Below are 576,716 nucleotides of genomic sequence, written 5' to 3'. Positions count from 1 at the left end.
GTTCAAAGAAGAATAATTCTATCAGTTAAATCTGCTTGGGACAGCTGACAGAATTTAATGTGTTTTGTTTCTTTAATCATCTCTTAAGGCCCAGGAAACTGTCAGAATTCAGGCAGCAATCAGAGGATATTAAATCAATCTTCACAGAGCTCCTGGACAAGACACATTTAGTGTTCCATCACAGAGAGAGGAGTAGAAAAATTAGATGGCTGGGCTTCATAGACCATTTCCAGGGAAACAGATGAAGACATAAGGCAGGAAGTGAAAATGGTGAAGAAATGATCATTTTCAAGTGCAAGACTGGACGACAGAAATTGTGTTCTCTATCTCCATATCTGGCCCTTTGATCAGATTCTGGATAAAAAACATAAGGGAAAAAACATCTACTCTACTCCTAGATTCTATTTAAAATCTAACTTCTGTCCTTTGAGTGATGCAGTGCCACAGCAAGTCAACAAGGAAGGTAAGATGATGCAGGTTTGCATGGGATTTGTAGGGGTTTACTGTGGTGACACTGCACAGGTGACAATGCACAGGAATTAGGCTTTTGGGAGCAGGAAGAGAAGCTGCCTTGGGTGGGTGTTAAGGAACAACCATGTCTGCCCTTTCAAGGCAGGAGTGGGCCTTAAAAGACCACCCTCTACCTGCAGTGCCAAAAGCTAGTCTGGTGCTTTCCGTACCTGAAGGGCATTAGCACTCAACTCTCATGATACGGGTGAAAGCGTCTGGTCTGCAAAAGGTACGTTGGACTCCTTGGTTAAGCAGTTGACAATTAAATGGTTCATATAAGCAGTTTGTATTACAGCCCCTGATTTTACAAGAAGTTCGTGCTTTAAATGGGCATGATACACAAAGCTGTCCTTAGGCTGTCAGTCTCAAATTTCAGTCTCAAATTACTCCTTAGGGCAAAATTGTAATAGACATTAAATCATCGTTCAGAAGTCTTAGATACCTTTTCTGGGATGTAACTTAAAATTATTGCTTCTACCCACTTTGATGAATGAACAGTATGAGGAATATAGTTCTAGAGCTCATAAAGTGGTATCCCTATGCTGTGTCACTTCTTCTCGGTGGACGAGAGTGAGCCAGCACAGGTTTATTCCAGTAAAGGGCTTACCTAGTACTGTCACTTTTTAGTCCAGGTTTTTCGTCAGTTGAGAATTTTCTTTCTCGTTCTTCTCTACAGGACAGGGTAATTTTTTTTTGTTTGTTTGTTTTATTTTCTATCAACGGTTTTTGTTTAATATCCCCACACAGTTGAAAAGCTGCGACTAAAATTAGAGGCTTGGGTTTTGGCACTGAAACAGATATGGCTAAAGACAACTGTTTCCCTATCTGCAGACAAAGAAAATGGGACAAAAAAAAGTATGAAAAGTTTTGTATCCTGTCTGGGTATGTTCTTTGCTTTCAGAAAGACCATAATCAGTCTCTCGGTATTTCTCTGTCCTGGATTTATCAGTAGCTGGAAGGAATTTTTTAGTGAAACCTGGAATACAATATATTATAATAGTTCTTTGCTAACATAAACTTCTATTAGAGTCAGTCATCATCCTGTACACCCATGTGAGACACATGATGAGAGAAATTTCTAGAGATACCAAAAATGATGAAGGTTATTACAGAGTAGTTTGGAATGTATTTGCTGAAATGAAGGCAGCACAAATCAGATTACTGATCTGCTCCTGTACAAATATTGGAATGGTGACTGTGGATCCTTATTACTCAGGTGCCATTTTGCGAAGTGTTTCTTTATCACATCTAAAAAGGTGCCTGCCCTCTTCGGTTCAGACATCTGAACCTCCATGTTTTATATAATACTCTACAGATGGCCTGTTCCCCATAACCGCACGGAACTGTAGCCACATCTCTGTAGTAATAATTTATAGTAATGGTGCTATGCAATGGCTTTAAATAAGCAAATTCAAATCTACGTTATGCCATGCTTGTGAGTCCTCATTTTAAATACACGTGCCTGACTTGATCTCTCGTAAGATTTCAGACCCAGTATGCATACCTGTTAAACAATGAAAAATTAACTTAAGTTGTATTTCAAGACATGGTTTTATAATTTATAGTGAAACATTTTGAAATGCTTCTCAAATGTATCAATAGTCACTTAAAGTTTCTTTCATAATGCAATAATACAGTAACATAATAAAAGCAAGAACTGTGATTTTTATATAATGTAAGTTATATTTTTGTGAAAAAGCCAATGTCTTAAGGAACGGGGTCGCATGATGACATTTTATAATATAGAAACAGTTTTAATTTAATGCATGTTTTTTATGTATGTTTGATTGTATTCAATATTCAGAGTTGGAACTTGTTGATATTAATTTTTTATTTACATAACCTGATTGTTATACTTTATTTTGTCATATCATTGTGAAGCACCTGAAAATAAAGGGTGATAAGATACTTTTTAAAAAATAAGTTTAACTTTTGTATGTTGTCTCTTCTGTAGGGCAAATTGTCAATTCCTTTTCTCGAAAGGACATTTAAATGTTAATTGGTAGACGTGACTAAGTCCCTCCTGTTTCACTCATGGGGACAAAACTTCACCCCTGAAGTACTGAAACATATATTCCTGGAAGAAATCATCAAAGTAACATACAGGACATATTAATGCTCAGCGTTCAGTTGTTTGTGTGTCTTAAATTTTGCGAAGTGCTTCCATTTTCTTTTCTTGGTAATTTCTCCTGAAGAATGCTGTAGCTCAGAACTTGGAAAAAAGACAACTTTTGTCCATACTGGAGGAATGACACATTGTTAAAAGAACGAGGCAGATAGCAAATATATTTACCTCAGTATGGCTTCATGATAATCTTCCAGGTGAAGTAATTTGTCAATCCAGGGGTCATAAATAATGCAATCCATGGTGTAACCTACAGTGTGACTACTTAAAAGAAGAAAAATTGTGTGAATAAGCAACATAGCTATTTTAATAGCAGATTATCATTATGATTCTTGGATAACTTTGGAAGTATTGTAAAGATTTTTTTAATGCATCAGTACAGTTATCTGGTGGAAGCATGGACTATTTCTGAATCACATGCAAAATGTATTTTAAATCTAAAAAGAAAGTAGGGTCCTACAAAGCCTATGCTTTTTAAAAAGGAGCATTAGTATGCACTAGATTGTGTGTAGTTTTTATTTTAAATTACAGAGATTCTAAGAAGCAAAGTTCAGGCATGTGCTGATGGTATGCTACAGTCAAGAAAGACTGTAATTGAAACCATTCTAGAAGTGATCATATTATTTATATTACCACAGTATTCAGGTGCTCTTCTTATAGACCAGAGTAAGTTTACAAACCAAACTGAAATGCCAAGGAGAAGGAAATCTAAACGTAGAAAATCTTGTTGTTACACTAATTTTTTTTTTTTTATTTGAAGAAACTTCTTTACATTTTTCAAATCTAATGGCCAGTTCTATTTTGTATTGCAAAAAATGAGCATATCAGTACATACTAACAAGTTGTAGGAGGAGAGGACGAAGGAGAGGGAAATGGAAGTTTCATCACTGACTGCAAAGTGGTAACAGGGACATGCATCTGGGAGTTCTGAGTTTACTGTGGGGCAGAGTCAGAACACTGTTATTCAAGGTGCAGTTAGTTCTTTGCCCTTTCACTTGCGGGCTGTAGGATATTGCTTTTACTGAAACAACACAAAGAAATTCCGTGTGTTTCCCTTCCTGTGATGAAGTAATAGCTCTAAACTGAGGCTATCATGGTTTTAAGTGTTGGTATCTTTTTTTGTGCTTCATTTGTACCAGTCCTAATATCAAGATTAGAGAAATATGTAACTTGCTTTCTGTTTGCATCTCCCTTGGAACCTCTGGAACGAGTGTTCTCCAAAGCTGTCTTGAAGCAGAGCTGAAATGAATTAAGAGTAAAGCAAATGAGCAGTTGACCAACTTCCACCGTTATTTTTTGTCAGTAACTTTGCTTTAGTAATAGCTCTCTTATTTGAGGAAATAAAATTAGTCTAGATGTAGTCTATCTAGATTGTAGTTGTAGAATGCATAACTTTCCACTTGATTTTGCTGTGTTCCAGAAATCAAGACAATAAGAGAAAGAAATGGGTGTCCTGTGAAATGGAAAGCTAACAGCTGCTTAGGCCTATCGGCATTGGTTTTATTTGTTGTCACCTAAGCAGGCACTAAAAAGAGAAACCTACTGATGGCCTCTGCAGCCCTTCCGTGAGGGGTCCAAACCTGTTGCATTCAATAAAATGCCAATGGTGTAACAGAAAGTCAATGGTTTGGGTTTTATAATCTGCTTCATGGGAACATCTTACCTGAGTGAAAACTGCAAATTACATTTCTGATTTGTCTCAATCAAATTTAAAAGCCCTAGGTAAAGGTGTTCTGGGCATCTCGCAACCTGAAGTAGCAGCACTCGGCAGCTGTGAGCTGGAACCAGAGGGGAAATTCCCTGTCAACTAGAAGAACAAAGCCTGTGTACGAACTGCTGCTTCACACTTCTGCGTTACATCTGAAGGAGGATCAGGCAACTTTTTTTACTGAGGTATATGTTAATTTCTCTGTTCTCGTGGGTGTGATTCTGGGATCTCTGGCAAAGCAGTCTTCTGGCAGGGCTAAGAGTTAGGCTTATCCTCTGCTGTAAAATTAAGTGCTATTGGGCTTTCAGCCAAAGCAGTATTCTTTCAAGAATTTGCTGTGCATTGATTTTTACAGATCATCATTTATCCTCTGAAAAGTAAAGGTTAAAGTTTACATTTTGCTGTTAACGTAACTGCGTTTGGCGTGTTTTCATAAGCAGCTAGTTCCTGTTAAATGAAGAAATCCATATTGGGATTTTATGAGTTATGGAGAAATTTCAAGAGCACCATCCTAAAAAACAGTGCTTGCGTTAACTTCAACGCAGTTAATCTTTCATAAACCTTGGGTGTATCCCCATTTTATTCCTGTATAGCCCTTCAGGATGATGAGTCATTCCTATAGAGGCCATTGCAGATTCAGGATCTTGCTGTGCAGTGAATGTTGGGAATTTTTAAAAGACTTTTTAAGTAATAAAAAGGCAAGATAGCAGTCTGGGGGTGTGCTAAGGTGTCAGTTTTTGTTGCCATTCGTCGTTGCGAGAGGAGTGTTTTCTGTTCTTTTCTCAGAAACGAAATACGATTGCAAAAGAGAAAAGTTAACCAACAAAACTTAATGGTAGATGCATACGATTACAGAGTTCCTTCTTAGCGCCTGTCTCATCCCTGTTAGTTAGCTTCAGGACCAGCGTGCCCTGCACACTTTTCCAAGGCTGCATTCGGTCTCAAACAAAGGGATGGAGAAACACTTCTTTCACTTGTGACTTGGATTGTAACTCCTGTTAAACGTAGAGGAACAATGGGTATTAGGCGTAGTTGTAGAAAACCATAAGTAATTCAGATTTTTGGAAAAAAAAAAAATTCTGAACACTTGATCTGGCTTACTAGTGTTTCATTAGAAATGATGCTCCAGTATGGTGCTATTCCTGTGCTGTTTGCTAGTACAGCTAACCTGAATGGTCAGGTACAAGCATTAAATAGGTGCGTATCCATATCCATTACTGCTCGTGTGCCTTGTCAGTTCTGGAGGTGAACGTGCTCTCCAAGTGGAATGGGTACAGCTGGGTGATGGGTGCTTAGGGCAACGAAGCTGGTGAGGGGTCTGGAGCACAAGTCTTAAGAGGAGCGGCTGAGGGAACTGGGGGTGTTCAGTCTGGAGAAGAGGAGGCTGAGGGGAGACCTTATCGCTCTCTACAGCTACCTGAAAGGGGGGTTGTGGTGAGGTGGGGGTTGATCTCTTCTCCCAAGTAACCAGCAATAGAACGAGAGGAAATGGCCTCAAGTTGCGCCAGGGGAGGTTTAGATTGGATATTAGGAAAAATGTCTTTACTGACAGAGTGGTCAAACATTGGCACAGGCTGTCCAGGGAGGTGGTTGAGTCACCATCACTGGAGACGTTCAAAAAACGTGTAGACGTGCCACTTTGGTGGGCATGGTGGTGTTGGGTTGACAGTTGGACTTGATGATCTTAAAGGTCTTTTCCAAACTTAATGATTTTGTGATTCTGTGATTGGCTCGGGCTGATGTTTAGGGTACCTGTAGCAGTTGAAGGCTAATTCCCCCCACACAGATGGAGTCTTCTGAGGTGGGGCTCTGTGGTGGGCCACCTGTGGGACTTCTCCTGTGGCCCACCACATTCCTCCTTGGTTTAAATGCTTCCTGCTTGTCACAATGTATTTAGTGTTAAAACACTTTAAAAACTTAAGCGTTCGTTTTACAGTATTTCTTATGAAACTCTTGATGTCTAGCTTGTTCATAGCTTCATAGAAATTAAATAATAGAGATTTGGTGTTCAGCACCTTTTTCAGATCTCCATTTCTCCCTCCTACTCTCTTCTCCCTTAGTCCTGCAGTTTCTGAAGTCATTGGCATGGAGGAATAGGTTTGTCTCAACACTTATAAAAATAGTGGTTGTGTAAGGAGTAGAAAAGTAGCAGGAGTTTCCTTTGTGGGAGTTAGGTCAATGGAGAAACGCTGTGATGCCACTCATCCACAGGTAAAACTTGCATAGATGCTTTTATATTGGAAAAACAATTCAGCAATGTGAGTCTATGAAATTGAGTACTGTGTGGGAGGTCTTGAGGGACAATCAGCTCTGAAATTGAATAAGCAAACATTTTAAGGATAAAGAGCTCTATAAAAATACATCCCTTCCAGCCTAGAAGAGATGAAGAACAGCAAAGAAACGGTGCTGTTGTGGCCCTTACTCTTTTGTGTTTCCTGTCTTAGTACGCACATTCCCTTTGTGTGGATTTTCCTCATATTTGGTGCTACTTTAGAGTTACTGCAAATGAATACAGGATATAGAGTAACGGGAGAAATAATTTCCTCTGTAGTTGTATTTGTTAAACTCTTCCTTCCCTGGCTGAGTTTTACACTCTGGGTAGATGTATTTGATTTGTAAAATGAAGTAGTTACTGTACATGTTTACTATTACTTATTTTGCATTCATCAGTAATACTTACAATGAAATGAGGGTGTTTTCTCAATTTTTCTGCTCACTGTCGTCTTTTTCTTCAATGACCAAAACAATATTAAGTAATACTTCAAAGGACTTGACTTTGATTAATTGAGGCAATCAGTGGGCTGTTGATACAATCCTCTGACACCATGGTGTGCATTTGGAGTCTTTTCTGTTCAATAAGGTTTCTGGTATGAACTTTTATAAATAACTTAATTAGCTATCACTGCTGTGTATTGTAATTGATAACGCTTGCTAAAAATGTGTTTGAGTAAAGCAGGTTTTAAGTCAATCATTCTTGACTGAACCAAGACCAAAATAACAAGCTCAGCATAACTTGTTGAGTTTAAATTACAAGACCCTTTACTGTGGACTCAGACATCTGCATGTAGTACATCGGTGGAAAAAACTTCCAAGGAGAGGCATAAGAGAATCTTTCTCAAGTCCCAGGGAAACAGAAGAGCTAGTAAGTGTTGATGCAGAAAATAGCTGTTACTACAAAGTGGGACAGTTTCTCTACTGTTACACCAAATTATTCACAAATACTCTAGCCACAGTCTACCTATGACTACATAGTCGGTGATTTAGAACTTGCATATAGGCATCACGTGTAAATAGTAGCGTTGTCAAATAGACAACAAAATAGTGTAGAAGTGTGCTTAACTACTTGTAAGTATACAGTTCTAACACAAAATATCTGTGTCACTGGGTTGTGTTTCTGTATCTTGACCTACGGCTTATAATGTTTAAGCTGTATGTGGAGCCATAGAAACCAAAGTTTAAAAATGTGGTGTAGGTCAGCAAAACCCAGTCTTTATCCTGCCAGCTGAGTACAGTTTCCTGTGTTACATATTCTGGTGTTTTTCTCTAGTTTTTCCATTCAAAAGCCTCAAATTAATAGAGCTTTCATTACCTTTTTAGAAGATTGTTACAAGTTATAGGTCAGAAAATCATGGGTTTCAGAGGTAAAAAGAGTTTAATTACTGTGAACATCAGGAGATATCCTTTTATAAATTTAGCAATCTTAATTCATTCTAGTATTTACATATTACAAACAGCATTTTATGGGTTGAGATAAAAGTGTTTGTATTTAAGACATTGCCGAGACGTGGCTTTCCAACGTAGATCGAGAAAGGCTGCATTGAAGAGTAGTCTGAGAGAGTTTAGGATGACATTTAAATCATACATTTACATTTTGATAGCCCTCTACATTTTATTTGCTTATTTCTCCCTGATACAGTTACTTGCACTTGGATTCTTGGCACATCTGGAACAAAAAAAAGAACTTGAGAAGATTAGAAGTATTGCAGACCGCAGAAAGGACAGTCGAGGAAGGTGGGAAGCAACAGCGTGAGGGACTCATGGCAGAAACATGCCAACTTTTACTGGGGTAGATGAAAAGGGGAAATAAACTGGCAGTACAAAAAGAAGCCTTGGATTGCTCTGTGGGAGCTGTGAGCACATCTTACACTCCTAACGAACACTGTGGATTGAACAGTATCAATGGCAACAAAATACTTCAGCAGTAGCTGGGATAGATGCTTACTTTGGTAATGGTGAACAGAGAAGCCTCCAGTAAGCCTTGAAAAAATGATCTAGGGAAGACAGTATCATGGGAAGAGATGTCACATTCCTGTCTAAGATGTCGTCTTTCTCTGTCTTTCTTTGATGAGACACAGAATTTCAAGACAGACCAGAGGTGTTGCTCGGTAAATGTGAAAACAGCTCATGGTGCAAGCGTTAAAGCCAGGCTTGGAAGAAAATGCTGCCAGCAGAAAATCAGAAACTTCCAGGTAGAAAGATGAACTTCTGGAATGTTACTTGGGATACTGACTTTCTCACTCCCTTTATGTTCTCATCTCATGATGTAGGGAAGAAAACAACCAGCAAGCGCAGTTTAGTCTTTTTTCTGAACTGTAATCTAATAAAGCAATCCTTCCTTCTTAATCTTCGAAATATGTTTGTGCATGTTTTCCTATCTGGTTATTTTTACCCAAAATTCATCTCCCCATTTTATGCAGTCAGATTTTTACCTTCTATCCCTTCTCTTCCAGATGGATATATATGTGGAAGGTATACTCGTAAAATTAAACGTGGGAGATTTTTTTTTCGCTATCAAAGCTTCTTCATCTGACTCTGATCATTCCTTCCCTCCCTGCCTTGGGGAATTTTTTATTTTAAAACAGTACGTCTGACAGAGAACTACAACTTTCATTTGTGCTACGTTTAGATATCACAAATGAAACAGAGCTCTGTTGGGTCACTAGCAAAATCCTAATATGAATTATCATTAAGTTGCAAGTAGTAGTCTTGGTGTAGCCAACACTATGATTTGAAATATTTATTTCTCCTAGTTATGAACAAATATTCTGGCTTGGTGCTAGAATGTACTGGACTCCTTGCCCTCCTTGATACAAGCCTCCACTTAGCTTTAACTTGTGAATTACCTTTTCCAAACTATTAATAAGGTATATTCATTAAAGTGAGTATTGCGAACTTTAAATTCTTTTTTAATGTAGGAGAAAAAAGCATGCTATGAAGTAAGTTTTTGTTTCAGTTACAGCTGTAGTCAATTCAGTTGTTCTGATTGCGACCAGAATCTGGTGCAGTTATTTGTGGGGAACAGGCATCTTTTTACCTGTATTTATGCAGATAAAAATATCTAAATAAAGCTGCAGTTTGGACTGAAATAAATCACAGTGTAATTCCACATTTGCAAAAAGAAAACAGATACAGGGAAATTGGGACAGTGGAGGAATTTGTGTCTAGTCAGTACAGAAATTTTAGTATCATTTCCTTTAGAATCTCATTTGAAAATGCATTAATACATATGGCAATAACGAGGAAGAATATGTATGATATTTCATGCCAAACTATGGGAGAAGTTTCGGTAAAATCATGAGATTGGAAATGAGGAAATCACGAAAAATTCAAATATTGCAGCCATGTTTTGTAATCAAACAGATCGGGGGTTGAAGGAAGAGGTGTCAATAACATACTGTGTGCTGCAGATGTGCCTAGCAATCAGAGCAGCAGTAATTACTGCAGCAAGTCTTCATTTGTTCTAGGAGCAGAAACGTCTAAGACAAGCCTGATAATAACCTTTTAATCATCATTTTTATATTCTTGATCCATGTCTTTGACATGTCTTTAAAAACAATGTGTATTCAAGGAACATTGTCTTAAATACATCCCAAGTTTGTTATCTTTAAAAGGTAGCATAGCCCTAAAAGGTTAACAGAATAATGCTTGTGACAGATACCATAGTGTGTTGAAACTTATGTCATTAAAGGAATATTTTTCATACGTATTCAGAAATTCAGAAATAGCAAGATTAATGAGTCATCTTTATGGAACAACCCAGTTGTCATAGAATAAAATATGCTGGAGAAGTTATCAGTAAGTTGCATCTGTTATGAGTTAATTAGTAATTCTTTATAGAGAAGGATGCTGTAAAACAAGCTCAAAATCCATGATCCTTGACTTGCTACAGTAAGTAACAGCAGCAGAAAGGAGAGTGCATTCTGCTGCTAGCAAAATCTGGAAGAAATGGTCTTTCACCACAATCAGCTTCAGGATGTCCAGTCTTAAAGCCTTGCTTTTCATTCTGTTCGTGGCCAGCAATTCACTGGGTGAACAAGAAGCTTTGGAACGTAAGACGTGGTTGCATTTTTGCTTTATAGCTTGTCAGAATGCGGGTGTTTCTGTCAAATGCCTGGTTTACCTACGGCAGTGCTGCTGTGGTATTGCAATCCCAAGGGTATTGCTTCTGAGGAAAGTCTCCTTATGGTTTGGGTAGACTGTGTGTTTAAATAATGGGAAAACAGTGAACATGTTAAGAGCTTTGTGTGACAAATGCTTACCTGTGTTTGCTGTTACGAAGTGTTTCAGAGGTCTTGAGTTCTGTACTGCCATGTACACACGTACTGAGCATGGTGATATTTCACAGAGACATAGGTATGCAAGACAAAAATGCTTTTGCTTTCACCTGTTACTTGGTACCTGTAGACATTAAAAAGATTGCAAACATTCACATTACAACTGAAATACTAGGTATTTTGGTGGTTTTGAACCGTTTTGAGTCAATCTGTCAATATCAAAAGGACACATTTTAAATGAGTAAGATGGTTCAGTCTTTTTTCAGTAGGAAGAAATACTCAGTATATGGATTTTAAAAATTATACATTCTTTTTATAGAGAGTGTATTTAGAACTTTTTTTTTTTTGTAGATTAACAGGGAGAAAAAGATCAGTAATGAAGAGCATGACAGCCAGATGCATTGATAAAAAGGTTGTTTTAAATGAGAAGTTAAGTTATACGGAATTGTCTCTGATTCTGTTAAGAGTATACAGTATTGGTCAGGAATTTTTTTATGGGAAGATTTTCTACAGATTAATTTATTTATTTTATTATTATCATCACTGTTTTTTACCTGGTAGCTACCAGGTAAAAATTAGGTATCACTAACCTGGTGGTGATGTAAACCAGCTTCAGTTAGTACTTTTCTAATAGAGTTTTGGTTTCTGATTTGAGGAAATTTTTTTATCCTACTTTAGCCTTTAAATTGAAAAAGAAGTCACCGCTCTAAGGATAAACAGATTTGTATGAATGGAAGCCTTGATTGCTGTGTAATCATTTAGATTCATCTCCGATTAACAGTAAATGTTGGATTAGATTGTCTTGGACAGCGGGGAGGAAGGAGGCTTCCATCTGTTTTTGAAATAAATACTGCTCATAACATAGCTTCTCTAGCTAATGATGCGTTAGTCGTGAGTTTGGTAGTCCACCTGTTCACGGGGTGAGATCCCTCCACAATAGCAATGCAGAGCAATATGCTCTGATGCGACTTTCTTCCAGTCAGGTAGGCTCAGAAGGATCCGCTCAGAGATCAGTTCCATTTCTGACTTTCTGGCTTAATTCTAAATGCCTATCTTCTCACTACGAAAAGTTATGCAAAATTATACTTGGCTTTACTGTCTGGTTTAGAGGTTTTGGAGTGTTATAATGGTGCTTGGCCTTGCAACGTACAGTCCTGGTTTCAGTTTTCTCTCTCAGCGTCTCCAGCGGTGTCTTGCCATTGCTTGTTTGGTTATACATCGTAGGCCAAGATTTCAGGTCCGTCTCCGCCAAGCGTAGACTTCAGTGGCTTTGCACCAAAACCTCTGGGTCAGCTTGTAGCTTGCTGGTATGAATGACGGACCGCATTGGGTCCGAGTCCTACACAGGAAAGGAGCAGGTAGCAAAGAGTGTAGGGTTTGAGTGCCAAACGTGGGGCCCTTTGATGTCTGGTTAAGCTTGCTGATCAGGAGGTTACTTTTAGACAGCCGTATGCCTTGGAAGTACTGTAACCCTCAACTTCTGGAACGTAATTTACAGCCCACGACGTTTACACAGTAAAAGAGATGGAGAACTGACATTAATGCGAATCCTTTTGTAGACCAAAATAAGGAATAAACCCAATGCAAAGCACAAAATGGTTTTCATTTCAATTGTAATTAGAGGGTTTGAGTTTTAAATGGGTGTTTCATGATTTTTAGCCTTTGCCAACGATCCAGAGATGATACGTGGTGGAATTCAGATAGAACCACACTTAAATGATGTGCTAAAGAACATAATAATACAACCCATACAATTTACTGGCTAACTAGAAGATGAGTGCAAATTCTGAGTAAAGTAATTTAAGCAGGTAAACCTTCATTTCTCAGATGATTTCAAAATTTTAAAGGGCAAGTCACTAGAAGGGAAGATTTAGTATCATCTACAAAGTACGTCATATGAAGCTTAAATTTCTGATGTAATGAGAAGTACAGCCCACTAGCAGTATATTACTGTATAATTGCATTAAATAAATATTTGTTTTGTTTTAATTTACAGCCTGCTGCACTGGAGTTGGGGACTTTAAGGCCTGCCTGGGTAATACAGACAACTTCTGTCCTACCAATATTTCGTGTCAATGTAAAAATGAAAAACCTTTTTGCAGGTAGGGTATGGGGTTTGTCTGTTTAAATCCATGCTATGTAAATGCAGCTTGTCAAATATATTATTGATTATGATGAACTAAATCTAGACCCTGCAATGTGACCCCTGAAAGTAGATGCTGATCTTCATTCACAATCTGCATAAGCTCATAACTCTGCTACAAAGCATCAAATCTGGGATCCGAGTCCAGTGTTTTCTTTTTTAGAATATGTGTAGGCCGTGTAATTCATAACGTAGGTAATCACTATAATCCTTAGTTTTCACAGGCTCGCTATTGTCTCAGATATTTTACTTTAGAACTGAATTGTGCTGTGTAATGGCAAGTTAATTTTTTCCCACGTTGATGAAAATTTTTTAGAGTTAAAAAAAGAAAATCCACTATCTCAGTATCCTGTTCTCAATTATATAGTTGATTTTTTTCCTTTAAAAAAAAAAAAAAACCCTAGTCTTCTGAGTAGAAAATCTTGTTCCTGTATCTGGCATATTTGGTTTTTTACATATAGCTTGACCCTTAGACTTGACAGGAAATCAGCAAGAAGATACCAGGGCAGTATTATGAAGCTCGTCTGATTACCTGGTGGATTCAAGGAAGTCATTTCTCTGTGACCCAGTCTGTTGTTTATGAACATGCAGCTAGCCTCCACTTGCAGTCAATATACCAGATTAGATAACTTAGTATGCTGTCTAAATGTTAGTGCAATTCCAAACAAATAGAATGCTATATTCTAGAAACTATAAATATGTATTCTAAATCATATCTAGGTCAATACAAATATTGCATATAAAGTGCAGTAAGAAAATAATTTTCAGTAGTGGAGATCAAGGTCAAACTTTCAGAGAAAGTTACCCAAATCCAGAGTGTTTGCATCAACAAATGATGCAAAATCCCTATCAAAAGAACCTTTCCATCATGAGAATGGCTGGCGACATTCAGTTCTAGTGATATCCTTAAAGTAAAAGAGGGTAGATTGAGGCTAGGTATAAGGAAGAAATTTTTCACAATGAGGGTGGTGAAACCCTGGCCCAGGTTGCCCCGAGAGGTGGTGGATGCCCCATCCCTGGAAACATTCCAGGTCAGGTTGGACGGGGCTCTGAGCAACCTGCTCTATTTGAAGATGTCCCTGCTCGCTGCAGGGGGGTTGCACTAGATGGCCTTTGAAGCTCCCTTCCAACCCAAACCATTCTATGATTCTTTGTATTAGCAGAGGAAGTAATGCGTTGGGAAGGGAAAAAAAGATGTCCTGAATTAATTAAAATAACAGCTTTTTAAAAAAAAGCAACATTCTTAGCCCATTAGAAGTCTTACTCTTAAAAGCAGAGGGGATATATTCTGTCCATCGACTATGGGTTGTGTTGCTGCTTTTTCATAGACGGTGCATCAGTATCATAATGACAGATCGCGGTGTGACATTTCAATTTTACCTGTGTAGTCTATTTTAGAAACTCAGAAGCTTTGCCATGCTTTCAACTGGCGAAAAGATCTTTGACCTGAATCATGCCATGACTCGGGTAATATACCCTGTTCTCAGCAAAGTTTATTACCTTGGACTTGCTGGAATGCTAACTTGGAGTTGGTTGACTCAGAGCCTGGCAGAGTGCACTTGCGTCAAATCTAGCATAAGATGTGTATTACTAAGATAAGTAACATCTTTAGACAAACAGGAAAAATACTGAATCTCTTGACCCCTGCTGTATGCAGTAATAAATTATTACATAGTAAAATATTTTCCTTTTTTAGTATTACTTATTTTTAAATTAAAATAATGTTGCTAAAAATTAATATCTTTATCTGCAGGTGTGATTACTTCAGAGTGGACTGGAAGGAGTATTGGTACATGGGTCCCAAATGTAACCACCTTTGGAACACTCTAGATTTGATTTTTAGTAACTGTTCTTCCTGCAGTAGCACTGGTTATCATAGTTGTTGTAATATTTTACTGTGTCTACTACTATAAACGTGAAAAACCTGGGTAAGTTACTCTGGATGCAGTTAAAAGGGTTTTCATAATCAAAATGGAAGTAAAGCAAAAGAAGTCTGACATTCTGATTTTTAACCTCTGGATATTTAAATCAACAAGCTTCCCATATAGTATCCTCTGTAGTTTACACAGTTTAAAACTAAATCAAAGTGTCTTACCAGAGCACGTAACAGTTACTCAGCATTTTACCACTGTGTGCAGAACTCCACTCTAAGTCGTTGCTCCTCTTTAGGACTAACCAGGCAAGCTTTAAAGATTAATAAGTGCGTTTACTACTTTAACACAAGACTACCAAATCTGTCTTCCTGATTTATTTGCTATTAAGGGTTGGCTTTCTTTCCACAGGTTTTAAAAAAAAAAAAAAAAAGACTAAGACCAATAAACATTTGCAAGAGGCTTGGTGATTAAACATGATTTCTCCTGTTCTTTGGTCCTAGGCATTGGCAATTTGAGGTTTTTTTGGCTTTCAATGCTTTATTTTTTTTTTTCCCATTGATACCTGTCCCACGTACATAGACAATACGGGTTTTTTTCTTCTTTCATTGAGTCCCATTGGTGTGTATCCCTGCTACTTCCTCTGTGATGGAAAAAGTGTAGTAATACATAGCTCTCATGTAGTCACTGCCACAGTACACCTAAGCATATGATGCGGCTGTTGAACCAATCTGCAGTACAAAAAGATTTGTCAAGACCCTCAGAACTATTGCTAATGCTCTGAATTCACATTGTTCCCCCTACCAGGAACCAGACAAATCCTCCATACCGTGAAGCACAACATAACCCTGCATTTACTGCCGAAATGGCTGATAACTTGGGACATGTTTATCAGCAGTCACCAAGGGTAAGAGATGTTGACGTGTGGGGCATATCACATGTTCCTAATTCTAGTGGAAGTCCGATGTGATTTTGTGATTCAACAGAATGTTGCATGAATAGCAAAAAAAGGTCATCTGGTAAATTAAAGGTAATCTGGGTTTAAAAATCTTCCTTTTATTTGCCCAGTACTTAATTTCCAGGATCATCTAAATGCACAAGAGGAGGTGAAGCTTCATCAAGGATGAAGTGACTCTAATTTGCATAGGAGAAAACAAAGAACTAGGGATTATTTTAAAAGGATGTTCAAATAAAGATTTCCTTTTTGGCCAATTAGAAGACAGTATTTAAAGAGAGATAATTTGAATATGAATTCAAGCCACATGCTACATAGCCAGAGGGGAATAGTTGGGTATACTGTCCAGACTTCAACCAATTTAAGCTGCTGAAGAGCCATGCCTACAGTTTAGTTTGACTGTATCCTAGTTAGACTTCACCAGAGGAAGGATTGACTATTTGTTTTCAAGGTTTTTTGCTTGTTTGAGTTCCGTGAGGATCTGAGTAGTGTTCATGTAAGAACAGGTCAAAGACAGTGCTAGTAAGGTGACACGTTTTGCTGATGATACTATAGTACTCGGAGTAGTCAAAAATAAGCCTTACTATGAAGAAGTACAGGAGGAGTCACCATATAATAATGATTGACTGGATGAGAAAATGACAAATCTGTTGTTTATAAATTGAAAGTAATGCACACAGAAAAGCGGTTTTAACTTTGTGTAGGTGGTAATCATCTCTCAATAAGAAATTAGAACTCAGGGTGTCTAGAGTAATGCTTTCTGAAAAGTTTGTTTTGTTAGGGGTTTTAGGAAGACACTGAAAACAATATGAGGAACATTGTCATACCACTGTGCAAATCATAATTACACCTACATTTTGACTACGGAATGTAATTTTGAGCCCCTATTTCAGCCAGCAGTGTTGTGAATCTAGAATTTCAGGGTCATCAATATTGAATTCTGTATGAGGAGAGGTTGTGTGAGAAATTACTCTTCCCTGCTTTTAATGTAAGAACTAGGCAATGTCAAATGAAATCAGACAGAAATTATAAACCAAAAAAAGTGCTTTTTGATAAAATGCATAATCCAGCAGTACGTACTCGTAGTGTAAATCGTTTTTTTAAAAATGAGACATCTATTCAGGGAGGCGGAGGTGTTCACATAGGATGTGTGCTTCCAGGTAGGTGACTTCCTGGTTGTGCCACTTACTGTGCTGCTGTTCAGGTCTCGGCGCAACCTGGGCGTGCACAAACTGATTCCCCTTCAGATTAAACTACGCAGAATATATGCTTCAGTCTCTGATGAACATTCAGTGCCCAGACCAAACTAGACATAGGCCGAAAAGCAAACCCTGTGGAAGTGCAGAAGTGTGGGTGTGGGGTCCCGCTCGTATCAGCTCACTTCATTTGCTGCTGCGAATGCAGCCACAGACTCCACTCCAGCTCAGTCAAGTAATGGCGTTGATGTATTGATAGTACTTCAAGTTATTTACACTGTTGGCATATTTCTTCCTTAGGCTTCCATTACTGGCTGTTCTCGGTGTGTTAGGTGGCCTGACTCGGTCAGTCTCTTCCTATATTCTATATGTGCAAAAGTAACTTTTGCAAGTACGAGATGTGTCAGAGTACAGGTAGAGAGGCTTGGTAAAGATTTGATCTATGTTGTTTACTTTAGAGACGAGAAATCGGGCTTAGTTTTGTAGTGAGGATCTATGTGGTCACCAGCTGGTGCAGAGCAGCATAATTGCATAAATCAGTTAAGACAAACCACGTGGTACTAGCTGTGAATCTGACCCTCTGTGAATAAGCACCACACGTTCTGCAAGGCCAGAGCGTGAGATGAAAACTTCGTGAAAATTAGGAATGTTTGTTTCAAGTACATTTTATTGAATTGGAAGTGGAATGAAAATTCATGGAACGGGTTAGATTGCAGTAATGTGACCCTTCTTTCCTATTCATGTTGGGAGCGATGCTTTCCAATGACCTTTTTGGAGGCTAGGGAGGGATCGGCGTAGATGATCAGAAGGATACGGCTGTACCAAATGTGGTGTTTATCTTTGTCATGTCTCAGCTGCATAATCTATGAATGATAGCACATAACTGCTTGTAGTACATAACATAAACATTGGTTGGCAGTGTTCTGGCCATATTTGTTTAAAATTCACTGGCTACAGCTCAGTTACGCTTGGGGCTAGAATATTTAACCATTTCCTGGTTTATTTTTTTTTTTTCTAGAAAGGGAAAACTCCCTAAATCAAATCTGAAATTATCTGCATCACTTTTGTAACAGAATATTTCACCTGGACCTTTGCAACGTTCCTGTGAGATAGGGTAGGCAGAGTCATTTACAGGATTACAAAGGTAACCTGTGACGGAGCTGGGATTTGGACTTTGATCCCCAAAGGGTCAGACGCTGCCTTTTCGACTAGCCTAACGCTCTGCCATGCCAACTATCGCCATTAGGCAAGATGTTCTTTATAGTAGAGATCATTGCTTGAAGTAGTGGGTGTCACAAGAAAAGATGAATACATGCATTTCAAAAACAGAACAGGAAATATGAAATACAAGGAAACATGAAACAGAATATATGGGGGGTCATTTCCTCATTTGGTACTTTTAAGTGATTATTTTACATATCGAGGGAGTGTATAGTGTCTGAGAAGAAGACATTGTAGGGTGTCTGAGAAAAGAAAGAAAATAATCCAGTCTGATACATTACTTCCTGTTAAATATATTTGTGAAGTATTGATATCTTGGAAATGGGGGGGGGGGAGGGGAATGAGGCATGAGCCTACCTTCTTACCTTCTCCAGGAGATGGTGCTATTTAATTTTTAACTAATTTTGAATGTCGTTCAACTGACGCTGACATTTTCAAGGTGTGAATTAGACCAAATCCTGCACACTTTGTTAAGGAAGAAGACCTACTGTAAAAGGAACTGCTTTGGGTAAGGGCTGCAGAAAGGGCTACTTTCTCATGCTCCTGACAGCAAGTTGCAGCCCAGAGGCAGTCGGTGGGACGTTCTGCCTGCCTCCTCTCCTTGCTAGATGTGGTGGTCATGAAAACATGAGCTTGTAAGAAGCGTGTAGTTCATTGCCTCAGCTTTTGCTTTCATGCCAGCAAGGCAGGCTAGTGCACAGACCACTCCGTAGTCTGCAGAGCCCTCACCAACGCTGTCTGAGAGGCAAGAGAGGAAACCGAAATCTGCATCTGATAGCATCAGATTTTGCAGATAAACTACCCTGAACGGTGCTTCTCTCCGGAGGGTCCCTTGAATTTTGAAGTAATTTTGAAAATTACTTCAGGTCACTGTATTTTTAAACAAAGCTATCTTTAGCAAATGAACATAATTTATTAGTTTTATGAACAACATAGAATGTTTATTTTGTGTCTTTATGATGTTTTCCCTCTTTCTCTACCAATATGTTTGGCAAGACAGCAGCCACTTTAAATGGCAGTATTCAATTCATCTTAATTATCTGTAAGCTGTACTTAGTTTAGTTTTGCACACATCAGAGCTAAACCCACTGTTATTTATGGAGTGGCATCTTTCTGAAATGTTTAATCGTGAAAGACTCAAACTTCCAGGCCTTGATAAGACCCTTAGTACCTGGTTTACTTAATTGTGCAGAGACTTACCTGGGTGGATGTTTCTCTGTTATGTCTTAGAGGTACGTTTTCTGCATTATCCAAATGTAAAGACTTCTCTTCTACTGAGTATTTTAGATAAATGGAATTTATACGTTTGAAAATTTATACATTCAGTAGTGCCCAGTGACAGGACGAGGGGCAATGGGCACAAACTGCAGCACAGGAAGTTTCCACCTCGACATGAGGAAAAATTTCTTTACTGTGCGGGTGACAGAGCACTGGAACAGGCTGCCCAGGGAGGCTGTGGAGTCTCCTTCTCTGGAGACCTTCCAAACCCGACTGGACGCGTTCCTGTGCAGCCTGCCCTGGGTGATCCTGCCTGGGCAGGGGGGTTGGACCAGCTGATCTTCAGAGGTCCCTTCCAACCCCCACCAATTCTCTGATTCTGTGAAAACGTGTCTATAAAAAATAATACATTTTGTAACTGATAGAACAGTTTATACTCTTTTTTACACCAAAGACAACTGCTAACATGCTGTACCTGTTGAGCTGTTTTTGTAATTTGTTGTTGTTTTGCTCTGTGTAACTGCCTCATCCTCTACATGTAGGATGTCTGGGTTGGACAAATTCCAAAAGCTATACTGAAAAGAAAAGATTTTGATGATGTCCCAACCCCACGTCAATTAGAGAATGACAGGTATGCTGCTGCTTTTCTGTTGTCTTGCTCATTTTCACTTTATACTCTGGTCTGGAACTAAGAATGACTTTGTAGTTTTGCCAGTGGCATGGCAGCCGACAAAGATCGGCTAAGCTCTTGGCTGGATTATTCACATATGTTTTGTGGCTTGAGTCTTTGATGGAAAGAGGTTATTTTTCTGAATTTTTTCTTTATTCTCCTCTACCTTGCAGAATTCTAACAGCGTTGCTGCAAGAATTCTGGGGCTACTTTGTACGTTATTACTAAATGTGAACTAGCACACAGGACTTAACTTACCAGCTTAGAAGACTTAGTCTGGTTTCCTAATATATCCCCCAAAAGAAAAAGTCAGTGTGTATTTTTCTTGTTTCTGAAGCTAAATCCTAAAATACTGATTTATCCAACGGCCTCTATGGTTTTCCTCTAAGAATTACAAATGTATTAATTGTCATTACTTTTTAGAAACGTGGTTTTCTTAGTTGTACTTCCTCACTTTAATCTTCCTTACGAACAGCAGCCAACTGTTGCAGCTCCTACCTGCAACTTTTGCAAAGAACTTGTTTACCATGAGGCAAGTAAATGATAGCAGAACATTTTCCTCATAAGTAGCAGGTTTTCAGCTGCAGAAACAGACTGGAGCTTTCTGATATTTTGGTCCATCAAGAAGGTCTGATTTTTTTAATATAAACATTGAAAATGTTGAAGGTATACCTTTCATGAATTTAAAACATTTTCAAAATAATCATAGGAATATAGAAAGTACGGTGGTATGGCACTTTCAGTGTAACAGCGTAAAAAAAAAAAAAAAGCTCAAAGAATATGTTGCTTCTTTAAATTCACTTTTATCTGCATTTGCAGGATGAGGGTTTGACAGTAAAATTAACTTAAAAGACAGAATATTTAGATGTCTTAATGTTATTGCCTCAATGTTATGCATGCAGTAGTGAGCTTTATTTTTATATTTCAGCTTCAACTAACACTTTATGTAATTTGCAGTGTATTATTACACTTATTTTTTATAACCTCTTTTTTTTCGTTTGCACAGTCCCATGTATCCTCAGGCATTAAGGAGACTAGATTCAGCAACAGACCATTTTTCTAATCAGCAACGCCAGTATGAAAGATTTGACTATCCAAGCAATAATTTGCCTTATGCAGGTTACGTAGAGGGGAGACGGTGTCGGGTATGTATTAATAGCATACTTATGCATATATATTATATAATCTTCTGTCTTTGTACTGAGAACAAGTTATCGTAATTCAGATTGGTAGTATTTATGTCACCAAGTAAAGATATGAGCTAATAAGAAGCCTAAACCACCTTTTACTATCCAGGTGTTTTCTTCAGGAATCTTACATACCTGCTAATTCCATTCTAGACTGGATAAATTTTGCAGTGTTTTAATAATTTTCTGAGTCATTTGCACTTAGATCCTACAACTCACATAAACAGGGTTTTCACCAAACTGAGGGATAACTGCCCAAGACAGGCCCTTAAGAACAGACACTGCAGTCAGTGTAGAGATACCCCTGCAGCCCTGGCAGAGGAACTGCAGGAATTCTATGTTCTCACTCGCTGTACAGCAACGGGAATTTATATGGCTGACATGAAAAAATAAATGCCTAAAAGCTTTGTGCCCATTTCACCACTACTGCTTTTTCATGCCAGCATGTCTTGTGATTTCATTGGAATACTGTGAAAGATCAAGCTATTAGTTTCCAGCCATGCTGAAAACTTCAGTAACGGTAATAGAGTGCTAGCTCTCAGGTAACTACTGTCTTATTACATTTACTAACAGTGTAAACTTTTTAAAACTATAATAATTTTCCAAACTCTACCCTGAATAATGATGCAACCATATTTCCACTGATGCATGAAAAATATGACTGTTAATAGTTTGATTAGTACTCTCCTCTTACAAACCATCTTTCCTTTGAGACCGTGTACAAATAGTATGATGAACAGAGAAATTAAATTATTTATGCCAGAACTTATGAAATCATTTATATAATGAAGTCTTCTAGCAAGCTTTTCTCTCCCCTGGCTAACAATTGAACAATTTGTAGACAGATGTGTTTACCATAAGACCTAAAAATGTGCCCCAAAAAAATCAGTCTCATCAAAATTGCTAAATGTGTCAGCTACCAATGTCTTTCTAGCCCAGATCTTGATAGATCAGTATTTTGTGATTACAGTTGGTTTCTGTAAAGGAGCCTTTTGGGTTATTTCTGTACAGGAGGTACCAATAATTGGTAGAAATTACCAGTAAAAAACAGGCATTTCTTTTCATCATGGAGTTTAAAAAGAAGACAATATGGGCAAAGTTTATTGTAAAAAGAAAGATGTTAACATCTTACAAAAATAAAACTCACAGTTCAGAAAGGCTTGTTTCAACTGCAGAAAAATATTGAAAAGGTGGGGCCTTTAGTGTAAGTGGAAAAATAATTAAATAAAAGGGACTTGTGATGTGCTTTGCCTGTTCTTAATCAGGGTGAGAATATTACCTGTGTATTTTATTGTATGAGTAAATCTGTTGCCAGTCATGCATTGTATGAGAGCCTGCAACCTAAGGTACCCATCTGAGGTGGGTTGGTTTTCTCCCCATGTCACGCAATATCTACAAAAATAATTTTATGGGTAGAAAAATTTTGTAAGTATTCCAAGAAGTATGTGTGTGCATGTGTATTTGAGAGTCCTGCATTCCTAATTTTTACCATTGACTCAATAGAAAATAATGAGGGAAAGGAAATACGGGGTTTTCCTTTCAGAGTGGAAGGAAATGGGTTTTGGTCTATGGGTTACTGCAAAGGATCCCTACAGGGTCAAGAGAAATGTGTTTTGTCTTCCACAGTAGAGCTGTGATTTCTTTGGCCCTCCTTTTTAGGCCACAGAAACTTAATTTAAAAAACCAAAAACCTCAAGAGCAACAAACTTTCACGCTGTTACTGCCTTGTAGCTGGCCCTGCTGAAATGTTTTTAAATATTTCAAAACCTGTTTGTTTGTGTGCACAAAGTCTTAATATCTTCAGTTATTTACATGAAGAAATATATAAAAGTTGTCTGATTAGATATGGATTATTTTAATAGCAAGCATTCTGGGGAGCGTATGTATGCTACTGATATAATTCTAATCTCTTTACAGAAATACTAAGTACTGGTGCTTCCTGTATCTGCGATGTCTTGGAATGCTGTATGATCAATGGACAATCCAAATTCTGAGATCAGTAAGACCTTGTGGGCTGAGACATAGGGGAAATAGATATAACTATTAGAACTAGAAGTTATTGCAAAGAAAAAGTATAGAAGATAATTGTAACACAAAGCAGGGGATTAGCATCCAATTTGATTACTGTGTAATTGATGACAACTTAACTTTTTGTGAATACCTGATTTTACAATTTACATAGCTGCTTCTAAGTATTGCTTAAATTGTTGCACATCTGTCGGGACCCAGGGTTCTTTTCTAATTAACCATGTGTCCTGTGCCTAAATGACGAGAAGTACCTGTCACAAAAAGCTGCCCTTCCTCAGAAGAAAGTCACAAGAAGGGAAAAAGTCTTCCCAAATTTCAGTATGAGAAATGCCAAATACACATGGTAACCACTGTTCTTCCTTGTTTGCTTCCCAGGATGGCGTAAATCCGTATCAACGTGAAAGGGTGGTAAGGGGTAGAAGGGAAGGCTCAGTTCTCAGGCATAGCCACGTCATCTCTCTGACACTGGCGGCTTTGTACAAACGTAACCAAGGCAGTTGGCTTCCCACCATCCCAAGATGCATCAAATACTGAAATACTGACTAATGTAGTAACCTCAGCTTAGGAGCCCGCTCTGTTGTCCCTTGTTTTTTTTTCACTTTGTCTTCCTTTGTGGTCTTGTTGATCCTAACAGCTGAAATGGTTTGCCTTTAAAAATGCAGTGGCTTTCTTTGTAACTTGTTTTGTAAATAATGAAAATAAATGAAGCTATGGAAAATCGACTCCCTTGCCACTAACTAACAAAGATACTGAAGTCCTGGATGTATTTCCCATTTTCCAAAAAGTCTCAAGCATATTATTTTAATATTTATATTAAAATATTATTTTCCCTAGTATTAGGTAATAAGTGAAACTGTAAGACAAAACCAGAATCTTCAGGTTTTTAGAAAGGTGAAAATATTGACATTTCTTTTCTAAAAATCAGAATACTCTCCTTGCAACAGCTCCATGCCTTAACTGCATCCTGGCACTTTCCAGGCTCTGCACACCTTTCAGTTACTGCCCAGACTGTCTTGGCTTTTTTATGCAAGTACATTAATAGAGGAGCCAGAAACCCATTCAGACCCCTTCATTTTACTTCCTGTTCCTTGCAAGAATTTAGTGAATAGGTACAGCTTCCTGCTGGGGAGAAAAGGAAGGGTAGCTCCAAAGCTGGCAGTAGTTCTTAGCTCTGTAACTTAGCTGCCATCCTATCCATCTCTAAATGTTCAGCCACAGTTGGCTTGTCTTTTTTTTTTCCCCCTCCTCCTCCAATGTAACAGCTATCCAAAGTGGGTAAGTTTCACTGTTTTTACTGCTACTGCTGCAAGGTGCCTGTGGGCATTTAAGTCTGGACCTAGCACGTATTGAAGACAGATCTGCCAACTGTTAAATCATCTATCTAATGCTGGCAGAGGAATTTTTTATGGATAGTTGAAATCACATGCAACAAAATTCATTAAAAAGAATCCAAAGATTTTCTGAATTTGGACTGCTTGCAAACCTTCATTACAATGTCTTCGGAGCCTGCAGACAGCCCAGAACAATGCCTGTACCTATCAGTGTTAAGAATTTTGTTGTTGATGAAAGCACAAAGAGGCTAAATGTTCTTAGTAGCATCTGCACAGCCAGCTTGAAGAAGCACCTTGTTCTGGCATCACCAGAGGATGAAGCATGGAAGAATGCCATTGCTTCTACTTGTCTCACCCACTGTTCTTTCTACGGGCATGTTCAGTAAAAGCATCCTACTATCATCCAGTTATTCTTCAGTTTCAATCAGAAATAAGAAGTTAAAAAGGTTCTCTCTCCGTTATCTTCAGAAACATACAGAAATGGTGTTAGCACATCTGCTAGATCCTAGACCATCAATTTAAACTATTTTGGCCCCAGAAAGTCAGATCCTAATGTGTCAGTGAATTTTGTCAGTGAATTCCTTTTTTCCTGTCATTTCTTAGCTTACAGCAGTGCCATCATTTAAAAAACTCTGGTTATTGTTGACCTTTAGCTCTGTTTACCAACCTGAAAGTGATCACAGAATTTGAGAGTTTCAGTTTGATATTCCACCGCTCCTTTGAAAAGGAATAGGAGAAAGAGATAAGGCAATTCTGTCAAATACACATGGTGCCGGCAAATGAATAGCTATCTGGAAGGTATGCACTCAATGCTGTTTAAATTGAGATGAATGAAGTTTCACAGAGAATGAAGCTTTCCTCCATCAGATGAAGAGTTGCAGGACATCGGCTACATGGATAAGCACTGCTCCGCATGTATTTAACTGTTCATGGTCAGGTCATCGGTATTAACATCAGGCAGTTGTATGTGAAAGAAAACTGTGAAGAAAGGGCTTGAAATACTCTGGTGTCACTTCGAACAACAAGGAATACCTTTTCAAATATGCCATCTGCCAAGCGTTACGCTTTGGTTGTTTGCCTCTTACCTGGAGAGCAGAGAAGCTCTGTAATTCTTTGAAATCTTTCTGAACTGAAGGGTAAGGAACAGTCTGGTCATCTGCTAGGTATTATAGTTATGATGTGCTACTTCCCTGTCAAGTATAAACAGTTTAAATTGATATATAGAGTAGTGTTTTGGCTTATGTGCGTTCTTTGTCATTCACTGCTGCACTTTTTGATACTTGGACTCCTGTGTCTTGGTGGGGTTTTTTTGTTCTCTGCTTCTGACCAGTGCTTTGAGTTGACTTTCGTTGTAATTGCTGCCTCCCTCTGCATGTTGGGTCTGATGTTGAATGTTGTGTCACTCTGTTGGCAGTAGCCTTGTTGTTGCTTGTTGCTATTTTATGCTTTTTTTTGAGAGAGATTTCCCTTGATATTACTCCAGAAGACAGAATCCAGCACAGATGGGATTTTGTTGAAGAAAGGGATAATTAATGTCACTGTAGTTCTGCTTTTCTGATTGTATCACCTTGTGAGAGTGTCTCCCACCATTTCCCTAGGTGTGCAGTTTTGTGATTACCTTTTTCAGGCATCTTTCCTCTCATTCCTTAATTATGTTGATTAGTTTTAAATTATTTTCTCATTAGAATGTCTTATCTTTTGCTAGAGCTGGAAGAACTGTCTAGAATTTTCTTAATACTGTATTTACTTTGGTGTGTGGTGTGTTACGTGGACAGCTTTACCCCGCTATTCTATTGCTTGCCCCTTCAAAGAAAAAAAAAAGCGGAGGGAGGGTCAAATGTAGGAGAGGTCTCCAAGGTCTATGCTAAGGAGGTGAAAGTCCAAGAATAAGAATCTTCTAAGAATACAGAAGAAAAAAACCCTGTAACTCTGTATTTAACTGCAGTTTATAACAGAGTAGTGCAAAATGAGATTTACTTGCAAGATTTTGCTACCTAAACGTAGCTGCCCGGTGCTATTTTTACGCTCTGTGGCATTCCATCTGATGTCCTGCTGCTGTGCTAGAAGGGGGCAAGTCTTCCGTAGGTCCTTAGATCCACCGTATCCATTTTGGACATCCTAGTAGACATCCAGGGAACTGAATCCCACTGCCCATGACCAAAATTAATTTCAAACGTACTACGCAGTAGTACATTTAATTTAATTTCACAGTACTACAATCAGTTCGTGCACCCAGTAAGGAAGCCTGTTTCTAGACCAGAAGTGTGCGTAAGGTAAAATACTCTTAGCTTCAAGCAGGTTTAGGAAAATCAACAGTTACAACCCATTTAGTTAAATCAGAGAACAGAATTTAGGGGCTTCTCTAGCCCAAGGTTTCGCATATTTACACTCAGAAGCGTGTGCCCTTTTTAGGTCTTGAACAATGATGTGGTTACCATGGTGTATTCAGAGAATTCTTTAGAAGACTTTAATTTGTATTTTTTCCTTTTTCCTAGACCTACCAATGTTCTATTACGACAACTGGTTGGGTAGAGACACTGGTATTCACACAGCCATACCCAAAACGATTTAAAGAAAAAAAGGGTGAAGAAAATACTGTGGTTTATGCCAGCAGTTTCTCCCCGTTTACTCCCCGGGCGGGGTGTTCCGTTGTTAATTGCATGCTGGCGACCAGGGCAAGAATGTACTTTAAATAGCGCACCCCGTGCCTTTAACGTCACGGTACAGTAACGAAGCGAGGCCGGTAACAGGTGCCTTCATCGTTCTTCGCAGGCTAAGGGTGGCGGCGAGGCCGGTGACGCCATACCGGTCCATTGGGGCTTTCCAGTAACCTTTTCCCTGCCCGCGTGCTGTCGCGTGCTCTGCGGCATGCCCATGTCTTTGTGGACAGACGGGGCCTTCGGCACGGCGCACAGAAAAACGGCCATTTCGGCAGAAGCGCCGGTAACGGCGCCGGGGAGGGGGGGAAGGGGGCGGTTGCCCCCCTCACGGCTTCCCCCCCCCCCCAGCCCCGCGCACAGGCGCGCGCGGCGGCGCGGGGAGAGAGTGAGGGCAGCGGCCTCGGTGCGGCGGGTGCGCCTGCTCGGCGCGCGGGGCGCGCAGTGACGTGCGGCGGCCGCCGCGAGGCCGGCGGCGAGCGAGCGAGCGGGCGGAGGGGGGAGGGGAGCAGGCCGCGCGCGCTCGCGCCCCGCCGCCCGGCCCAGCCTGTGATTGGCGCAGGCCCGGATCCGGCGGACCCGAATGCCAGGCCGCGGCGGCGGCGGAGTCCTGCGGCCCCAGCCCCCCCCGGGCCCCGGCCCGCGGCGCGGCCGCCCGGCGCGGGGAGCCGCACAGGTGAGCCGAGGCGTCGGAGCCAGGCCGGCGGGGGACGGGGACAATGGAGGCCGCTAGGCCTCACCGCAGGCCGCGCCCGAGGCCTGGCGGCGCCGCCGCGGCTGCCGGTGGGCCCGGCCGCAGCCGCCCCTCGGCGGGTCGGCGAGCCTCGGCCACCGCCGGCTGGTGCTGCACCGGGCGGGCGCGGGCGGGCGGCACCGGCGGGCCTTGCGGCTGAGGGGCCTTTTCGGGCGGCCAGAAAATGGCGGAAAACAAGATGTCGGCTGGCGGGGCGGAGGAAGGCTGCGGCTCCGCGGGCCGTCGTGCCGCTGGGACGGGGGTTATCCCCGCCCCGCGGCCGGCTATCCGGCTCCCGGACCAGGAACCGGTCGGCGGCCCGGGGCACACAGACGGGGCCGCTGCGCCGAGGGGAGGCCGCGGCGGCGGCGCGGGGGGGACACGAACCCGGGCTGCGCCGCCTCCCTCCGCGGGCTCCTTTGTCTCCGCGCTCCCGCTCCTCCCCCGGCGCGGCTCCGCCCGGGGCGCTGCCGGCCGCTTTGCGGTTGAGTCAAGGGCTCCGCGGCTGCGGGCTGGAGACGCCCCGCGCCGGGCTGCCCGGCCGGCACTGCGGGCCCGCACCGCCACCGCCGCGCTCCCGCTGCCGGCGGCGCGCCTGCTCCGCGAGCACGCGCGGGAGGGCCGCGCTGCGCTGCCGCGCGCCTCCGCACCCGCGCAAGCCCCGCTAGGTAGCTGTCGCCCTTCGCTGCCTGCGGTTTCTGTTGTGGGACGATATGTGGCTGCCGAGTGTGTAACACGTAGATGTAAATTCGTCTTTTTTATGAATTTATTTAAGTGCCTGAAGCGCATTTCAGGCAGTAGAGACAAAATCGCATTCGCTGGTTTTGCCTTTGTCATTTTAAGTGAATTTAGAGTGTAAGTTTCTGTGGATGTTTTATAGGTGGACACAATAAAGGACTTCAAAATGGATATGCTAGTTTTTCATACCCGGTCTTTTTTCTGCAAAGGGCTTGTGTTAATCTGCACATTATTTTATGAAGTGGGTTGTTCTGCTTAAGATTTCTGCGTAAGCAGGATGTTTGTTGTTGTATTTCTATTGGTTGCTGCATTAAAAATTAGGGGGGGGAAAAAAACAAAACCTCAGGTGTTTTCAGGGATGGATAATTCTCTTGTATTCTTCTTGAACTTGAACGTTAAAAGATAAGATAGAAAACTTCTGGTTTGGATTTCTTAATTCCATAGAAGCTTATTCATTGTGTTACGTTGCTTTGTATCTGAGCTTGGTCCGGTTGGTTTAATCAAAATGTCAAATGCAGGTTACGAATCTCTGGAACACCTGACAAATTATGATGCGATGTTTTACTTTATTATGTCTACACAAGACTTAAATATTATTCAGAAGAAATTCAGTGCCTTAAAGGAGCCCTTAGGGGCTAACCATGCAAATATGCTTTATGTGAAAATGTGTCACCTGGACATACTGGGTATAATTTTATGTGTAAACTGGAGGGATGCTTAGCATTTGCGGGACCACACTGTTTAGTATGTAATAACATGTATTAAATACATACTCTTTATTTATCTAGATTTATTAAGTTGTAATTGGCATTTTGTAGACCTATTCTTATGCTATAAAAATTTGAAATACGGCAACAATACCTGGAAGCCAGCATACCGATTGGGAGCTTCGTTGTACATCTGGGTACAAGAATGACACCCTTTTTTTTCTGGAAAGGGTAGAAGTGCTGAGGCATTAATTTTTTTTCCCTCCTCCTTAAAATACTTTGCTGAAGATCTCTCAATTTAGGGTGTTTCCTGAAAGCTTTCTCAAAGAAAATTAAAATACTAATGGTTATTTTGTGATGTTTTTATGGGAAGAGTGAGCTAAGAATAAATCAACGTGTGTACTAAGAGCAATGTTTATAAGGGCCTGGGCCTTTACCAGTTTCACAATTGAGTGTTGCTATTAGAAGTACCTGTTCTTAGGTAGTCACAAACTGCCAACCATTATCTTTGATTTTTAAAAAAATACTGTTTACAGTAGTAATTTACAGCAGTGTTGCTGCCTGTGGATAGTGAGGTCACATAGCCCTTTTTTTGCTCTAAAATTTATTGCTGGGACTCAGCTGAACCCTGTCTAAGAGCTTTGTCATAAATAACTGAAATCAGTTAAAATAAACCTTCTCCTGAAGCTAGTTAGAAAGAGGACTGTATTTTTTGAAAAAAGCAAAGCAATATCAGGTACTTACATATTTTTAAAATTTAGCCTTGAGATGCTGCTTTGGGAGTCTCAGTTTAGCTTTCATTAAATTCTTAATTTTGGGATCTGATGGTCATGTACTCCTTCCTGCTGCAAGATAGCATGCTATAATTTAAAAAAATTACAAAAATATTAATGGAATGTTGTAGAGTGATTATTTTACTGACTGATGCTAATAAAGCATTTTCACAGCATTTGCTTCTAAATACACAGAGGAGAAGGGGAATTGGGAAGGAAAACTTGAGATCTTAATAGAGTCAAGGGAGGTATGGGTAAGTTCAGGATTATGACAGCATACAGAATTGTGGCTTTGTGCCTTAGTTCTCTGTCGTTTTTAAAATGTGATTGAACCATTTCTTCTATGATTGTGTGGGTATATAACATGGTGTACTACAGAAAGAAGCTGTGAAGAACCACAGTTAATCACTGTGCTGCATTTTTTGCTGTTTCCAGTAAGATTTGCATACACATGGAGTGTGTGAAATGAAATCATCTGCACTACTGAAATCTATGAGCAAAAATACCCAGTTGTAAGCAGAATTGTAGGCCTTACCTGTTGTTAATTGTTCCAGTATTAGCAGTAAGGGGTTTTCCTGCTGTCACTGCATTCCTTTAAGACCCAAAAGTAGACAAAAAGAAAAAAATCTGTGATTGCATAATTGATGCAACTCTGTCCTTTGTCTGCGTTGAGGGTTTAGAAGAGTATATTGAAGTAATGGTTGGATACCAGCTGCATCAACCGAGGAGCAGCTTCAGCATGTTTGTTGCTAGTGTGCCGTCATCCTTCTCTGGTTTTAGTGGAAATCTAAGGTATTCATAGTACTACGTGGACAGAAGGTGCCATCCTGTAACTTTGGTAATTTTTATAGTCGTGTTAGCTACTGGGAAGATTCTCCTTGTAGTGATAATTTGCTTTCCTTGCAGAAATTTTAAATTAAAATTGTAGTCTTTGTATTGAATTTTCTGTGTAGCACAGTATGTAATGTATTTGGGTGTCTTAATTACATAATTTCAAAATACATTAAATTGCTTATTAAGAAGGAAGAAAAGTCTAGCATATTCTTCCTGTAATCTCAGGTTTATATAATTTAAGATAATTGTTTTGCATCCATTACATTAGAAAAAAAGGATTATCTGAGTGTAAAGGCAGTGATCAGGAAATTGTAGAGTATTGCATTAATTCTGAAATTGCTGTACTAAGTTAGCCATTTAGTGGTTTAGAGCTGTGTCTTATTTTGTAATAGTAAGTATTCATTAGCTACGTTAAGAGTTTCAGAAGGCTGTGCCAACAATTTAGGAATGATAGAGCATTGCATTAAGGTTCTGAGGTTGCTTTGTAATTCTTAACAGTGGTGAAGTAACTTGATTTTTAGAGCTAAAACTTAAAACTACATTGAAATTTGATTGTCTGGTTGGAATTGGTTAGTTAAGTCTTTGACTACTTTCCTTGTTGATAATGTTTGATTTGTGTTTTTATAATACTTGCTGGTCTGTGGAACTAACTTACTCTGTTACGGCATCATCAAGAAATTACATTGGGGAATTCTTGTAGCTCTGCAAGAAGAACATTATGTCGTTGTCGTCCCCAAGAATTAGCATTGTAGATTTTAAAGACAATTTGAGAGAAGTAGGTTTTAAAGACAATTTGAGAGAGGTAGGTTTGAGCAGATAATACAGAGAGAATGCGTTGAAAGGATAATAGTGCCACTAGATGATACCAGTTCTTTGGTTCTTTTGTATTCTCAGTTAAGTTGAAACCTCCTTGGGGTGGATCGGTGACTCTTTTCTTGACATTGCCGTCATTGCGGACTGCTTGCTGCTTCCTTCGCTTGAGGATTTCAAGAGTTATAAAAGAAGGAATAATCCCTGTGCAGTCCTTCCCTGACAATGAAGATGGAGTAAGCATGGATTGTGTTTTCCACGTACTTCTGCTTTCTCTTGTTACTCTGTTTTGTATTTTTTCATACAAAAAAACGCAGACACAAAATTGTACCCACCTGGCATGTGTGTCTTGGCCTGCACAGAGCAGGCATTCTGCATCACCCGCTGAAGCGAAGGCATTTAACGCAATCATAAAGAAGGAGGCAAAGCAATGTAGCACCAAAATTGACTTTTCACATCATCTCACCTTGATGGCTTTCTGCCTGGCTTGAATGACATCTGGAATGACGTCAGTTTCCATGCGCAGACCGAGCCTGGTGCCTGATGCGATAGAGACCACCTGATTCTGTGGGTCAGCCCAGTGCGGCATGGCCCTTGGCACTGACGAGGGCCAGCACCTCTCCTCTCGATGGCGGTTTGGTTTGGCACCAAGGATCCAGCGCTGTCAGTTCTGGTGAGCCACAAGTGTTGCAGTAAACATAGTAACTGGCATTAAGATGCTTACATCTGCTCGGTTTTTAGGGTCTTTTACCGGGGACTCTGGTGCCTGTTATTGATAGGGCTTAATGTTTTAAGAGAAATTAATGTCACATCTACTGCAAAGTTTAGTTTACTTCTGGATTAGTGCAGTAGTGCAAGTGGTATTAGGTCCTGGCTCTTTCTGGGTCCCTTGATTCTGGCTTAGAGGTATCTCCGAGATTTCAGGCACTTAAGCCATTTATTCTTACAGCTTATTTTATTCTTCTCCTTGCTTGACTATATTAGCTCTTACCACTGTTGCCATGTATTTCATTGCAGTAGGGCTGTCAAAGATGATGTGCTGCAAAATACATGAAGATTTTATCGTATTTTGGATTTAGATGCGCAGACTTAAACAAATAATTGTGGTAGGATAGGGGTCAACTTTTTATGAGATCCAGAAGAGCAAAATCAAGGTTGGTACTACAACGGTAAAAGTACTGTATTTTTGAGACTTGCTCTTAAAAGCATTTGTGCTTCCCTATTCATCTCTGCGCCACCCAGTTCCAGGTAGTTCTGACTTGAGCACTTACTCTGCGTTTACTTCCCACAACTCCTAAAACTCTTCATTTTCTGTCTGATACTGTCAGTTATTTCCAGTTCTTGGATATGAGAGGGCAGGAAAGTACAAGATTTTAGTCTTGTGCAATGGAGATTATTTTTAAGCTAAAGGTTTTTCACCTATGAAAACCTTGCCCTCTGTATACTCCTGTAGCTGCTTCCACAGAGTTGCTTCATCTGTGCTGAGAACTTGCGTAAAAGTCTGTTGGGTTGCAGCAAATTGCAGAATAATTCAGAATCCCCACACTTTAATGCTCAGTAGCAATTCAGGTAACATGGAGGAATGCTAATTTATCCTTCTGTCTTGTATTTTATGGAAACGCACTGTCAAAGAAATGTTACATGCTTTCTCTGAGAGCAAGTTTGTGTCACTATACCTTATGAAAGAGAGATTCAGCATCCTTAAGACAGATACAATACCAGAAATTGAGATCTTCGTAAAATTGAGTTTAGTGAGAAGCTCAACATTTACTGTCCATGGGTGAAAATTCTTGGATGTAATTGGAATTGCATTTTAATGAATGCGAGAATCTCAGAAGTAAAACTGGCATGGCTGTGTGGCAAAGTTTGAGGAACGGGTGTAATTTTAAAAGATTGAGGAAAATAGGCAAGTCTGAAAAACAGAAATCAGGAAACAGAAGCCGTTAACCATTAAGGGAAATCAGAAGAGCCAAAGCAATTGTCAAAAACGAAAGAAAATCAAGCTAAGGATGTAACTGGGGGGAGTTTAGAAAGAGTTGGCGGGTCTGTTCTATCAGAAGGTTTAAAGGATTGTTTTTCTGTTAGAGGGATATTGCAGATAGCTGCGCAGGGCCAGCTTTTCCCTGGCAGCAGAAATGAGGCAGCACAGAAAGGACAATGTTGGAAGATAAGATTTCTAGAGTAACCTGACAGTTTTGAAATAAAATGTCAACCAATATGGGTAGTACACTCCTAACACTGGAATGGTAAATAGAGGTGTCAGCACAGAAGTCTGTTGAGCACTGTCGTTTCTTCAGTAAGTATCATGGCAGTGGGGACGTTGAAATCAGTTGGCGTTATGCTTAGCTGTTGCCTGTTACAATGGTAGGTCTGCGCTGTGCATGCGAATCTAACTGAGGGCCGATTAAATTTTCTACCAGGCCTTTTGTCAGACTTCTGATGATACAGAGGGGTTCATACACAGCCACTGGAAGAGAAAATCAGCTTCAGTGCCTTTGTTCTCCTAAAGTTAGTGTACTACACATCTTTTTCAAAACTTACTGTAATTAAACATAACGTTCAATTAATTTTACACATTAAAAATTGTTTTGAAATATCTGATAGATACAAAATTGTGAAAGAATCTGAAAAATTGGTACTCCCAATGAAATTCTCAACTTTCTTCGATGTGGCTCCACAGATCCATAATCGCCAGGCTTGATAATTAGTTAAAGAGTATATACAGACAGGGATAGAGCAAAGGTGACTTCTTCGTGCCTGGTTGCCGATATCTGTTTTTCTGGTAAGGCATGAAGTTAGTAATAGCACGTGTTTCTTGCTTCTACAGACAATGAGCTACAGATTCTTTAAGGCAAAGTTAACTTGCTTGTTGACAAAGTTTCTGCTTCTATATAAGAAGTTACCTGTAAGTAGGTTCAGCTGCTTAGTAACGTGTAATACTGGTTTGTTGCTATGGCCTGATGCTACTGCTGGTATTGCAGGTGAGACCTTTGCTGTCAGTCAGTGAGCTGTTACCCTATGGAGACAGTCTCATAACACTGTAAGAATATTTTAATGTTCAGTTTGTAGTGGGAAAACGGAAGCTTTTGGCATTTCCTGTGCTTACTGCTCCTAGAAATAAAACAATGTTGAAGTCTGTACTGCTGCATGCTGAGGGTAACTAGAAAGCACTTTCCAGCTAAATTCTACAGGTTATAAACAGAACTGTGCTAGGCCCGGCAGTAAGCAAAGACTTAACATAAAAACCCCTTTTAAGTCCTGACCAAGAATTATGGACTTGTTTGGTTTCACTTGCATGTGTAATTCTTTTGATTATTATAGGACTACTTATGGGTGGAAACATTTTCAGGATTTTTAGGTCAAAAAATATAAAATCCAAAGGAATAAAGCAAAGTGAATTGTATGAAGTACTTGTGGGCTTTTTTTCTTGAAGTTTTGGATAAATAATTTTCTGTGTTTGTCAGTGTGACACATTAATGCAGTAAAGCTAATCAACACAATAACGCTGTTCATCATAAATCCTGGTTTTGCTTTTCTTGCAGTTATTTGTGAATGAACTTATCTGAATATGGATCCGGGTGGTGGAAGTCTTGGATTGCAAACACAAGAATCCAAAATGCCTCACACTATGATTATGCAGGATTTTGGTAAACATTTTAACTACTAAAAACAATTAATGAAATCAAGACTGTTTTTCAGCTTTTTGCTGTGTGTTTATGAATGATACCAAGATGTAGAGTTGACTAATATAATAATGCTATTTGCATGGCTTTTTTGAGAAAATTCAAAATTTAAGGTGGTGTATAATATGTCTCTGTATACTTTGGTTGAAATAGTCACTTACTCCAAAATATTGAAGTAATTCTGAATAAAAAAAGAAGTTAAGTCGGTGGCCCAAAGTGCTCTAGATGAGACAGAAAATGTTATCTGGAGTTCAGGTTTTTTGTGGTGCCTTCGATTCTGCTTGAAATCACATTGACTAGTTGTTAATCTCCCGCATACAGGAGCTGTAAATAGCATCCAGTACAAGATGTAAACAACATCTGAGCTTTTGTGTGCTTACCTTGATTACTGTCTCCAGTTCTCCTTTAGGGTATTTCAGTAAATGTGTTGGGAAGTAATGTGTCTGTGTGACAACAGATAACTTATCACGTAGACAACCATTTACAGATTTAGCTAAATCTGCATGTTCACATGTGCTTAGAAGTCTTCTGTCAAGAACATCAGTCCTGAGACTGTACTGATGTAAGAAAACTTGTTTCTAAATTGATTTTTTTTTTTTTTTTTTAATTAATACTATTTCTTTTGGTGGCAGTGCTAAGTAACCTCCATTTTGAAGGTTGAGAGAAGGGACAGCAAGAAATCTCCACTCTTTTCTTTGTGGGTCTCCATTTCTGCATTATGACAAGAGATGACCTTCCCAACTATTGAGAAGGACTATGTCTTTGTTATATCATGAATTAATATCCCTCGAGTGTAACAAAATAATGGCATTTGCAGTACAATACTGAATAATTTTTTTTCCATTCTGATAAGAACTATTTTATTGTTTTATTCTTTAAGACTAAAACTGCTATTTATGTGTGTGTTAAAATAATACACTGTGCATTCTTTTTTATGTATAGAAAAGTAGTCTGCAAATACGACTGGCCAGTCAAGTCTGTTAATGAAAAACAGGTTTCTGCTTCTAGCAATTCCTTGCAACGTGGCAAGTTGTTGGAAATTGTGTTGTAAATGTTGCATGCAGTTGCATGTAGCTGAGTGTTTCTTTTTATCAAGGCCCACGCAGTCTAAAGGATGAGAGTCCATTTATTGTAACAGCAGTTAATGTATTGTTACCACACTTCCAGTGTCATGCAAGAATTCTGTGAGAGTTCAAATTGCTGCTGTAATCAAATGTTTTCTAACTGGAATTTAAGAAAAGATGAGATTGAAAACTGGCCTGTCGTTTTTAATGTACCAGCATTGTAAAACCTAAATTTGGGGCAAACTCCACGTTACCTCTTAAAGAAGCGGCATGTTTTGTTTTTCTTAATTTAAAGAATACAGGCTGCTTTGGATAGTCTTTATCAGGTGAAGTGCAAAGTGTGGATTGTTGAAAGGTAACAGATCTGTACATCCATGTTTAACTTAACTATACAATTACTCCATTCTTTAGATGAAACTAATTGCTGATGCACTAATTTTAACATTTTTCTCCTCATTCATAATTGTTTCATAGTGGCTGGAATGGCTGGCACTGCTCATATTGATGGAGACCATATTGTTGTATCAGTCCCCGAAGCTGTCCTAGTTTCTGATGTTGTTACCGATGATGGAATAACACTTGATCATGGCTTAGCAGCTGAAGTTGTCCAAGGACCTGACATCATCACTGAAACCGATGTTGTAACAGAAGGTGTAATTGTTCCCGATTCTGTTTTGGAAGCTGATGTTGCTATTGAAGAAGCTTTAGATACCAGTGATCATGTTTTGACTTCCGATCTAATAACAGAAACTGTTAGAGTTCCCGATCAGGTTTTTGTGGCTGACCTTGTTACAGGTCCTGACGGACATTTGGAGCACGTGGTGCAAGACTCTGTTTCAGGAGCCAACTCACCTACAGTGGTTTCAGAAGAAGTTCTTGTAACGAACTCAGATTCTGAAGCAGTCATTCAAGCAGCTGGTACTGTTCCTGGCTCCACAGTGACTATAAAAACAGAAGATGATGATGATGGCAAGAGTACATCTGAAGACTACTTAATGATATCTTGTAAGTTAAACAAAGGTAGATATGAACAGGAGATTATCTGAAGTAGAATTGCTCTGGTGGGGAGAAGTTACTATAACTGGACTCTTGCTGCATTCTGTACTGGAACTCTCAAATAATAGTCTGTTGGCCAGTTAATTCTTGGTGTCTGGATTTGGGTTTTCTTGATGAAAAATCCATTAGCGCTGATACAGCAAGAAAGAGAATGACATTCATGCTGCTGAGTGAATGAGTGTGTATATTTGTGTGTCTGAAACCAGATACTCCTGGAAATTAAGAAAAACACATTGAAAAGTTAAACATTCCACATATTTTGAGCATAATACTTTTTTTTTAAAATACACAGGTATATTACTGTGTTATGTAGATTCGTGTAAAAATAACATGTTGGGCTTAATCAGTAGAATCCAACAAAGAGATAGGTTTTTCAGATATCTGACTCATAAAGTTTTTTCTTGCGTGTCCACAAAATACTGTTTGTTTAGCTGTATTAAAAACTAAAATAGGCATTTTATTGTCTGTTGTGCTGTTCTGGACACTAAGGGCTTGTGTGCATTAATTGATTGGCTCTCTAATACTGGAAAGTGGCTGCCCATTTCAGTTTCCACAAAGCATTCAACTCTGAGGAAACTACGTGGTCCTATACTACTTGGTGAGTGAAAGCTACTGAAAGGACCCTAGGTATATTATGTTTCTTCAGTGGTTAAATTCTACTCAAGATACCATTACACAATTTTGATAAAATGGATGATAGTTCATTTTGTATTTTTTACTTCTCCAAATTAGTTACTGAAATGTGAGTAGGTCAAAACAGATTTTATTTAGTCAGAATCAATATGTTAAAAAAAATGGCAATGCCAAGTGTGTCAAAGTGTCAATCTGTTCACAGCAAGCTGCATTTATTAAAGATTTCAAGACAGAGGACATGACTGATCAGTGATTATAATGATTCTAATATTTCGTAGCACTTGTGTCCCTTATGCAAAATATATTTTTGGTATTTATTTTTTGTTCTATATAGGATGGACAGCAATGATTTTTTTTTTTTTATCATTCTGTCGTTACTGTAATGCCGTATGTCACTAATAGAAGTCAAAAAGGTTTTTTTGAAAAAAGAACCAAAAAAACCTCAGTCTAAAAGCAAATTAGACCTACAGCAGAAAAATTCCTGTGTGTTTGTAAATAAAGCAACACCATTTTTACAGTCAGTTGTTTCATTGAAAAAATTCCTCCTTTCTGACAGAGTACTTACGATGAGTTGTATTCTGTAACTGCGGTATTTCCAACTGCACCTTTGTAATTGTAAGTAAAGTCATCTTTGGAATTCCTTCTAAAGATAGATAAGTGTGATTGATAATGATGATTGCTGCACTTAGACCAGAGCGTCTTAAACTTTTGGTAATAGTTACCTGATGACCCCAGCTGTGTCTGATACATTTATAGTTTTGTCAAGTGTTCTCAAGCCTACCGATGGCTTTTGCTATGTTCCAAAGCCAGTTTGAGACCTAGTTTTAAGCAAATTAGATTTATATGTATGTATAATCATGATATGCCTGAATAATCACAGTTGGAAGCTACATTGTTAATCTAGAATTCTGTTGTAAGTAATCATTTTCGATAAATTAAGGGAGTGTCTTCCCTCTGCTAAGTTTTGAGGCTGTATTATGCTGGGTATGCCAACTTGGCCCAACAAATTATCTGCTATTGATTTTTTTCTCAGCAAAAATGAATCAATCTTACATAGTTTTTCATTTTTTGATATTTTAAAATGTTTTTTAAATTAGCCTTGAATTTGTTATGTTTATGAGGATAATCTGTTGTGTAGGATAGATAAATGCCTCAGCTTATCAAGCAATTTAAAGTTCTTTATATATGCTTATATTTTTTGACTTCTCAAATGAAATGTTTAGTAAATGTTGTAGAAAGTTAGTTTTATGCTATCTTTTGGGGTGTGTACATAGGACTGTTGAACTTTTTAATAATGTAAATCACATCAAAATGTTAGTTTTAAAGAATTTCAAAATACTTCATAGCTGTCTTTTAATGATATTTAGTATCTAAAAAGGAGGGATATGCCCTCAGGGAATACCAAAATGGAACACATTTTGGAAACTAAAAACCCCTACATTTTAGGGTGTGAAACTGAGCTGAGTGGAATTTTAACGTATTCTTCTGATGGGAGTTGCAGTTTAAATATACTGAAAGGTGATGCTTTACCATTTTAAGACAGCATTCCTATGTAGATACTGTATACGCTATTGGTAATTATATTTTTGTGTAAATATTATTCTGTGAACTAGCTGCATATGATGTTGTAACTGGAAGTTTTCACTAGAAGATAATCACCGCTCTGCTATCTCAGTGCAGATGAATTCAGCTTTTTTAAATCGGCCTTCTAAGCATAAGACTGAAAAATCTTTTTTTGATACGTTCACAACGTATGGCACGGGATATGCATGATCCCTTGTTTTAATCTCCAGAATACCTGTTTAAAAGGGACTTGTTAAAAAGGAAATTAATACAAAATGAATGTATATAGTGTGGTCATGCTCCCATCCGTCTCACACTGAGGTGGGAAAACTATGTACATCCCATTTTGCCAGGGAGGAGTTTGCACACGTGTAGCTTAAAGCGTGCCCTTTTTTGTTTTTCAGGTTTGCGATATTCAGACCCACAGCGGATTGCCAGCTCCCGATCCGTGTGTTGGCCCTGCATGCACTATGTTGGTGACCTCATACCCACCAAAGAACAACACTGGAGCTGGCCTTTAGGGGTAAGGTACTGTTCCACCACCACCTCCTTTTTAGTGTATTACAATACAGTGTTACATAGTTTGCTAAACATTTTAATATTGATACTCCTATATTGTAACCTATGGGATATAAAATAAGTACATCAGACATCAGAAAAACAGGAAAAATTGTAAAACCACGGGACTTATCTTGCCCTCATGTTGTCCCTGTGGGCTCCTATGGTGGGTGTGATATCACCAGCATAGTGCATGCTGAGGCATCACATGAATTGGGAGCTGGCAATCCACGGTGAATCTGGACATCACACACCTGAAAACAGCAAAGTAAGGTAAGTTTAAAATTGGAAGTGTGCTGAGTTTTCCTTTAAACCTTGTTTATTCAGGAGGATTCAGCATATATTTATAAAGGTTCTCTGTTGTGTTTTTTCAGTTAATTTTAAGTGACGAGATAATAATATGTAGTGCTTCTGGTGGATGAGTCAGATCTGGAAGACACTTTCATATTCTTCCATTGACATAAAGTAAGCATTCCTGTTCCTGAGAACTATCACTGGGAAAAGTCATCAGATAATTTAGGAGTGATGGGTTAGCAGTCTCTGGTTGAAGTCATATTACTTAGACAATAGAGTATTTTCACAATCTGTTTTTTTTTTTAAAGTCCTAATATTTTGGAACTAAAGAAAGATGATGTGTCCTGCCGTGTTGATTGTTTTCGTGTTACCTAAATGTCTTTAAAAAACAGATTGACACCATGACAGTTACTTCATATTAGTCAGCAGTTTAAGCAGTAGCAGTTGCCGATGCAATGTCTTTTATTGTTGAGGCATTTGAAACAAAAGGCAACGTCTTAGAAATGGCAGTCTACATCAGTATCGTTTTCGCAGTCCAGTTTGTATTTTTCAAATTTTGTTATATTTTGTTTTTGCTTTTTGTAGAAAAGTGATTCCGGAGGCCCTGGATACATGGGCTTCCTGATATGTTTCCACTACGTTAACTTTAGTTGTAGAGACTGAAGATCTTTGAAAAAACAGAGGATGGATGATGGTGTGGGAGTAACCACTACATTTTTAAAATATGTTGTAAGTTTGCCCCTCTAAGACAGGGCTCCCTGTTTTTTTAGAGGATATTAAAGATTTGGGGGCTTTACTTGAAATGGTAGAATACATCATGTCAGCGTACATGCTATATTCATGTGTTATACTTTATATTTTTGGCTGAAAATACGTATTTTTATAAAAATAGTAAAATTGAAAAATGCCTCTTTTTTTTTTTTCTTTATGTAATCTTTGTTGTATTGCAGTTGATGTCCTGGTGAGGCAACTAATCTGAAATAGTGTGTTTATTCTATTTCACCAGATACATAGTGGTGTACAGTTACTGTCAGCCAATATTAGTTAAATAATTGGAAATTTTTGCCATAAAGGAAACTTCTTATCACACATACGTGATTACTCCACTGCTCAGAGGAAGTTGCTATTGTTAAATAACCTTCCAGTACTGAAATACTTATTTCCTATGTTAAACTGATAATCTGTTATGTTTATAAAATTTGTGAGTTCAGAAAAAGTTGATGTTGCTTGAGTTGCAGATTAGAAAATAACTTCACTACCACCTGCCAATTCTAAAATTACAGTAACAGCTTACAATCAGTGATTTCTCCCACCCAACCTTTAAATACTCTTTCTGTGTTTTGGCAGCGTGTCTAGTCATACAGCTATATATATAATCACTCCTGCCTTGTACTGTTAGTTACTGCCAGTCCTTTAAAGACTCATACATGCAGTGGGATGTTCATTGTACTAAAATTAAAGTTATGTGTATCACTTTGAAGAATTTGGATAAGAAACTTTTGAAAAGAAAATGGTCTTTTAAAAAGTCAAACATACTAAATGTATGGAAATACTTTTTCCAAGATAAGTATTTTTTAGCATCTTCCCTTTTCCAGTTAGTAGAGGATGCATAATCCTCTCTTCTGATAACACCATTTTGGCAGTGTCAAAAATTTCAATTAGCAGATGCAGTAACGCTCCCGTACTGGATCTAAAGATGTACTAATAACCTGATGCTGGTAAACTTAAGTGTCAAAGGAATATGCCAAGTTCTCTGTCGTGGCTTTCTCGTCTGTGGTGTTCCTACTCTTACTGTTTTCATTGTCCTGCAAGGTAACGTGAACGCCATGCATCAGATTTTAACACATTAAGGTGTTGATGTTGCTGGCATCGATTTTAATAGAGATTTAGAATGTTTTTAATTAAAAACTCTTCTCTTGAGAAACTTATTTCTTTACTGATCAGAGTTTGGTGGTTTTTTGGCAGTGCAATTAATCTCATATTTACAAAAAGAAACAGCTAAAACGTAGCTTTTTTTAATGTTTTCTGTTTAATTTTCATCAAGATATCTAATTTTCAGAGGTTCTAAAATTAAATCAAATACTTATTTGTACTTACCTACATTATAGCTAGTTCTGTCCTGAATAACTTCTGTACTCTTCCGATGCAGTCCAAGATTTGTGAGGTAGAAATAAGGCTTCTCAATGTGGGGATGACAGGCAGTGTTATAGTTGGGTAGGTGTTTCTGTGGAATCCTGTCCGTGGGCGGGGAAGGGCTTACTTTGGGATTGCTGTGGTGGATTCCCACCCTGCTGCAGGAAAGGCATCTGCTCCTTTTCTAGCACGTTCTGAACCACCTTGCATGGCTGCCTGGAGTACTAAGAAGAGCTTAAAGGAACTCCAGTTTACCTCAGTGCACCAGGCTGTAGCCTGACGTAGTTAAAAGCCGCTCCTCAAGAGCAGTCATCACTGCACTGAGGGCAGGAAGCTTAGAGGGGGATTGGGAACCACTGCAGCCATCCCGAGGTAAGCCAGCCTTTCCTCAGAGCCCTCGTGTCCGCATCCAGGAGACTATTCTTAGTCACGAAACACTACTGTCACTTCAATATTAATTTTAATGTTGTTTTTTTTAACCTAGTATGCACATATTATAATGTTATGTTTGCAGTATATCGCAACTTCCCTGGAATGTATTCAATTCAGGTTCTGTTTACATTTTGTGTAATTGTTCTCTATTTAGAGGACTTCAGTGGGTGTTAAGCGTTGCACAGGTTTGTGTTGGCCATCTGCAGAGGAGCTGATTTTATCCGCTGAGAGGAGTGTGTTGGCAATATGTATGTCAGAAAGATGCTTAGTTCAGTGGCCACAGTATTGGCAATTCGGAATATATATATTGATACCTATGTGAATACCCCTTTTACCAAAATAGTGTTAATTCTACACATCAATACTTTGAATGTCATTTTTGTGGTATAAATAAAATGAGCATTTTTAATATAGAGACCAGATAATCAGAGTGACTAGGTTGCATACATAAAGAATGAGAAGTCAATTTCACATAGTAGTATTTGGGCTTATTTTCACTGTATCTTTTAATCAGCTGTATATTATACAATAATCTTCATTAATTTACAAGTTTTCAAGTGGATAAAATCATAATTTCTTTTTAGGGTGAAAATGTCAAATTTTTGATGCACACTTCTTTCACTGGGAAGATATTCAGGGTCATCACTCTTACCAAGAGTTTCAGCTGCTAAATTTTAGTCGCCAGTATCTGAGAGCAGTGAAACTTTTTGGGACTCGTAGACTGTAATAGGCAATTCTGGGTTAATTTTTAACATTTTTTTGATAGATGTTTAATTTTACTTATTGGTATATTTTTGCTTTCTTAGTATAATAGTGTGAGGCATAACCAGTTACCACATTCTCTTTGATGACAAGCTTCCTCTCGTGTTCTTCATTCTATAATTCTTGCTGTGTTTCCTGAGTTGCAGTAGAATGAGTACTGAACTTGTGGAATCTCTTTTAAGTATCTTGAGATGAACTGTTTTGTAAAAGCCATTTATGAATACAAACCTTTACTATGCATGGGGATAATAGTGGAAAAAATGATGCTACTGATTACTTTGACTTTTAAAAAAAATGTGTTTGAACCTCATTATTGTTCTCTTATGTTTACAGTGGATGATGTTGGAGAAAAATTGGACCATATAGGAAGCACTCCCTTGAAAATCAGTACAGAGGTGACAAATGATGATATTGCTAAAGATGACGGTTTTGGTTCAGAAGTTATCAAAGTGTACATATTTAAAGCTGAAGCTGAAGATGATGTCGAAATAGGTACCTTTTAAATTCCATGTATTCTTCCAGAGTAATGTGAAGTATTTCAGGGTCTTTTTGTTTGTTGTTCTTAATTTCATGTAATCTACTGACGGGAATGTTTTGTAGAATGTGATGTTTGTGGAGGTTGCCCATATGCGGTAAATACTAGGTGTGTATTAGTCTCAAGTTCTTTTTTGATTAGCAGTATTTTATTTTCAGGCAACCAAAGCGCAAATATAGAAGTGGTTGAGTGCAGCTCTTTTTCAGCTGCTGCTTTTCTCTGACGTGGCAGGACTGTGTGTCAGCACAGAAAATCCTCGAGAGTGGATTTCTGTCATTGAACGGTCTTTGGTGGCCTTGACACAGAGAGAGGGGGAAGATTTCTGGGGCTTTAGGCATGCAGTCATTTCCAAATCTAACCAAGAAACTAGGAATTGCTCTGCAGTTCTCTTTTGGAAAGGATGGATGCAGCACTTCCAGATGCTTTGCAAGTGGATGTACAGGTTCCATTCTTTGCAAATTCTAAAAGCAAGGGTCCTCCTTACAGCTGTTCTCAGAGCTGAAACCTCTGGCTCTTTCCACATTACCCTTTACGTTTAGGTACTGAAAGGCTGCCTCAGTGGAACATATCTGGCCAGGAGCCCCAGAGCCATTCACAGGGCAAATCAGCCTGACTATTCTTCTTGGAGTGGAGAAAGGCAATCGTTTCCCATAGACTGGCAGCACTGGCCTGGCTATGCTGTGAAAATCTCAAACTTTAGGCAGAACTGTGGATTAGATCATCAAAGTCCTCCAATTAGTAGCAATCCTGGTGCTATTTTTCAAGTAGCATGAACTGCTGCTTCAGGAAATTTTCAGCTGTATGATGCCTTTTATTTTTCTTCTCTGAGAAACAGGTAATCTTTTCATCTCAAATTAATGGCAGAAAAGGATTGTTGTGGAGATGATCAGACTGCTAGCTAATAGGGCAGTTGTCTTTCGTTTTCACTGTCTCTCAGGGTGGGTTCAGAATTAGTTAAGGCTGTCTTATGAGTTGTGCATCCTTTTGAAGCATGATACAGTGTAGATTTTGGAGCCTGTTAATCAAGTCCTTCACAAGGTTGCCAAAGTAACTTAACATATTTTACTATCCGATTTGGAATAGACAGTACCAAATTTGGCTGAAGGTTAGTGAATATTTCTGTAAGGCCCTGGGATTTTCAGTATTTGATCCTTAATTCCTTTCAAGTATGCGAAAGGTTGCAAAGACCACGTGCTTTCTGAGGCCATGGGGAAAGGATCTAGAGAAATGGCATCTTAACATCCCTTATCTACTGTGACATCTGTTTCATCTGTCAGTCTCTACATTAATTGCCAGGCCCTGTTCTTGAAATACAGTTTCTTCCTCAGGATAGGTTGTCGGTCTTGAGGGACAGACTGCTAATGCAGCAGCAGGAATAATCGGAATCTCTTACGGCTGAAAACTAATTTACAGCAGGGATGTTCTCATGAGCTACTCTCAGTACTTCTGATAATAGCCAGGAGGTAGTCCTGGCAAATTACCCCATTCATTACTGGCGAGTACTTCCCCTTGGAAAGAGCTGATTGTGTTGATAATGTGCATTTGCTGCTTTGCATTAAGGAGTACAGAAACTGAGATGTCAGTCTTCACAAATAGCCAAGGTTCAAGTTTACTCATTAGCACTAGTCTCTTGATCTTTTTGTATGTGGGATGGAGGTGTACGTGGTTCTTCTGTGTCATCCATTTGCATTGCAGTCTAGTTACTTACCTAAATGTGCCACCAAAGCCCCTTTCAGCAAAAATGATAAAAACGGGCTTGGGCAGCGTTGATGTTTGGTAAGTCTCCCAGTTACAAAACACAGGGAATGATGGATCAATGTTCTTGGTTTGGACTTGACCACCTAGCTGAGCATTTTCCATCAGGACCGTTCATAGTAGCGAACAAGGACTCTTGATACATAGCAGGTGTTGGCTTGTTGTGCCATAATCTGCAGCTTCTCTCTCACTCTTCAGTCCCTGATACACATGGAAGGCTAAGCATCAGCATCAATATTTATCAGCCGCCTCTCTCTGGCTCAAGTATCAGTATCAAGTTCCAGGTTGGAACCTGGTCTTCTGCCACTGTTCAAGTAAGTCAGTGGGCCAACACTTGTTAGTCACCTGGAGAGGGACTGTGTGGGCAGTTTTTCTCATTTCCTTCTTTCCAGCTGTTACTCTTCAGGTTGTGTTGTCCCCAGGGATTTGGTGCAGCACCTTACATCCCTGCTAGCCTGGCTCTCTAGGTAATGTTGCTTTTGAAATAACTGGCAATAACAGTTGTTCAGTCATGGTTTGAGAAGTGTGGCCACCGTGTAAGTTACTACTCAATCCCATGTAATGAGCCTGGGACATACACGTTAGAATCCTTGTAGGAAAAAGTACCTAAGAATCTGTTTTTGCAAAGTGAGGAAATAGGATTTTTGGGAGAGGAAGAGGGATAAGCATTAGCTGTTCACATCTCAAGAGCGAATTGAAAGGCTGTGTTCTGGGCAAGGTTAGAATGACAGTAATTTTTTAGGTGGGCATGGGCAGGTGTACATTTCCAGTCACACTTGAGTTCACTGCTAGCATGCATAAAAGGGTCTTGATCCTTCTTGGAAAGTAGTTGTTCAGACTTGAATTTATCAGGAGACACTGAGAGAACTTCTTCCTTATCTGGCCCAAAGTATCAAACTTGCATGATTTTATGACAGACATGGATGTCAAAACATTTAATTGAAGTTTTATGAAATAGCTTTGTTGTAAATAAGAAAAAAATACTTAAATCTGAAATTAATCTTAACAGTGGCTTTGTTCATATTTACTTAATGTGTTTAACTTCTTTTTGTTAAAGGTGGGACAGAAATTGTCACAGAGAGTGACTTTCACAATGGACATTCTGTAGCTGGAGTAATTGAACAAGGAGGTGTTGGTAGAATGCAGCGAGAAAAAATGGTTTACATGGCTGTTAAGGACTCTTCTCAGGAAGATGAAGATATTAGTAAGCATAATCAGAAACATTTTTGTTTCTCATGCTGTTTTGTACAACAATATAAACATCATTCTCAAGGACTTTTTTAATTTTTCTGAAGGATTCTTCAGCCTGAAGTAGTAGAAAACTAAGCTCATCTTCCCTAAAAAAAAAAAAAAGCAGGCTATAATTATTTTAAAGTGATGTGGATAAATGCAGTTTGTGCATACTGTATGCAATCATTTCATTATTTATATTAAATTTAACATGTCCATGGATGAAGTTAATGAGGTTAGTCACATTTCTCATTTTTCTGTTTTCCTACTGTGAATTGCCTTGTTTAATCAGCTTTCTGGCAAAGTGGCAAATAAATGTCATCAGTTACAAGCTTATAAGTTTGTGTATTTGAATTTATGTTGGTATTTGTTTTGGATTTATATTTATTGATACATGTGTTCTCTTTTTAAGGGATGTCTGAATAAACAATGATCCCCTAAGGGAAGGGGTGGTTCTAAATGCCAAAGGAAGAAAAGTAATTTATATAATGAGTATCAGTTGGAGTGAGAGCAAATTAAATTAAGGAGAATTTAGGATGAGCAGAATAAAATTAAAGATGTATTCTTCTTGTTTAATCCAGGCTGTGCTGAAATAGCAGATGAAGTTTATATGGAAGTTATTGTAGGTGAAGAAGAGGCTACATCACTTCCAGACACACAGCTTGAAGATTCTGGCGTGAATAAAACTTTTGTCCCTGTTGCTTGGGCTGCTGCTTATGGTAGGAATTCGTATGCTTCATGTTTTCTGAAAATCCCTTCCATTATTTTCTCCCTAATCTAGCCTCCAGAATCTCTGTGGAAATGTGATAATCTCTCACCTTTCCCTAGGGACTTGGAAACAGCTCCTCCTGATCTTTTAGCAGTGTCAGTTAGTGGAGTTGATGAAATGATGTGAAAAGTGAGTTGGACATCATTCGTGACCTTTTACACATGAGGTCCCTAGTTTTTTTGCAGTTCAATACGAAGAAAATGATTCCATTTTTACATTGGTGTTTTTTTTTTCAATGCTGGCCTGTCAAACAGTTACAGATTACTTTAGTAGTTGGTTGTCTTCCGTATAATTAATGGCTTGCTATTATGGTGAGTTTTACAAAGTAGAAAGGAAATCAGCAGAATTTTTATACTGTTCTTGATTCCAGCTCAGAGGTACAGAATGTGTGAGGTTTAATGGTTAAGTTGGCTGTTGATGATTTTACAATGATAAGAATAGCCTTAAGTATTTTACATCAGCTAGGAGGAAGGGGAAATAACTTTAAAAAGGGAATAGTAGGAATAAATGTGTAAACATGCTCCTAATAATTTCAGTTTATATACCTGTTTTAAGCCTGTTAGTCCTTCAGATTAGAAGACCAAAAAAAAAGGTAATTTGTTGTCTGCAGCCATGCTTCAAATAGTAGAAGTGTCTTACTAGGATATATTGCAAATTATGAATATTCTTTTATTTCATATTTATTCTTTTCTGATATTTTGGCATGTTAAATGTGTATTACGAGGATATCAGGTTATCCATGGTTTATGTTACAATTAGTTAAAATTCATTGGTATAATATTTCTGGGCACGGTGGTTGGGCTGATTAAAATGTTTTAGAACCACAAAGCCTTGGCACGTAGCAGTAAACACTTTCAGTCCAAAATGAGGCATATACTTTGAGGTGTTACTTCAGGGAGACATATTACTTAATGTCTCCCAGAATTTTGTAGTGCCTCATATAGATGAGTGCTGAGCGGCTGATAAGGTGTCTTGTTATCTGCCTAGTTCTACTCCAGAAAGATAAAGTACTTTGATCTCAAGAAAAAACTGTGGATTTCAGATACCCTCATTTCTGGATTGGTATGTGAGGTTATTTATGAGGTTAAAAGTTTGCAGAAACAAACATGTTAATTATGAGAAGCAGGAAAGACTATCAGCATGGTAAGCATGCAAACACAGCTTTAGTGGATATTAACTGTTCACAAAGATGTGATTTTATTTCCTGGGGCTCATGATTACAAGATACCGAGCTGATTGTGAACTACACATCTCAGTTTGGATAGAGTTAAGCTGTTACTCACTAGCTGAGTTAGTTTTCTCTCATTACCAACTTTCAAAGCCATCATCTTTAAAAAGAATTTTAATTTATAATGACTAAAATACCGTTTTCTGCAGGAGATGAAAGAAGACTACCCAGGAGATACGAAGATGGTCAAGCGGCAGGTAAGAACATATAACTGTGCTTGGTACAGCGCTAAAACTAACTTGCTGTCTTTGAAAATATATCCAGTTATGTGTCAGTTCTCCTAATCAGTGAATGCAAAAATACCCATAAAGTATATATTGAAGGACTCCACAGTCTTTCTCTACAATTTTGAAATGAATACAATCCTACATGTGTTGTAGGCCTTCAGAGCGGTGGGGGTGAGGAAGGGTGGGGAAGTTGGGAGGATCTGCCAGGTTTTTTAACACGGTTTTGTAGTCAGAAAAGAGATAATGCCGTTGTTAAGAAGTAAAACCAAGTTAAATAAAAGTAAACAACCAGTGTAACTCATAAGAAGTTAAAGTCTTGAGAAGTATGAGAAATCAAGGAATATATTTGAAAATTATTCAATGTTTAAACAATTATATTCGTGACTTTTGCCAGCAAAGATAGATAGTGCGTTATATTGGCACTCTTCTTTCTTACATATGTTCATTGTAGAGGAATGGGCAATTTTTTTTTAAAAGTAGATATGCTGCTGTGCAATTCCAGTCATCAGTCCCAAAGAAAAAAGTTGTTTAAGGTTTTTTATGGTGTCTAATTTTTGTTTCTAGGAAATAACTTGGATACACGATTAGAAAACAAAAACGGTAATGCAACACAATACCTGCAGATTTGTGATAGCATTAGCACTAATAGAGTGCTAAAACAAAAAACCAAGAAAAGGAGGAGAGGAGAGGCCAGGCAATGGCAAACAGGTAAACACTGTACGGTTATGCGTATTGTCATGGAGTGGCACTTACTCCTGTACTATTCCTCTTTTTTTCTTTTTTAAGCTGGTGCCGAATTAAAAGACAGAAATGACGTTTTGCTTATTTCCTGTGTCCTTCCCCCCTCCAATTCTCTGCATAGAAAATGTAATAACGTTTGCGATTCAAAGTCAGTACACTTCGGGCTGATGCAATTCATTTGAATTTTGTAAGCTATTAAAAAGTAATCGTGGATATATTCACTGCACATCTGATACTACTGATCTGTTTAAGCAGTTTCTAAAACAAAACTATATAAACTATAGGTGCTGTGGAATGTTGTTTTTAAACTACTGAACCATTCTCTGCTGCAAGTGTAAGTGCATGAATCTGAACAACAGTTGGCTGATTTAAAACTTCTTAATCAGTAAGTTTGTTTCCTTCATAACTTGTTTTTGTTTGTTTAAAAACAGCTGTTATAATAGGTCCTGATGGACAGCCCTTAACAGTTTACCCTTGTCATATTTGTGGGAAAAAATTTAAATCCAGAGGATTCTTGAAAAGGCATATGAAGAATCATCCAGATCACATGATTAAGAAGAAATACCAGTGTACAGACTGTGACTTTACAACTAACAAAAAAGTAAGTTTCCACAATCATCTGGAAAGCCATAAACTTATAAATAAAGTTGATAAAACCCATGAGTTTACAGAATATACAAGAAGATACAGAGAAGCAAGCCCGTTGAGTTCTAATAAGCTAATTCTGAGGGACAAGGAGCCTAAGCTACACAAGTGCAAATACTGTGACTATGAAACTGCAGAGCAGGGACTCCTCAATAGACATCTACTTGCAGTTCACAGTAAAAACTTCCCTCATGTATGTGTGGAGTGTGGGAAAGGATTCCGTCATCCATCAGAGCTGAAAAAGCACATGAGGACCCACACTGGGGAAAAGCCATACCAGTGTCAGCACTGTGTCTTCAGGTGTGCTGATCAGTCCAATCTGAAAACTCACATCAAAACCAAACACGGGACTGATTTGCCATTTAAATGTGAGCACTGTCCCCAGGCGTTTACAGATGAAAAAGAACTGCAGCAGCACACAGAATTATTTCAAGGGCATAAGACCCACCAGTGTCCACATTGTGACCATAAGAGCACCAATTCAAGTGACCTGAAGCGACACATTATTTCAGTTCACACAAAGGATTTTCCCCACAAATGTGAGGTATGTGAAAAAGGCTTTCATCGTCCATCTGAGCTCAAAAAGCATAGTGAAACCCATAAAGGTAAAAAGATACATCAGTGTAGGCACTGTGACTTTAAAACATCAGATCCTTTTGTACTTAGTGGGCATATCCTCTCAGTTCACACCAAGGACCTGCCTTTTAAATGCAAAAGATGTAAAAGAGGATTTAGGCAGCAAAATGAACTTAAGAAGCACATGAAGACCCACAGTGGAAGAAAAGTTTATCAATGCCAGTATTGTGAATATAGCACTACGGATGCGTCAGGCTTTAAACGACATGTAATATCGATACACACGAAAGACTATCCACATAGGTGTGAGTATTGCAAAAAGGGATTCCGTAGACCGTCTGAAAAAAATCAGCATATAATGAGGCACCACAAAGAGGCCATAATGTAATATATGATCTCAAGAAGGAAGCAATTTAGAAACTGTGATATGCTAATTGGGGAAAAAAAAAATCTCATGAACTGTTTCTCCTGGTTTCAAAGCTTGATATTAAATCATAACTTTACATTCTTTGTATTAAAAGTCTTAAAAGTATTAGGGTTGACAGGGGATCTCATAGCCCTATGATTGTTGCTTATCAGAACCTAAAGAGCACTATAGAATGCAGAAGGATGGATGAATGTCTTAAATTTGCAGAAAGATGGATGAATGTCTTCAGATTAATGGTATGACACTTTGTTAAGCTATAGAAGACAAAACGAAGATGATTGTGTTACCCATCTTGTCAGTAACAGCATTTGTCTCCAATATGAAAACAGTTCAGATATATGGTGGGGTGATTTACAAATTGCTTGCAAAGGCAACTGAGTCTTAAGTTCTTGTGCAGTTTTGAAAGGACAGTATTAGTCAGTCACTTGATCATAACATTTTAAAATCATGCCTGGAAATTAAATTCCAGAACTGGTCAAATTTGGGGGGGTTGTCCCTTTTTTCTTTTTTTTAAACATTTCATTGGGAAACTTTCTTGTTTTCTTTATTAGTTTAGGTCCAACGAGTAATTTTTTTAATGGTTTTCAAAGCTGCTAACCTATTCTATTACAGGATATGATGTTTAAAATATAGCATTATGTTATGATCTCAAAGGTGGTGTTCTGGTGCTAGGGTTAAAGATGTGTATGTATATAATTTCCCTTTTTTATCTGAAATTACAGTTGAATGTTGTTCAGTATGGCACATATAACAAAATTAACTTCGAATTTGACTTTTTTTTTTTAAAGGGTAAAATGGATGCAGCTCATTAGTGTTATGACTCAACACTAACACTTTTTCTCGCTACTTTAAAATCTTCTCTAAAGAGAGTACTAAAAACAAAGTTGAAAATTGTAGGGTTTTTTTTAATTAAAATTCAGAGTATTTAGAAGTTCTTTAGGGCAGCGTTCTTAGCGGGTATGACAATTACTGTCCTACCTCCTAATATGAAATTTTCAACATAGACCTAAAATTGCACCTTTTGATCAATTCTTTAAAAAAATCTATACCATACTATAAACATGCATTTTCAATCTGTAAGAAAATATTTATGCAGTATTTAACCAGAAAAATATGCTGCCACTAGAGTTTGGAGGTGGATCTTCAGTTTACAGTGTATACATTGAAAATATGCATCCCTTTAAACAACGCTTTGTGTTAGCATGCTGCGAATCAAATGGCGCTTAATATAACAAGCTGGTCTAGGGCTATTTAATGAAAAACCTGTTCATAAATGTTATGCATATAATGTGTATTTTTTACTTTTTTAGTTGCTTCATGTTTGCACACAGCTGTTCACATGATAAATTGTAACTTCATGCTATATTGTGGCTTTGTGTTTCAGATAATGTTCATATTTTCTTTTTGCACCAGATGAGAATCAGTTCCTTGAGAATAAATTTTTTTTATATTTCTAAACTTCAGAAAGTTAAATTTGGGAAATCTCTTAGAAAAATACGTGTTTTATGTGGCTGTAAAAAATTATGTACACGCTGTAAAATAAGATTGTCACTGTTATGTGGGATTATTATTTCTAAATGTGTTACTCATCGTAACGGGCATACAATAAAATGCATCTCTTGCACTCCAAATTTTTTGGAGTTTGCTTTTCATTTGTGGTGGTTAGGAAAGTCTCATTCTGTGTAAATTTGCCTAATATTTTTACTTACATTATTCACTACTTAATATGTGAAGTATATTTACATTTGAAGTAAACAGGTTACTTGAGGTATATTTATCAGGCTATTGAGGGGAGAGTGTTGGGCTTTTATTTGACTAACCTTTTAAACTTACAGGTAATGTATTTGTGCTTATTTCCAAAATATTTATCAAATGTGATACTGACACTGCTTTGAAATTTTTTCCTTTAAGTAAAGAGAACATAAAACTTCTCACGTATTTTGGGAAAAGCCAGGTAGGTTTTGCATTTTCACCTGTGCAATAAGAACATCTTGTAAAACAAAATACTAAAAATACTGCTACCTTGGTTTCCCTTTCTTCTTAGAATACTCGAATTAGAACATCAGTAATAGATGAAAAACTTTAAGAAGAGAGTGTGATATTAAATGAACTCTTCATCAAGGATTTCCAACGGGGTTTTAGCCAGTGAACTCGTAGGTTTAGTACTAAAAAACAGAAACATTGCAGACGTGAACCTGTTCATCTTTTTGTTTATACTACTTGTTTTGTATGCCCAGCAATCAAAGGAGGAGGCCGTAGCATTTTAAAAAAAGTCTTAAAGTTGTGTTTTTTGACAATTTTAATGCTTTATTCCTGAACGTTATATTGAATACATAGACTGAAGGAGTTTCTTCGTAGCAGACTGAAGATGATCATTCTGACTCTGTGACAAAGCACACATCCGTGCTGGCTCATTTCTCACCTTACAGATGGATGGGATAATCAGGTACTTGAGTATTTTAAATATTTTCTATAGCCAACTTTGTAGAAAGACTTAATGCCGCTGTGCCTCACAGTTCGTGGGGTGTGGGGGCTAGAAATGATGGAAATTAAACTTCCAGAGAGTCAGCGGTTTAGACAGTGCTATGAAGTCTGGACATAATGCTTTAAGTGTTACATTTGGATTGTGTTTTGATACCTTTTATTATTCATACTTGGTATTACTGGTTAACTATATTAACATTTACATCTTACAGTGTGTGTCTGAGAATAACAGTAGTGTTTCTTCCAAGGAGTGCAGTGAAAGGCTTTGACCTTTACATACCCGATAGATATGTGGGTTAATTCTTCCTGTGACAAGTTGTTGTTTCATTTAAGGTTGTTGTTTATTTCAGAGTCAGTGAGTGGTATCTACTGTTCTTAAGAGCATGGTACGCTGCGAGGCATCAGTTTGTTACCTAGATTTTCTGTTGCATCTGTTTTTTTCTTGCCCTAAAACTATATAAGTAATGGGCGCAAAAGCTTTTTTTAATGTATTTAATGATAGCAGAAAGTACATGGTGGATGCTGGATAAAAGTTTAATTCATTTACAGCTTCATCATGATATTGTAGAATTATTAAGTTCTGTAACTTTGTATTACAGAAGTTGAAATTGGTGTTGAGGTTTTACAGTCTGTCAGTCCACCTAATGTGATTTCTTTTTAATTACAAACAAAAAATGTCATACGTTTTGGAACATGACAATCTGTGAGGAGCAGGTTTTTCAAGATGCAAGGGAGGGAAGAGTGGTGGGAAAACCCTCAACCATAGTTGCTGGTTATCAGCTACGGTACAAATACAGGAAAGTGTGTAGGACTTGAAGCAGGTGCAGACTAGTAGAGTCTTCCATGTGCGAGCCCTGCTTTTTGTGACGGCTGGGCGGAGAAGCTGAGTTGTTAAATTTAGCAGGGTGGTTACAGGCGGCCTTGTCCAGTGTGAGGTCTCGAGATGAGTTACCGCTTTCCTGTGGTTGGCTTGCTGCATTAGCATTTTGAATGTTTCTGTCTTTCTGTTAATTGTTTGTCTCTTCTTCTCTTGGCAGCGTATGGACATTGAAACCTGTCAGAGAAGAAAGACTCTGGATACAAGGTCTGTCAAAGAGAGGAGGAGCCTTGAGACTTAACCCCTGTTGTGTTACAGTTAATGGATTACTACCCGTATGTTGTTAAATTTCAAGCAGTTTAAAAAAGTAAGTTTGTCAGACTTCTTGCTTGAGCAGTGGTTTTAAAATTCAGGAGCTTACGATACTGCTGGGAGAATGTGCATGTCTGCTTGGCCCTTTGCTGGTTCTGTCCAGTGCTGCTTGGACAGAATCATAGAATCGTAAAGGTTGGAAAAGACCTTTAAGATCATCAAGTCCAACTGTCAACCAGATACCACCATGCCCACTAAACCATGTCCTGAAGTGCCACATGTGCTCATTTTTTGAACACCTCCAGTGATGGTGACTCCACCACCTCCCTGGACAGCCTGTGCCAGTGTTTGATGGGATGTTGTTGATTTGAGGCTGGACTTGCGTAGTTCGAAATTCACACCAATGGTTCTGCTCCTTCTTCCAGAGCTGATGTTGTTCTTTATAGCGGTGGGTGTTGAAGCTTCTTGTAACTGTCTGTCCAAGCTGGGTGGTGAATAGGCAAAGGAGAGGGTTGAAGATGTAATACTGTGATGGATGGAAGGAGGAAGGAGTCAACAAGAAAAGGCCTGTGCAGGGTGTTGCAGGTGGGATGTTGGGGTTGTGGAGGAAAGGACATAGAAGTTGGGGTTAGGGAAGGGAAAATAATGTGCTGGCTGGACAAGAAGAAACCTGAGAGGAAGTGGTATTATATGCAGTGCTGTTAACTTTGTGTATGTTGTGTGGGTAGTTTAGGATCTCTGTGTATCTTGTGTATGTATTCATCCAACAGAACGGAGAGACTTGGGTAGAACCTTTTTTTCTTCCCTACAACTATGTTTCTTCTGTAACTGAAATTCTGTGTTAAAGCTAGCGCTTCGTGTTCTTGGCATGAGATTTTACTAGAAAGTGGGATTTTAAATCTTAAAAAGTGTAAGAAGAAAATCTCACCTGAATCCTCAGCAGTTTGAGACATAGTTGCTAGATTCTTTTCCGTACACCTCCCCAGTAAATATTTAAGAGAATTTGTGATGGCTGCTGTATTGTTACCGTGGAGGTGTCATGATTTTAAAAGTGCTTCATGTCAAATCACAGTAAAATTTGTATCTCAGTGCTTCCACAGATCCCTGCTCTGTATAGTCTGCACTTGTGCCCCGCCTGGCTCCGTCCCCTGGGCTGGCAGCAAGCCACCTTACCCAAACTGATGAAGCCTTTAGGATGGGATGAAGTGCCCCACAGGCAGGTCCTGCTGCTTCATTTTCGAAGCTGACAAGTTCCTACATGGTGGTAGGAAGCAAGTGAAGGAGAGACACTACCACCACGTGTAAGCCGTGCAAGTCCTTTGACATAAATGTTGACTTGAATGGTAGAAGTTGGTGGTATTGTATTGTATTACTTGTCCTGAAAACCCTGAATGCTGTCTCCCATCACTGTTGTGAAGTTGCATGACCTCTGTTCTTTGAAGGTACTCTTAGTAGATGTGATCATCTTTCATGCATACGTGCTTTCGTTAGCAAAGCTTACGTATGTCGTGTCTTTCACCACATTTTCAGTAAGGGCTTTGACGACGTTTTGTTGAGAACAGGCCTTGCTTGTCCCACTGTTCCAAATGTGTCCCTGCAGCAGCACTGAGAGGGTGAACTGCCTTTCCCAGCGTTGGTCATAGGATGCCGTCATAGGATGCCACTGCGCAAGACCAGAGTCGGAAAGGTGGCGTGTGCTGTAAGGCTGTCGACTACCTGGGAGCACTGCCTTGAGGCAGTTCAGCTGTCCCCGACCGTGTTTGGTTTTCTCCTCTGCCTGCTCCCGTGGTGCACCGTGTGGTCTACAAACACATCACGGTTGCTTGAGCGAGCAGCGAGTGTCACGAACGTGTGGAAGGGTGGCTCTAGAATGTCAGATTTGTTTGCTGTGGTTTTTTTATTTGAGTGACAGACAAAGAACTGCTAAAAGCCAGGAGCAGTTAAAAATGATTCATGTCTTGATCACCATCTGTATTTGTCTTTCTTCAGGTTTCAAACACCCACAATTAAAGGGAATGAAATTGAGAGAGAAAATACAGAGGAACACCGGCAGAGCACTCTCAAGTTAAAGGTGAGTTACTTGACGTCGTATTCAAAGTCTGTGTCAACTCTTCAGCCAGAATGCTAGGGGGGTCAGTAACTTCTGAACCTGTGTTTGGCTGTTAGTTTACAGCTGAGGCAGATGAAGTGTTCCATGTTGCATTCAAAGGTGTGTCAGTAATGGAAACCAGAAGACAATTTTCTCCTACTCTTCAGCGTAAGAACAAGAAACGCTGCATGCTGTGCAATCTGTTCGGGCAGTGAGGGTTTATTTACTAACATTGTTGATAAGGACAGTCTTAACAGTGTTATGTAGTGTTGCAAATATGTGAAGTAAACGCGGTCTTTGATTTTTCTAATTTGTTCGTTAAAAAACACAGAAGTCATAGTGGGACTACCTGAAAATGAGGTGAAAAATTCTCTCGGGTATACTGTTTGTAATTAGGGTGATAACTAGCATTTACAGAGATGAGTAAATGTGTTTCTGGAAACTCCAGCAGATAAAAGTGTTTGTTAGGTAAATCAGTTTCAGTTCGATAGAAGGGGCGATAGCTGAGACTACAGCAAATAACATAGACTTTTATAATACTAAATTCGGTTTTTAAATAAATCTGGATTGAAAACAAAACTAGCCCCAAATGGCCGTTATGCTATCCATATCCATCTAGTTCAGCTTTTTGGAGAAGTGTCTGTTGTGTCGTGTTCTGTGAGTAAAATGTGTTAAGAGCATCTGCTCTGTAGCATTTACAGTGCACAGGAGTCTTAAAATACTCTGACAAGCCTTAAAGCTGATCCTTGCTATGCAACACACTGTTGGCATCCATCTTTCCTCATTAGCAAATGGCTTTTTTTACGTAGTAGGTATGTTATCTGTCTCTTCAGGTGTGGGCAACAGTTGTCATGTTTTCAGATTTATCAGAATGCCAGCTCTATATGCAAATCAGTTCATTTGCCTGATCTTGGCCTTTGTTCTGAAGTGCCACACCACACCCAGCAGCGCTGACTACTTGGAGCCTGCATTTTTCTGTCCTTTAAGGGCGTTTACTTACTTGCGTTATGCTACTACATGGTCGTCAGTCATACAGAGTTCAAGAAACACTGGTCAATGTTTCTGCTGTCCGTAGCTTCATCCGAGCTGTTTGTGTAACGCTTCCAAATAGTCAGGCCCAGCCCCGATCATGGCAAAGCCCACAGTAAGAGTATTTTGTGTTTCCTTCAGTCAGGGTAACTGCTCGGTTATGCACAGGTAACAGTGTGATGGCATTAAACAGATGTGTTTTCTGTTTCTTTCTATGGTTTGGGTCACCAAAGGTGAAAAGCCATTAGATGACAGTGTAACTACAATTATTTATCGGGATAGACTACACTGATGCTATTCTGTGTCATTAGTATATTAACTCTGCGTGTATCTACCTTACCTTACATCTAAACACTCCACAGAGATGAGGCGGTATTTTAGAATCTAGTAGTCACTGATTTCAGTGGGGCAAGGCACTCCTCAAACAAGGCTATTTAATTTTCAACTAATGAAAACCTCTTCCTGTAGAGCTAGGCTAAAGTGATTGATTGTCCTGTGATGGTGCAGGCTCTTGGCTTTTGAAAATGCAGGCCCATCTTAGGCTGGATGTACTGAAAGAGCAGTTGCCACCCTTGGCTCATTCTGCCCGTTGTGATGAGCATGAGGTCATCTCTCACAGCCCAGCACTTACTGAGCAGAGGACTGGCAGCAGTAGCAAGAAAAGGACCCAGCACTATTCCTTTACTCGTTCCTCTAAATGACTCTTTACAAGTTGGCTAAAAAACGAGGCAGTATCACACCACCTGAAACCACCCCCTCTGGCCTCCCAGGTAGACAGGAGATGGCTCCAGCACAGACAGACACAATTCAGAAAGTTACACTGCGGTTTATTTCATAGTTACATGTAGCCTACAGCGTTCTTTCACCACTAAACATTGTCTATGGTATGTATTATCTGTGAACAGAAACAGGTGTCTCCAGAAAGCAAGCAAAGCAAGAACCCCATGATAAAGAGCTGGCACCCTTTGATTGCATAGTTTAAAATTTCCCCTATGATTCTATGCACTGTGTTGCTTAGACAGCTACTTAATTATTAATACCAAATCATTTTGAGAGCATTTCTGTGGTCTTGCGAGGAGCAAAAATTGTACCTGGAAGGTCGGTCTGATAACGAAATTCAGTCTATGAACTATTTTCATACTAAGTTTTTCTGTATAAAAATATATCAACTTCACGAAATTGTCAAGCACAGCAAAATAAATACTTACGGCTGGTTTGGGGGCTTAGAAGGGTTCAGCTGACAACACATCAACTCCGAGGTCAGTAACATTCTTTAACATTAGCATTTGCCCAGTCAGGTCACTGCACTAGGTAACTCTGCCCACTCAGTAGCTAAGGGTGCGTTCTGTGTCTGGAGTAAGTTAGTTTTCCTTTGCATTTTAGCTTCCCGTACACAGGCTGGCGTAAGGGAAGCGTTTTTCAGCAAGGCGTTTGTGACGTGCCCCATGAAGGTGCGTTCTGGGGTTTGCTTCAACTTCAATAGGCAGCAGCAGCTAAACCGGCAACCTGTGAATCTGTCTGTGTGGAAACCAACCATGCAGCTTGTAGGGGACTTCCAATTTGTATCGTCACTTCGCAGCGTGAGGAGAGAGGAATGTAGCTAATTAACAGTACAACGTGGAAAAAGTTTCAGACTTGTTCCTTTTGTCTCTTTGCTGGCTGCAGGGCTGGGTGAAGAACAGGCGTTAGTGATGTCAAGAAATGCAGCCCACAGAAGCATGGCCTACCGCTCTCTTCGGAGCGAAAAGTAAGTAAGTGCACGAAAAAGTGCAAGTTATATTTGTACACAGCTGTTAGTGGCAGATGATGGACACAGGTAACCGAGTTCGTTCTGAGGAGGAGGAGACAGTGTTTTCCATCGCCTTCATGCTTTGATGGTCCTTAATGTGTTCCCTAGCCTTTCCCACTATCAGACCGAACCTTTTCCTGATGCAGAAGAGCAGAAAGTAAAGCAGTTTTAGTCGTCGTGAACTCCTTTGAGCAGCTCTGACAGCTTAGGGATTTCTTTCATTCCTGAAAGCAAGCAGCAGCTTGTTAGAAGATAATAAACAAACAACTTACTTATTTCTATATATAAATCAAAACTGCCTGGTACGTAAAGCATGTCTCATTTAATTAGGTATTTATTTTCTGTAGCAGTTTGACTTGTAAAATGTCTCAAGAGGTCAGTGAGCCTTTCCTCCTTAACAAAGGCTCCGCGTGTCCGTGCTCATGGCGGCCAGTACTGGCAAGGTCAGAGACACGTCACTGAGCTGTAAACAGTTCTGCTCAGTGAGGGGCAGATGCTGAGACTGGCGTGTTTCACTGCCCCCAGCGAGCACAAACCCATGGACAGGAGGGTTTTTTGTACTTGGGGAAAACAACCCAGAACAGGAAGTTATCAGATACCTATGTAGTGCAGATGATACTACAAAAAGCTTTCTCTACTTTAACTAGGATCGATGTTAGAAAGAACATGTAGCACTTTCATTTGAGTATCTTAAAAGGACTGAGCACAATAACCAGTCATTGCTTGAAAGACACTTTTGTACTGAAAGGCTACTCCCTTTCAGTACAAAACCCCCACTGCTCAGATACCAGTCAGCAGCACTAGTTGGGAATGAATGCAGATGCAAAGGTCTGGCTGACAGTACATATCACAGGAGAAGTCCTTGTGAAGCTTGGAGTAAAGGTGAAACTGGCACTTCTCAAAGTGGACTTACCAAGTTTATCTTATCTTGCAGCAAAGTAGTTTTGTTTCAGCTGAAACTTGCATTAGTAATTGATAGAGAGCTTGGGAAACTTAGAATACAGACAGCTCTCAACAATACTGATCTCTGCAAATGCAGAGTATACTCTTCTCCATTTTTTATAATGGAAAGTATGACTAACTTACCTATCAGTTTAGGAGGGGAGGGGGGTTGGCTTTATTTTTGTGATTTCTTTAATCCTGTTTAATTCCTTGACATTTCACTAGGTTGCAATGCAATTGGATGAGTTTTACAGATCAGTAATAAAACTCTGCTGTTTGCCAGTGACCTCTTTCTTACCTTTTTTTTTCCTTAATCCTACACCAGGTAACATCCTTTCAGAACATGCCAGATGCTTTACCCTTTGTCTGCTCACGCATAATTGTCTTTTGGTCGTGTCCCTCCCCAAAGCTACTCTCTTACACGTGTTTATTTGTGCTGCTCTGCCATGCTCTTGTCTGCAGACTTCATCAGATTCCACTGTTCAGAACACGCGGTTGTGAACTGGCCCTGCTGATCTTCCTCAAGCCTCTACCTCGTATTCAGTCTTGGCAGCATTACCTTCTGCCCTGTCGCCCAGCTGGTTTCTGCAGTCCTGTTTGCTGTTTCTACTTTGAATCGCTCCTTCAAAAGTCACCGCTGTGGTGCACTTCGCGGGTTAGTCACTGCCCTGCCTCAGCGTAAGTTTCGGGAATGCGGGGCGCAGCGTGTTTCGGTAGCAGTTTGGCGTTGTTAGTAGTGGTGATTCAGAGGAATACTGCCCACCCAAAACACTCCTTCACCTGAGAGCACAACACGGAGCAAGTTCCCACCCAGTAACTCCGCAGTACAGAGAGGGATGCCTGGAAGCCTGCCTTGTGCGTGAGGGCAGGGGCTGGTGGTAGAGCAACACCACTTCTTTTTTTAAAGGTAATTATGCGTCAGGGAAAACAAGGAAAGGTGATTTTATTTATGCTCCACCCAACAATTATTGCCGCCTTGCAATAGACGGTATGGTTCCTTGACTTTCATCAGTCACTTTGCTTTTTGCAGCCTAGTTAGTTAAATAAACACTCTGGCTTTCTCTCAGCTGTCAATTTTGGCTAGTACTTTCTTTGAAGTTAAACTGAATACTTGGGAATTTCCGAGCCAGTTACAGTCAATCTCTAGGTAAACTTACGTGTTTCCATATCTCTCCAGTCCTCTCAATTACAATAGTTTGTGATTTATTGACAGGTGATGTAACCTTGTAGTCATCGGACAGGAGACCTAGAATAGGGTACTGATTCCTGTACCTGTATTAAAAAGAGTTGCACACCTGTAAATGACACCTGCGTAGCTGTATCCAAGTCACTACCTCTGATCTCGCCACATCGTCCTTCCAGTTAGTAATCCCCAAAGATCTTCACTAGCAGCTGGAAAGCTAATGCTGTCATGTAAATGTCACCCAAACACGCTGGCCACCCCTCCAATTGCCGCTGCAATGCTTAGTACTGAATCCTCCCTGGACAGGCTCTCCTTGCCCAACATTTCCCCCGCTGTGTGGGACAGGCAGTATTAAGAGAGTTGCAGGAATAACTTGGGAAATAGCGGCTATACAATGGAAAATCAGAAGGATGTATTTTTAAGAAAGGTGAATAACTACATTACTTCTTAGTGATGATAGCTGTTACACCAGGGGACTGACTGCCTGATAATTTCTCATGCTTCAATCTGAAGAGGTCCTGAGAAAACCAAAAGTAAACATTCAAATGAAATAATGTTTTCTGAAGTATTAGTTCACTCAAATCACAACAAAGTATTTGCAGAAATTCCTCTCAACGAACAGGCTGAAAAAGTCTTGTCGTTTCAAGAGTGGCAGCGAAACAGCACTCGGTTAAAAAAAATCCCAACCCCGATTCTGAACCAGGAGGGTACAGGTGACTTCCTGCTACGTTTCCACCTCCGCAGTAAGCAGAGGCTTAAATATACAATATTCTTAGAAGATCAGTAAGTTGTATTATTTTACCTCTTGCTGCTGTTTAATAAAAGCATCTTTCTCCTCCAACATCGTTGTCAGTTCATGCAACCTGATTTGCAAGTCACTGTTACTTCCTTCTCTTCTTGATATATCTTGCTGGAACTGGCATAACTGAGACTAGAAGACATATTTAAGGAATAATTAGGTGTCTGGTGCTCCTTGCAGGTGACCTTTCAGTGTGCACCCAGGACCCTGGATGTATTTTTTTCATTAAAGTCATGAACAGTAGGACCCAGTGATTTTCAAATAGGAATGCTGAGCTGCACAGTAAATTAGCACAGAAAGTGCTAACTGGAGTGAATTCTACCAGTATCAATTGAATAAGTTTATAACTTGATAAAGTAATGCACCACCTGACAAGCTGAACTGGCTTCTAGGGTGGTAAAATATTACTACAATGATTTAAATGAGAGACGTTTCCTACATGTAGTTTTGACTGCGATTTATTTTTATTTCCTGTTGGGTGTCTTCTAGTTTTTTCTATCAGGACATGCAAAATACCCCTTTAGGAAAGACTTCTAACCTGATTAATACGAATTTTTGCATCTAAGGAATTGTATTTTTTCTTAAATCACAGTTTTATGTTCTACCATAAGGGTTTCTGAGCTATCATTAGAGTCTATGTAAGAAAGTAATTGCAGAACCAGAAGATATGTAAGAAGTACAGATGGTAGGCCTTTCCTGTTCCTTAATTTAAACATTACTTCTTTGCTTGCAGTCGTGCAAGGTGAGGAAGACACACATGCCAGGTGCATCAACTTACCCTAAGACTGCGGATCTCGCGATCTTTATCCTCTCTCAAGTTATTGATCATCTCTACGTAGCGGCTCGAGAGTTCATCTGTGGTGGTCTGCAGTGTTGGACTAGAGCAGGTCTACAAGAAAACAAGAGTAGTTATTTATTTAAAAACAAAAAAAAAATTTTTGTCATTGATTTTCATACGTTATTGCAGCTGTATCTATCTGTGAGTAACAGCTACTGAACACAGAGTAAAAGTGAGTCCGTTACCTGTAGTTTAAGGCTCTGGATCTCCTGCTCCAAGGCACGCTTGCAGTACTCCAGTTCCTTTAGCTGACAATCCTTTTCTCCCTCGCTGAGCCGAAGAGAGAGGAGCTGTTCTTCCAGAGAGCGACATTTTGCAGTACTCTCTCTGAGGCCTTGCTGGGAAGCACAGAAGTGGAAAAGAATGCACGGTGTTGCTTAAGGAAGTAATAGGATCACACACATACCCAAACGTACACCCGGCAGGCATACTGGCCGGCTTTTGGCTGACTGTAATTACCCTGGAAATAGTTTTTGATTTACCTGCTGCTGACGATTATTCTCTCTCAGAGAAGTCAACATGGTTTCATATTCTTTTACTTGAGAATCTTTAAAAGCCAAATCCTTCTTAAGTAAGACACTGTCAGCTTCTAACTTCTGTAAGACAAAAGCATTTATGGTCAAGAGCTGTAATTTTTCAGTAAACTTTTCCCACATTCAGAGTGCAACACACAAAGTAATCAGTAAGTGATGTTTTACAACTGAGAAAATACTCCATTTTCTTGGAACTATGGCCTTTAACTACATAGCGCAGAGCTGCCCATCACTGTAGTATCTGTGGCTTTGTGTTGTGTGGTAAGCGCCGGGATCCTACACACTGCTTTCAGTCTGTCCCAGGAAGAATTATCTGTAGTTACTGAACGGAAACCAACAAAACCCTCAAAATGAAGACCACCTGACAGCACAGCCTCCTTTGTTCTATGTTAAGGATGACAGTTAAAACTCCCTCTCCCCTCCCAAAACTTTCAATTTCACAAGAGAGTGCTGTGAAGTTTCCGGTGGTGCTGAGTGCTTGGGCTGGTGTGGGACATGTCTCTGCTTTCCTCTTTCTTAGTCATCTACTGTCTGTATCCACAGCCATAGAGCTCCAGCTTCCAAACTGCGCTGCTGGTACTCTGGACACTGACTGGAGTTGTTAGAGCCACCAGCTGACAACAGCTTTCCTGTAGACATGCACGCATTGTATGTACCAATTCAGAGCTATACATCTAATTTCATGCAGCAGTCTTTTCCTCCTTTGACAGTACTTTTAGGCTTCAACAAATCGAACACTTGAAAACAGCTGCTAGAAGAAATCTAACCTCATCCACGGTACGAGTCTTGCAAGTCCATTCATAAACCAGCCACTTCCATTGAAGCAACTAAGGCCTGGACTTCACAATTTGAATTTCATCGTAACTACTACATCCTACTGACAGGTAAAACCAAGTGGATGAGGCCACGGGAACCGAACAGTGTGGCTTACCCCCAGGTCATCCTGCAAGTGGCAAAGCTCTTCGCGCAAATTTTTGAAGGTGGAAAGCACAAGTCTCAAAGACTTATCGGATGTCACTCTCATCTAGGAGGGGGAAAAAATGAAAGTGTGTACTTCCGATTAATTAGTAAGCTTTGTTTACAAAATACACTTGACAATGGGCAAAACAGAAGACTGCTACACAGCTGAAAATAACTTTACTCTTAGAACTACTGCGCGTCATTCTTCAAAGTGCCCACAGTTTCTACAAAGAAACACATGGTCAGGCACTTTGTTCTGCAAATGGCATAGTTTTTTAATTGCTGCTTTGTAACACAGGATAAAATTTTTTAAACGGAAGGGACAAGAGAGTAAAGAGCCGCATTTGTACACCAATAAAGGGAAAAATACACATGTTAACACTGCACGGTCATTTTTGGAGCATTCAGAGCTTTGTGACTTAACGCTGATTTAAAGAAATAACCACCCTACCTGAGAAGCCACAGAGGAATAAGTCATCATCTTTGAGATCTGGCAAAGCACGCTTTCAGCCCAAGGGCAAGAGAATTTAATTAACATTTTTTAAAATTTACATTTAAAAAAGCCATATAACCAACTCCTCCTTTTAAAAGGAAAAAGATCCCAAAGATTAAAGGAGTCAACTGGCTGAAAAAGGCAGGCAGTAGTGCACAACAGCCTAACACTCTCTTTTTTTTCTTTTCATGCATGTTAACAGCTGTGTATTGATTCCTGTTAAAACACAAATTGTTGCATTTCATGGTACATTTCTAATAGTTGAAAGAAGAAAGCGTGACTTTGAAAGAACACACAATTCCTCAAATCTTCGACTCACCTGGAAGGGCTGAATATTCTATGCAAAAGATGTATTTTTTATTATCTGTATTTTATCTATATTATCATCAGTATTTTGTTTAGTATCTTTTATTCTGTATTATTTTATAACATTATTACAAAAATTAAATCCTCCTGCCTGTTTCTCTTCCTCCAACACTTTCCCTTAACTTTATTTGTTGATCATTGAGGAAAAGGTATCAAGAGCTCCAGCAATATGGCAATGGTCGTGTTCTTTTATCCCCACTGGTGCTATTATGTGACTGAGGCTTCAAAAATAACATTTCTAGTGGAATTTCAGTTTTGACTTACTGTTTTGTTGGTTTTACTGTGAAATCTACTATAAGAGTAGATTAAAAGAAGGAATTAAGTCAAAATGGTTGAATTTAGACTATAAAAATGTAAGTAAGCCTCTACTCAGTAATTACTTGGTGCTAGAGGTTGCTGAACTCCAGAGGTGTCATGTACTTCTGCAGTGAAGTTCTCCGTGCTGAGCCTCTGGGCATACCCGGAACAGTCTTTTAGCCGAGACAGTTTGACACCCTTCTCAGATGTATATACATACGACAGAACTGTCCGAGAGGCCTGAGAGGTCTATAGTCTGAGTGCACCCTTCGTACCTATGCTGACAAAATCCAGCTCCCCAAAAGACATTTTAGCTGCCTTTTTTTTTAAGCATAGGTGGGAGAATGTAAAACCAGATGGACTTAACAGAAAACAGGAAATACGTGTGTCAGCTTTTTCACACCGAGGTGAGCTGAACCGGCTTCCTGGGACAGTATTCTCACATGAGGTCATGAAATATTCTGATGTCAGTGTCCTTCTCTATTGTAAAAGAATCACAGAGTAATTCAGGGTGGAATGGACTTGGGAGGCCACCGTGTCCAGGGTCAGCTGTGAAGTCAGACCAGGTCGCTCATTCACAGCTTTATTGCAATGGATTTTCTAACCGGGAGGCGATCCTAAGCTGCGGCTCGCAGGTAGGATCACCTTCCCCTACCTCAGGAGACCAGACCTACACACCGGCTGAGCGGTGCAGGTTGGTTTGGATCCTGTTCTGACATACCCACATGTCCAGTGGTTCTGGACTTGACAGTGGGATCCATGCTACAGCACTGGTTTTAATGTTTTATCAAAGGGGGGAGCCAATTCCAGCTGGCTGTCTTCAAAGCATTTCATAAAGAGGTCAAGTGTTTTTCTCAAAACACCTTGCAGAGAGTATCACAGTGCTAGGAAGCCACAGAGTGAACAACCATTCTCGGAGCCTTGCATTCTTGTCCGACTGCCTTACAGCCAAGCCCACGTGGCAGGCTGAGGTGGCTGGGTAGCTGAAGAACAAGATCGGATGAAACGCGAGCGCCATTTATAAATGGAACCAAAGCAGAAATGGTTATGTTTTGTTACCAACTGTCATAAGCATGCCTCAGAGGTCAGTGCTGTGTTGCAGGTTTTTAACCAGAACATACTACTAATAGTAGGTGCCTTTAGCTTTTAAAGTAAAGCATTAATATACAACACAAACAAAAGATCAAAGATCTGGGGCTCCTATAACTGGTCAAAAGCCAAGATGGTTTCTAGTGAAACTGCAAGAAAGCACCAGTAAAGTGCAATTTAAAGTACACAAGTAGTCTGGAACCAACTGCCACAACGTGTCACTTGGAGCCACCCGTATGATTCCATACCCTTTACACCAGAAAAAAAGGAATACGTGAAGCATGTTACGTACACAATCCCTGGTATGTGTAAGCCAACTTCTACTCTTGCAAGTTACTACAGGCTTCCACGCACCCCCTCCACCCCACTCAGGTACCTGGAGGAGATAACGAATCTGCTGCTTTGTTGCCTCAGACAGTCCTTTGGGAATTAAATCTTCAATATCTTCAGTCTAAGCAAAGGAGGGAGGAAAGGGGAGATGTCTTGATTAAGAACTTTGCTTGGTAGATCATAATGCAGTTTCTTCATTAATTACACAGCTCTATTATGAAAAACATGTTTAGTACGAGGCAAATAAGAATGAAAATAGATCAAAGTGTATCCAGAAAATTTTCAAAGTCTTATATATGTGTCATATAAAAACTGAGATGAAGTGATACATGAAGCATATATTTAAATCTTTGCATTTAACATTTATTTTAAAAGCAGTATTCAAAACAATCCTCTCAAGAAAACAACAGCTGCCGCTGAAACAGAACTCACAGCAGTTTATGATAGGAGCAAATCGCATGTTTCTAAACAAAAACAGACTGTCAGTAAACAGAAGATGACCAGCGTGTCACAAGAGATGCTGCCACGGATTACGTGGCATCGCTTCATGTAAGTTAATCCTAGACCAGTATTTCTGCCACATACGCAATGCCTTGACAAGTACCGTGGGTTCCAGTGACTGTTGTGGCCTGGTTCACTGCAGGTGCAGGCAGTCTGTTCACTCGGCTTCCCTCCCTGCCCTGGCTGTGAGAGGCAGCTGCCTTCACTGCTCGCAGCGCATGGCCGCACGTGCTGCCGAACAGCAGCTTGACTGGCAAGAGTGAAAGATCCTTTGCAAAAAACGCGTAGTGAAAAGACACGGAGCTGTGTGCGTTTGTTTTTCAATGACACCATTATTGGCACAACAGGAAAGACTTTCAAGATTTGACTCATACTGGAATAATGCAAATTGTTGATGCTTCCTTTCAATATTATCACATTTACAAATACATGCCTAGCAGTAGGTTTCAGGCTCTGAAAGTTATTAACAAGCAAGAATCATGAACTAACAAAGACCAGCACCCTTCATTTAAACTGGTGTGGCTTCATTTGCTTGAAGACCCACACCTTTGTTATTAACACTGCATGTCAGAGAACAGCTTGCTAACAGCGTGCCTGATGCTTACCTGACACGTAAATTCAATGTCACGGTTCCTGTAAAACAGACAAAATCCAAGGGACTGATTAACAGAAAGCTTGTTGAGAACTTGAAGAATTCATGCCCACATTCAAAACTACAAAAAGATGATCTTTAAAATACAGAGCAAGGAAGGTTCTTTACCAGATTATGAGCTGTCACCTTCCTTTTAAGGTGCTATGCAACACAAGCTGTTAAATATGACTCCGTGTAGAAATATCTGAGGAGACTGGAATACTAAGAGCAGTCCAGTTAACACAGGCTAACTATCTCCGCTTCTTAGGGCAGTTATCCCAGTTGTGTTCAGTTAACCCAATTACACTCGTGATTGGCTGGGTCACGGTTTACCCAGAACTATGCTGCAATATACTGGCATGCCTGAAGCGTTAACTTAGCAGTGTCAGGTTTTTTGTGATGCTTGAGTTCCACTTTTCCCCTGCTATGAGACCACTTCTCTGATTTCAGTGAACTTGCAAAGCACCAAACGAGACTGGGAGTGAGCAGGGAAGAATGAGGTAATCATGAGGGAAGGGGAAGAATGAGGTAATCTTGAGGGAAGAGTAAGAACGTTGTGAAGACTCAGATTCCTGGATGCTGTGGTTCTGCATTTCTTTTCAAAGACAATCTGTAGGGCTCTACATGCTTGACATTAATTTGCATGTAGATACTGAGCTTTATGCCTTACGATGGTCATCTTTTAATGCATGAGGTAACACCATGACAGAACAAAGGAAACAAATTTGGACATTTGGGCTGTTTCTTCCGGACATAGTAATAGGATTGTATCATTACATGTATGTCAGAGCATGCTGTCAGTATACTTGTTTGCTCTGTATGCTAACAGCGTAGGATATGTAATTCTTATTGCATATTAGTCCAAACAATTTGAAAAAGCATCAAATTCAATAGATCTTCTTGGCTTACAGCATTGTTACATCTTCAGTTACTCAGAAAATTAGATTAACGTGTGAAATACATTCAGTTCTAGTTGTCAAGGGTGGGGGGAGGAACCAACTTGCAAGCAATACTGTCCTCTGAACTGTGCAATGCGAGGACTTCTGGAATACCAAAATGACAGACAGATACAAGGCCAATACCTTCCTCCTATCTTTTCCACGTGCTGTAGTAAACAACTGTACAAGTCATTGGTCTTGCGGTTCAGCTCAGCCAGGAGCTCACCAAAGTAGCGGCAGTCCAGCTGGTCCTTATTTTCCTGAGAGCAATTCACCTAGCAGAAGATACGGAACAAGATCGTCACTGAGTTACCTTCTTCGAGATGAAAGCTGAACGTGAAAATGCTACAAGTACGATGGATTTGGTTTTGTTTGCTCTTACTAATTTGCAATTTGTTTAGACTATTCTTTTCCTTGATATTGAGTCTTCCATGTATTGAGGTTTTCAGTAAACTATACACAAATAAATTACTTCCTTTACAACAAGAAATACGCAAAGTATTATCTCTGCAGCAATGTCATCATCATTCTAACATACAAAGTGTTGAGAATTAGGAAATCTTTCATTAATATACAGGTTTCCATAGCTGTAGTGGGCAAGATGCCTCTGGGCAGCACCCAGGTAAAACCAGCTGGGTGCGAGATTCACAACTGTAAAAAAGGTGTTTGTATTGCCACAGTTCAAATGTTTACGTACAAGAACAATAAAAGAATTTAAACAGCAGCCCAAAGTGAGTTTACCTAAGCTGGTTCATGGAAGTATCCGGCTATGGAATATTCCATGTAGCTCTAACACCAAGGTCACAAAGTCTGTTTGTCTTGCCACCTATATACTGAACAGATGCGTAGGGAGGGCTGCCACACTCCCTCCCCCAGCTGAAGTAACGTGTACGTGTACAGCAAAGCATCCTGCAGCCCTTTGAAACTGCAGAACTTGCAACCTGCTGTGAAATGAAGGGCAAAGGAAGCTAGTTTTGTGCTTCCAGTGAATCTATGTCAAATACTTCTACATCAAATTGAGATATATTTGAAGTCCTTATTGATCAGTTTAGACAGAAAGCAATCCTGAATTGATACACATCCAGTTTAAAAAGTAATGTATCTTTTCTCCAAATCTAGAGGCGTAAGCCTTACGCTGCTCAATCTTTGTTGTACAAAAACTGACAGATGAAACCTGACTCAATCAATGGGTAACGCTCCCAAATAAAGAAAAAAAAAAACCACCACCAAAAAAACAAACCAGCAAGACCTAACACATTTAAAGGACAACACAATGATGATCAGCCAGTACAATTAAGCCAGTACAGACACAGGTCTACGCCAACAAGAAATAGGATACAACACCTAAACCAGCTTTTTTTTTTTGTTTTTTTTGATTAGCAGCACCTGCCAAAGTCTTGGACAGTTCTAGACAATGCAATCACAGCATACAAAGAAGTTACCTGCAAAGGACACGCAAACTCTGCTGTTTACTAACAACGTGTGCGTGGTGCTTAAGGACCCGGGTATGATTTTGAACAAAAACTTTCTGAGATTGGGGATTCACAGTTTTATGTTATCTGTGAAGTTTTGTACTCTGCATATAAAACAAAACCAAATTGTCTCTAGTAAAACATTCAGCAAATGATTCTTACCGGTTCACACGTTTGAACCGTTACTCTCCTCACTGTATTTCCTCTGCAGTCATCGCTCACCGGAGTTATTTCACAAGGGCTACAGGTCTGTGTCTGCTGGCACTGGTGAGTGACTTGGGACTGCTCAGCGGGCTGGCAGGGCTGGGCAACATGGCACTGGTCGGCTTGCTGGGGAATCTGACATTGGTGGGAAAATTGATACTGCTTCTCCTAGAAAGAAGAATGAACTTTTTTAAGCTGCTGGACAAGATGGAAGCTTAATATGAACATATAAATGAATGACGTGTTTTTGCATGGAAAGACCGATGACAGTTTCAGCTATTTTAATAATCCTAATAAAATTGCTTCCTTTTCCTAATTGAACATGAGTTCGCCTCTCGCTTTCATCCTTCAAGGTTATAATTCCCAAATTTTAGTAGCTGCAAATGAAAAGCACGAAGATTTGCCTTTCCTGAGTTGTATGTTTCATTATGGTGTAACTCTTAACATACTTGGGCAACGGGGACCTCCATTATTTAAAATTAAACGCATGCATATCCTGTTTCATTAAGCTCCAGTTGAACTGAGTTTTTATTACTTCAGTTAGAAAAAAATTTAGTACAGGAAACGGCTTGAGATGTTTTCCTCTATAAATGCTTTCAGCAGTTCCAGATTCAGAGTGTACCATATATAAGGGACACATGTCTTGTTTTTATAATCAAGAAAAGTGCTATTTACAAAACCACCCACCAAAAAATTTGTCTTTTCAATTCATTTTGTGTAAAAATTTGTATTGGTTATTCTGTTCTGAAGCTACTGCAAGAAATTAATTCTCACTCAGTATTCAGATAAAGACTGACAGTGCTACAGATACAACAGCAGTTTTCATTATTAGTCTGAAATAATACATTCTTCGTAAAAATATAGCAAACCTTCCAACTTCCGCTCTCCTTACATACAGAAATTGTTTCATTTACTTTGAGAATGTGTCCTAAACCTCAGCAAGGCAATTCTCAGGTTGCCAGGAGTTCCAAACAAAAAAAACCCAGGAACATTACTTTTCTACTACCATCTGAATTATCTTTTGTAATAGAGAACATAAACAACGAACTTACTTGGTGGGGATTTAATAGCTCATACTTTCTTATTGTCTTTTCATAGATGACATTGTTTCCAGGACAGAAATTCCCCCCTCTAAGAAATGGGGATAACGGCTCCTGTAAAACATTTTAATAAAAACATCCGTAAACGTTGTCAAACAGCAAATTCAGAATTAGTGTAATTTGGACTCAAAAATCATACGGGATTTTTGTAATTTCAAGACATATATCCTTTGAGATAGTTCTTTAAGATATGTACATTTGAGTGCATGTCCATTTGGAAAAGAAGTGACTGTGCTTCTATCTAGACAACATTTGAAATAAACGTAGTAGGAACAGTTAGACATTAATCTCCGCTAGCGATACTATTGAAGCATAGTAATAGAGCCTTAACTGCTGAGAGGTGGGAAGCCTGACTGGCGATTCTGTAATATTTTCAGCTCCTAATAATTTCTCTCACAATCAGAGGTATGGGCCATGTGATATCAAAATATTTAGCAGCCCTGGTGCAGGCAGCCGAGCACTTTACGAAATCCAGATAATTAAGGAAGGAAGAGTGACACAAGCAGAACTCCAGCACTAAACAGTTTTCCTACCTGATCAGGATTCTCAATAATAATCCTTCGAACAGTGCCCTGCAGGGAAGAAAATAAGTTTCAGTGATTACTGCCCTTTAAAACCTTTTATGCTCAGAGCTCAGGCTTACATGTATTCCCAAATTAATCTGCATATGGTCATCCGCTATAAACACATTGCGATCCACTAGCCAAAATCACCTAGAAATGTTTTAAATCCAGGGCCTTTCCACCCCAAAGGAAATAACCCATATACAGCATGGCAGTATGCAGTCTGTCACTCTCAATTTTAAGAGTTTGTTTTCTCTCAGTCACCTCTTTGCAGGTCTGAGGAATTAGTGCCAACAGAACAGGATGCGAATCAAAGCTGGACTAGGTCTTCACGGATCCCATGTCTCTATTCCACAGACATTCTCTTTTACATACGGTCTGTCATATTACGTACCACGGTCAGCTGGTATAAACCGATGTACACCTAAAACACTCTTTGTTTCACCATGGGAAGAAAATTTGCATTTGGCTAACACACCGAAATGAAAGAGGCACAGGAACTGCTCACAGACCACATCAGGTCACTATCCAATCGTTCCAAAAAGCAGTCACAAAACTCCATAATTGACACCTACGAAAAAAGACGCCCGCACGGAACATTTCCAAGTTTCTGAATGAAAAAATTAAATATGGATTTCTGTAATTTAGGAAGGCGTAAGTGGCAGCTGGTTTCTTCATTTTCAAATAGATTCTTTCACTTTTTTTCCCAGCACTGTCTACAAGCAATTGCAGTCTTCCATTTCATGGACCAACACCAGTTATAACAAATGGCACACATTGCCTGAAGTCTTCACATCCAGTTCTTTATCCGAGAAAGCAAAAATTCCCACTGAATGTAATCTAAGGATTGGGCAATTTGTTAGTTTACAGCACACCAGCTATTCTTCCTCACAGTAACACATCATTTCTTCCCTTAACCTGTAGGCAGTGCTTGGAAAGGGTGTATTGCTGCAGTTCAGTCTTGGAGACATTCTTAACTGCACAAGGGCAGCTCTGAAGTAGGTCAGGTTTCCAGCTGTGAACTGTTGCGTAAGTTTAGGAAGCCTGAAGCAGTTTTCCAAATCTCCCAAGAGTGAATCGTAACAGCACCAGGAAAGAGAAATCGAAGTAGAAAAGAAACTGTTTCAGCAGCAATCATGATAATTAAGAAAACTCAGAATTGTAACTGCTGCAGAAAACTTAGAAAGCTGCTTACTCCTCCTCCCACACGCCGTGTACCTGAGGTAGGTCCATCAAAGAAGGGAACCCACCGACGCCAACAGAACTCTCCGTATCGGGATCTAACACCGAAAAGAGACGACACGGAGGTCTAGAACATACAGCCCAATTCCTACACTACTTTGATACCTACAGAATCTGAACTAAATGTAAAATACTTTAAAAAAATGAACGCCCGCTGGCGTTTCCTTTACAGCAGTTACGCAGGAGGCATACCCCTGACAACCAGTACCTCCTCTGACCCAGGCGAGGCACCACGGGCTCTGTCCCTCCTGGAGCACTGCGGTGCTGCGACACTACGAGTGCCACGGGAGAGCAGTAGCTGTTCTTGTTCAGAGTTCACTACCATCGCACGGCGCATGGGAACGCATTGTGTATGAAACTAGAAAGCACATTTCCAATTTACAGAAAAGCTGGACAAACATGCCTAAACTAAATCATGCTGCCACAGGGCTGTGGAATACGTAACTCACACAGCCTAGTTTAGAGGGGATAATTTCTAAAATTACTTTATCTAGTTCCCTATGTGTTCTCAGAGGAATGCATTCAGAACTGAGAAGACTAGAGCATTTTAAGTTGAAATATACTTTTATAATATTCAAAAGAATGGTCTAGTCGTATGTGGAATATTATACACAACCTAAGAATGTTTTGCTTGGATAAAATTACGCTTATTTTTAAGACAGCCAAACTCTTTCATGTCCAAAAAACTCTGATGCAGATACATTTCCCTCGCTCCATCACAAAAAAGATTGGCCGGCCCTTCCTCCCCTACCAGCCAAGCAGGCTTGACTCGCACGGGCTGTGAGAGAACCCAGAAGCCAGAAACCCTGCGAGACAGTGCCAGCCGGAACTACCCACAGGTAATTCCTTGCTCTGCAGAAGGGACCCCAAGGCCTCCAGAGCTGTGTCCTCGGCAGCGCGAGCGCGCCGCAGGAGGTACAGTGCCATGGAGAAGGACCTCGAGCTATTTCCATAAGGGGCATAGCTCAGGCTGCTCTCTAGATCTCCTATCACGCTTTGGAGATGCAACATTCTGTAACTGGAAGAAGGAAGGAGAGGGTGGGATTTTAACTGGGAGAGTCCAGTTCAGTGGCACGACTGGGTTTGGGAATTATAATGATCTAACCAGTCTACATTTATAAGGATAATTTCAAAAGGCATACGCTAACACTTTCATAATGATTTTTGCTAGTCTTTAAGATTTTTAAGTAAGATTTTTAAATTTTAAGGTAAGTATTTGATAGATTTATCCAGTTATCGTGTGCAAATTTTATGCAAAAACAATCAATACACTAACTTTTATTTCAACAAGTTTCCCTTAGCTTCAGACAAACCAGTGATTAAGGTGAGAATTTCATCTATGTCAAAACCTTTTATCCATAACGTATTGTCTTGTTAATTACAAGCAATTCAGTCATCTAATCAGAATTTATGAGTTACATTTGGCAGCTGAAATACAGAAATGGCAGGCTACGTTTGAGGGCTGTTTCAAGAAATACAGACAAATCTTACAAGCTGGTTAATATCATCCCATTTTCACAACGGGAGGAGAGAACCCTTAGCACTTCACAGAACCGCGCACAGCCATGAAAAGATCTTACTCACAAAATTTCGCACATGGATAGACAACTCCTACAAAGGCTTTCAGGATCCTGCACTCTGCACTGACAGCAGACATCGTGTGTGTGCCGTTTCATGTATTATTTTTTCATGACCATGGTGAAAGGGTTCATACGTGTAAGCCATACTGGAGGAGGGTTTATTCTAAACAGCATTCTTCATTTAGATCAAGCAGATGAGAGCAAAATTTGCCGTGAATTACTCCAGATGAAGCTTGCCATAGCTGGGACTAGCATTTGGCTTCTACATCAAGCATAAAACAAAGTTAGACCAAAAAAGTAAAGAAAAATAAATCCTGAACCACAAAAAATACAATCAGGTGTACTATATACACTCACCAGTTACAAATTTTCCCTCCCTCCGGCTTATTAGAAATGTACATAAACACAACAGAATGCACCAACCAACTGACTAAATAAGAAGTCAGCATATCAACAGTGACACAGATGTTTGTTATTGATCTACAAAAGCTCTGCAGAAGTAAATTAAACATTGCTCAAAGATAGCCCTTTGCCTTACCAACATTAAGAAGCTTAAACTATAGCTCTAGACTGCCATTAACTGGAAATTTTAGCGTTCAGTTAAAACATCTGTGTGAGTCAGGTATCGTTACATTATTCAGTTTATGCAGCTAGATGTGATCTGCTCAAGGGGCAACTGAATCAACTCTTCGGAAACTTCCTACACTCCTCCCAGCACTTCCTTCTGACAACTCCCATTCAGCACCAAGTATGCAACTTCTGTCTACTCCCAGCTGACTTCCCTGTTTGTTACTGTTTTCTTCTTTAATGACTTCCTAATAACCTTTATTAAGCACCTTCCCTCTCCACCATTAAAACTACAACCCTCACAAAGCCTGATTTGAACTACACTCTCTTTTGTCTTCAAAGTCTAATCCAGCAAAACACTTCAGCAAGAAATTATTTTTCACCAGCATGACTTAATGGATTTAGTGTCTAAAACACATGTTGAAAATTAAACATGCTTTGTACAACAGAGACAGCATTTGAGTCTATAATCAAATTGTTCAGGCACTTATCGGAGTAGAGGAAGCCTGTGACTGCAGTATTTATTCTAATGAATATTTAATTAATTGAACGCAATTCAGACTGCCATCTAGCCTAGTTGAGCAGATCACTTATCTGGGAGGTGAGAGACCAGTGTTTACACTCTTGCCCCACATCTTGCAAAAGAGGGATTAACAGCTGTGATTTAGCAGGAATGTGTCCGTCATATCCACATCATGTAACACTATTGGTGAAGCGGCTCGCTTTCCAGAATTTACAGAAGCCATCCTACAGAGGAAGGTAGCCCTGAAACTATGCAAATATGGCTTTGAAAAGGAGCTCAGAATTTATTTTTAAACCGTTTTTTTTCTCTAATACATCCGACTGTCATTAATAGCACTAGAAGTGGGGTTAGTATGTTATACTCAATAGGGTAACATGTATTTGTTTCAAGTTGAACTCTTACTTCTTTTTCCTGTGGTGTACAAATATTTCACTATGAAAAAGAATAGAAATTAAGACCAATACAAAATCTGATCTCCTCTTCTGTTTTTATAGTCAAAGCTGTTTTTAAGTTATTTGTTTCTAGTTTTGTTTTTAAGAGTTAGCTATCAATCAATAAAATTGGTATTAAAATTAAAATATTGTATTAAATTCCATCAATACCTTCAAGCCATTCCCTGAATACAGAGACAGCAGTAAACCTGCTAAACTGCACTGTGAAGACTTTTAAAGCAAAGCTAAATTAACTCTTGTTACTTCCCTACCTGCTTAGTCGCATGTTATTAACATCACCGACTCAAACCATTAAGCGCACACACCTTCATATTCTGTTTACATGAGTAGCACCAAATAAGCATGAAAGTGTTTTTGTGAACATCCCACAGGTGGGCCTGGGAGCACCCAGAGCCTGCAGCTCCTGCTCCGGCCGGGTTTTTACAGTTCCATCGACAAAATGGGAGAAAATACTGCAAGAGAGTAAGGAATTTAGAAGTTCAAGTTTAAAAAAAAAAAAAAAAAAGCCAAATTGGCGTTGCCGAACAGGAAACAAATACAGGATTGACGGCTCCATTCAAAAAGCAAACGAAAAGGAGAAATTTAACGGGAAGTAAAGAGTTCTGGATTAAAGCGAGTTACCGAGGAAGGAAGCTTTCCTTACTCGCCTGAGACAGGAGTCGTTTCTTTAGCTGCCTGTTCGGTAGAAGAGACCTTCCTGCTCTCACCGCACGACGAGCCCGGTCGGCGCGGCGGGGCCCGGCGGGTGAGGGCTGCGGGGGGCCGCCCGCCCCCCCTCCCGCAGGCTCATAGCCCACCACCACTAGAAGATTAACCACACCGCGGGTTTGGGCATTGTCTCAGGACAACCTGTTCCGCTCCCGGGCGACGGCGGGAGCCCGCAGGGAACTGCAGGGCCGAGCCGTGGCCCTCAGGGCATGGCGGGGCGGCGAGCGGCCCAGGCCGGCCCTGTCCGCCTCAGCCCCCTCAGCCCCGGTGTTTCCAAGACGAGTGTTTTGCGGAAGGGCCGAGCGTTTGCGAAGCCCGTCCGGCGCACGGACGCGGCTCTCCGCTCAATCTGCGGTGAGGCGCCTTTTTCAAAGGAAAAGCGCCAGGCACCCGCGGGGCGCATTGTGAAGGGCTCGGCCGGGCTCACTCTGCGACAGGCTGCGGCGCGGGGCTCGCCGCACCGCCCGGCCTCGCTCCCCGCGGCAGGGAACCCGTCCCGTCCGGACCCGACCGTCCGCCGGGCAGGACCTACAGGCGACCCGCCGCCTCCCCGGCGGCCCCAGGGCGTCTGGCTCACGGCCCGGCGCCGCCTTTGCACCCGGAGCGGCCTTTGGCTTCGACGCCACCTCAGCCCGTGCGGGAACGGGGCGCCGCGGCGGGAAGCGCCGCGGGGCCGCCGGGCGGGCAGGTGCGGCAGCGGCGGCGCGGCCCAGGCCAGGCGGAGGGGAGCAGCGCCGCGGGAGGGCGGCCGAGGGGCGCAGGAGACCCGGCGACGCGTGTCCCGCCGTACCTGTTGCGGCGGGTCGCAGCCGGGGATGACTTGCTGGTAGCCGTGCGAGCACTCCAGCGGTGAGGCCGCCCGGGAGGAGCAGGACGCGCTCACCCGCCGGCAGCCGGGGCCGTAGGCCCGCACCCGGTCGTACGCCACGCTGCTTTCCCGCTGCTGGTGGGGCGCGGGCTCGAAGCACGGCAGGGGCCGCGGCGGCGGCTCGGGGCACGGTGGCGGCTCGGGGCACGGTGGCGGCTCCCGGCACGGCGGGGGCCGCGGCGGCGGCGGCAGCGGCGGGGGCTCCGGGCAGAGCGGGGGCTCCGGGCAGAGCGGGGGCCGGGGTAGCGGCTCCGGGCAGGGCAGGGGGCGGCGGGCGGCGGGCAGGGTGCTGTAGTGCTGCTGGCGCCGGTAGTAGTGGTGCTGCTGCTGCACGTGCGGGGGCAGCGTGAGGGGCTGCAGCTGCTGCTGGCCCCCGTACATCCCGGCCGCGGGCCGGGCCGCGCCGCGCTCGGAGGCCGCTGGCTCCGGGGGGAGCGGGGCGGCGAATGCAGGCGGGAACCGGGGCAGGGCGGCGATTAGTACCTGCGGGAGAGCCGCGCCTAGAGCAGGACACACCTTCGGGTGGCAGAGCCCCGCGGCCGCCTCCGCCTCGCCGGGCAGGCGGCCAGCCGGCAGCGGGGGGCAGCCGGGGCCGCCTCTCGTCTCTCCGTCGGCGGGAGGGCGCAGCAGGGGCGCAACATGGCGGCGCGGAGGCGGCCGTCCCGGGCTTGTTTTGCAGCGGTTCACCGTTTTTCTCGCCTTCGGGTGCTGCCTGGCGAAGGGCTTCTCGCAGCAGATACCGCCCTGGTACAGCACCGTCATGAAACCTCGCTAATAGAACAAAGGGAGAAAAATAAAGCATAGTGCTGTTTAATAAAGTCCTTCGTTACGAACCTATTTACAACGCGTGTAGGGGCAGTGTAAATACATAGTCAGCTGCTGCTCAGTTGAATGACGGCAATACTGTCGGCGGGCGGTTACGCACTGCCCCGCGGAGCGAGGCTGTTCTGACTGCCTGTGTTCCCGCCTCTGCAGCGCGGGCTGCTCAGTGCAGCCGGAGCACGACACGGCGCCTATCCAGCGGGGATGGAGTGTGCTACTTTGCCAAATATCTCACGTAGAGAAGAATGTGAACTTCAGTTACTGTCTCCATCCAGCATGTTTTGGTTTGGGTTCCTTTGCCTACATCAGGCAAGCCTGGAGAACTTAACTTTTGTTCTGCAAGGTAATGTAGCAGTAACATAATTGCAGAATCTTGTGTAATAAATATTATCCTTAATAATAAATCTTAAGAGTCTTGATTTTGTCAATTTGTTTCCCCTACATGCTTGCTGTGCTTCCAGGTCACACACAACAAAAAAAACAAAACAGTTTCTGTAATACCATGTTATGGCAAAACACCTTTGAGGTAGTGGAGCAATCCCGGCAGCATTACTCTACGTGGCATTACGTTGGCCAGTTGCTGAGAGCTCTGTCTCGGAAATTAAAAAGCGCTCACAAAATCTGCTCAACAGACAGTTGGGAAGCTATGAATTTTAGGATGAGGTCCGACAACAATTCAGTGTTTTAAGGTACTGTGACATCTGGAGACATACTCATTAAATATAGAAACTTTCACTTCTTGTTCAGGCATTAAACCCAAACAGACATCTAGTTTACATCTGAGTGCATGTAAAAAGCATTTGAGGTAAGTTCTATCCCACTGGATTCAAAGGAACTATAAATCTCATTCTTGGTTCACCAGCTTCAAAAAGCTATTGATGGCTTCTCACGAAACAATTAAAAAACAGACCATCCCGTGGAAAGCAACAAAATATGGTTACAACAGCGCAGTCTCTGTTTTACACAAGCCATAAGAAACTGGTTTATGCTTCAGTAAGAAACTACAGAAACTACAGTAATACTCCTCAGGGGGGAAGAAGGTGCTGTAATTGAAAATGTGGAAAGCCCTGTTGGCTAGCCAGCTCACGAATCCTACCAGCATGCAGTGTACTGCCCTGTTTAATAAAGAGTGTCTTAGAACTTTCTTACAAGGGTCAGCAGAAAGCAAGCCCTAAGTCATCCTATTGTAATGGAAATACAAAATAACTTCCGGAAAACTTTGTAGATGTGGCGAGGATTATTGGAGTCATAAATAATAACAGTAAGTAATATATGCACGGTGATCTGTACCAGTTAATGAAAAGAGCCTCAAACAAAGCACTTGAATTTTAATGTGACCAAAGTTTTATATACATCTAAACCCAAGAATGATACTGCATCCTGGATCTTAAGAGTGTTAGTATGAGTGGCTGTGGAGGGATAAAACTGTATTTTGATATACAATAGGAGAGAAAAACACTCACCTGGGAAGATCACTGCAAGAAACATCGTATTCTGATGTCTACACTTAAATTATTTAAGTTATTTGTCACATGGAGATGGGAAACTATCTGAAGGGGTTGAGGAAGAGAGGGTTAAGAAGCCGGCCAACTGGCAGGCAGCTGCACCCCATAGGCAACTTGATAAGACAGAGATAAAAATCTGCTTTCAGCTGAAAGAAAGGCTTTAGAGATTGAAGGGGAAGTCACAACCAGCTGCTAAGTCAGAACCAGCTGGTAAGTGGAGGCTTTGGTTTTCTGATCTTCCCTTTGAAGGAAGAGCCATAATGCACTTGAGGTTTGGTGGAAGGTGCCTGTCTGCAGACACTGATCCAGATAGCCTAGTGCAGCCACTTTGTTCCTGTTAACCTCTTAACCCTGGGCTACCTGGATCAGACCATGCTGATAGTGGGACAACACCTGGCAGAGAAAGGAATCTACACAGGCCACCACCTTTCTCCTCATTCCAAGTGGCTGGGACAAGCTGGCTACAGAGCTCTGCTCTGGCTGAACAAACAAAAGCTTCACACCATTAATTGCCTATAAAGATGAAGCCAGATGTTTTCAGACAAGATGGCAAGCATCTAGAACTTGCTATTTAAATCACAAGTAGATCATTGTCTTTTTAAAAGACCAACTCTGTTAGATCAGAAGTTGTGTGTGTTTATAGCAAAAATTACTTGACAATAGTCATAGCCTATTTTATGCATGTCAGGCCTTCATGATTTTGCCTTTTATGAAACTGCTTGTATAAGCAAACTGAACAAACTGAATGTCTTTTTATTTTTTTCCCCAAAGCTTTTTCTTCTCAACTCATGCTTCTCTCTCAACTAAATGCTTCTCAGCAGTGAAGTTAAATCTACTCTTTTGCAAACACAGGTGGCAATCTGACACCTGGGTAAACAGAAAATTTGATCTTTGACTGCAAAACTGGTACCCTGTGTAATGAAAGTGCTTACCTGGTTTGGAATCTCTTTTGTCCTCTAACTCCTCTTTCTTTCATTAAACAACTACAGATGCTCTGCATACAGAACCCTCCAGAACATCAGGATCTCAGATCCCCTGCTTGGACCTCCTGATACATACACGTTTGTGTGTATGTATCATGCAAACACGCACTGTGGTAGAAGGGATTGTAGAGGAGCCACTAGGAGATGAGTGGAGAAGGGGAAACAACATACAAGTATTGAGAAAAGGTCTGACTGGGGAAAACCTAGTTAGCATCGAGGAAGCCTTGGCTCTGTGGCATCTGGAGCCCCATTTGCCACATTTCCCAGCAATTTCAGGATAGAGAATACTGAGAGAAAGGATGACGGGTTGTTCTTTGTACTGCCTGATCCTTTGCCCTTCAGGTTCATGCCTCTGCAATCACAACATACTCATTTCCCACAAGAAAAAAAAAAAAAGCACCTCTTAGGAAGTACCTTGAGATACTTTTTTTTTTACAACAGCAGTAGTTAGCTGTTTATATTTTAATTAAAAATGTAAGACCAACTACACGTGTGCAGATCAAGAGGCCACCTAGATCTCAAACAGCAGCAAATGCAGATGCTGAAGAACAATTAGTATATTCCAAGAAGGATCTGAAGAGGACAAGCCAATGTAACACTTCTCTCAATACTCTTCCACTCACCAAGTATTTTCAACTTTGAGTATTTCATAAGCACAATATGGGGTTTTTTTCTCACCCGTAACCTCCAATCTCATATATATGGACTTGCTTCGTATGCCCCTTGAATTCATGTAAACTTCTTACACACACAAAGTGCTCTGGAACAAGAGTTCCGCGGATCTGCTACTGCGGCATGAAGAACCTCCTTTTGACTCTGACTCCTAGTTCAACAGCCCCTAGTTCTTCTCTACAACTTTATCATTTCTCCATTAAGTCCCCTCTCTTCCAGGCTAGAAAAAAACAGTCCCATTCCATCTTCTTCACAGAGATGAAGTTCCATATCCTAGGTGATTCATGCCCTTTTTTTGACCCTTCTCCATTTCTAATAGATCATTATACAGTATTCATGATGTGGCAGAATCATGGATTTATACAATGGTGCAATGATGTTTTCTGTTTTGTTCTCTATTATTTTCCTAATAGCTTCTAATGTTTGATTTGCCTTTTTTGATTGCCACTAAGCTGATGTTTTCTTGCAGTTATCTGTCATGACCAGAGTTTTGCACTAGAGCAGCAATAGGCTTCTCAGAGCTCATCATTTCATATGTTCCACATAAGCATTATGGTATACTCATCCATGATGACTTTTTATCTGCTGTATTATTTTTATTTAGAAATTTATTTAACAAGGTGTCTTTCAATGCATAGCTAGCAAGATTGTATCTGAAATGCTTATGTGATTTCAGAAATTTAATTCTCTTTATATGTTAATTGCTTCAGTGGTAAGAAAATTCTCCACCAAGCGGAAAAGGGTAAACAGAGTTTAAGGTCTGTTTTAAAGACGATCATTTACTCTGCTGTTATTACCTAATGATCAGACCATAAAGTAACTGTTGCAAGTTTGAAGGAAAACTCTCTTATGCCATTAATAAGTTTCTTGTAATAAATTGTGATATCAGTTGAAGTTTATACATTTCAAAAAGAAACAGAAATATACCAAAAAAATCTAGACTCATCAGATTGCATCTGAAGATTAATAGCTAGGATGATTTATAATCTAAAATTGTCAAGGAACATGCAAATACACTCCTGCTTCTGCTGTACCAGCAGAAGGGAGAAATAATCTTTGTATTCTGGTATAACCACAGTACACAGAGTCACAAAACAGAATAAAATTAATTTGTTTTATAAGGACACTGTTTTTGTGATGGCTGTCAGTATCTTCAACACCTCAAAAGCTCAAAAGATTGTATTTCCTTCTATGAAATGAAATAATACAGTACTGTACTTACCCTTAAGCAAAAGTCACTCTTTTGTTCTAACCATTTTCCTGTTTGAATTATTGAGGTTTTTTAACAGTCAATTTACTTTGTTTCAGATAATACTATGCATGAGACTGGTGATCAAACAAAAAAACCCCACGTTGAGCAACTTTTCTCCTATCCATTAAAGACCTTATTCAGCATGCTAAAGAGTGAATGTCTCATTTTAATGAAACACTGCCAGTCATCATTTGCCAAATATTGACAGCAAAAAAATAACTTAAGAACGTAACATTGTATGCTAAATACAGAATTTTATCCCAATAAGGCTTAGTACAAAATAACTAGCAAAAGATGATGCTAAACTTTCCTCTCTCCATGATACTGCAAAAGTCCTCTGAGCACCTATCAGTGATATCTATATTATGCTGCCAGTTCTAATTTATAGTTCAGTGATGCTCTAAGAAAACTGATAAAGGAAAAGGCCTGCGGTCATGCAGAACATGGTAAGGAGCAGCTGATCTGTGGAGCTAGATACTTCTGAGTTTCACGCCAAGGAAAGATATTACATTCATTATGACCACAAGAGCAGGAAATGAGTTCAATTCCAAAGCAACAATTTGCATTTCCCTCTCCTGGACAGACTGCCTGAGGAACAATCCTCTTTATTAAAGGAGATAAAGGAGCTGGGATTGTGACATACTTTAAAATAAACGTCGGTACCTTGGATTTTAGGGAGAACAAGACAGGGATTTGGGTGTTTATTTATCTTTGCTTTTATTTGTACATGACTAGAAATGTGTCGCAGAAGCAGCTGGACTGTCTTTAAAGAAAATCTGAAATCATTAAGCAAATAACACAGAAAAGTGTTTAGAATTTGTGTAAAAAGTATAAAAACTGTATAAAACTACTAAAAGCAAGGGAATAAGTTTTTAGTATCTGTAGATAAAAATCTAATACAGATTTTACAAACTATTTTTCCATCCGATAACCTATCAAGAAGAAAGAATGGTTTAAGATATACTTATTTTCAGATGCATTATCATCTCCACATTATTCAACTCCTACAAAATTTCTATGGCCAAGTATGGAAGGATGATAGGAATTTAAAATAACAAGTATAATTAATAGACAGTTCTTTGGTCAATGTATGTCATAGCTTTACACAGATTAGAGCAAAATATCTAGCTCAGGCAATCTGGTCACAGAAACCAGAATATGGACAAGTTAACCCGCTTCATGCTAGTGTGGCCACACTCCTTCTAGTATCCAGACAGGCTAACTGAAATACATTGTCTCCACGTTGTGACCTACATATCCTCCTTTTTATACTGTATTATTCGGCTAAATATATTTAAATAGTTAGAGGTTATAAGCATATATCTTTCTGTCATGAAATTTAGGGTTTTTTTCCATAGTTCCTCTCCCTTGGAGTGACCTGAATTTTGCTATATTCCTATAATTTATCCCTGAAATATCAACTATTTCTGTGAGTACAGAGTTTATCCTGTTTTGTCTTTATGGAAAAAAAACCACTCTTCCACCAACATGGGAAAGTTTCCAGGTTATGGATACATTAAAAAAAAAAAAAGTGTAAAAAATGTGTAAAAAAAAAAAAGCTTACTAAAGCTTTTGTTTTTGCTTAAGTAAAACATTGTTCGGAATTGCATTTTTTAAAAATTATTCAATTGGAGCCCTTAAATTAAGACTCTCTCTTTTGAGAAAGCTTACATTTCTAATTTGTCTCTTACTGGTCAGCAGAAAGCAAGAAACGAACTTGATAGCTTTTTTTGTTTCCCATAGATCTGTAGTTGCTTCTCTCTGATTTCAGAAACCGAGCTCATGACAATCCTCCCACATCTGTTTCATCAGCAGATTAAAATGTAGATCTCCTACAAGCTAACACATTTTTGGATGATGGGCGTTACTCTAACCAACTCATTATTAAAAGAACAACTTTATGCACCATCAGCAACTTGGCAGCGTAAACAACATGAAACAGTTCTTTTAAATAGGACGTGATATTTTGTTTATGAGAGCTTTCATTCATTCGAAGGCTTTATGGCTTTTATAACCCATTTAGCCATAAACGTTTGCATTATCTTTTCAAACCTTTTTGCAGTAAAGACTTTTTTTTACTTTTTTGCAGTAAAGATCTAGCACCAGAGAGAATTCAGATAGGAGCCTTATGTAAAGCGATCAATATTTGGTTTTCTGATTGTGTTGTATGATTTGTAGTGTGTATCAGAATACACTGCAGGGCAACATTTCTTTCTTCCTTTAGTTTTTTTTTAAGCCCACAAGACACCTGATCCTGATGAGTTTTAACTTATCCTTATTCTTCAAAAAGTGAGATTCTTTTGTGGACAGGGACCGAGTGTGCTGTTATGCTTAGTTTTATAACTACTTTTTTTTTTTTTTACATTTAAAGTCAAAATCAAAACATTTCAGTCAAATGTATGTTTTAATTTTAATTTCACAATTAGAAAGATTACATATCAAAACCAGAACTGCTGGTTCTTGAGGAAGGAGTTCTTATTTTGACCCAGTTCCACTAACTGTCTATTCTCAGACGTGCTTTGCTCGTGCCCACTGGAAACATCGGAACTGGCCAATCTGTTTTGCCTTTCCACCCAAACTAGAACACAAGAATTAATTGTGCCATGGTAGAACTAACCATGGCACAATTATGCTTACATGCTGCTAGTAAAACCACTCACTGCCCTCAGCCAGTAAAATGTGCCCAGTGTTAGAAAGGGGCTTTAGGAAGTACAAACACTTATCCTGTAACTCTCTTACTTCAGCATCTCACCCTTATTTATGTACAGTGTGAGTCTGTGAAAATGCAAGTTGAAAGAGGAGCGACTGATGATCGGTGCATCAGAAATGCGCCTCGGACAAGTGAACACAGCGTTCCTGATGGAAGCAGCCAGGGCTCTGTCGTTCTGTCCTATCACTAGCAGGCTTGGTTTTATTTCCAATTCTCTTAGAGCAGCACTAGCTTCAGGATGTGAAACATCGTACCAGGCTGACAAACTTCTTTGGCTTTAACGTTTCAGGAATTGTGTAGTTACACAGCAGGGTAACATGCAACTCACCATTCTGGTAAGTGTTGTTACTTTGACCCAGAAAGCATTTTCTAGAATTATTCCTCTGTCAATGCAGTTACTCTTTTCCCAATTTCTGTAAATTTTCTTCTGGATCAGAGACTCAAAGAGGTCATATAAAATAATGAAAATTTTAATTCTGTAAGTGCAACCTCCCCCATATACCTTCTGTTAGACAACCACATTCAGATAGGTTGTAAATAATGTTTTAAAACAACCTATCATGATATGGAGGATTACTCTTTTATTATGAATAATGTTATACTTTGCACCTTCCTCCAAGGTAGGTCTTTATACACATGTATTCCACATAAGGTTACAGAGTAAGAACAAAGTCCATTGAGCTGTGAGAGATTAGAGAGTCTTGGCTTTCACTAACTGCCTTCTGTTTCCTCATATAAGCAGCTTAACAAATTAGTAGTTTCCTATCATCTCTGGATATTGATTCTTCTAAGCAAGTAGCACTCTGAAGAGGTTCCCTGTGGTGGGAATACTGATGATTTACATGGGTATATCGGTTTACATGTGCACAATACCAAAAATTCATGCTGCTATTTAAATCTACATTAGCTGGTGCTTTTGTGTTTATATTGGATTATTTACTTTTTCCCCAAACATTTTTTCATATTACAGAGATGCATTTAAATATTACCAGATACTGTTTTCTATGTTAACTTATTCACATATAGGTAAAGCACAAATAAGTTCAGACTTTAAGCCAAATTAAAAGAGGCTTAAAAACTTGAAGTTAAGAGAGTCTGTTTTAAGACTACTTTTTTTCACAGGATCTTAAAGGCAGCATGAGATATTTTATAATACCTGTAACGAGAGCGGTCCTTACTTGCGAGGCTATTGAAGATAATCAACCTGAGAATTTTTTACTTCCTTTGCAAGGGAGATATTGGTCTTCCATGATAATTTATACCATCTGAAAAACAAAATTTATTATTCTAGGACAAGAATATTGGGAATTTTTTTTCCAAAGTCAAAACAGAAGGATAAATAAGAGGTGGCAAGTTTCAGACACTAGGTCCTTGTCTGTGTGCATGGTCTATGCCATACCTGCCTTTGTTCATTTACCGGCTATTCTTATCAGCCATTAAAGCTACTGGTAAAATTCTCACCTCATAACCATAACAACAACAACGAAAACAACAGTAGTAATAGTAATAATAACAACAACCACCACCATCTTAACTGTACCAGAAAAGATGTTCCCCTGTTCCTAACTTCTCTGTCTGTAAGGAAGATGATCCACCCAGTAGAATGAAAGTATTTTACACCAAAGAGCACATGGCTAAAATAAACTCAGTGTAGTAGAAAGAGGCATGTGCTTTGCAGACAGTAAGAGTGAAGGGAGAGTATAACTGTGTTGGAGAATATAACTGTGTTCTCCCCCACAAAAGCTACTAATTCACAAACTACTAATTCTGCGGTCAGTGTAATTTAGACTATCGCTTCCAGAACTCTTGACTCAATAATTGCCTTATTATTTGAATTGCAAGTCAGCTGATAACCCAACTGATCAGTCAGACACAGAAGAACCTTCCACCTGTGGCCAAAGTAGAAGGTAGTCATCGGGCGCCTTTCATAAATGATCCATTGATCCCCTATCTGTTTCATAGACGTGGCTGGTCCACGAGCATCCAATTTATAGTTTTATGAACTGGGAAGAGTACTGGAAAATCATCAACTATCAATAATAAGTTTTTCTAATGACAGGAATAGAAGACAGAATATTCTTTAAGCAGGAGTGACTAGTTCAAACCAGTTCTCCAGGAAGCTTCACACACCAAAGATCAAGAAGAATGCTAACATGCAATCATTGAACAGAATAGGAGCCAAACCTTGATATAAGGCACGTAATGAATAATGCTATACAATCAGCTTCTATACACCCACAATGTATCTAAATTTATAAACCGTACATGCCATTGGATAAAACTTAAATGCATTTCCCATCATGGAAGTGTACTATCCAATCTGCTCTGACACAGGACCATATTGGGATTGAGCAGACCATCCTGTTTGTTAGAAATTCTCCAGAATGTGCTGGTATTTATATCTCACAAAAGCTGTTCAGTAAACACAGTACAAAGACCTCTGATTTCACCAAATGCATAAGCACGTGCGAAATTCTAGGATTTCGGACATGAGAGAGCTCTCTCTGTCAAATGAGTTTAACTGCCACCTCCCATCTCAGTGAATTAAACATCTTTCCACCGGGAAAAACTGTCCTGGCTTCACAGATAAGAACTGCAGAGTTCTAATGACAAACTGAATTTGCCTATGACATATATTTTAAGAGAAAAAATGCAGCATAGCTTCCTAGAGTCAACAGTTTGTGGTTTTTTTTTCGTCCCCAACTAATCAGAGTTTTGAGGATACAAAACTCGTCTCTGTTCCCGTTACATTTCTGTGTGGACTTACATATGTTGATGTATTTTTTTAAGGCATATGCCAGTTCAAGCCTGTAAGAATGACTGTTATAACTTCATTCATATTGTAAAGATCCTTTGTCAGTCTTACAAGAAAAGTGAAAGAGAACTACAAAGCACCATGATTATCTTTGTCGCATACAATTGCAAAGCCTGCTTCTCCAAGCGACACAAACTGAATAGGTAATAAACCAATAAACCAACAGAATAAAAGCATATCAGGGTCACAGCTTCTGCCTGGACAAGGAACGGAAAGAAATCTTCGTCAGCCTTTGCTGGGGCTGAAGAGGAATGAGGCACACTTTCCTTCTTTTCTTGATTTGTCGACAATGGAAGGTGGAAGGGACCTTGAGAGGTCATTTCATACATTCACTTGTGCCAAGGAAGGATCAACTATACCTAAATGCTTCTTCAAATTTGTCGGTCCCTCTCTAGGAACAGCACAACCTCTGTAGACAATCTATTCCAGTGCTTATCTGTTGTCAGAATATCAGAGTATCAGAATTTTCCTCAATTTTAGCTTAAATTTCTCTTGCTGCCCCTTAAGACCATGATTTCTAGAACTGTTTGTGTTGAACAGAGAAAAATGCTCTTTCCTCTCCCTTTCACAGGTTAAAGAATGTAAGACGACAAAGTTAATAATCTCCAAGAAATATCCACTTAAAAAAAAAAAAAAATCAAAACAAAGCAGAGACTCTCTCTAGAAACATCTGAGAGAGTACCAAAAGGGGAAATCAACTATCTTGGTAGGCTATCGCTCTTTGGGCAAATCAAGCACGCTCATTTAGAATTAGTCAGGGGTTGCAAAACTACTCAAAAGAATCCCGAAATCTCTACGCTTAGCCTGGAAGCTGTTTGGGTTTGCTCTAGAAGTAACGAGCTGCCCTTAGGCCAGACTGGATGTTTGAGAGCTGACTGCACGGGAACAGGTTACTTGTGATGTTCCCTTCCTGCTGGGAGCGACCCTTCCCTTCTCTGGGAGCGACATACAAGGGACTGTTAAACCAGGAACTATATATTCTTTTTTTATTAAAAAACAGGTATCAAGGTGGAGTGCTTTATTCCAACTCACTGTCTTCAAAAAGGGAAAGAGGATGACATTTCATTTCAGATTTAAGGTTCATATGTAAAGGTTTCTTTATATACCAAGTAGAGGTCAGCATGGTGCCATAATTACTTTTGTATATTCTTTCATAATGGAATTCTTTCATAAGAATTTAGAATTTGTTGCAGAATGTTGAGTTCATTACCTCCAAAAGTTGTGTGTGCTAATAGAACCTTACACAGTAACTCAAACTTACACAACTGTAATTATGATAGTTTTTACTCTGTATAGTATTTGAAGACAAACAATAAAATACAATATTGAGAATGTTCAACTTTTTTCCTAAACTTTACAAATTATGGATTATGTTTTATGTCCCGCACCTTACTTCTCTCATTCAAATCAATCCTGTATTATACATTATGGGAGTTACCTGGTTCTGGGATTCTTAAAATATGATCAAAATTTTAAAACAAATCTTGAGTTTGAAGCGGCTTTGTCACTACTGATTGGGCTCATGACCGAGCAAAATACACCGCAAAGGAAAAGTAAGTGAGCTGGCAGAAATTACCTGAAAGGTGAGAATATAGAAAATTTACAAAATAAAATAATATAGCACGTAGGTGATCTGGCTAATTTTAATAAAATATTTGGATGTAATTTAGTTTCATAATTTAAGTCTTTATAGTCTGGTAACACTAGAACTATAGAATGGACCATGATATGTAACTTTCATTGTAGACTACAGCAGAAATGTAAGTATTTCAGAATTATCTTAGCCCGCTGCATTGGGAAAGATAAGTGACTAGGCAATTTTACAGTGACTCAGATTCAAACAGTTTTGATCAGTGTTGTTTTGAATGGATGGAAATACACATCAATCTTGTGCAAGCATTTTACAGAAAGAATTATGGGTATAAATCAGGAAGAAGGTGCTTTGTAGGGTGGAGTTAAACTTCAAAGACTGTGAAATAAAGAAGAGTCATCACTACACCTAACAGCTGTCGTATTGTAATTAAACAGAACATTAATTTCCAAGTGTTATGACATTTAATCAGCTATATAAAAATAATAATAAGCAAGATAAGTATCATCAAAGTTATTACGAGAGCAAGCCAAGCTCACATGCCCAATGTTTCTAAAAGTTTTCATAGACAAGGTGATCTAGAATGTAAGTACTCTCCGAAGTATTTTCTGGGAACATACCCTGATAAATTTCTTTCTTTAAAGAGAAACTTTGCAAGGAAACCCACAGTTCCTACACATTAAATGAAACATCAACTATACTCAGCCATTGTATTCCATCTATGTATCCTTATAAAGATGTGAAGTAATTTTTTTTCTTTTTAGTCAGTACACATTCATGAACAGTTGTCATTTTGTACCATATTACCAGGAGGCAGACTAAGTAAAGGGATGTTAAATGATTCATCAGAAAGCATAATATTGTAGCTGCAGACCCAGAGCAAGAATCCTGACTTTTACTCCATTTTTTCCACCATTTTCCCTTCCTGCATAAGAAACTGGATTAGATATATACATTCATTTCTTCTGTAAGTGCAGTAATTATAAAATACACTGTCCTTCAATAAATGGGTGTTTTAAACCCTACGTCCCAGACCTTTTAGTTAGTAAAGCGCTAAAGCAATGAAAAGATGACAGGAATATGAATTACCTGGCCCAACCTAGTGCCCTTCTATGATGGAGTGACCACGTCAGTGGACAAGGGAAGAGCTACCAATGTCGTCTATCTGGACTTCTGTAAGGCCTTTGACACGGTCCCCCACAATGTCCTTCTCTCTTGTTCAGCCTGGAGAAGAGGAGGCTCCAGGGAGACCTTATTGCAGCCTTCCAGTACTTTAAGGGGGCTTTTAAGAAAGATGGGGACAGACTTTTTAGCAGGGCCTGTAGTGACAGGACAAGGGGTAATGGTTTTAAACTAAAAGAGGGCAGATTTTGACCAGATATAAGGAAGAAATTTTTCACACTGAGGGTGGTGAAACCCTGGCCCAGGTTGCCCAGACAGGTGGTAGATGCCCCGTCCCTGGAACCATCCCAGGTCAGGTTGGGGCTCTGAGCAACCTGCTCTAGTTGAAGATGCCCCTGCTCACTGCAGGGCGGTTGGACTAGATGACCTTTAAAAGTCCCTTCCAACCCAAAGATTCTATGATTCTATGATACATGAATACATTTGATCAGTTTTGCCATAATTCATGTTCCAGAAAACAAAAAGTGCAGGTTTTGAAATACTTGGGGTGGAAAAGAAAGGATGAGTTGATGAACCTCAGCAGTTCCTACTGCAGGTTTTGTATCTGCTCTTAAGTGGCCTTGTGGGCAATCAAGCACTGACACTATGCTGTAACCTTTCAAGCTGTTCCGGAGCTGTACGGCTCAGAGAAAAGGGTCAGCACAGTCCACTAGAGCTACACTATAACTATATCCACAAGCAAGTGCAATTCCTGTTATGATGAAGCTGGCAGGATGATACGTTCTTTTCCCTGTGCATTTTCAATTCCTTGCGGCGTATGTAATAGCTAGTTATCTGAAGCGTATTTCTTTTGTTGTGAGGTTTTGTACGTTTGTTTTTCAACAAGCACAAAAACCACCAACGATATCCTTATTACTGGTTAGGAAATCCTTCTTAGACTATTATGAAGAGTTCTTGGGAAAGAAAAGCATCCGTTATGTTCCAACCAGATTTCATACGGATAAAAACAGAAATAGAGAAGAATCATTACAAGAAACCATCATATGTTTTTTACTTCTGAATGCAGACATATAACGTAAGCTAATGCCTGGATTCCAAGAGCCACCTTGCCGTAGAGAAAAGTCACTCTCAGAATAAAAAAGGAACACAGTCACAAAGAGCTGCAAGCATCTCCCAGCTTGGTCCATGCAACCAAACAAAAATGCCCCTGCGGATACTACATACATGTCCATCACTCCCTTTGATATACTTGAAACATCACTAGTTCAGCAGCTGGCAATTAGGCAAGGAATAGTGACTGGTAGGAAGGAGGCACTTTCTCAAAAAAAGGCTTTTTTCAATTATTTTAAAGAACAGCTGCTCAACCTCCCCTTCATATATTCTTGCCAAGTAGTGACAGTAAGGAATTTTCTAGTGAACTTGGTCTTATCTTCAACACTACTAATTTGGCAAAACAATTACCTCCAAGCCCTTCCTAACAATCTCCAATTAATTAATTTTTTCTTGTATTATTATGTGCATAACAGCCAAATGATAGTCCTCCTAGCATCAGCGTTTTTACTGGATGTTATGCGCCGTTTCCCACACTTTGCAATGGTGTTATATTTGTTATTTAGAACAAACCCAGATTGTTCCTGGAACTGTGCCTATAGAAACTACTGCTGTAATGTGTTTATATGATATATAATTATAGGCATGCTGTAACCTGTCCATAGCCACTGCAGAACAAGTTGCATTATCATGAACATAAACCAGGCCCTGGATAAACTATTCAATCTGATATACTCCCTTCCTTCAGTAGCTAATGTCAAAGAAATCCAATGAACACAGGCTACATTTCCAAGCTTCAACAGAAAAGGTGGTAACCATATAATATCCCAAGCTAGTGATACGACGTTCAAAACTGCTGAATACTCCCTAATGCAATATGGATTTCAAGCCACTACGTCTGAAGATTAGGCTGCTTCATTAATGTCACGCATTGGCATTTGAAAATACTTGCCAAAAACACAAACAAGATGGAAGAAAGTTGGTACTCACCTACCAATGGAGTGAGTCACAGTATTCAAGCAGTGGAGCCTATGTATGCAAATATAAAGAGTAAAATTTGTTTATAATCCTAGCAAACAACAGATTATTATAGGTTTTAATGTAAATACTGTGTCAAGATAAATAATTAGGACTGTCTTTAGTACTTATTACCTGTAGGGAAAAAAATCTTTATAGAAACAACATTTTACTTAAACAGAATAGTGGAGTACATGAAAATTTAATTATTAGAAGAATTACTTTGATGCACTTCACATGTACACTTTAACACCATTTCATACTATATTTTATACTATTATATTTTTCTGACATCAAACATCTAAACAACTATTTTCTTGATAAAGATAATAAATACATGCCAATGATTTTCTCTTCATGCATCCTTTTTACTTTATACTGTTATTCAAGCCAATAAGTTATCAAGAAGAATTTTTAAATAATTGTAATACTTATGAACACTTTTTATCCCATATATTAAATATCACTGTCTTACATGATGCCTAAGACTTATAAAACTACGCTTCAATAATATCTAATGAACTTTTTTCCTGTGTTATTGCATAATCTGTTGCTATATATACACCATATCAACACAGTTAAAAAGTGGTTTTGATCGTATTTTTGTACAAGCAGTCACATTTACAGATGAGTCAAACCAGAATACGAAGTGTAAGAGTCATTGAATTCAAAGTGGAGAGGGACAAGCAGAGTCCCTGGTATTGCAGTTTGTAATTCTGTTTTTGCTTTACAAATTTTATTTTGGATCAAATCCAAATACAAAAGATTAATTTTGCAATTGTGAAGTGGATGTGGCCAAAACAACACAAGAACAGCTGGTCTCACTAAAATGAGTTACAGATGGCACAGATATTGCGGTAGCAATCTTACAAAATTTGGTAGAAAGATTGTATGATCTGCCTTATCAATTCACTGAGAGCATTCCTGCAGATGCAGGGAAAACAACTTCTGCTCTTTCATATCTGACAATTTCTAATTTGTTACTCCAGTAATATGTTGTGTGTGTGAATTAAATATAATATTTTGATTTAGACTTGCTCCACACCTCCAATCAGGTGCAAGAAATAATTATACAGTATTTTTGTATGGAGTTCCCATACTGTTTTCTGGGACATATGATGTTATTACATCATGATGTTATTAAAGATTATACAATAAGTTAATGCAAGTTTGTTTCTTGTACTGACTGATGAAGTGGGAGAAGGAGGAAGTAAAGAAATACACTGGAAAAAGTGCATTACTGAGGTAACCGCCATTGAAAGGGCATTACAAGACATGTTTGAAATGTATTCTTCCACAGAGAAATTCCAAAAGAATTGCACAGTAGTACCTCAATTCTGTGCTCTTATACCTCCAGCTCTTCCTTGCAAATTCTATGCAGGTTGTTACAATACACAAAGTATATTTATTCAGGAAAATAACTCCATCTTATAACTCATTTTTTAAAATTAAAGTTTTGTACAACTGCATGGTGTTCTTTTGAAGGATGTCTGTCTGACATTTTAATATTAATGACATTTAAACCAATATAGGTAGTATAATGCATCTAATTTCACTAGCGAATGTTACTTAATTACAAATATATCCAGTTATCCCTTAATGACATTAATTTCTGTTTACAAACATGGATAATAGTCTATATATAAACATCTAGGTTTATTCTAAACATTAATACCTCAATATGTATTGGAAGCCATTTCTACCAAAAAGACCCCGCTATTTGAGTCGGCCAGATGGTAAACATGATAGATCAATCATTAAAATGGTAAGACAGTGAAGATTCCTAGCCTATAGGAAAGTGTTGTGTATATGGGATTATCCTTTTTTTCTCTCAAGTTCTGTTGTGAATTTTAGGTTACTCGAGGTAAAACATTTATATCGACTGCCTGCGCTTTATTACGAAGCGCAGAATTCCATTTCAGGAAGTCCTAATAGTAAACTATCGTTTCTGACATAACATGCTCTGGGCAAAGCTGATCCCAGCTCATCACAATAGCTTGAATTCTATGACTTTTGATGTCCCTTTTTCTATGATGTGTAAATATGTAAATATAAATGTATTTATGTGCAACTATGAATTTATAAAATAGATTAGGCAAATTTTTTCCTGAAATATTCCTTTCTCCCCATTACACTCTTCTGCAGCATGATCTTCTCACAATTGTTTTCCGAGTGTTTCAAATCTGAGGGGGCACATTCTGAACTTGGTTACGTGGCAGCAAATACCGAGTAACTGCCCCAACGTTAATGGAATTACTCCCACCAGAACAACCTACGTGAAAAATTTGTCCCTTTTCCATTACAAAGGCAACTGAATTTTACCAATCAAGCGAAGATAGGGAACTCTTTCTAATTACTTTTTATACCATGAATACAAATGTCATGTTCTCCTGATATATCTGGAGTATTTAACCCTACAGTGCATTTGTTATACGTACTACAGGAACAAAGAAAGAAAAAAAAAAGCCCACCTCGCACGTTCTTACACGCAAGTAGCTCAGCAATGCTAACGCTACCCTGACTCTGTAACCCTGCCTTTGAGTAATTCTGCTGACATGCTCGGAGGGTTCACATGAACAGGGATGTTCAACAGTGTTGGCCCTTTATGTAAAGCCATATTTAGATAGAAGGTCATTCAAGATAATTCTGCTTATGAAGACGACTGTTGATTTGAGTCAACCGATTTTATAATTACGTGTTACTCTTAAGGTGGAATTTTGGATGTTATTTTCTTTGATATCTTTATGACTCATACTTCAGTTGAGCAAAGCAAGCTACAATTTGCTAATGCAAGTGTGTACAAATTTGAAACTGGTTAGGTCGGGTGTGTCTGCCTATAGAAACACACATTTTCTTATAGTTTTCAATAAATGTTTCTGGTGCAGAATTATCTGGCTACATCGTAGTTGAATTTAAATATTTCATAGTTTGAATACCATTCTTTAAAAGTGAATTCAGCTCGGTAATTGCTGAGGTTCAGAACAGAAAACTGCATTAATTATGAAAAAAACCAGTAACTGAGTAAGAAGTCGTCTATCTTGATCAGGTCATCACATACGTTATATAACCAGTTGGCATAATTTTACATCTTTTGTACATGCAGGCCTGCTTCCCTGACATATCCTATGGAAAGCAGGGGGCAACTGGTTTTCGTTTGAGAGAATGAAGAAATTATTCTTTCTGTTTTCCTTCAGGCTGTAGCTGATACTTTGGAAAGCTTGGAGCGAATCTGCTCCCTCTTTATCATTTTGCAAAGATGAAGGGGAGCACAGCCCACAGCTTATTTCTGTTGCTATGTGGAACATTGCCATCGTCATTTGCAGGGATTCACAGTCCATTCTATGTAGGTATTATAGTACAAGTTAGACAAACTCACCAGATACAGCAAAGAGTAGCAGCATGTAGGCACTTACGGCTCTCCTCTCCCATTCTGTGCTTGTGGGATTTGGCTCAGGCGTTGGAAGAAGAGACAGAGCACTCCTAATCGGAGAATGGCATCTCTGGAGCATAAGTAACCTCTATAATGCAAGAGAGTCTGTCAACTGCTTTGGTTATGCTATCAGCTAAACCAGTCATCAGCAATCCCCAGAAGCAGGGAAATATAAAGGTAGTTTAATTCAGATCTATTAAATCCAAATAGCTGTCTTCTAGCTGAAAACCTCGTCTTTCAATTCTTTCTGTCCTCCTCTCTAAGCCAGTAACAGCTCTGGACTACTACCAATCCAGAGCTGGAATGCAACTGTAGTCATCGCAGTATGAAAAACAAATTCAAGACTTTTTGAGGAATCTTACCAATAGATTGGAACTTTTGGGGAAAAATAGGAAAATATAGTTTGAATTTAAATGTAGGTAACTATCCCCAGTGTGTTTACTGGTAGTATTTTAAGTCCTGATTTATCTGTCTTACACTTGCAATATATCGTATGAGAAAAACAAGGATTACAAATCAATACTTCATCTTACTAATTCATTGCTTTGCAATATAGTTTGTGTATTATTCCTACATTTAAAAATATGTTTAAAATGCTATCACTGCTGTGTCAAAATAAATGTTTTTTCATCTACCAATACAAGTGATTAATATAATATCCAAAACTGTGATTATTTTAACAAACATAAAGCAAGATATTGGACCAAGTATGACTCCAACTGTGAGTGATTTATAGTGATAAAAATACACAGATGCCATCTGTACCAAGAGAAGAACACTCACCAGGAATTTGTTTTCTGGTAACACTTCCCTTTTATTTATACTGAAATGAGCACTATTTCTTTTAAAATTATGCTGACAGTAAAATATGGCCAATTTTAAAATGAGTAACCTAACAGTAGGAGAAATACACCGAAAACTATGAATTAAAACACTCACTTGACTTGCTCAAGGCCTCCATGATGTATCATTGAACGCTCACCAAATATTAAGCTAAGTTTGTCAGACTAGCTGTGCTAGCTTAGTAGCGGCTTCCATACTAAGAGTTTTTGCTGGGTGTAACACCTCTTACCCCTGCCAAAGAAAAATCAAAACAACAACAACAAAAAAACCCCTCAACCAAAATGGCAAAAGCTTGAAGTTCAGAACCCAGCCTAAGTCATTAGTCTGACTTCATCAGCTTGTCTACGATACGTTTGCCAGCATCTTTGCCAGTTCAGCATTAAGCAAGAGGGCCATGGGGTATACACCAGGGAAACTAGGGCAGGTGAGTGAGAACACAGTGATAAATATCAGTCAACTTCAAATACTAACAGTGAGATCAAAAGAAAAGTAGAATTTAAATAAAATCTGCACACAGAGAACTTCATTAGCAGCAGTTGCAGAAACAAAGATATGATACCCAGAGCACTATTAATTTATAACCATGCACCAGATAGTGAGAGTTTTGAGAATGGTGAGGATTACCATTACCCATATAAGCGTATTAAACCGATGGCAAGTGCCGCACGCAGGATAGCTTCTAGCTCGGTCCCTGTGTGGAGGATGCACAGGCACGGCTGTGCTGTCCTTGCCTTGCATTCTCAGTTCTCCCTTGACTCTGACCTTCACTGGATGTAGTGAGGAAGGTAGATTATATACTCCCACAGCCTTTTTAAAATATTTTTTACTAGCAGTGGCCTTAAAGTACCCCCATTCTGCTTTGGATTCTAAAACATGGCAAGAATGTAAATTGAAGTGCAAAGTAAATCCATATTTATTTCTGATTTTTGTTCTGCAACTGTGCTTCCACCCCCACTTTTGCCAGCTCTCCAGCCCTTCAAAATTTCCTTTGTATCAAAGAGCTGACAGATTTAGCTCCTGAAATCTTCAAGCTAGTTTTCTTGTTGAAATTTAGGAAAACAGAGCAGCTGTCACTCAAACATACTTCAGCAAGTGGCAAGCCTGTTCACTTTCAAATATTTATTCCCCCAAAATCGACACTTAAATGACATGTCCTATTGACATGTCATAAAAAACACATTTGCATCTGACAGACATGTGGAACAAACATGTGCCAGAGCGTGAGGCTCCAGAGTTCCTACACATTTGATGTTTGGGATATTTTTAATATCTCTTTCTTTACTGTTTTAAACTGTGCAGAGTTTTTTTGGTCCAGTGATCATTATTACTCAGGTTATGAATTGACCTTCTTGGAGTGAGACTTGACAATAATGCCACCTGAAGCAAGTCACCACATGTAGGCACAGCCTACAGTAATGGGTAAGCAGCAACTGTTGCCACAATCTGAATTACTGAAGCTGCTTCTTCCATGCAGATTTTGTGATTCTGGTGTCCAAACAGGACCATACCAGTATGCTACACTCAATCCAAGATCTTTTTCCTCCTTCACCAAATTGTGAGATTAAGAAGCCTTCACTTGCCAGCTGGCCAGTAAGCATTTGTTCATGACCCATTCGTTCATAATTTGACATTACTGTGAAAGTCCTCATTAAGTCTTCTAACACGAAGTGCACTGAATGCAACACAAAATCCAATTTATCAAGGACTAGGGAGAGACATAGTTAAAACTCAGCTCTTGAGAGCTCTTCCTGTAAAAGAAACCAAACAACTTTTAGATTCCATTGAACTATCACACAACTGAAAAATAAGATTACTGTACTACATACAAGACAAAACCCAGACTTTCAATTTCCATCATTTAAGCCTTGCTACTCCTTCTAGAGGGTGGATTTTTAATTCAAACTTTGATGCTGCCACGTTCATTATCAAATTTTCCACACTAGTCAAATGCCACTTATGTGCCAGGAAGACATGCAAAAGTAGCTGATCTGAAATTATTTTCCCTAATGACATTTTCTTTCTGAATGCAAATAAAAATTGTGTATATAGGTGTACCTCTATAATGCAATTACATGACTTGTATCAAGTAGACATGATAAGTACAATCTTAAATTAAATAACTACAAATGAAAATTATATGAAAATATAGTAAAAAAATTATATGAAAATATAGTAAAAAAATTCTATATGAAAATATAGACTATCTTTAATAGTCCTTGTTCACCTGTCAGTTAGCAACCAAGCGTTATGGACATTTCTCTGCTGGTTTTTAAAAGTCAAAATAATGCAGTGTTCTTTCTAAAGTAGTAAGCATTCACTCTTAGCATGGTTGACCATTGATTTTTTTACTAATGTTAATGGGAAAAAAACCCCAACAAAGAGCAAGCAGTAGACACTCTTCTATAAAAGGTCCCTATATATACTTTCTGCTGATTAAGTAAAAGTTGCATAAATCTTTATGCTGTCCGTGTTGCAAAATGCTTTCATCTAAACTTTTTTATCTTGGGAAAAATGATGGAAGATTGCTTCGGCTATTTGCACTCATGAATACCCCTCTACTGAGAACAATACAGCAGGAATAATTTTAAAATGTGACTGAAAACTGGAAAAAAATGCTAATTTTACATTTTTCGCTATAAATTTACAGAGAAGAATGGCATACATGTACTGGTAGTTCTCATACTTTCATAACCCCAAATTAATAGGAGAATATGTCCTAAACATTTTTGTGTAAAAACATCCACACAGGAAAGAACAGACACTTGAACATAAACGTCACACTATAATTTGCATATAAAACAACTCATAGCTTGAAGAATAAACAAGGTTAACAAATAGTATGTTTCTATCTCCTGAAAAAGCAAAACAAAGGTAATAAATTGCTAATCTGTAAAATTCCATTATAGTAGTCATTATGGGTATGTAATCCCATGCTATTACCAAAAGTTGTATTTCTCAGAAATACTGCTGGTCTCCAATTTTGTACCCATTTTACGTAACCTTGTACCGCTTGCTTCCTTCACAGCTCCTACAGACTTCACCTTTTATCGACACATGGACACTCGTAATACTTAATACTTCTGTTCAAAATCTGACAATTTTCATTTAATCAAAAGAAAAATGCCGAATCAAAGCCACCGAACATAAGCAGTTGCGGCATATGGCTCCCCAGCTGGGAGAGCGTCTGACTGACGTATCGGCAATCTGAGAGGCAAAGAGCCCCATCACACACCCTTTCACCGAGGGAGAGGTGCTCTGGGATGGAAGCCAAAAGACCATGCTTCAAAGACCCAATTATTGAGCAAAACCATATGAAGGCAGCAGGTATCGTTCTCCTATTTTACAAATGAGGTTACTGAGAGGTTGCACAAGAACCCTTTTGGAAATAGCTGGGAAGGAATCCATATGTCTATTCTGACAAAACCTATTTTCATCCACTTGACTGACACTCAGAAGAAACCTCATCCAAATGTATGTTTCTGGTTACGCAAGGCGTGCACACACTTACACTACACCTCAGCGTAAGCGTTTAGCTTAGCACAGACTATTAGTTTCTCGGGGAAGATTTCGCTCAGGATGGCTAGACTGTCCTCATGCTGTCATCGGGATTGAGGCCACACACCTTTCAACAATGTGATGCCACTTCCCTCAAAGCCCAGCGAAAGCCAAGCTGCTGCTAGGAAATACAGCAAGGAGATGGCAGAGAGGAACACGAATCTGAATGCGGATGCGGTCGAGAAGGGATTGTATCAAATCGAGGGTCCTCGTTTGTGGGAAACGGCGCGCAACAGCGGACGGTAAAGGAACAGAAAAGCACAGAAGGCAGGGACAGGACAGGCGAGAGAGAATGAGACTCCAAGCCCTGAAATAAGGAGTGTCCAAAAGACAAAACTGTGTGCAGATTACTGCAGGAGACTGTAGGAAAAAAAGCGAGTGTGGGCAAGATGGGGTGGGGGAGAGAATGCACTGGATTGCTGGGACAATGAAAGAAAAAGGAAACAGAAAAGGACAGCAATAAGGAGGGGAAAGAATTGCAGCTCAATACATCCCGAGATGCATGACAAGCATAAAGAAACTGGCCCTAAGTAGCCACAAGGAGATCAAAATTTGGGATTGTTTAAAAAATTAATCTGAACTTCAAAAGCAAATTTAAAAATGATCACAGTGATCACATTTATTCCAGAGACTCAAAAATCCAGAAAACACACTAAAAATGAGCTTCATCAAAATGTATGTCTTAAAGTCAATCTTGGTGTGATTTTCTGAAGTTACAGAACCAGAACCATCTCCCTTCAGGTGTATATAAAGCCTTCCAAGTTTCTGAATAAACACATTCAAATTCAGTCCTGGAGCATACGCTAAGATCTTGGACACTTTCAACTTCTGTTTTCAGACACAAAATGTTTAAAGCACAATGTAATAGTCGTTGTATTCAGATATCCTTCAAATCACATGGTAAAACTGATTTTCATTACATGCTTCAGAACAGTTGATAGTAAGAAAGTTAGAGAACATCTCCCTCTACTGTTCCTTTTTTGTAAAAAAAAATTCATGCTGCTTAAGTAGTTTTAGATCAAAAGCTGAACCTAGAAAAACATTCAAGATAAGCAAAAAATTGTATATTTATGTGACTTTTTTAAAAAAAAAAAAGCAAAACACTAAGTATACTAACCTCCAGCTCAGCAAAAAAAGAGAGGGGATTGTAAACCATATTCAAAGGGAAGAATAAAATCTGAGAAAGGAAGAAAGGAAGAAAACTACCAAAAGGCATACTGAAGGGCATGCTGCCACTTGTATTTGGATACAACAGATCTAGCAACATCACATAATCTGTGCATGAGACTCTCCAGTGAAACAGTCAATCTTTAGCTTGTATTAGTACTTCAGAGATTGTCAGAATTTTCTTAGGTACAAAAAAAAAAAAAAAAAAGGACTTTATTTCTATTCTGACCATATCTATGTTTAGGCTTTGGGTCTTAGGGGTCAGCCAGCCGTCTGTATCCCAAGCCCATGAAAACTATATCCCAAATTCCAAGATTTAAGCTCCAGGAACTGGTGTAATTAATCCAACAAGGGCATCAGAGAACTGCCACACTGCATCTATACGAGTCTCCTGTCTTTATAACATCTAGTAACAAATCCTTTGGGAAAGAGTGTAAGAATCAGGTTAGACGGCGTGGTCTTCCCTCAGATACTCTGCCCTAGCTTCCGATAACCAGGAGTTTGGGACCAAGATTTCATCCAGACTGTTGTGTCTAATAGCAACTGACTGACTCTGGCTTCATTAATTTTCGCAACCTGTTTTGGTCCTTTTAATCCTAGAAGTCCTACAGTGTCTAAAAAAGTACTTGCTTTTACTTGTTTTAAAGCATTATGCTGATAATAAACTACTTTTTTTTGGTTAAGCAAGAGCAATTAATCATCCTGCATTCACTTTCAATCCCTTCTCCATTACCTCGACCAGTATCATACTCCCTTCTGTCCTCTCAGGCTGAACAATCCTTCGGCCACTCAGGTTCTCCTCAAAGATGCCAGTCGTGCTGCTGTTGGTCCGTATCATTCTCTGGCTCTTTTCTGGTCCCGCTACATCTTCCTTAAGCGGAGGTGACCAGAATCACGGCGTTCAACATGCAGACACACCTTTAGCAGTTACACAGGCACAATGTTGTTTCTGAGTTCAGCTCACAAAACACATTCTTTAGAATTTATCTTAGAGTTTATGATTCTGAGTCCATGGGAAATTTGCCCATTGATTCAGCTGGATCGGAAATTCACCACAAAAGCTAATTTAAAGTAAAATCAGAATAAAACATCCACACATTTTGAATGCCTTTTCCAAGTAAAATTTGAGATCAGTTTGAATTTTCTTTTGCCTGTCTATATCTATGCTTTGTCTACAATGAAAGTCAGGCCTAACTGTACTAGTCCTTGAACACTGTATCTGCTTTCCTAAAAGGATAAGGCATGTTCCCACAACCTACAAGTTCATGCAATAAAAGACAAAACTGTAAGAGATTAATAAACACTTACGGTACAAATCAACTATTAGTCTTTCCTACAATTATAACTGTGTGCCTTACAATTTTTCACATTTGAAATTACATTTTGTCTTACAGTTCATGAAAATGAACTTACTATGAAAAAAAGAATATTTTATAAATACCAAAAGTAAGAGTCTGCTCCCCCTGCACTTATATAACTTTGGTTATATACTCTAACCAAAACTCCAGTATCTACTTGTAACAAAACCATTATTTAGTATCAATTTTAAATTTTTTTTTTCAAGACATTATGATCAGACTTTAAATGCTTAGAAGTTATTTTATTTTGAAATCACAGTCTTCGAAGTAAAATCTTGCGTGTGAGCTAAGATAACTGCAAGCTTGCTATTTAGGACAGCATGTGCTATCTCATCATCTGTCAAAAAACAGTTTTGAAAATGTGTGCTACATATGCATGTTTTTTTTGTTGTTGTTTTTGTTTTTGTTTTGTTTTTAAAATGAGGTTTTTATTCAGTATGCCCAGAGGCAACTCACACTTTCATCAGCTGCAGTATCTGCAATCACCCAGTTATTCTGCTAACTAGTGGCTTACAGAAGAACAGATTTTGGTCGAATGAAAGTGGAGTATTAAAATGCTCTCAGTTCGACAAGTGCAAGCAGGCTGGCTTTTGCTGTGCTAAGCATTCACAAAACAATTTTTTAAATCAAGCAAAAAGAAACAGAATTTGCTGTGTACCTTCAGGGGTAGGAGATGACTCATTTAAAGAAACACCATCAGCAGCGACACAGGCAGCTTTTGTCATAATTTTCTGCTCCAAATAAGCGAAACTTCATGTCTGGATAACTGTGAGGATTCCTGCTTTACATGTTTTTTTTTTTAAAGTGAAGGAAGACAGAACTTCAGCGATTAAACTTTAACTAAACTATTGTAACCAGTGGCATTACAGAATGATAATTTATAATTGAGATGTGGTCCATGAGAAGTTAAAAGGTAAACTACAATACTCGTCTGCTAATTTTTGGTTCTTTGTTTTCTAAGTGAAGTATATAGAGAAGCAGATAAAGGAAGCAAAGACACTCTAACATGTAAAAATCCTTTGAATTCCTAGTAATTTAGCTTTAATTTGTGAGGTACGCAAGAGGATAGCAAGGAGCTGCAGTAGCAGGCTGGTTTCGTATGTTGGGATGGGAGAGTATGAGGAAAGAGGATACTGTCCTAGCCCTTTGAATCTATTATTTACTGTTTTAAAAGTTAGAGAGCAATTTTCAATGTTCTTTGTGTGCACCCAAACTGCTTGTTACTCTTAGTTACCCTTAAATTACTTCATTTCAAGAACTGTCTCAAGGATTTGTCTGCTAATCTTTTCCATGGAGTTATTATAGAGCATACCCTCGTACAATGAACTTGCTACTTGTGGCCTATAATGCAACAGAGAGCTTTTTTTGATATTATGTGACCTAATGCTGTTTTGTTAATTTTGTTTCAGAAAGCCACTTATACTTCAGTCCCTTCAGTTAACACACTATGGAACGAATTTCATCATTAGATGAAACACTTATTTCTGCAAGAGTTAGGTATATATGCACTGAATATTTTTCAACCACCTTATCTATGAATATCAAAGGGAAATTTTAGTCTAATCTATGCTCGGTCTTCTGATGAATCATCTAAACCATTGCAAATTAATTTGAAACACTGTTACAGAAAAAAAAAGAATACATCCACCTATCTACAATGGCCACCAAATAACATCTAAACCATTTTCAGAATAATACAACTAACTCACTTAAAAAGCTCAACAAAACCCAAATTACTACAATTTTTGACTCTTTTTCTTTTGACTTTTAAAAAAAAAAACCCAAACCAACCATAAAAGCAGACAGCCACAAATTTCAGTGTGAAAAGAAGTTCTTCATCCTCTACCTACTGAAATATTTAAAATGTATCACTTGTAGGTTGTGTGCTTAATTATCATCGCTTTCATACACATAATATCAAAAGATATACTAAGAATATATAATATACTTAGTAAATAAAATCAAAATTATATATAATTATATTATACAAAAATATATATTCTATAATATATAATTTATAATTATATATTATAATATTATTATATTATATAATATTATAATATATAATAATATTATATATAATATATTATAAATAATATGAAAAGATATACTAAGCGGTATAGAAGACGGTGATAAATCTGTAGTATATTGCTTAATCTTAGTTTACGAGGAGCTACATTTTCTGCTGCTGTGTGGTTTTAACTTCTGTCGCCCTGAAATTCGTGTTTTATTCTCACAATCCCCTCCGGAAGCGCCGCTCATACACCGCATCGTAGTTCTTGCTCATACGTACGTTGCCGAAGCAAGCGGTGATTCCCGAGAATTGGGATTCGGCTGTGCTCCTGGCCCGTCTCCCGCGGCGCAGGGCCGAGGACGGGCGCTGCCCGCCGCCCCCGGGCCCGTCCCGGCAGGTGTCAGTGTAAGGCAGCGCTGCCAGAGGGAATCCCCTCCTCAGTCCCAGAACGTGGAAGATCAGCAAAAGCAGAACAGCAGCAGAACGCCTGCTTTTCTGGTAAAACACAACAATTAAATATGGGAACAGACAGAAGCACTGATTTATGGAAAAAGAGCATACAAAAGCGAGCCAGGGTTTGGGATAGGTAAATTAAGGCTACCCACTGTGTCCAGACAGTCCTCCCTCACCCCAGAAGTTCAGTCACTTCTTTTTCCTTCATCTGTATGGGGGGGGGAACCCCTGAACATACAGACGGTAACATTTAATTTCAATTTTCTTAAGATTATAAATTGTTCGAAAAGAAAAGCCTAAGCAGCAGAATAACACTGTACCAGCAATGCTAATTTAACTTTCTTGTCTGTACACATAATAATTCCATATTTAATTATGTGACCATATACTGTTTCCCCCCTTATTTAATGCAGAAGACAAAGTGTGCTCACCCAGGCAAATATTCGATATTTCTCTCAGTCTTCGTAATTCTGTGTGAAACTCCCTATTTTATTTACTCCATGCAAAGACCGAGCATAGAACCATCCATTTCCTTGAGGTCTTTTATTTGGACTGTATTGCTAACAGCTTTCTTATAAGTACTAATTACCTTGTATGTCCAGTTCTCCCAGAACATAACACGACATTATGAATCCCATTTGACAAATAAACTGAGACAGAGTGATACACCCCAAAACACAATGAATTGCTGGAAAAGTGGAACTGTGAGTCATGTTTACGTTTGCCTCTTTTCCAAGAGAAGCAAGTATTCACAACTCATCCTAAGTTCATTCACAAGCCTAAAAAAAACAAATTAAAAATTAAAAAAAAGTCTATTCCTGTGCATCTCAAGAGACCCCTAACAGGACTGCTCTTTTTCTAGGTGTCAACCTGCCAAGATTGACACATCCGCTGGGTACCCTATGAAAAGTCTGTTACAAGGAAAGGACATGACCAATGTCACTTACAATCCCCTGGGGTTGTTGGACTGTTTGTTGGGGTTCTTTTTGTTTTTGTAGTGCACTGGCCACTTCCAGTGTAAATACTGGGCTGTTCTCACACATAACAACTCCCAACATAAATGTCTGCCGCTCTCTGAAACCTAGTTACCTGTGCACAGACTGAAGAGGCCCCTGCTACAAGATTCTTATCTTTACATATCATGTATTAACAAAAGAAAATAAACAATACTTATACAAATGTTTCCCAAATTAAAAAAAAAAAAAAGTTGAGCTCTGCACCTTTCTAATCTTTCTATCTTTCTAATATGTTGGATTATTTTTATTAGTTCTTTCATTTCATTAAAAATGAAAGCACAAATAAATGCCTTCAAACAAAGCATCCTTAGTGGGATTTGAATCTGGAAATGCCAGGTCGACAGCCGTCAGCACTCCCGTCACTAGCTCAGCTACGCTGGAAGCAGCCAACGGTAACTAACCTGTTGGTCCAAGTGCTCAAGGGGGACACCTGACCAGCCTCACATTAAAGCGTAGCCAAAGACAAAGCTATGGCACGTTCTCTGTTACAGGCAGCATGTCCCGTGGATGCTGCGTGTCCCAGCTCGCAGTTAAGTAGCCAGGAGATCCACTATTGGAGCCACCTGAGGGGTCTCCATCTGGCCAGCTTCACTTTCTCGTAGCTACAGGGTTTTAGTCAACTGGATTGCGTCCTTCTCCAAGAGGTGCTGACCTACCGCATGCTGCTGGTGCCAGACCGACCATCCGGAGAGCAGTTCAGAAATTTTGCCAGGCTATCAGAATTACACTGAACAACGTGAGAGCGGCATAAACAGTTGTCTTCTAACACAATAGTAAGAAACATCTCCCTACGCTTTCATCGCCAGGATGGCCTTAAGGTTAGGGCACATCAACGGTAGATGAGAAAAGCTCTTTCATATTGGAAAGCCCTGCAGATTCCTATCAGCTTCCCTCATCTGCCAGCACGTGCCTGATGACTATTACCTCTCCTGGATACTGCGTGCTTAACTAAGAGCTCTGCTTTTTGGAAAAGCAAGTTTTGGGCTAGTTTTGGAAAATCGCTTTTAGGACTGCCAGACCAAAGAAAACATTTAAAAAATAGTGGAAGGAAATCCAAAGGCAGACAATAGCTCTGTTGTTATTTTTAAACATCTTCCAACCCACAATCTATAATCTCTTGTCCCATGCCTACCTCCCACTGGATGCAAGATAAGAAAATACCATGTTATTTGAAATATTAAAAGCAGTGCCAAAACTTTTGCAATTAAATTAATAATAGATAATAAAAATTAAGTATGTTATAGATGTTCAGGAAGCTTCTCTATGGTAGCTGCTTACTTGACACAGACTGGTCAAAATTTACCATTTTGATGGTATTTTAAATGAAAAATAGGGCTTCCTTCTTTAGCTCTTCCATTTCCTTGCTTTAATCAGAACTTTAAAAAATTATTTCAGTAAATATGATTATAAAATAAATAAACTAACTTTTAAAGAATCCCTGGTTCAAGCATATGATTAAATGTGTAGTAATTACAAACAAAATTATGACTTCACTAGTTCCAGTATTTTTTCCATAGGCACTTCATGCTTATATGAACTAAATATAGTGCTTAATACATTTTCTTTTAATATGAAACTGTGACAATATTTTGAACATCTTTCGCATGCAAGCATTCATAGTAAAGTATTATTTTTTAATGGTATACGTAGCATATAAGGAACAAAAATGGTGCAATTTTGTGGCCTCATTCTACATAAAGGATAGACTAATTTATAGGATTTAATAAGTCTACAACTGTTAAAAACTCAAGGCAAGTTAAACTTTGAATTGTCATTTAATTTATGGAATGTGAGCTCACATTGCCTACAGGTAGCACACAGAGGAATGTTTATTTTGTGAAATCAAGTAAAAAAGAGTTTGGAGTTATTTCTAAATGCTAATGTTACGCAAAATTTGCATTTCTGCAAATGAAACTGTTTTTTATGTTATATTGCAATAAAACCAAGACACACATTGTGAACAAGACTCTCAGACCAATTAGGCATACAATTACATGTGCAGAAGGCATGCACAATTGTGCAGCTAATTTGTGCATGAAATTACTTTGATTGCACATACTAATTGGATAAATGTGTGTGCAAATGCCAGTAGTCATTTGTGCTAGCAATTATCCAATGCGCATACATAGTCATGGCAACTGCATGCATAAATTAGATGCAGTCTTGCATACCTAACTGGTCTTAGTTTTTAATCAGAAATCCTTTTTTTTACTCTACCAGGTCACTTGGACACAGTATTTCTGGGAATTTCATACTTACTTCTTATCCAGATGAGCCAAAACAATGAACATCAGCATTACCAACTAATCTGATCTTTTCATGAACAAGAAAAGGGGAAGAAGGGAGTCCTTTTATAGAGATAGAGCACCTTGTATCTTCCTTTGATAACAGAGAAAGGGAGAAATATAAAGCAGTATAAAACACAACAGGAACACATAAATATACTTTCATGACACTTACCTGAATAAGAATTACAAAACTTGTTTGCAGGTCATAACTTTAAAAATTACTAAGTGTGAAAAATTTTCTGTATTCACAGGGAGGTTTTACGTAATTCTTCCAGACATGACTACCATGCTTGTGCACTTACCTTCAGTGTTCACCATCTTCAATATTCAAATTAAAAGAAATTCTTCCATTTCAAAGCAATGGAATGGAGTTAAAATACCTATCCACACATACATATAAGTAGGAGCCCATATCATGAATGAATCCTTAAAATAAACAGTTGTTTACATTGTTTCTTTCAAATCTAAAGAGCTCTTTAAACATAGAGAGATAGTAGGAAAACATATTTCAATAAGAATGGGCTATTCAAAGGAGTCTAGTGTGGCTTGAAATTCAATGGGAGAAAGGTACTATAAAGTCCTTTAAATCCTTGGAAAATCCTCATCTAAATAGATATTGAGCAGCAAAGATTAAAAAAAGTGTAAAGGTGAAGTTTGGGCAAACTCAGTAATATAAATCTACCAAGAATACTAAATTGAGTGCTTGCAAAGCAGTCTCGGGAATTTTAGAGAGATCTTTTTTTCTTCAGTCAAATAAGTTTATTTTGCTAGCAGAAGGTAAGTTATTCTGCGTCCATCTTATAAACAAGTACAACCATTTCCTCCCCCAATTATTGTCTTCAGTTCTGGTCACGCTTGTTCAAAAAAAAAAAAAAAGGGGGGGGGGGGATGGAACAGACCAAAGGGCTCTAAAGAAGAGCAACAAAAATTATCAAAGCTACAAAGAAAATATAATATGAAAGTGAAAAAGAGGACATTTTTCTTGAAAGTCAGGATAAGAGAAGACATGATAAAGAGAAAACGAACATTTAAGCAGGTAAATTACGTGCTTCTGTTTACTCTCATAACAGAAGCAGAAAATTGAAAGCAAGTATATTTAAAGCTAAAAAACCCCCACTCCTCTTAAACCAAACTGAACTATAATTAGTCTGGGAAATGCATTGCCAAGACATATCACAAGAAACAAAGATCATACTATTAACATGGAACTACACATCTCTCAAAATTGCTAACCTCTGCAATTGTACCAATTAATTTTTAGGAAGGTTCTTCTCCAAAACCAAAAAACCTGTATCTCTTCCAAGATAATTATTTCTTAGAAGAGGATTGCAAGACATCCTTTGAACAAAAACCACTTCCTTCCTTCATAGAAAGCGCCTCTCTGAAATGTTGTCTCCACACGAGTCCTACTCCGGGTGACCAGCATCTTGGCAGCTCAGAGGAACGGTAGCTCCCCAGCTAAGCCGTTCAGAGAAGCTGTGCATCTATTTTTAGTATCAAGGTCTACATTAATGTGTCTTGAAAGTATTTACGAAGATCCAGAAAAGCACCTCTGCAGATTTCAGCGTGGCAGCATCCGAGACCAGCTGTGACCGACACCAGCATGCTACACCACCTGACAGGTTACAGTTGTCATTCCTGATTATACGACTCTACTAGCAGTTTGTCTCCTCGGTGGCTTTTTGTTTGTTGGTTTTTTTAACTAGTGGCTACATCATCGCACGTTCTGCCTCCCAGTGTTGTCTGATAATGCTCTGCCTAACACTAAATTATTTATTTTACCTTTAAGGTAATCAAAAAGCACGCACTCTCTTTTGGAGTTATCTTTAAGGTCAAAGTTAGGGTAAGGTAGGCTAGCTTATAACCTGATATAACACATTTCCATCGTGGCCTGGCAGCATTCCTTATGCCTAATACATGGCAGGTTCGAGAGACAGAGATATTCCATCTTTTTATAAACCACAGCTTTCAGTATTCCTTCTCCACTCACACTTTAAAAAAAGATGAAGATCGGAACCAAAACAAAGTTTTAACCTTCTGTCTAAATGTCACTAAACGTAAAGTTTCACTGAAAAATCACTCTAATCCTATAGTGACTGAAGAGCTTAAGAATTCCAGGAACACGCAATGAGCTTTTGCGTACGTGGAAGGCTATATGCCACTCCTGAGAGAACAGTGACTGCTTTGGCATTTGACAACTGAACTCCAGAACAAATAATTTTATTGCTTACAGTAATAGCAGCAGGGTGTTTGAGTCCATTGGAAAAGCACTGTTCATAAGTAATTTGTCTGATAATCATATGGTGGCAATCAGTACATCCATACAAAATCTATTACGTTACTGTACACTAGCAGAGATTAATAGTTAGCAGGTACTTACAGCAATTAAATATTCTCGAGGTTGGATTTTTTATTTTCTCTGAGGACACTGTAGATGTCATAAAGAAGATTTGAAAGGATAGGAAAACATAACGATTAGATAGCTATCATTCCTAAGTGATCTATGTCCTTAGAACTACATCTAACCTGAAAGGCTTAGAAAATGCCTTTTGTAAACTAAGTGAAAACTTCTAAAACAAATCAAAATAAAAAAACCCTTACATAAGAAATACAGAATCTGCATTTACGATCAAGATTCAGTGCACTAGCATTATTAGCACTCACTGAGGAAGGAAAAAAGAAGTATCTATGTTGCTTAACAGCTTTAAAATTTTACTGTTAACTTAAAGACATAACAAAAGAACTAGAAAAAGCTTAAAACTGATTGTCTACTCACATTCTCCTGAGCAGACCCTTAAAATTATTCTACTTCTCTGCCCAATGAATAGCCACTATTTTCTGGAAGAAAAAAAACCAAACCCAAACAGAACCAACCAAGCTCACTCCACAGTTAGAGACACTAACCTTTTTTGTGCCTGAAAACACCTTGGAACATTGTTATCTCTTCTGCTATGAAAAATAACTCAAAAATGTTTTCTAAACATTTTCTCCCAAACACTCATGATGCTACAGGCCTTCTGCTGGATCTGCCTGCATGCATTTTACTTGCAAGCTGCAGAGCTCTGGTCTATTCAGTCTGTCCTTCTGTCTGCCCCATATTGCTGATTATTTTTCTTACAACTTTTCTGGTTTTCCAAAATGCTTTTGGGAGTAAGAGTATTTCTGAGCCAAGATATATGTGAACTTCATAACTAGTAAGGCCTTACTAGGCCTCTCTTAAAAATTATCAAAGCTACAAAAAAAAATATAATATGAAAGTGAAAAATAGGACATTTTTCTTTAAGGTCAAGGTGAGTAAGAGAAGACTTATTCTCTGACTAAGACTCTCTTCTGCCTTACTAGGCAGAAGACAGTCTTAATTTTTTGTTTTCTGTTTCTTAAGTTTTATGTTTCTCTTTATGAGCGGCCACTGGGCATAGCAGCAACACAGAGCTGACATTTTCAAAGAAGTATCAAGACCTCTATCTTGATGGTTAGAACTGAGTTACAACTACCAACCTGAAAATTTACTTAATGTTTTTCCTCCCACATACGGTTTTACTTCAAGTATTTTTTCCTTAAGTTGAAAACTCTTGATTTTATGGGTTATGTGGTGGTAAATCTGTGGACTAAGCTAGCCTCTGATATCTAAGATACCTAAATCTTGTGCGATTTTGGACAGCTCACAACCTCCTGGTTTTTTCTGTCCTCTCAAATGGGGATAATATAAGCCCTATTTATGAGGTTTGCAAGTGTGCGACATCCCACAGATAATGCAACAGTACTATAAAAACACTATTAAACTAACAAACTATGCTATGTATTAAGCTCCATAATGTTGAAAGGAGGTGGGAAAGGAGGTATTTGGATTTTGATAGCTTTTATATCATAATAAAGATGGAGGGACAGCAGCTTTGGAACTTGTTGATATGCATGGAACTCCAGAAGCTCCCGTTCTTTCACTGCATTGCATCTATCATGGCTATTCTCTTCCAAGACGTAGAAAAATGATTCAGCAGAAATTGAAGTTCCTCATTTCTATGCTGCAAGGGCTCATATTCATTTTCAGGGCAGTTCACAGCCTCAGAAAGATAGTTATTGTTAGCATGGACCATTCCTGAAACCTGCGATGCCCTGCTGAGGACACTCCATCAACAAAATCACAGTTGTCCTGCTCTTGTGTAAGTGATGCCCTGCTGTCCTCAGAGCCTATTAGATTGCCCCAAGAAAATGTGTCGGGTGTCACTTAGTGCTTCTGAACTCTGAATTTTTAGTTGTTTGCTGCCATCAGGTGTAACACAGTTCTCTTCCTTTTTTTTCTCCAGATGGCAGTGTTCTCTACGTACAGTGGAGAAAGGAGGACTCCGAAGTAGTCTGTTACATCTCTACTGCTAGAAAGAGCCTTTTAAAATGTTGACAATTCTTAATATCTTTACTCGAAAATAGTATTACAACTACTATCCAGTTCTAGCAGAAGTAGGAAAGAAAAACTCAATCCTCCAATACTGATTACAAAAACCTAGTGCTTTGGGGTTTTTTTCAACTTTTCCATTCCTATGGAAGAAACAACAGCCGTAGTTAACATAAATGTCACAAATCTTATGACTATTCACAACTAGAGCTGCATTCCTTGTTTTCCTTGAATTTTGAACGTTGAAGTGCTTGCACAGAAAAGACAAGCTAAGCAGCTTGGGTTCTAGCATTATGTTTTCAGTCAAAAAGACCAAGACAGAGTACGGAGTATTTGAAAGCAAATGGGAGTAACTATGACCCTGGCCAACTGCAATCTCTATCCCCATGTTGTTTCATATTTGGAGAACTTTGTATTTCTCTCTAAGTTTCAGCCCTGAGCCATGATTTTGTATGTATCCAACTTCGAAGTCTGACTACATTTCAGCATTTGAATTTTTTTGCTCGAAATATATATTAAGTGGTATAAACAACACAGTAGTCCTCAGAGCCAAAAGTCATCTTTAGCAGTAGATATAAAACTTCTAAAAATATTAATCAATGATCTAAATTTGTATTTTTCTTACATTCCAGTTTAAGCAGAGCTTGCTTCTTTAGGCAATCTCAGTGGAAAGAATGAAAGGAGAGGAGAGGGCTATATTTCAGTTTAGCTTCACTTCAGTGGCTGCTGTTTCTCATTTAATAGAGAATTTCTTTCAATTCAGCTCAGTTTCTTGCACTCTTATGTCCATCAGCTCTTTCCTAGTCTAAGTAAAAACAGTTTTGTAGGTTGTTGTAAAAGAGGTTATATCACCACAACAAATAGTTTGGGCATCTTCCCTTCAACTACTCCAATTTCTCCTAAGAGACTGCTGTTTTGAAGCACTATTTTTCTCCACTCATTTTTCAGCAGAACTTTTCAGTAAATTCACCAATAAATTAAAACACATCTCTAATCAGAGCAATAATATTCAGAAACATTGTATGGGCTCACATACTTTACAGTAAGGCAATTCAGAGTGTGTCTGAAGGCTTTCTGAGAAAAAAAAAAGACATCACTTTCTCTGGCTGCTTATTTCACAGTTTTCAATTATGAATTTACTTTGCTTTGAGGTTCTAGTCCTTGCTGCGTTTGTGTTAAAGAGACTTTAGTACACAAACCTTGATCCAATGAAGTTATGGGTATGCTAACAGTTATCCTATTAAGTTCTTTTTTAGCAGCTCACCCAGCCAGTCTTGAAGTCTCTAACGTACAGGTGTTTCTCTAGCCTGACTCACATTTGAAGCTTTTCTCTATGTTTTCTAAGTTCTTTGACATTGTAAACAATTTAAATACTAGAATTAATGAAAACACACTGCAGAATCAAAAATGAAAACATACTAGCTTCAGAAGTGCACAAAGCAATTTTTATATTATTATCAAATTTATCCTATATTACATTGCATTGGCTGGGAGTCTCTTTGGAGTCATTTACTACCATTATTTTTAAAGCCTTTTCAAAGTCACTTCCTTCCTGGATATAGTGTCCATTCTGTAGTTATAACCTATTTTCCCTGTTCTACAAGAATACTTGGGACTACAGCAGCATTAACACATAGTTTATTATAATGGCTGATACTTACCATTACAAGCTGTATTACTATGCATAATGGCTCTGTCCTTGTCAATGCTTATTAAGCCATAATCATTTTGTCAGTGGCAAATGTTCTGAGTGGTAGTACAATATTTATGTTACATTATTGATATGAATGTTGAAGAACATAATACTTTTCTACACTGCCAGAAATTCTGCCTTTCAAAGACTATTTTACATGTAATCCATTCATAATACTCTGGTAATTTGTGTTCTAGCAAAGCCAACAACTCACATCTAAAATATATACATCACATCTGTACAAATACCTTTATGAACATTACTCTCAAAGAATGATATAAAAGTTCATCTAATGACACTTGTCATCCATCATAGAAAGCTGACTGTCAAAAGGAGTGGAATTCCCTACAAACTTTTTCTTTTCCATTCTTTGCCTGGGATTACTCAAATTAATCAGCCTATAAGTAATCCCAAACAAATCACAAACTCTACTATCAAAAAAAGCCTAGAAATTGAGTTGGGTAGAAAAAGAGCAAATAATCACTTGGAAAATATCTAATTTACAATGATGTGACTCATAAAAATTGGAAATATAATTTCTAATATTTATTTCTACTGTGTATATATTAAATTTTAAACAAGGTGCAAAAATGAATGCATCACACTAAAGCTAAATTCTATAGGCTAAGTTTAGATATGAATAGCACTTAAGAAGCTAAGAATGCAACAAAAAAATTGTTAGAAATACTGCAGACAAGACAGGTTATGTGAAATAAGCAAGAATAACTTTGCAAAAAGTTAGAGTAAGAGTAATATTTGAAAGCGTTTTAAGAATAGAACAAGCTTCTTAAGTTTTATACATTTCAAGAAAAGCTCATTGGAAGCAAACGCACTAAGCTTGTTCTAAAAACAGAACTGTATACAGACAAAATGGGTACTATAGATGAACTATAAATTGAACTACTATGGCACTTGTATAAGCTATTGAAATAACTATTAGCTTTTTTAAAAAAATAGTACTGAAAAAATTAATTTTAAGATGTACCTTGCTTTTTTTGACCAGCTTTCAGTTTTATATTAATCTTGCTAAACTACTGCCACTTAAATGGCTGTGTGTGATGAAACAAATATGGTGCATAGACTGAGACATAATAACCTTCATATAGATAAAAATAAATAATACCTTCGAGTTTGAGAATTTGGTGGTAGTTTCCTGAAATGTCTAAGTGTTCTTTTTCATTATCTGAATACTTACAAAATTGCTGCTGAAAAATAGAGTTAGCCAAATCCTACCCAGATGACACTATGCATCCGTGTATTTTTTCATTCTCTTTGATGAACACCGAGCAGACAACGCAGCCATCTGGTCAGGGAGAAAGAAATTGTGTAAAAATGAGATATACGTGTGTAAATAAAAGATTGATGAATGAAGCCCTGAAAGCTGAGATGAAAGTGAAGCAGAACAGACAGGTAAATCATTCTGATACTTATGTTAGTGCTGAAATTATGTTCCTCTACTTTCTATTTTTTTTTTCTGCTGACAGCAGTGCAGGTGACAAAAAATACTTTCAATTTTGCTGCTGACACAAGTGCTGGAGGTTAGCAAACTGTTTTAGTTCTATTGCTGAGAAAGCATGCTTTAGTCTGGAAGAAGCGAGAAAGTTTTGCTGCTTCATTTTTAATTACTTGCGCTGTATCCACATGCTAGTGTGCTGATGATTATTTAGCTATGAAGCTCCAACTTCAACACTACCTACAGAGCAATTTAGGATCGCTTGCCAAAATTGAAGCTGAGTTTAGAAAAACATAATAGTTGTGAACTGGTTCACTTAAACTCAGACACAAAGGGCTAAATATGCCTTCTTGCATAGAGCTTCAGAAGTGTTTTTAAGCTAGATTCGTTCCCTGACAAGTCTCTGAATTTTCTGGTGTTCAAGTATTTTTAAACAAAGTAATTTACAGGCAAGCTTCACCTAAGAGCCCACTGGACTGAAAATGTAAATAGGATCTGGTTTTTGATACAATATCTAATGAACAACTAGTTTTGAAACTGAAGAACCCTACTTGATGCGACTCCTGTTCTATTTCATCAGGAGATAAAGTGACTCTAAAAACCACTTTCTTTGTCATCATGTAACTCACATGTTTCCCAATCTTTCTTTTCACTTCAATTACTCTGTGGGACTGCTTTTAAACGGTAAGCTTACATTTTGGCAATGAACAGAAAAGATGGTGGTATGCAAAAAACCCACTACAACTCATTTTTCACATAAATAATCATTGTCCGACATTACAGAAAACTTACTGAATACATCTAGAACTACATCACTTGCAAGGAGAAACAAATGTTAACTACATCTAACATCTGAAATATCCACTGCTTATTTCTTGGTGTATTGGGCATTATACAAATTTAAAGGCAACAGCAGTCGCAGTTCAGTTATCTTTTGCATATCATTCATGAAACAGACTCATTTTGTAGATCAACTGCATCAATCTTATTTCTTAGTTTATTAAGTATCTCATACAGTGCTTGATATTTAGTGCAAATTATGTAACCATGCAAATCAACACATTTAAGAAGTTAAGCCTTTCTGATTGACATTTTCATATTCTGCGGATACTGGTTCCCTTATAGTTTATGATAAAAGACTTTTTTTTTTTAAAGAACGACCTAAGCCAAATCTGTACCACCTACAAGTTCAAAGATATAGGAGCTGAAAATTAAGGTATGCAGAACCTCAGAGTTGTAAAGTCACAGAATCAGAGGCCTTTAGCATTAGATCTAAAAGATTTTTTCAACACCTGTCTGCAGTAGCATATCTGCTGCAACTGAGCGGCTCTGAGTCAATTAAAAAAAAGCAAGAATATATACTATGCATACCACAACATTTGCCAGCGTAATTTTAGAGGCACGTTTTCAAAGGCAGAAGCAAGCATTTGATACCAGCCTCTTCTCTGACTGAAGTCAGGCATCTAATTCTAAATTAGAATTTTGGAAAAAATCTTGTATTTTATGTTTTCACTATTAGATTACTGTGCTTACTATAGCTATATTAATTATAAAAAAAAAAATAAAGCCAGTTACTGACAATTGTTGCTTAACAGGGCTGGCAAAATAACCAAGTATATCAAAGCTAAGCCTCTGCATTACTAAGTAACATCAGCAATAATTTCTCAAGACTTGTTTTTAAACTAACAACAGTGGTAGAATCATAAAAGATTCAGAATTCATACAATCACTTTAAAAATACACTGTTATAGCAGTGATTTGTAAAGAGACTTCAGTAAGGAGTGCATGGTTTTGCCATATTTCTTGGCATAAAATGGATAAATATGTTATTTTCCTGAAACCAGTCATGTAACAATGATCATACGTAAAAAAGAGGCCTCAGCTAAAAACTCCATTCCACCTGTGCTTGTTATATACACTCCCAATTATATACCACCAGTAAAAAAGGTAAACTACAGAATACGAAGCCAGCATTTCTATCCATACATCCATTCTAAAGAGACTATGTACAGAATACAACATTACCTTTCAACAATAAAAACTTTAAAATTATTGTTAAGGTTGGCTGGAAGAAGAAAGCAAGGTTCAGAACGGCAGTGCTTGCATGCTGACGCCTGCATAACGTCATAGCGTTAAAAACGCACAACGTGCTTCTAGGAACTTCATATATGTTGTAGCACCACGCCAAGAGGGAAGAGCAGACCTACTGTTAGTAGCCTGGCACACAGGGCTGCTTACTCGAGACCTTGACACTGGGGAGAACTCAGTATCAATTGCAATCATTATCTCTTTTTATTTTGAACTGTTTAGGAGAGAGACAACAAAGATAAAAACACGTGGAAGCTTATTACTGAATGAACTGATGCTACGGAACGGTGAAGAGCAGCTGTCCTATTGTGTCGCTTACTGACACATACAACAGATACCTGTGGATGACATTTAGCAACGCATGAAATGCCAGAATCACGGAAGAAAATTACTTCCATGGATGTCAATCAGCTACTGTCTCCTCAAGTTTGCATTTTCTTTTAGAGTCTTTAATGCACATTTTCATCTCGCAGTAAATATCAAATACTGTCTTGCTCTCTAGATGCAACATGGATGCTCCTTTCATGCTGCAAACTGGCAACCGGAAACATAAATCTCCCAAACACTGAGTAAAACTTGTGTCCTCATGAGTAATAGTTTAAGCTTTTAAGTACCAAACCCCCTATGCCTTAAGTGTTCATTCACGTCTATGACAGGGAAAGCAATACCTAACTATATAGATGCTCCCTTGCTTATGATCGATACTAGGGCAGGTAACAGGCTTTACCTTGTTTTCAGGAGCTCACAATCCTATCACATGCTGCTTAAAAAACAGAGCTGAAAAGCCCCAGAACGCTACTGCAAAAGAACAGAATCCCTGTTCGCACACTCCACACACGACTTTGAGCCACGGCTGTATTTCTGTCCTTGCTACAGCTTTTCCAAAGTGTAAACATGGAGTAACATTTTCCCCCTAAAAAAAATTTAATATTTGTGAGATATGTCAGTACAAATAAATACTACAGTTAGTTATATCTAAAAAAAAACCCCAAACAAAACCTTTTTCACTTGGGAATACACATTTGCTATACCAGCTTCCACCTTGGCATTAGTATCAGTGGTAATGCAAGGCTCTTGAATAAAACATACTACAGGTTTCTCCTTGATAGAGAAATGCTAGGAGATCACCACACAAATTACTATAGAAATAAAATGTATAGACTCATTTATCTCTAATTTTAGCTAGAAGGAAAAAAAGGGAACAAAGCTTTAGTCTGGGCTCTAACTTTTTTTCCTTCTACGGCTGTAGGGAAATCAATTAACGTCTTCAATTTGTTTTTGCCAGTTATAAAACAAATCAGTCACCAAGTTGAGACAAAAATCAGATGAATGATAAAGGTGGAAAAGAAGCATGATAATCATTAATCCCAAGGAATGAATGGGAATACCCTCATGAGCTTCCTGAAACAAAAATGAAAAGGATTATTTCCTTTGAGAACAGAAGTGGCAAAACACAATTAACCAGTGATAATGTGTGAATCACCTGGCACATTATTTCATATAGCACCAAGAAGTTTATTAGACATTACTGAAATAGAGAGAGAGACAGTCACTACCTTGAAGAACTCAACACAACATCACAATTTAAGTCAAACGGACCAGAGATAGGCAACACCTGAAGCAGCAAGGGCAGGTGTCTGTAAAGCACTTACGTTATCTTGTGAATGCAACACAGGAGGAGTATTTTTTTCCCCCGTCAGTGCAATAAAAGTTGCATCTAGTTTAGTTAATATCTTGAATTTGGACACATAATTATACTAAAAAGATTAGTTATCTTTTAAGTCAGTTTTAAAAGGGTATTCAAAGCTTGGGATAATGCATGAAAGGAAAAGGAAAAAAGGACAAATTGTATGAAGCTGGTGTGATAACAGTAGTAAGAATTAACAAAAACACCCAGAGCATATAGGAATGGGAGTTGGAAGTTGTGCAAAGCTTAGCAGATTTAAGTAGCTGAGAGAGCTAAGAGGAGGAAAGCAAGGCAAGACTCCTCAGTCACTGCTGCTGGCACTAATGATGCACTCACAGGCTCTGTGTCCAAAGAGCCCAACAAGCCGGCACGGGGCCACAGCCAAAACTCACTGCCATCTATATGAGCAAGAGTCTGACTAACAGCCAGCCATGCGCTGAAATCAAAAGGGTATGGATGGAAATACCTCATTTGTATTAAATTTCAGTCAATGGCAGGACCTCCAAGACACCAATTCTCTAATTCAATCTTTAACTCCCCTCAATCTCCCAGTTTGAGATCTCTTCATACAACTAGAGGTCCCCCAGTTGGTCCTTGAAGCCTGTCCTGGGACTGGGAGGGGAAATTTCCAAGGAGCATGTAGGAATAGGGCAAGGAAAGAGCAAAGTAAAGGCGAGCCTGGAAGAAGGATTAATATATTGGACTAAAGTGATACTGAAAAGCTTGTAGCCAGACAATGCTTGAGCAAGAGAGGTTAATGGGATTTATTAAGCCCATCTGCTGCCTCTAGGACAGCAGTGCCTAAAGGCTTAAAGTGGTAGCATGGCTAGGTACTCCCTTTTGCTCTTCCTGAGTACCGTGTTCAAACATACATTAAAAGCAGAAATGAATGAGCAACGACAGTGTCCTCTTTCCTTACTGGGATTTCCTTCCCCTCTGAATCAAAGAAAATGAAAAAACCCAAAACAGTCAGAACAACCAACACACAAGCAAATCCAGCAGCTTGTCAAGTCTTTTGCTGTTTTCTCTTTCTCCTTCACAGAAGGACTCCTCTTATCCGTTTTGCTCACAGGCACGTGAAAAATATAATAGAACCACTATGAAGAAGGCTTTTTCATTTAGATAGTTTTTGCAGAGTATACAGCAAGATGAAAAGTGGTCAAGAAGTAAAGGCAGCCTGTGGAGAAGACTAACAAGTACAAAAACTAAACATTGTAATCTGGTATTATGCAACAATTTCAGATAAATATGTTTTGATGATTTTGAGCAATTGCTTTCAAAACAGAATGTGTTGTTGAAAAGGATGCTGTAGAAACATATTTTACATTGAAAGGCTTTGTGAAATTACATAATCTGTAAAAACTGAGAAATTTGGCCTGTTTGCTTTCCTTCCGTTCCTCGTAGTTATTATTGCCTCATTATACAGTCATTTGTACAATGTTTTGGCAGACATTTACTATTGCATAAATTAAAGTCACTGAATCTAGTTTTGCCTACAGGCCTTTATGAAAATACCAGCAACGTTTTTATTTGAATGTCAAAGTTTGTCAACCATTAAACTGATTGATTTTTCATTATGCAATTCAATAGAAGAAGCAATCTCCAGCCTGTATGCAACATTACTCTGAGAAAAATACGCATCTTTGAAAAATCCCTCCTGCTTATTCTTTAGAGAAAAAAAGTCTCTTCACAAAGGAACTACGTTTTAAGGCTGGCTTCATATGCTTTATTAATATACTAGCAACTCATACGATGCTGTAATTCAATTCAGTGAAACAGAATTAATTCATCTGTGGTAATCAAGGAATTCCAATAATCCTTTAAAAACCTTTCCAAGTGACTTTAGAAAAATATCTCCTGGTTTCAGTAAGAATAGGTGTAAGCTCTGCAGTGTGAAGCTACCATGGTATCCGTAACACCAGCCAGACTCAATACTGTACAGAATACTCCTTCAGAGACCAGCGCAGTACGAGCTTTCCTGGAGGAAGCCTCTGTCAGCCCAGCAACATGGAGACGCCAGTCAAGTTCGGTGAACAATTTTCTTAGCTTGTGTAGTTCTTAGTCTTCTTTCCAAAATCACCAAGGATAACAGCCACAGAAGTGGCTAGAAAAACTCAAAACTTACCTCAAAGTCCTCTAAAAATCCACAACATTCCAAAATTTACATCCAGATCTGCATTTAGTTTTCCCTGTGCAGGTCAATGGCGTTTTAGCACTTCAGCTCCTGTGGAGCTGCAAACAGGAAGTACAGGCTGAACCCTGAGGTGCCGTAACAGCACCTTCCACTTGGCAGCAACCATCCTTTGTCAAAGAAGCCATTAGTTATTGACTGCAAATCTTCAAGAGATTCACAGAAGCCACCCCAAAAACACAGGCCTTGGCTTGTGCCATCCTGCATTGCACTGCACCACAAATTTACTTTACTTGTTTTCTCAAGAAGGAAGTTACAAGGTCAAGTGTAACCACCTTGGAAGAAGGGGGATTATTTCTCCCTCTGGAGTAACCGAGTATGTACTAGACAGAGGAGGCATCACGAATGCAATACAGATGGGAGAAGAGCATCAAGTCCTTCAGCACAGCAGCGGAGAGCAGCAGTGAGCAGAGGCACACACAACCCTTTTCTCAGCGCTGCCTACAGACAGACCCATTCCCACCTTGCAAGGGCTCTCCTCCCTTGTGGCCAAGGTGTACCAGCCCAGGCTCCTGCTGCTGGTGTCACAACCCAGGCCGGAGAGGAGACTGGCCACGCCATCAGCAGTGGTGGCCTCCAGCCCCGGCTGGTGAGCATCTACCATCAGCCTCACAGGGAGGACGCCGTAACCTCCCCGCGAGTCCTCCAAGCCCATGAAGTACAAACTAGTTTACCACCTCTCAGCGAGTTTTATTCTCACCACAAAGAACACCCCGCATGTACGTAATGGAGGTAGGGAACCGGCAGTACTTAAATGGATTGTCTTTACCTTCTATTACTTCCCACTTGGTACTCAAGTACCATTCATTGGCCTGGCACCGTTAAACCCCCTTCATCGTGTTTGAGACAAAGATGAGAGAGCGCAGAGCACACAACGAACGGACCTGTTGAATTAAACTGGGACATGTTACGAAGTATAGAAATAGAGCCCTAAAAGTGCGCATAATTCAAGCTGTAAAAAGATGAATTAAAATAAGAATGTGCACAATATAAATACAGTATATATACAGTGAACATAAGTACAAAAGGGCAACAGATGAAATACTATCCAAAATAGGGCCACAACACAATTTTAGAACTCCTTGAAGTGTACTTAATTCACATTGTCGTGCTTATTGGTTTTTTGTTACAGGATTCCATTGCTTTTATCTGAAAACCGTTCTAGAAAACAAGATCATTTATGTAAATATGGTATTACAAATGCTCAGAAAAAGGCTGTGTAGAAAGAAATCCATAGAATTCACTGTCCCTACTAAAAGAGGTGACATGGAGTACAGAAGTCAGCAGTTATTTTGGACTTTATAACCACAAATAAAGCACACATCCATATTTGAGGTAATAAATTGAAAAGTGAAATGCTGCCTAACTACTGGATTTATAAGCACTACCACAGAATAAAATTTGGATAAGATTCTGAGTACTTAAATTCAGTGTCATAACTCGCAAATAGTCTTCAAGGAGGACATTTCAGACTTCAGATCTCGATTTCTGAGATTCCTGCTTAATTCAGTATGTTTCTTTTTTCTTTCTCAAAGGAAAGGATGAGTTAGGCTCTATTGAAATAATCAACAATAATTAAAAAAACATGTTTAGTCCATGCAGCAGTATCTTCCAGATTCACTGGACCACGGACAATTCAACTGAAAGCTAACGTCAGGTTAGAGTAGCTTTAAAATTCTTTTTAATTTAATAGCACAGTCAAAAGCACTGTACTACAAAAAAAATTACTACTTTTGTTATGTCTATAAATAGGCAACCTACTAAATTATCACATAGAATGTTAATGACATTAGCATTAAGTCCTAATTAAACAATGAAGCAATATGCATTACAATCTGCCAGCAAAACACATGTAATCAGAAAAAGATTTTTAAAAAATACTATAATTTTATGTCATTTTTATTAAGCAATAAACAAAGAGTTTGTGCTGATTGGCAAAACCTTATTTGTAAAACACAGAAAATGTCAGAGACGGAAAAAAGGACTTGGCTAACAAAACATCTGCTATCCCAGTCACGTTATAATAGTTATATTTGACTTTTTCCTCAGAAAATCATTTGCACCTCTACTCAAGTATTACTGCTATCCATTTTACAGTTATCATTAGCACTATTCATTTTGCTTCTCAAATACAATATTACTTTTATATTTTACTGACCTCTCAAAAGGCTTCAGAAAATATCTGTCACCATTTTACATCATTTTACTATGACATTAAAGGGAAACGACTTAACCAAGTTCCTTGAAGAAACCAGTGCCAAAGCCAAAAAATACACCCATTTCTCTTGAATCCCAACTTGATACATTATCCACTGCTTGTCGTTACTCTTCTGCTTGTTACCCTTTATTACATTTGTGCACATGCACACATTTTCAGGCATCACTTCAGAGATGACACTGGAATAGGCCATCTGAAGAGATTTGATGCAAACCAAATTTTTAAATGTATACTCCATGCAATGTGCCTTTCAAGCGATCACATAGCAGAGATTAATATGTCCTTAAAGTGTAACTGAGAGGGCTATTAGCTTTTACCATGCTCACATTTTCATTTTATATTCAGGCTGAGTCTGGAAAGTAACATAAGATTTCCTGGCTTAAAACTTCTACAGAAAGACAATACAAGCATCACATACAAGTGTCACCAAAACATGTTATTTTATGATGGCTTCCTTAGCAGTAGAAAGTGGTTTTGTTGTTTTTCATAAAGCATTTTATTTGTCTTAAAAATGTATGATGTAATAATGAACACACCATTCTTAAAATTAAGCTTTATGTATTATTTCAGCATCCAAATATGGAGCAGGAAAATACCACATAACCTAGCCAACAAGTCGCTGCAAGAATCATATCGTGGATTCTCTCTGAATAATCTAACAATTATTCACTGAAGGTACTTAGCTAGTGCTTAGACTAATTTTTGAACAGGAAAAAGGCTGAATTCGCTGGCTAATGTATTCACGATAAAGGACCCAACCATGACTTGCAGTGACTTTCACACTACTGAAAAGTTCCCACAGCCGGGAAATGTTTCGTTACATTGGACTGACAGCTGGTCTCTCATCGTGATTAAATGGCTTTCCCTTGGGTGAGCTCCAGAAATATGCTTGGGTTTGAAACAACAGATTCTGAATGCCACATTGGCCACTACAAAGTTTCTTATGTACTCAGACTGTTTGAATTTGTGAGGGTTTTTAAAATTATTATTATTTTTAATGAGGAGACTCTGGTAAAGCTATCCTTTTCTAGACTCAAATTTCTAGTATGATGTCAGCCAGTAATAAAAAAAACCCTTGTTCCTCAGTTTGGACATTCAACTCGGGTACAGAATATCAGCTTACCAACAAATACCCCACTGGTTTTACGGACTGTGAACGAGGCCTTGAGGTATCAATGAACTGCAGTCTAGCACGACATTATCCAGATGTTTTATCATTGTGTTAATATGACTTAGAACCTAACAGCTTCAGGACTGAGACAACAATCACTTCCAACAGAGAAGCATTTCTTACTCCAGCTCCATGCTTAGAGCAAAAGAAAAGGAATGAGATAAAGCTACCAGCACTCCAAGCTTCCCAAAGCTGGAGCAGCAAAAAAGCAGCTACAGAAGACAAAGCCATGATTGTCAGCTACCACTAGTGATTGCTATCGTGCAGTAACACCTCGGAAGAGAAGCCACCTCTGTTTGAGAAGACAGAAGGAGTGTCCATAGCCTTTGGCATGCCCCACTTAGTGAAGTCTTAGCCATAAAGAATGGAACAACAGGACTAAAGCCTTCTCCAGAGACCCAAATATATTATGAATTATGGGGTGGCACTTCAGAAGGAAGTATGAGATCCTCTGTATATAAAATTGTGGATGTTCTGAGATGTCCTAAAAATCAGCATTATCTGTATTAACCCCACAACCTCCTTGCATCATGCCTCTTACAGTAATCAAAAGATTAGACTGTCACTAAGAAACTATTAAGTTCTACTTGATGCTTAAATCTTTTTAATTAAAAAAACCCAATTCTGGCAGGTAATAGGAAAAACTAAAATCAGATGAAGAAGTATACTACTGAATTCAGTATACTGGCCACTTATAAAACTTGCAACACACTAAAGAAGCTTTTCCCCAAGATTGAGAAGACACCTACATAAAACTGCCACTTGAGCAGCATTATATACACTGGGAGTCAAACATTGTCTATGCAACCATTGTTTACTCAAATACATCTGGGGCTTGATATACACTCAGGTTGATACCTTCCATCTTTTTTGTCCATGTATGCAAGTAGTGTAAATATATGGTCCGTTAGAATTGTGACAGGAAGAGTATTTTCTATTAAAGCCTCCTCTGATCAGAACTCCCCTGCAGTCAACAACTGCATCTTCCTGATACTTCACTGTCAACTTTCTAAATCTCAAATGTCACTGAGATTTACAACATTCCTGCCTGGCTCCCCATTCAGATTTTGAAGAACCAGTCACTCTTATAAACAGAAACTGGCAGCCTGTAAATAAACATAATGGTGGAATTGCTAATAAGCTCTATCTCCACCAAAAGTAATTTTTTTTTGCTAGGTAGGAGGCTGACAACATGAATTCCACATGACTGACCATTTCCTACTACTTACCTCTACAGCTGAAAGTATCCTTCTATGGTAACTTTTCATCACATCAAAAAAAGTTATTCTTGAAATCATACACACCAAAGTTAAGATTTCCATCTGATTACTGAAGCAATCTTACTATTGAAGTGGGTTGCAATAAATGAACATTTTATATCAGTGTCTCAAACTTCCAGAGTCACAACTAATTTTACATCATAGCAAAGATACTTTGCATTACTACTTACCCAAGGAATGCAAGCAACTATCCTGCCACCACACCTCTCCCATATATTTTTGACAGTTTTGGCAATAGCAGGTAATTCTAACTTTTGGACATTCTACAGCGGTTGATTTCTGCAAAAGTTTAAATGATAATCTTTTATGAGTTAGTAATTTGGTCATTGTATATACACATACACACAGAGCTAATTAATACTATTTGAAAAAAATTCTGTCCAAGAATAGTATACATGCACACACTAATCAATTAAATTTCATGATGTGATCTCAGTAACTTGCTCCCTTAGTTGGAAAATCAGCAACTGCATTAACTGCAGTCACAGAATCCTATGGAAAAAAAAAAAAAGTGGCATCAACAGCCAACAACTCGCCAGAATCTGCAGAGTGCACTGATAATCAATGGGTGAAGAGAACATTCATTATGGCAGAAAAGCTAGGAGAGATCTCTGGAGCAGTTTAGAATTTTTACTTTTTAAGGGGATGAATTGGAACTTTTCTTTTCCTCAAGGGAGAGTTTTTTGTTTTTCAAGGGAGCTGCTATATGGTTACCCCTGAATGAAATCTACGTTCCATAGAAGGCAAATTGATAGAAACTATCATGAAGAAAGAATTAGCAGATATGAACAAGCCTGATATTGGGCAAGACTTAACAAGGCTTTCATAGAAAAAAAGCTATGGCTCACAAATCTACAACACTTTTGGAGGAGTCTAATTTGATGGATACGGAACATGCAGATTATAGTGATGGTACCCTTCCCTGAAACTTCTGACAAGATCCCTCACAGACTCTTAAAAAACACCAATCCTAACCATCAGAGGCAAAAGGAAGCTGCTATTGATTGACAGCTAGCAAAAAGGTAGGAATCATCTCAAACCTGTGCTAAGTAATTTCATAAATTGTGTTAAGAAAAGGGTTGATAAAATTTGATGATTTTTATCGATACAAAATTGTCAGATAAATAAAAACCCAAAACGTACTACAGAGCATTATATAAAAGATCTACAGTAGCAACTGGCCCAGCAACAAAATACAAAATAAAGACCAGATAAACATATTCGCAGGTAAACAACAAAAAAACCCCCCTCTTATTTGTGCTGCCAAGTCCTCAGTGCATGTGCTGCATATGACTCCATTTATGTTATTCCATTCTTGGTTGATTGTTGTTCCCTCATTCCGAAAAGCACATACATATCTTTTCCCCCCAAGGCCACAGACTGTTAGAAATTGTGTAGAAATCTCACATAGCCGAGGGGGAAATAAAAGTGCAAGACTCAGTTGATCTCGGAGCATGAAGGTTATGACAAACAGCGCCATTTTATCCTCTCCCTCCCACTACCACAATCCTGCTTTAGCGATTTCCATAGGCTTGTCTGTCTCTCCTCTTCTTTCCACCACCTGAGGAAAGTGGATAGTTCACATGTTTTCCCACTCCCAGCCTGGAAAAGCATTGAGGAAACTGATTTTATCCTTCCAACAGTCGAGGTTGTGGATTGTAAGTGACCTAGTCTCTTTTTGTGTGAAAACAGTATTTTAATACTTCTGACTTGTCATTCATCAATACATTACTAGCAAATTATTCTTGAAATTAAACTGTTGCAACTCAGGTTGCTGATGTAAAAAGATTTGGAGGGAACAGAGAGGGGCCGAAAATACAAGAGTCAAAACAAAAGGAGCCATGCAACCTCCTGAGTACAGAATGTGAAACTGATAGTAGCTACATAAAGAGAATCGTTAGAGTCTAACAAGACTCGGAAGTGTATAGAAAATACAAAAAACAATACAAAAGATAAAAAACCTGAAAATTCCCCAAGTCCTCTTCAGAGCATTTCAGTGAAATGGCACAAAGCACATGCTCCATTGTATTTCCATATAGGAGCTGACAGTGCCTGGACGTTTCTGAATCAGCAAGGCTGCTAACATGAAGATTTTTTTTTTCCAGGGGTCAATTTTCCCATTGATGCAAGGAGGATTTACACATGCAAGTCCCATTAACATTAATAGGAGTTACCTACATAAATCCCCCTGCAATGATAGGAGAAAAGACCCCATAGTCTGCAAGGATCTAAGTTCGAATGATTACCTGTCAAATGGCCCTAAGCATCATCATCACCAGAAAAAGCAGACGTAGCACCTTCATGGCTCAAAATACTTCCAAAGGAACAGTAACTAATTGCAGTCATACAGATAAGGCAATACAACAGCAGAAGGGAAAAATGGCATAAAATGGACTGTTTGAATATTAAGGGTTAATCCAATTAACCAAGTTAAAAAGAAAGTACTCATTAAAAAAGGAATTCAAACATATCAAAGCACTCCTTAGAAAAAAAAAGGTGTGAATATTGTATGAGCTCCAAGGTGCTTGAAGGATAATACAGCTACTTGTTTAAAAATTCAATTAACCTTATCTTTCTTTAACTTGATTTATTAATAAACCTACAGATAAATTGCCAGTTTTTAAAAAGTCATGTTATCTTTTGAATACATCCTGTGTGACAAGCCTTAAAAACTACTTCAAATAAGCTTAACGCTCACTTTGTATGCTTAAATCATTTAAAGCAAGAACAAAATGCAGTTCAGTGCATGATTTCTGTGAAATACAAAGATCAACACTCTTATCTACTGCTATTGCAAGTGAGCTATTGGGTACTCAAGTACCATCGGAAAAACATTTTATGTTTCTATTCACCATACGAACGAGACATGAAAACAGTTTTTAAGCGATCAATGTAGTGTAAAGTCATGGCCTGCAACTTGTAGATTATGCCGTCTTATCTAAAAGCAAATTCACAATATTTCCAAATTTTGCTTCACATGGACACGAAGCACCAAGACACTACTTTATATAAACTTTATATAAACTCGCTAACTTATATAGACATACTGACACACACGTAAACTTCAATCTTATTACAGATGTCAACATGATGAATGTAGACAACACAATTATCAGGAAATCTGAGCTAACAAATGAACTGCTTTTCTTGCATAATTAAAAGAAAACACAGAAAAATGCACTTGCAAGCAATCCTTTAATTTTCATCAAACAATTTCCTTGTAAACACAGAAGATGAAAAATTCAGCTATGATCCCTATTATTGAAAGACAAAACAGGGACTAGGTCCTCCACTTAGTTCTTTTACAGATTTGTAGATGTTAAATACAATTACCATATATTCATGCTTTCCAATACACAAAAAAATTCCAGCTAAATGAAGAGGCAGTCTGCTTATTACTATATATAAATAACTGCTGAATCACAAGCATCCAAAGATAACCGCTGATTAACACTGGAAACAATTCAACCACATATTTTTCTGAGGACTTTGGATTATACACAAAATGATACCTATCCAATAAACAAAGAATGTAAACACTAACAAACCGCTTTTTGAAATGCAAATTGGACAATGTATTATAATGCAAGGCAAAGTGACGTCGACTGTACCAGTTATGCTGTAAAAAAATAAATAAATTAACCTTTATGGCAGGAAGCCATTTTAAAGGCAAGCACATGCACCACAAAACTGTACAAAAGTCTGGATGTGTCAAGTTCAGGCAGTGCTGAATATTCATTATTCAACAGCATTTTTAATTTACGTACAGTATTTATGCACTGCTAGAACTATATCTAAATTCATGTAGAAGTTTAAGCCCTGACTCACCAAAATTCACTGAACTCTGTATTTAGATACATCACTGATCTATTGGGTGTACATTTTAAGGTAAATCTTTATATAAATGCTAAATATTTTTCATCACCTGGATATCTAATTTCAAGCATTGTTCAGAAGAACTGCAAGTTTATCCTGGTCATTCACAACAGCTTTCTCATTTTGTAATTTTTTCATACAAACTACGCTTATAAATACTTTGATAAATTTTATTGTATAAATGCTTTATGATTTATCATTACAAAATGCATAATTTACAGCTATCGCACTAATTTTAATCTTATTAACCGGGATCAATACCAACCTTTGGAATTATCAGTTGAACCTTCTCCCCACCACAAAAACCTTCAATTAATGATCGTCTAGCCTTCTCAGACACCATACTTGAAAAATTAACTACTGGCTTATTAAAGGCCCAAACGCTGCAACAAATCCAGGGAAACTAACAACAGGCACGCTCTACTTACAATTCTTAATTTTGTTGGGAAGTCTACCATCAATTGTAATATCTTCCAGACTACACGAAATTAGGTCACTGGTGAAAATGTGTGATCGCGCAACTACTAGATCTTATCCAAAATTTTTCTGGATGTAAAATAGTTTCATGTGAGGAACATCTATTGGATTATATTTGCTTACAGAATCAATTTCAAAGCCGTACAGCTCATTTTTCATGATACAAATTAAATATGACATCTATTACCTATTCTAAAGCCACCCCAGAACTGTCAATATTATTGTCTTTAAGTTCCATTCATAAAACCACTTTGAAGGACAGATTGTGAAGCTCACCTTCAGCTGTTTAATTAGCACAGCCTCAATGATTTTTAGTAGAACTGTGATACGTTGTAGCAGTAGATCATCTTCTGGCTGGTATGCAAACTTGCACGTTTTTTCTTTGAGCAGTTTTGACTTGTTGCCTGTTTAAAAGATGGAAGATTCCCTCCAAGATGTAAAACAAAACCAAATTCTCTCAACAAATCATTAATCGTATTTTAGCATTTTAAATTCAAATGCTTTGTTCTATGTTTCTTGTTTAGCAACAAACACTCCTGGATCTGGTGAACCTATGACTATTTAGAAAGGTCTCAGCTATCAATGAAACTATTCAACAAAAAAGATTATTCAAGCTAAGGTAAGTAAGGCAAATTGCAAATAACATGGCTATGGTCTTTTTAAACCTCTTTTTCTTACCCTTCCTCCCTTACATTTTAGTTTGGGTCAACCTCCTCTTCTAATAAAACAACAGAGCTAATTCATTCTTCATTATCTTCTTTCTTAGCAGCAGTACTACTACTTTCTTCGGTTGGGAGTTCAGGTTTTGTCTCTGGTGAATTATTGAATCCAGATTCTTCTGGTGCAATCTCATCTTCATCATAAATAATATCTTCCGGATTTGGTGGTGGTGGGCAAAATTCCTCTGTAGGAAACATTTCTTGGAAAATAGTCTCAGCCTATTTAGAAAAAAAAAGCATAAAATCAACTTTACCTTGAAATGTAATACCTTGCAGCAATATTTTACAGATATTTAAGATTAACCTCTGTTCTTTCAAATCAATAGTGATTTAGTACTTCGACAGTATTGCAAACACATGGGAAATCCATTCCTTCTTGCAGTCCTCAAAACAAGAAAAGGCAATCTATCCTTTTACATTGTTCTACCAGGAAAAGTCACAGGATAAGGCTTTTTAAAAAACATGCTGGTCATTCGACATTGTATTGGGAACACCACACATGATTTTTTGCAAGCAAAAAGATCTTCCCCACTATAAAAATATCCCTAGCTGCAGTCAAATGCAGAGGATGGGAAAGATCTTGCCTCTTTCCAGAGAAAAGAATCCATTTCATATAACAAGCAAACCCAGGAAATTGTTAATATGTACAATCTATGTCACATCTATACGGGTTTCCTTCTTAAACATAAGAACTAAAAAAAAACCACCAACAAACTGTTTTTCTGAACAGCTCAGATAGCTCAACTGAGAACTATTCTCATCCAATGGAATATTATCATTGAAAATATATGCATATTTGTATACAACACATTTATAGTTTATTGAAAAACATGTCTATAATTTCATTGTATTAAGCGCATATACCTATGTACACAAATTGTACCTTTCTGAAAGGAACTGTATGAGCAACTTTTATTTAGATAAAAAGACAGCTACTCTTAAGGTATAGCTCAAGGATTTAATTTACAATGCCACTTACTCTTCATGCTGTCAAGGTTTAGAAATTAAGTACATGCAAAAAGTCAAGTTTTTTGACCGCTGCAATGAAAGATGTTAAAAAGAAACATGTTCTTGATAACATCAGGGTAGTTACTACAATATACAGAACACAACTACAAAACCTGTGAGAAAAAGAACCAAAGTAATACGTTCTTAAAATTCTGGAGAAGCAAGCAGACATTTTATAAAAACAAAGGAGGCCAAAACATCCATTTGAAAACACAAGAATGCAAGGAGTTTTGTTAATTAGTATTAGTTTTACATGTTCGTGTGCAAATAACCTATCTATAAGCTTATCTTAAAAAAATACAAACCAAAGCACACCAACCAAACAAAAACCACAACCTCGAGATACTTTGGAATTTATTTACTGAATCAGCATGCACTTCACATGTCCATAAAGGTTTTCTTTTCCAAGTCCTTAAGCTTCTAAGACAAATGGAGACAACTGATGCAGATCAGTTACGTTTTGCATTTCTAAAAAGGCAAAGGAATATTCCCTCTAGATTTTGTCTATTTAGTAAACTATGCCCTAAAGACAACCTGTGATGAGAGCTCCCACATAAGCAAGAATGCATTTAATCTTTATATTCATACTGCTACCAGCCACTGCACTGAAAAAGCTGACAGTAGGGTCAGTTAATGCCAACTGCAAAGGCTGATTACATGATGTGGATTCCTGGACAAGAGGGAATTGTTTTCAGATTAATACATCATTGAGCATGTACCAAACAGCTTCCTGTGATAAACTTCACTGCCCACCAGCAGTGGATTTGTATCACCAGCACGTGGATGTAGGACTCCATTATTAACTGCTTAAATGACCCTGTCTGCTTTCAGTTCAATTTAATTTTTCATTCTGCTTCCTAAATTTCACTCTTCCATACCCATTTAAAACTCTTCAAAATTATTTATATTAGTATATGAAAAACACAGACAAAATTTTGTTCTCTACTTCAAAAACATGGTTCTGTAATTTAAAAACCCTACTTAGTAAGTTGGGAGGGTACACGGGTACAAATATTCTACAAAAAGTTTAAAGAACTAAGTTTTTGAAGGTAAGAGAAAGACTTTTTATTCCAATTCTGCACTTGAAATAAAATATACTGAAACTGTTATTATATTTAATAGAATATTGAAGAAAAGTGTCATATTTTGCACTAAATATATGACTAACTAGAGCAGACAAACATTTCCAATTGTTGCAGTTCTCAACAATTATTCAGTCTCCAATTAGGGAATATCCACTCCAAAAATTGTCAAATAATTAAGAGGTTGAACATGGAAAGAAATTCTTAGTATGTTATGTAGGACATCATGACATTGATTATAAATTCAATGATTTAATGGTACAGAGTGCTTTCAGGTCTACCAATTTTTTAAGTTAACCTTATCCAGCTGAAGTCATGCAGAATAACCAATAATAATTTAACATTGCCTTCATTATAACATTTGGATACTTATCGTAACTAATTCAGTTAATAAATAGTTCCTTCAGTATTTAGAAGTTAAGTGTACCAGCTGCCAAGTGTATACATTTGAATTCATTATTAAGACATAAGCATGTGAAGTACTTGCATAGATACTCTAAATTAATAACTGTTACACTGCTTGAAGTGGAATACAACTATGTTTTGTTACTGTTTTACTGTATCCCAACCACCCACCTTGATGGCATGTAGACAAGCTGCATGGGCTTTCAGAGCAATTTTACAGAGAACACTACCAAACTAATAGTAGTTTGAAATACGACACACTTGAATAACTCTGAAATCCTTCCAGATAAAGAAAAAAAGGTAAACAGGTTAAAGGACAAATATTGGCATGACACTTCTAGTGCTTCCTCTTATGAACATGAAGATGCCTCAGAATTCTGAAATGCTTCAAGGAACATGCTACTTCAGACCATGATACTTCATATCAGGTTGTAGCAGCGAAAAAACAGAAAACGAAGCCAGATGCTTTACTTGATCCGTATATGCAGAATTTGAAGGAATCATAAATGGGACTTTACATTTTATTTAGCCTATCCTCAGGGCAGGTAAATGCAGATATCAACATTAGTTCAGTATTACTAGGAATATAACGCTAAATTAAAATAAAACAAGAATGAAGTTATTTGTACACTGAGCTGTAGATGGATAATTATCTGTAAGATTTGCGGTGTCTTGCCTTCTAAATGTCATCTCATCAATACAATCAAACAGCATGACATATAGAAGTTAGTAATACTAATGGTAGCGAATACATGAATCATGGTAAGTATCATTAAAACAGGAAACACAGAATTGATGGAAGGAGTTGGATTCAATCTTCCAAGCTATCTCCAAGACTAATATGCACAGCAGTTTGTTTGGTTGGTTTTTAAAGTGTTCTGATCCATGAGTTGGTAAATATCTCATGTTTGGGGATTTCCATCCCATTTCCAGGAAGATCAAAGTGATCTGGGGGTAGAAGGCACACCAACTGGGAAGTGTTTCCCTCTTCCACTTGTCTAGAAGGTACCTACATGCTAGCTGGGAAGACTGTATTCTAACAGCAAGTTTTGCTTTATCTTCAGCCTATTCTTTGCTTTGTTCTCACATACACCCCTCATCATTTTTTCCATTATAACCTTTAATTATAAACAACTTTAACTAGTGACCATTTGTTTCAGAATTTAGAACAGTTAAGAAAATGTAGCTTCTATCTAATCCTTTCTGAAAGGCTATGTTTTAGGCTCCTTCGAGACCTACTTGTTTAACATCGATCTCGCTGATGGTCAACAGATTTAAACACAAAGGCTAACTACAGCACCTAGAATATTTAAACACAGCTTGATCTATAATACCATTAGTAACTGGTAAGAAAAAAGCTCTTCAAGTAATATAAAGCTGAATGCTAGAAAAGGTGGCTATCAGAATCAGAAATAGGCTGGGTTTTAAGTGTATTTAAATAGCTTTTAACTTCCACTGTTGTAAATAACAGTTTAAAAAAATCTCATTTAGAAAAGAACTCATTTACAATTTAAAATTGCTACCATAATAATTGTCTTGCATTATTTTTTGTCTTTACAATTCTTTATTCTCTTGGGAGGCGAATGATTGCCTTGTAAAGCAAAATGAAGGGTGCTATTAGACCTTAATTACACTGTTCTGACCCTACAGTTCAGGTTATGTCAGCCTTTCCATTTTAAAAAACTTATTTTAAGTGGTTTATGACTTAGTCATAAAAAATCCTGCAACTGGTTAGAAGAAGGTATGCACATTCTCTGAACATGGCCATTAAAAAAGCAGCTTTAAAAATGAATAGTGCCAATTAATCCTACAAAGATGTAAGTGTTCTCATGTTAGCTCTGAAAGCACCCTGACACTGAAGTGACTGCTGTGGTAGGTGTGTCTAAGAATTTATACCTTCCTCATCAGGGTGGATCTCTGAACGGAAGAGCAAAGGAGAAACATTCCTGTAGTTGTCTTTTGCTGAAGAAGTTGTAACCTACATATTCACATGATCTTGTCTTCTGCTCAGTAGTAGTGGGGAAGGCACAATGAGAGGTATGATACGAAGTTCTTTGTGAATTTCTACCTACCTATCCTTGCAGATCTGGTGTCCCTGCATACTCTGCCTCTTGCCAACAAACACAAGGCACTATTTCACAATCCCTCCATCGATCTAGTTTTTTTTAGGGAGGTTTCACTCTTTACCTCCAATTTCAAAGCATTAGGAGTTTGTCTTAAACTGTACTGCTATGGTACGCCTACTTACGAGGCAAGTTCCAAGTGGTTCTCAGTTCAGGATGCTAGTTAGCCAGAACACCCAAATACTGAGAACTAAAAATCAGAACTGAGTGTGATTTGGTGCCAAATACTATCTCAAGGTCATGAGTAGAATGGCATTCCCCTCAATTCCTTCAGGCACAACTACACCATAATTTCTTCATACACTGATACTTGGGCAAAGAGAAGGTGAATTGAGACAGATAACTTAATGCACCAGATTAGTAATTATGCAGAGTTATTTTCCCAAAAGATTTTAGGTTTGTGACTATGTCCTGCAGCTCTTAAAATATGTCGATGATCCTTCCCACTTCAACTGGAGATAGGCTTTTCTGACCTTTGATTTGTACTGTTTCTCTGCTACTGTACCTCCTCTTTAATCTTACAGGCAAAAGATTACGTATTTTGCGGAGTTATCGTCTGTATTTCTGAATTATTTGAGAGTTTTTCCTGTCCACAGTATTAGAGCAAGTAACCAATTACCGCAATTCTACCAAGACCATCATCTTCAGGTAGTGCTGCCTTCTAGATTCCCTTTACCTGTTCAGATGAACTATCTGCTACTCCTAATGTTACTCTATCAACTGACCTTTTCTCAAGTTTTCTCCATTCTCAATCCCACTGACATTCACTTTGCTCATTAAGGAAGATTTTTGTATGTCTAAGCTGTGAAGCTTTATAGCTTTATTAGAACTAATTACCTAGCATAATGCAGAATAAGCCAGAACAAAAGTATACAGCACTGGACTTCCTTAGGTCTTTAAAGTTAAAGCTCTGCAATTAACAAAATTCATCTGCCCAACCTGTTTGACAGCACAGTCATTTCCTAACGCAGAGTCTGGTCCAGAACAGACATAAACATTTGAAGGTAAGCCAGCATATGAATTTTTGTCAATTCCTGAAGAATCTCTCATGTTGAAGTAGACAGCCCAGAGGACTCCAGGTCTTTCCAGTTCTTCATTTCCACTCTCTGAAAAGAAAAAAAAAAAAAAAAAAAGTGTTTACAGTAATCGATGTTCACACATAAGGGAAATATGTAATCGAGCATACTAAAGGTCAATTTATTAACATATTACTGTAATAAAGTATTTTTTTTTTAAAGCCAATTAATTTTACTTCCCATTCTTTTCTGAGGTACTCTTTCACTGTACTTTTTTCTTTCCAACCATAGCTATGTAAACTCTACTTATTCTATACACATGATGCCACATAAGAACCAATTATCACCTAAAAGCATACTACCAAGAACCTTGATCTAAATTTAACGCCTTTCCACTTCATGTTATCTAGTTTACTCTGGATAAATTCCATGAGCATATGGTGGTCTGAACAAGCCCTCCATGGGCTGTGCCAGCTTGAAGCTATTGCATTCCACATGCAAAGATAGTTTTGATGTATACTTTTTTCCCCTCATTTAGTGGTTTATCTTTGGATGGGAACTCTCATCATAACAGACTTTTGTATGCTTTAAGGTTGAGCATCTTCAAACCAATCTAAGGAGACGGAATAATGCTCATAGTTTAAAAAAAAAAAGAATTTTAGAAGAAAAATCCACATTGAATACTACACCCACCCCCCAAAATTAACTGCAGATAAAGAATTACCAAAACACAGAAGTACTCTATTTGAGATGTACGATGTTCAGTATGCAGAATCTCTAAATTGTGGAAATACTGCTGAATGAAAATAAATGATTAATTTGTATTTATCTACGCTTACTGAGGACTTGTACAGTGCCACAAAACTCATTACGAGTACAAAATGATCATAAACTACATCTTGCTTGTTCATCATCTGTACCTTATTACTTGGCACATTCATGTAACCCCTCTATGCCCAGGCAGAAAAACTGCCGGGAAGATGAAGGTCACTTTTTAGCAGTGCCGAATGCAATGGAGGAATACACAACATAGATTCTTAGCTTAAGAGATACTATTTGTTTGGCATATTTGCTGTCCCCTTTTTGGTGTTTCACCTCCTCTAAAATAAATGAAGCTTGTAAAAGACCTTGTGAGATTTACTTCTTTCCAAGGAAGAAATTTCTAGATAACAATGGCATTCAAAACAGTATTTTAAAGCAGTTGAATTAGGAAAAAAGAGATAAATCTATGCTATTCCTTCAGTATCTTTTTATAACTGTCAAATACTTTAAAAAATAGGTGCTAACCATACTGAAGAGTTTGAAATATAAATTAAATTCATCAGCCTGTGAAAGTCTGAGCCTTAATACAGGGCAAGATGCTCTTTAATATATTTAAAAGTTCACATTGCTCATAAAAGTTACTTCTTCCTCATTTAGGCAGGAAAATGAATGGAGTCCTCTTCTCCAGGTGACTTTGCCTCTTTGACCTGCCATGGCCCAGTGCTCACTTTATCTGGTGATTCATTTTCAATAACTCCAACAGTATTTGTTCTGACATTTTAATTAAAATACGACCACTACCTCATCCTGATGATAAAAAGGCCTATGTGTCAGTGAAAACTAGCTTTTCAGTGCCTCAGTGCACCTGAGGACCCCTGTGATCACAGAGTTTCTACAGAAGAATTTCAGTCAGGTTCTAAACAATATATCATTTCAAAATTGGATCGCGTTAAACATTAAGATTAATGCTAACCCCCCCAAATGATTAGAAGACACTAAACTGCAAGCTAATCTTTTCTTCACCAATCGAGCCTTTGAAACACATGGCGCTGTCTGGACCATTTAAGATTTATGTTGAGTATTAAAAGTTAGAAATTAGCAGGCTTTGAATTAACAAATATCAACATGAAAAGTGTTTGCAGTTCTCCAGTCCAATGAAGTTCTCTACAAACCCTAGTTGTATTCTACATATTTGCTTTTGTAAAGGCTCTTGTACTACAAACCTAGTAAAAAATATACATCTTTGAGACATCAAAATAATTGCCTTTCCTGTAAGCAAAAACCAAAAATGTGTATTACTTAATACTTTCTGTCCTATTTAAAGCACTTTGCCGTCTAACAAAACCAGTAAGATATTTGTTTTTTCATTAAAAGATAGAGGGGGAAAAAAAGGCCAAACAAAAAAAATCAAAAGAACATAGAAAAGCAAACTTGTGAAAAGCTGAACTCAACCATTCATGAAACACTGTTCTTAGTTACAGAGCCCCAAGAGGGAAAAAAGCCACATAAAAGAATGCATTTATGTTTTTTTGTTTTTAACAGGAGAAAATTCTACCTGAATTAATGAGGTTAAGAACGAAGCATAACAGCAAATAGCATAAGCAAACAAATTGTAAATATTATACAATACATCCACATCTTACTAACTTGCTCATATATGAACATAAACACTTTCATTGACAGCTAAGTATTGTTTTCTCATAGCAGAATTATGATTTACTGTATTTAAGTTTTAGCACACTATATTTAAAAAATGCTTTGCCAGGGTTAGGACACAGCAACATCTTCTATGGGCACACTACCTATTCTATGAGCAGCTACCAAAAATATGGTAAAAGTCAAGATCTCTCTATGAAATTTCAAAGATTTTTGTGGAATTAACTTGAAGTACCTCAGGGACAATTTCTTTCTAGGCAACTACTGCTTTGTCAACAGTTACTTTCTTGTTAAGTCATCCATCCTGAGGACAAAGCTCATGAATGTAGCTGGCAAGGTTGCCTTGAATTTAGGGCTAAATAGTGCGTTATTGGAAATGACTGGAAATCTATCTTCCTGATAACACTGCAGTGCGTAACAACTTTATGCTTCCACTGCTTAAAGCAGAACCCAGAGAATTTCAACTAAAAACAGCAAACAACGAAGCACCTGAAAAAGGATGAGCAACAGTGTTAGAATAAGAGAAAGCAAAAGAAAACTAAGCAGCTTATAGCACTGAACACATCTGGCACCTGCAGGAGGAAAGCAGATCACTAACTTTTGGGGGTTTGAGATCTCTTCTTGGGGATACCCAAGTGACAGAAATCACTAAAAACAGGAGAGTGTAAAAAAAACCCAACCCAAACCAGATTCACAAATGTTTCATTTCACTACTGCACCTTTGAAAGACATGCTGAGGAGCAGATACGTTTCCATGAAAAAGAATGTGTGAAAAATTGAAAAGGTCCTAGATGCTTATAGCCATAGTCCTTGTATACTTAAGTTAAACCACAGCTGAAGAAGACTTGGAACATTAGATCATGAAATACAAAAACCCTGACATCTGTCTAATCAATCTCACTCCCAAAATAGATGCCTCCACTTTGAAATGCTGATATCTAAAATAGCAGCTCACCATATGTTGACTCTGATGACAGATTCGGATGTTCAGTAACAGATACTTTAGTTACAAAGGTAAATTATATTTTTGCAAAATAATCTCTTAATACTTCTTTTATTTATTTTTACCTTTTTCTGTATTTAGATTGAATAACTTCTGTACAACAGGCTCTAAATCTTCCCTAGCAGTTTTAGTTGATGGACAGGTTAAATGGACTAAATCTGTTAAAAGAGAACACAAACTAATTACAATCACCAATACACAGATATATAAATATCAAATACAATTTTAAAAAGGCACAGCCGGCTATCACTGCGTGACATACAAATCAGTTCCTTAAATCCAGAGAAGTATTGTATTATGGAAATACAGCGCATATACACCACACAGAGCAATTTTCTTAATACCTCTCATAATTACCTCTCTCTTTTATGTATATTGGTAAGATGGAAGTGTACCTTAACATCAGCAGTGCAAAGAGAAAGAATATCATTCTATGAAATGCTGTCTACTGATACCAGGAAAAGCAGCAGCAAGAATCTGGGTAACACATCGTATTTGCCATTAATGACCTCTAGAAACCCCAAGAACATTCTTATCAGTGTTGACAGTCCAACAGTTCAACAACATACTAAACCCACAAATATCCCTACTTTCATCGACACTTTAAGAGCTAAACTGGGACTGAGTGGGAATTTAGAAATTTGGCTGCTCACAGTTTAAGCCTGGCCGTACGCGAGTAAGTAGGAAGTTATCTTCCTCCATTGCGGTAAAACGTTTGAGCAAGACTTCCATTTCTTTTATTGCACTAAACAGCAAACAGGAGATGAAGTGAATAGATGCACGTTTTAACTTACCAGCTCAAGTGGGCTGGCAGTTAACTATTTGTCTCCAGCCATATGGAGAATGAAGAACACTGGGAACGCTGTCATGTTTTGACAAACTAGAGAGAATTTGAAGATAAGCACTGCTGAGTATCAGAGAACTGTTCTGCAATGTAAGTGATGACATATGTAATGCCTTGGTACAGCATCACAAAACAGCTCTTCAACATTTTATTCATCCACCTTCTTACAGGACGAGCAAAACAACAGTTTTGTATTTGGGTAAGGAGGAAATTAGGTTAGGTGGGCCAGTAAGGATTTATGATAATTTGCAAAATCAAGTACTTTATTTCAAGAGGTGCTTTGTACACATCAGAAACAAATCACAGAGTACAGCAAACCCGTATTGGAAAAAGATGACACAAGACGACTTTGGACCACAAGAACACGGCTGTGGAACTGTGTAATTAATCAAAATTCTCCTTACAGCATGGGCAAATTTCACAATTTTGCTTGATTTAGTGACAAATTCACAATTTGGCTTGAATAATGCAGATTTGAGGTTTAAATTTCTTGATGATGTTTTCATGAAAACAAAGTTGCTAAACAGATTCCTCACGGAACATACTACTCCTTTTTTTGTTCTGTTTTTTGAACTAGTGAAGCTGCTGACTCCTTAAAAAAGATCATCACTAGATGTAGCTCTTGACCTCTTTTCTGTTCCATTGGCCTCTATTCAGATAGAGCCAGCTACTCTGCTGCTTCACCCCACCTGATTTTACATCCGTCCATTCATTCATTCAGATATTTAAAAGCCTCATCTTAAAGCTTTTTATAAAACCACCGTAACAAACTCATTTGCTATTGAATGGTTGTCTGGAAACTTATCAGCAGAGGAGTACCTGTCAGAGAATCACGAAGTTGTTTAACATATCTTTGTACAAAGTTCGAGCTTTTTCTTCATTACTGTACATTTTTGATCAATTTAACAGCACTGTATAGCTATAGCATTATTTTAAATCCATATGACATTTTTCTCTTTTTACTCTGAAGTCTGCTTTTATTTGTGGCATTATTTACAAGTATATCATACGTCTCTCAAATGATTTCCTGGCCGCAGTTATGCCACCGGAAGTTTGATGCTCACTCCAAGAGGACCAGAAATTTAACCCTTCATGCTCTTCTTTCAGATTGCACACACATCGATTATATTCAAACATTAAATTTTTGTTTAAAAAATTTAAAACCAAACCCTCTAAAAGGAACATGTACTAAAAGAAGTAAATGAAAACAGGTGGTGATAATGAAAGTCTCCCTATAATATTAACTGAATGTTTACAACCCCAAACATTGTAATACAATCTATTTTTTCCTCAAAAAAACCCAGATATAGATCACTAAAGTTCACATCATTTACTTTCTATAAAAATCTTTATTATCTTTAAGGTTATAGCTATGAGTCACAGTCATCAGTATATATTTTGATTATATTTGATTTACTCAGGTATAACTGCATTAGTTACAGTGGTTGCCAACATTTATCTTGGAGTAATTCTTCTAGTAAGAAGAACGATGAGTTCAGTTCATGATTTCATCATTACAGTCTCAATTTTTAGGGCAAGTGAAGGAGTTTGGTTCCACTCAACCGACAATACAGATTATATGCCTGTCATTTATGCAGTGTGATCAAAGAGTAGATGTATTTGTATACTTATCTTAAATAATTGTTTGAAGGAGAAATCAGTCAGGTTAAAACCCATTTACAGATAATGATGCAAAAGTTCAAAAAAATTATGAAGTATGTCCCATAACTAGAACTCAGCTATACCTAAAATACAACTATATATTATTTCAATACATGAAGACAAATTTCATTAAGGAATATAGTACCTTCTCGCCTGAAACTAAAAGAATTTACGGTGTAAAGTAAATAACAGAAACCTTAATTTTTCAGCACCACAGAAATTCTCAGGAAACGAATGATTTATGTCTACTTATTATTTAAATGAACCCTTCTTTAGTTTCACTTCCTGCTGTATGTATTCTGTGAAGCCTTAGAAGTAAATCAGCTATTTAAAGGGTAAATATTAACAATACGCTTTATAGCACTAAGTAGTTAATTACAGATTTTCTATTTTTTTAAATTAAGATATAACTTCAAATGACTTAATCATTTAGGTCACTCTTCTTTCACATGCAGAGACCTCTGTTTAAGCCTAAGTAACAATAAAATAAATTGGTTATTATTACAGTTACTTTTTTTTAATTCAAAAGCATTAGGTCAGGTAACCTCTAATTCTATTTATCTTCCATAGAGTGTCCCAAACTGGTAACCTTTTTAACAGAAATCAGAAAAATAATTGGAAAGAAAAATAAATACCCAATAAGAACATTTTGTTGCTCATCTGTTTCAATTTCACATAAAATACCAACAACAGTCTTAAAGCTCTGTACATAGAAAACTGCTAATGGAAATATTGGGATGTCCCTTCTAGAATCATGATCTCAGATATTTTTAGAATTAAATCTAATGCAGTAGATTACAATTACAAAGTTCTTCAAGAATTTTTATAACTTTTCCTCAAATAGCTCACAAACACACTCCTTCCACCCAAATCTCATAATGGGACATTATCTCACCTCCAACAAAACTTTCAGAAGATAAAAAGCCCCTAAATATAGGGTACTTCTGGGCCTTAAATTTAATAGTTCAGCTAAGGTACTCCTTTTCAAATAAGAAGCTAATGACAAGCTACCAGTCAGATTCACGTGCTTTAGAGTTTTTTTAAACCTACTGAAGAAAATATTTATTATTGTATAAGTGAAAACAGTCTATTTACCTACCTATTCTTTAGTATATGCTAATGAAAAAAAAAAGGCAGAAACAGACAAGAACATGTACTCCAAAATATTCTGCTAGAAATAATCCTGAAATATAACTTGATGCTTGTACTGAAAATCTATCCTTATTTAAACAAAAATTTGTAGCATTTTTTATGAGGCCACTGAATCCTATGGCATAAAGATTCCCTTAAGATCTAAAGGTCTGAAAGGAAAAAAGCACAAATACATGCATCTGTATTACCTTTTTTTTTCAGAAATTATTTGAGAAAATACTTTAGGTGGATTTTGGCCCTTTAATAATAGTGGTAAGAAAAATTCTTGGCAGAAAACTTTACAAAGAAAACATTTCTAAGTTAAAGATATCTTAATATTTTGACTTGAAGACTGCATAGTCTTAGCTACAGTGGAGAAGAAACAGTCTTCTAGAGCTCTCCAATAAACTTCCCTGCCGTTCTACTATATTTTCAGTTGTCTTAACAATCTTACAGAATAAACAGATTGTGGAATTCTAATACTTTTTACAAATATAAAAAAAAAAAAAATAGAGCTGCCAGAACAAAAATCTCTTTGTGGTATTATTTTGTAATTGCTGTACAGCAAACAGAATATCATCCCATTACTAATTAAACTACAATTATCAAGCTTATTAATAAGCCACATAAGCTTTAAAAGGAACATTTGACATTTGATCGGTTTGGAAATAAGAATTAATATACTGTACTACCATGAGAATCACAGTAAGATTTTAAATAAATAATTACCGCATGTAATTTTAGATGAATTGAATGTAACAAGAATCTTGTAGTAGTATTCCTAAAGCACGTGAAACAGCATGTAACTGCTCGAGGATGAAGGTAAGGGACTATCTCACTCATCGGCTGGTAACAGTAACCCAGTACGCCCTATTTTCTCAGGTAATAGCCTGGTCATCATGCAGCAGTGGAATGATACGACACTGAATTTTGCTCCAGAGTTGACAGTCACAGGGAAAAACGTAGTTAGGATCACATATACCCTGTACTTACAAGTGTCCTTCATGCACGTCATGGTTGAGGAACACAACTCAATGATGCAAACTGCTGGTTTTCCTGCGTCCACTGGAGGAACCATCAAAATGGAAACCTATCAACCAGAAAGAACAACTTATGTTAACGCAGAGTAATATGGAGGATGAGGCAACCAACACAGTTCTGAGTAAAGGTGAAAAGTAACTGCAGACATTTATACAGGTGTTATTTTCTGGTTTATTAGTAACAATTTGTGTAATCAAACCTGCAGAGTTTGAGCATTCAAGAATTTCCACCTAAATCAGTAAGGCCACTTTTGTTAGCCATGTCTGCAGCAGCGGAAGAGGAAAACAAAACAAAACAAAACAAAACCACCCCTCACATCATAGCCCTTTCCAAAAGGACGACAGTCTAGAAAATCTTTGGCAAGAGACTGCAAAATGTTTTTTAAACAGAGAGCAGTTTAGGTGGGCAGTGCACTGTTAGGTGAAAAAGAGTGGAGTAGTTTCATGCAGAATGCTAGCAGCAAGGCTTCAGAAGAACAGACTTCTCTGTCACATATGTTCTTATTTTGTAGGTCCTATTTAACTTGTAAGATTCCAGGAAGGGTACAGAGGAGACACTTAACACAGATGAATATCCATTAAAATTAAGGTCTGGCAAAGACTGTCAAAGCAGAAACATCTAAAAAAGGACCTGAAAGTATATAATAAGAACTTTGAATGGTAAAAGTAAATGATAAAAAAAGCAGAGGAGCTTTGAACAAAGTTTCAGCAAGACAAATAATTAACAGTTAACAGAATACTAAGGGCAACAGTTTATTAAAAAGCAAACAAAATGAACTACCCTAAAGACAGCAGCTTAGAAACTCTGTTAATCAATATAGTGCCAACCAACAAAGAGGGAAATCCAAGTCACTGAAAAGAATTTTAAAGTAGTAAAATAGAATTCTTAATACTTTTATACAGACCAATGAATTAAACAATTATGAGTAGAGCGAGCTGTCTAAAAAGCTGGATTCAAGCAGAAAAAAAAGCATGAATTAATTCCTGCCAACAGCTAAATATTAATACATACAATTAATAAAGAGGGAAATAATAAAAAAATGATATATACCTGCTGCTCTGAATCTGTGTTTAGAACAGACTGATCTGTAATGAGTACTGCTCTGGAGATTTGCCTACAATTAAATAAAACAGTTATGGCATTTCATAAAAAAATAGCAACTTGGATTCATAGTTTTGGCAATACCAGTCTAAACATAATACTGTGGGAAGGCTACTTAAACATATAAACTTTATTAACATGACTGTTAGTTGGATATTTTGCCTGTTGCTGAAGTAGGACCACATCTGGAACATTAGTGTAGTACTTTCAATCACCAGCATAGATGATGAATAAATGAGCCAGTGTCACTATATAAAACTGCTCGAATATCCTTCTGATTTAAAAAAAATAATATTTTGTTTATTTGGTGAAGATTAGTAGCAGCATGTTGGAGGATTTTTTACCTTCCAAACAGCATAGGACACCTTGGATTGAGGGGAAATAGACTATGGTGGAGCTCAGGAATTGGAGTGTCAACTCCTCCACTGCCTATGATTATTTCTGCACCGCATCGACTACTACAGTTTTGCTAGCACCTTACCTGCAGTGTTTTGAAGATGAAGGCAGTATATGTCCAGTGTTTTTTGGCAAGAACAACAAAACCCAGAGAAAACAATGACTTTTAATACTTTTCTAATCCTGAACATATTTGAAGAGAGAACAGCGATAGGCATCTCCACCTTCCAAACCCTTTTTAACAACTATGAAAATCCCTAACGCACTTAGAGCTACTGGATTTTTTTTTCATAAGAAAAAGGGAATACAATTTAGAGGACTACTTCAACTTAAAACACAGGCACTACACTATGCCCTCAAGTATACAGAAGGAAGAGAAAAACGGTGCACAGAACTAAACTGTACTGCAAAGATAAAGCAGGAGACGATAATCTCTTAAATTTAACTCACAGGATATTTGAAACACTATAATTAAAAGAGGTTTACTATGTTGACTGTTTTACTACATACCTGTAACACACATTTGCACATACACTCTCTGAAAGGTAACTATCTTCCACAATGAAATAGTTAGCACTTATTCTTTGTCCAAATTGATCCACAATTGCTTTGCATCTGTTAAAAAAAATTTAAATCAAAATAAGAAATTTAGCCATAAGGTAACAAAGCATGTGTAAATTTTAGAAACTGAGTTATACAGAACATAATTTATATCTTTCAAATAAGTTTGCTACACATTTCTTTAACATGTGAATCCCTAAAACAACTCAACTGAAATTGGTAACTAAATCCTAGACTTATAGATGCTACCTGGCATCTACAATTTTTTACATACAACGCTATTATTGATAATGATATTAAAACTAATAAATCAGTCACTTTATAAGGAAAATGCCACTAACATTTCGCATTTGATTGTACACGAAAATGGCATATATTTCTTAGCTCATGATACATGGCGAAGTAATACTGTGAATGATCTTGCAGGTGTAACCCTATCACGGGGGGTTTTTTCCCCAATCAGCAACCTTACCAAAGACACATTTATTTTGACAATCACATTTGACAAATTAAATATCAAATTAACTTGAGAGATGTAAGGAAAAATCCCCGAGAAATGTGTGCATCAGTCGAGAACTTTTCTGAGTTTCTATATTTGTGACTGAATACAGCATTTATCTCTACATTATACACAAAAGGAACAACTAAGCCATATTGCTTCAAGGGCAACACAAATGTTCTTGATAGATACTGGTTGTCTTTGAAGATATACAAATTCTAAAGAAAAGATGTATTAGTCTGCCTCAGGCAATAGTTTAAAAAGGTGGGTAGGGAAGGGATAAGAAAAACTCAAGGACACCCCCCACCCCAATCTTTCTGAATGCAAGCAGGTCAAAACAAAATGAGAATAATTAAAAGTTGAGACACTGCTACAAAAATTTTTAAGTTAAATGTAACACAACACATTAACATTCTTATAATTGGACAGAAATGCAAACGACAGGAAAGAGGCAATTCAGAGATCTTAAGTGAGAACAGGACACAAATTTCAGAATTTAATGGGGAAAAATACCTATAAAATAAGTCTGAAGTTTGCGCTATATGACATATATGAAACCATATCATATATGTGAAACACATAAAGGCAGCTGCATGCTGATACTTAGTAAAAAACAACCTCGGCTGCTGTTTCCTATATGCTATGATCTGTGTTCTATTTAGTTGTACATATTTTCCTCACACTGAGATGTTGCAAACATTTTTAGAAACCCCCCCAGGTTTAAAGAGCACCCACCTTAGTGAATGCTTTTCCTATGTAAAGTACAAGCAAAATATATGCACTACGTCTGTCTTTATAGCTTGTTTCCATATCCTAAGAATCTTTAGGATTTAATGCTGACTTCTAAAACACGATTTTCATTTTTTCTACAATATCATAACATATTTACTGTATAAATAAACAAAGCAAATTAGCTTTACTTAGGCTTGGTGTATGAAAGCTACTGTGGTTTTTTTTTTTTTTAATTATTAAAATCTTCTGAATAAGCATCTCAACTTTTCCGTTGCCTTAATATACAGGATTCAAACCAGTACATACTCTCACAAAGACTTACATAAATGCGTACTTGCATACATGGAAACATCAAAAGAAACAAAGGTTGCCTAACACAGAAATCCCTTACAAATTTAAATGTGTTTCATCATAGCGCAACATTATTCCAGTATCAGTAAACACCTGACATGCAAGTTACGCCTGATGAATAAACAGCATTTCTGTAACTTCAAGTTAATCATGAACTTCTGTGATCAAAACCATCTCTAAAACTAGAGAAGATAGGAAGCAAACCTATATAAGTAACAGCAGCCAGCTGCTACTAGCTTATAGTGTCTGAAATGAGAATTGAAAAAGGGTGTACACAACGCTTAATTACAAATCTAAGAGGTTAATGACAATTAAGTATGTTTTTACACCACTAGCTTCTAATGCTGATTTCACAGGAATCTGGACACTACATATATACCTATATTGAAATTCAACAGATAACTTGTTGAATTCAACAGTAGTTAAAAGTCTAATGGTACAAGCATTGTTTAACTTAAAACATGTAGCATTCTTCACACAGTTTCAATCACGTTCTATTCAACACGTGTTTCACTTGCAACTTTAAGAAGGTTTTCCTTAATGTTAACCTAACTGATTTAATTCTCAAGCACTCATTTGAATACTGCAAATAAACAAGGAAGTCAAGCTGCTACAGTTCCTTTCTAATTATAACCTTTCTTATTGTTTATGAAACAATTTTCCCTGCCACCCCCCTAAACATTATCTAAGGGGAAAGGTTGATTAAATGTCATGTTGCATCACTCAAAGCCAGCAAAAACAACTGCACGCTTTTTATTTTCCTGCTAAGTGTTGTTTCTTCTCCTTTGTTCAGGAATAGCTATCAGGTCATATGGTTGATAAGATTTTAAACAGAAAAAGAGATAGCACTTTTAATTGCAGTCTCCACTTCACTTCAAAGGATGATGCTGAGAAAATTCCTTTCAAGTGCTGCTTCCGAATATGGACAACACTTATGCACTGACATTATCAGGTCTCTGTCATCTGATATGTGTTGGGACAATGAATCATACAGAACCCTCCATTGACCTTCTTTCAATGTGTCTAGATAAAAGGATGAAAATTAGAATCCATCTCCTTGCACTGCCACGAGTTATAAATGTACTTTATAGGGCTCATTATCCAAACTAATGGACTAAGGGCGACATCCTTGAAATGGACTTACCAGCACTCACAAAGCCAGTATGCAATATTTCAAGAAAGATATGTAAATTACTCTGTGTTTGCTATATCTTTTTATTACAGATGTATAAATTCCCATTTATCACATCTTTTCCATTTCTGAGACAGAAGTATGTAATTGGAAACAAACGTAAAGGGTGACCAACATAAAATCCCTACCATTATTATTAATGCAATGCATGTAATGTAAAGTACTTTAAATTTTATCACATGTACCCAAAAAAGTGACGTACAATAAACAGAAAATAATCTGCAAAATGCAAAATAATTATCAAGCATTCATTCAATCTGCTTTCTCCTCAACCTAAGGGATATGATGTGTTTTTTGTTTTCTAACAGAATATCAGAATTCTATCAAGAATGCAGGATGTTCTGCATGTGTTAAAACAGCAGACCTAATCTGATACAGTATGTAAAAACCAGAAATTTTCAAGCAGATTACCAAAACATTAAAATAGGTATGTCTGAAAGCTTTTATACTTTCACACTGTCTTCCCTGAATCTTATTTTCATGAACTATAAAAAGGGATATAATAACATGGCTTGGGGAGAAGCGGCTGGAGAGCTGCCTGGCAGAAAAGGACCTGTGGGTGCTGGTCGACAGCCAGCTGAACACGAGCTGGCAGTGTGCCCAGGTGGCCAAGGCGGCCAACAGCGTCCTGGCCTGTATCAGAAACAGCACTAGTGTGGCCAGCAGCAGCCGGGTAGTGATTGTACCCCTGTACTCGGCACTGGTGAGGCTGCACCTCGAATCCTGTGTTGAGTTTGAGCCCCTCACCACAAGAAGGATGTGGAGGTGCTAGAACATGTCCGAAGAAAAGCAACAAAGCTGGTGAGGGGTCTGGAGCACAAGTCTTACGAGGAGCGGCTGAGGAAACTGGGGTTGTTCAGTCTGGAGAAGAGGAGGCTGATGGGAGACCTTATTGGTCGCTAAAACTACCTGAAAGGCGGTTGTGGCGAGGTGGGTGTTGGTCTCTTCTCCCAAGTAACTAGTGATGGGACGAGAGGAAAGGGCCTCAAGTTGTGCCAGGAGAGGTTTAGACTGGATATTAGGAAAAATGTCTTTACTGTGAGAGTGGTAAAGCATTGGAACAGGCTGCCCAGGGAGGTGGTGGAGTCACCATCTCTGGAAGTGTTCAAAAAAATGTGTACACGTGGCACTTCAGGATATGGTTTAGTGGGCATGGTGGTGTTGGGTTGATGGTTGGACTTGATGATCTTGAAGTTCTTTTCCAACCTTAATGATTCTGTGATTCTGTATAGTTGTGGATGAAATCTCATGTTCGAAAAAAGTGAAAAAGCAACACAACTAGATACTGAATGGGTTCATATTTTTCGTGTGCTGGAGAGAATGTTAGCCATGTCTAGAAAGGAGTTGGAATAAACTTTGGTGATATTTATGGATTTCAAATTAAACGCAAAAAACTTGACAAGAAAATCAAGCCTGTAGCTAGAAAATTTTCTTTCCATGTACTGCAGCAAGAATATTAAAAACAGTGAAAAAATAAATGCACTAAGATCTTGATGAAGTCTGGAAGCTTACAGAAGACACTTATAATAGTAATGAATAATGTTCAATTTGACTGAATTTCTACCGTTGTGAGTTTAACCTATTTGTAAGCAAGGTAAGCTGTCTCTGAAACTACAGGGACAGCCGTAGTGACAACGAGATATGAATTTGCCTCTTAGCAATTACTATTAATGGTCTGTTGACTCAAAAGCTCAGTAACTCATAAATACCCTCATTAACAATTTGATAGCCGATTTTTATTAGGCAAAACATTGAGGCCCAAAGTCAAGAGGAAGTCAGAGCTAGTGCAGGGAGAGAATACACAGTAAGAAAAGAGATAACATGAAAAAAGAATAAGAAAGGAAAGGAAATAGTGATAATCTTAGCAACAAACTTGACAGCTTGCTAAGTAACACTAAGGAAAAGACTTAGCAAGTAAAAGCAGTATTGCATTCGGGTGAGAGAAAAGAAAAATCATATATAATTGAATAAAACAGACCTGGGTCAAAGAAACAAGCTTTTTGAATGACATTTTTGCTATGGTAAAGAGGTTGTTTGAAACTTCTAGAAATTATTAGGAAAGAAAGAGGATGTTGTATGATCCTTCCTTCATTGCTGAAAATACTTTTTTAAAAAACATGTTTTAACCTAGGCTGCATCATTTTCATCATCTCAAAGAAGTCTGACACTTGGCTTCTCTTCTATACATGTTTTTTTTGTTCACTTCTATTTTAATGTAGAAATGCTACTTGGTAAAGTACCTGCTTTGAAACTATGGGAGACCTAAAAAGAGACAACAGAAGCAGGCAGGTGACTCCAAGGAAAAGGCAGGTGACTAGGCTTGGGAAGCTGGATGCGTCGTGCTTCTTCATATTCAGCATAACCACCATTATTAAAAGACCAATGAATAATGAAAGTCTGATAAAGTCTTTAAAAAAATACTACAGAAACTCTACACCTCAAAAATCTATTCTTCAGTTTTAAGTGAAAATGACATAAAAGCAAACCACAAAAGCAGCCTAATAGCCTAAAAAACCCACTGAAAACCTACCTGGAACCCTGAGGAACTTACTAGTTCCAAAACATAAAAGCATGTTAAAGGAATTATTTAGAATACATATAACCTTAATAAAGGAAACATTAATTCCAAATGCCTTCAGAATGTGCAAAAGAAGCTGAAACTGGGGCAACCAGCACCACTGACCAGTTAAGGTCTCCATAGAGCAGTGTTTGGAAGTTGCTAACAACTAGGAACTTTGTCCCTCTGAAAGAGCAAAGTTGACTATTTAAACGTTATTGGAAAATGAAGCTCCCTATAGTAAAACTACTGTTAAAGAAAACACTAGAGAATTTATGAAAGGGGCATAATTTCATTTGCATATGAACCATGCACTTAAGAAAACACCACACATCATGAAATATTATCACATTTACATCTCAAAGTTGAAAAAAAATACCGTGAACTTCAGAACCTTAAGTAACCGGCAAAAAGATAAAACCTGTTCTTTATAGAATTTCAGGAAAAACAGATGCTACCTGACCATGTCATGACAAATCTAGCTATAGCTACCACGCTCAAAGAATCAGATGTACAGTGCAACTGGCAAACAAACACATTACAGCAATCATTTAACTACCACATTTTCTAGTAAAATATTACTAAGTATTTTCTAGCCTAATTTGCAAAATTTTCTACAGAATGTTTAGTACTTTTCAATTACAGAAAGAAAGCTGAAAACAGACTGTTAAGAGAGCCAAAGTCTGCAGTTAGACTAGCAACTGATAGAACGTATGTAATAGAAACCATGACAATTCACAGAGGTGTGAAAAATGCCACTATGGAAAAAACTATGGGTTGATTTTTCTTAGCTCAACTTTAAACCTGCCTACAGGCCCGATATTGTTGTAAAAGAATTTATCCTAGGATAAGAGGGCAGCATAGTTTATGACAACAATCTACCTAAAAACTCATTAAAGTCTTTTCTGTTGGAGTGACATGCATTATCAGCAAAGATTAATCTGATGAGTCTTTAGGTGAGCTCCATTTTTAAAAATGCAATAACAGAGGGCTTTGTTGTCATCTGATGAAAATCAATTAGAGTAGGTAAGGCCACAAGGAAAACTAACATCACTCATCACCAGCCCCCCGGCAGCTGAAATGATTTGTCTTCCAAGCTTGGGTGATCAGGAGCTGTAGTAATATCACAGGGAAATTAATTTAGTTTCTATATTCTAGACCCACTTCCCTTGTTCTGGAGGACCTATACACAAATTACTTTTAATCAAGGTTGATGTGTTATTAATACCAAGGAGGATCTTTGAAGAATCATTTTTTTTTAAATTGACTTAACACATTTTTCATCTGTATTTTGTATATAAACAGAAGGTTATTATATTACCCTTACCGTCCAGATTCTTTGTCCACTACAAGGCACCGCACAGAATGGCGAAGACAATAGATACCACCAAATACAGCACACATCCTAGAAATACATTAAGAAAAAATAAAGGTTACTCCTATCACAACTAATTGTAATCACTGTGAGTGCGTACCATAAGCAAGGCAAAGTACTGTGCACGCTGCAGTACATATTTAATGACACATCTTAATCTCTGAATGAAACAATCGAAAAACAACCAGAAGAAAGCATGCCATATAGGTTTTGTAAAGTATATGTTGTTAACTTCTTTTTGTATTAACATTTATCTTAGTCCTTTAAATTGTTACATTAGCTTGAGCATTCATTCTCTCTTACCGTATTCGGTCATTCAGGATGGAAAAGCATCTATTTGCTGAAGATGCATAGAATATCTACTGATATGCTGACCATGCTACATAGCGCATGGTGTAGCCTAAGAACGTAAGAACACACCATAACCTCATCAACCAGCTGCCAAAATGCTAAGCGTGAATCAGAAGTTATTTCTCTACTCTTACAAAAATGTAACGTGGGAACTTCATTGACTACAAGCAGTTCAAATTTTGAGGGCACTGACAAGTGCCCCAACCAGAGTGAAGACTTGTTACGATCTAAAGATGACCTCTTAAAAATAGTGATTCCTCCAGGTTCTGCCTATGTTATGATATAGTTGCTTCAGATATTCTGTGCATGGACTCATGATAAAAAAATTTCCTAAATGAAAAAAGGAACGAGTTTCGTAGGTCAGTTTTTCAGAAGCTCTACTAAGCTATTTAGCAGTTTTCCACTTACAAACAAAACCCACTGCCTACAACAAAGAAGATTTTGCCACCCAAACATTAAGCCAATAATGCAACTCATCTGTTTTTAAACTCTAGGGAGACTCAGAATTTAAAGAAACTAGACTATGACATTTAAATAGGAGGTACTCCATGTGAAGTCACCCACTGCAAAATTTCATCATTAGCCAGGCTGTTTCATCACCCCCTTGAAGGGACTCTGTCCTATGCACAAAGTCTGAGACTGCTCTCCCGGGAAACTGCACAGTACAAGTTCAGTCGATGTGGTGATAAACACAATCGGAAGTTAAACCCTGCATCCTAACTTTCCACATTTGCCAAAAGCCAGGCTTAATGTCTGAGGATTACTCTTCTGTTGATTTGATGCAACACAAGGTAAATTAATTCACAAAAAATGGAAGTTTAGTTTCTGTAAGTCGTGCCTAAAATTTTTTCTGTACCCACATTAACATTGAAATGACTGTAATATCACTAGTTTTAATATTTTTTTTTAATTCTAGCTCCTAAAAGATTTCAGTGTAAGCTCACATGCTCCAAAATGGTGTCAAACAAGTATAAAAACCCAATATTCTTTTTACTAAGTATTTTTTCAAAAGCTCTTTGAACTTTCTGTGAGAGCACTATAATGTAGAGAAATTCATGATCTTACAGAAAGAGGACATAGGTTACAGAATCACACAGAATCACTATGGTTGGGAAGGACCTTCAAGATCATCAAGCTCAACCATTAATCCAGCACCACTGTGTCCCCTAAACCATGTCCTGAAGCACCACATTCACACATTTTTTGAACGCTTCTAGAGATGGTGACTCCACCACCTCCTTGGGCAGCCTGTTCCAATGCTTGACCACCCTCTTGGTGAAGAAATTTTTCCTAATATCCAATCTAAACCTCTCCTGGTGCAATTTGAGGCCAGAGATGGTCAAGGACGAAACTTCATGATTTACTGTGATTAAACTTTGGTCAGGTTTTTTTGTTTACAGTGCATCATTTCAGTGACACTCTTAATTACATGAATAATACAAAATGCAGACGATTAAGTTCTCAAGAACTTAGTGTGACAAAAGGTACACCAGTAAAAACGTTTTTAACATATTTTTCAAATCATGTTAAAGAAATCACCTTTCACGTCAAAATTTCCAGTCAGCCTGGAAATCAGTGGAAAAAGCTGAAGAAAAAGGGTAGGAGAAATGTGTCTGATCCCTTACAATACAGTTTCAGGTTTGGACTGTTTGCAATGTCTGATCTATCTTGGGAATCTTTAATGTATTTTTTTTCTTTAATTTATTTACTTATTTAAGAATCTCCAGTGATTCATTCAGATCAATCAGCTATCACTGACCTCTTCTCATGTATGCTGAAGAGAAACAATGAACAATTTGCATATTGACAAAAACTGCGTACCCTTTTCTCAGAGAACTGCTCTATCAGACAACTGTCAAATGCTATTAAGTGACATTTGACAATTCTTCCTTCGTCCTACAAGTTAAATTCACCTGTGTTCTTCTTGTGATCCCTATTATTCAAAAGTAAATAGCCTCTTATAAGTAAATCATAAAACAGTCTGTAGCACATTCAATACAATGACACACTGTTCCATTTTACCATGCCAGAGAAAGAAATTGAGTTTTCTGAGTTCCTGTTATTCAGCTGAGCTTTAGCGTGACCCAGCCATTTGATGTTCACAGCTCACAGATGGAAGCACAGAGCTGAAACTGGGAGGGCATAAAAATAAGAAATTACACCTGCTATTTCATGAACAGACTCTGCCTAGGTATTGTATTTAAAATAAGAATGTGTAATTCTATCTTTTGGTAGAGTTTACACTGTAATGTAACAGATTAGTGTGACTACATTTCTAACGCCTGCCTAGCATTAGCTAAGCGTCAGACTAGCCACAGCAACACTCAAGGTTTGAGATTGAGAAAGGCAGGCTGGGTTGGTGGAACATAGTTCTCCCAGATTTCTGGGATGATAGCAGGATTTTCCTGGTTTACTAACAGTTTTTTCATGGTTTATTTTTTTGTTTGTTTGGGTTCTTTAAAAAATTATTTTTATTTTGAAGTTAAAGAGCTTTAGGTTCATCGACGATATACTAGAAAAGAAAACTCTCATTTTGCAAACCTGATTTCCTAAAAATGGAATCCATATTGGCATGCAAAAGTCCTGAAGTCCTATTAGATAGTTCAAAGACTTGTAATACTGCAATACCTTTTAAGCTGCATGAATGATGCAGCATGACAAACAGCTGAAGTGTGTTTCCAACTCACATCTCTTCTGAGTTGTACTCCAAAAGGCAGAAGTCTAAGGAAACGTCAGCAATACCACTTACTATTGGCCAAATCAGAAGATCCAGTTCCCTAGGAATACCTCTTTTATCCAAAAGCAGGGAGAATATACACCATGTTGAATCCCAACCTGGGTTGTATGGAGATTGTTGAAGATGACACAAAGGTTAAACATCCACTGAAGAATTATTAGAGAGCCTCGAGCTACAAGCTTATTATCTCTAATGCTGCTATCAATGGCTTCTTGCCTCACAATGCATGTATTAGGATGTTTCAAACCAGCTCAGATGAATTCATTTCATATGTTGTATAAAAGAACAGCACTATTAACCTAATTACAATTAAAATTCCTTTGTTAAAAACTATAAATTACAATTTTCCCTTTGACTTCAACCAGTCAAGGGCTTTTTGATATATGCACTTTATTTTTCCAGTGTGCCTTGAAAGAACTGTGCTGCTTGGCTGCGCAAAAATGTGAATTACTTATTTTCAAGAGTAGCCTGCTACCCAGCGGAGGAGGGCATGACCTGTTTTTACAGTAAACCAGTGGAAAACTTCTGTTTTTAAATGAAAATGGAAAGGAATTTTGATTGTGTTGTGTTAAACAGTTACAAAGAGCCAAATTACCTATTAAAACACCCTAGCAAGAAAAATGACATGATTACGAAGAACTTGCCAAAATTATTTAAATATAGAACTTGAAATATTAAACTAAATGGCATCCAAATAATTTATGGGAAAGTAAAATCATTGTGCTAACATTACTTTCATACAATAGGCTATTCAAGATGATCTGACTGTACTTCAAGTACAAGGCAAATCTTTAATACCATTAACCCTAAATGACAGACATTTAAACTGATATTACTCTAATTAACTGGCGACTGCCTACACCAATAATTCAAGTTTTGCTGAAAGATAGCAACAACACTGTACTCAACTTCAACTTTGCCCTGGTGACATCAAATCATATTACAGCTAAATTAACAGTTGTGAAAATTTTTGGCCTGGTAGCCCTCCATCATACACAGCTTTTAAATGCCATTTCAGCTCCCATCAAGGCAGGAATCAACAGTTATAATTTGTAATACAGCTGTGCAACAATAGGACACATTAAAAGCTGAATTTTTGACAGCATATTTACGATGATTTATGAGTTTGTATGTAATTTGATTATTCTATTAATTTTACTTATTACTGATTCAGCTAATACAGCGAAGGTCACTTACAAAATAAATCTTCATTACATTTCACAGAAAGTAACTGCCTCCAACTAGTTGTTTTCTTTAATTAAACACTAATGTAACAAGAGAGAAAATAGGCTTCAGGGTTGCTGCATCTGTTGCTACAAGAGGAGTTTACTGCTTTGATGTAATGCTCTCCGATATTAATTGAACAAAAATAGAACGTCTCTCCATCTGACATCTTGATTTTCAACACAAAGATACCATGAACAGCCTTAAGTTACAGGCTTACCCTTAGTTCATTCTGACTGCATAAAAGAAATGGAAAACCATATCACATAGTTTCACACCAAAAAAAGTAGTTTCTATTTCTAGCATATAGTTTGTCTTCTACTTTCTAAAAATGAATGGAGCAATTAGTGAAAAAAATTGAATATTTTTCTCCCCAACTGTACAGTCTTCTACAGGAAAAACTATTTGCTTCCCTCCTTAAAGATGAATGCTGCATGTACAGCACAGCAAGCTTTGGAGAAAAATCAAAGAAGAACATGCCAAGTGCTAAATTAATGAATTGTCTTCTTTCAATTTCTTGTTACACACAGACCAAGTTATGACCTGGTTCTTATGTTAAATTCTGTGTTTCCTGAAAGGTCCCTAGAACTTCAGTATTTCCTACATTCTTGTTCTATGTTCTAAAAACATTATAAAGTAAAATACAGACAGACCAAATAAATAAAATGGCTATAAAAAATAGATACTTTTCCCAACATTGAATTCCCGTAAAAAAGTCAAATCTCAGTATGTGCACCCACTGGATGAAGACAAAAAGAAATTATGAAACACAGCACCAAAGAAATAATGAAAATTATCATCAATGTCAACCAGAACCGTCCCAACACTTGCAGAGCTATTGGAAAGGATAATTTGTGACAATAAATGCTTAAGGAAGTAAATGAAGAGTCAGATATTTTGACTTCTTCCTGGAGATTATGTTCAGCATTCCGGTAAAATTTAAAAAAGGTCCTGAAAAATTATAGGATCAGCCTAGTTTATCAATGCAATTAGCAAAACAACAGTTTTAAAACTGTCAGAAAGTTCCTGGATAGTAATCAACCAGAAGTTAGTAAACTTCCGAAGAGTATTTTGCAGGAACCACAATTTTTATGCCTGTACTCATATAGCAAGCTGATTTCTTTCACCAGATCTTCACTTCTGTCCTAGCATGATAAAACAGGAGGAAATCCTAGCGCGGTGACTGGGAAATGTTATAGAAAGAGTTGCTGTAATGGCACCGCTCCCTATCAAAACACTGCAGGGTGCGGGAAGAAGGAGGCCTCCTGCTCGTTTCAGTTTCAGCAAACTCTTTTCATGAGGAAAGAGAGAAGAGGCAGAAGGGGTGACAGCTCAGGGAGGAATTGCCACAGCTGAGAGAAGGGTGGAAAAAAGAAAGAAACATTAGTCCAATCAAATGACATTTTATAGCAAACTTCATCTTCCATGTTTTTTCTAGGGATTTAAAAACCAAATTTCATTTTACACTAAGAAATCACTCCTTTTTATTGTATGGGATTTAGACTGCTATATATAGAAATATACATTCACATACTGTAAAGTAGACCATACAGTATTTGACAGTAAAAACAAGTCATCAGACAAAAACTGATGTACTTGATTTTGTTGAGCACAAAACTTGGTAAGTGATAGGTAAGTGATACACCCACTTATCACTTACCCTAAGGTGCATCAGACTCTCTGTGCACTTTTTCCATAATTACAAAACAGGGATAATTTAAGTCTATTTCATCAGAGTCTGGCAAGGATTAATATTTATTATTTATGATATCTGAATGGCCAAATCCACACTGAAGTGCAACCACTTCAAGAGTTTTAACATTTGAGTTTCTATTACGTGAGATGTGCAAGTTTAAGGCGTTTGGCAAGTCAACGCTGCCTTTTACAGGTTCAAGATTCCCACTCGGTTTTCCAAAACTCAGATGTTAGAAGAAATTGCAATAAAAACCTTAGCTCATCATACATTTTTATGTTCCTAGACTTCTCCTCTCACTTCAGGCAAGTGTAGATTTATTAAGCTGTTTCTAAAACCTGAGAAAGTTCTGCTGACAAAAGTAAGACCGTGTTTAAGCTCTGTTTTTACTTAAACTGTTAGCAATTTAAGCAACTGCAGCATTAGCAAGCTTATTACTAACAAGAGAGCCACGTTATCAATGACTCTTCCACAAGAGCTGTTCAGAGAGTCTAAGGGTAGTGGAAAAGCAGCTTAGTCATATCCATTCATAAATTCCTAAAATAAAAGAGAAACCAGTTTATCTAATAATGCAGTTGAAAGTCCTTAACACCACAGAAATTTTCTGTAATTATGAACACTTTTTAGCCATCCTCTTCTGCAAGTGTTCAGCTATGAAACCAATTTCCCATCTTCCACATTTAAAATAACCATAGAACTAAAACCCACATTGAAGAGATACTGAAGTTGCACAAATATGATAACTACAGAAAAAAAATGCTGACACATATGTGCATGGTATTTTAGAAAAATCTGCTTTGGAATAGCAGCTGCTTAGTTTGAAGTAATTTCTGAAGCAAAAGTCCACTTCTGAAGTGCAGCGCTGACTGTGAGTAGAAGTTTTGGTTCAACACCACCCTCATATGGGCTACACGAGTGTGGCCAGTTCAGCCTCTGCTTGCCTGGAAGAGTTACACAGGCTGCTCTACTGCACACACCTGCTGACTCGGGAGACGTAACATTCTCTTTTCTGCTATATCCTTACTTTTTGCAGCAGGAAAATGCATATAAGTAGTATCTGATGGATTAGACCTGCAATTTGCAAGAGTATGCAACCTACCCAGCTTCAGTTTCTTGTAGGCTCCTACTGCTGGTGAATAATAAAAAAAAAAAGAAAAAAAAAAGATAGATGTTAACTTCATGACTTCATGAGAGGTACACAGGGATGAGAAACCCTTGAAAATAATCCTCTGTAAAACAGGAAATAAAAGAACCTCTGCAGGAAAAAAAGGACATTTAGCATACAAGGATTTTGAAAGCAAAGTGTTTTGCTTAAGATTAATCTAGTTTCTTGGTTTATGAGAAAACAAATTAAATGTGACATCCTACAACTTGGAACACTTAAGAGGGGGAAAACATATCTGTGCAAGAAGTAAGGTCTTCCAATGCTCATGAAAGAACAAAACCCCAAGTTTGACCATAAACTCCTGATAACTAGATTATTCCATGATAACAGGTCTCCTGATCAAGTAAATTAGAAAAAAAACAGATTTGTGTCAAATTTTAGATTTCCTCTTTTGATCAAAACTGCTCTTTCCAGCCAAAGTGTTTTGTGGTGTTTTGTTTATTGGTTGTTGGTGTTTTTTGTTTGTTTGTTTTTTTCAATAAACAGCCTGGGATTTAGCCTTCTTAAAGTATTTAGAAAGAATGATAAATTTGCTTTAAAGTTTACCAAATCAGCCTAACAAGTTAGTTACAAGATAATCTCAGAAAGAGTGAAAATTATTCAGATTTTCACAAACAGTTATAAGCCACAAAGAATTATGAAAATTTATCTGGTGAAGAGTACAGGCAGAAAAAGTCCCGTAAAACAATTAAGGGAAAAAGTATTGTCACCTCTCGAAGCAAAAAGGGTTATTAATAAGTTTCAGAATAAATTCATTGTGCTTCCTGAAACTGCAAGTAAAACTAAACAATGTTCAAAGATGATGACTGATATGATAAGATATGAGGCTACTGTCTTTTCAGCAACAATTCAAAATCTGAGATAAAGAATTGAAGACTAAGTCTAAAACAAGTAGTTCCAGAGCCAAGAAGTTTTGTCAAGATTGTAAGTGGTCATAATCACAATGTAAGAAGTACTGTTTCTTAAAATACTGACATTGTTAACCCTAAAGAGTTTGTTCAACAAATTTACTCAGTACAACTGGATCTTGCTTTACTACAAAATTATCTAAAAACAGATCTCAAAGCCAAGTTACTAGAAAATTAACTTTCACTTAAGTTGCATGGTTTACCCTCGACTGACTTTTGGGCTAATATCTGAAATGAACTAGAGGATAAACACTTGTTAACCGCATTGTAGCTGTAGTAGCATAGCTGCTGAAGAAAAGTTTACTGGAATTGAAAGAAAAGTTGCTTAATACTGGCTTATTAAATGGAAGAATTATATAAACATTTTCCAAGGATATTGCAATTAACACTACTTTTTAGTGAATGTAGGATAAGAATTATTCTCTGGGACGCTAAATTCAAGAAACAGATAATTTACATCAAAGTAAGGTGAGGATCCATGAAGCAACATACTCAACTATTTAACTAGTAAATATCCTAGAAATTATGGATAAAGCATTCTGGACATTGTAAAGAATTACCATACAGCAGGATTAAAAAAAAAAAGAAGGAAAAGAGTTCAGTGGCTTCTGTACTATTGTGATGTTAGTTAACTGCAAACGCACTCTGAAGACTAATCTTTAAGGAAGGTGGAAGTATGAGAACTGCTTGGCACTCAGTTTTATTGACCTTGTAAGAGAAGAAGCTGCTCCTTGCACAAGGCCGTTGAGCTTCAATTATACAACAGTTCTGCACTCAAAAAGGAGCCTGGGAGATCAGGACCCTAGGGCAGAGACACAAAAATGAGTGACTAGAAACCAGTCACTAATCATTAGCTCATCTATAGAATCTATGTGTTCTGTGCCTCTAGAAAAGACAGAAAAACTCAAGTTATCTTAGTCCTCAATGAAATTCAAGGACTATTTTACTAATTCAGTAATGTTTTGGAAACTACTTTTCTCTGTCTTCTAGTTTAATGAAAAAGGACTCTGCTAAGTTACATTTGCATTTACATCCCAGATTTGCTCCAATAATAAACACTGACGTCATTTCCATAGATATTCTGATAATGATGTAACATATTCGTACGTCTGAGTCATAATTCTCAGAAGAATATTTAAGCCAGAATCTGCACATCCCCATACAAGCAGAGTAATTTACTTGTTAAGAGATAACACCAAATAACATACTAGATATAATTCCTTCATATTATCATTGTCTTAATTATGAAAGCAAGTAATTACTGAAATATCATCTCATGATAGCATTTGTGTTTTGCGCTTTTTAAGTTCCAAATATGTTTGCAAAATGAAGCAAGACTGATCAAGAATGAGAATAGGTCAATGTAAGTTATTTTCAGCCTTTTTTAATATGCAAAATTACATTTATTTTTCCTATACCACAGGGCATATTCTAACACCTATAATACAATTTCTTGACTGAAAACTTTTCTATGCCTAGTTAGGCATCTGAAATCAATATACTTTGACAACATTCATATGATTCAGAGCATCCCATGTGATATATTCTAATGGTTGAAGGCCTTCACGAGGTATAAACTTCTGAAGAACACTGTATTTCTAGTCAGCGAAATAATAAGGAGCAGAAAAGCTCTCATATTTCTAACTAATCTTTTAAACAAAGAACTGACAAACATCTCACTGAGAAGAAAGATAAAATCTGAAATGGAAAGGTATTTTCAAAGTTTCATACACCTAGAATGCATTTTACTACAAAGGTTATTTCCAAATTAAAAGTCTTTTCCTGTCAAATTCTGAGAAATAATGTGGGCAAGGACACAAAAGCATTCCATGGCTTTATTAATGACAATGCTCACTGATCTGTGAATAACCTGGAAAAAAAATGAAGATTATTGAGTTACTTTACCAATCTATCCATCCATCACTAGTGAACAGGTCTCAGAATGATGGATTATCTCACTTCCCTGATGTTCATCCCAAGAAAGAGTTTCTCCTTAGAGGGAAAAACAAACAACTGATCCTACAAACAATCATGCTAACTACATTTGCCCATTTTGCATTCCTCTACCAACAAAGTGAAGGGAAATATATCAAGTTTGTCTTTAAAAGCCAAACTACATCAAAAGTGTCATTATCTCACTTGAAACGCAAGTGAAAACAATTAAGAAGAAAGCAGCATTGCAGCTACTCTTACTTTTCAGTATTTTAGTAAAAACCAAGTAATACTGACAAGTTGTGGGTAATTTCAAAATAAATTTTAAGGTCCAAAGAAATGGAATAATCTTAAGGGCTAAGAGATATATATACACACACAGAAATCATGTATTTTGAAATGTAGGACAGAACTCATCTCAGATACAGTCTATGTTTTTCAAATCACCTGTGATTCTTTCACACCTGCACAGAATTGCACATGTCCTAAGACTCAAATCTGTCATATCTGATCGTCATGAGTAATTACATTGTTTAAATTTGTCATTAATATGCCAATCACACAATCAACATACAAAAAAGTTATGCACACTGCTTACATGTAGAGACACGGTAGTCATGTATGGATTCAAATGACAAAGGTGTTGCACTAAATTTTTAATATAGCAATTCTAAGTGCTTATTACAGTCAGGTTTCCTAAAGTCCAGTCTTGATTTCAGAATACTAAAACCTTCCTAGAGATTGTAACAGGGACGTAATTGGAAATGTTCAGGTACCTGAGACTACCTCAGCAGCTTCAACATCTGTAGCAGATAACTCAAATGTAAGTTTGAGTAAGTAAGTAAGTGTAAAAACTGATTATTCATTTTTTAAATATATAAAGGAACCTTCCAAATCAATCACACAATCTGTCATAACTCAGCCAGGACTCTTAATCTTCTTGTAAATATAGGGATTGAAAGAGATGAACCATCCTAATCAGATCTTTCCTCCATCACAAAATTACTACTGTCACTGGCACTGACACAAAAATGACTAATTTCAGCTAGAATTTGCAACAACTACTAAAAAAAAGGTTACACTGCCCACCAAATATATCCACAACGCCTAAGTTCAAAGCCTATTTATGGGAAATGCAAGTCATTAACTGACTACCCATAAAAGTCAGTGAATCACCAATTCCCATGGCAAAGCAGCTGAAGACATTCTACACCTTAGCACCTATTACTATGGCCAGCTCTGTCAATTCTTGGATGACTCTTAACAGAGAGAAAGACGTAACACGTCACCCCCTAGAACCTCTAGGAGATGACAGATGATGTACCGCCTCAAATTCCCTTTACAACTTCAAATGGGAAAAAAAAAAGCAGTACTACTTCTCAAGAAGTCTTGTTTCCATTTCAATGTTCCTATTTGTTCAGAATAAAGAATCTGAAACCAAACTGAACAGAAACTATGCACAGTCTCTCCAAAACTCGGCGTGTTCACAAAGCAAGCACTGAGAAAAATCACAGAAGAGAGGCCACAACCTACAACTGACTTCTCAGCTGTCATTCATTGAACAACACTGGTCATGGGTGAAGAGAATCACAACTGAAAGCTTCTGGAAAGACTTCCTCTCAAAGGAAGACTGAAAATAAGAGGCATATTTCACTGAGGTGAACTGTAAAAGTGAACTATATGAAACAATGTTTGTAAAATAGCACCTCCAAACATTCCTTAAAGCCATAAAAACCTCCAAAAGTTTTTGCTTCTGAAAAACTAGAAAGGAAGGAGATTCAACTAAGAAAAGAGGAATTTTGTACAACATGCAAAAGCAACTATTTCAGATTGTTAAGTCAAATATTTTTTCCCCCAGTTACAAAGGAAGATTTGGAAGCTGACAATTTTAACATTAACCTCCTACATCACAAAAATATTTGGGGTATTACCTAATAACTTCTAAAAACAGAGAACAACATCAATACCACACTAAATATTCTAAATGTTGTACCACTGAGACTTTACAATTTACAAATGATGCCCAATTATAGTTCTTCTTTAGTGACAATTTTTCAAGAAAATAAAAGCTGTATTACAGATTGCTGTTAGCATGCTTGTTACAGAACTTATATTGATTCCCCTAGCTTCCTTACATATTGAAGTTCTGGCATCTTATTTTACCATATCAAATGTAAAGGCTTGCCTTTGATCTTCCTCAAGAATGAGATGTTACTGTATTTATTTTTACTAAGCATACTACTACTACTACTACTTCATTAGAAAGAGACATAACAACTTCATACCAAGAAGTTTGAACCAAAGGAAGCTGTTACAAAGGCCAGTAAAGTTTTGCTGCTTGTCAGCTCAGAATAGCATGAGGCTTCCAATGACCTTCCTTGTACCACGAATCCAATTTATGGAGATAGAAATCTCACATCTGTACCTCAACATATTGGGAGGTACATTACAGTGATATAAAAGTTCAATTTTCTCTCCTAAACCATACCTGTTTAAACCAATAAAGAACTAACACCGCTTTTACTCACTCAAGTGTCGTCAGTAGTTATAAAACGTTGTACTGTTTATGCAGAATTCATTTAGAATGCAAGGATGTGACTTACAAATGTCTTTGACTCATTCACATAAATATGCATGCATGCCATTTATAACAGTAGCCTTGATGAGAACACACAGTGTAACTGGCTGCAAGAAACGCTTAAGAGGTTTACATTAAAACAGAATATAGAACGGTGGTTAGAAATCACAGAACAGGTGACACCTTACTCTGATAACCTGGTGATAAAAACTGTACGGTATGATGTATAGGTTGTGGCGTTACCACTTTACTATAGAGTCTGAGCAGTATTCTTCGGATACTGCTCAGTTCTAGCAAGATATAATTCCCAAGGTAGACCACATGTAGAAATTGTGATTAATCTAAAAAAATAAAATTAAAAAAAATTTGTGATTGCCTCTTAAATTGTTCACTTAAAAACAAAGGCATTTAGACTTTATTTTGTATTACAGTATTTGTAATACAAACCTTTTAAAAGTATGATTACTTCTTGGTTTGACGAGTAATTTGCTCCAACTATTAAAATACTGTCCTTATTGTAAGACTTGCAAGTCAATTTAGCAAAAAAACCCTAAAATGCAGCAATCAATGGAAATAATTAGAAAGTTCAGGCTATCTGATGAATTCCTGTGATCACAGAATGTTTTTCTGATAAGAATATTTATAAGACTTCTAGACACCGCTATTGCTAACTCTTGAAATACAGTGCTGTTACAGATCAGAAAATTGCATGTGCTGACTATTAAACAAAATAAAGCCAAAGTGCTTTCAAGAATGCAAGAAAACTTATATTGAGAAGAACCTACACTGGAAAAAAACATAACTAAAATTCTATTTGAAATTGTCAAATTTACTTTCTTTTCCAAATACTTGAAGCCAAAGAAAGTCTAACTGCAAAACCTGCGTAACTAAATGCTACTATTTTAATTTATTCTGTTGGTCACATACTGATATCTGGTCCCACACAAAGTCCTATACAGACAGAAAGACACCCATAAAATCTATGAATGCATGACTGTGTCCAGAGTACTTAGCCAAAAGCAACTCTTGTTCACAAATTGTCTGTCCAAAGCACCTAAGTACTTAGGTCCCATTTTTTTATATCTCCATATAAATATAGTTTAAGGTACAGAGGAAAGGCTGCTGACAAAAGATGGTACCAAGTAACTTTTCTATTCAATGTAGTAGGGAACAATGCCTCGTTATCATTGTTGATGGAACTAATGGAACCATTAGGTAATCTACATATATACATCATATAGGACAATTCTACGTGGCCTTCATTAGTTGCCAAGGCCAAATAAGACCTTCCACAATACGCTCAGCTGCTGGTGCCAAACAGCTACTTTATAGATATCTTCCTCAAACTATGATAATTATTCCAGAACGTTTCCATCAACATATGATTGCCTCCATCCTATATACTGCCAGATAGGCTCAAGCTGCTAAGGCCGTTCTTCTAGCAGTAATTAATTAAAGTACTGTTATAGAGAAGAAAAACAGAATCTATCACACAAGCAAGACAGGAAGGTAATGTCCAATAGCATGCTGTAAAACAGAATTCCTTAATAGTATCACACATGTAAAACGCAGAACTTGTCCACCAAGAAAGAACAAAGCAGGTAAGACTTTGCACTGATATTTAAACGCATGACATACAAATGTATCACTCAGGCAACAAAATGGCCTCGCCATGCAATACTGCTTTTTTAAAATAGAGCTAATGTTTACTTCAGACCTACAGGTTACTACATTAAAAACCCACATCGAGCAGATGGAAAGGCTGCTTGCCAGCAGAAGAAAAGATTAAAAAAAGCCCTCAGCCTTTTAAAAGCCAGTTGAACTGTTTCAAACAACTGAAAATTAAAACCGCCCACCCTCTGCACATGTATTCTTGATGGTCCCCAAAAGCATCCATCAACAACTCCTGCACTAGAACTACGATCCCTAGCACACCTCAGGAATCACGTTAAAGACCACATTATTATTGCCCACAGTTCAAGTAAAGGGGTTGAAGTGGGTGTTGTTTTACCCTGGAATCAAAGGAGGTTTTTGTTTTAATTACTTTCTAGGGCTCAAGTAGTAGAGGACGTATGGCTGCTGTTTAAGATGTTAGAATGTAAAACTACAGTCTGCGTATGGCTCAGTGTAACAGGGCTTCACAATATCTTTTCTGCTGTTCAACTCATAGGTGGAAGCCAGTGCAGATGCAGATCTACAAAACTATGCCAAGAGAATAAGGACATGATTTCACATCAGTTCATACCGGTCCGTGTAAGCCTGCTGTAACAAAGGTGAAAGAACCACAGGGGGTTTTTTTTATTTATTTAATAATAAACTGGACAAGTGGCACAATTTTGCTTCTGTCAGAAAAATCCAGTTCATTATTAAATATCTACCTAAGAATCGTAGATGCACTCTCAGCATCAATTTGTAACATAAATTGAAAACATGTATCTTCTTCTAACTTCAGGAAGACTGAAACACAAATGTTCAGAAACCTACCAAAATCCAGTCATCCTTTTGGACACACTTTGCTCCAAGTCTCCTAGTGATACCTACATATGAGTTAAATTATCTCCTTCTCATTTCCTAGCACTTATTACCACAGGCAGCCACCACAACAGCCAGCTATTGCAAGCTGTATTTGTAACACAATGATAATTGTTGCAAGTAGAGAAACTTAATTTCCAACTTGTTTTTTTTTGGAGAGGGGGGAATTTCATAGCCAATGAAAATGTAAAGCAAATAAAACCAACATGAAACTGGTAACACGATGATTCCTATTGAATGGTTTCTATTAGCATTAGGTTACCAAGAATTTCCTTTTTGGAAGATATGTATTAGAGAAGTGAAGCTTACCTGCAGAAGCACTGTGGGATCTCTCCTTGACCATAGAGAGGAAACAAAAATGGTGTATTGCCATAGCGGCCAAGGCACTGAAGAAATTTTTTTGTTGCCTGAAGACCTTCAAGAGTGCTGCAATGAGTCTCTGAAACCATTGCAATAGAGTAAAGAATGAAGTGCTGCAAGCTGGGTGTTAACTTCCGTGTTCTTAAGAACTGAGCAAACGTACTGTTCTCATAGCCTGAGGAAAAAGTAAATTTAGGTAAAGGGTACAGTATAACATTTGTATTTTCTCACATGCTTCAACTTAAACAAGTACTTTCGTATTTAAATAAACGAAAGCAGTTGAGTTTCTCAACAAATATCTTGCTGAAAATGGATAATCCAAGTCAAGGAAAGTTAAAAATTTACTCCCAGAAAGTGAGTTCTCAGAAGACAGAAATACCACTCCCTCACAATATTTCAAAATAATGCAAACGCACTGTATGGGTCTCCAACATTCTAGAAGGCAACCTCTACATATGACTTCATCTATTCATTATGTTAGACTTCATCTAAACCCATTTCTCAATCCTGTGAACAGCTGTGGACAAAAATCCACTGAAGTGCCTAGGGACGCCTTTTCCTGAAAATTACCCAAAATATTATACCTGAATGACAATCCTTCAAGAATAGTACTGCTGAACCCATACAGACATGGTTGGAATGTATATTTACACGCAGAGAAACCACTCACATAGCGTCTTAATACAAAGATGAGAAGGCACAATATTTATTTCAAATTGATGACTCGCTCACAACAAACAAGTACAGATGAGACACGAAGAAGACGGGGATGAGGAAGCTATCGCCCCTTTAAATTTGTACTGTTGCTGGCACATTTTAAAATTCACAGAAACACAAGTCTTTCAGGAGATGTTTAACATGAGTGTTGCATGTCACTGATACACCTCTGAAACTTCGGTTATCTTAATAATCAAATGATTTTTTTTTTCTTTCAAGGAAAAGATTGTACTATTCAGAAATCTGCTCTTAAGCTTATTTCAGTCATGGATAAATTCACAGGTCATTCAGAAACACTTATCAAGTGTTATATATTCTCTTCAAGATTCAACCACCATTTTATTACAGACGTATCTTACTACCCTTTGTACAGCCATGCAGCAAGTCATAAAATGACAGGGTGATTTGGTTTTTTTGTTATTTTTTTAACTGTTCTAAAAAAAAAAAACTTAAGATTTTCCTCACTTCATACTTCTTACATAACTCCAAATTTTACTGAAAGTAGCTTTAAAAAAATTCTTCACTATCATGAACTTTCCCTATTAAAAGTCTGCCTACCCACGAACATAATGATCTCACCAAGAGCAATTTTAGATTTCTGAAGTTTTTACATTGGATTTATCTGACTCAAAATATTCCCAATTACCTTCCAGGCTATTTTAAAATGTAGGAGCGAAATCTGTTTAACTATCTCTGGAAGTAAAAGGAATGTGATGACTTTTACATACAGGACTGAATGAATTCATTTAAAATTCATGTGGTGTCTGTTTTTTTTTTAACTGAAAAATTTTCTAAGTATCACCTATATTCTCACTCTGAGTACCTCCATTTCTTCCAGCAGTAGCAAACCTTAAAGTACCTGTAATGAATAAACCACTTCAGCCTAATGAGTTTACCCCTGCCTTCAGTATTTTCTGGAGTTCATTATAGACTCTCTTTCTCCTAATCTTACCAGAACATTCTTGATACTGACCAATTCTCTCGCACATGCTTGAAATAATTTTCTCTAATGTTTGTACCTAATCTAAGGGTCTTGTTAAAGCAATCAAACCAGCATCCTTAACAATTGTGTCTTTTTTAACACCAGATTCTTTCAAAAACAGTGCTTAGGCAAGCTACTGTTAAGCTACAAAAGCACTGATATGCTTCAGTCTGAAACTTACATCAATGCTTTAACTACTTCACTTTCCTTTCTTTTTGACTGATTTTTCTATTTTTTAAACTTAATTTACTTTTAGACTCCAAGAACTGAGAACATCACTTCATCCTTTGAACCCTGAGGTGCACAAACCCAAAACAGAGAGTGGGTTTCCATCACTTTCCTTCTGTTAGTCATTTTTCCTCTTCGACCTGATGCTTATTATCCTCTGCACATTATGGCTCAAATCTATTCAGATTTTCTCTCATCTAAATAAGCTATAGGTTCATAAAGGCACTTTGAACTCACCCTCTGCAACTAGAAGGCATTAAATTACATTTACTTTCAAAGTTTAAAAATTCCACTTTCTCCATTTCTGATTTTGTGGCAACATATTGTGATGATTTACTTATTAGCTCCCCCCCCCGCCCCGAAAAAGGCAGAAAAGAAAAAACAGGCACATCACACCATATTAAAAAAATCCCTGGGAGGGGGAAGGGAATAGCTAATAATGCTAAAAAACATTTTGCAACCTTGCTGTAATATATAATTTTGCTTTTAAGAAAAATGAAAATAATAAATGATGTGGGAACTAGAAGAGCAAGTGCTTAAGTAGAAGAATTTAACACTGAAGTGAAAAGGTCACAAAAAGGTCAAAGCATATTTTGAAAACGAAACCATAAAAATAAATTGCGTGAAAACACAGGAGAGCTATCAGAATTGTGCATAACTGAATGAACTCATAAGAAGAGGGTGTACATTGTTCAATGAAACACTACCTTGGTATTCATCAGGATGTTGTTCATAGTCCAAACAAAATGTCAAAAATTTCATTAGCATTCTCTTTTCCACCATAGTGAGCTGTCTGCTGTTGAAGACATCTGCTCTAGAACAAGGTACCTGGAAAATATTTGTTAATGATTTCAGGTACTTTCCATACTCTGGATATGAAAAGCATCAAGCAACACTCTAGTCTGACTATCTGACAAATATTTTTAATTACTATTTTCTATCAGTTATTTTCTTATATATTTATTTCCTTTATTTTATATTATAACGATAATAAAAGTTACCAATTTTCCACAACAAAAATATTTTATAATATTTTTCAGCCTCTTCCGCTTTTCATTTCCCTTCAATTTCACTTGCACGTCTGACTGCGGAGTTAATCAAAAGAGTTTGTATTAATTAACTGTGACAAAATCTCCTGTTGCCATTATCACACCAATGACTTCTCTTGTAAGTAGCAGATAAATCAAGTCTATGCTAGGAACTTGAAAACCTAAAACCTCTGAATCTTTAAGAATTAACTGCCAAGTGGATCACGGTCTAAATCTTTGCCTCATGTCAAATATTGTCAATGATTTACTGGGCTGCACATTCTGATTTTAGCTTTTTTAAAAAAATAATTAATATATACTACATACAAACGTCTTTTCATTCCAGAAATGAAATAAAAATTAGAATCTTAAGGAAAAACACTAGCTTATTGTTAAAAAACTCTAAAGAAACCAATTCCAAGTTTCTTGACTTAAAAAAATGAAGTTAAGCATATGCAATACATTATCTTACGATACCTGTTCTACTTTTCCTTCTCGAAAGGCAAGAATTCGTGTTGCATTTTTAAACTCGGCATATCTGCTAACATTCGACTTAATCAGAAGGTCAATTAGCAGACCTCGGGAGTAAAGCAACTGCACAGTGAAGGAAAAAAAAAAGGTGAGTAAAGAGAAAGCGCTTACACCAGAAGAAAACAGTAATACCAGAAGTATTGCTTTTTAAGGTGTTTTCTGTAACTATTTACCAGTACACATGGTGAAGTAAAACCTGAATAAAAGAATATCACACACTATGTGCAAAATAATATTAACTGAACTGAAGCGACCATACAAATGGAGAAGACAAAGCAGTCCACAGGAGAGAAAGGGAGATGTGAGTCTGTACAGGAAAAAGGAAGGTGTCAGCCTACTGCTCATTTAGTTTTATTAGTCTGGGAATCACAGCTTGAGACAATTTTTTGTGTTGTCATCTTTGTATTGTATGCTATATATCCTTGAACACTGTATTTTACAACTTAACTTTCCTAATATTAGTAAAGTATATGACATCATCTGTATAAATTATCACTAGTTGTTTCTTAAACATTATTGTTTCTTAAACTTTCTTCATTATTGTTTCTTAAACTACCTGAAACAATAATGCCCTGTTCTCTAAATATAAATTCCTTAAACCCCCAGTTAAGGTTTAGTTATATTCTGGTATATTGATTTATAATCTGTCTATCTTTACTCTTTCTATAAGATACAAATATAAAGAAATACTGAAGAGACAGAAACGTAACTATTCACAGAATAGTCCTATGTCTGAATCGAAAAGCACTGGAGATGAGTTTAAACATGCTTCAAGTCTTGTGGCCCTGAGTAACAGAATTTGCATGATCACAGAGGAATTTTCAAGATAAAGGTTTACTAGAACACTAACAAGGACACTATGAGAAAGCCTGTGTCCCAGTGCCAGAGAAAACCCAGCGCTAACTACTAGTCTTGCCCAGATGACTACCCTTCCATCAGAGTTTTTAGTATTCATTGCAATTAATACCATGTAACACAGTGGCAGTATAAAAAGTATACAAAACAGTGCTATCTGCTCAACAACTACACACTGACTATTGTTTTCATGATGTCATTCTAATGATGCATGAAAGCGGTATCTACATTTGGAACACAGAGACAAAATCTGAAACAATGCATATTGTAGTGTCTCCGCAAAAATTTAGTAAATTATTGAAGAACTTTTTTTTTTTCTTCCCAGTTTCCAGAGGCTTGGAGAAAATCTTTTCCTGCAGAACATGAAAAAATAAAGCATTCAACTTCGAAAAAACTTCCCATTGCAGAGTACACAGTCTCAATCACAGAAGTTAAGAAAAATCTCCATTTAACTTGAATTTGCAGGACCATATCCATATACTGTGATGTACGTAAAAGGGAGATTTCAGAGTTTAAACAGTATGACAAATATGTCAGACTAATAGTTTTTCCTCTAAGTAAAACACACGCTAGTAGGAATCCAACACAAAAACAACTACTTTTAGTCACTTTTATATTACGGATTAAGTGTAATTATTTTTTCTTCCCAATAAAATTTATTACAATTCAGTGCTTTAGTTGCCAGAAAACCAAAACTAGTAGAGACAACATGAGTTTCACAGGAAAATCTAAAAACCCAGGAAGTACTCCAAGAGGAAGATTATTTTTCATTTTAAAACCACCAAAGATCTGCATGTATATTCATTTTGCTTGTTTAAAAAAAAAATTTTTTAAATGATGATATTTAAAAAGAGCAATTTTGCAGATATGACTTCAATTTACTTTTACGGACGTATTTCTGAGCTATTCTTTGTGGTCTCTTTGGTTATAAACAAATACTAAAGAGCACATATGAAATCGCTCGTTTAAAGAGTACTAATTCTTGCTTACTTCTCCAGAGTGTCTTTTTTTTGCCTCAAAGGTAGTGTGGCAGCACCCTGCAACTTTAAAGACTTTTTTTAAATTCCAGCATTTTAAGAAAAGTAAATGTACTTATATGAAAAGAGTCATTCAGTTCCTACCTTGGAAACTAAATCAATATTAAACCTTCTGCCTTCTCTAACGATTTGGGAATACGTAATTTTCTTTGGTTCTTGGGCAGAAATTTCTGAGGGTGCAGCTTCAGTTTTTCCCAGTTCCAGAGCAGACTCGCCTAAGGCTATACTATGAGAACTTTCACGCTCAGAGGTTATTTCTGTATCGTTCCCTTCCCTTGCACTTGCTGGCTCAGTGCCTGTAGCCTTTTCAGGTTCCCAGCTCTCCGCCTCCGGCAAGGCACTCTCCACTGGTGGGCTCTCTTTTTCCGAGTCCTGAGCAACCCCCTCCGCACCAGAGGCTCCAAAGACAGGCAGCTTTGGCAATGCACCAGCTTCTTCAACATCTTCAGCTGAATCCTGACTGATTAAAAACACAGGGGAGGAAGGGGGGAAAAGTCTTTTTTAAAGAGTCTTAAAAACTTGTTTAAAGTTTTGAGTCAGTGCCAAAATGGAAACCTCAAGCATTTCTATGAAAAGCATTACAATTTCTTTATCCTGGACGAATCAGGTGTACTACAGACTAAAGAATCCTGGTTCTTTGACTGCAAAGCTGTCATTCAAGAGGAGTATTTTTACTGAGGAGAAGCAAAAAAACCCGACAAAAATTGGGGTTCTTATTTTACACAGACTCAAAAGACGGAATGAGACCATAATGAAAATCAAAACTCTCATGGTGAAACACAATACACAGATACGTAAACAAAAGAACAGTAGTATTTTAAAAAAGAAACACTAAAGCAATTGGATTAGGTTTTTCCTACGAGTTAAAAAACCCCTTTGAAACTGAAATGCAAAAATGCATTAAAGCCATTAAGCTCAGATTTTTTAAAAACCAAACTCACCGAACAGAAGTGCTTTATACAATCGAGACTACTATAGCAAGTCCATAAGAGAAGCTTGCGATTTTGACCCGAAGTTTAAGTAAAACTTTCAGATTACTTTTCCAGCTCTGATCTTGCATTCTAATTAGTTGTTCAAGTAACAGCCATACAGAACAAAGTTCCCTCATGTAGCACTGGTATTTTTATGCAAGTGCTGCAAATTTGTGCCTCGTAGGCACTAGATCGAAGGCAGCCACTCAAGGGGAGGGACATTACCACACAACATTTACTCTCTATAGTCCATTTCCTTTTCACGACACAATTCCTTAAAATTCCTCTTATAAAGCAGACCTCCACTTTTTATCTCATCTACTCTTTTTATCTCGAACTTCAATAACATCTACCTTAGAAACTAGTACTTTTGAACTTAGAATTTTAGTTTATACTACCAGCTGAGATGAATCAAATCAATGTCATTGGAAGTGAAAGGAGTTCAGAAACAATTTCAGACTGTCTTTTTATCTTTCTACCACAAGCCATTAATGCACTGAATAAACAATTTCATCTTTGCTAAAAACTAATGAACTATGATTTTAAAGGTGACCTGCAAACGTACAGTACAAAATTTCAATAACTAACAAGATGGTTAAAATTCACTGAACAGCAAGGAATTATTCAATACACATGTGAATCCGCTCCCTCACACATCTGTAGCCTTACAGATGGAAGCAGGGGGCAGGATTTCTGTTAGAAGAGGGAACAAAAGCCCTGTATCCTTTAGAAGTTGCTCCTCACTTATGAACTCAGGGAGCTCACATGGGCTCGTGAAAAGAAGAGTTTGGAATAAGTCTCTCAGCTTGTGCGCAGCCACCGGGAAGCACTTACTCATGAATGGGGTATAATATTGCCCTGGGAAATACAGGAACTGCTATAAGGAAGCACTAATTAAAGTAGTCTGTGTCTGTAGATAAATTATGTCTTTTTGCTTCATATTTCAAGCATTAAATAAATATACAATAGCAAGGAAAGAGAAGTACTTTGTCAAATTTTTTTTTAAAAAATTCGTCTCTATTAAAAATACAAATGAACGTCAACTGAATTTTGGGGTTCTGTGTGGACTTTTGTGGGTTTGGTTTTTTTTTTAGGAATTTGGGACATGGTGTTTGTGACAACTGCAAAAGCTGTTGCCATTAATGCAATAACTAAGAATGAAGCTATTCTTTGACCTATCCTAAAGATTTTTTAACATAAAAATTCAGAGGCAAGTTATCTTTCTACCTTCTCCCAAGCTCAATGTACAGTTCAATCTCATTTTAAACATACTCGATTATTACTTTTTAAAGCAAAATAAAGTCTGGATTCACAATACATTGCCTTTTTTCTGTATCACTCTAAAAAGCAGTGTAACAGAAATGTTATATTTACATATTTAAAATCTCTGTTCAATTCCTATTAATGAGTACGCAAATCTGCATGATTTGCAGGTCTACACAATTTTATAATGAAAGCATAAAAACTGTATATAATCTAAATTCATTACATCCTTCCTATAGGAACAAATATCCCTGAATAATGTAAGAACCATCTACAAAAATCACTCAGATTGAACTTTTGTACAGACAATTCTTCTAATTCAGAAAAAAATAATACATCTGCAGACAAATTCTTGCGTAAATTTAGAATATTATCTTCCACCATTCATCAATTAATGGTACTAACAAAGGAATATCTTAAAATGAATGTGTCTTATTAATGCCTTGTAACAGCAACCCCTTCAGATAGGTCAAATGAAAAATTGCCAACCAGCTGGTTAATTTATTCAGCACAGGTGTTCACTATTTATTTTTCAGCCATTTGCCTTTTTTCAATACAGCTTGTTGTAGACACAGTATTCTTTTCCTTTGATGGATGCACTTTGTTCTAAGGCCATTCATTTCAGATTTGCACTGTGTATATTATACTGCTACCCAGCTGTTTATTCTTTCAAAATAAATGTTTAATGGTTACTTCATAGGAGTTATAAAAGTTCAGCAAAAACAACAGAATCTAGCCAGAATGTGTAAATTGTCAGAAAAACAATAATTGACTCTCTCAGAAAGTTTTACGGTATTTTGGAAAACTTCTTCTTTGCTAGGTTTATTAATCTTACCATTCTTCCCTGTGGGGGTTTTTGTTGATAATCGAGACAGACAGCATTGTACTGCCAGGCAAAGTTAAATGCTTAGAAGCAGAATCTTTTATTTTGTCCTGACTCAAGTATAACGCTCACTTCTACCGAGTGTGAAATCTTAGTGCTAGGGGACTCATTTTTAAGCCAGCCAGCAGCCAGTATCACATCTTCTTAGGAAAATCATATGCAAAGTTACAAGACCATGAAACCTTTAACCTGATTTAATACTGGTTCTGAACAATATTTATTCTAGCAACAGGATTACAATTACAATATTCAACTGCTATTGCTTTGAAACAAGCATAACATTTTATCTGCAATACAGTCAAGCAGCCATTACTGTACAATATAGAATTTTTGAATATTCTGAGTCTGTGACCTTCAGATTGTATTTATTTACACCTTTTTTTTTCTACCTGTGACATTTACAGAAAGAAATACAAGTTTCTGTATGACTATGTCAACATTTCATTGAGCTATCTATGATATTATCTAAGGGATTCAAGGCTAAACTTACATAACTATCCCAAAGAACCTTTCAGGAATTCAGAACAGTGTTCAGTTCAGTGCAAAATCCAAAAGATAAAAATGATGAGTAAACACAAAGAAATAGTTCAGTTTTCAATTGAGGTCCATAAAATTTCCATTCATCATTACTATGCTTACACATTGCTCAACATTACTGCTTCACAAAGTTACTTTTAAATGTTCCTTGATTTTCAGTAATACAATATTGTGGAAAGCTTACCTTCTGCATGACTTAGATATAACAAACTATCATACTTCCACCTAAAAATCTAAAAAAAAAGTGAAATTTGGATCCTTAGCTTCTGCTAATGCAGACATAGCTCTACAAATACCTAACTAAAAGATATTTACCACATACGCAGTTCTAAGATGGTATACTATTCTTCATGTACTTCTGCAACAAATATTCACAAAAGTAAACGTGTATTTCAAACTAAGCATGTATTTTTTGCATGTTGGATGCAAAGTAAGAGCTGAGCTTTACTTCAAAAACAGAAAGAAGGTGACAGCCCAAAAAGGCTAACTGTTGGTGTATTACCAGGAGCCTTTCGCCATGCAACTCCTTCTAAGCAGCATAGGTAAGCACTGCCTAATGAGTAAGTTAAATCCACTGAATATAAAAATGACACAAGGCAAATACTACTTTACCATTTTAGCACAACTAGAGTATTTTATAATTACAGTACTGCTGTCCATTTGTGCTCCTACTCTTGTGTACTTATTTCATTTTACATGTACTTACGAGTTTAACTTTTTACTATAAGAATAGCAGCTTTTAGGCAAATTAAGAATACAAAAATATATTAGATGGTAGTGCATTAACTACTTACTACTAATAATACCTACAGGCACAACACTTCAATTTTCTATTCAGAAGTAAATTACCAACTCACAAATTTGATCAACAAATTACATTGCATCCAGATAAGGTAATTTAAGAAGGATCAGTTACCTTTAATGAAGTGCAAGTGATTTCAACAAAAGCACAAGAATATTAAAAACATTTTAGAGCTCAGGGTTACTTTTTGAGACAACATGCAATATGGTAGCACGGTAAAATGCTTGAAGCCAAAAGCACAATATGATAATTTATCTCTTGGCATATAAAATTATTTGTATATTTCTGTATTTGTACTTACTCGCCAAAACAGAAATCTTCTACGTGTTGAATAGTTTCACCCTTCTTGCTAAGAGAAATAACATCTTCATTCTCAAGGATCAGTTTTCTCCAGTGCTCACATTCATCACTGATACCTGTCTTTTGCTTACAAAGAACAATTATAATTACATTTTTTAATGTGCTAGCTACTCTTGAGCTATAAATCTCTATAATCCCAGATAATTTGTTGTACCATCTTATATTAAAGAAAAAGAATCATCTTAGCTGTCTTAATGTTTTTTCTATTCAGATTTTTTCAGCTGAAAACCTTAGACCTTTTTACTTTATAGCATGCCAACATTTGCACTATATTACTAGATCTAATAATCTGAAAATACAATTTTAAATTAAATATAAGTTTTAGTAGAGACTTGAATATAACTTTGAATACAATCTACTAAAAGACAGGTTTGCCACAGCCAGGTTAGTTCCAAATTTTGTGACAAAACTCTTTGAACAGAAACCTTATGAAAAAACACAGTGAATTTGGGTATTATATTTACCTGTCCACACAGGAATCTCTAAACCATTTAACAGAACACGGAGAATATTAAGTTCTGACATTGAGCAACAATGCTGATTATGCCAGAAGGTAGCACTATGTAATAAATAGGCATGAGATTGAACTGAAAAAGTCCCATCTTCTATGGACCAACAGGCTCATAATGCTTCAGTAAATAATACGAACATCCATTTGCTAATGTAGTCCAAGTGCTCAATATTGTAAATAAATATCCTCCTCAGAAGATTTCTAGTGGACTGTCATGAATTAGAAAAAAAATACACTATCAACATTAACCCTTTTGTCCTGGTTACAGAACATTTCAATGGAAGGACCCAATAACTACCTTTCTCACAGTTAAGAAAGAATCAGACAGGAAATCGAGAAGACCAGATTATCGTTTGCAAAAGGTGCTGGGAAACTAATCTAAACAACAGTGTAGCTGCTTCTACGTAAATTCAAGAACTCAAAAAGTATGACTGAGCACTAGGCTGTTTGGTCTCGGATAATAACAGAAATACTCGAGGCATATCAAGAGTGTTAGAATGCTAGGCCAGATGGATAAATCTTAACCAGTAAAGTTGGAAAGTAAATACGTCTTTGATCTCTGAAATTACCAAAGACCACTGCGATAATTTCTCTTGTAATAAATTATGCAAACAACTAAGATTTAAAGTTAAAGAACATTAGAAGTAGTAATTTGGGAAATTTTTTACCTGATTTTCTTTAATCCAGGACAATAATCCTGAAAAACTAAAGCTGGCCCAGTTTCCACCATAGTAATTTCTCCTGCAAAGAAAAAAACAACAATAAAACTTGATAGAGAGATGAAAACATAGATTTTTCAGGTTTAAAGAAAACACAACCAAGTTTGAGTAATTAAAAATATTTTCTACAACAGATTTTACAGATGCAGAACATAAAAATTGGTGTAATATTTCACAACTCTTAATGAGATGCAAAATTTCAATTTTTACTTATTTGTATGCATCTCTGACCAAATATACTATAGTCCAAAGTCAAATTATTTGGAGGGTAAAATGAATAATGCTGAGAAAAGCACATGGGATGCTATGAGTAAAAGGAAAACACTGATAGTGCTGCTTCTTGGCCAAGACTGACTCTAGACCTCTAGCGCAAACATGTACAACACTATAGACATCTTCACGTAGCGTGGAGCCAAGCCAACAAGTCTTCCAGTTTCAACCAAGTTTTCGGAAAAGCCAATTCGGAGTTTTTTTGCATCTGTACCACACTCCACATTTTCAGGTTCTGGCAGGATCGAAGAGCTTTGTCACATGAGCACAGCTATACTGCTTCTGATTGAAGCTGATTTGGAAGTTAACGTAATTGCATTATATGCCACTTCTAAACTAACAGTCCTTCGTGAGGTGGCTATGCAAAGGAGGGTTAAGGAAACTCAAATTGGGTCCAGACAGTAGAAACCACATCTCTTATCCATTATGTCAAATAAAGCAAAGTTCACTCTGTTGTTTTTGTACTGCTTACAGAACAGATTATGCTTACTATAGACTGTTAGGATGCTCTGGCAAAATTCTTATTAAACTGCATATACTGTAGGTGGAGCCAAAGGAACTGATTTGTACAAAACATTCATACCTCCTTGAGTACTTCTGCGCTTGTATTTACCACCTTCTGCCTTGAAAATATCAGTGTACAACTTAAAAATCACAGAAAATTAATAGTTCTGCTCTTACTCAAAGGAAGACTCTGCTCTCCCTTTTTTAAATTTTTCTATCAACATTTCTCTGAACACCAGTTGGATTAATTGGATTTGTTATCATACCACATCTTAAATATTTAACAACTCTGATAGGAAAAATAATAGAGCAATTACGTTTTTTAAGAATCACCTGTTCTTGCAAAACAAAAAAAAGTCATTTCAGGATTTAACTCTGTTTTCTGGCACTGCATGCTGGCACTTCAGAAGCATGAAAGATAAAAATAACCTCCGGAATGGATATCTAATGTTACTGGATGCACTAAAAAAAAAAAGAAATTTAAGGAGGAAGATGGGGTTTGTGTTTTACAGAACAATGAGAAGATTGCTCTATCAAATGAACTTAAAATCTTCCCATAACCTTCTCCACTTTTAAATAGTAGAGGTAAGAGTGATGAAAGTGAAAAATTAAATTCGGGTTCAATTCTATTGTTTAAGATGGTATTTTTTTGACTAGACTTATATGCACTGACAAAGACTTCATTAAGAGTGTCAGCCCCTTTACAGTACTGGAAGGTGATGCTCTACACTATGTTGCTTACTTAGCATATGAAGGACAGATGTCTGCTAAACACAGCCTAATCGCTCCTGACTAGAAACTGGCCTAGAAAAGTCTTTCACCTACTGCAAGGCAATAGCTGAGAACATAAATAGGACATCTTTTGCAAAGACAACAAAATCCAGCATTCACTGTGTAAAGGTGGCTTCAACAACAGAACACAGTGTTTAAGGGCACGAACTGGGAGTGCTGGGTCTATACTTTAAGAGAACTCACATTGTCTATCCTGCAATTTGGTTCCCCTAAGGAGAAGAGCTCCACCTGGAGATCTGTTACCAACCAGAAACTCCAATCATCTATAAAAAGGAGTTCATACTTGCTACATTATGTGAATGACATGGGTGAGGCTTAAAAAGTACTGCTATTTGGTATCGTATAGTATCCAAAGCCATGAAGATCTGATATATTAAATGCCTGATTCTGTCAGGTTTCAATTTGTAAGGCAGTAACTGATGGTTGCATGCAACGATAATCTCCAGCTTTGTTCTAGCTTGTCAATGGTGCAGGTTAATTTCTTGCTGCTTCTTAACATTCCACTGGAAAAAAAAATTCAATATCCATATATTATCTGCCACTTCTGGGATTTCCAAAAAACACGGCCATGAAGATTTATTTTTAAGGGAATCTGCTGCTTTAGTTGCAAGTTTCCTTGAATATGGAATACAATCTGGCTGTCAGAGCAAGCAAGGCCATTGATCACAGAAACTGCAGAAAACACCTGTCTAAAATTAGGACTGGGTTTCTTGAATCTATACCAACATAAATTCATACATATCTAGAATATTTAAAATTAAAACTTTCAGTAAGAGAAATCAGTATGTTATTTTCCCAGCAAGTTACAAAAGTTTATTTGTGAGCTGTCAGACATCTTTGTTTTAAACATTCCTCCATTCACCAGGTGAATTTTCCTTTGAAATCGCTTTTCTTCTTAACCACCATTGACATGAATCAATCTTTTCAACAAAGCACTCCATAATGCTGTTCGGAAGCTCAATCAGTCTTGAGAACACCGTACGGCCTTTCTCAAATGGAAAATGAATCGCAGCTGTCCCTCCTTTCCTCTGGCATCTGAGCAACCTTCCCAAGTTATGTTATACCACCCCAAATATTAATCTTCTCATGAAGCATCAACTTGCAGAATTTTTTTTTCCCTCAGAATTAATTAGTTTACCCTGCATTACATGATGAATCAGGATTGCTTAATTTTTTCATCTGAAAACACTACAGAAAGAAGGTAGACCTGACATGATTACTGATCTAATGAGCCAAGTTTTTAGTAAAAAACTTGAAGAAGAATTCTGAAAAACAGCTGAATAATGGTTTTGCAATTAGGAGTCCTTTATAACCAAATATTTTTATTAAAAATGCCCTGAGGATGAACCGAGGAATTCCTTAAAGTAATGGTCGAGATCAAAGCATAATTAGCCCTAAAATCTTGTTCCAAAATCTCAAGGACTAAGCTCCTCTCTTCTCTTGCTATATTAGAAAGCTAAAATGATAGATATTCTCTCTCTTTTTTAAGGTTATAATTCAACCATCCTCTAAGTAAGAACACGAAACATTCTGAAGGTGGAACAGCAGAGTTAGAAATTAATTTTTCTACAAAGTTAGAGCACAGATGTCTTCTTTCTCTGCCATAGATGCTTTCCCAGATGATATTGGCTCAAAACTTCTCCTGTATTACCTGGATTTTCATATGAATTAAAATACTGCTGCTTTTAGTTCACATTTGTCAAATCTGAAATCTGTAGTTCAGAGCTAATGGCAGAACTGCTAAAGCCATTTTTGCAAAGTTTTGGAAGCATAGTCCTAGTAGAGTTCTACCTCTGCAAAAAGCTTAATTCTGTCTTCTCCTACATTAGTTTGTGATTTTTTTTCTCAGTTACTAACACCATTTTTCTTCAAATACTTAGAAAGAATTAGCAAATCCCAGTCCAGAACACTGAAACTGGACATTGTTTCCTACTGATTAACATTCTTGGAATCTAAACCAACCGAATATCTACCACGTCCTTTTGAAGACAGACTGCCATTTCAGAAATTGAACACTTTTGAAACCACGAAATACACACGTAAAATGTAAGTAAAAAAAGAAAAAGTACTTCACAGACTATGCCTGTTAAAAAGGTCACCCTTCTCAGTGCCATGTCATAACGGCCATGGTTTAACAGTCAACGCTGGCAATGTCTGAAAAAAAGCTGCTGATGCCTCATGACTGCTCTCCAGAGCTGCCTGGATGTGTCTGTCCTGCATTTGATCTTTCAGAAAGAAGTCTCGCACCATCAGAGTAGCTGTCTTTTGCCAAGGAAGTTACTGCCACATCAATTTTAAAGGTTCTGAACACAAAATGACTTATGTTTCAAACCATAAAGTTTCATGTGCTACCTACTAAGTACACAGTCACATGTATTTAAAATTCCCATTCTGGCATAGTAATTGTGTTTAGGAACACGAGAAGTGGTCTACACTTCCTTGCCTTCCAAGAGGAAGGGTTTAACCCAAACAGCTCCTGAGATCCTCCAGCTCAATAAAAGGGTGACGGTGGCAGTCACTTGTACTACATTACATTATATCCTGGGATATGAATATAACCAAAGGTAATTATCATGGACCAGTTGAGACCATGTTTTTTCTCTAATACCTTTGCTATGAGATCATCTCCCCTAAAACAAAATAAATTAAAAAACAAAAACAAAACACAACTTTTCCAGAAAAGGTCAAAAGAACTAAGAATTTTTGCCTAGGTTTCCTTACTGAACGTTAAATAATTCCTTTATTTTTCTTGCAAGAAACAGACCCGCTTTCAGAAGCAACCTTTCCACTCTCCAGTTGCTGTACTTACACAGCTACCTCACTTCACAGAAGTTAAAAGATGAAAAAGAAGGCTATATGAAGACATGGGCTATATTACATTATATATTTTACAAGTTCTGAAGAAAGCGAGACAGATTTTCTAGCAAGAAGTGGAACAAACTACAAAAGCAGGTATCTTGGAGGGGGGAGGTACAAGCAGGGTGCCCAGCATGCTTTTGGATGCCCAAAATTTTGGACACAAGGGAAACTCAAGTACACTACGGGCAAAACACATTCAAAAAACAAGAAAGATAACAGGTGTCAAGCAGCAAGATATGAGAAGTAGACAGAGCAAACTGGGCACAAAAGAGGAGTTAAAATCCTGCACCTTAGAACTCCTTTGCCTTTGAGATGAACCCTACATGGAAAGATAAATAAGTCAATGAGGAAGTATGTAGACAATAAAACTATAGTCTACAAAACTATAGTCTAGAAATGCTATATTCTAGATGCTGAAAATCAAATGTAAAATGTGGCTAAACATACCTCTCCTCTACTTGCCCCATCCTCAGTAACCAAACTTGTACATAACTATATAGATATATAATTTTAAGAAGCCAGTAAGCAAAGGACCCAAAGTAGAAAACACAGCAAGCCATCAGCAAAAAGTCCACTGCATATTAAGAATTAGTATGGGAAATATATCCACATCAAGTAATCAACTTTTAGTCTTGATCTACCTTTCTTCAGCAACTTCAAGTTTAAACTAAGTGCCAATCTCCACATTTTAAATTGCAAATTACTTCCCTAAATCACTTAACAAATATCCTTGAAATTTCACATGTCAACAGCTCATTAATATCTACAGTAAATGTAGCTTTCTGAAAAGAACCACAGAATTTACATTTATTGAGACAGATAGCTGGCACAGAGAAATAGAGCTCCTTCAATTACTATTTGGCAGAAGCTAGCTTTAGTTTAAAACCAGTCTACAGGAATTTATGGCAACACTGCAGTGAAGTGACTATTTTGAGTAAGATTAGCTACTGCTGATGGCAATGCTTGGACAGTGTTTATAAATCAAACTTAGAACTTAGTATTTTATAATAGGCCACTTCAAAACTATCTTCCATAATCACCTATGCAGTATATTATGACAAATTCAAACATGGCTGGAGATTAAAAGTAATAAAATTATGTACACGAGGTAATGAGTGCAAGCAAACTGTAAACAAAGACTTAATCCATATACATTTTCAATACACTGTGCCTAGCTTAACTCAGACCTTTTTAAAGAACAAAAGATTAATCAAAGTAGAATACCTAACACAAACAAGTATTTCAGTAACCCCAAATCTTATATACCCTGAAAAAAATTTTAACTCCTGATCCTTCAAGAAGGGAACAACATATATTGTTAAAAAGTGGTATTCTCAATATAAACAGATTTTTTGCTGATGAATTGACAATTATGCTGTTACCTCAGTAAAATTAAACTTGAAAATTCATTTAGAAATTAGTATATTAAACTAGACATAGTAGATGAAATAAAAATGTTTTAATGCAGATGAATCTCTGGCAAGCTTTCCAAGACTTAACTTTTCACTTAAAATTCAAATGGCATCAAGGTGGGGGTTTTCTGTTGCTTTTAGTAGGCTTTTTTTGCAAGAGTACTAACTTAAACACAAAAAGCAGATGGCTTAAAATGCTTCCCTTTTTATGGGGAAAGGGTTGTACAGTATAAACATTTCTACTTTTTTGGCAAGATACGGATTCTAGACCATGATTCTGTGAGCACATACACACATTAAAATGGCAGCTATTAATATGAGCGAAGAACAGCTTGGTTAAGAACACCTTCCCCTGACCTTAGCCTGCACTAGAGCTGGACAATAACTCCATAGGAGAAAGGAATTGAATGTGGAAGCCTTCATTTTTTCATAAAACGAAAAGCATATGTGAATGTAAATGAGCATATTTAAGTGAAAACAGCAATAAACAAAATCTGTATTCCACAGTTCTAATTGCCTGCTTCGATGGGTTTTCTGAAAGGCTCTTCATCATAGCTAAAAATAGGCATGGATAAAAGAAATCCAAGTTCCAGTGGCTAACTATTATTACAGACTTTGATAGCCAATGAATATGAAAAACTGAAAAAATGGAAGTGGTTCATTTAACAATATCTAAGTAGTCTACTGGTAATATATGCATTAAGCTTAAAATCCAAACATGACTATTTTATTCATTCTATACCTGCTTATTCTAAAATAAGGTTTTTAATATTTGGGACCAAACAAGTAGCAAGGGGACAGGAGCCAGCCACAAACAAGATCAGTGGCAGTGCTGCCAAAAAAATAATAAATAAAGTATCTGTATATTCATATCTTGATCACACATAATGAACTACAGCAGGCACAGTGCAGGTGTCTAGCACAGAAGTCTCATGAAATACATTGCATTTGTTATCTTCTACAAAAACTCAGATGGTAAAGCAACCTCCAGAGCTGCTTAGTAATGATCGACCATCTCAAAAGAGTGATGAGGAAATTCGTTTTAGAGTGCTAGATGGGATAGGAGGATATTTTAAGAGTTTGCCTCAGTCACCTGAGGCTCCAGCATTTGATCTCAAGCTTGCCTCAGAAACCAGAGCTCCAGACTTGAGTCCTGCTACTAAATTTTGCTGAGCAGGTGTACAAATAAGCCAAGGTGCAAACATCCTAAAGTTTTCTAAAAATCAGTGTGCATCATAGCATATAGTTACAACGTTCCAAACAAAACAAAACAAAAAAATTAACTTTGGCTAATTGCTAAAGAGGAGAAGTAAAATGAAATGTTAATCTCTAAAAAGGATGCAATGAAATATGCTACTCCACGTGCTTCAGGAAACCCTTCTATTTCAAAGCACAACAGAAGTACTTTTTGAATCAACTGATTTCAGTGGTATTCTGTACTCTCCTTACAAACTGATACAGCATGGGATAGAGGGAAGACAGCAAACAAAGAGCGTGCTGTGTTCATCTCCTGACTTGTCGGCCAGATTTCACTCATCTTCATTCTGGTAACTATTAAAATGCAAAAGTACTTGTATTAACGTTTCTAGGCTTTGAGAACTGATACAAATGAGAGACTAGTAAAACATTTTGTCACTAAGTGATAAAGGTCCAGGTAAAAATTCTCAGAAAACCAGAACGGAATAATTACTGTGAGGAATGATAACGAAGGGCACTAAACCTGTAACCATCCCTGCCTGTACGAAAGAAGGAGCCATCAACAGCATCCACTTATGTTCCAAATTACTGAGCTAGCATGCAAAAATTGCCTGTTCTATTGACGGAAATAAGACCCCAAAAATAAGGTAGAGACAGAAGCATAAGATTACTTGATGGCAAACGAACATAAAACATAAGTCCTGAAGGGCACACTGACATAGACACAGATATCGTTCTAGCCAGTTTAACTCTTCAAAAGGAGAATTAGTGGCATAACTTACGAATCAACATGAAGAACTCTCTGGCCACTTCTGGCACATGCCGCTGCAATAATAGATTCAGGCAAACCTGAAAGGACACATGCAATTAAAAACTTAGTATGCTATGATATATTAAAAAATGAAATAAACTTACAACTGGGTTAGAAAGAGGCAATTCAAACAAAAGAAAGTTTACAATGTGAGCCACTGAAATTTTTAATACTCTCACTCTATTAAAATAATGAACACTATTTTGCGTTCATTAACATTTTGCTATGACCACCTTGAATGCAACACTGGTGCCATAAAATTATTAAAAAAAACAACCCACACATGTCACTTGGAAACTTTACCACCTCTGAGTTAAAGTTTGTTACCAGTGTCTTCTCTAGACATCTTGTTATCATAAACAGATTGAGCTCTTGCCAGCACAATACCCAAATTCTAACAGAATGCTCTGTAACTGTATCCATCCTGATACAGACAGGTATTATCTGAGGGCATTTTTGTGTACTTTTGTTCACTTCAGAGTGTCTGACAACGCAAAGACTGTGTAACAACCCATTAAAATGGTGTTTCTAAATGAAGAAATATATGGTAAGTATTGCATGTCCTGGTATATTGTCCAAGGATGCATCGGAAGGTGTGAGAGTATAAAACTGCTGGGATGGCATTAAACAGTTGTGTACAGCAGCCAGTCTCCTGCATGGGGCTGTCTCCTCCATATCATCTACTGACAAACATCTCTAGTGTGAACAGGTCTGAGAACTGTATTTAGACTTTTGTTTCCAATTGAACTCATCGGTTTGCTCCAAAAGAGTGCCCAGGTGCATGCTCAATATTCTGCATGCAGACCAAGGCCCGAGTGTGAACAGAAAAGCTAAACTGACAGCGCAGGTGTACTTTCACTTCACTTCTAAGGGTAGTGTTAGGGACAGAATGAATCTCAGATGGTCATCCTTAAAGTCTGTCCCTATCAAAAGCTGCCGTGTCATGCAACTATCCTGTCAAATCAGTATGTTTTCACTATATTTAGGAAAGATACGTGGTTAAAAAAGACAAAAGGCTAGTGATCTTTCTTTACCAGCAATACAGGCTTGGAATAGCACGTGATACCAATTGGAGGTTTAATGAACAAACCAGGCTGTTCTCTAACTTCTGTTCCTACTCACCGTATTTTTACATGCACAGCTAGAGAACTTGGATTTCTGACCAGATTCAGAAAAGTAGTATAGCTCACTACCTAAAAGGCCGTATGGCACTAGCTTCGCTAGAATCTCTTTTTAAATGATCTATCGGCTGTTTAAGCAGGTCATTCAGTAAAAGCAATTAAAATTCTACGGGACTGGTATTAGGAGACACTCAGGCTACATATTCAATTAAGACATGAGATTAAACAAAGTGAAAGGAGTGTTTCACTGATCTGATTTACCGCGCAGCGCCAGAAGCAGCTGTAGTAGTACAACTGGAGAGAGACAGCATTGAAAGTTGACAAAGCAGGTGTGGTAGGGCACAAACTTCTTCGGCTAGCTGCATACCAAACATCATCTTAGTGAGAATTTCAGGCCTGCAGTTGTCTATTTCTTCAGAGAGACTACTGCCTTCACAAATGAATCAAAGGTCAGCATGTTGCCAATCTAAAGATAAATTTAAAACTATAAATAAACTTAGTTGTCACTTACCTAGAGTAAGAAGCTGTTAAAACTTTACTGGGATATTAAGTACAATTCAGCACTCACACAGAGACAGGTACAAATCATTTTAAATGTCTGAGCTAGTCATTACCAATTCTAGAACCTGAAATGCAGCCTAGAAAACACCTAGCGGGACTTGGATACACAAGACCATAGTTTCATGAACTCACTAAGCCAGCAAAGGCAGATGCAATCATCAAAATAAAGAAGCTGACCTCTCTGCCTTTATCTGTAGCCATTCCTGCCCTCCTTCCACATGAAGTAGACAATTTTTGACAGACCAGTTCCATGACAGTGTTGACAGTCCAAAAGTACAAATCCTTGTATCAATACAAGGAAGGAGTTTTAAGACAGGCATGACATTTTCCAGGAAAACAGCTACAACTTACCTGCAATTTCCCATTTTTAACACTTACTATTTTGAGGGATTAAAAAGACAACTTACTATGGAATTAATCTCTGGAGGGAGACAGAGGAATTACATCAGTTCCTGGGACGCTCATTTCACAGCCTAGCAAGGCCAATAGGTAACATTCACTTCAAAACAGTGGGATGTGGTGTTTTGTTGTGGCTTTTTTTTACACCTTAAATTTCAGAAAGTTGATATTTTGAACCAATTTAGAACTGGAAATCCACTTTCAATGATATAAAAAGTTTTCAGCTCTTTAACACATCACAAGGTGTTCCAATCACCTTGTTTCAGAGGTAATACCTGCAGTATATGCTGTCTGGTTAGTTAACACCAGTTCAGGAAGCCTGAAGTGCTAACACAATACCAAGATTTCAAAATGAGCACATATATGTTTAGAATGTAATCTTCTGAGAATACAAATCCACGTCAAAAAATCTGAATATACAGATTCACCACTGAACTAAAGATACCTCTAGCATTAAAATCTACTACTAATATAATCTATATGGAATAAGACACATACGCTAATACCCCACTTGAAATGCAGATATAATTTTTGGCAGGAGAAAGAACAAGTGACATTAATTGTAGCTAAGACAACGAGCCCAGCTAACTTTTGAGCTAAGACAATCTAAATCAATAATTAAGTCCTGCGAAGGCCTATGAAGTGCCTCTGATAAAGTCTTTTTTTAAGTAACAACTCAAAACACAGACCATTCTGAACAAAGAAACAAGCAGAAAATATCTAACTGCAGCACACGCTTCAGGACTGTCATAAGATCCTGGATGCACACAGCCTTAAGATGTGAAAGCAACTCCACATTCAGCTGTCCTCTGAACGTGTTTATACACACATTTCATTTCTCTCTGTCTATAAACTATCTGGAATAGAATCTACAACTACTATTTTGTTTGTAGTTCCTGAAGAAGGTTTTCTTACGCTCATTTGGGCACAGAGAATATTACTCTGGAAATGGAATTGAGAAACTTGTTTCTCCACCCTTATTGATAAAAGCCACTGAGAAAGTGTTGTAAAGCATCACCAGTGCTGCCTGGCTGACCAGGACTGGAATTATAGCTACCAGGGCATAACTGATTGCTTTAAGCTTGATCCAATTGATACTGTGTTGGAGGTCTGTTCTTCCATTAACCTTGGATGAAATTGTTCCCTGAATTAGCTTCCTTGCTCTTGAAAGCTGGCATCAATTTTCTTCACAAACCCTTTGCTTGTAAGATACTGTGGCCCCTCGAGTACCCGCTGGAAACAGAATGAGAAAGCCCAAGAAGTGCAAGGCCCATGCATTTTAGCTTTTGGAAAGGCTCTTAGAACAACTTCATGGAGCAAGACACCATTTATTCTTACGTGACAAAATCTCAGTAAACCAGAGATATTAGACTGTCCCTTGGCACCAGTTTCTGAATTCTCCAACAAAAATAAAATCGCAGGGAAAATAGGCAGTTTTGCCAAATGCAAGTTACTCCTACATGTGATCTGGACTGCATGATGGTTACTTTACAAAAGCCTTTTCCAAGAAAGAAGGCTCTTGTAAACAGACCATTATAATACAGTTATAGATCGTCCCTCTCTACCCAAGAAAAAAATAACTTGGAAAAGCCTCCTTAAAGAAATGGTACAGATTTATTTAACAATAGCACATGAAACTGAGCTATCTCCTACAGGATGCTCACATAGTTGTGCAAAATAGGTCCCCTTCAGATTGTTCAGTAACAGAGAAACATTCTTTTTAAAATTCGTTCTTATTTGGAAACAGTTTCCTATTCTAAACTTTGATTTGTGTAGTGGTTTAGCCCCAACTGGCAACTAAGCACCGTGCAGCCACTCCCCCACGGTGGGATGGCGGAGAGAATCAGAAGAGTAAAAGTGAGGAACGTCATGGTTTCAGATAAAGACAGTTTAATTGGTAAAGCAAAGGCCACACAAGCAAGCAGAGCAAAATAAGGAATTCATTTGCTACTCCCTATCGGGAGGCAGGTGTTCAGCCATCTCCAGGGAAGCATGGCTCCATCACGCATAATGGTTTCTTGAGAAGACAGACATCATCACCCCGAATGTCCAGCCACCGCCTCCTTCTTCGCCCCAGCTTTCTATACTGAGCATGACATCATATGGTATGGAACATCTCCTTGGTCAGCCTGGGTCAGCTGTCCCAGCTGTGTCCCCTCCCAGCTTCCCATGCACCCCCAGACTTCTTGCTAGCAGGCCAGCACGAGAAGCTGGACTGTCCCTGACTGCTCCACAACAATCCAAAACATCAGCATGTTATCAACATCTTCTCATCCCAAATCCAAAACAGAGCCTCACACTAGCTTCTATGAAGAAAATTAACTCTACCCTGGCTGAAACCAGGACAATTTGTCAAAAACACAAAGCTGGATTATATTCAAGTTTTGAAATGTGTTCAGACCCCAGCTACAGGGCAAAGCAGACTCCAAAATTTCTTGCTCACAGTCTGAAGATAATGATTTATTACAGAATTTGAGTGATTGTAGGGGAAAGGCTACACCCCTAATATTGATTCTGAAGTTCCACTTATGTCTAATGAGTAAATAAAGCTGGGTATCTCTAAGCTGTTTTTCTCATGAAGGATTATTCTAACACTTCCTGCCACTCGTCCCTCTTGGGGAACCATCAGCTTCTGGTTTTGCCAGCCTAATGGCTGAAGGACTTAGCACTATAACCTGTGTCACTCGTGATGTTTAATGTTTTTGAACATGCAGTTGAGTAATGATATGGCTCCAATAACTTGGATCAAAGAACAGCAAGATCTAAATGAGAATCTACATTTTTTTCTAGATTATAGAAAAAATTCTAAGATTGTACTGCTATTAAAAACAGGAACCAAATTACCGAACCATCAAGAGATCTGCCCTCTGGTATAATTATTAGTAACGACTATTTTCCTACTAAGCTATTATGCATATTAGTTACTGTGAAACCCAGCACATGTCTCATGTTATTGTGTCTGAAATGCAAAGGGCTTCTGCAGAAGAGCATTTTCTCAAATAATGTTCCAAATCCAGACAATATTTAGATTTCCAACGGTATTATCAGGAAATAAGAAGTCTGAATAGGAATTGCATGATCCAACCACAAGAACGCAGCAACAGATCCAGACTTCAGTACTTTATACATAATCATCTGTCAGCATAAAATGGATTTACGTAAAGGAATAAGGAGTCGATACAATTCTTTCTTGTATCAATTTAATATGCTGACTCAGAAGTTCTTCATATTTGAGAAAAAAAATCAATTCAGAAATAACAGTACTTGTTATCAAGAAGCACACTTTCTGTGCTTCCTGGCCCTTTCATATACCGCCTTTGGCATGCTTATACATGAAATATTTGCATTATGTTTATCGTCCCACACCTCATTTCTCTTAGCAGGAGAAACAAAGATAAAGAGTTTTCCTTCCTGAAGGAGAACTGATTAATACCGGTTGAAATCTATACCATCATTCCTTAAAGCCATTGCTTTCTTTCCCTGCTTACTAATCTCCATTTATCAGATGCATTATTAGGTAAATTAGCCTCTCTGGACTTCTCAAGGAAACATTAATTTAAAATTTCAATGAAGTAGGACATCTACAGACAAATATAAAAATAAGTACAAAATTAGGGACTTCACTCATTAGTGATCTCTGGGTCACTAACATGTTCTAATAGGTAGACCTTCATAGGTACTTCTTGACACCTATCCAGAAAGCGATGCCTTCTCATGAATCTGTGACACTGCCTCATTGAAACACAAATGCCAAGTCAAAGTGAACCACTTCTTTCTAGTACTGATCCAGGAATAGCGTAGACTACATACTTGCCCTTCTGCGTTTGGACTTCTTGCATCCTGTTGGAAAGATACTGACAGAAAAAAAAAAGGCAAGCAGATTAAATTGTTGGCTCTAATCAGACTAGCAAACATGGTGGCATGGCTCACTTCAGCATGCAGAAACTGTAGTCCTACAACCTTTTCTGTTTCTCTGTCTATCTGCATAATGCACTGGAAACTACTGCAAGAGATTCCAGGACTGCATCAGAAACAGTTGGAGCACCAGGATAAAGTACCTGTGCAAGCAGACAGTATAAACACTAGGTTCACGACAATCTTATGATGAAGAATACAGTCCGCTTTTGACAGCACTAGTTTTCACTGCCAGCTATCTAAGCACTGTCTCTATTATAGCCTTCTTGGATACATAAGAGGCAGATTAATCTCAATAAATCTTACAGATGTGGCTGCTGCAAGCTGACCTTGACGTCTACATCTGGTTGTTTCCAGCAACCTCTGACCAACATAACCTCCACTACACGAATTTTTGGACCCTCCCTGTGAAGCAAATCAGTCATACTTTCATTTTCAAGAACAGTGCGTTTTACAAGTAAATAGGCAAGAATTAGGGGAAGTAGCTACACATTATATACAGATATCAAGATACCAATTCTACTTTTAGTTTTGACACAGCAATATTAAAATTAGAGATAACTGCTAAGCCAGAAAACTCTTTTCTTCAGCTTTAAAAGACAACTGATTTTAAAAGCTTAACAAAATAAACAAAAAGTTTTAATTCACCTCTGTGTAACCAAAAATTAATTTTCAGGCTTACACATCGTGTCTCTTCTGATTAGCAGCTATACATAATGCCATAGTGATGCACTACCTCTTCAAGTGACTTTAAATGGATACATTCACTGCCCCAAGCAATTCATAAACTAAACAGCTTCATACGCATGGAAGCATCTTAGTTCTTGAGTTGTTCACTGTAAACTATTTCCCAGCCATCCAGCTGATAAGCTTTTACTGAATTACAGAAGCTTCATCTTGAAAAGGTTTAAAAGTTTAATTTGCTTCACTGTATCTACTAAATAAATCACAAGTGGCTTTTTTATAATATAAAATGTTGATGGAAAATATATTAAATATGCTGGAACATTGAGAACTTCAAAACAATCTTCCCGAGTCAGACAGTTGACCAACTGCAATAAATTTTGTTTGTATCCAAACTTCTAACAGAAGAGCAGCTGACTCTGGAAAAGCTTGCTATACAATCTTCATGGCACATTTTTGGTGTATGTAGAACTTAAAAGGCATTTTATAACTTAACCACAAAAAATCTGAAATACTTATTCTATATAATATTTTAAGTTAAAGCTAGCTAATTAAAATTGATAAAAGGCTTGATTCATTTTATTATCTGTCTGTACTCCAGAAAAATATCAGAAAACATTTCTGCATAACAGCATATGGTAGTGGCAAAGAAATGACAACCCACTAAGACAAGGAAGAAATCATAACTGGTCAAGGAAAGAACCACAAGTTAAAAGTTTCTTTTCCTACATTAGTAAATCCATATAGTTATCTGTGTACCATCAGAGGAACATGGCAATGAAAAACATGGAGTGGGTGCAAATAAACATTGCTTAGAAAAGGAACACAAGCAGACACTTATGGTCCAAATAAAAATTTAACTCATTACTAAAAATCATGCTCAATCCAAGCAGTGTTCTCTGAAGAGGAGGAATTTTAAAAAAACACTGGTATGAGAATGCACTTTCTGAATCTGGCTCCCAAGTCGTAACAGCCCAGGAAAGTGAATATACATGAGATCCAGACAACAGCATGAATACAACACAATCTTAGCTTATTAAACATTTATATAAAAATTGTATCACTGGATGAGTCACATTGTGTGGCAAAGTTCTACTGTATCTAAACATTGCACTCATGGAATGCCTAAGACACAAGGTAATAGATGAAAAAAACTAGTACCCAATTTGGCAGACCACTTTTTGAAGTACAGATGAAAGCAGATTACTTCAAGGTGAGGAATTCTGTTTACTGGAAAGGAACAGCAGCTTTACTTTTCACAATTAGAGCGCTATGTTCCAGCAGGAGGGTAATTTTCAACGAAATAGCAGATTTGCCTACTTTTATATAGATAATATTTGTTTACATAAGTATACCCCTTTAAGTCACACCTATTAAGATGACAGGTAAAATCCGGAACATTCTTTGTGTCTTAAAGAAAAAAATAAAATTGTACTGAATAAAGAGAGTTTGTAAGTAGACTTCTCTAGCACATACTACAGCTATGAGTCTAATCAGCAGAAAAAGAAAAAACAAAGCACATATATTAAAAGATCTGTGTAGTAAGACACACATTAAGTTTTATTTTTACCCAAGTCTTCTAATATGTTCACTTCCTTTTCTGCCTCCCTCCAGGAAGATAGTTTGCTCTCCTTGCTCCTTATACATTTTTAAACATTTCATTAAAAGAAGACTTGAAAAGTAAAAAGTTTCTACTCCTACAGTAGTAATTCCATGTAGTTACCTATAGTTACCTATATGGCATGGGTGTACCAACAAAGGCTCTTACAAAATGCTGAGGTCAGCTCTAGAACAACCTTAGTGCACCAGTGACTTAGAAAAAGGTGAGTTCTTGTAGAAAGACTGAGTTACCAGCTTTACAACCCTTCTCCAGACAGTGGAATGACATCTTCTACTGGGGATGGACAACCATGTCTTTTTGATTACTCCTGATTCAGACTAGAATTTCAAAGTACCTCCCTAAGACTTTTTCATCTTGATATGCAGAAGACTTACTCTGTATTTTTCACAGTGGGATCATAGGAGTACTACAGTCTCTTATTTTGTATGATCAGCAATATAATCTGGAAAGCCTGAAAAACACTAACAGGCTGAGAAGGACAACAAAAGATTCACAAATAATGAGCTTTCTTACAAGAGCAGCAAGGGACAAGTCACAGTACCTGGCAAAGAATCCTATCGGAGATATCAGTGGTAGTCCAAACCCCCAAGAAGGCTATCATGGTACCTCTGTCACACAAAAAAATTCAGAATAGAAGGCATTCCAGACAACCCCTCAACTTTAGTCAAGCTAAAAAAAAAGTGAGTAAGAAGATAAAGGTATGTTTATGCTTGGAGAATACTGGAAAAATAAAAGGTGGGTGATGGGGAGAAAACTCAGTCAATGTTCATTTTTACATATACACAGACAGGTAACGACTTATTTAGAAACGATAATAATAATACGGACCTATTTCCTTCTTCCAGACAACAACATGACAAGTCCGTGTCACTGGATTAGTCCACAATGACGACTGACATGAAAAAATATCCATCTTCAGCTGGTTTTCCATCTAGCTTTTGTAGTAAAACTCTAAATAGCTGCTGATGTAAACTGGAGTACAGTAAACTGTACTTACATGAGATAATGTAACCAAAATATCAGCCCAGAAGATGTATTAGAAAACATTTTAGGCACATCTTAAAAATAGCCTGCAACAGTAAAAACATCAGGAATTACTGATTTTTCAATTTTTTTCAAAATCAATCTTAAATGTTAACTTCATAATTCACTTCTATGATATTTAGATTAGTTTTTCATGGTATATTTTTAAAATCGTATTAGTATCTGCAAGTGATTTTTCCTAACACTGTACTTACACAAGATAAACATAAAGTACTTACACCACTCCCAGCATATCGAACAATAAATAAGAGATTCTCCTGACAGGACTTTGATGACCTGGCAAAGCCCGAGTGCTTTCAGCCAAAATCATATGAAACCATAAATCACTCTTTATTTTATAGAATATTTCAAAATGGATTCCTGCTTTCTACCTTGAAAGTCATTTCATGTGTTATTTATAACTACAGAAAACCAGAATGGAAAGAAAATTGCATAGAACTAGGGAATTTACTGTGACTGCTTTTATAAAGAATAACTCCTTTTTAGAAAAAAATTAGAATTACTGACAGACAAACTTGTGAATACAACCACCTTTTAAAGAGCCATATCCTTTATTTTACAACTTCACCAGCAGTTAACACACGCCTAATGAAGTATCAGAGACAAGTTTAAGAGGTTAGGACTCAATATAATCCAACCAACCGAAGAAATTCAAAGGCAAGGATGACCCTATAACCTTATCCACACCACTTATAAATATGCACAGCCATGTTGCAAATCTTTGCACTTACAGTGTTTTTTGCCATGGATTCAACATCGCTGAATGTTTTGCCTATGAATTTTCCTATTTGCCAACTGCCTAAAGGCAAAAGCTCTGCCACTGACTCCTAGCTCAAATAGATGCCTGTTTTTTGAGATAAATATTTATCGAAGAACTCATAATGTTCCGTCTCACTATAAATGTACCAACATTTTAATGCCTGCACTAATTTAAAAGTTGACCCTGCAAAAGCTTATCAATAATGAACTCATTTAAATGAACATGACTAATGCCCAAATTGAATTCCTCAAACAAGCACTTAACTCAGCCCTCCAAACCTAGATCCTACATGCTTTTAGCCACATAAAAATCACCAGATATCACTTTCCAAAGAATAGACCTTCCAAAACACCAGAACTGCTTTGAGGACTGATGCATTTCATAGTATCTGCTTTGGCAGAGAATCATCCAGTAAATACATTCCTGTTTGATTGGTGGGTAACTTGCCCCTAGCACTATAATCAGAAAGGAGGAAAGCAGGGATATGAGAGGCCTGGGGGGGCACGAAGGAAGGAGTGACTTCAATGCTGTAACAAAAAAGGGAGTGGAACAAAATAACAATGTCATAACAGCTTTAATTTTCATATTGTGTTGCCATCAAAAACCTCAAGATATGCCCACCAGTTTTATGTCATATGCCAATCTAGTTTTCTTTAGAACTATGGATATAAATGCCATGCGAAACTTTTGCTGCTGAACTCAACAGGACTAGTGTTTTTGTACTACACATCCATCTTGCTCTATACTTGCCTGCACAAGAAAATGTTTAATCTGGGTTAAGGAAAAGTAGTTTCTTTAATAAGCAAATTTACTTTTCCCGTAGAAATATTGACGAGATAATTGAACCTAAGCATTAAATGGAGTACTGATGACTAAAATTTAGTGTGAGGTTCCATTTTCATCAAGCTTACTATAGGGAAACAGTTAAATGATCCTGAAATAAAAACAAATTCAAATCTAATGTTACCACTCAATCTAATTACTAAAATTAACAGATGCACAAATTACAAAACCAGAAAAAGGCCACACATGCAGAAAAGAATGCAATTACTATTATGCAGTTAAAAAGATCATTAACACAAACATTCTAGTTGTTATAATATGACAATTAAACACCCATAGGTACACTCAGCACTGGTTATGGCATCAGAAAACAGAGATTTAAAGACAACGCTAAGATATTCCCTCAGGAGTCATTTCCCAGAAGAGAAGAGAGATGAAAGTTTTACTTTGAATAATCTTCCATACTGAGTAGTTTAATATAGATTGAAAAAAAAACAGTGTTAGTCAACCATTTACGTATGTTCTTAGCAAAAAGTAATGCAAAGAAAAGACAAAATAATACCTAAAACGCAGAATTCTGAAAACCTTTAAATTAGTTATAGCAGTACTTTCTACAGGTGGGCAAAACCACATCCTTTAATACAAATCCACACCACCATCGAATACAGCATTTCAGAGGAAGAATTTCACACAAAGAATTTCCTTCCCCCAACATCAAAGCTCCAACATTCTAAGACTATTCCAAAGCAGGGAAGATCATATTTGATGGCTGTCACACGACCAGCTCTCACTTGCACAGACAATTCCGTTAAAGTGCCTTTGCTGGTGAACTGCCAGTTCCAGGTGAATTCTTATAATGGCATGCCTAGGGATGCACAACTTCTTCCATCTGTGAGATCCGACCACCAACCACCACCCCTCCACAGTGAGCAGCATGGTATTACTTAACACAGGCACCCAGCAAGCACAACATGTCATGGGCCATGAAGGACAGCACACAGGAGTAGGCTGCCACTGCTTGAGTGATATCCTCGGCCGGCACTCTGTGCATGTGAGACCCCTCATCAGAAGGGTGGCCAGAACAAGCTGGACTACATTCTACCTTTAACAAAACTTACAAAGCCTCCAGCAGAAAATTTTGACAGCAGGTTTTTACTCTTCCATTGGAATCAAGAAAAGATGAAGTCTCATTTATGTAAGTTACAGACAGCTCTTTTAAAGAGGTAATGCCTTCACTAGCTTCCTTAATAGCTAAAGTGGCTACTCCTACTATTTTCACCTAGCTTCCTTAGCAGCTAGAAGAGCCAAATAGCCTAACATTAACATAAAATTTAGAAACCTCTGTGTTTCCTTTAATTTTCTACATCACTGCATCATCTAGATAAATACCAGTTTTCTCTTGGCATTAAAGAACGAATTATCCTCAAAAAATCACAGAAGTTATGCAATTTTCAGTATTTCACCCTTTTAGTTTGGTACTTTAACCTTTCATTATTTACCATTCTTCTCATACACTCAGAATATTCACAAATCTGAACACATATGAAAATGTCAGATTCATTAGTAGTGCTTCCACTCCATGCAACACGATTAAGAACATGGAAGGGAGCTCTTCATTTGCTCAAGAACCTTAATTTTGCATTTTTAGTGGAGTTATGGTCAACAATGCAGACAACATGTTTTTATGATCTCTCACAAACTCCAGAACTAAATCAGAAATCCTTGAACAATTATACATACACTACTTTATAGTAGTATATATAGTGTATGTATAATAGTTCAAGGATTTCTGATTTAGTTACTTTTTAGTACTTTTAGTTACTTTTTCTGATTTAGTTACTTTTTTCTGGCAAACGGTGCAAACAGCAGTTACATTAAGAAACTCACTCATTCTACTCCAAATTGCTAGAAAAGTAGTCTGAAATCTGAACAACACAGTTAGACAAATGAATGAATTCCAAAAACATAGTTCCTGGTTTCACATGGAAAACAGTAATGTTTAGAAGTGTTTTGCCTTTTGCATTCCAGTCAACATCCTGAGCTGACCACAGGAGCTCTTCATAAATGCAAACATAATTTGAGTGTAAATTTGGGACCTATGAACAGTAATGTATTTTGAACATTTTAAGACTAGAGCTCAATACTGATTTTAAGGTGAGGGGCTTATCAAGACCAATTCAAACCAGGCCCCTGTCACTGGGTTCTGCAAAACAGAAATCTATTTCAGTACTTAAAGACTATTTTGATAGACAAGCAGCAGCTATCTTCTGAAAGAATATTTTCGAATTTGTCTTGTAGCTACAGTGTTGGGGTATGTTTCAGCGAGATATTAAAGATCTCTATCATTATTCACCTGAACAGGAAACAGGGTGAACTTGTGCAGGACATAGAAAGTGCAGAGTTATGGCTCTGATATGTGCAATCATTCACCCTTACATTTGTTCATATACTGAGAAAGACACTTTAATGAGATAGACTTTAAAAAAAAAAAGGTTTGGGTTATTTGTAAGGCAGAGAGATTAGAAAAAACTTTAAAAAGTTGTTGTATAATAGGATACAATAAGGAAAAAAAAGAGATTATCAACATATACCATATATACCACAAGAACATGGAGTATAGCTCTTCAGAACTATTTTCAGGGCATAGAAGTAAACTTAACGAGCATACAAGTATTTCAGGAAAAAGGGCTGCCAAGGGCAGCAGAGTCAGAGTGCTTTATGAAGTACCAAAGCAGCACTAGATCTTAGGTGTGCAGGGGCAGGTGGTGTACCTGAAGGCTCACAGGGACGGGGTTCATGGAGATCCCCCTCCCACTAAAGCCCCGCACCACACGTACCCTCGTGCCACTATTTCTAAGCAAATCTCGACACTTAAGTCTTAGCTGCAACCCTACAGCTGCCTGCGAGTCCCCGGGACACTGGCGCAGCACAGTCCACGCAGCACTGTCCACGGAGGACCACACGCAGGTACCCTCGGCAACCACACGCAGCCCCAGAGCCTCCCCGGCCCGCCCTCCCCAGAGGCCGCTGCCACCCCACCGCTGTCAGCCGCCAGCTCCTGCTACTCCCAACTGCCCCCACTCCAGCACCGGCACCTCGACACCACCCGCCCAGCCCCTCCGAAGCTGCCTCCCCGAACCCCCGTCCCACGCCACAACAGCCGCAGAACAACCCGCTACTATCTCCTACCGGTCCCTATCACCACCACATCAAACTCGGAGGGCAGGTTATCGGCCATCTTGGGAGCGACACGGTCACGTGGCCGGCACTGGCGGAAATGGCCGTGCCGCCGGCATGTATTTCCGGCCGCCTCTCGCGTGTGCTGCTGGGAGATGGAGTTCTGGGCGCCGGGCTGGCGGGACGGCTCTCGGCTGCCTGCGGCCTCCCAGAGCTCCCGCCTAGCTCCTAGAACCGCGCGGTAAACTTCTGAAATACCACAATATGAGTTCATCCCACCTACTTGCTCAAAATGCAAACACCCATATTTTTTGTACAATTTATGGTCGATTCCACTGAAGTTTCTTGGATGACTAGTTCTTCAGTAACTCACAACAGATTTAATTTTTGTTATTTCCCCTTGCATATGCAGTGTTTCCAAAACTATTACTACTGTTTGTTCAATCTCATTATTCATAGCCCTTTATTAATATACCCAAGAAAATATTTCGCTTATTATTTTTAAAAGTCCCCTTATTCCCCAGTTGTGATAATTCCTTGCCTTTATCCACCACACTGAAGACAGATTTTAAAAGAAAGTGTATTAGTTCACCTGTTTCTAGTGACTAATCTCACACCCTTCCTTATTAATTAACAGCTATATTATATGTTGGCTTGTGCTTCACTCTCTGCATTCAAAAACCTCTCTGTTTTTCTCAACCCTTCAATTAACTCTTTCTTTCTTTTCCTCTGAAGCCTGAAGTCACAATTCAGTCTTGCTCTGTCTCTTCCCCCGCCTTACAAAGAAACGAAGGGGGAGTCACGGGTAAAAAACACAGAATCTACTGTTTCCGAGTAGCCCGTCCTGTAATACCAGCCTGAGTGGAAGAAGAGCAAGAAGGAAAAGACATACTTGAAAAAGCCAGATACAGCAATGTAGGCAAAACAACCTAGCACAGGATACCTGTGCCAGAATACATGGGAAATTTCTAGAAAGTTTTGCTTTCTATTTTGCATTTATTGGCTTATATCGCTTTAAACTAATCTCTTAATATTATTCATTGTTCATGATTATATTAAAGTCTTAACACCTTGAATCAATAATAACAATAAACCAGCTAGCAGCCTGTTAACACCTTATTACAAGCTCCTTGTTCACATAGCAAGAGAATAGTGAAAATCGTATAAAGCGACTAATGGAAACCAGAGACCACCTTATTCCCACGGTACTGCCAGATGTGCTAGAACAGACTATAGCACACAAAATAGTCTAGCAGGAAACATCAAACAATGCAAGAACAAAAAATACATAGATTTCAGTACTTGATTACCATGCTAAGAAATATGTAACAGGGAAGATTGGTACTTATGGATTCAGATTTAAAAGTAGTAAGATCGAATCTTATGTTCCTTATATTTATGCTTTCAACTGTCCCATAGAGATTTACAAAATTCTGCCGCTTCCACAGTGCGATTCTGTTAATGAAGCTGTCGTTTCTACTTTTTAACCTGTAGCAACAGAAATTTATCCAGAATTCTCATAATGCTGGATCATCCTGACCTAAATGTCTTGAATTGAGGAACAAACCGTCACTATATCGGTTAGATCAGCTAAGACAAATTCTCCTTGCACGTTCTTTTCTTACTGAGGGAGGGCATAGTCATAAACATGTAATTTCACTGTGAAAACGTTTTGGTTTTGTTTAGTATAACTTTAGGCCTGCACTAGAACAGAGCTACTTCACTGTCAATGTCTTTCTGTTTCTCAAGTGCTTAAGTATTTATCCCACCACAAAATGCTGCTGTATGGTTCTGTGAGTTCCTGTTAGCTTCATTCACAAGATGCAATCAGTGCAATCCTATTTCATGATGACAGTCATTATCCACTGGACCAGAAATTCTTCTTAGTACTATTTATTTGTCAAAAATGATTATTCAGGATCTTTAACTGCAAGGTTTGTCAGCCCCATACAACACAAAAATTCTAGTCTGTACTTTACAGTTTTAATATCAGTAAATGTAGAAGTAAAATATGTAAGTATGAATAATTTTTATGAGAATTTCATGGACCTTGAGAAAATGTCTTACCGTGTTTCTCTCTTTAGCTATTTAATTGCAATGTCATAGTAACAGAAAGCAGCATACCCAATTCTGCATGGATGAATAAGCACATTCAATAAAGAAGATTTAACAGAGTAAATCAAACACTGGATTAAACATTTTCTGCATAACAGACCACAAAATGGGCATTCATTTTACCAATAGATCTTCTACATTAGAAACAAACAGAAATGCACACCAACATAATTAAACAGCAAATCCTGTGGCCTGATTGCAGAATTTCCCTATATTTTGTTAAACTAGGTCTCATCAACTTGAATTGCCAAAACACATTCAAAAATGCACACTGACAAGACTAAATGTAATTTTTTTAGCCATTTGTTTTAAATACATTTGTTTTCCTATGTTTTATGAAATAATTCACAATCCTATATAATGCAGTGGATTCATACAGCATTTTTAGCAATAACAATTCAGAAAGATACATGCAAAGGTCAATTTGAAGATTCCACTTTTATCTGTTCCAAATATTTCTTCTGTAAGGAACTTTTCCTAATTTGTTTTCAAGCAAAACATCTCTCATAAAAACATGGGGTTTGGCTTTATAATTTTTATGTAGGATTTTTACATATTCATACAATTAGCTTTGTTACTTTAAAGTCTGTGTAGTTAATATCTAACTTTATCAAAATACTTTTGGTAAATATAGTGATCTTAGCAAAACCTGATAAACTATGTAAATGTTTTTATTTTCACAGATAGAAACACTGAAACCCAGAAGAAAATCAGGAAGAATCAGCATTAGAATTATGGAGTTCCTAGTTATCTCAAGATCTGATCTCAGATCATTTGATCAAATATTTCTTCCTCCAAAAGCAAACAGCAAATATTTCATATTCACTATAATGAATTTTTTTTTTTAAAGTTATGTAGTATCTTCATCCTGCAGTGACTTCACGTGCAAAATCTCATTATTCATTCTATTATTCACTCAATGGATACAGAATTTAATTCTACTTGAGTACCAGTTTGAATAAGGATGAGCAGCAGGATCGGGCCTATTAGCTGCTTGAAACAGCTATTGAATAACCTGATTTATCCCAACTAAATGGCTCATTAGTTCAGGCAGCAAGAAAATGTTTGTGTGTTGCTGAAGTTATGCATGGTTGTCATATAGAGTTTGCTGTTACGCAACTGTCAGTCAGTCAAGCATGCGCAAACTAGATTGTTCATTAACTACAGAAACAGCCACTCTACATTCAAGCAGGTTTGGGAAAAAAGTATTTCTTTCCACGTTTCTTCTAAACTCTGATACACCTTTATTCTAACTTCTCCTTTGTTACCACTATCTGAATTTTTCTGTCTTCCTGTCACAGCTTGCAGCGGTCATCGCAATCATGCCCATAAAACATATTACTTGTGTTTTATTAGTGGCATTAGACCCTAAACTGCAGATTCTCAGTCGTGTGTAGACATTTAATTCCCATGGATGGTGTGAATATTCCTTTGATACAGTAATCTTGGCCTTGGTAGATCAGCGAACTAAATGTATTTTAATGAACCCCAAATAATTAAACGCGCATTCTCTACCTAAGGAGCACTGAAACTTATTTTGAAATTGCCCTTTTGATTACCAAGATGTGAGCAAATTATAGGATTATTTAGAGAGATGGGAAAATAGAATTACATTTCACTCTACTTCTGTAAGCATGCACAGCAAGAAGTCTATTTTTCCAAACTTTAATTAATGACATTCTGCAAAAATTCTGTAGGTCTCTCATTGCAGTCAAAACCTTCTTGTACAGTGAACACAGAAGAGAAAAAAAACAGGATCACAGTTCTGATCAGGCTGCTCTGTGCAGCACAACTCACAGAATATGGAAAGAAGGCTCCACTACAGCTTCATTAAGGATTGCCCATAAGTTTTACAGGCTTCCTAAAACTACAGACACGCAGGATGAAAGAGATAGCCTTTACAGTAGCCCAAAAGTTCAGTTATGTTTTTATGCTACAGGCTAATCTTTAATGCTTAAAATAGCTGATGAACCTAGGATGATGACTAATATGCTGCAGTTTTTATTGCTTGTCTCTTGGAGACATGTGGAGGAAAACTTACTTAAGGAATTGGAAACTCTAAGAACTACTGGTAGTTGAATCAGACTGTATCTTCATTTACATTGGCCTAAATGCATGTTATTGGTACATTATGTGCAAATATAATTCTCTCTCATTTGGTTAGGTTACTTCTCTCAGTGCCCTGTAACAATAGCTGAAATCATTTGGTATAGCACATGAATTATTATTGCTATACCTTCTTTTATAGCAGGGTTGTTTTGGGGGTTTTTTTCAGCTTTTAGGCACGTTCGTACAACAGCCTTTTACCCTCCTAATTTTCATTCTGCATCTTCTTTTGTCTTTAGTAAAAAAGTTTACTTCTTAGGACTACTGAGACAGAGACAGAATGTGTAAATTATTTTTTAAACTGAAGTAATGTCAATACACTGAAGCAAAGGACTAAAACTTCTTTGTACATCTTCATAAAAAAACAATCAGGAGTTTGTGACTATGTTTTGGGTTTATACGCTGCAAATTTTTAAAGGAATGTTGTTCCTTTTCAGAAGCTTCCTTCACTCCCCCAGTGGATTGAAATGTATTCTTTACCGTATCTAAGAGGTCCTTGAGAAGACACAGTGGTATTTCTGGCAGAAGTTTGCACATCGCTTTTTAACACTTTTATTTCAGACTGAACGCTGTATATGGATCACCAGTTCGTCCTATTCAAATGAATACAAGAATATGCAACTTATCGTTGTTGTGTCATCAGTCTGTAAATGAAAATCAAAATGATTCTTCAAAGTATTAGAACTCCCAAATTCAGGATTGGTCAATAAGATGGCAAAGTCGGCTACCTGAGAAAATGCTTTCCTATGCTGATGCAAAGATAATTTTGAGGTGTGGAATATCCACACTGCAGATACATGGGAATGGGCAGCAGTCAATTCTTGCCTAGTGTTAATGAAGAGGCTGATACCAAAGCCAAAAATGTGATCTAGAAATACTCTGGACTAATGCAGGGTAAGTTGTAAGAGAAAGCAAGCAACAGAACTGAAATGTACTCAGACATAGACAGTTGAACCTTACCTATGCTAGTAAGGATTTAAATTACAAAATCTCATGGAATATAGGCATTTTGGATATGTATCAAAGTACGTTTGTATAGCTGAATTACTTATTCTAAGTGACAACTTGGCATTTTTAAAATATTCTTTTAATAACCACTGTCTTCTGTTTCTTCTCATCTGCTGAAAATGACATCGTTAGAACAAAATTTTATCTCAATAACATCAGTATAAATTGGGAAGAATTACTGAAATTATGTCATTATAAACCAGGATGTTACAGAGCAGAGTTTAATGCTGTCTCTTTTATCAATTCCATTATTTGTATAGTCCAGCATGTAAAAGTTTTGGTCAATTACAGTACTTCGGAAATTGCCAGTAAACAACAGACAAAAGAAACTGATTGGATATATAGGACTGCTATATAAAGCTGTGCAATAAATCAAGATTAGTAAATATGGATGAGTGTGTCTAATGGTGTTCAGTTACTGCCTTATTTCATTTGCAATATTACTCGAAGCAGGTTTCACTGCACAGTAAGAGGTTTTCAGTCTTGTGTTTCTCAGGGTTTAGGAAAAATGTACCTTTTCCAACACATTTGGAGACTGTAGCTTTTGTAAGAAACTAATGTCTTTTCTCTGGAAATATTCCTGTTCTTTTATACATTGCATTTCTTTTATTCATCTCTTTTAACTTATTGCAAATTTATGAATACGGATTCTTTAGCCGTTAGGGTATACTCTTACTTCATTACAGTCAACAGAAATTTTACCATGCAAAGTTCAGCCTCTACATCATGGTCTTTATTGATTGAGTAACAAACAGTAATTACAGTTAAAGGTGAAATGTATATTGCTTTAAACATGAGTTAGGAGTTAGCTCATTTCACTGTATATATGTATTGAAAAATGGGCCCATACAAATACTGAAAAAAAGAGCAATTGGTCTGGGAGATGGATAATATAGCATATGAAGCAAAAAAACCCCAACTAAACACAGAGTGGAAGGCTGTAGTTTCTTTTTTGTGGAGAATGACAAATGCAAGATTCTTGAGTATTTCTTTAAACATTAGTATTCTCCAGTCTTGAAAATCATAAAAGACACATGGCTGAAAAGAAAAGAGGATAAACCAAGACTGTAAGTTCTAAAACTGATAAAGCTCCCTTAGGAAACTCACCATAAATATTATCATATAATTAAAAGGGTTTAAAGTAGTCCATAAAGCTAAGTGAATTGATGTGTCTCATATGCAGTATTTTTACCTAGACTTCACCAGAGAAACCATAAACAAAAGACTATAAAGGTCTCAGATGAAATGAGTTCTTGCAAGCCCAGATTCTTGTGAAGACACACTTATCACCAAGGACTCAAACATGAAACTGTATCCAAGAGCCATCTAAAAGCTAGGAGTGAATAACAGCGAGCGACCGATTTTCAGGTAAAGCAAGCTATTAGTGATAACATTGAGTTAAAAAATGAAAGAAAGTATAACAACTACATTTGAAGTTATGTAAGCAGATGAATACAAATGACAAAGCAAACATTATTTTCAGTTTGAGAAAGTCTGTGTCCGAGGTTGGATTTGCCTCAGTTCCAATGCGCTGGGTCTGTCAGTGCTCCACTTAGAGCTCTGCATTAAGAGCAGATATTTAGTTCAGGCTTTACAGATGCAGTTGTGAAAACTTACTAACGTTATCTGAGGGTACATACAGCCAGTGGAGGAGTTGCCAGAAAAATGAAGATATCTGCCACTTGTAGGAGGGTGAGTTTGGGAGAAATTTGAGTTGCAAAAGGGCCATGACTAAATAGAAAGCCATCAGCTTCTACAGCCATCAGTCTTGTTTGTAACTAACAGGAATATGTGTGATCACATTTATTTTTAGTAAGTACATTTACTAAAGCCACGTACAGGAAAGGTCCCCTTATTAAGCATTCCCCTCACAACACTACAGTTAAATAAGGTTTTGTATTTAAAACATTCTATTTAGGATTTTAAAGATTGAGAGTAGCAATAGTGGTCCACTGAAATTTTTAAGAAATTTGAAATGAGATTATTCTCAGCTTGCCTCACAGAAATGTGAATAGGTCTTGTTTTTCTTTCAAAAGTTGTAAACTGGTGCTAGACTATATATAGTGATGCTTTTGAGAATTCAGAAAGGACACTTAGGATTTAACATCTGTTTTTCATTAATCCAAACATAGTACACTCCATTTAAATGCTAACTTTTCTTGTGCAGAAAGTAAGACATCCACATTGTACTTCTTACACATTAATTAAACTGTGTGTGTCTAGGAAATTAATATTCCTACTGTAAACATTATGTGGGTCAGCTATATTAAAGTATTTAATGTTTTTTATAAGATGTTTGCATTTTAATCTGTTCTCAGGGAACAAAGCAATTGAGCATTCTAGCATATTTGAAACCTGAATTTCAACACCATTGCCTTGATACTTGATAATAGGGTATTCTCCAGTTTATGCATTCTTAGAGTGATAATGTAGAAAATGAAAACTATAGGAGGTCAAATCTAGTTGTAGTCTTGAGTGAGAAGTTTAGGTTTGAATATAACAAATCATAATTCATAGTATTAATTAGAAGACTTTTTTTGGTTGTTTTAGTCTTAGCATCATCTTTTTTAGGGTAAGATCCAGGCTTGGTGGTTGTCAGTCTTAGCAGATGTTGACATCATATACCGACACAATACATCCAGTACAGTTCTTTGATAAGGTAATTTCTCCAACAGCAGAATTGCTCATTGTTCCCCAACACCTGGCTACTCCTAGAACTGTAACCATCTGTCTCGTAGCAATTTTGCACCACAGACTCTCTAAGGAGAGGGCGGAAGACTTGGAGCTATTATACTTTACTGCTGCCGTGTGCCTAAACCGACTCAGAAACTCTAAAGCAGAACTAATGGGAACATGATGTTCACTCCCCTTTTTGTACCTACTTAATACCTTATGAGTGGCACTGCCTCCTCTGTTTGATTAAGTAAATAAAAGGAAAGAATAGGCCATAGCGCCTCACATTCTGAGGGTGCTACATGAATATTAATTCTATATAGCTTATATGGACCCTTCTACAGACCCTTCCGTTAAGCCAGAAGACACAGAGTTTTTCCCCCACTTCAGAAGAATGCTATGCCGTTGTAAATGTTGCGGCAGATTATTAGGAAGATTTGCAAGAATAACTACTTAAAATGGTCACATTCATTTTAAAGAAAAGAAATATAATTGGTATTTGCATAGAAGAAAATGGATGAATTTAAATTTCAGTTGATTATAATTATTGTCATCATAATCATCATCATTATCTTTGTATGTCTAAATGACTGATTCAAAGAAGAATTTTAACACATTTCACATGTCAGTGCAATTCTTTTCTGTTTTGTGCTTTAGTGCTTGGAGTTTTTCATTTGCTTTTTTCAGTCTGAACTTTTCATGGAAGCTATTGTAATCTTTTTAAAAGGTGGAAAAATGTTTCAAAAGAAGTCAAATCTAAAAGTATTACATATGTACATTTTTTTCAATAAAATATAATCAAATTGTGCAGAAAAACTGGTACATAGATACCATGCAATAGCACTTGAAAATGTTCTTAAGAAAGAGATTCTAAATAGTAAGGTTCTACCTGAGTCTGGAGTGTTTGACTAGATAAGGCATGTTAAACAGGGCTAGTTACATGCAAACTAGGTGAACTAACATAAGTGGTAGTGCATTCAGATGAAGATATAATTCAAAAGGTCTGGTGATAAATTGGAACTGCATATAGACATTGCGATCCTAAAGATTTTCCAAGTTACTAATAATTTTTTATATTTCAATAGTATGTATATTGGTATAGCTGATATTTAATTATGTGTTACATGTTACTGTTGCTGTAGTAAAAAGGGTGCATTCTACTAGTAAATCTATATTGTGTGATTTTATCGGTAATGACAATTATGAAGAGTTCAAATCCCCAAAATATGTTGGTGAAAGCAGTTTCCTTTTTACTCTTTATATCACATCAAAACAGAGCTGAGCAATCAGAGCTACAAAGGCCTTATACTGTGCATAGAAAAATACAGAAAAGTTTTGTAATTCCTATTTCCCTGGTAACTTTGCATTTGCTATGAAAGGAATGCATTCTACAACAGAGGGATCATCGTAGGTGGTGATATCTATCTGGTGATAGCTGGAGTTCTTGATACCAGGCATCTGAAAAACAGGACTTGGTTTTCCCATGACTTAGCCTTTAGTGTTAAATCATTCTATTCAGTTCCTTTACTCTCTAAACTTTTAATGGAAACTATTGTTAACATGAAGAGAAGAAAACTCTTCTGAACTAAAACTTCTTTCCCTAGCACAAAGTAGATCATCAATGTGATTCTCCATTGCCTTACATCACCATAGTTGTTAGCCCTGTGTAAACGTGCAAGCCGAAAAGCTCTTATTTTTCTTTATGCTGTCTGGTATAAGGCACGAAGTGTAGAGTAGTGGGTACATCTTTATTATCATGAATTTAAGCTTCCATTGTACAATTGGTTATGTACTGTGCACATCTTTCTCAGGTGGTCTTAAAAGGCTGCAAGTAAACAATGAAATTGGATGCAATATTAAATAATGCAAAGGAGAACATTAATGTCAAGAGAGTACCATTATATGGAAGAAGAAGCAGACGAAGAAAGATTTACGTCAGCAAAACCAAGCTCCAAAACACTTCTTTCAACTCTTCTATCAAATAATGGATATGGGTGGCCTCTTCCATAAGGACCAGTAAGCCAAGTGTTAAAATCTTGTTTCTGACCAGGGTTACTGTGACTTGTGAAAACAATTGCTCCCTGCAGTCTTGCAGATGGCAGAGTTTCCTGATAGTCTGTTTTCAGATGGTTTCCTGCGTGACAAGGAATTCCCTAAATAGGAATTGGGAAGATATATTCTAGCAGAAGCCTTATTTGTCTTTGTTAAATTAAATTACAATGTCGTCTTTATTATTTCTTTGGGATGAATATGCCACTACACAGAAAGACACTAGCAACTTCTAAAAAACATTTTTTGAGCTGTAAATAATCACAGAATAGATGCCACTGTCCAAGATATGGACTGAGCAAGAGATAACCTTTTGTAGGGATTTCCCTGAACTGCCTGCTATTAGAAAGACTGACAATTGATGAGTTGCAGCACAGATATGTAACACCTCTGGCCAAAAAACAGACTTTGAAGTTTTGAGAACCTTCCATTTCCTCACTACGTCCAGGAATTTGAATTTTAAGCACATATTTTGTACGTAAAAGGATTGCACTACAAAATACTGGATTCAAGTAAGTTTCTCTTAATGGAAAATATCTAGCAAAACCAGAATTCCCGGCTAACTTCATGCACTGAAGTGATAACAATATGTTCAATCAACATTAATTATTAAAATAGCAAAGAATATTGGTGTCTGAAGTCATTCTTGCTCTATCACTTCTAAGCAAAAATAATTTTCTGATTCTCAACATTTTTCTTTATTTTGCTTATATACTTACTTGAAAGATTAAACAATATCTAAAATATAAGAGAACTCATAGTCCAAAAATAGTTTTGTATTTAAAACTATATCCTACATTTACATTTTAGGAAAAAAAATATTTAACTTCCAAGGTCTACATTAAACTATATTCTATTCTGTATTCATAGACTTTGTGAAATAATACAGCAGATCTTGTCATAGTATATTCAAAATAATGATGGGTATAGTTTCATGAAATGGTAACACATTCCTCTAGAAAAATTCTGAAGAAAATTATTTGCTTTTCAGTCTTCCTCAGTGCAAAATATCCTAAAATTCCTGGCATCATAATACTAATAAAAGATATCAGTAGTGATGTCATAAGATAGTGAAAGGTTTCAGCATTATAAATATCGTTAAGGATAATATTTAAAAACTCAAACTACAGGAGGGTTATACATTAACTAATAATGATCACAGGTATTTTAGCCTGTGCTTTTAGCTCATGACCTGATCATCCTTATGCCTCCACAAGCCACCAGTAATTCCATCAGAAAGTCAATGAAGTTAACGTATATAAAGCCAGTTTTATATAAGATCACGTATTTCTTTGTTACCAATGTATGTCACATCAACTTTGATGTGGAAGTAAGAAAGAGGAAAAAGCAGTAGAGAAAGTCTATAATGTCTCCTGAAGATGAAGAAAGACACTTATTTTTCAGGTGACTGTTTTTCACTTTATGCAAAAACTCACAAAACATACTGAGAATGATTTTGAGACACAGATTGGTGAGGTTAAAACCAAAACCTACTCATAAATATTTGATTCTGATCTGACTGTGTATTCCTTTGACAGAGATTCAGAGAGACTCAATTCTACAATGGATTCAGACTCTCCAGATCACACTTCTTTAACAATGGTGAGACAGCAGAATGAGTCCCCGATGAGGCCTTTCCCTCCACTTCCTATAAAGAACTGTAGAATATACTGTAGCTAGTTTCATGAAATAGTTACTTCTATTCACAAAGCATCAGGTTCATTATATTTTCTCTCCACTTCCTTCAGAGTTGTGAGACAGTATGACCAAGAGCTAGCAGACAGTGACAGTAAGGCTTCAGGACTAGGCTCACTCCCTTGGGAGTTGAAAAATAAACGAGAATTCTGAGGGAAAGGCTTTTGCAAAGTCTATGTGAAATCAGGAGTCAGAAGTTGTACAGATTACTGGCCTTAATTTCCCTATACATCCTAGACATTCTTCTAAAGAGTTATTTAGGATTTTTGTTCTTCTAAGCAAGTGGGAGGTACAACATCCTGGACTTGATAACTGCAGACAGTATTCCAAATGAAAGTATTTACAAATTTATTAATTTGCTTTCTAAGTGAAATGTCTCTAACCTTCTCAGGCCTGTGGTTTAGGGATCAAAGGGTCAAAATGGCATGTACTTCCTCAACCAGTTTGGACCAGTCCATTGATTTTTACTCAAAACTCCATATTGATTTCAGTAAAAAATGGCAGCATAGATTGATATTACTGTATGGCTTTCAGAAGAAATGTAGTATTTTAAAAGACAGTATCATAAAATTGACGTCCAATGGAGAAGGTCCATGGACACCAATTTCTGTCAGTAAGATTTCTATAATTTGAAGATAGTAAAACATGGAAATGTCTAATAGTATCTGTGGCAAAAATATTATTAAATTCCTTGGAAATAGAAGCAGGCAATTCTGAATAGTAAAATATTATCTGTGTCATGAAGTATTTAAATCTTTCTTATTTTATTACTATTTTTAGATATTAAAATATCAAAGTATCTATGGAATTTTAAGATGTGGTAATTTCTTAATATTTACTGTCACGCTTATGAAAGATTTGTACTCCTGAATGATGTAAATCAATTATCCCCGTATGTGTGAAATGCTGTAACAAGATCAATGAGACCTGAACACAAGGAGGCATCTTAGGATAACAGCTGCAGATGCATGCATTCTCTGGGAAAAAACAAACAAATGAATACAGACTGCTCACCCTTATGTTTCTCCCTCCCCCATATAAAAATCCCTGCCATTATCCTTTCCAATTGTTAAGTGCACAGGAAGAAAAACAAATAAGAACAGGTAGCAGTCCATATATTAGTACAGGCAAAGTACAATAAATGGTCACTCTTCGAGCCAAGGGAAAATGAATGCTTTGCATTCACTTTTGAAATTTGTTTTTGATGAGACTTAATGCTCGGAGTATACTCACAACTAGATGCTGTATATTTAATGGCTTTGGAAAACTGCAACTACGTATCTTTACTGTCTAAAATACATATTGGTTTTAAAGATGAGCTCAAGATAATTACTTTCACAATATTAATAATTCTGCCAATTGGATTTCCACAAAGTAGATTCAATAAAATACTAAAAATATTTATTCAATAAATCAATTACACTTTTGACTGAGTCTGGATAGCTGTAAATTGTTTTCTCATTGATAAATTTCTGTTTATGAAAACCTATTTTCATGGCATTGACTCTTAAGATTTTTATTGGAAAATGATTTGCAGTTAAACAGAAGATAGGATAATTAATGAAAGGTCCACATGAGCCTGTTTAAATAAACAAAAAAAGAGTACTTTTTTACTGTTGCTTGAAGCAGAATGTAATGTCCATGTTTAAAAATACCAAAAAACATAAAGAAAAATTAAATACCTTCTTATCCCACTAGATGGTGGTGCCTTCAGATTAGGGCTGAGATGCTCAAACAGACAGTACAGGAAAACTTTTGCTTTCTTTAGCTGACCTGCAAACACAGAGAATGAGAAAGGAGGTTAATTTTGTTCCTCTGGGAATATTAATAAGCATTCAGGTGTAATGAATATATTTGAGTACATAGTATTGTGTTCATAGTAGTTTGCTAAAAGTGTGTTTTAACTTCAAACAGATGTAAGAGTATTAATTTTTCTTCCTGAAGAAGAAAAGGTGCAAACAGTATTGAACCTTAATGATGACTGTATCTCATATAACACAGCCTTATTATACTAATGTCCTGGTTTTGCAATTTTGCTGCCCTCTATCCTTAACCAAAATCCAGATTAAACTAGCAAATCATTAGAAACACCTGCATCTTGTGTTCATATATTTCATTGCAACTATCTTAAAAGTACTACTCACATTTTTATACAACAAACATACTCCTTGCTTTAAGGAGAAAGGTATTTACAAATATTATAGACAAAAAGTGACAGTGTGTAAGCACTGAAGAGCACATCTCTTCAGCTATAAAAGTGAAATTTTAATGAATAGGAAAAGTAGATAAAACCTTGTCTGAGAGAGTATTTTTGTGCTGTAATTTTCTCAGGGTCCTGTACTAAATGGTCAAATTCTTTAAGCCTCAAGTAAAGCTTGAACTGTTGAGTTCAGTGTCTCAAAGGCTGCGTCTGTTGAGGACTGTCCCAAGAGTAGGTTCCGTATCCCACTCAACCATCGTGCAGGGACAAAGCCTAAAGACGCAGACTCCCACAGAGCTGGAACATGACATTAGAGCATTCAGGGTACTAAATGTATACCCGTTGCCAGCGAGGTAGCCAGCTGTCTGTCATGCCCAGATAGGTGCTCCAAAGTGAGTCTAGAGTTCTCTGTGTACACAGCAAGCCATGTGGACAAACTGCTGCATGCACACGGTCGCTCTAGAGAGCACTCTCTCAAATTTGTGCAAATGTAGTTGGTGATCAGTTGAAAGCAATTTGTGAGACTTGCACTGAAAAGAATAAAATAACCCTGAATTGTTTTAATTTTGCTGCAATATTATGATGTACATTGATAGTATGAAAAACTTAAGATTAAAATTAAAAGCTGTTTTATGGATGAAGAACTCTGGTAAGATAAGCCCTAATTTAGACTTTCCACTTGTTCTTTCTAAAGATGATAAAACGGTACAAAAAAGTTAAGGATGTCCACAAATGTCTTGGAAAAGACAGTATTAATTAAATATCCCAGACCCCTATTGTAGTCTATAATTGTTGTTACTCAGTGTATTTTACTTCACATCACCCTGCTCCCAGGGGATCACCCAATTTGTATTACCTAGAGTCATTTCAAAAATAACCCTCTTTCTGGCACACTTTGGTTCATATTTATTTGCTATATGTTCCTTTGCACTTATCCTGTTCCTCCTGTTCTACCCTTTCACTTTTCAATTCCCGTGTTTGCAACACCTACGCAGTTTGTTATTTCCTTTGCAAGTAATGTATGTCACTATGAGTAGCATCAAAGTGCTGAGAGATGCCAAATTAGTATGATTTCCAAGCAAAGGTTACAGACCCAATAATCCAGATACTTCCACGTAAGAACATCAGAGCCAAAAAAGGCTTAATCTGTGACTTTTTAGTGAGCACCTAGCAGTGGAATTCCTTTGTATATGCAGAGGACTGAGTCAGAAAAAGAGATACAGAAACGGATGTGGATGCTTGGTTCATCTGTAGAGTGTTAATTATTTTGCCGGTTAGAATCTTCCCTGACTGTATTAGGGAGAGAAGATACACTCTTACTGTCTCTGGAAAGGTAGGTAGGATTTTCTGAAAGCCTGAAAAAGCAAAATTCACTCCAGTCATTGTTACTCACTGCCATCAGGGGTTGAAATGCAGCATTTGCCAAGAGTGCAAGTTCCTTTATTTGATCTCTTTGACTGTACCAGCATAACTGCCAATCACAGGAAATACCTCTAATAACTCTTCCTTTTACTTAATAAGGAATACCACATCTTTAAAACATTAGAAACAGATGTCACTGCATTACTTCACTGCTGATGTATGTAATAGAAATGACACACTAATTAATTTAATGCAGTATAAATGTACTGATTATTTATCACGGCTGACAATAAAATTATGAAAACATTCAATTACAATCAGTGGTAATTCATTATTTATTGATTTGGCATTATGCACACATTAATACAATACATTTAATTACATAAAAGAAGGGATCATTTTTCTATTGATACTTAGGCATTTAGATTCATCAGTTTTATTTAAAATCCTTGATGTGTGAATGCTCAGGCAGTGGCTTCTCCCTTAACATGTTTAAGTGGGAAGTTTTAATCCGCAATTCCAAAAAAACCTCTACTGAAATGTCAGAAAAAAATTGAATACGAGTGTCAAGTACTAGCGCGTCTAGAAAAATGTAGGCAATAAGAATGACAAACTAATTTCAGTCTCTGCTTTTACTCGTGTCAGTGGCCTATGTTATTCTTTCCCAAGTAAACCAAGGCATTAAACACTAAACTAGCAAACAATTAATAATGTTTTTTCTTCCTCTTCGAGCCTTTATTCAGAATTAGCAATACCAGTGGTTTGCATCCACATGAAATAAATTCCAATATCACTAGGGTAAGTTAAGAGCTTTAGATTGGGCTCTAAGTAATGTTTTTGTTAAGGGCTAGCAGAATATCATTGTCACTAGGACTCCAGTCACACTGGAATTTAGAAAAAATGGTGTTTCATTTCGTTATGACTAGGGTGCATTGTAAATGCATCTTTCCATTATTTTTTCATCCTTCATTTTGGGCCCACCGTTACCTCTGACCCTCATAAGTCTATGTTCACATTTATCCCTCCCATTTATTTCAGTGACCATCCAAGTTCTTCACTAAAAACATTTTCTCCTATAATCTACTCACATCAGACATACCTATATCAAGTTTATAGAAAAATTTCTTTATGCTAACAAAGACTAAAAAAATGGCCAAGAATCTTTACATGGCAATATCGATGGAATTCCTTTCTTTCTCTTTGTGCCTCATTTTTGGCTACAGTAGACTGACATAAAACACAAACGTCACTGTTGAGCTTTCCAGTCTTCTAGAAATAAAATTATTATTATTTTTAATTCATTCCCTATTGTTTCATTTAAAAAGCTGTCATTTTTTATCATTGTCTCCTCCTAGTCAGTTGTGTCACCCATCCTTTTCTCTATAAGATCCCTGTGAGCCAGTAGCCACATTTCTGCCAGCTGGCATTAAGTAATTTCCAGAAAGCTGTTGACTGGCCTTATCTGAAATGACTGAGGCTTTCCTCTCTTCTCCTGTGTCAGAAAAGAGCTCTTTCACATGTCACTCCAATGGGGCATATGTAATGATGATAAAAACAAAAACAAACAAATACAACAGAACCTTTGCTTGACATTTTGCCATACAAACAGGACCAATTTTTATATAGGTTTAATACACAACACACCGATATTTCTATAGCTGACAATGTTAAGAAAACACAATATTTTGCATACGAGTCTAAAATGAACAAAAATACTGAAAATTTAATTTGAAATAAATATTCTGAAAGACTTATTTCAGCTATAGGGTGGCTTACTTGTTTGTACACATTCAAATTACATACTGCTGGACTCCATTCAAATAAACCATCTGGATACTTTATAACTGACAAGATATCACTGTATGATTGTTAGGCTTTAGTAACTTTGCCTTGTCTTTAATAAAATTACAGAGAAATAATAATATTCATCGATATAGTTGATTTGTATATGCTTAGTTGAACTGGACAGCTGTCTGGTATTAATTCTCAAACCTTGAGCATTTTCTTAGTTTAAGAGCAGTTCTTCTCTCCATGGATAGTCACCTCTCAAGGGTACTGTTTTTACTACAGCCTTTATGATTTTATATTGCTTCATGCCACTCCAACTTGCTGGGTGTTGATGCGCAAGACTTCCTCTGGCCTTGCAAAAATTCAGTCTTATTTAGAAATATGTTTAGCTTATGGAAGACATTAAAGTCAAAAAGGAAAAAGAATTCTCACAGTGGAATTTGATTGTCACATTAATCTCAAACCAAAAAAAATGTCTTTAAAAGGGCAAAGCCAATGAGAAGTGTTTAAATCTGATTTATTAAATCTCCTAATAGCAATTATGTCCAGTAAATTAACCCCCAAAAGTTTCTATTTGAAGTAAGTTATTTGTTATTTCTATCATTTCCAGAATGTAAAAATCTCAGATGAGTTCAGGGCTCGATTGTACTAAACACTTTGCCGAAGTAAATAGCCGCTGCCCCACAGAGCTTACAGCCTAAGGTTCTGATCACAGAAAGATGTACGAAATAGTTTAGGAAATATAAGCATTCTTACTTAAAGGTATTAATTTAAACTTATGTGAAAATTCTGCCTTAGTTTTAGGCAGCTAGGCTAGGGGCCTAAAACAAGAGGCTAGTCATGTTAGAGCATACATATAATCAGTGGAGAGAGAGTGAGGTTTAATTTAAAGTGTAATTTAGATCATTTAAGTTAACTAATACAGCAATTTAGTTAGCATACAGTCATCTCCCCTCATCTAAGATGGGATTACTCAGAACGCAAAAAAATGAAACTTTGCAGAAAGGGTGCCTACATAAGCAAGCTTAACAAAAGGAAGGAGAAGGTGGCATACAGAAGCCGTGCCGGATGGAAATAGTTGAAATGCTCTCTTGGTATTGCTTGTTTGGTATGCAACTTGAAAAGTTTTGTTTATACTTTTCTGCTTGCTTTGTTTACCCAATGCTTTAGAAGGAAGCCAAAAAAAGGGGGGGGGGGGGCGGAGGGAGGAGTTAAAGGACTAAGAAAGAAGGAAAGATAAAAGAAGACTGGAAAAAAGGGAAAACAAACAGGAAAGAAGGATGTTGATACAAACGAAGAAAGGGAAGAGGCTGGGAAAAGAGATGGAATATAAGTGCACTGGGACAAGGTAAGAAGCAAATAACCAAACTAGCCAGTGTGTCCTGGCTGCTGCTGGGTGTCTGTCAGACTCAACTCCTTTGTATGAAATTTTCTGACCATCTTTTGGGTCCACTTGTTCAGGGAGAAGAGATGCACAAATCTTAGCAGTTCTTGTGTCAACTGACCTGGTTCAGGTGAAGGAGACACAGGATCTGTCTGGTTCCCAGGACTGCTGGGTTTTACTTCCATGCAATCGAATGAGGTACCATCTGGTGCTTCTGGAGGCTGCCTTACTGTCAGGACCGATGCCATTGTATCTAAAACACAATTGATGTCGCACTTGAATCAGGACACTGCAAGCAATTACGCGCAAGACGCCCCAAGAAAAGCCTCTGCGGCCTGTGACCCATCTCCACCTCCCCATCTCCCGCAACCGCCCTCCTTCCCGCCTGCGCCGCACACGCGCCCCTCTCCCGAGGGGCTTCGCTGGCTGGGGACCCGTGCCTTGCGATCCGCTGCCTCCGCCGTTTATTCATGGCAAAGAGTAACCACACGGTATTGGTCTTTCAGTAAGTAAGTGGCAAGTCGGTTGTATTATTTACCTAAGGGAGATTTGCACCGCTGCCCTCTCTCCCCGCTTCCCGTCTCTCCCGCTTTATTTCAGCTGTGGCAGGGCACAGGTGTTTTCACTCAGGAATGTACCAGAGCGCAGCGACCGCCGAAACCACCCGGGGAACGGGGATGGCACCTGGCCCTACAGCGGGCCGGCCCTAGCCTTGCACTCCTCTCCCTCAGAGCGGCGGGGCCGCGCCCGTGGGATGGCTTCACGGCCCAGGGAGAGCCCACCAAAACTTTCCGACCCCGCGGCGCAAGACAGGGAGTTTTCGGGAGCCCGGGAGAGGCGCGAACCGGGCGAGCTCCCCTGACATAGACACACGCACACACTCCCCCGCCCCGCGCCGCCGGCGCCTCCCTCGCCCGCCGGCAGCCCCGACCCCGCCCGGCCGCCTCACGCCCCGTGGCCCAGGTGCTGCGGCCGGCGCTGCCCCGCCCCGCCCCGCCGCCCGGCAGCCACTCGCCGAGGCCGCGCTGGAGGCGGGCGGGGCGCATTGGCTGGAGGGCGCTGTCACTCTTCCCCCCCCCCCCGGCAGCGTTGGGGAGGGGTCTGGGCGCGCGGCTGGCGGCGGCTGCTGCGTGTGGGAGGGCGGGCGCGCGGCTCTGTTTTTAGTAGTACCGCAAAGAGCGCGGCGAGAGTGCGCGCGAGGGGCGCGGGGCTGAGGCGAGCCGCGCCGCGGCGGGGAGCCGGGCCGGCCATGGCTGTCTCCGCGCCGCCCGTCATCGCCGCAACTTCCAGCGGCGGCGCGGGGGGCTCGGCGGGCTTGTTCCGGGCGGACCCGCTGTACTCCAGCCCCGCGGAGTCCCCGCGCCTCACCAACAGTCTCGTCAACAGTTTCCTCTCCGCCGGCAGCGGCGGGGCTGGCGCGGGCGGCGGCGGGGGCGGCGGCAACGAGTGTAAGATGGTCGACCTGCACGGGGTGAAGGTGGCCTCGTTCCTCGTGGAGGGGCAGGAGCTGATCTGCCTGCCGCAGGTCTTTGATCTCTTCCTCAAGCACCTGGTGGGGGGGCTGCACACGGTCTACACCAAGCTGAAGCGGCTGGATATATCGCCCGTGGTCTGCACGGTGGAGCAGGTCCGCATCCTGCGGGGGTTGGGGGCCATCCAGCCCGGCGTCAACCGCTGCAAGCTCATCACCAGGAAGGACTTCGAAACTTTGTACAACGACTGCACCAACGCGAGGTGAGCCACAAAACTTTGCTCTTCCTGCGCCCGTCCCGTCCCGCTGCGCTCCCGCGGCCCGCGGGGGCCTGTGCCTGGGGTGGGGGGCGCGGGTCCCGTCCCCTCTCTTTTCCCCGCGGGCTCCCTCCGCGAGTGGGGGGCGCCTATGGGGGGGGGCAGCCCCTCAGGGCGCTGCGCGGCGCCCCGCCGCCCTGTGCGTGGGGCAGCCCCGGGCCGGGCCCGGGCGCCGCTTGCGGAGCGGGGCTGAGGTGCGGGGGTGCCGGCGAGGGAGGCAGCCGGGGAATACTGCCCCGGGTTCCTCCAGCCCCCGGACTGGCGGGCGGTGCCGCTCTTCAAACTTTTCCCCTAGCAGGGAAAGCTGCTAGTTCCCCTGTACCCTCCAAGAAAAACCAAAAAAAAAAAACAAACAAAAAACCAAACCTAAAACTTTTCTCCGTCATTTTTCTTCCGCTGAAACTTCCAGTTCTCCTCAGCGTTCTTCGCTCCCCAGAGGCTGGGCGCGGGCGGCGGCGCGCAGCCGGGCGGCCGGCAGATGCCCGCTGGGGAGGCCGGGCGGCTCCCGAGCAAACTGTTGCTTGGTGTCACTCCAGAGTAATTTGGCGTCGCGCAGTCGAGAGGTCTGGTGCGGCCGTAGCCCCTGCCCCGTCGTGCTGCAGTCACTAAGCCCAGAGCGGGTTGTATTCATGGGAGATCCCTGCTGGGTTCCTCGTACTCGGGGTTATAATCCTGGTGTGTGACCTCATAGCTGCTGCCTTTAGAAATGATAATGATCTAATAAACACAAAAAACCCTCTCGGGGCTTCATAGAAATGCGTCGAGCAGTGGGGTAGGATGTAAGACAGGGAGCTGGGAGATGACATTTCCTAGTTTAGCAGTTGGTGAGATAGCTCTTCAGAAACATTTGCGCTTCAGTGTGCTCCTGCTTTCTGTCTGGCAGGAAACTTTCTTGGCAGAGGTTGTTTCAGAGAGCTTCGAGTACAATATCTGACTTGCAGCATGCGAACATTTAGTGACTTTGTTTTTTGAGTCACTATTTCTAACTGCTTAGCACTGAACGTTTTGGGTGGTTTGTAGTGTGGTTTTTTGGTGTGTGTTTTTTTTTTTTTTTAATAGCACATTAAATACGCGCTAATTTGGGGCCTGATCCAGCTCTCGCTGCTGTGAGTTTAAGCAGGAGCAGTCCGGACGTCCATACTTGAATAGCAGTATTTGTTTTGCTTAAAATTATTTTATATTAAAGGTGATATTTTAGAGATGCTTGCACCCAATTCCTAGATAGGTTTATTTGAAGTATGTGCTTTTTCTTTTGCTCGTGTTCTGTTTCTGTAACACCTTCTCCCGCTGCATGTTTCTTTCAGTGTCGAGCACCTCTGTGACTTCACAACTACTGCCTTTATTAAACTGATGGTGTTATTAGTAAGGTCTGACACTGATGTAGCTGAGTAAAATTAATGTAAGATTACGAAGGGACACTTTTAACGTGTAAATGCTTCTCTGAAATGTTTCTGAAACTCGACTAGCATGAAAGTTGACTGTTGAAGAAATACGCCTTTTCAATTTCTGTGGCCATGCCAAAGTTTTTCCTTAGGGAAATGCGGGATCTGACTTGATGATACAGCCTTTAGATGCAATCTGATGATTTCTGCTCTTCTTACAATCAATGATTTAAGATCAAGAAATGCTGAAGTGCTCAATGTTTAAAACTTATATTTCACGACTTTTTTTTTTTTTCCTTTGACAAAGACTTATGACTGTGGTAGGGTAAGGGAATAAGTAATAGAAGGAGCAGCTGAGAAGGGAGGCCAGGGAGCTCTAAGTGAGGAGCCAAGTGATGCTCTAGGAGGGTCTGGAAGGAGCTCTCCGTGGAACGAAGACCTGGTCAAAGACTGAAGATCTGGCGAGAGCACTGTTAAGGGGGGATCTAATAGGGCAGAAACATCTCTGAGTGGGGTTGAAGCTTTCAACTCGAAGTACATTCAACACGTGTGTAAGCACAGGTTCTCCCTGCCTGGTTAGGAAAACACTGTGTATTTTTGCCTGGTCAGGAATAGCAGATCCCTTTACATTTCCTAAAATGTTTCACATGTTTTGAAACATTGCTCAGTCTTTGTTTGTATAAGTTTTATCAGCACATATGAAACTTTTCTCAAGTATTGTAACTTAACAATGTTAATTGTATTCCATCATGCTAATTGAATGCTTAATATTTCATTTTATTTACAGATTTTTTTTTTTTTCCTTGAACAGCCCATACTTAGTGGGAGAGAATGTTGGGTAAAAATAGCTAAATACATGAGTGATCTTGTTTTCGTTTGCTGTGAAGTGACCTGGGAACCGCTGCAGTGCATGGTACCAAACAAATAAAACACGGTAGAACTGTTAGAGCTACACATACAGTATTTAGGTTCTGTACCTGGGAACTAAAGTCTTGAAAAAATGTAACTGTCTACAAGCAAACTCTTTAATATCTGTTGTTCCACTGCATGACTCAAACATTACTTTCAACTCAGGATATTGTGCATTGCTTTTGTAATACATTTTTTTTAATTTATAGGGATTTATACATATATTTGAATACTGTAGAAATACTGCATTAAACTCAAGAGCTGCCAGGAAAAGCAATAAGAAATGCTGGCTATCGTTTATTTTTTTTTTTTAGTTGACTTTTAAAAGTCAACATCTCTTATGCTAGTGTACACTTTTAATTTTTTAATTGGAATGCAAACCATCAATTATATACAGTTGAAAAAAAGAGAACTTCCTCTGCTTACTCTGTTGCTTTTTTTTTTTAGTTGAGCTTGTCTCCAGAGCTCGTAAGAGCTGCAGAGAAATATACCTGTAAGCAAAAGGTTCTTGTATGTTTGTTCTGTGTATGTAACCCTAGTTACCTACACTTAACATCTTTGAACTTTCTTTTTTTTTTAAAACAGTACACATATAATTTTCATTCACATGTGAACAAAATCTTCCGAACTTTGATTGTTGTTAGCCGTCATCATGTAATCTGATTTGGAAGCAAAGTTTATAAAATGAAACTAACTGTTCATTTCATTACAGGTAGCATCTTCACATGAATAGTGAGTACAACATATTTACAAAATTTAGTTGCTAATTTGCGATACCTTAGAAGTTTACTTAAATTATGGACACAGGCTTAATTTTTGTAGTAAGGCATAACGTTTACTTAAAGTAGAAAACTATCATGATTTTTCATTTAAAAATTAAGTTTAAAACTGTAACAAGAACACTTTTATGATGGTAAATGTATCAGTCCTTGAATTTGGGAAATCTGGATGCTGTTGGCTACTGAAAATGCGTTGGTCTGTATTATTCAGGGAGTAGTAAGAATACTTCCCAGAAAACAGCATTTCTGTACATGACTTATTTTCTATGCTTTAAAGTATCCAGTTAAGCTAGTATTTTGTATTACTTTGCCTATTCACAAACAATAAAAGGCTTTAGAAATGAATTTAAGCAGTAAATGCAGACATTTTATTTTATGAGATAATGAGGGTCTAGTCATGTTGTCTATTAAAAGCTACCTTATAGTCAATAATACTCTAATACTCCCTCTTTTATTAGGAGAATGATGTCAAGATTATAATTAAAGCAATCCGGTCATGTGGCACTGCACAGAGCTTCCTTGTATATTGATTTTAAATGTGGACATCTGATTATGTAAACTTCTTTGACTAAGTAAATATTTAGTATGCATTCAGTCTTGACCAAACTTGTGAATTTTGGAGGTGGTAGCATGTTAAAATAATAATAAAAAAAAATTTTTTTCACTTCTCAGTTTATTTCTCCTCCTTGGAGAGGAAACTCACTTGAAATATTCTCAAGAGAGATCACTAGCATAGTGAATTCTGCTAGAGATGCAGAAAGGAATTTTTCTACTTTCTGAGCAGATTAATTACACTTTTGGAAAAATCCGTCTTTCTTTGTGGACCACTTGAAAACCTATACTGTTGAAAACTACTAAAATACTTGAATATTTTCATCAGAAGCATATATAATCTGGAGAAGCCTGGATTAGAATTTCCTTCTTTTTTCATTGCAATAGAGCTTCCCATTTGAAGTGTAACATGTTTTTCTTCCAAAATGGAGTATTTGCATGTTTTCTGCATGTGTATGTGCATAATAGATATGTAATTTTCTACTGAGACTTCTACAACTGAGAAGTACTCTGTTTTTGAAGCTAAGACAAAAAAGCTAAACAATTAGGTATTAATGATATTCTTGTTGCATATTCAAAAGGTCTTTGCAAGCATTTCTTCTCCTTTTTTTTCTTTTCACCATTTCAACCTGCGGAACTCTTCACTGTCACTTCAAATCACACAATTCTACAAAGATAAAACAACATTTAAACTCATTTGCTTTGGGAGGGAAATTGAGCATTTGCACCCAATAAGCCTGATTGTGGAACTGCATGCAAATTGTGTTTTGATTTATCTCTTTTGCACTTTTTTCCATTTGAATTGATCTTGCATTAATTTTGCCAAGCGGCTCTGTGAGGCTGCAGATGTTGCCCTGTGTTTAATAAATCAATGAGACAGATCTGAATGAATCACTTCAGATGGATTCTCTGCTCGGTTTGATGTCTAGATGTTATTCTTAGCTTGTTATCATGACAGATGCATTAATGTTCCCATACACTGCCAGCAATGTCAAAGAGATTGAAGCTTTTAAAGTGGTGGTATCCCCTTTTCCCCCTTCTGTTGGAATAACTAAATTGCCTTCAGGAATAGGTCAAAATATAAATTTCATCATGGCATCATTGTGGGGAAGATGCTAAACTTCTGATCATATTATAGCACAAAGTCAGCCGAATACAGTTTCATAGAAATGATTAATTATTCCAAAACAGTGGAGATCAATATTAAAATCTAAACATAGGGTAGCTCCTTAATAGAGTAACTGCTTTCTCGACATAAATATTTCATTGTAATAGGAATGATCCGAATAAATAATATAAGACTAGTACATGTTAAAAGTGCTGCTATAAATAGAATATCGTCGTGTCCGAATTGATTACAGGCTCAAGTAAGGCTTTTTTTCGTTCTTTTTTTTTTTTTTAATTTCTTATTAATAATTTTCTTTCAAAGTTAAATGTGTCTGGATTGAACATCTGTTAGATTTAAAATAGGAATGCTTGTTTGTTATGTTTCTGTTACTAATTACCATTTAGTGCCAGATCTGTTAGAAAAGTTGTTGATCACCGTTAATTTCTGATCTGTATAGTCTGGTATCCATTATCTTGGAGCAGAACCTGTGGAACGCAAATCATAAAAGAGGCTGGAATGTGTCTTTGTGGAACGGTTTTAAATTCTGGAAAAGATTGCACAAAGTGTAAAGTACTCTGCCATGAATAATGAAGATCTATTTCCCACGTAGGCTACGCACAGGTTTTATTGTCTTTTATTCCCTAGCTTTTATTAAACCATTTGTGGTGTTGCTTGTGTTTCTTTAGAAGATACAGTAGTATTTTGTGATTTGCTTCAGTCATTTTGTTAAACCTGATCTCCTTCTCTGTGACGCTTTATTTTAATGTTAAAAATTACCTCGAATGTTTCTTTTCCTAATCTCTCCCCCAAACAGAAGAACTTTGACTTTTTGTCATTAGGGCTTCTGAGAATAAATTGCAGAAACTGACTGTAACGGATCTAGATTTATGTTGGCATTCTTGGTATTCTTGCTCCAGTAGTTCCAATTTGATAAAGGAAACAATATATGTAATAGAAATTCACAGTTTATTCAAATGAGTTTAAGCTTTAGCATTGTTACATTTGCCTTTCTTTCACCAATATATCAATGTGTGGCAATAGCATTATGCTTAGAAAGCCTCCAGAAGTGACCAGCTCTGTAGATGGGAAATTATTCTCACACTGGGGCTGTGGTTGGACACGCAGCCTCTGTGTGTGTGCATTTGTTTTAAAGGCGGGTGAAAATCCACTTTGTTGGAACTGAGGAGCACAGCAAAAATCACCGAATTAGAAAAATCTCGTTTTGTTGTATGGCGGTGGTCTTAAGTGAGAAAGGAGTATCTACCTACTTCGCTAATTTTGCAGAAAATATTTTAAAATAGCCTTCTGAGATGTTTTAAAGAGTTGTATCTTGTTTATTTTATTGTTTCCAGGCTGGAATTCACATTGTGTAAGAGCTGTTTGTCAGTATCAATATTAAAAAGCTGTTGAAATCTAGGCCGTAAAGTCCCTGTTTTGACTTCGCTGAGGTGAACCTCCCTTTCGTGCCAGTGGAAGTTTGCCAGAGCAAGGGCAAAGAACTTAAAAATGCTTCTAGGATCTGAGCCCTTCTTGTGAAAGGTGGCACATACTTACTTAAAAAACTGCATTTGAAAGAATTATGCGTATGTGGCGTTTTCAAACAGTTCCCACATTTTTGGCTCTGATCTTGTTCTTGCTGAATGTAGGATCTTTAATCTTCTCTGTGACAATTGTAATTTTGGACTTTCTGAAGTTATGAACAAAATTATCCAAATTCTTACTTAAAAATAGTTAGCAAGTTCCCATCTAGTTTCTTTTATAGAAGTTCTTCATGTGATTATCAGTGTAATAAAACCCTGTAGGTATATGGAAGTGCAGCATTTGAATGATTATTTACATAAACAATAGTAATAGCAAAACCAAACATGACGAGGATACTTGAGTTATCGCTGCCTGTGACATGTTCCTTTGGTCTAAGCTAAGGCAAGATTTTTATATGTTACAATTAAACATGCATTACCAAGCACAAGTACATTAGTTGGAAATGATTCTTAGTGATTTAGATTTATCCTGCTTGATATTAGAACTGTCCCTTGGGGCTACATGCTTTAGATCTTTGTTCCCTCTTTGTAAAGCATGGTTATCCAAAGTGACTTAGCAATAGGGTTTCCCCTCTACCCTCATTCCACAACCTGTAAGAAACACCGATACCTATTAACTAACGTACTTTGATACCTGCCCCAGACGGTTCCAATATCCAAATCCTGTAAAACATAAATTTGTTTGCTTTCTTTTCTTTTTGGTAGCACTGCTATGTTGTTGTTTTGTATGTGCGTATATAAAGTTTATTGTCACAAGCAAGTGTGGGGAGATTGTATTTCCTTGTCAGTATATCTTGACCTCCCAAGCCCATTTTGCTCATTAAAATATACTGTGTCAGAGCCTTTCTTGATTTGGTGACAAATACCACTTCCCCAAAAAGTAAGAACCAAAAGAAATGAATAGGGCTTGCTTCATTACTGTACACTGGCTTAAAGTGTGATGTTTAGCGGTGTATATTGAGGATACATTAAAGGTATAAAATGTTCGATTGCAATTGTGTCTGATCTTATCAAGTTTCTGGAAATTGATACCTGGTAACAGCATTTAACCTACATCTAGTCTATCTGCTATCTATGTGATGGGTTAAAAAGAAAAAGTATTGATCTGTCGCTGGATTAAAGTTTGAAATCGGCAACAGCATGAACACAAAAGGCTTTTTTTTATCATTTCTCAGCTTGCCATTGATCTACCAGTTTTATTGCATTCATTATTTATTAAAAGAATTTGCAAGCTAAACATAACGTTAAGCTAGTTTGCACACAGGGACTGCACTTAGGAGATTGAATGGAAATTGCATTAGAGATGAACATCTGTGCTATTTTTCCACTCGTGTGTTTATGGGTTTGTATGAAAGGTGTATTGGATTAACAGTTATAACCATTATAGCTTGCGGCAGTATGTTAGAACCCTAAGCATTTAGTAGTTATTTAGGAGGGAGACTCTTTTTACTTACACTAAAAAGTATGCTAATGCCATCACCAACAGTGCTTTTACTGGATTATTCTTTATTAGTGGGCTTTTTACTAGTAATGTGTAAAACTTGAGGTATCTAGCTATATTATGCATGTGTTCTATTATCTATGCTACATAAAGCTCCATTAATATTGTCATTAATTGAAGGCTTCTAGTGACAGTATTAGTTAAGGATTTAGCACATAGACACTGAAGTATTGAAATGAAATGTATTTTATACTATGCAATAGGAATGCTAAGTATTGAAAAGATTCTTAATATACATTCTTTGATGTTTTTCACAGCAATTCAACTAGTTCTCGGTCCTCCTTGAGCTAGGTAGCTTCTGTGGTGCATTGTATCAGTGAACTGGGTGAAAATCTTAAATATTTTGAAATCTTTTTCCGCTGCAGTTCACAAGTTCAGTTGCCCTCAACACTAGCTGTAGCTGTGTGTGACATATAAAGTGTAGGACTTAGAATTTTCAGGTTATTTCCTGTAACAATTCTGGATTTTTTTTTTTTTTTAAATTGCACTCCTTCTATAAAATTGATTATTTTGCTTGAATACGTGACAGTTAAGTGGGGAAAAACAGAGGAAAAAATACTTTGGTAGCTTTGGATGAAAAATATATTTTTAGAATCAAGATGTTACCGATTTTATTTGGTCAAAAAGTATGTGCAGTGTAGTCTGTGACTAGAATGTACAGAAGCGTCATGTTCATAGATGTCATGTTTTGCATCATCCATGCACTTTCAGTTATTCTATTCAAGACTCAACCTGATACATCTCACCAGCTTGTAAGACTGTTAAAAGTTTCCTTCCTGTGCTAAGCAGCCGAAGTTGTCTTCGTGCCAGAAGGTTGTGCATACTCTTTTGAATGCCACCTCTATTTCTTGTTTTTGGTCTCTGGTAGGATGAACCACTTCAGGTCGCAGTAGTGTTTTGAACAGAGATAGCTTTGATTTTTAATTGAAAGAATCTCAGTGCTATTTTTCCGCATCGTTTTGCACTCACTGTTACTAGGCTTCCTCACTGTTGTTCGCAGCGATAGGCTCCTGTGGTCACAGTTTTCATATTGTATCAGATGGCACATTTCAGCTATCCTATAAATAAAAGTGGAAGTTAGATTTAATATGGGATTTATGTAATAAATATATATACACACATATTGATTGATACAGTACACACGCATACATATCTCTCTCTCTCTCTAATGCAGTTTAAACTAGATTTCTGGATTATTCCAAAGTCTGTCTTGCAAACCATAGAGATAAACTTGGATTTTTTGAAAATATTGTATACATATTTATTAAGAGAGGCTTTGGGATAATCCAGAGATTTAGTTTAAATTGCATTTGCTATGGACATGAACTAAATTTCCTAAAACAACTTGTATGGCTACATGAGATATCTTGGTGTCTTTATTAAAAGTCTTTAATGTTTTTGATACTTTTTACACGCATTTAAGTGAGCAACATTCTCAGCGTGTAGTTTTATTTCTGTATAGTCTGTGGAGACTTTTAGCTTGGAATGCCCTCATGGTACTTTCAATCAACAGAACATTGAGTCATTTTTCTCTCCTGTTTCCAAACATGCATGGGCAGTGGAATTAAAATAGAACACTTTATTTTAGAAGTTAATCAAAATTACTTTACACCCTGTGTCTACGGAGTTCCAAATCTAATGTGTTTGGCAGAAGCACAGAATTGCTGAGGTTGGCAGGGTCCTCTTGAGATCATCTAGTCCAACCCCTCTGTTAAAGCAGGGTCAGCTAGAGCTGGTTGTCCAGAAGTGTCCCCAGTTGAATTTTGAATTATTTGCAAGGATGGAGGCTTTTGGCCTCACTGGGCAACCAATTTACAGAACAGAAATAACTGTGCTGTGGAAGAAAGATTTTGTTGGCATTCGTTGGGCTGACTGGGTTACATGGGAGTTGTTGAAGCTGTGAATGGATGTCACAGCTAGCCGCTGACGTGGGCACTGCCCTACCGACGAGCCGCTCAGGCAGGCCGGTGCGGGTACTCTGCCTTTGTGCTTGTCCTTACTGGAGCAGAGTATGAGTCGTGTGGTTTGTAACAGTGTCACATTCACGTTGTGCTTTCGCTGTCTCACAAGCTGTTTCCTGAAATCCTGTATGTGTGTGCTGATGAGCTGACTTGTTGTCTTCCCCAGTGCTAGCCGAGAGGGAATATTTGGGTATTTGTAACTTAAAAAAAAACCCAGAAAACAACAGGTGGCTGTAAGAAAGCTCTTACACAGCCATTGTGCCAGCAGGGGGATTTAGTTACTTGTATTACTGTATTACTTACGGTAATTTAAGAATTGCTAATTAAGAAGATCAAGCTAGCTTAAAAAAAAAAACATTTTGAGTTTCATGTAGAACTTCTAATCAGTATATTTTAAATATTATGCATTATGGTTTTTCTTACACATGTAACAGTTGTTTTCATCTAGTACAAATTTTATGTGCTAGCTAATAGACTGTTTTTATAACAGTTAATCAGAAAATGTCTGGTGTCTGTGAAACGTTATCCCTGTTGTTTTTTGCAAAGTTGATGAAGGTGCCTTGCTTTGCTGCTGCAGGTCTCTGGAGCTGCCTCTTGTCCTCACAAAATGTCCTTCTAAATGGTGTGCTGAAGGAGGGCAGCTTTCTTAAAAGATTCTGAGGTATTACTGAAAAATACAAGTAGGAAAAAACGTCAGGTCTTTCCAATGAGACTTAAAATACATGTTTTAAAAAACAAACACAAAAAACAACAAACCAAAAACTAACAACATAAAACCCAAGCAGAACAAGGTAGTACAATGCTGACAGTTAGAGAACAGCAGAATATGAATACTGAAACAGGACCTAAGGTAATGAACTCGGCGCTGTATTTTCTCTGTTGCATGAGCTTGTTACTGAAATATGATTTTGTAGGTCTGTGAAATTTTTTTTTTGTAGGCTTGTAAGGCTTTAGTTCATGTTTTCTATGTGGCAGTTCATATTTTGATAGGCGACTTCTCAAAGTATCTTGAGTTGAGCATCTCATCATTAAGAAATCATTTTTACCTGCTACAAGGTTGTTCTGTTTTGCAGAGAACTAAGATACGTAACAAAGTGATCCGTCAGTACGCTTAGTGCTCTCGTTGTGAGACATGCTAAATATGCCGTACCTTCTGCTCTCCCACGGCATTAGACGTGCGTGTGGCACAGCAGCGCGCTGTGCTCGGACTCCGGGCCGTACCCGCATGGAACGTGCGTCTCTTAGGAGGATCCCTCAGAAAAGGTTTGGCCAGAATAGTTACCGTAACACGCTGCAAACCTTGCTCGCTCTCCTAGTCAGAAGTGCTTAGGAAGGTTAATTGATCCTGGTATCATATAGTAGAACTAAGATTTCTGGTCTTGAATCAGAACCATAATCACTGTCACTTCTTTCTGCTCCATTTTAATAAATTGCCTTACTTGTTGCGCAACTGATTTTTGGTTCAAACAAATCTGTTTCTTCCTGCTGGAACTCAAGAAAGTTTCTGTCTTGCTGTTTCTTTAAATACTTCTCTCTTGCATGTTAAGCTGGAGCGTTTTTTGGTCATTCGCTTATCTTGAGTTTCTTAATATGCTTTCTTCAGAATTTAACTGCCTCCCCCGCCCCCCCCCCGCAGTCCTCTAATAAACTGTTCCATCTTCTTAGTTATTCATCCTGAAAGGTTTACAATTTTAGCTTTAAGTCTTACTGACTGAAAAATTGAACTCTTTATTATACTGGGGGAATCTGTATTCATGTTGGTGTGGAAACAAAAAAATTGTGATAAATTTATTGTAGGCAGCTTTACTGAGTAATGCAGTGAGTGTTGTGGAGTAGTTCAGAGTACAGCAGTAGACTGTTAAATGCGTTTTTAAGAAGTCATGTTCTCTGAACGGAAATAAGCCAAGCGACTGAGTTCTTAACGCTGGTATATTCTGATCCAGATAGAAACACTTTGTAAGAACTTTTTTTATGCACTCCTGTGAAGTTTATGATAGTATAAGCTCTATATTTCTCTTGGTTTTCCTAAATTTAGCTATTAACAGAAAGTTAAATGCCTGACAGGGTTGAGCATCTCTGCTGCGAAGTCTGGCCTGTAAGCCAGCTAGGTTAAGGACTTACTCTACCAGCACATTTGATTTAAATAGTGTGTTGTATTAGGGTCTGAATGATTTTTGGTTTTACATTGCATCTCTAAGTGTAGTTAGATAGGTCTGATTGCATTGGCTTCTCCTAACCTACAGCAAGTTTGTCCATTTCAGTTTATCTACTTTTCTAATGTTTGTTAGCCAAACAAAAGTAGGAACCTTGCTTATGGAGGTTGTCCTATACCTGCATGTTATGTGCCTTTCAGCTCTGAGATGGATGGATGATATCAGAAGAAGATGTGGTCACTTGTTGTTATCCTGTCAGTGTTAAGTAGTAATAGGTGCTCCACCCAGCTACTTCTTGGGGAAAAAAATGAAAGACAAAAGAACACACCACATTTTATGCCTACCTGCTGCTAGCTCACAGTGAAGTTGTGTCACAAAGTGTAAACCCTTACTAGGAGTTGGTTATTGATTTAGGGCGTGGAGATGAAGGAGGAACGGGGAAGCTGAACTGGCAGATGTGGTAAGTTTGTCTGGGACTCCTGAGTGTTAGCAGGCCTGGACTGCAGGTAATGTGCTTCAACAATTCAGTCCTTTAGCAGTTGCACAGTCAGGGAAGGGGGTCCAAGAAAGGTTGAAGTCGCTATGCGTTGTGTGCAGTAGGCTGACCTGACCAGAGCATGTTAGAATTGCTGCAAGATCGCTGATGATCTGTACACTTCATGCAGAGTGCATTGAGTTTATTGAAGAATTTCTGGCTGTGCCTATTGTGTGGTTGTCGTTTTGCCCCATCCTCTGCTGTCCCAGAATTACGCTTTGACACCTTCAAGTAATTCTGGCTGTGTGGGTACACAGCCTCACCTTTTACCTGTCATCCAGATAGATCTGTCATGGACAATAACAACACAATACCTAAATACATAAATGGCATTCCATTGTAGGCAACAATTGCAGCTTTCATTTGTTGTGTTGAATGGTCATTGAGTTGTCTTTCAAGTTTTAAAAAAGTCTTTCAGGATTAAAAAGTTTCTGAAGATATTTAGATATTTTTGACCATATTTTGATATAGGAGTTTAGTAGATCCCCTGGCCTTGCAAACAGCTTTTTTTTTTTTTACACCTCCAAACACCTGTTGAGGGAAGCTGTTTGTTGGAAGGTTTTGTACTGCTGTTCATTTTTCTGCTTTCTGATGAGAAGCTCTTTTTTAGCATCTTATGCACATGAAGTGGTTTATCTGATGATGTCATACTGTTTCCAAAATTTCTTTCCCCTTTCATGTCTAGTGCTATGAGAATTTGAGTGATAATAAACAAATCTACAGACAGTAAGTGGGCAAAGAACATTTTACTTTAAGTGCTTAGGTGATTGCTTAGTTCTGTTACATGACTGTGAGCAAAACTGGAAACTTCCTTTTTCTGCTGTTGATGTTTCATAATGCCCTATTCTGAAACACTGGTTTCAACTGGCCTTTTTTCAGAGCAGATAGTCTTTCTATTCAGTTCAGTATATATCTTGGAGTTATGCTGTTGAGGGTCTTAAAACAGGTAGTCAGTGGTGGTTGGGAACTGACCCAAGTGAGTTATGGGATAGAAAGAAAAAAGTACAGGAGACTTGACACGGTAGGTATTTTAAGTGTTAGTAACTCAGTTAAAGAATGTGTTAATATTTGGCTATAAGCTTTCTGTGCAGTATGAGAGAGGGGACTGAATGAACATGAAGGCTTTGGATCTCATGTGAGGGAGGAGATTGCTTTGTCCTTTTGACCTCATTGCAGATGAAATTCTGCAATGGAACTGTTGCAGAACCTGAGTCGTTCAATTGATTTTGGTGGTTTTGGATCAGGAGCACAGAAAGCAATCAAAACTAAATGCATATCCATGAACTAATCTGTAAGTCACTGTGGTCCACACCAGGAAACATTTTGTGCAAATTTCGAAGTGGAATAATGAAAGGATCTTCTGGGAATCAGTTGTATCCCCTGCATAATGTCGTATTTGGATAGATTTTAGTTATTCTTTTAAGTCCATATACTCACATAGAAAATAAAAAGAGAGAAAGTACATAGTGGAACCCCAAAACATTCAGGTAAACAGCCTCTGTGTATTTGAACGCTCCTGATGAAAGGCACTACACAGGCTACAAGTAGTAAGAGTCAATAAATGTATGCTTGTGTTGACTGGTAAACTTTTGCCAGGAATAGGGAATTAGAGGGTGTTTGTGCAAACTTGTGTGGAAATTTCAGCTTTTCCTGTTGTGCAGCGTGTTTACCAATGATGATAAAGAGAAAATATTTTCTGTAGAGTGAATACTATAAACTTGTCACTGTGCATATGTCGTACATTGCTGATATCCAGAAATCCTTACTTAGCCTCAAATATATGAAGTATGATTATGCTCAGTCTTGGATTATTTTTAATCAAGGGCTGGGGATTTAATATTCTACGTGGAGGTGACTGCATGTAAAGAGTAGTGGAAAAAAGCTCCAACTATACACACTAACAGTTTAAAAAGTAGAAAACTGATAATTACTGTGTACTTAATAAGCGTGGATATTTCATAAAGTTTACGGTGTTGTAGGGAGCATCTTGGCTATTTAGTCAACTTTTGATTTATTCTTGCAGGCAGAATTCAGACAAGTCTTTGATTTTTTTTTGTAGCTATTGATTCAAGTTCTTGGACATGTTAAAATTAGTTTATGATTTTATAAATATTAAACTGACAATTATTTCAGCAGAGTATTGGGCAAACTAGTATCTAAAACCTTAGTTCTGATCAAGGCCTATTGATTCTGTGTTTCAAAGCAGTAGCACTCCCACAAAATACAAGGGATTGTTCATTAGTGGTGTTCAGTAGTACAGGTGGAAAATCTTTAACCTTTCTCAACCTGAGACTGAAAACATGGTAAAAGGTAAACCACCAAATACCTGTATTTCTGAATACTGTACAAGCCTGAATCGTGGTCAGTGATTAGCCCTTTACACATGCACCTGATGTTTCTGGGAAATCCTAGACACTTCCTGAACGGGAATGGCAGTTGGTGGACTATTTATTACTCATTCTGGTTTTGGTGGAAAACTCGGCCTTGTATGTCATTTAGACTTTGTGACACATGTAGCCTCCCAGGGCCTAATGACTTCTCTGCAGATGGGCTGTTATTTATTACAGTCATGTAGAATAAAATTGATTGTCTTCTAAAATTAATTTTTCATTTGCCTCCAGCTCTGCTTTAATAGAGGACACACAGTTGCCTGTTTGCAGAAATACTGTTTAATCACATTAATATCTCAGCCCCCCAGGCTGGTGAAGATAATTGTACAAACGAACAGCAAAATCTGTATCTTTAACTTCTTTTTATGATTAAATTATGCAAATGACTTATCTCCTGCCCTTCCAAGCACTAATCATCTAATTAGGAATGATGTGTTAAAGGGATGGTTTTGAATCAGGAGAAGGGGAGAATGGAGGAAGCAGAAAATGAGACCTGACAATGAAAGTGTTGAAGGTACTGTAGTGGTACAAGATGAATCTGTGTATTTGTTCAATAAGCAATAGTAAAGGCTTGTTGTGATATTTCTAGTCTTGCTTTAGTGATCTTTTTCATAAGAGGAGAATTCTTCGGTCCAATCTTCGCCCATAGTTTTCCATGCTAACTTTAAATTAAATGATCAAGGTTGACGAATTGAGTCACTTAGGACTTTCTCTTACAATTTTCATAAACAAGGTAGTGCAAGTGTCTCTGGCTTCCCTAGTAGTTTGGTTTGAAAAACAGAATACATATATTTGTAGATTGTTTTTTATAAAAAGTGCTTGTCATCATGCTGCTAGATGTCCTGAGCCTGTCAGACACTTCTGTTCAGGTATCTCAGTCTCTCTTATTTGAATACTTAACTGCTGATTAAAAAAACCCAAACCAACCAAACCCACAGATTTTGCCTTTTAATATGAAAATGCAAGCGCCCAACTAAAGGGAACAGTCATCTTTTTCGTAATATTCTGTGCCTAGTTAGGGGAGTTTCCATTAGAGTAATGAGTGAGGCTCTGCTTAAATTTAGGTGTTTAGATGATGATAAATTCATATTTTAAGCGTAAGTATACAATAGAATTGTGCCTTAACTTCTTCAAGAGCTGATAGCCCTATTTTTTAATGTTTTTTATTTGATAAGTAGATTGTGGGTTTTTTGGGAGTTGTACCTTTATATGCAGATCCTCTGGCTTAAGGCGCTTTCCCACAGTGGGTTCAAACTGTCAGTGTGTTATTACTGTTGCCAAAGGTATCGGGTGATAACACTGAGTTTGGTAACACATTGCTTCTGTTTTCCCTTTACTCAGTTACCGATGTAATTAGTGTACATGATTAAGATACAATATACCAATAAAATGAGAATTTTGGAGACTAACTGAAATTTCAGGTATTTCTGCATGAGAACGTATTAATTCCTTTAATATATGAGAAAGTATTCATGCATGAGAGTATATGAATTCATGTAGGATACTACACAGACAACCAGTAGGTCCACATTCCCTAAAAGCCAGGGTACAGACTGATCTTTCCTACAAGATAAATCCTGCTAGGTTTTCTACAGATCTGGTAAATGCCTTCAGTCAGTCAGCCCTTGCCCTTTAGAAGTAAATAGATGACATAGTGGGAAAAGATTTACTATTTATGACACAATCAGTTTTGAAGGTTTGAGGGACATGTTACTTGCAGCATCCTTATTCATTAAGGAGCCTCAGCATCCCTGCCTGTATGTATGGCGTGTGCTTACATACACACACACTGATAGGATCTGAGAAAAGCTTACTGACTTCCCCAGGAAGGGGGGAAACACTGTTTTATAAAGGTAGGTATCCCACACAAATAATGAGAAGCCAAAAGCAATGATGTCAAAATAATCTTTTTGTTAGTGATGAGGTATGTGTCAGAGGGATTTAAAAAGAAAAAAAAACTTTACACAAATTAAATTTGAAAGCCCTTAAAACGCTGACTGTGGTAGATCATCTGGCTTTTCTATGTTGGTTTTGGATGGTTCAACATAAATCTTGTAGATTTGTTGGATCCAGATATTCACCACAATAGAGATAAAAATAGAGGCCTTGTACTTAATGCTGATACTGTGTGAGAAGTCAGTGGAGAGAGGAGTGGACAGCATCCAGCTACCATTCCTTGCATGGTTGAATTTCCAAACCCTGATGGCTTTTCACTGAGGTATTTCAGTATGGTCAGACTGTAGTACTGAGGTCAGGACATCTGGGATGAGTATCTGCTGTGATACGTCATTGCATCTGATAGAAAGTACTATTTGTAGGTGTTAATCTTGAAGGTTTTAGCATCAACGAGGGATCTAAACACTCCTGCAGTCTGTAGTCTGTATTTACCTGCTATTGTATATAGATAAATAGGAGGAAGATGGCCTGCAGTAAGGGTTCAGATATCTCTAACTCTTCTGTTTCTGCACATGCTCAGGTCTCTATTTTATCCAGTTGCTCATTCAGATGTTTTACTTATCCCTGTACTACTGGGCAGTCTTCATTGAGTAATGATAGGTGACAACAGACAGTAGCGCTCAAATTGGTTTATGAATTAAGTTGTTGGTCTTGCAAAGAACTTGAACTGGAAGGAATTCTGTAAGACTTCCCAATTGATAGGTACGGTAGTGAAGCCATTCCATGATTTTTGTTTGTGTGTTTGTGTTCAGGAAGTATTCAATCATTTAAGTAGATTGCCTCAAGTTTGTCCTCTTGGGGGGTTAAGTGTTGGGCTTATTTAGAATGGCTAATTCTCTGTGCTGAGATAGATGATTGTTGCTAGAAAATCTAGCAGTCTGTCTTAACACAATGCCCCACAGGAATGCTTAATCAAATAGTGAAGTCTCTTAAATGTAAGAGATTTTTAGCCAGTCTTGACCTCTCTGCATGTTCTTGAAACTGCTTACTGCCCATGCATGGCATATTTAGAGAAGTTGAGATGAATGTGTTTCAATGAGACTACCAATTGACCTTGTACTTCACAAGCAAAAGAATTACATCCAAATAAAAGGGAGGACAGCTAGTACCTACTGCCTTTTTTTCTTCCATTTTGATTTTTCTTTTGTTTTATAATAATCTGATACATGGAATAACCCATCCTAAGCTATATTGGTGCTGAAACATGGGACACCTGAATGGGGCATGCAGTTTGCATAAGTGATGAATATTTTGAGGGAGAGTCCATTGCATGGCTCCAACTTTCTGTGTTCTCATATTGCATTATTTTTTGTTATCATTCTGCAGCAGTCATTCTGCATGTTAATGAGATGATGGCCGATCTTACTGCAGGCAGTAGTTTTCAGGGGACTGTTTAGGGCAAGAGGAAAGTTGCTACATAAATTCACGAGGGATTTGTTTGATGTACTATTCATACCTCCTGGAATGCTTTTGAGGAGGATATTCTTCACCTGTGTGGGATGTACTGTCTACTTTTATGAGCATATGTTCCTTCAAGAAATTTTAATAGAACCACCAATTAAAAGATCTTTCAGTTGTCCTTGGGATTTATGCACTTAAAACACAATTACATAGCTGCTAATATCTCTCATGCTGATGGAGCCACTATTTGTAACAGGTAGGTATAATAATCTTTACAGCAGTTAAGGTAAAGAGTATTTTAATATTAATGAAGTTTGAGTTATATCTTAAATTAAAATAAATTACTACACAAAATATTAAACCAGTTTCCAGCTTCAGTAGTATGATCTTAAAGCGAGATCCCGTATCAGTGGTTAGGACCAAGCCAATTGTGACATTAGGAGCAATGAAAGTTCTTACAGAGCAATGGTCTTGAGTAAGTTATTCATCTGTCTGCTAATTTCAAATTAGTTTAGTCTAGAAATCAAAATGTATTCCCTTCTGTGGTCTTATTGTGAGTTGGGGTAATTGAATATTTTTGAAGAAACATGTAATTCTGTTATTGAAAAGAGATTTTGGCAAATGTTAAGAAATAGTAGAACAATTAAGTATTCCTGGCCCCAGACTGTCAGTGTACAGTAAGTACGTGATGCACAGTTTCTGGAATCATGGATAATACGGTATGAAGCCATGTTCGTCAGATTTCCTTGACTTCATAAGAATACTGTCACCAATTTGTCTTCACCCATGTGAGTGAAACTCCAATTTGGTACATGGAAGGCAATAGTCTCATGCTTTCCACAGTGGTAGGATGCACACTTTGTAATCTCTTTTTCAGAATTGAAGAATGGATGAGTGTGGAATGACACACTAAGCATATTTGTGTGATCATATGAATATATGTCCATAGCTCTGCTATTTCTTAACAGTTAAAATCTTTGATCTTGGTTTTCTACAAATTGCTGAACTTCCACTTTTAATGACTCACAAACATTAAAGAGGTCAACTTTATTTACTGTGGACCTGTGATTAGCTGTCTACGACTCACTGTTGTTCAAGCTGGAATATGGAATGGATTTCAAATTGCAGCTGTATGAAAATGTGGGAAGTGGAAGGGGAAAAATACAGAGGGAACACTGGGAGGGTGTGCATGTCTCCTTTAAACTGTAGTACATATATTACCTTTTGGCTATATGTTCTGCCAAATCAATCTCTCTTGGTCATATTCTGCATGTTTTAAGAGTCATGAGAAATAAGCAGTCAGGAAAATAATTAGTGAAGCGTAAGAATGAAAAGTTGGAATTTCAAGGCTGTACAGGCACGTGGGTTAATACCTTTCTAGGAATGGTTCTGGTTTCTGCCGCGCTTTTAGACGTTGGCCTTTACAAACCCTTGTTATTAGACATGTATAGTGTGAAGTATAAACTGGGAAAGTTGTCATCTCATATTTTTCAAGTGGATACTTTGGCCAGTTTCTAAGTCAGTACACTCTAATGGTTCTCTGTATGTGCACAAGATTCTTAGTATCACAGGAAAATAATATCTAGTTGCGACAGTTGACAGTGATTGTTTGGGGGGTAGTGAGAGTGCTTAAGTTGTATTCATCTTTATGAAGCGTGCTGGTACATGTGTCTCTTATTTAATTGGCTGCTAAACCTCCCAACCCTCTGCCAGTAAACAGGATGAAATGGTGATCGGGCACATGAATTTTGGATCCATTTAAACATAACCAGATTGTCTGAAGGCTCTAACTGTACTTATTTTTATTAAGAAAATACTGGTGTTAGACTTATCCTCTACCTTTGAGATCAGACTTGCTGTCCCCGTGTCTCTAAACCTGTATGGGCAGCCTGCCTGTAAAATTGTATAGTTGAATAATTACCTAGTTAGGAAGGATGTACATTACCTGTTTTATCAATTCTTAACATGGAGCAGTCAAAAACAAATGGTTGTTGGGAATTACTTGGAAAAGTGTAAAGAACAGACAGAGAACAGTGGTATATGACTGTGTGGATTCAAGGTACACTTTCATCTTGAACATAGGGCAGTTCTGGTCTCCTTCCAGCTAACTGCCAAAGGACACAGGAAAAAAAACATTAGAAGGGGAAAAATAGAAAAATGACGAGGGTGATAGGTAAAGAGCAGCTTCCATATTGCATGATGAAGGGTGGTATAAAGCTGTGTGAAATCACGAATGGCGTGGAGAAGGTGAATACAGAGCCATTGTTCATTGTTTCTGCTAAGGTAAGAGTTAGAGTACAGGTGACATTAACAGATGTTAAACTCAGACCAAACAAAAGCAGGTGGTTCTTCAAATACAGTAGACTCAAAACTCTTTACTACAGGGTGCTGTGAGTGCTGAAACATACGTGGGTTTGACAGGCTACACAAATTAGTGCAAGAAAATTCTTTGAGGGGCTATTGTACAGAGATACAACTTCTGATCAAAAATTTCTAGTTACTCAATGCAGGGAAGTGTTAGTGAATGCTTGTTATGTTCCTGTTCTTCTCTATACATCTGCTATCAGCTGCCTTTAGCCAAAAGAGCAGGGAAGAGAGCTACATTTTTGCTTCTTCGAAGAACCACAGCTTCTGGATTGCTTCTTGTTATTAATTGTGAGGTACTTTGTGAAAATTTTAGGGAGGGACTCCAAAAGAGGACTTGAAGTTGCAAAGTAAGGGAATTGTGTTGAAATGTAGCATATCAGAACAAGACCCAAAGAAACACAGGAAACCGGTTAAATGGGAAAGTCACGGAACACCTGAAGTGCCCAGGGCATGGAGAGTGGGGCATTTCTTTGTGCATATGCGCACATACGTGAGAAGTTGCTCTGGATGCTACCAGTCTAGCAATCCCTTGATTATTTTTAGAGTATGTGAATAGTATCACTCAAGAAGGCTAACTGTGTGTTAGTGTTTGGCTGATTGGAGGCCTAATTCATCTGAAAACCTTTGCAAAACCACCCTGGCTTCCAAACTGAGATTCTATTTGTGAACATTGTAGATACCCAGCAGGTCATCCTCAAAAATGAGACTGTCCCATTTATGATATAATAGGTGGCAGAATTAAAACTGTCAGAGAAGACAATGAGCCAAAATAGTCATGTTCACATGCTTATTTTCTTGGATGATAAGTATTATACTTAATGACATGTGTAATCCTTTTTGTTCAATCCTGTGATTCATAAATAAACAAAGTTGTAAGGCTTGGCTAATTGGCTCAGTAACTGGTAAATACCTGTTCTGTAGTGAAGTGGTGTCAACTCTCATGAGTTCCTTTCAATGCTACATTTCATTTACTTTGTTTTGTGTTTTCAAGTAACAGCGTTTGTACTTCTAGGCACAGCTGTTCTTTGTGGGCAAAAACAGCCCAAAAACTTTACTTTTTGTAAGTAAAACTTACAGGTGGGTTTAAGATGGTGTGTGGGTAAATGAGATCTAGCTGTCTGTCAAGTGGCCAAATCTACATAGTTTGGAAGTACAAGTTTACTTAGATATGTCCTTTATTGTGTTGTGGAGAACATAATAATGGACTTTACTAATGAAACGTCATTATTGTATAATAAGAGATTTTACTTTCATTTACTTGACTTTAAAATAAATCAGAGTGGGTTTATTTTTGGGGGTGGCGGTGAAAATAAAGGTACCACAAGAGTGGTAGGGGTGTAGAGCCACCCTAAGGGAGAGCTGACGCACTTCAGGTGCCAGAGCTTTGATTGCTTTTGAGGATGCAGTGTAGTGCCCTCTGGTGAGTCGAGGTTTGGGGATGCCCGTTCATTTCCTTCTCCTCCTCCCTGTTTCCTTCCTGCTTCTATTTCCCGCCCTCCCCCCCTCCTTCAGAAAAAAATTCATTGGTAAATTTACTTTCGACTACTTTTTGGGAGGGAAACCCAGTTTGTTCTGAAGTTAAACTGTCTTACTAACCAGATAGATCTATATGGCTCACTCGTCTCAATGAAAACAAGAAAGCATTCTGACTGGCCTTCTAAGCCTGTATCCCTCTGTAAGTAGTAGGTTAAATTCACTGTGTTTACATAGAGGAAGATTACTGTTGCTGCTTTTGTGTTTCTTTTAAGATCAAATTTTTGTTAATGATACACTTCACTGGACCACAACAAGATGGAAGGACTAGCCTGTAGGAGAAGGCATTTGACCTGTAGTTCCAAATGTTTATATTATTTTTTTCTAGTGTAAACTTACTGTTATCTGTTTGCTTTCCAAATGATCTCAGAATTGTCAGAAATATCTTCTTTGTAAATACTCTGAGATCGGTATTAATGCATGTCCAAGAAAGAATTCTTTAGCTTCTTTAATAACTATAATAAATAGTTTAAGTCTTAATCCTGCAATCCTTAATCACATAAGTAATGAGACTGTTTCAAATGCAGTGTTTTACAGTGACTGCAGTAACATTTCTTCATGTAGAAAACTATTTCCAGACTCTCTATAGGCAGTATTTGCTTCCACAGTTTATGGCAGGAAGAACCTAAACTCAGTCTTATAAGGCCCTAATGCAAGAAGCTGTGCTTATCCCAGGTCAAAATGTGTTGGGGTGGTTTGGTCCCAAGATCCTTTTTAATTAGGAAAACCCTTCTGGTCTGCTTCGCAATCTGGAAATCAAAATGAAACGGGCAATCTTATTAGTAATAGAAGCTTGAAAAGGGTACATTACATCCCTTCATAAAGGAAAGGTTGTAGCAAAAGGAAGTGAAGAACTGGACTGCAGACCGGCATAGCTGCATTGCTTTTAAGTGGTAATTGAACCGGTTTTAGAAATACATGGAATTTGTCAATATACACAACCATAGAAAAATAAAGGAACATGAACCTATTTTAAAGCTGACTAAGCAGCACAAGAGGATAATAGCAAAAAGGAAGAACGAGGTTAAGAAAAGGCAAGACCAGTTTACAAGTACCAGCAAATGCAGCTAACGTAATAGAAATTCTGTTGTGAACTAGTGTAGGGTTTCTCCTTGTTCCTCGTGAAGTAGGATGGAATAGAACAACTTGTAAGAAGTACTAAAGGAGAGGGAAGTAACGACTGGAACAAAAAACTTGTAACTCAAGGATCTTGGTTTTCTGATTTCTGAAGACTCAGAGGCAGCTGCTGGGCAGAAAGGAGAGCTGGAGTGGTGGGTGTCCAAGCACAGAGCTGCTGCAGATCCGGAGGCTGGCAAAGAAGGGGATAGCGGCAAGGGATCATGGTTTCCTCCTCTGGGCTGGTTCAGTGCTTTCCATCTTCTGTGGTGTGAGAGAGAGTATTACAGCTGTAGTATGGGCCAAAGTGGTACAGAGAGCTTGGTAAATGGATTGTGGTCGCTGTTAAAGAAATTACACTGTCAATCTTGGCAAATACTGGCTTTAACTTGTACGATGTTACTTAGCGATAAAGGTAGACAGTCAGTGATAATTCAGTGAATATTCAATTTTATCTGAACAGACATGGTTACAGTTCTAGCAATGGCAAGCTGAATCAATTTTTGCATTATTAAAAAAAAAATCACTTTTAGGCCGACAATGCATGTGTTAATTATATGAAGTGGGTATGAAGAGAAAAAGTGAATGCCTTAGGTGTTACTATAGGAAAAAGCTTAAAAGAATGGGAACAAAGCTGTCTGGGAACATTGGCAGTGTGATTTCTTTTTCTTACCTGCCAACACTGAAAAAGTCTCTTTTAATGCAATAATATATTAACCTTGGGTAAATGATTAAAGTTAATTTAAAAAACACCCAACCAACTACACAACCACTCTGTGTGTGTTTATGTAATACATAGTACACACATAATAATCTGGGAAAGTAATATATGTTTTTCATAATGCAGTCTTTTGAAGCTAGAGAGTTATTCGGAACCCAGTTTGGACTTCAAAAATCAATTTTTAGGAACAGACTAACTTATTCATATAGCAAAATCTAAACTTTAAAAGGAACAATATTCCTCCATAATATTACTAAAAAAAAATAAATTGCAGATAATTAATTTTGTTGAAGACAGAGGGAATAATCTTCTTTATTTAGCTCCATGGTAGATTTCCTTATGCATGCCTTACAAATTTTATCAGTGATGGGGGTTTTTTTTGGGTGTAAAATATGTATGGAATATATGTAATATGCAAGGAATACGTTCCAGAACTCCTTTGAGTAGAACAGCTGTCCTAGAAGACTAGTGGGAAGGGTGTACAAAAGGCGTTTATGTAGAAACAGCCTTGTATCATTAAGTTTTGTCATCAACCCGTAGCTAATCAAGCATGAGCTAGCTTCGTTCTTGGTTAGAAACCTTGTAAAAAGGTGCTGCGCCCGGCAGCAAGTAGTGATTTTGTTTTGTTTGAATCAACTTAGAAGCAATCCTGCATGACGCAGTGGAATGTGGCTAATGGAAGTATCTTCCTTAAGGTTTGCAGAACCGAGTTTGTGTTTGATTCTGGTAATCAAAGAATTTTTTATCTGTAAAAGTTCCCAGAAATGTAGTATGCCTAGACAAAATGGTGTGGTATGGATTGTTGCATGATAAATTATTATTTTTATTGTATTTAATTTTTATTTTTATGTATGTGCTATATTTATGCTATATATGTATAATTCATAATATAAATTAAACTGTTTTAAAAAAGAATGTTCATTAATCATAACCAAGTTTTATTTGCATTTCGATGGCACACACTGTTGCGGTAACCTCAGGATTTCCCTGAGGCATTAATTCTCACTGGGTACTGTATGTTAAACTGCTCAAGTACTTCATGAATCTCGGAACTTAATTTTCAGGTACTTGACAAAAAGTGTGAAGATCAAATATCCCCAGGTTCGCATGAAATTCTATTGGATATTGGGGAAAGATGTGTATCTCAGTGGCTGGTTTTGAAAACTTAAGCCAGAATCACTTGAGGTCAAAGCAAAGTTTGAGACATCCGAGAAACAATCTAGAGAGGCATCTCTTCCTCATACACTGAAAATACAGCGGTGTAGAAGGTGTAACTTCATAGAAATCTATATAATAGCAACTCTATATTTTATGAGATGAAGGTGAAAAACACTTTCGAATAATGCTGCTTAAGTTTTCATCATAACAGCAGACCTAAATTTTACTATAAGTAAAAAAAAAAAAAAAAAATTTCTTATCTCTTTATTCTCCTGGTACTAACAGAGTATAGCTTGGGATTTCTTCTTTTTCAACCTCTACTACACCTAAGAATCGAAGTGTGAAGTATAACAGGTTAATAAGTGCAGTCCCTGAATCTTTCTACTGAATTAGTGTTTTCAAATATTTTGATTCTTTATTTGATTCTTTATTGAAGTCAAATGGAATTAAGGTAAAAAGCCAAATGAACTGAGCTTGCCACATCTGGTTAGGTAAAAATAGGATTTTACTTTGTGATATTAAAGCAACAAATTACTGGTTCATTTATAGAACAGGCAGATCATCTTTCTTGGTATATTCTAATTTTATTGTTTATAGTTCTGTGACTATCCCTACATAATTTGCACTCTACAGATAATGTAGACTTCTGAAGATTTTCAACCTGGAATTTTTATTTTATTTTTGTGGTGAAAAGCAGAGAAATAGGGAACAGCCCTCTCATAATTTATGTATCATGACCCAGCATCTCAGAGCCTTGGGCTATTATTTCAAAATCCAATATATTCAAACTTTGGCCTCAGAGAGCAGTAGGATCAGTACACAAGAACAATGGAGTGATAAATATAGATTTTTCATTAAGGAAAAGACTATATCCTGTCACTTTTGTATCAGTGTTCAAAAGAGGATCTGAGAATTCATAGCCTCCTATAGGCTTTAACTTTATTTTTGTTGCGAAAAAGGACTTAACAGCCTTTTCATGTTACTGTGAGTGAGGCACCATTGTCACACAGAAATAAAATTTTAATATATGCTAAAGGAGAGATCCCCTAACGCTGTGACAGTAATTTAATGCAAGTCAATTTTGAGCCATGCATAATTATGAGCATGATGTCGAGCACAGCTCGCTCTTAAGGATGGTTTGTGTAGAGCGACACAGATCCAGTTGCAGTACAGTTGGCTCACCGGGGTAAGCTGGGTTGCCTTTCTTCACTGACTTCTCTCCTACAGTAGAAATTTGTTTTGGTAGTCAAATTTCTACATAGCATAATTCTCTTTGTAGCACAGAAACTATGGCTTTCTAGTAGAAAAGTTAGGTTACTCGATGGATAGCATATGCTTTTAGGCATATGCTGTATAAATGTACATATGTACATGTAAGCACACCACCCTCACATAAGAAGAGGTGTAGCTGCATAAGTTCTAGAAATTGCTGAACTTCACAGAGCCGTTAACACATATGTTATATTCTGGAGGCTCTTTCAGATTTTAGAAGTGGTTTTTCTTTTCATTTAAACAGATTTTCACTCCATTTCCTTAAATAGACCAGCTGTGATAGTGTACAAACAATCAAAATTTATGCCGAAAAGTAATTTTTGAGCTGTTTGTTTCATTCTCAAGGAAACAATTTATGTTCTTATTTTGAAGCCAACAGCCTAACACTTGTTATCGAAGAATGCACCGAACAGTGAAAAGTTTTAGTTTCTGTAGTAAATTGAAGAAACCAGTGATTTTCACTGGGCTCAGATAACACAACAAAAGATGATTCATGCCATATGTTAATATATTTGTATCTACTTAAACACACGTATTTCAAATTTGAATGTGAGCAACAGTACTGGGAAGGGTTCGGTATGTACTTTGTACAAATGCGGTGATTTGTGTGTCGCTGTTGTACCTTTTTTGAAGTTTACTAGGGGAGACCCGTGTTTGAAGTCGTGGGAAGGAGGGTGGAGGTGGAATGATAAACTATGGGCTTGCTTTCCAAGTCCTGACGGGCAGATGCTTTATTCTGTATTGTTATCAATGCGAAAATAAAATTACAAAAATAGTATTATTTCAAAAGTTTTCTGCTTGCTTTTAGCTGACAGGTCTCTAAGTGGATATAGCTTTTTCCACCTGCAATCAAATGTAATAAACCTTCTTCACTGCAGAAGTCAAATTCCTGGAAAAAAAGAAGTTGGAAGCTCACACTTACACCATAAAACCTTGTTTATTGCGACCATCAGTCTTCGAAGATATGCCCCACAATGGGGTTTGGTAAAGCCATTACAAGGTGCCGTATGAGTTCCATTTGCCTACAGTAAATAGAATGTCAGAAGTGTCAGGGGGAAATAAATATCGGGCTGGTTAAAAGGGAGCAGAGATGGCTCAAAGCATCATTGAGAGGATTGATTTATCTGGCATGCTGTAATGACTGCAGATGTGGATCTGTTATTCTAGATGAGCAATGAATTTGATGAGCTGATAACACAGGGCCAGAGAGGCCTGGTTTTAATTACTGATGAGGAATTTATTTGTGAAGCACTGTGATTTACTGAGGGTTTGTTCTGTTATTGACAGGTGACCTTGGGGCTTTTCTCTTTTGATGAATAAAAAAAGCGGCATTTTTTGAAGGAAAACTGTTTTATCAGTGCTATGAATACAGCGAGGTCATTTTAGATAGAGTATTGTCTTTCAAACCATCTTTATATATAATTATTTTTTGTAGCAGTTAATTGCCTCTTTCACGGAGATTGTTGTGTATGCTACACTTGGTACTTCAGAGAGCCTAATTTTGGTGCGGATAGTTGCTAGCAAGAATATTTTGGGTAGAACTTCGGTGGTAGAGATCTTAAGGCAAATATCAAAAAATCAAATTATCAAAGTATCTTTTAGTGGGTTGTTCAGCTTTTCAACTCCATATCTCATCTGGCATGTATGACTTTTACTGTTCTGATTTTTTTTCTAGGCCACCAAGGAGGGGAAAAAAGAGTAAAAAATATAAGGAATCAAAATGTGGGGTTTTTATTTGTTTGCTTGCTGTTTTTTTTTTTTTTTTTTGCAAATGTTTTGTCTTAAGTATTTTAAACAGCGTTTTGTCTGAGGTTAAGTTTTTGTCAGGATACGCTCTTCTGTTGAGCAGAATGTTACTGATGTAACTATTTTTATACGCTTTTCGCTCATAGAATTTACTTTTTGATATGTACATGCAATGGGAATTTTAGCGTTGACTTTTGTGCTTATGCTCTTAATTCTGTACTGCACCTGCAAATTGCAGCATATTAACATCGAGTTAAATCAAAGTAGTTGCTGTCTGAAATAGGTCAGAACTGTGTGCAAGTACTGTAGATGTTTTACAGTTTGTAGTTACTACTTGCTCTTAAGTAAATATAAAAAGTGCTAAATAGGAAACCATTTGGACTCAGCATTTTGTAGACAATATTTTGATGAGTATGTATGATAATCTTACAGTATGCCAGGGAGCAGGAGGTGCTCGATCAGGGAGGTAGGAGACCTTCTTTTTTGTCTTTCGTTTGTGAGCTTCACAACAGAAGTAGTATCTGGAAACTTCCTTTTCACAGCTTTGCTGTCAACAATTTTTTACTATGGAGAAAGATGTTAAATTAGTGTTTAAATTCAATGTAATTTCTGTAAATGAAGAGACTTTTCTGTCTTACTTAAGCGAACACCATTATTTATTTGACCCATTTACACCAAAGTCTATTCAAACTACTTAGATGTTATTTTCATTTGTTGAAGCAGGGAATGTCTGGCTAATGGAATAGGTGGTTGCAGGCAGATAAAATGTCTGTTTTGATCCAAGGATAGGGAAACCCTTTAGCAACGTGATGCCAGTTAATCAGAATTTCCTGAGGTGGGAGGAAGAAACGGGGATATAGTTGAAGTCTGCACTATGTACTAATGGGCAGCTAATAGTAGTTGGAGTTCCAAAACGTCTGCACAGCAAAGGATCACTTGAAGTGAGCCGTATAGTACCAACCAAAGGAAGACTGCTAGGCAGTGAAGGGGGCTGGAATAAAGCATTATCAACCCTGCAAATAATGAAATTGAATCTCATGTTATGAGGATTTTAAAAATTTGTTTTAAAACCATGAAATATGTGTTTTCAAAATCTGCTTTTGTTTGGTTTTTAGTCTCTTAGACTTACTTGAATTTTTGTTTTGACTTTCCATGTTAATAAAAACCACATTAGAAATGGAGGTGGAGGAGGGGTGAGGAGAATTAGGAAGAAAGAAGAGATAGGAAGAATGTTCCTTCAATTTTCTATGAAAAATGACTTCTCAAGATACTAGGAAAAAAAACAGAGAAACAAAGATGACTTGACTAAATGCAGAACAAAAAAAACCCCAAAACAAACCCACCAAAACCCCCAAACACCTCCTTTTCCCCTCCTCACCTGTACTGTAGGTTTTTTCCCTTCCCCCTTGCCCCCTTGCTTTTTCTGTGGGTTTTTCTGTGGAAGGGGAGCAGTTAGCTATTCGTGAATAACATTTATCGTATTATAAAAACATGCCGCGTTTAGCTCTAGGGATAGTATTTCAATTAAACGCATCTGACAATTTTAGATCGACTCATGACTTAAATATTGCAATTAAGCAAACTGTAGTTAATAAGAGCATTAAATAATGCTCTGTTTTACAGCTTTACTGTTTTTGGGTCTTTTTATAAAGCCAACTTGTTTTTTAAACCAAGTAAGTATACTTCAGCACCTGTAAAACTGAATATTGTCTTTTAAGTAACAGCAAAAAAACCTGTCTCTGCCTTTCTTGTGAGACTTGGTTTGGTTTGTTCAGAGGCTACTTTGTGCATTAAAATGTGCTAGCATATTTAGCCAGTGGAAATGTCAGATTTTAGGCTTATGCAGCAGCTTAAAGAGCAAACTTGGACAGTGCATGGTCATAGGAGAGGTGGTGGTGTGTTTTGCTTCATTTATTTTATTTATACACCAAGAAAGAGGTTCATGTGTAGTAGGCTGTTGTTTACATGATAGTTTGTGTAATAGTTGATAAGTGTCAAAGCTTGAAGATACCATTACTAGTTTAACAGACGGTTAGTACAGCATTAAGATTGCAATATTTTGGGTCCCATTTCGTTTTCCTGATGTGGTTTTTGTTGCTGTTTTCCCACCCAAGTTTTTATTTTAATATTATTATTGCATAAAGCTGGCTTGTATTTTCTCTTTTCCCGTATCAAGTGTCTTCCAGCCTTTACTTAGGCAGAATGGCTTCAGACCTTTGGAAAGCATCCTTGAAGCAAATGACAGTACACTTCTTTATCTTCTTCAGTTAGAAGTATTGACCGTATTCGTATGAAGGGGCTGCTGTGCCAGGCATGATGGCAGAGAGGAACTGCGGTCGCTGGCAGAGGCATTGAAAGTAATGGGAGTTGCATCAATTTCCAGTATGTTTTGCAAAGCAATCTTAAGGTTAGATAAAGAGCTAGGTACAGGCTCAAGAGGTGGAATCAGGTCCCCAGATTTGCTGTAAAGTTCGTGTTGAACTCTGTGTTGTGAAAAATGTTATCTCTAGGGAGACCATGAGCTTTGTGTGTTCTGGGGTTACTGTGGTTCTTGGTTTGACTCTGTTCAGTGCCCATGCTGTTACCCTGGGGTGCAAGGATGGACATAGTGAAGGCTGATGGTTTGGCAGGGAAGCATAAGCCTCTACAATGTCCTGATTATCTTCTGAGCAAGTCAAACTACTTCAGAACATAATGTGGAATACCTCTGTTACGGACAAAGTTAAGGGATATCTTTTGTATGGGTTTTTAGCAAGGATTTGGACATTGACATACAGTGATTGCAAACCTGAATTTTGGTCTCGTAGGGGACCTGCGCCTGCTCGTGTCAGTTCATTTTTGTCGTTGATTACAACAGGAGATGACTGCATCCCACCATTTCAAGCAATTGCAATGCTGTTTATAAAACTTAATGTTTTTTAAAAGCACTTCTTATGTAGTATCTTAACATGTGGAATAAATACAACAGATTTAGCAGACTTGGAAGTTTTTCCAGCTCCTGTGGGACTAAGCTGAATGTGGAAACAAGGCTCCAGAACACACATTCCTTATTGCTGCTTTCCCCAAGTGCCAATCTGAGTTGTGAGTAGCAAGGATGGAAGGGACAAATAAGCTGTTGTATAGAAACTCTACTTGTTTAGACCAGGTTTTTTTGCTTTCTTTTTCCTTCATGGATAATTAATGTAGTTCTTAATTTAAGGTTACAGTCTGCTTCTGAATTTCTTCTTGCTGTCATGGGAAAAGATCTGTGATAGTTGTGTGTGTGAAAATTATTTTTTTAGAAAGTTGGCATTGTAAATTAGCCAAGAAGTTTCCTAATTCTGCGCACTTCTGTAAAAGTGGTTTTTACTCTGTGTCAGTACCTGTGATCCAAGCTGTTGGTATAAGAGAGTTGGTGCTTTAACTCCCCTTTCATTCCTGTGTGGCCACTTTGATTAGCTTTTAATACCTTCAGCTTCATTGTCTGGATTTACTGATGCCGTCAGTGAAGACAGCGGAACTTGTGAATTCCAGGCTGCTCAGCGGGGTGTAACAAGAAGCTGTCTTTGCAAGAAGGAAGTACATACTCCAATCTGACTCGGAGTGTGTGTTTAATCAGTATTTTTTTTAATGCTTATTATTTGGTAGTGGTGGGTTGAAGCTGAGATGACCAGGTGTTGCTGCTTGCCAGTAAATTTTCCTGGCAGCCCTCTGATGTGTGTTCCAGAAATTAACTTCTGAGGAAGTAAATCTCTCAGGTTTTCTCCCACAAAAAAATACTCTATGTTAAAATGCAAAACCCTGCTTTTCTTTCTAGGCTGAGCTTCCTAGGTGTAGGTGTATGTCTCTCTCTCTCTCTCTATACATATGTATATATAGTGAGTCCTCTACTTGCTAGGCTGTGCAGGGACATACGTTAACAATACGTAAACCTACATCTTTGAATTGCCCTCTGCTGTTACTGCTTGACAGCATGCAGAATGTAGCAGGTGCAGTAGAGGGCCTGTCAGGCAGATAATCAAGATGATTTGGAATATTAATGTCTCGGTAGCAATATCTTACTTGAAGAGAGTCTGTAAATGGACTTAAAAGTTATATTATGAATTGTAATTATTTAAAAAATGTTTGGTTTGCTATTTGATTTGACCATGTGTTACATTGTATTTTGTTAGATGACTTTTCTGATGTTCATATGCAACCTATTTATAGAGATTATATATATACTTAAAGCAGTCTAGAGAAGAAAAAGGATTTGCACTTTCTGAAGGTTTTGTTCACAAACGCTGAGGAGGCCTTGCCCAGTGCAAGGCACATTATGAACCTGTCTCTGCCTCAGCCTGTTGCATACAGCTGTTAGTGAGTTAACTGTGTTTGTCGTTATTAATGCAGAAGCCTCAGAACAGAAATTAAGATGTGCAAAGTGTGTTGAAACTAGAGATGTTAAAACATATTTAATTGTTAATATCTTGTGGATTGTACAGTGCTATTTAAATGCAAACAGCCAGTCTGTTTCAGGGCAGAGTTATTCCTGATGATCCCTTTATCCTGTGGGGTAAAAGAATATTTCAATTTAACAGTTCTCAGTAGTTATATGAAAACTGTGAAGCTGGAAGCAAACAGTATTTTTTCCTGTTGAGAGTGGTGAGAGTTTAGCTAGTTGAAATGAAAAATACTGATCCTGCTTAATTGAGATTTCTAACAATGTATTACAAAGCAGGGTAGCTGCAAGGCATAAAGTGCATAAAGATGAAATGTCCGTGTTTAAATAAATGTCAGGTAAGGGACTAAGTGGTCATTTAGAAATGTGTATAGCAGTGCTCCCTTTAAAAAGTTGTAATGGATCTTGCAATGTTAACTTTTTGATCATACCACAGTTTAATAAGGCACAAGCATTCTAATTTCGTGTGCTAATATCTGGAAGGTGCCACGTGCTCTGAACATGCTCCAAAATGAGAAGCTGAACTGTCCTTTCAGTCACACGTAAAACTGGTTCTGGTGTGACTCTGAAGTCACTGGTGACTTACCAAATCTGCAGTCGTGTAGAATGAAGCAAATACGGCTCCTGTTGTCTGTGGAGTTTTGTTAATACAATAAAACTTTTCACCTGCTTTTGTCAAGATCTCTGCTAACTTCTGTGAATCATATAAATGGAAAAGGGTACAGGAGTGCTACTTGCTTTCTAGCAGTACCTGATGTTCAGTTGTGTTTTATTGCTCTCTGGGTAGTTGTTCTGTAGACATCCCGAAATATTTTTATTTGCACAGTTAATAAAATCAGTTATAGTCTGCTTAGTTAAATTTTGTGTCTGAGTCAACACAATGTAGAGTGTGAAACATTTTATTGTTGTTCTGTCATCATTACAAGATCACATTTTATTATCCGAAGGGAACAGCGACCTTGTCAAGTACAGGGAGAGGAGCTGGGTTGCAGTATTCACAGCTTTGAGATCTCCCACTGAGCAGTGGTACATGCTTCTGTTTGCAGAGGCCGACCTCGGTAACGCAGCGAGTAATTATGGTATTATATAGGCAAAGCAGAGCCGGTTCTGTATAAATTAAATCAGTAACCAATACTGGGGGAAATTGGGTTTCATCAGGTGTGGCTCTGCACAAAACCACAAAGCTTGGTGTGTCTGCACTCAGGTTTGAGCTCCTTTCTTGCTTCTGTTGAAGGTAAATGCTTTCTTGACTTTGCAGTCCTACGTGAGTTCCCCTGTTATCCGTGTGGGACCGCTATTTGTAAATGTTTCGTGTACCTTGGGGTAGGTACCTGCAAGTTGGTGTTTTTTCTTGGTGCTGTGTAGATTATTGGTGTTATTAGAAGGTACGCAAAATCACTTACACCTTCAGATGTCTCTGTATGTAAAACAAAAAAAGAGAACAGCTATGCCTTAGTGGTATTACTTACCTTAGTGTTGAGGGGACATTAAAGAAACTACCAGCCTAGGAGATGATGGGTGCCTCGTGTGCTTGCCATTATGATCTTTTTTTTTCCACGTGAAGCTGGCATTTATTCACAGGTGCTCTGTACATAGCTGACTTTGTGTGAACTGGCACGGATTCAGCATGTGTAGTCTGTCATGAAACAGTTCGTTGCACTGTCAGGCATCAATAATGCCACTGTAGTGCACATCCCAGCCTAGTGAGAGAGCTTAGAAATTCCCATTTAAGAAAATCCAGGTTCAAGTTTAGTTTGAAATGAATAATGTTCAGACTCTTGTTGGGGGGAGAGGAGAATGGCCAGCAGCACTGCAACTGAGCACAAAGGTATAGCATAACTGGGTTAGCGGTTCTTTCAATCTGTTTACAGGATCTATAAGAGATATGTACTTAAGACAAATAGGGGAATGTTTGTTTTTTGTTTTGTTAATTTCTATAAATTTATGTCATATGAAAATTAATTTAAATTGTGTTGGGATTTATTTATCAGTCTATTTTACCAAGCATACCTCTAAAACTATACAGTTTAATGTGGTGTTCATTTACATAATTGAGAAGGGAATAGTAAAACATGGTTTTGCAGAGATCATCTTTAAAATACTCTGATTATTGGCATCACTGATAAGGGCTCAGATGGGATAAAGCAGCAGTTTATAGACACTCTCACACTCAACATAATCTCATGTTCCAAGTTTTTTGTCACTACATGAAAAGTCTTTTTTGGCTTGTATTACTACCTTTTGAATTTCTTTTAAGTAATTTTTTTTTTTTCCTTGTGGTATGATGAAAGCAATACTGATTGAATAGTTAAAACTTTGTCTGTTTTTGGGAGAGGAAAAAAACGTCCAAATTTCAGGAGTGGGTTTGGTATCTTTATGGAAAGGAAAACACAGAAATCCATTCCTTTGATTTATGAGCTTGTGGTGTTAATGTTTGAGCAGATACTGGATATTTGTGGAAATATCTGTAAGTCTTGAAGGTTTCACAATTTCCGTCACAGAACTGTGTTACTATGGAAAAGTGGTGTTTGCTCCTTTGACAAGTGTGACACTTAACCAAGGAATAAAAATAATACGAACCACATAATACACAAACTGAGGAGGGAGTTGTCTGTGCAGACAGTTTGTTGACACTTTGTTGGAAAAGATTTCTCTGATCTGCTTGTTGGGTAGGATCAAAAATACATCTGAATTGGACAGGGATATGAGTGTTTTGTTGGGGATGTTGCTGCATATACATTCTTTCTAAACCGAGGCATAGTTGTTACAGGTTCAGGGCCTAAATGTTGAACAGATAGACTGTCCATGCCAGTAGCTTGTAAGAAAAAGCAGAATCTAATGCTTGGGTACTTTTTTTAGAATTAATATCTTTCTTCACAGCTTTCCTTGAAGATGCTAAAAATGTAAGGTGTGCAGTTCTCAAACTAAAAAAAAAAAAAAAAAAAAAAATCATGGCTTTTTTTCTGGGTGTTTTTTTCTTTCCTGTTGAAGATTGTTTTCCAAACATGGATGCAGTGAAGACAAAAAAGTGCAGTATTTTCTTGGCGTAGGCTGTCAGAAATGACACTCATGAAGGTTTATTTCTGCAAAATATAAAAATGTGCTCATAAAACTGATGCATTCATTTTTTTTCATGTTTAGAGCTGGCCGTAGTGCAGTTGAGCATTTGGTGCTTCCCCTCGCTCTCCCTTCCTAAAGATTTGAGGGCAAGGACATCAGTCTTGGCATTTCTGCGGACTGTGGTACACCTCGTGTGGAAAACAGTCCGAGAGATTCTTCCTTTGCTCTCCCTTCCCTCCTAACGGGGTCCCAGTTGAGGGCTCTGAGCCAGACCAGCTCAGTGTGGATGTTGTTTTGGAGTCTTTTGAATGTGGATGTGAAGCAGTTTGTCTCTCCTTTGCTTCGCAAGAATTCTCCTTTTGAAAAAACAAAGCTGTAGCTATGAAGTAGCCTATTTGTCCTAAAACTTATGAAAAGGAGGGGGAGGGAGTGCTGGGACCCATCTTTATAACAACAATCAGCCTTTGTAAGGTTTCATTCCAGGCTAATGGCTGGTGAAATTGTTCTGGGTAGTTAAAATGAAATGAAATGAATTAAAGAACATGAAGGAGAGCAAGCAGAATGGTTTATTGCTTTTCTTTGAAGGCACAATAGCTATACTCTGTCTCTTTTTGTTACTCATATCTGTGTGGTGGATATTTAAAGTCAGGGTTTTGAATAGCATGATGGCTAAATGAGGGCTATAAATCGAGGGCTATGGTGCAAAATTCTAGTGCTAGCAAGTACTAAAACAGAAAACCAAAGAGTCGGGGATCTAAAATTGTTTTAGACTGATGAATATGCAGACATAAAAACAAGAAAATACATATATTTTTGTACCAAAAGAAGTCCAGCAAACACTAATGATAATTTTTTAAAAAGGAAAAGAAATATTTTAAACATGTTAATGCTTTCAATTTATGCTGGAATGTTACTGATAATTCCTTGAGAGCCTGAAAATCCTTACTTAAGACTTTTAATTAAAAGTGTGAGAAACATGAAGTAGTCAAATATTTTGATTAATGGGAAAATGTGAAAATGTCAAGAAGTTGGTGTATAGTATTTCATTTATAAACCTAAAAACGTAGCCGAAACAAAAAAAGAAAGTGTGGTAGCTTGCTGATAGCAACACAAGTTCCCCAAAATGGGATAACACAGCTTAGAAAGCACCTGGTTTAAGACTGTTGTTACACAGCTGAAAAAATAAAGTGTCATATCAGGTTGGGGTCACATTTGTCTAAGAAAAACTAACAGGGGGATTTCTATTGTCAACACAGGAGATGAGCAGTACGATAACAGCAAATTATACTCTGATCCACCCCTCTGTTATAGAAGTGACTAGAGATTAAAGCCTCAGCCAGGAATTTCATTACTCTTATACATTTTTCACAAAGGCAGCATTTGCAAGAATACCGGTAAAGGAGGGTCAGAAATTTTCCTGAAAGCATGAGATGATTTTTGACTGTGTGTGCATGCGCATATGTATGTGTGTACTACCATAAGCATATTTAGAACCAGAAAAGATACATAATGCATCTATTAAAGTTAGTGCGTGTGCCTAGGCCTTAGGCTGGATGATGTGAAAGGGGTTGTTTGCTAGTATTTAGTTCGTGTTATGAGAAAGGTTTTTCTGTTTTGTTTTTAAAATTTTTTGGGGGGGTTTAAAACATTAGAATAAGAACATAAACTAAAATTGAAGATAATTCAGAATATTATGAGTTAGTAAATAGTGAAAGGTTTTTAGGTGGTGAAGAGTACTTAGTTACTTTCAAAACAAAAACAGTTTATTAATAGTACTGGTTTTATTGCCACTCAATTAGGCAAAGCCCAGAGTCTGGGAACCTCATTTTTCAGACCTTTAATAAACAGTAGTTCTCAAGCCTTTCTGTAGCTGAGTCTCCATGAGATACCGGCAGTGCGGAGTCCAGCTCTCTCCCTAGCTTTCCCTGACGAGCTGGGACCTCCGATGCTTCACAGCTCTCCTTGTCGGTCCCAGAACACACACCGTTGCGTCTCTGCTCCAGAGAGGCTTCTCGACTTCCAGCTGCTGTTCTTGCTGTGCCGGAGGCTGTGAACCTGGCCGGATCCAGATGAGCTGTCGCAGAGCCGGTGAGGTGCCTTTGTGCTCCGGTTTCTCTCGGTGTTTGCGAACGTGTGAGCTGACCTCCATGGATCCTGCTGGAGCTGAGCTTCTTCACTGGGGTAGACGGGCACCATCCTTTTCTTGGTTGTTGAGGTCACTCAACAGAGTGGGTGGGCTTTCATTTTCCTCTCTCGCTCAAAATCAAGGCATTTTTTTCTTTAGTACTTGCGTATTTAATAGTGACTGTGTCTCTGTTGAAATGTAGAGGCTCTAGATGAGCCTCTTGCAGTGGCTGACCTGAAACAGTTCACTGCTCAGGGCTGCAAAACTTGTGGAGAATAAGAAATGTTATGCTTTGTCAAGCTCCCTCCTGGTACGCTTGGGCTGCTACCTGCCTGCACTGGCTGGAGTAAAGCTGCTGTGGGTGGAGCCAGGGCAGTGCAGACACAGTTCCTGTAAGAATATTATGTCTACTGGGGGGGGAAAGAAAATATCATTTTGTTGTGGTGAGATTTGTCCTGTGAGATTCTAGTGTGATGCATGGCACCAGAGTGATTTTTTTTTTTTTGTGATTGTGTGCAAGTATATCCATGTTAGGTGGAGAGGCAGCCAACATCAATACCCCTGTCACCTCGTCGTTTGATAAAGGAAGCCTACTGAAGAACTGGCAAGTCAAACTTTGGGCCCCACAGAAGTAGCAGCAGATGTGGCATGTATGACCAGGAAGCTAGATGAGACCTGAGGTGTGCCCCACTTGATAGATCTCAGTTGCTAATGAACTGATTTCAACTTCTCCCTTGGGGGCAAAGAGCGTGTTAGGATGACCTATCCAATTTTATCAGTAGCAAGTATGATATGCCTTAGAGCTTCATTAAGAGAGTAGTTTGGTGGGTAGAAGCAGTAATCTTAGTTGTAACCTGAGCTTTTTGCAAGCATGAAACTGTTGCACAGCATTTGATAGAAAGCAGCACTCATATTTTTACCGTGTTAAGGAAGTTTCTCCATCAGACTTAGGAGATGGATTAATTCCTACCCTCTGGCTTGCTGTGAAATGGCTATTTGGTGTTGCCCATCTATTGTTAAAGAACACTTACTGCTGCACGTGGCTCTGTTTGTAGTTGTTTCCTAATAAGTTTATATATAAGGTGTTTATTTGCAGATGCTTTACCATCAATAAGAAGTATCAGAATGTCACAGCAAACAGAAGGATTGGCTTCATGTTGGGTTGGTAAGAAGTCTGCACGTGTGCTTGCTGCCACTGCTGAATTGTAGCATTCTTGTTTCCTACTTGAGAAGCTTTTTAAATGTCTAAAATATGGTAGGTGACTGAGATCTGCTTAGGCAGACACCAAGAAAAGCTTTTATAGTTATGCATTTAAAACTTTCAAATAACAGTGGATGTGTGTCCATGAAAATATTTATTACATCCATACGAAATGGCCCATTTTTTACCGACTGCTGGTATGTTTCCATAATGAGCACGTTACACTGGGATTGTGTTTACTTTAATAAAATTCTTCACTGCTTCATTCTGATTGTATCTGTACTTGGATAAGAATAGTTTTCAGGGTAAAATGAATAAGTGGCTTTATGCATAATACAAGAGTATCAAATTAATCAAAATGTAAGGTGCTTTCTGCTTTTTAATACTAAATGTTTTCTGTGCAGAAGTTAGTTGAGTTGGCTGCAAAATAGATTGTTGTATTAAAATGTGGGGTTTTTTTTTTCTCCTTTTAAAAAAAATTTGCATTGTTGTTTATAAAGAAGGCACCCCCCTTGCCACAGCACATGCGAACTCTGTTAAGAATATCGATATATGGGGAGAATGCAGTATGAGAGTGTATGTTTATGAGGCTTAACTATGATTCGGGAAGCTGTGACAAATACTGAGGAGTAGTGAAAATCAGACAAGTAGCTCCTGAGTTAGGTTTCTTGGGTTTGTAGCCTGATTCTTCATAAGTGAAGGACATTTGACCCACTGAATCAGACTGTTGTCTTCCAGTCTTCATTGCACCTGAAAGCCATTGCTGATGTTCTGAACAACTAGTGGTGGAAAACTGGAGGCATTTCATACTTGTGTGCTTTTTTAAAAAAAAATACAAATGAATAAAAGCTTTCTAGAGACTATCAAGCAACTGGTATGATAGTATACTGCAGTTTGTGGTACCATACTGTAGTGTAGCACTGTACAATAACTGATACTTGCATTTTGATTAAGTAAAATCCTTGGGGGAAAAATGCAAGTAGTACATGGATTAGGTTGTCCACCTTTTTCTCTTTTTTCTTTCCTCACGTACTTTGGATCCCTGTACAACTGTCCTTTGCTCAGAAACAAAAAAGATGGGGATGTTGCTTCATGCTTCCCTGAAGTTGCTTGCAGTATCGCCGGTACAACTGTTGTCTGGTCTGTAAACCAGTAACTTTGAGGTGAAAGGCTGTTTTCTGTTCTCACTGTCCTGAACCATTCAGGCTTTTCAGCTAATTTATTGTTTAATTTTGCTCAAATAAGAACAGTATTGCTGAAATACTTTTCTGATATGTTGTTCTAGCTTATCTGTACACTTTGTAGGAGTTTGAGAGTTCGTAAGGACGGACGACTACCTTCTGCTGTTTGGCATTAATTTTTTCAGACTATGGTTAATGTTACTGATGACAGTCTGTAATGCAATGCATTCACAGTAATTTAACATCGAATAAGGAACTTAAAATATTGATATTTCTGGGTTATTACATTTACTTTTAAAAGTAGATGAAGCATTGACACCTGAGACCGCAACATTGATCATAACATTGTCACAGTAAAAGCTGAAAGGCTGTCAGTTTACTTCAGAGATAATATAAAGAGCAGCCTACCTTTAAATCAGGTGATTAACTTGCTTATCTGTGCTGAAGCTGAAAGAGTGTTTCCACTGAGTTTCAACAAAGGGCAGATTCACAAGTTCCGCTTTGACCATGTGCTGGGAGTTTGCCAGTGATGGTGACATGAATTTTCCAATTGCCAAGCGTTTCTCAAGTGGGCTTGTCATGATGAATACTCTGGCCTTTTCTTAGGTGTTGTGTTGAAAATAAGTTTGAGGTGTGTAGAAATAGAGGTAGATATATTTGCAGTGTTTTTTCTGTGGAAAACTGACTTGGAAATGTCACAGGTTGCCACCAATCCTTTCTGTTAAGCAAAGGAAAGACTGATGATGATTTTGGGGTATCCAATTGGGCACCTGTAGGGTGAAAAGTGGTTAGAAGATACCTTCTGAAAGTGAGGCCTGTTTTCAGTGTTGCAAGGGTTTTTGTATTTTTTTTTAAATGAAAAATCACTATTTGCAGGTGGAAGCTATTTGTTTTAGCTTAATTATGTATTCCTAATTCTGCAATGATTGTTTCAGGTTTGATAGCTTCAGTAGGTTTCCATGCTTCCTTCACTGCCTTTAGAAGTGTGATTTGTTCATTTCAACAAAAAGAAGAGCTTGTATGTGTTTTCTTTTTTGATTGCTGTGTTTTTGATAAAATGAAAAAAAACCCCCTCTGAAATCTTTTCATAACAGTCTCATATTTAAATTTAAAATCCAAGTAGTTCTAGGAAAATAGAGTTCTAAAGCAATTTTGACAGAAGAGGTAAATACTAAATTTGTATAGTGTCTGTTCAGGAATGCAAAGAGCTGTGTATTAATATGTGACTCTTGAAGGCCTCTCCCACTTTCTGCCATTTTTTTGTGCTGCTTTGTACTGTGTTTACCTTTTTTTGATAAGTAAATATGTAATTAATTTAGTGAGTGCTGGGAGGGCAGGAAATTAAAGGACCTGACATTTAATACTGGTAGTACTATTTATTTTATACATAAAACCTTGAATTAAGATGCAAAAAGTTAACTAGATCAATGTAAGAAGTTAGTGTGATGCAGGATTTGAAAATGGCTGATGAGCAAATCCTGTGGAGGATTTGTGATTTTTCCCTTTCTGCTTTTCCTGTTCCTTGGAAGCCCTGAAGGTACCTGACAAACTTTAAGCTTGGGTGTTGATTTTTGAATCTAATAATGTAGTAAAAGTAATAAAGGTCACATGGTTTACTTTTTTTTGGCTTTTAAGCAGTTTAGCAGAAAGCAATTAAGAGAGCTCATTCTAGTGGCTAATCAAAATCATAAACAAAAAGACAAAATAAAGGCAAAGTATAAATTAGTGCTACTGAAAAGATGCTCCCAAACCAGCTGTGCTTACATACATCAAGTTTACATTATTAACTACACCATTTCTCCAACCAGTATGTTGTCAGCACAGTGGAATGAAGCCTTCATCTTCACCCATTATTTCCTTTCATAAAAACTAAAATAACTTCATCATAAAATAAGATGGAAAATAAAGTCACATCAGATGCCCTGTTGAAAATGTGCAGTTTTCATTCAAATGTATTGGGGGGGGGGGGAGGGAGCGCGGGGAGAGAAACTGCGTTTGAAGAGTTTGTTTAAGAAGAACTACAGAGCTTGCTGTGAGATAAAGATGAAGAATGTGTGTGGGAGATGGCGGTGCTGTTAGCCCCCCTTGTTGGGGCTGACAGATCAGTCCAGAAGTGGCATCAGGGCAGGGAGACATCAGCTTCAGTAATGGAGAGATGTCTGGTGGAAAGATTGCTCTATCACGGTGATGGGTTCCTCACATGTTATAAATCTAAGATTGTTCTTTCCTGCCGCAGAAATGAGCAGCTCTTTCTCCTTCCTAGAATGAAATGTCGGATAGAGAAAGGAACAGAAATGAAAAGGAAAAGTGAGGAAAGTTATCTTTTTAGCATAAATCTCTTGTGGAAACAGTATCAGACCCATTAGTGATTTGAAAAACAGCACTGCGCCAATCTTCTCCCTACACGTGGAAAGAAACAAGCTGCTTTATGGCATCTCCTCTCTCCCTTCCCTCAGTGCTTTTAATCTAGGTGCAGTAGTGATGGACTGCTCTAAATTTCTGTGTGGGGAAGTGAAGTCCAAGGTGGTGACAGCTCAGGGAGCTGTCATCTATGCAGCAGTGATAAGCTGGGAAAGGAGATGCTGGTCGTTGCCTTCAGATTGCGATAAGGAGTGAGCAAGGTGTGGTTGTCCAGTCTCTCCTGCCCCCAGAAGGGAAGCCCCTGAGCAGTGATATCCAAAGAGGACTCGAGCAGTAAAGACTGATGCTGGAGGCACTTAGTTGCCAGGGTCTTGCTTGTCTCCTTGGATGGATGCCTTTGGGAAATACGGGGATTTGCCCATGTTGCATAAACACTGCCTATTGAAGCTAGCTCTGAATGCAGGCAAACATTTTGCTTTTTTCTGTTTTTTTCTTCCCTCCCCGTTGTTGCCATTTTCGCATCCTTTGTGTAGCTTAGTTTCATGTTTTTATGTGGTATGAAGAAGCTCTATAACAGTGTTTCCTGTAAATCCTTCTGAGTTTGTTCAAAATGCTTTGGGAGTCCTGAAAATAATGCTTGTGGTTATATTTTTCTTAGATGAAGGCTGCTGAGCTGCTAGGTTTTTGTTGCCCTAGTAGGCAAGTACTTTGGATCCTTCTTATTCCAAAATAATTTATATTTGTATATCTATCTTAAATTTACCTTGGCAAATTTATATGAGCTTTGATAAAGCTTAGGTAGCTTGTCAGTATAGATTTCATAGTAGAAATGTGGAAGTTTAGGTGTAGTAATCTATCTAACTTGCAAGGGAAACTTGAAATAAATTTTTTTATGAAATGTAATTCAAACCAGGCAGAAAAATGGATAGCTAGATACAATGTAATGTGGCTTTCCATGGGTAGATCATGCTAAGCTGACTTGATGGCTATGATTGCTAAGACTACTGGTTTTCTAGACATAGGAAAGGCTGCCTTTGCTATCTGGACTTCTGTAGAGCACGTAGTGTAGGAAATTCCTGGAGAGGTTGGTAAAAATGGGGAAAATGGTTTATGGATGTAAAATGTGATATCAAATTACCAGGTTTAAAGAAGGTTACTGATTCAGTTTTCAAGGATTGTTTTGTGGCTGATCTTATTTAGTATTTTTAATGATCACCCTGGCACAAAGAGTGGGTGTGTGGTAATGCAGGTTGATGACAAATGTAAGACGATATTGTCAGTATATAGGAGGATAAACAAGACAACTTGGTGACTTGAAGGACCAGAGTAATGGAAATGGGATGACAATTAATTAAGTTATAAGGCCAATAAGTCACTTAATACTGCTAAATCTGAAACACTAGGCCAGAAAAAATAACGTAGTTGATTAAAAGAGAAGATTTATAATAGAGACCGACAAGAAGAGTGGTATAGACAAGTGAGAGAAAGCATCCGGTTCCTATTAAAACTCAGATGATGGAAGCTGTTCCAGGAAGGGTCCTGACGGTGTCCTGAACAAAGGCATTAATACTTCTGTCTTTACAGGAAGCTCCAATTTTATTTTATCTAGCTAATTCTTGTTACCTAGAACGGTACTTGGCTTTCTATGCTCCGCTTGCACTGGTGACTTGCTGTCAGCTTACAGTTGGTAACAGATGATCTGCTCCTCAGTGAAGGTTGTGGAAAGCCTCTGAAAGAGCTTGGAGCACTCTGTTAAAATGCCTGTAACTCAACCTTAACTACTTTTATCCATCTTGTTAAATGTTTTCAGCTATGTTTTCCTTATTGGTTTTTCTTCACTACTTAAAAAGTTTTTATATCTTCTCTGAACTGTGTGTAGCATCTCTTTTAGTCTCAATTGACTGTATTACATGTGTCTCACCTAATACTGAGGATTCTTGTACACCTTTTTGCTTGTTCCTCACTTGATGTTTTCTTATTTGTATTTATTGTTCTACATATTTATTTGTACTTTGTCTTTCTGTTGATATAATCCATGTGCTCTGACTTCATTATGAGCAATCATTTGAATCCCTTCTGTGCCCAGTGGGACACTCGGTTGTGTTAGGCTTTGTGCATGCACCATCTTCTGCCTCAAGACAAAAGCTCACAGTCCTCAGTGACCTTAGTGGGTTTTTTTTTTTAGGGGGGAGTGGATTTTTTCCTTTTATCTCTTCAACAGAGGAGAAGAACAAGCTAAGCTTGATGAACATGAGAGTATTAGCATGGTGTTGTTGATCTTGTCTCCTCACTTCTATCTGCAAAAGAGAGGAAGAGCATTCAAGTTTTACTGAAGTAAAGGACAACTTCATTCAAATCGGGCAGCATCCCAGGAGGGTGAGGCCATGCAAGCTGTTGATTCTTGTGGCTGAGATTGCATGGTACATGAATAAAGTAACAGGCCTGGTTTTAAGGGGATCCAAGCACTTGCAGTTTCATGAGAGGGAGTGGAAAAGGTTCTTTAAAGCCACCCAGCAGATGAATGTAAGTGTAGGGAATGGAAAAAACAGAATCACCAAATGGGTGATGTTGGAAAACACCTCTGGAGGTCATCTTGTCCAAAACCCCGCTCAGGCAGGGTAACCTGTATATAGCAGGGTGCCCAGAACTGTGTCCAGAGAGCTTTTAGAGATCTTCATTACAATATCTCAGTTACTTTTGCTCTTGATTTCCCGTATCCATTTATTTGGCAATGCATATAGTTCACATACTTCATAGGAGAGGAACAGCCCCCAGAGGTTCCTCTCTCATGAAGAGGAGAGGAACGTCCTTCTCCCTAGTTTCCTTTTTTCCTGTTTTCAAGCAGTAACTACACTGAAGTACATTGTTTCTGCATTGTGCAGTGAATGCTGTAATGGTTTGTACAGTTTCTCAAAAAAAAAAAAAAAAGCCACCTAAAAACCCTGTAAGAAGGATTTAGAATTTGATGACTGGGAGCGTGCACATGTGTTGTTTTCCTGGAATTCTGTTGCATTCTATATTCTAAGTTATGTACAGTGGAATTACCTGCTGTGAAAATATATGCTTATCTTATTTGATTTATTTTAGAAGACTTGACATTGGAAAGTTCTACTTGATTACACCATAGATTTATCATTCAGAAACATGGCAATAGTTTGAACAAACTTTCGGTTTCTAAGCTGTGTGCGTACTGTCCGCTCTGTTCTGGCCACTGCCCCTTCTTTTAACCATAGGACTTAGGCCATAGGCCATTATTTCTTTGTGTACCTGAAATTGCTAATACGGGAGATAACAGATGGGTAAGTGGATGAGAAAGAGTGAATGGTAAACAGCAGTTTTCATGTTTTGTCTCCTTACACAATTGTTGTACAAGCATTAATGTAACTTCTGAGGTTTACTAACAGCTGGTTGTTGCTCAAATACTCTGGAAATAAAGCAGAACTGGACTGTTTTATTTGCCCCTCTGTTTGCCAAGCTCTGTTGCATCATAGCTCATCGGCCTTCCTTCTGCACAGTTTCTTTCTCACCAGCTTTAGGAGGTTTTCCTGCTCTTCCCCCAAGTTTTCAGGTTAGTAATGAAGTGTTGTCCTCCCATAAAAATGCCATAATCCTTGAGTGATTTAAAGTGCTTCTGGATCTGAGATTAATGACACAAGGAATAGTTTGCTGTAATACAGCTAAAGGCATCATGGTCTAGTTGCCAGAACTAGGAGTCAAGGAAGTTAAGTCTCATTGCTGGCCCTATAAATGATTCGTGTTGTGACCTTGGAGAAATCACCTCATCTCTTTGTGCCTCAGATTTGCTGGTTGTGAAATGGGTATACTAATGCTCATGTAGCTTCATCAAGCAGTGTGAGGAGTGCTGCGTACAAAATAAATTTGCCATGAGGGGACAGCTTAAGTCTATAAATTCCATATGAAGTAAAATCCATCTGCTTACTTGAGTTTATCTTTACTGGCAGCCTGGAAACAGAAGTGCATAAAATTTTGTTTGAGCTTTCCCATTAGTCTTGGCTATTTCAGGCTCTTGGCTTTTCCTGCCCTGGAATCGGACACTTGCTTCCCTTGTAGTGTGCATTTCCATTTTAATCCGTTGGAGTTTACTTGGTGTATTTCTCAAATTTATAGTGCCTCTTAAGAGAGCAGGTTTGCCCAGTGGGCCAGTTGCTGTGTTTTAAAGTACATATTTATTATATAATCAATTTCACTTTGCTGTTCTAATATTCAGCAAGGGTTCATTTTTTCCACAGTTATGAACCTGTCTTGTGCTCGTATCCTGTATGGGAATTGTGTACATAGACTACCTATATTTACCTGTTGAAGGTAAAAAAGTAAGGAGGTAGATGAAATACGGCCAGTCAGATGTTTCAGGCAAATATAACTTCCTTTATTTTTGTTGATTCTTTTAAAATTTGCTCGGTTTCAACAGCCGAAGATTTTAAGAAAAAAGGGTTAATGTTATGAATTTCACAATAAAGCATGCGTTTGGCAGCAACGGGTACTCCTGATGAGCATTTCTTGCCCTGTGCTATGGAATGGATGGATCTGTCTTAGCTGCCTGAAGGTAAAATGTCTCCCTTCCCTTTTGTTCTTTGTTAGTACCTTACTGACTAGAGTGTTCGAAGCTATGAACACGCGTTTGCATGTGTGCTTTCATGTGACATCTATTTTGGTTGTCTTTTAAATACATTTGAATTTTAGAACAAAATTAAACTCCAAGATCTCTGTGTTGGTGCTAGTAGCTGGAGAACTTCCATGATCGTCCAACTGGAGGTGCTTGTTGTTCATCAGAAAGGACTGGATATACATAGGAATGAAATTAGATACCATGTTTTAAGGCTTATGTTCAATTCTTTACATATCAAAGAACTTAATCACAGAATTTAACCTGATACAAGATTATTTTTCTAGTCTATGGAGAGGCTTTTGTCTAGACTGTAGGACGATTTTATTACCATTTAACCTTGCCTTTTGAGTCTTTTCTTCTTCACGTTTTCTTTTAAAAGACATATTAAAAGGAACATATCAGACTGGGAATGGACATGACATTCGGGTTTAAAAACGGAGTGTTTAATGGAATCATGAATAAATGGAAACAGATTTGTCTGTCAAAAATTAAATAGGAGTATTCTTTGATTAATATCAAAATCTAATCTAAAATAGTTTTAGCCATTTCATACAGGTGACATCTGTGCTTAAATATAATTTCCTCTCCCTGTTCTGGCATGACTGTTAATTACTTACTCAATGTAGTTCAACATTTAGTTAATAAATATGTCAAGCTTTTACCATGGTGTTCTTTTTGCAGAGTTGTGAATTTGCAATTAGTTTTAGATTTACTACATAGTGACAGACAGTGCTGTATAAATAGAGGTTAAACACACAATTTACATATTAATTTCATGATTCATTTATTCAATGATTTATGTGGATATAGATTGTATTTAATCTCTGTGCTGTAGTTGTTTCAGGCATGACGAACAGAATCGCTATACTGGTGGAGAAGTAATGATGTCTGTATTGAGCTACAGAAAGCAAAGAGGAAAAAGAAGAGATTTTGAAACCAAATGATTCATTAATCTCAATACTTTTTGAGGCGAGTGAAAAGCATTAATAGGTTTCTAAAGCATGTGTATACAGATACATATACGTGTGCACACATGCACATACATACACACTGAAGGGTTTGATACTCCGTCTTGTCTCTATAATAAAGTTTATTATCATTAGATAACGGTTTGTGCCCGGTTTTATTAACCCTGGAAGCCAGGAAATTAGTCCCCAGCTTCTTGTTCTAGGGACTGTACTGCATGTGTTCTATGTTGGTCTGTTTTTCAGACTTAGGTACACGTGTGCTTAAAACTTAGTGTGTGCTTATTATCAGCTTCTTAAAGTTTATCTGTCTTCTACTCGTGGTCAAAACGTTTGCGATAGCTCTCTCCATTTATTACAATGAAGCTCCAATATTTTTTTGTCATTATAAAAGGGAGTTTAATGAGTATTATTTTATCTATAAAAATGCCTTCCTTGATTTTTTTTTTTTAATCCATAAGTTTTAATTTTGTTGGTTTTACTGATGATAAGAACAAAGTATTCATAGGTAAAATGACGACAACGGGAAATTCTGTGCGTATTCCCATTTTATATTTGCCTATTATGGATACATGGATATATAAATTGGTAGAGTAAGTACCTTATAAATATAACCAGGTTTATAACTACTTAAGCTCACACACATGTATTTGATAGTATGGATGTACTAACTTAAAGCATATTTTTGATTTAGTATAATTTTCCTTGCTGCCAGTTGTGAGACTATAAAGGTCTCTGAAAAGAAGATAGATCTTTGATAGATCTTAGCAGATTATGGCCTTTGAATGGACTTGATACACTTCAAGCGGTGTTGAATTAGAATATATCTCTGATTTTGGTGCTGTGCTTGGTTCCTGTTCACTGGCAGTACCGTGTGTGTAAATCCTGCGTGTCTCTTCTTCTAAGCCTTTTGTGATAAAAGGGGGAGGATCCACCTTCAGCATGTTCTCTGAATCCCTGTAGACTAGTAGTGATTTAGCACCAAAAAAAAAAAAAAAAAAAAAATTGAAGCAATAAACGAGGGTAGTTGAAAACAGATTAAGAACCTGAAACAAAGGACATAATTACTCCTTCAATTCATTAAGATAAATGACGTATTATTGGTCAGTTTTTCAAAAGACGGGGACCTTTTCCCTGGGAATGTTATAGGTACGTTCTTGGCTTTCTTCTGCCAGGCCCAGCTGTGCTGTGCGGTCCTCCCTGCACCTTCACGCGTGCTTCACATGCGTTTCAGTAGGCTGTTTTCGGAAGAGTGCGTTGATTTTTAAAGGGCTGAAAAAGCTACTGATTAGGTGAAAATAATGTATGAATTACTCTCTTATTTTGAGATAACTATGTGATGGAGTAATAACTACTGTCAGTCCAAAAGGTTTTAACTTCAAAATTTGGGGATGGGCTTGGGGGAGAGAATCCCATTTTACTGCAAGGAATTCTGGCAGCGTGAGTTGCCTTCAGTCATAGAGCAGTGCCATCTAGAGTATACCCACGGGGGAAGATTCACACAGAAACCTCGGGCTACCTTCTCTCCTTTGAACAGAAGTGAAAGGAAAAAAAATCTGAGATTGTGGAGGGGGAATAAATGTCAAAGAAGCTGCATTGGGGACAAGTTGAAAACTTTAGTCTCTTTCTTCAGTCCACGCTTTTTCTCACACATTTGGTCTGTGAACTCCTATGTGTACCTAAGTATGCAGACGTGTGTAAGCACATGCATTTCGGCACTATTTCCGTTAACTTGTCCCGAAAGAGTTGCAAAGTGTGTATTGAAGCAGCCATTTCTGCTTTTGAGTCCCTGAAATATGTTAGCAGATGCAGAGAGCTGGAACCTCACTTCTAAACCCCTTGAAAGCGTAATGTGCTGAGTAGCTGACTGCAGGGAGCAGGTGTCAAACAATATTTAAATGACATTCTCAACAAAATAAATATTGAGCTGCCCTGTCACTTCGGTGGGAGAATAATCTGCTCAAAAAAAAATCCTATTCATTGTAAACTGCCTCTGACATTTGTTCTTCAGGAATTATTTGCAGTTTATCTTCTGAGCTAGAGCCTTTTATCAGCACAGCAGTTGAACTGCAGTGCAAAAAAAATGGTAATTGAGTATTTTATCAAACGCTTCCAACAAAACGGACTTTGCAAGTCGTAAATGAAGATTAAAACCATTGTTGGCAGGGATGAACAAATTGGAATGATTTATTATCCGAAACATCAATATGTCACTGCTCAGAAATAAAATAAAAAGAAACAAACAACTGCCCCCCTCCCCCCAAAATGTGCACTTAGTCTCAGCCAAGCGATGGAAGGTAAATACATGTTTTAATTATTTGTGCTAGAGAGGCTGGTTAAAAAAAAGAGAGAGAAGAGAAAGCATCATCATAATGGCACAGCTGCTGTGGGACATTATGTGAGGAAAAGAGACAGTAATAAAAGAACTGTGTCAAAGGAAAGCAACTCTGAATGTGTACTTCAGCTCTCCTGATTACAGAAGGAAGATTAAATATTATAAATGGGGCAATTTGACAAAGTGGATTTACTACTTGTGTTTAACACCTAAAGAACCAGTGTTTTTAAAAGGGACCTTATCTCACATGTGAAATAGCTTCAAAAAATAATGTGAGAGGAGAATACGTTGCAGAAGTGTCTTACTTAAACTATATAAATAATTGAATGGTCAGGAATAAAATAAGTGAATCTGTTAGGAGCTCTGTATCACTTTCAAGTGATGAAACAGAGGCCGTGCGAGGAGTCTGACAAAGATTACAGGGTTTAGGAATTTTATTTTTTTGGTCTATTCAGAAAACAGGAAGCTGTATAGGCTTGGTCTAGGGACTTACTGACTCCAGTTTAGCAAAAATGACTTCCTTTGGTAATGCAGTTGCTGTCTGTGCAGTGAATAGCCCAGTAGACATCAGCAGGCTATCAGGTTTAAGCAGCGAGGCCATGTTATGACTTTTTTTCTTTTCCTGGAAAACTTCTTTATGTAGATATCTTGCTCCTCCTTGCAGCTTGTGCACAAGCACAAGGTTATAAGCAGCTCAGGGGATGCAGAGCTGTCTTCATGGTGTTACGGCAGTGGTCCTCCATGGCCGGGAGCCGGTGGATACCGAGCACGTCATGCTGGGCCTGCAGCTGCAGTCTGGAGGAGGCAGAACCTGGCTCTGTGGGGATGGACACTGCTTGCTCAGTCTCAACACTAAAGGTATGGAAAACTTAGGCATGCTTAGGGAAGTGGGGATTTTCAAGAACTCTAATACACACTTGAGCAATTTCTAATTTCTTACGGTTCTTTTGGGACAGACTGCCCAGGGAGGTGGTGGAGTCACCATCTCTAGAAGCGTTCAAAAAATGTGTGGATGTGGCGCTTCAGGACATGGTTTAGGGGACACTGTGGCACTGGATTAATGGTTGGACTGGATGATCTTGAAGGTCCTTTCCAACCTTAGTGATTCTATGATTCATCTCATGCAAATTATGACTTAGACTTTCACAAAGATTTGTCATTTGACCAAATTCAGGGCCAGTGCAATAATATTTCCAGAGGCAGAGTTTTAGTTCTTACTGAAAAGGACTTGTAGCATTTCCAAATAAGACAATCTGTTTCAGTTCAAACATCAAAATATATTCTTTAACAGAATTTAAGTTTTTTGCATAAATTCACATTGAAGAGTGAAAAGAATTTCAACTTTTAGTATTTCCAGTTGGACAGAATTACATAACCAATTGATTGTATATATGAATGATCTTAATATGGCGTTTCTAATTACTGAAAAAAATGTTAATGGATTTATCAGCTATTAGAAAGAAAGGAAACATAGGATGTAAGGTTACTTCTGCGATGGGTGCAGTTTTTTCTTGGCATCTTAATGTAATAAAACTAGGGAAGGTGGTGTACGTAGAATGTTAGAAATATTAGTTTAAAACAATTTCATCTTCTTTTCTTGCATCAGGCAGGATCAAAGAGTTCTGCTTGGATGCTTTGTTTATAAGAAGATCAAAATGACTGGGAAAAATGATTTTCTGGTAGCTTACCAGCTGCTGTTTCCATTTCTGAATCAAGGTTATCATAGAGTTGAAACTTCTTGTGAGTTAATGAATGTGGAGCCATATTCTTTTCACATCCTCGCTTCTTGTTTTCTTCCTCTTCTTTTTCAGTGATATGTTGTTGTTTTGAACACCATATTTTTAAGGAAAAGATAAAGGAAGATGAAGGGAAGAAATGAAAGGTGCTGTTCTGGGAACAGGTTTCCCCATTGCTACTGTATTTTTATTATTTAAGTGAGAGACAAAAGTATGCTAGTGACTTTCTACTCATTGCAGGATTTTTTGGATTGAATAAAGGACACAATTTAAAAACAAAAAAACCCCAAAAACTTCAAACCCAAAAAACATGCAGAAAACCAAAACTGTAGGTAAAGCCTTGCCTTAGCTTAAAAAAAACCCCCAACTTCTGGCGCAAAAGTACATGGTTCTTGCTTCTTCTGAGCAACGGAAGCCTGCATTTTCTGGAGGCAGAAGGCAGGTAGGGAAACTGATCTCACTGTGCCAGAGCAGAAGATGGTGTTGGAGAAGACTTGACTATCTGCTATCTCATACCTTGTATGTGAAGAAAAACATGGGCTTGTGAGCATAAAGCTGGCTCTGATGAGGATTCACACTGGTTGAACTAGTCATAACTGGAAAAATGGGCAGCGTGGACATCCTCCAGGCTCATGCTTTGGAGTGAATGGTTCTTCCTGAGAATGCCCCATTCCAGAGAACATTTTATGAATCGTTTTTCCTACTTCTTGATTCCTGAGACAGCAAAATGAAAAGATTAAAGCAGAAGCTGACTTGACATTATTAAGAATGTCAGATCTCCTTGGCTTTTGGCTGAATTTTTACTAACCCTGCTAGTGGGAGGAGCTGCACCTATTCCATGTGAAGCCATATAAAAGTGCAGCAGTCTTGGGGGAGACTTTCACAAATTTTCTGTTTGAAGTGTTGGGCCATGGGGTGTTAGAACATGGGGGCGTCAGTAACACACCGGCCGCATGGGGCCCTGGCGTGGGGCTGTGAAAGGTGCAAAGTGCGTGGGGTCATCTCGCATCCCGACGAGCCGTCTCCAGTGTAGTTTGTAAAATCAGTCTTGGTGTGCCAGCTGTCATCCTTTGTGTTTTGCTCATATTTTTAAGCAATGACTGCTTAGTAGAGGATTAGCTGAAAGAAATATTTGTCTAAACTTTTGGAAGCACGAATATGATAAAGGCTAAGAGCGAGCAATTAAACCTTGCTGTATTTTATTTTTGCAGTACAAACATTGCTGTTTTTCTGGCGTGATTGCAGTACATCCTCGTCATTAACCTCTTAAATACAGGAGAATGGAAGGCTTCGAAGTGATGAAAGTGTGTATGTGTAAAAAATACTACTGAAGAGTATAAAGGGAAGGGTTTACTGGGCTTATGGGAGGAGAATACAGAGTGGGAGGTGCCAGGGGAATTAAGGGAAGACCAGCAGTGAATAGTTTGTGATGTACCTGACATTTTATATCTGTAGCTTGGTAAGGGTGCGTAATTAATAGTGGAAGTAAATAGGACCCACTTCCATGTAAGCTAGGCACTGGGAGGGAAGGATGACAGTAGTGACATGTCTCCTCTTCTTTTTTCTTTTTGTTTTCCTCTTTGGTGCCTGTCAAAAATGGAGTTCTTATGTTAGCTTGATCTGATGGTAGTGGTACCAATTTTAGCAGCATCAACATCTTTCACAGGAAACAGTGGTAACAGGCTTTTTTTTCCTTGATGTGCGGTGTGCAGAGCTAACTTATATCTACTTACAGCCTGATCCTTTCCCTAACAACTGTGAATTGTTCTATCTACCATGTTGTTGTTTCAGAGTAAACCTCTGACATTATATAAAGGAGTTCTAGATACGTTTCAGTACCTTGCAGTAAAGGTGATCCCTGGGAATTGCTTGCTGAATAACTCCTCGGTATACTGTACATCATTTTTATTTGTTGTAATTAAGGTGGAGAGGCTATGTACCATCTGTACAGTGTTGGTGGGAAGTTTGTTTAAAACATTATGTTCCAGAGCCATTTGGAGTTCAACAGAGATAATATTCCATCTTCCCCAATTAAAAAAAAAATCTCCAGTAGCATAATATTAAGGTTGGAAAGTAAAGCTCTTAGTAATTGGGTGAATGCCGAATGTGGGAAATATGACCCTTTTCATACCCTAGTCACATAATGGCATGATATTTTTTTGTGAAGCTGCTCTTCCATGGATTTCCAAGTTACATGCAATGTGTTTAGGGAAAGAATGTCTACTGAAGTTGGTGTGCTTCAGGAGAGTTGGCTTCAGTGTCCATTCTGAGAGGGTGGGAGGGCTATCTTTCAGGACCAGTCCAAAGATGGAGACAGATTATGAGCGGCCATCTTCATCCATAGTTGGTCCTAGACCTCGTCAGAAATAATGAATCCTTAGAAAGCATACTTAAAGTAATTCTTGTGGTATGTATCATGAAAAGGTCCATGATGGCTAGTATTCTGTACTACTAACTGCTTCATCGTTTGGTTAAAGAAATGTCTTTAAATACTGACACAGACTTGCAGACTGAGGAACATTTTATGCCTAACACTTCGTATGTTGTAGCCATTTCTACATAATAAATTGGTCTTATAGAGTTAGAGCAATTTGACAGGCCCGTATGTGGTGATTAATCTTCATCTTCACCTTTTTTCTGTTCATAAATTTAGTGTAACATAGTTTAGATGTTGGTACAGGTTTAATTGTTATCCTCGAGAGATTAAAATGGGTGAAGTGTGACTTCCTATCCCACCTGTCCCACCGTTGTATACCACTAGTTTAAAATATAGAGGGAGTGTAACATTACCAAATTAGTAAGGCTTGAGGTGTTCTATGAATAGTATCAAAATACATTATGCTGGCTGAATATGAGGTAGCTTTTGATTATCTTTAGCCCTTCTGAGTCAACGTTTTGCATCAAGTTCTAATATAACTGCATATGTAATAAAAGAAATGCAATTAAAGTAAGTTGTTTATGTACTTGTTTCTTCAATCAGCAGTTTTTTTCCTGGCCCCTAATGTCCCAGTGACCTTGAATTTTGAGCAACCAAGTAATAGTACCCATTAAACTTTATTCTTCCTCTGCTACCCAAGCTAAAATAAAGTACAGGACAAAACTGAGATATTCTGCAGGCTAAATAAAATAAGATTGTTACTCAATTTTTAAGAGAGCTTCCTTTTTGTTCACCTTGTGATGTAAATTACGTATAAAATGTTCAGTAATTAATACACATTTGGGGAAAAAAAAATAGCATTTATGACCTGGCGTAACCAACACTGGTGGCCTTTTGAGAATGTGCTGAATGATTTTTGGAAGTTAGTTTGATATTATGGAAATATGGCATCAAGAAATTATTTTTGTCTCTTTGGAGAAGACAAATATTCAAGAATGGTTTCGCTAGTCTGAGCGGCAGTGATTTCCTTACCTGGAAGGAAAAGCTTAATTCACACTTAATCATATGATACGTATAAATGCTCTAAGAGCTGTTCTCGGTTTTTCCTCTGAGACTGCCTGCAACAGTGCTAGGTTAGCACTGGCTCTGTTCATGTGAATTTTGAAAAAGCTGAACAGAATCTGTCAAATTTGGTCTCCCTGTGCATCCAGATCTGCTGATCTCCGTGGCATACTGCTAAGTCAGTCTGATATTAATTCTTGGTCAGAAAAAGGTGACTTTGAAGTAGGTCTCCCCAGACTGTCTGCGAGGATATCCTTCTATAAAGCAGTGCCTGTGTGTGTCTTTCTCTGGATTTCAGAGTTGTGTGATGTCCTGGAGGCAAAATTTACGATTATGCTGTTGGGCAGAAGGTGTCCAAAATTCTTTACCCTCCTTGTACCAAACAATCTTCAGACATGAGTGACTACATCACTAAACAGGTTTGATACTGAACTAGTTATCAGAAGCTGAAGAAGTTCTCTGTCCCCAGCTGAGCCTTGTTTTTCCAGAACCAGCAGGTTTCTTTAAAAAAACAAACAACCCCATATCCTATAGTAGCCTTAATCTAGTGGACATCATAGAAGAGTTAATATAGCAATAAATGTTACGAAACTTCGTTTTATTATGCAATATATGGATAAAATAAAACCCTGAGTGCCATGTTGAATTGCATTGTATAGGTGCAATTCTTACCTTTTTTCTTCTTTCAAGGTGGCCTTTTATTAGCTGCCATAGGAAAATAGGTATTTGCTTAGAGAGGTCTGATTTTTGTACAGAATCTTGTATTCCAATGGGAAATGCATAAATAAATCTGAGACCCAACAGCATCTGGGATAATAGCAGGTGAAATAAAATGGTACTGACTCCCCTGAGTTCAAATAAAATGCACTGAACAGAAATTTTTTCATGTAATTGCTATTAGATGCTCTCAGTGGTGGTGGTATCAGTGTCCATAGTGGTGCTACCATTCTCAACAGAAATTTGGAAATCGTTGTTCCTTAATGTCTGTGTGTATGTGTGTGTGTGTGTGTGTGTGTGTGTGTGTTAAGTATTCCGTAGATGTGAGGAAACCATAATTTCGTTGTTTATGGTGTAAGCAATGCGGTGCTAGAGCTGAAGGTCTGCTGAAGCTGAAGTCCCAGGACCTGCTGTAGGAGGACCCTGATGAGCAGTTGGGGTGTGCTGAGAGGCTGTACGCCGTTGCTTCCTGAGGGACATGCATGGTTTGAGGACTGAGGGACAACCAAGTCACTGTTCTGCCCCGTGGGCAAGCGCCAGCTAAAGGACTTTGGGACAGGTGGTGGGGTACCCACTAGAGGAAGGTGGGCAGTGCAGCTCTTAACACTGCCCGTTCTCCCTTGTAGGTATTTAACCACCTCGTAATAGATGAATATCACTTCTAATGAGACTAATAAAACAGCAGACCTTTCCTGATTTCTGCCAGAGCAATGCTATATGTCTAAAATGATTTATAAAGTGAAAAGAGGCATTTCTCCTTTGTTACAAAGATCTTCTCCCTCCCTACTGCAGAGTCCTCAACATACTTCTCCAAGTGTGTGCATGATGTCCATCCATCCCAGCCTTTGAGGCCAACCTCTATTCCCATTTCAGGCATCCTACCTCAGTGTTTAAATAGGGTTTTGGTGGGTGTTCTTCAGTTAAAAAAAAGAGTTCACTGCTTGTGATGGAGGTTTTATTCAAGGAAAAATACTTTTCACAAGTTGGACTTGGCTACAAGAAGACTCGAAATTGCTACTTCATAGCGCTGTCTTATCCCTGTTGTATCCTGGCAGCTGCAAGTGTTGGGAGCATAAAGAAAGCCCAACACACCTTATTCTAAATTCTCAATTAGAGCAGGAGTTAGAGCATGATATTTCTTCTTCCTCTTGAATAACAAGACCTTGTCAGGTCATTTAGAAATAACAAAGCTAATTCTGTTGATTCAGGCTTCATGTATTCAGGACTTTTAGACTGATAATATTTTTGTTTTGCTTTGTAGGTGGTGTACATGTATGTGCAGTGTGATCTCAGGGTTTTTATCTTAAATGTTATTTTTTGTAGCTTTCTGAGGTAAAAGAAAGGACACAAAATTACAGTATCTCTGTAGGTCTCAAGAGGGTCATTTAGGTGTAGTATTTCTGTTCAGCAATGTAAAACTCGTCTGTACCTGCTCTTAATTTCTGTGTGTTCCATTGGTACTACAGAATGTCAACTTGTAGTTTTATACTGGGGCTAGTAGAATGCTGTTTCAGTGTCATCCATGATTTCACTAAATATCTGGAGATTTTGAGAATTTTCCTTAACAATAGGTTGTTAGTTCAGGAAGGATGGTTAGGTAGAGTCAGGTATTTGCAAATCTTTTAGAAAATTCTAGACAGATAGAAATCTGACAGGAAATCTGTGGTGAGGTTGGGAAATCATTTGTAAGATACAGGTTTAATTATTTTATGCATTTAGTAGCTGAATCAAGTCACATCTGTACTACGGAACAAGTTCCTCTGTGTTAACGAGTATACAAGAGAGGATTTTCTTCAAGTAGTTGTTGAGTTTTTTGAAGTGAGAGGAAAAATCCAAAGGGAGGGCATGAGAATGACCCTGTGCCAGTAAGCAAACCAACCAGTTGCTTGATAATAGTGTTTTTGGGTCTAAGGAAGATGATGATGATGCACTGATGTCTCTGTCTGCTGCCACTGATTGGCTTTGTGGTCATGTGGTCTCTCCAGAAAAGAGAATGGAGGAGACGGGGTGATGAGAACATCCAACATGAGGTGGATATAAAAATCTAACAAACTATCCTTGCTGTGAATTTTGTAAGCATAATTCTTTAAAGCCTGTACATGGCTCAGGTCAGTAACTTGTGGACAGTATGTATCAAAGAGCATTACGCAAACTGCAGTTGGAATTTGAAGGACTTTTTGTGTTGATGTTGGGAAGAGAAGTCAACCAACCAACTGAAAGACCTGGGTTATATTTTTATTTTGGGGATTTTTTTTTCATATAATCTTACACACAGTGTGTGGTTGTTTTAAGAATGGATATGGAACTAAGTCAGTCTGTTCCATCCCCAAAACTGGGTTGTCTTCATGGTAGCTTACTTCTGATGATCTTCATCTTTACTCCAGCCACCTCCAAAAAGAGTTTTTGTTTTTTGTTCTGAGAAACCGTCTCCAAGAATGGGTTTTACTTGGGAAAGACTTTGCAGCTGTCCCTGTCAGATATTGGGTATTAGAAAAGCAGAAGACCTGGGGAGGCTGTTTCCTTACCTTGTTGTAGTCCCTGAATAGTCCAGGTATAGCCTAGCTGCCAAACAGAAGTGCCCAGTGGGTCCAGGGGAAATGTGTACAACATTGGTGCTGCGAGAGGACTGTTTTATAAGCAGTACAGTGAAGGAAATACCCATTTCATTAGTACCTCTAGTACCGTAATATTTTTGATTAATGGAATTGCTCCTGGCTGCTGCTTGAATCTCAAGTTTGAGTGAAAAATCTGCATTGAATGTCAGGGAACAAAGTAACTGTGACATTACATGAAACCATCCATTTCTTGCAATTTTCTGTCTGCAGCAAGGTTTAAAAAGCATAAGGAATAGGGTAAAGAGTGTGTGCTCTTGCAGTTGTGCAGTGCAAGTTCAAGATGTAGATGATTTCAATATACAAGGCTGTCAGTCAGACGTTAAATTAATTACCAATAGGCGAAGATTTCACAAGGAAACAAACATCTTTGACATAAATTATATCCTATCATTAAAATATTTAGAAATGTGCAATTATGGTATTTAGCATTGTTATTCAAATTATAATTAATAGGAGCCTCAATATTACCTCTTCTTAAGTGACTTCACATTTTGAAATGCTTTCTTTAATCTTTATGTGCATTTTGGATTTAGATATCCTATTTAGGTATTTTTATACTCTTCCTTCAGGGATCATTATTCTAGTGCATCGTGTGCAGAAGTTTCAAGGTCAGCATTACTTGAACAGTTGTAATAGTCCCAACAGAAAGATAAATATATATTGACTAAGGCTGGAGCTTCAATTCGTTCAGTTGCTGAAGGTCAACAGCCCCTCTGAGGTGCTCTCCAACCTTCAAATGCCTATAGGTTAAATCACTGATGAATTACTGCACTTCCCTAAATGAAGAAAACATATTCTAGGTGGAGGCAGCTCATGGTATCATGCCTGTTGACTGGTACAATCCTGAATAACTGAGAGGAAACACTGTTCTCGGACTCCATGGAAATAAGTATAAAACTGAACATCTGAGTTTGGTGCTACAGTGGGGAACCAAGCTCCCATTCTTTTTCGTGTGGAAACCCCAGCCCTTGCATACTGGCTACTTTGAAATGCGTTTACGATAAAATCATTTTCACTAACTTGAATTAATCAGTAGCAATCACAGAAAGCATCGGTAGCTCTTTGATTGAGAGCATCTGTGAGACTGCAGTGACAGTGTTATGTTTCAATATTCAAAGGCAAATTTCCACAATACGCTGTTCTTCCCAGCTTCCCAGTCACAGGAGAAATACAAACATGCCACACCGTAAACAAGGCAGAATCTTCTCCCTCACAAAACATACTTTGAAGGCTGGAAGTAATCCTCTTACAGAGCACTTCAGACCCGCACAGTAGGGTATAGTGAGACTAAATGAGATATTTGGCTTTGCAAATATTCCAGCAGTATTCCAGAGAATATGATCTGCAGAGGTCAGCTTGAGATCACCAGGGGGCCAGAATAAAGAATCTTATGTTGTAGCTATGTATTTTATCTCTTAGGCTTTTATGTAAGCAACCAATGTAACATGAGGATTTAAACTTTTCTGCAAGTTTAAGGGGCTTGAAAATATATTTCTATTTAATAGCATCTTGAAGTGTCCTTTCAAAATTAAATACTCTTAAAAACTTGATTCTGGAATGTAATTTAAGGCATGTTATCCTAGCTAGTTTCAATATTTTTAATCAGTTTTATATCTAAAGTATGTACACAGTGAAGAATCCTTACATAAAATTTAAATTAAAAAGTTACTTTTCAGAAGATCTCTCTTAAAATGACTTCTGAAGTTTGAGTTGTTCCACACAGGTTCTTTGCTACAGTTTTAATATAGCCTGTGTCAGGAGGTTCAGATTCATCTGTAGCTGGTCTAGAATCAATAGCTTTATTTTTTATATAGATATATGTATGTATATATATTCACACACTTCATAATAGGTATGCAATACTTCATTTTTGGATTTTTAAAATATTATTTTTGTAGCAAGCTTGCTTGTTTCTTAATACAAATGAAAAAGCTGATATCTTTATCAACAGTGTAAATCTATTATCAAACGTAGACTGACTGAAATAAGTCTTGTGGCCAAAATTCTGAAACTTAGTGAAAATGTTAAGCACCATAATGTCCGTGACACTAAGCATTCCCACAGCTTGTTTGGTGACTGATTTTCATAGGAACTAGTGATTTCATTGCTTAGGAATTTTAAGACTTTAATGCTTGACACAAAGATGGACTCATTAAAAAATGGTTCACACTAGATGTGTTGCTAAAATGAGAAAATGTGAGAGAAAGGGAAATTGAAAAGAATTGGATATCAGCAAATAATTTAGCACAGTTTTCAAAATGCATACACTTCTTAAAAAACAATGTTAACTTTTTATTTGCTTTCAGCCTTCTGGGTTTTTTTTTTTACTTCTTCAAATGAAAGTTGGTTCCCACACCTATATGTGACTTGTAGAGTTGAGAACTTTTGTAAAACACTGCATGCCGTGAAATCTATGAAAAAATTCTGAACGTTGGTAACGTAAGTCTTTGATAAGATTTGGATTGCAACAGTATAACCATAGGGGGAAAGAAGGAAATACTGAAACCAAGGAGTGTATTGGCAGTTAAGTGCAACCTTCTGTTTGTGCTTGTGACCATATGTTATTGTCTCAACTTCTGACTCATTTGATTCTTCCTGAAAGATTAAACCACAGGCTTTACAGTTTAAATGACAATTACGTATGACGAAGACTCCTTAAACGCTGCCCAGTGCCGTTGAATAATTTGGTTGAATAATTGAAGCACAAATGGGAAAGAAGTGATGCGGCTATGAAGTGTGTTTAAGACATGCTTCAGGTGTACCAAATCTATGTGACCTTTAACTTGCTGTGGAAAGCCCTTGTTTTGTTCTATTGCCGTTAGATTTCACTATTGATAGAGTTTTCTGTATTTCAAAGTACCTTATGTTTTATTGAAATTTGATTTGATATGTGAGGATTGTATTATTCTTGTCAAACTGCTTTTTGGAAACCATGTTCTTAATCCTTTGTTGTTGCTGATCTTAAAAACTTCAACTGGTTGAGGATAAGATCCCATTCAAAGGTAGGCAAGAATGGGTTTGGCCACCTGTAATCCTCACTTTGTTTCCTTTGTCCTCCTGAGCTACAGCAACGGTTGTCAGAGCAGAGAAGGATCAAGGTGATTGTTCTCTCCTATTGCATGATTCCATGGGAGGGCAAAGCTGTAGCTGACAACGGTGGTCATCAATATTTCTGACAACTTCCAAGTGCATCCTTTTACAGAGAGCTGTCTGTGAAAGGTTGTTACACCTCCCTGTCTTCAGAAAAAGCTTATCTTTGGTGAAGAGACTAGGGTTGTGTCTCTATGTCTCGTCTCACTTCTCATCTTAGCATCTTTTTGTCACTGATACCCCTCCAGCCTCAGTTTCACTGAGGATCTACCGTGTCCAAAAAATCATGTTTAAGGTGATGTATGGTGAGATAGATGATCATTTAAGTTGCCTGTTCTTTTACATCTGTTATAAATGAAGTTTCTGTTGAGTTCTGTGACTCTTCTGCTAGATGGTCCAAACCATCAGCAGTGGACCCTTATGAATATCTCCTTAAACTTTCTTACTGATGGGATCTTATTGTAGTTGATGGTATTGATTCTAAGCATCTTTATTGTCTTAAAAATAAAAAATGAACGTGAAAGGGGAAAAAAGTAAAATCAAAGCAATGTATTCCTTTAAAGACTGAAATGCTAATAAAGAGCAGCATAAACTCCTTTAATCAATCAAAGTTGTCACTTAAATGCAGTAACCTGGGCAGAGGATAATGCAATTCGGCAGAATTTTCACTGTCTTATAAGTACCAAATATAGATTAATATATAGTTCAAAACACTTTAATTTTTAAACTCTTGTCTTTCTTCTTCACTACTGAAAAATTATTCTTGAAAAATAAAGAAACTGCCCTGTGGTCAAAGATAGTCTTAACTACCTGTCAATCAAAAGGAGAAGTTTGTTGAGACATTTAATTACAAGATAATGTAGTCATCAAAATCTCGTTGTGGTAACTGACAGCTCATTTTGGACTGAAAGCGTACAGCTACCTCCCCCGAGGTCAGAGATGTTCCGAGGTTAACGTAGTAATGACAAGTCCTTTATTATCACATTATGACATTGAAAAAAATTGCAATTATACTAATAAATTAATAACAGTAATAAAATGACAGTCATAATTGCATAATATACATGTTGTCAACGGCATTTTTGTTACATGGCTGGAATTCATATTTTATCTGCATATCTTAAACTATATTAAATTTTCCCGATGCAGTACAGGCGTGCAATGGCTTCTGAAATTTCTGAAAGCCTGAGCATTTAGAGTAACTGCTGTAAACGAGACTTGAAGGCATGAGTTGTTTTTCACTTCTATAGATTAAAAAAAAGTGAAATTGAAGAATTTCACACTCAAATAGAACTGTTACAATTAATTTTTAGCCATATCCCTAAAGAAAATATAATATGTCTTATCAGATAAAATATTGCATTAAAAAAAATGAAAAAAAGACATGAACTCTTAAACTGTTGCTCCTCAGTTCATAGAAAGAAACATAAAACACAGGAAGACTCAAGTTTAGTGTACACTGTAGACCAGTATGGAAAAGGGATGGTTCATAGCACCGTTACACTTCCCGTTATCATCCTTAGAATGGAACAGCAGTTTTCTCATTTTACTTGTGGTGAAGTCAAAGTCTCTGCTCATGTTAAGAGGCGCAATGTATTAACCTGTGAACTGGTGGTGCTCTCGGTTTACAACAGACGATGAATGTTCATTTTCCTCTGTAAACAGGGAATTTCATGGCTTTTTTATTTGCATCTTCTTTAAAGCTTTGCCTTAGAGTTTTTATTTCAGTGTTGTTGAATTTACGTGATGTTGATACAAATTAGGTTATCTTCCAATTTGACTTTCACCCATACATATAGTTGGTGTATACCTTTAGTGTTTATAATATTACCACTGTACGCAGAGTTTCACCCATTTATCCGTTGGCAGGAGGTCTTCTTCCAGCGCTAATGCAGCTGCTTTTGGCATAATGCTGACCTCTGTCAGCTTAAAATTAATAAATGTCTTGTACGCTTGCAGTGGGAACAAATGCGCTTTGTCCTTTGGTCTTCTGAAGTGTTCATCTGAGCTGTTGGCTCACTTCTTATTTTGCCCATGTTTTTGTAACTGCTGTGCTGGTTGTTGTGAACAATTTTCAAGTGATATAGACATTCAAGCCTTTCGTCTTTTCCTGAATATTGCAAAGAGCATTGTCCTGACATAGTATTTGTTTCAAAGTGTTGTAAGCTCCAACTTCTGTTTTTGTGGATTGATCTCTGCATAATATTTTGTCTTGGCTCTCTTTTCTTGTTTTATTTTCTTTTTCCAACAGTGTGTGAAAACTCTACCAGTTTTCATGACCTACAGTTTTAATTTGATGAATTTGAATTGGGTTAATTCTTGCCTCGTCTTCTCCTTTTTCCTTCTGCTTCTTGTCCAGATTTGCTTTCTTCCTTTTCATAGCTTAATCAGTGCTATTAGGGGACTGTATCCTAAGCACACTGTATATCCAAGTGATGGACTGTCGTCTTCTCTAAGAGTGCTGGAGAACTCTTCTCTCTTTTTTTTAATGAGAGCTAGACCTACTGCTGGCATTTCTAACTTCATGGGCATGCATGTTCTGGCCAGTGCAGCTGTGGACTGTGCAAGAGCTTAAACTGGTGAGAGACAAGTTGCTGAGTGCAGTTCAACAGAAGATTGCAATAGGATTCTGGTTTTGTTCCTCTTCACTGGTGTAAATATATTTTATAGTTGGAGATTAATAGCAGAGAGGTGAAAAGAGAAAAAGACTGTTTGAGATATCGAGGGAGGATGTCCTAAAAATGGGGACAATAAAAGGGTCGGATTATTTACAAAAATAATTTGGTAAATAAAGGGAACACTTGTTCTGAACTGTAGCCCTTAGTTACGGATAGCTAAACTTGTGTGCATGAATGTTAATGCTAGTTGTTATTTACTGCTGTTTATGCAACTCCTTTTGAGCCATGAATGGCTTCCAAATTATTTGCATTGTCCATCTGTGTAGTTGAACATTTTTATTTTATGTTTTGCCTAATCTTTTCGTTATCTCTAATTCTGTATTGCAGTTTTAGGGTGAGCCCTACAGTTGTTTGGTCCTTGAAATGATTTCATGTTTCAGTGAATACATAAATATACTACTCCTTGTACAGTTACATAAAATGTAAGTAAAAGCTTAGGATACACTCATAATGGGGCACTGTTATCCTGAGAGAAGTCCTGAAATCCTGCTTTTTCCTTTGATTTGAGTTTCTTGGGAACCTCCTTGGAAGGAATTGGCAGATAAGGCACTACCAGTGTTCCATGATGGGACACGGAAATCTGCTCTCATTGCCCTGGCTAATTCCAGGACTCCCTGGAAAGACAACTGTAATTTGGGTTTAGATTTTTTTTTATTTAACATTTATGTAACCTAACAAGGAAAATACAAACTGACTTCTATCAGATATACAATTTTGGTAATTTGGATATTGTATAATTCCCATTTACAGCATCAGATGTACTCAAAAGCTTAATAATTTGATATCATTTAGGTGAATTGCAGAGGAGGAGTTAACATATTCCTGTGACTTAAAAATTAGTTTCTTGGAAGGGTTCAACCGATGCTTCAGTGTGTGGAGATGCTAAAGTTTTGCAAGAAAAGACCTGCATTTTATTAGTATGGGAAAAGTAACCTGTTTTCCCCTACTTCCATCACAAATTTCAGATGGAAGCAGACACCAGATGTGGAAAATTTTGATAGAAATCATTAGTAATTTGAAGGGATGCAAAATATTAACTCTATGATAATACTGCAATCTCTATCAAAGCAGTTGAAAACGGGATCTTAATAATATCATTACCACAAGTATGTTATGCCAGTATAACAGAAAAGCTGTGCAATGAACGTGGAGCCTGTATGAAAACTAATTCTGCTCCAGACGCAAAACTCTAGTTTCTTTCTTCCTCTTTTGTGTTTTGAACAGACCTTTTGGTCTGGCATCTGTCCCGTGCCATTCCCTTTATGCCTTGTACACTATGTCACCTCTTGGGTATGCTTAAGAAAGATCACGTCTATGTGCTGGGGAAGAAGTGGCTTGCCCCTTAACGCAAAGAGTTTGAGACTTGCCAATACCAAGCACAAATGCAGTACGGCAGTAGCCAGAGAATAATGAATTGCTTAGTTTGTCATGTATTTGCAAGCAGCCTGTAAATAGTATATAATAATATAGGCTTTCTCCTTTTTAGTTTTCTTTCTGAAAACTCTTTTGCAATTCCTTTTTTTCGGAAAGGGATAATATATTATGCATAAGGAATATATAAATGACCCGTAGAGGACACAGCTTTTACTGTGACAGAAGATGTTTTATTTGTAGGTGATCCTCACTCTGTCCTTCCTGAAGAAACTAGAGTCCAACAATTGTGTTATAATACTTGGTTGGAAATTAGTTATTGCCTGTCACGTAGAAAGAATAAATGTGGGTTGTGGTTGTTGTGTTTTTTTTTTTTTTTTCTGAGGTCGGCTTTGGGCGGGGGAAAAAAAAAGCAAAACATGAACCACACTTTAAGCTTTTAATACTAGTTACAATTAGTGCTGAGTGCTTCTTTGATTTTTTTGACACATCTGATTCTTAAACTTTGTTGCTTTTTCCCCTAGCTGAACACTTTCTCATGAATAGTTTCTCAGAGCAAGAAGCATAAATTACTTTTTTCCTTTAATGAAAGCCATTTTTGATTTAGATAACATCATAGAAACCAAAGAATTTCATGTCAAATAGTTACATGAGTTCCAAGTAGTACATTAGCTGATAAATTCCATAATATTTAGCTCAACAAATGATAAAATGCAAGGAGACTGAGTTAAAACTAATGTTTCATTAATTGATTAATCTAATTGCGTGAGTCTTAGATATTTCAACAGTTCAGGTACAGTTTATGCAATATGATTACTATTTTACCATTCATGTGCATGTCAGTAATTGTCTGGAGATACTGATGAATATCAAATAATTAATTCAGTTGAGAATGTTTCTCTAGCAATGGGTAGTTTGTGAACTTAAAGGGAAAGTTTGTTTGTTTTTAAACTATCCATTATTCTCAAAATTAATTTGTATCGGTGATGCTTTCTTATTCCAACAAAAGTAAATGTGAAAGGTCTTTTTATTTGAAAGATTATCTGTGTTCAAAAGAAATTTAAATGGTAAATATTAGTGAGATGGCTGATATCGATCCAGTTATAAAACCCCCAAAAACTAAAAAAAAAAAAAAAAAAAGGTGCCATCTTCTAAAGCACGAAGAGTTGGTATCCACTTGGTATTTGGATGTATCCACTGTTAGTAAGAAATCTGTGTACGGTTTAGTAACAAATGCCTTTCCTATCTGGTGATGCTAGACTGCTTAGCTGCACTTTTCTGAGGCTGGTTAGTTCCTGTGCCATGTTTTGCTTTGGCTGTTCATGTCTCAAGTGGCACTAGACTTTTTAATCTCCATTTTGGCTGCACTACACTGCAGAGGTTATTGCTGCAGAAATGGATACTTCTGAAAATACATGAATGGTAGCTAGTAGCTAGGAAAAAATCTGAGAAATAGGACACTGCTGGTCGAAACAGAGGGTGCTGGTAGAGATAATACCAAGATAACTGGTTTTGACTGGAAGAAGAACATAATAGTTTTTTAATCTGTTTCAAGGAAAATCATGTAGGTCACTTAGATTTCTAATCCAAGGCCAAGATGTTTGGATCATCCTGAAAAGAAGTTTTGTGAGAAATGGTTCAATAACTATAAACTGTAAGTAATAATAGTATGTCATCTTTTATATAGTGATATGATACAGATTTCAGGTCGTCTTTACATACCAACAGTGTACGCACATTATTTCATGTATTCATAATTCATACATAAACAATGTAATGATATTTACAAATGCATGTGCAGGGAACTAGATAATTTCACAAGCCAGTATAGTTTCACCACTGGTGTGGTGAATCTCCCTAGATCTATTTATATCTGAAGGGACTTCAGCCAATAGACATGATGATATTTTTTGATGGTATTCGGAGACTGCATTGTTTAATACACCAGACTAAGTCATCATAATGGTGTTCTGTGGCCTGGACGTCTGCGGTCCCAGATGTTAAGCCCTACCTTTACCATTGTCTGTACAGGTGATGGTCTTCCTTTGTTTTGCACCAAAAGGTATCTGGAGTTTTTGATTTTTCTTACCTGAAGTTGGCAAGAACCCATGTGTTGTGTCAAAGTCTGCTGTAGGGGATGTTTTTATCTTCAGGGTGTCATGGATTGCAGAAGATATCCATCCCAACTGGGAATACAGAAATTCCCATGTAGTAATGAAACGCGTGAAAGCAGATCTCCACCTGGAATACGCTGGGCACATCCAGAGCCTCATATTTCATTATGTTACATTGCATTTAATCCCAGCCATAAAAATTTCCTGTCGACCATTACAGTCTGGTTCAGTAGTGTGTTTTGGGGTGTGTGGTTTGTTTGTTTGTTTTTGTTTACATCATTTTTCCACAGGTACAAGGATTACAAGGTGAGGAAGGTGGCAGATAAAAGGGCTGTTGCTGCCGAGCGCTTCCCGCAGGCAGCACCGTTCCCGTCATGTGCAGGGTGGGTCACAACCTGCACTCTCATCCAGGTCCCTCTCTCTGGGTCACTCAGTAACCAATGGAGTGGGTAGAATCTTGTTCACATTGGAAGTATGATTAGTTTCTTTACTGTTTCCAGTGTTTGTGTTGTTTTTTTTTTTAAGGAGGGTAATGCTTTGTTGGTTTTACACAGACCTCTTATTGCAATTCTTCCATTTCACAAGAAAAGCAGTTAGCAGTTAAAAGTGATCTTGCAAGAGTACTCAGAATGTTTTGTAAGAGAGGGCATGTCAAAGGCAGATAAACAGAAAGCTTCACCCAAGTTTCAATGAGAATATTTTTGTAAGCTCTGGAGAAATCAAAGGTCAGATGCATGTATTAGGCATTCAGCAGTATTTTTCTTTTTTCCTCCCAGTTGCATTTTTTGTACAATAGAGCTTTTCAGGGCTTTGTAAGAGTGTGTTTTGATTTTAATTGTGGAAGTTGCTTTCAGACTACATATACATTTGCTTTAAACATTCTAATTTAATACAGTGAAGAAATTAACCTTGCTCAGGAATCTTTATCTGGAATCGTATAGAGGACTTTATATTGTATTGCTGATATTTAAATCTACAGACAGAGGAATTCCATTGTAGGTGAGAAACTGGTTGTTTCTGTCAAAAGTTTTATGAGGTTTCTGAAGTCCACGGGAGTTAAACTCACATTTTGCAAATGTTTCTCTATGGTTTACACTGTGCAGTGTTCCTTTTTTCTCTAAAACATTTATACTCGAAGATGATAGTGGTCTGGGTTTATAGTGTGTGTATATATGTCTTTTCTGTATTTGAATTTAAACAAAATCAAGCACAAAAGTCAGAATTTAAGAGCTCGTGTCTTTGAAGGTTGGAATCTCATGTCAATGTCTTACATGATGCATGTCTGGACTGTTATTTGGAGTACTTTCTGTAGAGATGTAAGCATGAAACAATAGAGACTACAAAGTGTTTATACATCAGTGCTTCTTTTGTTTGCTTTAAGTTATATGCTAGTCTCATGCTCAGTCTAGGCCTGTATAAATGGTTATACAAGGGGCTAAAAAGATGCAAAAGTTATGGCCTGTTGTTCAGTTTTTTAGACTTAACTAGGCACAGCTGGCTCTATGCTGGCCACCTTAAAAAAATAAATTAAACTTTCCCTGTGTTTATTAAAAAGTAGCAAGTTACTCCTTTTTACTGTTGTCCTTCTTGCATGTAAGCTTGTTTTTGTGGCTCCAATTTGCCTCTTGCTGCTGGTTGAAGCTGATGTGTTCTTGACGCTGCTGGTGCTGTGTTCACATGAGTCAGCTTTAGATGAGGTGGGATTTTCCTTCGGAAGTTTAGGTTGGGGGGGGGAATCTTCTACAAAAGAAGTTTCAAATAAATCTGCTTTGTGCAATTCTTTTACTACATTGCCTCCCTTGTAATGGGGGAAAAAAAAACAACAAAAATTCCCTTATTTTATTCTCACTTGTTGTTATATAGCCATTGTTTTACTTGTGACGGATTTTATCCTTGTTACCTACATTCTTCTCCATCTGATCTCAATCTTCCAGGATCCCCTTTTGTTTTGCTTTCGTACTTTGTTTCGTTTCCCTTTCTTCCTTTCCCGTTTGATCCAGGTAGTCCTTTAGTGAACAACTTTTGATGATAGTGTGAAAAGTCTAGTCCTTGGAGCATGCTGAAAGGATGTAGAACTCATCAGCAAGAACTCTCTGCAGATAATGGAGACATGCTTGGTTTCTGCAGGGTGACTATGTGGCTGGTGAAATAAATACTCGTGAAATGGCACGTAAGCCAGAGAAAATAAAACTGAAAGCCTTAATTCCTGAATGTGAAGCTTAACACTTCATGTTCCATTTTCAGCTTCAATTTTTAGGCATGTTGAGAGACCGTGGTAAGAATCAAAAGTGGTATCACCATCTTAGTCATGGTGAAGCAAAATGCCTCTACCAAATAACATTATTATCTTTATTTCTGGAAGAAGGAGGACATAAGAAAAGGAAACCGTAATGCGAAATAGTAGTTCTTGTTCCCCCAGATAAACACTGCTCCCCCCTCCTCCCTTTTTTTTTTCCTCAGACTTGTTGTTTTGTGGTTGTAACACAGTCTCCAGTCAGGTTGGGTTTTTTTGTTTTTTGTTTTTTCTTTTTGAGTTAGAGTATGGGGATATTTGTATGCTTTTGCTTAGCTTTCAAGTCATTCACCTCCAAATTCTGAACTGCAATTAGAAATAAACTTTTTTCTTGCCCCTACTTTTCTTTTTGTGTTCTAGGGTAGCAATTAAGAAGAACTGGGTGAATAGGTTACCATTTTATCCGACTCTATTACTCTGACTGATGGAGCTGTTAGATAAAGGCAAACTGTAATTCTTTATTACCTGCCTGGCTCATTTCTGCACTTTGCCCTGGAGAAGAGCTGCATAAAAGATCAGAGTGTTATTGAAAACTCCTGAGCAAATATTGAGCAACTTGCTTGATCACTCAGGTAATGACAGAATTTCATGGAAGGGCAACTTGCACATGTGAATGGTGCCCATTTGTTTGCGTAAATATGTGGTGAGAAACTGCTGGCGTGGTATAGCTGCAGTAAGATGGCTTTCGGAAAGAATAGCTGAGAAAACTTTGTATATGATAAATATGCTTATAATTAGTGAGATCATTAGCATGGACACCATGTACTTAAGTATTCACAAAGAAGTCTTTAAGCTAAGCAGTTAGCTTCACAATGAAGGAAAGAGACAAAATGAATTATGTACAGCTGAATAAGCTTTTCAGAATCTCCAAGGAGGTGACTTGTCTGTTGATGGCCAGTGGGGGTCGAAGAGTGAAATAATTACTTAACAGCGTGTAAACAATGTGAGATGTGAAGTGTGCATTTTTTTCCTTCTCTTTTTCTTTTCCTTTTTTTTTTTTCATTGAGAGAGTTTCTTGTTGCGATGGCTCCACTGGGACAAGCAGCAGAGAAATTTGATTAAATGGATGCCTGGGGTCATGACCCTGTCTAAACATGCTGCAGCTCTCAGCATTAATCAAAGAATGTTAAAAAAAAAATTCTGACCTTGCTGCATATGAGTATTGGTGAGCTCTGAATGCAGTCGTAGATGGATAGAGGGCTGTGTGTGGCTGTGTGAGCGGCCTGCTTACAAAGAAGAACAGAAGAGGAGGCAGGTTTCAAGGACAATGGCAACCCATCATGTTGTTTTAGTTCATGTTATGGGACTTTCATGTGATGATAGCCCATCAATAGCAGTGAAGTTTGGAAATCCCGTTAGAACGCAGTTGGGAATGCAGCTTTTCATTACAAACTTCTGCTGCTTGAACCTTGTGCATGGAAAATATTTATAGCTCAGTGATACATGTGAGACCCATGGGTTCAGAAGGATTCTTGATCGCCTCCTCTTACTTTAATGAATCTGAAAGTACAGAGAAAGCAGCTCTCCTTTGTAGGAGTAGCCAGTATTAGTATCATGCTTATTGTCTAAGTGTGTATTCTTAAAGATATCTTGTAGCAGTGGGGTGAAAGGTCTTGATTTTTACTGAGCAAATTACATAGTAATAGAGCCTACAATAAATCAGAAAATGAGATGTGGCCAGAAGTCCACAAGTGTATTTTTTATTTGTGGTATTCTGGATTCCTACCCAAAAACTCCTAATCTATTTTATCTAGCTCTCACTACTAGCAATTCTCATTGCAGGCGAGATTTTTGTCTATTTTGGGTAGACAGACTTATCAAGCGAGTGAAGCGTTATTAATGTCCTATTTGGAAAAAAGTCCAAGATAGGGATAGTTCTTCTATTTTTAAGTGCTTTAACTGTGTATTTGAAGCAGTGTAATCGCAATAGCAGACTAATTTCTTACCTGTTACCCCTGCTGTAGAGTGGGATGCTACTTCTCTAAAATGAGTTTTGCAGTATTTCATTGTGTTTTTTCCTTCTATTAGATGGTGTGAAAGACTTACATAAAGAATGGTATTGTGTATAATACCATAGGCTGATCATGATGTGAATCAGAAACTTGACCCTGATGATTAGTAGAAGTCTGTATTTTGAATTGTAGTTTGTCCTCCTTTGGACAAGTGTTTAAAGGGTGCAGTCTGGCATTCTAGTGTAGGTAAACCAGGTAATAAGATGGTGGCTATGATGCCTGGAAACTTCACTTCACTTAGAGGTAGAGGCACATTGCTTCGTTTCCACAAGGCACATGACTTAATTTTTTTTTTTTTTCCCCAATGTCATCCAAGTTCCACTCTCTGCAAGGACTTTGTTGGATACTCTTTCTTGAGAGAAATTAGTAAATTATGTAGAAATTACTTGCACCTAATTGAGTGCAATTTAAGAGATAATAAAATACTACACAAACGTAAACCTTGGCTGGTTTTTTGTTTTGTTTTACACAAAGAAGATGAAAGGACAAGGGACATGATTAACTCCATATTAGAGGAATTAGTTTGGTCTTTCTGTCTGTTTTTCTCCCTAATGGTGTCTCTATTATGAAAGGTTCTTGTGTTCCATTAATGGAAGCAGCTCCCATATGTTTACATGTTGGATTCTGGTCAGCAACGAATGCCTGAAATGAACAAATGGGAGATTATTAGACTAATGAACAGGTGTAAATAATGTGGATATATGTGTGGAGCATCTACATGAAGGAAATATCCCAAAGTTTGGAAACCCCTGAAACAACTGGATAGGGGAAAGAGGTAGGTGAGATCTTATTCAGTGCTTCAGCAAGAACAGTAGGTCCACAGTGCAAGCTGTAGAAACCTTCAGTTGAAATTTTAATTTAATTTTCAAAGTGTACTGGTTCATAGTGGAATTCATCACAGAACTTGGACCTGCATTCACTGGTCTTAATGTCACAATTATGCATGAAAGGTCTAACAAGCCAGTTATCAGAGCTATACTGTACTGGTTCATAGTGGAATTCATCACAGAACTTGGACCTGCATTCACTGGTCTTAATGTCACAATTATGCATGAAAGGTCTAACAAGCCAGTTATCAGAGCTATACTGTGCATGGAAAAGTTGTAAAAAGCAAGCCAAATACTTGAATTTCAGTATTACAAAATAATAATATATGAAAATCCATTAATAAGATCATGTATGTAGTCTCAGGCAAATTGCATCTCCTGAGACCTAGCAAGAACTCCCTGTTTTAGAAAGGTTTTAAATTACAGTGTGAATCACTGATGATAAAACCAAAGTCTGCTCTAGTTTTTACTGACTTCTGCATGGCTTTGTCAAATTGAGATAACTAACACAGGGGTGATTTGTTGCCATTATTTTTGTTACTCTTCTTAGTCTTCCTGGTTTTAGCTCCTACTTTCCTTGAAATTCCTTCCTGAAGAACAAAGTAAGATTATCTTAGCTGTGGACCTTTTCACAGGCATGACACCCTTTTTGGAAATTCACTGAATGAAAGAAACTCAATCTTTGAAAACTATCCAACAATGCTAGTGAGTTGTTTTTGGGGTTTTTTTTTGAAGTGGAACCATGGAGAACTTGTAGAAGCAGAGGTGCAATTTTTTAACCATGCTACCTTTTATAGTTTGGAGGGGCAGTGCAGATTTCACTAAGGTGTAGCATCAACTGTGAATGGCTGTCATCTAGAACATGACATGAGGGATAGCCTTTGGAAGGAGCGCTCTGTGGGCGGACGTAAGAGCTATTACACTGCGGAATATGAACTCAAGTCAAGGTGAACATTACTCAGACCTAGCTGCGTGCTAGTCCCAGTGCCTACAGGGGAGCGTGTTTAACTTCAGCTGTGACTTCCCTGTTTGTGTGGGCAACTCCTTCCTGTCTGGCTCTCCTACGCTGTCTCCCATACATCGTACTCTTCCAAAACAAGCTGTCGTTGCTCTGTTCTCCACCGAGGTGGAACCAATGCTCTTGATTCTTGTTCTTGGGAAGGGAACAAGACCTCTTATGCATCCCCCTTCTTCCTGTATGTTATCAAACAATCTCTTTTGCAACTTCAGAGTAATGCTCAGCGCCACTTACAAGAGCAGGATGAATTGTGATGTGGGCTTGAATTCCTGGTGGTTTCACAACAGCTCTGAACAATTGTGTGAATACTATAGAAAGTTTTGGTCTTTGCTTGCTGATGCAGGTTTAAGTCAGAAGTCAAAAGTTTCTGCAGGTAGGCTTAGATTTGCAAAGAGAACCGGTCTGCTTCCATAGAAACTAGCGACAGTATGTATATGATGTTGTTCAGTCTTGGCTTTGTTAAGAAAAGAGTTAATACAACAGCAGGTGTTTCTCAAAAATCCACCTCAGTTTCCTACCTCCTAAGCCTTCAAGCCCTTTTAAACTCCATGAAGAAACTTGGACAAGTTAGATAACATAAGCACAGCTTTTGGGTCTGTCATGATGGGCCCCAATAATTACTGTGTGAGAGAAAATAATTGTTTAAAACAGTTTCTGTTAGACCAGTATCATAAAATTCATTGCATCTGTCAAATGCATGATTGTTGCATACGGTCCCCTGAGGGTTAGGGGATCCCCCCTGCTGCGTTAGGGGTTAAGGTTGTTCGGATACTTTAACCGTGCACTTCTAATGTATTTGATTTAGGTGCAGTTCATCTCGGAATTTTTTCAATTACAGTGCTTCTAAGATAAATATTTCATAACTGTAACTTTCTAAAAGTTTTAACTTATTGTTAAACATCCTGAGTTTTAGCTTTATATTATGCTATTTTTTTTCCTGTGGTTTTGACTGGTACTTGCTATGTATTTCTGTAATTGCCTATGTTTGTCTTATAGAAATTACACAGAGGGTGGCTGCAATTGAACTGAAGGTGATAGAGGTCGTTACATTCATCTCAAGGTCTTTGTATGTTTATAATTACAGTGCAGAATAGGGGAATCTTTTTCTAATAAGGATTTTATAATTTCAAAAATTAATTTTAAAAAAAGTTGGTTTTCTTTAACTTGGGAAGTGGCATTTTATATTCCAAAACAACCTAAATGGACAGTGAGTTTTAAATACTTATTTTAAGCTATGCTAAATGTAGCTTGTGTTATTAAAGTTGAAAGTTCCTTTATATAATACAGAAAATGTTTTGTGCAAACACAAAGTGCTTATTTTTGTGTACTAAAAATAGAAGAGGAGATGATGACCAGGTCTCAGGTTATGCACATGCATTTAAGACTAATTTAATGTGGGGTGTTTATTTTTTAGCAAAACAAGTAGCTTAAGTAGGAGTTAACTGGTTAAAAATAATGCATTTATAGAAGTGTTTGTCGGTTAAGAGAAAACATAATTGTGATCAGTAAGATTTTTTTAGATAATCTGATTTTTCAGAGATTAATCTTATGTGTTCAGTGTTTCACATCATAGTATTAAGCTTTAAAGATTTACTGTAAACCTGTGTTTTCTGTGAAGTGAACTTACTGATTGTGAAATTGGATTTGACACATCTGTAGACTGCAATCCCTAGCTTTTGTGGGGAAAAACCCTGCAAGACGTATCTAAATACCTGTGCTTTATCAGTAGGCCAGATGCATTGCGTAAACCATTCCAGGGTTAAGAATGAATTTTTCTCTTCTGCCTCTGCAATGCTTAATCTCTAATGAGTCTGCCAAGAAGTGTGCTAGTCATGGCTGAGGTACTTCTGATGGGTCGTTCTGTTCACTCTGGGCTGGACTGACATCGCTGATGATATTTTCATTGGTCATCAAACATCTGTCAGATGGTAAAGAAAATTTTTTTTAAGTTACACAGACCTATACCTACAACTGAAGCTGACTTAAAACGGTCTCATGATCTTTGCTATTGCTTTTTGCTTGTTTGGGTCAGTACTTTCTCCATTTCCTCCTTACATTCATCTTACCCCTGCAATGCTGCTTCTGTATGCTGCTTTTTGTGTGTCTTCTGTAATACCGTCAGAAGCTCAACGTGCAAACCATGGTGGGTTTTTTGCTGTTCTTTCCTCTGCCCCCTTTTTTGACACAACGTTTCATGCTATTTTCTTAGATTCTCCAGTCAAGAATATGTGTAGAATGGGTAATTTTTTGGATATACAAATCAGGAAGATGCAGCACAACTCACAGATTTTTTTTTTTTTTTATTAAAGTTTTTAATCAGGACTGGTGCATGTCGTTGGGCTCACCAAGGGCAAAATGTTGTGTGACTCTGTCATTAGAAGAGGATGGGGAGTTGCATGTTGTAGGTTTTGATTGAAATTCCTATAAATTTCACAGTTCTCGAGTACAAATAAGACCAATTTCTGTGTGTTCGTAGTCTCTGTACGCGTACTTAAATACAGAGCCTGGAAGCCACGATTCAGTTGCCTTACCAGTCGTGTTTATTCAGATATTAAAAGGAACTTCATGAAAAGCATACTTTCAAACAAAATATTTTGTTAAAAAGAATTAAATTTATTCATCATTCTTGCTGAAAACAATTCTACGGTAAATATTTTAAGTAAGTTTCTTAGGGAACACAATGGCCCATCTAGACTCAAGTCACACTGACAGCACTAAAAGGCATTGCTCGATTTATGAGAGCACTCTGTTTACCCAAGAATGTAGAAATTTCCCTTTCTAAATGGGACAGCCTTATCTTTATTATTCCAGTGCCTTTTAGTTTACAGTTCTGCTGTAAGCAATGTTTCAGGAGCTTATTTCAGGATTCCTAAATAAATGAACAGACAAAATTAATGCTCAGTGCTCGCATCTACATTTTATATATTGTGTGATTGAAAGGAAGCCTTGCTGAACAGCAGAAAAGAAAAATGACGGTGGTACTTTATTTATACAGAATTTATTTGATAACAGAAGGTAAATTGAGCTTCTGAAAATAAACCTTGTTTACAAATCTACGTGGTTTGGGTGTTTGGTTTTTTTTTTTTTTTTTGAAAACACAAGCCAAACCACAATGGCAATGAAAATCCAATTCCAGGAACATCAAAGAAGCCGTCCCTCTTCTTTTTAATCAAATGCGTGTCAGAATGGATGTAATTGTATGTCGTATTTACTCAGTTCGTGTAAGACCACTACTAACCTGCACATACTGTAGCTGGTTTGTAAATGCTTGTCTGTCACGTGAAGGGGCATAAAGCCAATTTTTTATTTGTAAAAAGCAGCATTCCACTGCATAAACCAAATAGTCTAATGCTAATTGTGTTGTCCATATCCGGATGTCCCCAGGAAGTATCACTTCCATGCATTAATACGGATGCAGGGTCTTTGTGTGCACAAGAGAAGTTTTCAATATGTTGTGTCAATAGTAACTAGAAAAACAGCTGATCTGAGTTCAAGCGCAGAGCGTTATTTTCTTGCTAAGATAATTTTCTACAAAATATAGCAGCTGATGGGAGCTAGAGCGACGTGTACTGTTTCCATCTTAAGATAAAAATCTGATAAAGAAAACAGCTGATGCAAGTTAAAACAGAGTGTACTATTTAGATGCTAAAAATAACATTTGGAATGCTTTTGTGTTATCTTTGCTGTCTTAAGCAGCAATTAATAATTTATTCTACCTTTCTTAATCTGTTTTTCTCTCTTTTTATCAATGGACCTTCACTGGATAAAACACTGTGACAAGTCAGTAAGGTTCCATGATGTGATATACTTATGTCTGCAATTGATGGGCTGTTCTCTTTTTTTTTTTTGTGAGCGTGCTGCTACTGTAATACCTCTCATCGGCAGCCGAAATTTTCTTATTGTCTTTTTCCTCAGTCCTGTTTTGTTTAGTTTTGCATGTGACTGCTTCCTTCCTCTTCCCCCCCTGCTTCTTGATCAAATAACCTGTATTTCTCGAGGGTGAACCTAAAAAAAAAAAAACCAACCCCAAAAAACCACCACTACAAAACCCTGCCACCACCCACCCCAAACAAAAACAGACAGATCCAATAAACAACCCTAATGCTTGCTGAATCAAACTGATCGTTTCAGCTGATTTAGGGAAGGACTTTGGCCATGGAATGAGGTTTTCAGCTAATAAATTATCTGCCAAAAAAACCTCTCTGTTGTTTTTTACGTACAAGGTAGTCAGGTTCCTATGGTATAAGTTGTTTTTTTTTTTTTAAATGATGTAAATAAAATTAATCTTTAAAATTGATCTGATTTTCACTTCTTTAGTAATGTTGATTATCCTCTAGATATTTACTTGAGGTCTCGGCATCTTATTGTAGAAATTTAATACTATTTTAAAGATGAGTGGTCCATAGTTTAAAAAAATTCTAATCTGATCACAGCGTCTAATGTGCAGTTTGGAGAATAAAAACCAGTGATAACTAGGTTGCTGCTCTCGGGAGATTGAGATTTAACATTGGTTTATATCCCTAGCCACATAACAGTTTGTTGTGATTGAATATGGAAAAGCTTATACCTAAGTTTTTAGCGTACTCATTTTGTGCATTTTCTTTACTTTTTGGGACGTATACCAATTGAAGAAAATCCTTAAAAGATTTCCTATGCCTGCCTCACTTGGCTTTTTTCCCCTCAGAGTGCTTGTGCTGCTGGAACACATTTTGAATTTTCCCAGGCTTTTGCAGCAAGGGATGAATCAGCCAGTGCCACAGCAAGGCGCGCCTTTGGGACCTGTCGCAGCCTCCCTATGCGTCCCCTGCATCCTCGGCGCAGGGACGGGCTCGCGTGGTCTCTCTCGTTCCAGCCTGACTTCAGATGTTTGTCTTTCCCTAATTAGATACACGTAATCCATTCACCCGGGTTGTGACGTTCCCGTCCCTTGTCCTCACTGTCTTGGGCCAGACAATGAGTACAAAGATACAGTAGGACTCGTTTTCTCATTATTGATTTCACGCACCAGCTGGCAGCTGTTTTAGCTTGTTCGTTTTTATAACCCTCTGGGCAACTCTTTAAAAGTACTTTTCTTTGACCATCTGCTAAATGCAATTGGTTTAATAATTAAAGACTTGCCATCCCTTTTCAGATAAATACGAATGCTGTTTCTACAGCTGAGAGTGCAGCATTTTTGTTGGAAGCGTAGGTGATGTTTTTCGTCGTGCTGGGAACGACGCGTTCGCTTTGCTGTACGGTCACGGCTCCTCCAAGGATCCCGTCTCCTGTTAAGAAGGGGCGGGGGGGAAGGAAACCTTTTTGTTGGTTTGGGTTTTTTTTGTTTTTCCTCAACAGCACAAACCTAGCGCAGGGTGTGGGGAGGAGGGGGTTGTGGCCAAGCTCTGCCCGGCTTTAAGTCCTTAGGATTCCCAGTCCCTGCATTTGTAGGAATTCAGGAAAGTGCTCTCCTCGAAGTGTGTAAGCAGTGTATTTTAGCCTGAATTGTGTACCCAGTGCTCATAATAAGGAACAGAAGCGTTTGGAGGTATTTTGCACGTGCTGGCCGTGGCTGTTCTGATAATAGCAGGCTTTCGTACCACCATCTGCCTCTGCCCTGCCTGGGGTCGGGCGGGCAGCAGGCGAACCCCTTCTCGTCGCAAACTGGAAGCTCTTGGAAACTATAGAAGCTTCATAAGTTATCTGGTACATTCAGCTTCTTTTCTGTTGTTGTTTGCCTTTGAAGTGATGGGGAGTGAGACACTAGTGTCTGTCTGACTGGGACTAAATTGAGATGTAAAGTTATAAGCAGTATGTTGAAGTTGTTTCTTAAAAAAAAAAAAAGAACAAAGTGCTTGAAAAGTAAAAGCAAAGACAGTAGGACACGAATATGAATGGGGGGTGTTTGGACCCCTGGCTTTTCCATGTTGTGTGCTCCTGAGGCAGGATGTGTAAAAAGATCCAACCTTAGTTTGAACTCATCTTTATGCTGTGGTTAGATCTAAACTTTCCCATGATTCCTTCAAAAAGGGCTGCTGAAAAATCCTTCTGTTTACCAAACAGTTTACCATTTGTTTCGGATGTACCTCAAAGCTGTCCTGTAGGATTGCTCTCTTGAGAGGTGAAAAAGGGTAGTTCATTTTTTATGTTCCTTTAATCTTGGAATTCTTTCAAGAACTTGCTATGCAGGAATCGGTGCATTTTATTTTGCTACAGCATCATTTATTCACCAAACATTCTTTGCTCAATGAATGTTTACAAAATTGGTTAGAAATTCATGTGGAAGAAGAAAGCCTATCTGAATTTGTGGGTGTTTTTAATACAATTGAATAAGACTCTTTTCTACAAAATGAAAAAGGAAATAGTCATATGTTTTCTTAATAAGATGAAAGATATCTTTGTTTGCTTTGAGATTTTTATGTTTGTTTGTTTTAAAAGTATTCCCATCTTTAATATTTTTGTACTTTACAAACATAATCTTGTTCCAGACAGCTGTGATCTCTGGTCTTCTCTAATTCCTAAAGTAGACAAGAGCAAGTCAAATTTTCCAGAGTCTCTGGCTAAATACCCCCTGAAATATAATTGAACTGAAAGTGAATGCTTACAGTAAAAGTTCAGATTAGAGTGCAAAGTTTGCATGAGAAATTCCTTTCTTGAACTTAATCCTGTGGTGGTTTTCATATGAAGCATTCTCATCATAGGTTTCATGGTTGTAGTATTTTTTTTAGATTGCAACAAGTATGCGCTAAGCTGTATAAACCATGCTGTGCTTTGGGTAGGTATTTTTCTTTCAAACAAACCTCCTCACTTCTCTCCATTTTCTGCTGCTTAATTTCATGAGCTGACTGCTCTCTCTGTGAGGCTGTTAATTACAAGCCTGTCGAACTATAGGGGAGTGGGGAATGGGCTGAGGAGATAAATGTAATTTCTTGTATTTGTTGAGATAGCACAGCTGACAAAATCAATGACAGCTGAGCAAGACACATCAGGTCAAAATGATGTTTCTCTTAAAGTTAGAATTACTCTTCCTTGAATGCCGTAAACCTCTTGAAGTGTTTCACAATACTTTGTGTAGTTTCTTTGAAGTGTCCTTTTCCTGTGCTAAGTTTAGTTACAAATGAACTGCAGACAGATGAATGGCTGACAGGCCAAGGCAGGGAATTCAGTTCGGGATCAGGCCGTGAGCCGCCGTGCAGGCTCTCGTGGGCGCAGCTCCGCTTGGTGCTCGTGGTGTGAACTGGGGAGCGTGGAAGAAACCGCTCGTCCTCCTCTTCCAGGTGCTGATCTATGCAGATGACTGAATGCTTGTTTCTGAAATCTTGGTAAAGAAGTTAGGTAGGAAAACTCTTAAAAACATCTCTCCCCGTAGCCCCGCTGACCTTGCCCTGCTTCGGAGCTGCAGCCCCTTTCCCAGGGAGAGAAGGGTGGAAACGCGGGATGGGGTTTGCAGTGCGGCGCTCCGTAGGTCTAAACGTCGTGAACAAATGGATTTACTGGCTTCTTGGTAGCATTTTACACCGAATTCTTTTCACTATACTGAAGGCAAATTCTTCACAAAGAATAATGCGGTCCAGAAAGAAGTGCAGGGTCTGTAAAAGGAACAGCCATCACAAAATGCGTTCGTGCGTATGCAGTTCCCAGGATAAATATTTTTGTTTGTGTTAAGTAATGACATGATGTTGGTACAAATTCTGAAAGCAAGAAACAGTGTTTCATAAGTTGTGGGGGGTTTTTTTTCCCCTTTTCTCTTCTGACAAAACTTACCCTTTTTTTTTACTGGGAAGTGGCTTTTTCGGTTGTTGGGCTGTGGGGTGGTGTTGCTGACAGGCAGGTTTCTTTGGGATGTGACTACAGACAGCTGTCTCCTTTTGAAAATGGACTTCTGGCTTTGAGGTGCAGTTTGAAATGGATGTTGACATGTGTAAATTAATCCAGTTTGTCACATACATCGGAGTGTGGCAGTGAGTGGGGGTTTTTTTCCCCCCTTCCTCTTCAGCCTATCCCTTTATAATAAAACTGTAGGTAAAGTTTTTCTTAAACTACAGCTAGAGTCATCATGTAATTACTTAACTGATCCCCTATAGGAAATGCCTCACATCTCTGCTGTAGGACTCTACATCATGGTTCAAAATAAAAATGTGAAAGGATTCATTCTCCACTAAAGTGTGTATTTTCTGTACCATGCCATTGATTGCTTTCAGATGGTGAACCAGAAAGGATTTATGTCCTACCACGCTTCTCTATAAAGACTGTCAGTAAAAATGGGGTCTGTCTGCAAAATTTAAAGTCCTGAATAATTCCTGTGCTTTTAAAACTGGAATACAGACTCTTCAATGGAGTAAACCATTGATAATGCTGTAAGTAATACACTAAAAATTCAGTATATTTAGTTTTGTCTCTAGTCTAATAATAATATTAATACTTGTTAATAGTATTCTATTAATACTCTATTAATAAAATGTTTTATCTTACTCATGGCATTGAAGGAATTAACCTCATGAAGTGATGATCTGGAATAGGTATAATTTTGCCAGCTTTGTTCCTGTGTCCATGCTAGTGCAATACGTTGTGTATGCCCTTGTTTTCAGTCATATGGAATGACTGATGCCCTCACCTGTAGATAAGAAGTCAAGCATTTTTTGCAGATATAATGGGCTGGATTTTTCAAATCTTGTCTCTAGCTCGTGGCATTTGTGCAAGCAATTTATGCTGACCTCTGTGAGATTTAATTGTGCAAATAATTCCCATAGGACAGAAGGGGAAAATAAACACTTTGGACAGGACAGGAGAAAACATTACAGATAATATAAAATAAATAGTGTATTGAGGCATTTTCTAGGGAATGTTAACATTACATTTTCATATTTTTGTTGTTTTTTATATTGCTTGCTGTACAAATAAAATGTCAGCTGCAATTAAAAGGCATGTTATCTAAGGAGGACTCAACTCAAACTAACAACCCATTGCTCAAAGTAGTTCCATGCAAAGATACGATACTTATATAAAAGTAAGAAAAAAGCTTCTTTTCTAAAAACTGTACATTTTGATTTGTTATTTCAGACAGTTTTATGCAGGTTCAGTTTGATTAACGTATACTGAGTTCTGAAGACGCTTTGCAAAAAAATCATGAGCACAAACACTGCTGGAAAGAAATACAAATAAAACCCTCAATAATCCTCTGGAGTAGAAAGAACAGCTTATTTGTAGATCCATCATCTAAGTTCTGTAAAGCTAAAAAAACCCACCAAAAACCCTTAAAAAAATTCTAAATAATTTATGGGTATTGTTGATGTTTCCAAGTGAGTGAAGTGCATGATGGTGAAGATGGCTAGATAGTCATTATTTATCTTTTTTACATACTTGGTAATCGAACAAAATAGTTTCTTGAAGCTTGTTTCTATTTGTTTGCAAGTTATGTCAAATACAGCAAGATTTATAGGTGCCATTAAAAATCCATATTGATTTCCCACAGTCACCTGGGAGTTTACTTGAAAAGTCAATCATTAGTTGAACGAGCGTCCAAAGCATGTTCTAATTTCTGTTAGTAGTTTGAGTTTTTAAGCAAGAATGAATATTTTAAAAGGGAAATGTAGTAGGTTCTGAGTTCTGCCTTGTGAAGAATCACATTTTTCTTTCAGTGCTACTGATGTAGTCCTGCGCTGTTCTGCCCTGAGTGTGTACCTCTGAGAGAGATGCTCGGGGCTTCATTACTGTTTTATATTTTCATTCATCTGGATTCAGTCTTTGAGCTTTCCTAGTATATTTATATGCAGCCCTGCAGTGATTCACTGGGCTGTGCGGCGGCAGGCACCGATGAATCGGGAACTCGGCCCGGGGGAGCTTGCAAACTAAATGTGCAGGGTGGGGGATGATGGGGGGACGCCTGGTTACGAGCAGAGTGAACCAGGTCACGGCTGGTGATGGTAGTGCCCTTTTCCTCCTCTAATGCTTGGGGTTAGGGTTTAATTTCAGGGGCTAGAGGAGCAAGCGAGAGGTAGGAGACCCAGAAGGGAAAGATGCAGGAGAGGAGGGCAAAGCAAGGGTTTCGGTGAGGTTAGGTGGCCGTACTGCAAAGGACGGACTGGAAGGAGACGGCGCGTTAGCGGCTGGGGAAGGTGTGTTCGGAGGCTGCAGAGCACCTGATGGTTTACCCTCGGTGCTTAACCTGTGCTCCAGGTTGTCCGCACTGCTTACTGCGGTGCTTACAGCGTCTTAGTTTCTTTTTGCAAAGTGATGTGAAAAAGGATAGGGGAAGATATTACAGGGGAGGGGGTCGGTGTTATCGAATGATTCCCATTATTCCATCTGTGCCTTTTCAAGCTGAGATGGCGTGAGTTTGGGCTTGGGAGACTGAAGGAGCTAAAGCTTTGCGGTAGATGTTCATTGCCTTCTGGGACGCAGTCGTGCAGCTTGTCCTCATGCATTCACGGTGTCCTGGAGCCGAGCGGAAGGATTTTGGCTTTTCATCTTGTTTCTGTTGACAATTCTTTTCCTGCGCTCCTGAGGAGAGATTTTTGAGAGAGGAGGTAGCACCATCTCCACGGGTCAGGTAGAGTGGTTATAATTAACTGGTAATACGTTCTCCTTACACTTACTTTCATGGACAGCTTATGGGATATCTATGCAAATGGATTGATCCTTTTTAATGTATATTAGTAATTAAAGAAAATACAATTTTAAGGATATATTTAATTTTAATAACCACCTCTCCCTGAATCAAGAAGTAGTTGCACAGAACTCTAATGGGTAACATTAGTCAAATGTGTGATAGATCAAATTGTTAAGTATGAAGGGTGTTGTTAAAGTAACACAGAAGAGAGATCTTGTGAGGTAACTCTGAGTAACACACAGAAAGAGTGCATTCATCATGGTATGCTGACAAAACATCTGAGTAATGATGGCCATTAAATCTTTTGTCATGGCGAAGATACGAAAAAAGAAAACAAGTTAAAGTGTGAGCTGTTTAGGAAAATTGCCATTTGACATGTAAACCTTTCTGCCTCTGTATACTCATTTTGATCTTATGGAATGAATTTGCACTTTAGAAGGAAATTTGATTTGCCTAATAATTACGGAGAAAAAGGTAAATTTTAATCTCTAGCTAGTCAAACATTTTAAATGGAAAGAGCAGACTTTTCTTCCTTTTTTGTCTTTTTTTTTGTCTTCTTTTTTTCCTTTGATCGATGAGTTTGTTTTTAACATAATTTGGAAGGGGGAAAAAACCCCAACCCACAACAAAACAACTAACAACATTCAAGAAGATTTGATTTACGGATTTATTGATTTTTGAAAAAGACCCAGTATCCCACCATCAGTATTGTCTTTTCATGACCCTGTGTGTGAATAGATTTTAATTGGGCCTTCTAAAAGCCTGCAAGAAGGGCGTGATTGAGAAACGCTCAGCGCTGCTCTTGTTTCCTGTATAAATAAGCTTGCTGAATTCTGTGGTGTGGGATTGGAAGAAGACTTGGAACAAAATTCAGGCAGAAATGATATCATAAAGTACAATTTCATCAATTATACAAATCTGTAAATATCCAGTCCTTGCTGATGCTTGTGTTGACAAATGATGGTCTGTGTTTATCTGTCCGGCCACAGATGTTTTTGTTGACAAAATTGTGAGTTTATACATCAAAGGCAAAATCTAGTTAAACTCCTGCTAGAGTGAATGTTCACGGAAGAGTTGTTGGGAAGAGCAGCCCATGGTTTGGCTCAATCCTGGGTGGTTTTTCTTAGTATGTCTATGTAGATGACAAAACAGTGTGAGCTCTGACCCAGAGGTCCCTCCCAGCCTTGGCAGCCCCAGCAGGAAAGAATGGGGAAGGGATCAAACGAGTGTCATTCATACTACTCTAATCCTATATATAGGTATTTATAAGATACTGCTTGTTTTTTATGCGGAGTGTATCCCTACCAATCTAAATCTCAACTCTGTTCCAAGAAATATCTTTATTGAAAAATAGCAAAAATGGCACAGACACCGCCAAGTGAATTTTCTGAAACGCCAGAGGTAGTTCATCAGATTTGGATGTGCTGTCAGGGTATTGGATGTCAGGCGTGAGGGGACCCCCCTTTTTTTTTTTTAATGTTTAAAAATAAGCTCTGTACATTTTGAAGTATGAGTTATGTCTTTAAGTTATATTGTACTCTACATCTTGAAAGCAAGAAAAACCTGTAAAAGCCTTACTCAGGAAGGCATGAATTGCTGGGAGAAGATGTCCATCCTGTCTGAAAGCGATGGCCATCCCTCTCCATGGCACAACTGCTACCTTCATGCCATCAGTGGTATGTGGAATTTAGTGGAAGGCATCTTACTCTTTTGGTGACATGGCTTTTATTTGCCCTTTCAGTTCTTTTCTGGTATAGGTCATAAAAGACTGTGTGACCAAGGACACAGAAATGGTTAGAGAAGTTGTGTTTTGTGAAAAAGCCCAATATATATATTTTTTTTTCCCCCCCGATACTTGCTTGATGTTCCTTTGGCTTCCTTGACCAATTGGTTTCAAGGAGAAAAGGGTAGCATTTTAAGTAGTTACAGCTAGGAAAATATGTATCAGGAATCGTCGAAATACTTTACTAAGCAAAAAGAAAAGAAGGTGTGCCTAAGTAGTATGAGGCAGAATAGCAACAAATATCACATAAAAAATATTATTAGTCATAAAGAGCAACAAGAGCAATTGAAATCTCTAGAAAGACAGAAGAGGAATTTCTGAGAATCATGGAATCAAATTTCCATCCTCTTCCTTTTCTCTCCCCCGGCATATTACCATATCTTGCATTTGTGGACTGCATGTTTGTATAAGTAACCATCGATGCTGAGCGAGCTAAGTGCTTTGGTGTTGTCTCTCAAACTCAGGGTTGAGGCAGTTCACTGCTACGTTGTTTGGACACGTGTGCCATAGTGGCTTCTCCGGTATTTTCTATTTAGTCTCCGATCTGGCCGCTTCTGTGGCATGTGATATTCGCCTGAAGGACAGGAATACTGTGAAGAGTGATGTTTCCTCCAACAAATGGCTCTGCAAGAAAAGAACAGCCATAACTAACCAAGACAGGAAACCCAAGAGAAATTGAGTTAGTGTGTAATCTTTTAAACTCAGAACTACTCACATCGCACTGTTAGGCATTAATGTGTGACTTTGAGCTGCTGTGTACATTAGGATATATTTAGGGGAATTAAATCACTTTTAGAAATTAGAAAATTGAACTGTTTGACAAAAAAAGACTTTTTTTTTTTACTTGATTGTGAAGAATACAAACTGATTTAGTGTAAAATTAAAAGAACATCTGAGAAATAAAACTAGCAATGCAGTTACTGAAACTAGCAGCGAATGGTAAACTATGACAGCAGCAGTCTTAGAAGAAGTGGGAGATGCTGAATTGAACAAAGTATTTAGAATAAGAAGAATGGAGGCAATATTAAACCTGGCTTTCCCTGTTACCATATCTCATCTTTAATGTCTTAACACCAAGTTAAACATGCAGTGTGGTTTCAGGAGAACCATAGACTTGCTGGTAAGAAATAGGCAAAGAGTATATTGAAAGATGGGCTGTTTATTTGTAGTCTGTGGTTCTGTTTGTACTGGTAGAATATTCGGTTAGAATATATATGAAAGTTACAAATGCTTGTATGATCATACCTGTGATTAAAGCAAAGAACAGAATATTTGAAGTCACTGAATCATAATCTGTAGGAGAGTACTTCTGAAATAAGGGACACTGAAAAATTACAGTAAGAGAAGTAAAACTCAGAGAATACCCAGTTATTCTGATGTGTGGCTGAAGAGCCAACTGATAGATTTCTAAAATGAATTAACTCGAAAATAATCAATTATCAATTTCAGGACATTGATGGAATTGGCATTTTGTAGTAGTTGGTTCTAATATCATGTTTTCATAAGATAAATAAGAAGAAACGGGTGATGTTGAAATACAGAAAGAGTATGTGGTGACACATTTTGAAGTTGATAGAAAGATCTGTCGAGTCACTGTAGTGTATCCACACAAGCAATGTTCTGTTATTGTCTTAGATGGAAATGAGGCAAATTACAATAAAACTGCATTTAACCAAGAAAGAATTTGTAGCAAAATTGTCCAGATGGTTTATCTTAACCCTGACAGCAAAATATGTTAACCAGATTAGAAATTTAGACTTCAGTGATACGGGAGGGACTGTTTGGAGCAATGCTTCTGTGACTTAAAATGCCCTTGTGACAGAGACATCGTCTTAGACGGCATAGCTGGTGAGTCATTGCTCTGAGATAGCCAGAACCCACAACCAGCACTGACCCTTTAGTAGTAGTAATCAAATTATTATTGCATAAATGTGTTTGGAGACAGTAACCCAACCAGTAGCCTTTCTCTGGAAAGGAATTGTTAGGTTTAATATAAACTTTTTGCCTGTGGGGGTGGTGGTGAGAGGGGGAGCACTGGTGGCCCTGCTAAAGATACCGGTGGTGTGCGATGAACAGCCTGACTAAAGACAACAACAGTGAGCAGCCTTTGGGGAATGCTGAGTCCTGCTTAAACATACAAATCTTCCAGATGACTTTGAATCGCTCCAAGTTACGTCCAGTATACAATCAGATAAACTTTGCCTTCTTGCACAACTGCTTTTAATAAGGTCTCGTAGCCTCTCAAAACGGACCCTGCGTTCTGCTGAGATGCAGCGTTGTTGAATACCTGTGCTGGAGAGCTGTATGCAGGGACTGAGCTGTATACAAATTGCTTAGGCTGTACATTGCCCGTACTTCTGTCAATGATTTTGAGCACCTACCAGTTTAGCACTGCTTGAAGTAAAGTCAGAAGAAGAGTAAAGAAAATTAGTTCAATTTGCCTTTGCAGGTATTTTATTTCAGGTGTTTTCTTTCATTCAAATTACATAAAATATATCTGCCATCTAATTTTCTGTTGTACTTTTTGCAGCAATATGAAATTTAAAAAATTACTTTGTTAAGAAATTTCTATTATTTCTGACAGTTGGGTGTGTCTTCATCTAAATAGGGAAATGCAGAACAACTTTACAGTAGTTAGGGTTTGGGGTTTTTGCGATTGGTTCCTTGATTGAATTTCTTTGGTCAAATTTTAGTGGTGCAGGTCTTATTTTAATATGAATTTGTCTCTTTTGAAAACCTGAATCTGATATATGCAACTTGGGAACAATTGCAAGTGTAACTAAAGCAAATTTATTGAGTTTGTTTTAGTGTAATCCCGTCTAAAAGTAAACTTGAGATAGCCTTGAAACATCAAACAGTGTGGTATTTCATTAGCAGTATTTATAGAGCAAAGCAAGAAAGGCAGGCTTGCAAATTCTTCTGCAAGTTGTTATAGCAAAGTGGAAGCCTCAAAAAGAACTGAAGTGGATTAGATCCATTTGTAATTTTAAACTATAGAGACATCAGTAAAATAGCTGAAAACACACATGAAACATGGGAGAGAGGAAAAAATGGGAGGGAGAAGGGGTACGATAGCCAGTAATGGAATAAGAATGTAAGGGATATGTATAAAGCTTATGAAATATTCTGACCTCACTTAGGATATTGTTTTTGTTCTGGTTACCATATTTTTTAAAGATGTAACATTTGAGAAGGTGAATTTGATTGACCTTATGACTAAAGATAGGAACTCTGAAGAGAGGCTAAAATCATGAATTTCTATAACCTTTAAAGAGCAAAGGTTGAAAGGCATTTAATTGAAAAATATAAAATCATCTGAATTATATATCAATATATAACTGTATTTCTTTTATATCAGAAATTATTATAAAAGGAAGACTGTATGTCAGTTGAGGGGCAAGTAACTCAGCAACCTCTGTGTGCTTGCTCCTTTTGCCTTTCTCTTTCAAGCACAAGTTCTAACAAGCACAAAGAAAGCAAGGCTTCCCTTTCACTTTTAAAATGACAAAAGCTGATCTGGAAAAATAGAAAAATGTGTTAATAAATGCATGTGGGGGAATAAAATCTGACTAACTCTGAAATGACTCTCAAATATTCAAATGATCTTACTGATCATTGCTGGAGAGGGTTACAGGGATTCTTCCGGGTGTGCCAGGGGTTGTAATGCTGGTCAACCTTTTTGAGGCATGCACAAACATTGGGGATAGACCAAAAACTTTTCAAGGGACTTAATTTTTTTTTTTTTTTTTTGCATATTTTAAGAGTAAGACTATAGCTATTTTCCTTCCCGTAGGACATAAAGGGCACTGAGAGTGTGTGGGTTCTCTGGAAGTATTGAATACTTGAACCATCACTGTCTTGAGACTAATACAGAAGATGGTTACTGCCACTGGCCAACGCTTTCTCTGGTGGTTGGGCTGCGAGAGGGCTGCTTTTATAAATGTGTGACTGAGTCTCGGTAGTTCACCTGTGGTCTTTGATGGAGACCATGGTATAACTTTTCAGGAAAACTTGCAGGATTTCGTTCCCTGAAGTTCCCAAGGTAGAGAGAGGTTCCATACCCACTGAATGGCCAAGTCCCGCCTTTGAGTCCTCAGGGGAGATGCTGCACCCTACACACACATAGCTGTGTCTGTCTGCTAGCAGAATTCATCCTCTGAAACAGCAGTGGGAAATGAAGCAAATCTGGGGGAAGCTTTGCAGCGCTATCATAGCCTAAAACTTTTCTGGAATTACCAAAACAAAGCATTTAATTTAAAATTCATTCCACGCATAAACAGGCTCTTAAAAAGAGATTGTATAACTAGATGCGTTTTAAAATTATGCTATTTAAGAAATATTTTGTCTAATTATATAATATTTTAGCTTTATTTAGTCACTGAAGACATTAGCATAAAGAGACGGGCTGGTAAAATTGAGGATGCCTGAATCTTTGAAAACAAATACATCCAAGAAAATAAGATGCATTTATGGCCTCATGTTTGTAATTTAAAGGTCTAGCTTGAGAGTTTGGACTTTTTTACATCTGAAAACCATACTTGTGGTTTACCAAAAAGAACATTCTTTGTGGTAAAATGCCCAGGTCCAGGTCAGTCTGTATCTGTGACATGTCATCCAAGAACCATGGTTTGAAGTAGTTGGTAAAAATAAGAGGCTGATAAAAGGGAGATAAGCAGCAGCAGTATCTCTTATCATGTAGTTTAGTAGGCTTTGCTTAGCCAGTGACTCCAAAAAAGAACTGAATGTACTTTACTTTGCTGTTAACTTGTAGCAATGATCACTTTTCTAAGAAATGAAGAGCTCTAAGTCGATACGCTCAGTATTACCCTTTATCTTTCATAAACGTTGTTTTGTGTAGTCTTGATCTAATAGAGTTTTTGCCACTGATGTCACTGTTTGGATAGAATAATTTGAACATGTTTATTGAGTTTAAATTTGATAGCTTTTAAATGCAGTTCTAATGTGATCTGGTGCTGCCAAGTAGCTTTCTTATTTGCCTCTTTCAATATGCAGTCACATTATTTAAACATTTTATGCCAAAAAGGTTAGGATGTTTTTATTGTTTTGTGTTTTTAAATAACGACCATTTTGAGAAAGGTGTCTGGTCACTTGAGCTTGTATATTGATTGAATCTTACTGTTGAAAGGGATCCATGAGAATGCTGAAGGTCCCATTAGAAAATACATTACTTGATTTATACTTGATGAGAGCTCCATTGATCACATTCACATACTGAAACAATTATTGATGGAATCTATGATGAACAAGTCATTCTAGTTCTGATGAACATTGGCTTCTAGCAGACGTTTGACACTGAACCATGAGATTCTTTGTTGTTACAGCACATCTGAGAAAATCATTAAGCTTTCTGAAGCCTTTACAGGCTGGGTCTAAGAGTATTATTTTCTTTAAGACTCATCAAGTTCGTTTCACATGAGTTTTGACTTTTTGTGGGAGTACCTTAGCAACTTCGTGTTATCAGTAGCCATAGCATATATTACAAGCAGAAGTACAAGTGTGGCTCACCTCATTATCAGCATGTGCATGTTTTTCCTTTGTGGACAGTACCAAAGTACCCTATGAGAAAAAGCAGAACCTACTTAAGCTGTTTAAAGTGTGCATATAACATGGTGAAGGCAAACTGCAGCAGTTCTCCAGAAAAAACTGGAAATCTTTGCAGTTTTAAATTCTTTTGGTTCCTGTATTCTTCTTGTAGAAAGGAAGGTTGAAAATCAGAGAAGTGTCTTTCTACAGTTGTTATAACCAAGCTTACATGACTGGGAAGGGTGTATGCCACCATTCAAAGAAAGTGTGTTTTTGTGTATTTTTCACACTGCAAGTCACAGGATGTAGTTGAGAATTCTTACAGCGGAAGTCAATTTCCAAGAATTCTAACAGTTTTTACAATCTGAAATGAAGAAAACTACCTGTTAAAATAAGCAGGAAAGTCAGTAACCATTCTCCAAAGCTGTTCAAACCATTGAAATGGTTATATAGTGTTCTGTAAATGAGATCAAGCTGCTTATAAGCAATTCTTTGCAGCCCATTTCATGTCATGGAACATGAAGGGAAGAAACCTGTGCTTGGATTATTGGCAAGTTTGTTACTTCTGTCCGTAGTCCAAAGGATTACCACGTATGCTTGGGGCTATGAAAACTCCTTCCAAGAGAAACAGGAAGAATTTGTGACCACCCATAAACTACTTGAACAAAGCTAGTAAATTCAACAATGCAATGGTTAGAAACTTGTCCAGCAGAGGAATACACTTTATCTCCTTAAAGATCTGAATTGATTTGTGTAACAGCCTGAATAATGAATGTGGATTTTTATTTCGGTTCCCCAAGTGAACGATGCTGTTTCACTCACTGCAAACTCTTTCTTTTAGCCTTGCTTATGTTCTTTAAGTTAAATTTGCTCAGTGTAATTTTAAATTCAGGAAGAATGGAAAAATGACTCTATCTTAAGAATATGACATGTTTAATTGTCATGTTTCAAAGACATTGATAATTGTTAGGTTATATAATGGAGGATAGCTTGCAGTTTTACTACCATGCTACTATTAAAGTCTTTGGAGATCTCTGAGCCAGCATACTCTGGCCTGCAGGCTTACTGGCAATGTTCTTGACCTTTTTGCACTTGCCATTTTCTTTCTTTTTTCAGTGAAGTGGTGTTACACATAATGAAATAGATAACATAGTAGTTAATACTCGCTTCTTTCCAAGCAGAGTTACTTGATGTCTTATGCCTAAAGTGCATTTAAAAGTCCCTTACGCAGGCAAAACAGGATCGTACTTCCTACTTGACGTGCTGCGTAGCTGATCTGCGAAACTCCTCGATGAAGGATGTTGAAGGGCAAGCACAAGACTCATTGTCCTGCATCTTCCAACCCACCTCCTCCATATTTCCAACGTTCTTGAGGACCAGAAATTGGCAAGTCATGAAAGAGTTTAACAGTCTTAACGCTAGTAAGTTTTGCATTGACCTACATCAGAAATGCATGAGGTAAAAAATGTTAAAAAGAATTATTCAAACCCACAAAACTTTCCCGTTAAAACCAGTTGTGTTCTGCAGTGGTTTCTGCTCAGCATCACTTTCATTAGGTAACCACTAGGGATGTACTACATGTAGAAGAATCAAACAAACGGAGCTGACTCACACTTGGACTTGCACAGATGCATTTGCAGAATGTAGTTCCTGAATAATTTAGAAACTGATAGCAGAGAAGAGATGCAGTTCAGTCTTGCAGCTTGCTGAAAAAGTTACCATTCTGTAAACTACTATTTTATTTAAAACTTGGACGACTCGCAGCTTTGAATATTTTTTTCTTTAGAACGTAAGCTCTTGGGGGGCTTGGGGGAGCTACTATGGAAAAATATGACTTAAATGCAGAAGGTGGAGTAAAGGAATAAAACATCTGTGTTTCCTCCCCCGCTCCCGATATCTCGGAAACCTGCTCCTAAATTTTGTTTAAATGAGAAAGCTTTGCAATACCTTCTAGTTTCAAAAAATGTATTATTTCAACTAAAAAAAAAGTGAAAAAAAATATAACCTTGTGTTTTCAAAATATTTGGGATTATGCTGTTTGCATCACAATACATACACAGTTCGGAGGGAGTTGAGGCTTTGAAACACATTAAGATGGCATGTTGTATGCCTGCCAAGATGACTAACAAATTGAGCTCTGGCTAGCTAGCAGCTTGTTGTGCTGGTCTTACGTTATATGAGTTTCTGCTGCTAAATGCTCAAATCTGCCCCTTCACCCCTCCCCGAAGTTTGGAATAACTGATGTGAAAATCTCTGGGGAAGCCGCTTTGGTGAAGCGTGATCGCAGCGCTAAATGCGTTGCAGCGGTACAGAATGCCTGTTAAAAGGCATGATAAAAGCAAAGTGGAAATGCTAGCGGGTTTTGGAAGAGCCATCTCTTCACACATCGTCACTCAACATTAAAGTGAGCTAAAATACCAATATATTCTCACAAGATAAAAGTTGTGGGTTTGTTTTTGTTGACTGAGCTACTCACATAAACAGACTGCAGGTAAAATGGTACTCTGTTAGAGTTGCCTGCCCCAAGAGGCATGGCTTAACATTGGGTGACATTTGGCAAATAAAAAGTAAGCTTGGGTTTACTACGTTTGTGACAATTTTTTGTAGTGAGTATTGAATCGAGTTAGTGTTACATAAAGAACTTCATAAGCATATGTGAAAACCAAGTAAATTTAGTGATGTTGCTGACATAACAGTAATAAAATTGACAAGGAAGTTATTTAAAAACTGAAGAGTGACACTGGTGATTCTCTACCTTGTTTACGTAAGAATAAATACAGAGGAAGGAAAAGTCCAAAAAACACATGCTCTGAAAACAGAACATATGAATTTTCCTGGCTGATTTCTGTTGTAATTATGTTCTAGGTGGAATGCTGTGCAAAACAGTTACTGGGGCCGGTTCTGCCCTGGTGCAGAAGTGGGGTGGTGGAGCAGCCTCCAGCGCACTTCGGGTGCCCCCGGGGCTGCCCACGGCCGCTGAGCCATGGCCAGAGTGGGCTTCCCCGCAGTGTCTGCCCCAGTCCCTCGAGGAGTGGGGGGAGTGGCGTGATGAATGCAGCTAGGTGAAACTCCGACTTTCTTTTGTGATGTCTGGAGGGGATGACTGTCTGTAGAGAGCTGCCGTTGAGTAGCATGTTGTTCTTAGCGTGTGGGTGGGTGTCCGTGGACGGTGGGTTTTTCGCAAGACTGTTACCTAGTTAGAGAAAGTGTTTTGGAAAATTTGACAAACTAGTAATTTTGATGGGGTGTTGAGATACACCACTGTGAAGTGAGTGTTTTGCTTTGGCTTTTTCCGAAGGAATCGTTACCTACTCCCCCTTCACACATTCATGTTTGTACTGGGTGCATGGTGGGGGCTGGCAACCGATTTGATTTGGGGGGGGGGCGGTTTAGTGAATGAATCAAAAGTTTTAATGTGTTTTTCAGCTTTATTTAGCAATAACTTTAGTGATCTGGTTTGGGAGTGCATTGTTAAGGGCTGCAGAAAAAGTGTCACGGTGATTCACAGTTCTAAAGAGAGATCTCAAACATTTTTCATTTTGAGGAGCCTGTGAAATGTTTTGGAAAGTGAACCGCATGATGTCTAATTCAACAGTGCAGCAGTGTGCTGCAAAGCAGGGCGTTCTTCTCACCCTTAGCACTGAGAGTTTGTTCTGTAGTGTCCATGCCATGAGATAGTAGCAGCATTGACTTGCTACCACACGAGCTCTCTCTTGCTGCAGTTTATTCCCATACCCCCGAAAGCAAGAGGACAGTTCATTCCTTCTAGATGGAGGACATCTCATTCCTCATTACCTAAACTCTTTTTTTCCCCCACCTTGTGTTCCAGATGCTCACAAATAAGAGTTCTGTTACGCTATCGGGCATATTTATTAATAAGAAAGTAACTTAAGTAGTTAACATAACAGAAGTTGATTTGACCTGCCGATATGCATTTTTGCAGAATAAACAAAGCCTGTTATCTGAGATTTTATTTATAAGGCTCTGCTCGAGTGATCTGAGATTCCCCCCTTGTTTGCCTGTCCTGCCCTAGACCTCAGCACATAATCTCACTGTACTGCTGCCCTTTTGACATCTGATTGCCCTTTCCATCAGCATCCATCCAAAAGCATATTTGTCTAAAAAGGAAACAATTAAATTCCAATCTCATACAGAAAACCTTTACTTTTCAAAGAAAACATACTGAAGAAGTCACAAAGTCGTACATGACGGGGAACTTTTGCTAAATCAGAACCATAAGTCATTAGGCCAAATTCGGCTCCTGCCAAAGTAGACACCAAGTCACTGATCTCCATAATATTTTGCCTGTTTATATTAGTAATATTATATGCACTTAGTTTTTATTTGTTTTTCCATTAAATCCTGTAGTAAGACTGCTGTAATGCATGTGAGAAGTATCATTAGCATGCAATGGGAATAACAAGTATGATTGGTAAGCGAATACTGAAATATTGCAAGTAAGAAATGATCTTCTACTTATAACCAGTTGTGGCAGTAGGCTAAAATGCCTGAATTACAGGAAATTCAGTTTAATCAATGTTACTCTCATCAAATACCTGTATATCCCATTTGGTGAGAATCTAAGAATTATACTGCAGCATTTTTTCAAGGTGAGCAATACATTCCTGTCAAAGAGCACAGTAAGGCACAGAAAGAGCAGATCAGCTACTTTCAGTATTTGCACATTCTTCTCTGTAGATCTCCAAATGGTCTCACCTGGAAACAGTTTTGGTTTTTTCCCCCTTCATGCAGAGCATTGCACCCTGATTTTGCCCACAGTCACAGGCTGCATACTTTTGGATCGTAAGTTTGAGCACTGTGTTTTGCGTTACCTGTGGCTGGAAAGAACTTCTTAAAAAGGTACAGATTATTTATAATGTATAATCAGTGGTATAATTGAGTTATACTCTTATAATGTAGGTTTGATAGGGAAGCAGTCCCTGTCTCTTGTCTTCAAAGCCCTTCTGGCGGATGAATTTATTAAAGGGAGTTTTGTCACTGGTGGCTCCATTGTAAGTTTGTCCAGGAGCAACCGGGTAAATATGCAACGTGGTGCTTTTGCATGAAATGCAAACCCCACTTGAACTGGGTGGCCATCCTCATCAACATCAGCAAAGAAGAAAGATGAGAGCTGGATTCCTATGTCTTGTATGTAGAGTGGTGGAAAGTGAAAGAGATTTTTTTTGTGTGTGCGTTTTTTTTTCTAGCTTTAACTGTTAATATTCAGCTGCCACAGGTTATGTCTGTTGAATATATTCTATAGATTGAAGGCTGATTATATCAGGCGTAGTGTTACTGTGAAGAACAATTAAGTTTAAGGGACTAATGGCTATGAACACTTCTTTTAGCTTAATCGAGTACCTTATAAAAATACAACTAACAATGATACAGTTTCTTCCTGACTTGGTGTTGAAAAGTGAAGATGTTTGCAATTTGACTTCGGGAAGAAGCATGCAGGCTGGATGGCTGCTGATGGGGTCATAGACTTGGTCTTGTATTGCTACCCAAACTAGTGTGTCTGCAGCATAAAATGAGGAGTGAGCCGGGAGCAGGCTCATGGCTCTTGCTGACAGCCCACATCCTCAGCAGTAGCAAGTTGAAAATTGGTGTGGACAGATTCTACTCCTGTAGTTTTTTGGCCAAGGCCTGTTTTAGCAGTGAACTTCTGAACATAATTTCTAACTGAGAGAACTTCAAACAGTGTATTTTTGTCATTAATTAAATTTCCTGCAGCTACTGTTTAAGCTAGAAGTGACCGAAATGACATTTTGGAGGATCTGATGTGTCAGTGACATTTCCCTGGGTTCCACTTCTCTGCAGGTGGAATTCCCAGGAATTATTAAAGCCCCATTAGCTGATACGGCTAGCTAAATCCCAACCCAACCTGAATTTGTTACGTCTCCAAGTATGTAGCCTTGAATGCTTGTGGGTTTACGGTGTTTGAGCAACTTGGGCAATTTCTACCTGCTAACAAGACTGTTTAGTCAGTTTTATGTTGCTGAAAAGGGGTCAGCTGGTGCATTTGCAAACCTGCACAGCTACGAGACATGTAAGCTGTTACCTGCTCACCTGTGCGATTTTTTTGGTTCAGTTTGAGACAAGTAAGTGTGCTGTCTTTGGTGGCTGAGAGCTGGACAAGTGTTGGTATTGAAGGTAGACTGCCACTACAGCTGGTAACTTCGCTAACAGTTCAGCCGGCAATGCCGCATGATGTATCATTTAGTCCTTTAGCAGGATTCTTTTTGAAATACGTATAGACTGAGACATACCTGTTTGCACGGAGTTTGTCATAGAGTTGTTGGGGGAAAGAGATTCAGTTGCACGTTTGTCTGTTTGACAATTAAAATCACAGAAAAAGACTGGAAATGCCTTCCTATTTGATATTCAAAGGTCAAGCAAATTCAACTAAGTGAATTGAAAAAACAGGTCTTAAGAATGAGGTTAGTATTTTTTCCCAGCTGTCTGACTGACAGTTTAATGGAGATTTTATTCTGTTAATGATGTCACTGAAATATATATTTCCTTGTTTACGTCTGTCATTTAACAGGTTTAATAGTATTCTGCTAGCTTCATATAGGTTTTTTTGTATAGAATCATCTCTTTTTCACTCCTTGCATATCTTTGGCAGCCGAGTCTTACTTACAAAAGAAAAACCTTGCGATGTTCTGACCAACTAAATGTCCCTACAAATAGTAATGCATTTTGCTAGTGATTCCTTCTAGAAAACAATACTAAAATATTGGTGTAGTACATAAGCCTTTTACCACCCTTGAAAACCCAGCTTGAACCTTGAGCTAGTCATTTACATGATGTTTCCTTGGGATTACCTACATTCTTGTCCACTTTGACCTTGTAATTTTGCTCACAGTTGGAAATGTAATGCAGAGTGACTAAGATAATGTTGTTTACACAGACTTTAAGTGGAGTGACATTATAGTCAAGCAAGTGTCACATCACCCAAAGTGAAGGAAGACTTAATTACCATAATCCTGTGAATACTAAAATTCCTTAGCCATGTGTAGCATAATAATGTAATGTTCTGCATGGTACATTTAATATCCTGAAGGTACTGTATTAACTCTCGGGGATCTTTTCGTTATCTTAAATCAAAAGCAAACAGATTTAGAGCGGGTCAGGAGAAGTTCTGTGGTTAATGTAGATACTTGGTGCACTAAATTGCTAAGATCTTCCTTTAAAAGTGTAGTTTGACAGGCAAAACAAAACTGAAGAGACTGTACCAGCGTCTCTGTTAATCCAATGGGTATAGTCTGGGGCAAGCATTTCTGCAGGCCACGAAAGCTGAAGTTCATGAAATAACAAGAACGATAGGAACGAGATAGTAATAAAAGCATACCGTGTCATGGGAAACTTACTGTTAAGTGGACAGGAGTGTTAAATACTGCACGACTGGAACAATTTGTTCCTTACATTTTCAACTGATGCTGCCTTTTGCTGATACTTGGCACGCCAGCCTTATGTACTCAACCAGAATAAGAAGAGAGATCTTGAATGAGTGTATAATCAGTAAAGGCAAATCGTGAGTAATTATCGTGCTTCACAAAGAACTAAAGTATTTGTCATGCTCTCTTCTGAGCGCTGCGTAATCATTTTATAAAAACGGAGCGATTATTCTTAATATATGTTGTTTTTATTTCAGTAACGCTAAACAGTAGTGCATGGCGTACTGCATGCCTTAAACCCATGTGTCCTAAGAATCAGACTGTTTAACAGCTGAAAGAGGCTATTTGGACAAACCCAGAGTACAGTTGATAGGTGTTTTCCTTCTACTACTTGAGAGTCCACAGAGTTCTCCAGAACCTGCCTGGCCCATTGTCCTGTCATCTGGGCTCTGCGATGCTGTGGGCAGTGGCTGACACTGACAGATGGATTCAGCAGCACAGATGAATAACCCAGTGTGATTTAGTATTGCTTTCAAGGTAAGTTTTGAATTCGCATCTTAGAGAGAGTAGCAGATAGAGTGGTTAATCTTGGGAGGGATTATGCGTGCTCATTGTTGGAACTGCTTTTCAAAATAACTGTTAATATGTAATTCAAGTTTACCTAATGTCTAAGTGTTGGCTCTCTGAGGACTGAAAAACAGTATAAATTTAGAAGAATGTGTGAAAAAAATGAACTTTAAACTAGTAGTATCTGCTTCTAGCTTATGATATTTGTGTACAAACAAGCAGAAGCACTTGAGTAGTGAGTCAATAGGTGTTGGTTTGCGCTGGCACAACAAAGTTTCTGCTTTGATTTTTCCCTTTCCTTAGAGCGGTGTGCAGTTGCCTTTAATGGAATTGGTCTTAATTCGTGGAGAGAGGATGGGAGATGAGACTCTGTTTATTTGTAAGGATTTTTAAAAATGGATCCTGGCACTAGGGATGCTCTGTGAAAGGAGGAGGGTGCGTGGCCTGTGTTAAGGTTTTGGTGTGTTACAGCAGCCTTTGACAGATGTTCCTTAAAACATCTTGAAAAACATCGTCCTTAAAATTCCTTTCCCTGGGAATTAAGAGTCTGAGGAAAAGATAGTACGGTAGCCTGCTGTAGTCTCCTGTGGCTGTCCAGGAGGGCATATATTTTTTAAGAAGCAGCAGTGCCAAAAGGAGCACAGCTTGCCCCTTGTGCTGCATGTCGTGCTTCCTCCTTGCTGAAGCCCAGCCTGTCCTTCTTTCAAGCTGATGTGTGCTCCCCCTTTAGTTTTGTGCCCCCAGTTGCCTCTGTCTTAGGAAAAAACAGTGGGCGAAGGCGAAGATCAATATCCAACAAGTATTTCTGTGGTAATACCGAGCATCAAATCCTTTATAGCTTTGACGTATGCTTCTAGGAAAAATAAATCAGAATTTTGAAGAATGAAATAAGTATAGCAAAACTGAAACCATTAGGCGTCGTTCTGATACAGAGAGGTTCTCTGCTCACTGGGGTGTTAGTATGAACACACAGATGTGGAGACGTGCTAATACATAATAATTTTCTAGGTACCTTTTTTGTGTATGTGTAAAGTGAAGTGCTTAATCGCTGATCAGTAAAAATAATGTAGACTTGCTGTTTCTCAGATTGTTTTTGTAAAATTAAGTCATGCTTAATGCTGCTGGTTGCCAAAAGTCTCTCCTTGCCCTATAGTATCCACTTGGGGTATTAGGAGCTAAATAATAGAAGACAAACCAAATGCAAATCACGGAGAATGTAGATTATACATGAGAAAAGTTTTGTTGCTATGGATTACATTGTTTTTTCTTAAACTTCCTCTCTTAGCAGCAGTTGCCTTGGCTGTTCTGTGTACTCATTCATGCATCCATGCACTCTCTCTGTTGTCTCTGTTGGTATATTTGGGGCTGCCACTTGACTATCCGAAATGGGACTAAAAGGCTGTGGAGAAGACAGAAGCAGCGTTTCATTAAAAACCACCTTTGCGTAAACTCCTATTCCAGCCCGTGTGTTTTTCGGCGGGTCCTCCTGCTCGACGGCTGCTTGTGCGCAGATTAGTTTTCATTGCTTCAAGCTGACCAGATTTTCCTTTGAAATAAGGGCACGGGAGCTTTAACCTTGCCGCTGTGGGGCTGCGGAGATCCTGCCGCAGAGCCAGCGAGCCGGGGCGGGCGGGCGCGGAGCACCTGCGAGCACAGACTGCCGGGCGGGCGGGCGGCCCCCGAGCGCCCGGGCTGCAGCTGCCGGGCTGCGCGGCAGTTGGAAGCGCTTCCTCGCTCCCTCTCGCCAAGCCCCCCCGAGACCTGCTAAAGGGTTTTAACTTTCTTTGGATGTATAATTTTTGTTGATTAACAGGAGTTCTGGGAAGGAGCCCTTTTGTAAAACTGACGACAGGGAGGAGCTGCCTGGGGCAGAGGCTGTCAAATGATCTCCTTTGGGACTGCGGTACTGCAAATATTACCAAGGAACCTAAAATCCCTTCCCGCTCCCCGGGGGCAGCAGCGCTCGAACACGAAACTCCTCGTATCGCCAGAGATGAACCTTACAGGTTCCGCTCAAATTACAGAGTGTTTTGGAATATGCGAACTTCACAATGTCATTCTTTGGAGCAGAAAGGTCAGAGAATATTCCCAATATCGGGATGCCGGATCTTGGCTTTCGTCATTGCTGACTGCCTTAAGTAGGTTTCTTTTCCTAGATGTGTGAGTAGTTACTGCTGTCATGGCTGAGAGTGTTTTGGGTCCAACACGTTTTGGTTTTCCTTGTAGAGATTTCAGCCTCTCGCCTGTATTGTTACGAAACGCAGAGGGGTGGGAAAGGGTTTTCCAAGATGCGCACAAGTGCTGGTCACGAAGATCTGGAAGAACGGTCTGAGTGGCAGGTGCTCAGGACGTGATAAACGCTGTGTTGAAACGCAGACGTTTAGAGTTCGGTTTGGATAGGATCTGGCCAGATTCCTGAGCCGAAGCAGCAGAAGCTTGACTGGACAGGCAGCATCAGCGGCCAGGGGAGTGTCATCACCATGTCCATTTTGCAAGGGAAATGCCCGGCATTTTGGTCTCGGACATTGCACTGTACAATACGATGTATTCTGCTACAGAACTAAATCAGGTTTTCCATCATTTCTTTTCCATTCCCATAAAAAAAATCTCCCAGATGCTTAAAAAGAAATATTTTTCAAACAAGGGGGATCTAAATATGTAACGTATTCATATTCTGCCGTGCTTGGAGAGGAGCGCGGGGTGTCGGGAGGGCAAAGCCCGGGGTCGGCGTGGGGAGGGCAGTGCTGCCCGCCCTGCCTGCACCCGGCTGCGCGGAGGGGCAGCAGCCCTCTCGAATTCCTACCACTGCAAAACTAATTAGTGAAATTAAGTTGAAAATGCTGTAAACAAGTGAAGTTGTTATTCATTCTGTACAGCGCTACAAATGTGGGAGGACATGTTAAATGATAAATTAGGCATGAACTGCTTTAATCTGTGAGCTGAACATGCTAGTGAAGGGCCTGCATTTGTAATTAGTATTGGGGGCCACAGGAGAGTGGTGCCTCTTTTAAACAGTGACAGGGAATTGATCAGTTTAGGTTGCTGTGGCAACCAGGAGCCCTCCATCGCTTTCCCCGCACTCTCCTATTATGCCATCCCCGTGTTCAGAAATATATTTATGAACTGTAAAGATAAACTATTCAATAATGCAAAAGAGGCTACGATGCTCAAATGCCAAACTGACGGGGTCCAAGTGGATGCCTGACTACCCGATAACAAGCTTAAGTGTTCCATGGTTGTCATGACATTTCTTTAACAAAGCAAATGATGTCTGCAGAAAAAAAAAATCTTAAAATTAGCCGAAAATGCAAATCTCTTTATGAGGCTGTCACCCTCATAATAACAGACAATAATTGATGATTTATGAGATGCCACCATAGCAACCAACTCCTTCGGCACCCCCTGGTTCCTCTTACACAATAGGTTTGGGCTCCTGTGAAAAAGTTTCTAGCATGAAGCTCAGGAGGTCTTCTGGCATCTTAACTCCATTCGGCCTTGCTAAAGAAGGTTTGCAAACGTTGCAGGGACTTCCGCAGTCGCCCTACAGATTGAGGGGCTGAAGTACCTTTTGTAAAAGCTACGTAAGTCATGACCAAAACAGGGTGGTCTTGATCAAAACCTTTTTAAGAAAACAGATAATTTTTATTTGCCATTCAAGTTGGAATGGAAGCTGCGACACACAAATCTCTGCTCTATACTTGGCTTTTCAGGTCCTTTTTCGAATATTTGTATTTAAAAGTATGGGTTCCATAAATCAGCCCATTTTTTGCCTACTGGTGTCTAAGTTAAACTGACTATCATAGAATAAATGATGCTTTCCTTGGATTGTAATTTCAATGACTGCAAAAGAAAGGCTTTTATTTACAAAAGTATATTTAGATGTGTCAGGGTTCATTACATCTGCAGTGTTGTGTGTGGGAAATCGATGCTTTAAAAAAAAGTTTTTAGTCTTTCAGCTTACTGTCTTTTCTAAATGATAAAATCAAGTTCAGGAGAAATAGGGTCTGTAGTCTTGGTTGAAGGTCATATGGTACTAAGAGGTATCAGGTAAGTAGTATTAGTGTCTTCATGTCCAAAGGCCCTATTATTTGCTCTTCTGTACAGGACTGGAGAGCACGAAAACCCTCATACCACAGCTCTGCATTACTTCGTAGAACTTAAGTCCCTAACTTTGGGACTAGAACGGCCCAGTTTAATGTTAAGGGAGAGAACTGGCAACTTCTGCTTTAGGTGGGTTTTTTTCCCCCCCATAATTCTTTTCCCTCTCCCTGCCATTAATAAATGGAAATTCCAAATGTGCCCTTTTTATTTCAGCCCTCTTTTTTTAAATTGTATTATAGTAGTAGGAAAAATGCACTAATTAGAAAAAGCATTCTTGGAGTAATATATTAATTCTCAGCCCATATCTTAAGATCCATACTCGGGCAACAGTTCCAAAAAAAGTAATAAAAACCTGTTTGAATTAAGAATTCATGATCTTTCCAATTCTTTTTTACTTCGTCAAATATGACAATTAGAGCTGTCAGTTTCACAAAGTGATTTCTGATAGCATAATATCTATCAGTCACCCTGGCTGGTATATAGAGAAAAAAATCAATAGATGGAAACCCTACATTTAGGCATTTACTTTTCTGTTCATATTTTGATACATTTTTCCATTGTTTAATTCTTTTTGTAACTTTTTGTGGAATACTTTTTATAGGATTATCTTATTTATGTGTTTGTTTATGTGAGGAAAAAAAATGGAGAATTTTTGAGGTATTTAGGATGAAAACAAATAAGCTTGGTGGTTCCACCCCAACGGCTGTGTGGTCGTAGCATCCTCACCTCTAACTTCAGCAGGACCTGCTTCTGTTCTATTTCTCTGCCATTGACTGCTCCAAAAAAACAGACAAAAAAACCGCAAACCCCGTAACATCTCTTCCCTTTTTATGGATAACCAGGCTTGAATAGTGTAAAGAATTATTCTAAACGATTACTGTAAAAATACGCAGAGCCCAGGAAGTGGTGAAGGCTGTTAGCTGTGGTGCTCCGTACAAAATGGGTAGGGTGTCTGTTGCTGGACCCTTGAAAAACGCCTTGTGCTTTGTATGTTCTTTTCCAGCGTTGATGTAGTTTCAGAAGTATTTGTGGGCATTTTCTGTGTTCTGCGGGAACTGGGCTCGGTGCGGAGGTGTTCTCATTAGCTTTTTACAAGCTGTGTGTGTGCAGCAAGTGTAGGAATTGTAAGAAAATTTTTTGCGGGGTATTGACCTGAAGTCCATTTGAAGTTGATAAATACCAGCTGTTCAAACAGAAAATTAAACAAAAGCAACTCAAAACTTACTCTGAAGTAAACAGGTGAACAGTATGTAAGACAAAGCAGGTCCCCAAAGGCATTTTTAGTACATGGTCATTATTTAACTCCTGACTGAAAATAAACAATGCTGACAGAGTGTGTGTTGGGGGGCTATGATATATGAACAGTGTCAGTACTGTAGGCTGATAACCTATAGCTTGACATCCTTATCTATAAACTTTGACAGATACATCAGTTTGTTATTGTCACTTTATTAACTTGCTTCTATGATAGCAGAAGATAATCTTTCTCAAAGTCTAGCACAGCTAATACTTTACTAGGTAAAACATTTTGAAAAATGTCAGCAAATTTTTTTTTCCCCCCAAAGGAAAATCTTTTACAGTTCATTACATATTGAGACAGTATTTCACAATATGGAACGGAGTTGTTTGCATATCAGCAGCAGACAATAAACTGTTTTGTCACATTAAATTATTTATGCCAGAGACATTCCAACAGCCTCTCTTAAAAAGAAGAAAAAATATATATTGCTAGGAAATGTAGTTGTGGCTGCTCGAACTGAACACTTGTTTAATAAATTAGTATTTTGGTCTTGTGATTTTTAATTGGAAAATAACAGCTGTTCCTAGTTGGAAGTGTCTACTTTGTCTTCTGGTGGTTTACAGCAGAGGTATAATACAGATTTCACAAGCCTTCTCGCTCACTCCATCCCACTCCCTGCTATCCTGCCGGTGCCACAGGGCTGAGCGAGGGGACAGAGCTTGAGCTGAAGCGGCATCACAGAATGTACAAAAATGGTTCTGACTTCTTTTAAACTTCTCTGTCTTACTTTAGAATGTTAGTATGAATTATGCTTCCAAATGAGCATTTTCTTCATGCTCTCTGTTTCTTTAAGATTTGGTTGAATCTGAAACTTTATGCAACTCTGTTGCATCACTTTGTGCCAGACTTCTTCCTCCTAACTCCTTGCCCCGTCTTACGCTTAATGACGCATAATATTTTCAAGGCTGTATATCCGTGTGAGTTTACCAAGGAAGGACTTAAGAGATGATCCTCTAAATGCTCATATGTTTGCTTATTTTTATACAAAGCAGTAAGGTAAGGCCAAGCTGCTCCCCAGCTGCCCATACCCACAGCGCGCACAGGGTGTACATCAGCGGGGTTGTGGTCCGCTGGGGTGAGTGGGGAAGGGAGTAATTAAGGGCCATAGTAGAACAACAGGCTGCACAAACAGCCTGAGTTCTGAAATAACATGATTTTGGAGTGCCTGTGTTGTCTCAGTAATGGTCTTCTAGCATTACTGTGTGTATGTGTGATTACTTGAGATTTTTAGAAATGCAATCCAAACCCCCAGAACTTCTGTAATCTGCAGCCAGTGTCACACAAGGATCCTATAGTTACCAGGCTGTCCAGACCTACTATCGGGACTGATATTGTAGCTGTAGCTACAACATGCTGCAGTCGTTCATGTGAGCCAGCGTTGGGAAGAGGTGGACTCCTTTGGAAGGACTCTTCTTCGATATTTGCTGCGGTGGCAATGTTGAGCTGCACTTGTCTTTGGAAAGTACTTTAGCGAGTACAAATTCTCTGCCAGTCGTCCACAGCTCACATGACAAGCTCTTCTTTCTTTCTCTGCTCCAACACCAGTTCTTCACTTCTTTCACATGCCATCAACTTTCATCTGTCTTCTTCAGACTTGCCCTCCTAGTCCTAGTTTTCTTGCCCTGTAAGGTCTTGTCTCCCTCGGCTGTACTCCGCTTACCCTGAAATTAGACCTCTGTGCTCACCCTGGTTTGTAATCTTATTTTCCAGTGGTTTCATGTGTCTCCAGCACATATTTCTTTGACCCCAGTCTGTCTGCACAGCTATCTTCTTGAGATCCTTGCCACCGTTGACTTTAGCTCTATGCTTCTTCCTGCAGCTGGTTACCTTGCGCACAACTCTCTTTCTTCTTGCCTTGAAGAGATAGGAGGTAATTCCACAGTGTCTTGAAATGTTCCATTTCTTCTGGAAACTATGCTTCAGGCAGGGAGGAGCTACTGAGGTTAATGCTCGGAAGCCAGAATAGATTTGGAGAGAAAGGGGAAGGCAGAATGGCAGTGACAGTGGGATCTGGGGTTACTGTTGATCTGAGCAGTAATTTAGGGGACGAGGAGGAGATCCAGGCTGGCATTTAGAGCAGCTCAAGCTCAACCGAGACCCGGTTCAGGTTGTTGTACACATGTAAGAGGGCTGACAACGCTAATTATCACATGCATGATCCTGGGAATGGGGAAAGGATATTAATAAAGGGGAAGTTCAGTTTATGGAATCCCAGTTAAGTATGAGGAAAATACAGGTTTTCAAAATTTGACAACTTTTCAAAAAATGGGTGTTGTGAGGCTGTGCCAGACCCAAATCTGGTTTTGCTGTATAGAAGTCAGTATTATGAAACACAGGAGTGTAAAAGGACTATATGTAAAGAAAATGCTGTCATTGTGATAGCAAATGGCAGTATTTTTCTCTTGCCTGTTTCTCTAGAATGGTTCAGTGAGGTCTTGTCAACATCATGCATTTGTATGATTTTCCTAAGAGACACTGCAACCAAGCCTGCCCAGGGTGTTTTACTGGAGCTTAAAAATATTTATTGTTTGGTTTTGTTATGGTAATAGCATTATGTAGTATAGCATCATTACTTCACGAATGAAATAATTTGTGTTCCAAGTCACAGCTGTATGGATGAGAAAATATTAGCTTTTTTCAAATGAATTTTTCAAAGAATTTGTAGATACATGCTGACACTCTTGGAAAAGATGATGCAGGATAAACTCAATTTTTAAGGAAATCTGTGTGTCGTCAGAGAAGAATCTTGCAGTATAACTATTTGGTCTCTTTCTGTTGTTCTTTGTTTAAGTAAATGTAACGTTCCTACTTTAACCAAATACAAGCTTAGCATGGCCTAAAAAAGTAAATCATTAGATAAGAGAAGCTGCCTGGTTGAATGTCTGTAATGAAACATAACTTGAGGAAGACAAACTCCCGAATTCCTCTTAAACAGGTAGAATTCTGCAGAACATTGGTAACTAAAAAAAAAAAAGGGGTCCTAAACAAAATAAGAAAGATTAAAAAAAGTAAAGAATTGTGATCAGTGATAATAATATCATAACGCATTGCAGTCAGTATAACTCTTCAGATATTTTCCCTGACTCTGTGCCTATCTAGTGCTGCATCAGTTCTTTTGCAGCTGCATTGCAGACATGCTGCCACACAATTTTTTGGTATATTCTTGATGGCTTTTACTGCTATATCACAGTGTCAGCTGCATGACAGCAGCAGTGTTCCTGGATCAATATTATATTATGTCATTTTGTGCTGTGACAGAGAGCTGTATAAAACTTGCAGATTTGCTTCTTTGGAAACGTACAGCTGAAACTAAAAATGGCCTGATAACAGTCTGCAGTAGAAGTAGCATACGAAAATGAAGAGGACTGCATGGGGGAAGTAAGCATATAGGAAAACAGAGAGGGTTCAGGCTCTCAGACATAAGATAAGAAAAGGTAACACTGCTTTTATGTTTTGGGTTATATTCAGAGCTTTTAACATACTGTAGATAAAGGTAGTTGTACCTTTGAATCCACCAGACTTTGCTACATTTCTTAGGTAGAGTAAGGCTATGTACAGTCTGTTACCAGTCATTCCTGTGTAATTATAGCTACCCACATCAGTTAGCGGATCAGGAACTCTCCTGACAGTGTGATTTAGGAACTACTTTTTCGTTGTGCTGTTTTTTTCCTGTTCTAACCTGTTGTTCTGAGCAAGTGGAAATGTTAATACCAGAGGTAAATAAATGTGTTCACTAGAATGCACATTGCGAAAAAGTTGATGTGCATGTTTACATATTAGCTTGCTAATGCAGTCACAAAGATTTTTAAATTGGAATTAGAGTGGGATGACAAAAGCTTGGAGGTGAGTTTAGAGAGTGACGCCTGGTCAAACCTTCACAAAAGCAGAGGTTGATGTGTTCAAAGCAGGTACAAGAAACATGCTGGTGTGTTGGTTCCAGATCATTGTGAAGTTGTGTTGTAATCTAAGTAGTACATGGAAATAAACAGGAAAGCAAACAAAATAAGTATATGACTGTAATTCATGGTTGTTATGAAAGACAGTCATATAATTCGCATAGCTAGAGTGTTGTTGTGAAGGATATGTGGCTTGTTCAGGAAGCAAAGGCAACTAAAGCGGAAAGAGAGGCGGCCTTCTGAAACAGGGCACGTGCTCTTGCTCGGAGGTCCAGGCTATGGAGGGAGATGGCATGGGAGAAGAGCACTGGATATGATGGTAGCCTGCTCCTGAAGGCCACCAAAGCAGGAGAGGTCCCTGCGGATTCGGGTAGAATCATCCAAAGCATGGGACTTTGCAGTAATTGGAATTTTCCAGTCCAGACATACAATCAGCATGTACTGGAATGCTTTATAGACCTTTTTTTTTAATATATAAAAAAGATAGAGAAAGCAGTTTTAAAGGGAAGTTTGAGTGGTTTGTGGTTTTTTGTTTGTTTGTTTGTTTTTGTCTTTAAAAAAACAAACAAAAAACTTTGGTATAACCAAGAAAGAAGAACTACTTGAGAATGTCAAAGTATAATGGAAATTGGGTGAGACTGGGTATGAGATGATAAAGTTTGAGCCCTATGACAAGTAGAAGAAATAATACATAATGGAAACAGTGCCTTAAAGTAATGCAGACTGATGTATTTGAATTGGGAGATGAGAACTATGTGGTGATGTTCCTTCAAAAATAAATTAATATGGGCATAAATACAAATTACTCCACTGCAGAGGAAAAATAGCAACTGTAGAAAGAGGTCAGGCTTGCTAAGCTAGGAATCTTTCTATGACAGTCTCAGAAGCAGTGTGCCAAAGACGGAGATCAGTGAAGGCAGTTGGGTTAGAGCAGAATAGCATGAGCGTGTGGGGACGGTATCAGAAAGGCCAAAGAACAACGTGGGCTGTGATCAGCAGATACCTTCCAGAGTCAGAGGAAATCATTCTACACATTCGCCTTGGGAAGAGGAGAGCAGGGGCTGATGTGCTGCAATGCGAAGGGAAAGGTAGCAACAAGATGGCGCTGGGAAGACGGAAGATTTCCATGCCTTCAGGTCACCTCCAGTTACATGTCTAACACAATTAATAGTGGTGACAAAAGTGCAAGATGTAAACTTCAGCAGGAAAAGAAGTGTGACGACTTATTTAGGTTAGATGTTTTCAAATCAGCTGGGTCAGATAGAATGTAGTTAAGGAATGGTGGTGAGATGTTGGAGCGATTAATGGCTAACTTGGACAAGTCATGGAGGGATGAATGAGGTATCGGGAGAGTGTAAAGAAGTAAAGAGGAGGAAATGCTTGGAAATTACAGACCGCTCAGCTTTCGATCAAACAGAAAAATACTGTGACTAATAAACCAACTTTGTGAGTGCTCAGGAGATAACAGACAACATGGATTTGTCAAGAGCAAATTATGTCAAGCTAATCCAATTTCCTTTTACAGAAGAATGACAGTCCATAGAGGACAAAGGTGAAGCAGTAGATGTCGTGTGTCTTTGCTTTAGGAAGGTTTCTGGTAGCGTCTCGCATAGTGTGGAAAGCAGTCTCTGTGAAACAAATAAGGATAGATGTAAAATGTGTTTGAAAACCGTACTTGGGAGAGTGTCTATCGGTACTGTGTCAAAGTCAAACGCAGGGGAAAACTGGGAGCGCAGCAGTTGTGTAGATGATGAGCATACTATACGCCGAATAGAAGTCAGCAGTTCTGTGATGGTGTGAACAGGGGAAACTGCGCTGGATGGTATAAAAATAAATATTGCAATTGCAAGGCAAGGTGGGGTAAGTTGAAATTTTAGTGTCTGACTTTTTTGAAGCAAAAATTTAAGAAACATTTGGATCAAATCAAGGGAATCAGTGAAACAAGCATAAGAACTGGAGAGCAGTTCATGTAGAAAACAGCAAGTAATAAAACATTAATTTCAGATATTTTCTCAAAACTCACATTACCCTTAGTAGTTAACTAGTATGGAATTCTGCCTCCATAATACTTGAATATTTAGTCGTAAGTTGAAGTAAGTACTGATATCTTCTTTTCTGATGCTTTACATGTTACAACGAGGATACTATATTCTATCATCACAGTTTAGCTCGCTATACCCCTTGTAACTCCGGTTGTCAGGACTCAGGTTTATTCCTCTAACCCTGAGGACATGGGGTTTGTGATCTCTCAAAGCTGCTCTGCATATAGAAGTCTTTAATTTGCCTTTACCAATCAGGGTTGGGGGAGAGAAAAAGGACAGAGAGCCCCCCCTGTCCCCCGATACATTTTGGGCTTCACTGTCCAGTACAGGGCATATTAACATTTACTGTGTTAAATAGGATCTTGGGAAAAACTGGCCTGTTTATTCTTTCTGGGAGTTTTATTCTGAGACACACAGCTCCAAGTGCTAAAAGAAGGTATCTTCTTAAGAATATTTAACTTTTGTTATTCCTCTTGACTAATTGTGTTGTCAAATACTCTAGAGGAGTCCTTCCACTTAATAAAGATTTTTTTAATAATGTTAAAAGACTATTTATTTTCCCTTAATATGTCAGGTTTTTATCCCTGGGGCATGACTGAGTATAGATTGAAGTTTAAGGGCCAGTTTCTTTGCTAGATCGATTTTTATCAAAGCAACTAGGATGTGGAGGAACTTACCCCCATGTGTTTGGCATAGATGCCTGCCAATGTAGAGCTTGGTGAGTCCATCAGGTGTGCTTTCCCGCTTGTGTAACAGAAATGTTGTGTCTGTCTAACTGAAATTGTAATTAATTCTAATCATTTGCGTTCCAAAATTACGAATTCTAGCAGCCAAACTGCATTTTACTTTGTGCCAAATGCTACGTTCAGTAAATACTACTATTAGGACAAAAATGAATATGAATCTGCAGTCTGAAGGAGAGAATAGGGGGAACAACAATTAAGACAGGGTAGCATGTTGGGTTTGTACCCAAATACTACTGTTTGCATAGATTTGATAAAAATGAGTTTGTGTTGAACTTGTTTTGAGAAAGGCAGGATACTTACATTACAGTTACTGGGTAATTTGTCTGGGATTTTGCTTTCTCATGTGCAAATGCTATCTGTTACTTAGGATTAACTTGTGACCTAAGAACTACATGCAGTTCATGCTCAGCATCTGGGCTAAGGTTTGGACATTTATTTCCTGTCTTATTTTCCTCCGAATTACAGCCAGTATTTTTAGGTTAAAATACTGTGTTGCCTGGGACAGTATCTTAGCCCATTTCAGTTATTTTTGTACACTACTTAGATTCTACGTTCAAAGTCTAGTCTGTAGAAGGTGTAAAAAGAGGAGATTTTCATTTTGCCATCTTATTCCAAGGGCAATTGCAGAGGATTGTGTTTGTTAACAAAAGAAAGAGTCTGATTTTAAGGGCTGCAAATCAATCCGTCAGTGGAAGGAAAGTGTGTTTATAATAACTAAAATCCCACGTGTTCATAATTGACATAATTAGAGGCTATACGCACAATTTCCCTGTAGAGACGAAAGATAATGATTTTGAAACCTTGTTTGTTAGGGTTTTTTAATATACTTTTATTAAAAAGGAAAAGGAAATCTGGTATTTGCAGCAGTCTATACTCTTTACTCATGTGGGAACTGAAGATAAAATAGTGGCTTCCTTTACATGATTTGTACATCATTACAAATCATCATGCTGCATTCTGTTTCACAAAGGCTGGTTGGAAGTCATGACTTTTTGTCAGGATATATTTCAATAGCTTCTTGGTTTATCTCCCAAAAATTAAGTTGGTGTTACTGGAAGCACCTTTTCGTTTTGCCAGGAGTACATATCCTAGATGTAATTTTCTATTGAGTTACATGCTTTTGCCATAAGTTTCCAAATCTAATTTAAGAGAGCATGATTTCCTCAGTATTTTGAATAGGAAACAATGTTTTCTAATAAGTGGACACTCGGTAACTACTATACTTTTATGCTGTCTGAAGAGATATACCTTGACTCCAGCTGCTCAGTGCTAGGAAAATTTTAATCTTCTAGACTTTATATACTGCTGTTGAAAACTCTTAAAGGAAATCATGCCATCCTGTTGCCAAAATATTGGTTACAGGCTTTAATGTGAAATGACTGTTCTGTCCTCGACATGCTGTAATAAGACCAATAATGGTTAGCACGCAGGCGATGAAAGAATATGTTTCTTACATTTTCAAAATTCTCCTGCAACACTCAACTTGAGTAGAGGTTGATTCAGTAGGAACCACAAACATTTCAATTTGCTCTCTCCAAATGGTAGTTTTTGTAATAAAAAGTGAATTTTAATGGCCAGGGAAAGCTCATTTCAAACAAAGAAAGCCGTCTGTTAGTTTTATTTTGATTGACAAGCGTGCCAGGGATAAACTGTTGGCTGACACTAGAACATGCCTCATCAGAGCAGTCTACAATGTCCCCAAAGTCAGCTGAAAATGGTAAATAACATGGAGCATCAGGATCTTGGAACGGTTTAAGCGGCAGGAAACAAACTGTTTTTTGTTTTTCATTTGGTTTGTTTGTAGGTACAAAAAGGAATCTGGTGAGTGTTTACATCTTCCCATGACATTTTGCACTAATACTGTTGCAAACAGATTCCAGAGTAGAATATTAAATAAATAACACAAAAGGAACTCCTGATTTTCAGTTTCCCCTAGTGCTGAATGACAGTAATCCTCTCTGACAAAGGACGGTTATTGCCATTAGTTAATCCCGCCATGTAGTTCCCTCAACAGCCTGTAACACATGTTGATAAAGAGTGGGAAAATCTAAAATGTGAAACTAAGAGGCCACTGATCATCTTGACCAGAAGGCGATAGAAGCAACTCAGAGCTGGATTTCTGCATCAATATTTAACGCCTAGATCGAAGCTGAAATGATACATTTGGGCTGAAAGATGCACGTTGTCATTAGCATTCCCTGTTGGCTGCTGTTTGCCCAACGAAGGGGTGATTTCCATCACCTTCTGTGCATGCACTGTGGGTATCAGCTAGAACGTAGGTAGGTAGCAACATGCAGGAGTTAAACCTGTTAAGATGACTTTTCATGTGCCAAGCCCTGCCAGAGCACATAAAGTGAAGTCTATGACATGCAGTTTAGGTACATTCTTGGCATTACGAAAATAGTTGTGAAGACTGTCAGAGCCTTAAGTTTTTATTAAGTCCTCCCAGTCATAATAAAGTTATGTATAAGTCATGAGTCAGATGATAATCTAGGAAGAAGAAAGGCATCCGTGAACAGTTAGATCATTGAAGTTGGGGCTTGTGGTGAAACAGTTGATTAATCTTTAGTTAATTTAAAATTACAAAGGGAGATTTCTTGTGCGGTAGGGTAGAAAGTCTGTTTTGGGAAGCAGAGCCTTGCCTTTCACCGCTGCCTTCAGTTAGCAGCAAAGGCTTTGGAGTCAAATGACTCAATTGCTATTAATCATCCTTGTTACCATAATAAGAAGAGGCAGTAACTTTTTTGATTTAATACTGTCTACTGCTTTACAACAATACTGTCTAATAAAGTTGCTTCACATGAGGGTGGTTTAAAGCATATCTACCGTGTCTGTTACATGGAGGTAGATGTTTTAATTCCACCCTGTGAGGCTCTTCCACAACATAAGTATATTGTGATTTTGGACTTCATTAAAATTTGAGTGATTTGCATGCTTTCCCTGTTTTAGAGCATGTGTCAGTTTTTTCAAGTTGTTGCAAATCTGAGTGAAACTTCAGCAAAACAGATTATAAGCATATTGTGATGGTAGGAGACACTAATTTTCTCTTTATCCGTCAATGTATTTCAGTGCTTTTTGAGAAGAAATTAAAATGGGAAGATTTCAGAACAATTAAAAATGTTGGGTGCTCGTATCATCTTTCATATGCATATCTATACTTTCTGTTATAAAAATCAAAATCTATAATTTCTTCTTTGATAGCTAATATTTTTCTAATTTTCAATAGTCAAATAATTTTCACAGAACAATAATGAAGTCCTTAAGCAGCATATAATTTAATATTCTGTCAAAAATCATGTAAGTTATTTTCAGGATATCTGAAAATATTTGGAATAGTAATTTCAAAATGGAGTGTGTCTTTGGACCTCGGATGTTTGACAGTTAGGATCTCTTTGGGATATTCAGTAGGAATGGTTTCCCTGTGTTAGTGTGGGTTTTTCTCTGAAGACCACATAATGAGTGGTAAGAGGGGCAATTATGTTTTAGCTATCTAATGTATAACATCACAGACTGCTTTTTGTCAGAATATAGGAATTACTTTAATTACTGCTTTTTCTTTAAATAAGCCTGCACTGAAAGCCTGTAGCTCACGGTGCTGCTGCTTGGAGAATGGCTAGCCATTTATTTCTAGTCATAGCAATTGAAATCCAGTATTTATTCACTTACCACTCAGTAATATATTTGACAGATGTGTTGAATAACTGAGTAAATTGCTGCCTTTGAACTCCTAGCTTCTTTTTTTTTTAATTCACAGTATCTAGAAACACTGCTGATAATATAGTAGTTAGAATATCTAGAAATTAATGTTGTTGAGATGCCATTTATAGTTGTGATTATGACTGCAGATTGGACTTTTTAAAAAAAAAAAAATATCGCTGATTCAAATTTACCCTAAGCTATTACTGTGAGTTCAGCAGATGATGTCAAAGTTAGATCCTAATGTTCCCTTTACAAAGAGCAGTTGCTTTGGGTGTTTTGAACCCACCAGAGGTTTTAGTGATGATTGAGGCAGGTAGGAACCTCACAGCTAGTTCTCTGTATAACACTTTGAACACATACGGTGCGTCTCTTCCTTGTTTCTTTTTAAAAAAATTAATTCATGCAGCCCAAATATCAAGAAGTTCTTGACCGTAAAGACTGCAGAGATGAACTTGAGGTCTTCGTATATCAGACAGCAGAAGGACCCATGCAACCTGCAGATCTGCTCCCCCAGCATCAAGGGGTGATGCAGTGTGGTTAATGGAGGACGTAATGGGCTGAAGAAATGGAGTAACGGGGGATGTTGGTTTGTATGAGGTCAGCCCTGTGATGCTGGTTGAAGAATGCAATTGTATGTTTTTACTGTGATACAGGTGTTAAAGATGTCTGTAGAGAAGGTGTCAGGACCACAGACAGTAAGATCGTAATCATAACGTAAATGAAGTGCAGTCTTTGGTGTCCAGCTAGATGTAACATTATGCTGTGTATTTTGTATTTATGTTACTGATATAGAAATGGTAAGGTGGAGGAAAATAGTGCAGAAGAAAACCTTCAAGGTAACTGTGTTATATTTATGGGAATCATTCTCACAGACTAGTGGGAGAGAGATTTGACAGGGCTTTTTATTGCGTGCCTTATACCATTGCACCTACATCTGCTTTATTTTGGTCATAGATGTTCTGTAGGAAATCCAAGATAATTTTAAGTCTTGTTTCCTGTGAAGAAACTTTCACTGCTGAAATAATATGCGGTTGTCTTGAATTATTTGCCTAAGCAGTGGTCTTTCGACTGTTTGACCTTTTGTGTGAGACTTTTGGGATGGGATAACAACATGAAGGTAGCGAGGTCTTGTAGAGGGAAGATGCAAAACCTGACACGCTGTTGTGACAGGTTTGGTCGCTAGGCATCAGACTCTGTAAGTACAGCGGTTTTTTTGAGATACATCATGCTGTCCTCTTGGTTGCAAAAATTAATGGTCTTTGAGAGGTGAAAGATTCCTTGTCTTGTTGTTTTTTCTGAAAGTGCTAATTCATCACTTCTAGTTTTTCAAGACTAAATGGTGAAAGGCAGAACATCTTTCCATGTTGGTTTCCTTGATAGCATTTTGTAACATGCAAAACTTGTTGCAGAGTAGCAGGCATAGCTGACTTCGCAGATAACTGAAAGATGTAACAAATAATTGCTTTTGTAACTAGATCAGTCAGTGGTGGAAAACTGATTAAAAGTTTTTTCAAACTTTTACTCTTCTCAATGAACTGTGTATGATTAAGGCCCTTCCCAACAGTAATACCATTTTTAGACGCTCTCAAATACTAAATTGATATCGGAAAGTCAAGTCTGAACATTGAAATACATCTGTGGTGGGCTGGCCCTGGCTGGATGCCAGGCGCTCACCAAAGCTGCTCTGGCATGGCCCTTCTCAGCTGGGCAGGGGAGAGAACATGTAACGAAAGGCTCCTGGGTCGAGAGAAGGGCAGAGAGGGGTCATTTACCGATTACATTTGCAGTCATCCAGTGTGGCGTCCCTCCCACGGGAGACAGTCCTCTGCCAGCTTCTCCAACATGAGTCCTTACCACAAGCTGCTCCAGCGCAGGTCCCCCCACAGGTGCCGTCCTTCAGGAACAGGCTGCTCCAGCCTGGGTCCCCCCACAGGTGCCGTCCTTCAGGAACAGGCTGCTCCAGGGTCCTGCTGCGGGGTCCCAGGTCCTGCCAGCAAACCTGCTCCAGCCAGAGCTCCTCTCTCTCCCCACGGGGCCACAGGCCCTGCCAGGAGCCGGCCCCAGCGCGGGCTGCCCACGGGGTCACAGCCTCCTTCGGGCATCCCCCTGCCCCGGCGGGGGGCCCTCCCCGGGTGCGGGTGGAGATCTGCTCCCCCGTGGAGCTCCATGGCCGCAGGGGCACAGCCGGCCTCCCCGTGGGCTTCCCCAGGGGCTTCCCCAGGGGCTGCTGGGGACCCTCTGCTCCGGCGCCTGGAGCCCCTCCTGCTCGGGTCTGGGGGCTGTGGGGCTGCTCTTCTCACATGTTCTCACTCCTCTCTCTGGCTGCAGTTGCCCAGTTTTGAGGCTTTTTTTCCCCTTCTGAACTCTGTTATCCCAGAGGCGCTGCCGCCATCACTGATGGGCTCAGCCTTGGCCAGCGGCGGGTCTGTCTTGGAGCCGCTGGCACTGGCTCTGCCGGACACAGGGGAAGCTTCTAGCAACCCCTCGCAGAAGCCATCCCCACCGCTACCAAAACCTGGCCACGCAAACCGATTACACCATCTTAATGAGCGTGCTGTAGGCCACATTCGTCTAAAGAAGGTCTTTTAATGAAAGCGTGTTACTTGTCTGCATTCCCTGTTTGGAGATAGGGAATTTGGGAATATCAGTTTACCTTCAAAAAGATGTTAATCTGAAGCAGAGTTCTCTCTTTTTTTTTTTTTTTTTTTATCTGGAGGTAATTTTTGTTGAAATAATGTGTTAAGAACATTAATGGCTTCTGCCAACCGTCGACAGGGACAAACAGAACACACAAAATGGGAGTGAGGTTCCCTTTTCCTCCAGGAGCGCTGCAGGTGATCTGTTCTCACAGCGTTTTGTAGAAGCACAAGAGATGCAAATAAGTGAGTGCCGATGAAAGAGTACATTTTATTTTCTCACTTCATCTCCTGCCAGAAAAGCTTAATGGTATTTTAGAGCTGATATTACACCTCAGAAAAGGGGTAATGCATCTTTAAAAGCTAAACTACATCTTCTTTACTTTTATCAAATTCTCTATAAATCTTTCATGACAGTTTATTTAACAAAGTGTCATTGAAACTGTATAGATGATTGATGTGACCCATGTAAGATCAACATGAAATGTTTGTAAATGTCAGCAAAATGTGACCATCTAGAAGAAGTAAGGATGGTGTTGCTGTGAAAGTGAAAAACAAACAGAAAATGTTTATCTTATTCTTTACTTTCTGGGATGAAATTACAAATTCATAGAAGTAGCATTATATGACTTTTCTTAGACATCATGCCATGAAGCGGGGAAGAGGATCAAAATCTGTCTTGACATACTGTGCTTTTACTAGTTGCTTCTTTTACAGTGGATAATGGTTTCTCACCTATTAAAAAAAAAATTGCAATTTCACTTCTCAGAAGAATAGTATTTATTTGGAAAAAAAGAGTAGTAGAAAATTGACCAGAATCTGAATAAACTATTTTCATTCAAGCAGCTCCTGTCATCAGAAGAGCTGGAAACAAGTTGAGGTTACCTCTAGCTACCACTTTTCTGAAGAATGCTAACTGTATGAAAAATTTAATGGTACATGTGCATTGTCACCAGAAGGTTTTTAAGATGTTGACCTGTTAACTCTGTATCAGTGCCATGCTTCTCATTTTTGTACAGTTAATTAAAAAAACACATAGAATGACTCTACTGGAATCCTTCTGAGAAACTAATTTTGGGGTCACCTTTTTGATCTTCATTTCTGCATTGTGCCAGATTCTGTGAGATCAAGGAAACCAATGACTTCTGGGGCTCTTGAGAGCCCTTCGAATGCCCTGGGACCTTGCATGGTAGTGTGTGGGGCTCACCGGCCTTCAATAGCTCATATTTCATCCTGCACGAAATTGCAACATACAGCACCATATGCCATGCAATTTATAGTTCTTCATGGTTTTGTTGGGTATTTAGAGACAAGTAATGTTCTGGGTCCTTGGGAAGTTCTCAACTAGAAATTCATTGCTTGTTATTTTGCCCCTGGGAAGTACAGAGAGGTGTTGAAGAGTGTCTTTTGATCAGAGGCAGACATTTCGGTGTGAGCCGATGAGCTTTAGTTCTTCAACTGTTTTACCTCTTTTGGCGTAGCAGGCGCTGGGCTGTTGACAGCTCCCGTGCAGGCGGTGGAATACCTGCAGCCGTGCCCCAGGCACGTCTGGCTGTAGGGTATGTGCTGTGCACCGCTGGGCACTTTGTCTTGCCCCAAAACTCTACGTACTGAGCTGCTCTAGCAGCAGTGCGCTCGCTTCTCTTCAACATTGATGTCTGTAGAACAGCCTTGGAGCTCTGCCATCAGACTTGCAGCAGATACCCAGTTCTGTACGTTCTTTACGGCAGGTATAATCAGCCACCACACTTTGAAGGGAGAAAAATAATACATATCAGCACTTAAGTATAAGCGTGTGTGTGTATGTACATGGAGTTCCCAGTTCAGTGCAAACCACCTAAGATCTTAGGACCCAGACAAGGGTCTCCCTCTTCATTCATAACCAACCAGAAGAGCTGTAATCCTCATGAGCAGTGCTGTTCAACCTGCTCGAAGGAAGTTTGTGAGATGTGGAGATAAAACCAATTTTGGTCAACAGCCAGAGAGAGTTGGAACCCAAGCTTGATGGTTTTCATAGTATTGCAAAACCTGCCTGTTTGCTGTGACCTTCCCACAGTAACCAAAGAGAAGGTACGACAGCTCACAAACATATTGTTAAAGACAAAATGGGGGGGGAAAAAGAACCTGAAGGTGAAAAAATAATCCATTCTGGTATCCACTTGGACGAAAACCTTTGCAAATTACTCTAATGAGGTGATAAGATACTGTGGTGATAAAAATCTTGTAAATCAGACATGTTTGTATTGCTTCGAAATTAAACTAAGACAAGATCAAAGGAAGATGATTGAAAGATTTAGTATCTAAAATGGGAGACACAAAATGAAACTGAAGGCGAGAACAAAAATCAAATATTGTATGCTAATGCATTTCCAGATGCTACAGGATGAACTACGTGTAGCACAGAAGGTGTAGTTAAATTAGCCAGTATTCCCTGTGATCCGATTCAGCTATTCCTGCCTTTTTTTTCATTCCCTATGAGACATACTATGTTTTTAGAGCAAATACGTGGATACGTATATCACATATTATATGATGTATGTATTTAAAATTACTATATTGGAGATCCAGTATTAGTTATTTACAGTGTACCGCAACAGTGCCTCCTGACCTGTCATTGTGTGGTATCTGGAGAATCGTTCGCATTTCTAAGGTACAAGACTCTGCTCTTACGAAAGGTAACGTTGACATCAGAGGCGCAAATGTCAAGTGGCCTTATTCAGGTAACAGGAAGCACTTGGGTTATACTGATATGTCCAATGACCACAGTGCCCTGCTTTGAGAATTATTACTTCAGATGCACTTTAATGATTTTAAAAGATACTTGAGTGCTTTTGGAAAAAGCATTGAAAAGTTCTGGATCATAATTTAGTTTTTTGTGAAGGTTTGTGCATGTGTCTGCATGAACTTTTAATTTAAATGGAAGATTGCTTAAATTCATTTCTAACTAACCTACATTTGTGAGTTAATTTATTGTTTAATCATAATTAAATTTTAATCTAGCATATGGTTATCATAAAAAATACAGTAAGTAGCTGGAAGTTAAAAAATGGAGAGTTTGTGAGTTCATGCTAGTGTTATTAACTGATCACCGGTAATAAAAAAGGTATGTAGAAAGCAATAATCAAAGCAGAAAGGATTATAGAACAAATAATTTATAGGTAAATACAGATGGCGTATTTTTTAGGCAATCAAAGGAGCCTTGGTGTTGCACAGTTGGTTATAATTTTTCAGCTTCCCTCACTACTTTGCCTTTCCTCCCAATCCCAATCTGCCAGCTAAACGCCCCTCTGCGCCAGTTGGATCCCTGCATCTCACTTGCACGATGAGAGTAGGGTTATTTCTTATAACCATGGTAATGAATATGCAAATATAAGAAAATTAATTGGCAGTTACAGTTTTCTGTGCTCTCACAGCACAGAGAATTCTGAGCTATTAATAGAAAAGCAAAGAAACTGAGGCCTGTAGGTGACCAATATAAAATATTACTGTTTTTCCACTCCTCCTTTGGTATTACATTTCATTATTATGAGTGTTGCACATGCTTATAATGTTTTTCTGTGAAACTCCAAAAATTTCTCTTATGAAATCACTTTTGATGCAAGTTCAAATAAAACAAACAAACAAACAAAACCCAACAAACCTGAAAGTATTCTCATAGCAGGATCTTTGCTAGTTTGCAGAAAAGAAAATGATGGAAGCAGAGGGAGAAAATAGAAAGACTTTTCTGGTTTCAAATGCGTGGGTAGTTCTGCTCGCTTCCATGGCTCTGTATACCCTAAAGTATTGGTACAGAGATTTAAGGAAGGTTTTGTGACCTGGTTTTATGTACAGATATGTATACACACACACGGTAATAGTAAGTGCCTCAGGCTTTTTCTTTTTTCCGTTCATGTCCCTGCTTTTGACTGCAGCCTTTATTTAGTCCTGATTATGATAGCCATTACTAGGAAAGCTCTGATGTTTTTACTGCAGCACGATCTGACAGCGTGTGCTGGACTAACATAGGTCAGAAAGTTGCATAATTAGGAATGAGTAACGGGCTATCACGATTGTACAGCGTCCATGTATTCGAGTGCATTGAAAAATACCTGTTTGTATTTACACATGGCCTTTTATAAGCATTTGCTGCCCTACTTACCGCCAGTGTGTAGTATATGCCTTTCGTTCTTTCTTGAGGAATTTAGGAAAAAGATAAAGCATACTGCTAAAGCAGTATTTTTTCAGGGTGTTTGACCATATATATTTTTCCTACTTATAACACAGATGAATGATGGGAGTATTTTTTTAGCGTGGATGTGTGCCCAATTCAGAAAGCTTAACCTTTCTTTACGGGAAGAAGAGAATTTGATCTTTCAAATCCCACCTGAGCAGTGGCTTCCTATTGCACTTAGTTTCTGTTAATTATATAGAGCAGGTAGTCAGTAATTTTTGAAGATAACAAAGATTAATTTCTTTATTTTTCTCAGCTAAAGGAATAAGTAAAATGAATAGATAGCTGTGAAAGACTGATGTGTAGTTATACTGTCTTCTGATTGCTTTGTACATTACAGCCTTTGCATACGTTAACCATTAAAAATGTAGAAATCATTCTAAAATTGACTGTGTAGTGGGTTTTTTTTCAGCAGAAAGGAATACTGATGGCTTGAACTGGCAGCTAGCCAGTTCAAAATCTCAGTGGAAATCTATCGCTGGCTTAGACTTTAGTCTTTAATTGAAAAATGAAAATTAAAATGTAATTTGTTTGAATGTAGAGAAAATTGAAATACCTACAAATGTACTTTCTTGTTACAGTGTTACAGGTAAAATGACACGTTTCTACAAATTCTTGTTGTTGATGTAGAAGGCACACGTAATGTAGTGGCAAGTAGTGTGGACATCTCAGTTTGGAGGCTTACTGTGAAGGCTACTCATGGGGGTTGACCATTAATTGCCCATTTTTTTTCCTGAGAGAGAAATCTTGAAGGTGAAAACCAGCAAAGCTTTTCATGACAGAAGGTCTAGGCTGATGTGCTTCTGGAACCAGGAGAACCAGCCTCTGATTTGAAGTTCTGGCTTGAACCATCTGTCTCTTTGAACTATCAGAAGGAAACTGTAGATGTGTGTTAGCATTACTTAAATTTTAAAAACTTCAATTTAGTGTTTATATAGTAAAAATCCAAGGTGCATTAATGTATGGAAAGCTATTAATTTAGAACAGTTTTTGTTTTCTGTTTTGAAGCCAGATGTTTGTTGGTGTCACCTTCCAATCTAATGAGTGCTTAAATGGCTTTCTCCCCCCTCTCTTAACACTGCATAACTTCATGCGAAGAAAAATCAATTCCCAGAGGCCTGCGACACGTGGATGTATTTGATGAATGAAAAATAGTCACAGAATCGTCAGTGCCATTTGCTCATAATACAGCTTCTTGCAAGAATTTAAGACAAACAGGTGTCGTTAAGCTTATCAGGGTGATGCTGACTTTTTGTGAAACATCAGATTAAACTGTTAGCTGTTTAGCGACTCTGTAGGGCAGCCCAAAGCACAGGTGTTACGTTGACCAGAGTTAGTGAACAAAGACTGAATTTCCCATAAATCCATTATTTTTGGTTACAAAAAGGGAAGATGTGAACATTTTGGAAAAATAGAAACACCCGGATGGATCTGTTCAGTGGTTGCAGAGGCAGCGCTGCTGGCGAACGCGTGTGGCACGGCGCGCTCGGGGCTGTGCTGGGTTGGAGCTGAAGATGTCCAGCGGCACAAGGACGGAGCTCAGGGTTGTTTTCAAATGCTGCTGCCTGCCCAGGGAAACTGAGGGGTGCTGGGCAGTGACCTTTCTCCACAGTTTTTGTCTCTAACAGCATTTGAGGGCCACAGTTTTTTAGGTTCTTTGCTGTTGAACTCCGAGCACGATTCACAAAGGTCTGTTACTTCGTGTGCGATGAATGGAACTATCTGCCAACTTCCTGCACACGCACAAAAGCCAGCAGATGCCAGCTTTATAAACGGTGTCAAACTTTAATTAAAATATTTAGTAGCTACTGTGGGACAGATGTTCTTGAGATATTTTGCAATGAACTGTACAACAGCAAGATAGGGAGGCTTTCAGGACTGTCAATACTATTAATTCAATTTATGCATAAAGTCACGTAGCTTTTAATGCTGTTTTTGCCTCTAGTGTATTTGTAGTTTCTGTATATCGGTCATCTTACAGATTCAGTTTAGAATGTTCATCGTCTTGCATGCGGTACATAAAACTACATTTCAGTAGTTACACAAATAGATTGTTAGAAAAATACTTTCCCTTTCCGAATTCTTTAGTTTTTCTGCTAAAGTGCAGCTATGAGGTAAGCCACAGAGCTGTATATGAATATCACATGTAAAATGAAGCTTTCTGGAGGGGTAGGGGGGATGTCATTGCGCACAGTGCGAGTGACTGTGCCGCTCCTGTGTTGTGACAAGCCATCACATAACAAGCACAGATAAATGCCCCGCCCAGAGAGAAATGCCATTATTATATATTCTGTTTATAAAACACCGTGAGAGAAAAAGTGTCAGTCAATCACGAGAGCAGGGACATAATGTGCTGAAAGGAAGGGGTTGGTGAAGGTGTGCGGTGTGGGGTGCTGAATGCATCCGAGAAGGCGACGGGAGGCAGTTGCGTGGGGATGGGACTCCAAACCTCCCAGTGTGTCACAAGTGGGAGATTTCATGGTCTTATGCTTATTTAAACTGGTTTCTTTAAAACCATTTGTTGTACTGGCATCTCATGTGTTCTTTTCCGGACTGTTGTAGTAGTACTATAGAAAAAGGTGAGGTTTGGGGTTTTTTTGAGGTGTAATATTTATAATCTTGAAGTGATGGCTGAATGTTGAAACCATTGCTTTTCCTTCCCTTCCTAACCAACAGTTTCCCTAAAATTCAAGTTAAAAGAGAGTTAACAAAAGATAGAAAGTTAAATCAAGGCTGCTGAAAAGTGTGAACTTGAAAATCTCGTTCTCCATCAGTTGTCTCAGGATTGTTTTCTTGTGGTTCGAACAATCTCACTGATTCTTCAGTTGCCAAAAGATTTTTTGGAGAGGCAGGAACTGGCTTCTAACATGAAAAATAAATACATTAGAAGCCCCAAAGTAATAAAACCAAAGCATCTGAGTCCATGAAAAAGGACGTCATTGCATTTACTTTCTCTTGTCTGGGTCTCCTTAGAAACAGATAAATAGTTCAAAATGCAGGGTATATGAAATTTTAAAAAGGGATATCTTTGTGTTGTAAAAGTAATGCTTGTGCAGAATGCTGGAAGCATGCTGAAGTGTTCTGTTATTAAAGGAAAGTTAAGAAATAGGCAGCATCAAGCTCCATGATTGCCTCAGGATGTTATAACTCTTCAGCAGAGGGGTTTCATAGTGCGATATAAGTACGTTACTTCTCATCGGTTAGAGAGCCATTGAGAAGTTGGTGCTAACATCAACAGTGGTATTTATCTCTTCCATGAACTCATTTTACACAAACTTATCAGAAATTTGTAAGATATTCACAAGTTGTTATGCATTTATATTTTATGCAGTTGTTTTAATAGCAGCTAATAGCTAGATGGAAACAAACTGTTCAAAGTAATTTTTTTTAAACATTTGGTGGAAGAACATAAATAATAGGCTAGTTTTAATAACAAGGAGAATACAATAAATGGAAAAAAACCTCAATGACTGTAAGAGATGAGCAGTGGCTTGGTAACAAGTGGTTATTGCATTAGCCTTTCACCTTTTGAGATTTGAATGGAAGACCTGGTTGACGCTGCAGTTAATGAAGTTGAGTGGTTTCATGCGTTTTTACTTGGTGCAATTATCAGTGTCAGCTCTAAAAGGTCTCAGGCTGGGCTAGCAGATGTGTTGCAGGTCACTGCTTAGTTGCAAGAGCTGTGCGAGGAACTTGCAAAAGGCTTTGTTCTGTTGGCAGTTTTGTTCCTTGGTACGTTTGTAATCAACATGTTAATTCAAACAAAAAAAGAAAAATACATTTCTAGGAGAAAAGAACAGCCAAAGGAGGGGCATTACGGTTTGCAGTTGCTCTTACCTGAAGCTGCTGCTGTGGATTTTGGATGTACAGGAGATCACTATCAAGTACCTGACAGGTGAGCTTGTTCCAGAGATGCTATGATCTACAGATAGCACACTAACAGGACACTGTGATGGATCAAAATAAATGTGGAATGGAGGTGTTATTGAGACTTCACCCACCATTATGACAAGCCATTGAAAAAATTAAAAATACATATATTTAGCCAATTGTTTTTATTAAGAAGTCTCGCATGAAAGGAAGAAATTGTTTCACAGATTAACTTTCAAGTCCTAAGCTACCTTGTGTTCCCAATTTTAGATGCTTGATGATCATGGATTTAAGCCTAAAAGAAAAAAAAGAAGTATAGAACTGATTTAGAAGCAGCATAGATAAGTCAGTATTGGGTTTCTTTTTTTATTTTTTGTGTAGTTTCTGAGCCTTTCATTTGCATGTTGGTTATGTTTTTGTGGTTTCTCAGAGGGTTTCTTCATTAAAGCTGTGGCCATCCTGTTGTCATATGGCTGCAGGTGTATGAATAAGGGAAATGATACTGGGCTGTGAGGTATAGGCAGCCCTGAGGAAGGAGCTGTAGGGCAGGGGAATGCAGTTCAGCAAGGCTGGAGAGGTCAGATGCGTGTTTGGGCGCGTAGGCATGCCTGCTCTGCTCCCCTGCCGTACGACTCATGCGGATACGGGTCTTGGGGTATAAAGCGATTATGGATACATTCCTATTTAGCTGGGAATGGTAATGATGCTTTTAAAATGAATTCCACACATATAGATGAGCCAGGCTTATCTAAGGGTATTTTCAAAAGCTATAGGGAGGTATTGGGAAAATGTCCTAGGTCTGAATGCGTTAATGTTTGAGAAAATCCAGGAGAGGGGCTTAGCTTCCTCCAGCAGAATCGGGTGACTTAGTGGGTGTTCTGCGAAGCTTTTTCTATGATACGAAGAACATTGAGTCTCTGATCTGGTGCCTCAAAGACTCCCCAAAATGTTCATCTTTAGCTGACAGACTGAGCTGAAAAGAACCCGTCACGTTCAAGTTGGGTGTCTGTAAGCGTGCTCGGGGCGGCGTGTGACGGCAGAGGAACATCAGCCATATGGAAGTGGCTTTCTCCAAGGTACCAGTGGGTGCAGTTGGTGCGTCTCGGTGCGCCTGTTGGCACTGTTGGCAGCCCCGCTCCCTGAGAAAGGCATTGCTTTCAAACATGAGTAACTGATGAATTGTATGTAATATGTAAATGTGAATGCATAAATCTCCTGAATGACAGCTTAATTTATGTGAGCCTTTAAGAATGTGGGATTAGATTTTAATTAAATATCTTCAAAGGCACCCTGACTTACTCTGGTTTTTTGGCTGCTGTCTGTATGAGAGTTTAGGAGCGGACAAAATCCTAATTTTAAACATATTATTTACTATGTTTTCCTGATTTTCATTTTTTCTTAATGAATTGTCATGGAACAAAGGCTGTATATATTGGTACTATACTTTAGGGACTGTGTTAGGTAAATCTAAGGATAACGATAATCATAAAGAAGTGCCATGAAACTTGTTTGAATTGAAATAATTAGTGCAACCAGTTCACTTATTCCTTTATGTTTAAAATGACTAAGCATCCAGGTTAAAGCTAGTATAAATATTTAGTTTAATATTTCACATTTGAGAAGTACCTTCAACTTATAAAAACATTTTTTTAAACTTTTTTTAAAAACAATTTTGCTGTTGTAAAAACACTAACTGCAAAGTTACTGTTGCTTTAATTGTTACCCCTAATGTGAGTAATTAACTGATTGTTTCTATTAGGGCAGTTAGAGCTAAACCCCAGCATGGCTGCCTCAGATTATCTACAGATGTGGAGCATTTTGAGGTACTAGACTAGAAATAGCAGGCACCTGATTTCCTTGAGCCTGGAAGGTGCGGGTTATCCTTCCCGGAACCCAGCACATGCTTCAGCAGTCGCTGAAGTTGAAGCCAGCAGGAGCAGTTGAGCTGGTGTCAGCAGAGCCACGGGTGGTATTGGTTAAGTACATCTTTTGGTGTTGTGCTGGACCAAGAATATCAGTCTTGAAGAAGCAAAACTAATATGGTGGGAAGAGGGTGGAAGAAGGCAACTAAGAGATTTTTTTGCATGGAATTTAAGTGTGTGTAAAAGTCATAGTTAGAGCTAAGGAGTGCCATAGTCTTAAAATTCTTTTTAAAAAGAGGCAGTTAAGCTAAGCAAAATAACTACTCCCTCTAGCTAGCTTGATCAACTGTCTAAAATGATACTTTTTTTTTTAATCTATGTTACCCCTTCATAAAGACCTTTCATTTAAACAGGGAAAGCCATGGTAAATAACAAATGTAAGTATGAATTTGTAGAATCATGTCTGGAAACATTGCTCAAAACAGATAAAAATGTATGATTGACATTTTGCTAAACAGTTTTAAAAACTTTTTTTTTCATGGTACCCTGATCCATTTCAGAGTTAAACATGTTCATTAAGAATGCTCTTTTAACCATATGATGCGGGTAAGGCCTGATAGCGAGTGTTGTGGAGGATAGGGTATGGCAGGAAGGTTCCTGCTGTGTGCCATGGATGGTCAGTGGTTTTTCACATGCAGGACCTGAAATTGTGGTCAATCACAGCAGAGAAATTTCTTGAGCTCTGTTACACTTTTCAAATTCAAACAAAACTTGACTATGTCTTGTCTAGAAACACAAAAAAAAAAAAGGAGAAAGGAAATTAATTTCAAGTAAAGTAGCTATTAATTTTTAGTGTAATTTAGCAAAGAATTTAAATACATTCAGTAAGTCTGGTGCCCCTTATGAACTCATCTATATGATAATGCCCTTTACATACTCATCTGTAGTAATCCCATTGGCGTTTTGCCCCCCTGCTCATGCCTACCGAGTTGGATCCTTGCAATGAGACCAGAAGTTCCAGACCTCTCTGTCTGGGTGAGGAACTGACTTTGAACTGGTCACCTGCCCTTGCCACTGATGCAGGAGTAGAGCAAAGCGCTCTCGTCTTGCCAGCTCCTATCGGAGAGTTTTCTGGGGTGGCGTGAAGGTGTTGGTGCTGACTCTTTCCGTCCAGCTCGAAGCAGCTAGAGGAAAGGGCAGGAGCTTTATTTCTTCCTGTGTTCTAGGTCATTTTTCTCTTTCTCTCTTGGTCTTTTTGATACCGTAATACTGGTCCAGGGAAAATAGCTGGGACGAGAAATTTCCCAACAGTGGGACAATAGGCTTGTGCTTTGTGGTGGATTTGAGGCCAAGAGCAGAGAGTTTGGGAGGGTATTATAGAGGCAAGTAGTTGTGAAATACTGATCAGTTGGGGTAGATATTGATTAGAAAGTTAATGTAGAAGGAAATGGATTTTGAGTCCTATATTATACTTTTTTGGGGGTTGGAAATAACTTTTTTTTTTAGCTTTCTTAGTTTTAATTTTTACTCTTAATGTCATACAATTGCAAAATAGGTCACTCTTGTATGCAAACTCACTAGGCAGTGCACAAACATGTGGCATGTTTCATTTTTTTGGTGCAAGTACTTAACCGCAGCCTTTGGTCAACTGTTTTCATTTAATTCCTGTGCTTTGTGCATGGTGGTTGGAAGGATGTTTAGTTATCAGTTTTAGAGCTTACTATCTGAAAGTATTGGCTGTTTCATAAACCACGATAAGATGAAAGAACAAACCTACAGTTGCTGTAACCACAATATTTTTTAATGCCAAAAAGTAAACAAAAATCTCTAGATATGCTGCTTTTTTATTATTGGGACTAAGGACTAAGAATTTCTTGAAATAGGATCATAGACTACATAAAACAGTGAGAGAGATTTCTGAGGTTCAAGAAGGAAACACTTTTGGTATCAACTAGAGATCTCTCCTTTTAAAAAAATTGCTGAGGGGAACCATCACCCTAGTAGGGAAGCAGAGTTGCACTTGGAAAGAGTTGCCAAGAGCTTGAGAAATAATCTCACTAAGTGGTGCAACCCCTAAATTTAAACTGGTTGGGGTTTGTTTTGGGGTTTTTTTTTTTTTAGTGTTTTCTGTAGTCAGAGCTTTGTGGTAGTTGTCACCTTTTTCTCTTTTGTCTCTCTCCACCCCCCTGCCTGTGTCTGCACCCTCTGGGCCTTCTGTATTTCACAATATCTCCCTCCCATGGTAGGATCTGGGGAAATATCTGAAGGCAGACTCTTCACATCATTAAATCTTCTGCATTTGGACACTGGATAATGTTAGCTAGATGTTTTATTACTGCATTATTTAATTATGTTGACCTGTTCCTATTAGATTAATGTTTCCTGTGATTATGCTTCCATTTAAAACTCCAGCCTTTAAAACTTAAAAGAAAAAAAAAAAATCCAATAAAAATAGCTGTGGTACTGAGTTCCATTTTTTTCCAGACATTTTTGTATTTATGTTGCTGAAGATCAAGAGCTATTTTAAATCACAAGATTGAAAACATCTAGTTAAAAATAACCCTAAAACATAGGAAGGGTGGTGATGGAAAATGTAAATATATAGATAAATAATTGGTAAAGGTAAAGGTGAAACTCAAATATAGAAAAGGCCAGTGCATTTTTTTCTAAACAACTTGGTGTTGATTCTCTCATTTTTAATTTTGCCCAGTGTCTTTGTTGTTTGGAATCGGTTTGGGGAAGGGGCTGCTACTTTGTGAAACTCTCAACTGAATCCTGATAATTAATACAAACTTTAGGCTCCTGTACAATATGATAGATCTGAATGTCTTTACTAAAAATGCAAATGTTAAAAATAAATGGCAGAAAATTTCTGGGCTTTAATGTACCCATGAGTCATTGAAGGTGTATTTTTTTTTTGGCTATCCAGTTTCATTTTGCCTTTTTTATCATTCTGAGATGCTCTTTTTTTTTCTTTTTCTGATATTAATATAGTATGTTGATAAAGCTTATCATAAAACGAGTGCAGGCACAAGTCACAAGTGCTCATTTCTCCCAGAGACTTTTAAAACTGAGGTCTAATATATTTAACTGATTCAATCTCAGCATCAATTTATAAGGCAGTATGCACATATTGTAGTTAGGTCTATTTGAATAATTTATGATGGTCCAAACTTTAATTCCATTAAGAAATGCACACAAGGATAATCCTGGAGTTCTTACTTGGTGCACAGACCTGCAAAGTGAATTTCTGTCTGCTGCTCCCAGGAGCTTTGAGGGTTACAGCATTTTGTAGGGTCAGCATTTTATAGGCTCAGTCTTGTTCAGGTAAATGATAACACTTCTATCAAACTGTACTGTAGTAGGGATTACTAGTGATAGCAGGAGTTGGTCCACAAAGGCAGGGATATGGTTTCAGAAGTGTGTGATCACACTCAACCTATTTCTAACTGACTTGAAAATATCTTATCATTAAGAAATTTAAACTTGAGTAATGTTAAATAATTTTTACTCTATGCAAAAATGCACTATTAGAAAGTTAAAAATGAGCATACTCCAGAGAAAAAATGTAATATTAAAGTCCATTCCTCTTCTTTAAGAAAGCGTATTTTAAGAAATGAAAATAAGAAGAAAAATGTCAAGGCTTCATAATTTTTCTTTTTTTGTTTTTCCTAGGAAATGTTTACATACATCCAGTGACAAAAAAAATCAATGAGCAAATGAACACAATGAGAACTTGCTTACCAAGCACCAAACTTGGAAATTTCATGAAAAAAATTGTGCTCGCAATGAATTACCGAAGAAAATGTTCTTGTACATTTTCCTTTGAGATTACAACAGTGCAACCCTAAGCAGAATTTCATCCCAGACAGATTTTATGTGATTTGAAAATAAATGGCTTCTGATATATTTGAAAAAGAATCAAGTTATGTACTTTACACTTCTTTCGATGGCAGTTAGTCATGGTAGAATAATGCTGTAGAATAACTGCGCTCTTTTATGTATCACTGGAAAATAACCTTTTCAGTTAGCTAAGGAATTTATTCTGTCATTAATATTTGCTTAAGGAAAAGCTGTGGAATTAAGGCTAAGAAGCAGCAGTGAGCAGTACTGAAGGAGAAAACTGAAGGTGGTGTAGCATCGCTGTTCTCAGGAGGAAGACCAAGTTTGTTACACATCATTACAAAATAACATGTCCAGTGCAAATCTTTTGACTATACATGTTTTAAATCTAAAATACCTCCTCAGGTATTCTGAAATAATGGCCAGAAGTGTGGAGTGGTGAAATCTCTGTAAAGGCTGTTACTCAAAGTTGTATCATCAGGGCAGTGAAACCCTAACCTGTTCCTTTCACTTGCCCAACTCTGCCCCATGGGTGGCCTCTAGGCATTTGGGGTGGTCTGTGCCTTTATACCGTTTCCGATTTAAAAGTGATAGTTGATCTCTACAGTGCCATTGGACCAGTGAAAAAAGATGCCAAGATCTGCTTAGATGTGGTGTTTTATTTTGAACACTCTTTTCATATCTGCTATTTACCTCATAGAATACAGTAATGTGAATCTTAATCTTTCATTTTAAATCAGCTCATTCTTATGACTTAATCATTTTGACTGCCGTATTTTCAATTCCCTCTAGCTTTATCGTTCTTGTAATTAGGTTGCTTAGAAATACACATGCAGTTCCAGGTATAGCAGACAAGTTAGGGCAATTTCGTCCTTCCCTGACATGATGCTTCTAGGCATGCAGCCCAGCACAGAGTTGGATATTTTCCTTGTTTTATCACATCTGCCTAATTTGCAATCTTTTATAACACCTAAATGTGTCTCAGCATCTTAACGTTACAGATGTTGCCTCTCTTTTTGAGAGCTACATTTTCATTATTTTTCACACTTCATTAATTTTTTCTTTTTTAAAAAAATTGAATTAATTTTTAAGCTGCTTTTATTCATTCAGATCTCACTGAAGGTTTTTGTAAAGTTTCCTCTTTCCTGTCAATATCTTGTGTGACTTTTAGCTTAAGTTTTTCTGCTTTTCTTTTAGAATGTTTATGAACATACTAGATGGAGTTAAAGCCAAATCAATTTATTGCTGAATCTTCAAGGTAGCTCCTCTCCATACCATCATCCGCTTTGTTTCAGTCCGTGAGTGCTCACATCCATACTAGCCTTTTATTGGAAAAGGCACTCTCTTAGTTGATTTTTCTTCTAAAATTGCAGTCTAAATGTGTTGCATCTTCTTTTTTTCCCATATATCAATTAATTCCACAAGTCTCTTTCTAGAAGGATTTTTATTCTGTTTAATGGCAATGCGGCTATGTGCTGTCATCAGCCCGAGATCATTCTCTTTATAGTTGTTTAACTGTTTATCAGAAGCAGAAGTTATTTCTCCAGGTCAGTAATTACCTAGACCTACCTAGACTGGACACTAACATAGAAGAGGTTTTCATGGTACTTACGTGAACTCTTTTAAAGTATTTTTTCAATAAAAGCTATTTTAAAATTAAGGGAAAAGAACTCATTGGCCTGGAAACTAATTACATTGCTTCAGCTCAGGTTTTGCTTGCTTGTTTGTTTTTAATAAAAAGGAAAATTAATAGTTAAAAATACTATTTAGAAACCATTGCTTCTGCAGCTCTAAGTTTTTTGCACCAAGGTGATGGGTGTGTTTTTGTGTATTGTTGATACGGAATTGAAGCTATCCCCTCATGATTTCAGTTGCAGTGCAGGCGGAATTTTTCTCTTCGTAGTTATTTAAAGCGTCTCTGTAAGATAGGCTTTAAAAGACAATCCAAATACGTCTTGACGATGAACAGTGCTTTCCAACTTCAGTACATTTTGTAAGATAGTATGTAAGAAAATGCTAACTAAACCCCCACAAAATTGTGGTGGTGGTGTAAGGCACATAGGTGGTAATTGTGTTTCTGTTGTTCCAGACGCTGTTTGTGTATGTGTTCTGCAAAAATGCTTTCTACGTGCTGTAGCACATAGGGTGTAGTTAAAGGCTCCGTTGCTGCTCTCTATGAACTTACCTTTGACTTGGATAAGAGCATCTGTGGTAGTGGAAAGAAGATAAAAACTTACTGTTGTATTGAAACTGCCGAAGGCCCTCGTGTCTCGGTCTTTGGTTTTGGACAGCTGTTTGAGGGGAGGCTAAGTCAGACGCCGTGACAAACCACAGAGCCACCATGGTCACGTAAAGGTCACAGTTCCGTGGATCTTTGCGTTTCTTCATTCGTTCTTTGATTTGAGGTTTTCTTTGTGGATACTGAAGTGAAGGAACCAATATTCTTAAAGAATACTCATCTGTCCCTTTTTGAAGGCCAGTTGCTTGCATGCTGAGTACTGGGTGCTGCTGTTGCTAACCCGGAACAGTATCTCTAATGCCCGAGATGTGGGAGAGCTCCCGCTGTGGCAGCTGGTTAAAGCAGGTATTCGTATCTGTTCATCTGTATCTGGCTTTGTCCACATCCTGAAATAGTGTGAATAAGACTTTGTGTTTCATATAGTTGCTGATACAAACTTACTTTCTTCTTCTAGTAACACTGAGGAAAGATAGCTATTGCTTCTCTTCTGAATTTGTTAAAAAAAAACCCCAAACCCGAAGACTCTGGAATTTCAAGGAAACAAATAATAACTAAAATGATAGAAATTGGTCATAGTGGGGCACATTAAATTAGGTGAACAAGAGCGGTCTAGGTGACCATCACTGTGGAGTTAAGTTAAGCAGTTGAGTTATATTGTCAAGTCAGTCTGTGTGGTGTATTTGATAATTCTCCTAAGTTAATTAGTTCCAAGCAGGTATTTTAAAGCACTATGGCCTGGCTGTAAAATAATGCAGCTGGTTCATTTTCAAATGGGAGAGTCTTCTTACACAATTTCTCTACACCTTTAAAAAATATCTTAATCTTATCTGGAATACAGCTAAGCTGGAATTTCTGTCAGCCATTTAGTCCAAGGTGATTACACCAATTTGAGAATGTCAACAATTACACAGTACTCATGTTTAATTAGTAAAAGGGAAGCACCTGTATTTCTAGAGGAAGAGACTCCAGGATTAGACTGTACAAGTTCAAGTTGTAACAAAAGACAAAAATGAGCATATTATTCATCCTTGGGGAAAATCAGTCACTGGATGGGCTCTGTTCACGGAAAAAATGCGACAAATAGTTCTTTTTGCATATGGTCTCTCCATGCTTTTGTACTGATGCATATCAGTAATGATGTTTACAACTCCTTTGTCTGTCCAACAGCAAAACAAAAAAATTGAGAGCACTTCTGGTGGTTAGACAGACCTGTAACACTCTCGCTTTACTATCTCAAATTTTACACTTGACATACCATTCCAGACTGAAAATGTGACTTTCTATTTATTTTCTTTAAATCACTTGCTTTAAACCACCATCTGGTTGAGGCGGTAAAATAGGCAATATTGCTCTAAGAGTTTTCTTAAGACCTTTCTTTGGCTGTTAATTGCACATTTATAATTATGTTCTTAGGAAAAGATAAAAGAGTTTTGAAAGATTATTCTTGGCAACAGACCTAAGGTGAAAACCTGCTGTTTTAATGCGTAAATTATAATGTGTGCAGTTGTGAAGAGTGGTTTTGTGAAATGCTCAGGTAAGCGCAAGAATCTGAGAGCTGTCAAAGAGTTTGCACTCTTAAAGGGCTAACGTTCACTGAAAAACAACTCATAATATGCTGTGCCTGAAGGCTAAATGAGTAGTTTAAGTTAAACACAATCCCTGACTTTCTGGAAGGCAGGTAAAGGAAACCATTGTTCCTCAAGCAAAGTTAGAGAAATGCAAAAATCAGCCTCACTTTGATGCCTGTTTAAAATCATTAATTTTCCTGTAAGTTAACGTAAATCAAGGATTACACAGAAACTGTTACCATCTGACCCTTATAAACTAAACTTCTGTGTGGCTCATCTATTTGAAGTCAAATCTCTCCATACATCTAAACAGGAAACTGAATGAAAACATTTTTTCTTTTCATTTCCTATATCCTGCAAACTTTTTCAAAACCTATTTCCTTTTTAAATTTAGTCTGCATACTTAGACATCTTTTTTTTGTTTCCACCCCCCTCCCCACCCCTCAACCCCCCATGTAGGGTTTGGTAAACTTACCACGAGTTACTGTACAGAGTAGTACAAGAGAGTGCTCTCTGGGCTTTGCCGTTTACCCATCTGTAAATGTTTCTAAAAGTCCGTATCTTTGCAGAAAGGTTTTGCACTGTGTGAGGGATCCAGGCTCTCGTGAGCTCCTGGGCAGCACACAAGCATCATAACTGGGATCAGTTGGATTTCATGACTGTAAGTGGCAAACGCTGGGGATTCAGGATTACAATTTCTGTCTACGGTTAAGGGTGATTTCCACCTTGTAGATCTGTATTTCTCTGTCTATAGTGACATGGATCTCCAGAAAATCCTTTGAACTCTACAGATGAAATTACTATATATTAGCTTATTATTATTACTGTTATTTATTTGCTGCAAGGATAAATGACACAACTCTGTTGCTCACCACTTAAGTTTGACAACTGTTGACAGTTTAAAAAGGTGGGAAATGCCTAATTTATTGCTGTCACACTGGAGAGATACATAGCACGTGGTTTATAGAAAAATCTTTGTTCAATGAATGTGTCTGTTTTCTTTTGTGTGTGTTGGAAAAATTCGCATCTTAATGAACTGGCTTTCTATATGTAACTTCATTATCAGATGTTTCCATGTCAAAAGGTAGAATTTTATACCTGGTCAGTTAAGCCTCGTGCAGCACTCTGAGTAGTCTGAAGTTGGATTCTTCACTCTTCTGCAAATAATCTGACTGTAAAGGCCAGATACTGACACCAAAGAATGGGCAACCCTTAGAGGTACTGAGCGGTCTCTCTCCTCTTGGTCATCTCTCTCTGTTCTGCCCCTGGGCGCAGGATTGTGTCCCAGGTTAAGCTGCTTATAGCAGCACTGTCACTCTTTACGATGAGTTATTCCTAGATAACAGATACGCAACAACTTCTGGTGTTGCACTATCACATGTTGAATTTCCAGGGAGTCGGTACATGTTTACTGCAATCCTCATTTTCGGGAAAGTTACATGGGTAGCTGGTAACCTGAGTATTTCATGCAAACGAATGTGAGGTATGCAGTGTTTCTAAGCTGTGTGTGGCAGTGCTCAGTATATTGCTTCCATTTCTGTTACTTAAGATTGTTCTCTCCTTGGGTGGCTGTAGCCTAAAAAGAGGGGGAAGTTGTAAATGGTTTTCATTTCTCACACACCTACAAAATAATTTTGAGATACATGCCTGTGTAGTCCCAATGTGGAGGGTACCCCTGTATCTTCGACTGTTTTGGTACTTGTTCTTCTGTCAGTTTGGCTACAAAAGATGTAGTCCCACATCTGTGTCCAACCGATTTAAATGCATTTCTGAAGAATCCTGTGTCTGCTCTTTGGCAACGTAGTTATCCCATGAGTCCTTCAGGAAAATGTCCCTCCCTAAACAGAATGATGTATTCAATATGGGAGATGTTTCACAATTTTTTTCTTCAATAACTGGATGAAGAATATAAAGCCCGTTGCTTTTGAAAACAGTTCTCATGCAAAAGCAGGAGTACGCAAGCTTTTTCTTTCAAGACGTGATGATAAGGAAGATGATGCTAGAACTGCAAATTCGTGCCATTCACAAAGGAGGTCACAGAACATGAACAAAGAAAATGTAGAGGAGCTTTTGGAGCCCTAATAATTGGCACTTGGCAATATGCTTTTACCAAGGAATCTGACAAGAGTTCTGTCTTAATGTAGTGTCTGCATGCTTCCCCACTTTTTTTTTTTTCCTCTATTTCACTTGTTAGTTAATAAACATGTTGGAGGATCGAGGGGGAAAACAAGCCTCAAAACTCTGGAACTGGCGCTTGTCAAACATACAGCATCGAAACAAAAAATATGTAGCACATGTCAGAACCGTCACCTTCTGCGAAAATGCCTTTTTCCTTGGTTTTGCAGTTAATTAAATAATACTAATACTCATCTGCCTCTCCATTGTAGTATAAAATCTGCGTGTCTCGGACTGGTCCGGTGGTAGAGGATAGCAAACTTACTCTGCTTAGCAGGATAAATGATTGCAGTGTTAGAGCATGATCCCACTTGCACTGAAAGAAAAAAAGGGTTCTTTTAATGATTTTGAGTGTAGCAAGATAGGACTTAAATGAATTTGGCTCTCGGCCAGATAATCCTCTTTTGTTGATGTTAAAACACTGGCCGCAGCAGTGATTACAACATAAGAATACAAAAGAGGCTTTATTTATACTTCACTTTTTCTTTCATGTTTCTAATCGTAAAAATAAATATGTCTTACTAGAAAAGAAAAATTTTACTTGGTTTGCTTTGCATGCTGGGAATCATTAAGTATTTCCTTTTTTTATGGGAAATGTGTCACTTGCATTTAACTCAGATAAAAATAAATGAAGATAAAACTAATTTAATTTTAGAGTATAATTTTTTTTATTTGTTGAACAACTGTTGTTTTAAAATGGATGGCCTGCTGAGAAAGAAACAAAGCCACTTCAGCAAAGCAGGAAATCAATAACCACAAGAAAGCATAAAGAAAATTAATGCATACAGTGTGAGCAAGTGACACAGAAATTATTTTCTGGTGTAAGAATGGTAATAATAGAAGGCATATGGAGTGGATGGAAAGCATGATAGAAATATACATAGAAAAGATGTGTTCTCTATTTCTATTTATAAAAATGACCTCTGTGTTACAGTACTTAGACTTTGAAGGGTCTAGCTGGTGGTTTTCCTCCCGGTTTCCCCACCCCCTAGTCCTAGGTAAATATTTATGCTTGCAAAATTTAGTAGGCTGGCAACCATGGAAACGTATGTCTTTCATTTATCTCCAGGAAATCTGGTTACAAACACTCTTTTACTTGAATTCTTTTAGTCTTTTTCAACAGCTGTTAGAAAAAACAACTGTACTGAAGAGCAGTGAATTGTGCATACGATGTATGATTCCAATTCTGTTGAAGTCAGTGGCAAGACTTACTTGCCCATAGTAGGAGCAGGACTGTACTTACACAACCTCTTGCCATACAGCCCAACACACATTTTACATTTTCTGTTTTCTCAAAGCCAAGGTAAATGTTGATTGTTCAAACTGAGAGAAGCAGAAGTGGATGCTAGTAAGTTCAACGCATGCCACGTGCTTCTGGGGAGAGCCAAACCTTTCGGTTTGGAGGGAGATCTTTTAAAAATAACAGCTGGTATGACTTGTCTGATAAACCGTTGTATCTACTCGAGGAAATACTTTATTTCAGGAAATCCCTGAACTTGTGAATAACTCCTGCCACTTTTCAGTGCTCTGAACTGATTTGGGCTTTTTCTGTAGTTCGGTTCTTCCAGTTTTTCTCATTGTATATGACAGAGTCGAGATAATTTCAAAAAGCACATTTACAAAATGACATTGTGTTTCTCTGACAGTGGCACACCGGTTTTAACTGTGGTGAGAAAAGTTTGTGGGTGTAGCTTTTCTCTCTGGGAAGCTGTCAATAGAAAAGCAGACACGGTTTTGGTCAGAAAAGTACTAGTTCAAGTCAGGTATTAAAAAGCAAGTAGTATTTGAAGGGAACTATGAGTTGAGAACAGTTTTTATCACTTTGACTAGATACGTATCCGTTAGACCACCTGGGAGGGAAAGGGTAGACGTTCCTGATGGAGGAGAGGGAATATTACCAAGAAGGGAAGGAGAGTGATGCTGTAGTCGCCTAGGGGAGGGAATGAGACCCGCTGCTCACAAGAGTGCAACGGGAGAGGTCGGGGGGAATTAGATATCACAAAACTGGTGTCTTTATTGAATCCACGTTTTTGGTAGCCGGCTGAGTAATAGGTTCTAGTTGAAATGTACTGCTTCTCGTACGATCAACTCTAAGGTTGGCCCAATTCAGAACCCAAGACGGCAGCGTGGTTTGTTTACACAATCATTTCCATCATCTGCTATTATAAAGAGTTTTAAACAGGTAAAGTTTTTGTATGTCTGTGTGTGTGCCCAGAATATGGCAAATTTCTAGCATTACTGCAAGGTAAATTTTGCATAACGTAATTGATAGTACTACTCTGGTTTTATACCGAGGTAACAGAGAGAAAAATTCAGTGTGAATCTCTTGTGTGTCAAGATACTCCTCTCCTGCCTCGTCTCCAGCTTCAGCTCCCTTTGACCCATGAAGCTGTTCGTAGTAGTGACAGTCCTGACGTGATGCTTCAGGAAAATTTCTTACCGTTTTCAAGAGCCATGTGGCAGTACTGAGATAAATGGTTCAAAAACACCAAGCTTTTACCTCAGATGCAAATTTAGTTTATTAGCATTTCATTTTAATCAGGGTTTGGGCAGATTCAAAATCAACATGGAAGGCAAGATCCCTGATCTCTTTTGGAGAGGTTTTAACTTCAAGAACTGTTTGTTAGGCTTTAGGGTCCATTCCTAAGCCTGCTACTAAAGTCAGAATCTCCGAGGTCAGGAGACTTACTGAGGTGATATCTACCAGCCACCACCACAGCGTTCCTCAGATACCCTGCTACTCCTTACAGAAGCTGCCCTTTTATTCCATATTGTCGAGGCATTTACTTCTTCATAATTATATTACTAACTTTTCTGTCTGGAAAAAATCATTACAGGTACTTCCCTTAATTTGATTCAGTCACAGTAATTTTTTTTGAGAGAGTAATACAGTTCTTCTCCTTAGAGTTGTTTTGTTCAAAGTTTATTTCAGTGTTGCATGTTTGAATATCCCTAGTACAAGCAGAGGCAATACTGTGTACCTTGGGGATACTTTCAAGTCACTTCCAGGAGAAGCGATCTGAATATTTGTTGGACAAGCTGCAGAATGTACTTTTTAGTCGTTATCTTCATGTGAAAGTTTATTTTTTCTAGAAGAAAGCTTTTGAAAAAATTTAAAAATACAAACAAAAGTTAGAGCACAGGGTTGGTTTGTTTGCTTTTGTGCGTTTGTAGTTAAAATTAAGGCTTTCCCATGTCCCTGCACTACAGCTATGTCCTTTGCCTCTTAGCTGGGGAGGAGCTCGCTGTGTGCAGCAGTGCAGCCCCTCACGCACCACCCGTGGTGGGGCAGGAAAAGGACGGGGGGATCACGCTTCCACAGCGGTGCCGCCATCTTTGCCGGTGGGCTCAGCTGTGCCCTGCGATGGGGCTGTCGTGGAGCCGGACAGAACCGGCCGGAACCGGCCGTGTCCGGCACGAGGACAGTGTCGGCAGCCCCGACCTCTCCTCACAGACAGTGCCCCTACGGCCCCCCTGCTACCAAAACCTGGGCGTGTAAGCCTGATGCGTAACCAGAGGCCTTGGGAGCATCATCTTTTGGTTTACTGCCAAAAATACTAAGGTATCATTTGTTCAGTCTGTCACTCCACGTGGAGAAAATTTCTCTTGCGTGCTCTTCGAAGTAGGGGGAAAAGGCAAGAAAATACCCAATGGCTCGAAAAAGAAACTTGACAACACCAGAAATGAAGGATGATTTTTAAAATTTTTTTTTAATAGTAGAAAAAAGATGATTCCAGGATTGATTATTGGAAAAAAACGAAGAATGCAGTGGGTAATCTGTCACTTGAAGTCTTTACTAGATGGCCCTCCCAAGGCTACGCTGTAGAAAAGTCTAGAATGTGTGAAAGTCTAGAAATGTGAAAATCTAAAAAGTGTGAGCCCAAATCTGGAATATACACTCAGGAAGGAACATGTTTGTGTAGCTCACAGGAGTGGAGTCCTTCTAAATGTCTAAAAACCAGAATCATGGCTAAGATTTAATTGGAAGGCCAGAGACTGGGCTTACTGTGGTGTCAGTCCTTGATGCCACACAGCTATCTAACAAAACATCGCCTGAAGACATGCCAAGGAGCAAGAGGTGGTGTTGCCAGTTACTGAGGACACCCCCAGGAGCTCATACCGTAGCAGGGGCTGCTCTTCGATGGGTGCAGCTACTAACTGTATTTGGTAGTCTTCTCTTGGAGTCCTCACTAGATGTATTTCTAGAAGCTGCAAACAGTTCAACCTCGAACTGAAGAAATGGCATTTAGTGTCCTCAGATGCAGGAAGGATATCAGTCTCCAGCGTGGGGTCATCCCGGTCAGTGATTTTCCTCTTGTGCCTTGAGACCTTTACTGACAGGTAGGGTTAGGGTAAGCAGGGCTGTTAAATGGGCTCGGTCTACAGTCCTGTTCATGTTAGCATCTTAGGATAACAGGAAAATTTTAAAGATAAATGTAGTGTGAATTTTGAAAATTTTGCTTCTGCCCTTTTTATATTTTCATGGTCCTAGAACGTTTGTGTTTTGTTGTTTAAAAATACTTTTTCTTCCGTACATTTGCAGTAGAAATAATAACCTTGTCTGTCTCTATAGCAAATTAAATACTAACAGTCACAAAATCTGGAAAGGTAAAAGTAAAGCAATGTAGCTACTTACTTATACTGCCTGTTAATGTCATCCTGTTTCGGGACCACCAGCTAACTAAAGGGTATTTTCCATGTTGCGAAGGTTAACCCTCAGATGTTTACTTCTGGGTACAGTCACTTAACCATAGAGGTTCCTTTTGATTGTCGTGAACAATTCTTCCTTTCAATGTGGATATAGGTACAAAGGGTAATATAAGGGGACTGTTTCTATGTTCTTTCTTTTATTATTCTTTGAAAGATTAATTTCTGTTTTCTAGCTTTGAAGAGTCATTGCAAAATTGTGAAAACACTGAATCTTGTAATGCAGAGATTAAAAACAGTTAAAGCAAGAGTAGTTTCCCATTGCATCAAAGTTGAATTGCTATGAAAATATTGTACCACCACACTACAATATACCACTGTTACAGAATTAGCTATAGTCTCATGTAGGTTGCGTGATTCTTGGTGCTGTAAATACATCAAGTGCTTGCTGTTAAGTTTCTGTCCATACACAGTCATATTTTTTACAAGTTTCATTGAATTGAAACTTATTGAGATACAGCTCAGTGGAAAACAGCAGTATTTCAAAAACCTTTCTTTGTAATAATGTTCCCCTAAATTGGCATTGAATTCAGATACAGGTCCGAAGTAATATTTGTAAGGATCTAAAGTAATTCAGACATAATAATAATAATAATAATGTGACGTACCATGAGTATTTGTAATAGATGGTGATTCCGTGCTCCGAAAGTATCCATGCAAATATTTGTAGAAGTATATATGTGGAAACTATAAAACAGTGCTTGAAAAAATTGGAGCCAAATTAACCCAGGTGAAAGCAGATTTATAGCTCCTTGGTGTAATGGCATGTATTTGCGCTAGGTTGGACTGCACGCTGCAATATATGTGATGTTCCACTACATTAATGAAATTGAGTTTCCTCCTGCCCTTTCTCATTCAATTTTCAGTTCAACACCTTTTTTTTTTTTTTTTTTTTTTTGTGTCTTTGGGGCAAATCCTGAAGATTTTATACAGATAATTTCTCATTCAAGTATTTTCTTCATAGGCGAGACTGAGGCTGTTCATTGTAACCGTGCGGTCCTCACTCATTCCTTATCCCAAGAGACAGTCCGTGATTCTGTCCCGCAGTCCTGGTTTTGGGACCTGTGTCTTCAAGGAGTGATGGCTGGGCTGAGCAATATCCTCCAGCCCAGGGCAGAGCCTGCTGACAGCCCAGAAATAGAGCTGTCAGTCGCAGAAGGAAGCCCTTTGGGCTCTGAACAGACACGCGGTGAATAGCACAGGTAACAGAGACCTGTGTGGTCTTGTGCGGCTGTCTGTGAGCTGGATTTGAGGCTTACTGAAAGAGAATTGCTGACACGTTGTGTGGCTCTTTGAGGAAGGCAAGCCAGTAAGGACTTCCCACGTAAAATCTTTATTCTGTCTATGTCTTTGCCAGCATCAGTTGCAGGCTGTTCGGAGCAGAGCTGTTTGTTCCCGTGCTGACCCCAGTGCTTGCCTCGTCATCTGTTGACGTCAGTGCTGAGCTTTCGCATGTATGCGAATAATCCTAGAAACGTTTTCAGTGGCTTTCTTCTATGTACTGAATAGTCAGGTATTTTAGGAAATTAAAAAATAGCCAGAATGCAAATTGCTTAATAATATTGCGTGTAATCTCCAGTGGTTCACAGCTTTCACTGGATTCAAAATCCAAGTAGACCTATCTTGAGTAGCCAAACCGAGGTTTGCAAGGCTCATTATGCACTTGGCAATATCTCTGGCACTTTCACATTTGGTTTAGCTGGACATCTTAGGTGAGCATTGTTTTGACAACAAATCTGTAATTTAAATTTGTGGTTCTGGGTATGTCGTTAGTGGCACGATTCCAGCACTGACAGGCCCCCTCCTGATAGGTTTAATCTAGGTAGAGTGGGTAATAATACTAGTAAAGACACAGCAGCAGGAACTTTGTCCCACTGGGTATGATCTCAGGTTGCTAAGTGAACTGTATTTTATCCGTGCCGCTGCATCTTCACTGCTGCAGTTACTATTTTAATGTAGTTATATTAAATTAGTGTGTGTATACGTACATGTGCTGTGGTCACGCTTTCAATTTAATTACTGACATACTCTTAAATTGAGCTGGTGCAATGTGTTACATAGGTAGGCCTTTCATCTTGCCTGCAGCTGTGAATCACCACAATTCTGAAATCTGGTGATCTATTCTCCTTTTTCCTGTGACAAGTGTTATTTGACAAGAAAAAATGAACAGCTGGAGTGTTGAGGCACTTCTGTATCTGCAGGCACAGTCATAAGTAATTCAGAAAGAGTTATTTAAATTTAAATCTCAGTGAACCAAAAATCCTGTATTGGTTTGAAACTTATTTTTAAATGCCTAACTGCTTATTTCTGAAGTTAAACTTTCTTAAGTAAGAACCTCTCACTTGTTCTTTGTTGCAGCTAGACTATAGTAACATTTGAATACTAGGAGTGCAGGTAATTTTTCTGACTGTAGACCCAAGCTCAAGTTTTAAATAAATAACCGAATTAGTAAATAACCAAAGGGTCCTGTAGAACTTGGTGGGGATAAATCTGTAAGACATGCGTCTATGAATGAAATTGTTTTACAAAGGGTATTATCTGGTATCGACTCTTTCACAATCTTAGTTTTTTAAGAGAGTACTCTAGCGGGGCTTTTTAATATATGTTTAAGAAACTTATAGAAAGCACATTTAAATTCTCTATTCTCTTTTTGCACAGTTAAAAGTAAATAGCCCTGAATTTGTGATTATCTTTTAAGTGAGGTAGGCTACATTGAGACACATTGAGACAATGATGTTTTGCAAAAAATATATTTTACTATAATCAGATAATCTTATACTTCTCTATACTGCTTCAGTATATTTCCAGATAGCTTTATTGAGGATGTTTTAATGAATCAGACCCATATATATTTTTAAAAAATAAAAGTCTTCTCTCTAATTCTGTTGTAATATCTGAAGACCTCTTTATGTAGCACGCAGAGAAATGCCCACCCTGTCTCAAACAGTAGCTAGACTAAGAACCATGGCTAACTCCTAGTGATAACTCTCAATCACAATTCCTGCAGAAAGCGACTTCTACTGCTGCACTTCTCATAATTCTTAGCACTTGTTCGGTGCTTTTCTTTGTGTGTGGTTTTTTTTTTTTGTGAGGAGCTTCTAAAATTACATATCAACTAATATTGGGGGGAAAAACCCCAACACCACTCTCTAGTTTATCCTGGCCCTTTCTAGAGAACAAAAGCTTAGAAGTGTGATTTTTTTGAAACTTAAAGACCACAAAATTAAAAGCCAAATAAAAATTTGCAAAATGGAGCTTTAAAAACATTAGTTTTATTTATTTTCAGGATTTCGGGGTCATGATTTGTGAACCTTTGGGGTTAGAAGTACTGTAACTAGGTCAAGTAAATGAAGTATAAAATAGCTTCACAGTTATACTTTGTCAGGTGAGTAGTCAACCCTTAAATTGTCCATTCCATCACCTTTCTTTCTCTGACAAAAACAAATTTAATGAATTCTATCGAGAAGATGTCAACACTGGTATTAATAATTGGAGTTGTATTTGGACTCAGTTGAGGAAAATGTGGAAACTAAGAATTTGGTGTGGGCTAAAAAAGGGAGAATAAAGCACAGTGCATTGCATCTCCCCAGGCAGGTGGCTTTCTCCGGCTTGCCGGGGGAGCCAGTGCTCCCAGGGAGTGCAAGGCATAGCTGACACCTAGGAAGGGGATATACATGAGCCGTTTAGAGAGTGTTAGAATAGAGGGTTTCTCTGCTGCCCAGAAGATCTTTTGGTGGCCCCTTAAGGAACGTGCAGGGTAAAGGAAGTAGGCTTGCCTGACTCCATTGCTTGTTATCTGCGGGAGCCAACTTGCTGCTGTTTCTTGTCTCGCCATCACACCGTATGTATGTCTGCCAAGCGTAATACTACCGGCAAGATTGTCCGAAAGTCCTGTGCAATTTGTATATATATTGGAAAACCATGCTGAGCCAATGGCTACTCCCAGCTCAGATCAGATTGGAAGCATGTCCTGAGTATGGGGGCTGCTTTCAGTTTGCTTCAGGGACTTCAGTAATTGCTTGGTTGATGAAAAAAGAGAATAAAATGCTTATTAAACTTAAAAGATAGTACCAAGGTGGTAGGGGTTTCACGCACACTGCAGATGGGCATCAGGATGCAAAATGGTCTTGACAAAATGGTAAGCTTGTCTTAAATAGGATTCAGTTTGGTAACGATGTATGCGGTGTAAGAAAAAACGAAAGAGGGTCAGGTTACACTGTTTCTGCCTGTATCTGGGGTTAAGGTATGTACCCTTGCTATTTGTAGCACATGTTCAGGGAGTCTGAAGACTGTGGATATAAACAGTAAGGCTATAAATTCTATCTGTATGTGTAAAAACCTCACAAAGGCAAAACATGACGAGTTGTCAGAAAATACAAGAGTGTCTGTAAAGCAGGAAAATGTAAGTTGTTTTCCACGTCTGCTGAGTAGATGGCAAAAAGTACCTTGCTTAAATTAAACAGAGGAGAACTAGGTTAGATGTCAGCCCCGAACTTCTCCCCCGAACCTTTCCTGATGGGAAGGCTAGCCTGAGCGCCGGGGTGGGTTTGCCTAGGGATGTTGTGAAATCTCCAACACCGAGCGTTTTCAGAGGCAGGCTAGACTAACATTCGTCACGAATGATTTGGGCGTACTTGATCCTGCCTTGGGGCAGAGGTAGAGCGAGCCGGTGATATCTTGAGGCCTGTTGCAGCTTTATGAAGCTGTGAGTGAATCCAGCAATACTGATGCCCCGAACACTAGTGCTGCTGCTCTTGAATTTTGCTGTCGCCTTGTACTCTGAAGAGTCTGACGCGTGGCTTCTGTCACATAGATTGCTATAAAGCATTGAGATAACCGTGGAATTGTTGTATTTAGCAAAAAACAATATTCAGCTGACGTGTGGTGGTTTGGTTTCTTTCTGCTGTGTTGTTTTCTTGGTCATCTGTATGAGTGACGTGACTTGGGCTATTGCTGAAGGTTATTATGGCAGTAAGTCCAGAAGGTTAAGACTTGGGAGGATTTTGGCCGCTGCTGGTGCTGTGCTGAATGTCCTCCGCTCTACTACCTGCCTGTCCTGCCAGCGCTGGGACAGGAGCAGGCAGCATGGCTCAGAGACCACCTTTCCTCAGCCTGTCAGCCACCCCACACCATTCCCAGGGGATGGAGATGAAGGAGGCAGAAAGCATTTGGCAGGTCTTTGTCTCGGCTCCTATGCTCAGGCATTGCTCAGGCATCCCCTCTTCTCCCTATTAGGAGATGTAAAAAGTCATAGTAGGAGATACAAAAAGTTCTGGTAGGAGTTAGCACTGGAGCTGATCTCAGTGGGGTGGGGAGCTCCACAAAAAGTGTGAAGATGAGACCAGGGCCACAGGAACTGGGAATCTGGGAGGAGGTAGAGGATGAGAGGGAAGCAATTAAAGGTAGCTAGGGTCTGAAGGACAGAGGTGATGTGAGGGATGGGTTAAGAGCAGAAAATTAGAAATATTCAGGAAGTTGGACAATGGTCAAAGGTGAGAGAGAGGGGTTGGAGGAAGTGGTGGGCTGTGTGGGATGGGAACAGAATTGGTATGAATATTAAGGAAAAGATTAGGTAGAGGGTGGGTAGCTGTGTGTCTGAGAGGCCTGCATCCCTTGAGGACGAAAACTGCAGTAATTTCAGGAGAGTAACTGTACGTGGACCTCGGTGACAGGCTCGGTGAATCACGCTTCCAGCTCTTCCATGTCACTGTTGACTGTGCTGGTAGAAGCCGAATGGAGTGGGGGGTGTGTTACAGGTGCTAAGTGCTCCTGGCCTGGAAGAGAGAGATTCCTCCAGGTGAGGAGTGCTTGGCAGCAGATCTGCCTCAAGGCAGACCATTTTACCAGCCGGGAGTTGGAGTTGCACCCAGCTGAGATGTCTGTGCATGAGAAACCATCTGTGGGTTGCGAGCTGGGATACCTAAAGGCTGTTTGTTGGAAGGGGAAGGGTGGCCATATAGATGGGGGTCAGCTGGTGCAATTGGTCGTGTGCTGTTGCTGCTGCATACACAGCTTGTGTTGACGGGGAAGTATCTGACCTAACCAGACTAGCTCTTGGTAAGTGAAGCGTATGTGATACTATGCAGATCTGTATTGGAATTTTTCTAATCCATGATTTTTGGAAAGAACACAATGATAATGTGCTGCTTTGCATTCTTAATGGTAAAGTTAATAAAGATTTAATATTCCTCTTTAGTCCTGGCACTGAACAATTCAGTGGTATTAAGGAGTCTTGTAACACTGTTTTGTAATGACAGAAACAAAGTTCAGGTTTGTGATGCTTTAGGAACAAACTTCCACTGACGTTTTCACCGAGGCTGATGTTGAGGACTTTCCTCTCTGAAAAGCCCTGGAGAATCGAGTGGGAAGATTTTGTTTTGGACCGTCAGAGCTTTTTCTCCGTCATTTCCTTCTGTCCACTGGAGTGAGGAGCGCTCTGAGGCTGTGGAAGATGAGCTGTGGCTCTGTTCGTGCCGGTGTGGACACTCTTTTATGAGAGTTGCTATAGGGACCAGCTTCTAGTTATCAGCTCAACCAACTTCATGTATGATTAATGTTAATTGCCCATTTTGCATGGATGACTTTTTTCCTCCTGCTGAATTGGCTCTTGTTGCCTTTGATGTGGCTGGTGATCCAATGTCCTGCAATGGTTAGACAAGTGATCAGTTTGCCAGTGCTGAGAGGAGACAGAATCAGGTTGCTGTGAGGTCAGAGTTTGCTTCTCTTCTTAAACACCGAAAGGTCAAGTAGAGTTTAACTACCATTGGCATCTTCGAAATGTTGTAATAAATGCCAAAGCAAGGAGATTACTTTAAGTCCATGCTACAACTAAAAATCTTAGGGTAATAAACGGAAACAATCTTAACTGAAACTACCAAGATGTTATGTTTCTTCTTCAAAGAGTACCTTTCACAATCACTAGGAGGTATTTCATGATATTTGAGACGAGCAAAATTTTAATTTGTGGTTCCTGTTCCAGTTTTAGGAAAGCAACTAAGATTGTGGGGTATTTTGGGGTTTTTTTTGGTTGTGGTTTTCTTTTTTTTTTTTTCCCCTCCGAGTACTTGCACCAGTTACTGCGACTATTATCAGAGCAATTTATGCAGCATGTCATATAGTACTTTTATATTTCTCCTTTAAGCCTAATGAAATATGTTGCTATTGAAGAAATCTGTGATACATGCGAGAGCTTCCTAAATCACAAGTATAGCATATTTTTATACCAAATAGCTCAAGCCTCATGGAATCAATAATTAATTTATTAACTGGGTATTTTTTGAAAAAACAAAATCAGCAGTCCTTGCTAGACTGTCTACTGCCAGTTCATAAATAGTTGATGACAAAAATGAAAAGTGTAGAAGTAAAATTCAAATCTTAACGATCAAAGTATCGGGTACCTCATCTATCACAACTTGGAATAAATCTATCACAGAATGTGTCATATCTCATTGACACTGCAAGACATAATGCTTTCCCTTGTTATCTAGCTAACTGCCAAGTCTACAAAGTTTATAGGCTGCTAAGATAATGTGCTGGTGGTAATCCACTTCAGTTGCAGAAATATGAAGTACTGTTGAAATATATTTCTACTTGGTTTATTCTTTGCTCTCAAGAGGATAGGATACTATTTCAGTTCCTCTAAAGAAGCCCAGAGAACGAGAAGCAAAACATCAGGATAAATTATGCTAAATTGTGGACTAGACCCCAGAGGAAATCATGCTTCTGTGGTACAGTATTCTTCCATTTATCTTACGAATGTTACATCTAATGTTAATTTTGTAAGAGGAAAGCATTCAAAGATTCATCTGATACTTTTAATAATAGTTTTAGTGTTATAGGGTTATTTGTCAAGCTCATACCATCATAACTTACTTTTCTAGTTTTGACAGACCATTCAGGAAGTATTTGGGGCTACTAATACGTAACATTTTATTTCACAAAACACAAATAACCTAGTAATTAAACTCCAAAACTTAACAAATAATTGCCAGCGAGCAATTACCATTCAATTAAACAGTAATTACATGGTTATTTGTGCCCTGTAAAATAAAGCATTACTGAAATCAGTAATGCAATCAATATTTTAGCAGAAACAGGATGCTGCAGTGATGGACCTTTCAACCTGTGCTGATTAGATTGTCATCCAAATAACAGTTTCCTAGTTAAATCACCACATGTTTATTTGTCTTGATTAATATGCAAATTCACTTCTGTTTCTAGTAAATCTCCTATATTTAAAAGCACAAAAGTAAAGCGCTATCATACATCAACAGTGATATGCTGTATGTTTCTACTGATTAATTACATTTTACGAAGTGTTGATGAATTTGTGGATTTTATGAAATATAGTTGTTTATAATGAGTGTAAAATAGAGTTATAAAAGATGGAGCTGATTGGTGATTTTAACAAAATCACAAAAATAGCTTTATTCTGTTTTCATTCAAATTAAAAATCCTTGGGATGTCTAGGGAATATATACAACTTTGAGAGGAAAAATAATAAAATTACCTCGCAACAGGACTGGAAAATAAAGGAAAAACAGACATTAATGAACGATTTATCAACATTTTACTATATACATTTTAACTCTCAAATATACTGCTTAAAATGTAATTTAGTCTCTGACAAATTTAATTCCAAACAAAATACAAAACTGAACAACATTCAGATTAGTTCATTTTTCTCTTTCAGAGTTTGCGATTTTGCAGGGCTGGGGTGGATGACACAATGACTATATGTAACAGTAGTGTAAACCCAGGTAAAAGACCAAAACTTACAGTTATGTTCATTTTCAAGTAACTGATGAGTCAAGGGCTATTTGGTTTCGGTTGTGAGAGATACCAATAGAATTTTAATCAGTATAGACTTTGAAGGTGGCAAATTTATTTGCACTTACTTAGTAAAAAGAATAAGATTACTAAATTTATTAATGAGAAATGGTATTGGACTTCTCTTTTTGTCTCCGTGGTCTTCACTTGTGACCATCACTCTTGTACCTTTAAAATATTTTTTTAAGGAAAAGGCGAAGAAAATGCAGTAAAAGAGCAGAGTGACAAAAGATTAGGAGAAATAACACTAAATAAAGTTAATATTTATATGCTAATGCTGTTAGCTTTTATATGCTAATGCTTACATAATCACAAATGATGTCTTACTCTCCCCAAATGATAATTCCACTTGCCTTATGATTTCTGTTCATGGCATGTATTAGCAATAGTCTCTGAATTGTAGGGGTTAGATATGGTTTAGTAGCAAATGTGAAATTTGTCAAAATTGTAAACTTCCGAAGGTGATAGGAAGCTTAGTGAATACTGGGAGTGTTGAGATAGACCAGTGAGATTTCACTGCTTCGTGATGCCAGCCCTAGCCCTGACAGCACCATATTCACAACATAAAGTAAATCACATAAAATTTTTGAATATACTAATGTTTTTGTTTCCTTTGTGTATATCTTACTAAAAAATAAGACTTAGATCAGACATTTGTGTCCTGTCTCCATGAAATTTCTGGTTTCATGTTTAAATAAAAATGCCAGAAAATTTGTTTCTGGCCAAGATGGGTCTGGAAGTGTTTGGGTTCAGATACGCTACCAAGGTGTTTTCTGTGAGTTGTGATGCTCTCCCCAGCAAAAGGTCTTGGTTCATCATAGGCGACATGGTCTCTGGTCATCTCCAGGCATAGCTGGAAGTGCGAGGTATTAGCTGCAGACTCTGCAGTAGCGTATCGGCGTGCTGGGTGGCCCCTGCTGCGTTTCCGTGGTTCGGAACCAGACATTCAGCAGTAATGGTGTTCATATATAAGCTACAGTGTTAAAGATCCAAGTGGTTCTTCCACAGGTGTTGTACGAATGACAGTCAGTCAGCTGGAAGTAGCATCCAGCCTTGAGTTTTTCATTTAAAAGCTAACATTATGTTAGAGACCAAGGACTTCGATTTTATTTGAACAGGTTCAGCTGGGAACAATTCCATTCAAATTATTACGGCTACAGCTGTGTAAAACCAGAATCTGGCCCCCAGCAGTTCCTGCTTTTATAGTAATATTGACTAAAAGGGTGTGAGTAGGTTAGAAATATGCTATTGGAGTCTATCAACCCCCTTCCCCAAAAAGACCATAATCCCAAAGACAGCAAAACCCAGCAAAAACAGTGCTGTGTTTTCCCAGAGGTGCTTGCCTTACTTGTGTAAGTAGCAGGACTCTGAAAGGGAGCGGAGTGAGTTTTGGTGTGAACTTCTCTTTCATCATCTCCTGAAACGTTTTTTTAATCCTGGGCATTCTGTCAATATATAACCACAGGTTGGAGAGTCACTTCTGCTCGTAGTATAAACTGGGAAAAACCTGAAGATCCACTCTGGTAAAGCTGTGGGGTACGAGTTGTCTACTCAGAGTCAATGGGGTCATTGAAATAAACTGTTGTCTGTGCAAAACCTGCATAACAAGGAGTGAAACTCCATTGTCTCCCCTCTTCTTCCTCCCTCTGGAAACCCAAATTATAAATAAAATGTCTCTTCATAAAATCTTTTGAAGTTGTTTAAGTTTTGAAATCTTTTTCTTAGATTACTATCAGCATGTGGAGTTTTATACAAAAGATTTGTTAGTATTTGAGCTTAAGAGAATGTTTTGTGATTTTGTTGATTGAGCTCTTCTGCTGGAGAAAGCTGCTAATTTTAGCTGTTCCGTAATTTTTTTTCAGACAGTAAGTGCCAACTAAGCAATTACACATGCATGTGTATATGCACAGACTTCTGTACGCCAAAAAAGCAACAATTCATTTTTGTTTAAAACCTCCACATGCCAGCCTAATACTGTCTGTTAGAGAATACTCTTATACAGTGGATGATTTCAGCAGGTGATTTTAATAGAAAATGCATGTGTGCATGTAACTTCCTGTGAAGCTCAAATACTCTTATTTTCAGTTTACTTTATTACAGCCCGGCAAGTCTGGGCTCTTGTAGTAGGCTTTACTGCATAGCCATCATAGTATGATAAACAACTTAAAGCATAAAAAACAATAATGGAAAAAGTACTGAATAACATGAAATACAAAATGGACAAACCTGAAGCTAAAAAGAGGGGGGAATAGTTTCATAGAGATAAAATAATAAACAAAAAAAAAAGGATTTTGTGCTACTTTGATGTACAGTAAAACAAAATAACGCTAGCACACTGTGAAAAATGAACAGGTTAATGGTACCTTTGTGTAGTGTTGCTGGAAGTTGTCTTCATTTAAACGCAGAGTTTGTCTTACATTGATGGAGGGCTTTGCCACGGTAAGTTGATAGAGTGAAGTTTAACTTAAATGTCTTTGTGAACTAGAAGTCATTTTGGAAATGCTTTCTATTCAAACCTCATTCATTGTTGCAGCTTAGTTATTTTGTACAATGTTTCGCTATATTTTTTCAAAAGCTCCATTATTCAAGAGAGTAAAATTTGTTTTGACCAAAGGGAAGCAGCAGTACTTTTCCAGACATGAGGAGGTTACATTTTTATTAGCTGGTTTGGGGAAGAGTGGATTGAGGTGGGTTTTTTGGTCTGTAAATCTCTGTATGATGGTGGCAGCTGTGTAGGATGATTTCATGTATGCATGCTGATTTAAGGGATAAATGTGGTAGTTGAAAACAATAGTTAAATGTAATAGTATGGTCTGTAAACTAGACCTTTAACCTTTTGGATTAAAATCTGCAATTGTAATTCATAAGCTGGTCAAGGGACAGTGATATTTTTGATAGGTTAAATCAAGAAGGTTAGCCCAATCTGTAATAATTAAAACCACCATTCAATCCGTAAAGGTAAGTAGTCAGTTTTGGAACAGCTCAGTGTTAAATTATTGCTGCTGTTTCAGAAGTGGGCAGTTATCTGTGATGATTCAGAAGGCAAGGCTTAAGATTATGTTGTATTCAAGGTTTCAACTTCTCATCTTTAGGCAGCACAACTTTTAGTTTCCTGTAGTGCAGGTGTGTGGCGTAGACTTTGGAGCAGTTACGGCTGTGACCCCTCTCCACTAGCCACCTGTAAGGTCATGGAAGCCCTGGATAATGGAAACGCTTGACTACTGTATGGGTAGTAGAGGCACATGTAGATGTGCCTTCTGCAAAGCAGCCTGGTCAGCCCTGAGCTGGTTCCTAGCAGCAGCTGGAAGCAGTGTGGTTGTATTCATCCAGCACGGGGTCTTGAGCTAATGAATTCTCATGCACCCAGTCTGAATAGCTCTGGTGCCCCTATAGTCATTGCATTGTTAATCCACAACCCCTATAAACCATGGTTTGTGAGCTTGAGTGATGCATCTAATTGCATTTTCAAGACTTTACATGTGAATTACACATGCCTGAGAATTTCTTGAGCTCCATTTTACAGACGGTAATATTAAGAAAAAGATACTGATTAGCAAAGTAACAGTACAATAAGGCTAGAAATAAGCATTGCTTTCTTTCTGGTCTTGTGGTGCAGATTAAAAAAAAAAATCTTAGCTCTCTAGTCATTTATGTGACTTTGAGGTCATGATTGTGTTAACTATAGGAGCTGTTTGGCACCTTGCTGTTATTGTTAGTTCATTTGAAACCTATACAATTCTTGTATGTTTAATCAACTTATTTTTCTCTTTTCCTAGGCAAGATTTTCTGATATATTTTTGTGTATCACTTATGGTTCATATGTTTTATACAAATCAATACCATGTGTAGTAAGCAAGTATTTCAAAAAGAAAATGCGTTTTCATTTATCCTCTTATTTCATCAGCTCACGACCAGGAAGGCCCCCCAAGCGTTCGCTAGGAGTTGCGATACAAGAAAACGCACGTCTTCTGCCCCATGGAGTTCCAGGCCTCTTATCACCAGGACTTATCTCTCCGACAGGTAATAAAATCCATCAGATGATCAGCCTCATCTCTTCATACTGCACGGCAGTTAAAATAAACTAATATTGATCTAACTGCCTTGTCCTTCAGGGCTTTTTCAAGCTTTACCAGAGGTTACTTTATTGGATTTTTTTGAGTGTTCATGAAAACTCTGTTTTGTTGCTGCAGTGACTGAAATCTAATGGATTTGCAATTTAGGTCTTTATTAATTGTAATTTCCTTACAGGAAATTCCATTTAATGTGTTATTTTAGTAAAAGAAAAAATGCTGAGAAAATGAACTATTGTCTCAGAGAGCCCTGTAGCATGCATTTCTTCCTTTCAAATGCATGTGTATTTTAGTTCTCGTGGGATATGAACAGCGTGGCTAATGCGTATTGTATTGTAACATCATTAATGTATGCTGGAAAGATAGAGAAATGCTTGTATGAATTACAGAAGAAACACTTGAAAAGCAGATAAGTCCACATTGCCACAGTGGATTGTACTTTAATAATCTGCATTGAGTTTCATAATATGAAGAAAAGAGCATGAAAATATGTGAAATTATAAACAAGCTCTAAATATAATTTAATGCATAGTATTTGATGTCATTAATCTATTAATAGAATTTAAATTAAATCTTGTGCCATCCTGATGAGTGTTTTAATTTTTTATTAATCTATGTGTGCTAAAGGTAAGATTATTTTGTTAATAAAGCTATATTAACAGAGTATATTCGTAAAAGTAATTGTTTAAATATTCATTAGGCTTAGTAGCTTCAGGATTACTGTTTAAGTCCACTTTGTGTGTCCATAATAACCAAACGTAGTGAAGTGTTTAGGGGAATAGAAAGTCATAGAACATCTTACAGGAAAAACAGAATTAAAAAAAATGATTGATAGGAGTATAGTGACTTCTGTCTTGATCTTGCAGACGACTCTGCTTGCAGAACCTATTGCACTGCAACTGAGTGCCTCAGCGGGTCTAAGTATGCAGGGGAGTAACAAACCTGAGATCTTTACTTTCTCCTACAACTCCAACTCTCATGAGGACTTCCCAGTGAACCAGTAACCTTTATCGCTGTAGAAGTGGGAATGAACATTCTTAAGCAATACTCACAGTAACCTTAACTGAAGTAGTTAATAAAGCATGAAAACATTTTGCTAGAGCCAGGCGCCGCAGTTGAGCTAGTGCAGCTTCATGTATTGTTCATATATGTGGCAAGAATCAAGAACTGTGTTTTTGCTCTTCTGAGCAGTTTATGAATGAGGGTGTTTTTTAGTAACTCTGTTGTGTTCTCAGCTCAGGAATTTCATGGATTTGGTGGTGCTTATGTTATTACCAATAGACAGGAAAGCACAAGAGCCACCTTGCATTGATAATGTCTTGTCAGAAATCCAGAATATTCCTCAGTACTTTACCACTCTGGGTGTGTTTGCAAATAGTACATCAAATTATGCAGATTACCATGTTGCTTTAAAGTGGGAAATATTTTAGGATGCAGTGTGCAGAGTATGCACAGTAAAATTGTATCATAGACACATTCTGTGTCTCTTAGATATTTTGAATATCACAAGAGTTTTGAGTTAAAAAAAAAAAGTTTAATTTCTAGACTGTTTTAAGTTGTTTGGGGTCTGAAGTAATGACTGGGATAGATCCCATGTTATTTAACACGCGGAGAGTTGGATGAGAAGATTGGCCCCAGGGGGCTGTCTTTCAGCCGAGGCCCAGGGTGGCCACCTTTCTGACCTTGGGAACCGCCTAAGAAAACGTCTGCATGACCAGGTGCCAAAAGTCACAGACAGTGTGCCTCAAGTAGCTAAAAGGGAGTTTTGGGAGCAGCTTGTAGACGGGAGAAAATACACATTTCCAGAGCATCACAGAGGACCCTGGACGAGACAGGTCCCCACGCATGAAGCAGCCCTGCTGCCAGCCTGTGGCAGGGCGGCTGCACGCCGATGGGCTCTGTAGTCTTGTCGCTCAGGAGTCAGAGCTCCTAAAGTTTTTCAGTTGTTTTATCTTGTTCATAAAGATAGAACAGTGTAAAATTTGGGGGAATTGCTGAGTAAGGAAAGGTGCCGAAAGAGCCACTTGTAAACTCAGTGGGGATTGGAGTTGTAAACTTGATGGAGCACCCAGGATATAAAGCCTCCATTAGCTATATTTATACCTGTTTACACTTAATTACTGACTGCTTTGCTCTGATTGCCTTCAACACTTTTGCAATTGGATTCTTTCGTTTTGGCTGAACTAAGAACAAAATGTGTTTTAATACTTCTCACCCAATAGAGGCTTTTCTTCCAGACTTCCAAGTGGTGGATAATAGACTAGAATAAAAGTTTCAAGAATATTAACCTGTTGCCTACTGGCTAAGTTGTAATTTAGTTATTTATGATCTCACTTGCATATAATTTGCTCTGGTTCTTTGAGATCTTTACTTTCTCCTACGACTCCAAGTCTGACGAGGACTTCATGGTGAACCAGTAACTTTTATCACTGGAAGTGGGAATGAACCTTCTTAAACAGTAGTCACAGTAACGCTAACTGAAGTAGTTAGTAAAGTATGAAAACATTTTGATAAAGCCAGGCTCTGCAGTTGAGCTAGTGCAGCTTCATGTATGTTGTTCATATATGTGGCAAGAATAAAGAACTGTGTTTTGTTCTTCTGAGCAGTTTATAAAGGAGGGGGTTTTTAGTAGCTCTGCTGTGTTCTCTTTGGTTCTGACAGTTTTGTCCCACAGAATTTATATGTAAAACTGAACATGTACTTTGCCCTTGGCTGCCCGCTGCTCAGCAACTTGCTGGCTTGCCGGAGGCTTGGAGCGCTCTCTGCTTTCGTGCAGTGTTTCAGATGGCTGTGGGAGGGGGGCCAGACCAGGGCTGGGGCAGAGACGAGGAGAGTTTGCAGCATGGTAGGGCTGGATCCATCACTTCCAGCAGAGCGGATGGTGATACAGAGGCAAGAATGCCTCTCTACATCTCAATGACTTCTTTGGTTACCTGCTTCCTTTAATTGCAGTGTAGTTGCCCAAAGCATTTCTTTTGATTGTCATCTTGTCCACTGCTTGATAATCCCTGTGTCTGATCTTGCCTACTCTTCCTACAGCACAGATATGCAGATGGTTATGTTAATCTGCCTACATTGTTCTAAAAAAAAAAAACAAAATTAAAAAAATGATGCTCACTCTTTTTATGTGGCTGCGTCATTTTCTAATGTGCCCGACTTAGCCCCTTTCTTCTTCAGGTAAGCTCATTTTTGTAGCAGACTCCACATCAGCAAATGCAGCATGATTCATCTATCCATTGCATTTTTTAGGTTTTACCTGCTCTTTAGTCTGCTGTCAAGTTAAAGGGAAGGAGTTTGTGTCCAGGCTTGCTGTTGGTTAGACGGATGGGTCTCAAGAAGTTGCTGTTCTGGCTGCAGAGCTCACAGATCTGTCTGTAGAGGGTATTACAGAGTGATGATTAGTAACTTCCTGCAGACTTGAGTAAGCCATCTGTGTTTCCACTCCTTGAAAAGTGCTGTTTTTTTCATCACCCATTTGGTTTGTGTCAGCTCAGTTTACGTGGTCATTTTCACATAATAAACAGGTAGTTAAATTAGGCATACTGTGTTTCCCAGTGCAGAGTGTAATTTTTTTTTTACGTCTTGGCAAAGTGAACTACAACTACTCTTATACATAACTAATTTGTGAAGGAGCTGTAAACAAAGCCTCGACCTTTTAAAATATTTGTAGGTATCTTCCACCGTTGGGGAATGGGAGCATTTGAGTTACGATGAGACTAGAGCAGCAGGGTGGTTAAAACTGCTGTGATTGCAAAAGATGAAGTGGTGTGTCTGGGATGCATGTCACCGGGACGGGCTTGTGTAAACAGCACAGTAACCGTGCCCGAACTGCATCCTTCATTTTACTTTAACTTAGGAGAAAGTGTTTTTCTTGTATTCGTGTAGAAAATGTGGAAATCAGTGTGGTGCCCTTGCCTGCTGAGAGGGCAAAGGAAAAACCCTGTGTGTCACAGAGGGATGGTCATCAAAGGCTCAGTTCTTCAAACAAAGCAGTGTGATGAAGTGACATTAACAAAAAAAGGCTTTATGTCCTATTAATGTACAAGTCTTTGTCATCAGTGTATCTTAACAAGACAGTTGCGACTTATTTATGGAATAGATTTTTCAAGGAAGTTTTACTGTCTGAAGCTGTAGTTTGCTGTGTGAAGAGAAGCTGAAATCCATTATGTGATTTAAGCCAGTAGTTCAAAAAACTGTTGATATGGAATGAAGCTGAAAGAGTAGTTGGATCTTCTGATAGTTATCTGTGCCAATTTCAGGCCTCTTACCTTTCACTTAGATCATCCCCAAAAAAGGTTAGAAAACAACTATATAAAGTCTTCATTTCAATTTTTCTCTATTCAGTTTTTAGAATGGCTACTATTATTTCAATAAAACCTTTCTGGGGGCTGCTCCATCTTGTTTTCTAGGTATTGGAGAGGGAAGCTCATCAAGAATCATCCTGCCACTGGAGTTTTGTGGTACAGGGCACAAACCTGCTTTCTGGGGCAGTTTGGTTTTGTGGTGGGGTTTTTGTTTTTTCAGATGGTAGGATGGGCTTTTCATTGACTGTGCATGTGGTGGGAATCCCACAGTTGCAGCCGATGCGGTGTTGAAAGGTCTGGCGAGGCTGGGTGCCAGGAAGATGGATGCAACCCTGTTTAAAACATTTCTGTTGCTATTTTATATTTCTGAGATTTGCTGTCCAGAGCTGCGGCAGCCTGGTAGGCTGAACGTGGTGCTCATTGCAGTGAGGATTTAGGGCTGAGGGCTGCCGAGTGCTCAGTGCAAGAGATGGGAGGAAACCTGGCTGGTGGGCAACCGTGTGTTAGAAAAGGAAAATGAGGCATTTTCAAACGGGTATTTGACTTTGGCCTTTGGGTGGGAGGCAGGAGGATTCAGAATTTCAGAGGTTAGACAGAGGTTCACCCCCAGTTGATTGTTTCCCTACCGGGGAGAACTTGTTGGTGTGCAGTATGTGCAGCGGCTGCGGCTGGTGCTGCCATGAGCGGGTGGGATGTGTGAGGCCCTCCCCATCTTCATACCCCCTGATTAAATATGCCGCCAGCATCTATCACCAGGTCTCTGCTGTTTTCTTGTATTGGTCTGCACGGGTGACAGAAGCAAAGCGCCTGCATTTCAAAATGTGCAAGATAAACTGCTACTTTCATTATCTGCTAGATTAGTTTTTTCAGGTGATCCTTTCTTATTTCATAAACAGACAGTTAAAATAAACACTCTCATTAGCTGTTTCTCTAGAGTTTTTAAGGATGCAATAATTAAAATATTGACCTGTTACAGATAGGAATACTTTTTCAGTATAGTTTTGTCTTACTAATAGTTAAAAGAAGCTGTTGTGAACCAAATAGCTTAATGTAACTGATTTTTTAGTGAAACTAATATTTTAATAGATATACCAACTCCCGTCATTGTGGGACTCAAATAAATAGGGTAGCTCACAGGAGTATGATAACTTCGTGTGTTACTTCAGCAGTGATAGAAGCAGCCCTTATAAAACAGTAATTTTACTGATAAAACAGTATTTGCTGCAGACTTTAGGCACTATTGACCCATTTCAGCTCTTAGGGAGTTCGATGCAGGGCCACTGTGGCTGGCAGCTGCTGGCAGGAGTCCTGGAGCCTCCAAGAGCAGGGAGTAGATGATTGTAGCGTTAATGGAACCTCTTCCTTTCTCAGCACGCTTAACTGAACATTTTTGTATGTTTACATCTATCTCTGTGGCTCATTTCACTGTTTATGATTATCCTTTTTTTCTTTCAGTTGTTATAGATGTCACTTTAAAGTTACATTTATAATGAGAAACATATGCATGACTTTGTCATTGTTGGCATTACCTGGCTTGGTAGAAATTATTATTTTTAATCAAAGGCAAACATACTGATTAAGGATGCCACAACACTCCTCTGCCTATGGGGAACGTTAACAGTTTATAAATTGTTCTTGGTGACAATTCAGTAGTGAATTACTTTGATATATATGGCTAATAAATTAATATGATTAAGTTAATGAGTAGTACAAGTGTTGCCAAACTCCGCTCGTCGGGCTTTTAATGCTGCTCTACATTTGCAGCTCTAGCTTCCCCCTGTGGTGAGAGGATCAGTGCTACCTACGCACTGTCATTGTGATAAATGGCATATCCCACAGTGCCCTGCACTCCATCTGGTGTGTCCCCAAAATGAGAGATATTTTATACAAATCACACACTCAGAAGCTCAAAGGACTGTAGAAGGATCTATTTTTTCAAACAATAATAAAAATGCATACATCTCTTTAGCAACTCTTCATTTTTACTGTCATAATGAATGCATATAGCTTTGGGAAATGAAAGCTCGTGTGAATAACATAGGAAAGTTATCCACTACACGGTAAAGCTGACAAATAAGTTACATGCTCACTCTTTTATTTTATCATGAAATGTTCTTAGATAAAAAATGATGTTAGAATATCTATTTAACTGGATTTTAAAATTAAAGACCACGTATGCTGCATGATTGAGTGCCACCCCATCTCATGCCAGCAAACTTCAATGCTGAAGGAAGCATGAATTTGAGTGAATGAGGAATGCAGGATCATACCGTTACTCTTTAAATTACAGCCATTCAGTAGAGTTCCGATAATCTAAAAACTATACTTGGTGGCTATGAGTCACTCGGTTCCTCTCTTTTCTTTTCTCTTTTTATATTTTCTTTAGGGATCCATTTTTAGCGTCTGCTGTTATCTGGGTGGGACATTACATTTTTGACAAATGAATCGTTAAAGCTGTTGAGAACTTACTGAATGGTTAACCTTGTTGTAAATTTAATTTACACATAGCCTCAGCTACTAATTATTGTCTGAGAAGTGTGAAACTCAGTAATATACTTTCATTTTCAAGCATTTGCACAGATTTTTTTTTTTTAAATTTGATCCTGCTGAGTTCCTACATCTTTTGAGATGACAAAGTTCAGCCAAAATGGTCACACTGAGAGAATTAAGACTGTGTTGTCTTGACACTCAGGGCAGGTCTGTGCTGAATTTATCTTGATTTGCAGATGGAAGGGAACCATTTGAAAAAGTTGGCTGAAGTATCACGGAGTTAGCAAAATCAGTAAGTTTTCATCTGTCTGTTTTTATAATCTGTGACAGTCTTTGCTAGCAGCTTTTCTGGTAGCCTTGGCATTGAGGTCTATAATGGTCATCATACCTGTCTGCTTTTCGCTGTCGCATCTTTAACTGACTTTGAAACTGTTTTAGCTCTTTTAAGTCATCATTAAGAAATGTCTTAAAGTCAAAAATAGTATCAGGAAGTAAGAAAGATTTATCTTCAGCGCTGTCTGTTTTCTGGAGGACTATTTTGGCTGTACGGTAGTATTGTAATTGAATAGTTCTTGTTAGGTTTTATTTTCCTTTGCAATAACATGATTAAGTTGAACACATAGTTACAATCTGAAATGTTTTCTATTTGGTACCTTTAACAAGTATCACAGCAAGTGTATTTAAATGCCTTAAGAGTGTTTTTGTAAGAATCCCAGACTGGCTGCATATTGTACAGTCTTGCATTTTGACACAGGAAGCTGTTTTTTGTATTACTGAAGTTACATTGTCATTGAAGAATTTTTACATTCATGCTAGAGGAGAATAGCTTGTTGATTTAACTGGTTACAGGCTCATCAAATGCACTGTAGGGTGATAATCCTCTGGTAGGCAAATCAAGCATCTTCATATTCTGGACTGTTACCTTGGGTGACATAAGGCCTACTCATGATTCTCCATTTGAAAAGAAGCATATTTTATGCTAACAGTATAAATTGGAATATTATGGCATACAACATCAGAGACAAATAACTTAGATCCTCACTGATACCCTTACTCTGCTTTAGATTTATCCAACAGAAGACTTGTTAAGCTCAGGAAATCTGCACACACTCAAATTTTTATTCCTATGACTTTGAGGGGTAACTGTCTATAATGGTTTAAATAGATAAAATTGTAACTGGCTGGATAATACATCTCTGGTTGCAGAAAAATGTTGATCCATCATCTGTTTGCAATGCTAAAATCTACTACATTTACATAACTGATACTCTCCTAAAATGCAGCATTTGGATCTATATTAGATTTGAGTAGTGTAGTTTCCTAAAGGAAAGCTTCGTAAGGCTCTGTTTTGGCAAAATTCTTGGTGTAACAACACTGCTGCAAATTGTTCAAAAAAAAAAGGGAATAAACCTCACTGGATTAAAAAGTAAGCATATACTATACTTACTATAGTTATACTTAAGCATGTACTATACTTACTATACTTGTAAGTCCAAGTATTTCCATAGTTGCAATTCCGGTCAGGTATTAAGTACTTTTAATGTAATTTAACAGCTGTTGTACTTTGGTCTTTGTCTTACAGACCTCTGGGGTCCTAAACAAGTGAAATACTGAAGTATGTTTTTAAGATGAGGCAAACAAATAATCCCATTGATTTGGATTGCATTACTTGTTTGCTTAAACATCAATGTTTTGCTACTTGCTATAGTGTTTTGGAGAACATGTTTTATAGAGATTCTTTTGCAAGATTGTGAATTCAGTAAGTGCCTGTGTCAAACCAGTACTCCCTTTTGATTGTCCTAGTGGTTTTCATTCTTCTACTGCCTTGTGTGGACTAGGGTTTGTGAAAAGAAGCAACACATTTTTTGAAAAAAAGTTGGAAAAACAGTTGACGAAGTGTGGGCTGGTTGGGAAGTCACCGGAAACATGGCAGGGATTTGTCTTTTTTGGCCACACTGAGCAGCTCAGAGTGATGGGAGCGGCTTGCACCTGGAGTCCGTGGTGATAGATGGAAATCCTGCTTGTCTGAGGACAATGATTTGCAAAACATGGGTTCTAGTTCTCCCTTCTTCTGGTAATATTTCTTCTGAAGTGGAGGCAGTGATAACAAATAGTAGAAGTTTTTCATTTGCTGCTGCTGATTCCTGGACTAGCCTTTGCATTGGCTTTGCAGAGAGGAGAGCTTGGTATGCTGAAAGCAAGATGGTAAATACGTTGCAATGAGGCAAAGAATGCTGTGAGTGATCAGGAGGGGACAATTTAAGTCTGTCGATGTAAATTAGTGAAAAGCTGCCCTGGTAGTCTGGGAGAGGTTTTGGGCTATTTTTTGTGTGTGTACAGAAAATGGAGAGAAGCAAGTTCAGCAATGAAGGCTGCCTCACTGTCTGTTCTGGGGAAGCTGCTTGTATCACTGATCTCCCAAGGAGCAGCCCTTTGCTACGTAGGAAGTACAGCAGCTGCGGTTGGTGTTTCCTCCTGCGCAAAGAAGAATGTGCTCCTCTTTCAGCCCTTCCCAAGTAATAAAACATGATGCCAAGTGCTGGCAACAAATTAGGATTCATGATGAAAAGGAAGCATCTCTTAGTGAGCATTTTGAAGAGGCACACATCTTTATTTTGAAGCTAGCATAACTAAAATAGATTTCATTGTCTGATCGTCCTCATTAAGTGACTGGGACCATATTAAGATTTCAGTGGAAATGTGTTTGTGTTGTATAAACTATTTTATCACAGTCAACATTAATTGGTGTAAAGAAAAACAAGCTGACTTAATGAGTATAGTATTATACACCATCCTTTTGCTGAAGAGAGAGACCTCTTCAGTTTGCAGAGGCATGCTGATAGCAACTGGCGTTGCTGCTACCGTGTTGCACCTATTTTAAAGATAAATGTAGGACCACAGTTCTGGAGGATTCAGTCTAGAAACTGAATTCACCCTGAAAATACTTCACCAAGAAAAATAATTCCTAGAGCTACCAGCTTCCTGTGACTTGAATATGAAAAGCTTTACTTGAGAAAGAGAAACATTTTATATAATACATGCCTGAATGTAAATGACAGACATTTTATTAGGAACAGGAAAGCCTTTATTAAAATATAATGATCTACATTGTTTTTATGTAATCTAATGAATTACAGTAAAAGCCTGAGAAATGAGCTGGAAAAGGTAGAGTACTCTCCCATGAAAGCGAGCTATGATAACCTTTATGTAATTCTTTAACATGTTGAAAGAGTATTTCTACACAGATTTATTAAATTAAGCAAGGTCACCTTTTCATTTTATTAACAGATTTAGTTTGCCAGATCATGGACTTTGATTCTGAAAAACGTGGATGAATCATGCAGTAACATGTCAAGTAGAAAATTGATTATAAAATGTTAAATCATTTTGATGTACTTTATAGAATTGTTTTTACCATTGCACAATTGTAAAAAATAAACTACTTGCGTATTGTTTTTCACATTTGCATATTGATGGGATGCGCTTTAATAATAATGACGTTTCTAAGTGGATTATCTCTCCTGACTGGGCCAGTCTTAATGTAATATTTGCATAAGGGGAAGAAAATACTCTCTTCAACAGGAGTATAAAATTCTGTTCTTTTGACATGCAGTATACAGTCATTACTTTGAAAGGTTAGCTATAAATAATAACCAGTGAAACTGGTCATATGCTTAAAGATGAGCACATATATTGCATTTATCAGTCTGACCCCAGTTCAGCAAAGCACGAATAAACCTAATATGGTGTCATGCAAGTTGTTCATATGCATTCCCAAATCTCTGCATGTATATTACGGTCTTTTTATATAATACATATGAGGAGGAAAATTATATTTACAGTGTGTTACATGAATTTAACACAAAAACTTGCTGTAATTTTTATAAAGAATTTCATAGTAATTTCTAATTAAGACAGAAAATGTCATTTATATTTCCAGTCTCTTGGTATTATTTCTTTTCTTTTTTTTATGGTATTTGCATCTGTCACCTCATTTGTCTAAGTAAAAGTAATGCATAAGCTCTTTGCTGTTCTATGTAACAGAACTGAGAAAACATCCCATCAGTAGCCCCAAACTTTATGTACATAAAGGAGTTAATGGGATAGATTATTTTGATATTGCATATATAGTTTCAAATGAGGATATGCTAATATACAGATGAAGCTAAGTCTCACTGTCATTAACAGCTCGGTACTGCACACATATGCAGAAAACACTATTCTTGCTTCGCGCGGCACGCAGGCGGGGTGCAGCAGAGTGCAGTTGACTTGGCCCTGGGAATCGTAGAGCAGGTGACTTGATTACACTGAAATCAGGCAGAAAATGTCCTCTTCTGGCCACTCGAGTGAATCAGTCAAATTATCGAGTGGCAAAACTAATTCTATGCCTTGGGCCATCAGAGCTGCCACTTCCTATAAGTCAAGCCTTCACTTGGTGTGAAATTGTTTTTTATTTTATTCTCTTTCATTTATTATGCTTATTTCAGCTAATGCACTTAGTGAATGTGAATTACCCAGTATCCTAAAGCTGTTTCAGATTGTGCAGCCTTCTCATGCTTTAGTGGTGACATATGAGGACTGCTTTCTTTTGAAGGCACTCCCAACTCGGTTATGACTGAGTTACATTTAAAGTAATATTTCAATTTTTCAGATGGGAACCCGAATGAAGAGAAGAATTTGAATATGATTTAAAATTAACTAAAAGTGCATATGGTTGAGCTTTCTTTTAAAAGCAGATATAGTTCAGATGGGTCACATTTTTCAGAACTAGAAACATATCTGCAATGAGTTGTAGGCCACTAAGTGCCAGTTAATTGGAAAGAGTTTGACGGAACAAATATTCCCTTGGAAAGCATTGAATATTGTTTTCAACATTAAAATGTTGCCTTAAATTCTGGCAGAAAGAAGGCTGAGATCTGCTTAAAGAACTCACACAGGTGATGTACCCTAGGCAATACTTGGGTATGTAATTCTGTCCAAATGGCAATCCCTCATTTGACTGTGCCCTCTGGTACACAGCATTAACATTTTGCAATAAAAGAAGAACAAAACATATGGAGTCTTTTATTTCAAGCAAAGAAAAATCAAAAAGAATAATGAGAATAAAAAGTAAAATGCCTGTGGTGATAGGCAAAGGGGAGTTGCTACAGCAGAGTGCATCAGAATAGAAAAAGAAAGTAGCCAGAAGGCACCTCCCATAGGCATCTAAGTATAGGTTTCCTATAAGTATAAAAATACGTAGATGTATAGGTATCGTATGCTAAAACGAAGAGGCATGACTCTGGAGAAACCAGGTACATTGTTTTAACTCCTGTTCACACAGTTCTTTGAGAGCACATGCATCTTGGGCAGATGAGGGGACTTGAAGGGTGGAAGGAAGTAAGCAGAGCCTCAGAAAGAAAAGTTGAAAGGAACATACTGTGATTAAGATGGATGCGTTGCTGACAGTGTCAGAGCAACAGCTGCTAAATCTGGGAGGCACTTGAAAGAGTCTCTTTATTTTGTCATATATGGAAGTCAATAGGTTATTTGGGCTAAGAACACCCTATTATTCAAATTCAGCTGACCCAGAAGGCTGTGCCATCTTTCAGTGGCAATTTGGAGGTCTTTGCCATTTAGGTAGTGGTTTTGGTATTTCCCAGTACAAAATTGTTCTGTGTAGTCTTGTATGACATACGGATATATTGATCTCATTTTTTTTATAATGTATTAGATTAGTCTGTACAAGGCTCTAGAAGGCTATTCTGTGTTTGCGGCTGGGTTAAACTGCTGAGGAATTGTCACCAGAATCTCTTACTCAAAGCTATTAAACGTCAAGAAAAAATACCACAAATTGTTTTGGCTTTGCTGTTTTGGAACTGCTTCATTAAAATTTTTAATTACAGATAATAATTCTTCATAGTAGCTTATCAGTCCTGTGTATTAGATGAGCATGAGTCCTAATTCTGTTGAGAATTTGTGTTCATAGATGGAAAGTTTTCACTGTAGATTGTGCATGGGAAAATATCCTGAGAATAGTTTTTTGCCCATTGATACGGACATGTCCATATCACTTCCTGATGTGTCTTTCTTGATCTCCATTTTTTCACTGCATCATATTACTCTGCCTTTCCTCTTTATTCTTTTGCCCTTGACTTTTATGTCTACACTAAAATTTGTGTTGACCTTGAGGTTGCCCTCAATTAGCTGAGCCATTTCAGTATCATGGCCCACACCAAAAGCCTCCATGACATGCTTCTGATTTGAAAAGCAGAGCCATCCTAGAAACTGGTCTGCGACCATTTTTCTTTTCCTTTCAAGTTAGTGTTTATTTCCAGGCAATAAAGAGAAGGAGTGATACAAGAGAGATAGAAATCAGAAGCAATAAATCATAAGAGTGCTTCTGGTAGGTTTCCTATGCTCATGCCTGCAGTGTCTCTGCCACCTGCAAAAAGAGGAGGATTAGGAAAGGTTTGGATGAGAGAGATAAATCTTATCCCTGAAAGTTCAACAAACCTCTCAGGATCCAAAGGATGGCTGCCTGGGATCAAGATCAGGAATTTGATGAATAATGGGCAGACAGCAGGTTAGCCTGGCCTCATGTTTGACCCTAAATAGGAGGAGAGTGTTAGAGTGGCCGGATTGCAGTACGGTCGGGGTTCTTTGCTCTGCCATTGGTGACAGAAAGCCCAAGACCCTGCTTGTGCATCTCCTCCTATGGCTACGCTTGGTTGCGTGCCATGCCTTGTGTATGGAAACCCAATGCTGGACAATCTTTTTTGGCTGTCCCCATTCTGCGTTGGAATTTGTTCTCTGGCCAAAGTTCTGTACTGACAACAACAAACCTTGCTATCCATTGGCTAGGTGGGGTGTGGTTTTGGCTCGTGAGTAGACAGGGATGAGAATAGTTTGTGTTGTTATCATAAAAGATGTTGTATGATCAAAGGATGGCCTTCGATCTCCTTGGCTACTTTCTGTTCTTTTTTTCCCCTCTTTCTCTTACCATTCATCAGGTGTTTTTCTGGTTTTCAGATTCTGGTCTGCGGAGCAATGGTCCAAATGTGTATTTGTGTAACATCTCTCTAGACCTTCTGTGCTGATACAATAACAATGAGGTCGAAGTATTTTGTGAGATAGTAAAATATTGCTTAGTTTTGGGATTTACCAGCTGCGTATTTTTAAAGGCTAAGATGATTAGCCACTATGTTAATTGAAGAACTAGCTGGTCTTAAGAGTGAGCTAACTTTCTCTGTTACCCTGTTTTCGAGCTCTTTAAAAGAATGGGTGAACTGTGATGTCTAATGTTATCACTCACGTCACACGTATTTTTGCTAGATGACCGCCAGTAATATAACCCCTATACTTGTATCTTCTGCACCATCAAATTCTGTTTTTATACATCTCCTGTGAAGTAACAAATGGAAATTTTGCAATGGATTTTGTGGGATGCCATTCAACTCCAATTGGCAGGACAGTTAAATATCATGGTGAAAGGATTTTTTGCAAATACTAGCAAAGCGGCTATAAGCATTTCTTTTACAATGTGCTCAAGAAACAGTAAATAGGTTCAGCCACATCTTTAATTTTTTAATTTTTTTCAACTATGTGTAGGTTTTTTATTTTATTTTATAAAATAAAAGAAGTTGCTTTTGTGTGTCTAAAATAGGTTATCAAGATTAGAGTCATTTGTATGCGTTATGTTTTGACTTGTGCTTTTGTAGTGAGATTCCTTCAAAAAGAAGTTGAAATAAAATACAAATAACTTCCTCTTAGTTTTTAAGTGAAATCCCAGATTAGAAATTAAACATTTTCTGAAGTGAAAGATGTATGTAGTGTTGCTTAATCTTGGTTTAACTGTGAGACTGAAGATTCATGAGTTAAATTAATAAGATACAGTAGGTTGATACTGATACTGTCAGTCCAAACTTCTAAGCATGTCAGTGTTCACTACTGACAAAGTAGTCCATGTTTGCCCATTTCTACACACTTACAAGAAATGGCATGCTACCTGTGCTAGTCCTAGATCATTTTTTCTCCACCGCCTAGATCACATTCCCCTGCATAAATTTGTTTAAGTCTTACTTACACTAGAAATCCAGTTTTACTATTTGTGATTATGCTTTTGCTGTCTTTCACGTAGGAAAATTTCTAATTCCAGATTACCTTTGCAGTTAAATAGACTGAGAACAGTTCGTAAAGACATAACGTTTTACAGTGTTTGTATTAAGGTGAATTCAGGGACTCATGGCAACGTCGGCAGGAAAAGTACTTCAGATGACAGTAGCTTACTAAGGATAGTACGGAGCTGGGCACATCTTGATTTTTAGAAGACTTTCAGTAAAAGCTGTCCTTCCTGAGACAAGGGTTGGTATTTTGCTGCTGTCTAGACATGGACAGAGCGTGGAGGTGGGCTGTGATGGATGGAGCAGGGAATTGATGCGCGATCTGATTTGTTAGTCCATGGTGTCTCCTCTTTTATACGACATCCTGTGAGAAGGGGGCAGCTTGGCTGTAGTGAATTTTAATCTACGTCTTTTGTAGCTGCTGATGCTTATCTGAAGGAGGGTCCTGCTGGTTAGGTAATTTTCTGGTAGAAGGTGTGGAAATGACTGCACGCCTATGAAAATGAGAACTTCTGGTATGGGTAATGTTCCCTTCTGTGTCTGTTACATTCATTGAAAAGTACACCGGAGTGCCTTATTGTCTGTATTTCTTTTTCGTTCTTTGCTGAGAATTTTATCAGAGGGAATTAGCTATATAATGTCTGTAATAATCAGATTAGCTTCTGATTTTTCCTTTTGATAGGAATGCCTTGTATTCTCAATTTGAGACACTCATTCTGATCTACAGAGAATGGTATCTGCAAGCAAAAGGGAATTGAAATATCTTCCCCGGGTTAGTTTTAGTTTTGCTTAATGGATGAAGGAAGATGAAAGGCAACCTCTTCCCCAGGGTTATTTAACATTAGAACTTGAACCTAATTAAGGGATTTAAGATCTTTTTTTCATTGAAATTGTTTTAAGAACTGAGAAATCTTTAAGGCACCTCCTGGAGGGAGGTGCATGGCCCCTGGCACGAGAATGGCCTTGGAGACTCACCCAGGATTTTCTGGTGTCCCGTCCCCATATGTGCCATTTTGCTGCATGTTTGGGTTCTGAATATCAGATGTCTGTCGTCTTGCTTCCGCTCCTCTAAAATGATGCTGAGACTTGGATTATACCATGTGGGGAGAGAGGAGGTTGATTAGTCAATAGATCTGAAATATGTAGTTGGTGGAAAATGTTTATAGTACCATGCCTTTACAGTCACGTCTTAAAAAAAATCTTGCACTCAGTTTCAGGGCATTCTGTCTGCATAAGAATGGTGAGAGCAGACTTTAATGGTGAAATTGCAGAGAACTGTTGTAGCTCAATTAAAGTTACAGTCCCTCAACATTTGTATTCTATTTGGGATGTCACTTCCAGTAAGCTTTTTAAAAATGTAGCGGTGCAAGTGGAGAAGTTTCAGCAAATATTAAATGTAACAATGAAGACTTTTGTTCCTCATTAAACCGTTTCTTGGTGTTTCGCGATAGATTTTCATCTAAACACTTGCTAATCCCAGAGCTCTGACAGGCAAGGCCTGCTGAATTAGGCCAACCATTGCTACAAATAGCAACTGCACATGAAACAGTAATCATTGCTTTCCAGTCTATTATTAGATTAACTTCATAGGGATTGCTTTTTTCTCCTGTGAGTTGATGCATAAATGACATGCTTTACCCTCCAATAAATCTAACAGCAGAGTGGCTATGACATGATGTTCATACCCCTTAGTCCCATGACAGATTATTTTTGATTGCTGCAGAAGTTTACAGCAGCTTGAAACTATTAGAATTTAAAGGCATCATTGAAATTTTACAGCGTGCCTGACTCAGACACAACAGGGCTAGTAGTGAGCTAAGTTTGCGGCGTGTTGGCTCCGCGTTGTGATTACCTGTCACGGGGAGTCTTACTTGGTTATACTGATCCCCAGCTGTCGTTCAGAGGAGGTAAACAGTCATATGGCACTGCACCTTCGCCGTCTCTCCTTGGAGAGCGTACGCTTCTGTGCAGAACCTTCCTGTGCTTGAAACTTCCACCCGGAGAAAGTCGTAACAGTTGAACACATGTGGCGACCGCGTTACGCGCACGCAGTACTACTTACACTTGCATGGATAAACATATTGAAAAGCCCGTGAACCTTTGTTGCTTGTTAACCTTTTTAAAGATTGTTGTATTGTTGATGGTCACCTTTTTCCCCACTCAGCAATAAATACAAGTTTGCTTTGTTAAAGGATGAAATTTGGTTTTAGTAGCATATATGTGCTTTTAATAGTGTTCTTTTTTCCCAGATTTATGAACTTTGTTTTTTCCTGATGAAACCCAGATAAAGTTTGCAAAGCTCAGGACTCTTCAAATCCCAGGTCTTTGCTGCTGTTTATATCTCATGTGAATGAATGGCTGTATTTGGCTTTGGTTCTAAAGTGTGTTTACCTGTTGTTTCTTACAGCTGTCTAAAATTTGCTGCTTTTAGGCATAAGAATCACAACCATAAAATTGCTATCTAACTTAATAGGAAAATAAACATTGGTTTCCATTGACTGGTATGTGTGGTTGTACATACCTAAATAGCATCATATCAAGCTGAGCTCTGCTCATAAATGTCTCAATAGATTTCCATTCTGTGTGGTTCCTAAAAAACAAACAAACAAACAAAAAAACCCCCACAAAACCACACCAAACCTTTTCTTGTCTGACACCTTTGGTTTTGTGTTCTGGACAATGTGATTGAACCTGCTTGTGTTCTTAACTTCTGTGCTATAATAGGTATGTCAAGCAGATTCAGGTCGATGAATCTGGTATCAAATAGCGAGCTAATCTTAAAACAGATCTACTGTAGCCTGACAGTTTTATATTTGACAAATACCCTTTTTAAGGAATGGCATCATAGAGAAAAGATAGGAAGATATTATAAATGATACGCATCGTTGATAGATAAATACAAAATTCTCCGAAGAAAGCTTTAAGATATTTGTTCTAATTAGGCTGCCCTTCTGTCTTAAAAAATGGAACAAAACAAATGCTTAATGGTTACATGGATTGAGTCCCTTAGTAATTTGTTTTTGGGAATGGGTTCCCGGTTCTGTATATATTGTGGTCACAGGTAAGCTTTTTCTGAGTACTCTTTGGCATAACTGCCCTTTTATGTTTAAGAGAGAAAATAAAACAGGAAGTGAAAAGCATATTTTTTGTGGCATTGTTAAGTTCTGTAGTTTTATACATCAGTGTGCTGATTATATTATGTATTACAATACAATATTTTTGGAAATATGACTGATTTTATTAGGGTAAAATAATTATGCCTTAAGAGGAGAATTAACTGAAAAAAATATCGAGAAGGCATTTGGAATTTCTGAATGCGAGCTTTCACTACTGCACGTTAAGTCAGGGAGGAGAATTAATACTTTCTGTACCCTAGCACATTTTAAATTTGGTCATATTAGAACATATTGAAATTTAATTTCAGGTATTTACAGCATTCTTGAACAGAACTCATCTCTGTGATACTATCTACTTTCATATTTGAATACCTGAGCTGCTTAAGTCTAGTTGCAGTTGGTCTACACACTGTTGGTACAGCAGTATAGACAAGGCTGAGTGTTTTTTGTGGTACTGTGTTCACCTATACTGCAGGAGTGACCTCTCTTCTTTCTCTCAATATGAGTATTTCTACCTATTTGGTGATCTTTAGTTTTATAAAGGATGATGAAACTATAATCAGTTGGGGTCTGTCTCACAAAACCTTCTGCAGATGAAATAAAAGGTGTTGACAATACAGGGAACCATACAATCTCAGAATTAGGCCATTTTTTTCCTGACCTGTGAGAGTCAAAACTGAAGGGAACTGAGGATTAATCCATTGTTTATATCCATATGTAACCTTGCAACATGTGGATTAAATCTCCTCTGCACCTGTAGTGTAACATTTTCCTCATGCTAGAGAAGAATACCTTAACTAAAACCACAGCAGCTTTCTACTGACTTCAAAGAAATGAAAAACTACATTCAGGTTGAAAGCATTTTATTGTTTGTAATTTTTAGCATAGTGCATACTAAATGTAATAACTGATGAGTTTAGTAGAAAAATCTCTATTACCGTATGCAAGAAACATGCTTCATAAGTTATATGCATCTTTAAGAACTGTTAACTTTTATAGAATTTGCTGCAACAAATCATTCTGGGGATGCTGTATACTTGTGTTTTCAATTGAGGTTCCAACATTTGGTTGAAGCATCTTCTGTACTTCTATCATCTCATAATTTCCTTCAGAGAAAAGAGAGAACAGTCTGCATGTTGGGTGGGAGGATGAGGGAATGCTAATTGAAACCATGTAATAAAAAGGTAATTTAGCAAAACTGTTAGGTTTTGGTTTTTTACTATTTTAAGCCTATTATTTTTAAAATTACTTCTGTATTAAAAAGGCCGTAAAACTACATTGAATGTCAGCACATTGCATCTTAATTCTCATTTTCCTTTGCATGAATAGTAAAATCTTTATAAATTGAGAACTAAAATTAATTGAATAAACTTCAGTTGAACATTTTTATGTTTCTGTTTGAATTAAAAAAAGCATATTGTAGACTTTTTCAAGAACATTTAATGGTTTCTAACATTGACCACACCTCAAACACAGTACAGGAAAAAAGTGCTGACGGAGAGAAACAAAACCCAAGAACAAATGTTAATTAGCATTATATGATTTACAGCTGTGTTTACTGCTGCAATATATGCTAACACCAGTATCTATTGCTGGATCGTAGTTCTCCATCCAGTAAAGAGCCATTATCAGCAACTGCTTTTTTCAGCCTTACAGCCAACGAGTTGCACCAGCTCAGCATGGAGACCTACCTGGAGAAATGGACTTCAGGCAGGACCCAGGCCACATTTTTTGCCAGGTCACTTGTAAACTGAATTGCTTTCTCCATCTAGTTCCTACAAACCCCTCAGAAGGAGGGTGTGTGTTACATTGGTGATACAGGGGTTTGGCAACCAGGGAAAGTAGTGGCAAGACTGGAGCAGGAGAGCAGAGGGCTGCTGCTGCTGGCACTCCTAGCTTTAGGCAAATAATTATGGGCTGTGGTCCATCTGGCCAAGAAAACAAATGAGAAAAAAGTGTCTATGGGTTAAAGGGAATCACAAATGGAATTGGCTGCTTGTGGTTTGGTGTTTGTTGTTGTTTTCTGTTCTTTTTTTTGGGGGTTCGTAAAAAGCTAGTTCTTTCTTTGGGGTATATTAATAATGTGCAACTGTGCTGGCGTCTGCTTTGCAGGGGAGGCCTGTGCTGTAATACTGGGTGTAGAGAGAAGTGAGCACCCACTTGAGGAAAGCGGTAGATTCTCCTCAGTTGCTAGGGTTTTGTGGTATCTCTTACACTGCAGTAATGAATTCTTGTTGTTCTGCCCAGTGAGCTTTACAGCACGTGTTGAGGTGGAACTGGGCTGTGACAAATAGTCACTGGAAACCACAGAGGAAGGCAGAGTGCAGAACATGAGCCACTTTTCTGCATCTCTGAAAGGTACAAAATGCTTCTTGAAACACCAGGAATGCTGTTTGTTGTGGGTTTTTTCCCTCGAGTCCCTGAACTGGAAGCAATGTTAGCTTCAATTTCTAAGCCAATACTATGGCTTAAATAGTATTAACTTCTCCTGCTGTATCTTGATTGTTAATGGATGGCAAACTCTAGAAGTACCTCCTTTTTTCTGAAGTTGAAAATGGCCACAATTCATTTAGTACAATAGAAATCACAAAACAACCCAAATATATAAATTAGAGGACGTACAAATCAAATATATTACCTTTCAGTTGTTGTTTCCAGTGGTTGAAGAATGGTGTGATCAGGTATTAATCACGTTCTTTACCCTATAATTGCAAAAGTTTTATGGTTTTCGGGAATTCTAACATCAATTTAAAAGTATAAATGACTGCAGCAACAAATGTGGAAGAAAGTATTTAGTAAGTCCAAGGTACTCATGTATAAACAACGTATTTTCATATGAGTATATTAATATAAATAGAACAAACTTTTATAGCAAAAAACCTGTTGGTATTAATGATAGTGAATTAAAAAAAAAATTAAAATTTTATAAAACTGATTTCTGACATTTTTGACCTGAAGACTAGGTCTCAGCAAGGCCTCAAGTAGATTAATGCCAATTTCTCAAAGCATTAAAAAGATTTCTGAATCTATAGATAAAATGTTTCCATTAGCAAATCTTATGTTAAACCCAATTACAAGATACAAATTGGAAAATTAGAATGATCTAAACTTTTTATTTCCTGTTGATGTTTATTCTGTAAATCAATACACATATATATTTAAAGCTACCAAATAATTGATGCTCATGAACTCCTTTTGCATCACTGTGTGATGCTTTAAACAGCTTTTGCATGCAGTTACATTTTGAAATAATGCTGGGCCTTTCGAAACAATTTAAGTAGTTTACTGCATGTTTAGATCTCTGAGTGCTGTCCATGTCAGATGTCAACGTAAAAGGATACGAACGGTCTAACAGGGAGTTTGCTGTCCTTGTGAGGGCAAGGAACCTTTTTAGCTATTGTCATATTGGCATTTCAATTCACCTCCATTAGGCTCCTGAAAATCAGTAACAATTGACGTCATGGCACAAAGTAAAGTAATTTTTGCTGCACTGGCCTGTGTTTACAGGAAATGATGAAACATGATGTCAATGCCTATTAGTTACTGTCACATTTCCACCCCGTTTGACTTTGGTCCACTCTGAGGGCCTGTAAGAACCTCATGGGTTCATGTCTTGATGACGCAGTCATAAGGCTAAGTTGAAGAATGTCCTTATGAATTTAGATACCTGAGTCTGTATTGCCTGAACTGGGAAGTTCTGGTTTTGTTTTTACATATTTTCTAAATTTGCTAAGAAAATATGTAAGTCTTATAATTTTTTCAAAAAGAAATTGAGCACCTGAGTCAACTCTTGGAATATTTGCCAGTTAAGTGTAGGTCTGTACTTCACTGCCTACATATTGTTCTTTTGTAATAGAAGCAACAGCAGCTTCCATTACATGCTAGGAAGAACTGTGAAAGGTTCATAGACGTGGAGTCTGTGGGCTTGGTTGTGGCCTGTCTTCTAGGTACGGTCATTAGATGTTAATGGCTCTATCTTCATGCAGTCTTCATCAGTACTCCTCTGCAGAGAGCAATTGTTCCCTCCTGTCTCCAGGCTGAACTGCTCAGGTCACCCTTTTTTAACCCTTCTCAGTCAAGTTAGTTTAACAATTTAAGATATTTTTGAAATGAGTTAGCAACAGCAGGAGTAGCACAGCTGCCGTGTCTGACAGCAGTGTCATACAGCGGCCGACAATGTGTGCCTGGGCGTCGAGGGGGTAACTTCCACAGTCAGTAACACTGCAGCTGGAAGGGGGAAAGTAGAGTTAAGCTCTTGTAAAATCAGTCTCTGCTCTCCAATTTGGGTGCATGAATGCAGTCCTCTAGCCCTTGTTCCACTTGCGAGGATTTGTGAGGTTGGATGCTTCCTGAGGGGGGGTACCCAGTCCTCCTTCTGATGCCCTCTGCTATCTGGGACGTCACGCAGGGCAAGTAGATATGGCACAAGACCATGTCGTCTGGAGTAGTAGCTGTTGCCAAGTAGCATGTATTAGGACATACCGAACTACCAGCATTTTCTTCATCTTGGTCAATAAATAGACTACAGAATGAAAATAGTTTGTATATATAGCTATCCAAAAATATATTAGAATTATCTCTGAAGAAGCCCATCCAGTATTTTACAACATCGGAAAACAGCAGACTACAGTAAATGAGCTGCTGTGTATTCAAACAATAAGTAACAAAGTAAATGGTCTATGGCAATTTATTATAGTGGATTAATTATCTTGTGTTGATACTTGGTACATCTCTTGGTACGTCTTCTTAGGCTTGCCATCGGTGCAGCAGTAGCCGGGCTAGATGATACAGTGTATTTACAGCACTGTTTGCTATGTTCACATCTTAAATGTGAAAAAGTCCGCTTAGTGGACACAAAATTCTGCTACTTTATTGACATCTTGCTCTCATGCGTTTATACACGCCTACCCGCACACGCACAGCGCAGGGCTTCATACGCCGTCGCCTACAGGCGAGGGGAAAAGGCATGCTCTGTCCTTCCGAAGCGTACGCCCGTTTCCTTTCTATATGTCCTTGTGCTTGTGTGCACAGGCGTACAAACACGGACATGTGCGCACATGTATACGCACACAAGTCGGAGCAGTGTTGGCATAGCTTTTCTGTTTGCTATCAGTTATAAATGCTGGGATTACCTGGGCGATTGTTTTCTCAGAATGCCATAATGTAATCTCAAACCTAATACTCCAACAACCATGCACTAATTAAAACTGCAATTATATTTTTGCTCAAACAAAACGACTTAATAAACATTATCGCAAACTGTTTACCCTTCCCAAAAACAATTTATGCTCACTAATACAATTTCCCATTAAAACTGCTGCCAGGTAAATTAAAAACTCTTGAAATAGTAAGTAAGTGGGAAATTAATTCAACAGTTTAATCTAGAGCTAATAACAGTTGCAAGCTCAGAAAAAGATTGCTACAGCGGGGAGTTAATTAACAGCTTATTCCCCATTTGATAAAAGTAATCCACTCTAATTCCAGTGTAATTTACCTCAATGTAATATAAAACCACAAGCTGCTTCTGGTGCTGGTAATTATTAGGCTTGTCCTGTGGCCACATTGACAATAAAAGTCAGCAGTATCTTAATAATAAGAGGCAGTCTGCTAAATGCCCGCAATTAAAGATGTAACACGAAATCTTGAAACTGCAACAATCGTGTATATTGCTAAGCAGACGGGAGGTATGATTTCAACAGGAAGAAGCACGTCTAATTGCTGTCCTAGTTCTAATAACCAGGTGTGGCTTTCATAAACCCAGGTTATTCTGTTGCGTTAAGTTCTGCCTAAGAGTTACACTGGGGAGACCGTAGGATGCAGGTTACAAGCAGCTCTGCTTGTTGTCTCAACTTTGGAGTGAGCCAGTGTGGATGCAGTGTTACTATTTTCTCTGTTACGCAAATGAAATACAAAGTTTGGAGCTCTTGACCTGGCATAGCATACTGGGATCATAAATTCAATGTGACTTTTTTGACCCTACCTATATTGAAGTCTATTTTTCTTTTTTCTTTCTGTGGGGTTAAAACCAAGGATCAGATTTAATACATCTGTATATGTATATATGCATACACGCACACAGATATGTAAACATGTATACAAACATTCATATATACAAATATATATGAAATACATTTTATTATGAATTTTTTTGTTTGATCCCAGGATAATATTTTCTGATCATTATTTTGATTTGCTCTTGAGCAATCGTGACAGTCTATCACCAGGGAACCTGAACTTTATTTAAGTATTGCCAGTTTTTTTTAGCTTGGTTTCTGAATATCAGGTGGACTCCCTGGTTGGCTTGCATGATGTGTGCTTAGCATTTTTACATTGTCACTGATTTAAGGATGTCAGTAAGGATAAGTTAGTACACTGTAATCACAATTTAACTTAAGTGCATCAAAGGAAATGACCTATTTAATCATATAAATACTGATGCTTGAAATAAGAAATGTATGGCATTATTTTAAGCCATTGGTTATTAACAAGGGGTGAGTGGTTTTGATTTTCGGCTATCACTCAAAACATTTGTTTACAATATCGATGTACTTGAGTAACTCCCTTCTGGGGCTTTGACAGATTTCTCAGAAGTAGAATGCCTGCTGGGACATGCTCCATTGGGTAGCCATTGCTAACAAATACGTCTAATGTTATAATTGTGGGGTTTTTTTAAAATTATTCTAAGCAGGGAAAAAATTAACTTTAAAGACTAACTTTGAAAATACAAAGCAGAGGTTCTTGGATTGTGTGCTAATGTCATGACGAAGGTGTCAGAGCTGGTGACAAAGATGAAGACTGTGACCGTAGTGATAGTTAGGTTACAGATATGGTTTTCTTTCCCACATGTTCTTGAAGAAATTTTAGTTTTCTTGGAGTGGTGCAGAGACAGACAGATGTTGAGAACTGAATTAATGCTTTTAGCATGATTGAGATCTGGCAGGATACTCTGCATACTGCCATTTTTCTGCTACTGCTGGTAGCAAAGGCAATACACCTTTTTCTACATAAGTGGTTCTTCCTTATTTAAAATACTCATTTTTTTCAGGTGGAAGTTTTGATTACTTTCGATACTGATTTTTAGTTTGACTGAGTAATCAGCTCTAGGGCAAGGGAAGTTTTCCCAAGGAGAGCTGGGAAATACCACTGTATTGTACACACTTCTTTTTTGGCAGGTAACTTGTTCTCCTGCACTGAGGCTTTTTTTGTTTGGTTGGTTTTAAACTGTGAGGATGGTTGAACACTGGAGCACCCAGTGGACTGGAGCCTCCATCCTTGCAGGTAGTCAGAACCCATCTGGACACTGTCCTGGGCAATCTGCTCCAGGTGTCCCTTTTTCAAAGTGGGAGGTTGGATTTAGATGATCTTCAGAGGTCCTTTCCAATCTCAGACATTCTGTGGTATTTCTTAACGCACTGGAATTTCTCTGTAATCTAATGCCAACTTATTTTTTTAAGGTTTCTGTTTCAGATGTTTTTCCATGAAATAAGACAAGGTAAGAGCTGTTAACTGAAAGAAGCATAGGAGAGAGGAGTAGACTGAATATATGAAATGATAGGTTTTTATTTCTGATGGCAATGATAAGAACTCAGGAAAACCTGTGAGTGTCTGACTATAACTACACTTAAACTATGCTACCCACTCCCAGTTCATTTATTTATGTACTTAGCAACAATTATATCTATCAAGTTTAAACTTAATTTACAGTTGTGAGTTTGGAAGGATTTTAAAATTTTTCTTGTTAAACAAATCTTTAGTAAAATAAATAATCTTGACTGTAAAGGATTTCCTTTCCTGCTGGCATAGAAATCATCCATAATCTGTATTTTGTCTATGTACAAAATCTCTAGTGTGAATGAAGTGATGCTTAAAATTCTGTAGGTCAAGGATTGAAGCCCAACCATTGTGGATGCTCAAACTAGATAGACCTAGAAATGAATTAGCACACCTCATCAGCTGCTCATCCTTGCTAATGCAGTCCTCTGCGCTTCCATTGCAATCACTGAGTCCACGCTATCAGTGCCATAGCAGAGCCGGGGCAGGCTTAGAGCAGTTCTAGCACAGCAGCTTGGGCTGAATTAACATCATCCCTAAATTATTTAGGGAACTGCTCTGCAATGCAGCTTGGGCTGAGGTGTTCTAATAGACATTTAAAAATTATTTCACAACTGAGTAATTTGTATTTTTTTTTTTAACTACGTTTGACAATTCAGGGGAAAAACATCCAAGAAATATTTGAAAAAAAAAATACAGTTTGGTATTCTTATTGCCTGTTCTTCAAACATATCTGTGAGTTTATCATTATGAAAGGTTATATACAAATGAATCCGGTATTCTGCAAGAGTATGGTACTCTCACAGATTTAATACTTACTTAGTATTTAGCACTTCAGCTGGCCTGTGTAGGCTATAATTCTGAAGGGCTGAGACTTGTGGGAGAGACTCAGGGTGTTGCCTTGTGTGTCTTACGATGGAGGGTTGATTGAGGGGGCTCCTCCCAAACTGTGTGTACCGTCTGTTGGGTGGAGATGGCCGGAAGAGTTGTACGGCCACTTCGAGATGCTGTAATGTACAGATTGACAGATTTAAACCGACACCAAAAGAGCTGCCGTGGCTGGTAATCCTCTGGGAACGTGAGCTCTCCTTTTCAGTAACTGCTGAGTTGGGGGAAGTCCCGTTGGTACCTGTGAGGTGACGGCGTTAGTATAATTATGCTGTGTTTTAAGAACAGGAATCCTATTCCGCACCATCTTGCCATGCTTTGGCAGCGCACCAAGAGGCAGCAACTGCTGGAGCAGAGGAAACGGTGGCTGCTGCGGGCAGCGGAGCACGGGAGGCACTCAGGGGCACAGCCCCGGGGATGCGTGGTGGAGGGCAGGGCTGGGAGCGGGTTGCGTGCAGCTGCAGGCAGGGGGGATGAGCAGTGCGCTCCCAAAACCACCTTTGGGTTGTACAGAGCCCCTCGGCGCCGGCGTGGCTCCCGCTGGCCCCTGTCCCCGCTGTGCAAGGCTCAGCTCAACGCCGTGGTGGGAGTGTGTGCCGTTAGTCACATCCGCTGCACAGGTACCTACAGCATGAACCAGAGAGACAAAGAACGTGCCTGTGTACAGGATACAAATGTAAATTCTCTTCAGTCGGTTATTCACCAGCAGTGTTGCAGGCAGTCTCAAGGTTCATTGAAGTAACGCCAAGGACAACTTGATTTCCAGATGAGGCACGGTTAAACTTATTAGTCAACATGGATAAACATGGGAAAAAAAACCGGCCATCAGCGACACAGGTTTTAACCAGCTCTTCTTGCTGGTGGTAAATGTACGTTTCTAAAGTACGGATACATTTGGAGAGGGTATATGCAACTAAAACCAATAGACTGTTAGAATAATTTTTCTTTAAAAGTTTAAATGTCACCAAAGTATTTAAAAAACAAATGAACTGTGTGTGTACATAATTACTGAGTGCAAACAGTCTGTTTACATCCACAGTACACAAAAACGAAGTTATGCCATATTCCAAGGGGTTCACCGTTTGCAACTATCCTGACTCTTCTACAAGGAATTTTACACTCAGGGTAAATTTGCAGCACAAGGGGCAGCATGTGGACCTGGATTGCTCTTGCACTGCATGCACAAGTAAGTAGAAATGCGTTCAAGGACCATACTGACAATCTGCATAGGCCTCTTGTGTATTCTGGGCTGTGAAATTTCACCGACCTATTCCTGTGTTAAGCCTGCAACTTTTAACTAAAGCAGATCAGTGTCTGAGCAACACTTCCAGTCCCAGCTCAAAGATTCAAGTCATCCCATGCCCTGTTAAATTGTCCCAGTGTTTGTTTATTTGTGCTGTTAGAAGTTGACCTTTCTTTCGAGTTTTTGTTAAGCTTTCCGCCTAGTGCTGCAAATTCCTTGAACTTCATCTCCGTGGTCAAGTGTTTGCCATTTTTCTTTCATCTGTTGCCTTTTTCCCTCACTGGATCCTGAATTCAATGAGCTGTTAGCAGATGTACCTAGTGATTGGGAAAGTGCAGGTCCCTGGCACAAAAAGAGAAATTACATCAGTAAAGTTGGCAACAAAAGTTGATGTGGAGTGTGGCTACATGCAGTGGTGGCAGCAATTGGGACGGCCATGGGAAGGAGGATTTCAAAGCTGTACGTTCAGGAGAGAGCCAGATGATGCGATTCTTGATTTATATACAATTTAAACTCCTGTTTACAGTCATATAACTTGTTAGCACATTTTTAGCAAGTCATTTATTTTCTTCCTCCCAGTTTGTCTGGCCTTTCAGATGACTGCCATTATGCTAATGTAATTAATATACATTCTAAAAAGCAGGATTACAGCAGTTTATTTCAGGAGTGTCTACTTTGCTTTTTTAGCTTTCTTTCCCATGCTGCCACTCAACATTTCACAACTAATGCTAAAAGAACCTGCTTTTCTGCAATTCTTTCTGGCACGGAAGGGATTTCCGGTATTTCTTTGCCTCATTGACTCTCCATCTCATTTAAAAACCTTTGCATCTTTTTCCCCTTGCATGACCCTCATAATTTTTATTTCTCTGCTGTTATTTTAGTATGTAGTTTTACTTTTACACTAGCTGATGGCCCTTCATTTGAGAAAGGGCAATCAATAAATTATGTGCTGATTGTGGATATTCTTAATTGTATTTTTGTATTTCATTGTCCAGACTGTAATAGTTAATATATTTTGTTGTACTTTTTCCACCTCCTTTAGGGTATCATTATTCTTGGCTTTTAATAATTGAAAGCAAGTTCCATTTTTTTCCATCATGAAAGAGAGAGAATGAAGGAATGAACCTCTACCTGCTAAATATTATTTATATCAGTTAATGGCCTGGCTGAGGAAACAACAAACTTGAGCAAACTTGATATGGATTGAGCAAAGAAAGTGGATGGTTTTCCTGAATAATTTGTAGTTCATATCATTAACTGATCAACTAGCAACTTCTAGAGATACTAGCCCTCTAGGAAAAACTGACCAAGAATTTTTGAAACACTTTCTTTGTGAAAACAGAAACTTTTGGGGAGGGGAACTTATGTGACAGCTTTAACAAGAGAAGTTTTTAAGACCCACCTTGGTCCTTCTCACAAGCTGTGAAGGGGAGCTCTGCATCCTTCAGGATAACTTCAGGGTCACTAGCATTTGAGTGTGCAGCCCGGGGTGTGGAAGGTTTGGCTTCATGTCTCTGCTTTTCCATGGGGACAGGTTTGCATGAAGAGAAGAATAACATCCGTGGGAAGTCAGTCTCTCCCGACCCAGAGGGTAGTTAACTAGTTACTCCAAGGACAGCTCCCAACAGGAGAGGGGTGGGAGATGATGGTGTAGCCCAGTGTTGCACTGCTGCCCAGATTTTGAAATCCTCTGTGTATGTGCAGAGCATCTTGGCCTGCCTTACTTGTTGCCCAGGGCTTTCTTGTGTCTGACAAAAAACTGATTTTCAGTGGCACACTTCTTCATCCAAAGGATTTTAAGCAGGTTTTGCTATAATTTTGTATGGTGGCTTTATGGTTGGGTTTGTTGGGTTTTTTCCTCAATGTAAAGTGTGTACTAGTGACTATAACTAAAATTTATAATGACTACAAAGTTTGCAGGAGTGAGTCTGGAGAAATAAGATCCTACTTAATGGTAAATATGTTCAGTTCTGGCAACACAGAGGTCTGTGTATGTATGCAGGTACTTAAGCATAAATGATATCGTCCTTTATTCTTAAATGTATACAGATATTTCTTGTAGGTTAGTTCTGTGGTCTCATCACATGCTAATTAAGAAAAAAAATTATACTACTGAGCAACTTTTGGCAGTTGAGAAAGTTTTTCTGCCCATGAAACTTCATCTTCAGCATTTTTGTCAGCAGTTGTGTTTCCTCAAAAAGATGATTGGAACATATCTGATGAGAAAAGTTTGTCTTACTGTATTTATGTAATTTTTAAAATTAATTTAATATTATAGTGCAGGTGCTGCTTATAGTAGCACCTGCATATGAGCTACTTTCTCAGCTTTCAGGAATGGTTGGTGCTGCTTCATCTTCATGCTGTCACTTGATAACTAAATCGTCATATGTAAAAAACCAGGAACATACTCTTAGGTCATCTCAATGCATGAATCCAATCTCGTAAAGATTTTCATTATGGTTTGAGGGATGAGATGTGCATCTTATTCATTTGCTCATACAGATTCTAGCTGCTGACCCATTCATCAAATGCGCAAGTCTAGGCCAACAGGAATGATCTCTCCAAGAAAGATAAAGAGCAGAAATTTCAAATGGAAGACATTGTTCTTTGTACCAGCTCACCTCATCTGCCATCACTTGTAATTGATACTATCTAGCTTGTGTCTAAGCACTGCGTACTATGAGAGCAACTTGGGGAAAAAGGGGTGAAGAGGAGCCATAGAGTTGATAACGTAAAATCAAATTAGGAGAACTCCATTTCCCGAGTGTTTCATGTGCTGTTAAGGGAGTTCTGGAATATTATTTAGAAGCCTTTCAATTATTTTCTATCTAGCAATTTCTGAAAAAAAGAGCAAGAAGTAACACACTATTGGCTAGGGAATGTCATCAGTCAGCCAAAACCAAACACAGAGACAGGCTACCTTGCAATCTGAAAATGCTGATTGCACTTTCTGTGAGGCCAACAGCAAAAATATGCTTATTTTATTTCTTACTTTTGGTAAGCAGCTGAATTGATTAATATCTCATCTCATTGGCTAATGCTATGCCTGCAGCATTGCAAATGAATGTGCTCATGTTCGACTTAGAGCACCAAAAACTTTGAAGCTGATGCTCAATTTTGTAAATGTAAACCAGCAAGATGTTAGCATGATATATTTTAAAACTCCTTAAAAAATTAAAAGGGCAGCGCTTACAGGCATAAAGATTATTTACTAACTTTTAAATTACTCACCAGTAAATTGTATCATGAAACATATCAGTGTATCCAGACTGCCTCTCATTGTGCCAGATGATTTGGTAACGATACTCAGTGCCAGCCTGTTTTGGCCAGAAATCTTTGCTATGAAAGACTCCTGCTTCAAAGATTACTTTCCTGGTTAAACAACAATTATTGTATTACAAATTGCTGAATTGCATGAAAAGCGTTCTCTTAGAGTTGGTCCCACTGGTAGAATTCCAATAAAAGTTTGGTGAGGAATATCTCGAGAGATAATGTACTGGCTGTGCTGCAGATAACGTTTGTAGATGTGCAGAATTCCTGAGCTCAGGTTCATTATGATTATTTACTTAGTTACTGATTTCAAGATACATGGCTAGTTTTCTTGTGTGTTTGTTTCTTTTTTAAGAGCCGTAGCATGAGAAGTCCTGATAGAACAGCTTTTACTTCTCTCTAGGAGAGTATGGGTAAGCAAGGAAAAGGAAACAAGTTGCTATAACTGCAACAAGTGCTGCTCACAAAATTTAGTTCTAACTATCCTGAAGTCTTTTCAACTTGGTAATAATTTTGTTTGCAAACTCCTAAAAGTGGATAGCCAAAATATTTATTTTAATGTGCTTTTTTATTAAACTAGACAGCATTATTACTGCCACAGATTAAAGCCCTGTAATGTGACTTTAATATTGTTATTAGATGTTAATGTCTTAGGATAGCATTCTGAAGATGAAATAGTTCTCATTTACTTTTCACCATAATGAATACTAATGCGTCAGGGGACAATAGACAGCTTTGCCTTCTGTTCAGTTTGGCCAAATAGGAAAGACAAGAACAGAGGACAACAATTAGTCATCTGTGAGTGAACGCAACTGGAAGTTGAGAGTAAAGCCAATTGAAATCCAGTTGTACAGATCTCCCTCTCATTTTTCTGTTTTGACTAAATAAAATAAGAACAGACAGTAGGTTGTCTAGTTTCCAAGATTTCTGCTGGGAATTACTCATAATAGATTTGTTATTTCTGCAGTGGTTTACAATACCATTTCATATCATTATTGGTGATGTTATGCTTGTCATGTTATGAGCTCTTTCAGGAAGGGAAAAACAACTCATTTCCTGGAGAGAGTTTGTTTTCAGCAGTTAACAACCAGAGACTAAATATTTTTGCTCAAAACCAAAAACATTTAATCTTCTGGACAAAATCAAAGTAATGCTGTCTTCAGTAAATGTAATGTGGATACCCATCAGAGATGCAACAGGTGGGACAAAATCTAGTTTTATTAGTATATACATAGGACTATGTCTCTTTACCCATGGCTAAAATTGCTCCGGGACATTTTCTTCCAAGTTAGGAGCCCCCATTTAGTTATCAGAACTTGTTCACTATTTGAATCCACAATGCACAATGGAGTACCTTAAATACAGTGTATAGTAAATACCAAATACCAATATGTGAAAGTGGTTACAGGTTATATTTTTATAGTCTTGGAATGTTCTGTGTGTTGCTTTGTGGCAATAAAAGTTACATATGAACTTGGCTTGTACGCAGTCTCTTTCTCCTCTGCTCGGCCTAAAGGGCTTCACAGCTGTTGGATAAAAAAAAGTGCTTTTCCTCACCAGCGCTTGCGTGACTCGGTCCTAATTCCAGAGGTTTGGGAGCTCTAAGGCTCTCAGTCAGATTCGCTGTCTGAAGAATTGGCAAAAAGTCTGTGCCTGCTTTTGTCACACGTACATCACCATAACACAGATACTAAGAGTGTAGGTTATAGAGGTGTTACTGCTAAGCACCTAAGAACAGCAGCGAAATTAATTGGATGCAGTTTCATCACTGCAGTTTTGAGTGCTGCTGAGTCTGGAATATCCTGAAAATCAAATTCAATCTATGTCTTGACATGCATGTAATGTGACAGCGTATCTTTCCAGTGTTGTAGATTTGCAGTAAATAAGCCGAATACAGCAGCGTATGTTCTGCTAGGTTTTACATTATTTAGGAAAGAACAGTTCTATCGGATATTTTAATCACAGAGCTAAGTAACATATTTTATTTTAGTTAAGTATTTTTGTCTGTGATATTACCTAATGCAAATTACTCTTTTAAGACTAGCATTTTACCTCAAGCATAAATGCAACAGCAGCACAGTACTTCCCTGTCTGCCCTTGCCTGTTACTGCAGGGTCTGTGCGCTGGCCGCAAGACGCGCTGGTGTGAGAACGCCGAGGACTCCTGTGCCACCTGCAAAGAGCGGCTGCTGCCAGCAAGGCTTGGGTTTAGTTCTGTTGCACCTTCCTGTGCTTCTGTTTTTCTTCGGAAAATGTCTGTATTTAAAAAGAAAACAAAAGAAAACCTCAAAGTGATAATTTTTGGACTCTGGCTGTTATTTTTTAAAAGGTGCAGTTATTGATGTCTCCATACCAGATGGTGTGATCCCATGATGCCTCTTATAAAATGTGATATATAAGTCTGTATCTCAGTAGTTCAGTGTTCATAATATAAATCAGTCTTATGATATGTTCGAACAGATAAGGCTGGTCCTTTTATATTCCTGCTAAGGACCAAATTAATCAAGCACTATATTGCTTAATTTTTGCTTTATATTTTTGTGTATTTTATTTGGTAGACATTCATTTTTATCCATAAATATACTCTTGTTTTTTAATAGATTCCTTTTCTTGCACAGAACCAGAACAGAAAATTAAGAGTTTATTTATTTCATTATTTAAGCAGCAAGGTATTTTAAAACTTGAGCCCACCAGCAGAACAATTGGAAGACTCAAGAGATAACTTTGTGTACTGTATATCTGAAATACTTGTATATTATTCTACTAATTGGTATAATTCTACATTTTTTTCTGTCATTCAGCAAATTTCTATATATTCCATATTAAGAAGTCCTTTCTGATTTTGAACTTCTTTCTTCAGAAATTCCAGTAACAACAAATTCCATAGTTTAATCTGCAGCTAAACTTACTCTTTCTCTGGGAAATGTATAAAACACAAGGCACAGATTTGTGCTGCTAGACAGTGAAAAGGATAAGACCAAGACCTATTGTGGTGATGACTAAATCTGTGGTATAATTCATGTTGTAAGTTTTTGTATTCTTTAAGAAAAACAAGGACTCCAGAACAGCAAGCGTCTGGCTCTTGAAACAAAGGAAATTATCTATTGAAGTTCTGTAGCCTTAATGTCTTAAGGGTAGAGAAGTGAAAATAATCCTAGCTTCAAGAATAGAAAGCTGTCAATGCCTGAAGAAATACAACTAAGAGGAGAAACAGGGAATGGATTCCACATTGGAATTTCCTGCTTTTTGCTGCTTTTTGATCAACAGAAAGTGTTGAGAATGAAAGCATATATATTTGCTTTCATTTTTTTATATGTATGTAAAAAAACCTCTCCATGCACAAGTGGGTGTCTGTGTATATATAGGTACAAACGTAATTACAGTCAGCTTTGAGATTGTCTTCAAACTCATATCAACTGACAGTAGGTCCAGTCCCCCCGGCTTCTGCATTTCTGTGAAATACAGGGGTTTAGCGTCTCTCCTCAGGCCGCAGGCAAGGAGGCGCCAGCAGTGACTGTCCCACAGGTTGCGTTTCTTGTCTGCTGGTTCTTCAGCATCCTACTTCTCTGTTGCCTAGAGAGAGACAAGGGGTGGGTACGCAACCTCACTCTGGCTAAAATGCACATTTGCACTTAAGCTAATATCCAGCTTGTTTTGTTGCCTTCCATCCTCAAATGTATTTGCAATGTTTTCTGTCCTTGAAAACAAGTTATTTCAATACTTCTCTGATGAGCTTTTCTATATTGGTTTAAAAATTAGCTGTCGTTTTAAGTTTTCTTTTTCTTTCAATTTCTAACCCTCCGTATTAAGGCAGGGATTTTTAAGCATTAGGTTTGCAATAGTGTAGATCAATACTGGCTTGCATCTGAAGTTGGGTGGAATATGAATGATGAGGTTGCAGTTAGGCTGAAAGTGTAAGTCTTTCTGTGACAGTGAACAGAAATAACTGAGGTGCTGAGAAACAAAAAAAAGGTTTATTTGTGATGGATGGCAAGGTCTTGCAGATAGGTTTAGTACATAAAGGGAGATGCATATTTTTAATATTCGAGAATGTCATAGCTAAAATATTGCTGGGTGCCGGCGATCTGTACCTGGGAGACTCAGATCTCAGCTTACTGTGTTTTCTGGTCTACAGAGATCTTTAGTGTCCAGTTAGATTCAGCAAATCGTACGTATTGCCTCAGCAGCAGATGGTACATGAAGTAATATATAATATAAAAAGGAGTAATAAACCATGTCCTTTTTTTATTAAGGAAAAAAAAGAGTGGGGAAAGGCCTGTGATACTTTCCCTTTTTAGGAGATAAACAGTATAAAGAATGAATGAATTACTGTTCTGTGTGGTTAAATTTGAGGCTAGATGTTGGAGAGCAAATGGTTGAGGCTTCTTGTGCTTTTTTGTTTTGTCTTAAGTGGCCCTTGAGGAAGGTATTGTGATAAGTGGAGAAGTATATGGGAAATCACCTCTTCCTTCCCTAGGTTATTTTTAGGCTTTGTGGTCAGATGTGTCTCCTTTAATGATGATAAAATACCTGACCTAATATCTTAGGAATTTCTCAGCTCTTTATCAGTTCTTTATCATTGTTATAGTAATATAATAATTTGAAAGTAAGATCAGGAAATTCTTTCCTTGTGTGTAATTTCTCTATAGTTCTTAAGGCGAAATTTTTGCATAACAGATACAATATTTTCTATTGTAATATGTCTTGTGGTATAAATCATTACTTCTTATCAAAGCTTTAAAAAGGCAATTTGAAGCTTGGTGCTGGGGTGTTTCCTGCCATCGCTGTTTATCAGTTGGCTGGGCTGATGAAACTTCCTTGTAAATTTTGACTGTGTAGCTTACTAAGTGTTTTGTAGGTTTTTGCAGTGCCTCTAATAGCTGCTGATAATTAATTTTTTTCTAACAATAGTAATAATTTCATCATATTGCTTTAATGAATGTTATGTTATCTTTTTCCTGAATTAATCCAGTTGTCTTTGGTTAGCAAACACCATTATTACTGAAGAATTTGGAAGTAATAGTTTATGGATGGTGATTCATTCCTCCCTTACTGCTCTTGAGTTTACAAATTTGGATGTCCACTATACTTTTTAAGAGGATGAGAAGCGTGAAATAATTTGGTAAAATGGTCAGGTAAGGATTCTTGACTAGGGACATGGTTATGTGTTTTATTTGAGTAAGTCAAATACCTTTTCTCAATGCTCCACATTTTCCCCTAAAATTTTTTGTTAGGAATACCAGTGGTCTTCATTTGACAGCACTAGTGGATAATAGCTCTTAAAGTTGGTTATGATTAGGCAAATATATTCCTAAAATTGCTTGTACATATCTAGCATCAGCAATAGTAGCCGGGTTTGAACTGACTTCATTCCAGTAAGAAAAAAATCCAGCCAAATACTTAAGAAAGTTTTTCCAAATGTTGATACATGTTAAAGTCTTACTGAGCTATTAAAACCTCAGGACTTCAACCAATTCATTTAAGTTGTGGTATGGCCTAAAGTTGAAGTATTTTATAAAAGCTAAACAATGCCAAATGCAGTTGGCTGAGATCAAAAGCCAAATCTATTTGTTCTCTTTCATCTTCAGTGTTCCATTTCCTAGGAGTATGACCTTAGTCAAACATCTATTAAAGTCAGCTTTTGATCTTACTCCCCTTTTTACAAAAAAGAAAAAAAGTCAATCTTTAAAATTTTCTTCCAGAGACAATCACACTATTGTGTTTTAATGTTCCAGTAGTGTGTGAGTAAATAGGATTCTCTGATGTATGTGATAGAACAGTGGTTAAATGGGACAATCATTTTTGTGTCAGAGACAAGAATCAAAAGGAAGCATTCTTCAGAAGCTGTTAACTGGAAAAAATCCCCCCAGGTCAGTGGAAGCATGTTAACTGGTCAATGTGCTGCATTTTCTGGTCCTTTGATGAAAATGCCTTGTAATTTGATAACAGGTAGCTGTTCATTTGTAATACAATTTTCTCTTCACCAGTCAAAGCTGCCTAGTGATTAATCAGTAAAAAGGTTTATTTTCTTCTCAAGTATGAGCAGTTTAGTGGCATTTTGAAAGAAATAAGGACAGATGGGATTGTTGATATTACATCCTTTATTTCCTGAATAGAATTATAAAGATGTTGCTTGGTCATCTGTAAGTTCCTACACATTAGGGCAGCCTAGCTGTCTCACATCGACTTCTCAGCTTAAGTAAATAGAGTACGTCTTTATTAAATACACACAAGTTCCTAAAACTATACAGAGGAATAAAATTGCTGTTAAAATTTATATTTAACATAGTGAATTGGTCAATTATTAATACACAATAACTATCCCATTAAACCTACTCTTATCAATGCAGTGCCATCATTAGGGAAATCTCAATTAAAGGATATAATAGATAAATGCTAAAAAGATATGTTTAAAAGCAATATCTACAGAAGAAAGAAATTGTGTCTTTTTGATCTATGATATATTAAACTTCTAAAAATAGAGTTAAACGCTTACCAGAAACACATTGTATTATTACCTAGATCAGTTTATGACAATATGTAATACTCAACCGATCAATGTGGGGAAAAGCCTTAAAGTAGACTTAAGCCTCTCAGATCTAGAAAGGTAGCTGCAACAAGTACCACATTCATATTGAGAAAAAGCTGAGGACTGCAGACTACAAAAATTTTGAAGGGAATGCTTGCAAGGCTTTACTTATTTTATGTAGACTTCTGGAAAAGCAAGATTAATAGATACCTGTAATGTTTTTCTGGATTGGCTAAAAAAAAATTTTCAGTACATCTTGGACATCATTTATGTTAAATATATTTTTACTTTAAAAGTAATTTGAATTAAAACATCTGAGAATCTATTTTAAGACCTGAATGTACTTTCACAACTGAAATAGTTGCACAAAACCTAAGCTAAAAATGTTTGTTGCCATAGCTTTAGACAAAATGAAACTGCTATACTGATGCAAACTCGGGAGTAAAGACCAGTGGAATTTATCTGTAAAGATTGGCAAGGGCAAAGAGAATATTTGCATAATTTGAGATTACTGAGTGTTTCAGTTCACTGACTAAATTGTTCCTCTCCTTCTTCAGCCTGCATTTGTCTTGGAGGCTGCAAGTTAATTCAGCTTGACCAATGAGTAGAGACGCATCCTTTAAGATTTTAAAAATGGTGTAGTTCATCTTCTACGTGTTATTTCTATTCACCACCTGCAACAAGAAAATAAGCTTCCAGTCAGTGTCTTAGCTTTGAAAAATGTTCTTTACATTGCATAGTATAAATGGAAATAGCTATTCTGGCATAACTTCGTAAACAAAGAAGATATTAACCTATTGGGACTAAATTATTTGTGTCCCGTGTTATTTGTGTAAGTAAATGTGCTTGAAAAAGCTTCAACAAAACTGTATGAAAGTTAAAATAATCAGTACTGATGAAAGCGACTTTGTGGCAAAAGTTACATTCCTGATGACTGTGTGAAGCATCAGGTTATAACTGTTTGCGATGATGTGTTTTTCGACTCCCTGAATTTAAAAAAGAACACACCCACCCCCACCCCACCCCCCCCCAAAAAAAACAAACAGGTTTTGTTATGCCAAAAGTCTAATGTAACAGTAACAGTCAGTAGAGTCTTCATTTGAGGAGATAGAGACCTGGAATCTAGTCCTTGCTCCCCCATGCATTACTTGATTTTACATTGAACAATTAATGGAAAAGTCATTTGGGAAAATTACGATTCATCTATTCCAAGAAAAGTTAAGTCATGTCTCTGCACTAAGTTCTACGTCTTTTGTCAAATTGATAGTAGTTGTAAATGTGGTAGGTTCTACCTTAAAGCTGGAGAACTGCTTGGAGCCTGTGTCACTGATTTCCTGAATTTTCACTGAACTGTTTTCCTTTCTTGCCAGAGACATTACTGCTTTACTAGTCTATCTTATACCATCCAAAAATATTTTTCACTGTGAATAAGCTGTAGTATTTCAAATGATCTTAAAATACTGATATTTTGCTTTCATTCTACAGCCAGTATTGGAAAGTTATTGTAGGTCTCAGAAAAATATTCAATGAATTTATGTTGTTAAGTGATGCTGCTTTCAAACTTGCTGCTTTTGAGGTTGAGTTAATGAAATGCCATTTGGAGTGGAGTGCATGGGCTCCCTCTTTTCATTGCTTAGGTTATTGTGCTTCAAATAAGCATCATATATTTGTGGGTTTTATGAACTGGCCACACATTTCTCAGCCTTAAGTAGCTAAGAGCAGTGGTAGCTGTGTTATCATAGCATTCCATTTCTGTTCTGGCAGAGGTCTTGAAAAATTGCTTGTGTGGAAGAAATATCATATAGGGGATGATTCCAAAACGTTGTGTAAGCAGAGGAGCCTTGTTCACAGTATTTCTGCTGTTCATTTGTGAGCAAAGTTTCTATGGTGCAGTTGCCATCTTGAGTAAAGAGGGAGCTCACTGCTGCTGTTTGTAGCTTCGTGAGTAATAACGTGAAATTATTATTATTTCCTTGGTTTCAGTTCAGTGAAAACATCTGAGGAAAGATAGGAGTAGCATTTCCCCCCTCTAACACTTCAGCTTCTAGGAGGGTTTGGGTAAGGGATCTGCGCAGTGCAATCCTCGAAAGCCCATAGTGTTGGTCAGGCTGGTCCAGCTGAACCGAACAGCAGCTAGCAGGGGTAATATTTTAGCAATCCAGTCTAACAGCAATACTGATCTTGACAGTACATTGAGGTTTCATCTGCAATACTGTAGTACAATGAATTTATGGAAGTTAGTATTCACTTTAAAACCTTGAAATACACCATTTTTTAAATTGTGATTTGAGACAGCTGGGATGGAGCCGAGCTGTGCCATCTGATACCAAAAAAATATTTGTACGGTATCTTCCAGTGACAAGCAGGAAGTAGCTTGAAAGCACTCAGAAAGATATCCTTATTCTCAAAAGACCTTCCAGCCCAATTATTTTTACAAACTCAAGAGATTTGTGCCAACTCCAGGTAAGCTTTCAGATACTTAACTGAAAGAACGTCCAAAAATTTCAGCAATTTCCCCATCATTACCACTTACAGACAAGTTGTTCTGTACTCACAGAAATTGATTTAATGGGAAGGGAATAAAAGTGGAGAAAAAAATAACATCTAATTCTAACATCAGATGGCAGCACATGCACCATGACAGACTTCTGTGATGCTAGAGAAGTTACAGAAAGTCCATGGTAAATATGAGGGGTATTAGGTTTAAAAGTGTTCATAACATAATTTTAGGTTCCCATGAACCCAAATGTACTCTAAAGTGGGTAACAAAGTCCTGCAGTCAGAGGCAAATGTAGTGAGCTCTGAAGCCCAAGAGAAGGTGGCTGTTAAGCCCTGTTAGTGCATCCAGGGCCTTGGCTGTGTGTAGGCTTTCTAGGCCATTGGAGAGTCCAGGCTGTTTTGAATCTGACTCAAGTAAACTTGAGATTGCCCACCTGGGCTACGTCCCGAGATGACAGTGCACAGCGCTGGCCCGGTGCCGCCGCGTGCCAATATGCTTATTTGTCCTGATACCGAAAGAATTACTGAAGTTACCGAGGCGTTACTGCTCCGCACGTTGTCAGGCCCGTGTCAAAGGTCTGTTTTCTTTTTGGGGCTGATGATAACCACCTTTGTGCTCTTTCTTGTGGCTTTCAAATATTTAGCACTTTGGAGTTAACATTTTTTAAATATTTGTTTTATAAAATTTATTTTATATGTTGCTCTCAAGGAGGTAATTTAACGTGTTTCTGGTTTAGTTTTTAAATTTTCAAGTCCTTATCTCAAAGAATTGTAATCTCTAGTTGATGACAACATTATGAAAGCATAAGCGGGTCATTTGAGAATTTGGATGATGATGAGCAGTATTTTAACTTTTTTAGCCTTACTGAAATCTGAGTCCTAATGCATGCATTTGTGACTCTTTTGATATATGAAACACTTTTAAAGTACACCACATAGTGTAAGAATTTTCATTCTATGCTGAAAATTTTCAGTGACATGACTAAAATTGTATCAGATATGCACCCAAGAACATGCAAATTATCTGTATAAAGTGACTGTGATCTTTTCAACAATAACTCAGTGGCTGATGCGTTTGTCTTGTATGCTTCCATCTTCTGAAACCTGTAGATCAAAAGTGGGGTGGTCAGTCAATCAAATATACAGAAGGTAAAGGTCACAGCAGTGCAGCGTACTAAAAGTATTACACATTACAGTCTTGACAAATCATTCTCATAGCATAGACTGTAAAAAAAAAAGGCAGAAAATGTCACAAAATTAATCAATTCTCGTGAGACGCACTATAAGAATGAAGGGAAAAAAAATTACTATAACTCTCTCAGTGGTCTTTGTGGTTCTGATTTTTCTGTTTCCCTCCAATAAGGTAAGCTGCAGTTTTGTTTGACATAAGATATAGGCTGCCTTTTTGGTTCTGAAGTCATCTTAAAATATGTAGCTGGGTATTGCTGTGTATCAGCCTGAACATGAGTGCTCATGGTAACATAAGTTTAAGCACAAATTTGGGATTTAAATTTCTATATACTTTGAACTGAGCCCCTTGGGTTTAGCCAAGAAATCTGATAGGTCATCGTATCTTCATGTGGATCAAGGATATGAAATATCTGTGGTACAGAGATTTGATGGAAGATGTTTATGTTAAAAATGTTTCCAGTCTTTCAGATGGGTATCGGGAAGGATAAGATTAGGCTATGCAAAACACAGAGGTGGTAACTGAGGTGTGAAGCCTAAATAAAAGATGCAGACATGGGATGAAAGCATCTGGAAAGCAAACTCTCCCCATATTTTGAAGTAAACACCCAGATTTGTAAGTATCAGGACTTTTGCTACTGTCTAAATATGTGTGAAAATAGAGAATGATGACCTGTTACTTCTGTGAATTATACCATGGAATGGCAGGGACGTTTTGATGTGTAAAGGTTTTAAACTTGCTTATGCTCATGTGGACTTCTGCATGAAATGATATTTTAGAATTAAAGTAAGGTAAGCAAGCACACAGTGTCAAACAAAAATTACTGGGATTGCAAAATCAAACCCTAAAAAATTCAGAAACATTTGTGCAACCCTAATTTTGATCCCTTGAGCATTTGGCAAAGTCTTTAAATTACATTATCACATACTGTTTTTTTCCTCAGGATAACTGCCTGGTTGATGATAGAGAATCAATTGACCTGTGGGGGAAGCAAGGCTGTATGATGAAGAGACCTATCTGTAGGTCTGTCCCTATATCTGCTGAAGTGGAGGCTATGTGGGGAGTATTCAGCGGCTGTGCAAAGGCAAATAAGGTCTCTCAAGTAAAGTCTGTGTGACGATTGCAGAAGCGACCTGTCTGGAGCTTCTCTGTGGAAGATTAATTTCTCACAATTCCTGACAAATATGCATAATATTTGTATGGTTTTTTCTCCCTCAATAAGGTTCTTTTGCCATAGGATAGTTTTCTTGACCTTTTAAACTGGTGGTGTTTAGAAACAGTAATTATTGTCTGAAATGTTTTGCTAAGGATGATCTTCAGTAGTCTCTGAGCTTTCATTAACTGAACATGTTTAGAAAATTAGTCTTTATTTTCTGTTCCGCATTGAACATGCAACAGGATAAATACTGTATAAATACTTTCAAATTTTCTACCTTAAAAATCAATTTTTGCTGCTGTTTGCTGTTAAAAATGGGAGAGAAGGACGTGTTTTTCAAGTATGGTTGTAATATCAGAACAACTGGCTGCAGGTATCAGAACAGATGAAAGAAACTCAACTGTTGTAATACATTTCTTGGCTATTGACTACATTTCATCTTGGCAATGTCAAATGGATGTAGCATGGATTTCAGTCTGGGCTCCAAAGTGTCCTCCCAGGGCCTGGGGTGAATACTCACACGACTTAGCCCATGATAAAGCTTTGCGCTACGGCGCTTACACTGAAATCCCATCCTCTGCCTGCAGTGGCCAATTACTCACGAAGTTCTTTACTTACAGTCTCTCAAATATTTCACGTTGATGGATTATTATGACCTATCTGAAATGGTAGCCAGGATATCTTTGAACAGCCATTGAAAACAGAACATGCACTACAGCTAAAACTTTCCTACAGTTTCTAGTTGAGTCAGTTCACAGAAATGGAAAAAGCCGCAATAGTAAGATTTATGTGTTTGGACCTGTCTCCAAACGCTCTGATGCTGTGGTCATTTTAATGTTCTTATTCAAGAATTTGGTTTCACTGTCCTTCATGTTAGTAGCTGGATTTTACTTACCTGTTTATCACTAAACAACAATGATTCATTTCAGCTACAGAGGAGCCTCCATTTTCTAACGTGAATGTTTAAATTAATTAGTAAATTGTTCCAGGAATTCTGAAAACATATTATATGTATTTATTTTTATTCATTTCCTTATTGAAGAAAATGGGGAAGAAAGCATATCCTTTTCAGTCTTCCAAGGCCTAATTTATTGGATGTTTCAGAATTGTTTTCACTGTTTGCAATATGGTATCTCATAGTAACATTTCATACTACCAGATGTTTCATTATTCCTGTTTTAGCACATCGTATTTGACCCATAGCAGCTTTGAATGCAAATAACAAACAAGCCAATGCACAATGCTTGACTGTTAGACTGAAATAACATGGCAAGGCTAAACTAGTTTTCATTTTTCCTTTTGAATATTATTAATTGCAATGTGTTGACTGTTAATTTAATTAAATGTTTTGTTTTAATTTAAGACCATTCTTCAGTTCACTGACTCACCATTTCATTTAATTAATTGCAAACCTCAAGATTTGATTACTCATAGTTCTCCTTTAGTTAATTTACTTGTTCACAGTTTTGACAGAAAAGCTTTCAAACTAATATGAAGGAGGGGCCCAGTCTAACTAATTAGGGAACTGGAAAAAGTAGCTCGAGCTAGAGTACAAGATTAGCAGATACTCAGGGTCACCTTAAAATGCTCAGAGTCCTTGTATTCACCATCAAAATCCAATTTTCAATGATTGGACATTAGTTAAACATGGAGGATTCACTTGCATGCAAGACACCCGAGGTACCTCAATGCAGGAATCTAATGGAGTTTTGGTTTCTGATGTCTCCAGGAAGCTATTTGCTAATCAGTAAATTGTGACCTTTACTTGAGATGTGAGGCACTGTCCCCTTGTCGCCTGGTGCTCAGGAAACTGGGTGGGTTCAGCACTGGGAGACTGGCCGTGGGGGACACACACTGTAAACAACCTTGGAGTTGTGATCTTTGGGCCATGCAGTAAAAATGCTTTTTTTGTTGAGATAATTCCTGAGACTTCGCAGAGGAATGATCTTCAGTAGTCTTTTTGTCTGTGTAGGGGATATTTGAGTAAACAGTTAACTACTGACTTTAACAGGATGCAGACAAGGGATGGAGAAACCTCTGCGGTCTTCACGCCCTCTCAAGTACTACAGGTGCCTTGGCTTTAGGAGCAGAGGACATGTTCAGTGCATGGGTCCAGACCTCACAGAAGCAAACAAGCCTCACAGTGCATTCAGGTCTGTTCCATCTCCAGTGCCCCACAAGCAGCGAGCCTTCCCCAGAGCAGTGTGGCGTGTGTTGTTCAGTAAGCCGAGTATGGTCCTAGTTTGGATCGAAAACCTTGATTTGAAAACTGTTTGGTGCTTAGGTATATTTTAACTGTGGCTCAGAATACAATTGCAGAAGTTTACTTCAGTGCAACCTGAGCATGAAACGTGCTGGTTTGTGTGTCCTTGAAGGGTTATTTCAGGGCTAAATTTGTGTGTTGTACAGCAGAGTTATGCAGACTTGTCAAAGGGAGAGTACACAGTGTCCTGACAAAACTGAAAGTACGGAATGAAGATTACTAATGGCAGTTGGTTGTTTTGCCATATGCACGATGCAGGTGTACCCGAGCGCACACCATTGCAATCTGTTACGCAGTTGTAATCAAGATTCATATATAGAGAGCTGACCCAGAAGATGGCTCTGAGATTTCTGCATTAGCGCTGATGTGTCCCTCTCGGAGATCCCCACCGGCTCTTCAAGGACCTGCTGTCTTTCCACCAAGGCAACTGGGAGGGAGTGGGCTACTGTTAGTGGGACCAGCTCCACAGGCCACATGGTTGCTAGCAGTTATAATAACAAACCATTGCAACTCTGATAAGACTCATGCTTTTTTTTTTGTTGTTAGTATTGTAAAGGTTGTACGTGTTTGATAACAAGCAGTACATAGTTTATTTCCTGGGTGTTTAGTGATTGATCGCAGCTGGCAGAAGATAACTGAAGGAAAGGAAATTTGAAGTGCAAATGGAGAGAAAAAAATGGAAGCTTTGAAGTATGTAATCCAGCATGTCGGTTTTCCTAGTGATCCTTTTTTTTTTTTTTTTAAGGTGAAAGTAGAGGGATAGATGTATACGTTACAGCAGTTTTCAAGTACGTTTTTCAAAGTAAGGTACTCCAAGTGAGATTTTGCTGTTGATAATGATTCATCCGAGAGGATGGAAATGATTCTTCAGTTCTTTGTAGATCTTTAGATAAGTCAATTGAAGAATAGCCCTCTTTGCCACAGCTAGCCAAAGCTGAGTCAATTATGGAAAGGAGTTTTATTAATAGTTAAATTAAATAGTGGCTGCAGTAACGTTAGCTGCGGCAGTAGCCTTAATTGAAGATTATGCCAATGGGTGATTTGCTATACGTTTTCTTCCATCATTTCCATCAGTAGCACACCCTTACTGCTGAAACCATTTGCTTTAACCTCAATTTTATTAGCTTTCAGATATGCTGAAGAATTAGTACACTGTTTTTAAAGTACCTCATACAGTCAGATTCTGGGGCTTTTACTGCTATCACAACTCAAGTAAGAAATTGTATAGATTGGGGAATAAGTGAATGAGAGTATAAAGACTTTGCTGATACTGAGCTTAGAGATAGTATTGGCTGTATCTGATTCAGGTTTATGCGTGACTGCTCAGGATCTTCAGGCTGTAGTGCTTTCTACATTAGGACCGTGCTTTACTCTTTAAACTTTTAATGCTGAAGTAGAGTCGCTTTGGTGTGGCAGATGGCACAGCATAGATTTCTGATACATCACTGTTTTTTGGCTGTTGTCCGTATGGCAGCTGTGTCTGGTTAGGGAGCTCAAAAATGCCTGACAATAATTACCTTTAATTTCTGCAGGCAGCATCGTGGTGATTTTGGGACTGTGTTTATTCTTTTCTGTTTGTTCCTCGGTACCCTTCCTGCCTTCATTATGCTTCTGATACAACTGTTCAGGAGAAGTTTTTTGATTTGGTTTGGGTTTGGTTTTTTTTTTAATACAGTTCCATGGATAATTTTTGTCTTGTCTTTTTTCTGAACATTTTGAATTCACTTCCCATTCCCTGTTTATCTCCTTACGAATAGTTTCTTTACTCTTTTGTATATTTAAACTAAGTGAAGTTTTATGACTTCCAGTTTCAAGAACCTGTATAAATACTGACCCAGATGAAAATATTTATTGGGATATTGGTTCATCTATACATACTTGGGTACATAGAAATGATAAAACGTTACGATAACAAACTCCATGTTCAGACTCTTTATTTTTTGTAACCTTTAAATGTGAATTCTTTGCAAATGGATTAGAAGTATGTTGTGGTTTAACCCCAGCCAGCAAGTGAAAAGAGAGTAGGCCGTGAGTGTGTACAAGTTCTGAAAATGCCTTAGTGATGGCTGTACTTCACAACTTGGAATTGGTTGGGATAAGGAGGAAAAGTGCAGATGTGCAAGTAGGCAAATCACACAGCTTCCTGGGAATCCTGAAGACAGTAAATTCCTCATAAGACTTGTGCTGATGCTTATTTTTTTAACTTCCTGCAAATGATGTGAAATTCACTCAAAGAGCAATCCAGCTTCCTTTCCCTAGAAAAGAAGTGGAAAAGTTTATAGACTATTTAATCTTCTCCAGAAAGTGTGTGAACAGTTTTATCATTTAAGATGTATTCTTTGATGGATTGAGTGTGAGTGATGTCAGCCAGAGAATTTGTAAAAACTGGAGTTTAAACATCAGGATTTTATATCTGCTTGATAAAAAAACAGTAACGTTTGTAAAAGAATTTCAAAGGGGGGAGGGGGGGGAAGTGAGTATAATGATCTTCTGTATGAAGTGAGGACTGCATTAAATGACCTAAAAGACAAGATTATTGATGATGTTTTCTGGACTTGTGTTTATATGTTTGTTTTAGTGTATATTAATAATGAAATCAATATAGTTTTTCATGTATCAGTGGCAAAACGGTAAAACAAGTGCCCAATTAGTGTAGGTAATATTTGTTAGATCTGGCATCAGTGCTTTGGGAATACAGCAGTGTGTAACTGCAGTTTGATTTCGTGGATGTTGAGAGCCTCCTAGGCAAGATGGAAGGAGGAGGACAGACGGCCTGGAGAGAAGAGGCTTGTGTAACTCCCATCTCGTAGCCTGTCGTCTCCAACTTACTGGTGTTCATCAGGGATATCTTCGCTGAAGTTAGCCAGATTGCTGTATCCATAGGTGATAATACGTGTCCCTCCTCCATGCAGCTGGAATCTATTGATTGCTTGCTTACTTAAGTCATATTAAAATAATGAGAACTTTTGTGAAGCCTATTATAGGGGTGGCAGAGTTAATCTAAATGTCAAATTCATAGCAACTTTTAAAAGAAAGTAGTTTAATTTACGGATGTGTGGCAGTATAGGATGTGAAAATTATTAGTTCACTGTAATCAGTATCTAATCTCTCAGTAAGCAGTACTTTCCAGAAGCAGCAGATTATTTAATTCTGTTTTGATGTATGATATCTTTGTGGCTTGATACACCATGCACCACCAACAAAATAATCATTTGTTTTTTGGTAAATGCAGTTCAGTGATTTTGTGGAACTATTGCACAGTCAGTTACAAGATAGCTCATATAAAGAGCCTGCTTTTTAGCAAATGACAAAAGCAAGTCATACTATACTGGGAGGAAGACAGTAAACCCATTTAATTCATAACTGAATGAATAAACAGTTATACCTGTAGACATCTTTTTGGTTACATGGCCTTATCCCCTGTATTTTCCTGAAAGATAGATGAAATTCATATAAGATATTTTCAGTTACATCTTACCCACAGTAAAAGTAATTTGATACTGTCTGGAAGAAAATCAGGTCTCTTACTGACCAAGTCAAAATGATAAAACTTTAAAAGTTCACCCTTAAGAAAAAAAGATATTGGGAATCTAAATAGTAATAAAAAATTATGTTAATGATGGTAACATCTAGCCTGATACTACTCTACTTCTTCTCTTGTACTGTTGGAAATCAGTTGAATTTTAGTCACTTCAGAATCTTCTGCCACTAACCCCCCTTAATTCTGTAAATTTGTGCTGGTCTTAATAGTCTCTTAAAGGTGGCATGGAGTCTGTAATTACCCATATTGTACTTTTCTAACATTTCCAGTGTAATATTTTCCAGCAGTAATAATGTTAATCCAACAGACTTCAGAAAAAGACAAAATAGTATTTGGATATATAATGTAATAGTACAGCACTGATTGTTCCATGTAAACTGGCTTTGAACTGTTGAAATTACGGAATACTGTGTCTTACTAGTGTACCAGAACATGATCAAAGTGACAAAACTATCAAAGTGACAGAAAATGATATTTAAAAGTATAATCAAAAGGAATACCATTAAATACATATTTCCTTATGCTATACATGTTAAAAACAAAAACAACAAGCATGAAAGAATTTTTTAAAAAATCCTTAGAATGGTGTACTGAAATAACTCTACTTTCAAATAAAGACAGTGTTCAGAATAACATTACATAACTGCACTAAGAATGTGTATTAAATTCATGTGACATTCTCAGTGAAAGGAATTGTTTTGTTCTTCATATTTTTCAGTGCTGTATTGTGTGGTATGATACTGCATTTTATTTATTTATATTTTTCCAGGTCTGACAGCAGCTGCCATGGCAGAGGCTATGAAGCTACAGAAAATGAAGCTTATGGCAATGAATAGCCTTCATGGAAGTGGAAGTCAAAATGGAACAGAATCGGAAAATGAAGAGCTCAATTCTAATGCAGGTGAGTCATGCTGTGCGTGTGAGCTGTAGGGGAGCTCTTAACACTTGTTTTTGTGCATGAGAAACAAAATCAAAAATCTATCTCAAATTTTTGTGATCTTTTATTTTGCAAGCTTTGCTCTGCCAGTGTCAAATCAAAATTACTGCACTCGTTCCTCCAGTATTTGTCAAGTTCTCCTCCTAACAGCCATCATCATTAATTTTTTGAAAAATACTCATGAAGGATTGTTTTCATTATGTTAGAATACAGACATTTTAAACTGTTCCATAAATATATTTGTAGTAACAAAAGACTTCTCTGGTGGCAATAATACAGCGAGTCTAGAGTTTTCCTGTAAATGATGGCAAGTTGCCAAAACTTCAGGTGGTTGGAACTCATAATGAGTTCCACAGTTCACTGGAGAAAGGTAAAGTAGGGAATGCTAAATCACCAACTTTCTGGCTTTTCTGCATTTTGTTCTTTCCTTGAATGGATATTTGCAAACCACATCTATGAAGGAGTCATGATAAACGTTTGTTATGGCCTACCTGGCTGGAGTAACCTTGGGTAGAAGGCACTGACACTGAACACATGTTCAGTCTATACTACTATAAGCATTAGTGTAATCTTGAACTAAGCTCCCCAAGTCCCAGCTCGACAAGAATAGGGTTCAAAGTTTAAGTCAGAAATCGGTCCTTTGAAGAGGAGGTCTTATTTGTTTATTCTGATGTTCTTTTCAGGTGAAAAGATGAGATTTTCTCTTTCTATTCTGTGAGAAACCTAGACTAAGACAGATCCATTTTGTCTCAGAAAGCTGCTAGATACCTATTACAATAAGGGTAGGATCACTTGGACTCACCTTTTTGACACAAACAATCCTACAATACACTTACTGTTTTGGAAACTTACGCATCCTTTGTTTTCATTATCAATTCAAGAACGCGGGCACTGTCTGATCCCTCATTGCATTCCGATCTCCCATCGGCATTCGCACGTCTCTGAAGTCACACATGCGTCTCTAAAGACGAAGCTGCTCTAACAGTTTGCTTGCTTGGATGGTGAATAGCGTATATGCATTGTACCATCAAAATGGTAATTTATTAGACCAATAAAGCAGCAGCTGGGAGGTCTTAGACTCATTTTCTAAAGGAATAACTTTGAATTCATGACAAATTGTGCACAAAGCAGTCTTTCCAGAAGTGGTATTGCCTTTTGCTAATTTTGTGTACTCATCTGTATTGAAGAAATCTGGCTTCTAATTCATGCATTAAACCCTTCCCCAGCTTTCTATTATGTAGGATATGTATTTCTTATTCACCTCTCAGACCCTAATCAATTAGTGCATATTGAATTCAGAAAAAAAGCACTGAAAAAGCATTTTTAGTTTGTGTAACTCTTGTAGTCTGTATATAGTTGAAAATGAATTATGAAGTTTCACTGAACACTAAGAAACATAACTGAAGATAGAATTCCTACAGAAAAGCAAGGAAGCTTCATACAGGAAAGATGTAGGGTTAGTATTAGGGTTTTTAAAAGCTGCTGTACAAAAGCTTGCTAATTTGAATGTTCATGGTTTGGTGTGTTACCTGATATGGCAAAATTTATATACTTCATGTGGGGACAGTCTACAGTACTTTAATATTATTATTTTGGGTACATCGTTGACAAGTTTTATGGAGGACTACGATGTCAGCCTTTTGACAATATGTCAAGAGTATGCATATTAAATGAAAGTTCCCTGTGGTTTAACAATTCAATGCGTTCTACAACTGACTCAATACCTATTTAAATATTTGGAAAAATTCCCACTGACTTTAGCTGAAGTTAAAGTGGGGCCCAAGGATAAGGATATGGTGTCAGTTATGTAAAGATCTTTCCTCAATTCTTTCCCCTTCTCATTGCCTAATTGAGTAAAATTGCCAAGAGCAAATGTACTGGATCAAGTGCCAATGTTGCTTGCAGACAGAGAAGTAAGTCCTTAACAAAAAGAACTACTACTACTAATATTAAAAATCACAATTTCCCCTCCTTTTAGTATCTGAAATGCCAGCATTAGGATAATTTTTATAATGCATGGCTTCTTTCTTTACTGGAGGATCATTTTTTTAAAGATTTACATTAAACTGGTACAGCAGGATGTGTCAAAAAGGAAAAGCAAAATTAAAGGAATGTAAAACTTAATTAGACATTTCACTATATAAAGTAACTGAGGAATTATCAAATATTCACTATAGAAAACTCATTGGAGACTGAGGTAGGGCATGAAGAGAGTGGACATTTTGTTTTGAAGTTGATATATATTTTGTGGCTTTGATTCGCCGTGGAGAGAACACCATGATAATTCTGCGTGCATGAAACCTTTACCAAATGTTTGTTTTGCTCTAGACTCTTACAGTTTAAATGACTAGTAAAAACAAAATGGGGATGCGAAATGAGAAAGAAAATTGAATTTTGAAATTTTTTTTTTACTAAGAAGAGGTAAAAAGAAACAGAGTGAAGGAGTCAGAAGCTTCATAAGTGAGAAAAACATTTTATTTTAGGAGAGAAACCTACAGTTTCTTTGATTTGAGGTTGTGTTTAATAGCTTCTGTAATGGCTGCAACATGACTCTGCATCTAGATTTCAGCATGAATAACAACCTGTTCGTGTTTCATTTAGCTCCAAATGAGAAATTCTGTCTTTTATTGTTTTAGGAAATTAGTCTGTGTACTATTGCTCCTGGAACTTTATAATTAATCACTAAAGGTTATGGCTGTGGAGAGTTTGTGGGAAATAGATGTTTGAATGATTATAATTGTAGCTGTCAAATCAGAAATATAGTTATACAGGGCAGAGGACCTTTTGCTTCCTTTGATTTTTTTTTTCTTTTTACTGTAACAAAGACTTGAAGGGTTGCAGTTTTACTTAAAAAAACAACTGTAGAGATTGTTGGTTTTTCTACCTCAGTGTTACATTGAACTTCCTTCGGTGAGCATAAGATAACACCACCACTAAATATTTCGCATTAGGATGTGTGCCTTCTTCCTCATTCTGTAGTCTGACAGATGAGTGGACTAGTCTCTTTTACTGTTGTTTGTTTTGAATTAAAAATTAATTGATCCTGAATCTTTATTGCCAGATTTTTTGGAAGTGTGTCATTATATACAGGCCGTTGTTATAATAAAAAAGTGGTGAGGATGTGTTGTCATATTCATTTCAATCCCCATCTGTGTCTGTTGAAGTCAGTATGAAATAATTTTGGATTTGCTTCTTTCGTAATGCCTACGATGTCACTTCTATAGTTGCTTTCTCTGTGTGTGTACATTTATGATGATGGAAATTTTACCAAGAATTTCTGAAGCCAGAATTTGTGCTATCAATTTAAAATCTGAACTCTAATTCTCAGGATCACTGACTATAATTCCTCAGATATTATACTGTCCTCTAGGAAATTACAGGTGTGGACTTGAGTCTTACGAGTGTGTCTAAGGAAGAGGGAAGTAAATGTGCCACTTCTTTTCCTGCTTCTAGTCCAGCTGGAAAAGGTAGGACGTTTTGCCATCAGGTCCTACCTACCTCCTTCTGCGATATTACAATAATCTCAGTGATGGTGGTGTTTAGTACTGGAATATTCTAAATAACTTATTGTCTCTTGCAGCCTTTTTTTTTTCTTAATACTGAAACTGGGGGGGGGGGGGGGAGGGAAATGGACCCGCCAAAAAAATTTACTTGTATTTTTTAATTGAAGTAATACATTAGTTCACAGTGCTGTGAAGAATGTTGTTATACACTTGAACATTAATGTCCTCCTTCCACTCTCTCTGCAGAATAGAAAGGAGATTTTTTTGCACCTTCCTACGCATCATACAAAGTGTTGAAGCAAACTTCTCAGGCAGTTGAAAATCTCGTATTTAATCTGGCACTACAGGTCCTCTGGCCCCACAGTCCAGCCTATCTGTGCTAGCTGTTCCTTGTGGCTTAGCGTCTGTCTCCATCTTCTTGTAGGATCTGGGAAAGAAGGTTGAGTTTAGAGAACCACATAGCTGGGGAGATATGTGTCTGGAAGTGGGAGAAATTACATCCCTCTGAAATCTCAAATTCCCAGTGGCCATAAGTCTTTCATAGTCCTGTTCCTGCCTTTTGACTATTCCCTGTGAGTTCTTGGAGATGAGGCGGTTTGTTGACGGCAATCTGTCCACACATCTGAGGATTGCCTTGAGTCCAGAGACTTGCCATAGCTAAGGCAAGTCGTGCCAGTCATCTTTTTCATCATTGTGCCATACTAATGTTAGGTGAAGTGTATTCAGGAATTAGCATATAATTGCCTACGGAAATTTGAAACTTACTTGAAATCAGAGGGGTTTTTTAATAGCATAGCAGCAGGTAATTTGTACAAGTGTGTGATGGAACTGGAACGTGGAGGATAGATTGCAAAATACAGTATTGGTGATATTACCTGAATTGCCTTTAAGGACGCTGTGTTACACAGCTGCATAAGCAAAGAAGGATCAGTGCATAGCAATCCGTGACAGTACCTGTTTGTACAAAACCTCAGTGCAAAGAATAAAGCAGTTATTTCCTTCTCTTGGCTTTTGGAGTTAGCATGCATGATTTAATAAATGTGTTTTGCTTTCCCAAGAGAGATATCAAACAGTACTAAGTGTTTCAGTGGTATTTCCGTAGGAAGTCAAAATGTTATTCTGTATGTAGAGTCTTGTTGCTTAATTTCCAGACAAGGAGCTAAGTTAGGCAGAAAAGAAAGAAAAAACACCCTAGCTTCTGGCGTATGAGGATCAGAGAAAAAGCTCTTCATGGGGGGGGGGGAGAAGTGTTATCTTTTTATCCTTTTTTCCCTTCAGTACCTGCCATGCAGTTTTCTCATAAATGCAAACATCCTTCACAATCTGTTTAAAAAAACCACAAATACATCACTCGGAGGAATATTTAAGGAACCATCAGGAGGGAAAAAACTCATTGGTTTAATGGAATGCTGTCAAGGAAAATCAGCATCACAAACGACACAGGGGCAGAATTGATACTTTTGCACTGACATGTTAAAAGAAAATCCCATGCATTATTTAGAAAACCCAGAAATCTGTCAGCTGTATGATTGCCGAGTTAGCAGAAGCAGGAGGATGCTGCTCAAGTTGAAAAGAAACGCGTAGGCACAGATCCATATTGTAACCTTTCATGTTCTCCACCCACCATGAATACCCAGCTATTACACGGTCAGCATTTTTTAGTTTTTCTCCTTTAAAATTTTCAAGTGCTTGAAAAGTCAAAAGAGGTAGGTCTTTTATTCTAAAAAGCAGGATGCCGAGGCTGTTAATTTATTGTAAGAGTGAAAATGACAAGACCAGAGAACAGGTTTTTTTAATCCTTGAGTACCGTGCAGACTTCATGAAGTCATTTTTCCTGTTGTTAAAGCAAGTATTTTTGTGTTACATGAGCAGAGAGTTATTGTTTCAGAGACGATAATTTTATTTAAAGAACACAAAATTCATGCCATTAAAAAAAAATATCCAGTCAAAACTGTTATTAATATTTGTAGAATCAGTTGAAAAGCTAGTGAAGCATACATTTAATTTTCTTTAATTGTCCTTTTGCCAGTAGGAATATACAGAGTCTTGAAATAAGAGAGAATTTAATATGTTTTGTTTTCTGTGGCATCTCATCCAAAAACTAGGCTTGTTTGACTCCAGCCTTAGCAGATCTATTAAAAAACTTCATCCTAAAAATTGAGACAGCTGTACTATTTTTTTAGACATGCACCTGCCTTGGTCTTAGTGTGAAGATACTTGCTTTTCATGCTGGGAGTTGAGAGTAGCACATAGTGGCTAAGTGTATCTCCCTGCTTGCTGAGTGGTGAAGTGAGCCACTGAACACAAATGGATTGTGCACCAGGATAGGTAGGATAGATAGGCAAGAGGATGACATTTTTGATGTGCCTTTTTTCCTCAAGCATGCAGATGGTGATGTACTGTGAGTATGGCTCATGGCATGACGTATTACACAGCTGGTGGGACCAGACGCGAGATAGGCAGCGCGTGGTCAGCATCGTGCGGAGACACAGCCCGAAAGATCTCCTGGAGCTACAAATGAGTTCAGAGCACTTCATGCATCCTGTTCAGCCCACTGGTCAGGGATGCATTTCTTTGGGGGAGGTTGGACGCTGCAATAGGACCGTAACAGTATATGTTACGGTGTGCGCCTGAGCAAAAAAAACCCTTCGGAAACCCCTGGACAAGACATGGATTCTTCAGGGCTAACTCACAGTGCACAGGCAACGGAGCAGCTTGCTGAAGTCCGATGTGTGAATCGGGCTCCTCTAGGCAATGAAGGCACGTCTGGCCCCATAGGTGACTGGCTGTGAGCACAAGCTCTGTGTAAGAATGTTTATCTCGAGGCCGTAACGCTTTAAGAAGATGCATGTAGTGATGAAACTCAGTGGCTTTCAGGATGCACTTGTATACGTAGGTTTGGAGGTGTGGTTTCTTGGAAGTTTCTTGAACCCACTTGCAAGTGATATGTCAGAAATTGTAAGCTTTATTTTTCAGTGAGAATGGAGTGAAGGAACTAAAACATTGAGGTTTTAAAAAGCTGTACGCATGGCTGCTTGTCAGAACATGTCCGTGGTTGTTGAATGATACAGAACAATGAATTCCCATGTAAATGGGTCCTTGAGGCCAGCGACTGATAATTTTGGAGGAGAAGGCTGATGTGCTGTTTTCCTTTTTAAGACAGAGGTCCTCAAACATTAGCTGGGAGTGATAAGCTGTTTGTGTTCTGCTGTATTCTCTTCTATTTCTTCCTAATGGTGGTGGCATTCATGGGCACTCTCAATTATCCAGAGAACCCGGTCTCCGTGTGTGAAGCTTGGAAATAAGATGCACACATATCTTTTTGTTTGGCAAATCGGGGTTTTTTTTGAGCATGAGTATCAGTGGATAGTTTCTGCTGTGTTACCCACCACTGGGCAGGATTTAATACCAAGAATTTTAGGATGCTTTATCAAACCACAGGTTGAGTGGAATGCAAATCTGTTTCTTACCTGCAAACTATTTTAAGGTCCCACTTTAGATAGGTTATTAAGCAGTTACCTATTGAATGCATGTGAGTACTTTAACTGTCTTTTGAATGTCAATATTTCATAGTAGATGTATATGACTCACACATAACCGTTGATTCATCGGCTAATATATATATATATATTTGTATTGACTGACACCTGACTGAGAAATATGAAGTAGCTTTGGCTGTAGTTTTAAAACTAAAAGGAAATACAACTTCGGACACTTCTGAAAATGAAATTATCTCTGCTTTTCTCTGTAACTCTGAGGCATCTTTTTTGTTGAGAGGAATTTCGGTTTCAGGTTTATGATGCTTATGTTATACATGATGAAATTAATTGGTGTTTATATAACATCATAAGCTAATGTACACCATTTTAAAAATCAAGCAAATTCAGATATTATAGAGAGTTATTCTTAGAAAAGTTCTTACTAAATGTCTAAGCCTTGGTTTGGGTGCATTCTTTTTGAGTGGGTAATTCTTAAGGGTATATTTTAAATGGATTCATGACAATCGGATGCTGCTAAATCCTTATGAATGGAGAATATATACACTTCTAAGCTTGTATTTCAACAGTTAAACATATCACACAATCTGCTTCCACAGTATATTTTGGCTGTTACCTTATTTGAAATCAAAGAACTACTGTTCCTTTTTTCCAGAGCATAAAGTACAGGTTTTTTTCCATAAAGACAGAATTCCTTACAATGATTTCTAACTTTTGCTGGTACAAATTTAATACAGAAAATCGAGGTTCATATGTATTAAAAAAACCCAACCAACTTCCTAACATGAAATAAAATACCTCTGGGTGCACACAGCATAATCATAAACAACCTCTCTAGATTCTTGCCGTCTCTACTGTCAGAACTAAGTGCAGCAAAAGACAAACTAATGACAAAATGCAAATGGTATGGCTAAACTGCATAGAATTGAGAGCTTTCACATGTCTGTCACCTTTCAGATCCTTTACAAATTTATAGTCTCAGAGTGCAGAGGTCTAAATCTTCAAAGCTTGAAAAACAGAGGTGCAGCATGAACTAATCTTCATTTTTTCCCCTATCTTCTTACAGCAGCACTAATGGAAATGTATTTTGTTTAATGACTCTGAAATCCTGTTTGTAATTAGATGTGGGAATTGGTCTTACTTTGTAACAGATGATACTGGAATAATAATATGAGAGATGCTACGCTGAGACCACTATCCTCCTAAATCTATATCATTTTTCATTTTATTGACAGGAAATGTGTTCCTGAAACAAAGAGATTGATTTTAAAGAGTGGAAAAAGAATGTCTAGTAAAAACTCAAATGAAAACATTTTAGCATTACTTTAAGTGTATCACAAGAGTACATTAACCTTTTCACTTTATTTTTAATTTTAGTAAACAGTCGTCTTATAATTGTTGCTTTGTCGCTGATATGATCTTTGAATTAATGCACCAAAAGGTAGGGAACTTTAATTAATGACAGGGTGCATACAATTAAAATGCATATCATATTTCAAAAGGATTATTCAAAATAATCAATTTTGTCTGTTAAAACACTTTTACAGTCGTAAATGAAGTAATTAGGACTGGGCACAGAACACATGAGTGCAGGCTGAGCTCATACAGTCCCTTCAGAGTATTAGTCTTCCTCACTAGGTCTTGATGTCATAAATCATTTTGGCCACTGTAGAGCCAAGGGTACATTTTTTCCTTGGTTATATTTCTCACATTTGTTAGTTGTGGAAGATATTTGTGGTCAGTATCAACCTGCCGAAGGAAAGCATGTTGCTCAAAAGTGCGCTTTGTTAAGAGGCGGTCTCATGTTTCTCTGCGAGGCACAGGAACGGCTATAGCGTTGTAGGGAGCGATACCTATCAGAAATGTGCCAAATTTAGGACTTCCAGTATAAATTTTTATTAAGACCAATACAGATGAGATGCACTGCACTTTAAAAGGAAAAATTATTGCAGTTTAGACATTTTAGTAGGCTGCGACTGCTGAAGGACATGGTGTGAAGAGTGCTGTCCTGCCCTGCAAGAAGCAGAGTTGCGCTCTCTGCAGGCAGGCGTAGGGTGAGAAGGCATCGCCAGGCATCTCTGCCTCTCTGGTCTTGATGCTTAGTGGGAAAGGGAAGGAAAAAAGGCGTTGTCCAGATGTACTTCTCTGAAATGTATTTTGTGTTTTATGTTAAACTATTGTTGGACAAAAGCAAAAGTGGTCCTTGGAGCAAGAACCATCAATTGGTCATCAGATGAACTCCAGCAAGTAAGGATGCCAATAATGCTGAGAAGTATGCTTGTTTCAGCCCGGTGATTTTCAGGTTTTCCACCGTGCTACGAAAGAACAAGAATAGTAATAGTAATAGTTTTTTTTTTTTTTTGGGGGGGGGGGTGGATCCTTTTATGTATTCTGTTTCAACAAAATCTCATCTGCCTATCATTTTGCACGAAGAAACATGCTTATTTAAACACTGTGGTGTATTAGCATGCTTAACCAACGTTTTTTACTTTCCCATTTCAGGATGTAAGGAATCCAGTACGTAGAGAATTCCAATATGTTAGGAAGAGCAACTGTTGGTGATAGTTGCCTTTGTTAATACTAGTGAGTCAACTTCCATCTCTCATTAATGATACTTTAACAATAAAAAGTACTTTAATGTTTTAATTACTTTAAAAAGTCTGGAACATTCTTGTTCTTGTTAAGGCATATATAAGTTAGAATGAAAACTGGCGTATTAGCTTTGATGCAGGCCACATGCTGAGAGTCCCCCAGAGGATGTCATCGATAGTGATACAGCTGTCAACAGCAGGAGGCTCATGAATTACAATTTCAATCAGATTTTTTTTAAAAAGTCCCCTAACATACATTTAATTTATATTTGAGGTAAGAAATTTTGTGGTGTGATCATTTGGAATTTTTTCTTGCTTAAAAGAGTAGCATTAATCCAAAAAAAACATTTTAATAATGTGTTTTTTAGTTAACAGTTCAGTACTAGATTTTTGCATAGTGCCCTGAACTGACATTTTTGCAGTTGAGATTCAATAGCAGTTTTACTTGCAACAGTTGGTGCTGTTTAAATGTCTAGCTGATCTGTGAATTTGATGAGACAAGAAGTCACAGTGGTCTCAAGTAATTCTGCCTTTACTTTCACCCACAAATTAAGAGGCATCCCTTAGTTCTGGAGTAGGGACTATATGGGTAAACAGGATGTAACACAAATCAGAACCTTATTACTTTTTATAGAATACCTTGACTGTCTTGAATAGTTACGTTCAAGTTTTGTTTTGCGTTAATAACGTTTTGTTCCATAAGAAAATCAGGGTTATGCATTTATTTCTGTGATTTTAAAAGTAAGCATCTGACAGTTTTGCATAATAGGTTATGCTTTCTGCTCCATATTCTGTTTAAAAAAAGCTGGAATCCAAAGCTGTGAGTGACATTTTGGTAGAATTTTAGCAAGTACAGTCATTACCAAATTAAAAATAGATACAGGTGGGTAGTCTATGTTTCTAGCTCCTTTTAAAAAAATCCCAACCCCTAACTGTATACAAGAGCAGGAATTTGTCAGATTGTTCTAGTTACAATTATGACAGACCAGCAATGTTGTCTTGAACCAGGAGTAAATATACCTTTATCATCAGAGTGTGTTAGAAATCTTTCATTTCCATGGCTGCAACATCTTTTTCTCAAATGAAATTTTTGTTCTGAACTTCTTAGGAGCTTAACTTAAATTAATAAGATAATTGAAGAATATTAAAAACTGTTCCATTTAGTCATGGACAAGAAAATCTTGTTGGCACCATATAATTGAAGCTACTAATTTGTCCATAATCTAAAGGGAAAATGCATGGATTTTTAGTATGTTTCAAATGCCAGCTTAATGTGTTTCTTATCTTGGAAATGTAACCCATATTATGTAACCTGGTAAGTAACTAACGTGTTTTAGGATGGTGAGTTTGTGTATTAGTTTTTGCAGATGCATGTTTCATGCTGGGAGGCACAGTAAGCATGCACTCAATGGTGCAGTGTCTTCTCAATGTGATGCTTTCTTCAAGAGAAGGGTAGGTAAGGCTTGACCTGGCCCATTCTTGTAGCTGAAGAAGAGACCATAATGTAGGATAATGATTGTGGATAAACACTCTAGTAGTAGATGTAGCTTAGCAGTGGCCGGGTGAGGTCAGGATGGGCTGTTCTACCCTCCAGTTTGGCACTGCCTCTGGATCTGGTCTCTGTATTGCAGTATGCAGTGTTAAGGCCATAGGAAAAGAGCACTTCAAGACTTGTTTTCTTATCCACACTCTCAACGAAGCAAGAACTCTGCCAGCATCATGTCTGACTGATAGTTGTCCAAGTTAATTTTAAAAGTTTTGTATGCTTACTCATGATGGTCATTTTTCCTAATGTTTAACCTACGTCTTCCTTGTAACAGCTGTTCCTTGCTGCTTCTTGCTCTGTCCACTGTGGGGTATGGAGAACAGTTTATTCCCTTTTATTATTGAACATGTCTTTTATCTAGTGAAGACTGTAAGCAAGTCTCCTATGTGTCTTCACTTACCTTTATAAAAGAAGCCTGCTCTTTTGAACGTGCCTCATCACCAGTGATTTTCTAGGTCCCTGGTCTGTTCTCGCTGCACTCCTCTGGCCTCTCTCCAGGTGATTCATATCCTGCCGGTTCCAAATCCCAATGCGGTGCTTCGGTCAAGGCCGTGCCAGTGCAGCAAGGTAGAACAGGAAGGGAGGAAGAATTTCTCTCAGTTGTCCATACAGCTATCTTGTATAAATGTGTGAAACTCTTTATGCTCCTGACATCTCCTGGAAGCAGGAAAGCAGGATACTGCTGACCTGTGTTCACCTGCAGTCTACTGTAGCCTCTAGATCTTCTCTTTTTTTGGCAGAAGAGCTACACAGGCGGTCAAACCCTGTTATGAATTTGTGAGGGTGGCTATTCCAGCCTTTCATCTGACCTGATCAAATTTTTACAATATATCTCTATTAAATGTTCACAAAGGTTTAGATAATTTTTAATAAAGATCCAGAGTTTTGGGTACGTTGGTTAATTCTGCTATGTATGCTTCTAACATAGACTCTTAACATGCTAACATCTGCCCTTGAACGTGAAGCGTTTCCTTCAGTTGAGTTTGGCTGTTTTATAGTTCATTCTATCTTAACAAGCTGACAGGAAGTACATTCTGAAGGTAAATCAAAATTGATAGTTGAAACTGAAAATCAAGGTTTCCTGTTTAGATCGTGTGCATTTTTAAGCTGTACAGAGCCGTCTGCAATTAATGCTCTTTGTTGTATATCTTCTGTATTTACAGTATATTTGACAATAAAACTTTTTTTGACATCTAATCAGTAGCAGAGTTGTTCTGCTCCCATTATATTTTCCTGAACTTTATCACCAAGACAAGACATAAACGTTGAGCGTGCCTTTAAGATCAGACATGGTCATATTTAAAAGATAAAAAATTGGGGTGTTTTGTGTCCTACGTTTGTACAATGTAAAAATGAGAATAGATTCTTCTTTTTAAGATGCTCAGGCTACTCTAAGGATAGAGACAAGCAAAACGTTGGGACTAGTGAAACTTCCAGCATACCTATATAAGAGCTGTATATTCAATTACTAATGTCATGGGACATAAGAGGCTGTATTTTCCCCTTTTCCCATGAGGCATGTAATATTAGTTAAATTGTGATTTATTTTCTCATATTTCAGATGGAAAGTGGAAAGGTCGTAGGAAGAAGTGCCTTGCAGGTTCCTATGGATCTGTTTTCTGAATTACTGTTTCTAAGAATTTGATGTAAGGGAGATTTTGACATTTCATCCTTGAGAAATATTCCCCTTCATTTGCAGCACCTCTTGTATTTTTCTTGATTTTGACAAAGTAGGTATTTTTTGAAAGTTGAAACCAACTTTATTCCCTTTCTCTGTAAAATCCTAGATCCAGGGAGAAAAGTCCTTTTGAAAACAGTAGAATAGCTAGCATGAGTAAGAATTTTAATTTCTTTTTTTATAAAAACAAAATGTATCTGGGTGTATACTGCATGTTAAAGAACACTTCCGTGTTAGTGAGAGATTGAACTTTAATAGAAAAATATTATCTAAACAGAAGGGCGTTTGCATGAAACTTGCAGGTATCTCATAGTCAGGAGGTTAATCTCGAGTGATCTTCTCTGAATTTAAACTCTGCGATTCTGTCTGTAGAAGAAATATTTACATTGTCCTATTGCTAGCGACCGATACTCATTTTCTAACTGACAGCTCTTCTTTCTTTGAAACTGCCTTGAATGATTACAGCGCAAACACTGCTCCTGTACTACATAAACGGAAAATCCAAGTCATCAGATAGCACTGAATCTTCAATTTGGATTAAAAAAAAGTATTTTATTTATTAGATGCAGTTATGGCACTGAAATAAATGGTTGGTGCAGTTACGCAGCACCTCACCTTCAAAATTTAATCATCTACAAATGCCATTTATTTTTCATAAGCTCCTTCCCTTTTAATATGATTCATTAAATATCCTGGGTTTTTTTCCCCCCTGCTGTTTGTTCATCTATTTTGGATGTAGACTCCAGGCATTTATTTCCCCTCTGTCTTAACTTACGGTGTGGCTGATGTAAAAATATTTTAAAATAATGTCAAATTTGAAAGTTTGAAATTCCAGATGTATTGTGCTGTAACCTAATTCTTACGTATTTGTCCTGGAATTTTCATTGAGGATGACTTCTTTAATTTTCAAGAAAATTTGTGTTTTCAGTATCCACCCATTTAGAACACATGTAATTTAGAAAATTCCCCTGTAGATAGGAGCTCCTCCAGCATGCAGAAGTTTTTGCAACTGGTAAAAAGCCATCCATTCCCACTCCCCAGCAGGGGAAGGATACTGCTGGAAAACGACCTCGGCAGAAAGTGTGTGCTGCTTTGCTCTCCTGTAGTTAGTAGTAGCTGTCGAACGGCTCTGAGTCACAGCAGTTTGGGAAAAGGCCGTTTCCCTTCATCCTGCTGTTGAGCCTATCTTTTGCACGGTCATCAGGAGCTGAGGCTCTGTAGTTTTACATGGCTGCTTCTGATTCAGTGTGTGAATGGGTAAAGAGGGAACTTAAGAGGATCAAGATGAACGATTTTTTTTTAAGGGTTACAGATAGATGACAGACTACCTTTGCAGACGTTAGTATTTCCTCTCCTCTGTATGTTTGCAGTGGAATGTGGTCTGAATTGAACACTTTATCACTGGAAGTGTTCAAAAAACGTGTGGACGTGGCACTTAGGGACATGGTTTAGGGGGCGTGGTGGTGTTGGGTTAATGGTTGGACTTGATGATCTTCAAGGTCTTTTCAAACCTTAATGATTCTGTGATTCTGTGAATTCAGGGACTGAATTTGAACTTTGAAGTATATGTGTAGCAGCACATGAGGTATGTGACAATAGCATGGTCAAGATAGACAATTGCCTCACAGCTCCTCCTTTTTTAGTTATCTTAATTGTATACATGCAGTAACTTCTAATTCAGTTAAGATTAGCAATATTCCACATTAGCCTGTCTGTTAAGATCCAATGCAGTATACTATAAAAAAGTCGTTAGTTTGGTAATATCAATTTAACAAGTTTTAGCTCATTAACCTTGACACCAGCAGTGCTGGAAAGAGGAACCTTTTGATATTGTTGTTCTCAGCGTATACCAGGGAGCTCTGAAAATCTGTTGAAATGCATGGCTATTATCCTCGATCATCAGTTATAGCGGTGTATTAGCTCTTTTATGCAAATACCCCATAGTAAGCGACAAATTACATCTTTTCAAGTCAACTTTATAGATTGGGGTAGCATTTATTTAGAAAAAGATTTTTTCCATTAGGTTCTTTGTATGTTTTTTAGATGGTCCTTTAGCAGCATTGCGAGCTATTTCCCGTGTTTCATTTTTCAGAGGTATACCATTCCGACAGCACTTGTAATAAGCTTGCCTGAAGTGCGGCAGATGAATATTTGTGATAACATTTTAGTAAGCTAAGACACTAATAGCAGAAGTACTTCTTCAGTTACTTCTTCTTGCTTTCCAGGTTCACTTTTGAGAAATCAGTTATCTTTGTAATAATGTTGTTGTTTTAGCTTTAGAAATCTTATATAATACTGCTGTAGGTACTGTTATAAAATAGGAAAATGAGTAATCATTTAAAAGCAGGGTACAAATAAATAAGAAGAAACTCTGGTAGTCAAAAAGCTGTTGTTTATTTTATACTTAGTTTTTTTCCCAAATTGAATGTTTCTGAGTTTCAGAATTGAGAAGAGGTAGAACAGAACTCATGTTTAGCATCATAATACAGCTGTAATCACGGAGGCATTTGATAAACAGCGAGAAGGGATTCTATAAAAACGCCATGTATTTTCTCAGGAACAGTTTCACTTAATCCCTTGTAGTCATTGTGAGTCTGTCACATTTTATGATTTGGGGATGGGATTTGGATGTAAAGAGAATTAGCACCCACGCCTGAGGAAGGACTATATGAAATGGGGGAAGAAGAGGGATTTATACAAATGTTTTAATGTTGAAGTGGGAAAACAAATCAAGACGAACATGGAAAATGGAGTATTTCATTTGCAGCTCTTCGTCCTATTCATGCCAGTGTAAAATTTTTCATGTGTTTGTTTTTGTTTTATTACCTGCCTTTCCTTTGTTTTCTAGCTTGTGCAGTCAGAAACTGCCTTTTACTACCTTTTAGGTTATGGAAGTTTTCTTGAAATTGCCATCCTTTCTGTGTCCAGTAACCTGCTAAAGTTCAGGAACAGTTTTGATCCTTTTACTTCTTTCACCTGTGCTTAAGTGGGTCACTTCCCAGATTTCGGTCCCCCGTTGAGCTGCGGTTTCTGCCCTCCCTGAAAATCCCCCCAGCCTTTTCCCTCCTGCCTGGCCAGAGCGCGTGGCCCTCAGCCAGCAGTTGTTCTTCGTATGGCAGCTCGTGCCGTCGCTGTGAGTGAAGGACAAGGGGCATGCTGAGGTGTAAAGAGATCAGGCAAGTCTTGCAACGGTTTTCTCGAATGCGAAATAAAAGGCAAGTGCTGGATTGGGCATTGCTGACTGCAGCAATGCTGACAAACGTCAGGAGCACCCACAGAGACGTGTATTCTGGCTTTGTTCGAGAGCACTCAGCCCTATGTGATCCCAGGAGATGGAGGCTGCCCACATGAGTGTCGGTAAGTGTGTACAGCTGTGATGCAGGTGTGAGAAAGCAGGGCAGAGCTGGACGGAGCCGCTGCCATCTCTCCAGCCAAGACATGGGCATTTGCTCCCAATGGAAAGCGGAAGCTCTGCTCAGTGTGACTTATTTGACATGTGCACTGTACACAGTCAGTCACGAGATTAACTTGGAATACTTTGATAAAGTGTCAAGCCATAAGACGGGCAGCAAATAATTTTGCTCATTTACAATGTTAATGAGAAGAGGGTTTCAGTGAAAGACCAGCAGTGTAATATATGCACTTTGAATATTGCAGACTAAAAAAAAAAAAAAAAAAAAAAGAAATTGCTATTCTGAACTATAGTTAAAAACCTTTGTATAAAGGAACAGTTACCTCAGCCAAATTTTCATCTTTAGTAAGACAAAACAAGGTAGATTCAAACTTAAGTATAAATTACCCTTTTTTTTTTTTTCCTCCTGGCATATTTGCATCATAAAAAAATGAACCATTTTTTATCTTTTGTAGAAATGGAATCCAAAATGAAAAAAAAATTAGATAAAGCTAAACTGCAATTTTGGTTGACCTCTGGGTAGTGGGGAAGAGTGCAGTGTTGAGATTGAGAAAGGTTTTTCACATGCAAAATCTCAGGAGGAGACATTGTAGTTTGAAAAGGGATAGTTGCAAGTGTGTTCAGCTTTGAGATAACGAAAGAACTGTACTCCACAATACAAAGCAACTAGCTTGAAAATTTACGTAACAAGATGTATCTATTAAATTGTTGTTCTTTTAAGACATTTAACATCTTTCCTCCAAAATTTATCAAAATCTCTTCTATGCATAGCAGCTAGGCTTTGTCTTTATCTAAGGACTATTTTTCAAGGAATCCATAAAATAATTTTTTTAATAGCTGAAGACAATATGGATGCAGGAAAAACTGCAGTTGTATGAAGTCTTTCATCGAAGACCAAGTTCAGGTAGAATCATCTATGTATGAAAGCAGAATATTCACATGTGGTGGGTAGTTAGGCTAACCTGTTGGTAAGCCAAAGATGCCTCTGTAAATACTGGTTTTCTTTCCAAGAGGAATCTTACATTATTTGACATTTATGAAAAACTATGTTAGAACCTTATGTGAAACCTAAGTGGTATCTCTTCTGGCAAATGTATGTTCTCATTTTTTTATGTATATGTATGAATGTATCTCAATATATTTGAAAGAAGGACTACAAATCAGACTGCAGACTTGTGGCTTCTAATTTGGAGGTTTGCAGTCTGACCATGTTCACTTTGGATTTAAATACCTTTGAAGGTATTCAAGCTTGATTACTTGGCGTCACCTGAATAATATAGCTTAGAAATAAGCCTCATACCTGCATAACTGTCTTTGTATTACATTTATGACTAAAAATCTGTCACTTAAAGGATCTTTCATAGAGTAAAATCTGTACTGTAGACATTTCACTTAAGGCTTTTTTGACTAGTATTTTTAAAGCCTAGCATCATTAAAAAAATGGAGGTCCATCTGCAAAATGTGGGCTAGACTTCAAAGAATCCATTTTATAGGGGGATCATGCTCTGGGGCTGTTGTTTGACCAATTACACAGATAGGGATATTTACAGAATAAGACACCAAATATCCGTATCAAAGATGTCCGGAGTTGTGGAATAATCAATGCCCTCTGTGGTACTGGGGGAAGCAGAAGCCTTCACCCTTTTGGTCAAACCCACAAAAGCAACACCAGTGCTATAGATCAGTGCGAAATGAAGAGCTGTGTTTTGAAACAACAGATACTGTGCCATAGGTGTGCTGTCACGAAGTGCATTGCTCTTTAAAAATCTCAACACTGAGTATGACTTTTTTTTTAAAACTGAAAACTGCCTAGAATCTCAGAAGTGAAAATCATATCTTCAAGCTTCCCAAACTAAAGAGCTTTGGGAAGAGTGTATTTGTCATTATGTTTAATTTGCACATACCTCACCAAAGAAAAGGCCAGGGGAGCTAGGCCGAGAACACAGCTGTACAGGCAGCTCAACTAATTGCCTCTCCATCCTCAACCTCATTTATCTTCATTTCTTCCCAATTATACCAAATTATCAATAGTCTCTGTTGCATCAGAGTCTTAATCCCCTTTATTCAGGCAGCATTAGATAGTGGCAGATGAATTCTTGGAGGGAGTCAGGGTAAACAGCCATGAAATGCCACCTCTGGCAGATGGCATTGCTCACAAGAAATGTGACAAAACATTTGGAATTTGTTACTAGGCATTGGTATGAGAAGGCAAGCTGTCAATATTTTTTTAAATGATAATCAAGGTGGTGCATACTTATACCACAAGCAGGAATGAATCCTGTCCAAAATCTCAAGCTTAGTTAAGTTCAGCTTGGCACTGTGCTATTGTATTTTGTTGCTGAAGCCTCTCACTTTCTATTGTTAAAAAATATTTTCACTTTGTCTGGTATTAATATCAACATTTTAATAATGTTTGTTCTGATTATAGTTGCTATTTATGGTTTTATATACCTCAGAAAGAAATACTAATTTGAAGATGTAGACTATCCTTTAGACAGTAACAAATTTTGGATGTATTTTCTTGAATAGTTTCTTTGGTATTGTCGGGTCTTTTCTAGGGGTTCGATTCTGCTCCTTAGACAAGCTAATGTGAGATTCACACTGAGAGTCATTGAGGAGAATTGCGCTAGAGATTAGATGAGAGCACCTAATGGCTAGGTTTGCTGAATGAGGAGAATATTCTGAAAATCAAAGTTTGACTGAACGTGTAGGATGTCCAAGTGCTGTAGTAGGTGTATATTCAGCTATTACTATGAGCAAAAACGAAAGTGATATTTAAAGGAAGTACAAAGTTGGCTGCTAATACAGTTCACGGTTTGTATGTGTGTTATTTTTAGAATGACATTAAATGAAACACAGTAGATTTCACTGCTGACCTTTTATGTGAATTAGGTTTCCTCACAGACTCTCCTGATTTTGGCAGCATTCTAAATTTTTTGGAAGCCAGTAATAACTTAGTGCAAGGAGTCAAATGCCAGATAAAAAATGGTGCATCTTCAGAATTAGTATATACCTTGCCAGTGTTCCCCATACTGACACAACCTATTGGAGCTGTGCAAGTGTCTGCACTTACTGATCCTTCATGGAAACTGGGGCTTATGACAGTAAATCTCACTGGAGAGCTTCGACAGTCATTCAGCTGCAATATAAAAGGATGTTAGGCATCCCTTTCACAACCTCTCATTCTCTAGTAAAATCTCCAACGTCATTGAGTTCTGTGTAGGTGCTTCAAGTTGGCAGGGGTTTGGAAGATTGTCTAAACGTGTATGTGTGAAGTGCCACAGACTGTATTTAATTCTTTCAAGCCATACTTCATGTTACACAGAGTTCTTTTAGTATTAGGAGTTTTTGAAAAGAGTATAAATACATAATTCATTGATGTCACTACAAATTAACTCGGAAGATTACAATCTGTAACTTGAACTGTTAATAGTTATTTCAAAGAAATAGCAAATTATAAATTGTTGAAACTTGGATGATCTGGCTTTGTACCGTGGCGTCACCTATCTACTGTGGATGTCAAGACGTTTTCAAAGCTAAACTATCTGGCTAGTTACAGTCACAGTAAAAATATACAGTATATGTATCTCGGAGGTTGTTTCAGTAAGTTGTTAAATATGGGAAAATATTAAGTAATTAAAAAAAGGCAAAAAGGTCTTTGGTTTGTGGTGAGTGAAGGTGTCAATAATTATCATCACTGGAATATGAATCTAGTTCCTTGCTCGCTGGCTGCGGCTGTTGAGTTTAGAAGGATGTATATTTTATCCTTTCTGGCAGCCAGCCCTACAAACTGTGTTCAAGATCTGAAAGTTAAGCTGTTTTATTTCTGGCTTGTGCATCATCAACAGTAATAAAAACATGACAGACCAAAATTGTGACCTTATTTCTATCTGCGAAACGCACGTGTTTCTGAAGACGGACTTTGGTCCTTCAGTAGAAAACAGTAAATTTTTTTGTTGATGGTCCTAAACCAGAAGAGATATCATGTTCTAGTACAGTATAGAAAAATGAATAGTGAGAAAGTCATACACTTACTGCTAAAAATGTTAGCAATAACCATTCAGAGCACAGAAGGGAGCAAATTAGTTATGCAAGGATGAACCATAATCTGGGGTTTACATTTCAAAATAGTATTGAGCATTTAAAGATTGCCCTCTCTTTTGAGTTCACCAACGTCTTTTCTGTTGGAATAGTGATCTATGCGGATTTTTGTAAGCCTTCTTTCATCAAAAGCATGTTCTGTAAGATGTCAGGGGTAGGAGTCTCGCTCACCCAACATTCCAGTGCAAAGGTATATTGTCTGCCCACTAGCTCAAGCTTGCTGAGGTTCTTACAGCACTACCTGGAGTGACAGAGAATAGACGTCATTTATTATCTCACAGGAAAGGGATTGCGTGTGCTTTTGACATTGATGTAAGTTTGGAATTAAGCAATTAGAGTTAAAACCTAAGAATAGTACTACGCATTGTACAGAAGAAACTGAATAGGGATTTATTACTTATTGTTTCATCCACTACAAGAACTGGAAGACATCAGAGGAAGGCAGCAATTGCCAAGTTATAACGCCTCAACGACACACCCACAAATAACATGAGGCGGCTTTTCATAGAGTGCATAGGCAAGCTGTGGAACTCCTTGCTACTGGGTATTATAGATGCAAAAAATTGACATCCGTTTAATTTAATGGAAGAAAAAATCTATTAAAGGTTATTAAATTCAAGGAAAGTACCTCTATTTCAGGAAGTTCCTAATGCATAAATTTTTGGAGAGTGTTCTGGGAAATTGTCACTTTAGGTTTTTCTCCATATTTAATCTCTTTAGTAAGTATTGCTTTTGGCCCTTGTTGGAGACAAGGTATTAGGCTACATGGACTGTAGGTGTTTGTATGCAGTCATTTGGGGAGCCATTATTCCTTTAGTTATATTGACCCACCCTCCTGAAATATCATGCCTAATTTCCATGTAGGAAGCTATAAATATCTAACTGTTGATATGAAGTTTACAAGCTTTTCCTCGCCCCCTCTTCACATGGTTAACTATCGGGTAACAAACAGCAAAGACTTCAATTTCTAACTATCAGAACTTTTCTCCAGCGTGTCCCATTCCTTCCTAGGCATGAAGCAGCTTGTTTTGATTAATATTCATGCATGAGCAAATCAGCAGAAGAAAAGAGGAGAATGGGTACAGGTAGCTAACTTTCAGAAGTGCTTTTTAATATTGGTGTATTTTAATGAAAATTATAATAGTTTGTATCTTAACTTTCTATGAATATGATGTTTCATCTTGCCAAATCTAATGTTAACGGGGTGGTTTGGTGGTATAAGTTGAATCAGCTGACCCACTGAGCTATTTTTAGTATTTTGAGTTTAAATGAAGCTACTGCCACTTTGAGCAGTTTCTCTTTTTATCAAACTAGTCCCTTATGTCCCTTGCATTTTCTTTCCTTTTCCTGTATCTCTTTATTTGTTTGGCAACATTTTTCCCATTTTTTAATATTAGCTACTTGAGGAAAAGGACATCCATACTTCAGCAATTGTCTACAGAAGACTTTTTCTGAAAAGATTTTGTTGCTGCAGCCAGTAGTTCCTCTACACTCGTCTTAGAAAGTAGGAGAAATGACTGTGCTGTACTTTGGTTGCCAGCAGCATTTTTGGGTATGTGATTTGAAGGGATAAATGACCCAGTCTGTTTGAGAGAGGGAGAGAACAGGTTTTATACTGGTATGAGCCTTTGACACTGAGCACCTGATTTTAACTGGGAGATTTTGTTTTGACCGGCAAGGCCCATTGTAGGACAGTTTTACCTTCCAAGGTAACTGACAGTAAGGAGATTTGTTTCTGGTATGGTACTTTAGCACTAGAATCATCGATCTTAATTTGGAAACGTGAAAACACATTGTATTCATCACCACCTTATTTCTTTTTCTCTGTTCATTTTAAAGGGAAGGAGTCAATGGTTTGGGAGGGATGGTTAGGTTCCTAAATAAACATTATGTCTCTGCTTTTATCTTCTAAAAGAGTATCTTCCTGGAATTAATTGTTAATTAATTAAATTGGCATCAGGTATTCTGACATACTCCTGGTTATCTTGAGTATCCAGTTTGCTGTGAAATGAACTTTGATTTTGCTGTCATTAAGACTTTTCAAAAAGTTTAGAAGTTATATTCAGATTTCAGATGCCTTCTTATTGTATAATTATCAACAGATTACTTCACCTAAGTTGTGACAGACATATTTTTTAAGTATGACTGACTGATGGACAGATTGGGAATTGCTGAATTAATGGGCACATTTCAAAGCTTTGGCAGGGCTAAGCAGTAATTACATCTGCTGAACCACTTGATAAGTTTTTGGAAGTAGCCCAGTAAAGCCATCACTGGATTTCTTGAGTTTTAATACCTTACCCTACACACGTTCATGGCTTTCTTGTAGGGCACAATCCAGAAGTTGACAGAGCCAAATACACACTGCTAATCAAATCAATGCATTAAGGCTTTAAATGCATTGCAAATCTTCCATTTAGATTTTCAGATGGGTGTCATGCTTTTGGGAGCTGATTAAAAAAATCTCGTTCCCATTTTCAAGTAAGAAAGTTCATTTGGGTAATAAGAGACCACAGAAAGTGTCCATGCTTGCATGGTCTCAATAAATAACATCATTTACTGCCAATACGAGGGACAGAATTTGGGATTAAATGGGTCATAATCCTGACCCAGAACAGCCTTATGTTTTTCTGACAGGAAAGTGATGGTTACCAGGAATATGGCCTGGATGGTATCTTCCTATCTTACTGTAGTGAGATTCTCCGTTTATCAAATATGACAAAAATTATTTTCTACCTAATCTTCTCTTCCTGGGATATTCAAATGTTACACCATGAACAGAGCTGACAGAGTTGTAGGCTGAAGTGTTTTCAGCAGAGGATATTCTGTGCAAACCCAAAAAGTGGCTGTTTTTCCCAGTATCTAGGTGAGATTAGGATATTGGTAAAAGCAAATAGTCTGCGACACCTGAAAACACTGGGGCTGGGAATGCTGGCAAATAGACCCGTGTTGTTTTAGGAGTACTGGGCTTCTAGATAAGCCAAAAAATTTCAAAGGCCTTGTGTGTGCTGGACACTTATAAAAGGAGTTAGAGGTGATACCTGAAATATTTGAAACTATCAGTGCTGAAACAGCAATGCACTGAATACTTTTTTCTTTGCAGCTGATGTTATGCTTAATATGCCCAACAGCATGAAAAATGTGTTTAAAAATAATTTTAGGATAAAACTGGACAGTGAAGATGGTATTGCTTTTAACAATTTGACTTCAATTTTTCAGAAATGTATCACAACAAAAAATAAAATGACAGACATAGATTGAAACGGTGTGGTTGTTCAATCCAAAGGTACCTGTGACAGAGTGGATTTCATTTAGCTAGACCAGACAGTTTTAAGGCTGATAAAATGAATTTGAAACCAAATGAAAAGAAGCTGTCACCGAATTGAACTTTGATTACTTTCTGGAGATCTTTCAATACCTAAAAACAAGACAGTAATTTAATCTTCCGAAATATTTCTTCACCAAAAAAGTTTTTTGGATTTTGTTTTCAAGAACACAAATGCACAGCAGTGTTTATTACTAGAAAACAAGTGGCTTTTAGAGTTATCTGATGAAATTACTATAATCAAAGATGGATAAGAAGCAGCATTTTCAGAAAAATGAAGTTTAGCTTGTCACTCGCATTTCCTTCAACTAAACAAAATGAGATTTAAACAGAAACACTTTGCTTACAGACATGTACGTGACTGTAAATAACCTTGCGGGGCATCTGTGGGTACAGTGTATATCATCAACAGTATGTGTATGTATTGCTTAGGCTGATTTTCCCTGTTTGTTTGTGTTACCTGTGATTTAACTCCCTATGCATCTGAACTCACCCGAATTTGCTGTTCAGAGGGACTTGGGAACAGAGACATACAGCATTTGGCCACTGGGCTGTACAATGGCATTAAGGGAATGCTTACCTCTTACCGTATTTTAATTCAGAAGCGAATGGACTGGGGTTTGCTACATTAGTTTTGCTTTTGCTTAGTTGAACACAAGTGTAGTTCATATACTGACGAATAAGTTCTCTCAGATAACCTGTTTTAGACTGGTAAATACCAGACTTGAATTATTAAGTATATTGTAAAGTAACTGTTTCTCTTACCAAATCCATGTAGTGTTTGTCTTTATCCGTGCCCTTTAAAACACGCACTACGTTCCTGTGTAGGCGACTGTGTACAACGCAGGCAGTCAGGCCGCCTTCTTCATCCCTATTGTGCATTTTGCTGCAAATCTGAAAGCAGAACTGCACACCACACGTTTGCCGTGTGGCCCGAACTGGATGGTTGAGGCCGCCCAGAGCGTTGTTCAGGTGCTTCTGCGGGGCAGCGGGTGCGTTCTGAGTCCTGGAGGCTGGCTGGCCAGCTGATAGCTCTGCCCCGTCCTCCCTCCTCGCTGCGGCTGTGCCAAGCAAGCGGCAGTCTCTGTGCTTGCTTCTGACAGGCGTCAGGGGCTCGGGAAGATGGAGGTTCTTGTCTCTCTTGCCCTTTTTTAATGCTGAGTACAGTCTGTTCGGGGACAAGATCGACTAGAATGCAAACAAGATAAGGAAAAATTACCTTTTTGTCCTTTAGTTTTATCTGTTGGAGAGAAGGTCATATGGGTAGTGGGTTAAACGTTAAATGCAAAGCTTTTTGCAAAGTGTATAAATAACGTATTGGCATTTTGATGAATCAACAGACTTCTGAGTGCTCTAATAATATTCCTATGACACTTCTGCATCAAGTTACTAATACTTTAAAATGAAATATTCTTTCTCATTTAAAATAAATAAAAAGCTATAATTTACAATATATATATTAGAGGTAAAGTAAGTTCCATTGCTGTTTTCTGTTGTCTTATTTTCCATAGTGTTGTATGCTTGCTTTCTTTTTTCATACTTTTTTCCCCTTTTGTTTCATGTATACCTAAAAGAAATTACTTGGAAGTCCATCCCTCTATATACAGTAGTACAGATCATTGTTTAATTTTAGACTCTTATCTTCTAGATTATAAAGAGTGAGAGCATTCACTAGCTTAGTGTGGACCAAGAAATCATTTTTTCTTAATACAAATTTCTTCAAATACCAAACCTTTTGAATATAATGAGAGAAAAAAAAAATTGACTCCCATAAATTTATTTCTGTGTGGTGTATTGCGTGTTTCGTATCATAAAGTTTCATTTTCAGTGTCACCTGTAAGCTCATTGTACCAAACGCAGGATGTAGATGTCAAAACATGATACCTTTGCCTAACTGATGGCACCTATTTGAACAAAAAATGACAATGAACATAAATTTCCTTAAAAATTACTGTTACACCTAAATTTGAAGTATTAAAAAGGATTTACTTATTGTAGATGTATTCACTTCTAATTGTTAGGGTAACAAAGAATTTGAAACTATGCATTGAGATATGTATATATTTTTATATATATGTATGTGTCAGATATGTACTTCCTAATATAACATGCTGATAACTGTGGTACCAAATAAGAAAATGTGTCTGCTCGAAAACAAATACCCTTTTTAAAATTTGCATGACAATAAAAGGACTTGAGTATCTTACCACAGGTTTGCATTTTACATATTTGGTTTGTAATGGGAATCTAGTTCTGGCTTACTATTAATTTACATGTGAATTTTTCTTACTGTATGGGAATAGATAGTGCAGGGAAGGATACAAATTTTCTTTTAAAATGTATATTTTTTAGCTGTGCAAAGGGACTGTAACTGAAAGCGTCTATGGTGTAGAGCACAGGAGTAGGACCTGAGAGACCTGACTTCTCGTCCAGTTTCACTGTTAGTCTAGTAGGTAACATGGAGGAAGTTGCTTCATAATTGTGCACCTCAACTTTCCCACTTGTAAGTTGGAGATAATCATACTGGCCTTAGAAAACACTTCACAACTGGACAGTTCTAGGTACGAAAGAGTTGTAACTATTACTTTCTTTTTAAGAGACTTGCTACTACATAGTATATGCAGTCAAGATTAAGTGATGAAGCTGTTATTGATGTGATATACTGCAGACTACAGGATACATTTCATTTAACATGCACTTTTATTATACATCATACGCTCAGCAGTATTTTTTTTTTCTTTCTCTAAGGAGAAGTGATAGTGAACGTAAGAATACAGGAATGGTCTGTAGAGATAAGTGTATTGCAATTTATTCTTGTGTTGCTGGCACTGAATACTGGAGCAGATTACAAGTGGAATTTGCAGGAAAAAAAGTTATTATTGTCTCCATCTGTAAGGAAAACTGGTCCAGTGGTTTGGACCGTACAACATAATTTAAATTCAGTTTCCTGTTCCATTGCAGGTTTCCTCTATTTCCTTAAGCAAGTCACTTCGTGCAGTGCGATTCTCCATCTGTAAAATAGGAATAATTGTACTTTCCTACAGAATGTGCAACAGTTGTAAAGTGGGGCACAGAAAGCTGGTGGGGCACTCTGATATTACAGCTTCAGGGCCACAGAAGTATGGTGGGTAGATGCATGAGGCTTTGGGAAGACAAGAGAAACTTCCAGAAATAAGTAAATGAGCTAAGAGTTTAGACCATCTGTGCCTGGGGTTGGAAGTATTGGAGAATGTGTGAGGGAGACTTTTAGATGAAGAGTGCAGTTTTTTCTTTTCATTCAGAAATCTCCGACAGACTGTCGTGTGCATGGTTTTTGTGGCCACTGCCCTGATCAGTGAAGTTACATGTACAAAATCTATTTCCAAACAAAAAAAATTAATACTAAAGTACATGTCATATGTCTTTTTTGAGGAAGAATAAAGTGTAAATGTTAAACTTAAATTTACTGAAAAAACATATTGGAGAAAAATAAAACTTGGTAAAATCAAATGCTAAGCATTTCCTTGGAAAATCTTTTTTATATTACAAATTGAACTTGAGAAATACTTTACCAAATAATACTACTTCTGTTTCATAATAGCCAGAATGAACAACTTCTATACTTAGTATCAGTCAAATGTTATTTGAAAAAGCTGATATACAGTATATTAAATAACAAAGATGCTGACACAGTCTTAACTGTAGTAGTTCTTCTAATTACTGCACTATGCCATGTTATATTATATCACATGGCATAATTTAGTGTGTGTATCTTCATCAATGTATTACTCATCATTTTACAAATTACAGATCTTTTATAGGAAGGTAATTCATACTTGGACATAGTGCTAAAATGATGGAGTGATTTCCTTTTTTCTCAATCATTGATCTTTCAAACTTTTTCATTTAGCTATATTAATCATGTTTATTAGCTAAGTGTTGTCATAAGGAATGGAATTTTTCTGTTACTTTCATACTCAATTAAAATGGTTTTTTGCTTGCTGCCTCTGCTGCATTACAGTAATCTGTTTACTTATTCTAATTGAAATTCTTGTTCATAAATTTAAAACAAAGTCAATACTGCAGTTACAAATTTTCAGAGCAATCTATAAGCTACTTCAAAATGTGGGGTGTACCTGAGAAGGGAATGTACTTAAAATACCTTTTTACTCTAAAAATGTTCAGTCTAACTTTTTTAAGATGGTTTATTTTGTGGACCAGATGTATTTCAGAATTCACTACCATAGTCTACTTAACTGCTGTTTAAAAGGAACTTGTTGTTATTCAAGTGCTTAAGCATAATACTGAAGAAACTACAATCTGTAAAATTGCTGCAGAAACACCCTCTCTTCAGAAGACCAAACATATTCTAGACCAAACACATAAGTGCTTAGTTTGCTATAGTGTGTTTTTGTTGTAGACAGTAATTACTGTGCATAGTGAGTATCTGGACTCTTTAAATTCTTGAACACTGATGATTTCCAAGCCCAACCTAATGCCTCGCGTGTTTAACATAGCAAAGTGAAGTGTTTCACTTCGGACATCCATAGGGTCAAACCCAGCAGTGGAGGGAAAGGTATTTAAGCTCAAATATAACATAGCAGCAGGATAAATTGTTGTAACCTGTTCAGGGGTGAATTCCAGGTAGAATGCTAGGGAGTGTTGGGGGGAGTGAATAGCGGAGCGACTCCCCAGCAAGGTTAACAGCGGTAACCTGATGAGCCCCAGGGTGGGCACTGATCTGTCTCTGGCAGGATCTGGGTGGCCTGATTCTCTGTGATAGTGGGAGATTGTGATTCAGTGTCTCAGATGTTCCTTTTCTGCCTTATTAATAGTGATGAACTGTGGTGGGTTGGCCCTGGCTGGATGTCAGGTGCCCACCAAAGCCACTCTACCACTCCCTTCCTCAGCTGGGCAGGGGAGAGAAAATATAATGAGAAGCTCATGGGTTGAGATAAGGATCGGGAGAGATCAGGCAGCGATTACCATCACGGGCAAAACAGACTTGACTTGGGGAAATTAGCTTACTTTATTACCAATCAAATCAGAGTAGGGTAATGAGAAATAAAAAGTAAATCTTAAAACACCTTCCCCCCACCCCTCCCTTCTTCCCGGGCTCAACTTCACTCCCGATTCTCCTCCTCCTTGCCCTCCAGGGGTGCAGGGGGACGGGGAATGGGGGCTGTGGTCAATTCATCACATGCTGTCTCTGCCGCTCCTTCCTCCTCAGGGGAGGCTCCTCACACCCTTCCCTTGCTCCAACGTGGGGTCCCTCCCATGGGAGACAGTCCTCCACGGACTTCTGCAACGTGAGTCCTTCCCACGGGCTGCAGTTCTTCATGAGCTGCTCCAGCCCGGGTCCCCCCACGGGTGCCATCCTTCAGGAACAGGGTGCTCCAGCCTGGGTCCCCCCACGGGTGCCGTCCTTCAGGAACAGGGTGTTCCAGCCTGGGTCCCCCCACGGGTGCCGTCCTTCAGGAACAGGCTGCTCCAGCCTGGCCCCTGCGGGGTCCCAGGTCTTGCCAGCAAACCTGCTCCAGCCGGGGCTCCTCTCTCTCCCCACGGGGCCACAGGCCCTGCCAGGAGCCGGCCTCAGCACGGGCTGCCCACGGGGTCACGGCCTCCTTTGGGCATCCCCCTGCTCCGGCGGGGGGCCCTCCCCGGGTGCGGGTGGAGATCTGCTCCCCCGTGGAGCTCCATGGCCGCAGGGGCACAGCCGGCCTCCCCGTGGGCTTCCCCAGGGGCTGCTGGGGACCCTCTGCTCCGGCGCCTGGAGCCCCTCCTGCTCGGGTCTGGGGGCTGTGGGGCTACTCTTCTCACATGTTCTCACTCCTCTCTCTGGCTGCAGTTGCCCAGTTTTGAGGTTTTTTTCCCCTTCTGAACTCTGTTATCCCAGAGGCGCTGCCACCATCACTGATGGGCTCGGCCTTGGCCAGCGGCGGGTCTGTCTTGGAGCCGCTGGCACTGGCTCTGCCGGACACAGGGGAAGCTTCTAGCAACCTCTCGCAGAAGCCATCCCCACCGCTACCAAAACCTGGCCACGCAAACCCAATACACTGTTGTTGACTTGTATGATATTGTCCTTAAATATTTAGCTTTTCCTGTTGCCAAAACCTAGTGTTACGAAGGTAGGTGATGCTGAAAGTTTCTAGTCATATTTTTTGCCTGATGCATATTTATTAATTTATCAAAAAAAAATCAGGTGTAGGTTTCAGGTGCTGTGTTTGTGCTAGGTGCTTAGCTATGGTAAAGAGTATTAGCTCGCTGCTAACCAAGCAAAATATCTTCTAAAGAAAAGTATATGCCATTTATGGTTGGTTTGTACCCTGTTTTGCAGGTGGGAGTGAATCCTCCTGGGATAAAGACAAGCTTCAGTCTCCCATTACAACAGGATCACAGCACAGCATTGGTCATCCCACATTGTCGGGGCAGTCGAGCCTTGGAAGTGCGCACCCACTCAGTCCTCTCCAGCAGAATCACCTGCTCACCAACAGTACGTATTGTGCTCTTAGGAGAGATAACAGTACATGGAGACCTGCTTGGAGGTCTTCCTTCCCAGCCTCCTGGAGGTGGGGAAAATGGGTGGGAGATGCATGAACGACAGGAGGGTCAATCCTCCTACTGTCTGATGCACTTGTGCATCATGTCTAAGCCACCCATTGGGATATAGTTGCCCTCTTTGAATAGTCACCGACTGCTGGGTGAGGGACTGTCAGTCCTTAACTGACTTTTCCATGGCCTGGACTGAAGGGAAAAATAACCATAAAGTTGCTTAAAATTTTATCTATATGTGAAAATTCTCTTCCAGGTGAAAAAGCTGATCACCAAATAAAAACATGAGAGCCAGGAATAAAAGCAAAATGTCTAGTTTAAAGCAAGCAGAAGCAATCCCTCTGCCTTATTTTGCATTGTACCTGCCAGGTGTGTGCAAGGTCATCCATTGAACCCAGCAATCCAAAGCAACTGGAATAAAATGGCACAGATAAAGTTTGGATTTGGAACTTAAAGCTCCCTTCAAACCCATCTCTTTTTCTTCCCTTAAGAAGGGAGCAGATGGGAAGCCAACAGTTGCCCTTCTCCTTTGCACCCAAAGAGGGAAGGAAGGGAAGGGAAAGTTACTCCAAGAAAGATGTTCAGGATAAATATTTTTAAAAATTAATGAGGAGTAAAGTTAATTTTAACAGGTGATGATAGATGAAGAATTAAAATCTCACTATTTCTGAACTCTTGTTACTCGTTCAAGCTTTTCATCCTCAAAGTTTTGAAGGTTGATTTTGGTGTTAGTTTTAAAGGATGAATGACATTTCTTGCTCCTTACACAATTTTAGGAGCAGATAGTTCCTTGCCACCTATGTAGGGCCCCAGACTTGAATAAATCAAAGCTATTGAAATGGCTCCTACAGTGTGGGTCTGCTTCATTGACGGAAACGTATGGACCTGAGTATTTTGGGTTAAGAGTCAGTAGTTAAGAATGACCAGATCACAGGACTCAAATTCACTGCAGTTTATCCTCTCATTCAATACCTGTATATATTTTACATACAGCGATATTGTGTTCTTTGCTGTTAAAGACAACTTTAAAGATACTTTCCAGTAGATTTTGTAATAGGCAAATGTCTATAGGCTATTAAAGGGTTTATTGAATGTCAGATATTACATCCAATGATTTGCAAGTGGAGGATATATTTTCTTCATAGTCCTCTGAAACATTTGACGGATTGTGTCTTAAAACTGGTGATATGCTGTTAAATTCTGTTTGTAGTTTGCATTTAGTTTGCATGTCAATTGGACTTTAAGTAGACATACAACTCAATGTGGCCAGATGGTGTCTGGGAGTTTTGGAACTCTATAGAGGAAAGATTATTGGGCTGTTAAGGGAGATATGCAGGGGAACAAAGGCTTGTGGATGTAAGCAGTGAAGGGGATTGTCAGTATGGTTTAAAGTGATGGGAGATGTATGTGGGCTTTGCTTATTACCTATCATAATTAATACTGGTGTGGATCATCATCTGAAATATAAAGTGAATCATAAGACATCAGAGTTGTTGATCATGATATACTCAGGCTAAACAGAAATACGTGGGAGCTCAGAATATATACAGTCCTGCCTTTCGTGGTGGGCACAGTGGTATTTTTATATCGCTATAGTCAAATTGTATTGGAATAATATAAGCTGTATCAGTCACTGTTATTTTTTTTATTGTGGGTTCTGTCGCACACCAAAATGGTGACTGGCCTTCTCATTTAAAATACTTAAGATAAAGCCAAAAGTTAAAAAACTTTTAGAAATCATTAATGGGAATACTGTATGGTTGTATTCATATGGTTATGACTAGCTCTATGATTGTTATTTACTACTTGTACCTGAATTTTTAAATGAGAATTTCTAAACTAAATTTCATTTAGAAAAATTATAAGATATTTTGTCTGGCAGAATGAGTCCTAGTTTTTCTGGGGAAGAAAAAAAAAATTTTTTTTTCAATACCCAAAGGTAGCTATCTTCAAGTGCTCTCTCTAAAGAATTGTTAAATGCAGAATAACCTGAAACAATTTTTTCAGTGAATTGGTGTCCTGGTTTTGCTTTCCATTGTAGTCATTACTAAATACAATAAATAATACACTGAAAAAATAAATAATGCTGAAATAGATACTAATGAAACACAAGAATCCAATTCTTGCTAGCAGTAACATCACCCTTCTGGCAATGTCAAGATCTGCAAGTTGGTCCAAATGAATTTCATATCTTCTTAAATTGTTTTATATACATAGCAGAAGACAATTTAAAGTGACTCTTTGGAAATGAAAACCTCTGGCAAAAATTTTAACCTCTCATTACATGTTCCGGTTCACAGACCTGTACGGTAGTTCAGTAGTGTCTAGAGTCAAACCCACAGCTTCCTGTATTCAAGAAACAGTCCTAATATAAAAACCTAGTCTCAGGTTGAAAACCTAGTCTCAGGTTGCCATGTATGTGAACTAATAATAGTAAGAGGACTTGGTAGGAGTATGTTGTCAGATAAAATTATTAATAAATATTTGATTATTGGGAAAACAGGCAAATATCTGCATGTTTTGTGGTTTTTTTCTTTATTGCTTTTAATAGAGACCACTGAACTTACGCATTGTTGTATGTTTGTTTTAATACTGTGTTACCTTATAGCTGTATGTTTCTTTACCTAATGGAGACCATACAGCCTTTTCTGGAATACAAAGACAATTACTCCCTTAGTAACATCAAAATTATTAACACAATAATACTGAGTTTGACTAGTCAATGTTCCAGTAGAATATAGACTCTAAAAAGTAAGGTATTGGCTTATAAAATGAGGGACTGACACATATAACCTGCCCGTGCTCTCTTTTAGGGATAGACCTGCCGTTTATGATGATGCCCCACCCTCTGCTTCCCGTCAGCCTACCTCCCGCTTCGGTTGCAATGGCAATGAATCAGATGAACCACCTCAATACAATAGCTAACATGGCTGCAGCAGCCCAAATGCACAGTCCTCTTTCCAGGGCAGGGGCCTCTGTTATAAAGGTAAGAGTCATCTATGAGACTTACAAAAAATAGCTTTTTGTGGCTAACGAAAACATTTACAGTGACTTAAGGAAGATGACTAAGAGGCAGTGAGCTTATGCTGCCTATAGCACACCTGGTTTGCTGTTCCTGACAGTGCTTCAGTTTGAGGAAATACCCACGAGTACAGTCAAGAAGTTAAGATGCTCTGCTCTATCTACAAATCTGTAATGTAATTAAAAACAGATACTAACACTCACTAGAGGCTAGGGGAATAAACAGTGCTGCATCTGTTAAAGCTCAAAAGCTATTCTAAACTGTTGTTTAAAATCAAACTTAATGTTATGCTTAAAAGAAAATGGTATAGAACATAACAGGAACTCTGATGAGGTGCAATTCTAGAGCAGGTTAATAGCAGATAAAATAATCAGAAGTACCTTGGTGAGTATAGCCTCTGATAGGCACACCTAAATTTCCTTCTGACTGGATAAAACGTGTTTACACTTTTAAAGGCTTCTGGTAGTCTCTTCCAAGCAGGTTGTTAAGAAGATTTCACGTCTGTGTTGAGAGCTGAAGTCCTGCCACACACTAAAAAATATGTTGAGACAGGAAATGTTCAAAGTAGAAGGATATAGGATTGGTGCACGTGAGGGATTGGTGCTGTGGGATTCTCCAAAGTGTGTCCTCTTTTTATTGAGCAAATATGAAAGGTTTTATCAATCTAACTTTTGTGTGTATTTGCATGCACATGCATGTTTCTTGTGGACTACACAAAATTTTGTCCGCTCTGAAAGGTAGTTATTTTAGTCCATTTTTCTTTGCTTTTAAATACATGATTCTATACAGCTATGTCTTCTGGAAAGTACATTTTGATATTTATGCTCATTTACACTCATGTATCCCCATCATTCTGAAGTTCTGAGTTGCTTTATTCTAATAACTTCCACTGATTTGCTGAACTTAATCTCTCATATCTTTATTGTAAAACATCTTAATTATAAAATACCATTATTTTGTCATTGAGAAAGTGACTGTTGCCAATATTACAGGCCAATTGTGAGAATAAATTAGTTAGGACTGTGTTGTACTTTCTATTGTCACAGCTTGCTGCTGCAGAAAATTTTGTTTCTACATCAAGCAGGGAAAGAAACTAGTAGTACACAACCGCATGTTTATTTTTCATACTTGTATTTACTGATATTAACATACATTCAGTGAAGAAAGCAAATCTCTGTTATCACATTACAGTAGAATAAAATGTTACGTCTCCCTGTTGCTGAGGTTCTGGAGGTCTTCGTTTTTCTTCTCAACTTCTTCCTAGACCTAAGCATCTTCAAAATTGCCTCAGGTTGCTTTTCTTCTTTACTGAGAGTCCACTTCCAAATTAGGCCAAATGTTGTTGTTATTAATAGTTTGATTTTGTTTATATTTTGTTTTCTTGGATTCTGGGAGGCTGGTAAAATTCAGGGGCGGGGGGGGAAGGGGCAGTCCCCAGTTAGAGACTATTTAAGATGAAGATCTGTAAAAAAATTCTCATCACATCAGTGTGTCTGCACAGTTGTTGACTGGGTGGGGGAAACATGGTATCTCTTATGTCCAACTCCGTAACCTTTTCTTTAACTGTTCAGAGACCTCTTGAGAAAACCATAACTTAAATACAGCAGTGGAATATTTGTAGCAGCAAGTAGACTGCATAAGCTTTGATTATATTTAAAATGCTATCAGTATGTCAAAATGAAGATTAAATATGTATTTTTAAACAACGCTAGTTCTTTGTAATACAAACCACAGTTTTTGCAAGCAGTTAGGTTTACGGGTGCTCTTTAGCAGGCCCTTGTTGATTCTAGTTACTCATTTACAGCTATTTTTCCCCCCAACACCTGCACTAGGGGATACACGGCATCGCCACAGCAACAGTAGGTCTCACCAGCACTCTAGTGGGAATTATTTTCTCTACATGATGTAGAGGAAAATACACCAGTAGCTAATGTGACAGAGGTAAAGTGTGCATCTATTGCTGTGTTACTCTCACCTGTCAAGTGATGCTGCAGCTTTCTCTTGTTCGTTCTGAGTGGTGAAAGTGTAGATGAATTTTGTTAGAGAGTGAGACTCTTTTTGCCCTTTCCTTCCGTTATGTACAACCATTTAGCTCTGATGACCAATGAAGATGAAATCCTTGTAGAAAGTGAAACATGTGAAGAAAAGCATTGCTGCTGTTACCTAATCAGCAGTATTACTTTTATTATATGACATTATTTAAGTGCATTTAATAAGAAAAAAAATTACTACTTTGAGATAGACTGCAATTCCAGCATCATGACATTATTTAAAATGGGAGTAATTAATCAAATATACTGAGTGTGTATCTATTTCCATACTCTGGTGACTAAAATACCACTTGGCCTGTTTTCTGTAGGTGTGAGAATCAGCTGCTTTATAAAGGTTTTGAATGAAGTCATTATGTTTTTTATATCACGTTTGCCATTTAGGAATAAGCTGTTCTACCAAGACATGCATGATCAGCAAAGTTAACATTTAGTGCTCCAGAAAGAAATGTCATAACTATGAAACTTGATTTCTTCCTGACAGGAACACCATAAATTAGGCAGGCACAATGGCCAGGCTCACAAAACCTTCTTAGCCATCTATAATATGATCTGATGTGGTTATAGCAGCACCTGCTAGCAGTGCTATAGCTACAGTACTGACAGTGCCCCTGTAATAAATCCAGACTTCCGGAGATTTACTGCACATCTGAAAGAGCTTGCTCCATTTGAAACTTGGCTCATATCATTCTGAGGAATCTGTATAATTGAGGGTCTTGTATGGCAAAACCAAAATTTGACAGCAACGCACACTTTACCACCCTCTCTCTTCTCCCTCTTGTGTTCCCTCTTCTTTTATTTCAGAGCTACTCTTCAGCTGGATGAACTCTGCAATCCCGTTACTGGCCTAGGTGTAAAATGCTTTGCCAGCCTGGTCTTGGGGACCAGTCTGGGGTGGAACTTGGCTGAAGTACACTTGAATCATGCTTTAGACTAGAAACAGTAGTGAATAAATGTAGTAATTTACTGTCATCCAATAATTTTGTTCCTGAAACTCAGAAAAATCTATTCAGTGATGATATTTTCAGGTCTTCAGAAGCAAAGTTTGGATGGGCCCTTTCTACAAAAGGGAAAGGATTTTTCACGGTAGTTTATAGAACCAACTCAACTCCAGAGAGCAATAACTACGTAACGTTAAGATTTTCATTTTACACTGGACATATAATGAATATGGCTAATTATGTAACAAATGAATATGACTATTAATATGCATTCATAGCACATTATACAGTTCATCATAAAGGAGCTGTTAAGATGTATGCTGAGAAGACAAATTGAATAAAATGCTGAAAGCGTGCCTAAATCTTAACAGGCCATTTAAATTAAATTGGGTCCATAGGAGTTGAGACCTCACAGCACTTAACATGGACAGCAAATACACGAAGAGATGCCACAGCAAAAATGGGAATAGCTCTTCTGTTCATTGACAGTATTTTAGAACCTTGGAATCAGACACATTCCTATAACGACTCTCTGTCCATAGTGGAACGAGGCCTCAAGCTGCGGATCGTCAAGCTATGTACAATAAAGGCATAGGAATGTTAAGGTAGTGTCATCAAATGTAAAGTCTTGATTTATACTAATTAAGCCCAAAGGGGCTTGTGTGACTAAAAAACATACTAGCTTACACAATTTCAGCCAAAAGGCAGGGAGGGGCAACGGGGGAGGTTTGTGATTGGGAAAGTATAAGGGGGGCTGGCAGGAGCCAAGTTCCGGAGCTAGGACTGTGCGAATCTTTGCGTATTCACTGAAAGGGCACATTCCCAGATGTCCTTTGAAAGAGGTTGGTGGGAGACACTGTGGTTAGGCGGGGCTTGAAATTGTGGGAACCGAATCCAAACCAGGGGCCTTTAAGCTGCTCCCTTTTGTGTTAGATAGCAAAAGAGTACTGAGAGTAATGAAGCAAAATCATATCCCAGAGATTTGAGAGGCTCTTTTACCCTTTTCTCCCAGTTTTTCCTTCCTTCTTGTTCTATTCGCCCCACATATTTTGCACTTCCCTTGCTTCTCTTGCTCATGTCTCACCCTTCCTCCTCCATCTCTCCTCCTTCTTGTCGTTCTCTCTCTCCCTTCTGGCTCTCTAACCACCTCTTCTGAACCGCGGAGAGATGTGCTTCTCCTGAGTAGGAGTATTTCTGCAAATTGGTTTCCTGCTGTCCCTTTTTCTTCCGTTGTTATTCCCTCACGCTTGCTGTATTCCTGCTTTTCTCTTTCTGCTCTTATTCAGGTCCCAATTAGGAATAAATGGCACATTTGTTGAATGCAGCAGGAAAATGCAGGGGGTGAGGAAGTAATTTAAATGCTTTGTCTCAAAAAAACCCTCAAAATAAAGCATTTTTATTTTTGTATTTGAAATCTTATTTATTTCAGAAGTTCACCCCAGTGTACTTCAGAAACAAATCAAAACCCACTCCCCATCCACCCACCCCCACCCTCCCCCCAAAAAAGATGAATTTTAGGTGAAATGCTAAGTTTTGTTTTGGTAGGGAAACTGAAATCTTGTACTTCACATCAACCCTACACAATTTGCATCTGAATATTTTGGTCTACTGATAAACAGAACAAAGCATTATTTGTACAGTGTGATCTAGACATGCAGTAGAGATTTTTGAGTCTCTTTTTCTTTATGTTCTCTTCTTCTCCTGATTTTGTGGGATTGTTAAAGCATTTGTAAAGGATGTATATGACAGGATTTTAAATTCCCTAAAGAGATTACAGATGGGCTATGTAATTATTGCTGAGAGGTGCTATTTTCTGTGAGCTGTACAACTCACATTCATAATATTTACTTGACAGCCAGAAAAATGTGGCCATCTCAGAATACTCTGAAACAATTCTCAGTATAAAAACATTGCCCGTTACAGAATTTATAACACATTTAATTTCACATCTCTCGGCATTCATTTCATTTTGAATTGTTTTCAGAATATTACAAGGTTTATAAAATAAAACTTCGATAAAATGTATGTTATTTTTCTCATTATTAGATTTACTGAGACCTGTTCCATAGCATGTATTCATTGCTAGCAACTTATTGCTGAAGTGGGCACTAGAATATGTACCCGTATCGTACATATGGGGAGAGACATGTGAGATGTTTAAGTTTGCTTCTTATAGGGCTAATTTTTGTGGCTGTATCTGTAGTGAAGGAGTGTGCAGTTTTGTATCTTCTTATTCACTGATACAGAGAAACTGGGAGATGTTCAGGTCCCTCCAAATCACTTTAAATATCCTTCTTATCTCTCCTCCTTTGAAGGGAGACAGATCTCTCTCCCTGCAATGCTGAGAACGCCTTGGTTGTTAACATCAAGACACCTAGTTGCTAGGTTAAATAATAAGCACTGAATGCTTATTTTAAACTTGCAAGTGGAAAAAAAATACAGTAAGAAGCAAGTACTTCTCTTTTTTGCAAAGCTTGCAGGGGAATACTGTTAGGCCAAGCACATACTAGCTTTTAGTTCTGGCTCAGATCTTTTTAGTATTGGCTTAGTCATTTACATTTGTACTTAATAACTAATATAGCTATAATGTGGATTAGATACAGCATTATCTTCGTTAGTCTTGGGAGTGCCTGCCTTTCATTCAGTTGCAGCACTGGGTGAAACAATTCATAGGAGGAGTACAAGTAGAAAGCTTCCACTGCAAGATCCTTTCCAATTTTAGTCGATATACTTTCAGATTCCCAGTAAAATGTAGAAGTAAAATCTTAATATAGGAGTGAAGGTTGCCATAGTTTTCACAGTGACTGCTAATTTAAGAAATGGTGAAGAAGGAAGCTCTTGTTTGGCTGTTTACCAATGCCATCTGATTAGCTGTGGTTTTCTGTTTGGCTGAGCAGCTGGCAATTAATGAATTGATAGGAAGTAGTCACAAGGTAATGGAATTAGCAAGTGAACATCTGGTATTGAAAATCAGTAAACATTGAAGAGTTTTTATGATTCCTTAAATTTGTTGGGAAAATAATTGCCAGTTGACTACAACTGAAACAAGTATATGTACACAGTGGAAAAAACTGCATTTTAAATGGCAAGGTACATATTTTAAGTGAATGACTTCCCGATACACTGCAAAAGATGAATGGGATCCAGCTGGCTTTCAGACATACAGATCCTATCTTATTTTTTAGACCAGCTGTTTACCTTGCTCATCTCCAGTTCTTAGAGCAATTGGAGATACTGTAAGTAGCTCACAAGACCAACAAGTCGTCCTTACTCTTTGTGTGTGCCCATTTTCAGACTGAGAAGATTCAAAATATAAAGGTAACCACTGTTCTTTTGCCCAGAAACAGTAACTCTAACCACCTTATTTCTTGTTGGCCACTGTCTGGCATCATTTCAGATTTAGCACAGCTCCTGCTTACTGTGTCAGGATTATTCTTTTTCTTTGGAAAGCCTTAATGCCAATCATGTATTGCTTTTCTCAATAATGCATTAGTTAAGGACTGTAAGCTTTAGAAGATTATTAAAAATGTGCTTGCTATTAGAATTCATATAGTATTAGTATCAACTAAGGGCAATTGGAAAGAAATATATGTCTTAGTATTAACTAAAAAAAAAAAAAGTTAGCAGTTCAACTCTTTGCTGACTGAAATTGTATTAACTTCTCTTACTATTCTCTCTTATTGAGGGTGGAATTCAGCCAGGGAGATAGAAGCAGTGATATCATGGGCATGGAATTGTGGTCGTTTTGGAGAGCAGGTCTGCAGCCAGTCTGCTGGCTGACTGCTCCTGGTTTCACAGACACCTTCAGAGAAATGAGACTCCGGTTTCTAGATTTTTTTTTTTTAATGGTGTAGTCCATTTTGAAAATCTGAATGGTGATTTGGCAGGCACTGGCAGATGGAGGACTGGCACAATAAACATTCCATTGTGCGAATTAATGTTGGAAAAATTATTCTGCTGGAGCCTATGTACTCTCTGGTTTTTTCCAACATGATCATCAGCTCTGAATCTTCCTTAAAATAGTTGAAAACTCTACTCTAGACCTAAAGACAATAGAATCCCCATTTTTCCTTCCTCTCCTTTTCATTAGCGAGGTCTGGTGAATTCCAGCTCTCCTGCCATTGCAGAGCCCTGTAGAGTACAGAAGGAGCACCTCAATTAAATATGAAATATCAAGATAAATGTCTGAATAAAATATCTAGGCCTCAGACAAACTTCTAAAACCTGCTTGTCAGCAGTGAAATGCCATTAAATCCTCTAGGAACTCATTAATAGATTAACATTTGGAAGAGTAATTACAACTAGATTAGAACTAAGAATAAAGAAAAATAAAGGAAGATTCAGCAGCATCATTTCTCTAAACTCCTGACACAAAATGAAGATCAATGCTATAAAAAAATCAGAGGTAAGGAATTAAGGTCAAGAAGATTATGTCAAAAATAGGTAAGCTGTTCATATATATTTCAAATAAAACTAGTGTGGATGCAACGGTTAGGTAGTGTTTCATATTATTTGAGTGGAATACTACCTCAGAGGGGATAGAAGAGGGATATTGAGGTGAAATCAAGGATGTATCTGGAAATTGGATGAGTTGATGACTTCAGTGCTAACCTAAATCACAACTAAAATTAACAAAGTCAAGCTTTCTAGCTATGTAGCTGCATTTTCTGAGCCAAAGCAAGACGCTGATCTTCAGTGAGACAGTAATATATTACCCTTCAAAAGGATTAAATACTGAGAAAGTCTTTTTTGACAATTTATGTTACAGCTCTGTAAAGGGAAGAGAAAAGATAAGATAAAGTAGGTACTATCGTTAGATAAATAGGTGAGATCTTGCAAAATGTTTCAATTTTTCATAAAATTCTCACAATCTGTAAATTTTATATATATAATTCATTACGTTACAAACTGGAATATGAATCTTGCAAATTTATGAAATAGGAAGAAATACAAATGGAGAAAATATGACTTTATTTAGAAATGCTTCTCTGTTACTGTGAGCATGCCTACTGTAGAACCAGGCTGCACAGCAGTGTGCCGGTGGAAACTGAGCTATTTGCAAGAAGAAAAAAAAATAAAATATATGAAAAGTAGCAAGATTGTAAAATACATAGATGACAAATAAAATGAAGTCATCAAGGTGTAAAAAAATGTTAAGGTTTTAGATTTGCAATTTTCCTATTTAAATGCCCTCATTGATTTGTTACAAATACTGTTAACCCTGTGTTTGGAAAATGGTGAGGACATTATCACTTGTGTTCTCATTTGTAATAAAATAGATTAACTTGCTGTGAAATTTTAACTAGGCTGAGACACAACAGTAGCTACCTAATGAACCAGAGCACATTGCTGTTAAGTAGCTAAATAGATGCATACTGATTACAGGACTGAAAAATGGATCTGTTTACTTGCAAAAAAAGTGTCTGTTCATAGTGTTATTCATTATAGTAGGGAAATTCAGCATTGCATTTCCACACAAACGTTTAGAAATGGACAATTTCTTGATCCATATGCAGTTCTATATGATGATACTCTATTCTTCATTTGTAGTACATATGATACAGAGAAAATTTCAGCTCCTTTGTTGCTCATAGGGAGAAGTGTATCTTCCCTGTATATGTAAATTTTGGTAACCAGTAAGGCATTAGATGACATAATCGACTAATTCTCTTAGAAAGTGATTCACTGTGTGATTAAGAATGACATTATTATTTGACACTTTTCTTTCTGCCTGAACGTTTCAAACCAAGACCCAGAGTTTGAAAGCAAATTACTTGATGCAGAGATTATTTTATAACAAGAGACAATGGGAAATGTAGTTACCAGAAGGAGCTTGAATACTTAGCTTTTCCAAATCATCAGCTTTTGAACTACTCGGATAACTCCCATTTAAGATGACGTATATGCCTGTTTGTGTGACCTAAGGGTTAATTCATAGTCGTATTTGTTCATAGGGTTTTTTTGCAGAACAGTTGGCATGTCTTCTCCTTGGCTATTCATTTTCATGGTTGCAATAGACAATGGAATTTACTTAAACTATGTACTCTTCCCTAAAAATAATCATGTCAAAATGATATCTTAATTGTAAATTGAGTACTCTTGTGGTAACAGGAGAGTAAATAGTGCCAAAGAGGACTGTTAAAACTGAAATCCAGGCACATAAAATTCAAGTCACAGTTGTAGCCTGTTAGCAGTAACCTATTTGGAAGCTCTTATTTACGCAAAGGTAAACATAGGACTTCTAAGCTCAGGATTGCATGTATATGTTTCATCATTTCTTTAGGAGAATACCTTACCCTTCCTGGGGTAAGAATGTGACTTCTTTTAAAAGTAACTTAATAAGCAACCCCTAAGTCAGCCATGACTCTCTCTTACTCTTCTGCTCATCTCAGCAACCTCTAAAACCTCTTTGGGAGACGGAGAAGACAAAAACACAGGAGACTTTAAGATCAGTGACTTTGACTTCCACCCACCCCACTCCCCCAAATTTGAAAATTTGTTTATTTAAAACCATTCAGCTTTCAAGATTTTAAGAACTTGTGACTCAACAAATAGTTTCCTATCAATTAAAACTTAATAAAACTTTCTCATTAGCATTCAAAAATACTGCAATTAAAAGTCTCCCTTTAAGATTTATTAGTTATTGTATGTTCATTAAATAACAGATCATTAGTGAAAACAGATCCTTTGAGGATTAACAGCTATGTCATAGATACTCATCTGTTACATGATTTTGAGGCTCAGTTGTTGTTTAATGTACAATAACTGTCCTATTAAAAACACATTCAATGCTACGTTTTCAGCTGGTGTGATTGCAATAGGCAAATGCCACCCCTTGTTATTCGGAGGATCCAGTGCCGTTGTTGCATCATTCACAAATGTATCTGTAAATATGAAGATGAGTGTGGTTTAGAGAGATGGTTTGAACGGGTAAAAGAATATTCTTAAAATGTCGATCTTACTGCCAGTGTTATTAATGAATTGCCTCAATAGGTTCTGAACAGAAGCTATTAGGGTAGCTATTTATAATGGAAAAACTATTCGAATCTACCATTCTTTTCCTAAAGCTATATTATTGATTTAGGACAGTCTAGCAAAAACTGCGTAAAAAGTTCAGATGCTATTGAGTTTATTTTCAAAAGCACATGGTAAATTGCCACCAAGTAGACAGATTTGATAGTCTTAATGAAAAATATTTGAGAACAGGTTAGAAAGGCAGAAAAATTGTGAACTTCCTTTGAGACAACTTACCCAGATTACACTGTAATTCTGGTTTTTGATGAGGTGGGGGCAAGAGGATGTCCCTTTTCATAGAAAAGAAAGTAATATTTCAGTTCTGATTTTCCACAGGGAACAGCTGATTGCCACGGATGAGGGTAACTCCAAAGATGCAGTTTCTGGAATTCTGTAAATTCAAGCATCTCTGTATAGTGTTTCTCCATTGGAGCTACACTTGAAAGAGGGTTTAAAACATAGAAGGGATTTTAAGATAAGAATATCTAGAGTATCTCAGGCCACGATCTGTCCTTTTTAGAAGATTCTCATTTTTTATTGGTCCTGGGAACAGGAATGAAAGGTCCTGGAATTTTTAATTAATTCAGAAAAATTACACATGTGGAGTCACTGGGCTGGAAGGGATCTCAAGTGGTCATATAATTTCTTGCCTTCCTCAAAACAGGATGAATTATTACTTATTGCCACGCTTGTCTAAGCTGTTCATAAAGATTTTTGCTGATGAAAACTCCATGTCATCTTCAGGCAATCTGCAAGTATAGATACACAGAACTGCAGAATTTAATTTTACTAAATTTTTATAATTTCTTATCCTTTTTTTTCCTCCTTACCTAAAGTACTGTGCATATTTAAACTAGAGTTTAATATCAAAGTTTTTTGTGCAAATGTACATGTAAGAATTTGCAAGCACATTCTTATTTTTCTTAGCCAGTGGTGCTTTTCGTGCAAAAGTGAAGTTCTTACCAGCACCACAGCTTTTAAAGTTTGTCTGAGTGCTACTCCGAGAAGATATTGATGTAATTTATTCAGCTACAGATTCTAGTGGGTGTACAAATTTGACTGCGTTTAGTGACTGTTTAAGTCCAAATCTGAAGTGTTTATTTGAAAGGTGACTCATGTATGTCAATTTTACTATCTGTAGGTTAAAAGTAGTTTGTGAAAACAACATGAAAGAAGACTCTTCATGTTCCTATGTGTGAAAAAGTCAGAAAATTTTTTAAAAAGTTACCAAGAAAGTAAGAAAAGGTGGCAAATGCAGTGTCATGACACAAAGAATGAAAAGCTGTGCCCAGATACATTTCATGTAGAAGGCTATACTCTTTTGGGCTGTAGAAGACTATACAGCTCTTTCGATGTGAATTCTGCTAACTATTTATCTCGGAAAGACCGTTTGTTATTGCTATTTTAGCCAACCTCATTTTTTCATTGAACTTAAGTGAAGTTCATGAATCAAATTGCACAGACCTTGTTTTATTTCTGTTTCAAGGAAAGGATTCAAGACAGCCCTTCTCCAGCTCCATCTCTAGAAGACAGTCAGCGACCTGGGAGCCACGCTTCTTCCCACCAGAGCAGCAGCGTGTCTAGCTCACCATCCCAGTTGGACAACACACCAGACAGAATTGGTCAGTGCTCTGCAGCCTCACACCCCTTCGCAATTACTGGCCTCAGGAACTTTACAAGTTTGATGAGGCAAATAGTTCTTTGCTGGGAAACTCAGGAAAGCACTCACTTGCTAAAAAGACCCAGAAAGTTCATCGCTATAGTTTGTTTTATTAGGTTTATCACTATGTAGAGCCCAGCCCCCAGACTCATTCTGTGCCAGTATCCACCTATGCACAGAATATATCACGCGTTTTCTGGTACGACCAACTCCTCTTGTGTGCTGGAGTACAAAAGTGCCTCTGAAGGCACCTGGAATTGAAAAATAGCAAGATCTCTTTTCCTTCGTACGTATGTCAGAAAATCATATAAAAGAATATATGATGGCTGTTCCCTTCCAAAAACCTCCTCATGCCCACACATTCCCTCATCAGCATGAGGCTGAGGGCTTTTTGATTTTTGGGGGGTCTCCACCACAGTTTTCACAGCCTGTGCATTATCGATCTTGTGTTTAAAATGCTAATTCAGTCTAGAGGAAGTTTAGATCCTATTCTTGGTGCTTCCAAGAGGGATCTAGGACAAGTCAATTAACATCTCTTCACGTCATTGTATGTCAACACTGTTGTCTTCACAGTGACTGGAGCCTGTGCAGGCATTGCTGAGCTAGATTTAAACTACAAAAACAGTGCAGTCCATGTAAGTCAGTGTAGACTTCACTCCCATCAAATAACTACTCAGCTGCCTGCTGGGATGTTGCGGTTTTGACTCTGGTCCATGCAGCAGCCCCAGAGCACTGTGTAGCACAGCTGGCTCTACACAAACTAGTCAATGGAAGCTGAACTACTTTGCCCAAACATATGCACACGCAGGGCAGAGACTAGAAAGTAGATTCCCCTCAGCTTTTTCATATGTCAAATAGGGCTAGCAGTCTACAGGACAAGAAATGTAACTTCCTATAGCCACAGTGAAAAAGGGACTTTGTCCTCACTGTGGCTTTTGAAAGCTCTGTAACTTGTTTTATTAATAGTAGTAGCATACACTGCAAGCCTCTGGGCTCCAGAAATGGTGCTGAAAGTTTTTTAAAGAAAACTGAGTTTTATGTTAAACCAAACGTTTCTCTGTGTTGAAGTCTGATGTTTACTGTTTTAAAGATAGGTGTGCATGTAATTTGTTTTTATATAAATATATGTATTTCTTTACTTTTGCAATTTGAAAAAAACCCAAAAAACTTTACCTAAAAAATGGCGATGAAGTTTTGAATAAGTGTCCTCACTGGAATAACTTCAAATTCTGTGATTGGTTAATTGCAGAGAAGGAAATGTTTTAATCGAATGAGTACAAAGAAAATAGGCATCCTGAAATCACAAACTTAATACCTCTCCCCGATCTTGCAGTTGTTAAGTAAAGAATCTTTTTCAATAGTACAGTGCATTGTTTTTTCACTGTCATCTATCAATTTGGGTTACTGTCTATCTGTATTTTTTATTAAGCTTGCTGCTTTACAGATAATTACTAATACTTAAATCCTTAAGTGTATTTTTCCCCAAAATTATTTCTGTGAAGTACTTTTCTAATTAGTTAATTTGAACATTTCATAGGGAACAACATTCATCTCAGTAGTCATTTGTGTTCTATCGTGGTATCTTTGTTTAATCAACTTGAGCAAATTTGCTTTTGCTGCATATTTTATTTGGCTCTAAGTGCTGAACTAGGATGGTGAAATGGTTGATTATGGACAACAAAAATAGTCAATTGCTTTAGAACTTATGTGGTATAAATAAATGTTAAAATAACCAAACTATTGACAAAGAGGAAATACAGTTTAGTATTTGCCTCTCTTCTGACACTTTTTTTTACTGACAAGGTTATATAGCTGTGCACTCTAATTTTTTAGCTATGCTGACCAACAGCAGGGAAGGAGAACTCATTGATCAAGAAACTGGGACCAACCTAAAGAAGATACAAAAGGATAAAGGTAAAATCACAGACTGTTTTCCATCTCAGGCATTTAATCACATTTATTATGTGTTTTATTCCTTTTTCTAGTATTCTGCAATGGCATAATATTATAAAGTTAAGAGCGCTAAGTGCGTAATTGCAATGAATAATGTATCCAGTGAATTTACATGGTGTTCTCCTTAGGAAGTGTAAACAATCCAATCTTTGCTTCTTTATGTAGTATGGGGCTAATGTTTTGCTGGTCTTTTGACTCAATTATTTATCAAGTTCCTAGCAAATATTTGATTAGTCACATGGTATTGTTTCTTTGCCCGCAGTGGATGTGTGTGCAGACTACTCTAATGCTGGTATGTAGGTGAGGGAAATAAGCCTGGTTTTTTTGTGTGTGTGTAATAATACTACATTACCTCAGAAGTGAGAGACAGCAAGGGAAGAAGTGATGTTTGGCCTGTGGCGATTGTCCTGCGGGCAAGGAAGTGGCTCCTCTGCTCGGTTCCCCCTGCAGCGATTGTTGGGTACTGGAAATTAAATGTGTTGGTGTGTGTGGGTAAGCCCTGGGGAAGTGCTGTAGTGACAGAGAGCATGTGGCATCTGTGGCTGCACATCGAGGAAGAAGCAGCCATTTTGTTTCCTTGCTAATATAACAAAAATATAAATCATATTAATAGGCAAGAGGTTTATTCTGGCGGTACATACAGAAAGCACCGTACAAAATGAGTGCCTGCAAAGAAAAGAAGATGGGATATAGTTAAAGAAATGAAAGAAAGCCGAAGGTAAGTGAATACTGGAATAATACCGCAAAGGCACACACTGAGGGAGATAGTAAGGTTTCAGAGTGAAAAAGATGTGAAGGAAAAAAAAGGCAAGGGAGTGATTGAAAGAGGAGACAACATAAGCCAAATGTACTGGTAAGTCTACTGTAAATATGAACATTTTGTCATAAATGAAACCACAAACTGATTTATATTTTGGTTGAGGTGATTTTAATGTGTTTTCTGAGAAGACTAAAAGGACAGGTATAGACAATTTTATAAGCTACTTTAAAAGAGAATTTGAAGGCTCCATTTGCCCTGTCTCCAGACTTATGTAAAATTATTTGAGCAGATTGATGATTTTGTATCATCAGCTCTATTCCTTAGATGTCCACGACTGATCCAGTCATGGGTAGGAAGAGTCTGAAACTCCATGTATTTTGTATTTCCATATTCAACTCCCTCCTCTTGAAAGAAGAAGCTGTTTTCTATTCACTGGTTTTTCTAGGCATTTAAGCAGTTCCTCATTAACCCCAAAAGAGCCCTTTTGTGCCATTCTGAGATAATTTTCTGCCTGGATCATCACGCTTAAATCCTTCCCTCTTGACTCATGTTGGCATTTATGGACCAACACCAGAGGCTAAACAGTTATCAAGCATACCTTCATTCCTGAGATTAAAAAATTCCATTTCTGTAGTAATTACATAGGTGAATATTTAATCTAAATCTGAAAGTGTAGTTGATTTTAATTTTGAACTGTGCATGGTTTCTTGCCACATGTTTAGTCATTTTTCAGCAAAATGATTCAATATCCTATGGGGTTGTAAGATGCAAATCATGTAGTTATTGGTAGTAGCAGTCCTGTCACTTAGGATGGATGAAGGAAGGTACAGTTTAAGAAACGGAAAAGACAATTCAGAAATCCCAAAAAGCATGCAAATAATTTGAACCCCACTGCCTGTTGACCTCAATTCCTGGGCCCCTGTGATCATTGAACGTTCCTTGTAGCATGTACGTTACAGTTCAAAGGTGATGCTGACATTTTGCATACCATAATTCACCTTAAGATACATGTTTATTCATTTCCTGGTTTACATTTTTGAATAGTAGTGTTTATCTTAAACTGATTATGTACTGGGAAATATGTCTTTATAAATGTGTTACTTCTGCAGGCACTCACAGCATCTTTTTAGAATGCAGTTAGTGTTGAGAGATTCACTTGCATCAGAAAAAAAACGCTTCAAAATCATCAGAAATTTTAAATTACCATTTTAAAGATAGAATACGGTTTCTGTTTTTCTCCTTGGTCTGCACAGGTCAGTTTTTTCTCTGAAAACATGAGAATGAGAAATTTTTTTTTTTTGTCCAGTACAGATGTAATTTTCAAGTCATCCCAGAGCTCCAGAACCAAAACCTTTTAATCACATTATAATGGGACAGATGCTGAAATTTTAAAGGCACCAACATTGTATATCCAACAGTTCCAAGCTGATTTTACGTTTGGCAATGTGACAGACCTATATTACAGTTCCTGTAGGAATCTCTTGTTTCATAGGCTACAAGCACCCAATAACTGATGGACTGCACCAGCAGGACAGAGTCAGTACTCCTGAAAATCCACAGCCTGTGTGTGCTGGGCCTTTCTGTCACCCCATACAAGCGCTGTTATTCCTCAATGGTTTGTCTCACTCCCATATAGATTCTCTGTTCCTAATACTATTATTATTCTCTTCTGTATAATTATTTTGGGCTCTGATGCACCTCAAACATGTCGAATGTTTTACATAGTCAGATGTGGACAGTCACTGAAGAGTGTGATCTGTGCTGGGTTGTTCAAAAAATATACGTGTAATTTGTATACAGAACAAGCTTTGTTTTTCAAAACCTGCTGTTACTTTTACTAAGGCAAAATATATTTACCATGGAAAAGATTTTCAAAGTTATTAAGCAGGAATGTAGTTAAAATAAAAGTATCAACATTTATTAAGTATGACAAGTAAGCGGTTTATACAGCCGTGGCAAACATATGTTTTCACATCTGTTTTGAGTAATATCATCATGATTTTAAAAATGATTTATAGCTCTGCAGGCCATAAAATGCCAGCTTTGCTGTAAGTTGGAAGTTTTCAAACAACAAAGAAATTATTGAAGGCATATATTGAACATGCTTTTATGTTATACACCTTGACATAACTTTACAAATCCGAGCACTCTGTAACAATTAAGACAGCAACAAATGAAAATTAAGTAACTAAAATTTAGCAGTAGTACTACTTATGTGAAATCTTAGCATGAAACCCAATAAAAGTTACTGTAATTATTATAGGCAAATACTGTGATATCCCTCAGGATACACAATTTTTGTTTTCCATGTCCCAGTTTAAGTGATCTTAGCACCAGACAAAAACGTGCCACTTTGTTCTCATCAAGGTAATTTCAAGGTAATTAGGGCTGAAGAGAATATAGCTTAACAGTTTTTCTTTAAAGACAGTTAATATGAGGTTTGTTCCAGTTACATTGAGCTGTTTGCATATGTTGGTGGGGCAGAGTTTACAGAATTGGCAGCTGTCTCAAGGCGGAGGGGTTAGAGCCCATACGCACCATACCTTTAAGCTTTTCAGAGGAAAAATGCCATTAAATCTCAATTACTCGCACCCTTTCGTCATCTTTTTAGGAAGTGTGGTCAGGCTTAACATTAGAGGACAAAAAAGTCAAACATCTTTATGGGTCTGCAGTTTTATTTTTTAATACAAAATACATTATTGTATTATTGTCAAACGTCTTTAACCATTATGGCACACAAGCATTTTGCCTCTGCATCCATATCGGGGTGTGAGTGAAAACCATATGAAGAGCAATCTGTATTTTATTTTGAAATCGCTAGTGAAAGGACACAGAGTTAGAAAATCCCTCACAGAACATAGCCCCAAATGTTTACAGAAACCTAAACACCAATTCTTCCTGATTGTGCTTACTTGCTATGTCTGGTTTTAAGGACTTACATTTTACCTGCACAAATGCTCACAGAAATTAAATTTTAAATTCATCTGCTTCAGTGTATGTCCTGGAAAAAATCTCTATTTTATGGGAAAGGATTGTGTGTGACACAGCCCTGCATAGGCTTTATAGAAACCTCCATGTGAATTCTGGCATTAGGAAGGTTAAACGAGCTAGAAAAGAATTTGGCCATGCCTTCCAGTCAGATTTAAATGCTGGTACAATTATCCTGTTTGACTGCATGACAAGAAATATTTCAAACTCCTCATACAGAATCGAGTAATAAAAGGCACTGGCCCAACTCTTGCCTCAGAAATCGATGGGAATGTTCATGACGTCTTCAGTGGGAACAGAGTTTGGCCGAAGCCTGGTATTTTGGAAGATCACTCCCCCAGCTGATGCTACTGGTTGTTACTCAAGACACTCACAGGCTGCGCGAGTGCTGCACCTCCTGGACCGGTGACGTGCCCTGAGCCCTGGTGAGAGCCGGCACACGCCAGCCCAGCCGCTCCGCTCTGATTTTAGCGGGAGGCAAGCAGGACGTGTGGGCCCTGGGGGACCACGGCATGCTTTGACCGGGTGCTCCCATGTTCGGGGCGCTGGAGCTGCACTCCACCCTAAGTGAACCAGAGTAAAATTTCATAGGAAAATTTCATAAATGACCGGTATTGTCAGACTTAAACCATTTTCAAGCAGTCTTTGAGTAGAAATAAAGATTGTATTTGTTGAGAAAGTGGTTTGCTCTGAATTTCGCAGAGCTGCTCGGTGGCGATGCTGCCCTCCTTTAGCCCAGTAGTCTGCATCTTCAGAGCCCAAGTCTGGACACAAGGGCTACGTCTCGTGTTTCCAGTAGATGGTAGTCTCCAAAACTGTACATCTGGCAGCTATGCCTTTTCATTTTATTAAAGAACACCTTTCCCTTTATTACTTCAAGGAAATGGGAATTTTGCATCATTTCTGTCAGCTGAGTGAAATATTTTCAGATGGCCAGAGACTACGGTAATGAAAGAATAACTATATTTATTGTATTTCATTAGCGGAAAAGAGGGTTTATGCTGTTTAAATTAATCATTGCCAAAGGACTGGGTTACTCACCATGGGAGGGGAACGAGCAGGTGCAGAACACCTGAAACAGCAACAGGCCCCAGTGGTAGGGTTGTCCTCCAGAGAGAGGACTTTTCCAACAATTAATCTGAAAGCATCCAGATGGAGAGTGCAAGGAATAAGACAGAGCTAAGAGTACGAAGCTGTACTACGCGGCCTGTATACGATAGGTGCCAACACTTCAAGTGTTCGCCATGCTGTTTCTTTGATGTATCGATGCTTGAGTGTTAAAGATAGAACAAGAAAAAAAGCAATTTTCTTCACGAATGTGCTCATGAATCTCCTCTTGAGATACATGAAAAACTCCCCAAATTAGAAGTGAAGTCGTGTTCCTTTTGGTATCTAAGTGTGTATGTTAGAGACTCAGGAGTCATTTCATAAACAGTGGATGCAATTATATATAGTTGTAAAGGTTGCAAGGGTTTCTTTTTCCACAAACCTTACATGCCATGTGCAGTGCAAATGTTCACTGGAAAATTCAGAGGTATTTTTACATTTTCTATCCTCTGAGAATACCAAAAGATAAAGAGCATGGTGCTCTATCTTGAGTAAAGGCTTTTTCCACAAGTTGTTTTTTGTTGTTAAATTTAACCTGCAAGTGAAGTGACAGCTGTTAAAATGGTGGCCTGAGAATAGATGTGATCTTTCGTCCGTCAGTCGGTCAAAAAAACCCTCAAAAACCCAAACTCGTGAAACCAAGGCAAACTCTTATTAACAATTAGATTCACAATATATGTAAATAGAAAGTGATGGTAAAGCTTTAATTTTTAAGTGTGTAGACTCATATCATTATGATTGTGTGTTTAACCACTGCTCAAACGTTTATAAATACAAGGGCAGTTATGCACGAAATACTAATGAAGTATTCCAAGGTGACATCTTTTACATTAAGTTTTTATTAGTTCTTTATTTGCAGAATCGTATTTAAGAATGCATTTTTTCTAAAGAGTAAAATACCTGCTTCATAATTATCTTGGCAGATGGACCAAGACTGTTTCTTACATTGATATATAATTTATTAATATGTTTTATTTATTAGATTTCAGTGACTTTAATGTATTGCTGTCTAAACACTACAAATTATGAGTCTATGTAAATATGTTGAAATAATGAAATTTTCTTTAGTGAAAAGGCTTTGGATCAAATTCTGTGGTGAAGATATTCATATAAGTCCGTGGAATAAAATGGGCAAATAAGAACAAAGTAAGATGGGAATAAGGTAGCTACTCTCCAAAGTCAGGTTGCTTCTTCAGAGTTTACCATTTCCACTTTTCCTCCAATTCTGTGAATTCAGTCCATCTTACTGAGCTGTATCAGATTTGAAAGGCATAAAAAGGGGAGAAAAATTGCTGATTGGTACCCAGTGACCTAAGAAAGCTTTTGGATTAGGCCCAAGAATCTTTTCCTTAGAGTTAGCACTTGTATTAAAACTGACCCTTTGCATTCTCTGATTCGTAATACCTCTGATGCAAAGTCCTTAACCTGAAAACTGCAGTTGGTGACATTCTTAATGTCTATGAGTTATTTAATAAGTTTGCCTTCAGTCCTCATTATGAGCAGTAAGATCTGAAAAATATGCATCCTGAAAGGTTGCTGAATGGTTTTCTCATGTTACAGAAATCCTGGAGATCGCGGGGAATGCTCTGATGGGGGTTCGGCCTCCCCTGCCTGTGCTTTGAGCCAGCCATAAGCACCAAACCTGCTCCTGAGAAATGGTGCATTTGTGCATTTGTGTGCCCAAGTGTGTATCCATGCATACATGTATGGAAAGAATAGGTTCTTCTTGAAATTTGGGGTTGTATAGTCAGTATATGTTACTGAAAAAAACATATTTCTCACAAGGACAACAACGACTACCATCAAACACTTCCTCACTAGGAAGCTACTTAGAAGCCACCAATTTCTGCTCTCATTACAGGTGTCTGTTATGCGAAAAGAAGTTTTTGGTGTATTTCATGCATTTGATTTAAGCTTAAGTAAGTGAATGGATAAAAATTTAAATTAATAATAAAAAGTATTAATTTACAGTTTTGAAAGTTTTGCAGTATTTGTGTCTGAGGAAGACCTTCAAGAAATTCATAGAAGCTGCACTTCATAAAATATAGGTTTCTTTTCTAGTGAGCTAGGCTTTAGAGTTTGTCGTGTTGTCCATCACTTGATGTTATATATCAGTGAAATACCGAGTGGCACAGTCACAGCTGTGGCCCTGGCTCCAGAACCTTTGTTACAGTCAAGAACAGAGAGGTCCAAAAATGCTCTTGATTGTGACAGCAATGTGTGCTCCTGCTTTCGAAGGCAAATCCAGCCTCTATAGCATCAGTGGTCTTGGCTTTATATAACCTAATTTCTGGAGAATTTTCGAGAGCTGCAGGTGCTGGCAGGGGGATGCTCTGCACTGGGCCAGCGGCCCTAGGAAAGCTGAGTTTAGGGGTTACGGGGAAGCCTTGGAGCGCACCTAGCACAGGTGGGTGGTATTTTTATGTATTCAAGGACTTTTTTCTAATTTGATCTTTTGAATATCTTAACATCGCTCTGTGGAGCATGTCGGCCTTCTGTCTACAAGTCACATGAAGGTGGCAGTTCAGACCTCTGTTTTCCTTACTGAGGAGGATTTGCTGCCCAGAGGTTTCTGGTGACAGGAAGGCTGAGAACAAAACCATACCTTTATGTGCATCCCCAGAGTGTTTGTGTACATGTGGCATTAGAACAAATATTCCTGATAATAAAATGTAATAAATCCTTAGTGGACATAGAAGGTAGTGAACTAATCTTCAGATTGGAAGTGGAAAAAGGTTATTTTCTTCAGATAGATAGGTAGTCATGAAACCAGAATAAATGTGTTCTTCATTATGTTCCAGACATTGCATTGAATTACGTCGATAAAGTTACACGATATCTTGTTAGCAGAGCTGATATGACCCATATACTGAAGCCAGAAGCCGGTGGGGCTGCAGAACATAAGGAGGTCTGGGCCACAGCCAGCTCAGGCTGTAATTTCAGGGAAATCAGATTTCATGCTCGATTGTTGGGGCAGAGGGCACAACTACAGTACTATTTACTGTGCTAGTTATTTGTTTATTATAGCCATATTTATTTCTGGGGATGGAGAGTTCTGTTAGTAACTTCTTTGTACTATCAGCTGTACTTTGGAAATTAAGCATCGTACCTGGCAGAATGGGGGGCCACAAGAGTAACCAATCAATATAATTTCAACTATTTAAAACAAGCACTTTATTTTGAAGAAAAATGACCCATTTTAATTCTTTCCATGAAACTCCCTGCACTTTGGAATAAGTTCAGTATTAAGGTTGTGTCTTTTAATATATGTCTCTTAACAATTCCTATTAATAAAGTAGCAAGTAGATGCATAGGGGAGATAGCATAACAATCAGCAAGAAAATGAAATGCGTATTATGTATATCACCCAAAACCTTACTCTCCTCACACAGAAAACCACACATACATAGAAATATGTCTGGAAGCTTTTTTTACTTCTTTTTTCCCCATTCTTGGCTGTTTTCAACTTTTTTTTCATATTCATGTTACTATCCTATATGTTCTCCATAAGTTAATTTAGTGGGGGGGGGGGGGAAATTGCAAAATAATCAAGGAGTTGTCATGCTTCTAAAATGTCTCCCTGCTTTTCCTCTCAACTTATCTCAAATCATAGGAGCAACTTATTTGCCAAAAGGATAAACCTTAAATGACTGATGGTGACATTATCATTATACAGTCCTCATGCAACCTCATGTTATGAAATAACAGAATGGGAATAACAAGGAGGACATAATCATTCCTACACAAATGGTAACGTTTCGTCAGTACCTATCTCCACAAGCTGAGCGGTGCTGGGAAGTGCCTGCAAGAGGGGCTGCCCCGGTGGCTCTCGGAGGCTGGTGCCTGCTACCAGATGGGAGGCAAGTGCTTACATTAGCTGAAGATTTCCAGCTGTGAATATTCTTCTTGTAGCAGGTACTTAGGATTGATGAAAAGATGGAAGGAGAGACACCTGTGCCTTGCTGGTTTTGGGATAGCCCAGTCACTGGGGTACTCTGTGGGAAGTAAACTTCCTTCTCAAAACTCCTCTATTTGTAGCAGGAGATTGAATCTCCTCTCCTACGTGAAGCCTCTTGCAGACTGCTGTGTCTCTGCATTGCATCTGTCACGCTATCTCCAGTTAAAGCTGTTCCACTTCATCCGAGTGATTAAATATTCATAAGAGCAGGCTCCTTAACTAGGTCCCTTGGCCTGCTGCATCATCAGCTATACTGCTGAGCTGCTTTGTGTCTTTTCACCCCTCCCCAAACTCCTTTACTAAATAATCCCAAACCAATAGGCTGATGGTTTGAAAACAGGGCTCTTGTCTCTCAAGTGGCCACTGCATTTGGGGCTTATGAGACCATCCGCCAGGGAGTACTGTCATCCCTGGGCTTAGGGTCTATCTCAGTTCCTCCAAATAGGACCCGAGTTAAGCTTCACAGCCAAAATCCATGCGGCCAGAGGGACCTTGGGCGTGAATTTGGAGGGTAAAGGCAGCTGTGAGACTGACTTTTTAGGCTTCTTAGATATCTCATCAATGCCTTACCAACACCTCTGTGCCCAGCATTAGGATTGGCACACCAAGTGCCTTTGTAGCTTTAGCTTGAAGGATCAGACCTTAGAGTATTCGTGAGGCATCGCTTCTATTTCCATAATGGTAGTTTACATGAATACTTGTTAAAATCAGCCCCTAAGTATTTGAGCCACTTTTGAGAGTAGAAGTTGGACTCCTCAGTCGTTTTAAAATGATGTTCATCTGTGATGTATTTGTAATGCCTAATCATGTTCATGAGAACTGTTAAAAATTTATAGTTTCCCCAAAAGGTTGTATGGCCCATACACAAACTCACTCACACTTGAACCTTTTTAGCCATTAGAAGTCTGAAATTCAAGGCAGATGAGTACAAAGCTAGAAAGACAGTGATTACTCCAATACAGAATTCCCCAGGCACACTTCTTCGGTAATGCTTGTTTGTTGCATGTTGCTTTCGAAATGCCAACTGATTTATTTCCTTCTTTTATTTTGTAGTCAGTGTAACAGTAGTTTCCAAAGCAGATTTTTCTTCTAGTTGACAGAATATGACAGGCTATAACAAGTAGTTTAATAAATAAAATTCTGCTTCTAGGTGTATTTTGAGATGTTATAATCTATAAAACATTGTATAGTTTGGAATCTGTCTATTTTATCCGTCACCTGGACTGCTGTGCAATATCTTGATAGCTAGACTTGGCTTGTGTGAATTTGCTGACATATCCTATGGCTTATACGTGTGAAAGTTGTCAGTGAGAGGATACATACCTGTAAAATCTTTAATGACAGTTCAGTGGAGTGCCTCTTCTGGTGTGGTAGAAGATGCCTTTTTGATGTAGAATATGTTGAAGGATGGAGCATCTCTGGTGGATGGCTGAGCTGGAGCAGAAAATGGAATATGTGTGTATACATGTGTGTATTCACAGAGGTCAGGAAATATGAATTGCTCAGAAAATAACGTGTTATTTATACACCTGTAACCTTTGGAGACATTTTAGCTGCTGTCAATTAGGAGATTGGCCTGTATTTATTATTGTTGTCTTGGTTTTTGTTAGTTTTAAAATCTGGAAAGTGATTGTAATGAAGGTGCCCTCCAGGCAAAAGTGTGAAGAAATTCACATATTAAAGGAGGAGTCGCCAGAGTTGCTGTTTGACTTTTGACATTACTGTCATATAGCCTACGGCATTACAGGCAGAAGGGATTTAGATGGAAAGGGGAGCTTGAAATGACTCTATAAAAGGAGTAGATTTCTATATCCTGAATTTTCTTTTAACTGGTGTATTTTAAGGAAGGCATAATATTTTTGTAAAATTAAAATAACAACAGTAATAATAACAATTCAGTTGTACCATAATTCCTCTGTTTCTTTGTATGAAGCTTTTGAGATTTAAAAAAAAAAAAAGCCACCAATATTCAAAAAACATTCAATGAGTTCCTGAGAGATAGTTTTATTGTTTTAAGAACGTTCATTACTAATCTCTCACTATACACACATGTTGAAATCTAAGCCAAAAATAAGTCTGGCACTTGGAGGTTATAGTTTTACTCGTAATAACAATTTTCTCTAATACACAAGATAATTTTTCAGCACCCTGTTTTAGGTTTAGTGTTTTGTAAACATCACTGCCTATATAATTTATATTAAGGATATTATAAATCAGGCTGGAGTTTTCATTTTACACAACCAGCAGCTCATGTATCATCAGTCGTGTAAAATGCTGAAGCTAAATGGTCCCAAGTATCTGAAAAGTATTATCATTCTGTAATAGTTGTAGCTAAATTGACAGCATTTTTTGTGGGTTTTTTCAGCAATGAGGGCTAACCTAGAAAGAGTTGGGGCCTTCCCTTTTGTATTCTGGTTGACTTCAGTGAAGTTGAGTTCTGATGTTCAAACGTGGAAGCGGAAGCTGTTGAGGAACTGGTTTCTCTTCTATGATTCTACAAGAACGTCTGTTCCCATTTTCCCTTAAGAACGTTTATAGCCTCAAGGACTGTCATTTATTCCCGTATCTTCCTTCTCATCTGAAAAGGAAAATCTCATCTCTCTATACACGAAACTGCCTATCCAACACAATCCCATTTTAGTATACAGGGGTTTTACCCCAGAACAAAAGGAAACCAAGAAAAACAATGCAGTTTTCAAATACAGAATAGATCATCTACTTTCTTAATAAAGCTTACATATGGAAATAAAGATGGAGAGAAATAGAGAAACAAAGAGATTACCAGGTTCGGAGCAGCCTCTTCAGCCTCTTCCATGGGGTATTCCAGCTCTCCCTTAAAAATCTAATGAAGGAAGAAAAGAATTGAAGTGTCTCTTTCAAAGATTTGACTCATACCTTGACAATTCTGCAGTCAGCAGAAGAAGAGAAGGTGATCTGGCCAGTTCACGTCTCGGCCTTCAGGGAAGCAGGTTCATTGGTTGTGCCTGCAGTGCAACACATACCCTACATAAATTACTGCCGGCCACGGAACCGCCGAGGTGCAGCCCGGCCGTGCCGTGCTGCAGTGCTCTCCTGGAGGCATTAGTACGTGGGAAGTGGGCTGTGCCTCAGTGGGAGCCTGACGGCTAGTGTGGCTAAACCGCGTGCAGCATGCAGGCTGTCTCGGGTCTTACTACGCGGCACTGCGGCGTGTAGCGTGGACACGTCCTGGCTGATAAGTAGCTGTAGCATAGATTTAGAACCTTGGCATCACCAAAGCGAGACTGTTTACCCAAAAAGAAATATTGTAACAGAAGAAATCCAGAAGGCAAAATAATACTTACTAAACCTTGTTTTCCAGGCTGTTGAATCAATTTATAGTAATATGTGAGTGAGCGGGAAGGTAACAGCATCTGGTAGCAATAAATGTTTCCTTTCCTGAGTTACAAAATCAGCAATGGGAAGGTGATTAGAAATAAAATATAATGATTTCTGATAGAAATAGGTAACACTGCATGGGCTTTGAGATAAGAACTTGACAAATGTGTAAAATAAATGCAAAACTGGTTTTGAAAAGGGGGGAGATTACAATTTTCTGTGTTGTGTGCCAAGATTTGTGCATTTCAAATGTTAGCAGTTGGCTTCTTTTCAAAACTGATAAATAATGTTTGTTGCGGGAACAATTATCCTAAAAATAATTTAAAAGGATTGTATCCCCTTTTTGTTTGCCTATGAAGACCACATTCAATTTATATATAGACAGAAAGAGCTCCACTTGCATCTATAAAACAGATCTTAAATCATTCTAAATTATTGATGTGCACAAAGAACTCTTTCCGCTTTTGTTTGAAGTTTTATTTCTGCGGCGTTTTGCTTTCTAATTGTACTTTCAACTACTATGACATCTGTTATAGTTGTTTCAAAAACTTTCAATACTTTTCTTTTTTAATGATAGACAGTCTTTTCAAAGACAAACTGTCTTCATTTTGAGCAAGAAAAATAATTAGTTGAAAAAAGATCACTGATTTGGCCGGGGAACTCACCATTTTACTTTTTTTTTTACAAGTTGCTGTTTTATATGATTCCAGCACCCACTCAACAGAAAGCTGGCCAAGAAGAATTCATCTCTGCAGCAACTCAGAAACCATAGAGCATCAGCATATGTCCTTTGCTTCCCTGAGGAAATCCAGGACTTTATTCTACCAAAAAGAGTACCAAGAAAGTACTTCACAAACTGATACTCTATATGTCTAACAGATGGAAAAGTAAGCTACTATTCCAAGCTGCTATGCCCCACAGTATAGGAAGAAAGCTCAGCAATCGGAGATGAAATTAATCCTTAAAAGTCTGTGTAGAAATCCTTTTTTAATATAACTAGTAATATGGATATGTGGTGCAGAAGTAGACTTCGTTCTAATGTTCTATGACATAATGCAGTCTTATCTCTGACATTAAAATACTGGAGAAATTTAAAGTATACCAGATTAGGAAAGCACACTGTGAAGACATTTCCTTGTCTTTTTTTCAAAAGGGAATATTTTTCCCCTTAAGGTAGAATAAGCTTTCAGCTTTGAAAAATTTAAGTCCAGGACTCTGGTCCAGTTGCAGTACACCATAACTAACCTTTAAATTAGAAGTTGCCTAGAATTCATATAATAATTAATACAACGCTAGGGGATTTAATTGACCACAAGATTAAACTATTAAGGAAAAAATTTCATCCTAATTGAGAATTGAACCCCTACCCTTTATTCATTGAGTGTCTGCTCTGCCTCTTGAGTCGTGAATTGGGGGTTAATTGACTGTCTAGAATCTCCCAAGGAGCAATTATTTCATATAATGGTGCTAACATATACTGTAGTAAGACAATTTTTAATGGCATCCTTTTTTCCCCTGGATTTATAGAGATTTCGTGAGGACAGCAAGAAAAGATGCTGGATATGGGGAAGGGAAGAAAGTTGTAAACAAAAAAAAGACTTGGGGTTTCCTTTCAAGTGCCAATTGATAAAGGTCAAAAACCAGAAAAGGTATGGGGGTGTGTTCGCAGTTAGAATAAGACCTTACCAATTTCTGGTGACCTAATCCCGGTGTCCTGTGGGTCACGCTCAAATCCCAGCACTCTTCTGTGTTTCCATTAAGATTCAATAGTAGTGGCCTGCAGTACAATCTGGCATCGTTCTGCCTGCAGTTGGAGGTTTTGAACTCCACTGAATGCATCTCAGTTTTGTTGGCTGGATGATTAATTAGTTGTAGTCTACGGACCATGTTTTGCTCCCCAGTTTAAGCATTTATGGCTCCACTCTGTGACAGTGTCACGCTCCATGGAACAGCAGGCAGTGTAAAGGGGCAGGGATTTCCCCAGTGGCACAAAATCACCTATGGCTCAAAACTGTTTTCATCTTGCCAGCTGCGACACTGAAGACTTACTAGAGAATAAGAAGTGTGTCTGCAGTGACTTGGCTTGGGCCATCCTGGTCCAAAGGAGAGACTGGGTTTTTTTTCTGTTTTCTGTACCACTATCTCATTGTATCTACTTTTTATCCTCCCTCTTCTCTATTTGAATTTTTCAGTATGTGATTTTGCTGCATTTTTAAGTGACTTCTCTTTTTCAGTGTTTATGGAACATAAATTCATTGATAGAATTCAAATTTGTGGCAAAATTACAATTCCCAGCTCAGGTTATTATATACTATAAAAAGAATGGACTGGGTGTACTTACATTTTTAACATTTTGTGTTTATTTGCTTGCATCATAATTAATAAAATTCATTACTTCATAGTAGATTTTTCTGCTTCATTAGTGCAAATTTGCAGAACCTTTCTAATTACTGTTCTCCTTTGAAGAATAAATAATAGAGATTATATCAAAACTTTTTAATGAAATGAACACTTAGTTATGGATACAGTTAGGCATTTTTATATTTAACTATATTCTGGTTTTTTAATGTTTTTCTAAAAGTGCCCTCTTTACAAATACTTGAAGAAACTGTCAGAATTTAGGAGAAACTATTTTTGTGTGGAATTATCCAAGATAAAAGGAAATGCAGAAAATTTACCACCTTCAACTTTCATTTTGAAAATTAATTTGAAATCCTAGAGGCAAGAAGGACTGACTGTGTAGGTAGTTCATGCTTAAAAACATGTAAAATCACTGTATGCTTAGCCAAGTCTGACAAGAGGTCTGAAGAGGAATAGCACCCCATAGCATTAAGGGTGCTCAGAAATAGGAGCAGTTTAAATACGTTGTATGAACAGGTACTTCTAATGTAGCGCTGTTTAACCATCTTCACATCCAAGAGGGGCTTTTGCAATGTTACCAGTAGTTCACTATGCGTCTAGCAGAGAGCAAATCTTAACTGTAAGTTGCTCTGCTCCGGGACGTGGAGGAAGACGGCGCTCTGCGAGCGTGGTGTGTAGCAGTCCCCGCGGAGCAGAGGTCACCGCAGCACACCCGTACCCCTCGTGCTCGAGGTTGCAGAGGTGTGACAAGTGGGTCAGCTAAGGTGGACAGGACTCGCTTCTACCGTAGCTCCTTGTTGCAGGGTGATGCGTTGCATTCACAGCTTCACTTCTGTTTCACATGGAAACATATGTGCTCATATGCCATTTGCTCACATTTGCATTCTGGTGAAATCCGGACCACCAGCCAGTGTATGATCGCAGACCTGTAGGTTTCTACCAGATAAAGCGCGAAGCGGTGCAGGCAGTTGCACAGAAAGGCAAGAAGACACAAGCATGAAAGCAGTGTTAGAAAGTGGAGGTGACTCCATTACACGTGCACTGAAGAGTTGTTACGTTAAAGGTGACTTGCCGATATACACACACTTTGTAACCTGCTTTATCTGCAAAGGAGAGTTGAAAGATACTCTTGTGCTTGTTTGGTATTACAGAAATATCAGTAACGTAATCTCTTAGATTTTCTGGTTTTGCCAGCGGTGTTTTAGAAAGCTGAAGGTGTGGAGAGCGGGCATGGCACCGACTGTCTTCAGCTGGAGCAACAGTGTTTGAGACTAAAAAAAATTATTATAAACATTAGAGGTGAAGAGGTAAAACAGATATAACAAATACAAAAGAGGGTTTTACAGTGTCATTCAGATTTGAGTTGGGTTTTGTAGTCAATCAGTAAAATCTGATATTTCTAACATGAAAAATAAGTATAGTGTTTTCTGCAGCGTGAGGAAATATTTGTCCCAGGTCCCATAATAGCAGTCTAGGCTATCAAAAGCTGCCACCATCTGAGGAGGATGATGCTCTGGTGAAGAAGTAGAGTAAGAAAGAACAGCATTTCCCATTGCTTCTGCCTTGGGAAGGAAAAACCTGGACACGTTCACAGTATGAACGAAGTGACAAAAGCAGTATTTTACACTATGAGTGTGATTCCTTTACTGTTCTCACATAGTTCTAACTTCTCTCCTTTAAATATAATTCTGTTCCGCTGTTTTCTCCACCTGCTGTTTTCTAGAACTTGCACATGTCCCCAGTCCACATACACCATCTCTCTTTAGTTGCGCTCTATCCACATTTTACCCTGCCAATTCAAGCTCTATCCAGCACCCAGCTTGCCTGCCTTCTTTTCTTTCTCTTTATGTCTTTTTTTCTCTACAGGAGACATACAAATCCGTATATTGACACAGAAATCTCCAAGGTCAGAAACCTGTTTGGTTTTGGTGTGGGTTGTTTTTACGTATTTCTTCTTTTTTAAATAATTACCACACCCCAAGACAATTTTAACGCTGTTTATGACTTCCAGGTAAGTTAGATAAGTATAATTGACCTCCTGTAATACGCCATCTGCAGTTGGTTCAGATCAACAAAAAATCCAAAAGGCATCACATAGATTGGCTATGTCAGAAATAGAAACAGCTGCTCTCAGAAATTCTCGTTTTTCTCCAGTACAGAACCGCAGTTCCCAGGCGTGCTGTACAACCGTTTGTTCACATGCCTTGGCTCGGTATTTGCTGGCAATTCTTCATGCTGCGCGTTACAGACCAAGTCTGGTCTGTAACCAAAGGTGGTGCATCGTCACTGCTCTCGCGGGAGTTAGTCCTGGCCTTACAAGCCAGGTGAGGTACACCCGTGCCACCCTCCCTTTCTCAAGCAGCTTAGTTGTAATTGCGTTGCAAACTCAACTGTCACACAAAGCCCCTGGTAAAGGCCAGTTAGCTCTTAAGAGCAGTTGCCACAATCATTTGGATGGACTTGACCCTGAATTGAGGTTTCTTATGTCATGGTGGAAACTGTGGATCAAGTTTTCTTCTCATGTAAATTTGAAGTAACTGCTTGGAGTGAGTGGAAGCCTCTGTGTTGTTTCCTAGTAAGATCAGAAGCTATATGTGGAAGGTGTTCAGCATTGCTCAAGGAGTACTTCAAGTTACGTTGTAATTACGGTCAACTCATTTCCCTTTGGAAGCTTGCCTTTAGATGGGCATGGTCTGGCAAGCTTCTCAGCCAGTTAACAAGCAAATAAAAACCCCAACAGCCCCCTCCCTGTGCTGCCATAAAGAGGTCTATTCTGAAAGTTATGTGGAGCTGTGGAAAGCAGCCGTTCTGCTTCAAGCATGCCCTTGCATGCAGCATTAGCCTTCACCTTTCTTTCACTGTTACGGGAGGAAGTAACTGATAGTGATCGACACGATTTCCTGGGCATAGTACATTCAGATTTTTATTATGATATTACGAGGACATATGTTTGTGGAAAGAAGATATATATATATCCATGTTTAGCCTCAGAATATAAACTCTGTAGAAATAGTATATTACCTGTATGAAACTGAAAATATGGGTGACATAGTGTGCAGGAATTGGGCCCAGCTTTGCTTACAAATCAGCTTGATGATGAGGCTGCAAAAGTTATATTTTCACCGCTTTCACATGCTGAATTTATTAGCTTCTTGAAATTGATTTTGGATGCCTTTCATTTGCCATTGGGCTGAAGTCAAAAGCAAAACGATGATGTACCACATTTTGCTCACTCATCTTTTCATTGCCCAACTATTGTTATTGAGTAAAAGACATTCCGTGTGTTTCCCAAAGGAGACAGAAAGCACATTTCATTCTCTTTTTAATTGACGGAAGTTTAACTGGATGCAAGTCCTGCAACCCTCAACTTCAATATCCAGGTGGCAGTTAGAAAAGGGTAGAGGGGGTGGGGACTGGGATTCAGTTTAGATCAGGGCTGAGAGCAAAGCCAGAAGGGCTGTCAAACTTTGTACTGTTTTATTTGCTTGGAAGGAATGGTGCAAAGTTAATATCGATGCAGTGCTATGAAAGTGTTCAAGTAGTTATCTCTGGGAAGGTAATGTGAACTCAGCAGTATCATTGCTTTGATCTTTGGTTAAAGTCTTACAAAACTAGATTGCTGTTTGATTGACAACCTTGTCAGAGAGTGAATGAAGACTGACACTCTAATATTGAAAATGCAGCGTTTACAAAACGTAAAGCCCGAGTTTTCTCATGACACTGCTTCTTTTGTGGAAGACTGAATTTCACATTTATTTTTAAATAAGTGTATACCTTGCTGTGTGCAGCTAAAACTCGTGATTTTAGACTGCTGGCTCACAAATAACTTCTCACCCTAATATTTGATGCAGATGTGTTTATAGCAACAGTACTGTCATAATGTGTTTGAAGAAGTAGGAGTTACTGTCTGAAGGCTTGAACGTGGCGGTATTTATCGCAACTCAATACCAAATGATGATTGATCCGACGTGTGGGTGATCGACGCAGAGGTGGCAGGCTGGAGCTTGATTTGGGTAGTGTATCTGGCAGTTTCTGAGTGGGTCCGATACAAGGGTTAAAGGGTTTTCACCATATAATCCTATCTTGAGGAGTTGTCTTCAGCTATTGCTTATTCCTTGAATTGTTCCCTTAACACCCTCAGATGAAGAGGCTACTAAAGGGAGAGTTAATTTGTGGAACAAACTTCTGCTTTTATGCCAGTAATCTGCTTAACTGCCAGTCGTCTTCTAGTCATACCTTATTTCTTTCTAAACAGTTTTACATGTCCTGAGTTTGAAGTCCTACTTTACCTTCTCTGCCACTTAGATTCTTCAGGCAGGCCGGGGCAGCTGTTGGTGGCGCTGCTTGAGCAGGGCGTTGGGCAAGATGACCTCCAGACATCCCTTCCAACCTCAGCCCCTCTGTGATTCTGGTCATCTCCCAGATGATGTTCTGCTGTCCTGACATAGCCTTGATGCAGTGTCTTCCCATCAAACTTGCCTTTCTGTTTTGGGAAGTCTCGTATCTTGGTCACGTCAGTACGGTTGTTTCCAGCCCCTGTCTCCAGCGGGCCGGTTAGCACCAGGGAAGGCTGTTCTCCAGCTCTCACCAGGGTGAAGCCTTGAGATGTCGCCTAGCTATACTCTCGCCACCAAAGGCTGCACTCTGTGTGTACTTTTCCACGCTTTCCTCAATTTCTTCTTCAAAGCAGACAATATATTTTGTTCAGCTAGCAAAAGAAAAGGGGGGGCCTTGAACAACTCCCACTCCTACTTTTATGTGAAATGCCATTAACTGCCACGATTGAAGTAATGTGTAAGAATGAACCAGATTGTGTCTATTTCCACATCAAAACACCTTAAGCAAGGAAATGTTTCCCCAAAATAATAATTCTATATCATCCAGAGGTGTTAGTGAAGAGACTCTGTTTATGTGATGCAGTTTAAAAATAGGCATCCAAAAGATTTTCCCAGGGGGTCTGATGAGCTGTGCTATAGGGCGTGGGATCTACTTCCATTGCCTTTACTGTCAAAGCCAGTGCTTTCTGAGACTACATCATCGGTTTGTCCTGACCTTCTGATTCTCAATTTACTTCAGTATTGCTAAATTCTGAATGCAGTTCTTTCCTTACCTCTTAGGTCATATGTCTTACATGAAAATGTGTACGTATGTGTGTATGGCATTAAGTAGCTATAGAAATATGCATAAACACTTGCAAACTGGTATTGCCAATACAAAATCATATCTTTTATCTACTAAAGCACCCTTTATAAAAAACTATTAATTAAAAGCCAAGTTTAAAGCTACATTTATCAGCAATGCAGCTTTGCTGAAGAAACCTTACATTTGACCATATTTTCAAAGTGGACATGTGTAAGTCTCGAGAACAATTGCCATTTCATCATTTGAAGTCTGCCAATGAGTGATTTCAGAATGAAAAGCATATGTAGCTATGCTGATTAGGCAGAATAAATTATTTTCAAACCCCACATTTATATTAGTACATTTTTTTTTATTGTGTGGAAATGCATGTCCACAAAAAAGTAATGATCAGCTAAATTTTGCTGTAAAATTTTTCAAAATATATATCTGAAATTCCTTTTGGAAATGACTATAGTCTGCTTCCATATTGCAACACATATGGTAAGAAAATCTTGCTTGCAAGCCAGTGACTGTTTTTAAACAGTTTTCAAAATTGCACTGAATAATAGCTCATGTACAAAAACTGATATGTTTTGTGTTTTATAACAAGCAGCTTAACATTTTCTAAGCTATGACAAATTTCTCCCTAGATAATTTTTAATGTAATAATAGGATCAGTTTAGCTGTCCCTAATTTTTTTAACATACGTAGGCACTGGTGGTATATTAGGAATACTTCTGAGTCATTGTAGTTCTGTCTTACTCCTTTCTTCAGTCTTTAGAGGCCTCTGTGGACATAAAGGCTCTCGCTGTTCAAGGCTTTGTTCTCTTCTGTCTTTTTTTTTCCTTTCACTGCGTGTACATGTGCGTACACGGCACGTAACAGATATTTAGGAACCAACTGTGTTGCTATGATCTGGATAAAGAATTTGTGGAACTCGTTGTATTTCAATTAAAGATTTACAGCTCTCCTTTTGCCTCAAACCTCATTTTTAAAAGCCAGAAGAGAAAAGAAACCCCAAACCATAAACATGTTAAGTGAAATATCCATAGTACCTTCAGTTAATGGTATTTCCTTAAAGCAGATAAGTTACTTGAGCCTCCTTTTAAAACAAGAGTGTTAATTTACTGTTTCCTTTCATCTGTTGAAATAATTACTTTTCTTTTTTTCCTTCAATAGTTTGTTCTGGTCGTTAACATTTCTGTAAAATTAAGTTTGAAAGGTGCTTTTAATGTCCAGATAGACTGCAGTGCACATTTGACTGTTAAAATCAACCTACTTAAGGCAGAACTAATGTTTAACACTCGCAGCTATTTGAAGTAGTTCACTGCCCAGTTTAATGGTGCTGCCAAGGGCAATGGTCACATTACTTGCTATTACATTTTGGGGGGTTTGTTATGCTGGCAATAAAGACAATCCATGATATTTCCGAAAACATTGGCTTAGATCTTAAAGACATCATTTTTCTGCTAACAAGCTATAAACTGTAATTTCTTGGGGAGCAAGAACCCCTGCTCTTGGCCACGTACTCCATTTAGGAGTCATAGTTGCATGCTACAATGTAAGTGTTAAATGACTTTTCCTGCAAGCTCTGTTGAAAAAGACATAACCAAACTGTACAAAAACCATGCTGATGGTCAACTGCAGAGGATTGAAGTGATCTTACAGAATGGGAATTGGGCTTTTCATTTGGTATCAAGACAGTTTTAAGACATCTGCCCTGGTAGGTGAAGAGCGACCCGGGGTACCCCAGCCTGGCCTGATGGAAACTTGGTGCAGGAGGGGTACGGTGTGGAGACGACTTGGCTGCTGCATTGTGAACCATCTCAGTTTTGGTCATAGCCTTACTGGTAGCTTCTGTTTCATTGTGGTTTTTGTGGATTTTGCTGGTTTGGTTGCTACAAAAGTGGATGTCTCTCTCATGCACTGTTTGCAGCACAAAAATGCTCCTCCAGCCTTGCGTTGAGAATAGACCTTCCCAACGGCCAAATTCATTTTAAGTCGTTCTGCTTAACAATTCCTCAAACTGTGGATTTTAGAATGTAGGTCAAATAAGATTATTTATGGGAATCTTCAGGCAAATAATACAGAAGAAAATATAACTAGTTCTTTGTGACGAGGAGTTTATGGAAACTTTGCTTGAGTCTTCAACAAGTCCGATGGGAAATACGTAGCGTAGGACTGCCTCAAGTAACCCACAACTGAATGAGTGAATAGAGCATATACATCATATCTATTCCTATGTGAGGTCACAAATTTATAACAGAATGACTGCTTTTTCTTCTTTGATAAACAGGAGCAGACAGAGAAATTAAAGATTAAACAATACATCTTCTCAACCAGAAAAAAAATTATATGTATTTACTAAATAGTGAGTAAAATTTTCCCCTTGGCTAGTCTAGTGCAATTTTACAAGCTTCAACAATGCTGAATGGATGTTATTGAGAAGTGAATTTGGCTCATTCTTTTTATGCTTTTAATAAATACCCAAGGGAAAGGCAGTTGTTCAAGGAAAATGAAATACAAATAAACATAGAATTTATTCTCAGTAGGCATTCTGGGCCACTTGGAGCTGGAGTTTTATGCCATGGTTATTTTTCCTGCTACTTGCAAGCAAAACTAAAATATTCATATAAGCTGTCAGTTCTGTAAAGCAAATTCATCCTTTTTAAAAAACTAAAACTAAATATAGATTCAGTGGATAGAACAGAAACAATGTTGAAACATAACAAATGACATTTCTGCTCCAAAGTACATCATTGTAATGGACCATATTATTCTGGACTGTGGATGCAAACGATTTTTTTTTTCCACAGCATCCTGTAACAATTCTTGAGACACGATCGTGCACAAAACATCATCTGTAATTATAGCAGTTTGCCATTTTCATCTGCTCCATGCTTATTTCTCATTTGATTGATAATCCGTGTATTTCCAGCTAATGAAGGCTCTTCATGCTGCCATTTATAGAAGTTCCCAGTTTTTACAACCAAAATTTCAGGACAACATTGGCATTTTTTTGTTTGAAGGAAAAATTTTAAAAAAATGTAGTTGCCTCACAGTGCATTTTTTCACATAGATTCCTAGGGTGCCAGAGAGAAATGCAGTCAGTGGAGAACCTTGATTGGTATAAAGAAGAATTTAGAGCATGACTTTAATTTCAGATTAATCATTGCCCAAACTTTCAAATAGTTCTTCAAAAAACTCTGTGATTCCTCAAGTGGAGTCTTGTGGAGGGTCAGAGGCACCTTTTTTGCAACCACGATTATTTGATTACCAATTACTTAATTTTCTGTATTACTATTATTTCTGACAGTCTGACTTTGAAAAAAACTTTAGTTGCATGGTCTAATAGTGTCAGTTTAAACAAGTCATATAAAGAGGTTTTTTATGGTTCGAGACTGCATATCCAACTTAGATACCTTTGTCAGAAACAATGCAGATTGATTTTAAGTTAGTATTTACTACTAGAGAGTATAAATCCAGACTTTATACATCATAAAAGCAAGGACATATTTTACTGTCTGAGAATGACTTGAGCTGCAAAGGTTCCACAGTACCCGAACAGAGATTGGCTCTTGAAAAACATGTATTTTATTTCATTTCTTAGAAGATAGGTGGTAAAATACCTTTCCAGGTAAGGTTCATGCTTCATTAATATTTTGATCCACTGCTTGTTTTTTATCGGCTACAGACTTGCATGTCTGCATGAACCAGCCAGAAATGCCTTCGTCACTAGCTTCATCAGCTTGGGTTCTGGTAACCTTTGTGAAGACTTTAGAGCTCAAATGGCAGTGTGTACAGCATCAATACCTTTCAGAATTTTACAAAACTAGCTGATTAAATCTGATTTTAAATACAACTTTCAGTCTAGAACCCTGCCTTTGTAATAATCAATTAAAACATTGTTTCATGGTGTTTATTCAGCGTGTATAAAGCACCGCTTGACATGTATTAGACCTTACATAGCAGTACACAGCTGTAGCCCATCCAGCATTTTCCAAATGAGTTTGCACAAGGAATAAAAGATTGCCATCTGAGCAACACTGGAGGGAGACAAGAGCAGACAAAAGGCAGTTAAGCACTACAAAAAAAGAAAAGGCCCTGTTGAGAGAGAAATTTCTGAGCAAATGCCTCAATTTCACAGGGAGATACTGTAGCAGGCAATGTACATTGATTTTAGCACATGAAGTACATTGCATTTGGGATTCATTAAGCCTCATTTTGTGCACTATCGTGAATGGGAATGTCAGCTACTCTCTCGAGTAACGCACGGTTGCAAAGCAAGGATGTAGCATAAACCAAAGTGAAAATGTAGCGTGCCCCACAAAGAGAGTAAGCCAGTTTTAAAAGGGAAATGCTTTGGTTGCTAAAAGCTGTAAGTCACAGTAGCAATAATCAAAACCTAAACATTTTTAAAGGGTTTTGTACTTACAGAGTTTTTAATATGACTTATAAACACCAATTAATTCATGCTCCTAGCTGACCTGGTGGAAATCCCAGTAGAAGGACAGATGCACTAATAGAGTGCAGAGCCTTGTTTCTGTCATTTGAAAGAAGAAAAAACAGAGACAACTGTGATACTTTTTAGCTATTCACTTTTTTACTGAATATGGTATTTTTGGTTTTGGTGACAGTTGGTTTTTCAGCTTCTGTATTCGCAGCGGAAGGATGGTTAAGATGGTGCTATTTTCTCTCCCCTGTTTTTCCGTGGGAGCCAGCTGCAGAGCTTGCTGTGGCACTCCACTGCCTCACCAGGCACCGGCTGCCAAATCTAGAAGCCACAGAAAGCCGCAGGGCCATGAAGTTGGATTTTTTGGCCGTTCAACCAAATCCAAGGCTGGTTTGAAATCTGTTTGTGAATGCATGAGAGTCTGGAATACTGGGTTTGTGCGTAATTTGCTTTGGTTTGTAGTTTGTTTTTAGATGAGAAGCATGTAAATCCAAGAGATTTATCCAAAAGTCTGTTTAGTAGATTTTATTTAGTAATGATGATGTCAGTGGCATTTTTTGTTTGTCTGCTACAAATTCAGAGGCAAAAGGTTCATAAAGTTTCTCAAAATTTTCCTACAGTGATTGGTCTGCAATGCCAAATCTGTAAAAGAATGGGATTGTACATACACACGGCTGTGAGGAAAAAAAAACCCAAAAACCTTCATTGCTCAGTTCTCCAGCTTTTGTGCTCTGCCTACGGCAGATATTAGGCTGTTATTAATGAAATTAGCTGAAGCAACGGGGCTTTACTGCCAAACTTTGCTATATATGCCGCATTCCGTAGCAGAGCATAACTTTATGCATCTTGCTGTTTCGGGTTGATGGCACAAGTGCTTGAGGTCTTGGGCGGAGAGAAGAGAAGAGGAAAACTGTTGACCTGTTGCTGGGAATTGTACTCTTGCACCACACTAGTAACCTGTTAGAGGAGAACACAGGTCTCTGGAATTAGCCTCTTGTGGTTAAATTAAATAATTTAATTATTAACGCTTAAATTAAAACTTCTTTTACAAGTGATGTTTTGTCTGAGGTAGGTATTGGGAGTCACTGCTGACGAGGTGGTCACTGAAGCGGTGCTACGCCTGCAAGGTGAGGGGCTCGGCGCCGCTTCCTGCCTCCCCTGCGGCCAAACAACGCTCAGGCTGATCCGAAGGAAGAATGCACTTAGATTAATGTCGGAGAGCTGCTGCTTTCTGCAGAAAGTTTTGCTCTTTCTTCCTTTTCCCCAGTATTTGCTCTTTTAAAAGAGCTCAGGGTAAGTGACAGCAGTAGACTTAACAGTTATTAGGTTGCAAAGTAGCGGATGTGGACTACTTGGTGGTTAGCTTACATTTGTACTCTGATCGCAGCTGCCATTTGGGTCAGAAAGAGTTCTCCCTTTTGACAGATTGGCTGTGTGCTAGGAAAACTTGTCTTTCCCCAGAGCATCATGTAATTATTTGGTGGCAAAGAGTTGTGCTACGTTGCTATGGACATGCAGCTCTCCGCACCGAGAGCTGCTGTAATGCTGATATATGTGAGTCTAATCATTCTGTCACTAAGGTGTAATATCGATAGGCCAGGACAGCGTTTCTATCAGAGGGCCTATTACTTGCCCTCTTAGTCGAAGTGGGGAGGAGGACCGGGATAAGCCAAACTCTGCCCGTTTCTTAGCCCAAGAGAGGCTCAGTTGCATCAGGGTTCAGGCCTGCAGCCTTTAATATCTGCAGGAGATACCGGCACAGTCTGAACGGCGGCACTTAGGAGTGCCGCTGCGCACCGCGGGCTGGCTCAGCCCCGGGGTGGGAGATGGGTGCACGTCTTGTTTTGTGCAGGACCCTGCGGCAGGAGCCGGGCGGGCAGGAGGCAGGGGTGTGCCGCGGCCCCTGCTGTGGGGCAGAGGACTGCGTACGGCGTGGGAGGTCTGCGCTGCGGCACGGTAAAGTTTTCTGCGGAAGTCTGCAGCAGGGGTGCGTCCGGGATCGTGCTGGTCGCAGCTCCAGCGCAGACCTGCTGCTCACCTGTGGAATTGAAACCGTTAGAAGGTAGAATAAAAAGGATTAATTTCTCATGCTTCTTGATAATCGGGGTTTATAAAATCAACATGTAACTGAACTGAATTCAAACACTAGGATATATAAGCAGAGTACTTCTTTGTTGACATCTGAAGAATTCATAATTCATTCAGAAGGAATCTTTTAAGGTGATCATCTTTCTGGGTATATTTTTCTAAGTCAATTGTATTTCTCCTAGCGATCAGTTTTGAGAGTTGTCTTATTTCTACAGTGCAAAAATCGTGCTGGTGAACATCCCCCAATTGCCCTCATCATCATTGCTGATTAAAAGCGCCCTGGCCTGACAGCATCAGGGAAATTAATACGAGAAGCTTTCTACAAGTTTTAGAAGATGAGCAAAGACATACTCCCTCTTAAAATTATTTAAGCAGGTGCTGTGGGAAGCCATTGCTTTTATAAGGCTCTTCAGATGTTTACAGCAAAACATTTTTTCCCAGTGATTGAATTTTTCGAAGTACTAAAATACCACGGAGAAATATGTTTCCCACCAGTTTTATGGCTCCCTGGATGCATTCTATACAAACCTTGTATCTGCCTGGACACAAACACTCTATTGCAAAAAGATATCTTGCCATTTTAACAAGCTATACTGCTTTGAAAGGATACACTGCATCACCAGTGGGAATGTCAGTACCTTAGGAGTAATACTTCTTTAAGGGCACTATTTTATTAAAGCAGGCCTCAGTAATTTGTTCCTGACTGTTATACACCCTTATTTTATTAAAGGTATTTTACATCTGTGGAGAAGATTACTACCACTCCTATTTTCTCCACTGCTTAGCTTTAACGGATGGTGTGGAATATAATATTTATTAAGCCTAAGCAGGGGAGGACATAATAGCAGAATTGTCCTTTATAACCTATTTTACACAGTTGTAAAATAAACCTTAATAAAGCAGGAATAATTATCCAGGAATACCCAGGAAATGGAGTACTCTGCCTGCCTCAAATATTTGGAGGGCTTCACTGCTGGGTATACATGTACTTCTAAGAAACTGAACTTAACAGTAATAATATTTATATTAGTTTGGTACTATTTTAAAATATATTAAGAGATTAATTCTCTTGTGTGTCATCATTACTATGTTAGCATAAATCATATAATACATAACTATTTATAATCTCTATATAGTATTAACTGTGTATAACCCTACAGAAGACAAACACATTACAAAAATATTTATACTTACTAACTTTGAGGCGTAGAGTTCCTTTACCCTGTTCTGATGGCAGCCGGAGCCCCGCAGCTGGCTCCCTGGCTACCAGTCGGTTCTGCTGGTGGTCACTGAGCGCTGATGTCGGGGAATAACATCATTCCTTACTGCTCAGGTCTGTATGCCTTTAGATTCGCTTGTGGCCAGAGAGCACTTAGGTTCACTGCCTGGACCCCAGAAGGCACTGAGCGGCTTGGCTTTGGTTTGACTGCTTTTGCCCGAGATGAGGAACACAGAGTTTGCACCTAGCTTACGCACAGTTAGCACCCGAGTAGTTCCCTGGGCTGGGAAGACACCTCCAGAGAAGCCTTTCCTGGTGGCACACTTGCAGCTTTAGCAGGCAGGCGGAGTTTTTCAGGTGCAAAATGGTAACACAGGCATATGTGCCATACCGGTGAAAATTTGGACCCGCCGGTCGCAGCTATCTGGAAGCATTTAGTGGGCTTTGTGAATAGGAAAAAATGGAATCCTCCTAATGAGATCTGTTTCAAATTATTGGTTATACTGCCAAATACCGCAATAAAGGGAGTAGACGATGAAAATTATTTAAAAGCAGAATGGATATTTTTATTACAATGAGTGGGACATGAAAGAGATTGCCTAACTGTGGAGGCACAGGAGGCCTTTTTTTGGGTACACGGTTTTGCGTGTCAGTTCTCGACTACTGCGTTTGCGGAGCTTGCCCGCGACGGCATCCCTCACCCTTCAGGCAGACCTGCCCAGGTGGCTTTTGCAGGCAGCTGCCAGCTTGTGCTGCCCGTTCTGCAAGTTACGCCGACTGGGAGCTACCTGCGGTCCGGCAGCCACGCAGGGGCAGCCGGCGTGGCGCCGGGACCGAGCTGCTGCCGCCCTTCTCCTGCTGCCGCCGTCCCCGCTGCCCCGCGCGCGGCTGTTGGGCGCACGCTAAAGCACGGCTTATTCACGGAGTGCGCGGATTGCTAATGGCAGCTGCGTTTGGCCGGGAGCTGGCTCGCGTGTGCTGCCCGAGGACGTGGCGGAGCGGGCGCGGTTCTGCCCGCGCGCGGGCCTCGCCGGCCGCGGCGTGGGGCCCGGCAGCCCCGGCCGGCCCTGGCTGCCGGTGCCGGGAGCCGGACGGTTCAGTTAACGGACGTTTCTTCAGCTTGGACACCGTCAGCTTGTTCCCATTTACCTTTATCACACCCAGCCCGTGTTCTGTCACCGTTCTTACGCAATCATTTTACTGTTTGTTGTATTGCTTCTTGGGTAGCTTTATTTTCCTGTTTCTTGTATGATTTCTCTTCTTGGTGGCAGTCTCAAAGGAAAAAAGGGAAAGATTTTGTATTAAGGACCTAATGCAGCTTGGCAAGAAACTGATTCCCGATCAGATGCTCCAGAAGGACCGGGAAAGCAATTCCTATTTCTTCCCCCTGCCTTCCTGATTTCTTCCTCCTGTTGTCCTATTTATGGTTTGGTTTTTTTTTTTTCATAAATGAATATTGTGGAAATGATTTGGACTAAAGTTATTACGTTAATTATCCAAACTGACATTTTTGCGGTGTGTGAAAGGACAGGGTGGTATGTAAAATAGATGCACCAAGAACACCTACAGTATGACAACAAGTAGCAGGGTAATTGCTGAAAATGAAGTCTTTTCTGCTATTCCTTCCCTTCAACATCTGTTGTTCCATATGGAGTCATAAATATTTGCAATAAAATAGCTGAAGAAATAATCTCAACATTAATAGGGAAAAGCTGAATCCGCCAAGAAAATTGAAGAATCTTTTTTTTTTCTTGGCAAGTTCCTCCTACCCATCCTCATCTGACAGTTTAAAATCTCAGAAGAACAGTCAGACTACAGCGATGCTTAAAAATCACCACAAAAAAACCTTTGTGAATGTTAATAAGAGCGTTAGCTGAGAAAAAATTTATAACCTCTTGGTAATGGCCATGAGGAGGATTTTGTTTGTTTTGTTTCCTTTTCCTCCTTTCTTCCACGCTACAGTAATTTTATTACTAGCCTTTTACTGAATAGTTCACATTTTCACTTTTCTCTGTTGTCGGTAGAAATAATGCTTCTTGTCGGTGTGAGGAATGACAAGGTACTATTACAAGCTGAAAGTAACTAGTTACTTTAAGTTGCCATATGGAAAATGCAGATGGATACTATTTAAGCTTCTACGTAGATCAAGAAGCAATTTAAAGCACAGAACAACTTTAAATGTTTTGGAATCCAGACTACCAAAACCTGCCCAAGGAGCAGCTCATAGGAGAAAGCAGGTATAATAGTAACACGCACAAACTATGAATTGTAAATGATTGTTGCAAACATAAAAAATAGCATTTTTGAAGGCTTTTCATATAATTATTAGTGGCCTTAATTGTACTTATGGTTCTCCTTAAGGAGTAGAATTTAGTCAGGTGACATGAGTTGTACTTGTTTTTCTTAATCTGTATGTATTGAAGTTTAGACTGAAGTTACCTGCAGTGAAACACTTCATTTCTGATGTCTGGCTAGTGATTTACTGCACTTCTCAATTTCATTTTTTATTATTGCAAACCTAGTGTATCATCTAACTCAGGTTCTTTTTTTTTAAGGCTTGAATTCATAAAATATTTTCAGGTGTTTTTACCATCAGTGCCGTGTGAACATCAGAATATATTGCAAATATGTTGAAGTTATAAATAGGTATAATTTTCTGTGTTATTAATGAAAGTACATTGATGAAAATGTCAAAGCTGTATAATTACACACCTCGATAAAAAGAGTGCACAGGTAAAGACAACATATAAAGTGTAATTTCAGCCTTTTCCAGTGAAATTGTCATTTCTCTGCTTTTTGCCTCCTTCTCCTAGTCAAGTACCAAGTGCCTGCTTTATGACGACCTTCAGGAAAACACACCGTCCTAACTCGGGAGCAGAGGTCTCGGGAAAGGTGGTGAATGCGTTGCTTGCAGTTTGCTTCCTCTTTTTTCACTCCTGCAAATACTCCGTTTTTCCAAAGCTAGCACATTGCTCTAACTGTAACAGACATGCTCTACATTTTCCCCCTGTGTGAAAACAACGGAAAGGTTTTATTAACCACTTCTTCAGGACAAAATCAATTGATTTCAGAGTGCATAGGTGAGAGCCGGCATGGACGCAGATACCGTGAAGCAGAGCATAGTTGATGTTACTGTTTTGTGATAGTTTCCAAAAGCTTTCAAGGCAGCCTGGAAATATATATATAATGATTTAGATACTATTTTTAAAGTGAAGTTCCTCTCTGGCAAAGCTCGGTAGCAAAAAATGTTTGTGTGCTATCAAGTTGTATCAATCATTTGAAAATGAAATAAAGTCTGATGTAAAGCTAGTGCGCTGGATTAATCAACTACTCCCCAATTGCATTCATTGACCCTGTTCATTCACAGACTGTAATTAAGAAAAACAGCAGTGACTTCAAAATTGGCACCTGAATCACAAGGTTAAAGCAGTAAATTTCTAAGTCTGATTGGTGCCAGGTTAGGAGGAGGTATCGCTTTTCTTATCGATGAACAGGAGTGCTCAGCTCCTGGCAGAGAAGCAATGAGACAGGGAGAAAAAGGCAGGCAGAGGTTTATGGAGGATTTTCAGAGTTATCAAGACATTGAAGATAGATAACCTTGATAACCCTGTCCTTGCAGACTTAGAGATACAAAATATTTGAAATAAACAATCCTTCAGATTACAGGTTTTTCATACTTACCTTAATGTAAAAGAAAAAAACTTCTACTAGTTTCTAGTTAAGCAACACAGAAGTTGCCAAGGTTTAAAATTAAAGTAAGAAGTCTCACTTTTTTGGAAAATTGCTTTTAGCAGTAAAAAACCAGAATTTGGGTCCTAATTCTGTCAAAATACCCGTGTTTGGACAACGCTGCCTGTCACTGTTGTTGTGAAGTAGATCTACAGCTGACAGCCAAAGGCCTTACACTATAAGGATGTATTGGTTTAGATGATTCTGTAAGATCTTTGGGCAAATAATGCTATTTCAGATAAAAACGTAGCACCTTATTTTCAGAGATGAGTAGCATGTACAACTCAGCTGGTGTGGCAGATGCTCTGTTTTGCTTTATTAAAGGTCAGAAAGGTCCATTAGAGTGTCCGGGCTCTTCTTTTGTAACTATGGACCATTAAATGTAATCCCCATCACTCAGATATGAAGCTCAAAGAATTATAATTGCGATAAACCATTTTAGTCCTTAGGTTTCTAAATTGTACGCCACTGGCAGGGAAAAGGAGTGACCCAGCTGCCATCTCCGTTCAAAAACGTCTTATTAATGCCGGCTGAAGGCTTTCTGAGATCAGATGTCTTGCTTAGTAACTAACAGATTAATAACTGTAAGTCTCATACAAATTGTTACTCTTTCTTCTCCATATGCCACATACTTATTTTATGCACAAGTTACGTTCTATAAGCTCTTTGAGGTGAGGTTTACGTATAATGCTTACGCAGCTCCAGATAGATAAAGTTTTGAAGCGTGTGTGAAGAAATAACTTGGTGGTCTAACTAGCGCTAGCCAATACGCAAATTGTAGCTTTAATATTTCTACCGTGTTTCGAGAGGGATGTGACATGTCAAGTGTATCAGGTATATGAATGATGGATTTAAAAACATGCCTTCTGAAAGAATATAAACCAGCTGGCAAATAAAAATTGCCTGTTGGTTTGGGCCACGCACTGCCATGCGGGGAGCAATTCGCGTTACCCGAGTTCCCACTGCTGCGTTTAGTCCATAGGTTGATGCTTTATTTTCCAGTCTCTTATTTCCACAACTTAGGTAGAAGGCAGGAGATGAAATACTTCAGTATATTGAATTAAGAACAAGAAACTTTCTAGCAGATTTCCATGCGTTTTCCTGGGAAAATACTCTGTTCGCTGTTGCTGTTTACTGTGTATTCCTTTTCTCTGCAATATAATTCTTCGTTTTGTCTATTCATCTGGATGCCAGCTAGAAATTAAAATAAAAAGACTGCACTCTAAATGGATTTCTGAATGCTATTATAAAGCATGGCAGGTTTAACAAACAAGCTCGATAAAAGTAGTTCCCACTTTGCTTCAATAAATAGAAAGGTTGTTTGTGTCCTTGGTTAGATTGTAGTTGTCCTAGCCTTATTTCTTGCCTATTCTGTTGTACTATATGTGTGAGTGCAGCTTTTAGCATTTATGTTTTTAGTGTCTTTAAAATCGAAATGCTTAAATCAACATCTTTTTTTTCTATTAAAGAGATGCATTTGATACCAGCCACAAAAAATGCTTCCAACGTGTGCCATTTTTAATTGCTTTACCAATTAAGATTCCTCCAGTCTAGCTAATAAATTTCTGCCTAACTGTGCACTTATTCAGAATATGGGCAAGCTGTAGGCACCATTCAGATGTGAAGACCTATTACAAGATTGAAATAGATTTCTAATGCATTTATCATTCATCTTTGCAGAGTGTGATTTCAATCAGAAAAAAAAAATGATGAATGGTTTGACAGTTTCCACCCATATACGCTAAAACATAATATGCTGCTTCTAGTTTTCAGCTATTACAGACTTTAACATGCAATGTGACCTTGGTCTGCAAAGCATGTTTGGTTAGCACAAAAACTTAATCATAAGAAGTCATAAGTAGAATCCTTCTTCTTTACTGCCCTTTTTCTGGGACTTGGAAATTTATTGCTTCTGGGACAGGTAGGATATGAACAATGGGCCAAATAGAGTCCAGGGTTATCTCATCTGTGTGAAAACTGCTGCTGAAAATCGATGTGACCTCTGCTACACTGTCATCCCAATTCCCACCCTCTGTGTCCTATTTGTCTTTTGGTAGAAGCTTAGATCTGTGTGCTGTCTCTATGTGTCTCTCTTGGGCCAGATTATCAAAATGAATCATTGCCTGCATACCTCTTATATTTCTATTTATTTTCCTGGTGTTGACTAGGTCTGATGAAATATGATTCTTTTTGCATTTGATCCTCACTGCAGCAAGCAGCACCTAATTTAGCTGTGTCTATCTCTTTAAAGAAGAGTAATACTATTTTGAAACTTCAATCTGCTGTACAGTAACATTACAGACCATAGACCATGCAACCTGTCTTCACAGTCAATAGTAATTTTCCTTGCGGCCAATTTAATGTTATTACTTTCATCTCCAAATAGTAGAGATTTCTAGAGATTTTAAATCAGCTATAGTTTTCTTATGCATACGTCATGTATTACTTTCTGTTTCAAATGCCACTTCTGTTTAGCCTTTTGTCACTCCCCGGCTTAGGTGTCACAACAACTAATCACTTTGTTTTAAAAACTCTGCCACTGATACAAGATATTTCAGTATGAGAAATGGTGCATCTGAATCAGCACAAACCCCATGGTCTCAGTGTGTTACCGGAGCTGTGGGCTTTTTTTAAAATGGATCATTTAAATTATGTGAACACAGCTCTGAAACGATAGCTATAGATGATGTGCAGAGGTTACTGGCCCTTGGTGTTACTAGTCCTGAAGAATCTTTACAGAGATATTCCATTTAATGAACTCACACAGCGAAAACAAAATACTCCCTAACCAGAGATTTCAAAGACTACTTGGAAACTGCGAAGACTCCTGGTTCGTTGTCTGTAGGTGTGTTAACACAGCAAAAAGTGCTTGCTGCTCAACTCCTGGATTTGGTTCAACTAGATAATAGTACTGCTGTAGAGTCACCGTGGTTTAATTCGTCGTCGTGAGATTCGGAGGGATTTTTTTCTTAGACAAGAGAGGTGGGAGACGGAGGCCTTTTGAATATGGTATGGTCTAATTGTAAATCCTGGCTTTAATATGACCAAGACACTTGACAAATGAAACTATCAGGACTGGCTGTGCAGTTGCCCTTAGAAAACACATGCATCATGAACTTATGGTCAATACGTTAGTTGCAAGCTTTACTAAAAAGCGATTGCTGAGAGGGTATTCTTCGTAATTTCTGCAAGTGCAGGAACATAATACACAGAGACTGGTTTTCCCTGGAACGTTACACAGAAATGCTTTTTAACATTTCAGAGTGAAAGAAACGTACAGAGTTTGGCTTTAACGACTAGCAGATTTTAATTGTGTGGTTTTCAGCAGTTAACCTGATGCTTAAAAGGAAAACGTGGGAAGAAGTACTCATAGGGATCTGAGAGAAGGAGATGCATTTACTATCCTAAAATATGTTTAAATTATCCTATTAAAAAATGACAGTTCAGTGGTGATAGTACTGATTCATCACAAAAAGTAAAGGATTTTTGAAAAATTATTACTGATGATGTTGTTTCTTTCCGGATGCACATTTCTACTGTCTGTGCACAGCTTGATCTATAACAACACGATCTATTTGAAACAGCAAGTGAAGGGGAAGCTACCAGGTCCCGATTCTGCGATTTGCAAGAGATGCATCAGTCTAGTTCTGTGCAGTAAGTCCCCGGAGCGCGGCGCCGTGCCGGAGCGCCTTCTCCTCCCCGGCCGCCCCTGCGACTCCCCGCCACCCGGCGCTCCTTATGCCTCCGGTAGAGACAACTCAGCAAAGCGTTTCTGGCTCCTGCCTGTGACTAGGAAGGCTGGCAGTAGCGAGGTACTTGCTAAGAAAACCTGCGCTGCCACTTTACCGACGACGTGGAGTTGGCGCTAGCTGAGCAGGAGGGGATGACTCAGTGGAGATTATTTACTGCTGAGGATGGGAAGGGTAACGTTAAAGGAGTAGAGAGATGTGACATTTTGTCAAGGTTATAGAACAAAAAATGCACATCACAATGGCAAACACGATATAATGAAGAAAGGTCATTCAGGTTTAATGAACTGCATAATACTGTTACAATTCTGTAGAATTTGAAATATAGTCTTTATTACAGCTATGTTATCGTCTTCAGTATATTTATTATTGTTCTGTACTATTTTGCAAACTTACCTTAGCAACAATCACAGCTGCCCGAAGACTGGAACATTGTCAATTTTACTAATGCGCTTGTGTTTTGACTTCTGGATAAACAGAATGCTAGTTTCTAGAAATTACATTTACCTATATTTCCAGTGCTTTCTGACGTTGCTTTTAAACCTATCTTTACAGAAGAGGTCCAAATTGCCATTCCAATAATGAAGCCAACCTTAGATAAAGTCCAACTGGCTGGACAGGCCTTGCCTCCTGGATTTCCGGCGCCATTTCTTTTTGCTGATGGTCTTTCATCAGTAGAAACACTATTAACCAACATTCAGGTAAGTTATTCTCTATAGGGCCAGGCTACGTCATGATAGATAAAATGTGTTTCTTTTTCAGTCTCTTTAAAAAGTTTCAGAAACTATTTTGTATCTGCAATTCTAATTTCTTTTATTTAATGTAATGCTTAAGTTTCCACTCTCTGGCACTATCGATCGTGAAAGGGTTTCATACATTGTCTATTTGACTTAATAGTTGGCAATAATGGTCATATTAAAATTCACGAGTCTCATTATTCCTCCTTTGCTTCTCCCTGCAGTTGACCGAGGTCAGCAATGATACGGCACTCCGTTTGTAACAAACCACACCAGTAGGATGAATTAGCAAAAGCTATACTGAACGATTCCATGCCACAAAATGGCTCATATATAACATTTAGCTACTTCAAATGCCCACTTGCATTCCAGGTTTATGGGTTCCTGCTTTTAATTTTTCTGTTTTCCTAGACGGTGTGAAAGAGACAAATGAATTTTGTCACCGCTGAAACAAAACGGTATTTTCAGATCTTACATTTGTGTGTATTTTAGGGCCTACTGAAAGTGGCTGTGGACAATGCGAGAGTCCAGGAGAAGCAAATACAGCAGGAAAAGAAGGAGTTAAAGATGGAGCTTTGTAGAGAGAGAGAACTGAGAGAGAGCTTGGAAAGGCAACTCACAGCTGAGCTGCAAAGCAGAGGTGAGTGAATGAAAAATGGAGTTTAGATATCTATTAAATGTATAACCCTTTGGCGTTCCAGCTGGAACTATTGAGGACTTGGAGTTAACTGACATTCATACTTCAGTGTAATGCAGCAGTGGACTAGCACTGGTAATGAAAGATTTAAATTTAATAAAAACAGAATGAAGCACACTTTTCTGTAAGCAGACAGAACAGTGACTGAAGGATTATTTCCTGGAGGGCAAGTGGCCGCAGAGAGTTTTGTCTGGTTCTGTGGAGGAAAGATGATTCAGTTTCACGGCTTTCACATGTATTATTACCACTCTGCCTGTGTATACCCAGCCCGATTTCTTCATTTGACAGCTTTAATTTCTTTTGTTTTGTGCTATTATCCTCCAAGCGTTGAGGATCAGTCTTACTATGAGAAAGATAATATGTCTGTAATTTGGGTATTTAGGTGATTTTTTTTCATTACCTTAATACTTCTCTAGACCACATTTCTGTAGTTTAGGTGCTAGTTGGGTAGTTTTTCTTGTAGGTAACTTGAGTGCAACGAAATAGACGGAACTACGAGAAGCTGTCTACCTAAGTGCAAGATCTGAAGCAAATAACCCTAGGTAATTTTTTTCCCATCAGGAGAGTGAGATACAATAGCACTCCCCATATGGGGACTTCTAAGACAAAACCGTGACTGTTTAGAAGGTTTTGATAATAATAGGCAATTAAATTGCTAAATCTTAATTTTTCGCTGTGATATTGCAAAGGCGGCAGTATTTGTTTTAAAATTCAAATCTGCATGTAAAGGAGAGGAATAGTGCTTTATGTGCCAAAAGCTACTACTAGATTACATCCATGAAATCAGAAAGATAAAACTAGATAAGACCAAAAATGTAGGTGCCAAGTACTACCTTCCTGTGCATTTTGAATTGAAATTAGCTGTGTAGAAGAGAGCTGTCTGCAGCGGTAAGAGGCAAAAAAGGGCAATTCTAAGTCAAGCTGTGAAGGGTCAGTAAATACTATTTGAAGTTGTTAAATTGCAGTGGGTGTTCAGAAATGTGACCACCTCAGTCTGAGTGTGGATGAGACTGCTAGATTTCTATAAAACAAAACTTACCTCCATGTAGGCAGAGAGCACACTATGCACCCTCCGAGTCACGTTTAAGGCAACAAAAATCTTAAGCCATTCACAGACTTTGTTGGCTTCTGGCTTGAAAGAGAATTCCACCGATGATCAATATCCTCAGAATTGTTTGTTTTTCAGGTCATCGCCACATGCACATCTTCGTTATTATAGAAAGTCGGAGACAGGCATTTTCACGTGGGTTGCTCAATTTTCCAAAGTTATGTTCTACGGATCACATTTTGACATTCATAATTTATTAAGTCTCTCAGAGATTCCCCATGTAATGGTATCCTCCCCCCCGCACCCCCGCTGCCTGGAGCATTCACAAATCCAGAAAAATACGTAAAAATCAATAAGAACTCAGATGAATGGGTGGTCACAAAAAGTTATGTAAATACTGTAGATTTTTCCAGAATTTTTCCAAATTTTTTAGTATTTCCTGATTTGAAATTCACAGGTATCTAATATGTAGGAGAGGCAAATAAAGAAAAGAGATTGCAAAATACTGCTTATATAAATTCAACTTTTATTTTAACAATACGTGTGAGCAATATTTGCCAGATTATACACACGAGCCAACTGGACTCTAAAATAGACGGCAATTTTAAAAGGGCATTTATGTTTCAGCTCATTCTTTTTAGTTTGTTAGTTTTACCTACCTTTTCTAGTGCCATCTCCTCTCCATTTATTTGATTCAGTAATGAATCCATGGGATTAAGTACTGCTCTGTGGAATTTGACTACACGCATGAGCTGAAGCAGCAGCAGCACGGTGCAAAAGCATTCTTCGATCCTCTGCGCAAGCTGCGACAGGCTGTAGAAATGGGTGCGCGACGGAAGTGGTCTCTGACCCCTTCCAGAGCTTGTTAAAAATGTTCTCCTGCTGGTTCTGAGAAAGTACGTGGGCATCAGCCTCCAGTCCAACCAGTCTTCCTCGTGCCAATCGGACGTGCCAGCCGACCGTGGATTTCCTGGAACCAGAGCTGCACCCAGCAGGAGAGTATATTCTGCCAGCAGAAGTGTGGTGATGGGACTGTAGAGATCCTACCAAGCAGCTTGAACCAGGGAAGGGAGGTGCAGGTCGTACAAAGAAGAGACGCAAGAGAGTGTTCTTGCAGCAGTGGTGAAAAAGCAAGTGTAAGAGCCCGTTAAAGATAGTTTAATAAGGTAATAAGGACAGTCTGTTAGCCAGCAGGAGCACAGGAGGGGTTGCGTGCAAAAGCAGATATTTTAGATGTAGTTCTGGCCCAAGTAATGGTAACCTGGTGCTGGTGAAAAACTCATCTACTGTCTCCAGTAAATTTATTAATTGTGCTTTAACAGCCGTTCTTACAATATATTTACATTTCAGCAACAATTCAGAAACGCTTGAAGAAAGAAAAGAAGGCAAAGAGAAAATTGCAGGAAGCTTTGGAATTTGAGTCAAAGAGAAGAGAACAAGTGGAACAGGCGCTTAAACAGGCCACATCAGGTGACGGTCTCAGGATGTTAAATGGTAATGTCTTAGTTAGCCTTTCACAATTAGCTTAAAGTGATGTTTAGTCGAGTGAAAAAAAAGTGAGATGATGCACAAAGCAAATTCCAGGGTAAAAAGCCACAATCCTTTCCTGAAATAATTAAAAATCTATTTGAGGCCATGTGCTCTGGGTTGTGAATTAAAAAAATAAGTCTGCAACTAGAGAAACAGACAGCGCAGTTTACACAGACATGACAAGAAATGCTGAATATATTACCAGAGAAATCTGTTACAGTGCCAGCTAAGACAATGTGAAATTTGGTTCCTATAAGGTTCTCTGAACTCTTCTCTCCCAGCAGATTCATTTTTAGAACTGCTGAGCTTCATTTTAAAACCCATTTGGCTGAAGTTTGCTCAGCCTAAGGACCTATTAAGTTTGTTAAATATGTATCAGCTTTCAGAGCTGACTAGGTTTTGAATACTTCCCAAATAGGCTTGTGAAACAAAAGCAAATCAGTTAATCTCCTAAACAGAGCGATTATGTTTTGGGTAGTGGGAGGATTTGCCTCTTCTGCTTAATGTGGTTCTGACCAAAGCTGAGAGCTTTGCTTTGAATCTTTAAGACTGAACCTAGTTGAGTTTTAATGAATTTCAGGTTCTGTAGCTAAGGTTTAGTCTGTGCGTCCCTACCCCGGAGTCTCTGCAGAGGCTCATGAATCAGAGTTACAGTCAGTCTCTGCGGAGTTTGTACGTCCTGTAGTCTTTACCTTTGTGCTGCCTGCTTTGGGCACTGCGAGCAACTGAGCCATAGTAACATAAGCAGACTGCAAAAACTGCCTGAGCTGCTGAGTAAAAATAATGAATTTAGCTTGTCTTCAGTTCTCAGTTGTGAGGGCTACCCAAACTGTTTTTTAAAGTTAGGGCAAGCTTGTCTACGTGAACTGCCATCGCAACACTCTGCAATAGACTGCAAGTTGTGATTTATCTAGAGCACCGAAGAGATATAAACTCTTTAAGTATGAGAGCAACATCTTTCAGAGGCATTCTCATCTGCTGGGTTTTATAGTCCAGCATATCACTGTAACCAGGAGCTGGCTGGCTTTTCTGACGTACTGACAGCGAACGGTGGTGATTCAGGCGTGGATATACAGCTTGCAGTTGCACCCTGATAAGGGACAATGACCCAAGGGAGAGTGGGTAGACAAGAGCCAGCAGAAACCTCTTTCACCGCCTCCACTGGATCAGAAAAATGCCCAGATCAGATCCCACAGACATAGCCAGTTCCTTGAGATGAATGTCAGAAAAACCCTGAAATCCTGATGTTCTGTCAGGTCGTTCACCCAGATTCCGCCGTTGCTGGTAAGCACCTGCCGCTCACCCTGCAGTTAGGAGTACTCGGCAGTTCTGGAAGCCACAAATTAAAGGGCACCAAGATGCCAGCAATGTGATTAACAGATCTTTACATCTGCTATTGTGGGCCTGACTGCTAACGTTTTGATTTGCAGGCACACTCAGGTAGTCATATATATGTTAGTGCCTGCAAGAAGCTGATATTTACATGCTAATCTGATTGCACATGCAAATCAGGTAGCTCATTAGCATCTTAATCCACAATTTAATTGCAGGTACAATTTTATGACAACAAAATGTGAAGGGCTATTCTGAATATTTTTAATTTAACTCTGACGGTCTGTCTCATTTAACAGATGCTGTTATTAGTTACAGATGACTTTGTCATTTTACATATATACAACATGTACTCTGAAAGGTTTGAAAAGAAAGAACCTTTTTAGATTAATAGATCGGTGCCCTGAGCTTGCCTTCAAAACAGGAAGCTGAATAAGGGGAACCCTATGTAATAGCAGTGTCTCGTAATTTTAGAAGAAAAAATGGTATATATGAAAATATTATTTATTTGCTCATATATATTTATAGGGCTATATATGCATAACATCACATATTTTTTGCATGTATATTAGTAAGATATTACTCGTATTGCTCTTCTGTGCATGGACTCTACTTCAATGGGCTGCCCTGCTTTGACGCAGAGTTCTGTCAGGCTGTAGGGTGACCAACAAAATGCCGTCTTTGCGACCGAGACGACACTCCAACTGATGGGATCCGAGAAAGCAACAGTACAGTTATTCTCTGTCTGAGAAAGACCGGAACAGGCTTCTACACAGAAAAACTTCAAAACTGTATATGCAGCTCCCTTTCAGGTGTGGGGTTTTTTCCTGCTGTAATTTCTAAGTGCTGTAAGGGAAGCAGATGTTTCTCCAGGATTCGAGGTGCCATGGATTCAAATCACATACCCTTCATGCTAATCCTTGTTGGCACAAGGTGGATAATGGCATCTGTTACCGTAACACCCTGGGGTGTTTGAGCCCCGCCCCCACCCGAAGGACTGTGCATACAGAGGTATTATCAATATAAAATTAAATAGTTCAAAAGTGCATATCGTTCGGAGACTCCTTCTCAACTTGGAAAAAAAGAGCACAGTGCATTTTGGAAAGCTCTTCTCAGAAAGCTGGAAAAGTCTCACAGAATAGCACGTCTGTACTTTTGGTTTGGTTGATAACGTGCGCTTACAACATCCTGAGCTGAGTCTTTCAAACGCAATTTACACAGTCTTTGTTTCTAACGTGCACTCAGACAAACTCCCACGCGCACAGACGCAAACGTGTTGACTGGCGTTGGCTATGTTCTTTAATTCTGTCCTTTGCAGGTATATGGCTTGGGGAGTCAACGTGGTTTAATATTATCGCAGTTTTCATATGTCAGATGCCCTCGTTCTCCACGAGAATTGTACAGACTTATTAATATCATGTGTTGGTTATTATCTGATCGTCAGACAAATTTGAAGCCCGTTAAAAATAATTCACTGTGAGACCAGTAATGTTTGCACATTTTGGAAACAATTTACTACTGAAATTTCTATGAAGACCAAATGTTTTATGCAAGACCATTTAACTTGGAGATCATCCTAGTTTGCTATAAATATTTTTCTAAAGATGCATGAGAGAAGGACAAAGGGGAATGCATTAATCTTCGGTGTCACGTCTTTCAGATGCTGGAATCCCAGATATGGAAATAGAACACAACGGAACCCAGCATGACAGTGCAGCAATGCAAGGTGCAGTACGTACCACATCCCTTCTCAGACATGTTTATCATGAGCCATATTAAAAATTAAATGCAGAATAGTTTTTGTCTCTGTTTTCCTGCTTTAAGATAAATGTAAATCATGCAACAACTTCATTTTGTTTTCCTGTAGTTTTCAGTGTAGAAAACCTGTGTAAGATCAGTACTTTAGAAGACCACAAATGAAATTTGTTTAAATAGGGGTATGGGAAACTCATATTTAGCCATCAGGTATATGCGCTTAGTTCAAAAGTGATTTTACATATGATTTATCTTTTAAAAATATTTTTACCTCTGAACCTTACCTACCTATCAAGATTATAGGTGTTTTCAAAAAGTACATGAACTGTACATGGAAAAGGAAAGTCGTGTTCGTGTTATTAGACATTAAATAGTGCTCCATTTTCCTCACTGTTCAGCGACTGTTTGTAAATACAGAACATTCAGGTATTGTCTGAGTGCTTCCCAGAGAGTAATAAATGCATTCTGGCTATAGGCCAGTGACGTAAGGGACTTGTGTAATCATCATTTAGGGGAGCTGAAGTACGGAGATCTTCAGGGTTATTTCCATTACCATTGGAAGCCTGTTGGACACGCAGAACGTCCATAGTTACCTGTGATAAGATTTGGTCTGAGCAATTTGTACATAGAAATTCTCTGACTTTGGAGAAAGTCCAGCTTTGTAGTGTTGGTTTTCTAGAAAACCAATGTTTTTCTCCCTTTCTCCTGTGTCGTATTAGTTACCATTCAGTTCTGCGCTGGCTACCGTAGCAGCCTGGAGACAGCTGCCTGTTTCGATACAACTGCTGCTGCTTAGAGCAATTCCACCCTTTCTGGTGGATCACGTAATGGTTATGTGAACAAACAGCATGTGTTGAAGTAGGGAAAGACAGTCCCCTTCTGTGTAGACAGAAGAAGGACTGCAGTACGGCTACAGATACAAAGATAACTTCTAGCATTTCTCAGCTGTTAAAGGCTTGACTTTGCATACCTCTGGTATGCATCTGCCATCCATCTGCCATCTGCACAGGAAAGCTTTCAAATATTTTTACTGCTGTCTCTTTTTGTGATTTTAGGTTCATATGCTATGTATTACAAAGGAGGAGAATCACAGCTTTATTTAATGCATATATATACACTTATAACATATGTGTGTATATATATGTACACATATGATTAGAGTTGTCTTCTAAATATTGCAATTTGAAAATCGTTACTGCCAGAAATAGTCAAAATACTGGGTAAGCACTTGGGACACATGTATTAAATTTGACAAGCAAAATATTCCTAACGTTTCTGGTCTCTCTCTGATACCTGCTGAGATGAGCGCGCAGTGCTCTTTCAAAAAGATTCTGAGAGTCAAAGGTGCATCTAGAGAGAATTTAGTGAAAAAGGGAAGTTAATTTCAGTTTTCGTTTGTAGGAAAAATGTTATAGTTGGCTCAAATGTGTCTTCCCATCAAAAATTATTACAAATAACTGTGGGGAAAGTGATGCATAGCCAGTTCCAACAACCATTTACTTACTAGGAGGAATTAAGAGAACTTTCTTACACGTCCATAGTCTACTGGATATACAAGAAAACCTTGTGATTTTATGATTTTTATTTCAGGTTAGTTTTTTTGTTTGTTTGTTTGTTTTTTAATCTGATCCCAACTACATAATTCTTTAGTTTTAATGGGCTTTGAATCATAAAGGTTTTGTTCAGGTTAAAAGCCTGAGCAAAGGGAGAACGGGATATCCCCTTTGTTCCGTACGTCTCAGCTCGGTGTCCCTCTGTGAAAGCAGAACATGACTTGTGCAACAGGAGTTGTAAACCCGTCCTGTGCTCCTCAATGGCAAAGCATCTCCTGTCCTCACCACAGTAACGAACGATGGCGTACGCTGACTTCTTGCGACGGTTTCGGTGTGGGAATCCTGCTCGTATGTAAACGTGTGATGAGTTTAGCCAGTTTCTCACTGAGCACTCTCAGCTGATGAAAAGGTTCCTGAAGAGCTCTCAGTAGAGCTTGTTTAGATTTCAAAGTGTTTCTGTCCTGTAGCACCATTTCTTTCATTTTTATTTATGCTGATACTGTAATATCTTTTTACTCCCTTTTCCTTTGATTACAGTTTTTGTACTTGACAGCTACTGTTGCACTGCCGTCTTTAACAACTCGAGCACACTCCCTCATTGCCCCCTTCATTTGCTGCCTTTGTTTTTTGGGGCCCTGGGAGGAGGAAGGGTCAAAACCCATGTTCCTAATACAAAGCTGTTTCCAAGCTTCCGAAATCTCTCTTTATTGCACAGAAAAAAGCTTTAGCATCAATGAAGACCTTTCTTTTGCTGTTGTCAATAGCTCTGCTGGACAGAAATCTATCATTCACACAGTGCCTTTCCTTTGAAATTCAATTAGTTTCACTGCCAGTATCTCCTTAAGACGGTTTAAAGGAGAATTACGAAATACTGCGCAGCCACCCTTCACAGTGATTAAGTCATATCATATTTTATGCTCATTTCTTAAAATGATTTTATTAACACAAGCTGTTCATATACTGGGATTCTGATCTGCATTATAAATCTTTTCCATTTAGTTGACTTATTTTCTCTGTGCTTTGTATATTAAATGAACAGAAATTTTGTGCAGACATACCTGATCTTCTAGTCCAGCATAGCTTGACCCGGGAGAAGCTTTTTAGCTGACAAAATAGAAAAGTAATAGTTGCCGTGGTCATGAAGCCCCCTGCGTAGTTGAGTGGTGCAGGAGAGGGTGATGCACGCGCTCAGATACCCTTCTGGTCTTGCTTCCATAGCTCACTGGTGGGCCCGCAAGATAGCGCATCAACCATTTTATCAACCAATCTCCATTTCACATAAAACAAACATACTGGGTGTCATTAAGTGCACCTTCAGATCAATGATTTTTGCAAATGACATTCAAGTACCATTCGAGTAGTGCATTTTTGCTGATAAAAGCAAATTAAATTAGCACAACTACAAGTGTGCTGATAAAAACTAAAACCGAACAGCAGCACCATTAGCTAACAAAGTAATATTTTCTCTTTACTGCTTTCTGCCATTTAGTTATTATCCTATTGGAAATCTAATTATAATCCTTTTACTCCCTAGTCAAACTTCACAGTTTTTGCAAGCTTAGCACTGACAAGTGATTTCATTACATTTGATTGCCCGCGCCCAGATTGACTTAACTTCACTCCAAGACCTAAAAGCCCTCTCAGTTTCTCAGATTCCCTGTTTGCACATTACAGCAACAGCTCCTTTAATTAATTAGCATGAACAGCAGTAACATGAACTGCTGAACAGAAAATAACATCATTTATGATCGCAGGGAGACTTCTTCTTTTGCATGTTTATACCTTAGTTAACTTTTGTATTACTATATTTCATTGTTAGGGGATATTGGAACAATCAGCAAAGCAATGTTATCCTAAAATTTTAAAAAATAGATGTTACCATAATACTTGATGATAACAATTTACAAAAAATAAAAGACTAAACTTCAAGAAGGAGGCGGCAGCATAGGCAGACAGAGTTTCTGGAGGTGAAAACATGGTTCGGAGGAAAGGTGGTTCACTGTACCTGCGACAGGAGGGTGACCCCGGGCTGCTGCTGCTTTTCTTGGTGAAATACCCTGGTGAAGATTTAGCACAAAAACTCTCAGTAACTGCGAATAACTTTTTACCTATTTCCTAAAAATGAAGGACTGCTGAAGTTTGAAACATATTTTGGTTTTTATTACTTAGAGAATTGGGCTATATTTTTTCAATATTGTGATGTAACCGGTCAGTTTTCAAATCCTGCTTGTGGTAAAAAGGGCGCAAGGAGGTCAGAAAAGAGAGGGGTGGTGTTTTAAGAGGTTTAACAACTGTATCAGATTATACCTCCAAATACTGCGATCCGCTGAAGCCAACCACGCTAAGGAATTTCAGAGTGCGCTACGACTGAGAGAGACAAATTCAACATCTTGGAAATTATAGTGGTGTTGTCCTGTTCTTGCTTTCACTGAAAAGAATGTTCAGGCGGTTACAATTTTACATAAGAGAAGACCAGAACTCTGAGATTAGAAGCTCTTGAGATTAAACTAAACAGAGGCCTGGTATTTTCCTTGTGAGCGAGTTCTTCAGTGTCTTCTTCATCTGAGTCGTAGGCCTTTTCTTCTTCCTCCTGTCCAAGCCGTGCTCTGTCCCTCGCGCCTGTCCTGCTCTGGATGCGCAGCATTATTAAACCTCTGGTAGCTGCCTCGTGCCGTTTCTAGCAAAACTCTTTGGAAGTTTGTGTGCAGTTATCAGGCTGTCGTATCGGGCCACGTGCTACCGAAAGCCTCTCATTAGCCCCTCTTCAGTAACTAGCCGTGGGGTCGCTGCGCTGACCGACTGCGTGGCTCGTGGTGGTACAAGCACGGGGCTTCAGAAATACCAGCATCGCTGGGCTTTGTCGCATTCAGTGTTCTTCTGACCAGCTCTCGAAGCACGCTCATCTGGGGGAGGAAGCTGAGGTTTTGTGACTTACTGGAAACAAGAGGCAGGGAAAGGTTTTCCCAGGAGACTGTTGAGTGTGGAGGTCCATGCCTTTCTACTCTTACAGAGGGTGAAAACATTTATTCAATAATTGTCAGTAGGCTTGAGTATTTCCTAAGTAGGATCCACTGTGTTATCTCCCTGTCTGCTCAAACTGACAATGGCAATCCAGCATTAGTTTGTATTCAGTGAACATGTTCTTGTCCTTGGCTATCGTTACTCATTAGGATTCCTATTTTCCGTACAAGTTTTTAGGTCTGTTAATATGGATGTGGGAATACGTGATAGAATCGCCTCGGTAGCCCTAAGCACAAAGTAAGTGGGGTAGAATCCCCAAATGCAGCGCTGAAGGGCGAGGTGCCACGGTCCCGCCTGCTGCGGGAGCGAGGAGAGCTCGGGTACCGCTCCCCCGGAGGGAGGCTCGTCGGCGTTGGCATCAGAGGCTGCGCATCTGCAGGGGCGGAAGGGAGGCGGCGCGTCGGAGCGAGAGATGGAGAGAAAGCAAATCGAGCTCCATTGGTGCTGCTGCTCTCGGAAGCAGCATTTATTGTCCACGTTCTTCTGTGAGTCTAAAGCAAACCATGCCCTGCTCACAGTGTGTTGTTTTTTCTCTTTCACTGCTGTTTGGAATATATTTACAGGTCAGCGGAAGGGAGAAGTTTGCTGGACAACTAATAAACAGGCCAAGTCAGTTTTACGCACTGTTGTCATTCAGCTGATGACTGGCCCAAAAACATGAGAACTGGCTGCAGGCCAGGTTTTTTGTCGTGTCCCGTCCCATCCCGTCCCCGCCATGGTATTGAAGGGATCCTTTTCAGGATATATTTTTAGTAATTGCTGTGGTCCTTACCCCGCTAGCAGGGGCCTGGATGCAGCCTCCCTCCAGGCCAGTCAGCACTCCTGTTTGCTAAGAGGTTTAGGGAAAGAGGGGTTTTTGAGGGATGTCATCCACAGTAGGAGCTGATGCAAACTGTGCTCTGATTTTTCTTTTTTTTTTTCCCCCTGCAAAATAAGAGACTGATTCAAATTAATTAGGTCCAGCTGTGTAAGTTAGATTTATTGTTCCAGCGCTGTATTTTCCATGTGTTGCTGCATCCAGAGCTCGGCGTGGCTCTGATCTAACTGGAATGCTGACTCTGTCTACGTAGCCTAGGAGGGGCGGAGAGATGAGCTCCTGTCCAGCGTACGTGTGGTATCGTATAAGAATTTTTGATTCAGCCCCTCAAGGAGGAGTTGTCCAAAGCCTCCAAGAGTGCCGGGACGGGGCGGCCCTCGTCCCTCCTGCCACTCTTCTGTCTGCAGAAACACAGCCACGGCTCGGCTCTACCTAACCCTTATTTTAGCAGCTCTCCCAACTCCTCCTTTTTCTAAATGGACAAAGTGGGATTTTCAGTTTATTATTTCATCTCTACTACCCATACTCTCTGCAATATGTAGTGCTGGGTTTTATTTTTTAAATTGCGTGAATAATTTACAGTTACTGATACAACAAATTTATCCTTGTTTTCTCAGTATGTAGCAGATCCCAAATTTCCTTCCTCCAGCGACTCTCCCCCCGTTTAAAGTTACCTGAACAACCCCAAGCTGCAGCTGTGTCGGCTGATGGCAGCTAGCCGGCTGCGTCGCGTTGCTCCCCTCCCCAGGCTGGATTTGCACACCAGCATTACTGGGGCGCATTTCTGTATGCAAGTTGAGAGGGTACACGTGGAAATCCTGTTTTAAAGTACTATTATGGAAATACAGCTGAATTGCTAACTTAAAAGAAAGATACTACGAACAAAGCCTCACAAAGGATTCAGAAAAATTAGAGATGCTGAATAGGACAAAAAAAGAAAAAGAAAAATGCTAATAAATATGCAGATGATAATTATTGCTTTTGGATTTGTCCTTTATACACATATTAAAACCTTGAAAGAAAAAGATGAACAATGATATTGCTAGAAGAGAGTGCAAGAGATTAATGTATACGCTGGACTAACAACTCGGGGAAGACAACACCATCCTGAGGGAAAATTACAATTATTAGCATAGGCTCTGGCTCCCTGAGAAACTGAGAGATCTTTACTTGTGTTACACATTGTGAAGGGGGAAAAAAATCCTTTCTAAATGTCTTGCTTATTAAGCCAGTCATGCATTTCACTGTAGGTTGTAAAGCAGTATAACATGCACAGGGGGCTCATAAGCATATTTTAGTGTTAGGGAATATCATTTACACAGTTTTTATATTGTCAATATTACCCCTAGAGAATGAGATTAGGCTTTAAACTACTGTAAATCTACGCTTTTGCTCACCTTTGTATAATTTCATTTTTTAATAGAATGAAGCCCACATAAATGAATATTTGATTAAGGGATAAACCTAATAAAAGAATACATTTATTGCACACAGATTTATTCAAATCTTTGCTATGTAATACAGTAAAATGCTATAAAATGGTATGTAGCTTGCAGTCAGCTACACTGAGGAGATGGTGAATATTCTTCAAAAAGATGAATTTGACAACATTGCATTGTCTTTCACGTATAAGTGCTAGCACAGATGCTGCTAACACTTTTATTCCTCATAGGTGGTTGCTGTATGACGTTGTTAATGCCATGGAGTTAAGTTTATTGCACGGCAACAAAAAAGTAGTTTAATTTCTGGAGAATAATTGAGAGCTTTATTAAAAAAGGAAATAATTTAACTGTACACTTTCTGTTTACTGATCAATAACATCTCCTGGGTGGCTGCACTGTGCTTGAGCTTAGGCATTTACTTTCTCTCTTACAGGTATTCCAGATACCTCCACTGAACTTCCCTTGAGAAATAAAGGGAATAGGAGGGAAAAATTGAAACCTGTTTCAAAGTTGTCAGTCCATCCAGCCTGCAGTACCCTCAATGACCCACCTCTTACCTTAGTCTGAAAAATAGTTTTTAAAATACAATGAAAAAGAATTTAAAAAAAAAAAATTACTGTTCCTTACCGATCACATTTTTGATAAATCAACTCTTCTCTTGAATGCACGTCTGGAATCCTCCCGTCCTCTTTGCAGACAGAGTCCTTGTTGCCAAATGCAGCACCGTGAATGTGCGTGTGTACATGGTCTCTGTACGAATATCAAGCATCAAACGTGTCAAAGGCGCAGCTGACGCCCAGCGGCCATGCCAGTGGCGAGTTACGCGCCTGATTTCTGCTGGCGTCCGTTGGCGTTACAGGGACTAACTCACCAAGCACGTCTGCGCATCCCAGCCCGTATGGGTGGTTAGGCCAGAAGGTCCCTCGGCACATCTGGCCACTGAGCCTGGGCCCTCACAGAGCGTAGTCCCGCGGGCGTCAGATGCCCGGGGCAGGTCGTGCTTCGGCGGCTGCTGTGCAGAATGCAGACCCGGCGCGTTACTGGCTCGCGAGAAGCTCGCTGTGGCAGAATTTCAGCCTTTTGGACTGCCTACGAAGAGCGTGCATGTGATTTTTTTGAGGGCAGCCTCGCTGACCTGCAGATCCTGCTCCCTTTTTAGAAGTACACCTTGACTACAGCCTGCTGTGGGACGAAGTCGTGTGCGACTTCCTAAGAATCAGAAGGAGAAAAAGAAAAAAAAACCACAAATACAGTGCTCAGTATTTGCCTTTCTGCTTACCCCCTCGCCGGGCTTTAATATGAGTTTAAAAGACAATAATTTTAATCGGCCAAAGGCCTAAAACTGATTTTAGTCACTTCTGTGGACGTTCCCATGCTCCCAAATGTTCCTCCAGAGATGTTATGTCCCTGGCTCTTCTGATTTTATTCTTGTTTACATCCAAAATACATATTAAATTATCTCTGTTTGGAGAGTCTGAGCCTCCTTAAAACCATGAAACAGTCAATTACTAATTAGCTGTTTCCTGTTCCTAATGAAGTGAACATGTCGGATTTGGATTAAAATTCAGCTACTGCTCTCCTCTGTTTATGGTTCCAGATGTTTTTGTTTTATCTAGGAGGTTACTTTGACAGCTACTGCTAAATGATAAATCACTCATATTATAGCTGAAATGCATTTTGAAATTGAAATGTGGCAAACTTTGAGATTGCTCCAAGGATCAGTGTCAGTTAGCAGGTCAATACTTGTTCTTCCCGTACGAGCGTTCAGTATTGGCATATGTAAAACAGTAATGGGATAGATGTCAACATTATACAAAACGCTTCTCTATTATCATTTTGCTATCATCTTTGAGATCAGTACTTGCGGGTTTAGCTGGGTGAATTCATGATTCATTGTGTAATGAACAAGAATATGGATTCTTGTTAGCTTCAGTTTCTGTGGGCATTTTAATATTTATTTCTTCTCTGGGCTTAATGTGAAAAATCAGAGTTGATAGGCACTATAACTAGGAATATTTTTATGGAGGAAGTGGCTTTCTACATGTTTCCTTAAATAAAAAAAAAGTAATTTTAAAAGAAATGTGGTGGCTTCCGAATGAAAGAACGGTTTTCCAGAGAACAGATATTGATTTACTTCTATTCCATTTTTTAAAGCAATGCAATTTGGTATTAACGCACTGTTCCCTAGAAGGTTTTGTGCGTGCAATAACAGTATGTTGTAAAGCTGAGGCCGTGTTACTCGGTCTGTCCAGCGGAGGCATGCAATACCACACAGGCTGCCTTCTGGAAAAAAAAGAAGAAAAAAGAGTTTTCAATTAAAAAGCAAATGCCATAAAGGAAGAAAATCCAAATCAAAGTATTTATAGCCCGTCCTCAGTAGATGCTGGCTGGCGAGCACCGGTAGAAAGAGGGCTGGTGGTGTGCTAGCCCAGCTGAGAGCCCACACCGGTACCGGCGCGTTGGAAGGCGGTCAGTGCGCTGAGGCCGGCTCGTGGCTCTGCCTACGGTCCCCTCTCGAAGGCTTTGCAGGGCTGTGTCACCCGGTGCCTCTTTCCTGTGTAAAACGGACTCACGTGGTGGATAGTTTATATCGCTTGTAGAGCTGATAATTTGGCTTGAGAAGAAAAAAAAGTCCACAAACAAAAAAGGAAAGCCAGCTAAGTTTCAGTTAACTGTAAAATGTCTAACTGTGTAATTGACCTTTTTATTTCTCTTTTTTTTTTCCTCCAGAAAACAGAACATACATCAAACCTACTATTATGTACTGAAGGAAACACCTATTGTTGAAAAATGTATAATGATCACTATTTGAAGACTATATAGTTCATGAGAAACGTCCCTTCCAACCTTTGATGCCTTCAGTACTGTGTGAAGAACAGGATTTGTAGCATGAAACTTGAAGGACAATTTCAAGCAATTTACTGTTGCTGCATCGAAAACTGCCGTATTGTCATTAAGAAATATTGAGACTTTTTACAAGCTTACCATACCAAACCAAGCCTGTTGCAACAGATCATTTTTAGGTCCCCGGAGATAGAAAGGAGTTTTAGTATTTTTAAGCACATACAGGAATTACTCCCCTTCCCCCCCCAAAAAAAGAACTTTTTTTTTCCCTAAGGAGGTAGCTATTACTGTATAGCAATGGCACAATGATTTTAAGCCACAAAGGTCCTCACTGGCTGTACATCATACAAGTCCAGTTTATCACTGAAACTGTTCAACATGGAGCTGTTTCGATTGTGTTTATAAATTAAGCTTTGTTTACTGAAGCAGATACTCAATATATATTACGTTTTAAAAAGAAATGTGTGTACATTTTTTAAAAGAATGATGTAAAAATTGTCCTTTCATTAGATGACCAATTCAAAAGTGTGAGCTAAACCCTAATAGCTGACGTAATATGAGGATTATAATTGATGCTTCTTTTTTAATGCTCAGTTCAGCTTGGCTTTTGGTCTTTTAAGATGAAAAAATGAATATGCAGTAGAGTGTTAGATAATGGAAACTTTTAAGTATGGTTTCTCTGTTGTACCATATTAAGTTAAAGTACACATTCTTTGTTAAAAATGTTCTTGCTAAAAATACAGTATTAAAATTTTTTTTGTTTGACTTTGGAAATCTTTTAAGAATTTTTTTTTTGACTGTGAATTCCCATAGTTATTGTACTAATGCAAAAAAATATTTTGCACTATTAAAAATACTTGAAGAAATTACTTAATAAAGAGGGTGGGTTGGTATTAAACATTTTCCTAATTATTGTATGTTACAAATTCTGACCTTTGCAACTGAAATATTCCTTTCTCAAAATACGTGACTGAAAGCTGGTTTGAGTCAAGTGGAAGTAAGTAATCGCCTGTTTGCTCTTTACGTTTGTTCATGGGTCAAAGGCACGACGCTTATTTATTTACAACCTCACATTTATATACATATGTTTACACACACATACCCTGAATTAAATCACTGTCACTTACTTAAAAACAAAAAAAACCCACCTTTAAATGGATCTCTGGGGAATAGATTTCCTATTAGTATGTGTACTATCTGTATGTATGTATAACGTTCAAAATTTCATTTATTTTTATCACTAGATCTTTTTTCTGGTTAACAGACACTTGCTAACTTTCAAAGGAAGTGTAGCTTCAGCCTATGCTAAGACAGCAGAAAAGAATCATCTCATTTTTCGTTCCTAAAAGAAAGCTTTTAGCTTAACCAGGTGTAGGGCCAAGAAAACATGCTGGCCTCTGTTTTACAGGTGATTAAACCAATGACCAGAATAGTCTTTCAATGTACAAACATGGTTTATTCCATATTACTGTTTTTGCAAGCATTCTAATAACTGCATTAATCACACTGCCGTTGATAAAACAATCCAAACTTGAACGATACAAAGCAAGGGGAGCATCAGGAATCGCAAGTGCTCCCACACTCTTAACAAAAGCTCACGTGTGAGAAAAACCCTTGTCCTGGTGTTTTGCGACACACTGCAGCACCTGAATTTAAATTCTACCTTTAACTATTTATTCATTTCAGTTGCTATTCCACCAGCACTCACGGAAATGAGGGTTGGACCTTATGTCTACATCTTGCTTCTAAAAAGGACTTGAAACTGTCCTTGGGACACTGCAGCATTTCTGACTGACTGACCGAACTCTGGTATTGCTCCTATAAATTGCAGATTTTCAAGAGAGCTCTTTGACAGGGTACCCAGTATCACACGTTTTAGAAAGACTTAAAGTAACTAAATACTTCAGTCTTTGAAATGGTAGCATTTTTGCACTTGTCTTTAGCCTCCACAAAGGCAATTTTAGCATTTTTTTCCTCAATGGCCGATCTGCATTTCTTAAGGCTGCATTGATACTGGGTTGATGAGCACATCATTGATTTCTAATTTACCCTTCCCAGAACTGTTTTAAATGTCAAAGTACTGGCAAATGAGATTTGGGAAACTGATAAACTTCAGAGACTGAATCTGTTGTTAAATCCTTGTTAGGTAGCTCCTGATGAATATTGACAAACCAAGACAGCGAGGTTTTTATGTGTCCGCTCAACCCACACTTGCTGTTGGAGAAACGTTAAAGCCAGAACAAGCAACAGGTTTGGCCAGTTGCAGTTGAATAGTTCATATAAAAGTGCAGATGTCAATTTTTTCTTTTAACTTACAATCACCCCCTCAGTGACACCCTCCTGCGCAGGGATCTGGCCCCAGCTTCTGCCTGCTGCAGTATGGGGTGCGGGACGGTGGTGGTACAGCCGAGGGCCGTTTCCCACCGGGGCCGAGCGGGCCACGTGCGCGTGCTGCGGCGCGGTGTTTCAGAGGCGTCCGTTGCCCGCCCGACATACAGCCGTTCGGGGAGGAGGTCTGGCGCTGGAGGTGCGTTTGTTTCCTCCGTGCAGTGTAAGAAGCCTCAGTGTTGACACTCTCTAGTTCCAGGCACCACATCTGAGCACGACAGGCAAGAAAATGAGGAAATTGCTTTCATGTCGTATTTTCTAGGCCCCTGTTGATCTTGTCATTCAAAGGAGAAGGAGATGAGCTTGTTTACTCAGAGAAGACAAGACTACGGGAAGAATTGGTTGTCTTTCATCTGTAAAAACAACCTTCCCTGTCACCTGTAGTTCCATGTCCACTACAGGTCAGCGTGTGCTGCCTTCAGAAAGCTGCCCCATGATCTCATTCCTGCCTGGTGGTACAGCACAGCAAACACAGGCAACGTTGAGCTTTTTTGGTTTCTCCTGGCCATAGAGTCACACTCGGCTATGGTCATCACCCTCCTTGTTCATCTTGTCTTTTAAACCATGGAACAATCTCAGTAGGAGGGTTTCGGAGAACCCATATCCTCCAGCCCAGGGGGAGAGCAGAGCAGTAGGAAATTCAGCCGTCAGCAGTAGGAAATTCAGCCGTCACCACACTCCTCCTCATTTGAGGCAGTGAGCTGAACGGCCCCAGCTGGCTACGCTGCTGGTGGCCCAGGAGGGACAGCGCCTCTTTGAAGTTTGGGCTTTTGTTTTGGCTTTTTTTCCAAATGAAGATGCCTGAGAGGAGCAGGACTTTGCGCCCCTGTCCTCAGCACACTGGCAGAGCAGAGGGACACTGAAAACCCCTTTTGATGCCGAGGGGCTGCAGGAAGCTCAGCTGGGGATGGGGGTGTGTGGGCTGGGGGGCACTGCCGAGGTTGGGGTGCGGCACCCACCTTTGTGAGAGCTCCGGTTACCTAGAGAGCATCTCCGTGTTCATGACTTGCCTTTGCAGTGGCATTATGCCAATCAAGTTGGTGTTAGCCGGACACAAGGTGATCTTGGCTAAATGCGGGCAAGTTAATGGACGCTGTATTTCAGCAATTTTATGAATCCTGTGTAATGCAGACTGCTATCATAATAAACTCTAACAGAATCAATAGTGACCAATCTCAATTTAAAATCTGGATCTATAGTAATACCCAGCGAGAATACTCTCCTTTAGAAATGCATGGCTGTGCATTAAAAGCCGAACGCTGGTTTAAGTAACTGCTATCTACAAGTGGCCCATTAATGTATTTATTTACAGAATATTTTTGGTAACATGACAAAACGCGGGCTAACACGAATTTCCTCCAACGGCCTCAGCTGCTCTCCACAACGGCTGCTGTGCGTCTGTGTACGTGCCTGTGCACCGACTTAGCCCCAGACGACGCGCGTGGTAATTCACAGCCTCGCCAGCCCTGGGCAGCAATACTGAAAAACCCAATCCCCCACTGCTTCCTCCTGCTGCCGTACCGCAGCATCCCGCCCACGCTGCTGCTCCCGGCTGGCGTGAGGAGGGAGGGAGAGGGGAAAGGAATTTACCGAGGGGTTTTTCTAAAGCCAGGTCATGTGCTATCATCATTTGTTATACATACTACAAGTGTTTAGACATTTAGAAAATCACTACTAATAAGTATTTTGACTTTAGTTCTGTCTGCAAATAAGGGCATCTTTGATGATTTAAAGCTGGGATGGAAGGGGAGAAAAAAGTATTTTTGAAATTATGCATTTATAGATGGATTATGAATTACTGTAGTTTTATATCTGTACATCAAAGAAATCAATTGAAGCGAGCCAATTCAGCGTCAGCACAGCAGAACTGCTGCAGCTTGCTCCCTTTCCGTTAGCCCGTCATCCATTTCTGTTTCTGTTGGCCAGCTAACGCTGGCAACTTCACAGAGCATCCTTTGCATGAACATTGCAGTGTGGTAATCTAAGGTAGGGGGAAAAAAACACTTTTGGAGCTCATTTTTCAAAACAAAGAACTCTGATTATTCTGAGTTCCGGTTAGAAATGCAGTAAGATTTTACTATGTCTTCATTGTGTGATTCTGTTGACTTAATCCAAAATTACGAAAGTATGTACAGCAGCATTTCTTAAAATGCTGTTACGATAACTGATACTTAACAAATTAGGTCTTTTAAAATATTTAAACATCTTTAAAAGGCATTTGGCTTTGCATGTTTGAAAATGTATGCACTGCTTTTTCAAAAATGACATTGAAATGTGTATTCACCGAGTAGTAGATCCCTTTCACTACATAGCAGTTCTTTGCTTTGGCTGTCTACAAGAGGGGTTAATGGTGGCAAAAGGAGAAGTTTTTGCTGTCCCTAAGATGTAACTGCTCACCTTCATGCTCTCTCAAAGCTGTGAGGGCTGCCCTAGCTTCCCGAGGTGTGCTCTGTGGCTAGTCTATCTGCCCAACTAACTGCAAATCCTACCTCTGAGAGCAATCCAGTTCTACGGCAACACAGCTGGGACAGTCTCTTATGTTTAAAAGGTCATTATCTTTAAAAACAACAATCATCTCGGGCAGGTTGGGCCATACGTATACCTGCTGCTACTGGTAACAGAGCAAGTGCCCAGTATTCTGGAATAAGTTTTGGCTAGCCAGAGGGATGATGGAGATGAAACAGCCAGAGCGGTGGCAAGTTCACATTGAACTATACAGAACTGGACCAGCTCTAATTACTTACTGTGTGCTTCAGTCAGCCAACAGTGGGACAGACGTATTTATTTTTCACAGGAAAGTTTGAAATAACACAATGGGTAGAAAATGGGTAATTTTGAATTGTTGGGTGGAGACATGGTTTTGTCATAATAAAGCTCGCATCAGAGTTTCTTCATAATAAACACCACAGTACAATGCATCTTATATTAAGGTTATTAAGAGTGCTTTCAAATGTACAGCCTTATGTAAACGTTGTGCATTAAGCGGCTGGGTGTCACAACATTGCATGCGTGGACGCACGGCACCGGGGTGCAGATGCCTTTTGGACTGTGCCAGCAGCTGTCCTGCTGGAGGGGCAAAGGAGTGGTTGGGGCGATAGTATGTTGACCCCCTACCTTTGTAGGGTCAAACACAGGCATTTTAGGATCTGGGCTTTGCCTGAAGCTTTACTCTTATTACCAAAAGGCCACATGCCTAAAATGAATTGTGCCCCCCTTCCACCAAAGTGGCCAAATAGAAAGGAAAAACCATTGGCATTAAATGAAACAAGATGCATTAGCTAAAAAGAGAAGAAAGAACTAACAGGAATGAAAAATAAACTTTAATCCGCTACCAGTGCTAGTAGGATTTGGCATTTAACTTTAATCATGTTTCATTTTGTATCAGGAAAAAATACCTGTTTCATGTTTTCCCTGACGATTCCTGCCATTAGCTAAAAGACTGTTTTTCCCAGAGCTGTGCTGCCATCAGTTGATGATGCTGGGGCACTTACAGAGATGTTATGGCAGGAAAAATGCTTTATCATTCATAACATTATTATGAAACATAATGTTTTTCTTTGTAGACCAGTCCAAAGCAATACCATATAAATTGTTGCATTCTCTCCCCGGTGTCAAATGGAGGGAGGGAGGAGGAGAGGGGAACCACATCCCGAAAAGTAAGAAACCAGACAAAAAAAGCTAGTAACCCTCAATAACAAGGAATAAACTCCCTATTGGACTTTTTTTAATAGTTCTATAAAACTGGTGAAGACAGAAACGGTACTCAGAGATTTTTGGTGTCAGATCAGTGCTTTGCATTTTATGTGATCATTTACACCTGTGCAAAGTAAGTATTTGATAGCATTTGACAGCTGATTTACTAGCATTTGACACCTACATTACACATGTTGAAATGACTCTACAATGTGCAAAGCAGTGGAAAAATCACTGATTCCTTTCACGGCTTTTTCCTCGTAGTTTAATACTGAGATTCCATTCCAAAGGAAAAAGTGAATTCCTCACACCCTGATTGTAATTCTTTATTTCTTCTAATATCTATTATGTTCAGCTCATACTAACCTGGGGGGGGGAAAAGCGTTTGTGTTTAATTCGCAGACTTGATTCACAGATGCTGGCTCTGAAACCAAATCAAAACCAGGCCACACTCATAATACTGCAAGGAGTCACAGGAAAATGAGAAGTCTGCTATCCTGATGAGAAACACGGCAGGACTAAGACTCTTGATTTATAACAGAGCTGGTAAGTAAATTGCATATTTTTGATAGTTAATAGTTTTTCAAATAAACAGAAATTTTCACCAAATGAATGTTCTGTTTTCACTGAAATTATTTTTGGCTTCTTCAAAGAAAACTCGGAAGAAACTGCAAAGCCACAGGATTTCTTTCAGTGTTTTGAAGATGGGCAGCAACAGACTTTGTTGAGAATCCACATCAGAAAGAAGGGGCAGATCAGTTTAATATTTTCTGGAATGTGATAGACTTCTCAGTTTTAGAATTACTAAAACAGTTGCACCCAGTGGAAAAAAAAATCAATGTCAGCAACATAACCTATGTGCACAAAAAGTTACTGGAACTCTGAGTTTACAAAAAGAATAAAAGACCCTTCCCCACCCCAGGAAATCAAGCCCAATAAGAAGGATCATGAACACGGTAAAAGGATTGCCTGCATTACGGTACACGATTTGTCAAGTACGCAATTGTTTGAGATGCGATGCCAATGTTATGTGTTGACAGGACGTGATATCTTAATAATAATACTGTTTGCTAATCTGGTACCAGCCCAATTTCAAAAAGAAAAGCCTCTCAGATTTCACACATCACAGTAGCTTTTCCAGCTAAAATAATGTGGTAGCTAGTGTAGCATGAATAAGTTAAGTATCTGTGAAGTTCATGGACTGGTGAAGAGGGAGGACCAATTTGCCAAGCTCTGAATTACTGACAGACTGAATGACCCATGTCTAGGCTTGTCACGTTACTTTACATTACACATTGTAACACAATCCAGTGGAACATAACCTGGAAAAAAATTACTTCAGCACTAGATTGCAAGATTTTCAAGGTTACAAGCGTTTGATTGTCACGGGGCCCACATTTTCTAGACCAATTATAGTGGCCTTTCGCTGGCACCTATTGATAAGGCACAGAAAGCAGCCTTTAGCTTTACCATCGCTCGGAATTAAACGCTCCCATATTTACCGGAGTGTGATCTGGTCTACACGACTTAGGAAGAAATCAAAACTCATAATGCTCATTGCAACTGCCCTTTTCTGTGTTCACGACACTGGTTTTACTTTCAGTTCCTCGCTTGGAGCAGCGTACCTACCCAATTTTCATGAAAGGAAAGAGACAGTCTTAAATGTAAGTCAAAGGACAACAAAATTATTTATTCTGAAACAAGAAAAAAAAGCAGGTAATTTTACTTCCTCAGCATGACAGCTATATCTGAGGGGGAGAGAAACAAACCAACCCAAACATTTGTTTTATGTATCTTACCTTGTACCCAATAAGGGTGGCGAGGGGAAATAATTAAAGGTATCATTTGCTCAGTCTCAGGGAAGGATTGAGTTCCAGTGATGGCGGTTCCAGTATAGTGCACCTCAATACATAAGATTTTACTTATTTTATAGCTGTGATTTAGAAACAGAGAACAGACCAGGAGTTACTACTGATGGGATCTATCTGCTTAGGCATTTTGAAATTGAAGACTGAAAGATAATGAAGATAACATAAGCTGCTGCAAATGGGCTCTGGTTATTTTTGACTTAAGTTTTATTAGGAGTTTGAACGTGACATCCCTTCCTGACGAACACATCCTCAACCCATTAATGTCTCCGAGAGTTATGCTTGTGTGGCAGAGAGAGCAGATCTTGTAGCTGTGTATGTCCAGAGTCTGACGCACAGCCTCAGTTCTGTGGCTTACTCAAACAGTAAGTTAATGAAGATTTACTTTGTGCACTATATTTCTATAAAAGTAATTTTTTAAATAGCATAATGGATTAATATTTACTTGACAGCCTCTGCATAATTTATTCCCTGGTTTCTATCTTACAGTCTTGTAAGCTAGAAAGATAGAAATAAATATTTACTCACTCTTCGGGCATGCAGTTTGTTCTATCTAGAATTGTAGCCAGCTCTATTCATTGTGTTGCCTTTCGGCTAAATGCTATAGAGAAAGGAAATTAATTGTTGTTAAACAATAGGTATGTATGTGATAAAAAGAAAAAAAAAGTTAGCACCAACTCCTGTCCCCATTTTACTACAAGTGCCCCCTCCCACCCCGTCTCCTCTGCCAATATGGGGGAGGGCATGTGTATATGTGCGTGTAAAAATAAGGTTACCTCTAGCTCATTACTGTCCACTGGCAGGGTCCTGCTGTAAAAACTTCTGATGAATAGTCAGCATCTAATTCCTGAGTAATAAAAAAAATCTAAGTTGCTTGCAATCATTATTCCAAATGGAAAAATTAATTGTAAATAACTGGAAGTCAATTAAGGCTGGGTTCTGCTGGGTAATGCAAATCTTTTATAGTTTTGTTTCAGTTAACTGCCTCATTAATGATTTATGGATGTGTATACAGCTGTGGGAACCATAGCATTATCTAATGCACTCAGAGAATAATTACATATGAAAAGAACTACGCAGCTCAAGGGAAAAACTCAGAAATTACTTACTGCCTTAACTTCAACCATATTAAGACGCAAAGTATTTAGAAACCAACTGTGATGTTTTATCATATTCTTGAGGTTTTATATTCTTTTTTAAAAGGGAAAAATAATTATTTATAAAAAAATATTTGTATACTTCAGTATTACACCATATGCAAAAATCAAGACATCTCAAGCTGAGAATGTAAGCCATTTATTTATTATTTAAAAGCCTAAGTTATAAAACATTCCCATTCCTTTTGTGCATCTGCTATACAGGGAAAAAAAAGACATTTCTACAGTTAAACAATTCATGGGCATATGCATATTACTCCCTGATTTAGATAGAGCTAGAAGTAGTTTTGGAAAGACTCCAGAAGTCATTTTCTTGGACATACAAATACACTGGTATTTGTTCTTTGGTAACACCATTGTTTGAAGTTTGAGGGGTTTTTTTGTAAATATTATTTTCACTCTTGAAACTTATTTCACTTCTAATAGGGCAGTAAACCTGAAGTTTGCTCAATTTGCTGCTTCTTTCTTATAAACTCTTATCCTGTTCTAAACTGCTGTTGGACATTTGGAAGCACCATAGAGAATCCTTTGCTTTTAAGCCTGATTTTCTTCTTACTTAGAGCTGAGGAGGTCAGGGTCTTTCTCACCAAAATCAGGCATTTGAACCTTCCCTGAAATTTTGAGTACCGTTGGCTCTGCAACACTGCAGATCCTCAGTCCCAAGCTTCTGGCATTGCTATGAGCAAATTCTCTGTTGCATGGCTGTGGGAACAGGACAGAAAAGCAGAGCGATCTCACCCTCCGTGCTCAGCCTCCCAAAAGCATCTTCCATCTTCAGGCCTGAACAAAATCACCGTCCCACGTCCATTAAGTGACTCCAGGAAAATAAGGGTGATTGTGGTCAGCTGCTGTTGGTTTGATCTCTTTCTGGCTCCCACTTTGTTTACTACCTGGTTGCTTTTCTGTTCCTCTGAGCTTCTCAGCTCCATCCCTGGTCTGCCTTTCACCCCCTTCCCTCGCTCAGTCTGGCTCGTCGTGGTGTTTCTCCCTGTGGTGCTGGCAATCAAGTTTCCTCATGCCTTGCTGCCACTCCTTCCCCACCTCAGCCCAGCCAAAGACTGGTGGATTAAGGCACCCACGCAGCCACTTTTTTCCCCATTACTTTTTTTGCCTTATATTTAGTAATACTAAAATCCTGGACCAGTTGTCTATTTGAACTATACATACCTAGAGGGAGACAAATAAAATTATTTTTTAATTTAAATCCACAGATGCTTAGGCTTTTACATAAAACCTGCAACTATTCTGTATCACTTATTCATTTCACACATAATGTCAGCACGTTTCAGCAGCTAGGAAAAAAAGCAATCAATCAGCCCAGCATCCTTTTGGGGGGAAATGGGTTGGGGAGAGGACACCAGAAACTCGTTCTGTGGTTTCACAGAGGCAGTAAAACACAAACGCCGCTTGGCTGCCAGGCTGCTGTTTCTAGCCAGCTGGGCTGCAGGATTAAATGGAGCACAGAACTGTTCAGTATCCTGCTTGCTGCATCAGAGAGCTTGTTCCACAGAGAGGGATGCTCAGATGAAAATTCACAAGTTTTGTCTTTGCAGAAAATCTGTTGTATATCTTTTGCGTGCCTTTTAAAGAATAGGTTTACATGTTTATAATAATGCTTATAGGTTTCTGCTATCACTGAAGAAAATTACTTATTATAGATTTTATCGACTCATAGATTAATTCAGGTTGACGAGGTCTCAGGAGGTCATCTATTCCTACCTCCTGCTCAAAGACTTATGCATCTACATCAGTGACTATGTGTGAAATGAAAATGAAGTCAAAAGCATGGGAATAATTTATTTGGAGATTTTCTTGCCAGAGAGTAAAATAGGAATAGACAATTGAAATTGTCATAAAATATTTGTAATTCTGCAGTTGTGTCTTACTTGGTAATGAAACATTACATTAAGCTACAAGAACAAATTAATGACTGTAAATCAAGTATCATTTAGCATTAGAAAAATGTACTTTTAATTCTAAGCTTTTGAAGTCGCACTGAATAATCTGCATAAGGAACAGCTAAATAAATCAAGACTCTGCAACCTGGAAAAGAAATGACTGAGAATTCACACGGCAGAAGTCCATATAATCATTACTGCCACAAAGAAAAAGACAAGAGAATGACTATTCAGCATTTAATACCAGAAATGGGGGCTATCAAATTAAACTATCAGGTATCAGGGTAAAGCAATAAAAGGAAACTGTTCTTTCTACTGTGGGGCCTCAGCTGGGGAGCTATTGCTGGGGCGTTAGCTTACATCCGATCAAAGAGTGATTCCACAAATTGAGGCAAGAAAAAAACCAGCCCAAAACCCCAAAAGCTGTCTAGGGTGATTAAGCACACAGATACAGCCTTTGGCTTAAGATATCCTCACGGATGTCCTTGTGGATTTCTAGGCACAGAAATACGGCCTTGATGCATACTTGATCCTACTCTTGCCTTGACATCTTCCTGATGAAAGCATGGGCTCAACACCCTTCAGCTTGACACAATATGGCCATTCTTACCTTCTGCTATCTCTATTTGTACATACATCTCTGTGCAACTACCACACTTTATGGCCATTTCTTAACTGTTCTTTGAAAATGCAGTAAGTGAAAAAAAAATAGAGAAGTAACATATTTGGCAGCCCATCTTCTAATTAGCAAAATTGTTTAGCAATTGCTATTGTTTAACCATAGTTTATCAGACATTGCACTGTGAATTGAAAGAGTTGAAGACATTCTTAGCTATGGTTTTAATATACTTTATAATCAAAAGGATAGAATAAAGGCACATCACTATGATTTAATGTATGGTAGAAGACAGGCAGAAGCTTTCCAGTCCGTATCTGCCAGCTATTAACCATGCCTCTGTCAGATCTGGGTGCTTCATAAAGATGCTCGCTCAGAGGCAAAGAGAAGAATGCAAATCAAATTTGCATCTTAGATCTTTTGCCCCTTCGAGAAAAACAGCAACACTGAATTATAAACTGGAAGTAATGTTTTATTGTGAATTCATTTACCATCTGAAATTTAGCTTAGAGGTGTGATTGCTACGCACAGTAACTCTGCATTCAGCATCTTTTACTTTATGCTGGCCCACGCTCGAGTTTTGTATATCAGCTGCAAGAATAAGCTAAAAGCCACAAACATTGTAGTGGCACAGGGAACATGAGAGGAATAGAAGAGACACATGAGACCTCACGGGACTCCCCATCTCACCAGTTGGCCAACGGAAGATGCACAGCTCATGAGATAACAACCTCATTCCTTTTGCAGGCACAGTTCGCTTTCTCATCTGTTTTTTTTCCTAATCTGATAAATTCTCATAACTGAAAAATCATGGCCAAGTAAGCATTTATTTTGTTTCCACACTACATTCTTCATTTGAAAGGTTTGTAAATCAGACATGAAAGTCACTCACTCCAGCTTGAAATCTGATGTTACAAAGGTTCAAGCTGGGAAAAAAAACCACAACAAAATAAATTCTGATCTATTGTATTTACTAACATTCCAATTATGCCTTTCCATTTTATACAATTCTGGGGGAAGGCAGGGGGAAATGACACATATTTATCAATGTGGTGTTATGCAGCTTTATTCTGCCTATATGCCTTTGGCAGTAACTTCAGAAGATGAATGCCAAACATAACCAGCTAATAACTCAAGAGCTATTATTCCGAGTTACAGACACCCTGAAGGAGAGCAGCCTCAGTGATCATTTTTCCTCCTGGATCAAATTTTTGAAGTGTTCCAGCTGGATCAGTGTTTGCACAAGACATGCTCCCCCTTAATTCTCATGACTTCTGCTGGCCATTCTGTCCTTCCCGCGGGGTACAGAGAATACAACAAATGCATGTAGTGAAGCCTACTTGGACGGTTTTGCAAAAATCCAAGCAGAGGATGAAAATTCAGAGAAGGCTGACTGTCACTGAAACAGTCTCTTAGGTTACAGTAGCTATAATTTCCAGAAACAGGTGAAATTCAGAGTTTAGCCTTTTCACAGTTCTGTTACTGTTCACGTGGAGAAGTCTGAAAACAGTTGCATTTCTGGTCTGCAATTTCGAAATATAAAAACTTTCCAAGAAGAAACTAGCGACGAAGAAACTGTAAGTGAATTCAAGAAAGTTGATAATTACTGTAAGGACTGATATATAGAGGTGCTGGCAACGAACAAAGACATGGCATAAACTGACTTGCCTAAAGGCTGAAGAGGATGAGCAGCTGGAGGAGCAAAGAAAATGTGTAGAGAAAAGAAGGAAAAGGATGCGTTAAGAAGTTAAAAGCGAAGTGGTACGGTTCATGACACAGTTACACCAAGCAGAGCTGGAAAATTTTGAAACAGTTCAAAGGAGTTCAGCCTTTCCTTGCTGCATGCCAATGTCTGCTTTGTGCTTGCAGCACTCTTTTTGGAAATCCATGCAGATTATCTCCTTGCAGAATCACTACCGCCTGGACGTTGGGATGCAGCCAGTTTCGCAGCCAGTGAAAAATTAAGACAATAAACAAACATTACGCTAAAAACAAATAAACCCAACTCTATTAAAATGCAGGCATTTGTTTAAAAGTTATTATAGTAAGAGGCAGATACAGCAAACCAAAACATTTTACATCTAGCTACTCCTAGCCTGCTTTTTGAAAAATATTTACACACTTCTAACCGGAAAAAACAGTGGGAAATTAGGCTGTGAAAACCATGTTCCAAAACGTATCTTTCCTATGGTATAGGTGAGAATTAAGACTGAGTCCGCTGACATAGTTTAATATTTCTGCAGATTAAAATTAGTGTTTACCGTTTCCTCATCGGAACATTTTTCTCACACCAATATGCTTTCATACACAGGTGAAAAAATATTTTGTGAACTGTAAATGTGATTAGCCCTTCAAGTTACGTTTAGTGCATTATTTTAAATTGATCATGAGTGCACGCGTACGTGTGCATGTGTGCCACATTTCTCATCATCATCCTGTGGATTGCCACTAGAATTTCATAAGCTCAAAGCAATAACTGGGAAATTCATAAGCACTGTGACCTCATTTGAAGAGCACCTAAAAATGCACTTACTTTTATTATTTAGCTATATATAATATAACTTTACATGTGATAGCTAATTTTGAGAACAATACATGCAATTTCATGTTCTTATGGATTATGAAAAAAAGTGTTATTTTATCCTTAGAGCTGTTACTCTCTCTCAACATAATAATACACAAACCACTAGCAGAGACACAACACTAATAATGTATACTTTAACCATAATAATTCCGCAGCCCTTACTTATGCTATAAAGGTGATGCATATAGATTTTGTAGTTGGTACTGGTATAAAAAATACTGGTTGGTCTAAGATTTTAAGTAAGTGCATCAAGCTATAAATCTGTAACAGAAAGTACCAGGATAAAAATGATTTTAGGCAGCTGGGAAGACTTAGGTGCTATAAATTGTAAAAAAATTAGTAAATCCAAGTTTTAATGGCAATTCTTTTCATATGGGCTCTAAAAGAGTCTGAAATACCACAACTCACAACTTTTCATAGTGAAGAACAGAAATTGGGAGGGGGGGGATCAAAGTTTGGTAATCTAGTAATGAGCAGTGAATTTGTCTGATCTAAAGAAGGGACACACACATCAGCTCCGAGCTCTGCTACGTCCCCAGTGACCTTACCCATTCTGTGGGATGATGTTATGGGGCAGAGTTGTATATATGCATATATAAAGTATGCAGGGAGAGGGAGGTGGGTGTGGGTCTACAAAGACTATCACATGAAAGATCCACACATCATTCTCATTTACAAAAGGGGAAAGGGAGATTAAATAAAGGTTAAATAAGTGATTTTTTAATGCAATATACAAATGTATGGAGGACTGTAATTTCATCAGTTCAGAATGCAGTACACCTCTGTGTCCACAGTCTTCCCAAGTAATTAATACTGTTAGCTGACTAATAAACGTGGAGGAAGTGAGATACCATAAAATTCACTCTTTTTAAGATCTCCATTGACTCAATATAAGCATAACCAACACTCTGTAATTGAGTAACTAAAGTTTTTACCCAGGATGGGTCTACTCTTCCAATTTCAGTGAATACATTGGTATTTTAGTCAGTATTACCTAGATCAAGGAGTTATGGTTTGTATGCTATTGTCCTTAGTAGTTCCTGTTAGCTTGGTCAAACAACTTAGCATGCTTTCTTTTACAAAAGCTTTTACACTGGATTCACTCATTCATCACGTCTCATTCTAAACTTCCACTTGAAAACTAGGCACTTCACATGCTTCACTAGTCGGCATGGCACTGCTAATAATGGTCTTTGGCAAGCTGGACTAGGTTGACCACCTTAGGCAACTATTCTTACCTACATATGGCATACATATTTTAGATGGTCTCACCAAAACTATAATCTACCTCAACACTTAAGTACGTACAGTGAAGAGGCCTGTTTGTCTGAATGGGTCTATCCAAAACAAAAGCATAAGCACGTGTAACAAACCTGTGTTGTTTTAGAACCTACGTTTTTGGGGAAGTAATAAAGTGCAGATACAAAAATGAGTGAACATACAAAAGCACTAGGAAACGGCAAGATGCAACAGGGAAACAAAAAAATTACACAGATTGTATAAATATAAACCCCATGTTTAGAATGGCAGGACTGCTCAAAGTCTTTCTGGACTTGGAGACAATGAAGTCAAATAAGCAGACCACACACTTGACAGCGAAGGTAGAGAGCAGCACTCACTCAAATAGATTTTTCAAGCCCTTTGGTTTTTCTTTTCAGTGAAAGACATTTGAGCTTCACTTGGATCACTGTCTATACAACAGCTTCCAGAGACACACTACCTCTTCACGCAAAGCCCTCCCTGTGTGCTTCCTCCATGCAGCTCCAGTGTCCGTATCAGGGATGGAGAAGGTGCTTGGCAGACAGGGAGCCCTCTCACCACGGCTGGGCACCGACAGCCCCTTAGCAGTGCGCTTCTCCCCGTGCTATAGATGAGACAGTAAGTCGTGGCTTGGTGAGGGTCCAAAAGGGAAGCAATAGGTGGCAAAAACTCCTGGTGCTGGGAACTGGTGAGGGGTATTCACTTACGTGTTAGTGCTTTTCATAGCTTTCCTGTCACAGCTCTTTGTTGCAGTAACGTTTAAGAGAGATCTTATGGACTCCCCTAAAGAAATGGTGAACACTGGTGGCAAGGCCACGTCTCCAGTGGTTTGTGCCATGTAGAAGCTGCGTATTATTGCCATGCTTCATACAGGGGTCCAGAAGGGGCAGGAGCTGAAGGAAACAAATTTACACGGTTTGGGTTTCTCCCTGTTTTGACACCTGAGGAACGTCCACAATGATGGTCCACAATCAGACTGGGAAACAACGGTGAGTTTGAATTGCCTTTGTGTTCCACGGCCTCTTTGGTCTTGCTGATTTAGGAAGGTGGGCTAACTCTCCCAATGGACAGTTGATGAAAATCTCCTGATTACTTATGTCCAATAAAGACATGATATACCTGCATTGGCCAGGAAAATAATCTATGTAGTTTAAATTCAAGAAGAAGGTGTCTCACTCTGTGCCTTTGTCCCTTCATTTTGTGCAGCGCCCAGAAGTAAGAGTGCGTGTTGTTGTCCACATGCCCTGAAAATCCTCAGCAGTTGTTATGAGAGGATTACAATAGTCAGCAACAGCGAGAAATGACACAAGTGCAGAATCTAAACCAGTGTCATTTTAGTGTTTCTTTAGCATTATTTCACAGATCTAAGGCATTTTTTTGGTCCTACTATAGGACAGGGCACACACACATCCATTGATGCAACGGGAAAGGTGGAGCTTGTGTGGGATCTGATGGGTTCTGCTGAGGCGAAACATTACAGGGGCTCAAGTGCTAAAACACGACTGTATCTATAGTCAAGCATTCAAAAGAGAAATGCTTACCCAGCTGTATCTGTCAGCCTTCCAGGGCCCAGAGACTAGATGAAAAAAATGGATAAAGATATTTTAAAAAAATCCCCTGGGCCCATCTCCTGTATTTAATAAGGAAAAGCACCTTCTGTGCAGCCAATAAAAGTTGAGTCTCTCATGAAGATTTATACCATATTACACACTGAAATTCAATGTACAACGATACCCTTGTGTATGCTGTTGTCAGAATAATAATCTTTGTCTGTCTGATCAACTTATATTTTATGCCAACAACACAGCATTTAATATTACACCGTTTCAGAGGAAGAAAATATATTTATTCATGCAACAACTTGCCTAGTAGCTTAAACAGACAAAGTGGAAAAAAAAATAGCTTAGAGTTTTTACATTAACTTATGATCCACAATACAGATTTCTATACAGTTTCAGCACTTTTATGCAGCAATATAAACTATGATTCTTAATCTAGTTTGTGAAACTGTCTCACTATTTTATACTGTCATGAGGAATAATATAGTTGGATATGACTGATGAAGTTTGCTGTTGGCATTCTCCTGAAATGAGGGGACTAAAAATACAAACGGTAATCAACAGCTTTTTTCTATATTCTGCATTATGATACTCTGTGCGGTATTCTTAGGCTTTGTGTCTCAAAATATGGATCAAGAAGCACTTATAGGGAAGATACACATGGACTCCCCCACAATCAACGTACTCCCTGACAGAAATCAGTAACTCTTCAGTAGAGAAAGTCTGCCCACGACATAGGGCTTGTTCCAAATGATGCAATGCTCTGCCAGATGAGAAAACTTAAGCGATATAGAAAAGCCCCGTTATATGTAGATCCATTAAATCTATTCTTCTAGCACCCTTTGCAGAAAACTGACAGACTTTGAATGATTTATTGTTACCTTTTTAAAGGCATCTACTTTTTACCCTCTATTAATTTTTCTTTATACAACAATATCTGACAAAAAAGAAACCTGATGACCCCCCGCCCCGGCCCCCGCCAAGCTAATGAAAAGATTATAGGTAGGATTGGGAAAAGAAATAAAAGAGGATGGTTAGAAATGTATCTATAGCCCAAGGTCCACACTCATAAAACAAAACTGCACACTCATAAAAGAAAGATATACTACAATCTTTTAACAATAGTACTTAAACTTCACTGAAGTTAAGCTTCCTATGGCAGAGGAAAAAGGCAAATTCTTGTGAGAACATAATAAAGTGGGTAGATTTCTTCACGGACGGTGGACTTTCAAAACCTTCAAATCCTCCAGCCAGGCTGCATGCCTTTAGGGAAGCGCTGATAATCCACTGATGACTATTAGTGAAACTTTTCCAGAATTATGTATTATTTGTTTCATCAAGACACAATCGAAGTCGCTGCTTCCTCATAACGGGATGTGGTATCAGTGCCTAAAGAAAGTGACTGATTCCAAAATACACACATGCGCGCGCACACACACTCACACACAGGGATGATTTTTACGTAGGAAATTTGTTGGCCAAGGATTGGCTGTAGCTCCAACACATGGCAGACTGGGACGTTTCTTTTGCAACCGAAAAGAGGAAACAGCCATCTACTGTCATGGTATTATCGTAACCTTCATAGTTAGTTTTCTGTAGACTGGTTTATATGTAAGAATTTATACACCAACTCCATTTATATGAGGTAAAATACACATGTTTAAATACAGAAATAGATACCACATGATAGAAATGTCTATGGGGAAAAACACACCTACACTGTAGCAGTAGGAGAAAAGCTAAAGGAGGACACAAAGTCAGTCCTGCTTTGTGATTTATAGGAATTCGTTTGCGTAGAGCACATTTGGACTGCTTTGATCGTATTAACTGTTCTATACAAAAGCAAACCAACGCTTAAAGCCCACATTATATTGTCCCATGGGGAAAAAAAAAGTCAGGAACAAATGAGATGGCCCCTAAAACAACTCAGACATTCATGGATTGATACTCTGAAACTACTCCAAAGAGGTGAGAAAAAGCAAAGGAAAATCAAAGCATCAGAAAACAGAAATGCCTAAAAGCATGAGAGAGATCTTGCGACAAGGCCAGCTTAACAAAGATCAGAGAAGTTGTGCTGATTTACACCAGCTGAGGAGCTGGCCGGTGTCTTTATGTTCTTGAAGCTCAGACTTTAGAAATACATTCAGTGAGTCATAGTCACTGTCTGAGAATTAGAAACGTAGCTTGTGTTCAGAGTCCAAAAATAGATGTGATCTATTTTTATTGGCAGAGGAAAAAAAATAGCTCCTTCCTTCACCAGAAATCTTCAAACCAAATCCACATGATAGGAAAGGAACACTTTTAACCTGGAGAGGTTTTACTTGTAATGCAGTCAAATGTGCTTTTAAAATCTCCAAATGCTGAATACACACCAGATTAATTACTGTTACAATAGGATTATGGCTGATAGTATTGCATACACACAAGATTTGAAGTTAAAATTAGAGAAGATGATAATTCTAATAAAAATTACAGATGCTTCACTGAAGAACAGATGTCATTATTCAACTATCATTACCTAAACATGCTTTTGTTTAGTGGTAGCTTAGTTAAACTGATGATCTTAAAAAAAACCAGATTTTTTTTCTCTTTAAAAAGTGTTCTACACATTTTAATGATCTATTTAAAAGATTTCATACCCTCCTATTAGCTTCCAAATATATGCTGTGTAGCATACTGTAACAGAAATATCTACATGCTGCAAATACATTGCACATGAACATTTGTGATTGTCCAACCAGGCACATTAAATTGAGCTACACAGATATGTGTCATGTATTCCCCTTGGATGCTTCAAGCATGCTGCAGCTACAGTAAAATATCACCTGCCACGATTGCTCCATGGTCCCAGTCCTACTCCTATGGAAGTAGAATACTTCATATTTAATAAATACAATCAAAGTTTGCTATAGATAGGGAAAAGCCTCAATGAACAAAGGTTGATATTTATATTTAGACATCGGCTTTTGGGTTCACATTATTTGTATTTATTAGTCTGTTAAATATATTTGTCACATATTTGAGGATGGTGAATCTCAAAACAGTCAAATTTTGCAGAAGAAAATTCCCTTATGCATCTAATACAGCTGCATCTTAGGTTAAAATTGTGTAAATAAATTTTTCCTGAGAGATTCCTTTATCCACTGGGAAAAAATTGGAAGATACCCAAGCATACATTAAATATTCCAGCATTTCAGACTCATACAGGGTCTCCTTTTATGATTTAATAAATTTCACCTTAAATTTCTTCTCATAAAGCAATTTTCTTCTCCTAGTAGTGTATAATGAAAAACTAGTTATAAAAAATAATGCTTAGATTTTATATTTAATGCAAAATGATGTAGGTAGAAACAGCTACTTAAAATATTTTTGCAGGGCTTTTTTTGCTATAAAACAGAACAGGTATCCCTGTTTCCTATTAATCTTTCTTGATGTATTCTATTCAGGGTGGCCAGCAAACTGATAAGATCTTTCCTTCAGATTTCAAAATTACTGAATCTGGAACTAGTTCTCATTTATCTCAGGCACTGCTGAGAAAACAATCTCAAATCGTTGGTTCTACTGATGAAACTTCCTTAGCAACACAAGGGCTCCAGAATTATTTTTCAAACCTTGTCAATGCTTCCTGTGAGGTTTCCGTCACTGTCAACATTGAGCACTTCGCAGATGAGGGCAAAAAACCCCCCGAACCCAGAAAGCTGTGATAAATTAATAGAGGGTAAATTAATAGACTAAATAGAATTAATAGAAGCAGTGATAAATCTAATAGGGAAATTCCATAACAATAGTCCAGTGAACAACATTTTAGATTTACGGAGTCTTTTATCATTTAAATGAGAACCTATACGGAAACGATGGCGTCGCAACGGCGTTAAAACGCGCAGGAAAAGCGAGCGCTTGCATCTGTGCCTTCCTCTGCAGCGCGACACGCCGCAGCAGGGGCTCTGCACGGAGGCTGCACCCCAGGAAACGCGGCAGAAGGACCCTCACGCGCCTCCTCCTCGGTGTCGGACGGACACCCGGGTGGACACGGGGATGCGGCCCCTCCCCAGAGCAGGAACTTCCAGACCAGCAGGGAATCTGCTCCACTGAAACCTAGAGACTGGCCCCTCTGCCTCGCTGGCACGTTCAGGTTGGACTTCTCAGCCATATTCTCTCATGGTGTACTACGTTTAGGCCACGGTTTAAACCTTGACTATATTTGGTTTATGTTAATTAAGTGTCTAGTGTGCAGCTAGTCCCTTGAGGCTAGATTTCGGTATTTGCTGCTCGAGCCTGTAAAGAGCCAGCAGTGCAGGGATTTGGCTTTTAATGTAATTGGTACAGACAAGTTCAAAGCTACTTTATTTCAGGTACTTCCAGTCTCAGGTTAGAGAGTACTTTCTGCTGCGAAGATTTTTTCCTTCCCCAACACAAACGTTCACCCTAGTTCTCAAATTCACCAGTACTCATCTGACACTTCACAAGTTGCCAAATGTCTACTCAAACAGAAAAAAACCCAGTTTCTGCCGGGTTTTAAACTAAGCGTTAGAGGATAGCTGAAAATTAGCAGTAGCGTGTCTATCTAGGGCTGAGCAAACAACACTGAACATTAACGCTTTACTGGCTGAGAAGAGTGCTAGTTATCTTCTGCAGCGCTGCTCTTTGCTCTCCTCCTGCGTCCCGGGAAGAGGCGCTGACACCAGGAGCGTGCGAGGCAACAGGGAACAACTGCTCCTGCCCTGACACTTCAAACAATACCTGGAGGCAAAGGGAGGGCATCCTCTGTCAGCCCGAGGGCCCCGTCACAGGCATGCTGGATTTCACGGCAGAGAATGGAGGATGAAGGCAGCTCAGGCTTCCACCTTCCAAAGCCCCTGCTGACAGTGCCTTCCGCTGTCCCTTGCTGTGTCCCTTGCTGCAGAGGTACAGCTGGGGTGGCTCCGGTTCCCCAGGGAACTGTCCTGACTTCTTTCTCGCCTTTTTTTTTTTGTTGTTTTCCAAAGTCCTCAGCATTTGTTTAAAGATAGATTGATTCCTTATCTGTTTTACAGAGTGACTGTCACACACGGCGGTGTTGCCCAAACCAAAGTGGATACATGCTCTATGCATGAAGAAGTGGTCAGGAAGGAAAGGAAATTGCTGCTGATACTGTACGTGACAAACCATAATATTCTTAAACTCTTTGCCTTCAACTTTAAATTTTCAGCTACTCCTTGCCACTCTTCAGCCTAAGAATAGCTTAAGAAAGCTTGAGAATAAGAAGAACTCTTAAGAATAGCTTCTTAACCTCCTTCTAAATTAGCTGAGTGCTCCTCTTTTGCTCCATTCTGCAGTGACTTCAGACAGACTATTTAAAGCCAAGGAAATTAAATCAGCAAGAGAATGGAATGGCAGATAAGATTTCAGATGTCTAACACTAAAACACCTACTGCACAAGAAAATTGTTTAGATATAAGCTGGAAACGTATGATACACAATGAAGTTAAACAGCATTAACATTATTTGGTTCAAGATCTTTCTCTAAAAAGTAGTAAAAAACTGCATGGCCTTCTCAGTGAAGAAAATGAAAAGTTCATATAGTTAATACATATATATTTGTTGACACGTATATCACTGAACGGAGCCAATTCACTTTGCCTTCTTGCCCCTTCTCATCCAAGCGTTGAGACACCTCTGAGGAAACAGTCTGCACTGCTTTCTCATTCAAATACAAGATTAAGAATTTCAAATTAATCTATTGATGTGACAACAGAAGCCTCTCTCACTTCTTGGATGGCCTCCAGCAATGTGATACAGGCACACACACTTTCAGCAGCTGGAACACACCAGCAGATGCTGAATTCTGTAATGCATGTCCTCAGCAAACTAGTCTCTGTAGTATACCCAACCTGTCCTCCACTTTCTAATCTGGGTTTAAATAAGATCGGTATCGGATTCAAAGGTTTGTCCTTTATCTTCAGACTACTTCTTGGTGTGGGTCCATCATGCCAGGAAAGTTGGTCAAAGCAGTAGATGTAACTGTCGTCTCTGCTCCTCTGACACAGTGGCAGTTTAGCTTCTACTAAGCAACTAAAAATTGGCTGTACTGAGCCATATGCTGCACTGAGCCAGGTCCACCGGAACAAACACCTTTAGGAACTGAAGAGCACCACAGACTGCACCACATTATTCCAGGATTACTTTTCTTAGGTATCACAGATACACGTAACAAATACGTATATTCATTATTCAAGATCCTGACTCCCTACTCCGAATTGAAGTCAGAAATAAATCCTCTTCCTGAAACTCAAAGTTCAACTGCACAAGATCTCTTTGCAATCAAGGACATAAGAAGAAATAATATACCAGGGGTGTTGTTTGTATACCTGAGGATACTGTGATAAGACTGTTGCATGAAAGATAGAAGAATCTGCACAGAAGAGAATGTGCCTCAGAAAACACATGCAATTCTGTTCTGCTAATGGCTATTACAGATGGCTTTCAACTGATTTATTTGTCTCTGAATAGCTTTAACCAGGATCTCAAAAACTCTAGAAGTAGAGAGGTTGTAGTTCAAATTATGAACATATTTACTAGACAATAATAAGTAACAAGATTTGTACAACAACTGGTTTAGCACAATAAGAGCTTTCAGGTGGTAGCAGTGAGATTGAGTTTGGGTCCATGCCACTTTTTAGCCACTTACATAATGACAAATGTAGCCTATTTGTTATGCAGTAAATATACCATAATCTATAATCACTATAATCAGCCTAATACACAGTTTGGAACACAGCTAGACGAAGGAGTTCAGAGGGGCTAGTAGCCTTATATTGTGCAAGCCCGTATGTTAAATACTCAGCCCCAAATCCTCGTCCACTACAGGCTGAATAGCAGACAAAAAATTCTCTGAGTTGTATAATCACATGCTCTTGTAGCGTATCAGCAGTTCCCATAAACGCCACATAGTCACATGTATGAATGTCATAATATACTAACAAAAATTTAAAAAATAGTGTTATAGGATTGAGAGGTATAGAACATCTCCAGAAGGACAAACTTCATGTGAGTAGACTCTGACTTAGATAATTTAATCTTCTAGGAATAAAAGGAATATTGAAGAAAGCGGTAAGAGTGGGAGTGAGCAAGTGCGTTTAACAATCTTGCATCCTCCTCCTAAGTGCTTAGTAAATGCTATTTATTTATTTGAATAGTTATGAACTATGGCATTGATGCTGCCAAAGAGACAGACACTTCCTCCCCATACATAATTTAACCAATGAAATATGGGAAAGAATGTGTCAAAGGTACAATTTAATATTAAAAAATTTGAAATGTGGAATCCTGGATATTACACCAGTCAAGTATGTTTTCTTAAACTTAAGATGATTAAAAATATTTCATAGATAAAATAGCAGTTTTAAGCAACAAAGTAAGTAGTAGTTCCTGACATTAAGCAGGTTAGTTTGTTAGCTGACAACCGGAAAAATTAAATGCAAAGAAGTAAACGATGTTCAAAGGGATTCCTCAGCAAAGATAAGACATTATGTATTACAGATTTCAATCTTTAAATATTTTGGTACATTTCTATATTACATAAATAATAACCCAGACACTACCATTCTGGTCTATAAATAGATTACATGAATTCAGATAAAGGTTTTATATTGTTCCCTCCCTCATTTATACCTTTAAAAATGTGCAGCTATGATTTATGCTTTTGAGGATGGCATAATAGAATTTGACATTTTCCAGCTGAGGTGTGGCCTAGTTCCATCTCCATGCTTCATTACATTGTACTCCCTTTGAGAGGATGAGAAGAGTAAAAATAGCCAGGTTGTTAAAAATGTAAAAAGGCATAAATGAATTCTCACCAGATGTCCTCTTCAGTTGTAATTTTCATAAAATTATGGTTGTTAAACTTTTGCTTACCATAGAACACTAGAAATCAATATATGCTATGAACCACATATCTGGAGGGATTGTTCCCACCTCACTACCATCCTCTTTTCTTTGGATTTACCCATAATTTAAATCTTATTTAAAATAGTACCAAAACAGCGTATTAATTTGAAGAAAGCTAACAAATACACACTAGGTAATAGAAGTCCAAATATGGTCACATGTACACATTTAGATGCATCAAGAACAAGAATATTTGAACCCACAAGTTATTTTCTTCCTTTTTCAAAGGAGTGAACTCGGAAAAATGCAGATGCGAAAATGAAGAACGGCTCGACTACCCACATTCCACTCATTTTGGTAGCCCACGTTTCAGGCACTGGAAGCTTTCATCACCCTTCGTTACTAGGATCAGCTGCAGTGCGTTCCCGCTCCCCGGGAAGCTGCTCTTGAGCCGCTGTGGCGCAGGAGCCAGCCGGCGAGGGGAGCACATCGCAGCCCTCAGGGCGAGGGCCAAGGGGCCGCGCCCGCCTGCTGCGTGCGTACCCCTGCCCTGCTCACGGCTCCCTGGACGTGCCGATGTAGAAGCCAGCGGCTACCAGGCTCGCGAGGCACTCGCACGCCAACACGCCCGCTCCGCCCCGTGCTTCCCCACCGCTGCCAGCAGGTACCACCGTCCCTCCCCACCGCGCACGTTCACGGGACAAGTGGGGGGACCGCCCCGCTTGCCCACCCCCCTTGTGGCTGTGGCACCGTGCACTACCTAAGGTGCGATGGACCATCCTCGCGTGCCTTTAACCAGAAACAGGCTTCAAGGGTTATAAACGCCAAACGCGATCGGTAAGTTAAAAAAGTAAATAGTTTAATAACTTTTAACATACTGCCTTTTTGGCAAGGAGCAAATGGGAGTGTAAAGCAACACATGAAATGTGTTTTCCTTATCCTGCTGGGCAGATTCAGGATGTTTTTATCTTAAGATCAAAGCGGCTGGCTTTGGCACTTTCTCTACTTTTCAACCGTATTGATGTGTAACAAAGGTAATAGAAATGTCTCACGATTAATTCAAATCTGTTTTGCTGAATGCTGTGCCAAATTATAATGTTCAGGTATCAAACCTATTCTATGGCTGTTCTCTCACTGTAAGATGAATGCAAAATAATTGTTTGGAAATAAAAATGGGAATTATGCCACTTGCAACTGTAAGGGCTCCTGCACGTGGGTTGACTTGCTTGCTGAATGTCATAGGAAGTTTGGGAGGAAGATTTCTGCTGTCTGAAGAAAAAGTGCTGTTCTTTGGTCATAAAAGTTGTTACAAACAAGATAGCCACAAAGAAAGATTTGTCAGCTTCCCTCTGAATGGCAAAAGGTTGAGTAGATTACTTAATATTTGTCAGACTTGAGGTGATTGCCTGTCACTACACAAGGAAGTAAATAGTATTGACAGCTTTATAAGATCAAAATTCAAAGCCTGCAATGATAGATATCTGCATCACACAGTACATTGCAAAGACCTTCTGTTCCAGGAACCTGTTGGTTCACAACTCAATGGTGAAGAGTAGAAAGAGTGCAGACAACAGCATGTGAGCACCGGAGGATGATCCCTGCTGCGTAGTTATGTCCGTGTTCTCTAACCACATTACCTAGCCCCGCCAGAACACTCTAATCATATGCTCAACAGCTACTGGCAGTGTTCTAAGTAATTCTCTGCTACGCTGTATCGACATATCAGCTCATTCTGAGCCAGTCTGGACATTTAACATGAAGTTGTATACCTCTAGGTAGACATGACCTAAAAAACTTAAAAAAAAAAAAAAAAAAAGTGATTTATTATTATTTTCCCTGCACATCCTTATTTATCCTCAGAAAATCTCGGAGAAACTGACATTTATGAATAATCCCTTGTGTAATACTGCTCTTAGCTTCTCCAGGCTAGGGTGGAAGCAGTTATAGCAGAAAAGCACAGGGAGCCTTGAACATCCTTTGGAATCAGTGACCCTATTACTAATAGCCATGGTTTCTGAATGGAAAGGGCATCTGATCTGCTACAAATGCAGAGGAATGAAAAGCAGAATAATAGGAAGGGTCAGAAAACACTTGATTAAGTAATCTGGTAAATCTGGGCCTGAATATGAAGAGAACTGGGAATAAATACAGAAAGAAAATCAGCATGTGAATGGAAAGGGGAAGCAGAAATTGAAGGGGTAAACTGAGCTCCAATTGGAGAAAGAGGAGAGGAGGGAGCTTGTTTGATTAAAATAAAAGAGGACTGGTATCAGGTGAGGGCTTGGAGCTACTCAGCTGAAAGGAAACCAGATGTCTTAAGTGGACTTGCTAGAGAGTGGCTCACAGACGGGTGCAAGAGGCGGCACAGGATGGCTTGCAAGTAAAGCTGGGATTGACGCATGCAGTAGATGAGGTAAATCAGACTAGTAAAAGAGGTAACAAAAGGACATGTCAGGGAGGAAACCAGGACTCTCCCAAACCAGAGGAATAAGTCATATCATCTAGGTGTGGTCGCTCTGATTGCAGCATTGGCTTGATTTCCCTGTAGAATGAGAAAGCATTACTTTCACTGCTGGTTGTTCTAACAGCTCTTCAAAAAAGTCTCTAGGGGAGTTAAACATCCAAGCATGTTGGAGAAGCATGTGGTGATGATATGCAATGTAATGTATTCTAGATTCATAAAGGAGGAATATCATGCATGTATATGCATGTACATATATAGGTCTACAGAGGAAAAGAAAACAACAACAAAGAGAAAACACTTTATAAAGTAGAGAAATTGTTATTACCCTCTCAGTTGGTTTTGGAACCTGAAGATGTCATTGTAGACTGTTTCTATCCTAAAATAAGTTAAGTTTCTTTAGACAATTAGCATGCACAAATACTGCAGCAGGCCAACTATTCACCAATACATTATTGTCTGACCTGATTCAGTGTAAGTAAATTTATTTTCATTTAAATAAATATGCATTTGGTAACTGCTTTATAGTAGTGTATCTGACTGCTCAAGAGGGAGTACTTACCTTACCTTATCACATTAGCAACTCTCTTAATTAAAAGTATATGTGTGTTATCATCTAACCTTCATTTCAAATCATTAGCATGACTAAAATGACCTGTAAAATTTTAAATACAGTATCACAAGCAATATTTTCAGGAACAAAATGACTTTAGAATTGTTTATTAACATAAAACAAAAAAATAATTAATTGTTTAGTTCTGTCAAAAGAAACAGTTCCCTGAAGGTTTCTTTCCAGCAAAAAAAGCAGATCCCACCTGCCTGTTTTTAACTGATGAGAGCTTTCATTACAGAGGCAAAGAAAAATATAAATGCAAACCAAAATACATCCCACAAATCGTGAGTTGGAAAGTATTACTAAAAAAAAAATCATACTCTGAAAAGGGAATTAAAGATTTCCTGGGAATGGCAGGGACCTCAGTAAAGATATTATAATGTGGCATTTGATGTTCTAGAGGGATTTCAACAAGTTTTGCATGGTCAAATTCCATTAAGAAGTTGGCTTCCTTCCAAGGCCGTGTGCGTCCCTCTCATCTGCCATAGTGCCCTAACTGTAAGGAAACCTCACCTCACCTGCTCAGTCACATCTTAACAATTTTAATTGCTTTTTCTTGCTTGTTACAATACTGAACAGGCTTAGAAAAATCCTAGTATCTTATAATGCAGATTTTTGTGGGTTATGAGTAGAACAGTAACAATTTTGGTGGTGTTGTAAGAGGATTATAGAGCATATCGGTGGGGAAATGCCATGTGGATGGATATTAATGACGATGTGAGGGGGAGTAAGAGAGAATCAATGGAACTGTGTTTTGCAAGTAACTATTCAGGGAGAACAATATCGCAAGTATTGTCACTACAGTGTTCTGTAATGGATGGGTTTTATTCTTGAGCGACGCTAACATTTGAATTATAAATACGTATTTACTGTTCCTTTCATTTTGCAAAGCTGGAGTATGTGCAGACTTACATTATAGCACATTCTGAGCAAGTCTGAGTCACAGTTTTTAGCAGATGACCTTTAATTAGTGGGAAGATATTCTATCCATATCATATTCATTCACTTGTCTTACTGGGCATTAGATGGCTGCTGTGAAGCATAAAGGATTTTTTTTTGTCCTAATCCCTGCGATGTGACATGATTAATGAGATGAAATTCCCATTTGGAGTTTCCTACCAATCAATAGGCAGATGGGCAGTAGTGGATGTCGAACAACAAGACAGCAGGAGTTGCTTAAGCTCTTGCTACTTTCATAGAGAAAAATATTTAGAGACATAATTTAAAGGAACAGATAATATCAATTTTTCACATTGCTCTCCTCCTTCAATAATTGTTTCTCTGTTTTTAATGTACACAGAAAGGCAAAAATGCTATCTTATGTACACATACCATATTAAGTTAAAATAAGTATGTTAAGCTAGTGGTGTGGGGTTTTTTTTTAATATTCCAGTCAAAAATCAAATACCTTTTACATATCTTACAAAATACACTGCTTTTTCAGAAACTTTAGCAGCCCACCCCCTGACCTCATACCTAGTGATTGGCATATAAAATGAAATAAAGGAATAATCTCCTATAGGTTATTCTCAGCTGTATAAATTTTTGATTTAAGATTATCAAATCTGAAAAAATCATGGCTTTAAGATTTTAAGTCTTTACGCTTTAAGTCTTCTCTTTCCTACTAATAGAATTAATTTATAAGTATGGGTAATTTATTAAAATAAAATAGATTATACAATTTTACCTTTGTAAGTCCCAAGATTAAAAAAAATAAGCCAAATACCTAAAATTTAGAAATGACAAACCAAAAAGCAAAACATGGAAGACTGGTGGATCTTTGCCAACCAGATTAAATCAGAGGAAATAATGCAAGTTTCCAAACAGTAGTAGCAACAGGTTTCAAGAGACTTCTTTTATAACCCTCATGTTGATGCTTTTTTCCTTCTGGGCAATACTATTCTGCTTCTTTTAAACAAGAGTATTGATATTTAGTTATTTTGTATGTGTAAATGATTTATCTTACATTTCCTTCTCATTGCCTTGCTCTCCCTCCCTCTCTCCCAAAGATGCACACAGAGTAAAATTCATAACACACTCCTCCTAATGAACAAACTCCCACCGAGCACCAAAGTGCTTAATGATGCTCAGCAGGCAGAGTTCTGCAGTTCCCCTATGTGAGCCAATATATAATCACACCACAAGTTAAAATAATATTTCAGTTGCCAAGAGAAACACTGGAAATGTAAGACATGCTGGATGTAAATTTTTCCAAACTTTAGTTCTATTCCTTTGTGTGTTCATCCAACATAATTTAAAAAAAAAATTTACACTGGGTAAAGTACATGTGATTATGACATTAAAATCTCTTTGCAAGACAGCCAAAGTAAATTTAGGCAAACTGCTTTAAATCAGCCTTCAGTAGTTTGCAACACACTGTGTTTCAAACAGTTTTATACGTCCTCAGGCAACTGGGGTTCTCTCTGCTCTTCCCTATGTGAGGGTAGCTGGTGAACAAGCTGGTGTCCTGGCTTTTTCTCAGATCCATATCCTTGCATTCCCTCAGTGTGAGTGGAAGAGGTGTGGGGTTGTTTTTTGTTTTTTTTTTTCCCCAGGAGAAATTTATGTATACAGGTGTGGTCTGAAGTAAGCTATGGATTTAGGCTACAAAAAGGATTTACAGCCTGCTCTCCACCAGCAGTTGGTGAGGCACTGGATGGCTGGGGCACCCAGATTCTCACAGCATCACAGCTGGGGTCGAGCAACCACAAGCAGTTTAGAGATGAGGATGCTCAATAACTTATTGATTCTGAAAAAAAATGGCAATGGCCAGGAGAACAAGAGTCAAGAGTCCTGTAATAATTTGGCAAAAACCCCATGAATTGAGACAAATCTCTCACTGCTATGGTCCCATGCCAGTGATTATTGTCGTTATGTGGAAAGCATCTGTAACTACATGTGTTTAAAGGAAAATACGTAGGACTATTACATGGCTCTCTTGTTGATAACATAGAATCTTTTCCTCATCTGTTCATGATGCTCCTGAAAGGTGGCTAGGGAACAACACTGTCCCATTTGGACTCTGTCATTAAAGCAGACAGAGGAGAATGATGTGCAAGAACAGCTATGGGCAGGGGTAGATTATGAATGGGGCAGCAGAACGTGCATGCTTACAGCTACATATGTGTACATAGCACAAAGGAACTGATGCTTTGTTAGGTGGTTTAAGAGATTATTGGATTAGATGGCAGACAAGCAATGAATACAACATTTTGAGAGGTTTGATTGTATAGTACCTCACACCCAGACGTAAGGCCCCTTGAAATCAGATAACCAAAAGTAGTATTTTCAATTTTTTCTTTCAAGTCCTACTTCACACTCAGGGTTTTCTTCATGAAAATACAATAGTCATTAGTGTGTCAGTTTAGCAAAACAATTAAGCATACTAAAACAAAGTACTTAAATGTTTTATTTATTTATGGTAAGGCTCACATATGCATGACCACTTAATCCGATTTTTTTCTTTTTTTTTTTTTCTTTGGATTCTGGTGCAACGCACGGTTGGAAATTATTTTACACATTTCTACTCTCTAGGTGCTTGACCATGTGCGAGTGTTGAGAAAGTTCACACGATGAATGTCTTACCACTTTCTGAGCATTAGTGATTTTTTTTCTCTAAAAATTAAATCATTCAATTAAATGCCGCAAATTTTCTCTGTTTCACATTGATTTTGTTAAAACACTGCAAGAACCACACAGATGAAGAGCTGGATGTAGTAGGCAAGGATGCTTTATTTGTTTCCCCAAGGAATGACATATTCAATTATATATTGGGGGTCCGATTTCCTAAAAGGCTAAATTCAGGAAATACTGGGATTTCAGTCATCTTAGTATTTGACCGCAGTCTGAAGTTGGATGGGTTCCCAGAGCCAACAAATGCTTCTACTGCATTGACCATCCAACCTCCTAAAATGCTTCATTAAAGGACAGTGCTTATTATTTATCCAGCACTCATTCTTTGTGTAGCCTACAGTTTTCACTGTGGTACAGCATGCAAGCTTTATCACATATAAACAAATCTTTTGTGTATTATTGTGTTTATTGATTTTTTAAAAAAATTATTTATTTATTGGAGGAACTCAGGTTCAGTCCTCCTCCTGTTTCATGATCATTGCAACACTTAACAGAATCTAAGGCATAGTTTCCCCACTACTGATTATGTAATAGGGAATGTTGATAAAATTCTGATCATAATGTAATTGTTCAGTACTCATGTGTGACCACATCTTGCAAATACCTTTGAGAAATTCTATAAGCCTATCTGTTACTATACACATTATTTCACTTAAGTGAGGAGGAAGAGTTTTAGGCATGTTCCAACACAATAGATTTTGATCATAATGGCTGACTGAACAAATGGTTTGGAAAGTGAAGTTCATAATTATGCTATTGATAATTACACATATAAAAACACATTTCTGTGTGGTACATGGATTTGTTGAGAATTAGAGTCCATTCTTATTTTAAAGAAGTGCTCTGGAAGTATGTGAAGCTGAAAAGCCCAAGTTTGAATATTAACAACAATGCTTCAGGTTAAGATGAATATTTATTGCAAACTTCTTTTGAGAAATGGGAACAGCCTAAGCCATGTCTCCTAGATTTTTTTTTTTTTCCCCACCACAACATAGCAGGAAAATACTAAATATTTTAAGGCATTTCATTAGGTAATATGAGTATTTATGCTATGCAAAAATATTTGGAGAGATAAAGATTCTTGTTTTCAAAAGGAAATAGAAGCTCGTTGTTTGAAAGAAACTTGTATTTAAAAACATAAACTTCTACTGTTACAAGGGGAAAAATGAGCAATTGCTCTTAACTTCTGCACCGTTAACACTTGTGCTGTGTCCAAGAAAGAATAAGTAAGGTTTTGTTTTGAAGAAGCTACTTATGAGCTTGCAATTACAGCTACTGCCTCAGGCTCCTGAAGAAAAAAGCTTTCAAGTGCCAAACTCAGCTGAGGTTGCTGTATTAAATGGAAGATAAGTAGAAGGTATTTCACAGGCAGAAACAGGCTTGCTCTGCCCCTGCTTCACCAGATGACTAAAAACCATCTGAATATTTTTTAATACAATGCTGGACTGACTTAATGCAACCTTTTAAAACCCAGGGTACATTAGCGCGGGCCCGGTGCTACCCCCGAGGTTCAGCACGTACTGACCGTGCTCACGTTGCTCTGCTTAGCTTGGAGCAGCGGCAGAGCAAGACGGTTTCTGCCAACAAAAGCATACGCTGACATGCCGATAGCCCCAGCGTAGGATGAACCACTGCTACGGTTCTGCGTGCAGAGGGATGCAGGAAGCCTATGTGTTCCACAAAGGTCATGCTTACTCCAGCACCTGTGATGGGAAAGGTTTAAATACCTGTGTTTTTCCCAGCTTTTTGGATTGAGCTTATCTTTATACCTCAGGAGTGCCAAAGAGCTTGTGGCATGTGCAACAGTTGCAAAAAAAAGTTCTTTTAGTAATAATTTCACCTTGTTGTGAAGAAACAACAACTTATCTGTTCTCATGGACGTCAGAGGAACTCTTTGTATTTCTCTACAGTGACTTTTTAGGAGGAATTATCATTAGCTGCCTCAGAATTCACAGGAATCCACCTCTATTCTCTTATATGTCTGCATAAAGCTACAGGCATTCCCCAGCTGTGGTTTATTGTCCCATACTCCTTCTGTCAGATGGCTCTGAAGCAAAGTCCACTGACCACTGCTATCACTGGGTTTAAGCCCTGCAACCTGAATTATCAGGAAAATTAAGGAAAAGGGCTCACCTTCAACCACTCATCAGTGAGCAATAAATAAAAAGTAGAAAGTTCCCACTACATTCCCAAGAAGATACACTTATATATGACCTGTATGTTAAATATATATTACATTTGTGTAAACTTGGGTTTTGTTTTTCTTTTATAAGCCTTTCTGTTTATAATATCTGCAAGTGTATCAGTTTTCATATATCATGCTTCCATAGGGCACTGAAATAGAAGGTTTTAAAAAATAGCTACCTGAAGAAAGAGTCCTACTGTATGTTTAGACATACAAATAGTGTCTTGGTTTTCAAGTGCATGAAGCATCCTTTGGCTCCCAATAAAGTAAACACAAAACATCAGTGACTAATTCTTTTAAGAACCAGATGATCTTCAGTTATTGAACAGATCAGCAAAGCAGTTCATGTGGAAATTCCCTTAAAATCAAAAACTTCATGTCTCTATTCTGCTAAAGAGACAGACATTTAAGATTTGCCTGCATTACTCTATTATTCAAATATAGAACAGTCTACTTTAGAGAACTAGTACTTGCCCTCCAAGTACAGGCTTGACTGGAAGCCATAAAAAAAACCCCCTCCCTCTTACTCTTTTTAATGTAGTCATTGAAGTTCTGAAGAACCAATAAGTCTTCCAGCTAAAAAACACCCTTCATTCCTTTAAAATGCAAGTTAATACATTGGGCTTTATATTCCTCAACAAAAAAACCTTTCCTTTGAAAAATTAGAAAAGAACTAATTGCCCTACTTGAGACTGTCCAGGACTTGGAAAGCAGGAAAATCTATAGTGTTATCAAAACCGGGCAACTGCAAAAGTTGAAATTGTGCAAATCCAGCCAATTTCCCACCAGGCTTGCACACGCAGAGTTGCTAAAGCTCATTACAATGTAGCATAAATGGAGATCTAATTAACATAACAAACTGATCCAAAAGAAAATCCCATCAACATACGTGAAAACGAACCTGATGTGTTTGAAATTCAGCCAACTACAAATTAATTCAACATAGATTACATATACAGGGAGAAAGAGACTCCAGCAGAGTAACCGGCACTGTATTGGTACGTACGCCAGAAAGATTCCCTCTTGCCCTGCATCGCCTCCCACTCACTAGGATGGGTTGTATTTGTGCACCATATGTTCCAGCAAGAAACAAAGCAGTGGTCAACCTCTTACTCTTGATCACTGTAATTTCTTTATAAATTAATTTACGATATGTCTGTTTCCCCCTTCTAGACCACTAATTCTGGGCCAAAGACAGTTATTTTGTGGTCTCGTAAAAGACTGAGGAATCTTATTACTGGACCCCTGGACCGCCATTCAGAGCTGCTGATGGCCTTGATGCTGGCATCCAGGCTGGTGCCACAGCAGCATATGTGGCACTAAGGGAAAACCAGTGTGGCAGCAAGGAAGGATATAAAGATACCTGAACTGCATCTGAAATAAGAATAAGCCTAAGAAAAGCGCTGTGCTGCTGTGGTTATATACTCCACTACCCAAACCAGTTTTACAGCAAGCATCACTCTGTGCTATGGAGCTAACAGGAGAGGTAAGAGCAGATAGAGGAGCTCACCACAGGCATGGCTACAAATTCTTATCACGCATGTTATAGCCAACTGTGTGAAGGATGTTCTGACATAATCCTGATGACAGAGATTTTGTCTGCTGCTCCAAACTCACAATACTACGTTAACTCTTAGGGTTTGTTTCTATGAGGTTTATGTGAAATAAAGTAAGGAGTGAATTCGCAGAGCTCTAGTTATCCTACAGGATCACTGCCCAGGACCACCTTGACATAAACACTCTTACTGCATCATAAGTGTTCACATGAGCGATTAGTGTAGAAAATTCACACGATAGCCACTGACGGACTTGTGATGCCAAAGGCTTTCAGAAACAATTTCATCTGCCAAGTACAACCAGGTGCAGAGTACTCACACTAGTTAGAGTGTAGTGCAAGCAGCTGAGCCGTATCAGTTGAACAAAGTAACTTTAGAAATCCTGTTCCTACTCAGCCTGCTGCTATGTAACTGAGCAGTCGATATTTGCGTCTTCACACTGGAGGAAGAACCATTTTTTTCTCTTTATTGCTATGGTCTCTAGATCTCAAAATATCTGAAATACTGTCTTAGTTAAGTTTGTATTTCTCTGCCCTTCAGGTCATAGCAGATGCCAGGGCCAGAATATCCTCTAAAACACTAGCAGATGTTTGTTTGAGTGGACTTCTAGAGGTCTGAAGCCTCATTAGTTGTTTTCATGACCTGAATACTAATTTAGCAGGGTGACTCTTAGGCTCTGGATATGAATACTCAGGAAATTCTGATGAATTTTGATCTCTGGGTTCTAGTTATCATTATTCAGAATAATATGGATTAATTTAATAAACACCTTTTACGCCAATAAACATTCTGTTTAAGTATAGCACACAATTAACAAAACCACTATAATAAAGCTAAGAATTTTAAGTCAAGATGTCCCAGTAAAAAATAAATTGTTGGGTCAAGTGGCAAATGAAAGATATTCAGGATTGGTAACACCTCATTAAAAACCATTTCAGCTGCCCTAAGGCAAGATGTTAATACACAGTAATTGTCTACCCAGAGTGAATCTTTTTCCAGTTACATGAATAATGCAAAGCAACTATTTAAATATGCTTGTTTATATCTTTAGCAGATTCACTATAGCTTCAAAATTAAAGACTATTTTTTTTAATGTTTTATGCCACTATCACAAGTTCACAAATAGGAGAAAGAAGGATAAAAACACTCGACTCTTCAACTGCAAACTTCACTTGCAGAAAACATAAGTATGAAAATAATTTAATTAGGATATCTGTGAATCTCAAGGAATTAGTACTGCTGCTACATCTGCATTCATCTTATTGCGCCAGTAAAACTGTAAACAAATAATAGGACACCAGTAACAGTAATTTAAACGGTGTGAGTGATGTCTATCACTGTACGACAGAAAATTACAAAATGTTTTCCAATTGCCTATGTAAAGTTTTGTGTGTCTTCAGCATTTTAACAAAGAATATCAGTGAGTAGTGGAACAAAAGTAGCTTTTAATGTAGGTTAGCTCAAATCCTGATAAATCTCAAGCACCCTTGCAATCAGAAGACAATCTCCATCTTCAATCTGACTGTAGAAAAATAATTCATGCAGCATTATCTTTAACAATAAATAAATGATGATAATGTTGCTTTCATTATTCTGCCACATAGTGCATTCAATCTTCTATTAAATGTTGATTGGCTCAGCCCTATAAACGTTCTGTACTCTAGTGTGCCGATCCCAGTCGCAGGGAACAAAAAAAGCTCCAGAGGCCGAATCTGAAGTTTCCCGAGTGGACTAATACAAGTATAAAAAAGATGCTGGATTCCTTTGGAAAAAAAAAAGCAACTTCCCAAGGTGGGCTTGACTTGGTTGCATCAGGATCCCAGAACACTGAAGGAATGAGTAGGAAGAAAAAACAACTGATTGCTGTATCAGAGAGAGAAAACTTCAGTAAGAATCCCACTGAATAGTAAGTGAGGTTCCTAACAATGACAACATACCTATGCTCAAAAATCCTATAGAATTTTCCAAGTTAGAATTAATGAGCAAAACTTGGGATATCTACCACACATTACAGTATGTAATAATGCTTTTAATATACAACATGCTGGACATACTTGTAGTATCAAAGAAAACAGTATGATTTTCTTAATAAAGTGATTTTGTTTAGAGTTAAGTATATTTATTATGATTCATTGTGTTAATTTTCTTGTGATTTTTCAGCCTTTCATGTTTTAAAAATTAGTGATGGTGTTATGTTGACATCTGCAAAAAATGTAGTAACTGTGCAGACAAAAGACATCTAAAACACAACACCAATATAATTATATCTTGGAGGTGCAATGGGATTCAAATTTGCAAATAGAGCAGAGCAGTTATAACAAAGTTAAACTAAGCCAAACAAGACTTAAATGTTTCATCATAAAGAGATGTGCTGTAAGGCAAATCTTGTGACAGATTTATCCATCTCAAAATAATATGAATGGCTGGAAAAAGGAAGTTTTGATTTCTGCTTGGTTTACTATTACATAAACTATTACCCAAATTTTTTGAAAATCTGGAGTTACTGACACTATTTCCTAAAATTGGTACTTCACAAGATATTTTATGAAAGTAGATGTCTTGATATGCACTTAAGGTTGAAATAAGTAGCTTACAGCTTGGGCCAAGAAAATGTGTCTCTTACCTGCAATAATTTTTACAAAAATACTTTTGGCTGCAACCATTTGATCAATGATATGCAATTTCTGTATTCAAATGCTGACTGTAAGTTGAAAACAAGTGCTCCAGAATATTACTGTCATATATGAAGATTTTATTTGTTATTCATGCCTAGTCGTTAGTCAGTAGTACTGTTTCTTGTGTGTCCGCTCTACTGTAAATAGCTCAAAGACATGATATCTGTTTTGCAATCTAGAGTAAATATTCTGTTTCAGTTGAACAAGAACGTATTACCACTGGATTGAATTTTTCCATTAGCAAGACACATTGTGGGTGACAAACACTAGCTCAAAGGCTTGTCATTCCCCAAAGCAGCCTGATCTTCAGAACTAAGTGAAATTTCCTGCTCATTTCTGGTAGTCTATCCTGAAAGGTTTGTATTAATTAGCATACAAATATAATTTAAGTAACTGTAAATTGTCTCAGTAAAGAACCTTTTATGCTCAGGAAAGACAATTTCCTCTAGTAACTACATTATCGTATTGACTTGTATGGCTCCTACAACAATAAGCCACTGAGGACATGAATCCATACTGTGGTATGTGGGGAATTTAAATTTCTGTTGTGTTAGGGAACAAGCTGCTCCTTTAACTAGACTTCTTAAGCTATATATTTCACTGTCTATATTCTGAATTTATGATCTAATCAAATCAGGATAGAAAGAATAATAGAAGAGACCATGAAGTTAGAGTAATGAGACCTATCACAATCCACAAAAATGACCCGTTACCACAAAGGACAGTGTAGAGAGTGAGAGAGGACATTTACCTCATCTCTAACGTGTGGTGTCTCCACTTTCTAATTTAAGTTAGATGTGTCAGGATGCTGCTTTACATAAGTGAAGTTTTTGACCTGTGCTCCACTAAAACTACAAGGGATAACAAGGGAACCCCAAGCTCAACTAGTAGGTTCTTTGGTGTCACAAATCACAGTATCAATCTGCTGCTGAAGTTACTGCTTCCAAAACAGGCAAAAAATGACACACAATTCCAAGTTTTATAGTGCAAAGGTCCTCTCTACTGTTTTTTTTTTCCAGTGTCTTACTGGACAGCCACCTGTAATTGAAGGTTTCCAAGCAGAAGTTGAAAGGAACAGCAAGTTACTACTGTTTCATACTTTTCTGTGTGAGTGGCATTTGAATGTCTCAGTCACTGATAATACTTTCAGTCTTGAAAGCTTTCACTGAACTACTGTTTCTAATATGTTTACATTATGCTATTAAAGTTAGTTGGAACTTTTCTCTTAAAAAAAAAAACAGTACAAATCAATGTCTAGTAAAAGCACTTTCTTGACAATTATTGACTTGATTAAACTTCCTGCAAAATGTAATAAACTATGAAAATTTGCAGGACTCTGTTAAAAAAATGTTTGTTTGTTTTTCTCCAAATATAACAACATATAATTTTCATATTACTGTCATTTTTATGACAGGTAATAGTGATGTGAACATGACCAAAGCTGTAATGTGGAAACTCCCTGACTGCCCAAGCAGGCAATGCGTGCCTTAGTAATAGTAGAGAAAACCATCTGGGTTTGCACAGATTTTTCAAAATTTATATATCAATGCTAGAGATAGATACCAGGTATGTACTGTGCAGTCTGAAACCCTCTGAAGAAATCGGGAGCAGTTGTGCTCTGTCTCCTATTGATGTGTTTCAGCCTTGATTTGAAAGGTCTGTTTTTCAGACAAGCAAGGATAGTTCATGCCTACCATACTCTTGGCTTTCCCTGCTGAGAATACCAACGAGAATGTCTCATCTCCATGTGATATTTAATCTAGACTGTAAGCCCCTCAGGGGCAGAGATCACATTTACTTGTCTGTAAAACCTAATATGCACATATGGCAAAGAACAAATAGTAAAAAGGATCACAGGCAATATGTGATGCTAACTTTTATTTACCTTTCCAACATGAGAATATATTTATGCCACAATTACTTTCTGGAATACTTAAGCCTGATAAAGCCTGTGCAGCTCTAGTCAAAATGCACACAAAGGTGATGTGACACCATTCAGTGTAGTAATATGAAATTTCATCATCAGCCTTTCTGAAGCAAAAGTGTTCTGTTAATAGTGTTTGATGTTTACAGGCTAGTTAGGAAGACTGAATACTTTGTTTTATCCTAATGCATATCTGATGTGACAGCTGCTACCTGATTTAAGGAGAACTGGAAAAACTCCAAAAATGTCAACAGAATTTAAAGTAAGGAATGAAGGAAGTTTTCAGCTTTTCAATATTTGTTTCCTATTTCTTTCCCCAGCCAAAAAGTAAGATATAGTAGCTGCACGCTGTCGGCAATGCACTACTGAGAATTGTTAATCTGTGAATAGGGATCTGGAAAGAGTGATGTTACTCAGCAGTGTACTAATCACCTGACCACGGCAGTTAAAAATGTCTTGAACACAACAAAAACGTTCATTGCTAGCAGGCTATCACAGGGTGGGCTGGACTATTCTGTTTCCAACTGGAGGTTGTGCCAGAAAAAGCTAGTGTTGCATCTTAAAAGTAATTTAAACAAACAGCCTGCTTTGGCCAACATGACAATAATCTGAAATAATGCAGGTGAAAAGCTAAAAATTGCCTTCCAAACGCGAACACCCTCTGTTGAAATCATAAAGTATGCACATGATCATTGGGTTAGAGCAGGGAGCCAGCTTTCTGCCAGAGCTGGCACAGTAGTAGAACATTATTTGGATTCAAAAACTATGTTAGATAGGACAACAACATTGTCTTTATGACTCATTTTTGTCAGACTGGATTCAAAACTTATACCAACAAATTTGACATTTCATACTGCTCTGCAGAAAGCAAGTAAAATGAGTCCATGTTTTAAAACAGCAGGGAAGCTTCCAGTGCTACAATTAACTGGTAACATATGCCACTGCTGCCAAGAGGATTTTTAATCTCTTTAAACATTAATGTAGCATTTTTGCTTCTGTCGCAATAAGGCAGCCATCTGTGTTTGAACCTGCTGGGAAACTAGGGATATGTTTACAGAGAGAGAAATAGAAAGGCAGAGAGGGAGGTAGACATCCGTGTTTCTAAACCCAGCATCAAAAATAACAATTCGAACCTTTTAAATAGTATTATTAAGGTGTCATATAGCAGTAGGAAGATTATTAAAATGCTCAGACTGCTCAATTTAAGACTGTACAGAAAAGTAACCCCCAACCCAGCATATATTCTCCTTGTTTAATATACTTGGTTTTTTGCATAACTGTGAACAGTTAACAACGGATTTCATTACAGAGTTATTTCCGGGAAAATCCCAGTTCTATGACTTTGAAACAAACTTCTTACATAATATCGAGCAGCAGTAAAAACATAAGAGTTTTGTAAATCCTTTCAGCAGGAGCCTCCAATTCTGCATTCTGACATCAGGACTTTGAATGGATCATTATGGATCATAAACATCCTTTAAAGTGAATTTGACTCTTACAAAACGTAGGGCACTAAAAATTCTGTACCCAAACCCACATCCTATATTTACCTCTAATATGTGAGGCTATTCTGATAAAATATCACATCATCTGCCCATCTTCTTCCTATCTGAACCTCAGCTGACTTTCCTTCCAAGTCTTTCTCATTCTACACCAGTACCAACTAATGCTCTACTCTAGACCTTAGCCTGGTTTCACAAAAGCCATGTGGTGCTCGCGTCTGTCTCGTCTTTCTGCTCCTCCAGGCCCTGATAAGGTTGAAGCCACTGGCCAATTTTAAAAGAATATGAGCAACTTCAGAGAAAATTATTACTCTAGAACTGTCATGAAATGGAGAGATGGAAAGAAAGCCCAATGTCCCCACAGCAGGAAGGTCTTCAACCAGAAATAACCAGGCAATCAAGGCATACAAGAGCTCAGAAACAAGCACGGTACCACTGAGTCCTGCTCTGCTGTTCAAGGAAAATGGGTAGAAGTGGGGAGACTCTGAACCAGGAGGAGTGAGGAAGGAGAGAAACTCAAGTGCTGGAGGGGTTATAGTAAGGAAGACAGCACTGGCACAAAAACACAGGAACCAGGCGCTCTTAGCAATGTTTTTAATTATTTTTTATTAGGCACTGATGTCCTCTGGGAATCAGATACAAAAGTGCAAGCTCACAGCAACCTTCTACAACCTTGTAAAAGATTCACCCATCTTGGAAAACATATCAGCCCTGCTTTTCTTCTAAGTTCTGCCTAGACTCCTTGGGTTGAAAGCCTTCAAAATGTGAACAAGTCTCAGGCAAAGAAAAAGTGCAAGGGATTTGGCCTAAGTAGCATGCACTTCACTCAGAACTATGTCTTGAAAAACCATAACCGCTGATATCTCTTGCTTTTGGGGAAGATCCCAAAGCAGATCACAGCTGCTTACATGACTGTAGCTGGCTCTAGAGCCAACGTACCCTCAATAGTAGAAGCCAGCGGACCCTGCGGGCCAGCTCCCCCCACTGAGCAACACGTGGGACAAGTAGCCAGAAAAATAACTAGTTACAATGGCATGAAAAACATTCCAAACCGAGGATGGATGCCTGGTAAAACGCCAGCCCTGACACAGATTACCGTGGTCTTTATGAATTCACATGGTTAATATTTTTAATTTGGTGGACTAAATTGTTAAGTGCTGACATCCAACATCTTTTGATGAAGCTGCAAGTGCTCAGCAGTTTTAAAAATGTAGCCACACATATTTGGGCCCATTTGTTTTTCCTGGCTACAGCAATTCAGGTGGGAGATTTTAAAGAACTTAAGTATGCTTTTTGCTGCTGGGTTATTGCTGGTTGCTGTGGATATATTGACTAATGGATGGAAAGGGGATATAGGAGTGGTCTATTGTGTTATTAAGAATTGTCAAGCAGGAGATAAACTCCCCTTTAAGTGGATATATGCATAGGTTAAAATACATCAGCATGGATTTAGACACAACTGTATAAACCCTGGAGTGATATTTTTGTCTACAGCTCCTAATTTAGTGTAAATGTAAAATGGCAATAAATAAAGTTATTTCTCACACAGACAATTAAGTACCTAATATTTATAAAATACCATGTAACATGCAGACCTCTAAAGCCTGGAATAATCTTATACCGTCTTTTTTTGTGATTTATTACATCCTATATATTTCCTATTACCTAATGAAAGAAAACTTATATGAAAAGCATAATTTCCTTTCTCGTAACAGTTATTTCAATTTTATCTCTCTCTTTTTTTTTGTTTTGTTTAAAACCAGCCTATTCTGAGCCCCTTCTTAGGTTTCCTGAACTTGGAACTGGCATGTACTAGCTTGTATCTCTATTACCTGTTGAAGTCAACCATTAAAAGGTAAGTGTAATGCTATTACAAACTAGTTCACCTGCCAACAGTTAAGCTCTGACTAAATTTGTAAGCTGCTTGGTTTTGAATCACTAAATATGCACTTAAGTATTTAAGAGTTCCCTACATTTTTTGCCATTATACTTTAAAAAATATTTTATCACAAACCAATTCTCTCAGAACAAACAAGGCAATCCTGGCAGACAAAGATAATAGTAGCAAGACTAGTGAGAGAAACTGAAAAGAAGGACAGCAAAATTCCTGACAATGACAGTATTTATGAGCCACCTGCACAGGAGTGTAATTTGTCTAGATGACTCATCACTGCATTTTTTAAACTATTTTGTCTATCTGTTTTTGAATACTTAGGGTTCCAGATAGACTTTGGCTTTGAAATGACATATTGTGATTGCCTTCAAGTTTTCTTTCCGCAAAATATTTGAGATAATTTTTGTTCTGAAGCAGTATTTTTATTAATTTCATTTCATAAACTCTTGCGGAATTCTAACTTTCCATAATCTCTAGGTACAGAAATTTCCTGCATTACCGCTCAGTGGCAAAGAAAGGATGGAAAGGATGCTGATCCTGCTCATGATTGTGCATATATTCACTTTCTAAAAACAGTTTGATCGAGATACTCATATGCCCAAAGCTAAATATATGTGTACATTGTTCCACACATAAACTGAAGAGTAATCTATTAGTTAGCCAACTTTAAAAAAAAAAAGCCTTTACTAGATATTTAAATCAATTAACATCTATGGGTGGTAGGTAATAGTGAAAGAATATTAAAGTTTTGTAATGGATTAATTAAGGACCAAAAAATATTGATACTAAAAAGCCCAGCATGAAATCTGCTGATAAAATAGTTACTAAAACCTATTTGTCTTGAGTACTGTTCAAGGAAATACTGATACTCACTCAACAGCAAAAAAACCCTAACAGACTAATAATATTCTGTAATTAACAGAGGCAGTCCGGAGAGGCTGTTATTTTAGCACAGAAAGCAGTCAGGTTGGCCAGGTATGATTTGCTCCTGTTGAGCCCATGCTGACTTACCCCTGTCACCTTTTCCAAGTTGTACCTGAAAATGATTTCCATGAAGACTTTCTCCATAGTCTTCTTCAGGCCTGAGGTTAGGTTGTCCAGGCCTATAGTTCTCCACATCCTCCTTGCCTTCAAGAAGGATGTAGCAAACCCACCTTACAGCCAAATTCAAACATTAAAATAAAATCTGATGGCAGGAAGAAAAGATCTCTGCCAGGTATCAGTGAACATTGTCAAATATAAAGCAACACAAAGGTTGGCAGTGTAGTAAACTTGCTTAAATTTTTTTTTTTTTTTTTAATTTTTCAGCCTTGACTAAACTGACCTCCCTTTGAATGCCAACAGAAATGTTAAATAAATCAGCATGCCATCTTTTTAAAGGTGTAAAAATAAATTAAAGCTTGCAAATTTGGACTCAACAATTTGCTAGCAAGTTGTTGACCTTTAACAGAATAGAACAATACAGGTGTTCATAACTACCCTCCCTGAAGGCCAATCTCAGTTACATGGTTTTATCTCAACTAAATCTGAGTTATTTGATAATTTATCAAATTGAGTCACTTTTCAACAGTCTACTTTATCAACTGTTAAATATACTTCTGAATATCTTAGTTTGTTGAGTATACCAGCTTTCGTATTATTGCCTAGACGGATAACGAAGAATATGCCTATTGGCGCACGCATTTTCCTGTTTGAGTTCTACTTTTGCCTTGTCCTAATCAACATTTAAGCTTCCTGGATGTAAATGAAGACACTTCAAACAGCCCAGCCAGTCTTGATTGTAATAGTAAATCAGAAGCAGAATCAAGGTTTTCAAAGACAATTACCTATGGAATTAACCACTTAATTAACCAATTTAACCTGGTTAATTTTTAAATCTTCCTTCCACTTGGTGAACTAAACCACTCCACACAGTTCTCACAGTAGATGGAATGAGGCTCACTTCTTCACTTAAATAGGCTTCCACATTCAAACAGACAAGATGATTTAGGAGGACAGCAATATTTAATGGGTATACGTATTGTTAAACACCAATCATGAGTATACTAACAGTGTGAATGTACTAAGATGATTCAAGATACAGTTCCTATTAATTTTTATGCCAGAACTCTATCAGACTTGAATGAGTACAAGACAAAACCATTATTCTGCTCTTATTCCACTACTGGAAATCTAAACTCCAGCACTACAGCTCTCAGTCATATTCACTGTCTTTATATTAGCACTATAGTGTTTTTCCTTGTTTGTTTTTTCTCTTTTTTTTAATTTTTGGTTAATGCTGCTTTCCAAAAACTAGTATTGTTGGCTCAAATATGAATTACTGATCTTCTGATTGGAAGTTTACTAGAGGCATCTCACAGAACATATACTCTTATTTCATGCAGGACAATTATCAACTGCTATAAATATCATGTTCAAAATCATGTCATGACCAAATTCAAAGTCCATTTCTTCTGTCGCCAGTTCTCTACTATTATCAGAGCTTTCCTTACACACAAATCAAACTGATTTTCCCTCTCTCTCTGGATCAATTTCCTTCCACAATAAAAATCAATTCTCAGTCACTTCGTCCTCCGCAGTCAAAGTCAATTCCCCTCACGCTGACATACATATTCAAATATCTCCCTCTGTAACTCAACACCACTTAGTGCATGCACCATCGGCATCAATTCAACCCACAATCAAGTCTTTATGAATTGATTTGGTTTACCCACAGACAAACAAAATTAATCCCCACTCACACTTGCTGGATCAATTTCCTCATCCCAGCTGAAATCTGTTTCCCCTCACTGACCACCCTGTTCCTCCCTTGATCATGCAGAAATGCATTTCTACCCTGACTCGTGCCCTTCAGAAGCTCTGGTCTCCTCCTAGTAGCATGTCCCTTTGAAGTTTTTACTCCAGCTTTCCCCTTTCTTATTCCTTCTTCCCAGCTGGCAGAAGTCCCAGAACACATATTCCATTCTCCTCTTCCTTTCCTTTACGCCTCTGTCCAGGGTCTCTTAAATGACATTCCTTCCTAATTCAGTGCTCCGTAATTTTCATACATCTGTTCTTCTTCACTGTTGCTTCTTCATCCCTTGTTAAAACTCCATTAGTCCTCCTTAAAGCATCTAGTCTTATTTCACAGAGCGTAGATGTTACCACATTGACTCCAGAAAGCGGCTGAAGCCTGGACTGAGGGCTGCTAAGGCATTAGGGGCCTCTTCTTGACATGTAGGAAAAATAACAATCCATCCCTCTTAAGAAATTATTTCAGCAACAGATCCCAATAGCACTATCATGCCTACACATGAGACAGTCCAGCTCTGACAGGTGGGGCGAGAATAGCTATATTTCACTTCTACGGAACTGCAGAAGGCCTACTATGGGTGACAATTTGGAAAGATATTTTCAGCTTTAGAAGACCCTTGAATATTCCCTAAAGTCCCCTTAAACACCTTTTAAGTTCCTGTTGGAACATGGTAGGCTTATGAAGAAAACTTTCAAATTTATATATTATGCCTCTGTAAAATAGTCT

General features: G+C 38.3%; 4 protein-coding genes across 5 annotated transcripts; 2 read left to right on the top strand and 2 right to left on the bottom strand.

The window, feature by feature from the left end:
* Positions 1-35,537: 35,537 nt before the first annotated feature.
* On the top strand, positions 35,538-52,241 carry ZNF711 (zinc finger protein 711; the record flags this gene model as incomplete). Of its 2 annotated transcripts, XM_082004266.1 has the most annotated exons (8): positions 35,538-35,616; positions 37,191-37,721; positions 44,481-44,639; positions 47,495-47,641; positions 48,249-48,386; positions 49,814-49,861; positions 50,456-50,599; positions 51,064-52,241. In XM_082004266.1, 8 exons carry the CDS (start codon positions 35,538-35,540, stop codon positions 52,239-52,241), a joined length of 2,424 nt encoding a protein of 807 aa, XP_081860392.1. The 2 variants fall into 2 exon arrangements, with proteins under 2 accessions (XP_081860392.1, XP_081860393.1); XM_082004267.1 differs by lacking the exon at positions 48,249-48,386.
* Positions 52,242-57,361: 5,120 nt separating this feature from the next.
* On the bottom strand, positions 57,362-80,758 carry POF1B (POF1B actin binding protein; the record flags this gene model as incomplete). The annotated part of the gene is made up of 15 exons (XM_082004201.1): positions 79,902-80,758; positions 74,010-74,048; positions 73,429-73,530; positions 72,335-72,544; positions 70,845-70,975; positions 69,737-69,764; positions 68,677-68,751; positions 66,027-66,119; positions 65,045-65,158; positions 64,748-64,900; positions 64,503-64,613; positions 63,728-63,856; positions 63,370-63,443; positions 62,900-63,014; positions 57,362-57,556 (listed from the first exon to the last, which is right to left on the bottom strand). The coding sequence occupies exons 1-15, from the start codon at positions 80,739-80,741 to the stop codon at positions 57,362-57,364; spliced, it is 2,409 nt and encodes an 802-aa protein (XP_081860327.1). The 5' UTR covers positions 80,742-80,758.
* Positions 80,759-134,906: 54,148 nt separating this feature from the next.
* On the bottom strand, positions 134,907-206,257 carry CHM (CHM Rab escort protein; the record flags this gene model as incomplete). Its single annotated transcript, XM_082004275.1, has 15 exons — positions 134,907-135,104; positions 140,443-140,609; positions 144,006-144,098; positions 148,571-148,667; positions 149,669-149,732; positions 150,626-150,730; positions 157,335-157,412; positions 172,812-173,037; positions 175,497-175,617; positions 176,295-176,411; positions 178,325-178,700; positions 182,998-183,122; positions 184,236-184,308; positions 192,103-192,169; positions 206,209-206,257. The coding sequence occupies 15 exons, from the start codon at positions 206,255-206,257 to the stop codon at positions 134,907-134,909; spliced, it is 1,956 nt and encodes a 651-aa protein (XP_081860401.1).
* Positions 206,258-225,732: 19,475 nt separating this feature from the next.
* Positions 225,733-529,788, top strand: DACH2 (dachshund family transcription factor 2; the record flags this gene model as incomplete). The annotated part of the gene is made up of 11 exons (XM_082004276.1): positions 225,733-226,310; positions 382,134-382,249; positions 431,209-431,340; positions 461,346-461,501; positions 464,374-464,546; positions 476,072-476,207; positions 513,644-513,789; positions 514,318-514,465; positions 516,921-517,064; positions 520,093-520,158; positions 529,751-529,788. Exons 1-11 carry the CDS (start codon positions 225,826-225,828, stop codon positions 529,786-529,788), a joined length of 1,740 nt encoding a protein of 579 aa, XP_081860402.1. The 5' UTR covers positions 225,733-225,825.
* Positions 529,789-576,716: the final 46,928 nt, after the last annotated feature.

Source organism: Phaethon aethereus, assembly GCF_964289735.1.
Source record: "Phaethon aethereus genome assembly, chromosome: 10".
NCBI classification, from domain to species: domain Eukaryota; kingdom Metazoa; phylum Chordata; class Aves; order Phaethontiformes; family Phaethontidae; genus Phaethon; species Phaethon aethereus.
Note: the sequence above shows the minus strand (reverse complement) of the source record. Positions and strands in the feature narration are given on the sequence as shown.